The following is a 576,716-nucleotide window of genomic DNA, read 5'->3' on the forward strand; positions in this document are numbered from 1 at the left end:
TTTTACCTCTCTGTATGAACTTTAGAATTAACATGTTGATATTCACAAAATAACTTGTGGGATGTTGATTAGGATTGTGTTGAATTTATAGATCAAGTCATCTTGCCAATAGGGTACCCCAGTTCTTAGACGGATGTCCACATTTGTTTGAGAGGGTGGTCAATATAGCACATCCTGTGCTGGCAAGTAAGTGGGGTCATTTGAAATGAATGATTCCAGACTTCTGGGATTAATTTAGAGCCCTGTCAAGATTATCTCATGTGATTAACATTCTTTGACACAATTTAATGTATTTCCTGGGCAGTGGTGCAGAGAATGAGGCATTTCACAAGTTAAAGTCTACCAATTTTCTGTCCAGGCAGTGATGATACATAGAGTAAGAAGTTGCCACATCTCATCCCATGGACTCTATGTTAGACCCTCCCTGTTGCTTTCTCCATGTCTTTGTGTTCAAGCCTTATTCCTAGAATTAATGTCAGATGTTTGTGATGAATCATATCATTTCAAGGAAGGCTATTTCTTTTTTACTTCAGCAAGAAGTTGAGAGTAAAAGAGGAAATTTTCAGCAGTTTCCTGGGATAGTAATTGAAAAGATATTCCTGAAGGATTCTAATCTGTTGCTTCCCTGGGTCTGAGATCCTGCTTGTTGTTATGTGAATAGCCTGTGGCCTCAGGGGAACTGATATCACCTTGTCAAGTGGGACCATGAAAAGCTGAAGTTCAGGTTTGTCTTGGTCCAGAGGCAGTCTTGAATTGGAGATAGCTTAGGGGTGCTAAGATAGTTCCTTGCTTCCTTAAGTTTTTGTGGTTAAGGCTAGAAGAAGAAGAATTAGCTGAAAACAAGCTAGAAGGAAAGAAATAATTATATGAATGTTTTTAAAAGAGAAGGTGGTGGGGAAAGTAAGGTCCTCTGCATACTTTAATGGCCTCTAGGATTAGCCTAGGCCTGCATGCCACTGAAATCCTTAGGATGGTCTTGATTTCAACCTCCCGAACATCTTTCCACCTTCTCCCCACTCCTCCCAAGAATCCAGTCTTCTCTTTCTCCACCCTAAAATCTGTCCAGAATGGGTTCATGAACTCTAAGGTACAATGGCTGGGTAATATGCTATCTCACAATTTTACCCCTCTAAAGGATCTTTACATTTTTTTCCTGCTGCCTAAAGAATTCTCTGAAATATAATTTTAGATATAAGATAGTGAACAAGAGGGGAAATCTTGTGATTTAAGCCCTCTAGAGATTATGATACATACTAAAGTTTATGAAACCCTGAACTACATAATTAATTATACTCTGTTCCTCTGGCAAGTCTCTTAGATTGTTTAAGTATGCCCTTTTCATCTCAAACTTTCTTAAGGTTTTTAATGAGAATCAGAGACTGTGAAGATGTATTGTTCAGGAAACCAAAAATTGAGTTCTCCCTGGGGAATACTAGGGAAATAATTAGATCATCTAAGTTTTAATTATTTCCTGAGTAGCTTTTGCAAGTGCTGATATAAGGGAGACCATCTCTTCTAGAAATAAACTGGAAGGAAAGTTTTAGAAAAAATGATGAACATCCAATAAATAGATCCTATTTACCAAAATCATCATCACTGTCATCAATATCATCATCATCATCATCCTAATTAGATAGATGCTAAATACAGGTGGTCCCAATCTGGCCAATATTTTTCTATTAGTTTCTCCTTCTAATTACGGTAGAATCCTAATTATAGAGCATTCTACTCAACAATATCAGAATATATATTCTTTTCAATGTTATAAAGATCAACCATATTATAGACCATAAAACAATTCTCAATGCATACAAAAGGATTCAGATATATTTAAATTCAGATATATATTTAGATATATATTTAGATATTCATATATATATATTCAGATATATATTTAAAGTATATTTCTCAATCACAATGGAATTAAAGTAGAGTTAATCACAAAAAAATCCCTGGAAAATTCCCCAGATATTGGAGACAAATAACATACTACTTCTAAATAATACATGAGCGAAAAATAAAACAAACAAAAAAAAACAAAAAGGGAATTAGAAATATTTTTAATGGAATGAAATGAAAATACAGCATTTCTAAATTTTGGTTGATCAGAAGAAGAGAGAAAAGACATAAATCAATATCAGTAATGGGAAAGTGACATGACTGCAGATTCTACAGATATTCCAATGATAATAAGGTAATATTATGAATGACTTTATGTCAACACATTTCACCACTTAGATAAAAAGATCAAATTCTTTCAAAGACACACAAACCTCACTCATGAAGAAATAGACAATCTGAATATATCTGTATCAATCTATTAAAGGAATTTAAATATTTACTAAACAACCCTACCCTCAAAAGCCCCACACAAAACTCACAAGCCCCCTTCTAAACAACACAACATGAAATAAAACAAAACAAAAATCTTCCCACAGAGAAAAATCAAGCCCACATGGCTTCTTCACTAGCAAATTTTACCAAAAGTTTTAGGGAAAACTAATACCAATTTCACACAAACTTTTTAGAGTATAAAAAAGAGAAGATCGTACTTCCAAACTCATCCTGTGACACAGCATTATTCTGACACCAAAATTTGACAAAGACTTTACATATGTATTCACATATTATGTATGAAAACTACAGACTGTTTTTGTTCATGAATATAGGTGCAAATAGCCTCAATGAAATTTTAGCAAGTTAAATCCAACAATATATAAATAGGATAATAAATTATGACCAGGTGGATTAAGGAATGTAAGTTTTGTTTAACATTCAAACGCCAATGAAATTTACCTTAACAAACTAAAAACAAACAAAAAAAATCATGCAAGCGGTCTGACATGCAAGTGTTGGCGAAGATGTAGAAGAAGTGGAACATTTATATATTGTTGGTGTGAATTTAAAATTGTACATCCACTTTGGAAAAAAGTTTGGCAGTTTCTTAAACATTTAAACAAATACCTACTACATAGTCTAGCTATTCCACTTGTAGGTATTTGCCCAAGTGAAATAAAATTATGCATCCATATAAAGACATGTAAGCAAATGTTCACAGCAGGCTTCTTTGCTAAAGTTGGCAATAGCCCAAATGTCCAGCAACAAGTGAATGAATAAACAAACTATGGTATTGCCACACCATAGAATACTACAAAGTAATTAAAAGGAATGAACTATTAATGTATGTTCCAACCCTGGTGAATTAATCTCATTGCAGTTATGCTGAATGAAGCCAGCCTAAAATAGAATACATACTATATAGTTCCATTTATGTAAAACTCTAGAAAATGCAATCTAAGGTACTGACTAGAAAGCAGATCAATGGTTGGGAGGTTTGGCATAGGTGATGTGGATAGGAAGGTTTGTGGTATTGAAAAGAGGCACAAGAAGTCTTTCGGAGGTGATAGATACATTCATTGTCTTGATTGTGGTAAGGGTTTCCCAGGTAAAAACATATGTCAAATTCATCAAATTGTATAATTTAAATATGTGCAGTTTTTATGTATTAATTATATCTCAAAAAAGCTGTTAAAATGTAATAAAATATAGCACTGGCTGGTGTGGCTCAATAGATTGAGTGCCAGCCCTCGAACCAAAGGATCACCAGTTCAATTCCCAGTCAGGGCACATGCCTGGGGTACAAGCCAGGACTCAAGTGACAGGTGTGCAAGAGGCAACCATGCATTGATGTTTCTCTTCCTCTCTTTCTCCTTCCCTTCCCCTCTTTCTAAAAATAAAATCTTTTAAAAAATATAATAAAATATAGTAAGAAATACTTTGGTTTGAGGAAGAGTGTATTGATATAGTTTGATTTTTTTAGAGGTGTTCATTTATTTTGTAAAGTGAGAAAATGGTTCTTATAAATATGAAGGTAGGAGAGAACATTATGGACTTACTTTAAGTGAAAGAAATTTTAGGAGTGGTCTTTACATTTGACATATAATTTGACTTCTTTAAAGGGTATTTTAGACACTGACTTGTTATTTGAGGTCTTTATACACTTTCAAGATACTGGACTTAGGGTACTGCACCTAAGCTTTTTGGGAGCCTAACATGCAAAATTCTGTTGAAAATATGACTTTTGAAAATATAATTACCCCAAAAATAGTTTCATTCAATGCCTCAATTAGTTTTTGGTAGCAAATCAAGTGCTTGGAAGAGGCACTTTCAGAGAAGTTTGTTCAATCTCTTCTATACATTTACCAGCTTCTGAACTGATGTCTCTGCAAAGGAGCAGGCCTACCTTGTGGTATATTGTTGATTATCATTAAAATGGCCACATACTTCCAGTTGCAAGAATTACAACCACCACTACACCCAAAGTGCTAATTGCCAATAGTGATTGACTGCTTGTCATGGGCCACGCAGTATTCTAAGCATTTTACATGTATTAAGCCATTTAGTTCTCATAATAACCCTATGAAGTGGAAGCTACTATCCCAACTTGCAGAAGAAATTGAAGTACAAAGAGGTACAAATATCAAATTATGTGACTAGAAGTGGCTTACACAAATACATTTTTATTTATTTCCTATATAATTTTTCTCTAGCAAGCCCATAGATAGGCCATTCCAGGTTTGGTCCCAGAGTCAACCGTGTAAAGTGCCCTAGGGGAACTTTTTGGTGCTTTTCTACATCTTTCTTTCATGGACACAAGGTGACTGCCATACCTCTAAGCTTCCCTTCCTTGTTTAATAATATTCAAAGCAGGAAAGGGGAATGGAAAGGGGTTATCTTCATATGTTTTTTTTTTCCATTAGAGAAATAAATACTTGCTTGGAGTACATTAGCAAAATTCCCTTCAATTTAGAACTTTGGCTGGATACTCGATCACATGGCCCTCCCAAGCCATCTTCTACTATGGGAGGCAAGTTCTCTGAGAGAGAAAAAGAAGGATGAAAAGACTGGATGTTTGGTTGGCATCCAAAACAGGCTGGACCACTTTGTTATACTCTTCGGTCAACCCTAGAGTATATTCCTAGTGATGACTCTCCAACACTTCAAGAGCTTCAAATTTATAGGTGAAATTCATTTGTCTTCCTTAGTTACTTCCTGTTTGAGAAGAACTTTCTCTATCAGTTGAAGTTGAACTAAGAAGATAATAATAGCACGTTCTATTAATTTTGAGGGAAGAGATAAAGAACCAAAAGAGATAGATTCAGTCAGTCTTTCATTCATTAATTAAATCATCATTCAAAATATCAATGTCAATCATTCTCTATTAGTAAAGTTGTATGCTAGAAAATATGGTCAAGAACAATATCATTCTACAGAACTATAATGATGGAAATGTTTTGTTTCAACTGTTCAATATGGTGACCACTCACCACAAATGAATCACAGAGCACTTGAAATGTGGCTAGTATGATTAAGAAACTAAACTTTTAGTTTTAACTAATTTAAATTTAAATAGTTATATGTGGTAATGACTACTATATTGGAGGGTAAGTAAATAGTTTCTTTTCTTTTCCTTATTTCTATTTATTCTCTCATTAGAGACATTATTACACAAAGTAATTCTCAATCTTGATGTTGTAGGATCCTTAAAGTATTTCATCATCTCACAATTATTTTTTCCCTAACTTTAAACACAAATGTTTTTAAGCTGGAGCAGATACAGATGAGGAGAAAAAGGGTATCACAAAGTAAGAACACAGAACTTCACATACTAAATTTTTGTGCAGTTATTGTTACTTTAAATAATAAAATTATTCAACTATTGTATGCTGTCATTTTCTAAGAATAAGTTATTGTTCTCAGTTTAGACCCATTGACTACATCTTTCCCTTTTGTATCAGGGTGTATTTTTCTAATTAGAGTGGAATGTGTCCTTCCCTTTGGAATGCTGTTCTATACTTTAGTGCAGTCTAAATACAATATACACAGTATAAATACAATACACAGTATCTTAATACAATTCAGATGATGTGTCCACATATTCATCACTGTTTGACTACAGTGGTCATAACAAACAAAGGTATTCAAAACTGCCGGCAGATGCTGAAAGATCTAGTCAAAGTTATTCGACAGAAGTCTTATATAAAGATCCAATTACAGAGTTTGTCAAATGTTTATATGTTAACTTTGACTTTGATGGGCTCAGAAAAAGCTGAGGGAATGTGAATCTGTGCTTGTGAATGACTGCTTGGAAGCTTGACTTGAGGATTTTATTGAAAATGCTTATCTCTTCCTACTTGAGGCTTTTTGTTGCATTCACCAGTGTATCAGCACTAACGTGTTGGCAGATAAACTGAACATGACTCCAGATGAAACTGAAAGGTGGATTAGAAATGAGAGACTACGTGCCAAGATTGATTCTAAATTAGGTCATTGCAGTTATGGGTAACAATGAAGTTTCACTCTATCAGCCTTTCATTTGGCAGCCAGATGGTGGCCATGAGTGTTGAGAAGAAACTCAATTAAATAGTAGGTTAGAAGCTCCTAACTGGGCAACTCAAGATTCTGGCTGCTACCAAAGGATTGTAAAGAAAAGACAAACAAAAGCCTATAAAAGAAAAATGAAATAATAAAACCATTATATAAAGGGTGAGATACATTTTAGAAACAACATTGAGTATAAATTTTGGAGAATTTGAATAAATTGGCTGCATTTCATTAAAAAATAGAAACAATGCTATACAATCATTGTACCAAAATTCCACCAGTCTCTACTGTGGTGTAAAAAGAAAAAGCAGAGAGCAGGTTCACAGACTCCCACTGCACACACGTGATGCGTATTTGACACGGCTCCTGTGTGTGGAGTCTGTTTATTCCTCACCCTTTTCCAGAAAGGAAAAAATAAAAGCAACTTACAAAATCCATATAAATTAGGACTCCAAGTAAAGTAAGCAATAAATTAGGGTGGGGATGGAAAATAAAGCCAGGAATGATGCCAACACATGCACAGCACAAAGAACTATACACTTAGTTTGGGTGGGGGACACATTTGGCTCTGGTTTTCTAGCAGTCAGTACAGAATGAGAAAACTGGTGATGATGTCACAAAATAAATACAGTTGCTCAGAAAAAATTACAAACTTTTTTCACATAAAGAATAGTTAAAGTTTTTTTCCGGAGTTTTTATAAAGAGGATTCTATACGATTTAATAAGCAATGCCTAGCAACACTCTTCCCATGCTCAAATAGAGGCTCTTGGCTGATTGTTATAGTGGCCTTGAATGCAGGTGATGGCATTATATCAAGGATTATCTAATAAAATATTTTGGAATGAGCTAATCTTACTGTCAAGCTCTATGAAAGGTTGAGATTTTACTGTACGTGCAAGCCCATATGCATGGTACATGGATGCTGGCAGGAGACACAACACTCCCAGGACAAAGACAAAGGACTGTTTATTTACTCATAGCAATAGTGGTAGCCTCAGTATCAGTACTTGTGCCAGTTCTAGGAGCCCCCATTCCCTAAGGCAGCCCAAAGGAGGTACAGGTGACACTTATACATGCCACAGGTTGCATTAGGGGAAAGCAGCCCTGAGCTTAGGGACTTTGAGTCTTTGATAATAGGAGGTGAGCATGTATTCCCTTTGCTCCAGAGGGAAACTTTATTATTTGGCACACTAAACAAACTTTTATCTTCCAAGGCTGTTTTCTATATAAACATTCTTGAAAAGATAGTCTGGAGCACAGGGAACCAATGCTTCTTCTCATTAGATGTACAAAAATGTGAGGGACACTTGGAGAGTTGTCTCCCAACAACTGTATAATCCAGTCATACTCTAGCTTTCTCTGGCTGGATTCAGAGCTAACCCTTAGACCCTCTGGAGGAATCGATGACTTGTGCTTCACTGGATACTTACTCTCATACTCACTGCATTCTCATATGCACCGGGTACCACGATAGATAAAAACAGCCACGCATGGTTCCTGCCTTCACAGAATAAAGAATACAGACATATATTTTATGTGTTTTTTCCAGCAGTTCTTCCTAGATGTTCTCTCAACAAGATTTTTAAAATAGAATTTTTTAAATACTGCAGTTAAGTCTCTTTTTATTTTTCAATTTATTAAAACACAATATTTCAGAATAAGATTATTGTTCTTTAACCATGTCATACCACATTTAATTCTCAAAAAGACCCTTTGAAATAAATGACTTTTTCATCTCAGCATTTCAGATAGGAAAAGTAAAAGGCATTATATCTTCTTTAAAGTCACAATACCTATCACAGCAGTTTTAGGTTCACAGCAAAACCGAGCAGAAGATAGAGTTTTCTCATATAACTACTCCCTGACCCCACACACTTGCAGAGATGGACCATACACCCTCTGCCCTTCCCATTACCAACATCCCTACCAGAGTGGTACAACTGATGAGCCTAAATTGACACATTGTTATCATCCAGGGCCTATGTTTTTACATACAGTTCACTCTCAGTGCTGTGCATTCTATGAATGTGAATAAATGGTAAAACGGGGTTTTCAACAGATATTGGTTAACTCTATAATCTCACAAGCAATGGAGCTTTACATTTCTATATTTCCAGATAAATGCAGACACTAGTGGCATTTGAACCAGAGTTTAGTGCTGGCATTCGAGGCATCCTGCTGTGAAAACTGACAGGCCTTACAAACCTCTCCAGTGCACCCAAAGTCAGATGGAAATTCTTCCTTGAAGATGGCCTTCAGGCCTCTAATGATTATGCGACCACAGCTCTGACGTTTTCTTCCATGTGGCATAGCACTTAGAGTCCTTTTGGGGTATTTGTCCACCTCCTGTTTGGGCTGGGACTCTGACATGACAGGAAGCATTTTGTTCCCTGAGAAGGTGAAATGTCTCCTCTGACTCGGTCTGTTTCTTTCCAATGTGCCTCCTCCCTGGTCTAAGGAGAGCTCCAAGCTTTTCAATGTCTTCACTGTCCTAAGGTAATAAACCATCTTTTTCTGGCAAAATAACTGGAGATTAGCCTTTATTTAATTAGCTCCCAGACAGTTTCAAGCTGCAAATAATGATTGCTAATGTAGCCTGCAGGCCAAGCAGAGACTGATCCCTTAATTCCATTACCTAACCCTGGGACCAGCCCCTCACACTGTTTTGAAGAATCAGCCTTCTTTTCACTATTTCTGCTGGGTTATTTTCCCCCCCTCAGAAACCTGTCATTTCTCCTAACACAGTGGCCTCACTGGTTCAACTTAATGGCGATGGCATATAGGAGCAGATCCACAGTGCCAGCTGGATGAATGTCCGAACTCGGGTTTGAGAGAGCTGCCTAGTCAAGTAAAAAAATTAGAGATGAAAAAGACCCATTAAATAACCCAATCCCCTCAGCGGCCGGTGCCAGAGCATTCCTACGGTGAAAGCTTACACTGGGCCAGTTCTGAATGACATTAACAATGTGCCTTCTCACGCTTTACTTGGAAGATGGGGCTGTCTTTTCAATTTTTCTTTTTCTTTGGTAAGTCTTTCGACTGGAATTTCATTTGACCAGAGTTACTCCATTTCCCTCAGCTACAGCAACCCCAGGAATAGGCTGTTTCCAGAGTCGATATAAATGTAGAGACAACAGTTAAAGCGCTTTATTAGCCCAGCCATTCCAGCAATACCTGTGTCCCGGCTCATGTGACATCAGGGACAGCTAACACACATGAACATCGGCGGTGGAAGTGTCTGCATTAGAATCACAGTTCTGTTTAGTTGGGGGGTTTATTATTGTTGTTTTCAGTGACCGTTATTTGTTAAATGCTTCCTGTGGGCCAGGTACTATGGTCAGTACTATCCGAAAATTCTGCTAGCAAATGTATAAAATTGGTACTCTTATCTCTACTTTAGAACTTAAAGTTTAGTGATTAAGAGTGCAAGCTCTGGGTTAAATTGCCTGATTGATATGCTGGCTCTATTGCTTACTAGCACTGTGACCTGTGCCTGTCTTGTAACCTCTCCATACCCAATAATTTTTACCTGTAAAGTAGAGGTGATGACAATGAAAGATTTGTAGGTTAATAGCCTTGTAGGTTATTTTGAGGAATAAATGTGTTAATACATGTGAACTGGCCAGATCAGTGTCTGGCATGCAGCAAGCAGTTAACTGTAAGCAATGAACTATGGATGAAGAAATTTGTTCAAAGCCATATAGCATATACATTTAAATTCTGGTCAGTTCTATTCCAAAGCCCATCCAAATGATCGACCATTAGAGTACCCTGGCTTTGTCAGGACAGTTAACCTGTCTAAGCTTCAGTTTTTCTCACCAGTAAAGTGGGGATAACACCGTATCTCCTACACAGCCACTGCACAGCATAATGTAGGCAAAAATACTATTATAGAACATGGCCCAGAGCTGCAGACAATCCGTGACAGTGAATTTACTGTATCTCTACATCTATATGGATAGAATATCTGTATTATACATCTCTGTGTGTGTGTATGTATATATGTAAAATAAATAGCTATATAGCCAACTATTTACTCTTAAATGTTTCTCATAATGGTGGAACTTTAGAATGGTTCAAAGTATATTTTTTATGAGTTTACTCCCATTTAAAAGAAGAACTGGATTAGTGTACTAGATAATTAAAAACAGTTTTCTTCCTAATAAGGTTTTATTTTATATTTTCAACATTCCAATGGTTTTAAGTAGGTCTTTTCTGGATTTTTTTAGAATAGCTCAAACAATGTTTCAAAATTATCTAAATACTTTTTCTTTCACAAATATAGATGGACCATAAGTTTGATTTTTATATCACAGAGAAAGACACAGATAGTTATAATCTAGCAGGAAATATTATATGTTTTTGCTGTTGTGCTTTTTTTTTTTTTTTTTTTGGTATGTGTGTGAGAAAGGGTGTGATGTCATTCTGTCTCCACCCCCTGTGAGTAAGCCCACGGCAGAGCTCAGTGCAGCCGCCCGCCTGTCACTGGGAGACAGTCCACTTAAATGCAGCTCCAGAGCTGCGGACACCCACCAGCATCAGTCCCCGTGTGAGGTGGCAAATGCAACATGCTCTCCAGCTTGGGGTGTCTACTTCTCTGTGGAAGTATTGCACTAGCCCTGGGAAATGCACAGAAATTGCCAAAAGGCAAGTAGCTCTGATGTTTTGTGTTTTAAAAAATAATTTTTGAGATGCTTGTTTTTAATTGTTGATGTTAAATGTGGTCTGCTTTACCAGATGGGGGTAATAGAGTTATATGGTGGAGAGTCAAAGTTCAGATGTGTGAAGGAGTTACTTAAATTTTACTTTTCTTTTCCCCATTGCGATGTGCTTTTTATTTGGATGTCTTTATTGCAAAAATGAAAATCAACTTATTAGGTTGAGCAGATGTTTCACAGAAGCTTGAATGGTATAGTTTCAAACCACAGTATTTGTATATTGAATCAAATTGTATAGATGGGTATTGTAGCCTGTTAAAAAGAGTTGTTTGGTGTTTTTATCCCCCTTCCCAGAGACTAAACCAGTACTATCTCAAGGTTTTAAAGAAGCTAATTCTGAAACCTTGACTCTTTGGTGTAAAGCTTACACCTACTGTTAGCTCAGGCGATGAAGGATTCTAGGAATTGTGTGTAGGGTCATGTGCTACCTCACAGAGACGCTTTGCTCCAGCAGAGTTTGACGGGGGTTTGATCGGCTGGGCAGGACACTCCCCCCTTTCCTGCCTAAAGTGATCTCATTTTAGTGTTGGTATTTTGTTTACAAATGTCATCAGAATAAAATTAAAAATTTGAAATTTAGACCCTTAAAGCAATCTTTTAAGCTCATCAGCACCAAAACAAGAGCTTTTCTCTCTTCTGTCTTTGAATATAAAAGTTACATGTGCTTTTTTGCTCCTTTGTAAAGACACTTTTCTAAGCCAACTCCAGGTCTGAGAAGGCTTTTTATGGCTGCAAACTGCTGTAGTCAGCAGGATTATGAAAAACAGGCTGAAACTTCCCATACAGTGATCATGGAAAATATTGGAGGTAGTGCAGAGCAACAGGCTTGTCAGAACCCTGGTGTGTATACAGTCAGAGAGAAAGATTGTTAGTGTCGGAATATCCAAAGACCCTTCCTAGGTCCTCCCTGTGGATAGTTTACTCCAAGATCATCTCGTCCCAAGTGAAAATTGTCTCCTGAGTGTGTTGCAAGAAAGTCGAATCTAGAATTGTGATGGCTGAAGGGTTTGGCTAATTGATATTTTACATGATCATGTAAAAAGAAACAAAAAAAGGCAAAGTAAACCTTCTCAACTCTTATTGGATAATTACGCAAAGAAAAATAAAAACAAGTACACACTATTAGATTTTTATTTTCTATCAAGAAGTTTGTTCTTTAATCATAGTAGAAGTGTTTCAGTAAATCATTCTGAACCATAAGCATTCAGAATTAATTGTTCCTGGTGCTGAAATATTTAATAAGGACACACAATTTGAGAGGAACCTGGGAGTTTCCTCAGGCTCAATTTCTTACCTTGGTTTATTTTGCCTTGTACTCACCGTACAGGGATGACAGCTACAGTTTTCTTACTGCGGATTTCTGTAAATTCCAAGAGCTTTAATTATCATGTTCCAATCACTGGATACAAATCTCTTGACACAATTTTCCTTTCTTTGTTACGGTTTAAAAATAAAGTTGTCAAAACAGCCATGAAAGCTTTGGTTAGTCCGTTACACTTTAATCCGAAATGTTTTTATTCAGGCTTCTTTTGCAATTTCTGAAAATATCCATCATTTTGGTAATATAGAATAAATGGAAGTTTCCTTGTCTGTAATGCTGTATTTTTTCTTTACTATGAAAGCTACTGAGGAACTTTCTTTTAGCTAAAGTTGCCTTTCTCAAATTTATCTCAGGAGTAGGTATGCTGTCCTCACGGGGGATCGGCGCCAGCATCTGCTCTCCTCCAGTAACTTGGGAAGCGCTCATGCTTTGTCTGCTTCTGGAGAGTCCCAACAAACCTGGGAATTTTACAGGTTCTGAAAACTTTAGTTAAGAAACCTGTCCAATTTTTTAAACCTATTGTTTCCCAAACTCATTTGCCTAAGACTGCTTTTCTAGTGGAATAGCTATGATATCTTGCCAGGGGCATTCCTTCCACAGCACACCTTTGGAAAAATGCTGAAGCAAAGAAGAAGAAAAGAGGAGAACACTTTCTCTCCTTCCTTTCTACTTTAGAATCAGTGAAATACCATTTGTGATTTAACAAAAGGATAGAATTTTGTAGCTGGAAGGGACACTAATGATCATCTAGTGTGGTGGTTCCCAGACCTTTGGGTTTATGAACCAGTAAAAATACACATGTATTTTTAATATCAGGGCCCTCTTATGGAGGGGACACTTGAATTTTGCCATCCAAGGATGTCAAAGGGGAAAGTTCCCATTGTTCATAAAAACAAGCCACTTTAACAGATTTATAAAATAAATAAATTTATGAAAATATATACTGTTCTTATTTTTCTCATTTCACTGCAGACTTAATGAACTTCATCACAGGCTAACGTTTGTAGCTATTGACCTAGCGTAACCATGTATTTTACAAATAAAGGCACCCAATGGCAGGGATAGTTAGTAACTTTCCACACTGATGGCAGAACTGGATCCTGGGCTTCTGACTTAAAATTGTGTTCTATTTGAGATATAATTCATAGTATATAGATATTTAATCTACATTTGGTCATAAGAAAAATAAATACTTTTTAATAAGAAATCACTTGTTGTATGTCTTATGCCTGTTTGCATATCTAGCTACATACTTATAGAAAATAAATTAGAAGAGTCTTGCTGTTTTTTAAAAGCTTAAAGTCAGAGGCTATTATTAACAGACTTCTCTCCACTTTTCAATGACTATGTTCTCTGGTAAATCATTTACCTTTGCTAAATCTCAGTTTTCTCATCTGTAAAATGGGAATAATGTTAATAATCTCATAGTATTTTAGGATTAAATGAGATAAGAAATGCAAAGCTTTTAGTAAAGAGTCTGGTATATATGAAGTATTCATTCAATAAATATTTATTAGGTCACAAGAAAGTGGGTTAATATTGAAAAATATGCATACAAATAATATGTGCTCTTGTGTCCAAACTGTCAGATAATCTCTCAGCAGATAGAAAATGTGGTAACAAGTTCTTGGCAGAAAACTAGAGCAAGGGAATAAACATTGCTCTACAATGAGAGAAGGCCTGACCACTGTCAACACAGTGTTTGATTGTCTAGTTCAAACACTGCTCTTCTCTATGGAAATCTGCACCTTTGCCTTAAGATCACCTTTTCCCTGGGAACTGGTAGGGCCTCATGGAGACTCCTGGAGAGATCATATTGAAGTTGTTGTTCAGGAGAGAAGTAAACTATAACATACAGGCCTTCGAGAAGAATTACCAATTGTTTCACACCTTTGCAAGTCCCTGTGCTCCCACTACCTCTCAGAATCTATATTCTTGGCACCATAGAACTTTTTTTCCTCCTGGAGTACAGGCTAAAATAAAAATCACAGAGAACACTATATAGTGACAGGAGCCAAAGAAAACTTATGAGACATGAGGGGCTCGACACACCTCTTTGCAGAAAATCCTGTGTAATCAGCCAGAAGGCAAAGGCTACTATTTCTAGCTGACTCTCAGTTCTCCTGAGGCACATGGGAGGAGAGCCACAGAGGCACATTCAAGATACAAGTGTAATCAGATGGGCCGAGGACGTGAGGCTCTTGGGAGTGACTCTTGGCATGTGGCAGAAGACAGAGGCATCTGGCTCTTTGCCTCATGTTCTTACCTGACAAGGTAGAAAGAAGTCTCTGACTCTCCAAGGATAAAACACACAGAGGTAGATGATAATAACAATAACTCTCATAGCTATTAATAACTGTTATTATCATAGATCACATTCTTTGAGCTCATGTTGGTTGTGATAATTTAGGGCTAAATATTTTTAATGTGGAAAATCTAACTAAATTCTTAAAGCTTTCCTATGAAACAGCTATTTTGTTATTTTCATTTTATAGAGCACAAAATTGTGTGCCTCAGAGTGTTGAAGTGATTTGCCCAGAGTCATAAAGCCAGCAAGTGGGAAAAGACCATACCTTTAATTTCTGTGTAGTATTACTTCCCTGCTCTATGTAAATATGTGTTAATTCATTCAAGTAACAAATTATAGTCTGTGTACATGCAGAGCAACTGAGCCTGGGAACACACAGCTTGGCACCTGTCTGCAGGTAGCTGGTCAGTTAGTGGAAGACACAGGGATGTATGGGCATAATAAATGAGATTGCTATCTGATTTGGGAGAAGTATAAACAGCTTTGAGAACAAGCAGAAGAACCCAATCTTGACAGAAGGATCAAGAATTATAAGACAATATGGCACCCAAGTAAAGGCCTAGAAGATAAATCCAAGTTGGGGCAAAGGATGGTGGCTAAGAGGTGAGCAGCCTTCCCAACACAGAAAAGTGTAGGGCCAGACCCAGGCAGCCCCCAGGAGCCGGACCTCAGTAGGTGTTAAAGTACTCAGAGGGGAAGCCAGGACACAGGTGTCCACACGGGCTGCAACTTTGGCTTCCGTGTCTTGATCTACCTTGACTCCCCAAGACGATCGCAAAGAGGCGGAAGTCCATCTTTGGAGAGAAGGGTTCCTACTTTTTGCTTTGTAAACTTTTCCAGCCACTCAACTGGGGTATAGCTCTCACTCTCCACAGAGACCTCTCAACCTCATTTTGACAAACCAACAATGTGTTACTCAAGGGCCCAGTTCCTTTCTTTAAAGGGTGACTGATACTTGGGAGGGCAGAGAGGATTTTTTGCATCTTAAGGCAGGGAGATTGTGAGTGAGGAGGGATCATTTGATGAGGAGTACAAGCCTAGGAGGAAGGGTTCTGCTATTACTTAAGTAATATGTATTTATGTATTGGTGGGACAGCATTGAACAGTACACTGAAAAAAAATTGTTCTACTCCTAAAAAAAAAAAAAAAACAGGCAAAATAGCAAGTTTGAAACCAAAGAGAGTTACTTTAGTATCTTTTAGAGTTCTAAAGTTTCTTGGCAGTTTTACTGATGTATTTGTCTATTCAAGCACTATTTATTGAGCATGTACTAAGTAACACTGAAATTCACCCCGTGATAAAAAACCTTGTATTAGGAATGTAAAAATTGATCAAGTATAATTTGTTTTGGTACTAAAACAATCATGTTTAGAACCCCAGGTTTGAAAACAAGGCTTCCCTAGCCATGTAGCGCAGATGGTCAGAGCATTGTCCAATACACCAAGGTTGTGGGTTCAACGTCTGGTCAGAGCACCCAAAGACAAACAAGCAACCAAAGAATGCATAAATAAGTGGAACAACGAATTGATGTTTTTCTCTTTCTCTCTCTTTCCCCCCAGCCTCTGTGTCTCTAAAATCACTAAAAATAATTAAAAATAAGGTTTCCCTGTGTTAATCTTACATATACTAGTTTACTATATTAATGAAATGACAGTTAAAATGGTTTTGTAGGTTACTGTCAGTTGACAGAAGGTGTGTCTAAGGCAAAAACATAAGATGTGTGATGAAGGGAGGGCCATTCAGGGGATGTGACCAACCATTCTATCTGGGTCACCATCCTCAAAAATACTTCCCTTTTTCCTGTCCCCTGCTTGTGATTTCTAAAAGTAGGTATAAAAGAAGGAATGTGGAAAGCAAGTATATAAACTTAATAAAAGTGATCTAGAACAACTATAAAATTAAAAAATAGATGAGAATCTAGTGTGAGAGATTACTAAATAGTCGAGTACAAAATGTAAAAATAAGTAGTATCAACTAAAGAAGGAACATGCTAAAAATAGAAAAACAATGCTTGAAATATGTATATCCTATTAAAATAATGTTTAAAGAATATGTTAAGCCCTGACCAGTGTGGCTCAGTGGGTTGAGTGTTGTCCTGGAAAGTGAAAGGTCACTGGTTTGCTTCCCAGCCAGGGCACATGCCTGGGCTGTGTGGGCCATGTCCCTGGTTGTGGGCATGTGAGAAGCAACCAATCGATGTTTCTTTAGCACATTGATGTTTCTCTCCCTCTCTTTCTCCTTACCTTCCTCTCTCTCTAAAAATAAATAAATAAAATCTTTAAAAAAAGAATACAATAATTAGCCACAGTGTTATGTATCAGGCATGGTGTTTAATGCTAGGTGTTTATATAAATGATCTCATTTTATTCTTATGCCAATGAAATATATATTATTATGCCCATTTCAGAGGAAGAAGTAAGCCTAAGGAGTTATCTATTGCTGCATAAAAAATTGCCACAACTTTAGCAGCTTAAAACAGCCCATTTATTATTTCACAGTCTCTAAGAATGAAGAATCCAAGTCTGGCTTAGCTGGGCCCTCTCCTTCAAGGCTCTCACAAAGCTGTAGCAAAGGTGTTGGCCAGGACTGGGGTCTCATCTGAAGGCTTGATGGGGAAAGGACCTACTTCCAAGTCTTATGGTTGTTGGTAGCACTCAGTTCCTTGATGGTTGTTAGTTTGTGGGCCTCATTTCTGCACCAGCCATTGACCAGAGATCACCTAAATTCTTTGCCACATGTGTCTCTCTATTATGGTCACTTGCTTTATCAAAGTATACAAGCCCTGATGAGTCTACAGGCAAGATGAAAATTATAATTTTAAATAGTTTAATCATAAGGTGACGGGACAAGTCCTTTGCCAAATTCTATGAGGCAAAAAAGCAGAATTTATTTATAAAAAGTTGTGTATCTATTCTTACATGTTTAAACTTCAGTCACCTTCAAAATACTCTCCATTTGATGCATTACACCTATCAAGAGGTTTTTTCCACTGCTCAAAATACTTTTTGAACTCATCAATTTCATGCGTTTTAGTGTTTTTGCTGTTTTTTGTTTCACCTCTTTTACATCAGCAAAACATTTCCCTTAGAGGACTTTTTTCATCGGGGAAACAAACAAACAAAAAAGGCACTTGGAGCAAGATTGGGTGAATGGGGGGGGGCACATGACCCCCAGGGATCATGCTATTTTTAGTCAAAAACTGCCACACTCAGTGCAGTGTTAGCAGGTATACTCATAAATCACCCATCATGAAATGGGCAAATGCATTGTCTTCCAAAAAAATTCACTGAAGCTGAACACAGCCTCTCACAAACACAGCAGCTGGTACACTGTTACAGATGGGTTCCTGGAACACCCAGCAGGGGAAACCTGTACTACAAGGCACCCATGATCCAGAAAATAATCCCATTTTTTTTAGGTCCCCACTCATATTTGTTATAAGCAACTCACAGGTCCTATCATACAAGGACGTGAATGCAGGAGGAGGCGATTATTAGGGCTTATCTTAGTGTCCACCCACAATAAAAACAGTCAATAGCTGCTTGAAGTCACATGACTACAAAGTGAAATAGTAGAACTATGAATACAGAACATCTAATTCCAGAGAATATATTTGTTGGAACATTAATACCCCATTCACTTCCCAGAGAAATCAGCCTTTAGTGACAGATGCTCAGCAGGCAAACTGCCAATTTGTCTCCCACCATGGTTGGAGTATATTCTAGGAACTCCCTGAAAGTTGAGATAAATATCTTAAGAGTGCAAAGACTCAAGGTAAAAAGCACTCTCTGTGGACCTTATTTTCTGTATGCAAGTATCCAGTCAAAGAATTGAGAGCCCAGAAATAAACCCACATGTATGTAGGAAAATTTCAACAAAGGGGCCAGAAACAGTGCAATGGTACTGGGAAAACTGAAAGGCCACATGCAAAAGAATGAAATTAGACAACTTTTTGTCCCCATATACAAAAATTAACTCAAAATGAAAAAATCTAAATATAAGACTTGAAACAATAAATTACATAGAAGAAAACATATGTACTAAACTTATGCACCTTGGTCTTAGAGAAGATTTTATGAATTTGACCCTGAAGACAAGGGAAGTAAAAGCAGAAATTGATGAATGGGGCTATATCAAACTAAAATGTTTCTGCACAGGAAAAAAAAAACTGCCAACAAAACAAAAAGGCAACCACTCAAATGGGAGATGATATTTGCAAACAACAGCTCTGACAAGGATTTAATATTTAAAATATATCAAGAACTCATACAATTCAACACCAAATAAACAATCCACTTAAAAAATGGGCACAGGACATGAACAGACACTTCTCCCCAGAAGACATACAAATGGCTAATAGTTATATGAAAAGATGTTCAACTCCACTAGCTATTAGGGAAATGCAAATCAAAACTACAATGCAACACCACCTCCCACCTGTTAGAATGGCTAATATCAACAAGACAGGTAATAAAAAGTGGTGGAGAGGTTGTGGAGAAATAGGAACTCTCACTCACTGCTGGTGGGGACATAAACTGGTAAGTAACTGTAGAAAACAGGAGGCTCCTCAAAAAATTAAGAATAGAGTTACTATATAACCCAGCAACCTGTTTTCTGGGTATCTACCTGAAAATTTTGAAAACATTCATTTATTCTCAAAGATCTATGCATGCCTATGTTCACTGTAGCATTAATAACCAAACTGCCCTTTGATAGATTAGATAAAGATGTGACACATATATACAATGGAATACTTTTCAGCCATAAGAAAAGATAAAGTATGGCCATTTGTGATAACATAGATGTATCTTGAGAATATCATGCTAAGTGAAATAAGTCATGTAGAAAAAGTTAACCACATGATTTCACTTATATGGGACATAAACTGAAAACAACAAATGAACAAGACAAACAAAAACTTATAGACACAGACAGTAGTGTGGTGTTTACCAGAGGGAAAGGGGGTGGGGGTGCAGTAGGGGTAAAGGAGGTCAAATAGATGGTGACAGCAGAAGATTGGACTTTGAGTGGTGGGCACACAATGCAATATACAGATCACGTATCACAGAAATGTACACTGAAACCCATATAATCTTATTAACCAGTGTTACCCCAATAAATTTAATTAAAAAAGAATCCAGTCAATGCCTAGATTTCTGTGCTGATTTCTTCTGTGGTACCTCAAGTGTGGAGAGATATCCCATGTAGAGAGATATGCAAAATAAATTCCCTCCAAATAGAAACTCTGTCTTTTATTGTAAGAATCAGATACCACCATCTCTCAAATAAAAACAAAATGAAGACAAAGTGAAAATGTTATTTAACAAAAGTTACAAATATGAAGCAATTAATACCTGTAAAGTTGGTGGTATAGTCCCCATAAGAATGTGTTCTGAAACATGTGTGAGTGGCTTTTCCAGTAGGCAGAGGAGTTGCTATAAGGTCAAATTAAAGTTATGTTTGGAGGAGGAAAGTATACTTCCACCAGTGGGAGCAATGGAGACAACTGGATAAGTTAAAGGAGCTTCTTTCAGATCCTTTTTGGTGTTAATGAAACAATTCTTCCATAGACTCCAGTAATCAAAACACAAAATTTAGGTTATACACAGAATATATTCTTTTTATATATTTTTAAATGAGGATGTTTGTTTTCTTTTTTTTTTAAGATTTTATTTATTTATTTATTAGAGAGGGAAGGGAGGGAGATAGAGAGAGAGAGAGAGACATCAATGTGTGGTTGCTGGGGGTTATGGCCTGTAACCCAGGCATGAACCCTGGCTGGGACTCGAACCTACAACACTTTGGTTTGCAGCCCGTGCTCAATCCACTGAGCTATGCCAGCCAGGGCTAGAATATATTCTTAATGTGACATCCAGAAGCTTGTAGAATTAATACTAGAATACCTGGGGGGGGGGTTCCTGTAGCCCTTGGTCTCTTGTGTTGAGGTGTTCCCCGAAGTCTAGGAGGTGTGTAGTGAGAAGGGTCAGAAACTTCAAGTTCTCAGGCTACTTTGTGAAAGTTCTGCAGACAACTAGACTGAATTAGGACTTAATCCACTGCTCTGCTCTTAGCTTGGATTCCCCACCAAGCACCTTCCACAGTGAGATTTTTAGAGTATATGGTAGGTTTCTCTGACCTAACAAAACCCTGACTTGTATTCCCAGTGATTTTGATAGAAATGTGAGAGCCCTGAAGCTAGTGTGAGGCTTCTAGGTCGTCCTGGAATAGCTAGCACACACTATAAAGTCAACTACAATTCCTCCCTGTGAAAGTCTGAAAAGGAGGTAGAAGGTGTGTCACCTTTATAGAAGGTTCATTATCCAGTCGTGAGCTATATATTTAAATACATACATAAGAAAACCAGACTGAATCCAATCACTCCAAGCACCTTCTGATCAGATTAGAAATCAGTGTTAGAGAAAACTGAAGCCCCGTTCAAGCCTCACCTGCAATGCAGCAATTCAGTGTTTCCTTTAAAAACAAGTTTAGCCCTGAGTGCAAATACCATGACATCTATCCCAAGAGTTGTAACCCTCACTGCACATTAGAATAACTGAAACCTTCAAAAATATCAGTACTGTTCTGCTTCCCTACTCAGTTGTGATTTCCTTGGTCCGAGGAGGGAGAGTTTTAAAAAATCCTCAGGTGATTCCACTGTGGCCTGAGTTGGGACCACTGATCAACTGTTTTTGAAAATTTGCATGCATAAGTGATCGATAAATCTTTCTGGATGAGTGCAGGGTAAAATTTGGAAGTTGCAAGTAAATTATTTTGTTATTTAAGTTTTAATATTAATTTAAAAGTGATTTTTATTTTTTTACTGCTTTGTTCCAGGATTTTAAAGCATTATTTGAAAAACTTTTGAGATTTTCTTCTCAAGCTATATGAAACATAGAAATATTTATAATTGAGATTAACATTTGGTTTTGGTATTATAAGTGCTAATCTCGACTTTTATAAAATCTCAGAAGCCAGATCTGAGAAGCTATAGTAGATTGTGTTTTTCAGGACTGAACTTACATCTGTTCATTTTGTTGTTCAATTAAAATTTAAAAATATTATCATATTAGGATTATAAAGATAAGCGAGACATTGCCTATCTTCAAAGAGTTGAAACTAGCTGTATTTAAAACTACTTGGCCACACAAAAGTCATTTTCTTTTAGATGAAACTTGGTGTCTTAATTCTTCAATCAAAATTTGCAGGAGTTCAGTTATTCCATATATATATTGTATATATAAATGAAAAAAATGAACTCAAGCAATATGTTAAAAAAAGCAAAGCACCTCATGATCTCAGATAATGCAAAATACAGGAGCTAAGAAAATGTTTAGTGAATTTCCCTATTTGGAGGGTCAAGATTATTTAAAATGCCTTTGGAAATGGTTCCTTTAGCCGAGCATATTACTACAATATGTACATACATCCCAGCTCATCTTCTTTGTTTTATGTTAAGGAAAATTTGTGAGAACGTAACATGGTTTATAATCTGAAACTTATTCTGCTCTGTCTCCAATATAGTGAAAGGTCTTTCCTCTCTCAGTGGAAAAGAAACCCTGCTAGGACATAGCTTGGGGGTGCTTTGATTTCCACAAATTGCTGAAGTGGTATTCCCAATTTCCTTTCCCCTTAAAAGCCTCCTTTGATTTTTCCATTCCGTTAGCTAATACGAAAAATTTCTGGTTTTCCAAGGGCCCCGCTGAGAGTCCACTGTGCATGTGTATGTGGGTGTGCAAGACCTAACAACAGGCTTTCCTTCTCCGAGAGCAGCAGAATCTGTCGTTGAAGGAAAGGTTTGGGGCGGCTGCCAAGGTCACGCTGGCAGAGGACTCTGGAATTCAGTGCTGTTACAGACATTCTGGCAGGGATGCAGGACAGAGCTCCTTCTCCTTTCACTTTCCCAAGTGAAGTTAAAGCTATCCTAGGCAGTAAGTTTAGGACAAGGTATCAGATAATCTGAAGAATACCTCCTCCCTTCCTCTCCTGACTTATCCTCTTCAAATACCTGACTAATCCTGTTGTCACGGGATGATTCCCTTATAATTCACATTTTTACTACAATTAGAAGATGTTCTACCATTGAGGTTTACTCTAATCTGTTATTTCATTGTAAATTGGGAAGGTAAATATTGGAAAATAGCAATGGGGTAATGGGTAAAGCACAGGAATAAATGTAAGCCTAGGCACATGCCATGATGTCCCTCAGCCTCAGGTTTTCTTCCTTGGAAAAAACGGGGAATAATAAAAACAAAAGTTCTTTTTTTGCCTCCACTAATGAATATTAATATCAGGATGATTTCAGTGGACTTTTTGGTAGTAACTTTATTAACCTAAGTAAAAGTAAAAGGAGATGTGTGGAGGGATGAGAAACATTTTTCTTTAACTTTTTTTCAATTAATTGATATTCAATATTACATTAGTTTTAGGCACTCAGGATAATGCTTAAACATTTATATAACTTATGGAGTGATCCTGACACATTTTGAAAACCCTTTACCTGCTAATGCAGCTAGAGGATCTCCTAGACAGTCTAGTCTGCACACTTCCTGAAAAGACAGAGCTAGAAGAGCGTTGTTGCTGGATGTTCATGCCCACTGTGTCTGGGTCTGTGTAGTGTCAGCCTCGCAGTGACACAGAGACTGAGGAGAGGAGCCATGGAACTATGTGTTTCTTAAACACAGTCTTGCTATCAGCATTCTGCTCCTGTTGCCAGTCCTACTCTCCCCACAGGGTTTTGGAAGGTCCTGATCAGAGCATACTGACCTTTCATTGTGAAAGCTTTGGGAACACAGATTGTGGTCTTCGGTCATTTTTTTTCTGCACGTATCCTTGGGATGCATTTCTGTGTACTTGACTTCCACCCAGATGCTGCTGCAGTCTGTCTGGCTGATTCCCAGGCCCTGGGTTGGTCTGATCAGGTGACTGACTGATCAGTCATTTGAAGAGATTATTTTTCCTGCCCTCACTCTTTTTATTCCAAACCCTCCTTTTCTTCAGCCTCCTTCTCTCTTTCTATTTCCCTCCTTCTTCCCTCCTTTCCTCTTTCTCCCTTCTCTTCACACCATCAGAATCCTCTGAACTTTTCTCCTGGCTCCTGCCCCAGCCTCTGCTGCTGGCCACTTTGGCTCTCTTCCTTGCCTCACAGCTGACTCTTCATTTGTTTGGTTACAGCGGAAATCTTCCCTTTGGAAGACAATGCACACTTTATTTTTATTATTTTTTTCAAAGCAGGAGTGGGTGTTTCTATGTCATGCTAAATGTTCCACTTGATTGAAAATATAATTTTTTCACCCATTTATCTTGGCATCAGCACACTTGCAAAAAGCATAAGTTTACATTCATCTGATGAACTCTGTGCACATTGGATTAGCAAACCATAACTATATATTAACACTATAGTGCATTCTTAAATGATTTTAAATATGGCATATATACATATGTGTATATATACACACACGTATACACAAACACATACATACATACATACAGGGTTTGGCAGAAGTAAGGCCCACTTGAGCATGGTTGGTAGGGTAATAATTGGTAATATTACCCATGGTCAGTATGGATGTAATGATTTATAGTTTTAATTTGAACATTTTACCTAAAATGTCATATGGCATGCTTGAATGTGATATTGTTATGTTACAGAATTACATGCTTCTAGTTTTGTCATAAAAAGCATTATTTGTGCTGGACCCTGTATAATTAGGTTTCCAGATCCAGGTATATTATGTGTGCCATTCTGCATTGTGCTGGTTCTCCTTGTATACAAATAAAAAAACAAATAAATATAAAACAGATAAAAGTCCTATAAATGGATTAAATTTGGTGTGATGCACCATTGGTTTTTGATTGATCAATATGCTGGTATTACTGTGATTTAGGGTTTTGCTTTTATGTAGAATAATCTAGTTGCAAAACTCTTTATAAAGTCTTTCACTGGAGAAAGTAATTATTTTTATTATCCTGTTTGGAGAACAGTAATTAACATTTTAAATATTGATATTATAACTGAATCACAAGAATGATTAATAAAAAATATCCTTGAGGGAGTTCCAGCCAAGATAGAGGTGTAGGTAGAAACACTTCACTTCCTCGCACAACCTAAAGAAGGATACCAACCATTTTAAGCATAGTAAACAACCAGAACTTCCAGAAAATCAAACTGCATGGAACTCTGACAATAAAGGAGTTAAAGAAACATTCACCCAGACCAGTAGGAGGGGCAGAGATGGGCAGCCGGGCAGAGAGGACCCCCAGCAAGGCAGCAGATTGTGCAGGCGAGGTGGGGCTAGTCGACTGACCAGGAAACTAAAGACTCAAAATCTCTAGCTGTAAAATTCTGTGGGGTTTGCAAAGGCGGGGGAAACTCCCTGTCTCACAGGAGAGTTCATTGGAAAGTGGGGCTAGAGCAGGGCTAACAGTGACAATGTCCCCTCTCAGACCCCTCCTCCACAGACAGATCCACAATGCAGCAAAGAGGGTTGCCCCACCCTGGTGAATACCTAAAGCTCCGCCTTTTACAACATAACAGGTGCACCTAGACAAAGAAATATGGCCCAAATGAAAGAACAGATAAAAACTCCAGAAGAAGAGCTAAGCAGCAAGGAGATACACAACCTATCAGATGCAGAGTTCAAAACATTGGTAATCAAGATGCTCACAGAACTGATTGAGCTTGGTTGAAAAATGAAAGAACAAATGAAGGATACCCAAAGTGAAATAAAGCAAAATATTCAGGGAATCAGCAGTGACAGGAAGGAAACCAGGACTCAAATGAATGATTTGGAACAAAAGGAAGAAATAAACATCCAACCAGAAAAGAATGAAGATACAAGAATTCAAAAAAAGGAGGAGAGGCTTAGGAACCTCTGGGACAACTTTAAGTGCTCCAACATCCAAATCATGGGAGTGCTAGAAGGAGAAGAAGAAGAGCAAGAAGTTGAAAACTTATTTGAACAAATAATGAAGGAAAACTTCCCCAATCTGGTGAAGTAAATAGACTTCCAGGAAGACCAGGAGGCCCAGAGAGTCCCAAAGAAATTGGACCCAAGGACAACAAGGCACCTCATAATTCAGTTATCCAAGATTAAAGATAATGAGAGAATCTTAAAAGCAGCAAGAGGAAAGGAAAGAGTCACCTACAAAGAAGTTCCCATAAGACTATCGGCTGACTTCGCAAAAGAAACCTTACAGGCAAGAAGCGGCTGGAAAGAAGTACTTGAAGTCATGAAAGGCAAGGACCTACATCCAAGATTGCTCTACTCAGCAAAGCTGTCATTTAGAATGGAAGAGCAGATCAAGTACTTCCCGTATAAGGTCAAGTTAAAGGAGTTCAGTATCCAAGCCCTTATTATATGAAATATTAAATGGACTTATCTAAGAAATTGAAGAAGATCAAAAACTATGAACAGTAAAATGACAACATACAACAATCAACAACTGAACCTAAAAAACAAAAACTAAGCAAACAATTAGAACAGGAACAAAATCACAGAAATGGAAATCACGTGGAGGGTTATCAGTGGGGAATAGGGTGGAAAAGGTACAGGGGATTAGAAGCATAATTGGTAGGCATAAAATAGATGGGGGAGGTTAAGAAGAGTATAGGTAATAGAGAAGCCCAAGAACTTATATGTACAACCCATGGACATGGACTGAGGGGGGTGGGATGTTGGAGGGGAAGTGAAGGGTAGAGGGGAGATAAAGGGGAGAAAAAAATGGGATAACTGTAATAGCACAATCAATAAAATATACTTAAATAAAGAAATCAAAACTAAGATTGTGCTAGACTATGTGCTCCACAAATTCTAAGACCTGGTTGCTCATTTCAAGTGTTTTTCAAACAATTTTTTCCACAGAAGCATAACTAGATACAGATGCCAGATTTTCTTACCATGCTGGCTCCAGCTGGTGTTAAGACTAGCCTATGTCTTTTTAATTTGTTCTTGTACATCTAATTCTGCTGTTTCAATTACTTTTTACTTATGCACACTTATTCCTAAACTACTGTGAAACTTACCTGTATTTTATTCATTTTTCTAGAAATTGTTTTCATTCTTTCTGTTTAGTAATTTTAGTATCAGAGGTAGTGAATTTTCCACCAATAATAGCTTTGATTGTATCCCAAAAGACAACATTTAAAACTTCTGAATATAAAAGTAGCACATTATTTGTGTAAATAAAAAATAAATATTCAGTAATGTGTGACTTAAAAAAAGTATCCTTGAATCACTTAGTCATGGAGCCCTGGTCAGGTGGCTCAGTTGGTTGGAGCATCACCCTGTACACCAAAAGGTTGCAGGTTTGATTACAGGTCAGGGCACATACCTAGGTCTTGGGTTCGATCCCAGGCTGGGGTATGTATGGGAGGCAACCAATTCATGTTTCTCTCTCACATCAATGCTTCTCTCTCTCAAATCAATATAATATATCCCCAGGTGAGGATTAAAACAATAGTTATGAAGATGTGAAGTACAGCACAGAAAGTTTAGTTAGTAGTATTATAATAAGTATGTATGTTGTCAGATGGGTACTAGATTTATTGTGGTGATCCCTTTGTAAGGTATACGAATATCTGATCACTATGTTTTATACCTGAAACTATGTCAACTATAATTTAAAAGAAATTTTTAATAAAAAATATTTTTAAGAGTGACAATACTTCGGACTGTAGGTCAGTCAATTTTCAACATATCAGTACTTTTTCAAATATTTTCAGGAGTCTTTATTAGCTGTTCAAAAAGCACCATTTAGTCTTATAATCTCCTAAAATTGTCCACTGAATTGCATTATATAACATTTATTCTTAACCAGCCATTTAATACAAGCATCTGTTTTCACTTGTGTCAGAAAATTAAGACATGTATTTACTGTAGTGTTTTCAAAGACATTATAACCCATGGCTCACAGTCATCTGTAAGGTTTTTGTGGTGTCCCAGAGACATTCATTCAAACATTCCTTTTCATGGCCAGAAGTTCATAAGCCACAGGAGGACCACAGACATTAACACTAAATAAACTTCCTGTAAACTGTGTTATGAAATAATTTAAAAGGCATTACAAGATAAGCATTAAAAGAGTCAAGACCCTTTTAGGGATATCTCTTTCTAGGGATGTCCTTATTTTGCAATAATTTTCTGAGTGTAATGGTCCTCATGCTTGATAGAGCATCAGATTGACCTGGAGGGCTTGTTAAAACTCAGAATGCTGCTTGCATCCCCAGAGTTTCTGATTCTGCAGATCTAAGGTAGGGATGGCCAGAGAATTTGCATTTCTCACAAGTTTCCAGGTGCTGCTGGTCCAGGGACCGCATTTTGAAAACCACTAACCAGTGAATCTGTTAAGTATGCAGAGTCCTGCTACCCCCATCCTTCTCCCAGCCCTCACTTACTATCAAGTCTGATTTAGTATGTCTGGCCATCTGCATGTTAAACCACTATCACTGATGATTCTGATGGTATTAACTGTGTATGGAGAAGAAAATACATATCTTTTATATAATCAGTACCAAGCACTGGGGCACTAACTGGCAGGAAGTGGGTAAGAGAAACTGAGCTAACTTACTATAGTTCTATAAATTTGGATAACCTGTGCTTTTCATTGTTCAGTATATGATACATGTCTGTAGAAGAAGGCTCAGCTTGAGATGGTTAGAGCCCTAGGTCTTGGTCTGGTTAGAGCCCTAGAACTTCTGTCTGCCTTAATATTTAGAAACCATTTTTTCCCATAGCTAGCTGGAGTCCTGAGCAGCATTTGCTGTTAACATAGCCTTGTTTGGTGGTGAGTGATGTTTAAAATTGGGGCTGGAAAGTTTTGGTGACATTATGAAATATTAGTTAGAGTCATTCTGTTTATGTGTGTATGTATGTTAAAGTTAATACCTACTATAAGCCTGAAGCATCTGTTCAGTGTAACCCAAACTCAAGAAAGTTTACTATAAAGTGTGACCAGTTTAGTTTATCAGGTCAATCAGGAAAAATACAATGCTGAAACTAAAGATGAATTTGATACTTTCCATAGAAGTTCTGTTACTTTGACTTACATAGACTGGTAGCCAGCTCTCCAGCTAATAGTGGACATCAGCCTATTGTTGAACATTAGCTGTGACATTATATTAGGCAGGCAGCTGAAAACATTGTGTATGTAGCTTGCAGGTTGAAGTCCTTTTTATTAGCTCCAGAAGTACATAAACACTCTTAGAAGTTGTATGTAAAGTGGTACACTTGTGAGTATATACATTTTTTAGGTCTATTGGTGCTTCAATGTTGAGATTCTCAAAGAAGTCTAAGAGGTAATAAAAGTTAAGAACACCATGTCTAGAAAGATGCCTTTTACTGAGTTAGTATTAAAATGCATCACATGGAGTCATTGGAAGGATTGCTACTATATGCATGAAACATGCAGAAAGGGCTTTGAGATGGTCCATGAAAACCCTCAAACATCATAACTAAGATGTGAGCACAGTTTATTTTATGTAATTGATCTTGATGTTGTGTAAAACATTTAAATGACCCTCAATGACCCTCACCTTTAGGTATTCACACCCTTGCCATCCCCTCACAGAGTGAGTCACGCTGGCTTGTGTGTCCATTAAAATATAGAAGAGGTGAGGTGTGGATGTGTGATTTCTGAGGCTATGTTATAAAAGTCATAAAAGTTCACACTTTGCTCTTTCTCTTGGATAACCCAATGGAGGAAACCAGCTGCCATGTCATGAGAACACTCAAGCAGTCCTGTGGAGAGAGCCATGTGGAGAGCCACATGACTGAGACTCCCTGCCCATAGCCAGCAGAAACTCATTAGCCATGTGAGTGAGCCACCTTGGAAGTGCGTCCTCCAACCCCAGTCAAGCCTTCTGATAACTGCAACCCTGGCCAATATCTCAACTGTGGTTCATAAGGTGTTCTGAGTTATAACTGCCTAGCCACACTGTTTCCAAGTTCCTTCCTGATCAACAGCAACTGTGTGGATAATAAATGCCTATTGCTGTTTAAGTCACTAAGCTTTGAATTAATTTATTACATAACAATGGGTAATTAATACACAGTGTGTTTGCTGCCTTTTTATTGTAATTTAAAGGACTATTTAAATGGAGCACAAATAGAATGAAAACTACAGATCATCTTATTTATTGGCCTATGGCTTTAGACATGTAGTGTTGCCTATGGGTAAAAGATAAATGGAAATAAATTCTGAAGGAGATTTTTTGAATCATTTACTTTTTCCAGGATTACAAAAAAAATGGCATAAATGCTGATCAGAGTGATTGCAAAAATATGTAAACAAATATCTTTTTAAAGTAATCATGGAAAATGTTTCATAGTTTAGAACAGCTTACAGACCATGTTTTGTAAGGCCTTGATAAATATCCTTGTCCTTCATTCCAGAGGACATTTCAGGATCAGCCTTAGGCCAAGGGTGAATCTGTATTGGTCCTGATACCTTATAGGAGAGTCAACCTGTTTCCAAGAGAGATTAAAGAGAACCAGATCCAAGATCCACACTGTAGCTGACCTACATTGCTGAATTCCTCTGAGGAACTAATGGGCCTCCTGGCATCAATTTGGATCAGGCCAGACTCTTAGTTCTTTGGCCTTTGTTAGCTTTGACCTCATGCTGAAGTTTATGCCATGGCATTCTTCATATAATTATATCTCCAGGGTAGGCCTTTGTGAAATTTCTTATCTCTTATAGAAAAAAAATCATTTTATAAGCACCTCATGTTATAATAGGAGGAATGAACATATAAAGAAGAAATATGGTTTCTTTCCCAGTGGAGTTTATATCCTAGCAAAAGGAATGGATGAACTTAACAAGACACTATAATGCAATAATGGCTATGACTGAGGAATGAATAAGGCCGAACTGGATCATAGAGAAAAAGGGATTTATTTTGCTTGGATGAGTGGGAAGGCTTTGAATAGGGCCTTCTCTCCCATTCTGCAAAATTAAAAACAAATGTTTACTTAAAAATAAAAAATACTTCATGTGGGGAATTTCTTCTTCTTTTTAAAAAATCTTCATCAAAGGATATGCTTTCATTGATTTAAGAGAGAAAGAAACATTAATGTGAAAGAGAAACATGGATTGGGTGCCACATGTATGTGCCAGGTATCAAACCGGCAACCTAGGCATGTGCCCTGACTGGGGATTGAACCCACAACCTTTTGGTATATTGGACAATGCCACAACCAACTTACCCACCTGGCCAGGAAAAGGAGTTTCTTTTTAAAGATTTTACTTATTTATTTTTTAGAGAAGGAGAGGGATAGAGAAAGAGGAAGAGAAACCAATGTGTGGTTGCCTCTCACATGCCCCCTACTGGGTACCTGGCCCACAACCTAGGCATGTGCCCTAGACTGGGAATGGAACTGGCGACCCTTTGATTCAAAGGCTGGCACTCAACCACTGAGCCACACCAGCCAGGGCTAAAAGGAATTTATGTTTGCTATCTGCGGAGGATGAGCAAATTTTTCTAACTCCAAACAAGAATGCATGAGAAATATGAAGATGTTTTTGAAGACACAGAAAGCATGTTTGTAAACTAGGGCTCTTTCAGAACATTAAAGATGTTTTAAGTGTATTTTACCTGTAGTATCATTGATTAGTGGGTGCTTTTTAGCACCTTAAGCAACTCATTTGCTTCTTTTTAATATGCCATTGTTTATAAAATGATCACAAAGAAATATCAGGCAGTTAACATCAGTAACTAAGACCTTGTTAACAAAACGTAACATTGGGTAAGCATTTCCATCTAGTTGACCATTTCATTGATCAATATTTGGGTCAACTGGATGATCTAGGGCACAAGGAACAAGACTTCCTGCTTAGCCTCTCTTAGGCCAAATTCTAGTCTGTATCCAAATCTTTTTTTATTAATATGTATCATCACTCAGGGACTCACAGGACCACTTGCCTTTTGCTTTCATGCAGTTCAAGGCATCATGAACTTGACTTTCCTACAATGTCTTATCATAATTGCCAAGGAAGAGCTATTTTATCAGTAAAAACAGCTCATTTTCTACCACTCCTTTATTCACTCTGAATGAATACAGCTAATTAAGCAAGCAAAGCATTAATGCTTTTTCAAAAAAATTTATTGATTGATTTGTGTGAGAGAGAGAAGCATCGATTTGTCGTTCCAATTATTTATGCATTCACTGGTTGATTCTTGTACATGCCCTGACCAGAGATGAACCCACAATCTTGGTGTATCTGGATGCTCCTCCAACAAACTGAGCTACCTGGTCAGGGCTTTTGAAGCAGAATCTATTTGTAAAGGATGCTGTGGCCAAAAAATGTCAGGGAAGGCAAAAAATTGAGTCACATCTGAAATCATCATCGAAGCAGTCAGCATGGCACTAGAAAAGTCACAACTGTGACTGGAGATCAACTATTTTAGGTTCCTTTCCCATTCTGTCCTCACTGGCCCATCTCCTCCAAGGCAGCACAAGGACTCGTTCATGCATAAGTGACTTTGCTCCACAGACTTCTTCATTAGAAGTGTGTGTATTAGAGAAGAGAGTGAGTTGTTAGGTTCAATTTTGTCAGCTTGCTTACAAAAGTTTTGTTGTTTAATGCAGCATAACAAAATAAGGAAGAAGCTTTCAATAATTAAAGACTTTTATCTAAATTCAAATGTAAACATTTTTACTTTCTCAATATCCTATTTCTTTTTTTCTAAGGTAAATGCAATAAATTCTTTTAGAAATTCTCTATACTATTCTTTTTTTAAAAGATTTTATTTATTTATTTTTAGAGAGGGAAGGGGGGAGAGAGAGAGAGAGAGAGAGAGAGAGAGAGAGGGAGAGAAACATCAATGTGTGGTTGCTGGGGGTCATGGCCTGCAACCCAGGCATGTACCCTGACTGGGAATCGAACCTGCGACACTTTGGTTCACAGCCTGCGCTCAATCCACTGAGCTACGCCAGCCAGGGCTATACTATTCTTAATATAAATTATTTAATAATTGTCAGATCAACATATTAAAAGTGATTAACTTCTAATTAAACAGGAGAAATTATTTGCCTGGACTGTCTATAAACAACTTGATGTTGTGTTTTAGGGAGCAAGGATCTCGAACAGCTTCATGAGCAGGTTTGGCTTTCCATAGTGCCCCTCTCTTGGGAAATATTACTGCAGGTGTTTTTTTTTTAATTGGTTGAGTAGGATTCCATTATATTAGGTCTGTTCAGAGTATCCAGCCACATAGTATGAAAAATAGACATTTATTGAAGAAGACACAAGACACAAGAAACAATCTACATCAGACAATGACGCCTCAGTCCCCTTCAAGGTAGGCACCTTGGGACCTCACACAGTTTTCCCAGTCACCATCAGCCGCCCTGTCATATTTTCCTGAATCTCATCGATGGTCTGAAATCTCTTCCCTTTCAAAGGTGATTTTAATTTTGGGAAAAGCCAGGAGTTGCAGGGCACCAAATCTGAACTGTAAGAGGGGTGATTTGATGTTTTGCCAAAAAACTCTGCATGAGATATGATGCATGAATGAGCATTTTGTCACAATGAAGCTGCCAACCATCAATTGTGCATAGTTGTGGCCATTTTTATTGTATTGCATCTCTCAACTGATAAAGACCATTGAGGCAGTACTCCTTATTAATTGTTTAGACTGGAGGGCCATAGTTGTGATGGGCAACACCTTCCCATTCGAAAAACACAGTTGACATGGTCTTGATCTTGCTTAGACTTCGCTGCTTCTTCTTTGGACATGGAGAACCAGGTGACTTCCATTTGTTTCTAGATCATAGCTGTAGACCCACGATTCATCTCCAATTATGACCTTCTTGAGGAAATCTTATTTATTGATAGTGGTTTGAATCAAGTCATTAGTAACTGCAGCATGATGTTCCTTCTGCTCTAGTAGCAGAAGCCACAGGATGAATTTTGCCACAACACGTTTCATGCCAAGATCCTGTGACAAAATCTGGGACACAGTAGTCTTTAGAATCCCCAGATCAGCTTCAGATCAGCTATAGGATCTGCCTTCTGGGATCCTGTCAGTTGCTGATCTTTGTTGATTACAGCCCAAACACGTTGAACATTCTCAGATTTTCTGCTTTTAGCAGACCTTCTAGAACATGGATCACTTTGAAAAGATTCTTGACCATCTTTGAAGCATTTGTGCCACACTGTATTCTATTTGCACTGTACTCATTGCATTGTCCCTGAAGTCCTTCTGAATCATCCAAGTAGTTTCTGCAGAGGAATGTTCCAGCTTAACACAAAATTTGATGCAGGTTCCTTCCTCTATTTATTTGCTCCGTCATTTTGAATGTGATGGTCACATAGTACACATGCTCACTCAACAACATCTACAGCCGCCACTGACTAGTACAGGGAAGTCATCATTGTTTATATATGTGCCTTCCAGTCCACTCTCCTTGGATATCAGGTAACATTGATGTCACGGAAACCATTCTTGTTACAGCAACAATGGCTGGACTTTTTCCAGACAGACCTTTGTAAGTAGTTCATTAACAGTGAACTCACAGCCAACAGCACTGTAGTTCATGCCTGAACAGAGCTTATCTAATTCACATATTTTCTCCATAAGGCACAACACAGTCTTCTTTTGCTTATGACTGCTACACAGCACATTAGCACTATACTTGGGGGCCATTTTAGACAGTGAAATCATCAAGACAAAAACAAAAATGGGAAAAATAGCACTAAACAGACAAAGCACGGGGCACTGGTTTACAGCCTGAGAGCAGAAACAGAGAGGCAGAATGTTGCCATTTTCTACCAGAGCTGGGAATGTGCACATCAGGGAACTTAAATTTTTTGCTACTCTGTGCATGTCCATGAATGACTGAAAAAGTGTTGTGAGCATTGATTTGGGGGTTACACATAAATTTTAACAAGTAGACAAATTTGCAAATGTGGACTCTGTTAATAATGAGGATTGATTGTATTTGCTCGATCATGCATGTTGTTTATGTGAAAGTACATGGTGATATTGTTATTGTTTATGGATATTTTCTCCATCCAGGGGCTAAGACATGTAACATTCATTAGGAAAAAAGTCTCAGTACCTTACTCACTGGGCTTCAAACACCATAAACAGAAAAGGGAAACCTGAGAGCCTAATGAAACTGCTTATTTGCCTTTAAAAATATGCATTAACATATGAAGATAACAACGTGTTGAAGAGCTTTGACTCGAAAAAATAATAACTGTATTGTTTGATTTTTTTAAGGTGAGTAAGGGCTTGTGGGAACCTGATTGTCTTTGTGCATAGTTGCAGCTGCCTTGTGGGATCCTTTTAAAACTAAGCATTCATCCATCACTTCTCTTCCTGGCCCAGAGAGTAGTTTTCACATGTCAAAGGTGCTTTAAAAATATTTGCAATCACCAGTTTATTTGTAGATCTCTTTTAGTCAGACACATTTTTTCACATAAAATTTTATTTTGCTTACATTAATTTCTATGGTGTGAGTTTCATTTTCTGAAACATACAGAGGTTGTTTTAATGACAATACTAACTTTATTAAGCTAGGACAGACACTCTGGCTTAAATCAAGGACACTCTGAATACATTGATGCATTGTGCTAGTGAGGTGAAATTACCAGGTTGCAGAAATGTTTTCAAGGGAATCCAGTGCTTACAGGAAAGATGACATTCCATTTTCAGTTTCTACCCTTTTTTTTGAAAGGCACACCCATCTCAGCCCACATTTCTGTGATTCCTTTCCTGACAAAGTACAAGTTGGCTTGACTGGCAAGACCCCTCACACCTCCTTTCTGTTTTAATTTCCATTTAAAAAATCTACTTTTGATGACTCCCATTTTCAATCCACTCATTGCAAAAAACTATCGTTTTGTTGAAACAAAGAAAGATAAATACCTTAATGAGCAGACAAATGCATTTCAACTTGTATTGACATTTGTTAAACATCTACCGTATATCAAGCTTTGTACTTGCAGTTATTTTAATTTCTATCTATATCCACTGTAAGGCATTTGTGATAATTTGGGGGGAAAAATCCTGAATGTGTGGTAGATATACCTTTGGGGCCCACTCACATTATCAATGTTCTCCTCTCTGGAGCCCCATGTGTAAAGACGTACATTATCCCACACCAGACTTGCCTTCTCTTTTTAGTGCTTGAGCTCCAGACTATCCCATCACTGCTCTCTTTCAAAATTTCTCCAGTAAGTGCCCCATTCTGGCTAGCCTACAGTTTAAAAAGAAACTAATGTCCTTGTTCATAGTAAGGTGTTAATGGTTGGTAACAGCTATATGTCTTCTTTCTCTGAGAGATTTCTTTTATGGAAAATGCTTGTATGAATAGGGAATTAGGTCTATCTTCTCTAATGGGAAGACTTTAACCAAGTATGGTTTGTGGGGAAAATGTTATTAAGGCATAAGAGCCCTCTGTATGCCTCTCAAACCTTTCTAATAAGTGGCAACCTATTTTGTTTACATGTCCAGTGGGTCCTGGAAGAGGCACCAAGTAATGTCTTCACAACAGAAAGTCCTGACTGTAACGAAAATGGTTTCAGGAAACTTACAAGAGATGTTGGGAGAAGGATATATATTTAATCCAGAAAATGGTAGCAGCAGCCACAAAAATTTCTTGAAGCAGTTATAATTACCAAGAAAACGTAGCTTAAAGATTTTTTTTTCCTTAATGAACTCCTTGGAGTAACTCAGGTTTAATTGGGATTCAAAGAAAAAACTCTTGGCTTGAAGCATGTGCCAGGAGCACCTGTGATGGGCCACTTCCCAATCATTTCGTTCAGATACTGAGATGGAGCAACACTAATTAGACAGCCCTCCCTGTCCCCCTTTGTCCACTCCTATTCTTCTACCTCCCCCACTCTCTGAGAGGAAGGAGAATGGTACTGCAGGTATAGAGGAAAGCTTTCAGCACAAACTGAGGAGCTGCTCTGGTCAGGGTTTGGCTCCAGAAGGGGGTTGTCACAAGCCAGGAACTTATGGGCCCTCGGCCTTGGGGTGGGGGGGGAGAGAGAGGGGGAGAGAGAGAGAGAGAATGGGCCAAGTAGCACCTGGATGGCACAGATAGGAGAGGTCCAGTCATGTGAAAGTTTGAGCACTCTCTGTAGGGTGGTGAGAACAAGTGAATTTTTTTTAAAGATGGCTGATGTGGCATTTCTTTTTTTTTAAAGATTTTATTTATTTATTTATTTTTAGAGAGGGAAGGGAGGGAGGGAGAGACAGACAGACAGACAGACAGACATCCATGTGCTGTTGCTGGGGGCTCTGGCCTGCAACCCAGGAATGTACCCTGGCTGGGAATCGAACCTGGGACACTTTGATTCCCAGCCTGCGCTCAATCCACTGAGCTATGCCAGCCAGGGCTGAGAACAAGTAAATTTAATGAAAGTTGCTGTGCTCCAAGTTCTTAGGTTCTTTTGAATATTTGAGTTGGGCAAGAGTAGGACCTGAAGTCCACATCTGGGTCCCTGTGTCTCTAAATGTGACACTACCTGCAAGTGGACACCTGGGAGTTGGGCTTCATGTGCTTGGTCATATTTTTCAATGTGTTCACTTTGGAAGAGACTATAGCTACCTCTGCAGATGCTCAGCTGGACACCACTTGAAAGAAGTAAAACCAACACATAGTAAAGCAATTGATGTTTCTAATTTTGCCACTGAGCATTTCTATGGAATAAGAAGCCTGATTCCTGCTTCAAATTTATATGAATTCACTGACCAAATACTTGTTAATTGCCTTCTATAGCCCAGGCACTATAGGAGGATGGGTGTGGATAAGAGTGCCTTCCACCTTTTTTATGACATAGACCTGAACAGCTACAGAGGCAGTTGGCCATCCAGGCATGTGGCTGTGAGGAATTTGGGCTACAGCAAGACTTTAGAGGAATGGCCAGGATTCAGCTTGATGTGCTCTTGTGGGAATACCCCCATGGGAGTACTCTGTTGGAAAAAAATGCAGTAAACTCCTTATGTAATATGAAGTTTTAATTTGTGTTTTATTATTATTATTATTAATTTTATTCCTCACCTGAGGATATGTTTATTGATGAGAGAGAGAGAGAGAGAGAGAGACATGGATGTAACAGAGAAACATCAATTGGTTGTCTCCTGTCAGTGCCCCTACTGAGTATTGAACCTGCCACCTAGGATATGCCCTGACCAGGCATTGAAAACACAGTCTTTCAGTGTATGGGACAATGCTCCAACCAACTGAGCCATCTGGTCAGGGCATAATATGAAGTTTTTAAGTAAAGACAATTTAATAATGATTTCCTTGGAAGAATATTTATAGTTTTTAGTTTGAGGTTATCTTTATATGAGCAGGAAAAAGTACAGAATAAATTTTTCCTCAAATCTTTGAAAATTTTTTTTTATTCTGCTAAGATTATTGGGGATTTCCTCTGACTCTTGGCAGGTGGTTTACAGAAATGAGTTATTACCCTCAGATGCAGAGTCTTCCTACTCCACCCTGACTCTATTCTGGCAAAATCCATTGTTCTTTTCAAAAAAGTGTGTGTTTTTTTTTCTTCTTAATGACATAGGTCTACTTTTCTATCTGTTCTGAGATATGCCTTGAAATTTGGAGATCCTGGAGTTTCTTCACCCTCATTTTCAAATGCACATTTTTGGGACAAGATCCTGTTCTGATTACTGCACTTGTCATGTATGTTTGTGGTTGAGGGAGAATTTTTTCAACTTTATAATAAAATCCATGGTCAAGGACCTGCCACTGGCCATGTTTATTGGTGTGCCCATCTCTTTAGTAATTGGTTTTGCTCTCTCTCCATGGGGTGCATAGTATTAGACTGATTGGTGGACTGGAGAGCTTCAATTCTAGCAATGCGACTGGTTAGCTCCAAAGCTCTGTATCAGTCACGTCACCTCACTTGTCCTCGGTTATCTCTGCTTTAAAATGAAGAGTGTGTTTTCCAACCTCTAAACTCCTTCCTATCTGTAAAATCAGGATAGTTCGTGCTCTGAGAGCACATTGAGAACTGCCCCACACAGGCTGCATGTGCAGACTGTTTGTTTGGCTCTCCCTCAAGTCTGTGACCATCTTGCTTCATGGTTTGTATCACTAGACCATGTCTGTGCCTCCCCACCCTTCGTGTCAGACACTAGATCTGCGTAAAATGAGGCAACAGTGACCCTGCTGGTGAACTGAGAAGAAATAGACTACTCCTCCTGTGCGTTTGAAAAGCCTCATCAAATCCCAAAGGGAATTGTGCATGAACCTAATGTTTGAAGGAGAAAGTTGCATTCAAAGGATTCTGTATTATCCTTTTGAAACAGCAAATTTTATTTTAAGAATTCTGCAATGTACCACTTGGGATTTTTTAAAACAGGATTCTGAGCTTCAAAGCTGTATCATATACACTAATAGAATAACAGGCTGGAAGTGATTTCAGTCATATCCAGAATCTGGATCAGGTACAGCCAGACTGTAGACTAGGACTCCCCAGAGCTGCCCAAGGCTGCCCTTGCCTATGTCTTCCAGTACGACAGAGTCCTGTTTTGATGCCAGCTTCAACGATGTAATATTAACCCTTTCCTAATCTCATTTTTAGTAGATTTCAAAAAGCTATGTGGCTACTAACTTAAGTAGCTATAACTTTTTAATATGTAAGAATGTATATTTTTATGAAGAATAGCCTCTACTGAAAACCCTTAGCCAATTGCAGAATAAAATTTTACTTCTCATAAAATGTTCCTTGATACATTTTTGTTCCAGACTAACATAGTAAAATTTAACCATTGGGCTACTTGTAATTATTCTACCTTATTGAGCAATTTTTGCAATGATTGAAATCAGAAAATTGCATAGAGACATGAGTACATAATTTAGAATTAATTATTTTTACTGTATATACACAGGTTGAATTGTTCTTTGTCATACTGGCATACCAAAAGTTTGAGAGGCCCAGCATATCTGAAGTAGTGTTAATTTCAAATAATATTCAATTTAACAAAATTCTAACACATTAAAAACTGGATCTGTCCCTTGGAATTGATGGTAATCAAATAGAATTTACCTTTAATAGTCATGGAGTTCAGAGCCCAAACCCCAGAGAGTATACAGCTCAAGCCCTTCCTCTCACAGATGAGAAAATTGAGGTTTAGGAAGTTTAAGTCAATTAACTATGACAACACTGCTAGTCAAGTAGAGGACAAGGCGAGGTCTGCCAGAGTCACTTTTCCATTCCTGAGTAATCTTTGGTAGTGAGGGAAAAATAGCCTTACAAATTCTAGAGCTTTAAAACTCACTGCACATGCAACAACATTTGAGTTTCTCACTGCAAAACCTGTGCTCATTAAGGCAGGGTTGGGGGGCTGGGCACAGAGAATTAGCATACGGTCTTCTAGGGAGGTAATCATGAAAATAAAGCCACCAAGCCTGACGTTTAAAATAACAGCTTACGTCTTAAAAGAAGAACAACATTCTCAGAGCAGTCTTTTCTATGTGTGATGGATCAAGGGAGGTGTAACTAAGTCTTTATATTCACAAAATTCCTAATGCTTAATCTGTGCGGTAGTTTCATAGGTTTAACCAAGTCACAAACCATATTTAACATATCATCTTAACTTTTCACTTGCAATCCAACTTTGTAATAATGAAGAATCTGCTTATTTTTGTTGTTTAATTATTTTACTTTAGAACAGGGGTCAACAAACCTTTTCAGTAAGAGACCAGATAGTAAATACTTTGACTTTGTGAGCCATAGTTGTCATGTGCGACTGCTGTCTTTATGAAAACAGGTGGCAGGCTGAATTTGGCTCATGGGCCACAGTTTGTGCCTCAGAGCATGAAATTAAGCGATAGCATTTCCCCACTTGCTTCACTTCGTCAGAGAGAAGTTGGCAACAGCTACACTGATGGATGAAGGTCTTACCCAATTTTCTAAATGATAAAGTTGGAGAGACTGGGTTTATTGATAGCAGATCTCTTGCCTGCACTCATAGTTCACACGTGAAGTCATGGTTCTCTATTTGTGACACAACAGCTGTGCACAATGGAAATAATTAGTGTTGGGCATCCAACATGGCCACTTAAGGTTGAAGAACAGAAGTGTTCTCAGAAGTATGAAGTTGATCCTGCTTTCACATAGCTCCTTTAAGATTAATTTAGGAGGAAAATTTAGATAATCACAATTTAGATATCTGGCTCATGGACTTTTTTTTCAGCCCATTTTTGGCCGTGGACATGACAGATGCATGCATTCATGCATTTCAGACACCTCTATAATAATGGTACTATTTATCACTTTAAAAAATGATTTAGTATGTGAAATTGAGCACATCAAGGAGAGGGACTTGGTTTCATTCCCAGCTGTGGTATTTTGGCAAAGTGACTTCACCAATCTAGGCCTTCGTTGACCTTATTTGTTAGATCCCTGAGGCTCTTCCACTGCTAACAAACCATGATTCCATTCCCCAGAGCAAGAAGCTCAATTGCTGGATCATATGATATGAATATGATTAATTTTGTAGGAAAACACCAGACTGTCCTCCAAAATAACGTTTTGTATTCCCACCACAATGAGTGAAGGTTTCTGTTGCTCCACATCACTGTCAGTATTTGGTGTTGTCAGTGTTTTGGGCTTTAGTAGTCTCATTGTTTTTTTTTTCAATGTACATTCCCCTGATGCCATATTATGTGGAGCATCTTATGCTTATTTGCCATCTGCATATCTTCTCTTGTTAGGTGTCTGTTAAGATCTGTGGCTCAGCCCTGGGGGAGTGTCTCAATTGGTTGGAGTGTTGTACTGTACATCAAAGATTGCAAGTTTGATTCCCGGTGAGGACACACCTAAGTTAGGGGTTTGATCCCTGGTTGGGGCATGTGTGGGAGGCAACCAATCAATGTTTCTCTCTCACATGGATGTTTCCGTCTGTCTCTCTTTCTCTCCCTCTCTCTCTGAAATCAATAGACATATCCTCAGGTGAGGATCAAAAAAAAAAAAAAAAGATCCGTAGCTCATTTTTTAATTGGTTTGTTTACTTATTAAGTTTTAAGAGTTCTTTTTATATTTTGGATAATATTCCTTTATCTTTTCCTAATCTAAATGTAACTTGTTATTTCATTCTCTCGACATTGTCTTTCACAGAGCAAAAGATTTCCATTTTAATAAAGTCTAACTTATGAGTTCTTTCTCTGATGGATTGTGCCTTTGGTGTTGTACCTAAAAAGTCATCACCATACCCAAGGTCATCTGGGTTTTCTCCTATGCTATCTTCTAGGAGTTTTATAGTTTTACATTTTACATTAAAGTCTGTAATTTATTTCAAGTTAATTTTTTGAAGGTTGTAATATCTGTACGTAGATTTTTTTTTTGCATGTAGGTATCCAGTTGTTCCAGAACCATTTGTTGAAAAGATTAGCTTTGTTCCACCGTATTACTTTTGCTTCTTGGTCGTCAAAGATCAGCTGACTTTATGTATGTGGGTTTATTTCTGGGCTCTCTAATCTTTTTTTGTTTTACTTTTTTATATTTAAATTACAATTGATGTACAGTATTATATTAGTTTCAGGTATACAATTCTGTGATTAGACATTTATATAACCTACAAAACAATCACCCCCTAAATATAGTACCCATCTGACAGCATGGGGGGTGAATAATATTGTAATATTATTGACTTTATTTCCTTGCTGTACTTTACATCCCCATGACTGTTCTATACTACCAATTTGTGCTTCTTAATCCCTTTATCTTTTTTACCTATCTCCCCAAAACCCCTCTCATCTAACAACTATCAAATATTCTCTGTATCTATGAGTTTGTTTCTGTTCTGCTTCTTCATTTATTTTGTTTTTTTCAGATTCCACATATATGTGAAATCATCTAGCATTTCTCTGAATGACTTATTTCAGTAAGCATGATACCCTATGGGTCCATCCATGTAGTTGCAGATGGCAAGATTCCATTCTTTTTTATGGCTGAATCATATTCCATTGTATATGTACACCACTTTCTTCTTTATCTATTCATCTATCAATGTACACTTAGGTTGCCTCTATATCTTGGTTTTTGTAAATAATGCTGCAATTAATATAGGATGTGTATGTCTTTTCAATTTAGTGTTTTGGGTTTCTTCAGAAATGGAGTTGCTGGGTCCTTCTTTGTCTTATTATGGCCCTTGTTTTAAAATATATTTTGTCTTAAAATTTATTTTGTCTTGTGTAAGTATTGCTACCCAAGCTGTTTTCTTTTTTTCCATGTTCATAAAATATATTTTCCATTTCTGTATTTTAAGTCTGTGTATGTTTTTCAATCTGAAGTGAGTCTCTTGTAGACAGCATATTTAGGGATCTTGTTTTGTTATCCATTCAGTCACACTATGTCTTTTGAGTGGAGCTTTTAATTCATTTGCATTAAAGTATTGTTTGTAGGTATGTATTTATTGCCATTTTATTATTCATATTTTATCTTTTCTTCTTCTTCTTAAAGAATACCCTTTAACATTTCTTGTAATACTTGGTTTGGTGGTGATGAAATCCTTTCTTTCTTTCTTTTTTTTTTTTTTTTGGTCTGGGAAACTCTTTATCTATTCTTTGATTTTAAGTGTTAGCTTTACTGGGCAGGGTAGTCTTTGTTGTAGGTCCTTGCTTTTCATCATTTTGAATATTTTATGCCAGTCTCTTCTGGCCTGAAAAGTTCCTGTTGAGAAATTAGCTAACAGCATTACAGGAGCTACCTTGTAGGTAACTAACTGCTTTTCTTTTGTTGCTTTTAAGATTCTCTCTTAGTCTTTAACCTTTGACATTTTAATTATGATGTATCTTAGTGTGAGCCTCTTTAGGTTCATCTTATTTAGGATTCTCTGCACTTTCTGGACTTGTGTGTCTATTTTTTTCACCAGATTAGGGAAGTTTTCCATCATTATTTTTTCAAAACATTTTTAATTTCTTGCTCTATCTCTTCTTCTGGTACCCCCATGAGGTGAATATTAGTATGCTTGTAGTTATCCCAGAGGTTCCTTACACTATCCTCATTTATTTAGATTATTTTTTCTTTTTACTGTTCTGATTGAGTGTTTTCTGCTTCCTTCACTTCCAAATTGCTGATTTGATCCTCTTTTTCATCTACTTTACTGTTCATTCTCTGTATGCAATCTTCATTTTTGTTAGTGTATTCTTTATGACTGGTTCTTTTTTATATTCTCCGTGTCCTTTTTCTAATGCTATTGAAGTTCTAAGTTCCTCGAGCATTCTTATAACTGTTGTTTTGAACTTTGTATCTGGTAGTTTGCTTGCCTCCATTTCATTTAGTTCTTTTTCTGAAGATTTCTCCTATTCTTTCATTTGGGATATATTTTTTATCTCCTTATTGTAGTTGCTCCTCTGTGTTTTTTTTCTATATATTAGGTAGAGCTGCTATGTCTCCTAGTCTTGGTAGAGTGGCCTTTTGTTGTAGGTGTCCTATAGGCACTCCCATGTGGGCTGTGTGCATCCTCCTATTATAGATCAGCCTCGATTGCTGTTGGCATGTCAGTGGGAGGGATTGACCCCATGTAGGCTGATTTGCTGCAAGGACCAGCTGCAACTTCAGTGGAAGATCTGCTGTTTAGTGGCCGATCCCAAGAAGCACAATTCACTTCCATGGGGCTTTGGTGCCCACTGACTCTACCCCTTGAGTGTGTTATTCATGGAGGTGGTTGATTTTTAATCCAGCATGGTCTGAAGCTGCCTACCAATTGTACTGGCCATGGGGCCTCTGTGGAGTTGCAGGCCAAGGTCAGCCACTGCCTGAGCCCTGCTCTAGGCTACCAAGCATTAGTTTTATTCCACTATTGTCTGAGAGAAAACATTGTATGTTTCAACTCCTTTAAACTTGTGAAGGTGTGTTTTACTATCCAAAATGCAGTCTCTCTTGTTGAATGTTCAATGCAAGTTTGAGAACAATGTATATTTTTCTTGCTATTGGATGCTGTAGTCTATATATGACAATTATATCCAGGTGATTGATGGTGTTGTTAGTTAGGTTTACCTAACTGATTTTCTGTCTCTTGCACCTGTCCATTTCTGACAGAGGGGTGTTGAAGTCTCCAACTATGATAGTGAATTCACCTTGGTCTCCTTGCCATTCTATCAGTTGTTGCCTCATATAGTTTAAACCTCTGTAGTTAGCCACACATATGGCAAGGATCTTTACCTCTTCTTAAAGAATTAACATCTTTATTCATCACTGATAACCTTTCCTTGCCTTGATATCTGCTTTGACTGAAGTTAATATAGCTATGTTGTTTTCTATTGATTAGCCTTTGCATGATATTTCTCTATCCATATACTTTTAATCTATATGCATCTTTATATTTAAAGTGGGTTTCTTATATACAATATATAGTTAGTTCTTGCTTTTTTTGGTCCATTGTATTAATCTCTGTCTTTTAATTCATCTACTTAGACCATTGACATTCAAAGTGATTATTTAATATAGTTGGATTTTATCTACCATATTTGTTACATCATTCTACTTGTTTCCCATGCTCTGTTTCTATTTTTTCTTCTACTCTTTCTCTTTTGCCATTTTAATTGTGTAGTTTTCATGCTTCCATTTTTCCTCCTTTTCTAGCATATCATTATACCTTTATTTAAGTGGTTGCTGTGGAGTTTGCAATATACATTGAGAACTAATCCAAGTCTGCTTTCAAATAACACCATAGCACTTCATAGCTAGTGTAAGTACATTATAATAACCAAATAATCCTAATTCCTCTCTTCCAGTTCTTATATCATTCCTGTCATTCATTTCACTTACATATAAGCATACGAAAGCATATATATAATGTATATATGTCATAATATACATAGGAACACATAATCAACTACATTGTTGCTATTACTATTTTGAATAAACTTATCTGTTAAATCAGTTAAGAATAAGAAAAAGAACTTATTCTACCTTCACTATTTTGCCTGTAGTGCTCTTTTTTCTTTATGTAGATCCAAGATTCTGACCTATATTATTGTCTTTCACTCTAAAGTACTTCTCTTAACATTTTTTTCACACCAGGTTTACTGTCAAACAAATTCCCAAATTTTTGTTTTTCTGAGTAAGTTTTTATTTTTTGTTCACTTCTGAAGAACAATTTTATAGGCACAAAATTCCAGGCTAGTGAGGTGTGTTTCTTTTTCCCTCAAGACTTTAAATATTTTACTCACCTTCTTTCTTGCTTGCATGATTTCTGAGAAGTCATATGTAATTCATCCCTTTTTTCATCAATTTTCCCTCCGTGCATTTTTCCCTCTGGATTTTTTCAGGTTTTTTCTTTATTTTTGATTTTATTTAATTTGAAAATAATATGCCTGTGTAGAGGTTTTTGTTTTTATTTCATTTTACTTTATTTTTCATTTATCTTGCTTGGTGTTCTCTGAGCTTTCGGGATCTGTGGTTTGGTGTCTGACATTAATTTGGGAGAAATTTGCACTCATTATTGTTTCAAATATTCCTCCTGTTTCTTTCCATTGTGGTCTTCATTTCTGTGCATGTTATATCTTTTTGCAACTGTCCCACAGTCTTTGAATATTCTGTTCTTTTTCAGTCTTTTTCTCTTTGCTTTTCAGTTTCACAGTTTTCTACTGGTATATTCTCTAGCTCAGAGATTCTGCAGTCTTAGCCAGTCTACTAATAAACTTATTAAAATGTCAAAATTATTTTTCATTTCTGTTATCTGTTTTTTATCTGTTAATGCTTTTCATCTCTAGCTTTTCCTTTAAGTTTTTGGTTGGGACTTCTAGCTCTTTCTTTACATTGCCCATCTGTCTACTTTATTCATTAGAGTCTTTAGCATATTAATCATAGTTGTTTTAAATTTCTATTATAATAATTTTAGCACCCCTGCCATGTCTGGTTCTGATGATTTCTCTGCCTTTTCAAATTGTGGGTTTTTTTCCTTTAGTATTCCATGTAATTTTTTTCCTGAAAGCTGCACATGGTATACTAGGTAAAAGAAAATGCTGTAAATAGGCCTTTAGTAATGTGGAGATGTGTGAGGGGGACAAGAAGAATTCTACACACCTTTGATTAGGAAGATAGTCTTGTAGTGAGCCTGTGCTTCTGGACTGTGAACTTCTCTAGTATTTCTCAGGGTGTGTTTGTTTTTTCTCCAATTAGGTGGGGCAGAATGGGTAGAGGGGTTGGAGTTGAGTATTTTTCTTCCCCAGGTCAGCTACGTTCTGAAAATCCCTCAGCTGTTTGGGCTCTGGTTAACTAGTTTCACCAGAGAACAGTTACCAAGAGTGTACGATGGGATATTTCTAAATGGTTCCTTTTCTTCTGCCTGAAGCATGAGGGGATTTTTCGTCAATATTTTTTGTTAGAATCCAGTTGAACTCCTGGAGGTAAATCTCACATAATTGTGGGAGCTTTGCTGTGATGGGGTCCCCCTGGAGTTCTTAACTCTGAATTGTCCACACTGAGCCTCCAGTGGTTCATGCTTGTAAGACTGCTCTGGTGACTCCCTGTATTCACTTATCCTGTGTCCCACATTCTCTTACATACCCAAGAAGAGCTGTTCATTTTTCAGCCTGGTCAAATTTTCACTTGTTGTTAGGATGAGACCAGACTTCTAAGCTCCTTACAAAGGGAACAGGAAACTATTAAGTTATGGTTGATTTTAAAATAAGAGAGATTTTCATATTTTAGCTGTCAGAGATCAAGTTGAAAGAAATAGATTAAATAGTGTAATTTCCCTGACAAAAGTGAGAAGGATAAGCTGCAGAGTATAGGTTGAGGAATTATCTTTAGGTGAGAAGAAAGATAATGCTTGTTATGCAAAAGAAGAAAAAACAGGTGTTGATGTAGGCAGGTTTGTGGACTTAGAAATGGAAATTTGAAGTTGTTCTTGTCCAGTGGTTCCAGTTTTCTTGTGAAGAGATGATCTGCTGAGTGAAGCAACAGGGAGAGATTGGAGGAGAGGGCTGAAAGTTTGATATGATCATCAGGGAGAAGGGGAAAATAACCTGGCTGGAGGAATGAAACCCACCTGAGATCAGTGTTTGTGGATTTATAATGATGCCATTTACCCTGCTGTGTGATGTTTGCTCTTTGAAGTCAGGTGCTGGGAAAGCAGATTGTTGGGTTCAGCCAGGGTCAAGATATTGCCAGAAGGAAGTGATGAGGGGAAAAGTGGCTTAAGCATTTTGGGGTCTGGCAAGAATATAATTGCAATGATGAAAATTTAATGATGCACCATGGGAAAGTCTGCTAGTTTGAGAGAAAGTAAAGATGTCTGAGAAGGCAATTTTCAAATGATGTCCAAGAATGGCTATAGTGAAAGTAGTTTAATAAGCAAGGTGGAGAGGTTATGATTAGAGATTATGATTATGATTAGAGTCTGAGATTCTTGGATTAGTGATCTACAGATAGAACACATTTACTGATGCTGATTTATGTGAGAATGTCTTAGTTTGTAAACACTAAACATTCTGCCAAAAGAGAGTTTGGCCTTTGCATCATAATAGTGGCAATCATATCTGAATCTGGGTTCATGACTTGCCATACCACTAGTTGTTAATTAGGCTAAGTTATCTCCCTCTTGTGCTTTGTGTTAGCCCTAGCGTGCCTTCAACTAGGCTTGCTGTGGTTTGCGAGTATCCCTCTCATGCTGCCATTTCTCTTCTCTTCTCTATTCCTTAAATAGTGTTTAATGTTGCCAACCTCACCGAATCCTACAGTGCACCATCATTCCTAATATATTAGTGTGATTTATACCTAAGCATGGGAAAGATCATGACTTACTCACCTTCTCTTTGTTATTAACACCAGTAACTTCTAGTTCTAAGATTGACTCTATAATTCAAAACTGGAAATTCAAAAGTGATGGTGGGCAGCTGGGGTGAGGTATATTTATCTCATTGGGTAGAGCCTTTCAGTGCCTGGAAAAGGGACCCAGATGATTCCTTCTTTGCTTCCATATCACATTGAATAGTTGGTGCTAAGGCAATTTTTGCTGAGCCTTGCTGTTATGAAACCTGAATTTGAGTGGACTGATGAAAAGACACTGTGTTTGTTTTCTCCTGATGCTGTACTAAGTTACCACAAACCTAGCAATTTAAATCAACACAAACTGATTATCTTATAGCTCTGTAGGTGAGAAGTCTGGGTAGGCACAGCTGGTTTCTCTGCTTCAGGTCTTAGGAGACATAAAGGTGTTGTCTGGTGTGGGCTGTGGGTGAGGCCTGGGGGCTCTGGGGGAGAACACACTTTCAGGCTCACTCAGGGTTTTGGCAGAATTAAGTTCCGTGTAGTTTTAGGACTGAGGCACCTGTTTCCTTGTTGAATGTTGGCTAAGAGTTATTCTCAGCTTCTAGGGGTCCTCATATTCCTTGTGCTTTGGCCCCCTTCCTTCATCTTCAAAGTCAGCAACCATGAGTTGCATCCTTCATATGCTTTGAATCCCACTGACTTCTCCTTCTACCTCATATATCCTGATTTTAAGGAGTCAAGTGATTAGATTGGGATCACTTAGATAATCCATGAGAATCTCCTTATTTTACATCTGCAGAGTTCCTTTGCCATTTAATATATCTTAGTTCTTCAGTATGTGTCCTTTTGCCCTGGCTGTCTTTCAGTTTTTGTCTTTTGCTTTCAGCAGTTTGAAAATGATATGTCTACCTTTATTTTTATTTGTATTTATTCTATTTAATGGTTTTTCAGCTTCTTGGATTTTTAGGTTGCTGCCCATCATTAACTTAGAAAAATTTCAAATATTTCTTCTGTTCAGTTTTTTTCTCTTCTGCTGACTTTCTAATTTTATGTCTGTATGTTGAACTGGTTTACATTGTCCCTCTTAGATGCTGTAGTTTTTAAAAATGTCATTCCTTTTTGTCTATTCCATGTTTCCCATTTCTTACATTTCAATATGATTCATTCTTACACTTTTCTTTTCTCCTCTGAAATTATTATGTGATCATACATGCTGTCCACCTTTTCCACTAGAGCTGTTTGTAGCGTATTTCCCATAGTTACACGTTTTCTGTTGGATAGTTCTAACATCTGTGCCATATCACAGTCTGGCTCTGTATATTGCTTTGTTTTTTGACAGCATGTTTTTTTCTTCTTTGTACATCTCAGAAATATTTTTTCATTTTAAACCTAGCATCTTTGTAGGACAAAAGAGATGGGAAAATAGTTTTTATGCCCAAGAATTAGCATACATTTTCTTTTGTTAAGCCTTTAGGTTGAGGCAATTAAGTCATGAGTTGAACTGAATTTCTTGTTTTCCATAGTTACTCCAGGGCACTACAGGCTTCAGATTCCTGTAGCATTACCTTGTCAAGTCAGAGCTGATTTATTGGAGGCTATTCCTTGATGTCTTCCCTTTGAGCCTGTACCTCAGAGGCTTTGCTCCATGCTCTTGATAATCCCTTAGCATTAAACTGCTTTTACTTATTTTTCAGTGCTTATTAGCCTGTTGCTAGGGGGCTTGGGAGGGTGTCCTCTGTTGTTCTTATCCAGACTCAGTCTTAGGAAGGCACCTTTCCATGGGTGTTAGGAGTGGAGTGTTTTCAGTGATCCTGTCTCCCCAAAGGTCTGGGCCTAGAAGGTATTCCAGCCCTTTCTCCAGGGATAAAATGTGTTTTTCTGTTCCCTTCTTCCAACTCCAGGTGGCTCTTCACCTGTGCTCTAGGGTATCAAGTGTATCGTTCCCCATGGGGCAAGGTTTGTGTTCCACAGAAAAATAGCAGAGAAGGATCTGGGCAATGCTTTATGACTTACCACAGTGGGTGCTGTTTATCAGGCTTGAACCACAAAGGAGGCTTTCTCATGACTCTCATGCTGCTTTCAATATTTCCAGTAAGTGACAATGAGTTTCATGGAGAAAAACAAGCAAGGGGGTGCAAATTCTTCTTGTGTCTGAAGTTCCCAGGAATTCTGTATTATCATTGTATCCCACACTAGGCCTTAAGGAATTTATTAAAATTTTCAACCAAGTTCTTCTTATTAGCTCTGTGACATCCACTGGCATCTTTCCTTGAATAAGTTTGTCTTTTCTTAGATTTCAAGTTTCCCTGAAATCTCAGCTCTTTGATTTATGAAATCCTGAAAATTTAAAGGTTGTTTGGATGCTCTTTCTTGATTATTATAGAGTGGGAATGATGTTTTTTCCACCTTTCTACATCCTAAGTGGAAATCTGAAGTTTGATGTTTTACTGAAGTTTTGGAACAGTTTTATGCTATATACCTTTTTAAAAACTACAGGTATGCATCCTCTTTTGATTAGTTTTCCCAATATATACTCTATTGTACTCAATAGAGTATATTTTTCAGATGGCAAAATTGTCCTGTATAAAAACCCTGTTGTAGAGTGGATCCTCGAAGTACATTTGCTCTACTGGAGTGAGGCTGCCAAGAAAATGCTTCTTCCAACCGCTGCTTTGCCTCTCTCTCTTTTAATCATACAAACTCTCCTTGGTTCTGTTTGATTTCATAGTTAATTTATTGTTTGTAGCACCAGGCACATGTTTCTCAATTTGGACAATTTTTATGAGATATTTCACAAATATAATATGCAGATATGCTGAGTCCCAGTGCAATATTCTTGCACATGAGCTGAACTAGGAGCAGTGGAACCCAGATCACAGTTGGTTTGATTCCCCCTTGACAAGTAACTTCACATCTCTTGGTTTCTGTATTCTCATGTATCTGGTTTCCCTTATTTCTCACTAGCTGCTCTTCAGTGTCCTTTGCTGATTCATTCTTGTCTCACCAATCTCTAAAATTGGAGTGTCCCAAGACAGTCCTTGGATCTCTTGGCTTCTCTTCCCTCTCACTCCCTGGTGATCTCATCTAGTCTAATGACTTTAACTACCATCTAAACACTAACAGTTGAAATTTTCTATCGCTCAGTCTTGACCACACCCTTTGACTTCAGATCTCTTTATTCAAGTTCCTTCTCAGTATCTCTGCATGATCTTCTAATGTGTTTTAAGAGCAGAATCAGATACCAAGAAACAGCAGTAGTATCTGCCCCAGTAGCTGACATAGTGACTTATTATTTGTCTATCTCTTCTCACTAGAATGTAAACTCAAAGAAAGCATAGCTTTTGTTTGTTTTCTTCACAGTCACATTGTCAGCTTATAGAAGAGAACTTGGCATATTCTAAATGCTTAATTAATGTCTATTGAATGAATGAATGAATGAATGAATGAATAACTGAGCTTCTATAATAACTTGAAAAAATTCCACCATCCCTACAGGATTGTCAATAGGTGCAAAACATTCCTCCATATATAAAGTATTGTCAATACTATTACCTAATACTGTTGTTATGGTTGTTGTATAATTCTAATTAGAAGATATCTGTGAAATGGAAACATTTCTTAAATTATCAAAATAATGGAGGATTTGAGTAGATATTTGTTTAATTTAAAATTTTGTGAAGAACAGAAATACATAGATCAACTATCTAATATGTTTCCCAGTAAGTTGCTAACTGTAATGGAATAATATCCCAGTATTATTTACAGAGGGTAGGGGAAAGGTCATACAGTGAACATGTTGTAAAGGGAAACTAAATCATCACAGTCATTAATGACAAAATTTATCTTCATTTTTAAAAAAGTGTATTCGTCTTCAAGGAAGGGGAGCTGCTAGGGCTGGTCCTGGGCCCTGCCCCACTCAGAAGATGCTGTGGTGACACTCGTCTGACATGCAGTGAGTGTGGTGCTGAACTTGTGTCAGGAAGAAAGACCTGTTTCTTTCTTGGGCAGAAGGTGTTGTTTTCCTGGACAGATAGCAAGCACTTTGATCCAGAAACATGTAGTAGGGATTGTCAACATCCAAGCCACCATTTTTCTCTATCTGATGACACCTGTGTTGATCACTCTCTGTGGTTATAAAGAGATTTTGCCAAGTTTAAGAGGAAGACATGTCCTGGTTTCCTGCCTAGTCCCTTGCTAGCCAAGTTGTATGATTCTGTAAAAATAAAACCAAAGCTAAAGAACGAATGACAAACACATTTCACTTTTGTCCCAGGATTGGAAACATGCCATTTCTGAAAAAAATAAAAGCTGCCTGTAGGCATTTCCATGTATGCTTTTGTGTCTTGTGGATTTATATGCTAATTTTCTGGCACTCTAATTGGGGTGGAGAATTATGGATGAAAAGGGTTCACCATCTCTTGAGTACTAATGCAGGTCAAGTTGTGCTAAGGTTATCTAGTGCAGATTATCTACTAAAACTCTACATATAAAGGCCCATGGAACTGTTTGCACCCTGTTTTGTCTCATACCACATATTTTTGGAGGAGTGGCTAACACATATTGTAAAATACCTGTAATTGCTCATCATAGTCAGTTTATTACCATTTCATTTATTTCGTTGCATAATTCATATTTAAATTATAACAGTGAAGGACAGAGGAAAGGAATAAGAAATAAAGAGAGGCTCCCAGGGAATGAACATTCTAAAAATAAGTGTAATAAGGGAAGCTAAGGAGAGCATGTAAATGAAAAAAATTCTTTAATTGATTATAAGTGATTCCATGACTAATGGTTAGCCAGTGAAATTCTATTCAAATGGTAATTCCAAGATTTCATGATTCTCAGCACTCTTCAGCCTTTTTATAATTTTGCCAAAAAATCAGAGTTGTTGCTTTTTGGCCTGAAGTTAATGCTTCCTGTTTGTATTGCTGATTCCAAGTTTAGGTTTATTATGCCCCATTAGAAAATAACAGTAAGTCTTTCAAATACCACTGAATTATTACTAAAAAACAAACATCTTGTGTATATCCCTAAATGCCACATTTGAGAGGAAAATATTCTGATGAAAACCAGAAATGCCGTTCCTAGGATTGCTCTATCTAGGGCTTTGTTACACAAACTAGCGTTTAGGAGGGCTTAAGATTCTCAGTTCATCCTAAAAGCTAATCCTGCAGTCTGGCTTTGGTGTATTTGCCTAGTGTCATTAAGAGAGAGAGAGCTGACAAAACTACTTTCGAGTCCCTTGTAACTGTGAGATTCCAAGTAGCTATGAACATGATCCTTTCATTTCAACCAAAGTAGCCCATGTCTTTTTGTAACTAGGTGCAGGGTGTGTAGTCCAATAGAACTTTCTTCTGCTACCATTTTCCACCTGAAATGCTCTCAAAGTTCTGCTTTTTGACTTTTACTTTTAAAGCTCAGCTGAAGTTCCAGCTTCCTATGAATCTTTCCCTGAAGAGTTACTCTAATACCTCTAAATTCAATAAATGACAAACATTACTTTGTATAACAATAGTCTTTCCAAGTGTGTGGTAATTTTTTCAAAGGCAAAAATAGTATTACTTCCTCTGAGATGTGTTCCTAAGTTTCACCCTCCTTGCCTCAGAAAAGTCGTTTTCTTCCACTGCAAATGTACTGTCTGGATATAGCCCTTATCATGTATTTGAGTTAAAATTTAACCATCAGTATCCCTCATTCCAGAGGGACAAGGGTTGGAAGTATTTTACTCATTTTCACATATGTATTATTTCACCTGAACTGCAACATTATTTTGTAAATTGTTTATTTTCATTCCCTTTATGAGAATAGCCTTAATTGACCATTATGCAGTAAGCATTCAGGAGTCACCTACAGTTTTGGTAATAGAGGTGGAAGGGGGAAGAGGTAACATGACAAAGCAGGATTATATAATTATTAACCTGAAAATGTTAAAAATGGTGTTTGGAGAGGTGACGAGTTTGATTATTATGATAAAAAACGGGTACATACAAGAATCAACCAATTGAAATAATAGATTTCTGGTTAAGATGGCAGCATATGTAAATGCAGCTCACCTCCTTGTATAACCACAACAAAATTACAACTAATTTATAGAACAAGTATCACTGAGAACCATCAGAAATTTAGTTTAATGGAAGTCTGACAACTATGAAATTAAAGAAACCACACTCATCCAGACTGGTAAGAGGGGCAGAACATGGAATAGGTTGGTCACACATCTACGTGTGGTGGCTAAAAATTCAGGAGATGTATCTCAGGAGTGAGGAGTCTCAGCCCCACACTCACTCCCAGCCCAGGATTCCAGTGCTAGGAAGATAAGTCCCCATAACTTCTGGTTGCAAAAACCAAGAGGTATTGAATCAGTGGAAGAAATTTCTAGAGTTCCAAGCACTTCCTCTTGAAGAACCCAGACTTACTCAGACTTCTCCCTCTGAGCTCCAGCACCAGAGGAGCAGCTTGAAATGAACTAGTGACAAGGAGGGAGGAACTGAAATGTATGGCATCAAGGCGAGAGCTGGGGGACAGCTTTTTCCAAGAGAGAAAGGCAGGTAGAGACCATTGTCTTTTTTCTGAACACCTCCCACACAGAGCCACAGAGTGGCAGGCTGATGCCTTTTCTGAGACTCCATCAACCTAGCTAACACTATTTGGCCCACCCTGGAGATCCCCTGAGCCTCTATGCAACCCAACTTATAGCTGTTAACAGTGGCTTTTTCATATGAATGGCTGGTCTTGGCTCAAGCTTCACAACTTTGTAAATCCTTTCAAACAAGCAACAGCTGCCCACTGTGAGCCACCAGCCCTATACCACTTGTTAAGTGGCCCCAGACCCAGCACTAATGGCAGCCAGTCTAGGTTCACAACTTGGCTTCACCTAGAATTTCCAAGCTCAACACAAGTAGCACCCATCTCAGGTTGCTCTATAGCTCAGGCAGGGTTGCCCAGGACAAAATGCAGGTTGGGGCTGACCTTGGCCTGTACCACCTAGGAAACCACAGGGCCTGCACACCCAGTGGACAGCTACAGACCACTTCAGAGCACCACTGCCCTGCCCCTGCACAGCTGATTCTCCATAGAAGGCAGAGGTTGATGGTCTATGGTCATAGTCAATTCTTGTAGCCGACTGTCCTGCCAACAGCAAACAATGCTTAACTATGAGAAAAGAGTGTCCTCGGCACATATGAAGTGCACATCTCAAGGACCAAGCTTGGGTGATAGGAGAGGCTGTGCCACAGGACCCTATAGGACACCTACTACATTAGGCTATGGTATCAAGACAGGGATTCATAGCAGTTCTACTGAATACATAGAAATAAACACAGGGAGGCTGCCAAAATGAGGAGATAAGGAAACATAGCCCAAATGAAAGATCAGAACTCCAGAAAAAGAACTAAGCAAAATGGAGATAAGAAATCTATCAGATGCAGAGTTCAAAGCACTGGTTATAATGATGTTCAAGGAACTTAGTGAGGACCTCAGCAGAATGAAAAAGATCCAGACAGAAATGAACAATTTATAGGGAAACAACAGTAGAGTGAATAAGCTGAGAATCAAATCAACAATTTGGAACATAAGGAAGCAAAAAAACATTCAGTCAGAACAAGAAGAAGTGACCCATGGACAAAGACAATGGTGAGGGGAAGGATTAAATGTGGGAGGTGGGGGGCGGTTAGTGCAGGGGAGAGTAATGAAGGAAAACTGTGGACAACTATAATTGAACAACAATAAAAAATTTTTAAGAAAGAACAACAAGAAGAAAAAAGAATCCACAAAACTGAAATCATACCCATCAACAACTGAATCTAAAAAATGAACTAAGCAAAGAGGAAAAGAGACAGAATCATAGATACATAGAGTGTTTTAATGGTTGTTGGATGGGAGTGGGGTGTAGGGGAATCAGTGAAGAGGTGAGGGGATTAAGAAGTACAAATAGGTAGTTACAGTATAGCCATGGGGACATAAAGTACAGTATAGGATATGGAGTAACCAAAGAACTTGTATGTATGACCCATGAACATGAACAATGTGAGATGTTTGCCTGAGAAGGTAGGGGGTGCTGGTCAAAAGAGGGTAAAGGGGAAAATTTGGGACAACTGGTAATAGCATAATCAATAAAATATAATTTTAAAAATGAGTAAGATTGATGGTCTTTTCAGGCTAAGTTATGGGTATTATCAGGGCCACAAGACCCATGGCTCTATCCCCCAGAAGGAAATGAGGCCATCCTGCATGGGGTTTGGGAGAACTATATTTGAAGAATGAAGAAAAAGTCACAGATGATATCAAGAGGATGCAGGATGAGATTTCCAAAGTTAAATATGAAAAGCCAGAGAGAGAAGAAGAAAAGAGCAAATAAGTAGTTCAAGGGAACTAAGTGGGATTTTACAAAAGTAAAAGTGTGGTAAGCAGTAAGAAACATAGGAGCAGAGTGAGTATGATGGATCAGCCACAGAAGGTCAACAGAGCTCATAGCCCTGGGTGCCTAGGGAAAACAAGGACCTCACCCCCAGGATAACCTTTCCTGCCCTAACATATTTCAGGTCATGTGGCTCAGACCCACTTCTGACCTTTCCTATCATTGGTCTTGAAGTTTGGAAGCCTCCTGGTGACCTTTCTTCCCCTGGCATATTGCTAACTATGCAGGTTAGACCCTCTTAGAGGGGGAACAAAGAAGAGGGCCAGAGAATATCCCTTAACATTAGCCCCCAATACAATGAGGTTCTGACCCAATCAAATACACCTAGGCCTCAGTAGAAACCATGATCCTGAAAAGACATACTTGGAAAGCTAGTAAATTTTCTATTGGGACCCTCCCCCTGAGACCTCCAGATAAATACACTCAAGAGGGAGGACCCAGTGCAGCTCTCGGTAGGGAGCACTCTGATGCCTTTCCCTACCCACTTTCCCCCAGGCAAGTTTCTCTCTCTCTCTCTCTCTCTCTGTCGCTCTCTCTCCCCCTGACCCTTGTAACTTGTTTCCTGAGCCCATTTCTTCTATGACTCACTTCTTCTACCTCAGGGACTTTCTTTTTTTTTTTTATAATATACTTTTTAAAAAGATTTTATTTATTTTTCAAGAGGAAAGGGAGGGAGAAAGAGAGAGAGAGAGAGAGAAAAAAACATCAATGTGCGGTTGCTGGGGGCCATGGCCTGCAACCCAGGCATGTGCGATCCCAGACTTGGGAATCGAACCTGTGATGCTTTGGTTCACAGCCCGCGCTCAATCTATCAGGGACTTTCTAAATAAAATTTCTCTTATAGTTTGAGTCTTAGCTCTGAATTCAAGTACTAAGGCTGCTGAACCAAGCAAGATCTGTACTGACCCTACTGTTCTAATACTTGGTGTCATTCTCACTACCAACAAAAGGACACATAGTATGCAAAGTTATCTAGACTGCCAACAAGTCAAGGTTGAGATGATTTTGTCTTCAGAGCTCCAGTGTCTGATAGAACTCCTGTACATGGGCTGCTCTCTAAAATCATTTTTAAAGATAAATTGAACTGGAAGAGTGGAACTTCCTACCAAAACTTAAGGGATTTGCTTATAGACTAGAGATAATTATGCCTCTTCTCCTCAGAAACCAGAATACCAATAGGAAGAGCTAAGATTTTATTCAATAATACACAAAAGGGGTGAATTAGAAATATTAAGCAGTGATTTTATTGAAAAGGGCTAGGAAAGGATAAAAAATAGAAATTACTGGGAAACTGATTCATTTACAACCAATTTCACATAATTTAGATAATATCAAACCATAATCTATATGTAGTTTGTTTTTAAGGGAATATTCAGTTATAACACAATTATTGGGCTCTGAAATGAGCTTCACTGATGTGGGCAAGGTTAAGTAGAAATAAGAAAAAGAGAAAAAGTCACTTTTTCCTTAAATTTAGTATTTGGATTTTTCCATTTGATGCCAGTGTTATGATCAGGCATGAACGATGACTCCTCAGGGATGACTTGGGTGCCTAGACTTGGGCAGAAGAAGGGAAATAAGAAAGGAAGAGAAGCAAATTGGTTTTTGAGAAAGACTGTGATGGTTGGGTTTTGGTCTCATCAGTGGCAGTGTCAATGGTTCAAGAAGCCTGGAGGACTAAATCTGAATGAGTATTCAGAAATAGAGGTGCAGGTTTCAGAGTAAGTCAAGTTAGTTAGTGGTTAGTAGCTAAGTTATTATTGAAGACTTGAATGTAAAAAAATTCTCCAGAAGCAAAAGACTGAACCTTAATGAACTACCAAGTTATGAGGGCCAGAAGAGGAAGAAAAAGTAAGGGGGAAATATAGAGAAGTGTTCTTAAAACATGAGATCTAGGATACCACTGTGTCAGAGAGTAAAACCAAGCTGGGTATGGGCAGGTGGTACACTCAGGTCCATGTGTGAAAGCACATGCATTAAGGTGGTCAAAGGTGTTAAATGCTATAGTGACATCATGGAGATGGAAACCTAAACTAATGTCTAACATATAGAATTCTCCAATTTGTACTACAGTTGTCTCATATTTCTAGAATCACCAAAACCATTGCAATTGGTCTAATGCTAGTATGAGAAAACATTCATTTTTTTTTTCCTGATCTCCCATGAACAGTTGTTATGGTAGGTAAATTTAAGAATTAGTCATTGCTCATTGCACAGGACTGAGGTGCAGCTCTTCATCCTCACTGGATGGAATTTAGTATGCTGGACTTAGCATCATGGCTTTGGTCACAGGGTCTCAACTCCACAAAACTAGACGTCATGTTTCTGTGAATGATTATTGTGATGCCTTGAATAGGGTGCCTTGAATAGGGTGGACACCACAGAAATTAAGTATATTATTTACTATTTGATGTTTGGACTCTTCACTTAGATGAATGATTTCTGTATGGGAACAATATGAAATGGCATCAGATGTTTATGATCTGATCATTAATTTTCAGTAAGAGAGTGGATGAAAAGACTGTTTTGAACAGCAGGAGATATTAATATGATGTCTTGTAGAATGGGTTATCACAGACACCAACACCCAAACATTCACCTTTACTTTTCCTCAGTCTGAAATCCCTTCCTGCTGCTCTGACCAAGTCCTTTTTGACATTCAAGACCCAGCTCAGATGCCACTTCTATGACACTATTCTTGACCTATCCATTACTAATTAGTTATGTTCCTCTGAATTACTTTAGCTGCAGCTTACTCTTCTAAGAGTTTATTGAATGCATTGAGTAATAACTCTCACAAATCTGTATAATTTCCAATATAATAACATTTTCTTTCAGGAGATTCATTTGTTTATCTTAGCATTAATTCCTATCAGGCACAATATTCCCCATTAAGAAAAATGTTTTATGGCCCTGGCTAGTGTGGTTCAGTGGACTGAGTGCTGGCCTGTGAATCAAAGGGTTGCTGGCTCAATTTCCAGTCAGGACACATGCCTGGGTTGCAGGCCAGGTCCCCACGAGGGGGTGTGAGAGAGGCAACCACACATTAATGTTTCTCTCCTTCTTTCTCCCTTCCTTCCCCCTCTCCAAAAATAAATAAATAAAATCTTTAAAAAAGAAAAATGTTTTATGTATTTGTTCATTCATTTGTAAAGTGTTTATTGAATATTCCCTTTGTGCCAAGGTCTGTGTTCTTGTATAGCTTATGATAACTTAGGCACTACATCCATATTTATAGAATGAATATTTAGTTAAAATGAAAGGATTTTTAAAAACTCAAAGTATACCCAAATTGAAAAGAACCCATGAATAAGATCACATTAATAACAACTATTGCTGAGTTATACAACTTAGAAACTACTTTTCATAAACTCTTTCACTTAATCCTACCAGCAAGTCTGAGAAAATAGCCATGTATGATTAATTCTATTTTATAGGGAAGATTGTGACATTCAGATATTGAATTATTTATTATATAACTTGGAATTGAACACAGGGTTTCTGGTTCCAAGCCTGTGTCTTTCCACTGTGTGGTCCTCCCTTCCTAAAGCACCTCTTCTTAGAAGACCAAGCTAAGAATCTCAAGACATGGAAACATGAGCACCCCCATAGCCAAAATCTCACAATCTCACAAACAGTACAATGAGTTTCTACAATTGCCATATGGATTCAATATGACAGCTCTCAAATGTGATGAAAAATTAGGCTTAAACTAAAAGTGAGGATACAGAGGTATATTTATATTAAAGAAAGTGCAGGTTATGAGATAGTACTTAGAATATAACCCTATTTTTGTAAGCCGTCATATAGGTCATAATCAAAAAAGATCTGAAAGGATGTATAAAAGATCTTTACAGAAGATCTCTGCATATTAGATAACAGGTAATTTTAAAAACAAATTTTACCCTTGCAACTCTTAAATTTTGTTATTAAAATAAATGTGTATTATTTGTGTAATTATAAGTTAAAAAGTCAATGCATGGATTGTTACTGGGATGGGTAGAAAGGGAGATGATAATGTGCTAGTAAGAGGAAGGGGAAATGTGTGACCAGCCGGGCTAAATGGAGCACGAAAAGAGTAATCTGTGGGAGACAGAATTACAGTGAGATATAAACAGCATGATTCTCGGCTGTCCTTGTTAATAGAGTCAATTAGAGTCAATTGCTTTATTTTCTTTTAGCTTTTGGCTAAAGAATGGAATTAATAACAATTAATTTTTTTAAAAGAGGAGTAAGCCTTTATTTGCTTGTTTCACAAATAAAGCTGGCTGACTTACAATAACAAATGATTTTAATAGCACATGATGTTTGCAGGAGGACCTGTGTTGTTTGAATTTCATTGCAAAATATCTTTGGTTCTTGTTTATTTTCTTTTTAAAGCAGTTTTTTTCCCTACTCAAATCAAATCTTGGTTCTGAGCATTTCACTTGAGCTGCTTATTACCAAGGGCACATGAGGCAAGATTCCTACCATTTGGATATACTTCATAACTGTAGGAGATTTAAATTTTGTATTATTCATTTCTCAGATGTGTGTGTGGAGCTTAGCAGAAAAAATAATTTAGGTTTGCTTTTACACAATGATAGATATTTTAATGTGGTCTACAGGGTCCCCTTTAGTCTTCTGAGGCTTCATTGTGCACCTGGTGCCCCACTGTAGCCCTGCCACACCAACCTTTTTTAGGGTCTCTAAGCACAACAATTACTCCTTCCCTCAGCGCTGTTGCTCATGCTACTCCAGCCATCTGGGAATGCTGTTCCCGCCCTATATCTTCACCAGATATGTGCATTGACACTTTGGCTGACTAATTCTTACCCATCCTTAATATTTGTCACTTAATCAGGTCACAGCTGTTGTGGTGCTGTGGAAGATCTAGGCACCTCAGCAGTGGAACCTTGGATTTTTACTCTAGTATTCCCTCGTGTCTACTTCCTGCTGCCAACAAGCTGGCTTGTCCTATATACTTTATCTTTTTTCTCAGTTTTATAATAGTTTCTGTCACCTTACAGTTTACTATCTCAACTTTAACTTACTTTGGTCCCTTGTTACCTCTTCTGCCCTCTCTTCCTCAGCTTCTTTTACAACTTAAATCGATTTCCCTTCACACTGGGAAAAGGTGTGACCAGTGGAAATAGAGATACGCACATTTTCGGTGTCTGAGGCACAATTTCCCATGAATAGTACTTGGAATACTCAAAAGACAATCTTGTTCCTTCATTTTCTAGTATAAAACTTGGAATGGAGTGGAGGCAATTCATCACATTTCCTAAGTTCTAAATATAAGAAAAAGGAAAAAAAAACTTTGTCACATAAAAAAGTTATGAGGAATACATCCTCCTGCAATTTTAAGTCAAGAAGATATTTTGCCCCAAATAGTTTTTTAGTTAGATTTTGCTAACATTTTATAAATGTTCTAAAATTTCTTTTAAGGATCTAGTCTTAAGCTTGAATCACATCTACCATACAGATTGGGAAATTTTCTTAATGTCAGACCAGTAAGCAATGTGACAGTCACATTCTTCCCATATCCCTATGAAAATATTTGTTCTCTCTTTTCACATTTGAGGTACAATTTGGGATTTCTGTGAATAACAAATATTATCTGGAAATTATTAGGATAGTGTTTCTAGAAACAAATTTATTTCCTGATTTATTTTCCTGCATTTGTATAGAAAGATGAGGTGTTGGAGATATTCTTAAATGTGAGATTGAGGATGTATTGGGACTCTGATTCATTGTACAGAGGAGGAAAATGAGCCTTAGAGAGGACAGGCGACCTAGGCCAAATCCAGTGAAAGGCAAAGTTGATGCCAGAACCCCCTGTATTTCTTCCACAACATATTAAGATGTGATGCCCCACTACGGGATTGCTAGCAAGTGGCCCTTCCTAGAGCTTCCTGTCTCATGGTCCACTCTGCCTTAGTACCCAAGTCCACGTGATCACATTCTCAGGGTGGGTTAGTAATTTTCCTCCAGTGCTTCTTGATGCTGTGAAAGCTCAGATTAAGTGGCTGTGTACCATCAACACTGAATATTTATTAACTAAAATTACAAACAACTTGTGAACATTCCAAATGTCCAAACACCAATGGTGGATAAAACCATTGTTTCAGCTCCATGTCATGTTTTTATTTGTGAGACTTTGCAAAAGAAGTAAATAAATAAAAGCCAGATTTATTTAAGTTTTGTAACTGGTTGACAGTTTTTTACAAGATGGTAAAGTTTTATTTTTATCAAGAGTATGTCCAGCCCTGGCTGGCATAGCTCAGTGGGTTGAGCATGGGCTGCGAACCAAAGCATCGCAGGTTCAATTCCCAGTCAGAACACATACCTGGGTTGCAGGCCACGGCCCCCAGAAACCGCACATTGATGTTTCTCTCTCGCTCTCTTTCTCCTTCCTTCCCTCTCTAAAAATATAAATAAATAAAAAATCTAAAACAAAATTTTTTTAAAAAGAGGATTTCCGAATTTCTCCCTGGAGCAATGTTTTCACAATAGGAAGAGTTAATCTTGTATGTGTTGGATTTCTTCTAGTACTGGTGGAAATTGTGCATTTTCTGCTTTGTCCTATAAAGAAACACTTTGATTCAATTTGACTTTTACTTGGTCAGTGGAATTTACTGTGTACTCAGACTGAAGTTATTGAGAGAAGAAAAGAAAAAGGAGTATTGGTCCATTTGGGAAATTAACCAAATAGAGTGATATTAATCAGAATGACAGTTTTTTTGGTTTCTGTTACCTGATTGTTTTGAGATTGTCAGGATGAGTAATTTTTTTATGACACATGTTTAAACTTAGCCATTTTCTTTTTAGTGAAAATGACTCTTAGATAAGAAAGTCAGTCTCACACTTTGCCATCATATAGATTCACTTGTGCCTGGTGTTCCATTAGCCAGGGAGGGAGAGGGAAAGATATCAGATACTTTGAGTATCAGTGACTCATACTTCCAGTAAAGATAAAACCATTATATAGTTTTGTCTGTATTTACTATTAAACATTTATTTATCTTATAATTCAACATTTATTGTAAATAGAAGAGTTTATAGTTTTGTTTGCCTGGTAACTAGCACGATGTAAGTAAGTATCTGGAATATACATATAAATTCTCCCCTGTACTCAGAGAAAATTTTATTAAAATATAATCAGCATTTAAAAATTAGTAAATAATAATTATCCAAATACTATGCAGTAAAAATAACAACAAAAACTACTTATTCATACAATGAAATTGATACATCTCCAAAACATTATGTTGACTCCAAGAAGCCTTACATAAAAGAGCACATGTTGTATTATTCTATTTAATTAAAGTCTAGAATAGGTAAAATTAATTAGTAAGAACCAGAATAGTTGTTTCTGGGAGGATGGGGTGGGAATGGACTGAGAAGAGGCATGAGAAAACTTTCTAGATTGATGATATTTTCTAAATCTTTATGGAGTTTTGGGTTCATAGATATATGGCATTTGGAAAAAATAAGTAAATATAGTTAAGATTTATATATTTCATTATATGTAAATTTTATTTCAAAAGAAAAATATAAATATTTAACTCTAGTTAATGATATACATGCTGAATGTTTGGAAGTGAAGAACACTAGAATGCAACTTACTTTGAAATTTATTTAAAATACATTTGTTAATGGACAGATAGAGGTATAGAGAGATAGAAACGTGACAAAACAAGCATGGTAAGGTGTTAATTTTCGACTCCTGGTGGCAGCTCTATGGGCGTGCACTGCACCACTCTTTTTACTCTTCTGTATGTTTGAGTTTTTTTATAATAAAATGTTAACTCATCTTCCAAGTCTCTATAATTTTGGTTAAGTTTAAACATACAGGTGCTAGAGTCAGAGGAATTTTCCAAACATTTATGACATTTTACTTCATGTGTCTCCAGAAATTATAATTCTAGAAAACCCTGATTCACAGAGTTTGTTCAGAGACCAAAACAAATATAAAATTGTCATGATAGAAAATCTAACAGTATTGTAGCTGAGGTCTTTTCTTTCTCTATATTGTACTGCATATCTGTAAATCTCAGAGATTTACAGATACGCCCACTAATTTTATTTCTGATGCACTGAATTTGCACAGAATAATGTTACTCAAACTTGGGTATATATCAGAATTACCCAAACAGCTTGTTGAAATATAGATTGCTGCCCCATGATCTTTCTGATTCAAGAGGTTTGGAGTGGGGTCTTGAGAATTTGTAAGCATGGCAATTTTCCCGGTGATGTTTATGCTCTGTTTGGGGGACCAACAGGGGGGAATCCTGTTGTGGATGCTATCCCATCTCTCATAAGGAGCACCTGTTGCCACCACTCCTTCCCTTGAACAGCAAGAGAATGTAAGCAAATCAACCCCAGGATTTTTATGAAAATCAAGCAGAGAAAAAACAAAAAGAGGGGAAATGAGTTTTGTTAAATCCCTTAGCCTGTTCAGCTTTTTCTTTTTCTTTTACATCTATTAAAATAATAATAATTACTAGGAATATACCAGTTGCCTAAAACAGTACAAAAAGGGGGGATTATAAAACAGTCTTTGAGATCTACTCCCTACCTTCATTTGGTGTATTCTTGTGGAATAAAAACTATTTTTGCACCTGGCTGGCATAGCTCAGTGGATTGAGTGTGGGCTGCGAACCAGAGTGTCGCAGGTTTGATTCCCAGCCAGGGCACATGCCAGGGTTGCAGGCCACAGACCCCAGCAACCGCACATTCATGTTTCTCTCTGTCTCTCTTTCTCCCTCCCTTCCCTCTCTAAAAATAAATAAATAAACCTTTAAAAAAACACAAAAAACTATTTTTGTGAGTAGTTAACCAAAACTACAGGGACACTTTTTCATGTGTCTCCTCTCTTTCCACCCTTTCTACCAGATTCAGAGCCCATTATTGTAGCCACATTGTGCTAATTGCACTAAACTTGCTGCACTGAAATAGTTGACTTACTCATCTCCTAATTTACTACTAGAATGCAAAACCTTTGTGATCAGACAGGTCATATTTGAATTGCTATCACTAATAGTTAGTACCTAACAGTGAATAAATGGATAAAATGGAAAGCCAATGAATAAAAATAAAAGTTCTTCTAAGCAAATACAAATTTTATTTAGATTTTGTTGTTGTTTGGTTAATCATATAACTGCTCCTCTTTCCTTATGGTCATTGATTACATGTGGTTGCCCATCTCACCCCACCCCCTGGAAAAAGTCCAGCATGCTTCAGGCTTTAAAGAATAATATGGGAAAAATTAGAGCAGGGGAGTATATGCAAGTGACAGCTGTGTATGTCTGAGGATGCGATTTCTCTTTAAGAAAGAGAGCCTGTTGACACAGAAGGTAGACTATTGAAAGTAATTTTCCTGCTTGGCTGTGGTGCTGTCACAAAGTAGGTAATGAAGTTATTGCTCTTGCCAAGTAGTGCTGAAATGTCAACCTTGGCAGGTTCAGTCAGTCTCATACTGTCATCCAAAGTCACCAGACGGTGAAGTATTGGCCTGAGGAATCAGGGCACTGGGAATTCTGACCAATGCCCGGTGGAAACTGGTTGTTTTAGCTGAAATGAAACTCACTTATCCAAACAGTTGGACAAACATATAAAGTGCCCCATTAGGAAGAAAACATTTTTCCTCTTAGATTTTTGGCAAAATAGCATTGCTTTCTAAATTCAATAGCAAATATACTCTGGGCATTTGGTGACTCTAATGCCCTAAAGAGAATTTAGTTGATTCTTGCAGTGATGGCTCCACAGAAATTGTTCAGGTGTGGCTTTATGAGGGGAGCTCCCCAGGTGAGCTAGGATTTTTTATTACCTGAACTCTAAGCACATGTTGCATGTGGGAGCATGTTCTCTACCTGGCAGACTCACCACAGACAAGGGAGAGGGAGCATGCTGCTCTGTTGTACTGGAACAGAGATCATGGAACATGTAGTTTGAGCTTTTTGCTGACACTGGTCATATATGTATGAAGTCAAGTTCTGAGTTTATTTAAAGGCCCCCATGCTGGCTCTGGAAACGGTTCATGTGGTGTACGGGAATTCTACCACAATTTTTTTCTGTACTTTTTTAAAATGCCATTTTTTTAGATTTATAAAAATCTTGCTTTGTATATATCTAAATTAGTTTAATCAGGATTTTTTCTTATGTTTTCAGATTTTGCTTAAAAAACACAAGTAGGGATACCTTCTGTTCACCTCTAAATCTGTGTGCTCTTTTTTGTGGGTATATAGTTTTAATTTTCTTAAATTTCAGGGGCTGACATTAGTTAATATGGTTATATAGATTTCAAGTGTATAATTCTATAATATATCATCTGTTTATTGTATTGTGTGTGCTCTTAATTTACCATTTCCCAAATGCCTAGAATCTCTTTTCCTTTATTTTTGTATTTAGGTCCTTGATTTATCATATGAGTTGTATATATTAGGTGAAGTAATTTCATTTGTAAATTAGATAACACAATGCCCAAAGTTTTGTAGCAAATTCCTATGCTCCTTACACCAGACCTCCTACTGCTCATCCCCCATTACCAGTGACAGCAGAGTCAGAAGGCAGGACAGATAGAAATCCAAGCACTGAAGTAGAAAGGGCATAGTGGGTGGGGGGACCTTGAGGGCTGTGGAAGAGATTAGAGAATTTCAGGTTGGTTATCCCATCCAATCATCCATTTTTGTAAGTATTTTTGCATGGTCTTTGTGAATGTGGATACTGTCTAGAGCTATAAATAAAAGGTGGTTTGAATGGCATCATTTCGAGTTTTGCACTGTGTGACCTAACTGTTAGTGGCATACCTGTTCCTGGAAGATGTTGTAGCTGATCCATGCTTATTACATACTACTTCTTTGCAAGCTCTCTGAAATTCTCTTTTGGGTTGGTAAAAACTCATTCCCAGAGTTGGGAAGAGAGTACAAGACAAGCTATGAGATTTTGAGGAAGAATTACAGCCTGGAGATCCACAGAGCTAGGATGCCATGAGGTATATGTGATTGACAAGTTGGAATATAAGAATCTGAAATTTAAAAAAGATTTATCTAGTAATTATTCTGAATGTTTTTAATTACAATTCTGCATACACCCACCACCACCACCAAAGCAATTTAATTCCTTCTACCTGTCTTTTCCATAGAATGAGTTAAGACTTTCATCATCTCCATCATTACTTTGTACAGACTCTTTTCCCGATGAAGGGTTTATTCAAACATCTTGCCATTACAGCACTGGTGAAAGTAGTTTTTATTATACTTAACATCATTTAATTAATAGCAACATTTAATTTCCATTGTCTTTAAAATATTTAATTCAGTTGCCATCCTTTTTCTGCTATGGAAAATTTTCACTTATATTACTGGCTTTCAAGTTGCTGCTATTGGTACAAAAAGTCATGCTAGAGATTAGAGACTACACATTTCTGTTTAAGGATCAGGAACATGGAAGACACTTGTCTAATTGTCTTTGGCCACTCCTTTGATTCTGTGGCTGTCACAGGAAAATTACTGAAACTTTTTATGGATTCGTTTTTCCTTCTAACACTTTCCTTGGATGATAGTATCAGGACAGGGAGAGATTTGAGTATCAAGCCTATGTTATATGATCCCTCTTTGATTGTCTAAGAATTAAAGTCAATGTTAAATTATTGCCAAGTTCTATGTTAAAATTTTGGTTTGTATAACCTAGCATTACAGGTCAATTAAATGCAGTCTATACTATCAACTATGATTTTTGAAACCTTTGACAATGTTGTTGGACAGTAACTGTCCTACTTTTTAATACATGAACTTCAATTGTGCAATCTTGATAGCTCCTTAATAAGCTGCTGTGTCCATAATGCATTGGAATGTTTTCTGCTTGCAATCCACTGTGTAAGAACATAGAATACATTTGAAACTTAGAGTTGTCAGTTCCTGGAACATAACAGTGCTCGAATGGACTTGCTGATTTTATAGATGTACCATTTGTACCATTTGTTGAATGGTGAATGATAATGTTAGGCACTATTAAAACTACTTTTCATTAGTGCTGTAATGGCAAGGTGTTTGAATGACCTTCCATCAGAAGGAGAGTCTGTATAAGATGGTTACAGAGATGAGGAAGGTCATGGCCCACGTAGGTATACCAGACCAGAGAGCTAACCATGTTGAATTACATAAGTAACTTGTTCTATTTTATTGCTGAGTCATACCCCACTATATGGATGTTATAATTTTGTTTATTCATTCAACTGTTGATGGACATTTGAGTTGTTTTCAGTTTTGTGCTACTTTGAATATCTGCATACAAGTTTTGCATAGACTTAATGCTTTTATTTCTCCTGGGTAAATACCTAGGAATGAAATTGATGGGTTTATTTGGTAACCACCCAACATTTTCCACAGTGGTTATACCATTTAAAATTCATATTCAAAATATTCTAAATCCTGCCTAATACTTGACAGTCTTTTTAATTTTAGCTCTTCTTTTGTGTGTGGTGTATTATCATGGTTTTAACTTGTATTTCCTTGAAGACTAGTGGTGTTGACCACAAATTTGTAAACCATGACCTGGCAGCTACATTTAGCTGCCTATTTTTATAAATACAGTTTTATTGGAACACAGACACCTTCATGTGTTTATATAATGACTATAGATGCTTTTGTGCTGCAATGGCAGAGACACAGGGTTGGGGTAGGGAACATCTGGCCTGCAAAGCCTAAAATATCTACTATTTGACCCCTGGCAGAAAACTTCTGATGACCTTGATGTTGGAACATCTTTTCATCTGCTTATTGGCTACCATATATCTCCTTTGGTTAAAAAAAATCTATTCAAATCCTTTGACCTTTTTTCTTAAATATTTTGTTTTCTTACTGAGTGGAAAGAATTAATTGAAATATTATAGATCCAAGTTCTTTAGTTGATATATGTATTACAAATATTTTCTCCCAATCTATACATTGGCTCTTCTTTTTCTCATTAGCTTTTATAAAGTTCAAAACTCTAAAAATTTGATCAAATTTACTTTAAACATTTTCAAAATCTGTGCTTCATGTGTCATATCTGAATGGATGGGGATTAATTTAATTATTTTGATATCTTAGAAAATTTGATTTTCTATCATGATATAGGTAACTGAACAAGTATAGAGGTTGGCAGAGACATACTGTGGGTAAGAATCAGGGTTTTTTTTTAATCCTGAAACAACTGAGTTATTATTTTATTGACATCAGTATTATTAGCTATTATTTTACTTAATATCTTATGAAAATTAATGCTGATCTGGTTTATTCCCAAACTTTCTATATTGAATATTTCTAATTTCTTCCTTAGCATTTCACAACACCGAGGGCATATAAGCTGATTATTGCTGCTATACTCATAGATATTTTTTACTTTTACAAAAGAGAATTAGCATTTTGTAGTTTTTTCTTGAAGTGATTTTATGAACTTGACTAACTTCATATCAATAATTTAGAATACATTATGAAATATTTTGAAACATAAGAAAACTTTTAGAGATTAGACCTGAAAGAATTTCTCCTTCTGAGAGGTCTATAATGCTAATTCCTTTCTTACAGAAAGGGACCAAATGTCTGTGGTAGTTCAGCAGGCGTTTGTGCCGTGTGTCTCAACAGAGTGGTATTGAAACTGACCGCAGCCACTCAGGATTCTGGGGTCAACATTACATGTCTTCTCAACACCTGTGCCTACAGCAGCAGCAACCTGCGTCCTTGGGTTGATATGGAGAATTTTATAAACTCATAGGATCTACCTTTTATCTGACTTTCTAACCTCACTACCCTCTGCACTGTTTTTAATGCCACAAGGCATGCATTTATTTTTGAAAATTAAAAGGGGATTGATTTTGTTTTGAAAGATTGTTTTCTTTTTTAGATTTTTTTCTTACAGAATTTCTCAACAGACCTTTGAGATATTTAGACATACCCTAGGGTGTTGTGAAGAGAGGACTAGAAGTAATTGTCATAGATCCACTATTCCACTTTGCCAATATGCAATCCTTTTTTCTTAGCCATACTAATTACTTTCCTGAAATGTTTTCGTTTCACTCTTGGTTAGCATATGCTTTGTTTATTGTATAGGACAAAGAAATATTCTTGTTTTTCTAGGGGCTTTCTGGATGACATATATGCTATTTTGTTTATAAATGTTTTCCTAGTTAAGCTTCTGTCATGTATTATTTTCCTATAATCTGTAAGTCATTCACCAGAGGTCTTTCTACTGTTGAAAGATAATTGTCATTACATGATGTACTGCTTCAAAATATTAAACCAGAATTATTCAGAATGAAGATAAATTTATTAAAGATTACAAATTATTATAGGATGCAAATATTCCTTAAAATATTGGAGAAAGTATCCAAGAGTATAAAATGTAATGGTACTCTAAATACTCAAAGGAGAAAAATTGCCTGACCTTTTTGCTGAGCACTGAAAGGATTAATGGAGTAATAAGTGGGTGGGCAAAAGGGTGGAGAGAGGCAAACCTAGGATAGAGGTGACTACCCTGGGTGACAGTGTGAGCACAGCTGCAGGGCCAGGGCCTAGTATGCACTGCAGAATGGGAGAAAACTATACTGGTCCCGAAAAGTAAGATATGTTACAAAATTATAAGAGAAGAGGTAATGCATGGATAAATAATGAAGGACCTGAGTACCTAGTTCCAAATAAGGAACTGGGATGATAGTCTCAAAATATTAAGTTGATGATGCTGCTGTTTTGAGGTAAGATTTGTCTATGTGTATTTCTCCTTTTTAGAACTTTTCAAAGTTTAGCTCTAGAAAGCTGTATGAATTGGAATTTTGGATTAAGTAGGTAAGTTAACTGCCAATTATTTGAAAAGTCACATGATGTTGATATGTTATTAGGAAAAGGAATAAAGGCTGGAGTCATGAAAATTCCTGTGCAGGGGAAGTGAGAACACTTCCATATCTGTGGGGCAGTGATTCTGTTTTCAGCCCGCCTTTCTCTCACTTGGGGTAGCCATCTCTTCCACTTGCACAGGGTGATATATCATGCCAAAATTTACAAGCAAAGGTCTAATGTGATGATGCTGTTTCTCTCGGCTTTTAGTCAAATGAGAGTGCAGCCCACGTACACTAAGATTCCTTACTTTCTTCTTCCCAAAAAGGTGCTGGAAACAGGCTGGCTGTGTTTTGATTTATTGTGAGACCTGATGACTTTCTAAAGTAGCGGAATATGTGTTTGACTTATATTTGTTGTAACTGTTGAGCAGGATGAGTAACTCCAAGTTTAATTTAGGCTCACAAGAAAGAAGGGAAAAATTGGCCTGCACAAAATCTGTTATATCTGACGAATAAATAATTTCATCAAAATCTAATGAAGATTGGACAAAACATCAGAAATTAATATCAACTTAAGTGTTATGGTCTGGGGTGTTGGCCTCTCTGTACACTGTTGGGTAATAACAAAGTTCTTAATAAAAATGGGAGAAGAGGTCAAGTCTAGTGAGAACCTGAAATCTAGTTTTGATCCTGGATCTCAAGGTCAAAACTTGACTTGCACAGTGATAGAGGTGTGTCTGCCCTCAGTTTAGCTGTTTGTGCTACAAGAAGATTGGACTAGGTGAACTGGACTTGGTATGTTTTCCTCAGACTTTAGATAAGTCACCCAATATCTCTGGGTCTTGATTTTGCTAGAAATATAGGAACAGCTCTCTGAGAATCTGGAAATCCATAGAAATTACATCAGGTTCTTGGGAAAGTACAAAGTGCTCTGCACACATCTAGAAATAGTACTACTGGCTGCTGAGGTAAGAGTGGTTCCCAAACCTGGTATCTAAGATGGGGTTGTTTTATTTTTTCAAAGGCCTATTGGAACCCTCTTATGTAGCTGTGCTGATGTGGTCCAGGTTGATGTTGACTGGAATAGTGTAACTTTAGTATGATAACTTTGGGAGGCCCATGCTGTTCAGAGGTGCTGACTGGTATATATACAAGTTTTTTATTAGTGAAAAATGGAATATGAGTTATTAAATTAGTAAATGCAATCTTTTCAATAGGTAAAATATTTTAAATGTGAAATCCCTATAGATAAGAAAGAAAATAATTGAGGTTCACAATCTTTTATGAGCCCGGTACATTTTTGAATTCAGAAAATCTTTGGATTTTAGAAATGTACTAGGATGCCTCAACCACACATTAAGTAGTCTCTTCAGTGGGCCCTTGACAATAAATTTAACACATTGACATTTCTACAATTAAACTTATGAATAGTCACACTGATTATTCAATGAGATTATGAAACACTAAGAGGCCTTATGACCGTTCAGATTGAATTTTGTTACCACATTAGTTTGCTGTGAATTTAACTAAAACCTTTTGGATTTCTGAATTGTGGCTAAGGGGTTTTAAATAGGCCTAATCAAATAACCAATTACTGAGAAACTACTATGTGCCAGGTTTGAGATGGTACCATTAACACTAATCTTAGTAAACATCCTGGTAAAGTAGACATTATCCATAATGGATTACCCACTACCCATAATTTATGAATTAGGAAAGGGAAACCAAGGCTCAACCTGCTCGGTGAGTAGCCAGAGACCACACTAATATAAGTATGTGGCAGAGCTGGAATTTGAGCTCAGCTCCTTCTGCCCCCCAAATAAAGGATAATATTGTTTCCTCACAGCTTGGTCAAGATGTCTGGTTATTGTGATCATCTGTCTCTTTTGCCTGCATAGTAAAAAATAAATAAAAATAAAATAAAGTAAAATAAAATAAAGCCTTAAAAATTTAATTGTTTTTTTGTCCTCACTCTGTACAGTCTTTCTGAGAAAATTCATCCAGTGATCATTTAGACATGAAGGACACTCAGATGGATCTATACTGCATTCCTGGGCATCTCACTTAGATGTTTGACGTAGTGTTAGACATCTCCATGTAATTGTCTCACTGTCCCAGTGAGCTCCAACTAGAACTAATCCTTTTTCTCCTCAACACTTCTCTTTCGGAATTCCCTATTTTACCATCTCAGTTACCCTAAGCTAAAATCCTCCCACTTCCTTCCCTTTCCAACTTTATTAATCACTAGGTTCTTCAAGGTGCAGCTACAGAGCAGCAGAGAGGACACTGGGGGTTTTCAGAGCACAATAATTTCATTTACCAATTACAGATCTTTTCACCATTCTCAAACAATACATATAAAATGAAGGTTTTGACCAATTGGGGACAGCCAAAATAGCCTTAAACCCCATTGACCAGCTCAATGACAAATTACCAAATATTACGCCCTACAATTTTACTTTGTATGCTAGACTGCTTTATATGTTATAAAATCTGTGTGCTATGATCTCAAAATTACCTGCACTTTGGCTGTTCAGGAAGGGGTGTTATGATCTTGAGTAACTAAGTAGATAACATGTTTTGCAATAACAACTAACCTTTGCTCCAAAATCATCCTGGGATGCTAATGGGGTAAAGTAACAGCCACCTATTTTTTCATTCCCATCTTTAGGTAAAAGGCCAAACCTGAAAGTCCACATCAATACTACAAGTGACTCTATCCTCTTGAAGTTCCTGCGTCCAAATCCTGATGTAAAACTGGAAGGTTTTCTCCTGGGTTATGGCAGCAATTTATCACCAAACCAGTACTTTCCTCTTCCCGCAGAAGGGAAATACACCGAGGCTGTAGTCGGTAAGATGTTTGGCTCTCAGGCCTGGGAAGGAGACATGAAAGAAAATAGGTGTTACATGATGCATAATAAATCTTGAAAGCAAGCACCATTTCTTCCACCACCTCAGCTAAATCAAATGCCAGAATTACAAATCCTCTTCATAATTGTTATCCTTACATGACAAAAATATGTAGTGCATATTCTGCATGTACCTCAGCAATAATCAGCTTCATTGCCATTATATCTACAGTCCCTGAGCACATAACTTAAATTGCATGTGGGGAAAATAAGCTGAAAGGCCTGATTTAAATCTCTGTAATATAACTTATGTGGCTTATCCCTCCTCCCCAGTGTCTTCACTTTCTTCCAGTGGAAAATAGCAACTGTAGCTTTCCGGGTGTCTCTTCATGAGAAGCTACCTTTAAAAAGAAAAGAAAATGGACTACATTTTGAAAAATGTATACTATTTCAGACAAAAAAGATTAAAGATTTCATATGTATTATAAAGTTTAACATTTCTTTGAAAATGTTTTTAGTCACATTAAAATGTAATTTGGAGGATGTGGGCACCTTCATCTTGTTCAGAAAAATTACTTGGGAAAAAAGCCTTTTAAAGAATAACTTCTAGAAAAAGAGATCATTTTATGAATGCTTTCAAAGGCTTCTGAATAGTCCTAGATTTATATTTTGCTTCACTGCTTGCATTATTGATAAAGAGCCTTTCCATGAACTTCTGATATTTAATCCTATAACTTGAACTACTATAGACAGGATCTGACATTTATTCTTTTATGACTGAATGTTGGAGATGAATCTATTTTGTCGTTCAGCCTCTTGTCCTCATAGACAAGTCTCAATTGTACTTTAAAATCAGACAAAGCTGAGGGAGTGGAGGCATTGAGCAAAAAGGAAAAAGGGCTCATGGACATGGGCAACAGTGTGGTGATTGCAAGGGAGAGGAGTAGGAGAGGGTATATGGGAGATCAATGGTAATGGAAAAATACAATAAAAATGAACTATTAAAAAATAAAATAAAATTAGGCAAGAGAGTAACATTGTTAATTAAATGTCTACACTGGATTTCACATAAGATAATCACTTTAAATCAAACAAATTACAGCTACCAAAAAGTTGAGAATTAGGAACTTTGGACAAATGTAACACTAATCTTGAATGTGGAAACCATAGGGAATTTGAAAATTTGCAAATATTCCCCATCATATTTACTCTTTACTATAAAAAGTAACTGAATGCTTTAACTTGTTACAAACAGAAACAGATCTACTGCTCCTTTGTTTATTGGGCATTAGAAGTGACAGTTTGTGATAGTTGAGTAGTTCAATGATGTGGGATAATCAAATGGATTAGGCACCCTTTTATTTATTTACTATTGTTTTCATCCTTTAAAATATTTTTATTATGGAAAGTTCAAACATAAGGGGAAAGAATATTATAATGACCCTCATGTCCCATCATGCAACTGGAATATATATCATCTTTTTTGCTAATCTTGTCCATGTATTTTTCATATACATTATATTATTTGAGTATTTTAAAGCATAAATGGAAATCATATTTTTTAAATCTATGAATACTCCAGTAGGTATCTCTAATAGATAAGAAATATTTTTAATAATGCCATGCCTTTATCACATTATAATAATAATTCTATAATATTTTCTACCTAGTCCGTATTTAAATGTCTCTGGTCTTAAAAGTGACTTTTTTTTTTAAGATTTTATTTATTTATTTTTAGAGAGGAGAAGGGAGGGAGAAAGAGAGAGAGAAACATCAATGTGTGGTTGCCTCTCATGTGGCCTCCACTGGGGACCTGGCCCGCAACTCAGGCATGTGCCCTGACTGGGAATCGAACCTGCGATGCTTTGGTTCACAGCCTGTGCTCAATCCACTGAGCTACACCAGCCAGGGCTAAAAGTGACTTCTTAGAGTTGTTTGTTTTTTTGAGTCAAGATCCAAACCAGGTCTACACATTAAATCTGGTTGTTATGTCTCTTAAATCTCTTTTATTCTCTAAAAATCCTCTTTCCCTTCGCTATTTAAATGTCATTGATTTTCCAGATAAATTGGACAAGGAGAGCACCTTGTCTACTTCCTTGCTTCCATTCCATATTTTTTAACTTGTTCCTTTTTCCATGTATTTCCTGTGTAATGATATTTAGATCTGGAGGTTGTATTAGATTTGGGTTCAGCTTTTGGGGGGAAATAATACTTTATAGGTGGTACTATATATTTCCCAGCAGCCCACAGAAGAGGCACATGATGGTTGATGTCATACTTAGCGATGTTAAGACTGCCTGGTGTGTTAGGTGGTCTTAGCCTGATCCCTCGATTATAAAATTCACCATCAAATTTCATTATTGAAATTTATTCATTATTCAGCTTGAATTCAGCTTGAATAAATTGGTTGTTTACCTTATATCACTATTAAATTGTGAACTTCTTGAAGTCAAGGTTTATGTCTTACTCTCTGGTTATTTGTAGCAGAATGATTTATGAGTAGATAGGCAATAACTACCTATTTGTGGCACTGAATTGAAGACTCAAGTCAGTATAGAATATTTAGGTTGGAGGAGGCCATGAGAGATCGTGTAATCTAGGGCCTAGCTATCAGGCAAGTACATATCTTAGACATCCAAGGTAGATAAAACAGATAGATCATTATGTATCTTAAAGATCTCTAGGGACAAAGATTCCCAAACTTCTCCTGGAAAGCATTTTCAAATAGCCTTTTAAAAACTCTTACCTCACCATTTAGATCAATGTGTTCTTTTCATTAATCTCTTTTGTCTTCTAGTAGTATTCTAGTGGAAGAAAAAAAAACACTCCTCTTACATATTTCCTTCCCCACCTTTCTCCATGCCAAGGAATCTGTGTACTTCTACTCTCATTACTTCAAAATGGTCTTGCACTTCAGAGTTAAATATTATTCTTTGGTTGCTCAGATTGATTATTTATTGTCTTTCTTAATTACTATTTTTGTATTAATTGCTTCTCGTTGATTAGTAGAGGTGCCTATTAGTTTTCTACTGTTGCTCTAATAAGTTACCAAATTTGGTGGCTTAAAACATCACAAACTTATCTTACCCTTCTTTAGATCAGAAGTTCAGCATGGGACTCACTGGGCTAAAGTCAAGGATTGGGCAAGGCTGCCTACCTTCTGGAGGCCCTGAGAGAAGGGAGAACCTGTCTCTTTGCTTCTCTTTAGCATTCCTCTTCTATCTTCAAAGACAGCAACAGTGGGTCAAGCTGTTCTACCACATCACTCTGATCTTCTCTCCTGTTTCCCTCTTTCACTCTTTTTAATCCTCACTGGAGGACATGCTCATTGATTCTAAAGAGGAAGGGAGAGAGGGAGAGAAATGCAGATGTGAGAGAGAAACATCAATTGGTTGCCTCTTGTCTGAAACCAGACTGTGGATTGAACCTGCAACCAAGGTTTGTGCCCTGACCAGGAATTAAACTCGTGATTTTTTCATTTAAGGACAATGCTCCAACCAAGTGAGCCACACTGGCTAAGGCCCTCTTTTACTTTCTAAAGAGCCTTGTGATTATATTGAGCCCACCTGTATAATCCAGGATTCTCTCACTATTTTAAGGTCAGCTGATTAAAAACCTTAATTGCATCTGCAACCTTAATTCTCCTTTCATGTAATCCAACATATTTATAAATTCTGGGGATTAGGATGCAGATCATTATTCTGCCTGCCACAAGCTATATGTCTGAAATTAGTGTCTCTACTCTATTTCCTTTCTGCCAGAAGTTTACTGGTGATCACTCTCAAATCTATTCATCTGTAAAAGAGTAATAAAGTCTATTTTTCACAGATGTGCTGTGGGCATATTAGTGAATTTATGCTCATAAGTGATGAGTTGAATCCCTTGAGTGTAGTGCACTATACAAGAGCAAAGAATTTTTGTGGGGTTTTTAATGGAAGAAAAGCATCATTTACAGCCCCTCTTCTTACTTTCTTCTGTAATAGGATAGTAGTATTTGTTCGGTTTCACTGAACTATACTCACAGTAACTTACCATCATTTTCAAGGCAGATATAAAGTGCCACATCATCTGACACATTTCACCTGTTTGATGTGTTTAAAAGATGTCACTATTGAAATGAGAAGCTGTTGATCCTTCAGAAATATTCAAATTAACACTTAGCGATCAGTGAACTAATACTCCTTCTAAATAATCATTTATAAATATTTCTACATTTATTTGAATATCTCTTTGTCTCTATGTAGTATTAACAGAGGCATTTCCAAAAGTCGCATGCTGAACTTATAGGCAAAACTAAAAAGCATCAAGTATTTCCTTTTGCTGTTTTGAAAAACAAGATTCATATCAAATGTCTGTAAAAAATTTACTAATGGAAATTCTTTTACTAAAATTTTAGTAGATTAATTGGAGCAGTAGAAAAAGTAGTATTTTCTGAGGTGGCTATGAATAAACATCAATGGCTGTGAGGATCTTGCAACAATGCATTAAACATGATTCACATATAACAGGTCCGTTGGGTTCCTGTATCCTTTTTTACTCACATCATGAATGTTCTCATTTCTGGTTTGCATATTCACTTTTATATGCAGCTGTTGGTAATTTTGCAAATGTCCAATAAAGTAAAAATGAGAATTTTTGACACTGAATCTTTACAGAGTCACACTTTATGATATTCTCTTGACATCTGAAAACACTTTAATACATATTACCAGGGAAGGAAAGCATTACACTCCATCAATTATGTATTTCAAATGATGTTTACTGCTAGCAAAGCTTAAATTGAAAGGACTCATGGGCATGGATAACAGTGTGGTGGGGTGTGGTATAAAGAGACTAAAAGGTAATAAAAAATACAAAAAAGATTAAAGATAAACAAATAAATCATATACATTTATCACTACCATAAATTCTGACTAAGGAATTTGTCTTTGGACCAGGCGTTAGGACTCCAAAAAGGATTTAGGAGGGCAGATTTCTGAACTCGCATACTCGCGCAGGTGCTAACCTTTACGCTCGCTGCCCTAGGAAAGCAAGTTTCTTGCACTCAGCCCAGGCCTCTCAGCCGCTCTCCCTAGTTGCATGCTGAGAGCGATTCCTGCGCTAGTGAGGAGAATGCAATGCTAACAGCCCCTTGGACTGGCGGCACTGGAAAGAGCCTGGACCAGGAGGCTAACATCAGCCTTCTAGAAAAGATCCACCTCTACCCAGAAAGGCAGAATGTTGGGAAAGAATACGTGTGTACTTTTCAGTCAGACAGACATGGGTTTAAGTTCAACATGACTATCCATACTTACTGTGGAGTAGTTCTGGGTAAGTCATAACTTTTCTCAGTTTCATTTTTCATGCATATAAAATAGAGAATAGTCTTCCAGGAGTATTATGAAAAAAATATGGGTAAATTATATAGGGTAACTAAGATAAACCCTAGCACTGAGTAGGTATGTCTTATACATTTTGCCAGTTGCTATTATGCACTGGGGGATCTTGGATGATTTACTTAAACTCTCTGAACTTGGCTTTCTCAGTTGCTTATAATGAATGAGCTGGATCACCACTAAAGTTCTGGTCAGCTCTAAAATTTTCACGCCAAGATTAAAACCCTTGGTCTAAGTGGTAATCCCATGGTGTTGATTTCTGTTTTGTTTGTTGTTTGGAGGGTAGGACGTCAGTGAAATTAGAGAAGTAGGGTTTTTGTAGCAGAGTTGTCAGTTACTGAAAAGAAGTACCCACATTCGTCTTTGTATTGCCCTTAAATGTGTTCTTGGAAGGGATAACTCCAAAAACAGATTAAGAAACAAAAGAAGAAGCAAAGCCTTTGACACACCACCTGTGGTGGGCACACACCTCTCTCCTGTGGTCATGCTCATCCTTTAATTATTAAAGGGGATTCCTGCGTGGTGCCCTTGGGTAGAGTTGTCAGGTGCCTCTTAGAATTCCACAGCTGTGGCCTGCACAGGACAAAAAAGTGAATTTTCAAAAGATACAGCTTAAAAAAAGAGATAGAGCTGAAAGACCTTGTCTTCTCTAGATTTCACTTTTCCACTTTCTGTCTTACTCTAATGAAGTTTTTAATAAGAACATAGCAAAAACTTCAGCCTTCCTTCCAAAATAATAGATCAAAATAAGAGCATAACACCATTTTATTTACTTAACTATGGTAATTTTATCTCAGCAAGTTCATGCCAAAAGGTAATCATCAGTTTCTTATTCTGAAGCTTCTTACTATTTTTATTTCACAGAGGAAAATTAATTTTTAAATGATTTTGAATAAAGTTTATTTGTAAATGATTATTATCCAGGTATGAATAAATATAAATTCTATGTTTATAATTTAATGTAATTTATATTCATATGGATTACTAATACCTCTTACAAATCTTACCCTTAATTTTTACATTTGTATAGAAAGCAAGAGCAAATGTACAATTTTTCTTCTTTCGTTGTTGCAACTCAGAATTTCAATTGCCCTTCTCTGTCTCTTTGTCATAAAAATGTTTAGCCCTGCTCCAGTTATTTTAATGGAAGTGGGATGGAATATAAAATAATGGAGATTGCTACTATTTGTTAAACTGGATGGTAAATATCATCTTAATGACTAAAAAGAAGTTAATCTTTATTGCAGTAGGTGTCAGGAAGGAAGGAAGGTGGTGGTAGATTCATTAAAGAAAAATAGCTGGAAGAAGAGGTTGAAATAAAGAATTGAAGCCCTGGCTGTATCACTCAGTTGGTTAGAGCATCATCCTGATAAGCCAAGGTTGCAGGTTCAATCTCCAGTCAGGGCACATACAAGAAGCAATCAGTAAATACATCAATAAGTAACCCAACAAATCAATGTTTCTCTCTCCCTTCCTTTCTTTCTCCCTTCCTCCCTTCCTCTCTCTCTCTAAAAATCAATTAAAAAAGAATTGAAGGAACTATATTAAAATTTTTATTAAGCTGAAAGATAACTAGTAAAAAGGAGCAGGGAAGAGATACAGTTCCAGCCATTGGAACCAACTCAGTCCCTCCCTTCCCTGGCAGAAGCCTTAGAGAATTAGTAAGAGGCTGTAAGGGGACAGAGCAAGACGGCAGCCAGCAGTGAGTAAAAGGCAGATGAGAAGGCGGATGAGGGATGGGAGCTCTGCTGGGGTAGATCATGCTGGTAGTGCCCTTTACACACAGGGAAACTGAAGCTCCAGTGGTTTAAACTTCCTAAAGTTACTCAGCTAGTAAACAGCTGGGCCAGAGCTCGAACCCAGCAAGTCTGGCTCTAGAACCTAAGCTATGAATCACTGTACTCTACTCTACTGACTCTCAAAATTTAGGAAATTTTAACTGTTCTTCTACAATAGAAAGTATAAACATGCCACTAATTTGTTGCTTCTCTAACGTCCTTTAAACAGTAAACAGGAAAAAACAAGAGTCCATGTATTATGGAAGGAGCCACTGGCTCCCTAACTCATGAAGGTTTAAGTGAGTTAAAACACATACTTCTGTGCCCCCAAACTTGTTCTCTCCCACCCCCACCGCCATCTTTGTTATGAGCTACCTGTCTGTCAAACCCTCCCTCTATTTTTGCGGGGCCATTTCTTGGCAGGCAACATTATTACCCTCTCCAAGAACATCCTGGAGCCTGAGCATTTTCTTTTACCATTCTTCTTGATTGATTACTACTCATTTTTATTTGTGTGTGTCTTGCCTGCCCCCTCCCCCAAACAGAAAACTCCCAGGAGCTAGGGACCCTACAGCCCTTAGATTTCTTTTTTACCTCCAGCATTGTCATAGATTTAGAAGCACGATAAATAAAGGAGGGAGGCAAAGGAAAGACCCAGGAAGACTGAAACAACTGTGGGTCCCATTTAAAATGTATTTTTCTTTTTTTTTAAGTCTATTTTCAAAATGTCACTTAATTCTTAGTCCTTTCTCTGGAAATAGTTTTACCACTTGGGAAGTATTTGGCTTTAAATCTTCAAGATTAGTCCAAGTTTTTCATTAAAAAATAGGAATCTCAGAATCACTTGGCTTTTCTCCAAGGTGCAAAATTTAGCAGGACTTAAGTAAGCTTCAAAGGGAATTTTTAAAGAAATTGGCACAGTGGGTATCAATTTCTTAATAAATACTATGCCATCACTTAGACGATTCACTGTGACCTTATATCAGAAAGACCTTGTGTGAATGTTAGGTGACCATTTTACTATATTTTAATAAAGATAGAGTCTTTTCAAAGTTCTGTGTTTTCTATTGGATTCAACTACCATGTTTTTACAGTCTTCCTGACCTCACCAAACAAAAGATAAACTGTCTCCAAGTCTCTTTTCTTGGCAATATAATAAAATTAATTCACATTATTTCAGTATAAAGCATAACAGTTTTTTTTTTTTTAAGATTTTATTTATTTATTTATTTTTAGAGAGGGAAGGGAGAGAGAGAGAGACAGACAGACAGACATCAATGTGCGGTTGCTGGGGGTTAGGGCCTGCAACCCAGGAATGTACCCTGGCTGGGAATTGAACCTGGGACACTTTGGTTCCCAGCCCACACTCAATCAGAGCTACGACAGCCAGGTCTAAAGCATAACAGTTTTTTTAAGTGTATTGCGCTGAGACCAAAATCTAACTTTTTAAAATTTATTCTTAATTATATTTGAAATGCTCTCCTAAAATAGCTTTGGGTCTTTTGTCATGGCCTAAAAGTATGCTTTGTCTTAGATTCATTGCAAGAGGCTTACTACTGAGAAGGAGTCTTAAATAGAAAGGTAGCTGCCAATGGGAGGACAGATTAAAGAATTAGAGGTTTATCTGGAACAGATGTGCAAGATAACAATTTAGAGTTCATAATTTCATTTATTTTTTAGGTTTAAATGATTTAAAATATATGAAGCCCTTATTGTATCCCCAAAATTTGTCCTCTGCCCCTCCTTCTACCACCACTTCTATTTATTAACTTTTTAAGGGGTATTTCTTCCCAAAGCCAAGAAATACAGTCAAACCCTCATTTTCTAATTACCTACATATTTTCTTAAACATCTGACTTTCCCTGGATACATGATTTTTCTCTGGCACATACAGATCATACCTGAGGTACTGTGATGTGAAGGTCAGCATTTGTTTCTTTCTGTTTTGAATTGTTCTCTAATTGTTTTTGTTGCTTTTTTTTTTCTTTCTTTTTTTTTTTTTTTACTGGTGTCTGTCTCGCCAGCTGAATCGTAAGTTTCTTGGGACCTGAGCTGAGTCTCACCTTCACTAGTGTCCTCTGCAGCCAGGGGATCTGTGGATGTGGGAGCTGACTCCCCAGAGTCTGATGGGAGATTTGCTGGGTGAGCCTCCCAGTTAACAAATAAAAAGCATCTATTTGTCTGGAGTGAAAATCTACAGAAAAAAAATTATTCTCAGGCAGAGTTATGGTTTATACCTGTTGTTCTGGCATAATTATTAATAGTGTTCCTCTTTCTTTCAAAAGTATCCCAGTTTAGTGGAAAAATTATATGCTTAATCTACATATGGGATAAAGCCCTGAATTCTTAGCGTGGCCCCAGGTCTTTCTGCATTTGATTCCAAGCCAATAGCCCAAGCTTTTCTCCAGCTAAGGGGGTCACTCCTCAATGAGAAGGGAGAAACAATATTAGGAAGAGATAAGTCACCAGGCTGGCACCTAGTAGCTGCTAGGCAAATGCTGGAATACAAATTCTCACCAACCTGTTAGTGAGAGTTGATGTTGAGCGCCTACAATGTGCAAGGCCAGAGGTTTACAGAAATAGGTCACTAAATCCTCCCAGCAACCCCTTGAAGCTGGTATTATCAGTATCCTCTTCTTCCCAATGAAGACAGTAAATCCTCCCCAAAATAAGAAATCTGTGAGTGCCAAGCTGCCTTCAGGCAGGTGAGCCTATGACCACCATGCCCCTGTGCTTTCCCCTCACTATGCAAGTCCCTGTTACATTTGAACCCTATGCAATAATGCATCTCATGGGAATTATTCTGGTTCCCTCACCCCTATGTGGTAGCACTAACAAGAGCATTTTTTTTTTACTGGTGTCTGTCTCACCAGCTGAATCGTAAGGGAAAGCCTTTCTGACTTGAAGGTTCTGTCTTACCATCTGATGGCTCTTGTAACCTAGCACTATTATTTGAAAGAGAAGTATTCAAACACAGTCCTGGCATTTCAATAGTCTTTTCTGTAGAAAGAATATGAACGAATTGATGAACTCACTGGAAAATGTGTGTGTGTCCAGGCTGTGCTTTGAAAGCATGCACTTGCCAAACCTTAAACCAGTTCGCAGACAACACCTGACACTCAGTTTCCCTGTGGATTGCACATGTGACATACAGGCAAGAGAAAAACCTACAGACAATAAAGCTGACAATTTTAATGCCTAACAGGTCTGCAAACTAGGAAAAGATGTGTATTGTCTGTGGGGTAAGAGGAATAGGTTATTAAAGATTATTTGTTTGCAGTGTTAGGGGCAGAATTTGTCTGCAAATAAAGAGCTACCTGGCGCATCACAGGTTGTGGGTCTGCAGGGATTAGGGGGAGATGGGTAGGTCCAGGCTGGCTTCCCAGGTGTGTCACCAGTGCACTCAGAAGGGCCCTGCATTTCATGCTTTACTGTCTTGAAATTCTTAATAATTTCCCCTTCAGTTTGATCTTGTCAGTGAGGTTGGATGGGACAGTGGTGCATGTGCTGAGGGCTTGGCTCCTGGGCTCTTGTGTCGCAGATCCCACCCCTGCACCCACATTGGTTCTCAGCACCTGGTCTCCTGTCACCCTTGCTGCTGGGCCTCCCTTTCCCCACCCCCACTGAACAAGTGCTGTCACCCTCCACCTTCAGCAGGGACTAGGGTGTAGATGCAGGGGGAGGTCAGGTATGCTGCTCCCCCACACCCATGGTGATATCTGGCGGGACATGGTGGCAGCAGTTCCTGCATGGGCCTGCAGTTCCAGCATGGGCCTGCATGGTGACACAGTGCATACAGAGGAGGATATTGCCAATGAAAACCTCTCTCATACCCCGATTGAAGTACACAGTGTGTCCCAGGGCAGAGGCTGCCATCTCTTGGCATCTGTGGGTTGGGATGACAGGCCTGTGGGAAGGGGAAGTTGGCTTTTTCACTCATGGAGGCTGGGGTGGGGGGGTAGGTGCTTTGATCCTGAGGTTGCAGCTGGTGGGAGAGGGTCCCATACAGTGAGGCTAGCAGGATGAGTTGGGGCAGGGGGTGGTGAGGGTCTGTACTGTCCTGCAGAGCTCAACATTAAATAGCCAATAAACACCATGGTCTAGACAGAAACTGAAGAAAAGGAAATTTTTTCTATTTTAGCAGCTTTAATGTCACTTTCCCCCTGCTTATACAGATAGAGGTCCTATCCTTTGATTTGCACTGATGAGGCCTGCAAAGTATATTGTCAGCACTGGGTGGAGTGTTTTCAATGGCACTGCTTCCCCAACTCTCACTGAAATTAAAGCAAAACTCTGAGAAAAAAAAATGCCTTCCTCAGTGGAATGTGTCTTTGAAATGCCCCTCTGTGTGGAGAAGTGATGCATCTTTCCTTCCAGACCACTTTGGTAAGGTGTGGAGAGTGAAGGAGTGTTGCAGAGCCTGTGGGTGTACACATGCCTGGATTCAGGAATCTTTCCCCTGTCTTCCCACCTCGTGTCAGCACATCAAAGCAGAATTCTCATCTCGTTGCCCTCACTCTGCAGCCTGGAGATGAGGAGCTGCTGCTCACTACTGTCATCAGTCTTGAATGACTCGGAACAACCCCTCTTGCAGCATGCGTACAACACAAGCTGGAAGCTCCCTTCAGAACATGTCTGTGGCTGGACATTCTGGAATCCCACCAATGGGGATGTTCCTAGTCATTTTTGCATTAGTATTAAACAACAGTTGCTCTTTGGTACAGGATGCCTGTGCCTCTACAGTCCATTTAACCTCCACATTGTCGCAGCCTCCCTGGGGGCTGGTGTCTGCGGTCTGCCTTGCAGAAGCCAAGAAGCAGGACTCTCTGAAGCCTAGGGCACCGCAGCGTGTTCTGTCAGAATGGGCGCTGGTCCATTTTCCAACCTCATTTTATAACTTTTAATAGGAATAACTACTGAAAAATGTAGGATTTGCTTTAAATTATTTCTTCAGGTGAAAAAAGGATAAGGATTATTCTTATACACAAAACCACCTACCTTTTATACAAAAAAACTTTAAAGGAAAAAAAAAAAGACCATTTCTACAGGTAGGCTTATCAAAGACAAACTCAGTGATTAAAGTTTATTAGCTTTTCAAAAAAGATCATTTGCTTCCTTCTGCTGACTGCTACTTCCCAAATCCCTAACCATTTTTTCCTTTCTTCAAAGCCTCACCCTTTATTTTCCCTCTAGCCCCAGGCATAAAAAGGATAAGAGGAACAGATGCATTTATTCTTTCAGAAATTGTTTATTGTACAACTACTACGTGGCCAGGTTTAATGGACAGAGATAAGCAGAACATGAGCTGAATCTGGGCCAGTTCAGCGTGATTCTCAACCCACTGCAGTGCCCTACAGGGGCTTAGAAATACTCTCAAAGGTGGAGGCTTCATATTAGTTTGTGGTGTTTCATAATTCTTAGACTTTCATTTTTATGTACAACTAAGGACAATGTGCTAGTAATGAAGTGATTTATTAAAAAATCACTAAAGTTTTATATTCATAAACCTAGTAAACATAGTGACTTTAGTGCAATATCGATATTACTTGTGCTTACTGTGTTTTCTCTTTGTAGTTCTGCTGCCATGAAACTTTACAAAACTCTAACTTAGCACACGTCTAAGCAGACAGCGGAATTTTCCAGAGAAATACCCCATCAATATTTTTCTAGAAGGGACATCAAACTTCCTGAAAGGACATCAGTGATGTTTCCAAGTTGGTCAAGACTAATAATAGCTGCTGTTCTAGCTTTTGACTATGTAATTATGTTACAGAATGGACCTTGGTGGGGCTGAGATATTGTTACCAAAACGAGCCCCCTCCCAGAGTCCCTCTGTCCTAGGTTTATCTTTGCCCACTGCCGGGTGTTAGGAATTATGGCTGTCAATCCTAGAGTTTGGTGAAAAGGAAAGGAACTATTTATTCAAAAGTTATACAGATTTAGAGTAATGGCGAAATGTTGCTGTTAAAAATCCCAAAGTTCCTTTAAAACACCCACCAACACACACACAGTCCTGCCTCCCCGCTTTGCCCAGTCAAGCTGGTCAGGGTTACCATATCTTAGAAAAAAAAAAAAAAGGAGTCTGCAGCTCAGCTAGACTCCTGGTTCCTCCCAGTAAGCCATGCTTGGCTGGGCAGGCCTCCTGAGGTTCCCAGCACCCTCAGCTGTGTCGCCTCCACGATCTCCAGTTCTTAATCCAAAACCATGTGGCACCTTCTCACGGCCCACCAGTGAGAGTCCTTTACCCCTTTTCTTTATGCATGGTCTCACATTGTCCTCCCTTAAAGTCTCTGTCCCACATGGTGTCCCGCCTTTAGTTTAAATCCCAGCCTGGAACCTTCTCCATAACCCCACTTCAGACTCCTTTCACAAGCAGCCATACTGCCAGCACTCCCACAGTTTTCAGCCTTTCTGGGCTGACGCAGTAATTCCAGGTAGGTGTGGCCCAGAGCAGTGAAGTGAACCCTCTCTAAGCTCTCGCGGTAACCAGGGGGAGCTGCCTCCCAGTTACATCATGGGTCAAAGTTATGCATACCTTCTGGCTCCATTCAGGCTGGAGACTAGTCTGGTTCTATTGATATGCAAAAGAACCATTTTTGTATATCACGTGTGAGGCTGGCCTGCAAAATAACTCTCAATGGCCCTGCTCCATATGTGCCTTCCCCCAGCCAGACTTGTGGAGGTGGGGGTATCCCATATTCCTCGAAACCCCAAGTTCTGGACCCCATTACAAATCCCCTCTTTGCAAGGAGCTGGCTGCATGCACCCCATTACAATTACTTTAGGGGCATTTAATTATTGTATTTTGTGGTGAGGAATGCATCTCTTGTATCAATAGTATTTGAGCCTCTCATTTTCTAGTAACTGGGCTTCAGAATGCATGTGGACTGTGTTCTAATGGGAACCATCTGTACCCCATTGCTAAAACCGATCTGCTGTTGTGGTGTCCATTTGTCACTGTATTCATCACTGTAATGTGACAATGAGTGTGGATGAGGAGTGAGGTTGGTTATTCACCTGAAATTTAGAATTATTGATGCGGCTTTTCAAAAGATGAGTAGACAAGTAGTATTTTACTATCTTTTTACTCCCCCCCCGCCCCAAGACTGCACACCTCTTGCTCAGGGAGGCTTCCCTCTCTCCTTCTTGGCCCAGCAGGTGAGTGAACCCGTGTGTCTGCCGGGCAAAGGCGGCTGAGACAGAAGTGTAGAACCAGGAACCCGCTGGAGCCCTGTGGCTCACCCCCTCCATAGGCACACTTAGAGATTCTGTTTTCAAAACTGACAGTTGGATAAATGAAACTCTCTGCCTAAGCTTAAAACACAAAGAGGCTTTTTAAAGGGTATTTTCAAACACATATTACTCAGTGTTAGTGTTGACTAAATAAGGCACAGGAGCTGTCTGCCAAATATTAAAGCTGACGGGAATACTTAAATTGGGATTGTACCTGCTCAGGTCATATTACAGTGAAGTATGGCATGTGAACATTTGCAGATGCAAAAAAAATTGTGATGATATTTCTCTATGGAGATTTATATGACTGTAGAATTTTTTTGCAGGTTTTGTGGGTGGTTTTATTGTTAACTTATCAGGAGTCTTTTCAGATGCCACACCAACTTCTAATAAAAATAGTTACCTTATTTCATCAAATTTTAAAACAACTTTAACTGTAAATGACACCACAATTTTATCTAAAACTAAGAAAGGATAAAGTTGCTGATTAACAGCACTGCTTTTTTATCCCTTAGAGCTTTTGATTCACTGATATGTAAATTTTATAATATCTACTTTTTGTTAAAAGGTATTTTATTTTTTAATCTCTTTATGCTAAAATAACTTTAGAGAAGAAAAGTTCCAAGTGTAGACAGAGAGTCCCTGTATACTTTACATCCAATTCCTTCTATTCTCAACATACTGTGCATTTGTTACAACTAATGGTCCAGTATTGATAGCATTATTAACTAAAGGGCGTACCTCATTTGATTTCCTTCATTTCACCTGAGCTCCTTTTTGTGACCTAGGGTCCCTTCAGGGACACCACATTGCACTGTCATGCCCCTTAGGCTCTTGTAGACTGTCAGTTTCTTTTTTTTTTTTTTTTTTAAAGATTTTATTCATTTATTTTTAGAGAGGGAAGGAAGGGATATATATATATAGAGAGAGAGAGACAGACAGACAGACAGACAGACAGAGACAGAGATATCAATGTGCAGTTGCTGGGGGTCATGGCCTGCAACCCAGGCATGTGCCCTGACTGGGAATCAAACCTACGACACTTTGGTTCGCAGCCCGTGCTCAATCCACTGAGCTACGACAGCCAGGGTAAACTGTCAGTTTCTTGACTTTCCTTGTTTTGATGACCTTAAGAGTGTGGAGGAGTCCTGGTTAGGTGTTTTGTAGAATGTCCTTCAATTTAGTTTTGTCTGATATTTTTCACATAGTTAGCCTGAGATTTGGGGCTTTGTGGAGGAAGATATTTATTACTTTTTAAAAGAGGAACATAAGCAAAAGAAGAGTTAATTACTGTTAAGTATTCTTCACCTTGACAGTTTAACTCTTCCGCTTTACCTTCCAGCTCTGAGTTCTCAGCAGCTTTGTCTGTCCACACGGCGCTGGTGCCACAGCATCTTGGAAACACTGCTGCACTGAGTTTTCTTCCAAACCACTGGTCCTCTTTTGCCCACCATTTTGACGCTGTCTCTTTCTGGGCCTTACTGGAAGGTGTCAGGCAATGATGGCAAGATCTAGTCTGTAACCAGACATTTGCAAGCCAGCTGTCTTTAGCAAATGGAGAAGGTGACTCTCCACACCTTGTGATTTTGGGGAGAGAGGAAGGAATTGGGAAGGACACTAGGACAAAAGAGTCTCCCTTCTGTGTATTTAGTAGAGGACCGATGTTATCCTCATGTAATTAAAACAGAACAAGTCTTGAGTAGGGATACTGTATTAACATGGATTCGTTCACACAAAGTTGCAAATGGTTGCTTTTGTGATCCTCTCCGAGAACAAGCAAAAATCAAGTGCATTCAGTCAAGTGAGGAGGTACCTCAAAGAGGCAAATGGTCATGGGAACTTAAATCTGGGGCCTCGTGAACAAGTTTGTTCTAACTCACAATTCTGGTAAAACTGGCCTTATGCATAAATGTTCCAGTAATGCTCCCAACCCACTGCTTCCTTTTAGTTATTCCCACATCTCTGATGTGAAGGAATACATCGTGTAGTTGGTTACAGAGCTCTTTGTTTACCAATTCTTGTCCCAGCTACTCAATAGAAAACTGGAGTAGTTTACAAAAATAGAATCACAATGTAACATTTTTTAAAATATGTTAATAAAAGGGAAAGAAAAATTAGGGTTGAATGTTCTGATAAAGCCAAGGAGTGTTACTCAACAGAAATGTATGTGTAGGATCCCGCACATTTAACAAAGGTGGTTCAGACATTTTAAGATATATTTTATCAGGAAGTATTTCATTAAACTCTTAGGAAGAATTGGTAATGCATTTTTGTCGAATGTTCTTTCAGCATCTGTGGAAATCGGTGAATTTTTTTTCTCTTTATGGTACATTTCTGGAATAAACTAGATTTGGCCATGATGTATTATTATACTATGTATTGTCAGATTGTTTGTCAATATATTTTCTAAGATATTTTGTGTTGACTTTTACAAGTATTATTGTCTAAGAAAAAATTACTCAGTGGTGCTTGTAAAAATGGCCAAGAAGACTATTCAAGGGGGAACTACCTTGGTAGCACAGGGACCACGATGGTGGGGTCTTGCAGTGGAGGAGAGAGATTGAGCTCAACCCCAAATACAACAAGGAAAAGTAGAAATTTATAGCTAAAGAACAGGGTGGGGGTGGTCAGTGTATGAAAAATTACTAAGAGGAAACATTGAGTGCAAGGGGAATTCTGGTTAAAATGGCCTAACAGGATTCTTGCTTTAGGCAGGCAGGGGTGATCAGCTACCTCCTGGGGGATGGTGAAGGATAAGGAACCTGATGAAATGGTGATGAGTCATGGAGGATGGCAAATTCTGGCTAAACCATCCAAGCAGGATTCTCCATAAAACCAAAGTAGAGATGAACAGAGAAACCCAACAGTCAGGGCCTAGTTGAAAAAGAACTTGGAAGAGACTAGGAGTCAAGGAGAGAATCTTTATTATTGTGGTCTCTAATTTACTTCTCTATGAAATTTTTTGTATTTTAAAATCTGTGATACTTGCTTTAAAAAAAAAACAAAAGGTTTGGAACTTTTTCCTTTTAATATATCCTCAGGACCTCTTAAGGTACAAACTTTTGCTTTCAAGAAATCATTATCATCACCCTAGCTAAAATTACATCAGCATTTTTGTGTGTTAGGCAGTCCTGTAGGTTACTCATTACTGAGAACCCCGTGTGTCTGGGTACCATGATTTTTTCCATTTTGCAGATGAGAAAGCTGAGGTGCATAGATGTTAAGTACTACAGCTTGTATTAGCAACTAGCAGGCTTTTCCAGGTTCCAGAGTCTGTGCTTTTATGCCCAGAAATTAAGTTTGTCATGAAACAAAATTGTGAAAAAAGATGGCAGGGGTGAATTGTTTTTTCATGTCCCATTCCTGATTTCCTTTAGGATCATCCTGGCTTATTTTATGTGGTTGTTTGTTTTGGGTTTTGGGGTTTTTTTTTGAAACTTATATAACAGAAATAAACCTCACTGTGACATCACTCTGAAACAGCCTGGCTTGCAACGCAGATGTCTTCAAATAAAATGAGAGAGTTGGGACTTGTCAAATTGAGCAATTATGGGGAGATTATTTATATTATCAAAAATCTAGTACCTTATAAAGGATTTCAATAGTAGATTTTCTTAAACAGTAACTTGTCTCTATGTTCCACCATAGGGCATTTAAAATATTAAGCAAATTAGATTTAAGTAATCTGCAACATTGAATAGGCTTAACTATTAGGAATGGAAAGTTTGTTAAGGTAACTGCATTCCACCCAAATTTTCTTAAACTGACATTTTAGTTAACACATTCTTTAGATAAAAAGATTGTGTATTTTGGGACTTGTTGCCAGCATTTCTGATCAGGCTACCGCCATATATATTTCCAGGTTGCTACAAATCCACAAAAAATTTCGTAGTGCAGAACAGAAATAGAAATCTTCTTTTTTTAGTTGTTTTATTTGTCCATGCCTGTGTTACCAATCAAGTGCAAAACTGCTGAAATGCATGAATGTTGAGAATTTTAATGAGCAGAGAGGGCCAGCATGTGCTCCCCGGTCCCAACATCTGTTCCAATTTGTAATTGGCTGTAACAGCCTTTGCTTTATGCAAAATGACTGTGATCATAACAAAAATTACTTTTAAATTGCTTGTATAACCATATGTCTGTGATTTTTCTAATATTTAAAGTCTTTTCTTAAAAACCACTCAGGCAGAGTTGAATTAATGTGTATCAAGGAAGGAAATAAAAAGCTAGCTCTAAGAGCCTTTGTCACCATGAAAACAGTTTAAAGAAAATAGGTGAGAGAAGGAGGGAAAGGGGGAAAAATTGGGACAACTGTAAGAGAATAAACAATAAAAGAAAGCCATATAAGACAAGTTAAAAAAGAAAAATAAAGATTTAGCTTTATCCAGAGTTTTAGTAAAAGAGCCTTTTGAGGACTATGTTCAAAGACAGCAACATAATTTTCAGGGTTGAGTGCAAAACAAAAATGAAGGGTTCCTGGTTCAAAATGCAGGAAAAAATTGTCATTGAAGGTACCAAACTATAAAGTTTTTTCCTTTCTTCCAGAGTCTCTCTCAACTGGTCAGGCTATTATTTTATTTGCTACTTAATGTCAGTTAGGTAGACAAAAATTAAAATTTTTATTACCAGTATGCATTTTACCACTTATATTGTACAATGCTAATTTTATGTGCAAATGTAGGAGCCTTTAACTCCTAAGCAGGATCACTGAAGTTACACAGTTGTTTTATTGTTCATGCATGCATATGTATTTTGTTTTTATCAGAACAGTGGGAATGTGTAAAACTAACTCAATTTTTTACTTCATTCCTTGATACATGCACATCCTACCAATACTCTGCCTTCAACTTGCTTATGAATGAGGAAGAACTGAAAAGGAAAGAACCTAGGGTTGCTCTAACTCTCCTTCCTACATCATTTTCAGCATAAGTAGTTGGGGAATACAAGGACTAACATGAATTAAGAAAGAATAGGATAGGACTCCTTGGTTATTTGTGTTTCTTAAAATGCCATTGCCTCTTTCTGCATTGAACCAAGTTCTGGTTTGAATCAGTGGCCCCCACCAGGCCCCCTTACTCAGCCGTAGGTATACTATGCTTACCTTGTTCTAGTTTTCAGCCCTGCTGAGCAACCAGGCAATCATGGCTCCTTTGGAATGCTAGCCTAAGGGGGCACCTCCAGTGCACTCTGTGAGAGGGAAAAACAGTAGATGTGTGTGTTGTTCCTGTCTTCTCTGCACACATGCACACTCCATTGTCCCATCCAACTTCCCTTGCAAAACACAAAGCCAAAAGCAAAAGTATTAAGAGTTTCACAATGGTGACAAGAGGTTATTAAATGAAGCTTGGGACTCTGCAACTGTGCATGCTGCATGCCCATGAAGCTGGCTCTGCCTCAGGGTCTTATCTACGGATGGGGTGATGATTAATTAGGTAGGTCAGGTAAGACTGCCGGGAGGAGTAATTAAGTTATGAATGGCAAGTGCTTAACAAGTATCCTGCACATGCAAAGTACTCAATACATAGTAGTTTCTTAATACTTATATCACTTCATATCCCAAATAAAATCAGGAAATGGTTATTGTATTCCTACTAGGAAACTTGATTTAGGTTAAGCATTTCTTAGATAAGCTTCAAGTTTCAAACACATGAGAGTCTGAAACACAATGAGTGCTCCCTTATCTGTGTTGTGCTCAGGAGTCAACTATAGGATGCTTGGGCAAGGCTCTGATGTCTGTTCGGGAAGCTCCCTTGTTTACCTCATGCCCTGGTCATTACCCCAGCAGACTCTAGCAAACAGGGCTGTGGGAAGTGTCCAGGAAAAAAGGCTGGAGTCATTCAATGTGGCTGAATTGCCGGGTTGCCTTTGATTGAGAATGGTCAGCTCCGAAAAGCCTTGGGCAGTCGCTCCAAACTCACAGAGGGGAGATGTTTGAACCCAGAATGACAACAATACGAAGCAGTGAGATTGGCCTGAGCAAGTAGAGGTGCACTTTTGTTGACTGCAGCATCCAGATGAAACTTGGAGTAGAATGGGTATAGGATCCAGTCACTGAAGAAATATTGTAGATAATGCTCATCAATTAGTGCAGTGGAGCTGCTTATAAAATACTATTTAGTATGCCCAAAGTGTATTTGTCTTATTAGATATATTTAAATCAAGCATTCTTCTTGGAAACATCAACTTAAAAAAAGATTATTTGGCCCCGGCTGGTGTAGCTGGGTGGATTGAGTGCAGGCCCGTGAACCAAAGGGTTGCTGGTTTGATTCCCAGTCAGGGCACATGGCTGGGTTGTGGGCCAGGTCCCCATTTGGGGGCACATACATTGATATTTCTCTCCCTCTCTTTCTCCTTCCCTTCCCTTCTCTCTAAAAATAAATAAATAAAATCTTTTAAAAAATTATTTAATAAGTTATTAGCTCATGATTGAGTTAGCACATATTGCTTCTTTAGACATCATTTTATTTAAAACATAAATATTTTAAAAAGACATTCACTAACAATTTATTTTCTATTAACATAGTTTAGGTGAAAATCATAGCAACCTAAAATTGAGAATTTGTTTTAAAATCATTCATAAAAATAGCTGGTTTGATATGATAACTGGCTGAGAAATTATGCAACAGGATAAAAAATAGGTCATTATAAACACTTGTATTTCCACAAAAGTGAGCAATTTCAGCTCATACAACAGGTGACATGACCCATGTGTCTCAAGCAAGTAGGATTTTCCTTGTCCGATTTTAGCATCTGTCTGACCCTCTGTGGGGAAGAGGTAACAGAGCAGATGCAATCTGAATTTTAAAAAATCTCTTGGCAGAGAAAAGAATTGATGAAGATTTGACATGAAAACCATGTCTATTAAGATTCTTTTAAGACCTATCCCCTACCCCTATCCATTTGGTTTCGAAAACCTGGATTTAATTTTCATTTTAAAAACTGAACTAAACTGAACTATTCAGAAAGTATTAAGTTTCCAAATTCCTGGGTCCACTCGTCCACTGCGGTTACAGTGACTAAAGCCGGGGAACACTGAGTCAGGGCTGCCTCTGCTGTTGCAAATGAGGTTCTTCCTCAAAGAATTTTATTCATAAATAAAGTCATTATTATTTCCAGATGCGGAGCCGAAATATCTGATCGTGGTGCGGCCTGCCCCTGTGCCAAGTCAAAAGAAGTCATGCTCAGGTATTTCTCATTCATTTTGTTTTTTATTTATGGCTTTTCATCTCTTTCTGACCCATGGAGACCCAGTGCCTTGGGGAAGCTTTAAGAATCTAGATTCAAAGATGAAACAGACACAGCAGGCTCTGGGCTGTTAACAGATTAGTAAGTAGCACAGCCCAGTGGTAGGGACTTCTCAGGACCCTGTCCCAGTGCCACCACATACAAGCTGCAGGGCTGTGGGCACATTATTGAACCTCTCTGTGACTCTTTTCTGCTGCATAATCAGGGTCACTCAGAGAATTAGATGAGTTCGTGGATATGCCACACCTAGATGGGCCTGGCCCATAGCAAGTGCTCACTGAGGGTTGCTCCTGCTCGTCTGTCTGTATCTTGAAATGTGAATTTAGGATTTATTTACTGTTGATTTCTCCCTTCTAAACATCTTCTATTTAGTCAAATATGGAAGGACTCCTTTCATAAAACAGCAACACAACACCTACTTTCCCAGGGTTAGGAAACCTTGAAGCAGAAACATGGATACATATGAAAGAACGATTAGAGACATTTTCACATGACTCAAAGGAAGATTAAAATCCTCCTTGAAATTGCCTTGGTTTCACTACTGAAGATTTTTCTCAGATCAAATAAGCTGGCCACTGCTGCAAAGAAGGGCCAGTAGAGCTGAGAATATGATTTTACTATCTGATATCACACCTTCCTAACTGTAGATAGAGTTGGTCTTGTTTTCTAATGTGAACTGTTGTTCTCAAAATAATTATTTGACAGTCATACTTATTTTTATAGTGCACTACATGTCACACACAAAAGAAGGATCTTTAGTTTTGTTTTGTTACATCTTTATTAAGGTATGAAATGGGTGGGGAGAGCATCCAGATATTCATCCCCAGCAAAGGGGCCTGTGGCAGCTGTGTGTTTGTCTCCTCGATGTACCTGCCAAGCCTGGTTACCAGAAATCAGTTGCCACAGTCCTCTCCTCCCTCCTTCTGTTGTTTTCCACTTCTTTTAAGAGAAGCAATAAATGGTCATGCATTTTGAAAATAAGATTATGTTTTTTCTTGACCTTTTATATTATCCCAAAGCGCAAGGAAAATTTCAGTCACTCCTTATAACTTGTTAATGATAGTTGTCCAGGCAGCTTTCCATATACCTCAAAATAAATGTACTCACAGTATTTCAAGACTCTATTTCAAAATACTTAAAAAATAAAATCAAGAAGCATGAGTCTGGTTCCATGGGATTCTGGCTTCATACTCATTGAACTTTTTCTTAATGCAAATATGATCATAGTAAAATATACAAAAATACATAAGGAAGACCAAAGTCAAGAGAGTGATTCCACATTAGTAGCCCCTTATCACTTCATTTCTTTTCATTTGGGGGCTTCTATGACATTGGCCTTAGAAGTTATTTTTCACTTTGTGTGACCAGTTCAGGAAATTATTTCATCTTGCTCAGGATATAATACCCCACCTTTCCTTTCAGGCAACAGATATAATTTTTGTTTTTGTAATCTACACTTGAAAATGATAAAATGACTAGTGGATTTGCTTCCATTTGTTTTATATGTGTATCTACCACGTAAATTTTAATTATTTAACCATTTTATATTAACATAGAAACTTAGTGAAATAATCATTTGATGGTCATGTAAGCCTTAGGCTCCCTTAGTAAAAGAAAAATGTATCTTTGGTCTCTAAGTGGCACCTACCATATTTTTTGGACTATAAGACATACTTTTCCCCCCAAATTTTGGAGGAAAATGCAGTGGTGACCCTGCTCCTGCCTCCTGTGACCCCACTCTACCACTGCCCCCCCACAGCGAGCCAGGTAAGCTACATTTGAACTATAAGACGCACCCCTTTTTCTCCCAAATTTGGGGGGAGTGCATTTTATTGTCTGAAAAATACATAATTCATACATTGTGAGTTAAAACAATAATGTAGTAAAAAGAAAATTAGATAAAAATGCAGCAGAGCTAGATTTAATTCTTGACCTTGTTTTTGGTGTGATCTTGGCCACCCTTGAAATTTCTCTGGGTCTATCAATATTCACCTGTAAAATAAGATGACGTTAGTGGAAATCAACTGGAGGGGTGGCAGGGAAAGGCATAGATACCTCAGGACTTCTTCAAACTACCTGTGTTCCCTACCCTCATGACAGATTCTAATCTTCTCCCCTTGAGGGCCAGACTTGGACCCTTTGAATAACAATCATGCTAGATACTATGATGGATGGATCTGGAAAAATGTACAGAGAAGTAAAATGCAATTGCAACCAAGTAAACAATAAGTATCACTGGAAATTATTTTAAATATATTTTTAAAATTCAGCTATGTTACAAGTGAGGCAATTTGTCATCAGTAGACAAATATCATTTGTCATGTATTTTCTGGGCTCAGAAAGCTTTTCACTGGACTAACAATTTGCAGACATCAAATCTAGTAGAAGTAACAGTATGACACAATTTTCAAGGTTTTTGTTTAGATAATTTCCACTAAGCTCATGCAATGGGTTGCTTCTTACCCCTTAGTTTATACTGCATTAGATTAAGATAACACAAGTCTATCATATAGCAAATACAACAAATATAGTTTCATGAAAGGAAAGGGAACTCCAATGGGAATACAAATTCTATATGTATTCTTTTAGCTCTGTGTAGTTTTATTAGGTCTGCTATTGGACTTTTATTTTATTCACTTTGATTTTTTTGTGAACTAGTGTTGAGTTCCATGGCTGGGGATCTTCCCTACTCTTTTTTACTGTTTCCATTCTTGTAGCTTCAGATATTTTTGAAAATGCAAATATCTGTCCCTTATATACTTAAAAAGAATCTACAGTACTTTACCAGCATCACTCTAGGCCCTGCCCAAATCTACTTAGTCTCATTAGAGTGACTGCTTCCTGCATGATTTCTACTCTTCCAGCATCATTAAAAATGTATGCACATTTTCTACTAGATACTCACTGTAAAAATATTCTTATTCCAATAGTATTATGGGCACTTTGCACTTCTAAAAAGGTTTTAAAAACAATATAACATACAACCTAAATGATAAGCTTTCTTTTCTCTTCTTAGATGTTATTTCATACTAAGTCAAAATCCTAGGGAAAAAATTTGTATGTTTTTTCTGTAAAAGACATGAAGTGAGTGTGTGTATATACATTCACACATATATGTATATGGGAATACTGTATGTATATGTATATGGAAATGTGTGTGTTTATTTACTTCACTGGTAATAGCCAAGACCTCCGTATTCATCTCTGACTCACAAGAAAATAAAAATTAGATATAATTGGATATAGTTTATAAGCATATATTACCATATATGAATATATACATATATACACATATATACCTATATACACACATACAGACCACAAAGAAATATTTCATTTGATTCATGCTTAAATTCATTGTCAGAGAATTAATAATAATTGTGCATTATATGAAAAGAAAAAGAACTTGCTACTTTCAAATTCTTCATTATCTTACTACTTAGGTCATCTTTATGCATTTTACCCCAATCATGAAGGTACACCAAATATTACCATAATTAACCTGTATGTTACTTCCATAGGTAAAAGACGCTCTCGCAAACCTCTCCAGCTGGTGGTTGGCACTCTGACACCAAGCTCTGTCTTCCTGTCCTGGGGTTTCCTCATTAACCCACACCATGACTGGACATTGCCGAGTAACTGTCCCAATGACAGGTAATTCATCATAACGGAAGACTTTATTGTTCACTTGAAAACTAGTGCTTTCTTTTTCACAGTACTTGTACCTGTTTCAGAAGAACGTATTAATACCAGGAGCATTGGCATTTACAGGTCACCTCTTAGCTCTCCAGCCTAGTCTGGGTATAAGGGAATGAAATGACCTGATTACTCTTAAGGGAGTTATCACCCACCAAATGGAAACACATGCAAGTATTTTTTGTTTAATAAAGAATAAACTACCAGGGAGAATAAACCAGACAGCAAATAGGGAGGTTCAGTGAGAATATATTAAACGTTCAGAGGATGAGACTGAGGGTAACTAAGGGAAGACTGTTAAAAGTTGGAAAGGCTTGGAAATGGGAGGGAGGTGGGGAAAGATGGGTGGGTGAGCTGGGATGGGAGTAAAGGACAGAAAACTGTACTTGAACAATGATTAAAATAAAATTTTAAAAAAGTTGGAAAGGCTGATCTTGGACTGGAAAAGAATGGATCATTGATCTGGCAATTAAAGCAGGACTAGAAGCAGTAGTTCTCAAAGTGTGGTTCCTAAGCCAAGCAGCACTAGCATCAACATCACCTGGGAACTTGTCAGAAATGGAAATTCTGGGGGTCTCCCTTTAGGGTTGCTAAATTGGAAACTCCAAGTGCAGGGCTCAGTCGTCTGTATTTCAGCAGCCCTCCTGGTGATTCAGATGAGCACTAAGTTTGAGAATCACTGGCTTAGAAAACCTGGAGGCACACACACAGGGAGACATGGAAGCAGAGGAAAAGCACAGAGTGGGAAATGAGGCTATCATTTCTTTGACAAAACAGAGTAAGAAAAATCTAAGTATATTTTTCAGTTTCTGCCACTCAGCCACCCAACACATGTGTTTGGACCTGTCCATGTGCTGGGCACCAGGTTAAATGCCGAACCATAATGCTAAAAAGGTTAGTCAGCCAAAGTATTTAGGTTTTTTTATTTTAAATTGTTTTTAAATTTAAAAAATACTCAGTGATTTTCAAATTTTAGAGGTTGTTTCATTCCCTTTTTTAAATAAAAAATTGTTATTTAGTATAATGAACCTAGTGAGATGCATTGATCTTAGATGTACAGTTACAAAAATTGCATGTATTTATGTACTCTACATCCCATCAAGAAATAGTACATTTTTACTATCAAAAGATTTTATTTAAATGTAAAATGCATTCTATGCTTGAGGTTTCTTCTGCAAGAATGAAAGATGACTTTTTAAAAGGAAGATATTATAATAATTGTTAAATAACAAATGTGTGCGTACTAGAGGAATACAGTTATTGGATAACAAATCAGGAGCCTATGTGAAAATCAAACCCAGTTAAAACAATCAACCCCTTCTTTCCTTTCTCTCTTCCCCCCCATAAGGGATCATTGAAGCTTTTAAAAAAATTTTCTGAATGTTTTCTTTCTTTTTTATTGTTGTTCAAGTACAGTTGTCACCATTTCCCACTACTCCCCCAACCCCAGCCATCCCCACCTCCCACCCCAGATCCTACTCCCCTTTGGCTTTGTCTATGTGTCCTTTATACATGTTCCTTGACAACCCTTCCCCCTCATTCCCCCAATATCCCTTCCCACTTGCCCTCTGGTTACTGTCAGTTTGTTCTTAATTTCAATGCCTCTGGTTATATTTTGCTTGCTTGTTTGTTTTATTGATTAGGTTCTACTTATAGGTGAGATTGTATGATATTTGTTTTTCACCGCCTGGCTTATTTTACTCAGCATAATGCTCTCCAGTTCCATCCATGCTGTCGTGAAGGGTAGGAGCTCCTTCTTTCTTTCTGCTGCATAGAATTCCATTGTATAAATATGCTGCAGTTTTTTGATCCACTCATTTACTGATGGGCACTTAGGTTGCTTCCAGCACTTGGTTATTGTAAATAATGCTGCTATGAACATTGGGGTGCATAGGTTCTTTTGAATTGGTGTTTAAGAATTCTTAGGGTATAATCACAGAGGTGGAATTGCTGGATCAAAAGGCAGTTCCATTTTTAGTTTTCTGAGGAAATTCCATACTGCTTTCCACAATAACTACACCAGTTTGCATTCCCACTAATGGTGTACTAGTGGGAATGTTCCCTTTTCTCCACAGCCTTGCCAGCACTTGTTGTTTATTGATCTGTTAATGATGGCCATTCTGACTGCTGTGAAGTGATATCTCATTGTGAAATGGTACATTTCCATCATCCCAGAAAGTACCTTCCTCAAGAAGCAATCACTGATTTGATTTTTATCACCATAGCTTACTTTTGCCTACTCTAGAATTCTACAAAAAATGGAACAATACAGTGTGTTCTCTTTTTGTGTCTATTTGCTTTCATTCAGCATATTTTTGACATTCATTTATGACATTACATGTATCAATAGTCTATTCTTTTTCTATTCCTGAGTAATATTCCATTATCAGAATATTCCAGAATTCATTTATCCATTCTCTTGCAGATGGACACCTGAATTATGTTGTGTTTTTGTTATTATATTCATAATATAATTTTATAAACATTTTTGTATAACACTTTTGTAGATATAGCTTTTAATTTCTCTTACACACCCAGAAGTAGAACTCCTGGTTCTCAGGAAAAATGTATATTTAACATCTCTTGTTTTGTTTTGTTTTTGCCTAACTTAACTTTCCCATTTATATTCCCAAAAGCAAGATATAAAGAGTTCAGGTTGTCCACATTCTCACCAGCACTTCATGTTATTAGTACTTTTCACCTTAATTACTCTAGTGTAGTTATGTCTCATTACCAGTTTGATATGCATTTCTTGTGTACTAAGGTATTGAGCACTTTTTCATGTACTTTTTGGCCAAAATATGTATTCTTGTAGTGTTTATTTTTATCTAAATTGGACTAAAAAGAAAGACCTTTAAAAATGTTTGTAAGTCCTCAAAATTACCTTTCATATGACCTTGTTTAGGAAATGTAGACTAAGAAAAAAATTAAATTTCCCTTCATATATCCATTCCACAGTTCTGAAGGAAGAAATTCTTGGGAAAAAGGCATGTAGAAGATATTGCCAAAACCAAATGTTTGAGAAATAATCTTGAGATGTCTTCAAAGAATCTGAAATATTTCTTATTTCACCCACTACTAAACTCATACTTATTTTGTTTGGAAAATGGACTCTTGAAAGAACATGCTTTCTTGTGATAATTCCAGTTTCTAGTGGATTGATTGGTCCAGGGCACTAATGCCAAGAAATAAACATTTATGTATTGCTTTTTTTAAAAAAATAATTTTTAGTCTCTTATTTAAAAAGAAAGGCTACAAGGGAAGAGGGGGGGAGGGAGGAAGAGGGAGGGAGAAAGAGAGTGAAGGAAGGAAGGAAGGAAATTTGTAGCAAAGGTACAATTGTAGCAAAATATAGTTGATTTTAATGGTTATTCAACTCACTTGATAAATCCTTGTGGTTCAGTAACCTGAAAATTCATACGGCATAATTTGGATATGATTACCTTCCCATCTTCAGGCCTTTCCTTCAATCTCACCTAGTCCTACTGATCCTTCCGTGAAAGAATTTATCTAATGACTGATTCTAATTGATAGATGTTGTCATGATTTGATAGCACAAGCAGGTAATGACTGTGGCAAAGATAGAGGAGCAGATAGCCCAATGGAGCTAGGATTTTTTAAAAATATATATTTTATTGATTATGCCATTACAATTGTCCCATTCTGCCCCCTTCACTCCCCTCCACCCTGCACACCCTCCCACCCACATTCCCCACCTTTAGTTCATGTCCATGTGTCATACATGTTAAGTTCTTTAGAGCTAGGATTTTAAACAGGGCAGTTTGCTTCCAGGCCCATGCATGCACCTCACCTCCACCCCTGACACACGCCCTGGCTCTGCCTTTCTCATCAAATGCAGGGAGTCAGGCCTGTCCAATTACAATATTTAAAATAAATAATTCCATTTAGAATAAAGTTTCTTAAAAACTAAATCATAGCAGATCAAGATGTTTGCAAGCTTTCATACTTGAGTGAATGAGAGAATCAACGCATCCTTTGTGGAAATAAAGAACTGTTAGGACATAACTAAAAAGGAAGAATTAAACTGTAATGACTGAAAAGAGGCACTTGGAGTATTTGTGAATTTCATTTATCTGTACCTCCATTCTCCCCAGTTAATAAAGAGGTAATATTTTAAAGTCTTTGTGTGTTTGAGAAAAAAATAGTAGTCCCTATTTGAAAGCTCTGGAAATACAGTACACGATATAAGCAGCCAAATAAATCTACCAGAACAACTCTAAATTAGTGTAATTAGAAGCAGACTTGGAGAAATTCACTCTCATATGATCATGCAGATGTTTTTAGAATTTAGACTAATCTAGTAGGTTAGAATAAGCAATAATAGTTATAGGGAATGATTGCTTCTCAAAAATTGGAAGATTAATACAGCTGAAGTTTTGCTTCAGGAGTATCTTCTTAAAAAACCATTGAAATCTGAATGCCCTTGGCTTGATACAGAAGTGCCAACTAGTATGATTTTAAACCATTTAACTCTAATGTTCGGGCCTTTGTGTAGAGTCTCTGATTTAAAAAAAATCATATTCATTTGTTGGATAGCCTCATTTATTCTATGCAAATGCAGATAATTATTGGGAAATTTTTTGCTTTTTTACTTTGACTTTGGATTTCCTATACCAAAGCTCTGTGTAGTAGGTTTCTGATGAGAAAACCAGTGGGTTTTTTTTTCTGTTTGTTTGTTTTAAACTTGGAATTATTGATGAAATGTTTATTCATCCTTTGTGGTGCATGTTTCTGTTCCTATTTGCATAGGGTCCATGTGGCTCTCCCTGTTTATATATCCTTTTCTGAGATCATATTGAAAAATAGATGTGCTTAATTTACAGTTTCTATTCTTAATGGACTTTGAATGGAAGAACATTTTACTTGTCCTTGATATATCTAAGGTCAAAAGAAAGCTTTCCAAATTGGCCCAGATGAAAAGTAAAACATGTTTTTAACCAAAATTTATTTCACCATTAATGGCTTATTTTTTCCTTCCCATGTTTCCAACTTGTTAAGTTGTTTAAGATTGCTTTAGTTATCACTTTGCCAACTTATGAAAGTTTTATGATTCATTTAGATATCATTTGCACATTTTATAACACTTTCATATTGCATTTATTTCCTCTTAATGTAGAGTGGGGGCCTCCTTTTTAACTGGTCCAGAGAAGGCTGTTGACTTTCCTTTTTTCCTCCCAAGTTTTTAAGAAGCAGGTATTTCCAATGTTTGTGAATTCTCATCTGAATGAGCCCAATACCTTGTTACCCATGTGTCTTGCAACATAAATTTTAAGTTCTGTGAGGACAGAAAGCATATGTATCTTAACCACCATTATCTCACCAGCATCTGGTACATAGTAGGCCATCAGTAAATATATGCTGATTAATAAACAATGAAATATCAGCATTTTTACTTCTGTCTTACCATCACTTGAAACTTAACATGACAGCATTGAACTCATACTTTCATTCATGACCTATCACCTCACTTGTCTTATTGCTTTCTGAAATACCATAATTCTTCCACTCACCCTAATTAGAAAGTTTTATTTTTCATCTCCTATAACTATTGAGCCTCCAAGTTATATTGGTGTTGTCTTTGAGAAGTACACATATAAGTATCTTTACCTTTGACTTCGCCAAGGATTCCAATCCAGGCACACCTCACCTTACCCCACATCATGGATATAGAATCCTGCCTATGTTTCCTGGCTCTTTTCTGATACTAATTCCCCCTGCCTGCAATACTGACAAAATTTAAACTATTCGCCATCAACTTACTCTTTCTTCAGCCTAGATTTATCTTTACCTCTCCTTCTTCCCACGGGACACATCTCCAACTCCAGACAGTGTTCATCATCGTGCCCCTTCCACATTCTGTAAGCCTTTCTCCTTCACATTGGCCCCTTCGCTACCACCGGTGACCTGCCCTTTGCTTGCAAACATGCTCCAGAGTTCCCTACCTGAAAACAAAATCTTCTTTTGATCCTGCTGCATCTTCCAAGCTACTTTTTAATCTCTTGTTTTAATTCCAAAACTATTTATTGCTAATTTCTGTACAGGTCTTGATTCCATTTCACTGGCTTTCATCCCTCTCTGCTACTCACTGAAACTTCTCTTTGTGATCATGCATGATCAATTAATTGCTAAATCCAGTAGAATTTTCTCAGTTCTAATCCTTTTTAACCTCTCTATGGAATTGTTGGCCATTTATCAATTCTTGAACTCTTTCTTTCTTTTACATTTTATTTAGATTTTTCTCTTACCTTCCTCTCCTCTGTTGCTTACTTGTTCTGCCTCCCAAACATGGAATAGAGTTCTCATTCTCTCCTTGGATCTCTCATCCATGCATCCTCCTTACCTCATCTATGTCCTGTCTTTAACTGTCACCTCCACGTAGAACAGTACTTCTCAAACTTTAATGTGCCTGTAAATCATTTGGGAGACCTTGTTAAAATGCAGATGCTGATTCCATAGTCCTGAGGAAGAGCCCGGGAGCCTGCATTTCTAAAAGTTCCCAGGAATTGTCGATGTGACTCTTCTACACAGATCAGTGGTAATGGCAAACATGTAGATGGTTTCCAACACTAAACCTCAGACCTTGACTCATTTCCAAAATTCTGAGACTATATTTTTGGATTTCCATTGGATAATTTTATTAGGTTAACTGGGTAAAGGTGGTCAGCATCTCAAACTCAAACTAAATTTATATTTTGTACTCTAATGAAAGAACACCTTTCACTATCACTTTAACTTCCCTCTTAAGTATGAAAATTCAGTTTTGATTTTGATTTACACTTTCCTTGGCACCTATATTCCATAAGCAGTCTAATGTCATCAATTCTTTCATAGAAATATAATTTTGATGTTTGTTTTCCCCCCTTTATTCTGATTCTTCTACAAGTCATTGCTTTTTTATCTTATATCTGGGCTACAGCTGATAAATCTAGCTTCCTTCACTGATGCTCAACTTCATTCCCCTGTTGAAGATCTCTACCAGCTCCCCACTGCCTAGTGAAAGAAAGCATAGAGTCTCTCTAAGGATCTGTCCCAAGAAATATTTGAGTCAAGCTCCTGACATGAGGTTTGAATCTGGCTTAGTCTGCTTTCCTTAGACCTGGTTAGGATGTTGTGCTTTAAGTCACTCCACTAGGATGGGACTTAAAATACAGCCTGTCCAGTTTACAAGTTCAGGCTACAAGGTGCCATATGCAGCCACCCTCAGTACTGTCTGCTTTTCACCCCACCCTCTTTAATTATATTCATGCAAACATTTGCCTTCTTCACTATACTGTGAGCTCATTTTTGAAATTATGTATGCTGTCCCTTTCATCTTCCATCTCACAAAGAACCTAACATCATGGTTTATAATAGTAGGTCAACAAAGGTATAAACTAATAAGCAAATGAAATGTTAGGAACAAGAATGGCATGAATGTCAAGAGTATACATTCTGGTTGGATTAACTAACCTAAGTTAAATTCTGCTCTATTATTAGCGTTGGACAGGTTATTCAAATGCTTTAAGCCTTGGTCTTCTCATCTGTAAAATGGAGGTAATAAGAGTAATATCTCATAGAGTTGTCAGATTTAATGAGCTGACACCATAAAATGTGACTATGTTAACATAGTGCCTGGCATATAGTGAGCACTCAATAAGTACTTACTGTGTTTTCTACTAGTCTTGATGTTTTTTATAGTATTTGCCTTATGTTGTAATTATTCACAACATATATGTTATGTTATAATTACCACTTCAAACTATTCCATTTCAGATATCACTAAAATTACTAGAAACTTTTTTATTCTATTGTGCTTAAGCAAGCCAGCAGTAGGTAATAACGAAGAGAAATTTGGGAAATGGTTGACCAGTTTGAAAATCACTGCAAGAGTTCAAAGATAATTGGGACCTAAACTAGGCCCTTAAAGCTACTTAGGAATAGAGAAGAGACTGGAAAATTGATTAAACATGAGGGGAGAGGGAACCTAAAATCAAGAGAAACAAGAACAGGTTTGAGAAAGAAGATGAGTACATTTTAAGGTAGTTATGAAATTCATGGAGGATTAAGTCATTAATTTGATCCTAAGGTTTTACTATATAAGCAAGTCAGACACCACTTTGCAAAAAGGATTAGACATTATGAGTGGTAAGAAAGTGTGAGAAAATAGGTTACTTTCAAGAAATTTTGTGCTAAAAGATAACAACAGGGATAAAAAGTGAGCATCAGTTTTATTATTGTTTTGATAGAATGGAAAATATTTAAACATCATTTAGACTCAAAGAAAGGTCCCTGAAGAAATCAAGAGAATGTTTGGAAAGCAGATGGAATAAAATTACCAGGCTGTGTATTTTTCAGAAGGGAAAACCCTGGAATCAGAGAAGGGCAAGGACAGAGTGAAGGGAGAGAGACACTTTGAGAGAAAGGGAGTGAGGACAGAATGTGTATCAGTAATCACAGTCTCATTAAGGCAGGAAACAACATTGATAAAGGGGGGTGACAGGAAGTGTACTTTGATGTGAAGAGAGCAAAATGTGTGGAGTAGATGTTTTAGGAAATATAATAGTAGTTAATTACATAGAAATGAAAACATTGCTGAAAAAGTATGGAAAGCCCATAGAGGGCTAACCATGGTGCACCAAACCCAGCTCGCTTGTGAAAGAATTAACTTTGACATTCTTCAATTTCCCCATTTAGTATAATTCACTGCAAGTTACATCACAAATTTTGTTTATGGATTTTCTACCTCTGTTTCTACTCTGTGTTTTTGCCTTTGTATTTTATTAGAATAAAGTGTCTGCTGTGTAGCTAGAATACATATTTAGAAACAGAAATAATGTCAAAGATCATCTAGTGCATTCCCCTTTCATTCTTTTTTTAATATATTATATTGATGATGCTATTACAGCTGTCCCTTTTTTCCCCCCTTTATTCCACTCTGCCCTGAATATCCCCTCCCACCGGCATTCCCCCCACCTGCCCCACCCTTAGTTCATGTCTATGGGTTGTACATCTAAGTTCTTTGTCTTCTTCATTTCCTATACTATTCTTAACATCCCCCTATTTTATACCTACCACTTATGCTTCTTATTCCTTGTACCTTTTCACTCATTCTTTCCCCTCTCCCCACTGATAACCCTCCATGTAATCTCCATTTCTGTGATTCTGTTCCTGTTCTAGTTGTTTGCTTAGTCTGTTTTTGTTTGTTTGTTTTAGGTTCAGTTGTTGATAGTTGTGAGTTTACTGTCATTTTACTATTCATATTTTTGATCATCTTCTTTTCCTTACATAAGTCCCTTTGACATTTCATATAATAAGAGCTTGGTGATGATGAACTCCTTTAACTTGACCTTATCTGGGAAGCACTTTATCTGTCCTTCCATTCTAAACGATAGCTTTGCTGGATAGAGTAATCTTAGATAGAGGTCCTTGCCTTTCATGACTTCAAATACTTCTTTCTAGCCTCTTCTTGACTGTAAGCCTTCTTTTGAGGAATCAGCTGATAATCTTATAGGAACTCCTTTGTAGGTAACTGTGTCCTTTTCTCTTGCTGCTTTTAAGATTCTCTCATCTTGGGTAATGTAATGATGGTGTGCCTTAGTGTGTGCTTCCTTGGGTCCAACTTCTTTGGGACTCTGAGCTTCCTGGACTTCTTGGAAGTCTATTTCCTTTGCCAGATTGGGGAAGTTCTCCTTCATTATGTTTTCAAACAAGTTTTCAATTTCTTGCTCTTCTTCTTCTTCTCTTGGCACCTCTATGATTCTGATGTTGGAGTATTTAAAGTTGTCCCAGAGGTTCCTAAGCCTCTCCTTACTTTTCTTCATTCTTGTTTCTTTATTCTGTTGTTGAATGTTTATTTCTTTCTTCTGGTCCAAACTGGTGACTTGAATCCCGGTTTCCTTCCCCTCACTGTTGGTTCCTAGTATATTTTCCTTTATTTCACTCAGCATAGCCTTTACTTTTTCCTCTATTTTGAGACCATACTCAACCATTTCTGTGAGCATTCTGATTACCAGTGTTTTGAACTCTGCATCTGATAGGTTAGCTATCTCTTCATCACTTCTATTTTTGAAGTTTTGATCCGTTCTCTTGTTTGGGCCATATTTTTTTTTTTTCTCTTGCCATGCCTGTTACATTGTAAGGGGTGGAGCTTAGGTATTTGCCAGGTGGGGCAACCCATGTGCCTGTATATGGGGGATGGGTCCAAGAAGAAACAATGATGCTTGCTTGGCTTTTGGCCAGCTTTCAGTCACTTCCTCCACTACCCACAAGCAAATTGGGCCCTTCTGGTGCTGATTCCTAGGTGGGTGGGCTTGTGTACATTCTAGAACCCTGTGGGTCTCTCCAACTAACTCTCCTGTAAGACTGGGAGTTTCTCCTGCCACCGTCACCCCCACAGGTTTTTTACAGCCACACGTTTTAAGGCTTTATTTTCCCATGCTTGAACCCTGGGTTGCACAGTCTGTCTTGCTCCCCAGTTGTTCCAGTTTATCCTCAAGCAAATGTGGAACTGCCGGTCCTCCAGTAGCTGCTTTGCCTTGAGTCCTCTCTGCCCTAGCTGCCTGTCTCCACCCCTCCTACCTGTCTGGGTGAATGTTTCTTCTTTAACTCCTTGGTTGTTTGACTTCAATACGGTTCCATTTTCTGGCAGTTCTGGTTATTTTTTGTTTTTAAATTTGTTATTTTCCTTCTTTTGGTTGTGCAAGGAGGCAAAGTGTATCTACCTATGCCTCCATCTTATCCAGAAGTCCATTCCCCTTTCTTTTTCAGTGAAGAAAAAAATATCTATGTGTAAATGAGCAAAGAGGCTCTCCCAAGGTAATGCTATGAATTTTCAGCTGACAAATATCCAAACCACTATCTGCCCTCTCTACTACATTTTGAGGAGCTATGTATGAATTTCTTTAAGCTCTAATAACAACTGTTGTCAGTATTGAGACAATCTAGGAGCTCAAAACACAGACTAATGCCAGATGAACCAAACACTGTCTTCAACAGTTTTTGACTAATTAGGAAATGAGATGTGTTCTTAAAAACCAAATGGCTACAAGCAGACCCTCCAGAGGTCTTCTCTGATGATAGCACTGGGGTCCCTGAATCATGCAAGCAATTCAGGATTTCAGAAATGTATCCAAACTAGAGATTTATAATGGTAGCCATCCATCTGGTCTGATTTTAACTTCTCTGTATTTCTTCAAAGTCCTGTCATAAGCCAGGGAGAGAGAAAAAATCAACGAAAATCCCAAGCATCAAACTTGTCAAAAAATGTGTTTTACAAGTCACTGTTGATGTTTTGACTTGAGAACACAGAATATTAGTATTCTATCATGTTTCCTTTTAGTGGCAGTTGGTATTTTGGCTGGAACAACCACCTTCTTTCATTCTGTTTTGCATTGCTTTGAAATGGGGGACTGGAGTCTGGAGAGCAGCTTTTACTAGAAAGAAGCAAGTTAATGAATAGTTTCAAGCAATTCAGTAGTGTGTGACCAATAAAAATGTAGGTTGAATGTACAAACACATCTCTTGTTCTCTGTACTTATTGTACTGTAAACCCTCTGCTGAACGCATGGGTGGGCAACCTGTGTAGGTGCACGGAGTGCCCCCCTTGTACGTCCCCATGCTCTTTTTAAGGCTCCACTGTCACTGTCTTGACATTCTCAATTTTTTTTTAATTAGAGGCTGCATGTTTTCATTTTGTAATGCGCACCACCAATTATATAGCCAGTCCTGGCCCTCATTTCCAGAGAATCTGGGTTATTGTTTTTGCATCACCAAGAATTTGTGCCTGGCACAAATAAACATGCACAATAAACATGTTGATGTGAGGAATGTGCACACCTATAGACGATTTTTATTATTTTATTTGAACCTAAACTGATGCTCATTATGGGAAGCAAGATCTCAATTGCTCCCAAGAATGACACTTTTGCAGTTTCTCTTATGCGTTTGGAATTGCAGGGACAAACATAAGAAAGATTACATAGAGGTTGGAGAAATCAAGGTGGGGATTGGATTACGGAATAGTGGACAATATTATGTGCTCTCCTGAGTGTTGTTATGGCTTATTTCAAAGGTGTTTTAACCCAAATGACAGAACAAATGGACAGGGCTTGCTTAAAGCAAAAATAAAGCTTTTACTAGAAAGTAATATGCTTGGTGTATGACTGCCCACTATGATCTGCCTGGTTAGGAATTTATGATCTGTCACCCTGTCAGGTTACTTTTCATAGAACTCCTTTTTCATCCACAAATGTTTTAAGCATGAATAAATGAGTGGTATTTTTTAAAAGCTTTGCATAAATGCAATTGACCTGAATTTTAGTCCATTTAATCTTTCTGGGTTTAGGAGTCGAGGAGAGGCACTAAATTTTTGAGGGAAAATTTGACGTGTAAGGAAGAATCTACAATAATATGACAAACATCTATGTTTCCATTACCATACATGACAGCTGTTATTTTGTTCCATTTTCTTAAAATGCTTACTTAAAAATAAAAAGTTTAATTATCTGCTCCTTTTACCATTAATCCCATTTCTCTCCCTACCTGCTCATTGGAAGCCAATGCACTATTGTAATCTTTTGTCTCCTTACAATGCCAGGAATAATATATGGCAACGTATTTTGGTTTTGTGCATTTTGATATTTACATAAATGACACGGCACTGTATCATTTTATAATTTGCTATTTTCATTCAATATTTTGTTTGAACAATGTAAAATCTCTCCGTGTTGACACACTTAGCTCTCGTTCATTCATTCCCATTACTGCACACAGCTGTGATGACGCCTCCTTTGCTGGTCTACTGCCCCACCTAGGGAGGCTGTTGGGAGCAGAGCCAGTGGAGTCTTTCTTTGTGTTCTGGTTCTGTCGTTGTCACAGGGAAAAGTCATTAGCTGGGTGACATGGGCAAGCTAAGCAATCTTTTCAAAGTTCCATTTCACATTTGAAAAATGGAAGTAATAACCCCTACCACTTAAGATGTTTTTGTGAAAATTAAATGAGAAAACATATGCACAACCTAGTATGTGATAAAGGTACAAAAAATAGTGGTGGGGATTATTATTCTCTATATATGTGTGAAATATTTTGAAGCTATCAGCAAATATATAACAGTGATTTTGAATTTACATTGTTTGAGTTTTCTCATTGTACCCTTACCTTGGCTGTTGGTCTTGATTCTTTTTTTATAATGGTAAGAAAATTTCACCCTTGAAATGTAGTCCTGGTTGCATCTTAGAGTTTCAGTTTTCTCTCTTAAAAATTGAATGATATTACTTCTCATGCAATTTTCTTGTCATGAAAGTCTGGAAGGCATACAATTATGAAACTCTAACATTAAGTACTCATAAAATTATGCCTATGTTCTTCTGTATGCATAACTGGGAGAAAAATGAACACCCACCATTTTCCAACTTTAATTTTGCAAAGTAGCAATAGTAGAACTGAGAAATCTGAATTCTGTCAGACCATAACTGTGCTGCTGCATAATCCCCTAATTTGCAATTAGAAATTAAAAATTAAACATATATAAGGTATTTTTTAATGTTCCCTACAAAAATTTTAAAATTAAACAGAAGCTAATATAGAATCCAGTCTTTGGAGTAGATGAGACTCTGTGATATATTAAGAAACTTAAAAATACATTCTGAATCTTTCTGTGATTTTAAAGCATCCTACTTTGGGTTTTCAACAGGTTTTATACAATTCGCTATAGAGAAAAGGATAAGGAAAAGAAATGGATTTTTCAACTCTGTCCAGCCACTGAAACAATTGTAGAAAATCTGAAGCCTGACACAGTTTATGAATTCGGAGTGAAAGACAATGTAGAGGGTGGAATTTGGAGTAAAATTTTCAATCACAAGACTATTATTGGAAGTAAGTACCTGGAGCTGTCTTAAACTTTCTGGAATGTTTTTCTTTGGCCCCTAATGATCAAATTTTAAATTGTGTATTAACTGTGTAATGTGAGACAAGGTAATTTCCAAATTCCAGTACTTGACAAAAGTAAATAGAATTTGTTGAGTATTGATATTTCAGACTCTTTATTATGAGTGTTTTTTTAAATGATACTAATACTTGATGCCCCCATGATAACAGTTGGTTGATCACTGTAGTATTTTAAATCAGTCCCTGACCTATGAATACCAACTTAGTCAAAAACCAAATAATGTGTGCACATGTTCAGATGGAAAACTGGACCAGTTCCCACTGAGGCGTTAGGGGGTCCTGGGCTTTCTTCCTCTTATCCCTTCATTCAAAATCTTTACTGGAATCAGTGTTTAAAATAATAGTAAATAACATAATATGCTTAAGTTAGAGACAACAGGACTTCTAGTTGTTTTCATAATGATTACATAAGAATTGATTTAGAAGCAAAAAATGAAAATAATATCATTTTTCTCTTGTTTTTGTCAGGTATAAACAAAGTAAATGGAAAAATTCAAAGTACCTATGATCAAGTAAACACAGTGGTATGTACCAGGTTATTTTCAAGAATGTTTTTTTAATAATTATATTTGCATTGTATTTTTACTTAAGGAAAAGTCCTATTATTTGGAACTGAGACTGGATCAGCTGATTAGCTATAAATGGGGTGTTGGGTGTTAGGTAAAGAACTTACCATTTAGGAATTAGTTTTCGTTCTCAGAAACAGAGGTAGAAGTATAAGACAAAAGCATCTCTAATTTGTTTAAAGTTCTAAAACTCTGATATTTAATATAGTTACTCTAGAACTTCAGTATTCCAGATATTTTGAAATAATGCTTATTATCTTCTGTCCTGTGGATTGTTTCTTTACTATAACATGTTTCAAGAGCAAATTGGCACATGCTGCACTTACATTGCTACTCTTCAAATCTTTTCTCTATTTTTCTATCGCTTCCTACTTAAAAGAACCAACCCTCTTCAAAATGATAAGGCCTTGGTTTGTCTTATTCAGGTGCACAGCCCCTGCTTAGTGCCGTAAATGTTGATACATTTTACATGCCAGGCATTTTCCCCTATCTAGTCACCTTTTTCTCTCACTTCAGAAACTCAGTCCCTTGTTCTTCCCTTTCCCTTCTCCTTTCAAAATCTGTGCTCAGGGAGCATCCCAGCAGCTATGTGCTACCAGTTGTAAATGTAAGCCAGTATTATAACCATCACACAGTTGTTTGCATTTTAAGTCACATGCCCAATTACAAAGCAAAGGGTGTCATGTCACTGAGTAGGTAGAGGAGGCACTTTGATGAGAAGAGTGGAATTTGGTCCTAGCTTTAATACTAGGAATTGAACTTTTCAGCCACGGAAATATCCTGTAGTCAAGTGAACCTGCGAAGACTATCCATGGTTGCAAAGCTGTTCTGTTCAACGTGTGAATGATGTATACGGATAGATATCTTTTTATGTCTAATTAAATAGTCCACAGACTACTCCGCTGACCATGCAGCATTGTGGGAAGAAAGGTAGTACATACCCCACAGGAATAATAATAATAATAAATAAGCTGAACTCTTTTTAGTGACAGAAAATGGGTTTCAATAAAATAGAGCTGACTGAGAAATAATCTTGCTAAGGTGAATGTTTCTGTGGTTTGAATCAGCAGAAAAGTATGCATACTAGAAAAACTATCAAATTATGATTATCAGATTACTATGATTGCCCAGGAAAGTGTTTATGTCAAATAATAATATTAAAAAAGGAAATTGCAGGTACATTCCCAAGACATGACATATTTTTTATTTTCCCTTTTTTAGTTCCCCCCCTCCCCAGCCCTCCCTTGCTTCCTTCCTTGTCTTCCTTCTTTCTCTCTTTTTGTTGTTCTTTTTGTGTCTTCCTCTTCCTTTCCTTCTTTATTTCTTTTTTCTTGAGTTTTAATTTTTTCTTAATTATCTAATATTTAAAGATTTAGAATGTATAAAATGAAAAAGAAATGTTAACAAAATTGCCTATAACCCTGCTAAATGACTAGTACAAAACCTTTTATGGCTTACTATTAAAACTTTGAAATATTTTTATTTTTATGCATATTTTCATTATAAAATTAAAATCATGATTATATATATAATTTTATTTCACTTAGTCAAAATATGACATAGAATATTTTTTAAAGATTTTATTTATTGACTTTTTAGAGAGAAGGGAAGAAAGGGAGAAAGAGTGGGAGAGAAACATCAGTGTGTGAGAGATATATCAACTGGTTGCCTCTTGAATGCCCCCACCTGGAGACCTGGTCCACAACCTAGGCAACCCAGGTGCCCTGACTGGGAATCGAACCAGTGACTTTTTGGTTCACAGACCAGTGTTCCATCCACTGAGCCACACTAGCCAGGGTATGACATAGCATATTAATTGGTGGTACACCAATTAATTGATCTAGATTATTTAGAAAGCATGATCTAAACATGCTTTTACATACTCAGTTTCTACTTTGTAGACATGTAAGTTATTTCTAATAGTTTTTTAATTGTAAGTGATCTGAGGATGAACATTTATAAGTCTTTGCTCACATTTCTGATCATTTCCTTACAATAGATTCTTAGAATAGGACTTAACAGTTTAGATATTGAACATTTTTTAAACTTCCTAACATGTGTGGTCAAATTTCTTTCCAGAAAAGTTATATCAATTTACCATATTGCCAGCAATGTATCAGAGTTATTTTGCTATAGGACCCTGGTTAGTAACATTATATATTTATATCACCAAATCGTGGATAATGTAACAGTGTGAAATGTTTTTAATTGTGGTTCCCTGCTTGCTGATAAAGCAGTACTTTCTTCACTTGTTTATCAGCCATTTGCAGTTTTCATTTAATGACCTTTGTCTCAGCTCTTGTTTGTTGGGCATCTCCTGGTGTTTTTATTGAACAGTTTAAAGGCGTAGATTAAAGATCAGTGACCCTTTGTAATATCATCTAGAAACATTCTCACACTTGTTATCAACTTTGCTATGAGAATTTTTTAAATAGTCATCTTGAAATTCACTTAATCAAATTGTCTTTTTCATTGTCATATCTTTGATTGCATTGTATTTTAGAAAACCCTCCCCTATTCAGACAGCAGATAAATATCCCCCCCTTTTAGTTATATAAGTGGTTTGATTTTATAATAATGAAACTCTAAACAATGTGGATTTGATTTTGCTCTGTTTTATATTTATATAGTAAGGTTCTATATTGATTAGGTTATAGATTTTTCCTAAATAATGGACCAGTTGGCCTTGTTCCAAGTATTGATTTGTGCTACTCCTTAAGGTCCCTTTGGCATGGTCTCTCTTAAACCCAATCACAGGGATTCTCTTCCAGAGCAATCCTCAGTCTTGTTGTGAATGGTTTCCTAGGAAGCATTTATCTCCCAGCCTCTTTGTTATCATGCTTTGTCTTACATGTGACTCACTGATATCAGTTGATCATATCCCAATAATTTGTATATTTTGGCAGGATATTTCATTTAGGTTGGAATACCCAGCAAGATTGGGAAAGATAGTTGACATTTTACTCCCAAAGAACTTAATTTCTTTTTCACATCACAATAGCCATGTCGAGAAGAACCAGGAAGAAACTTCCTGCATCTATTGACACAGAGCCAGATATTTTATCACTCCAAGCTGTGAGGTGGAGTACCCCCCAGCCAGCTCCCATGAGATGTGGTCTGAAACTCTTGGTTATTTCCAAATGAAAACTCAAACTAATTACAAAGTTATTTTAAGGCTTCTCAGTGAGGCTTTCTTCATTGTTACCTCCTGAAGGGCAGAAAAATATTTCACGAATTGCTCTTGGGTAGCTGGGGAAAATCAAAAAGAAACCACTTGAGACAGCCTTGATCATCTTAGTGGCCACTTAGAACTGATTCTAAAAATTCATTTGATACTTTAGAGGAATATTTTAACCCAAATTAAGTCCATGTCAATCCAAATACTAACCCATGTCTTCTCTGAGGCTGATCTTAGAAGGCAGTGTTTCAAGAGACTTTACTTTTAGGGTTTTAAGCAAAAGACACATTAAAAATGTTTTTATTCATATATACATGATTGTATCTAAAACTTATATGCAGCAAAAACTACTTAAAACCTTCTAAAAGGAGATATTTGACATGGGAAAAACTATTTGAACTTTAGGCTATCCATTTTTAAAAGATCAATAATACTTAGGTTAGTAAATTGAATGGTGATAGATATTTTCAGCGCCAAAGCATATACTTTTATTACAATGTTCCATTGCTTCTCCAAAGCAGTGAATGATCCTGCTATTAATATCTATGGCTCGGAGAAGTGAGTTCATGTAATTTTTAAAAATTCTCATTCAAAGACATGTTCATTGATTTTGAAAGAGGGGAAGGGAGAAAGAGAGAGAAACATGGATCGGTTGCCTCCCGTACACACCCTGACTGGGGATCCAACCCTAAACCTAGGTATGTGTCCTGACCGTGAATTGAACTAGCAACCTTTTGGTTGCAGGAGTGTCCAAACTTTTGGTGTCTCTGGGCCACACTGGAAAAAGAAGAGTTGTCTTGGTCCACACATTAAATACATAAGCACTAACAAAAACAAAAACAAAATCTCATAATGTTCTAAGTAAATTTATGATTTTGTGTTGGGCCACATTCATAGCCATCCCAGACCACATGTGGCCTGCCCCAGGTCGGACACTCCTGGTACAGGATGATGGTCCAACCAACTAGGCCACACCAGCCTGGATGATTTAATGTGATTTTAATCTTGTACAATAAACGAGTTAAGTACAAAAATTGAATGTTGACTGCAGCCCCCATGTTAAGCATGTGGCTACTTTAATTGTAGTTGATGTAGCTGAGCACAGGCTCTGCCGGCACACCCCAGGATGCACTCCAGAGACAGAGCAGAAGTCACTTCTGTTTGGTTAGTGACTTTGCTCTACCAGTTGTAAAATACTTACAACATTATTATACCTCCGGAAAAATCAGAGAAAGGGTATATGCATTAAACAACCACGATTCTTTCAGTATAAATTGTATCACTCGAGATTCATGTAGTTGAAGGAAAAACACATTTTTTATGATAACTGCTGTTTTCTCTATGTTGAAAATCTAGAACATTTCTTTTGAGGTTAAATGTTTAATATTAGGTTTCATTATATTAAAAAATTAAAATGATGGCTGAAAATACCTAATTTTAATACATTATCTATATAGTTTTTTAAATTAGTTACCTAACTAGTTTACTGAAAAATAAATTTTTAATTTTAATTTTTTATTGTATTTTTCCATTACCATTTAGCCCCCATATACTCCCTTCCTCCTGCAATCACCACACTGTTGTCCATGTCCATGAGTCCTTTTTCCTTTCTGGTCAGTCCCTCCATCTGAACAGTCAATTTGGGAAGTGTGTAGCATTTATTAACCAAGATTTTTAAAATAGAAGTTTAATTAATTAACCCAAATCTCCTTAGGATCACTGTTCCCCTAAAATATGATATCTATTTTCACCCTTAATTTTTTTCCATCAGAGATCCACCCATGTTTTTGTAAAGCCATATCTGCATTGGCAAAAAGAAACAACATTGCCCATCCTTAGAGTGTGACCGTTATTAAACAAATGAAGTGAACGAGGAGAAATACCTCATGGTCTCCACCCACACCCTGGTCATGTATGGTAAATACATTAGCTGTCCTTCCATTATTAGCAATTGTTGCCCTAAGCAGAAACTTGAAAAATTTCCGTTTATGCCAACAATATTGCCAAAGGTGCGTGTCTGATTCCTCCGTAGCTTATCAGAAATATGAAGACTTTCGTAAGTAGAATGTTAGATTCACTTCTAACCAGATGTTAGATTGAATCAGTAGGTTTCATAACCTTCATTAGAACATTCCCCAAATGAATTAAAACCAGAATGCAACATGCCCAAGTCTTCTCATGTGGTTTGGCTCTTGAGCCATTGAAATTTGATTGTGAGCAGCCCTTAGCCACTTTCTGAATGGACAGCTCCTCCTCATCTCAGGGCCTGAACACAAAGTTAAATTTACAGTGAATATTTTGATATCATAATAATACCAAATGGACAAATCTGTAAAGAACAACCTGCAAAGTATACCATCCTTGTATCATCACTACTTTTACTAAAGCTAATTTTTAAAATAGTACCAAGAGGAGGTTAGTACAATGCAGGAAGCCCCTCATCCTGTGTGGTGACTACTTGCTGTGATGATTCCTGGATAAGCAGAGCCTTTGCCAAAACAGGACTACAAAAATGCTGAATTGGTCATGGGGCATTGCCTTTTACCACTTCAGGTCAATCTCTTCACTGAGTCTCACCAACAGGATACTTAGCTACAATGCCCAGAAAAATGGTAAAAGTGAATTTCCTTACCGAGTCCCCCTGCTCAAGATATAGTACGACCTGGGTCCTTAAGGGACAATATCTTGAAACTCAGAAAAAAAAAAAAAACAACAATGCATCTTTTATAGAGCAGGAGGGAAATATGCTTACTTCCTGGTATATGGTAAGCTTTTAAAAAATAGTTGCTGAGTGGAGGGATGAAGGAAGAAAGTGATATGGAGGTTTGGAGCAGGAATGGGGGGTCATCAAGCTGCAGAGAAAAGAGTCAACAAGGAAATGAATGGCCTGAGAAAGAAAACTGGTACCAGGGCAGTGTGTGCAAAGAGCAGTGTTCTGCTGAGGCCACACCAGCCGAACTGTGCAGCAGCATGTGGGACTTTCACCGCCTTGTTCCCCACCCCCACGCTCCACAGCAGCAACACTGAGATTCCTACACACATTGATAAATGTTCATAACAGTAAGTCTGGAATGGCAGGTTACTGGTACCTTTAAAAACAAACAAACAAACAAACAAGCAAAAACACACTGGTTCTGGCTGGTGTGGCTCAGTGGATTGAGTGCTGGCCTGTGAACCAAGGAGTCTCTGGTTCAATTCCCAGTCAGGTCACACACCTGGGTTGCAGGCCAGGTTCCCAGTAGGGGGCGTGTGGGAGGCAACCACATATTGATGTTCTCCCTTTCTCCCTCCCTTCCCTTCTCTCTAAAAATAAATAAAGTCTGTTTTATGAATTTAAAATAAACTAAAATTAAAAAATAAAAATAAATACTGTACATGAAACAATTTAATTGAAATTGGGTTGTAATTGGTTAAACACTGTTAACTTGGAAATTATCACAATATTTCATTTTCCAATGAGTCTAGGTAACAGATATTTCCCTACACTTTTATAGAAAACACAGGGAAAGGATTCACAGTGTGGATTTCTTCTTGGGAATTTTAAAGCCTTCGATGCAGACATTTTGGGCAGAGGGACCTTCTTGATGCCCTTTAGAAACCTGCTTACAGAGATGCAGCCACTTGCTCATTGGTCCAGTTCTGGTGCATCTGTGGATTGCAGATTAGGCAAGAGGGTAATTAGAGGTCTAAAAAGAATTCGGTTCTGCAGCTAAATGGTTTCCTTATTTTTGGCAGCACATATTGTACATATAGTCTTGCCATCATCTTAGAACATGGCTCTGTACTCAAGAACACGAAGAGAAACTTTGTTCCATTAATGTGAAGGGTGAAATATTTTCCATTTGTCCTTGTAAAAAAATTGTTTGTTTAAAGCAAATCATTATAGCAAAAGAAATTAAGATTGGCATAATGCAATTCAAAGACTCAACACAACAGCATGTAGGCATTTCTGCTATAATGTGTCTCTGAAAAACTTCACATTCAGCAAAACAGGCACTGAATTCAGTAGAAGAAAGCATTCAAAAATCTTTGGAACTGGAGTCACAGCCCTAACAAAATGATTATTAGCACCTGCGAAGATGGTGTGGTTCCTGTGGCAAGTGGCTCCCACCTGACAGGTTGCCACAGCAGGCACCCTAATTTCTGAGAAATGACGGAGGCTGTGGACTGTCAGCCCTTTCGCCGGAGCAGCACTGGTGGAAGTAAGGTGGACAGGTGGGGCTGCGCCAGGGTCTAACTGTCCCTGTCTGGGGCAGCATCCTGGGTGCAAGTGCTCATATTTGATTCTCTTATAAAACAAGATGACAGAAATCCTGCTGCCAGAGCAACATTGAAGCTGGGGACTTGTTTTCTTTGCTGCTGAAAATTATAGTTCTATTCCTACTTTTCCCTTCCTCTCACCTAGGAAAAATCATGGACAAATAATAGTTATCTATTTATATCATTCTCTCTTACCAGTAGTGTATGAACTGTGCAGTACAAAAGCTTATGTAGTAGCTGAACAGACTGTTGATTAAAATAACTTTTTCTAATTATAAATGAAGTTCACCCACATAAAGAATTGGAAAACAGAGAAGGGTATAAAAATAAAATTAATATCAGCTTCTAAAAGTAACTACTATTAAAAAAGACTATGATCTATTTCCCTCCAAACTTTTATTTATACATATTTGTTATAAAATTAGGTTATATTGTATATATGAATTTGCATTCTTTGTATTATGCATATTTTTCTACTTAAATAGGTATAAAAAATTTGAACCATGAGTTATTTAATAAAACCTCTGCTTTTGGATAACAAGGTTGTTTTACATTTGGGAATAAATGACCTTATACATAAAAGATTATTTCTATCTTTGATTAATCCCTTAGGCTAGGTTGTTATGCATCTTAATCCATTAGGGCTACTATAACAAAAATACCACAGACTGGATGGCTTAAACACTAAACGTTTATTTCTAACAGTTCTGGAGCTTTGGAAATCCAGGATCAAGGCACCAGCATAACTGGTATTTGGTGAGAGCTCACTTCCTGACTCCCAGCCAGCCGTCTTCTCGCTGTGTCTTCACAGGGTGGAAGGGTGGAGGGAGCTCTCTGGGGTCTTTTTTATAAGGGCACTAATTCCATTTCTGAGGGCTCCACCCTCATGACCTAATCACTCCTCAAATGCTCCACCTCCTAATGCCATCACATTGGGGATTGAGTTTTAACACATGAATTGGTGGGGGACACGGCATTCAGTCTATAGCACTGGGTCAGTAAGTATAGATACTCCTTTTAAAAAATAATTTGGTAATTATTTATTTACTTTAAATATAATAATCTTAATACAAAAAGAAAAATAGTCATCAGTAAGATTGGTATTGTAGCCCTTCTATCATAGGAATGTCATTTATTAATATGGTAACATGTTAGTCTCTTGCTTACAATTATGTTATAAGTATCTTGTTCAGCACATCCTGAATTATCAGCATATCTGGTAGATCTTGAGTATCTGTATTATGTATGCACTTCAAATCAAACATCAAGAAATCAATGTCATGTTTACCTCTTTAACTCAACCTAATTTTTCCCTACATAGTTTGCTGCCTTTCTTTTACCTTATTTCCATGTCTCTCCCATGGCTGTCTTATTCTTGGCTCACAGTTCTGTCTGGTGATGCTATACCTGCCCCTAGTTCAAGTAGTTCTATGATTTTATAACTTCCTGAGAGATGTCTGAGGTAATTTGGGAGAAGGGGAAATATACAGTGTTCTGAGAACTGCCTTTCTAACTCTGAGGTCCTTTGTGCATAAATACGTACAGGTCTGATTCCCAGCTCTGCCTTCTCTGCAAGGAAATACAGGAGCTCAGGAGCTCATGGTGATTGAGTTGCGTGTAGCTGCAGCAGCAGCAGCAGTGATTGGGTACACTCAAAAAAGTGATGTTGTTCAGTTTAGAAAGATAATACATAGCATAACATCTATTTGAAAGGGAATGTAAAGAGAATTTGGGTCACATCTGAAATGAAGTGAAAATAGACTAGTATTCAGTACTGAAGATTTTGTTTCTTTCCATTGCAATTTCTAACTAGTGGGAGTTTTGAAGAAACTGCTTCTGTTAAATCTTCGGACATTTACAGGAAAAGCAAAGTGAGTCCAATAAAAGAGGCAGACACATATGTACTAAGATCTTTCCAGCAACCTCTAAACCTGTGTCACAGGAGACTTCACAGAAGACAAGAAAGGGCTACTTTAGTTTTTTTATTCATTATTTTTAAAAAGTTAGCACTGAAAAGCTGATTCTCTTCCTCCCTTTTCAGCCAGCATATGTCCCAAGGAAGCTGATCCCAATAACAATCATCAAGCAAGGTAACCTTAATGAGTCGGTTCTGGATATGTGTTTAGAACTATATATATACACACATGTACAGGGTCACGCAGAAGTAACACCTACTTGAGCATAGTTGGTAGGATAATAATATGGGTGTGATAATTTATAGTTTTATTTTGAACATTTCACCTAAAATGTCATATGGTGTGCTTGAGTGTGATATTGTTAAGTTACAGAATTACATGCTTATGGTTTGGTAATAAAAAAGGGTGTTACCTGTGCCAGACCCTATATATATATTTTTCCTCACCTGAGGATATGTTTATTAATGAGAGAGAGAGAGAAACATCAATGTTTCCCTAATTATTGAGCTGTTGCCTCCCATACATGCCTTGATTGGGGGATAGAACTCACAACGTAGGCATGTGCCCTGACCAGGAATTGAACCTGCAACGTTTTGGTGGACAGGACAGTGCTCCAACCAACCAAGCCACCTGGCCAGGGCTAGAATTATTTTTAGTACACTTTTTGACTGAAATAATTAAATATTGTCCATATCTTCTCAACTTTTCTGATTATTGTTTTTCAGAAAAAAATGTTTGAAGAAATTGGCATAGTCTAGTAAATTAGAAGTTAATAGGTAATTTTAGCTCTTGTACTAGTAAACTAAGTCATGGCAAGTCACATTGGCTATACAACTAGGGACAAAGCAATCATAAGTATTCAGTTTTAAAAAGTCAGTTAAATATATGTGGCTTAGTTTAGTGGTAAGAAAATCATTAGTAGGATATTTGGGTTAAGGAAATAAAAACTTGATGTAGTGGCCACTTTAGGGAAAGTTAAGACACCCTGGCTTTAAGAATTATGATGTCTTATTTCATTTCATCATCTGGTTGTTTTATTTTGACTTTCAGTTTTTCAAATTATTGAACTGACTTTGTTATGTCCAGAAAGTTTCTTAGTAGAAAAGATTGGGCACTTAAAATTGTTCTTCATTTTAAGAAAATAATGTCCCATGTACTCTGAAAGCAGGGTCAGTTGGTATTGGAATTATCCAAGGATTCTTTGCTTTGAGATTATACATTTTCTCATTTTGTGCTAGTTCTTTACTTGAGTAGGCTGCAGGGAGTAGGTATCAGAAAAGAAATTTTCAACTCATTAAAATAGAACACTCTGTGTTAGAGTAATGGCCTTTCATTATTCATTACTTGGTGCTAAGATGTGCCTCCTAGTTCTTTAGTTTGCTGTGTAGTCAACCCAATGAGTTCTTTTCTATTAATTGAAAAGTTAGACCAGGGCTTCCTCAGTGCAGGTGACTTCACACTGTTAGCTTTTTACTGTTTTCTGACTATTCCCCAGCCCCCCAACTGCCATTATCTTTTTGTATTTCAACAGTGATTCAGAATGTCACTCACAGGGCTTCCACAAAATCCCCAGATAAGTCTCCCATTGGAGGAACAATACTGGGTGAGTTGTCTTAAACTCTATACTTAAGATTAAGAAAATGAGGCTATTTTTTTAAATAATAGGGCCTCTATGGAATTATGCACTGTAAGTAGGTCTATTGAATTGTTGGTTCATTTCATTTCAACATTTAGGATCCTGGCTGTGTTTACTTTGGGCCAGGAGCCAAGAGCTGCCACCTCTATCACAGTGTGTTAGAAAAACAACTCTGGCTCGTGCCTTGTGGGAATGAGAGCACCTCAGGATTGTTGCAATTATGAGGGAATTTTGGTCATATTGAACTTCTCTTTTAAAAATTATTATTAATAATGGCATCCTTTGTTCACCACACATCCTAAGCATCCATTTTATAATTTTTTGCATGCATGGGTTAAAAGCCAGAGGATACTGGTAGTTCAGTTCTGAATAGCTATACTTCATAGTTACTAGTATCTGGCACTCTGACCTTTATTTTATGTCATGATGCATTCTCTTCCTCTCATCTTTACTCTCTTTTCTCGCAGTCCACCTTGTTATTCCTGGCCTTAATGACACAACTGTAAAACTTCCTACATCCATAATGTTTGAGATTTCAGATGCAATCAAGACACAATTAGGTAAGGAGCAAAGTTCTACGATTGAACTTTTTGGTGACTGTTTCTGGTGCTGATATTCTTAGAATATCCTAGGAATCTAGAAAATGAGCTGTTTGGGATCTCAAAGTAAAAGTAAGGGACAGGCACATGCATTGTTGATGGGAATGTAAAGTGGTAAAGCTGCAATGGAAACAGCATGATCACTCCTCAAAAAATTAAAAATAGAATTACCATAGGGTCCAACAATTCCACTTCTGGGTATGTAACCAAAAGAATTGGAAAAAAGCTCTCAGAGTTACTTGTACACCCATGTTTGTATTACCATTGTTCACAGTAGCTAAAACGTGGAAGCAACTCAAGGGTCTGACGGACGAATGGATAAGCAACATGTGGTTTATACACACAATGGAATATTATTCAGCTTTTAAAAGGGAGGAAATCCTGACATATGCTACAATGTTGATGAACCTTGAGGATATCATACTAAGCAAAATAAGCCAACTACAAAAAGACCAATACTGTCTGCATGATGGTTGCAAAGGACTGGAGGGAGGAGAGGAGTGGGGAGTTAGTGTTAATGGCACTGATTTTCAGTTTTATTAGATGGTAAGAGTTCTGGAGATGGATAGTGGTGATGTTCATACAACATTATGAATATATTTGATACTACAGAGCTTTACATTTTAAAATGGTTAGGACCATAAACTTTATGTTATGTATATTTTACCATAATTAAAAATTGGAAAAAAAATTAGGGAAGATTTTTTTCCCAAAGAAGTTGGAAAATTTCTTTTCCAGAGAAGTTCAAGTATTAAAGTTATTAAATCACATTCTATAGGAAAATAGTTATTTTCTATAAAAAATAAATGAATTTACACTTACAAGAGAAGGATGAACATTGATCAAATTAGTGAAAATACACACAATTATATAGATTTTCAAATAGGGTAATTGTTATAAGTTACACTTAGTACAATTAAGGGACCATGAGATACTTTCACTAAGGACTGATATAAAGGTCAGGACTGTTAGCATTATCATTGACTTGAGATTGCTACAGCTTCCTACTTCTAGAAAGAACCCAATATGATTTCAGTGTTTAACAAACACAAAATTCAATAATCTGAAGGGAAAAAAACAGCCATACCTTTTGAAAGGAGCCCAGGGAATAATTGCAGTGGTCACTGGGCTAAGTTAGTTACTAAACTTGAGTGGCAAATTAATTCTCTCTGTAGCAGAGGACTTCAAACTCCATCAAGCATCAGACACCCTGGAGGGTTTGTGAACACACAGGCTGCTGGGCCCACCCCAGGCTTCCTGATTCAGTAGGCCTGGGGTGGGGACTGAGGATTTGCTTTTCTTTTCTTTTTTTTAAGATTTTATTTATTTATTTTTAGAGAGGGAAGGGGGGGAGATAGAGAGAGAGAGAGACATCAATGTGCAGTTGCTGGGGGTTCTGGCCTGCAACCCAGGAATGTACCCTGGCTGGGAATCGAACCTGGGACACTTTGGTTCCCAGCCCACGCTCAATCCACTGAGCTACGCCAGCCAGGGCAAGGATTTGCTTTTCATACTAGTCGGTGATATGGATACCGCTAGTCTGGTTTGAGAACCACCCCTCTAAAGTTTCTGGAGACTGTCTTGGGCTATTGATAAATATGGAAGGAGATGGTGTGATGTGATAGAAATTGAGCAAGACTTAAAAATGCAGAATATTTTCCCTAAAGTCAATGCTAACTAAGAACTATAGCATTTACCTAATTGAATTGGTAGCATTCAGTCAACAGATACTTCCTAAGCACTCCTCTGTGCCAGAGAGCAAGTTGCTGGGGACTATTGTGGTGAGTTACACAGACACAGGACCTGCCCATACTGGGACCTCAGATTTACTTTCCCTTGTTGGACACCTGACCTCTTTGCTTCTTTGATTCATCTTGTTTTAAAAGATGAGAACTCTTAAATTTTCTTAACTGTTAATTTTGAGAACCTCCTGCAAGGAGGAAGAAAGCCTTAAATAGGCAGAAGGACACTAAATAAGTGGACTATTAGACTTACAATTTTAGAAAAATCTTTAAAGCTTATGCATCACCATTTTCTTCTTTTTTTTTTTTTAAAGATTTTATTTATTTATCTCCAGGGAGGGGAGGGACACACACACACACACACACACATCAATGTGCGGTTGCTGGGGGTTATGGCCTGCAACCCAGGCACGTACCCTGGCTGGGAATCTAACCTGGGACACTTTGGTTCCCAGCCCGCACTCAATCCACTGAGCTATGCCAGCCAGGGCTACCATTTTCTTGAGTTGTGAAAATAGTTGCCAATAAATCTTTGTGATTTTGTGCAATCCTTACATTTTCATTGTAAAATATTCATAGCTGTTAGTCCTAGGGTGAGTTACCTCCAAGAACGTAGATAAGTGACTCAAGGCTTCTGATCCTTAATGTGTACATCAGGCTTGATCAACAAGCTGTGAACTATAAAACCCTGCGACTCCACTCTATACCATCCATGTACTGTGCTAAAAGCCAGGAAGCCTCCAAATGAAATGTCTTCATGAACTTGTATTTGGCACCAGAGCTCAGGACTTTTGTACTCACCAGGTCTCTGTCTGGAGCCTGCATATTGCCTTGTCCTGCACCTAGGAAGCACTTATTCAGGAAGAGGGGGAAAAACAGCAAATCTCTGATTGGTTTGATCCCTAGTCTGCCTGTCAAAACTACAAAACCCGGGATTTGCAAAGGAGACTGAAAATAGCGGGTTTTTTTCCCAGACCAATGCTGTCAGTTTTGAATTAGAAGATGTTTTATTCCTTAGTCCTTAGTTTTGAGTGATATTCCCAATTCCCCCCTGCTTTTTTATAGATTAAACAGTGGAATTTTATATTTAATTTTATTTTTCTGATATAGTTCACTAAATCTTTAGGATTGGGATGTTAATAGAAAAAATGCAATGCAAATACTTAAATATCTTTTTTAACTTGTATTTCTGGGAAAACACCTGTTAAATTTAACACCGATGAGTTTCTGACACATTGAAGATATTGATAGCCAGTATGTTTGAAAATGTCCCATGAGGCCATCAAATGTACCATCTTAACAGGCTGTGTTTAAAAATCATATTTTAAATTTACTGTATTTTTAATGTGATCATAATTCTTTATACTAACAAGGGAGAAATAAACTTTTCTAGATTTATTTATCACCACAGTTTAGAAAAGCCCCATTTTTAATAGGCTAAATCCTAAAAATAATATCCTCATTCCAGTGGGGCCCATCATGGGACATCAAGGAATTATTAGCCTTTGTTCTAAGAACACATGGTGTGAATAATGAGAGAAATAAACAAGAAAGCCAGTATTACACCCACATCTCCCAGGGACATACAAAGTGTTTGCCAAAGCCAAGACTTAGCTTGCCAAAAAGTAAAGGAAACAACAGTGTTGAAAAAAGGTACAGAAGAATCAGACAGGAAGAGGAATTTCCTGGGTCGTAGGTCATGCTGATTGCACTTTGCTCCACTGTTGCCGAGGCTGCGCTTATACAGAGCTAGCGCAGGTTAAGGCGTGGGGTTGATGGAAGCATAAAGAGCCCTCATGTAAACATTTCTCCATCTACCAGTTTCTCTGATATGGAGTACAATACTTGAAAATACAATATGACTTTGTAAGAAATTAGTGATGTGTAAAGAATACAAATTCTCTCTTGGGAAGGCAGTTTACCTCTTTCTCCTTTTTCAGCTTAATTTTAAATTAAGGTGATTACCAGCTAAGGGCATGTTTAGACTCTAAGAAGCTAAAGCCAAGTGATTTAGAGCATTGCATAGAAGTCTAGGATCTGAGTTAAAAATAAATTATTAAGTAAGTAAGTAAATAGTCCTGGTCAGCCAGGCAACCACCAAGAACATAGGATATTATTACTCAGGAAGGGGAGGATTAGCAAATGTGTCCTAAAGGATTAGAGGACACTAAAAAAGAAGAGACCATTAAAGAAACCTTATAACCTTACATTTGGGAAAAAATAAACAAACAAAAAACATCCGCTTTCCTATGGTACATGCTGAAAACAACAGAACTGAGCTTGCTCATAAAAATGTGTAACATAAATGTTTTTTTCCTTTTTTAACAATCACAGTGGTTCTAGTAAAAACTATAACTACAAAAAAGCAGGAAAAAAGATTGATCAAATTTAGAAGTTTTAAAAATAGAATTTTTAATGAAATTATATTGGATCTGTGTTAAAAATAAATTACAAAAATTAGTTAGTTATTCCAGAAATAGAGCCCCTTATCTCCATGCCCTGCTAAGTTAACTTGAAAAAAGGTATTAAACATTTCTGTTGTGCAGACATGCTGTACAACTTCAGGTGCACATGCACCCAAAACACACTTGGCTGTTAGATATGGCAAGTATGTGGCACATGGGGCACCTATTTGCAGCATTTTAAATCACTCCTGAAAATAATTAGCTCTAGGTAGAAATCTATTGAACACTTTTCTAATGCACAGTAAATATTGATTGGCTTCTATTAACATTGTGAAAGGGATGGCCTTGTCCGTCACAGGTAAATAAATGTTTTATGCCCTTTTCAACTGAAAAAGAAAAAATGGTCTTTACAACAGAGATATGAACCACAAAAGATTTCAATATCTGCATCTTCAAAGGGCTTTAAGGGCACAAGTTAGATCAACAGCTCTCAAAGGCAGCAACTTTGTCTCCCAGGGGGTACTTGGCAATGGAGTGTCCAAATGGAGACACTTTCGGTTGCCACAACTATGGACATGCTCCTGGAATCCAGTGGGTAAAGGCCAGAGGTGCTACTAACCATCCTGCAACCAAGGAAAGTCCCGGCAACAAAAAATTATGCAGCCCAAAATGTCAATAGTGCCAAAGTTGAGAAACCCAAGAAGTTTCTGCACAGCCTTAGGTCTCTAAAAAATTCCTCTGATTATAATCAGTTCAAGGTGACATGATCAGGGTATCACAAAGATGAATTCATCCTTTCGTGCCACTAGACCATTTCAAAGTATTACAAGTAGGTCATTGATTTTGGGTGTAAAATAGCTGAATCAAGTTAATCCTTGTATTTTTTAAATGGGGAATATCTTAATCACTGGGAATCTCTGGTGTAGAAATGTACTCCCTTTGAAAAAGAATACCTACATTTTAAAAGGAATTTCCTGAGAGTTGTCTGAAGTGGGGAAAAATGGGGAAAATTTGATTTTATTCTTTACACTGAATCCACACAGTAACCAAAACAAAGGTCTTTGTTAACATGTGGCTCAAATAAATTACTGTTTGCCACAAATATTGTTAAATAATTCAGTTTCCCATGTGTGTTATTTGTGCTTTTCTAAAACTTCAGTATCATAACCTATTACATGTTTCACTATGCATAGTAATGGAAATTCTCTATTCATTGATTTTATTTAAATTAGGAGTACTTGAATATAAAATTCCAGTGAGTATTTGCAATACAACACAGGCCTTCCAGAAACTACTATGAATCAGAATGACTTGAGAGTTATCCAAGTATTGGGTTGTGATTTTTTTTCTTCATTCCAATGTCAACTTAGATGTTAGAGAATTACTGAGTGTTAACAGGAAGGAACTCTGAAGACTATCATCTATTCATGCTAATCCCTTGTAGAAATGCACAATAAATTTTTGACTGCCTAGTGGGAAGGGATAAGAGCAGAATAGATTTCTGGAAATAGTCTGCTATTTGACTATGTTTTGAATGAATTGTATTTGGACACTGTGTTATAGGAAATGAGGCAAATTGCTTGTTCTCTGACTTTTTTTTTTAGCTAAGAATGAAACCTTGGCATTACCAGCTGAATCTAAAACACCAAAGGTAGAAAAAATCCCAGCACAACCCATAACAGGTAATGAGATCTTTGTGTCATTAACTTTGAGAGAATAAGTAATATTTTTTTCAAATGACAAATGATGGATAAGCCTGTACATTTTTTTCAGTGAAGAACCAGTAGGAAATTGATTTTGCTCATAAACCCAAAACAATAGGCTATTCTAAGTTCTTAATATAATGTTTGGAAAAAACAACAGGTGCAGAATAAACTGTCAAATCATGTAACTGCTATGTAATATGGAAACTGTATTGTTCACTCTGAGTGAAAGTTGTTACCTCAATATTCTGATTTTTTTTCATTTATTTTTGGAAAGAGGGGAAGGGAGGGAGAAAGAGAAGGAGAAAAACATGAATGTGCCAGAGAAACATCAATCGATTGCCTCTCATATGCCCCCAGCTGGGGACCTGGCCTGCAACCCAGGCATGTGCCCTGCCTGGGAATCGAACTGGTGGCCTTTTGGTTTGCAGGCCAGTGCTCAATCCACTGAGCCATGCCAGCCAGAGCTGAAATATTTTTACACTAAAAAGTAATACCTGGTTATGGTACTTTCCTTTTATATAGAGACATGAGACCATTTTTTATTTCTTCACTTTCTCAAGTGGTCAGTTGAGTGGAATGCCAATCCCTTCACAAATCCATAATTTAAGATATATATTATTTAGCAACAATATCTTCAGAAGATTAACAATCCTAATACAGACAATATATAATAGTTTATTACAAATACTTTAAAAAATAAATGTGGGATGCATTTTCCCCAGTTCATCAGCCATTACTAACAAACATTCAGCATTTCTTCCATGAAAGAAGCACCCAAGCCCAGCCCACTGGGAACTCATTATTCTCTGAACTACAGGGTCTTTGCCAGAGTGACACCACCTTGTCTAGGACTCGGCAAAGCAAACATCTGGCAAAAATTTCCCCAAATCCACATTTATCAAAGTAACTGCAATCTAAAGTGATTTTTTAATCCCTAAAATTGCTATTAATTGAAATATTAGTGATACTTACTTTGTATTAAACTCTGGAAGTCATAACTATTCCAGAGAAAATAAAGATTGGTGGAAAATAAAATAACTTGATTTCCAGAAACCAGTGCAGGTAGGGATATTTCTGACTAAGCAAGAAGTATGTGGTTCTGCCTAAAGGAGGGAGATGGACCTTCCATCCTTCACCTTCATGGGAGTTGGGGCAGAGGTAAAAGCTATTCAAGATGCTGAAATAATGTATTTGAATAAAATTCCTAGGTAGTTTTGTAATTTCAGTATAATTGTTCAACACCAGTAAAAACATGGGCAGGACCCAGTGGATGAGTCCAACTTCTTTTCTGCCCCAAAGATTCTACCCGATTATACTCCTTCTCTTGGCACAGTGTCTCATGGGAGAGTCTACAGATTTTTTAGTTCTCTGCCAAATTGACCTCAGAATTTTCCACTTCAGAAACACTTAGTCAAACACCATAACTTGTTATTCAGTGTTACTGTGTTATCACAAGTCCTTAAAAAATAGTTTTTAAGAAATGAAATACAGGATCACTGAGATCTGGAACAAATGGTGAGCTAGACAACTCCAGAATTTCTTGAGGGGTAAGGACTTGTGATAACACAGTAACACTGAATAACAAGTTATGGTGTTTGACTAAGTGTTTATGAAGTAAAGGACAGAAAACTGTACTTGAAAAACTATTAAAATAAAATTTTAAAAAAGACACAATATAACATGAAAAAAATTATTTAGCTGAGGTTGTCTTTGCCTTTGATATAGCACTTGGAACAACCTTGTGGCTGAGCTTTTAAATTCTTATTTCAATGCAGTTGCAACCTTTGCATATTGACTGCAGTTTGAAAGAGAGAAATAATGTAATAGCTCTAAATAAATCTGGATCATTATTTTATTTCCTCATCAGTTCATTTATTTAATAAACATTTAGCATGTACTGGCTTGCTATATCTCAGACATCATGCTAAGCCCTAAAGATAGAGAAAGAAAAGGCAGATAAATAAAAAATTATGAGTAATCTGCTAAGTGCTTTCACACAGATCAATTCAGTGTGCTTTTTGTAACACATGGGAAATGGACCAGACCCAGAAAGGAGAGCCTGGGATCAATGTCAGATCAGGAACCTGGAGCAAGCCAGGGAGTCCTTAACAGACAGAACTTGAGAAGTAATGCACTAGGTGTCAGTTATTAATTCTCAAGGGCAATAAGTGTCTTATGGTCTTTGGTTGTTTCGTAATTTTATCTTAATTTGTAAAGTTGTCTTTTTTTTACCTTCCAGTGTCTCCTGAATCAATTCCAAGAACCACTAAACCCACTGTACCTAGTGCCTTAGACATTTCAGAAACAACACTGGGTAATTCTAAGAAGTTTTTTTCTAAAACAAACAAAACCCTCCCAACACTCACAAAAAAGTAATCCAGTACCTTACCTTTCTCCTCTTCTCTCCCCTCCTTACCAGGAGTAGTTAATCTTTCTATTTCTTGGACCAGTTTCATTAAAGAGTTAACAACATGCCTTGATCCTGGTGAATGACATTTAGGCAGCTCTGGTGGCTAGATGCTAAGTGCACACCCTTTCACCAGTCTCTTGGGTTGTACAGAAAAGCAGAATGCCAACCTTTTAACCCAGAAAGCCTGGAGAGGTGGCGGAAACCTGGAAGTCTTGACTATGTCTGTGCTTTCTGCTTTGATTGGCCTTTCCAAGTCTTGTGTGTACTAAATATGAGGAGAACCCCCAAAAGTGTCATGCTTTCTAATAAGAATTTTACGTCATGTATGTTAGTTGCTTCTTGGCCTAAGAGATTCTTACTTGCTTCGTTCTCTTCTGAAGAAAAGGAGCAGCATGTATTTTGTTCTGTACTTGTGATGTTGACCGTCCGTGCCACACCAAGGCCCTTTGAAAGTGTACCTTCAAATTTGAACAGCTATGTAAAATTTTTCCAGGCAAAGCCAGCTATTTCCATGAAAGGCATCAGCTGCCCAGTGCACGCTCTGTTTCGAGCATGTATCACATGATTGTAGTTAAGCCACTATGTCCAATCCCGATTCGTACAGTTGCTAACTGAACTCTTCTTTATTGTAGTTCTCAGCGAAAAGACCCCGGAAAGATTCCAAAGTATTCTAATACCTAGGTTTGAATTACCACTGAGCACTCTAGGTAAAAATTATTAAACACTACTACTTATTATTACTTTGGAAATTCTATGCACATTTGAAAGAAGTCCTTAGGCTGATTTATTCAAATTTATCTTCTCACAAGAAAGAAGAGACACTTGGCTTTAAACCATAAGCTCCCCAACACCAAGTTTTTAAATGTTGTAAAAATCTTTGTTCTGCAATTTAGGTCTTAAAGAGTTTCTCTCTATAACAAATCCTTCCATTGTTTTTCTTTTTGGTGGTCATATTTTGATGTTATATTTGATTCTTTTAATTCAAAATTATCATGTCACTATATAAATTGTTTTCTATATTTTCTCTAAATATCTTTTATTCAATTCTTTTCACAGAGAAAATATATTTATAATTTGTGAAGACTCTTTCTTAGAATTCTTCAAATTTCTTTCTGAGCACAATATCAATAAAGTTGTTGCTTGGGATAAGCTTAAATATAAAGCCATGTAGTCACCAAAACTCTATTTTTAATAGCTAGTAGATGGACATTTTTTTTCAGTTCAGATGTGTTTGGTGCTTAATATGAATCTAAATGAAGTATATCTAAGAGCACACATGCACATAGCTGAAGAAATTAAAAAACTAATAAAAATGAAAAGTAGTACTCAAAATTTTCAATTATAGTGGTTTGATTATTTTTTTTAAAAGCTTTATTATATCATCCAGTATTGAAACACGGGATTAAGAAATATAAACAGTCTCTTACTTTACATGAGTAATTTGCCTCTTTGTGATTGTTTTAGCAAAATCTTTTCTCTGTTACTTGTACCTCAAGTCATAACATTTCTTATGTGTTTCTTTACAGCTCCGAAAAGACTTCCAGAATTTCCTCAGGCAAAAACACCCTTCCTTTTTGAGAAACCTGGGGGAAGCTGGGGTAATAACAGCACCTGAAATCTGGTGTTAAGATGTGGGTGGTGACTACTTAATTCTGGAGAACACATTTACTGGGTCCCATCTCTGCAAATTTCAAAGAACTGATAAATTCCATTAACTTGGCTGAACAAGTGGTTGATTTGGTTTAAAAAACAAACAAACCCTATTTGATTGGATTTTTTATAAATTCAGTAACAATCATTAGTCTGTTAATTCTACATAGCACATTAAGTTAGCTTTTTGTCCTCAAAAATGTTGAGAATATGAAACCAAGCTTTGGTCTCTCTCTAGTCACTGATCATTCTCGGGATGAGTATATATTGATTTCTTCTTGATAGATAATGGCTTTTGATTGGATCAGTATGTGCTTTTTATTGCAGGATTCTGGTAGTCAGCCACAACAGCAACCTATTTCTGTTTCTTTGTCCTCCCCACAAAATCTTCAGCAAATTCCCTTTCTTTTCGCTGTAGCTTCAAGTGAAAAGCCATGGACTGTACCTATAACTAAAACATCTGAAGATTCCAAAGTTCTACCGCCTCAAACTGGTAATTACATTCTTTTTTTAAAAAATAGATTGGAACAACAGTGTTAAATAACTTTTTGTTTTTATTTTTATAGGTCCCTTAGTTGATTATGAATATACTTTGTAGTAAATGGTAAAGCTATAAATCATTCCTGATACTTAAATGAGTCTTATTTTTTTCCCTCAGTACAAAAGTAAAACATTTTTGCATTTGTTTTAAAGATCTGTTTTTTAACACCTGGATATCTAATTAGAACTTTGGCTAGGAGAAAAACTACGCATTCGCTCAATGATTTTCTAGAGAGCTGAGAGCAGTAACAAAAATAAGCATCCTCACGGGTCTGATTTAACAGATAAATTTGTTTCCCTTGCAGATAGATAATTTGCTTCTTTTTCAGCAATGAATTGTTTTAGTGGCAATTATTGCTATTTATTGAGCACCTTTTATGTGCCAAATGTGGTACCAGATACCTGGAAGTGAGCTGTATGACCTGGGGCCCAGGGAACAATGATAGGACATTGCATCAAGATCCAACTTTTCAAAAGGCTTCCAAGCCCCTATGTATTGTATCCTCAAGTCGACTGAACCTGCCGATGGCAATCAGCAAATCTACCTGAGTGGGGCAGGGTAGGTGACTCCCACTGCCCCTCAGACCATACCTTATGTTCGTCAACAATGAATATTTAGGAGCCTACCATGTGCAAGATAGTATTGTTAAATCCTAAAATCTATCAGTGAATATATTGTGATGTAGAGGGAAGATCACAAGTCTTGGCATTAATACTGGACTTTATTTCCAATTCCGGCTTTCCAACTAGTCATATTTTTTAGCTATCTTCTCTACTTTTCTGGGTCTTAGTTTGCTCTTTTTGTAAATTGTGACAAGTGGCTTTTTTACCCTGAGAATTCTTGTGTTCCACCACTAAAACTGATAAAGGGAGGTAGCTCTCCTTTTTTAAAATAGATTTTTCTCAATTAAAAATTTTCCTACATATCTTTTCTTTGATATCTAGCAGTCAACTAAAGACAATTGACATTCATCATATGAGGATTATAAGAAAACCTCAGAAACCACTTAGTGTGATTACTTCCATGATTTTTGTTTTACTTGTTTGTATTTAAATGTTTTGTGTACCTTTTAGTTGTCATTTTTTTGAGCACATATAGTATATAATGTAGTTAGCAGTTCAGCTAATAAAGTTATATAACTGATATTTTGTGAATTCTTCCGTAAGAAGCCCAACTGAGGGCCAGTTTGGGAAAGGATGAGAATGACCCTTCAGACACATAGATCTTAGTCAAATTATCTTTTCTCTAATATGTGTAATGGTATCAGATACCAGCAAAAGATACAAGGATGTATCAACTAAAGTAAGCATGTCTATTATGCTAATCTCTCCTAGTTTTTCTCAAGTGGGAGAACTCTTGCAATTTATCTGTACTTGTCAGCCAGTCCAGAGAAGCCTCAGACTGGGTCTTTCTAGACCACAGTTCCCCTAGTCACTGACCCAGAAATTTTAGTGAGGTTATTTAACGTGAGTATGGAAATACATTTAGCAGTCCAATTCACCGGAGTCCAAGATCCAGGTCCTGAGCAGGGTTCATACTGAGCCTCTCGCTCCATCAGCATCACGCAGACACAGCCGCAGTGTGACTGCAGCTAGTCTGAGGGCAGTGTGATGGTTTATCTGCTGCACTGCAACAGGTCCGGCCTGCCTCCCACGTCCATGAGCATCACTTCTCCCAAAACAAACCTGTGGGGCTACTGGACCAGATGACCTTTTAGGTCCCTTTTATCTCTTTGCTTTTGGGTTGTAACATAGGAGACACAGGGTCCCCAAGGTTTCCCTTGAGCAGGCTCTAGCTTTTGGTGCCTATGATTATTCAAGGGCAAACTAACCAAAGCCTCAAGGAAACCATATGGAGTTTCAATGCCTAGGGTGTGAATTCTATACGAAGCCTGAATTGAAGTAAACATCGGGAGTGACAAGAATATGTTGGGAAGTGAAGGTGGTAGAGTTACAAAGAGACAAAGATAGATGAGATTAGAAATCCCATTACAGGCAGAGTTCTTTTTACCTTTAATTTCATAAAAGGAATTTAAAAGATTGTTCTTTTTTTGGAATATAAGTAGTGGATAATGTAGCAGGAAGCAGTTTTATTATTCATCTGCCAGAGAACTTCCAACTGTCGACTGCCAGCCTTGTGGACAAGTGTGGGGTTGTCGTGGGCTGTAACAGCCCAGCAGGTGATGACTGCAGGCATGAGCATAGCCTGGGAGCTTCCCAGCCCACCCTTGCTGCCTTTCACTTGCTACCTCCCCTACTTGGTATGCCCCTTGGCCAGCAGCACTGGCGTCACTGGGGAGTTAGTTAAAAAGGCAGAACCTGGGACTGTGCTCTCCAGATCTGTTGAGTCAGGATCTGCTTTTCAACAAGATCTCCGGATGATTTGTATGAACGTTAAAGTTTGAGAAGCACTACCTTATCATTGTAGTCTGTAATATTTCACATGGTGCATATAGAATCATCAAATGCGGTTAATTGCAGGACAAGAGGACTCAAATCAATATAAGATTGGTTTCTCCAAGTGGTGTTTGTTATCTCTTGTTTTTGCTAATGCCCGTAATGCTTATACATCTGACTCTTGTATATAAGAATTCTGTGGCACCTTCCTAACATGCTAAATTTCAAATTAAAATTTATCATGTATATTATTTATTATATATATATTATTTGTGATTTAAAGAGTTGATATAGTCTTGCCATTCTTTCATTGATTTTAGCCTTTCTTATTTCTTGTGATCAATTTTGTGTGAATTTATACATGTACTAAGTATTTCCTATTTAGGTCAGTGTATATGATTATTTATTTTATTTTCCAATTACATACATGGTTTTCGAATGTGATTGTTTTGAAAATGAAGAAGAGAAAGAGGCAGAGATAGTATTTGAATCCTGGCCCATAAAACCATTGATCCATGTTTAGTTGTTATATCCTTTGAAGAAATGGTATAATTTAGCTGGTATGAATGGCATTATTATAGCAAAATTAGCATATTTTGTTTTCTCTGTTGGGATACAGTGCATCTATATTTACTATATCAATTCCTTCCAATCAAAGACCAGCAGGAACACACCTGTATTTGAACAAAGTTAGGTTTATTTACTCACTGTAACAATAGAAAACACATATCGTGAGAAACTGTGGGAACTTTCAGTAAGACGGTGTTGGAAAGGACTTACTGTGGGACTTGGCCTTATGTTATAGGTGATTCTGGGGAGGGTGCAAGGAAGTAAAACTTTGCTCTCGATGGGATATTGTCCGAGAGTGGAATAATTTTGTGATTGAATAGCTTTATCATTCTTAACGAGAAGACAAGAAGAACAGAGTGAAGCTCAAGTTGTGATTGGAAAAGAAGCAGCAGTTAGTTACATTAGCCATGCAGTGGGGACAGTAGTTTTTGTGTTCACTTGTTTGTGTGTACACGATTACAGAGTGCTCTTGTTTTTGTCTCGATCCATCTTAGTCACCAAGTGGTCTTGCTGAAATTAGTGTTCTTTCAAATTGTTGATGTTCTGCAGGAAAACACCAAGTTGAGCTGTGGGGGCCAAACCAGCAGTGGATGCCAGGGTCTGCTTTTCTCTTTATCAACCATTAAACGTGATTTATCAATACCATTTGTAAAACCCATTTTACTTTGGCATTTACTACATTTGGTTTCCACATTTACTTCAGATTCTGTATCAGATCGTCAGAGCACATGCTCTCCAAAGGATTTCTGTATTACTTTTGGATGTAAAAACATATGTGGAAATTCTAATTTGTGTGCTGAACGTTGAAATCCCTGGGTCATTTCAATAGTTTAGGACAAGACTAGGACAGGGTATTTGGAATTTGGAATATTCCAGGAAATCTTAGTAGTATACTCATTAACTATATTCTTCCCCACTTTCAGCCTATTTTTCCTAATCTTTCACTAGTGCTGCATTTTGCGATCTCATTATTTGAATTGTATTTTGTATTAAACTTTCTCTAAATTACATTTAAGTAGGATTGATTGATTATGATTCTCTCAGCAAATCCAGTTCTCCTTAAGGTACAGAAAGGAAATTACAAAGATCTGCTCTATAATTACATGCCAGAGTGCCAACTTATTTATAAAGTCTATATTTTTAAAAAGTTGGCCACATTTCGGGAATTCTTTAGTGCTTGTAACAATCATTCAGAACAGTCACTCTCTCCAATGTTAAGTAGAACTGGTCTTATATTCTATTGGAAGGTGGCCAGCTGACTATGATTTCCGTGTTGTCACAGAGTGAGTTCCAGAAAAGCTCTCCAGCCCCACCCCCACCCTGAAGAACTGTGCACTGCATAAATATGCATGTATTTGTTGATCACTCTTCACTGGAATAGTATAATTTTGCATATACATAGCAGTTTTCTATTAATAGGTTCAGAGTTGCATTTATACCATCATATACCATTGATCCTTCTGAAGTCTCCAGAGGCAAAGAGAGTTATCATTCTATTTTATCTTAAGAAGATATGAGACACTTGCCTTTGAATAGGCAGAGAAGCAAAAACTAGATGATCATTCATTTCTTTTTGAATCTCTCCTACAAACTGCTCCATGTTACAAGTGAAATAATGTCATATAGCTTCCTTTGAAATTTTCACAGAATAGTGCAACAGAGTAAATCAAATGCTTTAATTAGAGCCAGGTGTCTTCTAGATTTTTAAGAAAGAGCAAGTGGACCATAAGAAAGGGTGGCCAGTCTCTGAAGTTTATTCTCATTGTGAATGTGGTCACTGATCTGTGAGCTATAGGATGAGACAGAGCTGACTTAACAACAAGCTCAACCATTTACTATTTATGTGGCTGTAGACAAGTGACTTAACCTCTTAGGTCCCCAGTTTTCCCATCTATAAAATGGAAATAATATATATTTTTATTGGGTTGTTATGTTTTAGAAACAATGTGTAAGTTACTTAATCTAATTCACAGTACATAAGGGGTGCCCTCTCTTAATACAGTGGGCTCTGGCATTGAATGCATCTTCTTCCCACCATCCTAAACTTCCTGAAATAGTATAGATGCTTAACAATAATAATAATAATAATAAATTATTTAATTAATAAAAAGGAAGAGAGAAGAAAAAGACTCTTAAGCTTGTATACATATGAGCATACCAAATGATTTTTGGATCTGAATTTCACTTGTATAAAAATTTTTAAGGGAATGTGCTGCATTATTTGAAGAAGCTTTGCACCCCCGTGGGAATGGCAATATCCTATTAACCCCACTCTGCCATGCTGTTCAGTTCAAGTGGCAGCCTATAGCATTCTGTAAACTGGGCTCAGGCCCTGCCTCGGCTCAGGCAGTCAAATGATGCCATGACCAACTTTGTATTTTCTGTGGACATCAGAGTTGGGAGATGCAGCTTCAATGCTTTGTGTTTCTCATTCCCCAGATGGGGTTTACACATGATTCTTATGCTCTTGTATGCTTTTAGGTGGCAGATGGAAATCAACTTTCTTTTTTTTTTTATTTTAATCATTGTTCAAGTACAGTTTTCTCCCCCCTACTCCCATTCCAGCCCACCCACCCAACCCTCCCCCCTTCCCCCCATTAGGAAATCAACTTTCTGTTTCTGACTTGATAATGTCATCAGTTAAGCCTCCTTAATTCACTTGATCATCCTCTTAAAAAAGCATCATTTAGTACCAGGAGGAATTTAAAGCCCAAATAAAATAGAGGAAATCATTTATTTCTTTATATAATCCAGGATGACTAAATGTGTTTAGTTTCACCTTTGGAAAATTCTCCTGCCTGTTCTTTCTACAGGGTGTCCAGACAAACTGTTTTTTTCCCACCCATTGTTCTATGACTTACTATTACTAAGACAACTAGTCCTTCTGGCAAACTTATTTCCCCGTAGACAATCAATGGTTATCTTTAGACTTCCCTTGACAGTCAGAACTGAGGATGGTAGCCCTCAGTCTTTTCATTAGATTCCATTAAAAGGAGCCACCTTTAAGAACCTTTATTACTAATTATTTTCAGTGTTTAACTCTTTCAGTACTTTGTAGAACTTAGGTAAATTGCTGTACATACTCTTATGAATTATTTAAAGACTTGGAAGCTGAACTGATCAGTGTGCCTAAAGAGTCCTACACTGGCCGGAAAGTCCTAGCCCAGGAGGTTTGCTCAGGGAGGGTGAGAAGAGGTTGAACTCCACATTTGACCTTATTGCCCGCCCATGAGGTGTTGATTAGCATGGGTCTGGCCCACCCAACTGGATTAAGCCCCAGAGAAGAGAAAAAGTAGGAATGGGTGGTGCTCTGAGAGCAGGAAAATAGAATTTGAGTTTAGCAGATGGTTTACAGATTTACTGTAGCCTCTTAGAGATATATAACCTCAGCCTTTGATTTCACTTAATGAGCATTTTTTTTGGCAGAAAATATTACCACAAACTTCAGGGTTAACCTGAAAGGTATTTTATTTTCCCATGAACTGAAGAAAGCATTATGTATTTATGTAAATGGCACTGAGAACTCTGTGTGTGGTGTTTATAAATGCTTTTCTTATCAGCTATTTATTGATGGTAACATTGTATTTTCCCATTGCCTCTTCATGTATGTTTTTAAGTTCTATTTTCATGACAGGTGATGGATACATAAGCATATGGCATGTAATGGTGGAGTACAGACAGATTTTTACCCACATGTATGTGTATCATAGAATAATTAAAGGCCTGTTCATTTATTCTCATTTATCTTTACTAAGAGCATAAACTACACACTGTCAAACTTAATGTTATTCGTTCATTGTAGTGGGCATCTTGTAGATTGATTCTATTTAGTCTCTGCTGTGCACCAGGCTTTGGGGTGAATAAACAGAGTACATAATGAGCATGGCGTCACAATTTCTGTCCTAATGAGGGTCTTTCCTCTAAGAATATATGTTTAAACATGGCAGTCTTTCACATAGTTGTTAATATTCATGGCATTCGAATACAACAAATTGATAAATTCTTGATCATTGGAAATACTTGTCTGTGTGCCATCATAGGTTTCCAGAGCAAGATCAAAGCATTTTTATTATGGAATTTGCATCTAATCAGTTTTTTTAAAGTAAAAATAAAATGTACAAACAACAAAACACAATTTAGCAATGTGGTTTTAGGAAGTTATGAACAAATGAGAAAATAGTAGTATGGCCCATTTCATATATTTTTATCTGAAAAATATAAAAGTAAAATTTAGTTATGCCTGTGTCATTACTGTGCTTTAAAAAAAACTAGAACTATTAATGAAACTATTGCTTTTTATCACCTTGCAATGGAGCTACCTGTTTAACTCACATTAGCTTTCTCCTCTAAGTTTTGGTCTCACTGATGTTCTGTGAGTGAAAGGTGAGGGACAGCGCTCCATGTCAAATAGCTGGAGCATTTCATCCACTAAGTACACATGGTGACAAGATATTTGCCTCTAAACAATAATGCATGATAGCACATAAAGTGTCTGAAAAACAGAAGGGTTCATCCTGAATTCTTAGCTATTTGTCAACTTTATAGCCTTCTAAAAGCCAGAGGTGCCTAACCATTTTGTACATTTTACTCTGGTAGGAATACATACACAAGAGTTTTGTAAAGAAGTCAATAGCTGTTGATTTTTAGAGAGCTTCATTTCAACACTGTCCTCTCCTCTGACATCTCTTACTTCAGAGTCAAAAAAAACCTTGTTTAACCCCTGAACGAAATGAGGCGGCAGTGCTGATCAAGGCTGCCTAAACCCTGTAAAACTCCCACCAAGTGGCGTTTGTGTACTTTTAGCACTCTTGTTCTTCATTGCTCAACTGTATGAACTCCAGAAATAGAAATATCAAGGACCAAGCCTGCTGGCAAATGTGTTATTTTAATCTTAAGTATGTTTGAGAAAATGTTTGGAAGCAGTAATCCAGACATGAGCTGCAATTGCTTGAGAATGGTGGAACAAGGGTTTCTTTCCTTACTAGAGTACCTTCTGAGAGTAACCTAAGGAGGATGGCAGCCAGGCTTGGAGAGTCTAGACTAGAGCAGCAAATTGCAGATATGGAAAAGAAATAGAAGAAGAGTGAATAAATATCAACTTTTGGAACAAAAAATGCAGAAATAAGAAAGGTGGTCCAGTGTAACTATAGATAAGAAGGAAAATGTGGGATTTAGGATAAACTAAAGACAGTTGTGGCCATTTTCAAAAATAATAATATAAATAAGTCAAGCTATTAATTCATAATTTCTTTCCTAGTATGAGAGAGTAAAATAAAAGTCAGTTAGTTTTCTTAATTTATCTAGTAGTAGACAAAGCTGACTTTGATGGTTCTATGAAATTGGCTTAAAACAATATTAAGATCAGCAATTGCCAGCATTTCTGCCCTTTAAAAGGTTAATCTTTCTCCTCTGACCCTTTAAAATTGTAGCTAGGCTAAAGAAATCTTTACATTACACTGCAATGGATTTACTCTCAGGATGCTTGCACATTTTAACTCAGTTTTCTGTTTTTTGAAGATTTTGCAAAGCAGTAAGCTCACCTTTACAAGCTGAAATGTATTTTCTGCCTTTGAAGTGTGTAATACAATATACACTGTCCTATTTGCCTCTCAGAGTGTGTCACAGGCTGGTAGTTCTTACAGCTTCACCTAGCAGTGCTTCAAATCATTACTCTGCCATTGAATCACAAGTAGCCCCAATGAGTAAATTTTTCCAGGGGCTCCCTCTACCTTTCTAGTTTATTTTGCACAGCCATTTTGAATGGGCAAGGAAAGTAACATCTACCTCACAACATTCCAGCTTCTGTACACCTGTCAAAATATTGATAGCCTTTGGTACAATAGAGAGAACATTTCTATATTGATGCTGTTTTTGCTTGCAGATTCAATATTTATGTGAACATGAAAATTATCCTTATTTTAAAACCAAAACCTTTTTTTAAAGGTCACCCTGCTTTCTTTATTTCATGTAGAATATGAACGTTATCTTTAAGTGCACCTAGATTGTGGAGAAACATAGAAAGAAGGCTGCCATCAGGTAAAGTGGCAGAAGGAATAATGCGAGAGGAAGAGAACTGGTCTTAGCTTTGCCATTCCTGGACCTGAGAATGCAATGGAAATATGCTGAGCTGGACAAACCCAGTGTGTGACCACTGGCAAATGTCTTCACCATTGTGAATCTCAAAAGCATTGTCTAGGAAATGGAGATAATGCCCCTTGATCTGTAAAGTGGGGATAGCGTCTATCTCACCCATTTCTCAGGAATGTTAAGAGGGTTAAATAAGCTGATATATGAGACAGTGCTCTACAAACTGAAGTGATGTCCAAATGTTAGGATAGCGTGATGGTAACTCTCACTAAGTAGAAAGACTAAGCAGTAGACTTCGTGCAGCCTCATTGTAATTGCTGTTTCCTTCTTTGGAAATCTCTCCCATTTGACTTCATTTATGTTTATATTCTTGGAAGCTCTTTGCTTTAGAGCTGGCACCACTTTATTGTAAATATATAGCACTGTGCTCACATCCTCCTGGAGGCCAGCATCAGGGCTTGCTATATAAAGATGTTTAGTTCAGGGCAAGAGGAACTAGAGGCAAATCTTAGTGATTGCTTACACTTTAGTGACAAGCCTAGCATTAAAAATATGTCATATAATTTTTTTCAGTCAAAATTAACATCTCTTTTACCTTTTCTTTTAAAGCGGCTTATGATGTTTACTCAAGCCCTACAACATCAGATGAGCCTGAAATATCAGAGTCCCACACAGGTATACCCAACCTCTGAATTCTTGCCTTAGATTCCAGGTGTTCTGACAATCATGTACCTGGTTCTCTCTTTCATTTCTACTGAATGAAAAAGTGTGCTTTCCAGAGCCTTGCAGGAAAAAAAAGCAATCGTGTCATGAAAGTGAATTTTACCCTCTCCTCCCATTGAGTGACCATGTGTTCACATCCTTTAGTAAATGCACTCTGCTCAAGTGGGAGATGCAGACAGGTGGTTGCCCTTGAGGCAAAGTAAGGAGATGGCCTATTGCTCTATTGCTCAGAATCATTCTAAAAAGGTTTTGGAGTCCTGCAGAGTTTTCTCTGGAGCAGTGGTTCTCCTGTTGGGGGTGATTTTGCTCTCTCCCACCCCCAGGGGCATTTGGAAATGTCTAGAGACTTTTTTTTGTCCTAGCTGGAGGAGGTGCTATTGACACATCTAGGGAGTGGCCAGGGATGCTGTTGAACCCCCATAATACAAAAGATAGGCCCCTACAACAAAGAATGATCCAGCCCTAAATGTCAATAGTGCTGAGGTGAGAAATCCAGCTGCAGCATGATCCTGTCATTCATTAGTGTGTAGGAGATCAGTTGGTCTAATCTTTGGCATTCACTTACTGGCGCAACTACAGTGAGTTCAACCCAGTCCAATATTTCCTTTCAACAAGTGTTTATTAAGCACCTACTAAACTTGGCACTGCAGAGATTCAGAGTGAGTGAGACTGGTCTTTGCAGACATGCATGTATGCCTGATATTTTTTTAGATGTGTAGCCTTATCTCAGCATTATTTGTCCCATAATAAATAAAAGCAAATAAGTGTAAACTGCAGAAAATTTTTTTTTAAAAAACAGAATTCTAAAGGTGGGTTCAATCAGTAGTTAAGAAATAGAAGAAGCCCCCCCCAAAAAAAACCCAGTTGAAAATAAGTTGAATATATGAGACACAGTTTATCATGCTTTCTGATGTTTAAAGTATATATGATGAAGAGGGCAAAGGGTGGGGGAATGGGAGACATCTGTAATAGTGTTAACAATCTTTAAAAGTTTTAGAAAAGAAAGTAGATATATTTTTTAAAGTGAGCTCATCTTCAATTCTAATGAATCACTCATTTAAAAATGTTGGTCAGAAATCCCTCAAGTGTTCTTGACATTTTTTCCCTATATGAGGCATAATTTATTACTCATGAATTTGTATTTTATTCCTGGGGCCTTATGCTGCTTTTGTAAATGTTGACATTTATTCCAACAGCAACAAGTGATCCATTTCTGGATTCTGTCCCACCTAAAACTTCTAGAACTCTTGAACAGCCAAGGGCAACACTGGGTAATGTTTTTAACAGAAAAATTGTTCTTTGTTTTCCATCAAAAGAAAATCCATGTGAATGCCTTTCTTCCAAATGACCATTTCTTTCCATCAATCTAATTATTTATTTCTTTCCTATTTCTGAATATACATATTTTTTCCTATAATGCAGACATCTGTGTTCCATTTTGGACTCTTCTTTTCTTTGTACTGTAATAGAAGATATCTTTCCCTCTTTAAAGGAATGAAAAGCTTTGAAAACTGCATGGACATTTTCATCATCCATATCATCCCATCTTGTGCCTGTGGCCTGTATCACTGTCTCCCATGCATTGAATCTGCCTGGAGTCAGCTACTGAACAATTATCACTCTGACCTTTTCCCCACTTCACATTATTATTTCATCCATCATCTTTCAAGACTACATGCATTTTTATCCTTAGTCATGTACTTGTAGCATGTGCTTTGTAACACCATCTAAAAGCATGTTAAAACTCTTAAAAAATACCTCATTTTAACTGAAATTACTTGGTGGGATGGGGTGTTTGTGTTTTCAGCTCCAAGTGAAATACCATTTGGTCCTCAAAAAGTGGAAAGCATTCCCCATCCTGAAATGCAACCTACAACACCTGGTAACTAACGACATTTGTATAGTTGTTTGCTTTGAAAGAACAGATAAAGTGACAGAAAGGAACCAATTATATTGTCCTTTTAGGAATATTTTTAGTAGTAAACATTTCTCTTCATTTCCTCCCATAAATTGTGAAGAATTTTTTTGTTGCTATTCTTCTTTGAAATTTGCCAATGAGAAAATAGCAGCAGAATTATAGATAATTATTTTAAAATATATTCACTTTTAATTAGCACATTTAGATACCACCAGGTCAGAATATTTTTCTCAAAGTAGGTTTCAGTATAAAGAGTCCCAAGTAGGCTCCGCAGTCCTGGACGTGAGGAAGAAAAAATGGGCCAAAGAAAGGTACACAACCTACATTTTAAGGTAGAAAATTATTGGAATCATGAGGTTCATTAACTCCTGGTGAGGTTAGTAGAGCACTACAGAATTAAAGTTCTGAACTTTCTATTCTGTTTGGTAAATCATCTTTTGAGTCCTTAATGGTACTATGTGTTCTTAAATTCTTCAGAGGTGCTCACCAGCAGTACATTTACTTGAACAATGTACCTTCAGTTCTCATATAGAAATTTAATTCCTTTGGCCCAATCAACACATTAATTGAGCACCTACTGTGAGTAAAGCGAGGTGCTGGGCATTCTAGGAATACAAAGAAACAGAAAGCAGTTCTTGAACTCAAGAAGTTTACAAGTTTACATTCACAACCTGACTGAGCCCTGAGAAGCATCATTTATGAAATCTACTTCAAATCTTCTTTCAGCTCCCCTGCAAACTACATCCATCCCTTCTACACCTAAACAACGCCTCAGGCCCAAACCACCAAGAATCAAACCTGGTAAATAAATGGTTCTTTAACTTTTCAGGATATTTAATTCCAAATAGATAATATCCATCTCTGTGCCATAAACATAAGTGCTATGATTCTATAGGTTAAAGTTTCTTTAGAAAATTTGAAGTTAACTAAAGATGAGTAATTAATAAACCAAACTAACAAGAATCAATCATTTCTAATAAGATTTTATTAAAAACCATATGATGTTCTTGAAAATGAACTTTGGTTTAAACCTGGAAACAAGTCTTGCTGCCACAACATGACAAAGTGAGATGTATAGTACAATTCTATTTCTTGGTATGCCGTCCCTATTTAAGTATTTATTAGGCTGACAGTTCTTATTTGTTTGGTGCCTACTATGTTTTCAGTTTCCCCTGGGACAATGACTGAGATGGAAAGGCTAGGATTCCAGCTTCCCAATTTCTTATAAACTTTAAAAGATAATATATAACAAATAGTGAGAGAGCAACCAAAGATTATGTAATCCACTTGTGAGACCATGATACATGTGTAGAAGGTCAGGAAGAGTAAGAGTTGAGGCAGTAAGCTTAAAATATGTGCAGGATTTGGGCAGAGGAAAAAGAAAATGGGAGCAATATATTTTAAGGCACAGAGTTTGGGTGGTAGAGGTAGCTTATCAGTCTAGAGGGGATTTTCTTCATTGTCAAATAATACACTCAGAATCACATTCAGCAAGTTGGGGTTTTCTTAGTCCATTGTGATATAAATACAGGTTTTTATATAGTCTATACCATTATGACTGAGTTTGAAAATTCTTTTCCAGAACTTTACTCACTGCATACTTTATAAACACTGACTAGTACAGATGGCAGAATATTTGAAAGGCCATTCAGTTATTCTTTGGAGGATATCTTTTTATTGTCTCTAGGATATGTTAATATCTCTTTTCCTTTCACCAGAAAGAACCAAAAGGCCTGGAACAAACACATCTAAAATTTCTAAAAGCCCTGAACCAACATGGACAACACTGGGTAAATGATATGTCCTTAGTAGATGCGTTACTTCATTTCACCATGGGAAATCCGGGATCCCCACTTTCCTGTAATGTCTCAATCAGTATTCTAAAATGCTCATTTCAGCAATACTGAGTATTTCATGTAGTACATGGACTCGGGCTTTCATGGTTTTGGATATCTGGCTCCACAGTTAGTGGACCTGAACTCAGCATTATTCATCATTCTATGCCTTGGAAAGCTATTAAACCATTGTTTCTTTGTCATCTTCTACCAAATCATTATATTTGAGGTTGAGTCTTATACATAGTTCTCTCTCCTTTTTGTTTCTTTGCATAAGGCCCTCAAGTTCAACTTCAGGCTACAATTGGAAAAATGACTATTATGGTATTAGTAGAATTTCTTTATGCTGCAGATTATAGCATTGTAGTTATCAGAAAATACTAATTTGAAACATGTCTTTTCTTTCTGGTGCTTGAAGAAAGATGTAGCTGAGGAATATGAAATAATGGTGCATGATTACACTGGGTTTTTTTAAAGCATGGATTAAATTCACGGTCTTTGTGTACTTATTATGGTTATTTAACAGCAATGCTATTTCTGTTAGGTCAAATATACTCTAGAAATGTTTCACTGTATTTCCATTAAATGCTGTTCTGTGAAATATTCTTTTAATGGACTATTTCCAAACTCTCCCAAGATGAAGGGTTCATTCCACTTAAAGTATAGATTTTTCTTTTGTGGTTTTAGACACTGAAAGCCTAAATATTGATTTGTTGATTGCTTTTGTTTCTGTATTTTTCTAGCTCCCAGTAAAACACAATTTATTTCTTTGAAACCTAAAACCCCTCTCAGCCCAGAAGTGACACATATCAAACCTGGTAATTACCCCGAAATTCCGTTTAATATTCCAAGACCTGAGTTGAAAGTCATTTTATGCCACTCTTTAGAGCAAGGACTTCTGATTTGTATTTTGGTGTTTGATACATTTTGCCATGAAAAATGCAAAAATGCTATGAAATCTCATTGTAACCAGCCCCTCTGATAGTACCACAGCATCACTCTGAGCTGTGGGGAGGATCCTTATGCTCATGGCCACCAGAGAACAAATACAGAAACAGAATGATGTACCCAGGGCTGACTCCCTTGTCTAGGACTATGAAATAGTTCCCAGTGCCAGAGTTGACTGGAACTCTTGGGATACTGAACAATGGCCTTTCAGCTAGAGAGGGAAGAAGGGTTCCCATGCCCTAAGAACTTTGCCTTGTTTGGAGCATCTCAGTTTCAGGCTGTGAGACTAAAGATTCAAGACTACGTATTAAAAGTACAAAAGCTTAAAATTATAGCATAAATATTTAGCAAGCATTTTGTCATGTCTTTAACTCATCTGAGGAAGGCATTGAAAAGGGATAAACTGCCACATGTATGCTTGCAATATATTTGAAATTTTTGATGCCATATAGGACAGCTTGAACTTACGGTACATCCTTTTTTATTATATAGAAATAGTTCAAATAAACCAATATATGCATTCTTGGAATAATATTACAACCATGTACTGCCATAGTTTAGTAAATGTAAAAATTTTTCAGGTTTTCTCAACAATAATGCCCTCTTTCAGTACTTTTCTTTTTCATCTTACTATGTAATAAAATTCTAGCCAGAAAATTGAAACAAAATAAAACAAAATTCGTGCCAGGGGAAGTCTCAGCAATTTAGGGAAAAATTGAGATGAAAATGATTGAGAACAGAAATAATTAAGTAGGAGTATAGATTTATTCTTTAATCTCAGTGTTATTTGGCAAAGTATAAAATTTCTTATGACAAAAGAAAATTAAGATTACAGAGGGTTGTATCTCCCTGAGGCTCCATAACTTCTTTCTGTACTGGGGCCAATTTCTGAACACCAACTTCTGTGTACTTCTCAGGAGATATTAATGGTGTTTTGCTGAAGAAAAGAAGGCTCTTTTGCAGGGAGGAGTTAGTCTATATATATAATCTAAAACAGAGACAATTCCCTACATAAGGATTGTAGGACATACTAAGGGACCAAATTTTTGGTTTTTTCCATCCAGAATCTATACAACAGTTTACATATTGACTTATTCAATAGTACATATATGGGATCTTTGTCACTACTCATCATTTTCATCTAAATTTTAAACCCTTAGCTCTTGGAAGAATGTATTTTTCGCTATAATGTTCAATGAATTTTTCATTAATCCATGTTTTCAAAGGACAGTTACCAAAGCAAGATAGTTTCTGCTTCAGTGGACATGATTTTTTTTTTTTTTTTTGCAATGAAATGGATAAGGAATAAACTGTAGCTGCTCAGGGAAAAAAATTCTAATGACTCCTTTTCAAGAGGCAGTGAAAGGCAAGAGGAGTGTGAGCAGGGGTGGTGTCTTCCAGTCAGAGAAATACAATGATGTATTCTTACTCTGAGAGGCCATTTAGAGAAAGAGGCATAGCTTATAAAACTCAACAGCCCTAGAAGCAAAAAACAGTGACAGTGAGCTATATGAGAGACGGGTTTAATGCACATTTACTTTTAAATCATGCTTGGGGACTTTGGAATAAGGTAGTAACTATTATATTTATGTTATATTTTGAATAGAGGGCTATTACCAAGCAGATTGAGAAATACTACTGTGTATTTGGTTCACCAAATTTAAATATTTCTCCAATCTAGTTATTTCTGTTATTACATAATAAAATTTGGAAACATCAAAAAATGTCTCTAGATGTTAATTTCTAAAAAGTTTTCTGAGGAGTTCATTAATACAAATAAGAGTTGGAAGGTGTGTTTTTATTATTCTAAGGTACTTGAGCAGAGACTTCTTAATTTGACATTTTCCTTTTAAAGTGTAGAATATTATTGGGAAGCTTAATGCATTTATATTCCTTTGATTTCTACCTTTTAACCACTTAAGAATATCCACACTTCTTTCTCTAACAGCAAGTATAGCCACTTCAGAATCCGCAGCTAAATTTATGCCAACTCAAGTTGACATCAAGGCAACACAGAGTAATGACTGAATCTCTTCAAACCATTTATTTTTATTTTAGGGCAGGCCACCATTATAGCTCTGCTGAAGATTTCTGTTTCTAGCCAAGGTTCAGAAGAGCAAACAAACCACCAAAAGCTTTTTGATTTGAGTAATTCATTGCCTTTCCCAGGCCTCTCCTCACACTCCCTTTTTTTTTTTTTCCACTTCACTTTCCACACAGGCTGCTTTTCCTCTGGTTTTCCTCTGTGGTTAAACTAACAAGTAAAAACCGCCAATGGTTTTGGCTTGTTTTATAAGCAGAATCCAGTGCTTTCTTGAAAATCCCAGCCATCTACTTGCTATGACTGTATTTGTCTGCCTCATCCAATAAGAATTACTTCTTTCATAGTTCATCTTTAAGAGTGTAATGACTTTTAGCTCTTCAACTTTTTTAAAGATTTTATTCTTATTTATTTTTAGGGAGGGGAGGGAGAGAGATAGATACAGAGAGAGAGAGAGAGAGAGAGAGAGAGAGAGAGAGAGAAACATCAATGTGCGGTTGCTGGGGGTTCTGGCCTGCAACCCAGGCATGTACCCTGGCTGGGAATCGAACCTGGGACACTTTGGTTCCCAACCTGCGCTCAATCCACTGAGCTATACCAGCCAGGGCTATCTCTTCAACTTTTAATAAACTAAAAAGAAAAAGGGAGAGCCTTCCAATTAATTTTATGTGTGGTAGATGGAATTGTGTGTTGTTCTCACTAGTCATGAATCCACGATGAGCAAGTTGTGTTTTTCTTTGTTTTGTGCTGAGGTGAGTGGTGTAGTTATTGGCATGTCACTCAGCCTTTTTATGGAATATTTTTATACCTTTATCTATAAGACCTTAAAATTGTCAATAGAGGGAGTCTTCAGAACACAGATTCACTTTAGTAAACACTGACTTTAATATTTTCATATGCAGGTGAATTGGAAGCTTAACTGATGGGGTCCATATCTATGTGGTCTTGGTCTGTCAGGAATTTTTTTTAAAATGCAGATTTTTCTTTATAAAATTAAAAAGTCAATATCCTTTAATTTTTGTAAAGGCTACCAATGCTCAGTAGCAAATTTTACTTACTTTTTCATACTTATAGAGGGCATCATTGTAGAAATTAAAACATGAACTGCAACCTCAAAGTTTCAAAAGAATTTTTGTTGTTTATTACTCTCAGATGTGGTGCATCACTCCTAACATTTGAATGAAATTGGAGATTTTGTTATCTGTTAGAATATTTAAATAATATTGTTATTCAATTTATTTAGCATTTCATGAAATCTGAGACTGCTTCTTGGCTCCTGTTGATCTACTAATGAAAGTGGACTAAATTTTATATGTAAACCAATTTGTTCACCAGCAATAAATGCTAGTAAATTTGGAGAACAGCATGTGAACCCTCCTGGCATTTTGTAGACTATAAGTTCAACTTTTTTTCATAAAATAATATCAAATCCAGCCAGGCCAAAACTTATTCACAACTAACAGAACTCAGGCACAGCAACAGGTCTGATGGGTCTGCTGCCTGTTCCCACTGCCTTGAACACACCTGACTGTCTTGCATGAAGCAAAATGCAGGTGGACAGGAGCTCCAGGCAACCTTGGAGAGGCTGCCTCAACCTCCCTCTAATGAAGTGTTTCCTCAAGCACTAGGAGCAGTATTCAGAATATTAGGTAGTGTAGAAAATAGGTCAAAATCTACCAAAAAATTAGAAATCTCAATTCTTACTTTTATTGTGGTCTGTGGAGAAGATGTGGGTGTTGAGCGTTCTGTTGTTGAGCCAGTAGAACCTGGTGGGTCATCAATGAGAGAACACTTTTTAGGCTAACGGATGTTTAGTTTCTGCCCTAGATGGTGCTCTTCCTCATTGCCTCTGATAATGCTTGCTCTTGTTGCAGCCCCGGAACCTCAGACTCCAACACCATCACAGTCAACAATAGGTAACGAAGTTTTCTCACTTTAGTTAGTGAAAAAGAATTATCTCTCTCTCTTTACACTCTCAACGTCGTCCTTAGCTTTGGCTTTTTAAAAATTTATTTCTTCATTGTCCTTCAGATCTTTCTGTCAGCCATTTTTGCCAGAAGTTCAACTCTCTGCCTGTGCTCTTTGACACAGAGGTTCTGAGACAGCATGCAAGCCACAGTGACTTTGATTTGACACACTCTTTATTGTCCCTCTTCACATTGGAGGACTGTGTCCTGAACTGCTTTTAGTCTGGTAATTCCACTGCAGGACTGTGGCTTCTTTAGGACGTATTTGTGCTTTCACTTTTGAAGGTGTTTTTCTTAGTTTCAAAATTCCAACATTTGCAGATTTTCTTGAAAAACCTTACGGTCTTTTTGAATCTAAATATTCTGCTGTGTCACTAAGAAGTTCATTAACAGAGAGAAAAATAAAAAATAACCCCAATCTTTATAGTTTCTTTTTCTTCAAGAGAGCAAATAGTGTGTTCTGCTCGTACCATCTTAGCCAATTACCCCTATTTTCCTTCATAACATGAACTGTTGGTTACTTTATTGCATTCACATATTCCAAATAAGAATCATACCATTTTCTTTCCGTTTCTCTTTCCAAACTTAACTGACTGGCTATATTTTTGTTCATTTTGTTTAAAAACACAGGCATTGACTTAAATAAAGGAGTTTCTTATGTGGATAAAACTTTCATCATTTACATTTGCTCAATTTAGTAATTAAAAATTAAGTATTTTCATATTTAAGTAGATTTTATCATTTTTCCTTTGATTTTGATTCCTTCTTAATGATGTTTCATGCAGTCTCAGAACCTGGAACACGGGGAACCAAACCTGCAACAACAGCATTAGGTAATGCAGTTGCTGAGCGGGCGATGGGCGTTACACTTTGTTCTGACTGCCGGTGTCTTTATTAACAGGCTCACATTAATGGATTAATTCATTAATATTCATCTGGGCCTGTGTTCTTTGTTCCTATTCATGAAAATGTTTTAAATCTGTAGTTTTATAAACTATATCTCATTTTAAAAATTTGCCATCCCTGAAATCTTTTCTGAATTCAGACCCTTTTAACACATCTCACTGATTTGTAGATTTTTTTTAATACTAAGTGCAAAACTTTTCCTTTTGAATTTTAGGCCAAATCAATTTTAATTTTTGTCTGTAGTGGCTTTTTAGAAGTAACTTTTCTCATGTTCCTATTGAACAAGAACTTTCAAAAATTTTTGTGAGACTGTTTTTTCCAAGCTATCCAAAGTTCTGGATTTTCCATCTCAAAGTGGAAGAATAGGGGAACTCTTGAACAGTGATTATTTATAAACCTTTGACCAAAAAAAAAAATTATTGAAGACCTCACTTAACTCAGTAAAAAATGATAGAAAGTTGCAAAACAGAAGGGTACATATCCACAATAAATTGAAGAACTTAAGTGTGCTTCTAAGCTGTATGCACTTTTGTTCATTTTATGTTCAGTAGCTGATTTTTTTTTCTTCAGCTCCACGAAAGACTAAACGACCAGGTCGTCGACCCCGCCCTAAAACGACTCCTAGTCCAGATGTGCCCAAGTCCAAACCTGGTAAATGGAATGTTCAGGGTTTCAGTTAACACAGAAAGTAGACTACACTAGCTTCTGATATAGTAGCTACCTACTACCTAAATAGCTAGACTTTAGGGACCATTATAGTTGATTTTTATATTTAAGCAACTATACTTTCTATATGTATATTATATGAATATATTTATATTTTTATTTATAGATACACATAGAAATAAGCTGACTCACTAAGTATATTATTAAAGTAGAGCACCAAAACTCTTATGCAGGATGCATATTCATGGCAGATGAGCTGTGGAAAACCAATAGGGAACAGGGGAAGGAATGGGGGGGAAAAATCAAAAGGAAAATCACATTTTAAAAAGTACACAGTTTAAGTAAAGATTGAGGAATATTGTTTCCTTCCTCAAGATACCACTTCTTCTTATAATTAGTATTTTTGGTTTTTTGTTCCATAGCTCTGGAACCTGCTACAGTACAACCGGAACTCTTGGTGCCCACGATTGGTAATTCCACCCTCCTGCACTGCTTTCCCAGTGTCACTTTTGCTTTTCCCACTCTCCACCTAGGCATGACTGCATCTCTACCTCACTGCCACGATTTCACTCCATGTGTCTCCTCATTTCCTATCTGGGTCTGAAGACCTGAAGATAGGAAACTTCTAGGAGAATCCTGTGTGCTTCTTGAAGGAAGGTCTGTGGTCTTGGACACAACTTCCTGGTTTTCCACAAACTCTGTCTTTTCATCACATGTGTCCTTGTGTTGACAAAACCATCTACTCTTTTGCAGACATGGCCTCCTCTGCTCATCCTGGACTTGACAAGTGGCAAAATGTTATTCCTGTGCCATGATTATCATTTCAGTGATTTACTCATTCAACTTGTATGACTTTCTTCCTTTTAAAAAGCTGCATGAAATAATGGCTTCTTCAGCATTTTTGTCTCTTTGAAAAAATGTTTTCAAGTATGTTTTGATAACTAGAAGCACAAATACTGTTCTTGTTCTAGGATCCAGTATAAAATAGTATGGTCTTTGTAACTTGAGAACATTAAAAGTCCCAAGCTGGTTTTATTGTTTTTAGTACAAAATTCTGTTTAATGATAATTAGGTCATTATAAGTTCTCAGCATTTACAATAAATCTGTCACTGCTTTACTTTAGAAAATTCCAGAAATCAGTAACCATATAATGTTGTTTATAATTTCAAGTGTTAAAGATTATTTCCCAGGTCTACTAAGCTAGTTTCAAATTTCTACCATGTTTTTACACTGAACAAATCAATTAAGAAATAGAACTATTATACTTATTGCATTTGAAATTACTTATGGAGAAAAAAGTCTTATAGTTCTTATTACTTTTGCTCCAAGACACATTTTTAGCATTTCCCAAATTGTTTTTCCTTTTGGAAAAATGTATAGAAATGGACACATTTACCACCCTTCCCACAACTCAGAAGTTAAACTTTTTTGTGTATTCACTGAATTTATATAGTATCTTTCCTCAAGCATGTAGGTCCCTAACTCTGACAGTCACAGCCGTGACCATTATGCTAATTTTTAATACCTCTTTATTTAGCATCAAAGCCATCCAAAATACCTAAAACCACACATGGACCAGATGTACCTCAAATCCAGCCTGGTAACTACTTCTTTCAGTGCCTTGATCTATAACTAGGAAAACATTGTACAAGTAACATTAATCTTGATGTTCACAGCTCTGCTATGGGACTAATTATAGTACTTTTTCTCCTTCAGATTCAAAACCACCAAAGCAATTACTTCCTAAACCCCAAACCACAGCAAAACCAGATGTGCCTTCAATTAAAGCTGGTAAACATAATTTCCAATGCTTTAGTTTAAGACTCTCTTTCTTTGGGAATGTTGCTGAAAATGTTTATAATTTATCATATCATACAAAACGTAGAAACCCAAGCACCATAATTTTGTTCGTGGCCATCCCAAATGGTCACGCCGATGTTTTATGTGGTAAATGAACAAATCAATGCATGGGAAATTAGTAAATTTTACAACTGATACTGACAGACTCCGTTTTCTTAAAGAATGTTTTAGGCTTTGTTTTCTGAATTTGGGTGTGTCATGAATAGAAGCCTGATTTTTCTGTACCTGGAATATTTCTGAACATGAGTGGAACAGCCACCAAGAGGGAGCATTCGAGAAAATGACACTGTGTTCTTCCTCTGCAGACACATAATTGGAGGTTGGCCTCCTCTGAAATTCCTTACTGACATTTGAAACAGTAACGATTTACTAAGCAATTTCCTACCAAATGAGGAGATATTTATATAATAGTGCTGAAAAGTCAACTGTTTTGCAACTGAAATTTTCTCCCAAGATTCTGATTAGTATAAAATTCTAACTTACTAAGAAAACATCTTGTATAATAAATAAGCCTATCAAGAAGGCAGTTTATATCAGTTGAGAATCAACCAGGTTCTGTATCCTGTGAATTAAGCATCAGTGAGCACCCAAAAGTTTAGGCTTCCTTTTATTATTTATATCTCTGTTTATTTTTTATGATGCAGCCTTTAAGCCTGTTATAGTTGAGACTGACTCTCCCGCCATAAGCATAGGTAATGATGGATGTCTTCTTTCTTGGTCAGTGTTTCTTCAAGCTTGCCCCTCTCACCTCTGTCATTACTTGTATTTTCTTGTGTAAACAATTATTCAGCACTCTTTCCATTCATCTCCAACATTGTTAGGGACCTTTTTAAGATGGTTAGGCAGTCTCACATCTGCTGCTCAGCTATAAGCTTTCTTTGGTCACCTTCACAGACAGTCCTTGCTCCCAGCACTTGATGCTGTCGAGTTACAGGTGCTCTCTCCAGCCATCTTCAAACCAGGAAATTACTGAGATCTCTGTTTTTATGTACACAATTTATGGATCTGGGAGAGCAGGAATAAAAAGCTGGTTAGGGTTTGATGCAGTACAGAATTATCTCTTTCTCGAAAAATCTCTTGCTTCCTTGATTCCATGCTATTCAAAGGCAACTGGAATGAATGTCAACTTTCTGTTGACAAATTCATCTTATGATGCTGAATTCCAAACAAAATAGGGATTCATTCCCCTTTTTGTGTTTGAAGGCAGTCAATTTTTTAAATATTTTCATCCTGTTGTTCTCACTTTCTCCCTCTTTTCTGTCTGCCATATCTCCATTAGCTCTGATGATGCTCTCAGAAGTGGCTTAAGCCAACTCTGTGCTGTGTGTCTTGGATAGTCAGTAAAAAGCAATCTTTATGTAATTGCTCACAGGGGTTTTGGCAATAAAAATGTTTTAATGTTACATTTAATTTCCTGAATTTAAAGAAACATTTAAAATGAGTTAGATTTTAATTTCATATCTATGCATCATTTTTTATTGTTGTTCAAGTACAGTTGTCTCCATGTCTCCCCCACACTCTTCCCTGCCGTATCCCCCCCACCTCCCACCCTTGATCCTATCCCCCTTTGGCTTTGTCCATGGGTCCTTTATACATGTCCCTTGACAACCCTTCCCCTTCTTTTTCCTGTTATCTCCCTCCCCACTCGCCTCTGGTCACTGTCTGTTCTTTATTTCAATGTCTCTGGTTATATTTTGTTTGCTTGCTTGTTTTACATAATTTAATCATTGCAGAATACTATAGAATTATAGGAATCCTCTTTATCCAGACAAAAAAGTTAAATTATTGCTTTTCAGGCCTTTTTCTTAACCATCTCTGTTTCTTGCTTGAATAATTATCTAATTATCCATTTGAAATAAGTGTATAAATAAGAAATAGTAAGAAAGAGTATCACATTTATCCTGGAGAAAGGCAAAAGTTTATCTTTCATATAAATGTCACAGATCTCCAATAAGGAAACTGATTAAGATTTGTAAAAACTCTCCTGACCACCAACATTCCTTAAAACAAATATTAATAATGATAGTAAAAGGCTGTCAGATACTAACAGAGACTTTCATTAATTTTCAGAGTAATTTAAAATACATGTTATAAAACTAATTGATATTTTGGTGCCAAGTTTCCAATATAGTTGGATTCAGATCATTAAACATGGGGAGGGAAAAGCTTTTCATTGGCCTCATATGGACGCAAAGAGCACGGCTGTTTTGTGAGACAGATGGGTGTCAGAGTACAGCCATGTATAGAGAACAAGTACTATTTTTCCAGAGTTCAGAGCTGCTTTTTAAACATTATAAGGTTCAGAAGATTTATTTTCAAGGTAATTTTTTTTCCTATGTTTCTTAAATCTCCATTGCTTATTGTATTGCTTTTGGTCAGTTCCTGCCACAGACATTGAACCTGTAACTCTGAGAACTGAGGCTCCCTGGACAACAATAGGTAATGACCTTCTATGTGTTTAAGCAAGTGCGTTTTCTGCTCATTGCCCAGTCATTGCCATTACTATCTTGGTCAAGGACTTTTCTCTTTCCTAAGATTTTCCCATCATCCTCTCTTGTCATTCAACCAGATTCTTTGCTTTGAATAGATTGAAGATGTCTAAAACAAGCTACTTAGCTAACATATAAGCCCGTATGCAGCCAGTGCAGAGCACCTATCTCCCATACTACCCAGCTTTCTCACTACTTTACAGAGCCTGTGATTCTGCTCAGTGTTCTGTGGTAAAGCTGAATTTAAAATGTGATTAGGAGTGTTTGCCCCATAAACATCATCTATAATTCTGTGTCCATCAACAGAAAATTGTTTTAAGATATATAGTGTGTTTTTGTTGTCTATCAGGGATATTAAGAACTGAAATGTGCTTTTTCTGATAACATTGAATGGGATGTATGCCTGCTGAAGTATTATCTCAGTACAGTCTCCCCGTAGCTGGTGAGCCTGGGTCCCTCTCTGACATCACATGTACATGTTGTGCTTCTGACTTCTTTTGGGTCAGGGTCGCCTCTGAAAATCTGATGCCGGCAATAATAGTAATGCTTTCAGATTATGTTATATATAACATTATGTTATTCAAATAATGTTATAGACTCTTTATCAGAAGAACTGTTAGGAAACCCCCCAAAAATCTCTTTGGCCTATGGATGACAAAGAAAACTTTGAAATAAAGAGATAAATTTCTGAAGACTCAAACTCTAGCAAAATTTTAGAAAACTTAGAGCCATCTATAAATCCTTTTTTAGTTTCTGGATATGTATGATATTAACCAGTTTCCTTTCTTCAGCTCCAAAAACATCACGACGACCAAGAACACGTCGTCCACGTCCCCCAGTTCCAAAACCCTCCAAACGTAAAACCACGCCAAGCCCAGAGGCACCGCAGACGGTAGTAGGTAAATATATGGTTCCTCTGCCTGTGGGACTGTGTCAGGTGTGGTACTGTGGTGGCAGTTTAACTTGGCACCTAATTAAACCCTGTTCCCCTTAAGAGTGAAGGCCCTAGTCAATACCTGTGACTTTCTCACACTGCTTGATATCTTCTTGGTACTTATGTATTTTCTTTGCTTCTTTGACTATCAAATTACATTTTTCTCTCTGATTCATGCAAAATTCACTTTCAAGAGAATTTGATGACTTCTGTCATGTGTTTAACATTTCTTTTAAAATTTACTTTTGATCATTTCTTACTACAGACATTGAACCTGTTACTCCTGGGACATCTTTAGGTAATGATTCTTTATGTCCTTCAGCAAGAGCTGTTTCATATTCATTCTCAAACCTATCTGTGGTACTATATAGATGATGAGGTCATAATTTATTATCCTATTTACAGTATTCATCTTAAAATATAAAAGGCTTTCTTTCTAACAGAAATGGCTATGGACTTGATTCAGGACAGCTATCTATTCCATATCCCAGTTGGAAATTGCATCGCATTGAGATGAGTCTGTTTAAACAGTACTGTATGTAAGAACTGAGGTCCAAATGTGATTATCTATATATCCCTTACTTAGACCACTAGTACAGTCTCAATGATAATACCATGAAGTTTCTTAAATAGCTCACTTTCTATATTCCAAGTTCTCCATAACGTTTTTTTACTTTGTTGCTGTTTCAGCTAACTTTGTATACTGTATCCTAGCAAATTACCAAGTGGAAAATTTGCCCAAACCTAGTCATTTTAAATTATAAGTGAATACTAACTATACAGTGTTGTGAACTTTTCTCACACCATCAAAGTTTAGCAGTGACTCATAATCAGGGTTGGACTAAGGACATTTCCAAGAAAATGAGAGTTTTGCATCTTTATTTCTTAACCATAACTGTAATGTAATTCTTAATCTCAGGAAAACTCTTAATTATAAATGAAAGCCTATTAATATACTAAAGGAGAAAATTTCAAACCAAAGTGTCAAACTTTTCTCCACTTAAAGAAACTCTGAGAAGTGTTAGAAAGCTTCCAGCCATGTTCCATCATCCAATTCACAGGTCATGGAGGCATCAGCACTATATTAATACAGAATTTTCTTCCTCCAGCTCCAACAACAACAAAGAGACCCCGTCGTCCACGTCTCAAACCTAAAACCACACCCCGTCCAGAAGTACCTCAGGCTACACTGGGTAAATAGGTGGTTTCTGCTTTGAGAAATCCAAGTATTCTACCTAAGTTGGGACCCTAAATTCTAGGCACATAATTTGTACATTCCCTATATGTCCATTAAGAGTAAAAGTTACTAGTTAGGAGAACATGAGATATCTGAGTGCCCCATGCTTCTCTGTTGGAAATCTTCCCCAAAATGTTCCTTTTACTTATTTTTCTTATAATTTGATTCCATTCATGTCTCAAAGATAAAGCTTGCTCAGTAAAGCATTAAGCCTACACAATCAAGTTGAGTACTTTTATTAATTCCTTCTAAATTCCCATTACCATATTAGCAGCTGTAAGATACACCAGAAGCAGGAAGTATGTATTATTTCTCAGTTTGTACTATAATTGTAAACAAAAGCTGCTCCTACATTAAACAAGTAGAAAATAACATAAGGCAGCATACCTATATGAATGTAAAACAAGTTCTCAAATGGTACCATTGCTGTATGCTAGGAGTATAGTAAATATTTACCAAGAACAGGGAAAAAAATTGAGGATAATTAGAAAGAAATCAGTACAGAATTTGGACTAGTGGAGGACAGAGCAGGGAGTGCGTCGAAGCTGTCATCGCAGACAGAGGAGGATTGATGCTGCCATCCTATTAAATGGACTCATGGGATGAATTAAAGGGGTGGGGGCGAGTCTGGGGTGTCTACTCAAGAGTTTAAATTTGATCCAGTGGACTTAGTGTCTTTTCCTGCACCATATCATGCTTTTTCTATTTTTAGAACTGAAGATGCCTAGTATAATGTGATACCACAGGAACAACTGAGAGGTTGTTGCTCACATTGTTATTGGGTTGGCCAAAAAGTTTGTTAAGTTTTTTCTGTACAGTGGCTCTAGTAATGCCTAGTTGTCTTTAACTTCAGATGCAACAATTTTGCAATTGTGTCACAATTTGTATTGTGACAGCTGTCATCTTAGTGTGCATTAAAAAAGAAAACATCAAAATTGGTGAATTTTTGTACAGCCATTTTAATATTGAAGATGGAAGAAGATATGCAATATTTTCAGTGTTATAATGCTTTATAATTTCTAGAAAGGTAAAAATGCAACTGAAACACACACACACACACACACACACACATGCACAAAAGATTTATGCAGTGTATGGACAAGGTGCCGGTGCTGATCAAATGTGTGAAAAGCGGTTTGTGAAGTTTCTTGGTACTATTGATATTTTTGGCAAATAATCCTTTGCTGTGGGGCTGTTTTATGCATTGGAAGATGTTTAGCAGCACCCCTGGCCTCTACCCACTGGAAGCCAATACCAGGAGAGAGCCAGCCTACTCAAAATATCTGAATCAATAAACTTATTGGTGAAAATGAAAAGTGTGTCTTTTATTTTACAGAAAAAATCATATGAGCTGTTTGGCCAAACCAATATATTAAATGCCACTGTTTTCACTAAGGATTAGTCTCTTAGTGAGTATAGTCTCAGCTTCCTTTTGGCTGTCTGTTGTAAGTGTGGTTGACAGACCCCAGGGTGACCCCCTACTCGCCACCCCATTTCACCTCCCACCCCCTTAGTTCCTGCCTCTTGGTGTTAAAACTTCTGTGCAATCCATCTTTTCCCTCCCCCTCCCTTTCTCCCTTAGAAGCCTTGTTTTTAGTGGCAAGATGAGTTTTCTGACATTTCATGCATTCACAGAAATCTCTTTGGTTTCTTTTTATTATTTTTGGTCAGCTCCTGCCACAATCTTTGAACCAGTTGTCCTTACAACCGAGGCTCCAGGGATGACACTAGGTAATGACACATTACGTTCATCAGCATCTTCTTTTCCTGCTCATTTCACACCCATTTCATCACTCTCCTAACTACAGCTCCTCCCACTTCACATGACTTCTGTGTCATCCTCTATTGTCCACTACTTCTTAATATAGTGAAGAGTATTAAAACAACTCATTTGCTTTAAGAAAGACAAGTACAACAAGTATAATCCTATTCACAGCTTCCGGAACTAAGACACTCTATTAACCAGAGATTTTCATCCTTTAACTCCCCAAGTACCTGAATGAACTCACCATCCACGTCCCAAACCTAACACCACACCAAATCCTGAAGCACCTCAGACTGAACTAGGTAAATGTGTACGTCTTGGAAAAGTAATCCTGGCAACCCATCCCAGTGGGGGCCAGACAAAGTGAAGGGACAAGTCAGCATCAGCAGCTGCTGACACTCCACAGTGGGCTTGAGAACACAGTTAGAGAGGCATTAGGTTGTAGCCAAATTTCTTGTACTTGGTGAGCTGGAATCTTCCCTCTGTCTATTTCATTGACTTCTTATTTGATTCTCAACATCATTTATTCTGCTGCTTTGGGGTTAAATGTTCTGAAAGTGTCAATTAAATCCATCTGATCTAGTGTGTCATTTAAGGCCACTGTCTTTTTGTTGATTTTCTACATGGAACATCTATCCATTGATGTCAATGTGGTGTTAAATATAGTCCTATTATGACTATATTACTGTCAATCTCTCCCTTTGTACTTACGCTTTAAATATTGAATATTTATTGTGGACTGAAACAAATACAGAATGATGTGTGTTTGAGTAAATAGGAAATTATTTCTTGGTAACTATAAAAGCTGTGTAAACAAAGTAAGGACCTAGGGCCAGAGTTGGCCAAAATTTTCTATAAAGGACTAGATAGTAAATATTTGGGGGCTTTGGGAGTCATTTAGTCTCTGTTGTAGGTTTTTGTTTTATCCTTTTTTTAAGCAACCACTTAAAGTAGGAAATAAAAAGCATTCTTTGCTCTCATGGGCTGTTTGAAAACAAGCTTTGGGAAAGATTTGGTGCATGGGCCATAGTTTATGGGGGGAAGGGAGTGAAGAAGCACCCAAAGGAAGGACATGTGTAGAAGCCAATGAGAGAAGGCAGAGGCTTCTCTGACCAATAGAGGCTGTCAGGCTTCTAAGTGTTGATCAGAGCATTTTATTTGAGGTTGCTGCAGTTTAATGGGGCAGTGCAACAAGTCAAAAAGGGATTTTGAATATTAGACTTAGGAGTTTGGATTTCATGTTAGAATCACCACTATCCATACATGGTCAGGCTTTCCCTAAGCGCTGGGCAGAGGGATAGATACCCTGCTGTCCCACAGATACCCCAGACTGACTGTCCTCTTAAGTACCCCTGTGTTCTCTTTCCAAAGATGAGTTTTCAACAAGATGGGTGTGGTTGACTTTGCTGCATTACCTACACTAGGATCATCGAAGTGAGTGAGAAACTTTGGGGCATTTCTGAGGAATAGCTGTCTGAGTACAAAGATAGTCTCCAAGGGAGAAATTGGTACCTGAGTGAAGAGACACCATATTTTCAGCTTAGGCGGTTAATAGTGTTTGCTTTGTACCCCTGACACATTATTACTTTGGTATAATTCTTTTTGAAGTGAATGTTCTGAAACAATATAAATGTTTACCATTTCAATGATTTTTATTAATGTTTTTGGTCAGCTCCTGCTACAGTCCTTGAACCTGTTACACCTATAAAAGAGGCTCCAGTGACAGCATTTGGTAATACTACTTTCTGACCTTCAGCAAGTGCTTTTTCGTTCATTGTCAAATCCATTCCACTCTGTCGCCATTTAATTCCATTCTTCATTTTATGAGTTGAACATGCATGAAACAAGTTACTTCTTGTTCTTAAGAGAGTCATACCTAAATCTCATTTGGGATAGCTTCTTACCTTGTAACTTACTTTAAATTTTTTTCATGCCACCTTATGTTGTTTTTTAACTTTTTAAAATTTTTGTTCAAGTACAGTTGTCTCCATCCCTCCATTACTCCCCCCAACCCCAGCCACTATGTTTTTAGATTAACCAGAGTGCTCTGTTAAGGTAAATTACATATAACTATAGGAGTGTCTGGTCTTGATCTATGTTAACCATTCTGTAATTGGAGCGTTTCATTATATGTTCTTTGTACATCTACTTTTTTATCTGCCTGGTTTTTTGGTTGTTTTGGTGACATTTGGGTAATATGTTTTTAGTGATTTGTCTAACAGATAGTGTGATCAAGGCTGGTAAGTTTAAATAGAAAGCCCCATCCTTAGGGTTAAACTGACTCTCCACCTTACTCTTCACCTTAGTTGAGAAATGATTCCTAACTTTTTTAATGCAGTCAGGTAACTCTAGGATAGTGTAAAAAATACAGATCTGACTCTCTGAATTAATAATTTTATTTTTATGTCAATCCCCCCCTCATATCTTCAATAACAAATAAGATACAATAGCATAGTGGGGACAGATTTTTCATACTAGAAAGATCCATTTCCTAAAACTCAATAAAATCTCTCAAAGCTTTGGGAAACTTAAAGATTTTTAAACCCTATAAATTCACAGAAACATACAGTTTAAAGTAACCAAAAGTTATCTTTTTCCACCTCCAAAAACATCCAGAGGGACATGTCATTAACACACAAACTTAAAACCACTCCATGTCCAGATACACCTGAAACTGCACCAGCTAAAGGCAGAGTCCATGGTTAGAAGAGCCTAGGAGCCAGTCACTGATTGAGGATGTAAACCCACATAACTCCCAGTGAGGGAGTCATGAAGAATCCTTCCCCCCTCAGGGTTGGCAGGGAGTTTATATTTGGAGGAGACATAATCAGCCCTCTAGCTCTGAGTACCAGGAGATGTGTTTTACTTCTCAGTCTGTAGGCTAATTGAACACAAAGTCTGTTCCTGTGTGAAAAGTATAGAGAATGAGAATAAGGCAGGGTGTTTTTGCAAATTCAAGATTTTTCTTGAGTGCATAAACATTAAGTGTTAGATGCATCATTTGAGGTCTTAAAAAAGTAAAAAATCTATTTGGGCTTCAGTAAGGTAGGGACAGAGTTTGGGCCTTGATGTGATAACACAATGTACACAAACGGAGAGGTGAGAGTGAACAAAGGTGAAAAAGCAGGAAAGGTGTAGAGACAACCAGAGGGGGAAGAGAACCTGCTTCTTCTGTCAGTTAAAGTATTTTATTTGATGATTCTGCATTGGATGACACCATGGGAAGTTGAAGGAGGCTGATATTCCCATGGGCATGAGAAATCTCCTTTTCCCATACTGAATCAAGTTTTCCTGTACTGAGAGTGGATGGGCACTAAACAGTGACCAAAAGTAATGACAGTCTCGTGAGATGAAGAAGTCCAAAACTAGTTTAGCCAAATCTAGACAAACCAATTGATTTCCTTTTGTGTTAGTTTGCTAGAGCAGTCAGGGCAAAATATTACAGACTGGGTGGCTTACACAACAAAAATCTATTTCTTACAACTCTGAGGGCTAGAAGTCTAAGATCAAGGTGTCAACAGGTTTAATTTCTACCAAGGCCTCTCTCCTTGGCTTGGAGATGGCTGCCATCTTGCTATGTCCTCACATGGTCTGTGCTCTGTGCACAAAGTTCCCTCATCTCTCTCTCACTTCTTATAAGGACATCAGTCCTATTGGTTAGGGCCATACCTTTGACACCTCATTTAGCCTTAACTGTCTTATCAAAGGCCCCATCTCCAAATACAGTCACATTGGGAGTTAAGGTTTCATGTGAGTTTAGGGAGACACAATTAAGTCCATAACCCCTCCTTCATCCAGATTTTTTTAAAAAAAATTACTCTAGAAGTGGTAGTACACTGGCAAGATTCATTTTTAAAAACTCTTTTATTCCTTCAGTTCCTGTTACAGATCTTGAACCTGTTACTTTTACAACTGAGACCTCTGGGACAACATTAGGTAATGACCCCCTCTCTTCCTTTCAGCAAGGTTTTTGCTTCTCATTATATAGTCCATTCAGTCTCCATTCCCATAACACGGCTTTTTCTTCTTTATGCGACAGCCACCATCATCCTCCATTGCCATTCAATCACTTCCTTCATCTCAAGAGCACAGAAGCCTCTTAAAAACAAGTTTCTTATTGTTTTTAGGAGAGCAAGCATGAGCTTAGTCAACAACATGTACCTGTCTTGTACTGCATTTGAAATTGTCATGCCATCTTGTGCTTTCTTGAATAGTGTTTTGTGTTAAAGCTGAGTTTAAAACAAATTGGGATCTGTTTCTTATCTAAGCTGATTTTCAGTAACAGCCACTCTTATGTTCCTTTGCACATCTAAGTTTCTAGAGTTTTTTTTTATAAACTATTTACATGTTATATTGTTTTGTAGTACTTTAAGTAATGTTTTATTATTAATTTAACAAATAAAGAATTACCCAAATCTGAAAATTTAAATTACAGACCTCTTCCTTAGTATGATCATAACTTCCTCTTCCCTTGCACCATAGTCAAGCTCTCCTTCTCCATCATTCAGTCCCCACTGAGAAAATGTTCTGAGGATCAGATTATAAATGCTAATCCTCATGACTTGAATGAGTGATTTCACTGTACTTATGAGTTTTCCCCAAAATATCCTCAATGATAAAAGAAAACACATTGGCATGAAATGAGTAAACTTTTAAAACCACAGACAATTTCCTGGAACTTTAGGAAAACTAACAGTTTTGGAAAAACCTCCCCTTAGTGTCAAGAGCCATAAGACCCAGAGTAACACAAGACTTTTCTTTCTTCAGCTACCAAGCCACCAAAAAGGCCCCATCGTCCACGCCCCAGACCTAAAACCACACCGAGCCCTCAAGTACCTCAGACCAAACCCGGTAACTGTGTGATTCCTTGGGTAAAGAATGAGCGTTAGTAGCCTAATGAGGACCCAAAGCGGTGCCAAGCTTTTATGTTCTCTAAGCATGAGGTCACGAGGCTTAGTCAGTAAGGTCCCCTCTTTCCAGGTGTCAAGGAGGATATGACTTTGTGAGATACAGTGGGTGCCAGAATATCTTGTTATTTCTATGTGAGAATCTTCTTTGATATGCATGCAGCCTATTTCTTGCTATCAAATTTCATTCAAATCTTAAAACCCTTTTAGTATAGCCAATATTCAGTGCAAGTAAATAAATATTCCTGGGTCAGTATTGGCAGCCATGGGTGATATGTCAGTTGTAGGAAAACTATTTTATTTCTAAAACAGTAAAGTTGAGTATATGTTTGCATGATAATACAAATTTTAAATATTGATCTTGCAAAGGAAAAGATCAAGGTATATATTGGACTTGGACCTTGGACCTGGACCCACTACAGGATATGAATGAATGGAGGGAAAAGTGAACCAACAGAAGGACTGGACATATGGATGGGGTCGGGGCTGGGTATAGGCAGTCCAGTCTAGAACAGACTGTCCTGCTTCTAGATTATCAAAACACAGCTGTGGATGCTGCCCCGTTTGGAAGGGTCCATCTGCAGAGCTAAAAGAGGATTTTGAGGACCTGACTCGAGCTTAGATTTGATTCAGAGACATCAACTCTCTCTTCACCTTTTCTGGGCTTAGACCAGATATATGCTCTGCAGATAAAATGATTATCTTTATTCTGCTCTCTTATGTGCCATGGTTTATTTCTTGGCAAGATCAACATAGTCCACTTCAGTGATTACTTTTTGTATCCATTTCAAATTTATAAAGTCTATTTATCCATGTTGACTTAAACATAGTAAGTATCCATGTTCAGCTGCCATAGAGGTACAGATTGATCAGATTTTTTAAATAGGCAGTTTCTTTTCTATGTGTAGATTAGAAAATAAACTTAGAGTTTTTCATACCAGTTAGAATCCATAAGTTAAAACCTAGGAGAACTTAATGCTGACTTTTAAGATACTAAAATAGTTTAAAAGCTAATCCTAAAACTGAGTGTAATTTGGCTAAATCTTCAAAGAACAAACACCTACTCTTTTTCTCAGTTGTTTTTGTTTCTTTGTTTCTGTAGAAGGATTGTATACAAGTAAGATTGTTTGGATGTGAATGTTCTAATCCTTCATGTATTTTAAAATCTCTCTGGGTTACTGTATTTTTTGGTCAGTTCCTGCTACTGTCCTTGAACCTGTCACTCTTAGACCGCAGGCACCAGGAACAACATTAGGTAATGGTACCCCATGTTTTCAACAAGTCTTATTCTGATTATTGTAAAATCCAGACTTTCATCTCACTTCATAACAGTGTCAATTGTGTCATCCTTTGTGGTCATCCCTTTACACTATTCTTAAAATTACAGAAACTGGTAAAACAAATTACCTGTTGTTTTTAATAGAACCAGTCATACATGAACCACATTAGTGGTTTATTTATTAGAGGTTCATTACATTTATTTGCCATGCAGCCTACTTGAAGTTCTGTCACAACATTCTGTGTTTTGTTTAAGCAGCATTTGTAACAAAACTGGTTTTAAAACATATCATGGATCTCTACCTCTTACCTTGTAAGATAAAGCCATTAACAGCCATCAGAGAGCCAAGAGGATTCATTACTACCTATCTACATTCCTACTTTTTTTCTATTTGTATACTATTTAGTTGTTCTTATTTTAATAGTTGTGTAGAAAATACACCCAAAATTGAAAGATTAAGCAGTAAATCCCAGATTTAGTATAACTTTCATTATCCATTAAAATTTAGCAACAGTTCTTAAGCTTTTTGTTGCCTAATCCAGATACCCTGTGAGACTGATTATAATTAATACTTTGTATTTATTTAATTAAAAAGTATTTTTGTTTTTAAAGAATCTTCTATGATAAAAGAAGATATAAAAGGAGTATATGTGAGAAAAATTGCAAATGAAAAAAGCAAATATTTTGGGTGGAAAATCTGTAGAGTCATGTTCTGGCCTCCAATAGTTTCCAGAAGCACAGACAATGTAATTATGTAGTAACCCAAGGTTTTCTTCCTTCAGCTTCCAAACCGTCACAACGCACAGGTCGCCCATGTCCCAGACCAAAAACCACACCACCTCCTGAAATACCTGAGTCCAAACCAGGTAAACCTATGTCCCTGGTTTAGAGTCCCAGCAGCCTAACCCAGCAGGGTCTCAAGAATAACATTTGGAGTGGAGAAAGATAGATTAAGAAAGACTGGAGCCTTGAAATCACCATTGTACATGGATGAGTAGAAAGATGGTGAGGAATAAAAGCAGAGAAACTAGGTAAAAGTAGAGACTAACCTGAAGAAAAAGCCTAACCACAGTACTAGTATAGAGGACGCCTGATTTCAAGGTGAAAGTCAAAGCTTTTCTGGGTCTAGATTGGTCCATGAATTTTCATGGTGGTGATCCTTAGGCAACTGATAGAGGAGTTGAAATTTGATCCAGTGTACAGCAAGCTCTTCTTTGCACATGAAGACATGATCTTTCGTAGCTTAGAATAGATGAATACCCTATTCAGTTCGGCGTGCTGAGGCCTCAGAGTCTTTCCAAAGATAAGTTCTCAGCAAACCCACACATCCCACTTTAGAATTAGTTAATTGAAGAAGAGAAATAGGGCAATAAGTTCCAGACTTAGGTATGACTACATTTTATAAAATAAACTGTATTCTTGTCTAGTTTAATCATTTTTAAAAGTTGCTATATAGTTCCAAAAGCTGTCATGCTACTAAGAATCATTTTGGAGTAAATGTTTGTGTTTTCTTTCATTTAAAACTGTTTGGTTTACTGTTAATACTTTTGGTCAGTTTCTACTGCAGACTTTGAACCCGTTACATTCAGGACTGAGCCTTGGGTAACAACACAAGGTAATAGCATGTCATGATCCTCGGTGCTTCCTTTCTCATCATCAGACCCATTCCATCCACATCGTAGCTGCAGGCTCCTTTGCTTCTTAAGGTCACATCATATCCTTTGTTGTCACTCCATTATATTCTTCATCATAAAAGTACTGACGATCTAATTCTTAAAACAAGTTATCCTTTATCTGTTATGCCTTTAACCATCTGAAATTTTATCATTTTGTGTGCTTTTTAACAAATGTTTTGTTAAATCTGGGTTTAAAAAGTAATTCTCTTGATTCTAACTACTATTATTGTGTCCAGGAGTTTCTTTATGTTTCTAAAAGTCTACTTTCTTTTAACTATGTGATAGTTGTTCTTTGATTGACATTTGAGTTAATCACATGGGCTTATTTAGTTAACTCTCAAAATATGTATGTGGGTGTCACCACCCCCCGCATTTTACCAGTGATTCTTCTGCTTCTTATTCAGCACAAGAGACCTAGAAATAATTTTTCACTTCTTGAACTAGTAACTTAATTTTACATATGATTCATTTCCAATGAATTTTCTATTGTAAAAAAAGATATATATTAGGGGGTGAAAGTTTCAGATTAAAAAGTTTAAAAGACATATTTCCTAAACTGTAAGGAAATCTAAGAAGTTTTAGGAAATCTGGAGCCATGGATCATGCTCTGCGTAGCTTCTGAACCGCAGACTCTGTAGTAACTGAAGGTTTTCTTTCTTCAGCTCCTAAACCATCAAAACGGACCCGTCGTCCACGTCCCAAACCTAAAACCACAACAACTACTGAGGCACCTCAAACCAAACTGGGTAAATGTGGGTTTCTGGTTAAGGGGATGAGTCCTAGCAGCTTTGGGGAGCCCGGGATTGGAGTCCCTGGTGGGAGTGAGAGCCCCTGTGAGCCCTCTGTGGGTAAAGGCACCACTTACTGCTGCTGCTCCCACTGTTGGGCTAGCAAAGAAATTCATGGTTGGGGCAAACCTGTGTGGCACCTGAATTCCTTGTACTTTCTGCATAAAGATCTTCTCTTTTAATAGGCATTTTATTTACTTTTTTTTATTTCAGTATGTTCTTTTATTAAGGACAAAATATCTTAAATAGAACAAAGCATTTTTAATTCTAGAAACAAACACTGAGTGCCGTCCATCCCCCTACAGCCACTGTGAGGGCGGTGCAGAAGCAGGCAGCTTGTTTTCACTTCCAGTCTACAGTATAGTCAAAGTCGAAACCTGCCCTGACATGAAACTTTCAAAGATTGAACCAAGATGGCGGAAATCTGGCTTGATGTTTGCAGGGGCCATAACCATCTATGAGCTTAGAGAGAGACAAGTTTGTGAAGGACAGGAATAAGGAGTTGGAAAGAAGTTGGGTCTTAAAATCTTGAAAATGAAGAGTCAGAAAGAAAGGGCTATAGAGGCCAACCAGAGGGCACAGACTTCTGGAAAAGGATGTCCTGCTTCTAAGCGGTTATAACAGTGCTATGTTTGGAAGAATCCCTAAGAACAGTTCAAGAGAAATCCTTGAATGTATGACTAGATGTTTGGATCTGACCCTAGAAGCATCAGTGGTCTCTCCCACCTTTATAGGATGCCACATTTTTGTGATCAGAGAGGTGCTCTACCAGGCAGCACACGCTGAGTGAATGTTCCTTATTCTGATTCACTGAGTGCCTTGCCTTAACTGAGGTTTCAGACTCCTTCCAAATAGGAGTTCTCAAGATGAACATGGTTCACTTTGCTGTGCCTTCTTTCACACACAAATATCATCTCTTATGTCTATAATTATTTAGACATGCTGTTTTCTAAAAGCTTCCACAGATAAACCAACAATTGCCAGACCAGTTACCTAAGTACAAGTTTAGTAAAACATTTAAACAAGTTTCCAATGACCGTCTCTAACAATAGTTGGAATTAGGTACTTAGCAGTATTGTGTTGACTTTATCAAGGTACTTATCAGATTTATCTAGGCTATTACTGACTGTTTTATAAAAGAACATTTACCTGGCTTTTAAATAATCTTTAAAATAACAAGTGTTTAATTTCAGAAAAAAATTTAAAAACTACTGTACATCTAGTGAAGCAATATTATGCTTGTAAAATTTAATTTGCTGACTTTCACAAGTGTTTATTTCATTGCTTTTCATTAGTTCCTATTACAGATCTTGAGCCTGGTACTCCTAGAACTGAAGTTCCAGAAATCATAGGTAATGAGAATATGTGTCCTCAAATAGTGTGTTTCCTACCCACTGTCATACTATTGTAGCTACAGGTTCTCCTGCATCTTAAACCATCTCAGCATCCTCTGTTGTTAATCCAGTACAGTCTTTATCTTGAAATTATGCCAAGCTCTATGTCAAGTTATCTGTTGAATTTAAGAGATGTGCATAAACTAATTTCAGGATATCAACCTGTCATGTAACTTTTCAACAATGTGTCATGTGATCATATGCATTTGTTTAAACAGCACTGATTAGTTTAAGCTTCATTTCAAGCATGAATTTCCATCCATCCTTTACTTACAATGCTTATGTCTCATCAATTGTAGAAATACCATATTTCTTTGCTCATATTACTTTTTATTTTATTGTATGAGGATCTGTGGTTATACTGATGGATGTATTATTTCAATAAATAATGTTTTTAGTTAATTGTCAAAATTTTAAATGTGCTAAGACTTGAAAGTTTTAATGAAAGGTATATATGATAGAGTAGGCTGGCTCTTTTCCTTTTCTAACAGGGTTTTTAAATGTTTCTTAACTTTTATTGAATCAAGGACCACTTTCAAATTTTGGTGAGCTTTGATTCTTATGTTTTCAAACATATAAACTCATCATTATACTGTGATTTTTAAATACAAGGCAAAAATAACAGACATTTATTTCAACTTGAACAGAGGGCAAGAAGAGTGATGAATGCTTTCTTTCATAGAGTTAGAAAAGTATATATGATACAAATGTGTAAAAACCTTGTCCAGCAGTGTTTTCCATAATAACAAGAGGCATATGGGAGAACTTATTGTTAACAACAGTTTTAGCTGAGTGCAATACTATATCCATCTTATGAGATTAATGAGTACTTGGCCATTTGGTCAATCTGCAAAGAAAAAGTGTCTCTTTTCTCTCAGTTCTGAAGCTTGAAAATTGACTTCTAAAATTAGTCATCAAGTGAATTTTTAAAATTTCTTTGGCTTATTTTATTCTTTTTGGCCAGTTCTACCTACAGTCCTTGAACCTGTCGCTCTTAGAACCAAGGCTCCAGAAACAACATTAGGTAATGATAATCTGTGTTTCTCATCAATTTTGTATGCCCATTGTCACCCATTCCATCATCATCATAGTCTCATTGCCATCAGCTTCAAAGGACTGTCTTGTCATCATCTGCTGTCTTTCAACTTCATTTTTCTCCTTAAGAGTATTGCAGACTCTTAACAGAAGTTACCTATTTTTAAAAGCTATGCATGGGCCTTGATCAGAATGTCTGTGTTATCTGAGTTTTTGTCATGCATTTTTGTCTAAATAGTGCTCACGCTTAAAGCTGAGTTTCAAATTCAGTGGGCAATGTCTCTATCTTTTCTAGACCACCTAACCACAAATATAGCAATTGATCTAGTGCCATGGATTCCTTGGCCTATTTAAATTTCTTGATGTGAATCTAAGACCACACAACCTAGTCTGTCTATAGCCCTTACCTTTCTTTGAAGTTAGGGATATATAAGGATCTTCACTCTTTGTCTTAACCTTATGTGTTTTATCTCTCAAGAGCCTTCAGTGATAAAAAATTAACAAAATAGGAGAAAATATTGCAATCTTAAAAATTATATACCTAAAATGTCAAGAAAATATAGCATATTTTAGACAATCAAGAGATTATTTCCAAAACCACCATCACTAAAGTAATCCAACATTTCTTCCTTCAGCTCCTAAAACATCACCATGGTCCCATGGGCCCCATCCCAAACAGATATTCCAAAACATGCTTTCATATTAGAGTCAGAAAATCAAACACCTCAGAAAACCTCATGTTGACCATAATAAAATGCTTATCAGAGTTTAAAAGTTGTGACTACCTTCTGCAATAAATTATTCCTAGTTACAGTTTACCAAATCTTCAAAAAGGAACCATTCACTTCCTGTCATTTCAAAAGTTTTTTTTATATTTTATTTATTTATTTTGAGAGAGAGAGGAAGGGAGGGAGAAAGAGACGGAGAGAAACATCAATCAGTTGCCCCACACATGCCCCCAACCAGGGACCTGGCCTCCAACTCAGGCAAATGCCCTGACTAGGAATCGAACCAGTGACCTTTCTGTTTGCAGTACAATGCCCAGCTGACTGAGCCAAGCAGTCAGGGGTCAATTCAGAAATTCAAAAATATTGTTTGTCATTTGAAACTAATGTTTTGAAAGAAAAAATTAAGACTCTGTGTGTTTAAACTTTCTCATTTTCATGTTGTTGCTTTTGGTTAGTTCCTTCTACAGGCTTTGAACTTGTTATTCATAGTTCTGAGGCCCCAGAAACATTAGGTAATGATTTTTATGATCTCATTAAGTACTTTCTTGCTTATTAAAATTCACTCCATCACTGCCATGGTGAGAGTTGCTCTTGCTTTCTTCCACTGCTGTTGTCATTCCATTTCACAGTTCAGCATATAAATAGTCAGGATTTTAATTCATGTGTTACCTATTGTTTGTAACAAATATCCTTAGGTCCAGTTGAGGAAATGTATCTGGGCATGAAACCTCTTTAACATTTTATTATATGATTCAGTGAAGAGTCTGAAGTTCAAATTGCTCTCCTGTTTGGTATTTAGATTTATAGAACACTGTCAATCAAGTATCATGAACTTTCTCTGCATAACTTTACTTTCTATGAGATCTGTGTCATATTCTCATTACTCTCTTCCTGTTTTAAGGAATAAGCATTCCTCATTGTAATAAATTATCAAAAAAAGTTGCTTCCTTATTCTCCACAATGGTTTAGCAATTGTTCTTTGTCTTTACTAAGTAGAAATCTGAGTATCTAATTATGCATGTTAATAGTTATTTCTTTAATAAATCAATAAATTTTATGTATTATTTGGGTCTCTAAAGGACCCTCAGTGAAGATAAGGAACAAATTTTATTAGTATAGTAAAATTTTTCAAACTTAGGAAATAAACTCAAGAAAATCTACTATGGTTTAGAAAACATAGGTCAGTATACAGCGTTGTTGGTGGTTTCTAGACCTACAAACACTATAGTAACCCAAGATTTTTTTCTTTAATTTCAAAGCAATGGGAAAAAAATCCCACCCTTCTCCCAAACTCAAAGCTTCCTGAAGCTTCTCTGTTGAAACCAAGAAAATCTATGGTTTCTAGTTTAAAAAGTCCTTCCAGGCCATTGCAGTTGGGTCCCAGGAGAGACAATGATGCAGCTTGCTAACTTGAACTTCTCACACCTGTGCCCTCTAAGAGAAGGGCAGAAATAGTGAATAGCATGTCTCCCACTACAGGGCTGACCAGACAGCTCATGGTTGGGGAGTGCTCTGTGTAGCTGAATTCTTCATGTGCCCTACATAAGGGTTGTCTCTGACAAAAGATGTATCTTACTCAATTCTCTTACTATCATATTTTACTCATTTCTTTGTCAAAGTGCTGCTTATTTAGTTCATGCAAACAAACACTTCCTTGCCCCCTGGGTTCCCAGCACTATATTAGCCATTGAGTGCGGTGGGTGGGATGCTAAAGGGAGATGGAGTTCTGGCATAAGGCTGTGCTGTACCTTTTGCACAGATGCCAATGCAGTCGTGGAAAACCCTGTTCAGTTTTTCTTACATGTCAGGCAATCTGCTTATACAGAAGCAGCTTATGTAATTGGTAAAATAGAGAGAACATATTTAAAGGAGTCAAGGGTCTGTGTGGGCTATCGGAAAATAGTTGGACTTCAATAACTTTAGGGTTTGAATTAGTAGATGGAAGGGTAGGAACAGCAAAAATATAGCAAAATCCTGACTACTATTGAGGGTACACAAGAGAGCAAACAGGAACGTAGAGCACCACACTCCTAGATGATATTGAGCATTTTGTTAACGATACTGTCAGGAAATCAGCTATAGGAAGCTCTTTAAAGCCCTTGTGAGAATTCAGATTCAGATGCAATATCAATGAGAACCTAATTTTTTCAAATAGACTCTCACTTTTTCTAGGAGGATGCTTAAGGTCAGTGGCCAGCAAAATTTTTTACGGGGAAAATTAGATAGTGATTCTTTTAGTCTTTGCAGGCCAGGCAGTCTCTGTCGCAATGACTCACTTCAGCCTGAAGTCAACAAAAGCCAATATGTAAATGATCTGTAAATATGGCTTGAATTACCTTAGTTTGTGGGTATATTTTTTGTTCCAATAACATTTTATTTTAATTTCATACTATTGTTACATTATGAAATATTACTCTTCTTTTAAGTATTTTCCCATAATTTAACAATGTAGAAAAAACATTCTTAGCTCACTGGCTAAGCAGAGGGAGGGCCATAGTTTGCCAATTTCTGCTTTAAATAATGGTACTCTGCATGGAACTCTCCATCTTCCTGCTGTTTCGAGGGTCTGTGTATTTCAACTCATTGCTACATTTGTCTAAACCTATGAAATAAGTCATACATAACTGACAACTTAGACCCTCTTCCTTCAGCTCTCACTGAACTGCAAACTCTTGAGACCAGTGACACCACCAAGCCTAGAAATGGCACAACGTCAACCTGGTAAATAGATTGCTTAATCTGTCGGGTACACTGTGAATTTCAGGGGACAAACTCCAAGTGCTGTATTTCCAAATATACACAAAAGAATACACATTGAACAACTCTTTTTACGTATGGTACAATGCTCTTTCCATGATTGCATATTGATGTCAAATTAGTAATGTGCCATGTTTATATTAATTGCTACTCAACAGTGTAGAAAAACATCATTCTACTGTTTGCTCTGTTTCATTTTAGATAATATGTATGTGGTTAAATATTCAGCAAAACCACTCAGAAGAATGATTTTATTCTTTATCCTTGCTTTTCACTAACAGTTATGAATTTGTGGCACTGTTCAGTCGTCAGCTCAGTTTGTGCTCTGCCACACGAAAAGAACGCTAGTTCAATTGTGACCATCAAGGATGGAGGAGGTTCTCCCTTTAGTAAAGAAAAAACTTTACCTTATACAATATGAGCCTGAGCATGTTGGCCTTTCAAGTTCAAAACAAAATCTTTTCATTATTCTTAGCAATGCTGTTGCTACACCCTAACATTTATTTTGAAACACTGAATCTTAATTTTTTGTAGCGTAAGATTGTAATCTTTTTCATCTCTTTTGTGCATCTTTTAGTTAGCTAATGGCATTTGGAACTCATGTTGACAGTACAAGGTATGGTTGTTATTGGCAACCTACAATACTTAGAAAATTGTGAGTTCATTTCAGTTATTAGAGCTTCTTTTAGTGTTAATAACATATTATCATATTGGCCAGCATAGAGCAGGTATAGGTACAAAGTACTTTTCTAAACACTTGGTTTGTCTTCATTCATTCAATGCTCACAGTAACCCATCCTTGATCGATTGTATCATGTGTTTAGGGTTTGTTTGCCTGTTTGTTTGTTTGTTTTTTTCATACTAGTTTCTGAAGTCCAGGAATCTGTTACATTTAACACTAGGCTATCAGAGGAAGCTGTGGGTAAAAATGTTTCTTAATGGGAAGTCAGTATATGTGCTTTTTCCCACCTCATAGTGGAAATCCTCTTTGAATGCCCTCATGCCATGACATTTCATAGCTTCTTACACCTTGTCTGTGCTCATCCAGTGACTCTTGAGAGCCAAATATTATATTCAGCACATGTGCTAGTGTCTGCTGTATTGCCATGCAAGTTTCATACTTTCCTTATTCAGTGTCTTCTCAGTCTGAATGAAATATTAATATTTTTATGTTCTGATCACTCTTTCAATGGAATATGCACATGTTATTCTTCATGTCAATATCCTTTGTAGTACTCATCCCCATGCTCTCCAAAGATTCACACTATGTCTTTTTCTCACTAGAGTGCTTTTTAAAAATGGAAGGAAGTGAAAGATCTGCTTTGCTCCGGGCAGAAATTGCTTAGACCCTCAGTTCTCGTGTGCATGTGCGTGTGTGTGTGTGTGTGTGTGTGTGTGTGAGATCTCACACAGCACACTGCCTTTATTTCCTGCGTTCATGTCTGCCATCTTAAATTGTAGTCATCTTCATCAGCCACCTAAATGTTATTCTCATGAATGCATCTACTTAAGGTAACTAACCTTTGTTTTCAAGTAAACAGTGTTCCCTTACAGAGCGCTGCGGACTGCCCACCACTAACCAGGCGTTCCCTGTTTCCTCCCTAGCCTCGGCGGAAACAGATTATGTGTATCCCACTGCCAAAGCACCACTCAGGCCAGAGGAGCCAAACACCGAAGGTGGTAAAGGTTTTCATGCTTTGATTCGTGTAATTCAGCAACCTCTTAATTAGTGTATATTATGTCCATGGAACATGAAAGTTCAAGCTTTGGTACTTGTTCTGCAAGTAAATAGATTTGAAGAGCTGATAGCTTCCCAAATTCTTGGATTCTCAAAATGATCACTGACTCTCTGAATACAGAAATAAATTTCAGTTTCTCTATGGTATCTAAATATTAAGTCATAATATTTGACAACCAGTTAGTGAAAGTTAAAACATAAATATTACTTGGAGTGTTAGTTGTATAGGGTAGAATTTCCACTCTTGGTTCTCTTTTTTTCTTCTCTAAATTCATTGTTTTGCAAAGTCTTAGGAGAATAAGGTGTGTTGATATTGAAGAAAAGTACTTGACTATAGCTTAACATCTTACAATGTGTTAAATTTTTTTCCTTTGTTTTGATACAGTTGTGGAATCTATTACAAATGTGTCTGAACCACCTGAGACCACATTAGGTAATGACACACCCCAACAGCTTTTGTCCTCATTGCCACCATCATCTGAGAACCTTGGGTTCTCTCTCATTGTGAAGTCATGCTGCAACCTCATTCTTTGTCACAGCAGTTCATTTTCTTCCTAGGTTCTCCCATGCATAACCATTCTCCAATAAGTCTCTTCTTCCGTTCAGTTTTGTATCTAGTCCTGGACTCTTTCTCTACCTAAGTCAGTGAAACTGTCCAATGCAAAGCATCTTTTTCCCTAACACTTTGTACTCTGCCAGCTTGATGTTGTACTTTCTACCCTGGCAACATACTTCCCATTAACACTCGTGCCATCACATTCATTTACATGTTTGATGTTTTTTCCATTATTTAAATGGAATTCAATGCTTCTTGAATCAGTTTATGCTTTAACACTTTTTTATTTGTTTTTTCCTTTATGGTTCCTACTGAATATATCTTTCTAGCATTGTTGAGGAAGTACTAGTGTGGAGTGAAGGTTTAAAAAGTAAGGACATTGCTTACTTGGAAAATATTTTTGTAACCTGGCATCTCTAAGCATTTTTAAAAATATATGCATTATGAAGAAGGAGGAATGCTATTTTGCTGCAGACTTGCAGTTTCCTTTCTTTTAAAAAAAATATACTTGTTACCATCATTTCTATTATCTGCACTCAAAGCGTGGGAAACACCACGGTTACCTTGGTTATTCTCCTTCAGTTACCATAGAAGCATCAATTCTACCTTCCCAAACTATGATCCTACCCAGCCCAAATGAGCCTCACACTGCACCGGGTAAATACATTATTTTGTACTTCATGTAGAAGGTGAGTGTTTGCAAAATGTAAGCATGGACAGACAGCATGGGCACTACTCGACGTCAGAAGCTCCGCCTTAATCACTCAGCGTAACAGTCTCTGCCGCCCCACTTCCTCCACGCGCCGTTGCAGGCCGTCAGGTGGCAGTGTCACGAACGGTCTGCAGGGTATGACTGCAAACACCTCTCAGCTGCCGTGCAGGTGTTTAACATAGGAAATGGTAATGTTTCTGGGGAAGAACATTTATATTCCATTGCAATGGCATTTTAAATACTTTATCATCTTGACTAGTTTTACAAGTTCTATCTTCATGTAAAACGTGTTTTAAGGTACCTAATTTGTGTTTGAGGTTAACAGAAACAGGTGTCACTTACCTTACTGTGCAAGTCCTATAAAAAGGCATAACTGACCACAGTTACTGTGTCATTATTCAGGTCCTTTACTTCTTTCCACTCTGTCCTGTGGTGGTTTGGCCATTTCACTGCATATAAAATAATAGAAACTGAACTCAAACCAGTTACTTGGGCAAGTCATAAAAGGTTAACTTGATGGTGGAGTTAGAAATGAAGGAAAACACATCATTAACATGGATAACTAAGGATGCTTCCTTTTATGAAGAAAAATCCTCTAGATATCTATAGGCTCTCTTGAAATAGGAGTTTACTATAAATAAGTCCAAACTTGTGTTTCAATTGCCATTGAACTTTTTAATATGACTCTATTTCCACAGGGAATAGAGATAATAATTTTACTCCTTGTCCTTGGAAATATCCTATTAAATATTGCCTATTAAACTCTATGGTTTAATTATTGCCAAATTTCTGCATTGACCGTATTAACTGAATCTGTGTCACTTACCACTAACTCCAAAGTTCATTGTTTTTAGTAGCTATAATAATCAATATTATCAAAATGTTTAATTGTGAATGCTATTAGCGATTCTTATCTCTTTCTGAATAATTTCCTTGAACTTGCCTATGATATGCCTTGACCTGAAAACCATCTCTCCTACACCCTGGGGGAAGCAACTAGCCTGTCAGTAGGAACCTCCTCAGCAAGTAGTAAGTTGGGAGTCAGGGAATCATGAGACTGAAAGAAACTCTGGAATCAGAGAATTTTAGAATTGGAGGGCTCTTGAAAACTTCTGTAACTTTTGATGGAAACCCTGAAGCTGTCACCCAGTGATGAGCAAAGGGAGCTCTCAATCTCCAGGTTCCAGGTTCCTAAACCAGTGTAACCTCCAAAATACCTTGGTGTTCATCTCTTTCACAGGTGAGAAGATTCCACTGAAACCACTGCATGCCTTGCATATTTTGATTTAGCATCAAAAGGAAGTCTCTGCAGACTCTTTAGAAACAACTTCTAGTGTCTAATAGCACTTATTTGCAGCAATCTTTTCTTAAGGTGCCTGAAACTCCATGACCTTGGAAAACATTTTGTTTCTTCTTACTTCTTTCATCCCAAATATACTTTAATCCAATCATGTGAGGTGTTTCCACAAACTGCAACTTTTCATTTGAAAACTCCTTTTCTCCAGCAGGATATACTTTTAATTTTCTTGGTGAAGAACTAATTGGTTTTTATATTGAATGTCCTAGCACTTCTTTGGGAATTGCCTAGCAAAGGAATAACTTTCTTCAGTAATATACCCTTTTAATGTCTGTTCAAGTTCTCTTCTTCAGTATGATCAATAAAAATTATTCTGTTTAATAATATTAATTTTTCCATCAGTACTTGCTATTGAAATACATTCATTTTCTAGGTATATTTGGAATATAACATGCTAACTTTTTATAGAAGCCATTGTACCTGTTTGCAATCAAATTTTATACTGGAATAATCTGATAAAATGGTTTGAACTTGTATTAAATACTAAGGATGAATACTTGTTATTATAACATTTATTTTAACCTGTTTAAAAGGTGTTTGAAGTAGATGTTTCTGGAATTTCAACAGTTTCCTTTGCCAGCTGAATATCTTGGATATTGTTTAATGTGCCTTCTTGTTTGTTTTCTATTATAACAAGAAATTATTTTTCCATACTTTGTAGCTGTTTGGAAGCTTTACTTGCATTAATTGCTGTGTATTTAAGTCATCAGTCACTCGACAAACATCTCTGAGAACCTAGAGGCTATTAAGTACTATGACTCTGAAGAGCTCTAGAGATCCAAACCTTGTATCCTTTTTTTTAGCTCCCAAGCAAATACCGCTCATTCCTCCCAAGCCAAAAACATCTCCACATCCGAGAGTCCCACAGACACAGCAAGGTAAATACGTGTTTTATATTCTGGCTTGACAAGTTTGATGTTATTGAAGTTCTTCTGTTGAATTATAGCAAGTTGGGTTTTAACCCTTGTGAAACAACTCTTCTTTTGCAGCCTAATAAACATTTACATTTACTTTTAAACTGCAAAGTATATTATTAGAATAGCTTATTCCTGAAAGCTTCCCTATTGTTACATTATTTTGAACAAGAGGATGGAGAAGAATGGAATTTCTTTGCCTCTCCCAGCTTGAGAATCCCTAGTTCTTGCATGATCCAATCACCTAATTTTTTTATACCCTTCAGTAGATTTTATTTAACACAAATGTCATAAAGATTCTATATGTATATCTTATCCCTTTAAGCAAACAAAAAAAATAACAGGCAAAATTTCTCTCAGAATCAGACATTAAAGATCATGCCCAAATATATAGGTTTTTCTTTCAAAAGGGATACTGAGATATGTTTTATAAATTTGTAGAGGGAATCCAGAACCACTACCTGCTAACATTTTCCTTTCCCCAGACCATTAGTGATAGCAAAGGTTCCTTTCCTAATAAATGGTAGGTGTACCTCATATGCTTTTTGGATATACATATCTTATGTATATAAGATATACATATATCTTATATACATATCTATATTAGATATTTTAATATCTAATATCTATAGATAGTTTATATCTATATCTTATGTATATAAGATATAGATATAAGAGATATATATCATATATATAAGATATATTAGATATCTATCTAATATTATACATACATATATATCCTCTCCTGTATATAATATGTATGTATGTATATACCCTGTCCTATAATATAACAATTGTATATTGTTTTGCTGTAAAGGACCCAAACCAGATTCATTATAAACTTATTTTTATTCTGTTGAAGGAGCTCTCATTTGAACAATTAACTCCAATCCTGACTTCTTAACCAAATTCTTGTCTGATTTCTCCAGCTGCCTTAGCCAATCTCCATTCTGGACTATCATAAACTTGACATGCCTCAAAGAAAGCCTATTGTTTTTTCCCCTTTCAATTTACATCTGTGGCAGGTTCTCAGCATTTTACATATGGTTTTTACCTCTCTTCCTCATCCAGCCTCTACAGTTCATTTGTTACTAAGTATGGGACATCCCAGCACTGGTGGTTACTCCCAGCATCTACCCAGTCACACTTAGTCTATAGTCATCAATTAGCTGATCTCCTGTCTCTCTTCTCTCCCTGTTTCAAAGTGTATCACCCTTGATGCTTAAGTGATTGTTTAACTAATTCATTCAATCAGTCATTCAACAAATATTTATTGCATTCTGACTAGGTGCCAGGCAATACACTGGACTTTAGGAATGTGAAACAAAACTGAATCCTTTGTGGTCAAGGAAGTGACAGTCTAGACCAATCACCTAAATTTAAATTTATCATTTAAATATCATTTTCATTATCATTTCATTTTCATTATCATTTCATATCATTATCATTTTTTTGTTTGCTTAAAGGGAAATTCCTTAAAGACAGTTATATGTTCCATATCTAATGATTTTAAATGTGCTTTAATATATTTTAAAATGTGTATTATTTAATTACTAAAACCTTGTTATGAAATAATATGGGTATGATATGTAAGTAGATAGGGGTACTCCCCTGATAGAGGCCTTTAAAATAATAACAATAAATACATGTGAAACAATACATAAACAATACTGGGAAAAATAATATAATGATTAATGAATAAAATAGGAATAATAAAACCAAAGCAATTATATTAAATTTGTGGATAGAAAACTAAACTCTAACTTTAAAAATTAAATCAACAGATCAAAATCACATGAAGATGGTCTCAACTTTTTATTTGGATGTAAAGCATAGGACAAAAGTAGCAGAAAAGGAGAAATGGAAATAAATAAAGCATAAAGCTTAATGAATGTTGGAAAAATAAGAGTAGAGATGAAAAATAAGTGCTTGGAGTTAAGACATTGGAAATATAAATTCCTGGTTAGTAAAATTTTAAAAAGTAAAAGAGATATAAAATAACAAGGAAGACATTCATAATTTTCTTTTTGAATTGTACTCTCTCCATATAAAAATACAGAATAAATCAGCAGCTTACTCTAAATTTCCATTATTATGCTATATTTAAAGTTTCAAATTTGTTTGATTTAGACCTTTAGCCAACCTTTCTCCACAAGATATGCAACTTCAGAATGGACAGGTTAGTGTGTTCAATGTGTTCCACTCCAAATCTGAAACCCTTGGCTGGCTGCCAAAGGAGCAAGAGAGCCTCCTGGTTCTGCTCAACTCAGGCAACTAACTCCCAGCCCATCGGCATCTCCTGTGGAAAATAGCTGCAACCCCGAATACTTCTGGCTTTGTCAGTGCTACTTAATGCAAGGCAACAATTTGGAAAATTGATCATGAAGAACAAAATATACTCTAATTATCCCTCTTAAAAGTGTCCTTAGGATCTCTCTTACTCAAGAGAGTACAATCTTACCTAATAGATCCCACTAATATCCTGGGTTTTTATAGTCTTTCAAGAATGCTTGTGTATGTAGAGATATATATTACTAAATATTTCAAAGGCAGATATTCAAATCCTAGTACTTCCCCTCTAACCCTTGGCTAGCTCTTTAGGAACTTGAAAAGGCTTTTGGGGTGGGAGGATATTCTGTTCACATGAGTGATACCAGATACAAATCATATTATTGGACTAGACGGCTCTCACATGCAAACAGCATCTGTGCCTCAAACTGTAGCACAGGGCGTTCACCTGTCACTTTTTCCAGGGTGAGATTCTATGACCGGGCATGCCACCTTTCTTCTTAAACTATGTGTATGAGTTAGATGGCAAAATTTACCTCTAGATTTGCCACGAAGGCAATGTGGGATAAAAAATGTGGAACAAATCATCAAGAATAGTTTGTCATTAAATAAAGTTGTGATTTTTAGATTTCTGTGGTCACAGGTAACACTTAAGAATCCCAATATTAATTTTATACCTAGAAATCTTATCATCATTCATCTATAGGTTCTCCTAGTTTTTGTAGGAACAAAGTGAAAATTACAATCTTCTCAGATCCCTCAATGTCAACTTTGTCACGATTTTCTAGAAGTGAAAAAAATTTTATAGTTTTCACACCATTTTGACATTTCACATTTAATTGTGACAACTACCCTTTGAGATAAGACAGGTTTAATTATTTCCTCCTAAAACGTGAAAAACAAGTTAAAATGTGACCTGCTTGGTGATAGAGCACCCACATGTTTGGACCTAGTGATAACATCAGGACCTCAGCTTCAGCTCAAGTCTTGTCTCTGGTTCTTAGTAATTGTGTGACCTCAGTTGGACAATCACCAGCCCAGACCTTTAAAGTGAAGCTGATGATTCCTTCCTCTCAGCATTTGATGAGATGAAAGCATTTTTGAAGTTGTTAAACGAGATCTAAATAAAGTAGATCTTTTTTTTCCCCGGTATGTATTCCATTAGCACCTGTTACTCTAAAGGAACAGTTGCAGAAATACATTTTAGTTTGCAAACATGTTCATTTAAAGGTTTATCTGGGGCCTGAGAACTGCAGGGAGAGTAGAATGCCAGCCCACCCACTGCATTCCATTCCATGCTCACCTCCCTTCCTGCTGCCGCCTGATCTGACTCGAAGCTTCTCACATCCATGCTTCATGGGCTTCTACTCTGACTCACTGAACTCATCGTCAAAGAGAGACTTGGGGGGTGTGGGGAGTGATTTAAGGAGAAGTCAAGCAAATGTCCAGACAAGAAAAGCATTTTTGTGTTAATTTAATTAGTAATCTCTTCTGAAACGAAGATTCTCCATCCTACCCTTATGCTTAGTCAAATACCATGTTTCTCAGATTTCATTTTTCTAAAAGCATCTGGAAATCTAACTGATCTATTTTTAGAGCTTAAAGTTTATTTCTCTATGTACCTTCCAGTTTACACCTTTTATATTATCAGTCATTAAGCTTACACTTTGTCACATCTTTTGCCTGTATGCAGACACCAAGTGACTCATGACCTGAGTTCTCTTTTTCAGCGACTAAGGTGCTCCAGCGTGTTACTTCAAAGCCAAAAATGTCACCAAAGCCAGAAGTGTCATATACTCCACCTGGTAAATGTTTTGTTTCATTTTTTAGTCAAATGTATTCTCCTGTCACACTCTGCTGCAATGAAACAGGAGAGCTGATGGATGTGAGGTCCATGTTTCACTGACATTCAGATACCGTGTTGTATCATACAGGGCATGATCATATCAAAGGTGTCATAGAGTTATCTCAGTGCTCGCAGGATGAGCAACTGATACAACAGAAAGGCAGAGACTTATGCCAAGAACAGAATGTTTCTTTTAGAACTAAAATTCCCCTATCTTCTGACTTATAAAAAGTGACCTACCAGTGCTAACTCTGCTGTGCTCCAATGTTTCACCAAAATAAGATAAAGAATTCAGGATTTTTCCACAAAAATTATAAAATGGTGTTTTTACAAACAGAGGAAATAATGTTTAACTATTTTCTTAGGCTTAGAAATTTTACATTATCCAACACTGAGGGTTTGTTTCTTTTTTCCTGTCAAACTTTATTTTACCAGTTCATGGAACAACAGCTTGGGTTAAGAAGTAAGAAATTTACTTCACAAAAAAAATGATTTCTTTAGCTACAAATATAGATGATAGATAGATAGATATAGACATATACCTATACCTAGATACCTATATCTATCTATCTGTCTTTAGATAGATAGATAGATAGATAGATAGATAGATAATCTTGTTTATCGTCTGAGAAGGCCTTTTGTCCACTTATGGGGCAGAATAATCCCATGTATGTGGGAGTGGTGGTGGGGGCTGCAAGGACCAGATCTTTTCTGGGTCTTGCCGCCAATGCTGTGGGTCTTCAAGTGACCTTAAGACACCATTAGCTAAACAGTTCTATAAGCAAAACCAAGCACGTTTTTAACTAGAGTTTCTGAAAAATACTATCAGGTTTTTTTTCCTCTTTCTTTTTAAAGGTCCAATTATTATAAATTCCTAGTACTCCTAGAAGCATATAAAAAATTCCCAGAACCAAAAGTATTTCTAACCGGTAGCTTAAAATGATGACATTTTCTAAAATCCTAACCCAAGGGTAAGATTTTATAGATTTTAGAGAGAGAGGAAAAGAGAGAGAAATATCCATCTGAGAGAGAAACATTGATCAGTTGCCTCCTGTATGTGCCCCAACCAAGGATCAACCTGCAACGTACTGTATTTTTCCATGTATAATGCATATTTTTTTACCCAGTTTTTTAAGGGTAAAAAAGATGCATATTGTACTTAAGTAGTACTAAGTCCGTGTCTATCTAGATGTTTTTAATTCTTTTATTTATGCTACTGGGTTAAAAGTGTAACTCTAGAAAGCAGTATCAATATCCATATGCAAAGTAATACTCTGGAATATAATAACTGGTTTTATTTCTAAATATAAATAAAAATTGAATTAAAAATTAAAATGAAAGATTTTTTTCCTGAAAGTTTAGACCTAAAATATGGGTGTACATTGTACACGACAAAATACAGTATGTATGGGCCCCAACTGGGGATCAAACCCACAACCTTTTTGGGGTGCAGAACAATACTCCAACCAGCTGAGCCACCTGGCCAGGGCGAAACAATGGCACTTTGAAAGCAAGTCTGAATTCACTTGCTGTAGCGTTGGGAAGGAGCGGGGAGGAGGTGTTGTACTGCTGTGGAGTGGTCAGGTTGTGGCAGGTGGTGGTAGGCTAGGGACAGACAACTCCACTCTGAAGCCTAGAATTTAAATTTGAATCACTAAACCAACAGCCAATATTATAAATGCCAATAAGAAAAATGCTGATCTTCCTACTTACACAAGATCAACTTCCTATTTTCAATTGTGAAAAATTGTTACAGAGATTGAATTACAGATAACAGCAGTAGATTTGAGTGATTTTATTTACCTTTTTTTCATCAGAGAAAGAAATACTATTGGTCTTGATGTTACTTAATCTTATTAAACTACCATATCTAATGGTGAAACATTTCTATTCTTTTTAAATGTCTCATATTTGCCATAATTCCATCAACACCTTAGCTTTCACAGAAATTCTAACCTGTAGTCTAGGCTGGTATGGCTCAGTGAACTGAGCATGGGCCTGCAAACCAAAGGGTCACCAGTTCAATTCCCAGTCAGGGCACATGCCTGGGTTGCCTGACAAGTCTCCAGTAGAGGGTGTGCAAGAGACAACCACACATTGATGTTTCTCTCCTTCTCTTTCTTTAAAAAAAAAAAAAGAATTCTAACCTGTGGGTGTGAGCAGTGGAACAACAGCACACACACTTGTCCTGAAGCCTCCATTGGGCTTATTCTATTGACTCCCCATTTCCAAATGCTCGGTGGAATTCTGTCTCTAAATCTGGTATTAGTTCCACTATGATCTGTATTCATCAGTGTTTCCCTGTTGCTCCAGGGGTGTGATGCCTATAAGAATAATCATAAGGCAAGTGTCGCTGTATGTCAGACAAGTGTTTAAACAACCTGTTGTGTTCAAACAGTGGTTTGTGTCCAGGCTCAGGTTTGCTTCCTAATGAATCCAAGACCTTGCTTACTGGCTTCTGTAGGTTATTTCCCCCAAAACACAGGTAAATCACATATATGTAAATAGGCCAGTTCTAGTCAGGTTTTGTTGCCAAATGAGTTTCAAAAAAAACTTTCAGTTTCCAAACGTTGTGGACTTTAGAGCTATGGATAAGGAACCATGGATCCACAGTTGCAGAAGGTCAGTGAAGTGGGAGCCCAATCACAGTGGATAAAGAAGATATAATTGAGAGACAGACAGATTTGTGATTAAAGAAACCACGACAAGAGAGGGATGGTATGGGAAAGAAGCCACATCAAGGGAATGATACTTTTTTTTTTTAAAAGATATCAGGGCATTTGAGCTGTTTTATAGGTGGAGGGGAAGAAACTTGTGGATAAATGGAAATATGGACTAGTGGAGAAAATCATAAGATAACAGAAATAATAGAAAGTACAAGGTCCCAGAAGAGATGAGAGAGAGGGTGGTCCGAGAGCCCAGGTTAAGCTCAGAAAGTGGCCTCCGAAAGGGCGGGAGACCAGCTTCCTCTCTGACTGGACCTAAGGGTACAGGGTTAGAATCAAGGAATAGGGTACTGGAGGTGAAAAGTGTGTATAGTCTACACATATTACTTTGCCAAAGAATCTGTCTCTTTGTAGACTTTTGCAGGGGTAAACCTTATTGCAGACTTCATCTTTTACCATCTTTGTCGGGGGATAACACGTTGATTCTCTCATCAAGCAAAATATTCACACTCATTCATTTTCAGTTGTCCACATTAGACATTTTCACTCATAATTGTCTTGTGTTGAGCTTTTCTTCGGAGTAATGCCCTTTATTCAAAAAGATAGTTAATTTCATTGATTGGTTTGTTAATATACATGGTAAGCTGGTTAATATAATTGAGTCTAAAATATAATAATGGTAAATACTTACAAGGAAACCAAAAGGGCCTTCGCACTAAAACTGTCATTTATATTGTTTCCTCCAGCACGGAAGATACAGGTTTTAGGAATCATGCTCTCATTTAATACACACAGGCATGCCACATACAGAGAAAAAGAAAAAACCTCACATTTCTTGGAACTGCAGTTGACCAAGCAAGAGAATGATTCATTACCCTTTCCTGTGAATATGTCCTTTTTTTCTTTCCACTGATTTTAGCTGCTTTAGAAAGCCTGCTATTGCAGTTTATTAAATCATCACTTTGTGGTTAAAAAGTGCCAGTTGCAGCAGCAGGAATCCACATTACCCCAGTCTGAATTCCTCAGTCCGCTAACACAGGCAGCGAGTAATGTATTTACAGGATGGTGGGTTTATCGGTTGCACATTTCTTCTCTTTCTCCTTTCCTTGCTCCTGCCTCCTCTATGTGTAGTCTAGCACTGTAACCAGTTAGGTTGTTTATGAACTACTGGTGCTTCATGTGGCCGTGACCTTCCCAGAGCCAAATCAAAGTGCACTGTCCACCCTCCTGATAAACAATTAGTTTGATTTAAAACTGGAAATTCCTCATATTTTACTATTTGAATTCCCCCAAATACTACACACCAAAGATGAAATATTCACTGTTGTGATGGGTTTTCTCTAATGTTGTCGACCACTGATCTTTTTGAAGTTACCTTTTTCCTTTAAAAGAAAAGTCCAAATTTTTAAGTTCCCCTGGAACCTTTTACCTCGTAGAAGTTCTAATTGAGTCACATTTCTTTTCAATGTACCAAATTCCATGACTGCAATTTCACTGGTACTTAGTGGCCTACACTAAGAACAGATGTGATATGTACCTTTAATATGATCCCCAAAAGCAATAAAATGAGAATGTCTGTTTTATATAACCTATATTTATACTAATGGTAAAGTGGTGGTTGGCCACCTGATGCAAAAGTTTGTTTTTTTTTTATCTTTCTCTGAGGCATAGTTCTATCCTGAATTCTAATTATTTTTCCCAAGCTTCATGTAAAATGCAAGAAATTCACACTGCCTACCAAAGGGATTTATGAAATGTTCAGAGTGGTAGGAACACCTTTCTGTGAGAAAGTAGGGCTGAGAAGGACCTCCCTGTGGGGAAACTGAGTCAAAGAAGCACATTGTCTTGTTCTTGGAAGAAGACTTTGCCACAGAAACCTGGTACTAACCATAGGCAAATCACCTTGATATTTGCCCCAAGGTATCAAATTCTCAGCTTGCTGTTTTATTTTGCCAAAGTAGAACTGGACACAGGCATTAAAAATATACTGGACTTCAGGGACTGAAAATGAATAGGCTTATTGTTCAGCTGACATTTTGTTCTTTGTTTTCATATTCTCACATGTCAGGAGGCCCTGACACCTAAATATGAGAAGCCACATCACTAAGAATGACAAAAATGGCAACATTTGTCTAGGATTTACTCTGTAACAAACACTCCAACTTTTCCTGTGGTATCTTCTACTAAGCAGCTGATTTCTTTTGCTCTGTTTTCTCCCCATATTAACTGTTAGTGTCTTTTAGAATAAAACTCTGTCCTTGTCTTTCTTGGTACTTTCATCAATTTGTAGGCCCATTTGCATGCTTTATCTAAGATAACGTATGTTCTATTGCTATCAGTGGAATTTTAGCACGAGTATCAAATAGCACCTAACCACTTCAGACAAAATCTGACTTTCTATTTTAAAGTCAACTTGAGGGAGACCTACCTTCTGTTTAATTACATTAGTAATTTCCTCCTCCCCACCACCCCACAATGAGGGAGCCTTCACAATGAACTGTGACCAATGCTGTTTTACTCCCACTAGAATCTTCCCTAGACACAAACATTTTTCCCTTTTGAAAAGAACAGTGTCTTCTCGGCTTTGCTCTTTAGCCACTCACTGTGAAAGTACCTTTGCTTCATTCTTGCTTTCCAGGATTGTGTATCTGTGGACTGCTTCACTCAGGTGTGACTTTGAGAGTACATACATAACGTTTCCTCACCTTTCCTTCCAGTTCCAGAGGTGCTCCTTCCCCGTAAACCAGACCACCAAGTCTCTCAGAGCGAACCTGGTAAATCAACTACTTTATTTTCCCAATTAGGAAGTGTATTTTTCAAAAAATATTCTTGAAGTGAATAATTTTTTTAATGATTGTGATGTAGAAGTTTGAAGAAAATTATGGATATAAAGTGTACATTTCTTTTGGGGAAGTTTCAATCATATAATCTGTTTTAATTTTTCCCCTGGTTAACAGTAGGAATAATGGATGATTACTTTACTTTTTCCTGAAGTGTTTTCATTGAATGGGAGATCATGCTAAAATTATAAGAGATCATTGTTAACTAAGCCAACCACTTTTACCTTCTTTCAAAATGTAAATATTGTTGTGTTCCAACTGTAGGTATAATTTTAAGTAAAACATGGAAGAGCCTACTCAAAAATTTCATTAAAGTGACAGTGAATGCAAACTTTAATATTTTAACTAAACTAAGTTTCCTGAGTGGCATCTAATATATAGAGTTTTCTGATATTTATTATGATTCTTAGAAAATGCTTAAAGGTTCAAATGAATGCATGTAGAAACACAAACTATTTTTACTTCACCAGGTAGTAATTCTCACGAATATGTTTCTTTGGTTTGCTTTTGGCCTAGTTCTGCAGCCTGTTACCTTTAGAATTGATCTACCAGAGGCAACAATAGGTAATGGTTTTTCCATGTTGACCAGCTCTACTTGTTTCCTTTGCCACCATCAGGATTACAGGCCTTTCTCAAACAATCATATCGAATGTCATCTCTTCTAAAACCATTCCATCACTTCATTCTCATTTTTACTCTTTCCCAAGTAGGAGGGTAATGGTGTCACTGTTGTAAAAGCTTTTCTCTGAAGATCAGCTTAAGACACTCATCACCAAGCCCATCCTCACCTACCTCATTTATCTGTGTTCAAGATGATTCCACCTTCCTCATATCCATCCAGTCAACATTTTCTGCTGGTCTAATTGTTCTCAGCTGTACTGTTATCATATACTAGCAAGCTGTAAAAGGTACTGTCAAGTCATTATCATTCATATTGGTCAAAATACTGAAATTTGACAATGGTTTATTTTAAAAAATAAACTTGAGTCGACAGCCATACCACCCTGAATACACTTGATCTCATCTAGAAAATAAACTTGAGCAGACTTCAGGTGATCATAGCAAACACAACGATGATATTTGCATTCATTTTGTAATCCTATGTGCTGTCTTGGGTGGGAGACCTACAGCTGACAGACTCAGGACTGTGTCTGGCCCACACACCATCTTGCCAGGTATGGTCATGGAGCGTGTTGAGCATTGAATGCCATCTATTATCTATCCTAGTGGAAAAAACAGTTGAGAACCATTATTCCAATATTCCTGTCATTTTCCTGAAGGTTCTGTGCACACTTCATGTTCTTCTCCATGACTCAGTGTTTTCTAGTTTCTCTTTCCAATGAAAGAATCTCATATAATATTCTGGTCTGGTGCTTGGCTTTTGAATCGAGAGACTGAAAACTTTGGTGCTTATCTTTGCAGCTCCTTTAGAGACCCGAGGCAGCCCTTTCATTCCTATGATTTCACCAAGTCCTAGTCAAGAGGAGCTACAAAGCACTCTGGGTAAATTTTGTTTTGATATTTCAGTCCAATGGGAATCTGTCTTTTATGGATTGCCCTTAAAGAAGCCACGTGTACATTGTGTCCATGGGTTGTTTCCAAGCAATTGAGGGTCTCTTTTTGCCATTATACAAAATCTGCATTTCACTTTATTTTTTTACAGTAATTGTGTATTTGTCCTAATATTTATGGTGATTTTTAAGGTAAAATGAGAATATTACAAAGCATCTTGACAAAATTTTAAGTATCCCAAAAAGCAGAATGTTCTCAATATGTGTTAGTGCTCTGTTTTTTTTTTTTTTTTTAATTGCTTTTTCTGTATTTGAAACTGCATTGGGAAGAAAAATTGAATCTAGTATTTTTTTAGTACTTTATGGGTAGTAAGCATAATGCTCAGCAATGGGAGTTTCCAGGTAAAACTCTTTTAAAATGGGCCCTTACACTTGAGAGCTCACCATGTATCGAAGGCAGAACTTAGTGACTGTGGTGCTTCCTGAGTACCACCCAACGTGCTACATGCAATTCTTAATTTCAGCCACATAACAACTTTGTGAGGTAGGTTCTATTACTTGCTCCATTTTACAGATTAAAGAATTGAGTCATGGAGAGATTTGAAATGTGGGCCAAGTCCACAGCTAATGTCAGCATGAGATTGGAAACCACACACTCAGTTACCAGACCTTCTGGGATTCACCCCAATGTTCTACTTTATAATGAGTGTGACAGAGGAATGAGCAACATGCTGAACAAGCACAATACCTGTAGCCATCAGGGAGGGCTTCACAGAGGAGGTGACATTTACACTGGGTCTTTGAGGTGGAGTGACAGTTAAAGTTAAAGATGCAAATGTCCTTTCAGGTTAATGGCAGGTGGGAATGAGGCACAGGGCAGAGGCTGGTGGCCAAACAAATCTGATGAGCAGGCAGGTCACCTGCAGAAATGAGGATGGATTAGCCAGGACAGTTGTTAGGGAGGCCCTGGGAGAGTTTCAAGGAGTTTGTTGGGCAGGAAATCCCAGTTTGCCTGACTCTTGGCTGAGAATGAACCAGAAAAACGTCCCCAGCTTGTGAGTTTTGGCTGCTCGGCCCTGTCTGTGCCACATCACACATGGCCATATTTAAATCAGTGGCCTTATTTCTCTCCCTTAATCCCTCTTCAAAAGAACCCACTCTTTGTATATGCTGAAGTGACGTTACTGATCACATTTTAAAATAAAATTCTTTTTGGAGAATAAATTGAAAACTGAGCGAATATACACTGATTATCAAGTAGTTGTTTGTTTTAGTCTAGGCCCACAAGGTCAACATCCCCTGTGATGGTGGAGTCAAAAGTGCTTTCAAGAACCACTGCCAGATATGCTAATTATTTAACTTCTACTCCCTACTTTTTAAAAATACATCTTGGTTTATTGACACAAGAACCATCACCTGCTATTTATCTCAAGTATCTCTCTTGTAAGCCAAATCCAGATTTTAAAGTAGAGCAGGAGAAAAAGATGACAATATATTATTTGTACCAAGTATTGCCTTGGCTCCAGTATATGTCAAAGAGAACAGCATAATTTTCTGTCTCTGTGTGATGTTGTAATGAATCCAAGATACTATTAAGCATGGACCTGTTGCCATGCTTAGTTTTTATTTTGTCACAAGAAATGTACCTGTAGGTCAGTAAACATAAACTTTGTTTTTGCGTGACGAAAATAAAAGAAGATTTATTCTTACGTGGTGTAGATACCATCTATATCTGACCTGTTTCTTTTCCTGCTCACCTAAACAACTTGTCGAATTTATGTGGTATACATGATACATGAAGGCAGCTAAGAGGCATATCCAAGCATACCTACCTCCCATATCATGAAACACTGATCCTGAGCTCAAAGCTTTGGACATCCTTAAAATAATCATTAAAATAACTAGTGCAGGAAGAGGGAAAATATAATAAGTGAGAGTTATTAAAATGTACCATTATCTTTGAATTATTATGAGTACTGAGCATACTTATAAATTCAAATTACCCTTTTATTATTGCTTGGGGCAGTAAAGAATTTTTTTTGATATGTTCATAATGATAATTCTTTAAAGCAAGCTTACTGTGCTTTAATCCCCGGCAGAAATAGACCAATCCACCCAAGAACACTTCACAGCTAAGATTCCACAAACAACTGAATTGGCAAAGACAACTCAGGGTAAATACTGTTTTTCTACCTCTGGACAGTAACTCTTCTTTCTTCATTTTTAATTAGGAAATAATACAGAATGTAATTTCTCATCACAGTGAATTACTTGATGTTTTTCATTTCATAGGTGTAGCCACATATGAATATCCATATGACTATCAGTTGAATGTAGGGAAATAAGTTTTGTAGTCAGAGCTTTGCCTTTGAATGTATGGTTGACCTTGTGATGCTGATAACTAACAATGAAAACTCTCTTTTGCTATTTCTTAACTGACCTTCATTCACCTCATTTTCTACATCTGGTAAATAGGAATCTTTATTACCCTCCTCCACCTCCCTTTTATTTCCTTTTTCTTCCTGTGTCTCTCAACTTGAAGGACATACTGCTGTTGTGGCCTCAGGAAGTAAACTCACCTGCACAAACTCTGTCTCACCTGCTTGCTCTCAGAAGAATTTTTTACCCTGTCTGGGTTATAACCATTGTGGATTTCCAGTGTCTTCGTGTTTTCTTTCTTTTTTTTCTAACTGACCCCTTTTGCCCAGCTCTGCCTCTTTCACAGGGAAGGAAGCCCATAAGACCAAAGCAAACATTTTTTGAAGAGTTGGGAGACAGATGTATTCACTGTCAGTTATAATTTGAGAGTGGAGAGAATTTAGTGGAAGAAATTTGAAATTATAAGAGGAAGTGATACTAAAAGAAAACTAATTTTATGGTGTATATTTTATAGTAAATAGTGCAGTACTTATTACATAAATGTGACTGAGCACTATGACATAGGACAGTTCTTGTAAATTTTGTCACTTTTACTTGTTTGGTTTAATTTTTATTATGTTTTAAATGTTTATTTTATTATTTACTTTATTACCTTTCCAGTTATTAGCTCATCTCTATCCATAGCAGAAATCCACGTGGCCGGGGGCATTTGGAGACTATTTTGATTATTTTACTCCTTGCAGCCCTCTGATACTTTCCCCACTCAAGCAAAGTTGAACACTCCTTCCCTCTCCCTCTCCCTCTCCCTATACTGGGCAGATCATACATCATTCAAAGTGTTTCTCCCATAATCCCTGTTTGTTTAGTTTTGATGTTATCATCATACAACATTTTTAACGTTCATTTTACATAGACTTTTTAAACAGTTATGAAGTCATCTTTTAAAATTAGTTTTATATTATTGGTCATCAAAAACTACATGGAGATGATGTTTACATAATTACATTGTCACAAAGCTCCTTTGTCATCATTTTGTTTGTTCATTGGTTTGTTTTAGTTTATGATTAAAACTCTAGAGTAACTTCCTTAAGACTATGTGTTATCTGGTGATGAGCTATATGAGTAATTCATGGCCTAAATTTAAATTATATTTCAGCTCTTTTATAAAAGTTCCTTTTAGATTTAAGTAGTGATTGTGAAAAAAATTTTGAAAATTCTGATCCTGTGGCTTTGAAATAATGAATATAGTGCTGATTATTTTTGTGTTCAGTTCTGTCTCTTTTCTGAATAAAGTTTTAAAATTTATATTTTTTTCTAAAATGGGACTAGTAATAACATGATGGTTGTAGTTCTTTAAGTGAAAGCAATCTAATAGGGAAGAAATTAACATGAAAAGCTAAAATATGTTAATTTGACAGAGAATCCTATTACTGTCAAAGAAAATTAAAGAAAAGCATTGGCTGGTCATCATCACACATGGTAGGGTCTTGAGAATTTATATTTTATAACATCAGTATCTCTGTTCACTCTAGTTATTACACTTTGAAAGGCCCACACTGAATCTTCAGAGAATTGCAGTATGTGTCTGCTGTTTTTGGCTAGAAGTATGGCAAAAATCTGCTCATCAGTCTTAACATTGGAAGCTTATAAATGAGCTACATTATAATCTGTTTTGCAGGTGTATTTTTTTAATGTTAGGTAAGGCATTGATGATTTATGGTTACATAAATACCCACTCAAGGTGAGAGCAAAACCAATGTAAAGATGTAATTTGTTTACAAGTTTGCAAGAAAATATGTCTATGTCTCCATCCCTAGCTAATGTGTTACCAAGAAAGTTGGAGTTAGGAGGCAGCATGCTGTGTCGAGGGAGCTGAGGAGGGAAGGGAAGAATGGACAAATGCCAGGATGAATGCGTGCTTTAAAACCTTAGGAAGCAAGAATATTTTAGCTGAGTTTCTCATGAATTTGCCTGTTTACAGGAGTCACTCATTTTTAATTTGTTCAAAAAGGCTTCAGTAGGAGTCCTCACTGTGCCAGGTCCTGAATTACAGGAGCAGGAAGTGACAAGGTGATGCGTGGGTCCCAGAGCTGCTGGGAGTTCTCACTCCCTGCTCTCCCTCTCTTGATGGGGCAGGACACCGGAGGTTATTTTCTCTCATCGTGAGGCTGTAAACAATAGTACTGACTATTCATTTCAGGGTCCATGGGTTAATACATTTTGATAGAGATCATGTTTTTACTCTTTTCTTCTTACCTACCTCAAAATATTTTCCTTTTTTCCTTTAAAATTACTTGCCTTTTTTGGCAAAATAACATTACACAGTGACTACCTAACTGAATGATGTGGATAGATGGATAAATGAATGGATGGGCATGTAGATGGACACACGGATGATGAATGAATGGATGGATGGATGGTTGGCTGCCTTAAATGTTTACCATATTAAGCAACCATCTGGTAAAATAAATGCCCTTGAAAAACATGGACTAAATGACGACACCCTTAACACACATTAGAAATGACCTACCTCATTCTGACAATGTGTATCTTTAGTATCCACTCATGAATAGTTTCACTTGTTTTATTTTCCTTTAGCATCAATGTTGTGATGCATAATTGGAGGTTGCAGAACGTTCTTTGTGCTTTCATGCTAAGTATTCAAGTTGTCAGTCCCTAGGATTCTAAACCTCCCTGCAATGGGCTTTGGAGTGTGGGATATTAAACACAAAGTGTTTCCTGTGTTTCAGCACCACACAGATTGCACACTGCTCCTGTGAGGCCCAGAGTACCAGACAGACCACACTCCAGACCTGGTGAGTGGTTTTTCTGATAACCTAAACAACCAGCACATCTGAGAAGATATAAAATGTATTGAAACAGTCAGATGCACCAAAGGAGAGCTATATACTTGAATTGAAATAAAAGATATACAGAAATTCTGATCCTTGCAGGGAAGTAGGGAGGTAAGGCTGAATCCACAGAGCTGAAAAGATTTGACTGAAGTTTTTAAGGAGGATGAGATTCAGAGACCACTATGGACCTTCACCAATATAAATTTTAAATAGTATTTGTGTATAAATCACATATGCACACTCCTGCAGTCTTCCATGGCACTTATACAAAACATTAGCATTCTCTGTGACATATTAATTGCTTTCAAATGTTATTTATCTTTTAAAAAAAAGGTAGTCTGTTCAGCATAAAAAGCTCATATCTGAGAGAATATTTTTACTTGATTTCTTATAATGATTAAAAAGTAAACCCATCCCTGGCTGGTGTGGCTCAGTGGATTAAGCACTGGCCTGTGAACCAAAAGGTCACCGGTTCAACTCCCAGTCAGGACATGTGCCTGGGTTGCAGGCTGGGTCCCTAGTAGGGGGCACACAAGAGATAACCACACTTTAATATTCTTTCCCTCTCTTTCTCCTTCCCTTCCCCTCTGTCTAAAAATAAAATAAATACAGAGGGGAGGTGGGAGAGGGTACTGGGGGAAAGGGGGAAAGATTATCAGAAACATGTATAAAGGACATATGGACAAAGCCAAAGGTGGGTAGGATCAAGGGTGAATTGTGGGGATGGCTGGGGTGGGGGTAGTGGTGGGGGGATAATGAAGACAACTGTATTTGAACAACAATAAAAAATGTGAAAAAAAAGAAGCAGACTCATTTTACAGGTTATAAATAGCAAAAATAAAATGATAATTACACACTGGAAAATACTTTAAATTTACTAAGTTTTCCAAAGGTTCTAGTATTTCCCTTACTGGAGCTTGTTAGGGAAGAGTTAGCTAAAGGGGTTGATTTGGTCCATGTAAATCACTTCTATGCTAAAGCATAAGTTGGACCAAAGACTGGATTTTTCTGCCCACTGTGTTTATAAAAGTCTTCTTGAAGTTCTAAATGATGAATCTGGCTTATAAATTAATGTTCTTGGTTGATATCTCTCCAGGTACATGGAAGAAAAAACAAATAACTATTTCTATCCTTTGATTTATGGAAAGCCTGTAAGTTTTGGAATATCCTCCAAATCCTAAAGATAGTTAGGCACAGAAGTCTTTTATAAACAAATATATCTCCATGTGACTTTTGTATCATGATAGCTGTTGAAAGCTGGTTATATTAAATGCTTCTACAAAATAATAAATAGTAGCAATAATGGCTAACATTGACTGAGTGCTTGCCATGTGTCCTGTTAGGCAGAGTTAAGGGAGACGTGAGAAAAGCTAGAAAGCAGACTCAAAGTCAAGCAATCAGGCTCCAGTCTTGGCTCTCTTAACCACAAGTACAGTTAGTGATTACCTTAAAGAGTCTTATAAGATAGGTGACCTCTTAAAGTTGTAGTAATGCTATGGCTGTCAACAGAGCAGAAGGGAGACTCCAATGATTTTATTACAGTTCTGGGTTCAGTGATAGCTTCTGCCAGAATTATCAAGGACCATCTGTACCTAGAAATTCATTCAAAAGGACCATCAATTTATGAGTTACGAATTCAGGCCTTGACAAATAAATACACTTCAAGTTTTGGTTTTTGATTACCATAGGTAGTCCTGATTGTTCTTCATTTCCATTTTGGAATGGATCTAGTACTTATAATTGAAGCAAGATATTTCCCATTTAAAAATATAAATTCCTTTGCCAGTTATTTTTTTCCAAGTCAAGTGATCAGATCAGAGTACAGACTCATGTCTCTATTTCCAAGTTCAGGCCTATGATTTTTATACCAGAATTGTGGTTTTTATATTTTGAATACTTTTTAGTAAGACATTATTTTATTGCCTGGTTAAATGATTTACAGTTCTCTGGGAAGTTTTGTTTTCCATGGCTGCAAATTTTCACAAGAAAATGTCTGAACTATTTTCTTCTCACTCTATTATAGTTCTGAATAAGACAACTACAAGACCTGGTAGACCCAGACCCAGTGGGATGCCCAAAGGGAATGGAATGGGAACAGGTAATGATCACAAATTTATTTCCTTTTGATGTTACCAACACTATGATTTTTTCATTCAATTTTTATAATTTTGTTGAATTCTCACTTCAGCTTTTTTTTTTACCAGTATTGGAAGGTTCTTAACATAACAAATTGAAAATTGTGATGCATTCCAAATATCAAAGCTTCAAATGTCTCTGTAAATAAATCTTAAAGAAGGATTTATCATTTTTCTAAATCCAGTCCACTAAATAAGCTACCACACATAATCTTGATTCTTTAAAAGATCCTGATTATATATATAAATTATTGAATTAAAATATCAAAGTAGCTGTCTTCCTTAATTTCAAAACACTTTCCATACAAAGCCTTAGTCTTTGAGACTGAAACCATTTGGCTTTCAAGGTTATGATGCCACAAATATGATTATAACTTTTAAAAAGACCTAAATCAGTTAGAAATCTGGAATATAATGTTTAAATAAGAATAAGAATTGGCAGTTGATCACCCTCATTATAGTCATACTAATATTTCCATATCATTCAGCTTAGTGAAGCGCCACTGCCCTAACCCAGTCTCCTCTCTGGGAGTGGGAGTCACACAGATAACCAGGACAACCGTCCAATAGAAGGTCTAACACCCAGCTCACTAAGTGGGTAAATGATAGTTTCAGGGACTTAATATAGGATTGCATTATTCCCTTTTAATATTTTTTAAATAGTATAAAATTTGTGTTTGTATAAAAAAGCATAAAAATTAGAATATTATGATATTCTAATCATAGTGATATGATTAGAATGATACTTAATGATATATATTTAATCAATCCATGATGGTTTTCAAATGAGAAAAAGATGTGAATCATACCTGAAACTATTTCAGTGTGAAATCATTCAGTTTTGTTTTAGAATGCATTTTTTGTACTAGATTGTTATAATGTCTGAAGTTCTAGGAATTTGCTTCCCTTCAAACCAAGGAATGAGACACCTTCTATAAATTCCTGAGTCATAAAAAGTAAGAAAGGATTCTGGTATCTATTTGTGCTCAATTGCTCCTTTAATTTTTCCCAACTGTGGGATTAGGCAATGCATAGTTTCTCAAATTGACATAAACAATCTGGTTCTAAACAGAGCCAATATTCTTAATATTAAAGTAATTCCCTCAAGTTTATCTAAGTAAAAATAGAAGAAAGTATTTATGTCAACAAAGCAAACGAAAGAACAGGTAGCTATGATCAAACTTGAAAGCCTTCAGAAGCCTTCAATACGATCAAGCATTGATTCTCACTAGGAAAATACTAATTGTTCTTCAGAGGGAAATAGAGAGTCATTATATTTTAGTTTATCAGCAATATAAACATTTTTTCAGTGCCACTTGTAACACAAACTGATATATATTTACCCTCTTTTGTAGATGAAGTCAACTATGTAAAAATAACTCATCTAATTAGCCTTGGATGACCCTTAGTCAGGGTTTCTTCGATTTAATTAGTTGGTTGCTGGTAGAAAGGGTCTGGTGGGCACAGGTAAACAAAGCTGAGCTCACTCTTGCCCTATCTTTCCTCCATCTCCATCCCCAACAAACTGTGTTGCACCTATTCTATGTTCTAAAGTCTATTAGGATTTCCCTTCAGGGAAACACTTGCTCCCCACCTATGGGGAGTGAGGTTAACACATAGTATTCAACTGTCAGCTCCTTGGTCAGCCTCTCAGGATCTGGGTGGTACATTTCCTTGTCAACCACAATAATACATAACCAAGTGATGCTTACCACAAGAATACAAGGTTGGTTCAACAGTCAAACAAATTAGTGTAATTTACCAAATTAACAGAGCAAAGGAGAAAAATCATATGATCATCTCAATAAATACAAAAAACAACTATTAGACAAAATTCAAAATTTATTCATGATGAACTCTCAGAAAACTAGAACTAGAAAAAATTTTCTTCACAGATAAAGGGCATCTGTGGAAAACTTACAGTTAACATCATACTTAACAGTGAAAGTCGAAATATTTTTCTCCTAATATCAAGAATGCAAGCAAGGATTCCTATTTATGCCACATCTATCAAAAGTAGTAATGGAATGTGTAGCCAGTGCAACAGGGCAAGAAAAGAAGTAAGTTGTATAAAAATTGGAAATCACAGTTGACATTATTTAGCATCTTTGAAAGGAAAATTTAGTAGCTCTCAGACTATTTGCTGAGGGAATAATGTTTTGAAAAATTGATAAGAAAAAGAAAGTTTAAATATATATTTTCTCCAGGTTATAGATTTATATGAGTTTACCTTTCTTTGATTCTGCATAGTTTTGATCTGATTTGTTTACAGAAATGCAAGTATTCACATTTAGTTTATTTTCTTCTGTGGCCCACTCTCTCATTGATACTCACCTCTATCCTCCATTAAGTCTTAATGAGACAGCATTTCTGTGTCACCTAATTCCTTATCCAGTTTTTGACATGTTGCCCAGAATATTTATCTTTACTATCCATCTCACTTGCATTTTCTACAGTTTTCTGTGATGAAGTTTTCAGCCCAGATACTTTATTAAAAAAATTAGTTGATAAAGAATCATTGAGGATTTATAGGACTTGTTCTTCATGATCTTAAGTCTCTTAAGGTTGTGCTCTTGGAAGACTAAAGAAGAAAGATTCTAAAGCTTCAAAACTATCCACCTTTGATTACTTGGACCTCTGTCAAAATTTTGCAGTGATTCCATAAACCACAGAAATCTTTAAACCATCTTGAGCTGAGTGTCTTATTTCATAACATCATTACAGATATTTATCCTGCTTTATGTGGATTTCATACCTATATGCATAAATATTCTCCATTTTAAAGCTAGAAAGTACCAAGAGGTTGGGACTTCAGGTAGGCCATTGTTCCAGCATCTCTTTTTTCATGGTTTCTAGAGCTGTGTTCTAGAAACTTAGAACACAGCTTAACTGATGTGCTCTACATATTACAAGCAAGTTGAAGTCTGATTTCAGAGATGCAGCAAGCATGCACTAGATCGGAGGATCACATAACCTCAGCCCACAGGCCAAATCCAGCTCACTCTTTACTTTTGTAAATAAAGAACCCTTGATAGCTTGATTTCACAATGTGGCAGAGTTGAATAGTTGTGACACCGACCTATGGCCCACAAAACTGAAAATAGTTACTGTCTGACTCTTGACAAAAAGTTTGCTGACCCTATGCTAGACAGTCTCTCAACTTTCTCCCTGCAGAAGACAGCTGTTGAGTTGTGCAGCTATTATTTCATTTAACCAACATTTATTGAATGCCCAGTATATGCCAGGTAAAGTAATTTGAAAACCATGTTGGCATATACGGTTTGGCATATATGTTCAATATCTGGACCCCAGACTCCCTTTTCTATGTTCTAATAAGCTGTACCTCATTGCCCCCACATAGAGTGTGCTTGACATCCAGAACCCAGACTCCTGGGTTAGAAATGTGTTTGAGCTGTGGCTAAACTTCCAGTCTGCTGGCTCATCACCCCTGACTTTTTAGCTGGGTGCTAAGATTTGGGGACAAGTTTGAGGAGAGCAATTATCCATATATACTACCACATTTTGGTTATAGGAAATAAAGTCTGTGATATATTTGGAAACTGATGTCTAGTTTACTAGGTTTCTTGCAAAGTTTTTGTTACCATGGTTAAAAATACCTGAATCGTTATTCATTTTTTACAATAAATTCCTAAGAGGTGAACTATGTAAATCTAGAAATTTTTGGAGAACTCTCATTAGGCCAAAGAGCTCATGGTGAAGCTCGAGTGTTGGTGCTTCCAAATCCAACTCTGCACTTTAGAAAATATGTGGATTAATCCTGCCTGAGAGAAGAAGAATTTAGGTCACAGCCTGGGCCAGAATGGCTGATTGTGTGCCAATTCCAGAGGATGCTTTCTCTATAGTCTATCTCTTACTGGCTTCCTCCGTTCCCTCCCATTTCCTTTCAGCTACCTTAGGCCTTCACTTGCTCTCATCTGATTCAGGGAAACAGAAGTTCACTGGTCTCCAGCTCTGTGCTCACATTGCTGCCTAGCTGGCATGCAAACCACAGCTAGGTGGAGGCCAGGCCAGAACTGGACTTCACTTTCCTGTCCCCAGTTCAACATGCTGTCCCTGAGTCCTGGGGCTGCCTTTTGCAGGGTTTTACCAACATTCTCACCTACCACCAGCTTGTATCTGTTTTACAGGCTAGAAAAAACTCAGTTTGTCAGCTGACACTTTATTAATTTAGGTATTTACTTTTAAGGATCATAACAGTATGATGTTTCTGTCTCTACATATACAGAAAGTAAGAGAAAATGCCTGGCTTCTGCTGATTTCTCCCTTAATTAGAAGCCAGAGGAGTTCATGTTGATGATCTTATTCATAAAGTAATGGCTGCAGAATTTTTGGTTCCTTCCTAGATCTGCATTTTACCAGCCCATGGCTTGGTGAATCTGGTGTGTGCCTGGGGTGGGTGGGCCGCTGTCAGCCTTGTGGTGTGGCTGGATGATGCATGCCTACCAGTCATTGCACTGAGCCCTTACACAGTGGTGGCATTTTAAACCAACCAAAAGACAGAGTATAGGACTCTAGGGCTAACATTACTTAGAGTCATTTTAAGGAATAAAAGAAGGAAGAAAATGACAAGAGAGACAATACTCTGTACTAGCCCACTTAGGGCTTAAGAGATAGGCTTAAGAGCCAGACACATGTGGGTCTGAATCCCACCACCTCTAGCTGTGAGGCCGTGCTTCATCTGCTCTTGCCTTGGATTTCTTCATCGGTGGTACCTGGGTGGTGTCGCCCACACAGAAGGTTTAGAAGGATCAAATCAGGTAAAGAACATGAACGGTGCCTGAACAGTATCGAATCAAAATACTTCAAATTTTTTAAGGGTAGAAAAATTTAGGGAAAGGCTGTGAAGAAGTATACTGCAGACGCACTCAGCCTACTAGCCTTCCACGTTATAGAATACATTTTTTTTTTACCTTTGAACAATAGTGGCAAATCAAATCTCACCAAGCCAGGTTATCCCAGTGACACAGATGGAAGTATTTTCCATTTCCCTACGCTGTGCCCAGAGTAACCACCCACATGAGTCATTTCCCTGGCCCCCTTACCACTGGCAGCAGGGCAGAGGAAGGAAACTAATGATCTGTTTGTTTTCACCATGCCTGTGGGGTTAGCCACAAAATAGTCATTGACCCCAGAAACATTTCTTTTCCTACCACAAAAAGGCACCAATTAATTCATGGCTCCATATAAACATCCACCATGATTTTATATATTTCTTTTATTAAGACATCAGAGAGTATAGGTAGTAACATTAGGGTTTTTAAATTAATGGTATCATTGTAATTATAATGTTAATAATTATAACATTAATACTAATTATAAGGTTAATTTATATTATAATACTTATAGTTAATATAATTTCATAAATGAGTGGGAATGGCATCCAGTTTTTGGCAAGCAAAGCTCTTGTGGCATATTTAATTTAATGAGATATGTTTTTGGTTGTGTTTGTCATCGTTGATGTACTAACTAGTATATCAATTAAATGTTCTTATTTTTTAATGGATGAATTATTATAGAGTCCTAAAAGTATGGTTTCTTCTTTTAGGATGAACCATTATATCTAATGTGATATTTACATTTTAGATTTAAAAATACCTGTTTCTGTTCTTTCTTCTTCTTTAAAGTATATTTTATTGATTATGTTATTACAGTTTTCCCAATTTTTCCTCCTTTATTCCCCCTCCACCCTGTACCCCCCAACCCTCCAGCATTCCCCCTCCCTTAGTTCACATCCATGGGTTGTGCATAGAAGTTCTTTGAGTCCTCTGTTTCCTATGCCATTTTTTACCTCTCTCCATCTATTTAATGCCTATGAATTGTGCTGCTTCTTCCCTGTACCTTTTCCCCACTATTCCTCCCTTCCCCCTCCCCACTGAAAACCCTCCACATGATGTCCATTTCTCTGATTCTGTTCCTGTTCTAGTTGTTTGCTTAGTTTTTGTTTTTGTTGTTTTTCTTTCTTTTATTATTTTTAGGTTCATTTGTTGATAGTTGTGAGTTTGTTGTCATTTTACTGTTCATATTTTTGATCTTCCTTTTCTTAGATAAGTCCCTTTAACATTTCATGTAAGAATGTCTTGGTGATGATGAACTCCTTTAACTTGACCTTATCTAGGAAGCACTTTATCTGCCCTTCCACTCTAAGTGACAGCTTTGCTGGATAGAATATTCTTGGATGTAGGTCCTTGCCTTCATGACTTCAAATGCTTCTTTCCAGCCCGTTCTTGCCTGTAAGTTTTCTTTTGAGAAATCAGTTGATAGCTTTATGGGCACTCCTTTGTAAGCAACTCTTTCCTTTTCTCTTGCTGCTTTTAAGATTCTCTCTTTGTCTTTAATCTTGGGTAACTTAATGTTGATGTGCCTTGGTGTGTTCCTCTTTGGGTCCAACTTCTTTGGGCTTTTCTGGGCTTCCTGGACTTCCTGAAAGTATATTTCCTTTGCCAGACTGGGGAAGTTTTCCTTCGTTATTTGTTCAAATACGTTTTCAATTTCTTGCTGTTCTTCTTCTTCTGGCACCCCTATAATTCAGATATTGGAACATTTCAGGCTGTCCCAGAGGTTTAAAAGCCTCTCTTCACTTTTTTGAATTCCTGTTTCTTTATTCTGTTTCTGTTGGATGTTTATTTCTTCCTTTTGTTCCAAATCATCGATATGAGTCCTGGTTTCCTTCCTGTCACTGTTAGTTCCTTGTTCATCATTTTGGGTATCTTTCATTTGTTCTTTCATTTTTCAACCAAATTCAATCAGTTCTATGAGCATTTTGATTACCAGGGCTTTAAATTCTCCACCAAACAGGTTAGCTATCTCCTCTTGCTTTAGCTCTCTTTCTGAGGTTTTGCTCCGTTCTTTCATTTGGACCCTATTTCTTTGTTCAGGGCACCTGTTAAGTTGTAAGGGGGCAGAGCCTTAGGTATTCACCCGGGCAAGGCAACCCTCTTTGCTGCGCTTGGTGCTGCCTGTGGGGGAAGGGCCACAGAGGGAACAATGCAGCTCCGCTGCTCATCTCTAGCCTACTTTTCAATGAACTCTCATGTGAGATGGGGAGTTTCTCCCACAAAGGCAACCACTGTAGTCCACTGTCAGCTCTGAGTCTCAGTTTCCCTTTAAGCCAGCCCCACCCCCATGGTCTGCAGCCTCATGAGTTCCTCTCTGTCCACCACCTACTGATCTGGTTGTTCTGGTTGATTTTTTCCTTAATTCTTTGGTTGTCAGAGTTCCATGCAGTTTGATTTTCTGGCACTTCTGGTTGTTTATGATTTTTAGATTGGTTGTTAATCTCCTTTTCGTTGTGCGAGGACGCAAAGAGTTTCTACCTACACCTCCATCTTGGCCAGAACTCCTCTATTCTTTCTTAATGAAGACTGTCAGCCACATCAGGGAAGACTATTTTACATGTAAAAGAATAAGAATAAGAATAGGAATAATAATAAGATGAAACCTAAATTGGTGTTCTCAACCATTAGGGTAGCCGCCCAAACTCCAGGCCATGGGTATTTAGATGAATGGTTGAGTAATAACCACCAGATTATGTTGGAAAAATTTAGGAGACAAAATATCACACAAAGTAATTTTCAGATTAGTTTCTTTCAAATTGCTATTTGGAGTTCTAGGCCTGCCCAGGATTAATCTACAAGTCTCAAAGGTACAGATCCAGTTTGTGGCCTAACCAATGTGAGAGCCAAGTCCTCTCCACAATATTTTAAAAGTCAATTCATTAAGTATAAACCCAAATACATTGGAATTTTAGGGGTTTTTTATGGGAGTAAAGGGATTGGAGGGAAATTTTCAAAACCACAAAATGCACCCATGAATATTGGAAAAGAATGGCCCATCACTGTGGGTGAACCTCCTGCTGAGGCAGTACTGCCCAGGAGGGCAGTGCAGGCAGCATGGAAAGTTAAGACAAAAACCACAATCCACAATCAAATGTTAACTCTTCAGGGAAAATATCACAACCAATGAAGGTAGCCCTTTGATATTTTTCTATTAACAGTTGAGAGAAGCTAATTAATTTGTCTGGGCACAAAATCACCAGTGTCCCTGCTCTATAAAGAATGCACATTATAAAAGAACAAGCTGGACTTCCGGCAAGATGGAGGAATAGGTGGATGCACCGTACCTCCTCGCACAACCAAGATTAGAAAACCAATAATTTACAACAATAATTTACTATCAGAATAACACCCAGATCCAGCAGAGGATTTATCTGAATGGAAGTCGGGCAGCCAAGAAGTTGAAGTAGACGCGTTCATCCGGACTGGTAGGAAAAGACGAGCTGGGCAGGCGCGGGGCTGGCTCCGGTCGGCGGCGCGCGGAGGTCGGGGGAAGGTTTGGCACGAAATCGGCGCAAAAGCCACCCGGCATGCAAGAAGGCAGCGGTGATCCCTGAGTACGCAAGCTGCGGCTGGCAGACCCAGAGGGGTAGCGATTGTGGACCAGGGCAGAGCTCACAGCCCAGAAGCCCAGACAAGGGTCTGAGCCCAGAGGAACGGAACTACCGCCATTGTTTTCTCCCGCCCCGCCCCCACATATAACGTCACAATCTAGTGACTGGGGTGCCCAGCCCCGGTGAGCACCTAAGGCTCCGCCCCCCACCGTAACTAGAGCAACCAGACCGGGGAAAAAAAAAAAAGGAGAGACAAGGGGGAAAAAAAACCATGTTTTCAACAGAGCAGATCAGTCCCCCAGGACATCCTTTTGAGCGACCAAGAATTAGCCAGTCTATCAGATGCGCAGTTCAAAACACTGGTGATCAGAAAGCTCACGGAACTGGTGGATTTTGGTCGAAATTTAGATGAAAGAATGCAGATTACCATAAAACAGATGCAGGAAGACACACGGAGGAGAGCCAATAGTGAAAGGAAGGAATATGAGTCTCAAAACAATACAGTGGACCAGAAGGAAGATAGAATCAACCAAGCAGGAAAGCATGATGAAATAAGAATTCAAAAAATTGAGGAAAAGATTAAGAGCATCCAAGACACCTTTAAACGTTCCAATATCCGAATTATAGGGGTACCAGAATTGGAAGGGGAAAAGCAACAGATTGAGCACGTATTTGAACAAATAATAAAGGAGAACTTCCCCAAGCTGGCAAAGGGAACAGCCTTCCAAGAAATCCAAGAAGCTCAGAGAGCCCCAAAGAAGTTGGACCCAAGAAGAAACACACCAAGGCACATCATAATTACATTAGCCAAGGTAAAAACGAAGGAGAGAATCCTAGAAGCAGCAAGAGGTAAGGGGACAGTAATCTACAAAGGAGTTCCCATCAGACTGTCAGCTGATTTCTCCAAAGAGACCTTACAGGCAAGAAGGGGCTGGAAAGAAATATTCCAAGTCATGAAAGACAAGGACCTACATCCCAGATTGCTCTATCCAGCAAAGCTCTCATTTAGAATGGAAGGGCAGATAAAGTGCTTCTCAGATAAGGTCAAGTTAAAGGAGTTCATCATCACCAAGCCCTTATTTTATGAAATGCTAAAGGGACTTATCTAAGAAAAGAAGAGAAAGAAAAGACATGTATAGTAAAAGGACAGCAAACTCACAAATATTAACAACCACACCTAAAGCAAAACCAAAAGAAACTAAGTAAACAATTAGAACAGGAACAGAACCACAGAAATGGAGGGCACATGGAGGGTTAGCAGCAGGAGGGTGGGGGGAGGAGAGAGGGGGAAAAGGTATAGAGAATAAGTAGCATAGAATGTAGGTTGAAAATAGATAGGGGGAGGGCAAGAATAGTACGGGAAATGTAGAAACTAAAGAACTCATAAGTATGACACATGGACATGAACTAAAGGGGGAAATGTGGGTGGGAGGGGGGTACAGGGTGGAGGGGAGAGAAGGGGGGAAATGGGACAAATGTAATAGCATAATCAATAAAATATATTAAAAAAAAAAGAATGCACATTATCACTGATGACTCCACCAAGTTTCCATGAATAAGAACATTTAGTACATTTTTGCTATATATTTATGCCCTTTACTTATCTCTGCTCATAGGGGTCAAGGAAATGCCATTGAGTGCTGATAGAAATATGTCCATGAACTTTACCCACTTCACAAAGAAACCAGGTAAGGGGAAGGATGCTGACTCCTTTACTCAGCTCTGGGCTGGAACATGGGCAATAACGGCAATACCATTGGTTGCATCAACAACAGCATCTGCATGACCCTGAAGCATCAGAGCCATGCTATCAGGACATGGGGATTGCTAGGAAAGCATTCCCAAATCTTATATTAGAGGGAAGGAAAAGTGCTCGGTGCATATTAAACATTAATAAGAACCTCTAATGGGGTACCAATTGAATAATTCCTTTGTTTAATGTTCCAGTGAGCCACAATACACAAATGCCAGTGAGTCAGTGTGTTCTAACCTTCATCATGTTCAAGTTTTACTCTTGTGTGATTTATTACAATATTCTTTTGCCTGAAATGACTTATGTTTCTAGTTGACAAATATGCTATATATTTTAGGCCAAAATTATGTAGTAACTGGTTACTTGGAATACCTTTGCATTGCATAAGAACTCCGTGCTTTTTGAAAAGATACTGTGAAACCTACTGTGGTGTATTGATGTCTGGACTACAGATCTTTGTTCTGTGAGCACCATGGACCCCCTCACACATACTCTTCCTCCTCTCCTAAGAAGTACTTAAAGCCACAGGGCATTTTCCGATATTGTCAATTATACATGATGATTTTAAGTCAACATCATTATGCCTAGAAAGAAATGAATTTTTAAGTATATTTTATTGATTAGGCTATTACAGTTGTCCTATTATTTTCCCCTTTGCCTCCCTTTGCCTGGTTACCCCCCTTCCCTCCAGCAATCCCCCCTTTAGTTCATGTCCATGGGTCATGCATATAAGTCTTTGGCTTTTCCATTTCTTATACTGTTCTTAACATGCCCCTGTTTATTTTGTACCTACCATTTATGCTTCTTAATCTCTGTACCTTTTTCCCCATCTTCCCCCTGCCCCCTCCCTGCTGATAACCCTCCATGTAATCTCCATTTCTATGATTCTGTTTCTGTTCTAGTTGCTTGCTTAGTTTGTTTTTGTCTTTGTTGTTTTTAGGTTCAGGTGTTGATAGTTGTGACTTTGTTGTCATGTGTCTGTTCAGAGTTTTGATCTTTTTCTTAAGTAAGTCCCTTTAACATTTCATATAATAAGGGCTTGGTGATGATGAACTGCTTTAGCTTTACCTTGCCTGGAAAGCATTTTATGTGCTCTTGAATTCTAAGCTTTCTGGATAAAGTAATCTTGGTTGTAGGTCCTTACTTTTCATCACTTTGAATACTTCTTGCCAGTCCCTTCTTGCCTGCAAAGTTTCTTATGGGAGCTCCTTTGTAGGTAACTCTCTTCTTTTCTCCTGCTGCTTTTAAGATTCCCTCTTTGTCTTTAGTCTTTGGCATTTTAATTATGATGTGTCTCGGTGTGGCTCTCTATGGGTCCAAATTGTTTGGGACTCTTTGTGCTTCCTGGACTTGTATGTCTATTTCCCTTACCAAGTAGGGAAGTTTTCTTTCATTATTCTTTCAAATAAGAAAGAAATAAGCTGTTAATTTCTGGCTTTTCCTCTTCTCCTTCTGGCATTCCTATGATTTGGATGTTGGCATGTTTGGAGATGTCCCAGAGTCTTCTTATTCCCTCCTCAGTTTTTTTTTTTTTAATTTTTGTTTCTTCATTCTATATTGGTTGACTGTTTATTTCTTCTTTATGTTCCAAATCATTGATTGGAACCCCAGCTTCCTTCCCTTCACTGTTGGTTCCCTGTGGATTTTTCTTTATTCCATTTAGTGTGTTATTCCCTTATGTGTTTCCCATACTTAATGAGATCTCTGAGCATCCTTATCACCAGTGTTTTGAACTCTGCATCTGATAGGTTGGTTATCTCCATTTCATTTCATTCTTTTTCTGGAGTTTTGATCTCTTTCTTTCAGTTGGGTCATATTTCTTTGTCTCTTTAATTTGGGAGCCTCCTTGTGTTTGTTTCTGTGTATTAGGTAGAGCTGCTTTGACTGCCTGCTCGGTGTACCTGTTACATTGTAAGGGGCAGAGACTTAGGTATTTGCCTGGGTGAAACAACCTGCTTTCCCATTTTGTGGCACTGTATGTGGTAGAGGGATTGGAGGGGGAACAATGCTGCTTGCTCACCTCTTGCCCCATTATCAGTCACTTCCCTCACTTCCCATATGCAACTGGCGCCCTTCTAGCTGCTGCCCTGGTGCTGAATCCCAGAGGAGGTGGGTTTCCATACATTCTAGGACCATGCAGGTCCTTTAAATTGACTCTCCTGACAGACAGGCAGTTTCTTCTACCACCCCAACCCCCACTGGCTTTGCAGCCAGAAGTTATAAAGCTTTATTTTCCTTGTGCTGGAACTCTGGCTGCGCAGTCTGGCCTGGAGCTGGGATCACTTGCTCCCCAGGTCCCCCCCCCCCAGCCCCCGGTTTTTATCCACCGCACATGAATGTGGGACTGCCTGTTCCACTGGCCCCCGCTGCTGCCACCTTGCCACTGCCACACCACTTTCTCTCCACCCTGGCTCCTTGTTTCTGCCCCTCCTACCCATCTGGATGAATATTTCTTCTTTAAATCCTTGGTTGTTGGGTTTCCATACAGTTTCATTTTCTGGCAAGTCTAGTTGTTTTTAGTTTTGAAGTTAGTTGTGATCCTCCTTAGAAGTTGTGTGAGGAGGCAAAGAATGTCTACCCATGCCTCCATCTTGGCCAGAAGTTGAAGATGAATTTTTAAGCTGTGACACAGACTTAAAAGAAAATTTGGGTTAAGGTAAACTGCTTCAGGCATCTCTAGCCAGCCTTTGTGCAAAGTAGACACTTTGTGCAATTTTTAAATGTTACCTCTTCCCTCCTTCCTTTAGGTAAGCTATTTACAAAAATGTACCCTTCTCTGGGCTGGCAACTTTGCACCAGGGCTCATGAGTGGTAGCAGAGTGAGTGTTAAACTTTGGTTTCCACTTACACACCACTGGCCAGGTGCCATTGTACAGTGCACAGCCATTCACAATGACCCTGCTCTCTGTGAGCACCAGCTTATAGCTTCCACCATCAGAGCTCCTTTGCTGTAAATTCTGAAAGTGTTTGTTTAATTATAATTACACAATAGATTTGGGAATGGGGCAGATCACCTACTAAAGGAGAAATTATGCACTAACAATTTCAAACTAAATGGTGTAAGAATTGTATTCTCAAAATCAAATGCCCTTGGAGGCAATGAAGCTCAGAAATGCTGCTGTTGAGACAGTCATGTGGCAGGGGTGTCAGACTCTTTTTCACCAGGGGCCACATCAGCCTTGCGGTTGCCTTCAAAGGGCCGAATGTAATGTTAGGACTGTATAAATGTAACTACTCCTTAACTAGGGGCAAGGAGCTCAGCGCTGCCGATGGGTAGAAACAAGGTGGAGGGCCAGATAAAACAAGGTGGAGGGCCAGATTCGGCCCGTAGGCCTTGTGTTTGCCACCTGTGCTATATGGGAAACTAAAGACATTGCACCCTCTACACCTGTACAAATATACCTATACATTTTTATCCGTAACTAGAGGGTTTTTTTCTTATACTAATGTGCTTCATTATCCCTTGGTACTTTATAATCATTACTTTAAAGGAATATCAGAAATAAGCACTTTTCTGTAGAATCTATTCTCTTTCATTCAATTACTACTTATCAAACATTATATTTTTTAAACCTGTCATTTTCACAGTGTGAATCCTTATGACAGCTTTATCTGTATTATAATCTTCCAGCCACTATTCCAGGGACCCGCCGCCCACCCTGGCCACTTAGGCCTACACCCCCACGGAGAAAACCTTTACCACCAAACAACGTCACCGGGAAGCCAGGAAGCGCAGGTATGTCAGTTACACACATTTCCTTCTCCCTCCGTGACTTCCGCTGTCCTATCCAACCACAAGCCGTTCTTGGTATACTAACCCAGGCAGTGGATGCGCCCATGGTGTGTGTGATACATGCCTGTGTTGGCTCTGAAGACTGGACATTGTAAATAGCTTCAGGGTCTCATATCCTGATTCTGGGTGGGTTGAAAGAAACCCATCCTTGAGCATCCGAGCCAGTGTGTCTGCTTAGAATGAAGACAGAAGCCAACTCAGCCCCTCCCAGAAGTGGATTATTTGGGGCAAGATGTTGTATTGGGTTGGCCAAAAAGTCTATTTAGTTTTTTCTGTAAAATAAAAGACACATTATTCATTTCCACTGACAACTTTATTGCTTTGAGTATTTTGAGTATTTTGGCTATCTCCCACTATTGGCTTCTAGTGGGTAGAGGCCAGGGGTGCTGCTAAACATCTTCCAATGCATAAGACAGCCCCAGAGCAAAGAATTATTTGCCCAAAATGTCAATGGTACAAAGAAACTTCGCAAACCACTTTTGACACATTTGATCAGTCACAGCACCTTCTCCATAAACTGCACAAATCCTTTTTTTGTGTTTCAGTTGTGTTTTTACCTTTCTTGAAATAACAAATCACAATACACTGAAAATGTTGTGTATCTTCTTCCATCTTCAATATTAAAATGGCTGCACAAACATTCACCAATTTTGATAAATTGTTTTAAATGCAGGCTGATAATGACAGCTGTCACAATACAATTTAACAAAATTGTTTCAAATGAAGTTAAAGGCAACTAAGCACTACGAGAACCATCTTAAGGAAAAAACTAAATGAACTTTTTGGCCAACCCAATACACTGCCATCCCACCAGGTGTAATAGACAGCGTGATGCCCTGTCATCAGTGTATTTTCCAACGTGAAAGCTTCTACATCTCGTCAGAGTTCTCCTGTCCACCAGCCTTTCTGCTGGCCCCAGCATTGTGGGAGTAGGGGAAAGACCAGGGACTAAAATATTAGTAGCGCTATGCCATGAACAAGACGGGAACATACTTTAGAAGTCAAGCTGCCTCTCGCTCTGTGCCTTGGTGTGTATTGCCTCCTTCCTTAGAACGACCCCTCCCAGTCACCTGAGATAATCATATTTTACTCTTTGCTTGAAGAAGCCTTTTCTAACTCCCCAAAGTAGCCTTGCATTTCTTCTCTGTTCAACTTGTCCTTGATACATACCTCTGTTAGAACAAAGAGCAAGTTTTTCTATACCTGTGTGTGTACTTTTCTTCCCCTACTAGACTAGGAGTTTTGTGGGGACAGAGTCCCTGGTGCCTTTTTTCTAAATTCCCAGAGCCAAATCCAGTGCTTGGCACCTAGAGAATATTTTATAAGTTATCACTGGCTGAATAAATGAAAGAAAGTAAGAATCAGTGAAAAGTGAGCTGGTTCAGAGCAAAGCTTTACCGCGTTTCTCTTAAGGGCCCTTCGCTGCACTTTCCAACAAACTGCAGCATGTCCCCCATCACCTCTCCCTCTTTCCCCCATTTCTACTTCCCAAGTATTCTATGGGAGGAATCAGGAAGAAAGTGTTAAATAGGTAGCCATGAGTGATGGAAGTGTTAATGGTTTACGTGAAAGGGAATGGATGTCACTCTTTTCACAGGGTAAGAGGGTGTAGCGATGGAGAAGCTTTTCTGATGTGTCACGTGCACAGAGAGCTCCAGGTCACTTTTCCCATCGGCTGAAGGAGGACTCAGTTTCTTGTGTGTGTTTCCAGTGCCTGCCCAAGTCAAGGCCCAGGGACAGGACTCTAGTGAGGACATCTGGTTCTCCTCACTGATTGTGACCTGGGTCAAACTGGGAGTGCCCCCCATAGAAAACTTGGGAGGCCATGGCCTCGACCCCTGCCACATAAGACCCTTGTTCTCCCTCATCAGTAAGTGTGGCTTTGGTACAACCTGCCCCTCCTGAGGAAGAACCACAATCACATTCCACTTCTGAGGTTAACTCTGGTTCCCCACCCTACCCACTTCTTGCTAGCCACCTCTCACTCAAAGGAAGTGGCTACATGAAGGAGCCAGACACAAGAAGGGCAGCTGTACAACTCTGGCCTGACTACAGAAAGTGCATCCTGAATTCAGGAGTCAACAAAATGTTCCAGGGGCCCCCTGAGCACGCGTCCTCTCTCAAGTGTGCCTGTGAGCACTCTGAGGCTGCCGTTTGGCGACCTGCCCTCGCCTGCACAAGCCTCCTCTCTTCTCCCTCTGCCGCCAGCCTTGCATCCTAACCATTCATTCTCTTCTCAACTGATCCTGTTGCTTCCCTGTTGAAAACCTTTCAATGTCTCCTTGCTGCCTAAAATAATGTTCAAATCCATGGTGTGCACAGTTCTCCCCGAGTTGCCCTTCCCTGCCCCTCCACTCTCAGCTCGCACGGTACCCAGCAGCACTATTGGCTCTCACCCTTCAAGTTAAAAACACCACGTGGTTACATGCTTCCCTGACTTGGTTCTTCTTGCAACCTCTAATTAGGATTCAGCTCTCATACCCAGCTACCGATCACTTCTCTTTACTGCCACATCCTCTTTGAAGGTATTTATTTGCCCCTTCCCCCCACACAAAACCCTTCATGCTTCCCCATAGACATTACTATTCCCTCCCGTTGCCCTCTCTGCAACCTTTGCCAGTTCTTTCATAATATCTATAATGATTCAGTATAACTGGCTCGCACAGCTGTCTCTATCAAGGATACCAGGTCTTTTCTCCCCAAGCCTGGCATATAGCACCAAGCTACATGGTAAGTGCTTAATAAATATTTATTGAACAAATGAATGGGGAACTTGGCAGTGCTCCTGTAAAGCTTGACTGCTTTGTCTCTGCATTTCAGGAATCATTTCATCAGGCTTCAGAACATCCCCGCCCTCGAAGACAGCTCTCAGGCCTACCGGGGCCCCCTCAGACAGGACAGAGATAGATAAAAAGCAACCAACAGCTCCGGCCTCAGGAGAAGATCTTGGTTAGTGTGTCAGTCACTTGCCACTGGACCCTTAGCTACAAAGTACTAAAAGATTTCAAATTAGGGGGAAAAGAGTCTCAACTCTGGGTCATTTGTTTTACTCAATTTTATGATTAATATGAGTCATTTTAATTTTTAAATGATGCTTATTTTTAATGTTCCATATAGAACATGTTCCTTCCCTTCACAGGCAGAGAGGAATGTGCCTACGCTTTTTAGGAAAGTCTTCCTGAAAAGATCTAGATTTCCAATGCTTCTTACTAAATCACACGTCATTACTAATTACACATACCTTATTTTATTAATAACTATTACCTACTTAGTTGTAATCTTTAAGGCATTACTTGTTACACTGCAGAACACCTATAGCAGGACACAAATTTGCAGGTAATATGAATAGTAATAAAAATGGAAATCAAAGGTTGAGCAATTGTCTAGGAGACATATTAAATACTTAAAGTCTTTACTACTTTTTATTGTATCATGAAGCTTTACCTTTTGCCAAAACTGTTTATTATATTCCATTCTCAGGTGATCTAAGTGACTTTAGCTCAAGTCCAACAAGAGAAACTGATCATCTTGGGAAGCCCAGATTTAAAGGTGTGTATTGCTGGCCCCAAACCTCAATTTTGACAAGGTTATCTTTGGTGGATGTGTCAGTCAGCTGTAGCTGTTCCAATAAACAACCACAGAATCTTAGTGGCCTGGTATAACAAGGATTTACTTCTTGCATGTGTACAAGTCACCTTCATGATATTGACAAACAGGCATCAGCTGATCTAGGACATTCTTGACTGGGTGGTTCCAATGGGCCTCTTGAGGGTTGGGGACGGGTCTGCTCCTCATCTGTTCATTCTGGTGCCTGAGATGAAGGACCAACAGTGGCCCAGGGGAAGCCCTTCTCATGAAGCCATTCTCAAAGTCAAGAGAGGGGGAATCCAAATACATAACTACATTTTAAGCTCCTCCTAGTGTTACACCTGCCAGTATTCGCTGGCCAAAGAAAGTCATATAACAAAGCTCAGATCAGGAATTGGGGAAGTTTATTCTTTCATGGATATAGAGAATATTTTTGAATAGTAATCTAATCTAACACAGTAGAAGAGATATAATATGATATAGAGACCAGTATTTCCTTTTGCAATATTTTGTTCTGAAGTATGAAACTTGATAAATTGTAACCTATATATACACCTATGAAGCTATCATCATGATCAAGGTAATGAATACAGTCCCCACCTCCAAAAGGTTATAATCCCCCCTCACTCTTCCTACCCCAACTTCTAGTCCCTAGGTAACCACAGATTTGCTATACTGTAAGTGAGTATGAACTTTTGGTCTGGTTTTTTTACTGAGTGTAATTATTTGGAGAGTCATCCATGTTGCTGCATATAATATTAATAGTCCATTCCTTTTTATTACTGACTAGTATTCTATCGTATTGATATATAATTATTCATTTATTAAACATGTTTGTGCCATTTGGGTTGTCTCTAATTTTTTATTGAATAGATTTCCATTAAAACTACTATAATGATCCATGCACAAGTCTTTGTGTAGACATGTATTTTCATTCCCTTTGAACAAATGCCTGTGAGGGGAATGCCTAGATTACATGTAACTTTATAGTTTACATTTTAAGAAAGTTCCAATTCCTCCAGGTCTTTGCTAGCATGGTATGGTCAGGCTTTTTCATTTCAGCCATTTTAATAAGTGTCAGTGGTATCTGATTGTGATTTTACTTTGCATACTCCTAATGATTAGGAATGCTGAACATCTTTTTACATCCTTACCTGCCATCTGCATCCCTTTTCTGGTGTGTTTGTTCAAAATTTTTGGCCATTTTTTCTTATGGAGTTGCTTATTTCATTATTGTTGAGTTTTGAGATTTTTTAAATTTTGTGGGTAGATCTTTCTTAGATACATGGCTTTACAATATTTTTTTTCCATTGTGTGCCTTCTCTTTTTAATTTTAATAAAGTTTGGCTTATCCATTTGGTTTTTTATAGATTGTATTTTTTGTGTTGTTCTTGAGAAATCATGGACTTAGCAGAGGTCACAAAGACCTTCTCTGTTTATTTCCATAAGTTTCTGAATTTTACATTTAGGTCTATGATCCATATTGAATCAAATTTTATATGTAACACAAGGAATGGATGCAAGCTCATTTTCTTGCAGCACCATTTGTTAATAAAAAAAAAACATTCTTTCTCCACCAAATTTATTGTACCTTTGTCAAAATCAGATGTATATATACGTATGCATATTTCATGGTTCTCTACTCTGTCCCATTAATCTACTCACCCTCACATCAATATCACAGTGTCTGGATCACTAGTGGTTTGTGATAAGTGCTATAACCAGGTAGTATTAGTTCTCTAATGTTGCTCTTATTTTTCAAAGTTGTGTTGGTGATTCTGGGTCCTCTAGATTTCTACCTGAATTTCGGAAACAGCTTGTCAATGTCTAAAAACATAGCCTGCTTAGATTTTTATTAGAATTGGGAGAAATCAACAGCTGTGTTAGTCTTCCTGTCTATGAACATGGTATACTTTACCATTTATTTAGGTCTTCAGTTTCTCTCTCACCAGTGTTTTACAGTGTTTTGCAGTTTTCTGTGCATAGAAAATCATAAAAAGTATTTATATTTAATTTCCAATATATATAAAAGCAGTAGATTTTTGTACAGTGAACTTGTATCCTGCAGCCTGGCAAAAACTCACTTAGTAGAGTCTTTCTAAATCTCTTGGTCTCTTATATACAAAATCATAACATCTAAGAGTAAAGTTTAAAGTTTTACTTTTTCCTTTCCAACTTGGGTGGCTGCTTTCTTGCCTTACTGTATTGACTAGAGCCTCAGTAAAACATTGCATGGATATAGTGAGAATGGACATCCTTTTCTTGTTCCTGATCTCATGGGAAAAGCATTTGGTCTTTCACCATTAGATGTTATGTTACCTGTAGGTTTTTCATAGATGCCCTTCAGTGGGCTGAGAACATTCCTTTCTCTTCCTGCTTTGGTGAGAAATTTGATTTGCATCTTTTTTATATCTTTCACATCTTAACTTTTGACCACGTGGATTATAGTGATAATAACTGCTTTACTGTTTCTGTCTAATGATTCTAACACCTATGCAAGTTCTAGGTTGGTTTCAAATGATTTGTTTTTCTTCCTATTATGGGTAATAGTTTCCTGTTAATTTTATCTTGTTGGGTTCTGGATATGTTTTTTATTCCTAAAATATTTTTGAATTTTGTTCTGCATGCAGTTAAATTACTTGAAACCACTGGATTGTTTTGAGTTTAGCTTTTAACGTTTGCTGGGTGGGGCCAGAGCTGTGCTCAGCATTGGCCCGTGATTGCCCACTGCCAAGGCAAGCCCCTTTCGAGTGCTCATTCCAACACCCATGAACTGTGAGGTTTGAACCACGCTCAGGGGGAACAAATCACTTTTGGATATTAGTATACACTAAACTATTTAGAAAAATAAATCAGGAGACAATTGTACTTGAACAACAATAAAAAAAAGAAAAAGAAATCAACACCATTCATGTCATGTATCCTAGGAACAAGATTTTCACAAGCCTGAACCGTCCACATCACTGCTTTCATCTATGTGCTTATAATGTGAGACCAAATGTCCTCAAACAATTATGAGTTCACCTCCCCCATTTTTCTCAAAAAAAGTGCCAATGGTCAGTGTCCCTCTCTCCTAGGTCCTCATGTGCGATACATCCCAAAGCCTGACAACAGGCCCTGCTCCATCACCGACTCCATCAAACGGTTCCCCAAAGAGGAGGCCACGGAGGGGAATGCCACCAGCCCACCTCAGAACCCTCCTTCCAACCTCACGGTGGTCACCGTGGAAGGGTGCCCCTCCTTTGTCATCTTGGACTGGGACAAGCCACCCAATGACACTGTCACTGGTAAGATCCTGGCCGAAAGACTATTAGACTACAATGGGAAGCTTTGAAAACTCGCTACACTGGGACTGTGGAACACCGAGTCACATAATACCCTGGGAGGCGCATCTCAGGAGTAGCGAGTCCTGGCAGAGTTCCACTGTCCTGGTGGCATATTATTGTCAAAAGTGTCGTATGATGGGAAAAGGTTGTCTGTGTCCTGGTTACAAGCTCCCTGTTAACTTAGCAGATCTCTCCAAGCTGCATCCCTTCATCTCTGCTTAGAATTCTTCTTTCATAATGTAAAGATACATCTAGTTGTTTCATTACCAAGAAACTTACAGGTAACATAGGAAAAGTTTCCACTGCTGATGATATTTAACTCAGTTTTCCTTTCACCAATCCAATTTCTAGATTGACCTAGAACTTTCAAACAGGCTAAATATTACTTCAGTTATCTTAGGGTACATGTTTTTAAAATTCTAGTCCTCGTCAATTTTCTGCTCATCTCCAGAAATTTTGATTCTGCTATCTATCCATTTCCTCTAAAATTACTGTGAAAATTGGAAATCCTGAGTGACTTTTGAACTTGTTAAATGGAAATTAATTCTCCATAATGAATAGGATAATCAAACTAGTGAGGAGGGGGAAAGACTAGTGATCTAAATCAGCTGGAGAACGTAGCCTGAGTATGCAGGGTTCCTGCTGCCCTTGCCCCTGCCATGTGCCCGGGCGGGGGAGGGGGGCCAGCAGGTGACAGAGCCCACCAAGAAGCTGCCAGGAAGAGCCGAGAGCAGCACACTGAGGGGTGGGGAGTGCGATACTCAGATCTGCCAAAGAAGTTTTCCATGAATAAAGGAGAAAACAGCCATTATTTCTCCTCAGACAAAACCGTCTGGGAAACTTCCAATGTAAGCAGCTTACCTTTACTTAGTTGGCATTTTTAAAAGCTATATTTTGTGAATTTTCTCTCTCATGCGAAGCTCACCTTTGTTTTGAGAAGGAACCAGCCACTGCGCATGGTTCCTGGGGACTTGCTTAGTCCTGCCTCTTTACTTGGGACCGTACTGGTAGGAGCTAAGTCAATATTTTAAAACATCTAATATCTGAAACTCTAAATCAATATCTAAAAATTAATCTCTAAGTATTGATTATCTACACGTATTTAAAAATTCAAAACTTTCCATCCATAGACTTTGTTAATCAGGAGTTCCTGTGATAGTCTGAGGCTTAGTTCTCACAAAACAAAATGGTATGTAAGATGTCATTTGCCTTAAAGATGAAGGACATCATGTGAGAATTGGTTACTCTAATAGGTCTAATACTCTAATACAGCAATTGCCAACTGGTATGCAACAGGAATTTTTAAGACATGCAATATCTCACTATTTAGTCAGGGGCACTGACCTCTTTTCCCTTAGAGTGTCAGATTCAGAAACAACAACAGCCAACGCAGCAACAGCCGTCCGGCGTGAAAGCCCCATCTCGAACCATAAATATATAGGTCATAAAATGGTTACATCTTATTGTCACATTGCATAATAAGGGTAGATAATTACAGTTTTTTTGTAAATCAATCAAAATTATACCTTTTTTGTCCAATTGGCAGAAAGTGTATTTTTTGGTGTGCTGCAGAAAATTAGTTTCTATGTGCCATAAGATGAAAAAGGTTGAAAATTGCTGATTTAATACATCTAATACATATTTACTTGTCAATTACATCTGATTTGATTTTTTTTAAAGATTTTATTTATTTATTTTTAGAGAGGGAAGGGAGGAAGAAACAGAGAGAGAGAAACATCAATGTGCAGTTGCTGGGGGCCGTGGCCTGCAACCCAGGCATGTGCCCTGACTGGGAATCAAACCTGTAACACTTTGGTTTGCAGCCCATGCTCAATCCACTGAGCTATGCCAGCCAGGGCTGATTCGATTTTTTATAGCAGAAGGATTTTCCTTTCTGGTTCATTATGTAACATTTTTAAAAAATATTATATAAACACATAATCTCAAAGTATTTCAATTACTTTTGGAATGTTATTATCAAATGTTTGATGGGCTGCTTGAGACCTTTCACAAGATAATGGATTTACAGTAACAATTTCCATGGATAAGGACCATATCTCTTCAGCTGTAAGATGATATCTTCCACATAGGAATAATTCCATATTTAACCATTACTCATCTAGTTTGTATTTAAATGTTAGATGATAAACCTTAATGGTCTGTTCTATTTTTCCATTTCTATTTATTTTTAAATGGTTTGTTAAATTTCAAATGTAATCTTTTACAAACCAACAACTCAGATAAAATGGAAATTAATTCTCATATCACTGAAAATGATATGAAAGGGAAGGATTGAGAAAGATAATAAAAAGAGAGGGAAGCATATTCTTTATTCCCCATTTTGGCTTCTGTCAACAATCTTTCCTTTAATGGACAGGCACGTACTTATCTCTAGTGAATACATTCAAATTTAGTTGCTTCTACATGTCCCTTCCACACGGATGTAGAAATAGGCGACCTAAGAAATTGGCCCTAGCCTGCTTGGGTCCTCAAGCAACTTAAAGTTAATTTGGTTATAAGCTGTTGCTTTGTGAGATGCCAACAGTGTGCTGATACAGTTTTAAATCCTAGACAGGCTGTGTTCTAAATATAGAACTTAGGTATATAATTAGCCTCTTTGAACTTTAGTTTCCTTATTTGTAATGATACCCATTGTTAGCAATTTATCCTGAGGATAAAATTAAAGAGAATGAATGTGTAGCCTAAGTTAGCAGCTGTTAAATTAACGTTTGTCAGTAGTCGAAGTAGTAGGGAAGGTAAAAATAGCATTACTATTTTTAAGTTCTGTTGACCAGAGTGATGTTCCCTAGCTTTATAATAAATAGTTTTTTCTGTTAAGTGAATTATCTCATAACAGGACAATAAAACCCTCGAAGGGAATAAAAAGACTAATTATTCAGTGTTAGTTCTTTATAGATTTCCTTATACGTCTACTGTTAGTGAAATTATAAATAAGACCCCATATTTGAAAAGAAAAAATATGGGCATAAACTTAAGAAATATAGACATAAACCTTCTGAAATAGAATGCATTTACAAATATTCATTCCAAAGTTAATATTCCATTTTTATAATGTTGCTGGATTTACTATAAAGCTGTTATGGCTTTAAGGCTTGGCCTATCTCTTTCCGTCAAGCCATACAGTTTCCATTTTTTAAAAAATCAATTTCCATTTTAATTACTACTGTCTGTTTCTAGTAACTATCCCTCCACAGCTGAGGAAAAGATATAAAATGGACACATTTGAATTCAGGGACCTCCCCCTCTTTCCCTCCCATTAGAGTAAAAAAACAACTGAACTGGAAATGAAAAGAATTAGGAAACAGCCCCTGGATGGTGTAGCTCAGTGGATTGAGCACGGGCTGCGAACCAAAGTGTCGCAGGTTTGATTCCCAGTCAGGGTACATGCCTGGGTTGCAGGCCATGAGCCCCCAGCAACCACACATTAATGTTTCTCTCTCTCTTTCTCCCTCCCTTCCCTCTCTAAAAATAAATAAAATAAAATCTTTAAAAAAAAAGAGTTAGGAAACAGAACAAAACCCCACACAGCTGAGAACAATAGGGGTCTGAGGAAGGAGAACTAAATGCCAGCCACGGGCTCCTCACGTTCCCTGACGCCCACCACTTGCGTATTTCCTTATATTGACGGAGCTGGTCTTGAGTGGGGTTTTGTTGCCTGGTTGTTGTTTGATTTTTAAAATCCTTTGTATGATCTTGGCACATGTGTTAATAAACTAAACCCCAACAAAGGGCAGAGAAAACAAGTGAACCAATTTGTAAATTATATTTCATATTCTGAAAGTCTTTCTCTTTGGATTAGTCTTGCAAGTTCATGGAAACATGCCTTTAAGTGAAATGTATGCAGATCTGTGTTCAGACTTTAAAGACATAGTTTCTTTTTACAAATACAATGATAATTATTAAGGGGGCAACATTTGAGTAGTACATACAAAACTTGTGTAACTTATGTGAGAAGTAGGTGCAAAAATCCCATAATTCTATACATCAAAATAGTGACCCATAGGACAGTACAGTTCACTGTTGGGTTACCTGGCATTTGCTGCTGTGGTTTTAGACCTAGAGAAGTTTTCTGCAGCAGCACCGGGCAGTCAGTGGCCTTTCCCCAGCCCACCCCCGCTGTGTTGTACAAGCCCCTAGGGCAGGAAACCACTCACAAGATGCTTTCCAGCCATGACTGACTTTCCTAACAAAATCATAGGGACCAGCCTCCAAAGATCCACGACTCTACCATCGGAGAGTCGTGGATCTTCACAATTACCAGGCTTTCCCTGCTCTGCTGAAGGAAAAGCAGAAGTGGCCAATGGGCAACTGCCAGGTGCTTTGGGACCTCTGTCATCTGCTGACCTTCCCGATCTGGAAATGGTTAATGTATAAGTTGTATACACAATGTATATGTAATGGACAATGTATAAGATCAACATGTAACATATAAGATCAGAACTGCAATCTGAGTTGCTTATTTTCATGAGTGTGACTTTATTATGCTGTTAGCTTCAAGAAAAATTAAATCAGCCAGAACATGAAGACAAGTATCTGTTGGCCTTTTCACTTTTCAGAATACGAAGTTATATCCAGAGAGAATGGGTCATTCAGTGGGAAGAACAAGTCCATTCAAGTTACCAACCAAACCTTCTCCACAGTAGAAAATCTAAAACCAGACACAAGGTAAGCCGCCACCACTATTGGAAGAGTGAAAAGACATCAGCCCTCTGTGTCTTCAGGGAGGGTCTAGTTTGTGCCCCCTTTGGCTTCCCTCACACGGCACCAGATTCCTCTGGAGCCATGTTTGGCAACTGTGCGAGTTATTGGTGAGGATACCAGAGCTAACAAGATGGTCTGGTAAGCTAATGGGATAGCTTTGAAAAATAGAAGGGCATTAGTGCCAACTGATGATATTAAATACCAAAGTCTAAAGAAGGAAAAGTTTGTGGACCAGAGACACCTGGTTATGCATGATGTAAACTAGATTTGAAGTGCAGAAGAATTTAGCTGGCATGCTGGAAGGGAGAGGGCAAGGAAATAAAAGCCATGTGATAAACACAGGTGAGTGTCTGTAACAGTTAATGCTTAAAATAGCTGGAGACTAGTCCCAGATCAATCCTTTGCTTTTGGGTCTTTTTATCATAGTCAAATGAGAACAGATTTCTGAAGGAATATAAATAATATTAGCATTGTTCTATAATCAACTCTTCTTGGTATCCCTCATTACACATTGATACCAAGTTGTTTATATTGCCGTATAGTTTTGTGATAACTTTATAAATCTAAAATAGCCAATATTTTGTCAGTTCATTTTATTATTACATGACATATAAGGGCATTAGAAATTTCTAGAAATGTAGTAAGGTTTTTGCTTTGTTTTGTTTAACCTAAATTTAGCCATGTAAAACAAAACAAAAATCAAGCAGATTCTTAAATGGATACAACCAAACATTTCCTTAAGAAAGCCAATATGCAAAATGTCGTCCTGGACTGAATTTCACTCTCTGTGGGACATTAGTTGCTTTCCTCAAACTCCAAAACACTATTTAATAAACTCCCTATGTTTTCAGTTTTTAAAAAATGGCATCTTAAGTTATAGTGTACCAATGAACATAGAAGAACTTTCAGAGGGACACAGCTGGAAATGTGCTTGATACAGTTCCTCAGTGTTGAACAAGATCAGCAGAGGTGAGGACTGGAAACCTAGCATCAGAGACTTATTTTGTAAATTTTACATCCTGTATCTTGCAAGGTCACCAATTAATTGAACTGAATTGAAATGAGTATTGTTTGTGACACCTGGAGGAGCCCATTCTGGCTGTGATAGCAGGGAGACTCTCCTAACCTGCTCAGGGGAAAAGGAAGCATCTAATTCATTATAGATGGTTTGCTGTACATAAAACAGTAGTCATATACTGCAGAAATAATAGCTTTCCACAAGCACGTCTTTCTTTCGAGTTTTCTATTTTGAGCTGTAATATGGAAAATTTTGCAACTGCAGATTTTCTTAAAAGATTTAAGTTATCCAAAATAAGCATATTTTTCAGTAATGATAATGGGTTGGCCAAAAAGTTCATGTGGTTTTTCTGTAAAATAAAAACACAGTTTTCATTTCCTCTAATAACTTTATTGATTTGGATATTTTGAGTATGTTGGCTATCTCCCACTATTGGCTTCTAGTGGGCAGAGGCCAGGGGTGCTGCTAAACGTCTTCCAATGCATAAGACAGCCCCACAGCAAAGAAGTATTTGCCCAAGATGTCAATAGTACCATGAAACTTCGCAAACCACTTTTGACATGTTCGATCAGTCACAGCACCGTCTCCATACACTATACAATTTTTTGTGTGTTTCAGTTGCATTTTTAACCTTTCTTGAAATAGTGAAGCATGATATGCTGAAAATGTTACATATCTTCTCTCTTCAAGATTAAAATGGCTGCACAACAACTCACCAAGTTTGATGAGCTGTCTTTAAAATGCATGCTGATATGACAGCTGTCATAATACAATGTAACAAAATTGTTTCAAATGAAGTTAAAGGCAACTAAGTGTTACTAGAGCCACTGCACAGAAAATAACTAAAAGGCCTTTTTGGCCAACCCAGTATATTTTAAAGAAAAAGTAAAAGAGAAAATTCACTTAATTTGGACTTTTTAATAGGTGAATTTGGGCTTACAGGACGTGGATAGGTTTTTTTTTTTTCAGTTTCTTGCTTTTTATTCCATGTAATAAAAATGGGCTGTGTGGTTCACAGGAAGGAAATTGAAAGGCATCCAATTTCTAAATGTTCACTTATGTTCCTTTTCTGAATCAGGCTGTCCTCAGATTTCAGAGTGCACCTATTATCTATAATCAGAAGTTATTCCAGTGACATTTTAAACCTGATTTGTTTGTAAAAGGTTTGCGTTTCCATTCAGCTAACATTTATTAAGAACCAACATTATGTTCAGTGGTGCGCTTGCTGTTGTGGCAACAAAACATGAGTAAACGTGGCTTCTGCTCTCGTGGAGCTGGAGGCGAGGGCGGTAGGCAGTTAGTTAACAAGAGATTACTGCACACAGAGTGGTGAGAGCTCTGGTGGAAGTATGCCCAAGGTGCTAGGGGAGCCCAGAGTGGGTGGTGCTTCACAAAGGCTGGAGGAGTAGGAAACAGCCAGCTAGGTGACTGTCTTGGGGGAAAGAAGTATCAGAGAGAATAGCATATGTCAGTGCAGAGGCCCAGAGTGGCATGGTTGTGTGCAGTGGACGCAACCCTATTTTTACCAGTGTGAGGGGTGAAAAGTGGACCGAAGCAGTGGAAGCAGGGAGGTGGAGGCTAGGCTGTGGGGAGCCTTCTATGCCAGGTTCAGGTCAGGAAAATGGGTCAGGAGATGGGGAGACTTTGAAGGATAGTAACTGCAGAGGGACTTGTTCTTTCATTTTAGTTCATTCTCACTTTCATTTAGTTGGAAAAGATCATTTTTGTTATGCTCTACTTAAAAATGAGTGACATTTGGTGGAATAAATTTACCAACAGAGAACATTTTCTTAATGCCATGTAAGAATGCCATTTTGGCATTTGACCTAATGGGTCAAGTAGGTGCCTAAAAGAAAAGTACCTTTCAGCTGAGTTGCATTTCATTCTGAAACCACAGGACCAGTCAGGGATTCACATTTCTGGTTGTAACTGTGGTAGGACTCATGCTAACTGTTGCTGGACTTTGCCTCAGACTGAAACACAACCAGGCCCCCTCATGCTGCCCTCATGGTGTGTATCTCACCTATGTCTCTCGTTCATCGGCGGGCCTTCGAAGGATGACTCCACAGCCTGTTCTTGTCTCGGGACAAGCAAAGCCCCGAAGAGGCCCTTTCTGAATTTGTTTTTGGGAAAGAGCAATATTAAATTTAGTTTGGGAATCAGAACCCTTGCCAAGTCTTACTACCAGGCATAAACTTAAAGCCATTCAGTGTGTCTGTGTGTGACTTACTTAATGTTTTTAGAGTTTGGTATGACTGAATGAAATTCGTTAGGATATAAAGACTGTTAATGTTCATGTATATGATTTGACCAGGATTATAGTTAAAAGTTGTATATCAGTAATTTCAAGTAAAGAACATTTTCCCACTGGGGACAAATATAATGCATGTGGATGGAAGGGCTCTAGTGAAAACTTTTTGCCTGCAGTACATGAAACCTTGTGGTGTTCAATAGATCCCAGCACTCAACGAGCCTGTGAGTGTATCCATTCTCTCTCAACACAGGAATGTCAGAGATTAATTTGTGTAATTTAGTGGGCAAAATGTTTTTTTTTAAGATTTTATTTATTTATTATTAGAGAGGGGAAGGGAGGGAAACATCAATGTGTGGTTGTGTGTCCCCCACTGGGGACCTGGCCCAGCAACCCAGGCATGTGCCCTAGACTGGGAATCAAACCAGTAACACTTTGATTTACAGGCCAGCACTCAATCCAGTGAGCCAGACCAGCCAGGGCAAAATGTTTTGAGCTGAAATATTAAAAATTATTTGTTGAAACACCATTAGTCAAAATAACTTTGTGAGTTAAGGGAGAATAAAGTGAAATCAAATTATTTAACTTAAGGTTTCTGAAGCCTAAAAGTACCTAAAGAAACAAAACTGACAACCATGAATCAACTGGAGAGTATAATAAAATAGCATAAAAGAACCTGCCAGTCGTGGCTGGTGTGGCTCAGTGGACTGAGCGTGGGCTGTGAACCAAAGGATTGCCAGTTTCAATTCCCAGTCAGGGCACATACCTGGGTTGCGGGCCAGGTCCCCAGTGCAGGGTTCACAAGAGGCAACCACACATTGATGTTTCTCTCCTTCTCTTTCTCCCTCCCTTCCCCTCTCTAAAAATAAATAAAAGCTAAAAAAAAAAAAGAACATGCCCATGTAGGACTTATACCCAGTTCTGCAGTTCATCAGGAGAGAAAGCTTCACGGAGTATCTGAAACTATAACTTGACGGTAAAGGATAGGAAGGAATGGGAAAGGCTGGCAAGAAAGAACAACAATAGTATTCTTTCAAATCAAATCCATGTGCATGACTTAGTGAAATACAAGAGTCCTCAAAGCCACTACTGACAGCAAGGCTACAGCCAGAATAAAAAAATTATGAGTTCCCAAGTTTAGGTCCATTGGCTTTTTTGATGCAAACTTGTTTCACACTGTATCACATTAAGTCAAGATTTCATTCCATTGTATTTTTTTCTGCCCAACTATGGCAGAATTGCAAGATTGCTAATAAGACACTATAAGATAAAGAAGAGACACATGCAGGATGCAGCCATCAGGTGGTTTTTAATGGCTTATAAAGAATGTCTTTGGCCACATTTCAATGCGTGGAGGAAATTTTATAATAAAAATGTATGGTAAAAATGAATTTCCCCAATAGGCAAACTTTGAATTATAGCTGTTAAAATCCCCTCTGCCTTGGTTCTGGAATTCCCTATTTGAAAAGCTAGAAGATAATAACTTCTGAAAGAATTACTATAGCTGCATTCCAGTTCTAGAAGCATATGTAAACAATTTATTTAACAGCATTTTCCATCATTTTTCCTGACTAAAAAAAAAAAAACATGACGAGTAAAACAGGAGATAATCACTGGCTAATCATCACACACAGCCGAGGGTGGAGTAGAGAGCTTGGTGTTAGAACTTTTAACCCAAGAGAATCAAGGCAGAGAAAACAGACCTGCAGAGCCCAAAAATAGCCCACAGTGTGGGACCAGCCAGCAGCTGTCTCGCTGCTGGGAGGTTTGGCTCCACACCTGGCGTGGGATGTTTCTGTCTATAGAGACCAGAGCCGCACAGCTCTTCTGGGGCACCCGGGTGCAGCCCCAGCCTTGTCAATGGCCCATCCAGCCCACACCCCAATAGTTATTTTCCACCTATTCTTTTCCCCGTGAAACAATGCATGGCTCTTGTTGAACTAAAACAAAAATATTAAGAAAAGCCTCTACTATGTAGAACCAACCACTTTGTTTGCAAAGACCACTACGATTATTTTTAATTCTGCAAATAGAAGAACTGATAAAGTATGTGACTTAAACAATAAGTCTTGCATCACTGCTTAAAAGAATAGGACGTGTGGACTAATTGGTCTCGAGGTCTCTCCCCACTCCAAATGACATAGAATCTTATGATATCTGAGGCCATGCACAGAATCAGTGTGAAAACTGGAACTGAAAATAAAACCAAAACCTAGGTCAGTCTTACAGCAAGTAGAATTGTCCCGATCAACCATTTTTCTTTAAATCTGTGTCTGTAGTAGGCAATTCATTTTCAGAGAAATTGTTTTCAACACACATTTTGATCATCTGTTGATGGGCCAGGGTCTTCCTAATGAACTGGTGGGGCGATAGGCGTGTGTATACACACCGTGTCTGTACACGAACTGAAAAATCCCTTTAATCCCACCCTTCTCTCCCAATGAGCCCATGTCTCTCCTCACTGACTAAGACTGAAGAAACTCACTGTGTGTGCCAGACCCACATGTGGCCCAGCAATTTCCTATGGAAAATGTACTCTGGTAATTAAGATAAATCATGTTCACTTAATCTGCTCGAGCACTTCTGTCCTCTGTGGCTTGGGAGGGTTCTGGAGAACAGTTCTTCCTCTAAGACTAAAAACCTACCAAAGTTTCCTGTAGCTGACGGCAAACATGGCTTAGAACTATTGTTAATGTTGTTTGATTTAGTAAAATTTTGGCACTAAAAGTAAACAGGAACAGAGGCAGCAAATTATAAACTGTAAATCTGGCTGAACGAAGCAGGCATGTGGAAGAGCCATTATGTCCTTCTTCATGGGGTTTTTGTGAAATTCTGCTCTCTGCTGATTCCGTATGAACTTTCAACATCTCATCTCATAATGGGCTCTTGTATAAAGGAGTAAAATAAGCTGCCAGAGCCTTAGCCAATTTTATTTAGTCTTATTGTAGTTGTGGGCAGCAAGACAAGTGTTTCTTCATTAAAGAAGGAAGAAATATAGGGGATTGCTCAATTTTGCAACTTTCCTTCAGGCAAAAGTGTAGCTAAGAGCACAGAACTCCACTAGTCCATAGAAACCAATTCTTCTTTTCACATTACTACATTCTTTTTACTAGTTTTCACTTACAATTGTTTAGTATCTAGCGGAAGGGATGCCAGAAACTGGTAGCAACACTATAGGTTTAGAGCACAGCCCTAAACCTTAAAAGCACGTCCCCCAGAGAAATGGGAGACACAGGAAACATCCCTAAGAGCATACCAGTTGATGATAACTGATGCTGCTCCTCGCCCCTCTGTCCCTGATTAAGACGCATTTTGCCCTCTAAATCCCCACAGCTCTGTCCTTTTGCTCCTGATCTGTATCCCCAGGGCAGGACAATATCTGCATGTAGTAAGAATTCAGAAATTATTTTATAATCCTGCAGGGTCCTTGCAGGACTGATTGATTGGATTTCTCTTTTCATTTGAGTGCCCCTTGCTTAGTTTCTTATTCCACTTGTTTACTTCTCTCTCCCTGACTGATGCCCCACCTGAATGAGGCTCAAATATTTCAAGACTATACTAGGGGTACAATTAGCTAACCAAACAAGTAAAACAAACAAAGCTACAGAGTAGCCTTTCTATATAAAAAGCAGGTTGCTTGAGGCTTTTGTTACAGTGAAAACCAGCTTTTTATATCAATGGAAGTATATCAAAAGTGCATCAAATAATGAAAACTATATAGTTCAGCTCAATACTGTGGGCACAAAGCGAGGGAAATGGTTCAGGAGGAATAAAGGAAGGGGAGGCAGGAGATGACGGAGGAGTCTGCCCTGGCGAGACCTGAGGTGTGTTCTCAGGTCAGATCCTTTGGTTGGAGCTTCCTGTCTCTGGCAAGTTTACCCCTGAACCACAAATCCCACTACCTGAAACCCTACTTTTTTTACTTTTCTATAAATTGGTAATATTTCATGTTTATGCTGATTTTCACAGTTGCTCTCAAACTTTACCCTCTTCTTTATTATCCCACTCCTCTGGGATAATAATTGGAGTTTAATACTTGAGAATATTTATAATCTTTGTGCCAGACGTGTTGCTTTTACAGGTATTATCTCATTTAATCGTCACCAAAAAAATCAGGTACTTTTATACACTTATGAGGTTATAATTATAATTATAGTAACATTATTATCCTCATTTTCATATATGAGGAAATTGAGGTTCATGGAGGTTAAATAATTTACCTTAAAGTAACACAGGCAGCTGTGAACACAAGCTTTCTGGCTCCAGAAATGGCGACCTTAACCCTAACACTGTGCCACCTCCTGACAGGGAGACTCAGGAAGATTTTCTTTGTTTGGATCCACACCATGGGGCCCGGGGGGGGGGGGGGGGGGGCAGTGGGCGGGGACCAGACATGGTGTTTGCTCACTCGGTTTGTCCTCTAGGAGTCCCAAAGCTTTGACTACAATTGTCATCTGGGCTGCACCCCCATTAGATATTCATTTTTACAAAATTTAATTTTCATTTTTATCAGAAATATCCGTGCATGGTTTTAAGACTCAGTGCTCCAGAGCATCTCATTTCTATTCCTAAATTTTGTTTCCCAGAAGCAAATATTTTCAGTTATTTTATGGTTTTCAGTTTTATTAAGGTAGACTTGACAAATACATTTATCAGATAAAGTGTACAACATGACGATTTGACATATGCATGCATTGTGAAAGGATTCCGCCCCCACCAAGTTAATTTACACGCCCATCACCAAGTATGTGCAACTGTGCGTGTGAGAGGTAGGGAGGGTGTTACAACACTAAAATTCTACTCTCAGCACATTTCAGTCATACAATACAGTGTTTCCAACTACAGTTACCATGCTGTATACATCACGTCCTTAAGCCTTATTCCCTTTGTAACGGAAAGTTTGTACCCTTTTATAAGCTCTATTTCCCCTACTCCCCAGCCTCTTCCCACCACTTTTCTACTCTATTTCTATGAGTTTGACTTTTTTTTTAGATTCCACATACTAGTGATACTATGCAGTATTTGTCTTCCTCTGTTTGACTTATTTCACTTAGCATAATACTCTCTAGGTTCAAGCCACGTTATTGCAAATGTAGGATTTCCTTAATTTTTAAGGCTAAATAAATACTTCAGTATATACATACACCGCATTTTCTTCATTCATTCATCCATCAATGGATACTTGTTTCCATATTGGGGCCAGTCTGAATAATGCTGCTAAGAACACGGAGTACAAATATCTCTTTGAGGCAATTATTTTATTTCCTTTGGATATATACCCAGAAGTGGGATTGCTGGATCCATACTGTCTTCCAGGTTGGACCAGTTTCATCCCAGGAATAATGTACAAGGGTTCACCTTACTCCACGGCCTCACCAGCATTTCTCATCTCTTGTCTTTTTGTTAGTAGACAACCTAACAGGTGTGAGGTAATATCTCATTGTCATGTTGATTTGTAGTTCCTTGAGTAATGTCAAGTACCATTTCATGTACCTGTTGGGCCACCTGTGTGTCTTCTTTAGAAAAATGTCTATTCAGGTGATTTGTCCATTTTTTAATTTGGTTATTTGCTTTTTTCTACTAAGTTTTATGAGTTTCTGACATATTTTAGATATTAACCCATTATTATACATGTGGTTTGCAAATAGTTTTTCTTATTCTGTGGGTTGTCTTTTCATTTTGTTGATGGTTTCCTTTGCTGTGCAGACATTTTGGTTTGATGTAGTCCATTTGTTTATTTTTGCTTTTGATGTCTTTGTTTTTGGTGTCAAATCCATAAAGTCATCTTCAAGACCAATGTCAAGGAGCCTGTGTTCTCTTCTAGGAGTTTTATGGTTTCAGGGCTTATGGTCACATCTTTAATCCATTTTGAGTTAATTTTTTATTGTAATGTAAGATAGTGGTCCAATTTCATTCTTTTGCATGTGTCTGTCCAGTTTTCTCCACACCATTTATTGAAGAGACTGTCCTTTCTCCTTTGTGTATTCTTGAATATACATGTGATTTATTTCTGGAGTTTTTATTCTGTTCTCTTGATCTATGTGTCTGTTTGTATGCTAATATTGTACTGTTTTGTTACTACAGTTTTCTAATATAGTTTGACATCAGGGAGCATGATACTTCCAGCTTCATTCTTTCTTTTTTTGTTGTTTTTGGTTTTTTAATTATTTAACAGTATCTTTTTTATTGTTATTCAACTACAGTTGTCCCCATTTTCCCCTCACCACTCTCCCTTTCCCCACCCATCCCCACTTCTCACCCACATACCCTTTGGCTTTGTCCACGTGCTCTTCATACTTGTTCTTTTATGACTCTTCCTCTTTTATCCCCCATTATCTCTCTCCCCCACCCGCTCTAGTTACTAGCAGTCTGTTCTTTATTTCAATATGTCTGGTTATATTTTGCTTGCTTCTTTGTTCTGTTGATTACGATCCACTTACAGGTGACGTCACATGTTTGTCTTTCACCACCTGGCTTATTTCACTTAGCATAATGTCCCCCAGTTCCATCCATGCTGTCGTAGGAGCTTCTTTCCTTCTGCTGTGTAGTATTCCATTGTGTAAGTGTACATAGTTCTTTTATCCACTCATTTACTGACAAGCACTTAGGCTACTTCCAGCACTTGGCTACTGTGAACTGTCCTGATATGAACATTGGGGTGCATAAGTTCTTTTGAGTATATATTTCAGGATTCTTGGGTGTAACCCCACCAGTGGAATTGCTGGGTCAAAAGGCAGTTCCATTTTTAGTTTTCTGAGGAAATTCTATACTGTTTTCCAAACTGGCTGTACCAGTCTGCATCTCCATTAACAGTGTAGTAGGGTTCCCTCTTCTATACAACCTCGTCAGCACTTGTTGTTTGCTGATTTAGTTATGATGGCCATTCTGAAGTGGTATCTCTTGTGATTTTAATTTGCATCTCTCTAATGGCTAGAAATGCTGAGCAACCTTTCATAGGTCCCCAAGCCCTGTGTATGACCTCCTTGGAGAAGTGTCTGTTCAGGTCCTTTGCCCATTTTTTAATTGGGTTGTTTGTCTTCCTGGAGTGGAGTCATGTGAGTTCTTTATACATTTTGGAGATCAAACCCTTGTCTGAAGAATCATTGGCAAGTATATTTTCCCATACAGTTGGTTCCCTGTTCATTTTGCTGATGTTTTTCCTTAGCCGTGCAGACGCTTTTTATTTTGATGTAGTACCATTTGTTTATTCTTTCTTTTATGTTCCTTGCTCTAGGGGATGTATCAGTGAAAATACTACTATGTGGAATATTTGAGATTTTCCTGCCTGTTTTCTCCTGTAGAACTTTTATAGTATTGGGATTTATATTTAAATCTTTTATCTGTCTTGAGCTTATTTTTGTGTATGGTGTAAGTTGGTGGTTGAGTTTCATTTTTTTTTGCATGTAGCTGTCCAGATCTCCCAACATCATTTGTTGAAGAGGCTATTTTTACTCCATTTTATGCTTCTACCCGCTATGTCAAATATTAATTGACCATAGATGGGGTTTATTTCTGGGCTCTCTATTCTGTTCCATTGGTCTATGTGTCTGTTCATATCCCATACCAGACTGTTTTGATTACAGTGGACTTATAATATAGTTTGATATCAAGTATTGTGATTCCTATTTTCTTCTTTCTCAAAATTGCTGCGGCCATTCAGGGTCATTTATAATTTTTGAAATGATTGTTCTATATGTGTGTAATATGACATTGGTATTTTAATAAGGATTGCATTGAAACTATAAATTGCTTTGGGTAGTATGGACATTTTAATAATGTTAATTCTTCCAGTCCATGAACACAGTATATGCTTCCATTTATTTGTGTCTTCCTTAATTTCTTTCTTCAGTGTTGTATAGTTTTCTGAGTACAGGTCTTTTACCTCCTTGGTAAGGTTTATTCCTAGGTACTTTCTTTTTCTTTTTCTTTTTTTTTTAAGATTTTATTTATTTATTTTTAGAGAGGGAAGGGAGGGAGAAAGAGAAAGAGAGAGAGAAACATTAATGTGTGGTTGCTGAGGGTCATGGCCTGCAACCCAGGCATATACCCTGACTGGGGATCGAACCTGCAACACTTTGGTTCGCAGCCCGTGCTCCATCCACTGAGCTACGCCAGCCAGGTGGTACTTTATTTTTCTTGTTGCTATATCAAATGGGATTTTTTCCCTGATTTCTGCTTCTGATATTTCATTGTTGGTATACAAAAATGCCTTTGATTTCTGAATATTGACTTCATATCCCACTGCTTTGCCAAATTCACTTATTAGGTCAAGAAGTTTTTGGTGGAGTCTATAGTGTTTTTTATGTACACTATCATATCATCTGCTAACAGTGAGTTTTACTTCCTCCTTTCCAATTTGGATGCCTTTTACTTCTTTTTCTTGTTGGACAGCTGTGGCTAGGATTTCCAGTACTATGTTGAATAGAAGTAGTGAAGGCTGGCATCCTTACCTTGTTCCTGATCTTAGTGGGAAAGCTCTAAGTTTTTGCTCACTGAGTATGATGTTGGCTCTAGGTCTCTCGTATATGGCCTTTATTATGTTGAGGAATGCTCCCTCTACTCCCACTTTGCTGAGTGTTTTTATCACAAATGGGTGCTGTACCTTATGCTTTTTCCACATCTATTGATATGATCATGTGATTTTTGTCTTTGCTTTTGTTTGTGATGTATTACATTTATTAATTTGCAATATTGTACCATCCTTGCATCATGGGATGAATCCCACTTGATCATGGTGTATGATCTTTTTAATGTATTGCTGGATGCAGTTTGCTAATATTTTGTTGAGGATTTTAGCATCTATATTCATCACCAAATGGCCTGGAATTTTCGCTCTTCATTGTGTCTTTATTTGGTTTTGGGATTAGGATGATGTTGGCCTCATAAAAAGTCTTGGGAGTCTTCTTTTTTCTTGGATTTTTTGGAATAGTCTGAGAAGGATAGGAGTTTAGATCTTCCTTAAATGTTTTGTAAAATTCTCCTCTGAAACCATCCAGTCCAGGGCTTTCATGTACCAGCAGTTTTTTGATTACTGCTTGGCTTTTGCCAGCTGTTATTGGTCTGTTCAGGCTTCTGCTTCATCTTCATTCAGTTTTGGAAGATTATAATCTAGAAATTTGTCCACTTCACCTAGGTTCTCAAAGTTCTTGGCATATAGTTGTTTGTAGTAATTTCTTACAATCCTTTGTATTTCTTTGGTATCACTCATAATCTCTTCTATTTCTGATTTTATTTATTTGGTTCCTCTCTCTTCTTTTTTTGATGAGTCTGCTTAAAGGCTTGTTGATTTTGTTTATCTTTTCAAAGAACCAGCTCCTGGATTTATTGATCTGTTGACTTTTTCTTTTAGTCTCTATATCTTTTAATTCTGCTCTGATCTTGGTTATTTCCTTCCTTCTACTTTCTCTGGGCTGTTTTTATTGTTCTTTTTCAAGTTCTTGTAGGTGTAGGATTAGGTTGTTTATTTGAAATGTTTCTGTTTTTTTTAGGTAGGCCTGTGTCACTGTGAACTTCCCTCTCAGCACTGTCTTCACTGTGTCCCATAAGTTTTGGGTCATTGTAAGTTCATTTTCATTTGTTTCCAGAAACTGATTTCTTCCTTGATGTCATTCTTGACCCATTCATTGTTTAATAGCATGCTATTCAATCTCCATGAGTTTGAGTGTTTTTTATTTTTTTCCTTGAGGTTTGTTTCTGGTTCCAGTCCCTTGTGGTCAGAGAAAATGCTTGATATGTTTTCAATTTTCTTGAATTTGTTGAGACTTGTTTTGTGTCCTGACATGTGGTCTATCTTTGAAAATGTTCCATGTGCATTTGAAAAGAATATGTATTTTGCTTCTTTGGAATGAAAGGCTCTATACATATCAGTTAAGTTCATTTGATTTAGGACATTGTTCAATGTCGTAATATCTTTGTTGATATTTTGTTTGGAAGATCTATTCATTTTTGACAGTGGGGTGTTGAAATCCCCTACTACAATTGTGTTGCTGTCAATATCTTTCTTGAAGTCCTCCAAAATTTTCTTTATGTATTTGGGTGCTCCTGTGATGGATGCATATATATTTACAATGTTTATGTCTTCCTGATGGACTCTTCCCTTGAGTTCTATGAAGTGACCCTCTGGGTCTCTTTTTATGCCCCCTTTTTTGAAGTCTATTTTGTCTGGTATGAGTATTACTACTTCAGCTTTTTTTTCCCCTGTCCATTAGGTTGGAAAATTTGTTTCCAGCCCTTCACTTTCAGTCTGTGTAGGTCTTTTGTCCTGAGGTGGGTCTCTTGTAGGCAGCATATGTGTGGGTCATGCTTTCTTACCCATTCAGCTATTCTATGTCTTTTGATTGCAGCACTTAATCCATTTACATTTAAGGTTATTATTGATAGGTACTTAGTCATTGCCATTTTTTCATACCTGTGTTCCTCTCTCTCACTCTTTTCCTTCCTTTCCTTAAAGAAGTCCCTTTAGCATCTCTTGCAGAGCTCTTTTGGTGAAGGTGTATTCTTTTAGACTTCTTTTTTCTGGGAAGCTCCTTATTTGGCCTTCCATCTTAATTGAGAGCCTTGCTGGGTAAAGTAGACTTGGTTGCAGGCCTCTGGTTCTCATTACTTGGAATATTTCTTGCCATTCTCTTCTGGCTTGGAGCATTTCCACTGAGAAGGAGCCTTGAGTTTATTGAGTCTTGTTTTGTACCCTACCATATGATCTATCTTTGAAAATATTCCATGTGCATTTGCAAAGAATATGCATTTTGCTTCTTTGGGATAAAACATTGTATATATAAAAATCCATTTGATCCAGGGCATTGTTCAATGCTGCAGTATCTTTGTTGATATTTTGCTGGGAAGATCTATCCATTGTTGTCACTGGATAGATCTTCCCCTAGGAAAATCCCCTAGTATAAGTGTGTTGCTGTCTATATCTTTCTGGAAGTCCTCCAAGATTTTCTGTATATATTTGGGTGCTCCTATGTTGGGTGCATATATGTTTATAATGTTTATGTCTTCTTGATAGATTCTTCCCTTAAGTATTATGAACTGTCCTTCAGTGTCTCTTTTTATGGCCTTTGTTTTAAGTCTATTTTGTCTGATGTAAGTATTGATACCCTCGTGCTTTCTTTTCCTATCCATTTGCTTGTGATATTTTTTTCCCAACCCTTCACTTTCAGTCTGCTCATTCTTCTTTCTCAAGATCACTTTGCATAATGAGACCTTTAGTGTTTTCATACAAATTTTAGAACTACATTCTATATTTTTAAAAATGCTATTCAAATTTTTGATAGACATTGCATTGAATCTATAGATTGCTTTGGGTAGTAGAGATATCTTAATATTAGTCCTTCTAATCCATGAACATGGGATATATTTCCATTTATTTATCTCTTCATTTTATTTCATCAATGTCTTATAATATTCACTGTACAGATCTTTCATCTCCTTGGATAAATTGATTCCTATTTTATTTTTTGTGCTATTGTAAGTGGGATTATTTCCTTAATGTCTCTTTCTGATAGCTAATGGTTAGTATATAAAAACACAACTGACTTTTGTATATTGATTTTGTAGCATGCAGTTTTAATTAACTTATTAGTTCTAACAGGTTTTTGGCGACATCTTTAGGGCTTCTTATACATAGTATCATGTTTTACTTCTTCCTAATTTAGATGTATTTTATTTCTTTTTCTTGTCTAACTGCTCTGGCTAGGACTTCTGTTCTACGTAGAATAAAAGTGGTGAGAGTGAACATGCTTATTACTGACCTAGAGGAAAATAATTCAGAACTTCATTGTTGAGTATGATGTTAGCTGTGGTCCGGTCATATATGGCCTTTATTAGGTTGAGGTATGTTGCCCTATACCAATTTTGTTTATAGTTTTCCTCATGAAAGTATGTTGAATTTTGTCAAATGCTTTTCTGCATCAATTGAGATTATAATATTTTTTTAGCCCTATGATTATAACAACTATTATAATCATAGTTGTTTAGCCCAAACAACTCATTTTGTTGTTATATCACACTAATTAATTTGTAGATGTTGAACCATCTTTGCAAATGAATCCCACTTGATCATGCCGTATGATTCTCTTAATGTATTGTTAACCTGATTTGCTAATATTTTATTTGCATTTGTGTTCATCAAGGATATTGGCCTGTAATTTTCTTTCTTGAGTGTCATTCTCTGGCTTTAGTATCAGGGTACTTGTAGCCTTGTAAAATGAGTTTGAGAGTATCCCGTCTTCTTTAACTTATTGGAAGAATTTGAGGAGGATTAACATTAATTCTTCTTTACACATTTGATAGAATTCATAAGTAAAATCATCTGGTCCTGGGCTTTTCTTTGTTGGGAGATTTCTTTTTCTCCATTGTTTTCTTTATTCCTATTTCTTTATTTTTTAAGGTATTTTATTGTTTATGCTACTACTGGTGTCCCAATTTTCCCCCTTTGTCTACCTTCACCCAGCCTGCCCCCCATTTCCATAGCCAAGCCTCACACTATTGTCCATGCCCATGGGTCCTTCATATACATTCTTCGACTAATCCCTTCACCTTCTTTCAATTAGTCCGCACTTTCTTCCTTCCCTCTTGTAGCTGTCTATTCCATGATTCTATGCCTCTGGTTCTATTTTGCTCATTAATTATTTTGTTCATTAGGTTCCACTTATAAGTGAGATCATATGGTATTTGTCTTTCTCTGACTCACTTATTTCACTAAATATAGTAGTCTCCAGTTACATCCATTTTGCTGTTGCAAAATGTAAGAATTTCTTTTTTACTGCTGCATAGTATTCCATTGTGTAAAACAGGGTTTTTTTTATGCACTCATCTACTGATGAGCACTTAGGCTATTTCCAAATTTTGGGTATTGTAAATAGCGCTGCTATGAACACTAGACCACCATCTGATACCATATACCAAAATAAACTCAAAATGAATAAAAGACTTAAATGTCACAATACCATAAAAATCCTTGAGGAAAGAATAGGCAGTAAAATTTCAGAAACTCATGTAGCAATATGTTTGTTGATATATCTCATAGGGCAAGGGAAATAAAGGAAAAAATAAACAAACATCAAATTAAAAAACTTCTGCAAAGCTAAAGAAACCAACATCAAAGTGAAAACTTTGTTGGAACTGAATGTATGGGAACATAATTGCTAATGATACATTAGACAAGGGTTTAAACTCTAAAATATATAAAGAACTTACATGATTCAACAATAAGAAGACAAGCAATCCAATTAAAAAATAGGCAAGAAACCTGAATAGACATTTCCCCAAAGAGAACATACAGAGGGCCCATAAACATATACAAAAATGCCCAAGATCTCTAGCCACCTGAGAAATGCAAATTAAAACCACAATGAGGCATCACCTCACACCTGCCGAAATGGCTAGCATCAATAAATCAACAAACAAGTGCTGGCAAGGATGTGAAGAAAAGGGAACCCTAGTACACTGTTGGTGGGAATGCAAACAGTGCCACCTCCATGGAAAACAATATGGAATTTTCTCAAAAAATAAAAATGTAACTGCCTTTTCACCCAGCAATTCCACTGCTGGGAATATACCCTAAGAATCCTCAACCAACTCAAAAGAATTTATGCACCTCTACATTGGGAATGTTTTATTATTGATTCAATCTCCTTAATAGTAATTCATGTATTCAGATAATCTATTTATGATTCAGACTTGTGAGTTGTTTGTAGAAATTTTTTTTCTACCTTATTCAATTTGTTGGTGTATAATTGTTTATAGTAATTGTTTATGATCTTCTGTATTTCTGTGGTAACAGTTGTAATGTCTCCTCTTCATTTCTGACTTTACTTGAGTCTTTTCTTTTTTCTTACTCCAGCTAAAGGCTTTTCCATTTTGTTTATCTTTTTTAAAAAAGTTTAGTTTCACTGACTTTCTTCTATTGTTTTTCTGGTCTCCATTTCATTTATTTCTGCTCTGATCTTTGTTATTTCCTTTCTTCTACTAACTTTTGGCTTAGTTTGTTCTTTCTCTAGTTCCTTGAGCTGTAAAATTAGGATATTTGACATCTTTTTTCATAGCATAGGCATTTATCTCTATAAGCTTTCTCTTCGAATTGTTTTTTGCTGCATCCCATAAATTTTGTAATGTTGTATTTCCATTTTCATTTGTCTGAAGACATTTTTTGGTTACTGTTAATTTCTTTGTCCCATTGACTGTTCTGTAGCACGTTGTTTGATCTTCACACATCTGTGAATTTTCCAGTTTTCTTATTGTAATTGATATAATTTCCTACTATAAGAGAAAAGATATTTAATATGATTTAAATTTTCATAAATTTGTTAAGACTTGTTTGTATCCAAAAGAATCTTCCATGTGTGCTTAAGAACAATGTATATTCTTTTGCTCTCAGATGCAACATCTTTACATTTGTTAGGTCCACCTGGTATAGCACATAGTTTAATGTTTCCTTATCAATTTACTGTCTGATCTATCCATTGTTAAAAGTGAGGTATTGAACTCCCTTGCCCTTATTGTATTTTTGTTCTCCCTTCAGATCTATTAACATTTGCATTATATATTAAGGTGCTCCTATGCTGGGTGCATATTTACAAATGTCATATCCTTGTAGTAAAGTGACACATTTGTCATTATACAATGATCTTTTTCTTCTGTTACAGTCTTTGGCTTAAAATCCACTTTGTCTAATATAAATATAGGTACACCTACTTTTGGGGGGACTTCCATTTCCGTAGCATAACTTTTTCCATTCCTTCACTTTAAGTTCCTGTGTCCTTAAAGCTGAAGTGACTCTCATAGGCAGCATATACTTTGGTCTTGTTTTTCTTGCCCATTAAATTACTCTATGTATTCTGATTGGAAAATTTAATCGATACATATTTAAAGTAATTATTGATAGATATGGGTTTATTCTTGTTATTTTGTTCATTTTGGGTTTTGGGGGTTTTTTTGGTAATTCTTTTGTTCCTTTCTCTCTTCCTGTGATTTTCTGCAGTCATATGCTTTGATTCCTTTATCTTTTGTGTATCTACCATAGTTTATTACTTTGTGTTATCACGAGGCTTACATAAAATATCTATTTATAACAATGTTTCAAGCTGATAACTTCACTTGCATACAAAAGCTCTACATTTTTGCACTCTCCACTTTGTTCTTGATGGCACAATTTAAATCTTTTTACATTATATATCCATTAACAAGTTACTGTAATACAGTTATTTTAGTGCTTCTTCAGCCTTTGTATTAGTTATAAGTGATTTACCCACCATTATAACAGTATATTAAATTTTACTATATATTTACTTTAATCCAATGAGTTTTATGTTTTCATGTTTTCTGTCATTAACTGAGAACTCTATCATTTCTTGTAAGGCTGGTGTAGTGGTGATGAACTGTTTCACCTTTGTTTAAGAAATTCTTTCCTTTAATTCTGAAGGACAAATTTGCTGGGTAGTTTTGTTTTGATTTTGGCACTTTGAACATGTCATGCCACTCCCTTCTGTCCCGAAATAATCTGCTGAAAGTTCTGCTAATAGTCTTAAGAGAGTTCCCTTGTACATACAAGTTGTTTTTCTCTTGCTGCTTTTAAGATTTACTCCTTGTCTTTTGCTTTTAACATTTTAATTATAATGTCTCAGTGTGAATCTCTTTGAGTCATCTGTATTTGGATTGTCTGTATCTGTATACATACTTCCTGAATCTCGATGCTTGTGTCCTTCCCTAGGTTAGGGAACTTTTCAGCCAGTATTTTTTTGAATGAGCTTTTTGCCCCTTTCTCTCTCCTCCTTCTGGAACCCCTATAATGCATATCACAGTTTGCTTTATGGTATCCCATATGCCCTGTAAACTATCTTCACTCTTTTTCATTTTTTTCTTCTTGCTCCTTTGATTGGATAAATTCCAGTGCTCTGTAAGGTTTGCTGATCCTTTCTCCCACTTTATTTAGTCTGCTGTTAAACTACATTAATGAAAAATTTTTTAAGTTAGTGTGTTTTTCAGCTGTGTTTTGTTTTGTACTTTTTAACATTTTCTCTGTTGAAATTCTCACATTGTTCATGCATTGTTCTCCAGGCCTTGGTGTGAACATCTTTATGATTGATATTTTGAACATAACAACTATCTATTACATAAATCACTTATATTCATTCCATTAAGATCTGTTTCTGGAGATTTTTCTTGGTCTTTTGTTTAGACTATATTCCTGTTTCTTCATTTTCTTTGATTCTTTTTTTTGGTTTCTAAACATGAAACCACCATCTTTCCTCTTCTTGATAGAATATTCTCATCATGAAAATAAACCACTTTGATCAACCCAACCCAAACTTCTAGTTGTCCCTCAAGCCTCTGAGATTATCCAAACCACCCTCCTTGTTCTTAATGGCTTCCAGTATTTAAGGGTGTGCCAAAACCTGCCAGTGTCCCAAGGCGAGAATGGCAGACAGCACCTAAATGCAGGCTGGTTATAAACTGGACCCTCAGTAAGCAGCTGGGCAATTATGTAGTTAAACCTTTTCCAGGGAGACACTGGGAGATAGGCATTTTTTGCCTGCTCCCTCTGTGCTGGGCCCAGGATACAGCTGTGGGGAGAGGGTACTTCTGCACCTGTTAAAAACTACTTCATTTGATGATACTATGGGGCTCAGGAATGCAGGCACCATTGCCACTCAAAGCCAGGTTATCTGGGGCCCCATCCCTTATGAAGCAGCCACACAAGCTGGGGTGCCAGCCATTTGTAAAACTCCTTCCAAGAAGACACCAGTGACTTGCTTTTGTTGTTGGAGTGGACCAAAGAGAGGGCAGGAAAGGTGTCTGCTGTTTCCCAGTCCCTGGGGAGGATCACAGCCAGTCACTATATAGGAACCCTCATCCTCAGGGAGTAGCTTGTAAAGTATGGGGAGTTTTTGCCTGCTCCCTGTGCTCTAAGCCCCAGAAGGCCAGGCAGTGAAGGGAGGGGGTTGAGTGTTCATACACTTGCGAATAACTTTGTTTTGCTACATTCTTAAAGGTCTCGTGGACACAATCACCATAGACATTCATAGCTAGGTGTTTAGGGAGTTTTAGAAGTTGGGAAAGTATCACAAATGTGGGCCAAGTCCTGATGCTAGATTTGGGGTCCAAACCCTTTCCTCAAGGAAAAGCTGGTAGTTGGGGGTCTGCTCCTGATTGTATGGCACGGTGCTGGGGGTTATGTCGAGTGTGTCTCAGTCTTTTCTAGCGTCTCATTGTGGGTGTTCTCTCATTTGCCCACGTGGAGGAGCTGCTCCGTGAGCTTCTGAACCACTTTCACTAGGAATGACTCTGTGTACAGCAATACATTCGATGTGTCTGTAGGAGGGGCGCTCAAGAGCCTTTTGTGTCATCATCTAGTCAACTGCAATTTCAAACTATTTCAGCTATTTCTTTTGTCAATTAAATCCCTATTTCTAGATCGACCATTTCTCAGAATGGTCAAATACTCATCTATCTGTTTTATGGCAATACCTTCTGGAATTCCTTACCTTCATCTTTTGCCAATGTTGAATAACCTAACTCATACATCCTGTTTCCCTTCTTTGTTTACTCCCTCACTTTTTGGTGTTTCTTGAGAAAAACCTATGGAAGATATTTTTTGAGTCTTTACATGGAGTTCAGGATAAAATGAAGATGACTTTTGGAGACATTGTCCCATTGTTCTCTAACTCCAATGCTGCTAGGAAATCAAATGTTATTTTGATTCTGGGTCCTTTGAATGGGACCTATTTTCTTCTCAAACTTTTAAGATCTTTATCCTTCTATTCTGAAATTTTGCAATGTGTGTGTTTTGGATAATTTTTTTCCTTTTTTATTTCTCTGGGCATATATGAGGTCTTTTTAATCTGGAAACCCATTTCTTTCAATTCTGAGGATTTACATGATTTCTAGGATAATTTTCTACCCTCCTTTTTTCCTTCCTATCTCTTCTAGAACCTACTACTTAGGTATCATATCCCCTGAAAGAATCCATTTTGTTTTCTCATCTTTCATCTCTTTGACTTTTGTTCTTGTATTTGTACAAGTTCCTTAACTAGCTTCAAAAATTTATTTTATACTTACTTTCCTGTCCTTTATAAAGTTTTTAAATAGCATCCCGTGTTTATTTCCTGTGCATAATCAATACTGACCTATAGTGTCATAAATCTTGTGACAGAGTATTCTTTGGGAAAAACTTTGCCACTTCAAATATTTTCTCTTTACATAATCAGCCAAATTTATGTGCCTTTTAGTTCCCACGCTGTTAATTAAATTTAGTTTTAAATGATTTCTTCAAAACTTGTCAAGTATCACAACATGTTGGCAGAAAACAAAGTTCCTTAGGAATATTTGTGGCAAATAGAGCTGAAGGGTAAATAACTGCAAAATAAAGGCATGATTCCAGCAACCAGACTTGGCCAAAGTGCAAGCCTTTTGGCAATGGCCTGGAATGTGGAATGCATTGCCCACTTGAATCAAAGTCCAGACGCCTGTGATTTCTTTTTTCCATTATCAGTTCATCATACTGGTTTGTTTTTGTTTTAAGGTCATCAGGCTTCTCAGCAAGAATTTCATCTCTAGAAAATGCTCCATGCCAAAACACCCTGTGTGTGTGCAATTTACTTAGAGTGACATGGTAGCTTTGTATTGACATTCTTGCAAATGATATCATTATTGCAAATGATAACAGCACCTTGTATCTGTTGGTTAGTTTACAGAATGCTTTGATGTGCAGTCTCTCACTAAAAATCCGTAAGCTTCAATCCTCATTTCACAGTTTATAAAAGCAGACAGTACAACGGTTAAGAGCTTCATCGTTCTTAACTGAAAAAATTCAATGAAGCTGGTCTCTGGGGTTTGTGTATTACTTTGTATATGTAGAATGATTACCATGTCTAATACACAGTAGGCATCCCTAACGTGTTTGCCAGTGTCATAATGTGGGAGTCTGTGTTCTAGATTCCAACAGTGTGCTAATACAATGCCTCAGTGTCAAAAATCTGAGTCCCTGACCCTCCGAGTTCTGTTAATGCACACCTGGTATCCTCTGTACCAAACTGACAGCGGTCATCCTTCTGCTTTTCACTTTTTTTACAAAGTACCTTTCTCTTATGCGTTCTACATTCTTCTTCAATCACCAACGTCTCAAAAATTGGAATTATCTCCCCAAAAGCCTTGTACAAACCTGAGGCTCACATACGATCAGCTGACTCAAGTTGACTTTACATCCAAAATACTCACCTGCTAATAGTACTACTGACAGGAACACAGTTTTAGGCAAAAGAAAAATAACTTTTCTCTTAAAAGGACTTGCTCTGCTTAAGTACTCTATGAATGAAATTCATCAAATACTGCACAGCAATGTAATGAATAATTCTGAAAGATAAAAGCAAACAACTCCAAGAGATCTGAATTTGTTTTGTTTTGTTTTTTAATGCTAAGAGCTTGGCCTATATCAATCCTGGTTTGTAAAAGGGAAGAAAAGTCTGTCTTTATGTCCATGCTCTTCAGGAGGTGACCCTACCACCCCCCTACTCTGGAGATGCTTTGGCTTCTGGTGATTCACAGAAGCCCCGAGTTCCAGGAGATACAACCAGGAAATCCTTGCAAAGAAATATTTTCAAGTACATCTGTTCCCATAGCTTTAGTCTAACAGTTTTCAAATGTCAGTAGAGGCAGGATTCGCCTCAGGAACTTGTTATAAATTCCTACCTGGACCCCCTCAAACAATTCATTCAGTAGGTAGGAGGGAGCAAGAAATCTGCATTTAAAACAAACTTTCCGGACCACTGCTCTGGTTTGCGACTCTGACATAGGTAGTGCAAACCCCACAAAGAGGAACAGTGCCTAAGTCTAAGGCTCTGAGGGCTGGGATAAAAAGAAATAAAGCAGAATCTTTCTACTTCTTCCCACCAGATGTAGCCAAAATATCAAGAAAACTCAGGCTCCTCATTACCAGAATTAGCCCAGATCCACCCTTCCTCTTTCCTGTATTACCAACTTGCTCAGTTATTTCTATTAATTTGGATTTTTTTTAAAAACAACTATATTAACTTAACCCTGTTCTTGTACAAAACATAATTCAAGCTGTTTAGAAAATAAAAATCAATAGTCTTTTCATTCCTTGTGCTTCTAGAATATACATTCATTCACTGTCATATGATTTCAGAACAGACTCAGGAAGGACATTAGTATAATAAGGGAATGTTGTTTCCAACTCCTGAAGAATATATTACAATTTTATTTTAATTTCCTACCTACACAGCTATGAATTCCAGGTGAAACCTAAAAACCCACTTGGAGAAGGGCCAGCCAGCAACACAGTGGCATTCAGTACTGAATCAGGTAATCAATCACATCAACAGTAGTTCCCCACGAGGACGTAAAGGGCCACACTACTTTGCACTAAGGAACTTGTCTGAAACCCCGCCAAACACTGTCTACATGTGGTCCTTGAATTCAAGACACTATCTATGGGGAAAAGCCAACTGATGAAGGTACCCACAAGGAAGGACCACTTTGGTTTTTCCTCATTTATTTTGATGTCAGAAAAAAACAGGTGTATCTGTTTAAAAGAAGTATTTAATCAATCTATACTAAAAAAATCTAGTGAATGAATGCTCCTCTGTATGCCAGCATCAAAATTTAAGACATGCTGAACCATACTACATGTGGAAAGGGAATTCATTTGATAGGTTTTTTTTTTCATGATAAGTGGCTGTGAACTCTCATTTGACCTTCTAAGCTCCAGTCCCCTAACAAGACACATCTGTGCTCACAGCATCATTTGTATAATTTTTACAACTGCAGTTCACAGCATGTTGGTGATTTTATTGTCAGTAGCTTTTTGTATGAAACTAAAAGAGGAAGTTTTTAAAATGGAAGCAAAAGCCAGAACAGCTGTCAAGATGTCCAACTACTCAAATCACAAGGAAAAGATACAGCTGAGTATCTGGCAGATTGTCCAATTGAGAACAATTTCCAAAACAAAACACACTTTCAAATTCCCTTTCTGAAAAGGTGTACCACTTTGCTAGTAAAATTTCTTAACAACCCACCCTCTTCACTGTGACACTGGAACATTGAGACCTACTTATCTAATAACATCTGACTCTGTTTGCTATTTCTTCTCAGCGGATCCAAGAGTGAGTGAGCCGGTTTCTGGTAAGTACCTGTGTCAACGTGAACACAACTACATGCTACACAGTTTGTAGCATGTAGCACAGTTTTCTAAACTGATTCAACTACACAGACATGGCAAAATTTTAGTCATAATTTCACTTTAGTCCATTTAATATTACTAGACTATCAATCAGGTGTGAATGCTTATCCAAAACATTGTTTCATTGACAGCCTATGATGTTTTGGGAACGATCTGGATATTTTGAAACTTGCTTTCATTCATGCATCAAATTTTAGTAACTGTCAAAATATGATACCCTCATTTCTACTTTTAATAATAAGCCACATTAAAGTTAGCTGTTTAAATTGTATATACTGCAAAACAAAACCTAAATTTCCTCAGGATGCTGTCTACACATAGCACTGCAAAGACTATTCAATACTAAAAGTACTCCTCTAAGATTTATATCACTATTAAGAGGAACATAATTGGGGGGATTATGCATTTTTAAACTCCTATATTTTGGGCTCCAATATTTAGCATTGGTATCAGAAGATGGCAGTGAACCCTGCAAACTGTTTTTTTTTTTTGTTTTTGTTGTTGTTTAAGCTTTTAGGACAACTCTTCAATACTCAAAGACAGATACTAAACTCAAGCCATATATTTTTCTTACGCAGGAGGAAGAGATGCCATCTGGACAGAAAGGCCCTTTAATTCAGACTCTTACTCAGAATGTAAGGGCAAACAGTATGTCAAAAGGACGTGGTATAAAAAGTTTGTAGGGGTGCAGTTGTGCAACTCTCTCAGATACAAGATTTATCTGAGCGACTCCCTCACAGGTAAGCAAGATTACCAGCTGTTTTGAGTACTGTCCTTCAGGGACTGAAAGCTTTGCAGCATTCCGTAACTTGGCCTTTTCTTTGGACAGAAACTAAGGTATGATGTAAATACAGATTTTCATTTGGGGCAAGATGTTATTGAAATACTTAGCCTAGAAAACAAGGATTTGAGACATGTTATTAGAAGGGAAATAATGAAAATGCAATTTGAACAGGGCCATCATGGCAAACGTGACTGTGGAGACACTAGCCACATTTAAGCCCAATTTCGTTACAGCCAACCGAGGATAAAACCCCTACTGATAATAAAATGGCTGTATCGAACAGTAATCATGGAAGGACTATGACATGGAAGGAATTAAAATTTTAAGTCTGCTGGAGACAAGGTCAAGATTACAACCCCTGGCTTGAAGAGTTATAACCCCTTGCTCCAGACTCAGTGGGTTATTATTTTCTCTTCTATACTCATACGATAATAATATTAAATAAGTCTGGTCCCAACATAAAAAGGTAGACATCTGCTCAACCATTCAACAAACGGTATCTGCTTTATTCAGACACTGCTCGAGATGCTGGGGGCAAAGCAGCGAGCTAGACACAAACAAGCCTTCTTATAGCTTTCAATCTAGGTGGAAGAGACAGACAACAAATATATAAATAAGAATTTCACGTAGTGCTTTGTAAAAAAGGGGGGGTGGGAGAAAACAGCTGAATGGAAGCTCCTTTAGTTAGAATGGCTAGGAAAAGGTGCAACTTGTGCTAAGAAAACTATGAGAAAGCACCAACCAAGCAAGATCTAGAGATAAAGCTAGAGGCAGAGGGAAGAGAAATGCAAAGGCCTGTGCATTAGGCATGCAAAAGAACATGCCTAACCAGTTCTACTGGTGTGGCTGAGGCTTAGTAAGAGGAAAACACGGAAAACACGGACAGGCAGTTGTGAAATCATGTGGAGCTTTGAAGCCAGGTAAGACTTTGGGCCTTACTGAGTTCAACAGGAGATTGCTGGAAAGATCTGTGGAGGCAGGTAACATTATCTGAGTAACATTTTTTAAAAAGATTTTATTTATTTTTAGAAGGAGGGGAACAGAGTGAGAAGGAGAGGGAGGGAAACGTCAATCGTTGCCTCTCGCACATCCCAACCAGGGATCCAGCCTGCAACCCAGGCATGTGCCCTGACTGAGAATCCCACTGATGACCTTTCGGTTTTCAGGATGATGCCCAACACACTAAGCCACACCAGTCAGGGCCAGAGCAGCATCTTTAGAAGATGCAGGAAATGGGAGGAGGGTAAAAGAATAGAGGCAAAACTGAAAACAGGGATATCAGCCGGGAGACTATTTCACAGTGAAGCCAAGAGGCTTGAAGTAGGGTGAAAGTGGGGGATGAGTCCCAAAACAGGAAAGATTATCTGAAATTATCTGATTATTTCAAAATTGCCCTATGTCAAAGAAAGTAACATTTTTTGACCCTTTTAAATTTTGGTTCTTTAGGAAAATTTTATAACATAGGTGATCAGAGAGGTCATGGAGAAGACCACTGCCAGTTTGTGGACTCATTTTTAGACGGCCGTACAGGACAGCAACTATCTTCTGACCAGTTACCCAGGAAAGAAGGTATGTTTTCTAAGCTTCCTCCTAAGCAAAAGAGTTTTACAAATTAACCCAAAAAGAATTCAAGCTCAGAAAAGCAATCACTTTAAAAATAATTCTATGGTACCACTGTTATAATTATCTGACTAGAAAGAAAGACTTTCATCAGCCCTTGGTATGAAGACTTTAATGAAAGTTTTTAAATCTTTCCTCCCAGACCTTAAGGCTCTGGTCCTTAGGGTAAATGAAAGTTACACACAGACATATATGAATGTGTTCTAGTTCAATTTTAAAAACTGTTTTCTTAAATCACTCATACGGCATTTTTTTATTCCCTTAAAAAATTTTATAGATTACCACAAATGGAAAAATGGTATTATTTGCCTTAATTATATAAATTCAATTAAAATAGAACAATTCTGTTAAGAAATGAATAACCACTGTAATGCTGAAGACACATTAGCACTAAGCAGCTTAATGAAGATTAAAAAGATGAAAATTAATTTAATTCTTGTCCAGGCAGGGCAGGAGAGGGTAACTTAAATGTTCATATTACTTGGGAGTCACCAAGAGGTTCATTAAATATTTTAAATTATTTGATTAGCCTTTTCAGAAACACATTCTGTTCACTGGCACTTAAAAATACCCACCACAGTAAAAGATGCCTTAGTTAGACTGATGAACCCATAAACAGGAAGTTGAAACTGCTGTCTCATAGGAACTGGATATAAAACATACTCTAAATCGTGTGTATGTCTGTAATATTTTACAATCACAGAGAAATTTTTAATTATTTAGTATAGGCTCCTTGAAGACTTCACCTAAGTTTAATTCTTAGAAATTTAGCAAGTTTAGAATTATCCTTTTGTTTCTTAACACTGTAGTAAATACAGCAGCTTTACTCAGGTCAGTTCTTCCCAGACCACCAGGAGTCAGCAGTATCAGTGCAGAAAGTACACTTACACACGAGATGGGAGAATACTGAATGGGGCCAATGACACTCAAAACACAAGAAAACACAAAGCCCTGACCTCTGCCCCTTTCCAGCTTTGTTTCCCAAACACCACCAACCGTCCCATCTTAACTTGCTGAGGAGTTTCAGGTGCCCCTGATGTCTAGCCTCCCATTACTACCATCAGTGAAGACACCAGGGCCTCTGCTGCTACACGTTTCCTAAAATACTTCGCTTCACCTACTGTAACCTTCAGCCATTTGGTCCATGAGGAATGAGGACCAAAATATAACAGCAGTTGTAATAATTAATTTTCCTTCTTAGGCTATTTCAGAGCAGTTCGCCAGGAACCTGTCCAATTTGGAGAAATCGGCGGTCACACCCAAATCAATTACGTCCAGTGGTATGAATGTGGGACCACAATTCCTGGGAAATGGTAGATGCTGCGATCATGGTCACAAGTGCCTTCTGTGTCATCATGGCAAACTACGATCGCAAACACTACAGTATTTGTCACATTCATTTAAAGCTGTTCTGTTTACTATGTATAAAAGTTTAAAATCTAATTGATAGCAATATTAGATGTTTATTAGGAAGATTGCTGAGAATATTTATCAAGTTTTACAAAGTCATTTTTAGAAAGCAAGATATTAACATTTTTTGGGGAAGCTGGCTCCCTATTCATGATATTTTAAGAGATCATTTGTATATTATTTATCACACTGTTGTAATGTTTTGAAATACTTTTATAACAAAATTAACATCAAAAACTAATATACATTTTTTAAAGATATTTACTTTTACTAATGTGTATTCTTCCTATTGGTGAACTAATTCCATAAATCTCTACTTGGTTTAACTTATTAGATCAAATTATCTTCAGTATATATCTAAGGGAAAAAAGGACCCAATATTCACACGTTTTTTTAAACTTCAATTTTTTAGCAACATTTGAATAACCTTTCTGAAGCATTTAAATAAACATCGATGTGAATATACAATTCCTTAAATATTTGCAAATTATTAAAAAGGATGTAGTTGAATTAGTAAATTTCATTTCAGCTAAAAATAGGAAGGAATCAATTTTTCCTAATCTACTCATAATTATTACAGTGTCTGACTATACTCTGTCAAACTAAGCCTTCAAGCAACTGTCTTCATATTGTTTTTAATATAATTCTAAACAAGCTGTAAGCTGAAACTGAATGTGTCAAAAAGAACACATAATGAGACTGCTACCATTTTATGGGCTATTTACTACATTTTGGACACATAAGACTTCTAGGAATGACTGTATCAAAGGATGTTTTCATATTCCAATTCCACCTGTACAGAAAATCATTCACCTTTATTCAGAAAGGTATTTCTTCATCTGGGGAGGGAGGTGGGGATGCTGCATTGCTGCCATCGTTCTGAGAGGACCCTGCACTTACTCCTTTCAAAATGCTTCAATTTTACCAATGCTACATTTTGTTAAGTTTCAAACAAGTAGAAACCTGCAATAAAGAAATGTAGTTGTTTTTTAAGGCTGAGTTCTTTATTTCTGAATGGTTCACCCCTATAAGGAAAAAATCAGTTATTCAGGATCTACCAAAACCAACTTGTATCTTCCAAAACTGTACCGGTTGTGTGTGTATACTGGTTGTGTGTATACACACACACACACACACATACACATATATATACACTGTATATATATAATATTTATCTTCCTGTGACATCTATTTTAAAGTTCATTGTTTTAAGCCGATGACTGTTAAATACATTTCTTTCAAATCAGGACAAAAATCAAACAGTACTGTGTTTCTCTGAACCATGTGCACTTCATTTTGACATCAATAGGATTTGTTTCTTTTTTTCTCACGTACATATGTTAGTGACTAAGTTAAATTACAAGACCACTAAATGGATTCAATCATCTTTATTAAGCTATCAGTTTCATTTTATACATAATATCTAGTTGTCTTCTCAAAGAGATCTACTTTTAGTATATCATGTTAATAGTAAAAAGCCAACTTCAACCTAGCATTTTAATAACCTCTGGACAAGGCAAGCTAGAAAATCAATCACTTAACACACACATTGAGTAGTGTTCCAAAATTACTAGGAAGCTGCTACACTTTTAAGCAGGGAAGGAAAAAACTTTCATTTTGGTCTTTTTTTGTGTTCTAGCAAATTATACTTTCAATTAACAGCAACAATGATATCATAAAAAATGCTCTGCTTTTTAAATTTCTGAACTTCAATACAAATTAAAATAAAATAGTATTGGAGTCTTTTGGGAGGCAAATAGCTAGCAGCTACATTCATCAGTGTAGCTGAGCCTCTTTATCGATAACCAGGTCCAGGTTGGGTATAGCTCTGACTAAAGGGAGGACGATTACGTGCATAAGGGTTAGGCCCACTTGGAGGAGGGGTCATGGTACTCCCAGGAGGTTGAGTAAAACCTGGTCTTGGCTGATAGGACCCAGGTTGGCTTGGAGCCATTCCAGGTTGTGAAGCAGAAGCCACAGTATAATTAGTAGGCTGAGAAGTTTGGGTAGCATAAGTATGTGGAGGGTAACTGCTCGCCTGGTACTGCTGTGGCGGTTGAGCAGGCAGTTGTTGAGGCTGACCAGAGAAGGAAGAAGCTGGTGCCTGGGAAGTCGGTTGCTGGCCATATCCCTGGAACTGCTGAGGTTGTTGCGATCCAGTCTGCTGAGTATAGCCTGCTGAAAAGGCAAAATAAATAATGTATATATCTTATTTTTCTGTTAGTAAAAATTTTCCAGAGAATTAGTCTTTACTGTTATGGACCAAAAATGATGAGAAATTTAACAAACTTAATCCTAAGCATTTACATAACAAGTGAAATAGTAAATTCTATCATATATTTCCAGACCAAGTGATATCAAAAAGTAAAATTTTTTAAACCTGCTCATCTTCAATGGAAACCACTATATATACATTTGTTCATTACAACTGCCTCTAGACTATATAATCCCTGAGAGCAAATTCCTGTTCCAGCACAATTTCTATAGAGGAGATACTCAAATGATAAAGGCCAGAAGTAATGCAAAAACTAGTCATTAACCTGGTTTTGAAGGAAGACCTATTTAACGACAATACCAAATAAAAACACACTGTAGAGAATGAATATTTTAAAGTGAAAAATGGTGCTACAAACACATCTAATTGTGCTATTGAGATGCTTTAGTCACTCCATAAAAACTAAGCCATTTAAGAATAAACATTAAGCATCCATCTTTGCAACCCTTAAAATCTTTCACTTTTTTTTTTTTGATTTGGTATCTGTTTTGCCTTTACAACTCAATGTTATGAGTTAGCAGTAACAACATAACACACAAAAATCATACCATATTGCCCCACAAAATCAATATCTATATTCATTATTTATTAAGGATGTAATTTTTTAAAAGAAAAAGTCTGCTTCACTAAAAACTTTTGTATCTCTACCATGAAACACACCTGCAGCTACTTGCAATGAAACCTCTCCATTGACTGGGATCCTGTCAGCATTAAACACCAGATACATAAGAAAATTATTAAAATATGTACAACCCTGCATTGAAAAAAAAAAGGATTGAACGAATTTGAGTATATTCTGAACTCACCTTGAACCTGGGTTCAAAATTTACTATGAAAGAAATCTTTTTGACACAGTCCATGAATAAAACTGGAAAAGGTCAGAGGGAAACTGGCAAGCCAACACTGTCACAATGGTCCAAGGTTACCACCACCACTTAAGGGTCTCCAAGCAGAGAACTGAGTTGACTATTCCCATATCTCCCAATCAAATTCAAGTTAATAGGACTAGCGGGATCAGAAATACAAAGACAATTTCAAGAAAAACTAAATTTTACTCAGAGTTGAGAGCCTGACTAAAGTCATTCAGAGCAAGCTTAATTTTCAGTAACTAAATCAAATGTCTAATGCATTTTACTTATGATAGTATCTAAATACTGAACTAAAGTCAATTCATGATCAAATCTTGAATGTCATGCAATTTTTCCTATCTTCTACATAAAATGTTTAATTTTTTTTAATATCAGATTTTGGAGAAAGAGAAAGACTCAGCTTTTATAGTGGAAATGTCTATTCAACTTAAGACAGTGAGAAGAAAAAAAAATGACTGCCTTTTATCCTGGCAACTGAAATCTAAACTGGCTTTTTAACTGAGTCTGAAAACAACCAGATCCTTAATTATTTCTTGAGAGGAACTAACTTCTAAGGGCCTAAGATGACATTTCATTAGCAATCTAATTTGAGTCTCTCACCACAGCGTGATGTTTCTACATTTTATGTCTAATCTCCCTCAAACCAATACCCCTTCTTTAAAAAATGAGTAACTTGGGTGAAGAACACCAGAAATTGCAAGAAATGGAAATTCTGTGGGTTTTTTGAATAAATAAATACTACAGGACAAGGGGTCACATGGTCCACAATGGCTACAACATTTACTCTCTAGCCTTTTTTGGTAGGAAACTCTGCCAACCCCTGGTCTAACTTTGAGAATGCAGAATGATATAGGGAAGTAATTAACTGGAAAGTCAAGTGCCCTGGGCGATCTAGCAACCCAACTGAAAGGCTGCAGGTCCTTCAATACATCACAACCTCTTTCAACCCCAGTGGCTTCATTTATAAAATGAGTGGATGGGAAAAAATCAGTGGTCCCCAACTTTGGCTGAGCTCTAGAATGATCTGCAATGCTTTCAAAATATCAAAGCCTGAGTCCCACCCAGATTAAAGGAAACAAAATCTCTGGGAGTAGGGCCCAGGCACCTGTAACTTTCAAAAAAAGCTGTCCGGTGCTTCTGAGGCACAGTGAAGGCTGAAATCCCTTGGATTGTATGATTACGAGGTCCCTTCAGCTCTGAGATCTATTATTTCTACAAATTACACAATTTGCAACACTCTGATTTTAAGGACTATATCCTAAAAATAACCTTCCCTCTAATATCATAATCCAAGTTTAAATTCATTCCACCTTTTTATATACTTAAAAATTAGTAGCTACAGGTTCAATCACTCTATAGCAAATACAATCCAAATAAAAATTGCTGTGTGGGTTAAAAGATGTGAAACTGCAATTAATGACATAATTTTATGGTCTAGTCAGAGACAGACAACCTTTTTTTCTGTAAAGGGATGGATGGTAAATATTCTAGATTTTGTGGGCCACACAGTCTCTGTTGAAACTACTCAACTCCACTGTACATTTATATTCCATTGTACATTGTACATTTGTAGGCCATCGTAGTGCCAAAAGCACCAACAGAGGTACAAAAATGAATGGGTACAGATGTGTTCCAATAAAACTTTATTCACAATAATAGGCAATAAGCCAGATTTGACCTGCAGGTTACAGCTGGCTGACTCCTGCTCTACTTTATACTAGAAAATTCCATAAAACAGAATTTAGGCAAGATTCAGATAAACTAATTATAGTTGAAATTTGATACATAAATCTTTCACTGTAAAACAAGAGCTGAACACAAACTCTAGCAAATGTAAAAATTACCTGAAGTACTATAATCACTATGTTTAACGCTAAAATAGATTTATCATATTTAAGTATGGATAATCTTCAATGATCAGATGATAAAATATCCAAGATGCCTATATTAAACTATATTTAATGTTCTTAATTGCCTGAATTAGGTTTTACATAATTCTTTTCTTTTTACGGGGCGGGGGGGCTGTTTTTGGTATTCCTACATACTTTTGAGAGATTTAAAAACCTATGTAGATTAATTTGGTTCTTATTTGCAGAGGTGGGTAACAAGTAGGTTTAATAGTTATGAGTACAAAAACACAGAGTTCATAAAGCTACTATAATAATGATAACCTGTATGTCTTTTCCCATACAAACAACTATAAACCTACTTTTGCCCATGCTTTTGCCTGTATTAAGATTACCTTTCCACGTATGAGGCAACTATTAATACTTTTAAAAGCACTAAGAGGGTCCTGGGATTGAGTTACATATAACAGAGGAAAAAAATCTTGGATTTTTGCAATTCTAAGTCCCCTAAGAGGCAAGCTGATCACATCAGTAGGAGACAGCTTTGTGTTAAACATTTTTTATAGTACAAGTTATTACAGAATCAAATTGCAAATTTTACTTGCCCACTGGAAAACTGAAATGTTGATTTACTATAAAATATTTTTAAGAATAAATAAAACTGATGTTATTTCCCAAATCAATAAATACTTACTACCTGCTATGACAATGTATTACGAATCAGAGAATTAAGAGGACAGGACCGAAGGTTAAAATGAGTATAGCAATAGCTCCAAACCACGCGCTAGCTCCCTGCGGACACCTGGCTCACCTGCATACTGAACACCGTACTGCTGTGGCGGCTGAGGTGGTGCCTGCGGCTGCTGAGCACCATACCCGGCCTGTTGAGGGTACTGTTGGTACACCGAACCTAAAAAGGATAAGAGGCAGGCTTAATGAAATACTTTTACAGCACAATTAATTCTCTGCCATCCAAACTCATGATACATACTGCATAACAGAGACACAAGAATGTTTATTTCCCTTTTTAATGTCAATGAAGTAGAGAAGAATGAAGAATTTAACAAGTGTTTTCAAACCCAATTGCCAAAAGACATGTACTGCTAATGTTCAGTAAAACTCAAATGAATCAAAAATCAATTAATAAAAATAATAGCTCCCAAGACTTTCTCCCAAAACACTGTGTTTGTCATCTAAACATTTGAACCTTTTTTTTTTTTTGTCACCATATGAATGGACTCTAGTAGCAACAAATTACATAATATCTTTCATTCCAGACATCAAACACACTTTTGACATTTGGCAAAAACTTGCTTTTCCATCATCTGAAGATCCTAGCAACCATGTGGAATCTGATAAAACCTAAATGGTTCCTCATTGAACTTTTTTAATAATCAATGGACCTGTTTAACAATGGAGGTGTGTGTTTAGAAAAGAGAATACTGTTTAGGGTCACTAGACCACAGTTCCTATAGAGAAAACCTTCATATACTATTATTACCTGTGATTTCCAAACAACTAAGGATTTCTCGCTTCATGTCTTTACCATCTTTAATACTTTACAGTTGTTCTAATGGTGGGTTTAACTAGATCTAATGCTTAGAGTAGCAATAAAACTTGCATTTTAATATCTAGCTAGTATTTAAATTTTTTAAATTATACATTGACTAATTCTTTCAAAAATATTCAAACTACCTGCCATTAATCAAAAGACTATGGATAAATAGCATACTTTCAACAAAAGAGACAACTGCTGAAAAAAAGTCAATGCATTATCTAGTGCCCCTCAAACCGAAGCGCAGTACTACACTCTGCTAACATTCACAGGCTGGTTTCAAGATGTGAGCCCACTCTGCTGAACTGGCTGCTCAACCCCACACACCACAGCACTAGATGGGACATGCTTGTATTTATGGCCAGTTTATTTCCTAGGAAGCAGTTGCATGCTTTTTATGACAAATAGAATTTGCTCAGCCATTTAAAAGCTATTAATCCTCTTCCCAAATATAACAAAAAACTGGAAAAACTTTCTTAAATGCTTTCTTAATGGTTTAAGACTTGGAGATAGCACAAAAGGTACTACACAAGTTAACCACCTTAGAAGACACCACATTAATCCTGGATTGAATTTCTTAACTAAATTTTAGAACAGAAGTGAGAAGAATCTGGAACAGAAATACAATCAAGGGGGAAGAACATGTATAGGCTGATAATGGGTTCTAATTCTTAGAAATTAGAACAATTAACTCCACAATCCAAAAATAAGCAGAGTAACAGGCAATACATGAACAGAAAACTAACCTCATCAGTAATTCCTATTTCAAATATAGAAAGATTAAGCAGCTTACCCAAGGTCAATACATCACAGCTAAATAAACTATCATTGGAACCCAGGTATAGAGCTTTAGTTTAAAAAGTTTTGTACACATTGTGGCATTTAATATAAATATTAACTTACATATCATCAAAAAAGCTGAAATCAAGGCTCTATGTTGTAGACTGTTACCATCAATAATTCTAAGGAATTCCCACTCAAAACAGCATAATTGTTTTCCTCAATAAAAACTGAAAGGTTGAGCGCGGGCTGTGAACCAAAGTGTCGCAGGTTCGATTCCCAGTCAGGGTACATGCCTGGGTTGCAGGCCATGACCCCCCAGCAACCGCACATTGATGTTTCTCTCGCTCTCTGTCTCCCTCCCTTCCCTCTCTAAAAATAAATAAATAAAATCTTTTTAAAAAAGGAAGAATTTTAAAAAAAAACTGAAAGGGTCCTGACTGATGTGGCTCAACTGGTTGAGCATCATCCTACAAACTGAAAGGTCACGGGTTAGATTCCCAGTCGGGGTGCATGCCTGGGTTGCAGGTTCTGTCCCTGTCCGGGTGTGTATGAGAGGCAACCAATGGATGGCTCTCTCTCATATCAATGTTCCTCTCCCTCTCTTTCTCCCTCCCTTCCCCTTTCTATAAAAATAAAATATTTTTCAAAAAAAAATTTTAACTGAAAGGGTGCAACTATTCTTAAAACAAACACACACTATTTTCTTCCTAATCTACTGTAGAACCATTATGAAATGCCAACCCTGGGGTTAAAAGTTTCAGGTTTATTCCTGTATCTGCAAATATTCCTTTTAATTATTTTAAACACACTTCATTCAAATCCAAAATGGGATTCTCATGACAGTATTCTGAAATGTAACTAAGAAGTCTGTGTTTAGTTGTAAAAAGGAGGAATGATTTCACATACTTCTAAGGAGAGAGCTATAGGATATATTAAGTAAAAAAGCAAGGTGAAGACATAGTTTACAAGCTATGTTTTGAGCAAAAAAAATATATATAAGCTATGTTTTATATATTATATTTTTAGAAAGAATTAATGGTAGAATAAAGTAAAAATAATAAAAACTATGTTATCTAAGGGAAGAAAGAGAATAGCATAAAGCAAAAAGTGTGAAGAGGCTTCTAGGGCTGTACTTGGTTACACACAATGGGGGCCAGCCTCCACAATGACTCCCAATGACTTCAGCACATGTAACAGCATATGGCAATGGGTTGATATCCTTTACATTCTTATTAGAGATATTAAGTCCACAATACACAAATGAGCAAAGAAGAAGCAAAAAACACTTAAGTATTCATTGCCTTATACAGTCTCCTCTCATACTCAATAGGGCTGACCTGTGCACCAACAGAATATTACAGAAATGACAATGACATTTTTGAGGACAGGACATAAAAGACAGCCAGCCATCTTCTACCTTACTCTCTTGACCATTCACTCAGGTGGAAGCTGCCACATCCTGAGGTTACCTAAGCAGTTTATGAGAGAGGCCCATGCAGTGAGGAACTGAAGCCTCCCAACAAAAACCATGGGAAGGAGTCATCTTGGGAGTGAATTCTCCAGCTTCGGTTAAGCTTCAGGTGACTGCAACCTCATGAGAGACCATTCAGCTAAGCTACTCCCAGATCCCTGACTCTGAAACTACATGAGATAATAAATGTTTTTACCATCTATGTTTTGAAGTAAATTATTACATAGCAATATACAACTAAGATACATAGTTTTGACTTTGAAAACATGTGGGGTGACAGCTAATGAAAAAAGATAAGACATAAGCAAATGAAAAATCTAAACCTTGTTATACTCCTAATTTGAACAATTATAAGGTAATTATGAGAAAATTAAAAAAAAATTTCAGAGACTACAGCTGACCCCTGAAAAAGGCAAGGGCTAGTGGTATGGCTCCCTCATTGCAGAAGTGAAAAATCAGCCCATAACTTTTGACTGCCCCAAAACTTCAGAGGTCCCCTGCTTATCTCTGGGGGATTAGTTCCATGACACCCTAAAGAACAAAGTTTGCAGGTGTTCAAGTCCCTTATATAAAATGGTACAGAACGATGCATACAGTCCGTCCTTGGCATCCGAGGATTCCTAACTGCAGATGAAAAATACTGTTTTCATTTTGCAGTTGGTTGAATCCGCACATACGAAACCAGGGGATACAGAGAGCCAACTGTAGATTTTTTAAAAATCCACATATAATGTAGTGGACCCACATTATTCAAGGGTCAACTATAGTTATGTGTTGACATTAAGGATCATTTAACTTTCTTAGTTGTAATAGTAACATGGTGGTTACGTTACAAAAAACACATGAGTATTCATTCCCATGTAGTCCCTCTCGCTCTGAATCAGTGATCTCACACTGTCATTCTGACATGCATACTGAAATATCTGAGTGAAATAACATTGTGTACGATTTAAATACTCCAGCAAATTTTTAAAAAGTGTATGTGAGGGGCAACAGATGTACTCTATCTCTACTTCTGTGTATAATTCAAAATTTACAAAATAAAGCTATTTAGAAGTCTACACATTTTATCAATATGATTTTACAGATTTTAATTATATCCTTCCCACTTTTTCTGACTGTCAAATAGCAATACCTCCTGGTCTCTGATGATTTTTAGTGCTTGTATCCTCACCGCTTACATATACATGTTTTTAGACAACTACTCAACTGTACATAGTTTTCCAGGAACAGGGGCACCTGATCTATCTGAAAAAAGATAATATTGTCCATTTTGTTTCTTTTCATGCTGTTCAACACTTTGTTGATCTTTTTAACTGAACAACATATTAAGACTAAAATCCTTGGGGAAGAAAACTACAATTCCAACATCCCTTTTATGGAATTTAAGTAACAACTCAGAATTACTATTTCATATTCTATTCTAAGAGACTGTTATGTTTATCAGCTGTTAGTAATGAATTTTTATGTTGATTATTCTGCACAAATTATAACCAGCAGTAAATCTAACAAACTGGTGATGTCAGGGACTCATTCATTACACATCATATATCAAAAAGTAGCCTATAATCACTCATTAAAGTAGCCTGTAATTCATCTTGGGAATCTATAAATAACTGATATTAATGTAGAGTTGGGCATGCTATCCAACACAATAGGCACTGGCCACATATGACTACTATCCACCTGAAATATGGCTACCCTTAACTGTGATGTGCTTTTTGTGTTAAGTGTTTCAAATCACATGCCAGATTTCTAGTAGGTAGTATGAATAAAAAAGAATGGAAATGTTAACTTTTAAGTAACGATTCCATATTGATACACTGGATATATTGGATTTAATACAATGATTACAATTAATTTTACTTTTTAAAAAACTTTTTTAATGCAACTTAAACAGAAAATTTTAAATTTTATGTGACTCCCACTGTATTTCTTCTGGATAGCACTGATCTAGACATTCATCTCCTGAATGCTCATCTACTAACTATCACATATTAATAACATACCATTTTTTATATTGCACATTTTAATGTAAGCTTAAAAAAGTAACAGCTTTAGCAAGACATAAATGCCACCCTAAAAGAATTCAATGCCTATCAAACAGTGTTAATCTGATGCCTTTGGAAAAGGAAATTGGTTGGACCCATGTTGTTCAAGGGTCAACTACAGTTGTGTATTGACATTAAGAATCATTTCACTTAGTTGTAATATTAACATGGGTTGGAAATGCTAAGAGGTCAGCAGTGAGAGAATATCTGAATTTTTACTATATCTCCTTTTATATTTTAAAAATTTTACCTCTCTGAAAATAAAGTTTCAGTGAAAGCAAACTTGATACAATAATTTGAGATACTATCAGTATAACCTTAAATCCCATTCCTGTGTAAGTGAATAGCAAACATTATTTGATACAATTATCCTTCCAACTGCCATTCTACAATAGTACACAGCTTAAAATAGGGTTTAAAAGAACAAAACAACAAAACAGATGTTAGTTCACACAGTACAACCATTAAATCCCATCATATCCAAAATCTGCTTTTGCTTCCCTTTTTCAGCCCACCTCTGCTTCAGTCTAGTTTGTTACAGTTGTGGCAGCTGCATCTTGGCACAAAGAGAACACTGTGAGTAAAGCTGGCTGAGAAGAGGCTTAAGCAATAAGAAATTCTTCTCAGACCATTCATTCATCAGCAAAATACCATCTATTAGTCCCTACAAATAGCATCCATCCAGTGGGAAAACTCTAAAAGTATCATCACAGTATGATTAGGAGTCTCTTACAAAAGTGCTTGGTTCATTTTAGGCTAGGACTTTTTTTTTAAACTCAGTCACTTGCTTCTGTTGTTGAAAATAACATTGTAAAACCACACGGCCCCTTTATACAAATAGTTAGAGCACCACCTAGTGTTTGTTTTCAAGTGGAATGTGTAGTTTTAAATGTACTTTCATGTATGGGCAATTCACAGAAACGACATTTTAGTATCTGGGAGGAACCCCAGATATTAGTAACTACAGTAGTTCCTGCCCACTGGTCTACAGGAAATACATTCCAAGATGCCCAATGAATACCTAAAACCACAGACAGTAGATTTATAGATATATACCATTTTACAGATACATATATATCATATATATATCTTATGTTTCTATACATGCCTATGACATAGTTTACAAATTAGGCACAAGAGATTAACAACAATAATGATAAAATAGAACAATTATAACAATATACTACTATAACAATATAATAGAAGACACAGGAATGACTTTGGGGCCATACGGGTTACTTGAACACAAGTACTGTGATGTCACAACGGCAGGAATAACCAAGATGGCTACTAAGTGATTAACATGCAGGGCACACATGTAGTGTGGGCACGATGGACAAAAGGAGGACTCGTATCCTAGACAGGACTCGAGATTTCATCATGCTACTCAGAACAGTGAGCAACTAAAAAATATGAATTGTTTATTTCTGGAATTTTCTATTTAATTTTTCAGCACACCACAGGGTGACCGCAGGGAACTCAAACTGTGGAAAGCATAAGCGTGGAAAACGGGGAACTACTATACTTAGCCATGTTCTACAGAGCTCCAACAGTTTCCATGAGGTGCCTCAGTGCCTAGTGTTCTGAGCTTATGACCCCTAGATTCTCTTCATATATGATGGGAATTTTTAACATGTGTGCCACAAAAAACTTTAAAACACTCAATACCTGACTATTTATTTAGTCAGGGGCACTGACCTCTTTTCCCTTAGATTCTCAAATAAAAAAATGACAACAGCCAACACAGCAATTGCCTGGCAGTGTGAATGCCCCATCTTGAACCATAAATATATAGGTCATATAACAGAGTCACATAAGATTACATCTGATTGGTTAATTCTTGGTACCAGAAATCCTTATATAAAAAAGTATATTTTGTGGTGTGCCAAAGAATTTTAGTAATTAGCTTATGTATGCATTGAGATGAAAAAGGTTGAAAATTGCTGACATACAGCACTAACCCCTTTTTTATCATAATATTGTACAGTAATACTGAGCTTACAAGTTATATTTTATTCAGGACTAGACATTCTTTTAAAACCACTGGTTTACTCCAATTTTCAGAATTTACAGTGAGAAAATACCAAAACCCATTGAGATTAAATTGTTCATCCAAGAATACATCATTTAACGAAAAATAGTTTGATTTTAAAGTACACTGCTTTTTTCCTCAACAGATATTGTTGCTGTGGCCGGGCTGCTCAGTTTGTTGGAGCGTTGTCCCATACACCACAAGGATTTGGGTTAAATTATGGGTCAAGGCACATACCCAGGTTGCTGATTCAATCCCTGGTTGGGGCACGTACAGCAGGCAACAAGTCAATGTTTCTCTCTCACATCAATGTTTCTCTCCCCCCCCCCCCACCCCCCGGACCCCCACAACCTGCCCTTCAGTCTCTCTTAAAAAAAAATTCAATAAATAAAAATTTTTTTAAAAGACATTGTTAACTGCACAAATACCTTTATAAAGGGTTCTTTATCTTTCAAAAAACTATACTAAAATTATGCTTTACCTTTATTTTAAAAATATTTTTAAATTACAAAAATAATACACAGTTGCATAAGAGGGAAGGAGAGGAAAGAAAATATCACATAAAGTATCACCTCAATGGGTCACCTCTGACCCCACAGTCACCACTGATATGACTGATATGAATCCTTCCTGATCTTTCACCTTGTATTTTTATGCATACAAGCACTTCAGGTTTTCTTTCTTTTCAATAATCAGAAGCATACCTGACATATTGTTCTATTTAGTTTTTTAACCCTAAAACTTACCATATCAGTAAATCTAAATCTCTCCCAACTCTGTCCATAGCATGAACACATAAATGGTAAATGCATTTACCATTACCAACAATGCTACAATAAACTTTTCTGCACATGTACCTTTCTGCACATGTGCTCTAAGTTCTATTTTACCTTCACTCTGACCTGCTTGTGTCTGAGCTCCCGTATATGGTAGCTGTTGTGGCTGAACTCCTGGGGGGTGAGCTGCGGAGGAGGAGGAAGCAATGCTGTCAGGTGTTCCCGAACGGTCTTCTGCAGGAGCACTGGGTGGCCCTGGAGGGTCATAAAGTGAGTTCAGTTTCTAATACAAGACCATTCCTCAGCAGGCTCAATTCCTAAGTTTGGTTAAAAGAGACTAAAAGTAAAACTACTATAGAATAAGCATTAAAACATGCAGCATTTTACACTGAATCTATATTTTATTTTCTTCTTTGCTCTAGTCTCTTAAGAATCCAAAGTTACAACTGGAAATCCTTCTCTATAAAATATAGAATAGTAACCCCCTCCTTCAAAATCCAAAACTCATCTCTGCAATACCAATAGCCTCTGCCTTATGCAATCTATTTTGTCAATCAACCGTAAGTATCATTTCATTCTTTAACGGGTCTGCACTGTCCATAAATGAAGTTCAACCCTCTGGCGTGGTATTCAAGGATACACACTATCTCTTGCAACTCCTCTTCTCACATGCCCCCTTCAATTAATCGAATCCCTATTCCCAAAATACATCTAGTATTTTTTCTGCCTCCACTGCATTTATCACTGTTCCCTCCACTGTCTCATTTTCACATATCTAATTACAACACTCTTTAAAACTCAGCTATAATTCCACAGTTCTAGTAAGCCTTCTTCACCTAGTTCGCTTTTTTTCACATGTGAACTTCTATAGAGTTTACTTTTATTATGTCCCTTACCAACTTCTACCTTGCATTTCTGAGCAGGTCCCATCTTCCTCCTTAGACTACAAGTTCTTTGGACATGTTCCTTTGTGATTCTTTCCATCTGCCTCACAAGGCCTAGCTCTCTTACCCATGGAGCCACTCAAATTCTTCCAAAACCATAACCAAAGCAGGAAATGGAGAAAATTCACTAAAGTTCCAATACTGTGACAGTTAAAAAAAGGCATCAGGACGACAACTCTCAAAATGTTTATTCCTTTAAGTTCTTTTTGTTTGGACAATATAGAAGAGTAGTTAAAAGCACAGGTTTTGGAGCCCGACTGCCTGGGATTGAATCCCAGTACTGCCACTTAGTAGCTGTGTAACTCTGGGCATGTTACTTAATCTCTTTCTGTGCCACAGTTTTCTCATCTGTACAAAAAAAAATAATTCCTACTTCATAAGGTTCCTGTAAGAATAAGTTAGCTAGTGGTTATGAAAGTGATTATTTAGCAAGAAGTTATGAAAGTGATTACCACTTATAAACCTCCACATAAACAAGAGCAGACTAATTTCCTTGAGGGCAAACATCTATCCCTTGCACTGGTATATCCTAGAACTTGGCACTGATTTAGGCACACAGTTGGCAGCTGACAGTCCAGGTTTGATGAGAACCTAAACTAGGGTAACAGCAGTGGTGATGCAAGAGAAACTGAAGAGCAACTGCTCCTGTGTACCACCATTTAATGGACATTTACATACATGTACATAAACTCATATATACATCCCTCCTACAAAAACACTGCTATGATCCTTAAAATATATATTATTTCAATTCCTCTTTTCTCCCTATAGTAATCTATTAGTTAATGTAGCTCATCCTATCTTTGTAATGCTTCATCTCTCCTTCCCATGTCCACATTCGCTATCATAGCCACGTTTTTCACACCATCACAACTGAACAACTTACAAAGTACCCTGGCATTTTCCAATGTGTACAGTTTTTTTCTACACAACACACAAAGTTGCCAGAAAAATGGTCTTCAAATAGTGTGAACTGTGTTACTCACAATATTATAGTCTGGTATATACTATGTTCTAATAAAAATTTTTAAGGCTAACCTCATGTATAACTATTTACTCTTCTATCTGGCATTTCTCAAAGTCCTCAATATTAAAAAGCTGTAATAGTAACACATTTCTCAGTTGATTTAAAAATGTGTTTTTCAGGTGTGCCACTTGTCTGATGTCTTCTTTTGCCAAGAACATACATCATATACAAATAATGTGTCTCTTCAGAATTTCACACAATTCTCTTTAGTGAATAGTCCCATAAAAGTATCAAAGAAAAGGAAAATTAACAGAATGAATCCTGTATTTCTAGTTACTGATAAAGGCAAAGTAAACTGGTCAGGTAAACACTCTCATAGGTAACAACTAAAAACCTAAACAAAATAGAAAACAACAAGTATTTAAAAATCACTGGAAGTCAACCAAATGTCAGCAGAAATCAAAAAAGGGTTTACCACCAATGGAATCACAATGGGTAAGAATTCTAAGTCCTGACCTCTGTAGCTCCAACAACAGAAAGCCACAGTGTTAACTTCATGTCTGGCCAAGCATCTAGAAATTTGAAGGGAAAATCCTTGAAGTAAGAGACCCACTAAAGGAATGAGACCTAAATGTGAGCATCAGCTTATTCCCAAATCCCCAGTCGACCAGAGTTAGGAGGGGGGAGAGAGACACCCAAGACAGCTCAGAAAAAAACAGCAGCACCTAGAGCTGAAAGAGCTGAGCAGAGTTGTCTGCTACTATACTCCATGGGAAGACAGAATGAGTAGCTTCAGGCCATACAAGTTAACTCCCTGCTAGAGTAACAGTAACAAAAACATCCTCAAAAGAACAAAAAAATCCCAAGTCACTACAACATATTAATAACGATGATGTCCAGTTCTTAATGAAAAACTATCAGGCATGCCAAAAATTTTTTTAAATGTGCTCACACTCAGGGGAAAAAAAAGGCAGGCAAAAAAAATGGGACTCCAAATTAGCCCAGATGTTAGATATAGCAGACACACAATTCAGAGAAGCTATTATAATTTTTAAAGAGTTAAACAAAAAACATTCAATTTTCTATGAAGGAATTAAAAGGAAATAGTCTTAATGAATGTAAAGGTAAGGAATCCCAACAGAAAAGAAAAAAGAATATACATATATATTGGGGGCGGGGGGGACACACAAACACACCACATGGAAATTTGAGAGCTAAAAGCACAACAAAAATTCCCTAGAAAGGTTCAACAGCAGATTGGAAATGGTGAAAAAAAAAAAAGGTGAACTTAAAGAGAGTTCAAAAGAAATCATCCAATCTGAAGGAGAGGGAAAAAGAGGGGGGAAAATGAACCTCAGAAACCTATGGGACAGTATTAAGCTCTCACATTTATGTGGAACGCCAAAAGAGAAAAAAGCAAAATAAAAATGTTGAAGAAATGATAACAAAAAATAAAAAGAAATCACAGTACAGGTGTTGTTGTAAGATTTAAAATATTCATATATACTAAGACTTCTAGTCAAGATGGAGGCATAGGTAAAGACGCTTCACCTCCTTGTACAACTACATAAAAAAATTACAATTAAACTACAAAACAAATATTACCCAGAAGCATCAGAAAATTAAGCTGTATGAAAGTACGACAACCAAGGATTTAAGAAGCCACATTCATCCAGGTGGGTAGGAAGGGCAGAGACATGGGGAGAGGTGGAGAGGTGCAGAGGCAGCAGAATGGGTGGTCCCCCATTCACATGTGGTAGATTAAAATCAAGAGGGATACCTCAGGAGCAAGGGATCCCAGCCCCAAACCAGACTACCCAGCAGCATAGGGTTCTAGAGCCAGGAAGATAAATCCCATAACTTCTGGCTATAAAAACTGGGCAGGGGATGGGGAGGTAGATGTTGGGGAGGTGAAAGAAACTGCCGAATTACCAAGATACTTTTCTTAAAGGTATCAGACTTAGGATTTACACAGATGCACCCCTTGTGGAATTCAGCACCAGGGCAACAGCTGTAATGGGACAAGTGGCATATGGGGAGAAAGTGAAGTGACTGGAAACAGGGCCAGTGCTGAGAGACAGCTTCCTCCCAGGCAAACCTTCAGAAGCCAGGCAGCAGTTAGTTACCTACAGGGGAGTTCCCATAAGACTGTCAGCTGATTTCTCAAAAGAAATCTTGCAGGCTAGAAGAGGCTGGAAAGAAATATTCAAAATGATGAAAAGCTTACAACCTAGATTACTCTATCCAGCAATGCTATTATTTAAAATAGAAGGGAAGATAAAGTGCTTCCCAAAGTAATGCTAAAGAAGTTCATCATCACCAAGACCTTATTATATGAAATGTCAAAGGGACTTAAGAAAAAGATCAGCCCTGGCTGGCATGGCTCAGTGGATTGAGCACCGGACAGCGAAGCAAGGGTCACCAGTTTGATTCCCAAGTCAAGGTACATGCCCGGGTTGTGGTGCACGTCCCCAGTTGGGGGCATGCAAGAGGCAACCACACATTGATGTTTCTCTCCCTCTCTTCCTCTCTCTCTAAAAATAAATAAATAAAACCTTTTAAAAAAGAAAGACAAGATCAAAACTGTGAACATTAAAATGGCAATAAATTCACAAATACCAACAACTGAATCTAAAAAAACAAACCAAGCAAACAACCAGAACGGGAACAGAATCACAGAAATGAAGATCACTTGGAGGGTTATCAGTGGGGAAAGGAGAGGGAGGGGGGAAAGGTACAGGGAATAAGTAGCATAAATGGTTGGTAGAAAATAGACAGGAGGAGGTTAAGAATAGTATAGGAAATGTAAAGCCAAAGAACTTATATGCACAACTCACATATAAGAACTAAAGGGGGTGGGGGGTTACGGGAGGGAATGGGGGTACCGGGTGGAGGAAGGCAAAGGGGGAAAAATTGGGACAAGTGTAATAGCATAATCAATAAAGTATATTTTTTAAAAAACTCATATAATAGCACTTTCTACACTAAAGCAATTTAACCAGAAATCTACATTTAAATTTTTCTAACTTCAGATCAGAAGAGAAACTAAGACATCAAATATAATTTAAATCCTCAAATTTAAATCCTCAAACATTATTTGTTTCAGATTTAAATTATAAATTTATAAATTATTAAATAATATTATCAAATAATTCAGATTTTATTAAAATAAGATTTCTGATTTCTATTTTCAATAAAATTTACCTAAACCAAATAGCGGTTATTCTATGAAGAGGAGTATTCTACTAGTCGGGAGAGGGCGTAAGAAGGCTTTCCGGAGTGCTGGAAATCATCTACATCTTGACCTAGATGGTGTTTTATGTATGTGCATACATATGTAAAATGTATTCAATTTTAAGATTTGTGTACCTCACTATACCCAAATTATCCTTCTTTTAGAGAAGGAAAGGGAGGGAAGGAAAGAGAAACCAAGTGAAGGATGGGAGGAAGAAACTAACTTACCTAAAACCTGATCATCTGTTAAGCCAAACGCTGACATGACATTTTTATTGATTTCATCTTGGTTTTTTAAAGGATCAAAAGCTGACATACTTGCTGCCATAACCTGAGTAGACTGTTTTCCAGAAGAATCAGAAGCAGCAGGCTTTTCTTCCCTACCATCCACAGTTTCTGTAAAAGGAAAAAACAAAACTTGTTTCCATTTTGCCTATACTCACTAAGGGCTAACAAATAGAAGATGAGAGAAATACAGGGTAGGTCAAAAGTAGGTTTACAGTTCTGAGTATGTGAAACATAGAGGAGTTTATTCCTGTATTATTATTTATTATTATATTACTTTCCATACGAACAACTGTAAACCTGTTTTTACCCCACACTCTAAATATGTGCATATAGTCTAAAATGTTAGTATTTCTGAATGCAGTATTATAGATAATTCTACTTCTTTATACTTGTTTATAATTTTTATTTTTTAATTAGAAAAAAGTCAAAAATACAAGATAATAACAGCTTTTTCAAAAAACTAAATCAACCTTCTTCCATAAGAATTATTAGATGAGAAAAAAATACAAGTTCCTCAAGTTCCTTAACAAACAGAAACATTTTACTTTTCTTTTTGGTGCCCCAAGACCTATATCCTAATATCAGAGACAGGCTGAACAATTCCTTTATTCTGTAAAAGGAGAAGATATTAACTAAAGTTGCAGTTATCAACTTTTATGTTTTATTTCTACTTGTTTATTAGCCCGCTACTAAATTACATGGACATCTCAAGCCAACCAATACATTAAACACATACTTTTAACTTGCTATGTCTTTGTTCAAAATACTTATTACTTACTTAAATCCTTACAGATGAAATTATATGTGTCTAGGATTTGCTCAAAATAACGTGGGGGGGGGGCGGTGTGTGGGAGTGTAGATGACACAGTGCTATGACTTGATAAACTGTTAATGTTGGATGTGGGTTCGTGGGATTCATTACAGTATTGTATCTACTTTTGTACAGGTTTAAATATTTTTTTAATAAATTAGTTTTAAAATAGAAAAATAAAATTCTAAACATTTTGAGCCAGGTTAATTTAAAACCATGCTTTTCTTCCATGGATACTAAGATACTCAAAAGGCATTTATATGACTACTTTGTAAAAGAAAAGGGTTTTAAGAATAACCTACATTTTACAAACAGAAACATGAGACCAAGAAAAAAAGACATCAAAAACAAAACAAAATATATAGGTAAAAAGAATAATGCTAAACCATTTACTCAATTAACAGATAATTATTAATTTTTTTCTGTTACCAAGCAAGTAAATGAACATCAGTTATTAGTCTAGGTCTTTAATCAAGGAAAAATTTATCTTGTGATAAAACATTAAGTACTAAGGGGGAATACAAGCAAACATGGGCTTGCAGCTCTCATTTATTCCTACCATCCACTGGTCACACGAATATTACCTAAATTTCTAGAAATACTCCTTTAAAGTAAGGTAGATAGGTACCTATCTTCCTCACCAATTTTCCTTTTTTGTAAGTCCAACGCTACACCCCAAGAGCATATCACATCAATCTTATGAATTATTCCCCCCACGTTACTCTGTTCCACTACCTATGCACCCTTCCACTAACTGCAAACTAAATCCATCAGAAAACACTGCATGTCCACCCACCTATACTAGTTGTTCCAAGAGCTGCTAGAGCTACTACAACAGGTCAATCCAGTATTTAAGGCAGCCTACACATTATCTTCCTCATAGAGGAAACAAGTGTACAAAAGAAGCACTACAGAGGTAGAGCACTGAAAAATAGAGATAGCTGCACTTTTTTGATTTAGAGCAAGCCACATGGTTCTAAAGAGTATGATAGATGACTGACGGTGTTGTGATCCAGACTTTCAATTTCTGATGAAGCTTCTTTGGCTTATTTTATGCTATTTTTCTTGAGATTATTAAATCAGCACATGTTTTAAGAGCTTACAAGCTTAGGAACTTCATGCAAGGCAGGTGGTCAAGAGGTAAGTGATCTTATTAAACACAGGGGAGGGAGCAAAAAATAAATTACAATCATCTCTAAAAATAAAGCACTTCGGTAAGAAGTAAACATGAAAACATGGAAATAAAGAACTGATAAAGTAGTCAATCTAGTAGCAAGAAATAAATGAGAACAAAAAGGATACCACATCAAAACCAAAAAAGCTTATAATTCTATTTCTTGGAGCAGGTCATTTCTGTACAGTTCTGACTATACTTGTTGAATTTTTATCTAAGTTTCAAATTATTCTATAGATATTTATACCCCATGTAATTATATGCAAATGTTGTTGTGTCAGCATCTACGAATTCTTCTGGGAAAATGGTCAAAAGTTTTCTTCAGATCCTTGACCTAATTTGGGGCTTTCTGTTTGGAGAGACAAGGTTTAAAAAAGGCAATTTGCTTTGACCTAAAAATATAAAAAGTTTTATCATAAAGAGGCCAGGAGAATCTCATTATAGTAGTTCAGCAAATCTCCAATGTGTTCTGAAATAGAGAGGTGGAACTAGGAATTACTAATCAATCACCAAATATTTACTGTGCACTACCAGTAACACAGTTCCACATGGCTGGAGAAAGAGAAGAAAAGGGAAACTATGAAAAATGCATCTTTATTTAAAATACAACTAAATTAAGGAAAGGAAACTAACTCCAAAATTTAAATGGGGTCAAATAATAACTATCTCAGAGCCTACATGTTGCAAGGGATTACACAATGCCACTTCTCCACAAAATCATTTTCTATATGCAGTCATCCAGACTCAGTAACAGTTTTAAGCATGTAAAACTTATAAGCAAACACAAAAATTATTCTATAAAGTTTATTTTTAAGTACAACATCCAAAAATATTAAAAGTTGAAAAAAGCAGATGTTTTTAAAATATACTTTTAATTCATAATACATACTTAAATTTCACTTTACTTTTAAAATATATTTGGTCTCAAAATTATGCCAGTTCCAAATTTACTGATAAATTCATCTTAATATAAATAGTACAAGCTATCTGTAAAATGGAAAAAAATTTTCTTTGCATATTATAATTAAAAATTTTAAGATAATCTTTATACCATTTGAATGCACTAATTTAGAATTATTTTTTTCTTGAAACTACTTCATATACCAATTGAAATAAAATGATTTCAATTCCTAAGGTTCATTAATTAACTTTGTCACAAACATAAGAACTAAGGCTAGTTGTAAAACAATCACCCAGAGAAAATTTTAAAAATGGGATTTCTGGGCCCTGCGCTCCAGGAGATTTATAATAAGATCTAGGAACTGGTATAACAATCTCCAGGGAACCCTGATGAACCTCAGGTTTGGGAATACACATATGAATGCCAGTACAAAGAGACAAGAATACGAAGGTGTGACAATGAGAGTGCCAACCCATTCCTACTGAAGAGTTAAAAAAAATCTGCAAAAAAATGTAAAAATAAATCAGAAAAACATGGATTCAGCCTACCATTTTCAGGAATATTGGTGGAAGGTCCCGGTTCGCCAGGTGGTTCCAAGCTATCCAATAAGCGATTCACTTTATTTCGAAGTTCTATGAGTTCTCGACGGAGATATTTCACCTGACTTGATTCAAGGGGTCTTGGCTGGCCATTAACTGAATAAAAGAATTAATTTGCTTAAAATTAGGAAATGTTTTTTGAATAAGTGTATCAACAGAATAATATGTAATAAGAAAAGATAAATATATCTTTAAAAAGTGTAACAAAATCAAACAAGGTACCTATAGATGTCATTTGAATAGTAACTCTTTTTAAGGAAAGAATTATTTATTGTAAATAATATACTTTTTGGAAAAAAAACAATATTCATCAGTCTTTGCTGATGCCAGATCTATGGCTTAGACCATAGTGTTTAAAAAGGTTTATTAGAATTCAACTACAGTAAAATAAATTAAAATCTATAGAAAACTTTGCCCTGGCTGTTGTAGCTCAGTGGTTTGAGCTTGGGCTGCAAACCAAAGTGTTGCAGGTTCGATTCCCAGTCAGGGTACATGCCTGGGTTGCAGGCCATAACCCCCAGCAACCACACATTGATGTTTCTCTCTCTCTCTCTCTCTCTCTCTCTCTCTCTCTCTCTCTCTCTATCTATCTATCTATCTCCCTCCCTTTCCTCTCTAAAAATAAATATATAAAATGTTTAAAAAAAAATCTATAGAAAACTTTAATATAACAGAAATTACATATCTTCAAAAGCTCATTTAACTTCACCTTATCCATTATATTCTTGAAATAATACAATAAACACCTTATTCTACACATAAATTTTCACATAACTAATAGGTCTGTTATCCCTCTTGTCCACTTTTGACCTAAAAAAAAATAGCTACCTAATATAACTGACCTAAAAAGTAACCTATTAAAACAAAAATGTGCAGGATTCATGAATCCATACCACCACTGACTGTAAATGTAGTGACAGTGGACCCTTGAACAACATAAGTCTAAACCATACAGGTCTACTTATACAATGATTTTTTCCAATAAATACAGTATACATATTTCTCTTATGATTTCCTTAACATTTTTTCTAGACTACATTATAAAAATACAATATATAATAAATATAACATACAAAATGTGTTAATCAACTATTTGTGTTAATTGTGAGGCTTCTAGTCAATAGTAGGCTATTAATAAAGGTTCTGGGAGTCAAAAGTTATATACAGATTTTTGACTGAGTGAGGATTTAATGCCCCTAACTGTGGTATTGTTCAATCAACTGTACTTCCAAAAGCAGTATGTAAGCAACAAAAAGTCAAGATTATTCAATAATCATTGTTTTTTTTTTAAGGAAGGCGTTACTTCATTTACTTACTTGTTTTCTCTATATAACTTTCAGCTGACTTAAAAAAAAAATCCTTCATCCAGCCACAAACACTGTCACCACTGAGGTGAGGTAAAAAAAGTGACACAAGGCTCTGAATGCAAACCTCAAGATAGGAGTTGAAAAATTAAACTAAAATGCCTTTATGCATTGCCAGTACACATATATACAAATTGCTAAGCTATCATATTAGAAAAGGAAATTTATTTGAAAATACTGGTTTAGGGTTAAATATATTTCAAACATCAAACCACTAATATAAGCTTTTAGAACACAACCCACCAGTATTTGACACACACCCTATATAGTTATAAGGAAATTCAATATCATCTCCTACCTATATCCATTCATTATTGGCTTTTACTGGGTATTACTGGTTTTTCTCTAATATCTGAAAAAAAGAAAAGCAGCCAGGTACTGGCTGGTACTGTAAAACAAGCCGTGGTGTTTGTTTGCTGTGGTTGCTAGAGACTGGCCTGGCACCCACAGGTAGGCTGTGGTATTCTCTTGCTGAACATGAACAATTTCAAGGAACACCAACCAGAACAGATCACTCTGTTACTGTGATTAAGACAAAAGCAAAGTCACTCCACGATCATGTGAGAACTCAGACAAAAACAAGAACACTGACCAAACCACAAAAATGACCAAACATCCCTGGCTAATATGAGTGACTGCTGCTATTTTAACAATATTAACTTTAGCCTCAATTCATTCCTCCCACCTTCTGGTTAAGGTTTAGTAAGATGCCCAATCATAGGATCACAGCTGCCACTTCCTTACAGCATCCAATCTATAGCAAGGCCCCACTTCGCTGAACCTTCTCCAAAATCACCTAATACAAGCCCAAGACCTATGTACAACCCTTTCCACACACTTTTACTGAGACAGTCTGTTGTTTCCCATGGTGTTCATTTTCACTCACTGCAAAGTATTTGTAGTTATACTCCTTTTCATTTCTAATGTTGCTTATTTGTGCTTTTCCTTACTAATCTTAATAGAAGTTTGCTAATTCAATTCCCTGGCTTCTGGTTCATCTTTATTATTTTTTCCTTCAAAGTTATTTGGGCTTACTTTGTCCTTTTTTATAACACTATACATATAAAATTAATGCAAAATATACCCAAATTTGTTCAACTGCACCTATAGTACTAGTAGTCTCTGGCTAAAGCACCAATGTGTGTGATCTCTTACCAGAACTTTTAAGAACCCTGCGTATACAAGGTCTGTCCAGAAGGTATCCAGCCATTTAATATGTAAGAGACATTTATTGAAGAAGATGCAAGATACAAGAAACATTGTACATAGGACAATGATGCCTCAGTCCCCTTCAAAGTAGGCACCTTGGCCCTTACAGTGTTCCCAATTGTCATCAGCTGCCCCATCATAGTTTCCTGAATCTCATCGATGGTCTGAAATTTCTTCCCTTTCAAATGTGATTTTTTCTTTGGTTGACTCTCTTATGCTCATTTTTATTTTTTCTTTTTATATGCTTGAAATAATTTATTGTCCCGAGTCCTTTTTCCTTTTTGTTCAATCTTCCCATCCCCTAACCTCCATCCCACCCACCACTAAGTTTTTGGAAAAGCCAGAAGTCACAGGGCATCAATTCTGGGTTGTAGGGGGCTGAACCACCTGGGTGATTTGATGTTTCACCAAAACACTCTGCACGAGATGTGATGCATGAGTGAGTGCATTGTCGTGATGAAGCTGCTAATCACCAGTTGCCCATAGCTGTGGCCTTCTGAATCATCTGAATAGTTTCCACAGAGAAATGTTCAAGCTTAACACAAAATCTGATGCAAATTCGTTGCATTACTTGCTCAGTCATTTTGAATGTGACAACTACACAGTACTCATGCTCACTCAACAGGGTCTACCATTCCCACTGACTAGGACAGTGAAGTCATCATTGTTCAAGCAAGAGCATTCCAGTCCACTCTCCTTGGCTGCCAGGTTATACCAGTGCCACCCAAACTGTTTATATTAACAATGGCTGGACTTTTTCTGGACAAACCTTATATATCTCTAATAAGGCCTATGACCTAAAGTCATCTACTTAGTGGTTTTTGGAATACCGTGTATTATATACCACCCAATTAAAAGCTTAAATTCCCTATTCCATAACTATGTATATTTTTATTAGTATATAATTTTATGACTTTAATAAATTATTTCAAGCATATAAAAAGATAAACACTTTAAATACACATTCATTAAATCTTCATTCTCCCATCTTTGCTCCTAATCAATAAGAAAGCAATACAGCAGTAATTAGATCTCCCTACCTCTCCCCAAAACTCATCCTCCCCTGCTTCATGGTTTAAATTAAAATTTTATATTTTTTCTATAACAATGATTAGATTTATCTTTGTTATAATTATAATTAGTATTTTAGTTATACTTTCTAATCTTTTCATATTAGGGTATATAGCAATTGTTCTTTGTGACAGTTGCCCAACATAAGGTTAAAAAGTTCCCTTCTATTTCCAGTTTGCTGTGACTTTTTAACATGATTGAGGAAGGAATGCTTTCTCTTTTAGAGAAGATGATTCAGTTATTCCCCTTCTTTTTCCTTAACTAATCTTAATAGAGCTTTGCTAATTGTATCTTTTCAAAATTGTTGATACTATCAATACCCTGACTTCTAGTTCATTTCTGCTCTTTACTTAATTTTCCTCAAGTTATTTGGGTTTACTTTGTTCTTTTGTATTTAAGGCTATAAAGATCCCTTCAGGTTAGCTTTTGCACCCTCTACAGACTTGTTATGTAGAAGTCATCATGTATTTCTAATTCCCATTACTATTTCTTTTGTGACTTACTTTAAAAGCATATTTTTATCTTCAAAAGTATTGAAACTGGGTTATCTTTTTTGTCCAGTGGCTTCTGACGAGGCCAGAGAATATGATCTCTAGGACATCTCTGGCATGTAATATCTGTTGAAAAACCCAGTATACGGTCAACTTTAATAAATACCCATATATACTAAAAAAATCTATATCTCTTCCTGACTGATAGATACATAAGATCAACCTTGTATCTGTTTTGTTCAAATTTTCCCTATCCTTACTAATTCTGAGCTTACCTGATCTACCAGTTTCTGAGAGAAGAGTATTAAAAGTTCTCCCATGATTGTGAATTTGTTTTCCCTTTTCTGCCAATTTTTCCTTAAGATAAAACTAAGACTATGATGCATAAGTGTTCAGAATTGTTATATGTTCCTAGTGAATTCTTTTTATCATTGTTGTGATTAATACTAATAAAGTTTTCACTTAGAGTCTATTCTACTAATATTACCAGCTATCTTTGTTTGTCTAGTCTATGTGTTTCTAGTTCTTTAATTCAAACTGTGAATAATAATCTTTCAGTATGCCTCCTATAATCAGCATTTTTAATTCCAGTAAGAGTGTCTACCTTTTACCTCGTACATTTAATCTGTTTATGCATATTGTGGTTAGTGTTTTGTTCTATTTATCAAGCTTTCTCTCTGTCTCTTTTCCTGCTTCCTCGCCATCTAGTGAACCAAGTACCCTTTGCCTCTTCTCCCCCTACTGGCTAGCTATAGTCTTAACAATAATTACTGGTACATTTCAGACGTGCATACTTCAATTTAGAAAATCTACAATTATTATCCTTTTCCCAAACAATACAACTCTTTAAAATATTTTAATTCCTTTCAAACCCTCCTGCCTTATATATAATTATTGCAAGGTATTTTTGTTCCATCTTGTTTTTATTCATAATTGTGATTTTTATAATCAGTGATCATTTAAATTCACAAATGTTAACCAGTTTACCTGCTCACAATTTCTTGCATCTTTCTCCATTCTTTTAGATTCAGTTCCCTTTTTCTGAAACCACAGCTAAAAATTCTTTTAACAAGGGTCCATGAGTAGTAAGTTTTCAGTCTTTGTTCTTATTTTCTTATTCCTGAAGTTTAACAAACTATAGAATGCTACTTTTCTATTTGTTTTTCTGAACAGTTTGAAAATGTTATTCTACTTTCTTTTAGTATCTATTATTACTATGAAGAAGTCTAACAGTATAATTGTGTTGTTGGTGAGCAGTCTTAATTCTCTCAAGCTTTTTTTTTTAATTTAAATTATTTTATTGTTGTTCAATTACAGGTGTCTGTATTTCTCCCCAACCCTTCCCCCAACCCTCCCAAATCCACTGCCCTCCCTTGCTTCCACCCTCCACCTTGGTTTTGTACATGTGTCCTTCTCAGGCTACTTTTAAGACTATCACGTTGCCTTATATATTTCCTGGCTTCATGACAAATGTCCATTGGAGATTTATTTTTACTTATCCTGCTCAGAACTCATCATGCCTCCTAAATCAGATGGTTTATACATTTTATATAATTCTAAAAAAGTCCTTAGCTACTACTTCCTCCTATATTTCCATTCCTCCAGTATCTCCTTCTTTAAAATCTTAATGGAAATAGGCAGGACTTTCTTATTTTCTCATATCCTATTCTCCATCTCTGTGTTTTTGTGCTTTGTTCTATAATTTCTTTGGATTACCTTTCACTTCACTGATTCCCTCTTCAGCTGAAATTAATCTGCTACTCAACCTGCCCACTTTGTATTTAATTTCAATGATTATTTTTTCACCGACAAAACTTAAATTCTATTTAAAATTTATTCTTTTTTCAGTGCCTTTTTCTTATATTTATTTTTTTCTTTCATGTCTTAATAACTTTAACACATTTTATAGATATCACTTCTATTAGTTAAAGTTCTTAGAAGTCTAATCTTATTAGTTGTATCCATTGTTTCTTCCTCACATGGACTGTTTCATGTATCTTACTGGTTCCGAAGTGTTAAATTCACCAACAAGATTTTGTCTGTGAAAAGCCTATGTGACCTGGATTAAGAACATACCATTCCACAGATTTTTGCAGTTGTTTCTTGCTATTGTTTTTTCGGTAATATCTGGAATTGAGAGTTCCCAAACTGGAGAAGGTATTTTAAATTTAAACCTAACACACCTGAGGACATGGTTATGAATCCTTAAGGATGCCTGCACAAACCCCTGACAGCCCAGGACATGAGTTCTTATATCATTTCCTTGACTTTTCATGTTATCAATAAAGAGGTATTTTTTGCCCTGGCTAGCATAGCTCAGTGGATTGAGTGCAGGCTGCAAACCAAAGCATTGCAGGTTCGACTCCCAGTCAGGGCACATGCCTGGGTTGCAGGCCACGTCCCCAGTGGGGGCCACATGAGAGGCAACCACACATTGATGTTTCTCTCTCTTTCTTTCTCCCTCCCTTCCCCTCTCTAGAAATAAACAAATAAAAATCTGAAAAAAAGAGGTATTTCTCTTCTATAATATTCTTTTTTGAGAGTATAGCCCACTGAGGGTCTAAGACCCAATGCCTATACACATAGACACCAAATGCCAAGCCCTCAGATTACGCAGACTAACAACTTCATTATCATCACCAAAAGCACCCCACATCTCAGCTTTTGGTACTTCAGGCCCTGTTTTTTTTAAATTCCATCTATTTTGGTTCCCTGGACATTTCCTTTACTCTCCTAAGCTCAGGTACATACTTCAAAATATATATTTGTAATATTTACCTAGCACATCCTCAATGTTTCTGGAAGGAGGACTTTCAGTTTATCTAATATGCCTGGTATCTGGCCAAAAGTGGTAATTTAGATTCAATGTTATTTAAAAAACACCTTTTATTTAAAAATGTTCTAAGCAGTTTTTGTTATTAGCATTTTAAAGTCTGATTCACATTCACCCATCCTAGATGGAGATGAAAGAGATACAAATTAATTCAACTAATCATATTTCATGGAACTGTAAGGTTCAGTGCCACGTCATTTCTTTTAAATCTGAAACAAAACAAAACATTTAGGAAGAAATGTCCACATTTTACTGTTCACATAATCATGCTAGCACTTTAACTCTATAATAATTTCTATCTTGTCCCTTAAGAGTTCTGCCTTGCAAATATTGTAAATCTATAAGGAAACAAAATCTAAATTAGAGTATCAGAAGTAGTCCTATACTTGTTTTTTTATCAGAACTACCTCTAATTTTTAAGTACTCCTTAAAAAATAATGTCTAAGGTATTAGGCCTATATATTAAGCCCTGAAAATAAGTAAAAACATACAGATCACAGAAAATAATTATATAATCTTCAAGAACAAAATTTAAAGGTAGTGTTAACACTAGAATTATTTGTGGCAAAGTGGCAAAGATTACATTTTTTTTAAGGTATAGAAACTTTATTGGAAGAGATTATTCCAAGAATAAAGGACTACTGCAATGAGATGTGTGAGGTGAGGGGGTGATTACTGACATAATGGAACTCTCTGACCACTCTTATCTGCAACTGTTTTCAAGATCAGTTGGACATTTCTTTTACAGGGAACAGGAAACAAAGGCTAGAAAGAACTGGCAATGGGAACGTGGGATGAATGGATGAAGGTGGCAGTGATCACCCTGCAGATCAAAGAGTGTTTTCTACCGAAGCCAGCCTATTTTCAGGAGAGCTAAATAAGAAGGGGCTATATGCTAGCCCACAGTGAGGGTGGGTCAAAATTTAGGGGCCTGGAGGAAGGAGAGAAGACTAACCAAAGTTTGGTCAAGTCAAGATAGCCAGTATTTTGTCCATATTGGTCAAAGAGTACACTCAGTTCAGCTAATCAATTATCATGTGAAAATAACGGGAATTTGAAGGGTGTGTGTCTGACCCTGTCATAAACAAAGGGGCATCCGTGAGTCATATCTAAATCACATGGGGAAGGTGGTTCCTTGCTCTAAACCATTTCAGGAACACAAACGAGTGGGGGGGTTTCTTTAATCACTGGTTTCCAGAATCTCAGCATTCAGGTTCAAGTTCAACATTTTCAGAAGTCACAGGGTTCAAGTTCAACATTGTCAGCATGCAGAGAAAACTCTCCACCAATTCAATGAAAAGCTGAAGAGATATAGCAGTAAGGAGACGCTGGGTTCTCAGGTGAGTCCAGACCTAGCTCCCTGCTTTTTCCCCCAGAGGGTGAGGAGGCATTTAGCAGCAAAGCCTGTCGCAGGAAACAGGCAGCCTCCATGAAGTAACACTGAGGCCAGATGCAGCCAGCATCCCACAGATTACTCTTTAGGGTAACTAAGTAGATGAGGAATTTTAAACATGACTATTTTCTATTAATTATATATACAATTATAATTACACATGACCATAATTATATATAATTACATATAAAATTAAGCCTTAATAATTCAAAAATTTTGATATAGCTGAAAATACATCATTTAATTCTGAATCGTTTCTGAATTTCTGAATTTAAAAGGAAAAAAAGCCAGAAAATCTTTAAATGAAAATACAATGAATAAAATAGTAAATATATTAGCAAGCTTACCACTTACCAAATAATGTCAGTTTCAGTATTCTACTACACTGAATGGCAAAGGAAAGATCAGAGCTATCAAAAATTGTTATAAGATCTCCATCTGTACAAAAAAAAAGAGGTTTCAGATTTGCATCAGCAGTAAACTAGGATATACATTAAATTAAATCCAAAACTCAGATTGCAGAGCATAATTAGAATCTCCCATAAAAACCTTATACACACATTAAGGGATCTAGGAAAGATTTCCTAGATTTCTAGGAAATCTAGAAAAGATATTTTTTTTCAAAAAAAATTAGGTCAACTTGGATTATTATTTTAATGACAAGGTATGTATCATTAAGCAGAGTCAAAATATAGCTAACATTAATGCATTAAGTCATCTTTTACTAGTCACCAGGATATGCATGGTAACAATATCAAAATTACTGGTTTAGACTACATCTTTCCATTCCAGAAAATATAAATATATTTACCAAAAGCTAAAATAATAAAGATCCTCAAGATTCAAATTTTAATTCTAAGTACACTAAAATGCCACTGACACAAATGGCAGGGAAGCCATATATTGAATGTAAAGATAACAAAGTGTTACAAAGAAGATGTTTGCAGAATTGCCCTAATGAATGGGTAGACACTAGAGTCTTTCAGGTCACTGACAATTTAAAAATGAAAATTATCAACTCACCCCCCCCCCCAAAAAATTCATATACACCAGATTCTGAAATCCCCTAGATCCCAAGGATAAAGAATATGATAATTAGCATATCAACTGCTTATTTCAAAACTTTCAAAAGCATAGGGGGTAAATAAATGTTCTCTAGAGACAGCAGGGACAGAAAAGCAGCCACAGGCAGGAGTAGGTCAGGGGCTTCTGCAGAGAACCTTCATAGACACAGTTGGGTTGGGTGGGAAGTTCTGTCCTCAGGAGGCTGGGAGACTGCTCTGCTACACCAACTTTAACACTGACTGGGCAGATTTGGCAATAAAAGCCATAACAAAGAATTTTATAATTGTTTTCAGCTCTTTATAACCTGATCCACTTCTTGGAACAAACACATCTAATGTTCAAGTTCAAGGATTCTACTCAAAAACACATTTTTAAGAAAATACAGTGTATATGTAAAAGAAGGAAACTTTCACTGACTGCCCTTTTTCTGTTCTGAATTCCACAACAGAAACAGAGTATATCTGATGATTAGAAGTTTACCTAAGCCAGAACACAAGTTATAAACACAAATCTGTACAATTCAAAACACTTAAAAATAACATGTAAAACAAATTTACATGGTAACTAGATGTAGAGGACAAAATTTTAATAATCAGGATACCCTAAGTTAGGGGCCCCCAAACTACAACCAATGGACAAATCTTTATGTTTACAGAATGCAAACTAAAAATGGCTCTACGTGCTTTAAAGTGTTTTTTTTTTAAATGATGAGACAGAGGGCTTATGCGACTGATTCACAATGCTAAAATATGTATCTGATTCTTTAAAGAAAAAGCTTGCTGACCCTGACCTAAATAAAAATAAGGGAGTTAAGAGAAAGCCAGATAAACAGGTTAAGATGTGTCAAGTATGAGGTAAAAGCAAAGCATCTCAAGTAAAATGAAAATTGTAAAATTCAAGTTGTAAAGTAAAAAAAAATTTAATTTGTAAAGTCAAGAAAACATTTAATAATATGTAATTTAAATTGATAAATTAAAGCCCATATTTGGAAGTCAAAGGTGTGAAAGTCAGTATATTGTAAGTAGATGAGATTACTAGGGAAAAAAACAGAAAGAAAAGTTGTTTTCCTTTATTGTTCCTGATCATGGGTGACCCACAAAAATTAGTTTTGAGTAACATTAGAGCATGTATTATAAAAAAAAAAAAAGGAGAATTACACCTGTAGCTTAGCTGTTCATCAGTGATTTGCACTTACCTTCCACAGTATATTCCTCAACCCACTGACACCCTGGTCTGGGTGATGTGATGTCAGCAGAAATTATATAAATATACCACCTCAAGACCCACAGAGTACAACTACCCATGTGTTCCTCTACAGTCTACCTTTATCCATCTGCCTTCCAGATAACACTGCTCAAGGTGAGTTTGTAAGCCTGTGCTGAAGATAGAATTGATGTCAACCTGGGTATCTGAATGATTTCTTCAGTGTTAACCACTGAGATTTTAAATTTTCTATTGTAATAGTTGTCATTACTGTTACAATAAACTGACAAAGAGAAGAAGCTATTAGTGAAAAAGAAGAAAATGGGGACAGCACAGTGTCAGAGATGTTAAGAAATAAGAGTATATTTAGCACAGGATGGTATGGATAGCAATGCTGAGTAATGAGATCAAAGTGAAACGGACTAAAAATAAATTCAGCAGTAAAAAAGATACTGGTAACCACCTAAAGTACAATTTCAGTAGTTGTTAACAAAAAGAACAGGTTTAAAGAAAAGGAAATGAAGGTAGTCTACTACTACAATTCCCCTGTGTTTGGTGAAACATTTGTTATGTTAAAATCCATCTCCTTAAAGATAGTTTCATGGTCAAATGGGTCTGGAAATACTGCATGCTATAAATTGACAATATACATCAGCATAAATTCCTGCATAAAAAACCACATCTGTCCTGGCTCGTGTGGCTCAGTGGATTGACCAACTCCCTGTGAAACCAAAGGGTCGCTGGTTTGATTCCCAGTCAGGGCACATGCCTGGGTTGCAGGCCAGGTCCCCAGTAGGGGGCAAGCAAGAGGCAACTACACATTGATGTTTCTCTCAATGGTCAGTGTTAAACATCAATGATGTTAGAAGTTTACCTAAGCCAGAACTCTTTCTCCCTCCCTTGCCCTCTCTAATAATAAATAAAAAAAAAAATTTAAAAGAAAGGAACACATCTGTCTTTGTTTAAATAAGCTTTTCCATATTTGATCAACCATGCAATCCTTTTTTATCCAATACCTACTGACATCCCTTTCACTTCAGGAAATACAAGAGAAAGTTTAGTTTTGAAAGCAAAAAGAAAGCCAGAATTCCCTAGACAGAAGAGAAAAAAATGCTTGTAAAATATATGTGACAAATGGGATATATCCCTTAAATCCGTTTCTAATAATATATCCCTTAGCTATTTTTAACTTACAAAATAATGACTACACAAACATTCCATGAGATATTGTAAAAGAAGTCGGCACTCAAATTAGCATGAAAGGGAACTGATTTTTTATTCTGAGACAGTTCCATGAAATATAGGCAAAAGAATACATATTATACTTATGTTTTGAAAAACTAACTTTAGAAACACTCTTACCTTCATCTTTATACTTTATTGTAACTTCATCATTACTCAGAAGTTTTCCTCTGAAAACTCGTTGCATCATTAGCACTAATTCATCATATGTAATATCTTCATTATGAATGGGAATTCGTCGAATATCCTCCCCAAGTTGAGCTTTGATGATTAGCTTCCCACTTAGGTCCAACTGTCCATTCATGGTGGACTCCAGGATGTCAGATATATACAACTCTAGAGAAAGCCTGAGAAAATGGTTTTGATGATTAAACAGCTATAAAACATATCTTAAAAGATAAAAAGCAAAGCTATTATTAGAATCTAAGAAATTCAGACCATCGAGAGACATTCACTCTTCCTATGTGACCATATTCATGTTAAAATGGCCTGAAGGTAACTTTTGTTATTCACATAAGAAAATGAGTTTCGTTGTTTTACGTCTATTACTATTTCACCCACCTCTTAACTGCTTATCTGACATTACCGTTTAGATTTCTACTTTAACAAGTCTAAAACTTCTCCATTTCATTCAGTGACCATCCTTCCTTCCAGTTGTTCAAGATATACATGTATTCTCTCTTTTCCTCACTACTTATATCTACCAAATTGCTAACAAATCTAAAACCTAGTTGCCACTACCTTATCTCTAGAATGCAATCACTTTACTGTCTTCACTTCTAATTAGCATGATTCAAGCCTCCATCATCTTTTGCCTGGATTATTGCGAAAGACTCTGAACTGATCTGCCTGCTTTTTACCTTTGACCACTTTTATCTATTCCCAACACACCAGGCCTGTCTCCTCTTTTCAAGACCAAGATGTTCTTGAATACATTACTATAACCACTGAACATTTTCCCTAGCATCAATTCCTTTTTCCTCCTTCTCCAAACAAATGATCTCTCAGAATGCTTAAAGTATCTAATCTCCTACTGGCTACGTTCTGGTTTCAACCTCATGCTTTACTACTGGCAGCTTTCTTTTTTCTCCTCTTAAATTTGTTATTTCATTAACATTGTACTTGGTTTCCATAGTTATTTACAATTATTATGTGTATATGTGTGTGTATGTGTCTGAAGAAAGCACCCCTCCTGCCCCCAACACATCTCAACCCTTAAAATACTTGAAATATTCATGAATCCTAATTCATTTCGTGAATTTTACATAAATGCCCCATGCCCTTGCAACTATTCCTTAAATGAATGTCTCACCATCCTTGAACAGATACTTTATTAATAAATCTTTAATGCCCCAAGTTAAAATGGGACATTAAATACTGAATCGGACACTCTAAGGTCAATTCATAACAATGTATTGTGTTATACAATCTGGATGCTGTGTTTATCTTAATGTAAAATAAGAATCCAGTTAGTTTTTTATTTGCAAACTCTCACAATAGACTTCTCATGAAGACTATGATTAACTGAAACCTCTATACAACCTCTTCACTTGTTAGCCAAACCTGACCTCTTCATTTAGGAAATATTTACTGGAATACATATTATGTGCCAAGCTCTGAAGTATGATTACTTCAACAATACAGTGAAGATTACACTTTGTTTGCTCTATGGCCTAACACACAGGTGGCAAACAAACACAAGGCCCGGGCCGAATCCGGCTCTCCACCTTGTTTTATCCGGCCCGGCACCTTGTGTCTACCCCGCAGCAGCTCCAAGCTCTTGCTTAACTGTTAAGGAGTAGTTACATTTATACAGTCCTAAATTACATTCAGCCCTTTGAAAGCAACCTCGAGGCTGATGTGGCCCCCAGTGAAAATGAGTTTGACACCCCTGGCCTAACAGTAATAAAGAACTTCAATAAAACAATATTGCTTTCTACTACCTACAGGTTGTGTAAATCAACAGTAATGTAGCTAAGGACTAGGGCTTAGTACTATCTATTCTCCACAGCACCTAGAATAGAACCTGACATAGTAGATACACACTTTTTGCTGGTTCCCTGAACAAAAAAGACTAATGAGAAATAATATTAAGTTCTGGTAAAGGAACTGGGAGAAGAAAGCTGTATCATCAGGTCAACTCCTAAGTTAGATCTTCACAATGTACCTTCTTTATATAGCTAAAAGTGAAAACAGACACACTCCTAGTTAAAAGAATTTCCAACATCAGATATTATTGATAGTATGTATGCCCTTTTGATTGTGGGGGATTCTTGCTCACCAATGGATCTCAAAACATTGCTCTCCTTCACTTCGTATCGGCTACGTTTGCCTACAAATTCACCTATTCCTTGGTGTTTCCCATGGACTGTAAACTCTCCAGGGCCAGGAACTAAGGTTTCTTTCCAAAGTTTGTCCCCAGTTTGTGCAGTCATCTCTTTAAAGCATGCACAAATATCACAAAACTAAGCACACCATAGAAGTTCCCCTTCGAGGGGAAATCCCATCCCCATCTTTTTTTTTTTTTAATGTAACAGTATAATTTAGTGCCAGCTCTTTTTCTCTAACTTCAGTCACAAGATAGAGACTGGTATGAACTACTACTACCCAGGACTGTTGGTGAGATCCTTACAGCATTTTTTTGTCCTTGCTCCACTCCCTCTTAAGTCCAGAAATGACACAGCCACCAACTTATGCAACCTCCCAACAGGAACACTGCTCTCAACACTAGAGAATAAAGTGGAATGCCCAAGGACACATAAGAAGACTGCCTCTCGAACCAGGATCTAGGTTCGGTGGCCAAGCCTCCAACTCCACTAACCCTATGGGTGGGACCCTGCTCAAATTCAGAGGGGCGTGATTAGGCCCGTCCACACGGTAGCAATTTCCTTTAAGAAATTCTAAGTAAAATCAACCCGTGATTATTCCGAAGAATCCACAGAGCCTCCAATTCTGTCTGACCAGAGAAAGATGGTCAAGATTCCCACTACAAGCCATGTGACCTTACGCAAGTATTTCAAGAAGCCTCCTTTTCATCATATGCAAAAATAGGAATATCTAAATTTGGACCATGCATCTAAAATACTTTGTACAGTGCGTATCAAAGTAAACTCTTAAAAGTTAGCTATCATGCTCACTACGAAACCGGGCCGGGTCTTCAAACGGCACTTCGGCACTTCATTACGTGGGGACATAGACAAAAAAAATTGCTTCTTCTTACAAGACCCCAATCAACTTATTCCCACAGGCACCATTTTCCACCCTTTTCATCCTTCCAAGCCCCTGTGGAGGTTCGGCGCCCGACCACCACAGGCCTTCCAAATCACCTCTCCGGTGCGTCGGGCAGTCCGACTCCTAGAGCCAAGCGGAAAAATCACGACAGCACTGACTGGCCCAAACATCCCCCGCAGCCCCGTGAGACCCGCCTCCCAGCCACTATGGACCCCTCCTCCCACCACGGCGGCCCCCTCCCCCACGCCAGGCCCCACCCAGCCTCTCTCCTCTCCCCCAGCGGCCCCTACCCAAGGCCCCTCTGGCCCCACCCGCCGGGCGCCCGCGGGTTCGAACGGGGCCCTCTCCGCGCTTCCTCGTCTCCTGCTCGCTCAGTCCTACAAAGCGGCTGCGCCCCCGTCTCCACCAGCCATACCCGCTTGCCGAGGCCGCGTTGCCGCCTCTCCGCAGGTCTCCGCTGACCTCACCCGTGCAAGGCCGCCGGACTCTGGGGCTTCTGCGGCTGCTTCGGTCACGGCCGACTCCACCGCTCTCCTCAGCTGCCGCAACTCGCTTTCAGGATCGCGCAGGCCCCGGCCAATCGCACGGACGCACCAAGCCTAGCGAGCTCTGAGGCCCTGTACGTGGCAGGTGAGGGAGGAAGAGGGGCGGGAGCAAGGGAAAAAATGTCCTTTCGCTCCGCCTCACTGCCAGCAGGCCACCCCAGAACGCATGCGCAGCGGCCGCGGCCCTTGGGGCTGCAGAGGTTCGGGCCTGCGTGGGGCGGAGTCTCTGCTTTCTCACTGGATCATCGAGTATAGGAAGTTCGAGCTGAATGGACGCTCCCGAGCGCCGGACCTGACCAGGCACTTCCGGTTTCCCTGACAGCTTGTACTGTACCTCTGGTCTATCACCCGTAGGTGGGGTGTAGAGAGTGGTGTTCTGGAATATTTTTGAGAGCCAGTTTGAAAATCGGCATTTGTCCAAGATTGCGTTTTGTTGTTTTGTGACCATTGACGTTACCTTCGTCATATTTCGCAAAGCCTAACATTTTCCCGCCTCTCTTGTACTAACTCATTCATTCATTTTTGGGCGCCTACGCTTTGCCAAGTACTGTGGTGGGAATGCAGATGAATCAGTTTGTGAGCAAGGAGTTTCCAGTAGCGTTTATGCGACAGGACAAACCTGTGGGTGTGTAAGTGATAAAGGCTGGAAAATTAAGGCTGATTCACGATTCCGGAAGCCTATTTGGAAAAGGCATTTGTGCACTACAAACTCTTTCTGTCTCTCTTACCTAAAACATTTGTTTTGAATACATGTACTTGTGTAAGAAGTCCTGGCCCAGACTGAACCCTACATTGGGGTGGGGGGGTCGTGAAATTTGGGGATAAGCGAGTGATATTTTCAAAGTTACAGGCAAGTTTTGCCTTTTGAGACAGAGACTAAGCAATGAGCAGTTCGAATTCATCTATTCCCCGATTTATTCACCAGATAAAAGGACCTTGAGTAAAACAAATTCAAGGTGAGAAGTCATTTTTTAGTACTGTAGATAATGTGATTTTTTACAGTCATTAGGTTTTGAGACAATACGAGTATATTTGAAAGTGAAATATGTGAGCTTAGAAGACTTCTTGCCTCTAAATTGTAGTTTGCAACTGTGTGTATTGTTTTTTGAGCAATTAATTGCTTGCAGGAGTTGGGGAGCCGAGTTTTATAGAAGGAATGAAAACAGTTCTTCACCATCTCTGAAAATAGTTCTTTGCTTGTTATGTGGAACTAAGTAATCCAGATTTGGGCAAGTGGACTGCTGTCCAATAATAATATTATGTCTTTGAGATTGTTTGAAATTGTATAAAAAACATACAAATATGGGTAAAAGTAAAATATTCCCACCAGGAAGCCAATACTACCACTTTCAATCTTCCTATAAAGAGGTCAGATCCTAGGGCAGGAGATTAAAGGGATGAACCTTCGCCTGGAATAAGGGGAAAGAATTTCTTCTTTCTAGGTTCCCAGGAATGGGCGCTCACTCAAGAGCACTGCCATTGAAAGGAAATAAACTGATCCCTGCTACACTGGGGCCAGCTGGAAGCTAGGGAGATAGGCACTCGTAAGGTGGGCTTGTGGTGGGGCTGGGATTTGTGGACTCTGAAAGCAGCTGGAAGTTCTTTATAATTCCCTCATGCTTCATCCCCAAACAATTACTGAAGCCTTATTTAATGTTAAAACCTGTTCCTGGCCAGCACTATTCAAGTTGAGAGATGGGATAGTGATGATTCCTCAGGTCAAAGCAGAAGCAGGAGCTGCCTGAGGTAAGAAGTGAGAGAGTAAAGCATTGATTGGAAGCCAGACTAGAAGCTCAGGTGACATGACACCGGAACATTATGTAACATCATGCAGCATTAAAGCATTTCTCCAGGATTCCCCAGAAATAAACATTTTAAATTTTTTTAATAAAAAGAACTATAAAAGATTTTGCCTCCTGCTGTCCAGCTGGACACAGGCTTAAAATATTGTCTTTGGACATGAAATTGAGGACATTTAGCTTTATTTATATGTCATATAAGAGTATGTATAGATAAGCACAAAAAATTATCATCTGAGTTTGTCAAGTTGCCACCTTTATATTATAAACACCTTAATAACAAAGCCATGTTCTACCCATTTTCATTTCAGCTTAATACTAAATTCTCCGCAAAACTTTGGTGACCTTTCCTGTTCTTGATCTTATATAACCATTGCATTGTTTAAATTAATTTAAGAGCACAATGAACAGCTAGAATTCACCACACAAGCATCAGAACATTACCAATTGTCCCCCTATGTACTCGTCCCCAACATGGTCCCCGTGCCTCTCTCCTGAATTTTGTGGTTATCTTTCCTTTGGTTTTGTTGGTGTTTTCAATCATCTATATTGTTTAATCACATATGTAGTTATTGGAATATATTCAGTTTTACTTGTTTAATATATAAACATTATATAGAGTATGTATCTATGATTTAATGGGACATAATATTTGCACTCAATACATTCCTGCTGTTACATGCAGCTGGAGTCCATTTATTTTCATTGCTGAACCATATTTCTCTAAGGAGGTATACCACACATTTGTATTTCTAATTTCTGCTATGTGCCTCTTGTATACATCTCTTGTATGAGAGTATCTTGGTGATATGCACATACATGGACTGATGGATGGCAGGTTATGCAAATATTTAGTTGTATAAGATAATGGCAACTGTTGGCATCATTAAGACTATTTGGGGAAAGTGTAAATGGTATATTTTTGTGGTCTTATTGAAGACCGTAAAGACTATGTTGTAGCCTTTACTTTTTGTACAAAACATTTTACAATTAGATACTTAGTTCCTTGTGAAATCTCACATTATTGTTCTGTATCCTTACTTATAATTCTGTCTTTGAATATCTTGTTTACCACCACAACCACCCTGCCGCCATCCAGTTTGAGGCCAGTGATTGTATTCTGTCTATCCCTCCAGCATCTGGAATTGACTGCCCTGTGTGTGAATGGTAGGCATTTAACGACTCAAGTTGTTGAGTCAATAAAGTAGTTATTACTGTTTCTGTAATGTGCCCACAGTTGCTGATGCTACAGGTCTCTGTGCTTAAGCTCCCGAAACACGGAGGTGATAACTGGCCACAGAGTAATAACCTGAGTTGAGCCAGTTACCATGACTACCAAAAACACAATTTCTCCACAGCGTGTGGAAACACTGATTTTACCTGGTGCCTTTTGTTAGTGAAACTAACAAGGCTGTTATCATGTAAGTATCACTTACTAAGCACTTATGGTCACATTTATTGGGATAGTCATCAATCAACTCATTAAGAAGATTGTTCTAGGAATTCCATATGTAATCACACCTTTAAAGTACTGTTAGAAAATATTTTACCTTTTGTGTGTGTGGAACTTAGAAAGGTACTGAACCAGAGACAATTGAACTTCATGCTCACCTAGCCCTCTCTGTTATGTGCCGGTAAATTTGGTTTGAAATGAATACCAAGAATAGCCCTGAATCAGAAATGTCCAAGTTTGAAATATGCAAAGAAAGGAGACTCAGTGTAAGGAAACACCTTTGACCCCACTTGTAGCAAGGGGAGGAATGAGGCTGGATGTTCAAAGGTTACTTTCCATGTTTCACAGAGTTATACTGTGGGTTTGAGAGAGGCAGTCAGCTCACGTATTTACCATCTGCTCTGTCTCCCTGAAAGTCTGTTTAGAACTCTTCAAACAGAAAAGGAGGAATCCTAAGAATGAGGAAAGGAGGTTTGCAGAGTATACAGGAAATGGAACAAAGACTATGAGCCTCATAAGCAAGCTGGATGAAACTTATGTTTCATCGTCCCCTTTAGCATTTAGTATAAGTCATTCTGAAAATTTCAGTCATCTGAGCTACCCTCAGGGGAACCAAAGAAAGGATGTACGTTTCTCCTGGGGTGAGAATTTCAAAGAAGTTAGGTCCCTCTTCAGAAAGATCTCTGTTGTGGCTGTAGAGACAGTCAGCTAAATGAGCAAACTCCGAACAGAAAGGGAAACTTATGAGAACCAAATAGAGATCAGTTGGTCAGATCAGCCTCCCCACCATTGGCCAAACATAAAGATCTGTTCTAAGCCCTGGCTGGCGTAGCTCAGTGGATTGAGCATGGGCTGCAAACCAAAGTGTCACAGGTTCAATTCCCAGTCGGGGTACATGCCTGCGTTGCAGGCCATGACCCCCAGCAACCACACATTGATGTTTCTCTCTCTCTCCCCACCCCTCTCTCTCTCCCCCCTCCTTCCCTCTCTAAAAATAAATAAATAAAGTATTTTTTAAAAAAAGATCTGTTCTTATAAACAAAAGAAGCTGCCACCCCATGCAGAGTTAATAAAGGAAAAAATTATGATATTCTTACCATGCACCTTTGAGTGAGTCATTCTTAGCACCACCTAAACAAAGCACTTCAGTCTGCCCTGTCAGTTGCACATCCATTGAGACCCTAAAATGTTTTTGCCTTACCAGGGGGTTCTATGTCCAACCTCTCTTTGGAGAAATTGCTCCTTGAAGACAGTTCTTCCTCTATTGTATAACCCTAGAAGCTTGCCCCTCCTAGTTATTTAATACATGTTTATTGAATGAAAGAATGAAAACTCATAGGGCCATCCAGAAACAGTGAGCAGCCATCACTGGTGAGTTCCTAGTTCCCAGTGTTACCAGGCAGGATCTGGGCAGGAGCTGTTCTGCCTTGGGCCAGCCAATGGTGTGCAGGTTCTGGTCTTTGCCCAGGGAAGATTTCACAACAGGTGTCCAGGTGATTTTGAGAGTCTGCTTATTAAAGCTGGGGACAATGAAACAAAGGAAGGGCTTAAGGTAGAAGGAGCGGCAGGAGAGAGCCTAGGCAGGGCTGCTTTGTCTCACTGAGAACTAAAAGTCACTGTGACAGGAGTGAGTCAGGCAGCACTGTGGTAGCTCACTGGAAAGTCAGAGAAAAGGGGGCCCTGGAGATAGGTTTGGAGAGTAACCAGGATGAGCTGCCACTGCCCATTGTTCTCCTGGCTCCCACCGTGCTGTCCCCCAGATCCGCTGGCTGAGACTTGGGTTCATTACCCCCCATTGACTGCTGAGTGTTCCTCCTAGATTGTTAGAGCGTGAGTAGGATATTAAAGCATGTTGATGTTCTACCTTGAGTGAACCTACATTCTATAAAAGCTGAGTGAATAGTATAGTTAGCTGGTGTGACTATTGTCTATTCCTAGGTGCCAGGTTGCTCTGTAGGCAGTTCGCCAAGCAGTCGCCAGCTGACCTATGGGAAAGACTATATAACATGACCCCTTCCCAAGGGGGTGCTTGTAACTGCAAGTCTCATGGGATCCCTTAGAGTTCAGGAGAAAGCAGAGATACAGGTGTGGGCATGCTCTAGTGAGAGCACGAAGAAAGCACGGCATGTGTCCTTTGTCTTGAGGCTTTTTATCTTTCTTTGGCCTGTGGAAATCCTAGGGGCTGTCTCAGGGAAGGGTCTTAACAGAGTATCCTTTAGGTTTCAAAGCATGTCCTTTGATATGTTGATTTATCAAAACATGCATATAGGGTCATTGGTTTTTTTAATTTTTTATTTGTATTAAATATTTTATTGCTCTATTACATGTGTCCCAGTTTTTCGCTGCTTTCCCCTCCTCCGCCCAGCCTGCCCCCTGCTCGCACAGTCAATCCCCACACTGTTGTCCATGTCCATGGGTAATTCATACATGTTCTTTGGCTAGGTTAGTTTTATTTCTATAGAACATCATTGCAGAGGGACCAAGACTGGGGCCAGTCTTCCCTGAGACAGACTGGATTGTGTAAACCATTTGCTCCTAAGTGTCCTTGGTTAGGGAAGATAAAACCTTGTGATTCACTAGCTGACTGAATTGCTCAAATTGTTTGGCCTATTTAATTGTTTTGTCTCAGTTCCCCTTATGTCACTTGTCAAAGAATTTCCCTAGCTTCTTACTATCCTGCTTCACCAACAGTATAGGATTTTATCTCTGGGTAATTTGAAATTGTTTGCCTTTTCTCATTTATGTTTCCCAGAACCAGTGCTGTGTCCTCTGTGCACTCATGAAAGACTAAGCCACAAGATGTACAAGGACACCTCACAACTTTTCATTTGATTAAGAGTAACTTAATCAACATACTCTTGGTTGCCAGAAGGGAGGGGGATTCTGGGGCTGGGTGAAAAAGATCAAAGGATTAAGAAGTACTAATTGGTAGTTACAAAATAGTTATGGGGATGTAAAGAATAGCATAGGGAATGTAGTTGATAACATTGTAACAACTTAGTATGGTGCCAAGTGAGTATTTCAGGTATCAGGGGGATCACTTTTTAAATTATGTAATTGTCTAAGCAATATGCTGTACACCTGAAACTAATACAAAATAATATAGAATGTCAACCATAATTGAAAAATAAAATTAAAAAATATACTAGCTATGAATAAATGAGTAAATATTAAAAAAAAAAAGAGTAGCTTTTTTCTGCTCTTTTAGGAAACCTAAATGTCAGATTCTAGAAATCATACATGTCAAATCAGCCTTTGGTACTTGGAGGCTTTCACATCTCTAATCTAACATTTATGCTGATGATCCTGCTTTTGTCCTGCCGTGGAGATGCATAATTAAACAAGGCATAGTCAGGAAGCCATTTCATTGAAGAAAAACTCACTCATAAGAAGAGATGTAAAGTAAAACCACAGCATGTCATTTTCACATACTAGTTTGATAAAAATCAAAAAGTTTCATAATACTTTATGGAAAAGGCTATGGCAAAATTGACATACTTTTTTGTGGTGGGCATAAATTGATAGATACTAAAGGGTGTATGGTAATACTTATCAATATCTAAAATGTCCAACCCTATATGATTCAGCAACTCTAATTCCTGTGGTAACACTTGAACTTGAGAACACAGATGCTCATTAATGTATTATTTTCAAGTAAAAGACTATAGCGTAATTAAAAACATATGCTCATACACACGTAATTAGATCTCAAAAACATTTTATTGAGTGAAAAAAGCAAGTTTCAGAAAGTTTTGTTACTGTGCAGAAAAGAGTTAACATAGCAGCCTAAAACTGCAATACTTAGAAAGACCAGTTTAGAAGGCTGGCCCACAACTCATGTCCAGGAAATAGGATTTTGGAAGCATTCCCAATATTCTTTGATAACACTGTTGCATTGTGCCTAAACTTTTTGTATAAATAATGTGTTTGATGCTGCACACCTGGTTGCCTTCTGAAATTTTGGTACATGCCAGGCAGAGGGTGTCTTTATGAGCAACCCCAAATGAAACACCTGGGCACTGAGTTTCTTATGAGCATCCCCGGCAAACAGCATTTCAGGCACGCAGTCACAGTTCATTGCTGGAGGAGCAAAACACATCCTGTGTGACTGTACTGGGACTTTCAGAAACTTGGGGCCTGGTTTTCTCCAGCCTTTTATCCATGCCTATGACCTTTTCCTTTGCTAATTTTGTTTTATGTTGTTTTGCAGCACAGAGAATACAAGTGTGCTGAATCCTCTAAGGTCTCTTACTGAATTATTGAACCTTAAAGTGGTCTTGGGGTCAACTGAATTAGTTCTGTATATCATTTATTTAGGAAAGAAAAGAGAAGAAAAAGGCACACATGAGTAAATTTCTATGGGCATATAATTCTGTGTATACCTATTTCCTGAAATATGGAAAGATACACACCAAACTTATTATGGTGGTTAACTGTGGGGAGAGAATTGGAAGGAAGGGGAGAGGAAGGGCCTGGGTTTGGTAGAAAATAGTCAAAGGGAACTTTGGCTCTATCTGGAGTGTTCTTTTTAATTTATTTTTTTTTCTTTTTAAGAAAAATATACACATGTAATACTTAGGTGGGAAAAGGGTTTTAAGAACATTTTAAAATAATTTAAGCCTGCAGTTAGAGTCACAGGAGTTTAGAGCTGGTAAGGAATTTAGAGTTCATCTAGTCTCACCCATGCCCTTACAAAGGTAGAGCCTCAGGCTTATGCCCAGAGATGCCAGTGTCTTGCCTCAAGTCACATAACTTGTAGTTAGGTCCACAATTCCCCATCCCGAATGCTTCCTAACCTGCAATGGCTTGGCAAGTACTGTGACTGGAAAAAATACATTTTTTTTTGGTCAGTGCAAAGGTTCAGAAGGCCTCAACTGTTATATCACAGTTTCATAGCAGCTTTTATCAAAGTTCAGCAAGTTATCAATGTGATACTTCCACGTGTAACAAAGCTCTACCGAAAGAAGATAAAAATTGGACTATAGTTCCCTGGGAAATATAGTTCAAAAGAGATAGGAGTATTAGATCATACCACTCTGCTTTTACTTTTCCCTCTTCTTTGTCTAAAACAAAAGATCTATTAAGTGGGATTGTTTTTAGAAACATGATCAGTATCTTGAAAAAGGGATGTATAACCTACATTTTGAAATTATTCACAAGTCAGGACTTTAAAAACTAACTCCAAAGTTTGTATGTTGCTGTTGGTAGTATAAAATGGTACAACCACATTGAAAAACTGTTCAGCAGTTACTTACCAAGTTAAATATGTATATTTACCCTATGATGCAACAATTATACTAGGTATTTCAAAAGAAAACACACGTCCACACAAAGACATAGTATAATAATGTTTATATCAGTTTTATTCATAGTTTTCAAAGCTGGGAAATGGCTGAATGCCCATAAATGGGTGAGTGCATAAGTGAAATGTGGTCTACCCAAACAACTGAATTCTTTTTGAGAAGATGATGACACATGTATAAACTTGTGGCCCCCCTTTTTCTTGAAATTTAATGTATTAGGTTCAGGTGTACAACATAGTGATGAAACATCTAAAAACTTAGAATTCTACCTCTCTGTGGGCTTGGTGGAATTCTTTAGCTCATTTGGGCAAGAAATCTGTTGAATAATAGAAAACTACCAGATCCATTATCCCTAATGATAATAAACAACAGGTTTTACCTGATTTTTAACTTTAAGCAAAATATATTGAGGGTGACATTCTGGAAAGACTGGCTACTAAAGGAAGGAAATAGAAAAAGCAAAACTCACACAAGCTGAATAGAAAGGACCACAGAAGGCAACAGTTTTACTGTGTTTACTGTGAAGGCACTTGTGTTTGGTCACTCTCAGAGAGTGTCGTTTCCTCTGTAACCACAGACGGATCCAGCAGCCTGAAGTGTTCATTTAGGGTGGGCCATGACTTGAGCATGTTATACATCCTCACACGCAGCCTCAGTGAGGGTGCTGATGACATCATCTTCACTCTCCCAGCAGATGACGACAGCGACCTCAACACTTTGGAAGCTTCATTCTGGAAGATGGGTGTTCTGACAGTGTAGAAGATAAAAATTTGCAATCCCTGGCAGATAGAAAAAGAAGCTTAATGTTAGATAAATGTTGAGAACAGAATCAGGGAATAGATTTTTAAAAATATTTTATTTATTTTCAGAGAGAGAAGAAGGGAGGGAGAAAGAGAAGGGGAGAAACATCAATGTGTGGTTGCCTCTTGCATGCCCCCTACTGGGGACCTGGCCTGCAACCCAGGCAGGTGCCTTGACAGGGAATCAAACCAGCAACCTTTTGGTTCGCAGGCTGGTGCTCAGTCCACTGAGCCACACCAGTCAGGGCTCAGGGAAAAGATTTTATTTCACCCTGCCACTCACCCTTTTCTCATCACTCACAACTCCCCAAACTTAACAAATTAAGTAGCATCTATAGTTGAGTAGACAGTATTGTGCCTATGTCTATTTCTTGATTTAGGCAATATACTGGGGTTATACAAGGTATTATCATTGGGGAAAGCTGGACAAAGAGTACATGGGAGCCCTGTACTATTTTTACAACTGCCTTATATCTTTTTAAATTTAGCAGAAGGCACACATCCATTGTTTAAGGGAGTTAGTCAGAAAAGGCAGTGGCAAGGGTACCTGGGATGGAGGGTGAGGAGCTTACAAACATTAAACACGATGTTAGCAATTCATACAGGCAAGCCACTCTCTACACTGCACTCTACAGACTCCTCATCATTTTCAGTCAAGTCAAATTTATCTAGTGCCCTCCCAATGATTTCTATTTTGAATCAGACTTCCTCCTCAGTACTATTTGAGCAAAGCCAGAAACAACCAACATATCAACTACACACAGTCATTACTATTCTTATCAACTTAATGAGACAATCACCAAACAATGCAGTTTATGCCACAAAATAGTAGAGAAGTATAGGCCATCCTGATATCAAACAAGATGTTAAATGCTGCAAAAAACATATACAAGCATGTTACTTGCACTAGAGTAACTAACAATTGAGTTGAGGAGGTAAGACTTCTAAGTGTAAAAAGTTACTTTTTGAGTACAAGAAGAAATGGAACAAATGAACTTATAAAACGACAATACTTCTATTTTACTTGAGTTATGTTAATAAAGCTAGAATTAAAGTAATCACTTCAAGGATTAAAGCTTATAAATAAATAATCTATGTGGATTGCACCAATGTCAATTTCCCTGGTTTAGCCATGTGTTGTAGTTGTATAGGGTGTCATCAGTAGAAGAGCTAGCTGGAGGGCATAGGAACTCTGTACTGTTTTATAAATTCTTATGAGTCCAAAGTTATTACAAAAAAAATTAAGGAATGGTGTGACAATGGGGAGAAACACTCCCCTAAAAGATAAATTTTAAATTGTACTAATAAAACCAGGAGGTAGGAAGCAGCTAAACTGTGTTAATATTATTACCCCCAAAAGGGAGAAATCAATACATACAGTTTTACTCTGGAAATTGAAAACTGTTATCTTATAAATTGTAGTAATGTTTAATGAACAAAGATAATAATTGACAAAATAAAGGTGTCCTAGTTATTAGAAAAGGTTAAGTAAAAGAGAACATCATTTATATAGCACAATATATAAACTAAGGAAAAATCATGGTTAAATGTGAGAAAAGAAAATAAGATGACAAAATAAGGTTATATTAGTTTTGATAGCTAAATAACTAAAAAGGTTATCTTTTTCAACAAAATGAAAAACAATGAGAAAATAATTTTTTAAATCTAAACATATAAGGTCTAAAACAAGATGTCAAGAGCAGTGACACAGCAAACATAAAGGTAAAGGAACTAGTAAACTAGATTAAATAAGATTAAATAAACACAAATTAGTAGTTGCTGCATTAACATATGGAAAATCAGATTTGAAGACAAAATGGGACTGAAAGTGACCTGTTATATTAATAAAAGGTAAAATGCACCAGAAATATACAACATCCATAAATTTCTAGGATCATGATAATATAGCATTAAATTATGGAAAGATAGTTAAATGTTGTAAGAAAAATTGGTAGCAACATAGCATAAAAAGAAATCTTACACACTTTTCTCAGTCTTTGACAAACAAATTAAAGGCAAATAAGATTTTATAAAAATAATTTGAAAACTAAATCTATTACCTTTAAAAAGTACATATGTGACATAAATATATTGTCAGAAGGTAATCTTAATAAACATCCAATTGGAAATTTTTTTAAATAATACAAAATGTGAAGCCCTGGCTGGCGTAGCTCAGTGGATTGAGCGCAGGCTGTGAACCAAAGTGTCGCAGGTTCGATTCCTAGTCAGGGAACATGCCTGGGCTGCAGGCCATGAACCCCAGCAACATCACCTTGATGTTTCTCTCTTTCACTCTTTCTCCCTCCCTTCCCTCTCTAAAAATAAATAAATAAAATCTTAAAAAAAATAATACAAAATGTGGAATTTAGGAACTTTTTTTTTTTGCTTTTAAGGTTGGAAGTCTGAAGTATAAAGAGTGAACTCCTTTCCTTGCCTCATACAAGTAATTCAGAGATTACACACAGATGATCCTGGTGTAGTGTGGGTACTTTCAAAGAAGGGTAATTTTATTATATTGAAATATAGTTCACTCAGCCAGCTCATGAAAGGAAAGTTAAGACTCCATATCCAGATGGAAAAGTCCTTGTGATATTTTTCATCAGAGCAAAAGGCAATGTTCACCACAGGAGGAGGCACAGAACAAAAAGCATGGAGAGAAATTCTGATTTCAAGGTAAGTCTTTCAGAAATAAATCCGTGTTTTATCTTAAAGTTTTGTTACTCCCCTACATAATACACAAGTACAAAAGTATAAAAACAAAAATCCTCTGAGGTCAAACAGAATTATTTTTATCTTTAATCTACCATTTTAGTCATCTATATCACTATTTTTGCCATAATGAAAATCAGAAGATGACCATAATACCTTGTCTAAATGTTTAGTTTCTTATAGTAGATGTTCTCAATATGTTAATAGGATGGTTTCCAAAGGAAAAAATACATAAATCTTCATTTCAAATTTTTAAACAAAGTATGAATAAAATGTTCTTTAAAAGATTTATGATTAAACATATCCTTGAGATAAGACTCAAGGAATAAAAGCATCTTCAGTCCTATGTATAATTGTGTCACACAAAAATACTTCATAAGGTTCTGCTCCTATCAAACCAGCCCTCTTGTAGAATTTTATATATAGGAAAACCAAAAGATTCCACCAAAAACTAGTCAGAACTAAAAAAATGAAGTCAGTAAAGTTGCAGGATACAAAATCAACACATGGAAGCCAGTTGCATTTCTGTACACTAATAACAAACTATCGAGAAGACAAAGGAAACAATTTTATTTACAATAGCACCAAAAACAATGACATAATCAGTAGTACATTTAATTGAAGAAAGTGAAAGACCTCTACACCTAAAAAAATGAAGCATTGAAGAAGACCTGAGGAATAGCCAAAGGAAATGAAATCCGTATCTTGAAGAGATATCTGCACACCCATGGTTACTGAAGCATTGTTCACCACAGCCAATATATGAAAACAACCTAAAAGTCTTTTGATTGGTGAATGATTAAGAAAATGTGCCCTGGCTGGGTGGTTCAGTTGGATGGAGCATTGACTCGTACACCAAAGGGTTGCAGGTTCCATCGCTGGTCATTGCACATACCTAGGTTGGGGGTTCAATCCCTGGTCAGGGTGAGTATGAGAGGCAACAAATCAATGCTTCTCTCACATCAGTATGTGTGTGTGGGTGTGTCCCCCTCTTGATCTAAAATCAATAGACCTATCCTCAGGTAAGGATTAAAAAAAAAGAGAAAGTGTGATATATATATATTTTTATAAATAAGTTTATAAATTTATATTATATATGTTTATTATACCTATATAAATAATAGAGTACTATTCAGCCATAAAATAGAAAGAAATTCTACCATTTGCAACAACATGAATGAACCTGGAGGGCATTATGACAAGTGAAATAAGTCAGCCAGAGAACGACAAATAATGTATGGTATCACTTACATGTGAATCTTTTTTTAAAAAAAAGCCAACTTCATAAAAAAAGAATAGAATGCTAGTTGCCAGGAGCTGGAGGGAGGGGGGAGGGGGAAATGGGGTAATATAGGTCAAAGAGTACAAATTTTCAGTTATAAAAAGAGTAAGTTCTGAGGGTCTGATATAAAGCACGGTGACTGTAATTAATCATATGATATTGTACATTTGAAAGCTGCTGAGTAGTTAAGCATTCTCACCACAGACTCAAAAAAGTTAACTATGCAAGGAGCATGCACGAAGGACCCCTGGATGAAGACAAATGCTGGGCGGGAGGATTGAATGTGGGAAGTGGGGTAGGGTAGGGTGGAGGAGAGTAATCGGAGCAAAATGCAGAGGCCTGTAATTGAACAATGAAAATTAAAAAATAAGGTTAACTGTGTGATGTGGATTGTTAATTATGTTAATAATCTTGGTGATTATTCTACAGTGTATATCAAATCATGACATTGTACACTTAATATATGATTATATTTGTCAAGTATTTCCAATGATTCCTCAATAAATTTTTTAAAGAAAATATCATAATCTTATAAAATTTTTAAAAGAGAAAGAGAAAATTCAGCCCACCCCACATGAATCCAGTTTCCAGCAATAACTGTAACATTGTCCGTACAACCACAGTGAGGAGCTGCTGTGAACATGCTCTGTGGGAGAAAAGGAAAAGAAGTGTTTCCCAAACTATTTGCCTGACAAAGTCTCTTCTGCACAGAGAAGAGGGACTAATATGGTGCAGCCTTACTGCAATGTATTCTATGGCACTTCAGCACAGGAAAGAACATATTAGGTAAGTCATAAAGAGCTTTCCTTTGACTTCCCTCAAAGTATTAAAATAGAATCTCCTGAAAGTACAAAGCAATGACCTTCAGGAAGTTTTAAAAGGAGAAAACTTTGATCCAGGGTCTGCTACTTTCAGACTAATCCACACCGTACCTGCGTAGTGTTCAAAAGGCAGAATATGTAGCTGAAGATGATCCTGATGTCTTCATTGTCAGTGAGCATCAAGAATGCCAGAATCCAGGTGACTCCAAAAACGACTGCAACAGATAATGTACTAAGAATCTTTTTTAGCGATGAAAACTTTTTTGTGCTAGGTAAGAGAAAGAAAAAAATGATGTTCATTCAGTTTTTTCCTTATTAATGCCATTGTTACCCTACTATTGAGACTATATATTCAGCTGCCCATATATACTGTTCATTTAACAATATTATGCCTCTGGTGGAAAAATGATGTTAGACCTATGTCCTGCTGGACACAATCTGATTTAGTAAACTTTATTAAGAAATACAGTGATACCTGTATCAGGCATGAGCAGTTCCTTCAATACTTACAGGCAAATTTCACAAAGAATCAATTATTTCTTTGGAAGAGATTTTTATTTTAGTGATTATTACTACTGGATTAGCTAGTGAGAAATCATTTGGGGAGCACCTGGAACCTTCCCATGATGTAGGCTGATATGGGAATGAAAGGTTATTAAAGTACAGAGTTATCTTCTTCCCTTGATAATGAGACAATTATAAATATCTCACTTTGACTAGTAAGACATCAGCAACTGTTCTACAAGCAGAGGTTTGAAAGCGTTTTTTGATTAGAGTGTGCCTTCTCTTACTGCTCTTTGGAACCCCGAGACCACTGCATTAAGAAGCCTGGACTAGTTTAATGCAGGATGAGAGAGCACATGGAACAGAGATGAGTTTTCCCACTGATCAGCCACCACTTAAGACCAACCAGCCACTAGCTACAGGCATGAAAGTGACTCATCCTAGATCATCCATCCACATTTGAGCCAGCCAAAACCAGGGTAACTACCCAACCAACACTCAAACTTAGGACAAACAATAAATACTTGTCATTCTAAGCCATGGGATGGTTTGTTATCCGTGAAAGCTAACTGATACGTGAAAGATAACTTGTGAAACAATTAAATTGTAACCTGCTTTTTATAGTAACTAAACTAATTTAAGAGCCATGTGTTCTCAGCCAAAATTTACAAAGACAAATCTGGTTGATGCCTGAGGCCAAAATGATAGTTTTGTATAAGAAAAATATAACCTAATTTGCAATTAGTCTGAGAAGACTTCACTGAGATCTTTCTGCATTTCTAATACAACATAGGTTTCAATGATTATCACTGATAATATTTCTCTATATTTCCCCTCTAATGGACTATCATTCATATAGGAAAGATGATATTACTCTTGATCAGTAAATCGCATATTTAAGATTATATTCCCACTGATGATAGTAGTTTTAACTCATCTACCCATACCAAGTGAATTCATTTGGTAACCCGCAAAGTTCACAGATGTGCTTATAGTAAGTTACTTGAGCTAAGTAGAGTCTTACAAAATTAAAACCGAATTCATAGCCTCATTAGCACTGTGTTTTATCCAGTTTGTACTGTGGGAGGTTGGGGGGAGGGTATACATATTTAATAGTTTCTGTTTTTTCTCTCTCCAAGTGAAACCATACTATATACATATACATATACATATACATATACATATACATATACATATACATATACATATATATTGCAATGCTTATTGAGGTCAGAAAGGATATATGAAGGAGAGAAGCAGTCCACATGAAAACTGATAAACTGGAGAGTATGTGCCTCATCTGCAGGGAATGTGGGCTTAGTGTTTGTCTTTTTTTTTTTTTCAAGAAAAAAATATATTTTAAGTGAAATTCCCTATTATTATATGTTCACAAGTAATTAAAAAATATAAGGCCATTATGTGATTCAAGCAACACATGTAAAACACAGCCTATAGCTATTAGTTTATAAAATGTAAATACAGCTTCTATTCACAACCCTATTTCTTTCTTTTTATAAACAATGATATTTTATTTCAGAATAATGCAAAGTTTTAAGGCAAATACCAAAGATGCAAAGGAGCTCTAAAAAGATAGCTTAATAACATCATTATTGAAACAACAAAATAAAATTAACCAATTTATTGGCTCTTAAATTCATCAACCCTTGCAGTCTAGATTTTACATGTTCTAATAGCTTTCATTATATATCTACTTAAAATACCTATAGCATGTAGGTAAAATATGCTATATAATGCAGCAAAGATTGTTTCAATAAAATTCCAATAATAATATAACATAAATGTAACTAGATATTATAAGACTAACAAAAGCACCTCAGTATTCTTGGTGTTAAAAAATCAAGTAATTGCTTACTATCATATTTACAAAATTTCCTTCAGTAATCATCTCTGTGAGGAAAAGCAAAGATAACACGCAATCCTAGATTTCATAGAGTAATTAATTTGTGTGTTATTAACTTGTATAATCAACTCAAGGAGCAAAATTTGACATGCATGAAACAATAAATGAAAAATGAACTACTGAATGATGGAGTTTCATGAGATAAAGACCTCAGTGAAGGCCACCCAAGTGGAAGAGGAAGAGGAGGAGGGAATGGGCTGGGACTGAACAAAAGGTCTGGGAATAGACTGGGAAGTCCATCCAGGGAGGAGAAAGATAAATGGGTAAAATTGGAAAATGTCCATTTATATTTCCTGTTTTAAAACAAACACAAAATAAATACCAAGAGTAAAGAACAGGATAACATAAAGAGCTTAAGATAAATACCTCTGAAATGCTTATTCTTAAGGATGCATAATCCTTTTATTGGGGGATTTGCTTTAATTTTATATAAGCAGAGGTTTTCTGATTTGAAGAAATATTGTATTATTTTTTCAAAATTCAGGCTCTGAAGTTGGGTAATGTTTGTGTCTTGGTTCCACCACTTACTGACTGTGTGAGTTACTTAATATCACCACTTTCAAGTTTATTTACTTATAAAACAGAGAGAAAAAGAAAGAGTGCCTGCTTTTCCAGGTTAAGGTAAATCAGATAATTCATGTAAAATATTAAGCACAATGCTTAGCACAAAATACAATCTTAATAAACAATAGCCATAGAATGGCTTTCCAAACACAGGCACAACCCTATCATTTCTTTATTCAAGTCTGATTTATTGAGTATTTGGGAGAAATTTGGGATGAGTTTTTTAGCTGGGCTCATACAGCACAGCTGTGTTCTGTGCGACGCAGCAGACCCACACACGTTGCTAATGATGGAAAATGGGAAGATCCACTTTCTGAGACAAAATTTAAGAGAGAAGTCTGTTCTGCAAACCAGATGCCCCTCCATTGTCCCAGAGTCTGGAACTCCTCTGGGAGGTGTGGATGTATTACGGCACTTATCGTGTGCTCAGCAAGTCGTGTCTGGAGCTTCCCATTCACTGGGAATCTTACCTTGTCAGATTCTGGTTATTCTTCCACAGCACTTTGACTGTAATGACAATAAATATAACAATATTGGTGATAAGGATAATGGTCACAGGTAGAATGAGTGACCACAACAATGGACTTCTTATAAAATCATTGCCGTCCAAAACTGCCAGCCAGCAGCTGTAGAGAGAAAAGGAATTATTTCAGAAGACCAAGAAAGGTATACACGTTTCTCCTTATTGTTATCATTGTTGACATTCATTCCCCTGAAAGAGAATATCCCTTTGCAACCTATATATTTGAGACGACGTGCAAGAATTCAACCTACTAGAAAATGGAAACATATTGGTTCTGCCATATTCCTCTGTGAAACAGTATTTTGGCTAGTGGAGAGAAAATGGGATTTTGAGGCAGGCAGTCCCAAATTTAAATGTCACTTTCTTGCCGCTTACTAGGTGTCTCTTTTGTTTTATTTTTGAATATGTAGCACATCTAGATGGCTCAAAATTTAAATGGTGCAAACATTCATAGAGAGACAAGCCACCTCCGACAATTATCCATAGTCACCTAGTGTCTGTCTCCAGTGGGAATCAATGTTTCTTGTGCATTCTCCCAGATTTAAGCTGTGGATACACCAGCAAATGTGTGTTTTTCCCCTGATGTTCAAACAAATGATAGCATATGATACTTCTATGACTTACTTAGCAACATACCTCCGAGATCATTCCTTGCCAGAATATAAAATGATTGCCTTCATTACTTTTCAAAGCTACATATTATTCCATTATTTTGTTATACCATAGATTATTTAAAACCTCGTCTTAATTGGCATTTTGAAAGGTTTAATGTTTTAAAGTGTTTGAGTAGTTATTTAACCTCATTGCCTCAATTTTTGTTTTGTTGTTGCTATTTTTGGTGGTGGTCTGGTGGTGTATCCTTCTCATTGGTGAAGTGGGATAATCATCTCCTGTCATTATGGTAAGAATTCATTCATTCATTTAATAAATATTACAGAGTATGCTATGTGCCAGACACCATTCCAGATACCAAAATATTAGCAGTGAACAAAAAACAAAATCCCTTCTTTAGTGAATTTATTCTATCACAGAGAAACAGGTAAAACTAACAAATAAATGAAGTACATACAATTCAGATTGTGCCAAGTGCTGTAGAGAAAAATAAAGCAGGTAATACGGGTACATATTACTGTGCGGGGGTGAGGAGGAGAGTCTATTTTAGTACAGTGGTCAGGAAAAGCCTTATGGGGGAAAAATGATAGTTAAGAAAAGGTTTGAAGTAGATGAGGGTGAAGGGGACTCCAGGCATGGGAAACAGCAAGTGTAAAGAACCTGAGTTGAGAGCTTATGGAACAGCAAAGAGGCCAGAGTGGCTAGAACAAAGGAGGTAGATGGAATTAGTGAAAAGATGTAAATTATGTTGGCTTTATAGATGACTGTATGCACTCTCAGCAAGAAAGAGAAACCTGATATAATGTGTTGAGTTTTAAAAGAATTACTCTAGCTGCATGCAAAGATAAGAAAAAATGCATGCAACAGTAGGAAATCCACTAGGAGTTAACTGCAATAATATAGTGGTTTGGACCAGGGGAAGAGATGTTAAGAAATAGTCTGGTTCCAACTAATTCAAAAGAACATAAGCACCCCTATGTTCATTGCAGTGTTATTTACAATTGCCAAGATCTGAAAGCATCCCAAGTGTCCATCAGTATATGAGTCTATAAAAAAGCTGTGGTACATTTACACAATAGATAATATTTGTCCATAAAAAAGAAGGAAATCTTACCCTTTGCGATAGCATGGATGAACCTGGAGAGCATTATGCTAAATGAAATAAGCCAATGAGAGAAAGACAAGTACCATATGATTTCACTAATATGTGGAATCTAATGAACGAAATAAACTAACAAACGAAATAGAAATAGACTCATAGATAGAGAACACACTGACAGCTGTCAGAAGTGAGGGGGTGTGTGGGACTGGGAGAAAAAGGTAAAAGGATTAAGCGAAACAAAACAAAATACATAGACACAGACAACAACATGGTGATACCCAAACGGAAGAGGGCAGAGGGAGGTAGAAGAGGGTAAAGGAGGACAAATGGTAATAGAAAGACACTTGACTTGGGATATTAAACATATGATGCAATGAACTGATGTATTACAGAATTGTATACCTGAAACCTATATAATTTTATTAACCAATAAATTCAATTTATAAAAAGGAAAAAATATAGTCTAGTTCCAGATAAACCAGGTCTGTCGGGAAAAAGTCCAACCATTGTTAATATAACAAAAATGGTTTACATGACATCAGTGTAACCTAGCAGCCAAGGAGAGTGGACTGAAATGCATGTGCGTGAACAATGATGACTACACTGTGCTAGTCAGTGGGGGCAGTAGATGCCATTGACTGATCATGTGTATTGTGTGGCCATTGCATTCAAAATGACTAAGCAAGTAGAACAATAAATCTGTGTCAAATTTTATATTAAGCTTGCACATTCCTCCATGAAAACTATTTGGATGATCCAGAGGGCCACAGCTATGAGCAACTGGTGATAGGAAGCTTCATCATGACAACGTGCCCACTCGTGCAGAATTCTTTGGCAAAACATCAAATCACCCAAGTGACTCAACCCCCTACAGCCCAGATTTGGCACCCTACAACTTCTAGCTTTTCCCAAAACTAAAATCACCTTTGAAAGGGAAGAGATTTAAAACCATCAATAAGATTCAGGAAAATACAACAGGGTAGCTGATGGCAATTGGGAGAACTGTGTGAGGTCCCGAGGTGCCTGCTTTGAAAGGAACAGATGTCATTGTCCTATGTACAATGTTTCTTATATCTTGTAATCTTCAATAAATGTCTCTATTTTTCATAGTACATGGCTGGATACTTTCTAAGCAGACCTCATATTTATAAGTAAAGCAAGATGATTTATTTTATTGGTAGGTTGGATGTGAGATATAGGAGAATTAAGGATGACTCCAAACTCTTTGGCCTCAGTGCCTGGAAGAATGGAATTACCATTAACTAAGATGCAGAAGATAATGGGAAGGGCAGGTTTGGGAGGGACAACCAGGAGAAGTCTTATCAGACAGCCAACTGGAGGTGTCAAGTAGGCACTTGGGTATTGATGTGAGAAGGCCTGGAATATATTTGGCATTCAATTAATGTATGTTTTCCTTCCCCTATAAGTAAACATTGTTATACAAAAGTTAAAGGATTTCTAAACTGTTTTTGCTTTGGATGGTTGTTTTAATTTAAATTATGACAAATCATATTTCTAATCTGAATGATCTTCAAGAAAACTGTAATGATGTTCAAGTCTCTGCAGTGAATTAAAAAGTGAAAAGGAGTGTCTCCAGCCCATTGATACATAGAGTAGGCCCATCCTTAAATAAAACAGTGAGAGTGAATGAGTTTATCTTCAGGACTTCTGTTTTCCCTTTCCTTTCATCTGTAACTGGAGAACAACTCGCCTGTCCTCCATCTCACATTTCCCTACACAGAAGAAATGAGGGCACTTGGCTAAGAATTTAATGAAATCTTGAGGAAAAGTACTTTCAAATCTCAAGAAACTTCTTTGGTAACTAAGAAAGTGGCCACCAAAAGTCTTAAATGAAAAAGATGAATACATTTCTTTGCCAGGCAGCCTAAAGAAACACAGTTTAAAAAGAGAGGAAAATATCAAGAAAGAAAATGAATAATCCAGCTCTACTGGATAAAGGAGACTTGCAAATTATGAAACAAACAGACAAGTATTTGTCCATATCTGTATGCCTTGAGTTGTTTAAACTTTAGATGATAAAATTTCTGAGAATTACTATTTGCACAATAGACGTGTGTGTGTGTGTGTGTGTGTGTGTGTGTACAAATGTCTGTCAGATTCCTCAATTACCTAACACTGGTCGGGTAACCTAGAAGGGGAATAGCCTTGGATACCCATCGTCATTAGGAAGTGTGCCCTAGGAGGGCACTCCTCCTAAACCCCTCTGTCCTTTGTAGTAGTTGGAGAGAAATCACACTGAATTTGTTCTCACAACAGCCTCTCCCTTTGTTACCCTTAATTTAATAACTTGGACTATGATAAATAGACTGCTGAGGAGAAAGAATGATCCTACTGTGAGACTAACCCTTGTAGGCAAGATTTCTAGAGTTGAGATTGGAGAGTCACACGGTCAAGGTTGAACTGACAAAAAGCTATGGACCTGAGGTCTGGAGAGCATCATAAGTGGACCTCAGATGAAGAGTTTAACTCCTTGGTGATTTTGCCATGAAGCACACCGTGAAGAGAACTTTAGCACACACAGCATGTAGTCAAATAATCTTTACCTCCAATGTATTATGATTTCTCATGATTACCCCAACCCTTCAGAAAAGTCTGGAAACAGTTTATATGATCGTGGTGCAGAGAACTGGGGCACAGAGCTGGAAGGAGGAACATGGCCTGTGCTACACCTACCCCATTATTAGGTCCTTCTGGCAAAGAGAGCACTTCATCAGGGGAACTGGGTCAGGGGTTTCAGGTATCACTGGTGGAGCGGGGAGCAGTGCAGGAGGGCATGAGATGTTGAAGCTCAACTACTGGGAGGATAACTGAGGAAAACCAAAAAGTCCCTCCTCTAAATAAATCTTGAAGGAATGTGACCTTTGATGCCTATGGGGGACAAGGGTTCAACAGGAGGCAGATGTTACATATCCTTTCCTCTCTTCCCAGCCTCTGTTACCAGTCACCTAGTGTCTTCCCTAACATCTAATATTGTACTCAGGAAAGAATCTGCTCTTAATTATTCACAGCTAAGTATGAATAAATTTAAGAGAGTAGGTGTCTTTCTCCTAAAGGCTTTTATGGGAGCAAGTCTAGCCCTGTGCCTGGTTTTAGGTAGAAAATTAAAAATGTGATTTGAACTGAATTACCTCTCCATGAGATACATGCATCTTGTCACGATCTCTAATTGTAAAATTCAAAATTTAAAATTCACTAAGAAATACTTAACCCTGATGAAACAGAGAAAATGGTGCCTGAAGTATTTGGCTTCTGAAATCAAATCAGACACATAGTCTCCTATTCTACAGCTGGGTGTGGTTAGCCCTGGAAGTAGGTAAGCACCCTGACACCACAGCTTTCCCTTGGGGGTACTTGCACATTTCCAAGAGTTTTCTTTTCACTTGAGTTGGTCTGAGTCTTAAGGTGGAATCTGGGGACTACAATGGTTGGATTATAAAATGAGAAGGGAGGATCAATTAAATAGCAGTCATCATTCAATAGCAGAAATACGTGTAAAAAGTTTAGCTCAGCTCTCTTCTCTTCCTCCCCACATAAAAAGCAAACACCATACAGTCAGGTGCTTCCATTATTAACAGTTAGTTAGTCATTCAGGCTGGAGTCACAGGGAGAATGTGTTATGTGTAGTAAATCATCATGGAACCTTCATTATAATCACATAAACAGAGAATTGGCTCATAAGCATGGATAGTGCTCTTCAAGATATGGAACATTTTCACATTTGTTTGACCCCTCACAGTAACCCCTGAGCAGGTATTACTATCATTGTTATTCTAATTACTAGATGAGAAAACTAAGAAAAGCCATTACTAAAGATTACACCAACTTCGCCCTATAATTTTTCAGGCTTAATAAAAATTCAATTTAACAAAAGAAAGTTCAAATTTATAAATTTAGAAGATATACTTGCTTTACCAAAGGATTTATCATAGGAAATTTTCATGTCACCATATTTAAAATGTAAGTGTTCTTTGAAAATCTGAAACACCCACTTGGAATATGACAATTACAAAGTGAGATGCCTATGTACAGTGACACTTAGACTCAACATCACTGAATACTTAAAGTCATATAAAAAATGGACATTAAAAAATGTAAGCTTACTTTTTTTAATTGTAAAGGGAAATTTTTTTTTAATTGTTGTTCCAGTACAATTGTCTCCATTTTCACCCCACCTCGCCCCACCCCCCACCCATCCCTGCTAAACTCACATTGCTTCTTGCCGGTATTTTAATTCCCACTCTGAGGCCGAATTCTGAGAAAAAATGATTCCCACTGTCACCGCCACCACAATAGCCGGGACTCCTAGATGATAAAGAGAGGCATTCAATTAATAATTTACCCAAGACAAGGATTAATTATAAAAGACCATGAATGAATTATACAACTGACCCTTTTCAGAATGTATCATTCTTTCCACTATGGACAATATACTAAATGATCCTTGAGATTTAGGTTAACAGTTTTCAAATTATTTTTCTTAAAGAGTTGCTCTAGTTGTCTTTATTATAGCATTTCTTTTCAAGTTGGGTATTGATGTGGCTAGAAGTGGCAAAGGTGGGGTACAAAATCAATACTGAGAAATCGATAGCATTTTTATATACCCATAATGAACTATATCAGAAAGAGAAACTAAGAAAACAATCCCATTTACTGTTGTAACAAAAAAAATAAGGTACCTAGGAATAAATTTAACCATGGAGGTAAAAGTTATGTACTTGGAAAAGTATAAGACAATCAAGAAGATACAAATAAGTGGAAGCATATACTGTGTTCATGGATTGGAGGAATTAATGTCATCAAAATGTCCATACAACCCTAAGCAATTTATAGATTCAGTGCAATTCCTATTAAAATACCAATGGCATATTTCATGGATCTAGAACAAATATTCCAAAAATTTATATGGAACCAAAAAGACCCTGAATAGCCTCAGCAATCTTGAGAAAGAAGAACAAAGTTGGAGGAATCACAGTACCTTATATCAAACTATATTACAAGGTCCCTGTAATCAAAATAGTCTGATACTGGCATAAGAACAGACATATAGATCAATGGACAGAATAGAGCCCAGAAATAAATCCACACCTTTATGATCAATTAATATTTGACAAAGGAAGCAAGAGCATACAATGCTCTTCAATAAATGGTGTTGAGAAAATTGGACAAATATATGCAGAAAAATGAAACTGGACTACCAACTTACACCATATGCCAGAATAAACTCAAAATGGATAAAAGACTTAAGTATAAGTCATGATAACATAACAATCCTAGAGGAAAACATAGTAAAATTTCAGATATCTCATGTAGCAATATTTTTGCTGATATATCTTTTAGGGCAAGGGAATCAAAGGAAAAAACTAACAAATGAGACTATTGCAAATTAAAAAGCTTCTGCACAGCTAAAGAAACCATCAAAATGTAAAAGGGAACCCACTATATGGGAGAACATAAATGCCAATAATACATCAGACAAGGGTTTGATCTCCAAAATATATAAAGAACTTATATGACTCAACACCAGGAAGACAAACAATCCAATTTGAAAATGGGCAAAAACCCTGAATAGACACTTCTCCAAGGAGGACATACAGAGGGTCCATGGACATATTAAAAAATGCTCAACGTCACTAGCCATCAGAGAGATGCAAATTAAAACCACAATGAGATATTACCTCACATGTGACAAAAATGGATATCACTAATAAATCAGAAAAAAACAAGTGTTGGCAGGGAAGTGGAAAATAGGGAACACTAGTGCACTGTTGGGAATGCAGTCTGGTGCAGCCACTGTGGAAAACAGTATGGAGTTTTCTCAAAAAATTAAAAGTGGAAATGCCTTTTGACCCAGTGATTCCACTTGTAGGAATGTATCCTAAGAATACTGAAATACCAATCCTAAAGAATATATGCACTTCTGTGTTCATAGCAGTGTTGTTTATAATAGCCAAGATTTGGAAACAGACCCATCAGTAGATGGGTGGATAAAAAAGCTGTGGTACATTTACATAATGGATTACCACTAGGCTGTAAAAAAGAAGGAATTCCTACCCTCTGTGACAGCATGGATGGAACTGGAGAGCATTATGCTAAGTGAAATAAGCCAGTTAGAAAAAAATACCATATAATCTCACTTATAAGTAGAATGTAATAAACAAAATAGACTAATAAGCAAAACAGAATCAGAGGCATAAAAAGTGGAACAGACAGACAGCTGTAAGAAGTGATGGGGGAGAACAGGGAATGGTGGAAAGAAGGTGAAGGGAGTAGCCAGAGAATATGTATGAACGTCCATGAACACAGACAACGGTGTGGACTGCCTGTGGGAGTGCAGGGGGTGGGCTGGGTGGAGGGGGGACAAAGTGGGGAAAGCTGGGACAACTGCAGTAGCATGAACAATAAAATATTTTTCAAAAAAAAATTTTAAATAAAATTCTGTGGCACCCCCCCAAACAATAAATAAATAAAGTAGCTAGAAAGTTTTTTGTGGTCTAAATCTCAAATCAAACTAATAGAGATGTCAAAGGACATTAACATCTTGATGTCAGCTTATAATGTATCTTGTAGAGCTGCCTTGACCCTTCTGCCTCCGCAGGAGTGTGAGCTCCGGGGTGGAAGGCACTTTTACTGGTTTCTGGCTTTTGCATGCCCCCTACCTCAAGGCCTTGTACTATTAGGCCTTCAGTAGGCATTTGTTTAAATTAAATGATTTCAACAAAATTAAAGTCCTGAGTAAGGAGAGAAGCAAACACTTACCCCATCCAATTAAGGAGATGAAAAGAATGAAACGCTGAGGAAGAGGCTTCATGGTCCTGATCAGAAGGTAATAGAGCTGCGCGGCGCTGAGTCCACTCCAGGTAAACGTCACCAGCAGAAAGTAGTGCAGCAAGGCAGCCACCGCCGTGCATTTGGGGTTCACGGGGTCCACAGTTTCTGTTTTGGGCTTTTCATTACTATTAGAATCAGTATCTTGGGTGTCATTTGCACTTAACTTCTTGTTGGAGTTTTCAATTCCAAACACAAAGAGGAGGTTGAAAATCAACATTGATGTGCACAGACTGACCAACACCCAGGTTACTGAGGTTTTTCTGACTCTCCTGAATAGAAATAAGTAAACATAATTAAATAAATGAACAAACAAAACAACTGCAATGCATACACTCAAGTGAAATTGTGAGGGAACAAAGCATATTATTATCCCATGTAAATTCAGCTCATAGCCTATGGGCCACCTGTTAAATCTACCTTCCCAGCAACACCAGAAAATTATGCTCCTCTCTTATGTCATTTCCACAATGAAGTGATTTAGAAAATAAGTTGATACATCCTTCCTTGAAACTGTGTTCTAATCCAAGGTGATAGCTACTCTCCAGAGATGGCTCCCAATAAATTCTACTTCCCAATATTTACACCCTGGGCATTAACATCCTGGGCATATTCACCTCCCAGGGCTGCCTGTGACTCCTTTTAACTAACAGAAGGCCGGGCAGATGGGGCTGCCTTATCCATTAGATACCATAGTACTTAGGGCCCACAACACTTTTCTGGCCCACAGCAATGTCCTAACTCCTTTTCAACCAAAAGAAAACAAAAAATAAACTTTTCAGTCAAAGAAAATATTTAGCATATAATATTAATATATTTGTCTTTATACCAATACTGTCATAAAATATAATTTTTGTCCTTTTTATGGAGGAGAGCCCCACAAAGGCAAATGTGCCTAGGACATGTGAAAGTCATCACAAGTTTTCCCTTTAGTGCTTCTGGGAGTTCTGAGCCACCACATAAAAAGTCCAGCTACCCTCAAAATAACCTTATGGAAACGCCCCGAGACTGTGTGGAGCAACCCTATTGTTGCAGCCTCCCCGCAAACCTCCGGATGGCTCCGACCCCAGCCACCCTGTGCCTGCAGTCTCATGGGAAAGGTGACGGGAGACCTTTGGAGGAGCCGTCCAGCTGGGCCCAGTCAAGCCACAGAATCATGGAGATTATAAATTGTTGTTTCAAGACACCAAGTTTTCGGGCAGTTTTTAATACTGCACTAGACTATAACTTCTCTAGATTTGCAAGCACATACAAAGGCTATCTACAGAAAGGCTCTAAAAGGATTTTTCAAATTTTCAAAATAGAAAATGATTGCATATTAGTAGATGAACCCATGTGCAAATGTAGAGACAGTCTCTTGAGTTTTTTTAAAGTGTTTTAAAATTCATGCATACATTTTTAAAGAATAAGACCTGATATAATTTTAACTAACTTTATAATTTCAAGTATTTTTAAATTATTACCTTTAAACTAACAAGATGGTATAAGGTTTGGCTTACATTGCTTTATGAGGCTCCCATAGACATTTTAAAGTAAGTAAAAATATTTAAAATTTGTTAACAGCCTATTGCCACTAGTGGTATTCTTCATAATTTGAATAGACTGACTATTACTACCCCTGTAAATGACTTGTACACAACAAAGTTTCACAGGCATCTTTTCTGTAAGACCTATCAAGCCCTGTGCCCATGGAGTATCTCCCAAGGGCTGGAGCTGCAAGGACCAGACTTTGGGAAGCACCGGCTGACGGCCAGCAGTCAAGATGGTCTGAACGGGCCTTTTAATCTCAAACACGCCCAAGCATCGGCCCTTCATTGGAAGGTACAGTTCTGGATGTAGAACCAAGTGCTCCTTAAAATGTTTTTTTTCCCTTCTCATATTTACCTAAGATTTTGCTTGAAAAGCCCTTTCTCATTTTGTCTGCAGGCTGGTGTGTTCAACAAGGGTCTTCAGAAGACAGTGGGATGAGAGATGAGTTGGTGGGGGGGAGCTCTGCAGTGGCCCATATGTGTATTTTGAGATTGGCACAGAATTCAAGGTTGCCCTGAGTAAAACTGATTCAGATGTGAGATGTGACATTCTTTTTACTGTGCATGTCATGTTTTCCTTAATGTTTAAGGGCAGGTATATCCTTACCTCCCCTCTACTGACATTACAGTTCTCTGTAGACTATGGTATACAGTCCTACATCAATGAAAGTTGTAAGTTATGAAATCTTCACTCACTGCCATCAAAATCCTTCTAGGTTTTTCAGACTACAAGGCCTTCTGGAATAACTATTTCTCTAAGTTTATACTGTGCTTAAAGCTCTAACATCTTCAACTACTCTCTATTTTTAATGTCCCAGAATTTGATGAGTCTGTTTGCTGATTATACATCCTTTATGCTTTTATAGCATTCCTTCATGACTTTTCTCAGTCTTTGGATTTCCATGATGAATAAAAAGCTTATACTTAAACAGAACTCTGTCATTCTCTTGACATTTTAGTTGAGAATGGCAAAAAATACTCAGAAGGATCCTTTTATGTAAAAGAAAGTTACTTTCTAATTTTTCTCCAATTTCAAACATAAATTATAATCCACAGGAAAAAGGCTGATTTCATTTTGGTTCTTCTGTATATTATTATACACACAAATATATAATACATATCATATGTAATAAATATATATGTATTATTTTTATATGGAAACCTACCTGTGAGCAAAGAAAACTATTTGATTCAGGATTTTAAAATCAACACAATTTTGTTTTCATTTTTGTTATTCTTTCCTGATTAGATTTTAGTGAGAACTGTAACAGCACTTGTGCTCAGAAATGCATTGACAGAGGATGCAAAAAAAAAAATCTGATGACAATTCAAAGCAGTGAGATTTTAGGCAAAGAAACTAGTTATGCTGTTACCACAATTTTTCCCATGGGATCATATTATTGCTCCAGTGGGGTGATGGTAGAAAAACAAATGAAAAGACCATTATAAGAGCCATCCCAATTTGTGTATCAGACTTGTAATTACATGCCATGTAATTTCTTCAAGGCACTTACCACAATTGGTAATTATATATAAAATTTCTATATATATTTGTGCAACATTTGTCTTCCCCCTGAGAATGTAAATACTATGAGAGATGGGAGCTTGCCTGTATTGTTCGTATGTGTGCTTGACCCAGAGGAAGCACTCCATATAAAAATTTTAAATGAATAGCAAGACACTTGAGTGTGAAAGATAAAGAAGAGGAATCAGATAGAATTCTGGTTCTTTGGAAAAACGGCTGGTTCCAAGTGTGGGGCAGAGAGAGTGCTGTGCCTGAAAACAGGAACTACTTGGAGACCGGGAGGGACGTGATAAAGCAGCATGAAGGGACTCCCTCTGGTCACATCAGAGACTGTACTTTTTACACGGGGATATAGTGACTAAATGTAGCATGACAGGTTAGAAAATTGTTATTTCCCACCACCAGCATAGTAATATATTTCAGTAAGGATACCAAAACCGCTCAGTGAATGTTGGGGAACAGGATAGTCACAGCCTCAGAGTATCACCCCACAAACTACCGATTATTTACAAAGGGACAAAATGCACCTTCACAATGTAGAAATCTTACAGGCACAACTTGAAACAAGGAATCAAACTTTACCAATAATGGGACAAACTGACACCTGGTACTTCTGTGTGTCACACTGAGAGGCTCAAATATTCTCATGAAATATTTTTAACCTGTGTCTAATCATGAGAAAAATTCCAGACAAACCCTAAACTGTAGAATATCCCAGTTGCTACAAAATAACTAATCTGAATACCTCAAAAGTTTTAATGTCATGAAAGATAAAAACAAACAAAAATAGCAAAGGTATTATTCTAGGCTAAAGAAGACTAAACAGACATGGCAACTAAATAAATTGAGGAGAAAAATAGCTATAACAGACATTACTGGGACAATTGGAAGAAATTTGAATATGGATTATATATCAACACAATAACAGCATATTAATGTTAAATTTCTTGGGTTAAATTTCCTGAGTGAGAATAACAGTACTGTACCATGTAGGAGAATGGCCTTATTCACAGGACGTACATGCTCCAAGAATTTAGGGATGATAGTCATGATTCCTACAAGTTACTTTCAGAATTGCAGGGAGAAATCAAAAAAGAGAGCAAAATATTATTAACTGGAGAATATAGGTGAAGGATATATGGGTGTTCAGTGTTCTCTTTCAACTTTTCCATAGGTTTTTTTTAAAGAAAATTTCAGGAAAAGTTTTAAACAGCACTACCTTTAAAATAAAAAACACTGTAAACATACATATCTGAGAAATAAGTTGTGAAGGAATTTAGTAGAGAGAAATACTTCTGAAGGAAGGATGAATTCATTTTGAGATATCTCGAGTGGGAGACGAGAAGCCGCTAGGACCACCTGACAGGCCCATTCCGTCCACATACATTCCTCTACTGTGAGCCGGGGACAGTGGTCAGCCCAGGGGATACAGTGGCCAAAACAAAACAAAACAAACAAACAAACAGTGACAACAAAATCAGAGGTCACTGTCCTCATCAATGTTCATGCTGATGGGGAAAACAATCCACAAATAAACTAAAAATAATCAGGCTTACAATTCCAGATTATTAAAAATGTAGCATGTGACAGAAAATAACCAGTGCCATACAAAACTGAACCTAGAGTGAGGGGGCCAAGGTGGACAGAAATGTGTATTTATAGGTCATCTGTAATAGATATTTCAAAGCATGAAATTCAAAATCTTTTTAAAAGTTTCACCATTTGAAAACTTAATATATTTTAAATTACTTTTATTTTTGAAAACTTGGCTGTGTGGCAATATTTCTTTCTTTTACAAATGCAAATTGGTAATTATGTGTCTATTCAACATAAAGGAACTGTGGCATTGATGAGCTACCAGACCATGTTAATTTTACATGGTAAACTGGTAATTACATGGTATGTAATTTTCTTTCAAGGCATTTACCAGTTTGTAAGCATATACTTACTTGTGTGTATTTCTTAGCCTCTCCAGGCCTGTCTTCTTTAAAAATGAACATGTTGAACTAAATCTGATTTCCCTTGTAGCTTCAAGAAACTATATTCTGATGAGAATATGCTCAGAGGAAATAAAAAGGATAGCAATTTCTTTCATGAGGAGCACGAGCTTCCCTTCTTACCTGGTGACAATCTGAAATATAATCGTGAGAGCCAGACCAGAAATGGACAGCGCACATCCAACGATGGACAATACATCTAGTGATTCAGGATATTTATAGTTCTTTTTGAAACTCTGGAAAATAAGTCAGGACTAATTCATTTAAATAACCGTTTCTGAAATGTCTGTGAAAGTACACATCTTGCAAAGTTACATTAGTTAAAATCACCAGAGAGAAAGTACATTAATCCTTTATTGCTAAGCAGTTTACATGAAATATTAGGGCTTGAGAACAGTTATTTAACTGATTCAGTTAGGGAAAACAAATATATGATTCCTCAGTGTCTAAAAATCAAAGTTGTTTGGATTAGATATAAGGCTAGAGTCACTTCATTTATCCAGTACATTATTTTTATGTATAACTATAACCAAAAGGGAAATCAGCATATTTAGGCTGATGCTCTAAAAATAAAGTTGCAGAAATATCTCTAAGGATATGGAAATATGTTCACATGATCCTGTCATTTTTTTAAATAATTTCTTTTTTTAAGATTTTATTTATTTTTTTTTTTTAGAGAGAGAAGGGAGGGAGAAAGAGAGAAAGAAAGAGAGAGACAGAGAGAGAAACATCAATGTGCGGTTGCTAGGGGTCATGGCCTGCAACCCAGGCATGTACCCTGACTGGGAATCGAACCTGCAACACTTTGGTTCGCAGCCTGTGCTCAATCCACTGAGCTATGCCAGCCAGGGCAATCCTGTCATTTTTTAAAGATCTAATTTTTGTGTAATATATATCTGTCTATCCCAATATTTTAGTATGTATCCACAAAAAAGTATATTTTATGTAAGTATGTATTCTTAGAAATCTAGAGAGGTAATAATAGTGGTCACTGGGTACATAGAATATATATAATTATTCTTGCTTGCCTGTACTTTCTAATTTGTGTAGTTGTTAAAATCTTTAAAGTTATATTTACTTATTTATAAAATGTAAAAACAATATAGAAATATAATTTCAAAAGCATGTTTCTCTTTATTGTCCGCCACCCACCTCATACCCTACACCTCTTGAAATCCAGTCTCTTCTCCAGAGGTGACCTTCCTTATGTACTAACAAGTATTGCCTATGTCTCTTGCACAAACACATATGGGGTTGTTAACATAATAGAATTTTTCTCAAATTGCTATTTAAGATCTCATAAAAATTTTCCATATCAGTGTATCTCTTTTCAGTAGATAAATTTTCATACTTTATGCAATGAGTATGTATTTCTTTCGTAGAAGTAAATATAAAATAAACATCCTTTAAAGTAATAATAAAACAAAAATTTCATGATGACAAATAATCATAGAATACATATACCTTCAAATCACAGAAATCATCTGTTTATTCAGAGCCTACCCAACCTTAACTTACATACAATTCTAAGCAGCCTTTTTAAAAGTTTTGCAATTCAAAACTAATTGTAAATGTGAGTAGGTAGTCACTGAGGCAGATTCAGATATTAGTGAAAAGAAATAACTGAAAGCCTGAACTCAAAAAAGGAAAAAAATAACTATGACACTGTATTCTGAATCATTTTCTATGAACAGCAGTCTGAGCTTCACACAGCCCTTCAATGATACTAATGACCTGAAGCTATCAAAAAGTTAAAATTTTATCGTTTTTATGTTGTGATTAAGAAAGCAGATCTCTGTGTAATACAAGTTAAAAAATACACAGAGCTAGGGGGCAGCTTTCTCTCAGAAAGAAGTGCTGGCAGAGGCCATTGTTCCTTTTCTGAGCTGTGCCCCCACAGAGCCAGCAGGTAGGTGCCTTACCTGAGACTCCATCAACCTGGTTTATGCTGTTTGCCCCACCCTGGTGATTCCCTGAGGCCCTGTTCCACCTGACTTCGGGCCCACCCAAGCTGTTTCCATATCAATGGCTCATGCTTCACATTTTCCTAAATTCTCTCAAACCAGCAGCCTCAGTAAGATGTGTACCTCTCTCTAAGTTGCGCCAGGCCCAGCACTAGCAGCAGCTGGCTTTGGTTCACAGGTTGACCCCACCTGGGCACCTCCAAGCCCAGCACAAGTAGCAACCATCTGAAGATTGCTTTGTAGCTTATGCCAGTGGCCCCTGACAGAACACAGGCAGTTGCTGACCTGGGACATGTCAACAGCAATCAAGGGTCAACTACACCAGGAGGGTTGTACACAATCCACACAGTGGATGCACCTTCAGTACTCAGCTTGGGTGATAGGAGAGGCTATGCCACTAGATCCTATAGGACACCTACTACATTAGGCCACACTACCAAGCCTGGGAAATATAACAGCTCTACTTAATACATAGAAATAAACACAGGAAGACTGTCAAAATGAAGAAACAAAGAAACATGGCCCAATTGAAAGAATAGAACAAAATTCCAGAAAAAGAACCAAACAAAATGGAGACAAGCAATTTACTAGATACAGAGTTCAAAGCACTGGTTATAAGGATGCTCAATGAACTTAGTGAGGAGTTCAACAGCATAAAAAAAAAATCCAGTCAGAAATAAAGGACACACTAATTGAGATAAAGAACAATTTACAGGTAATCGATAGTAGAGTGGATGAAGCTGAAAATCAAATCAGCAATTTGAAATATGAGGAAGCACAAAACACCCAATCAGAACAGCGAGAAGAAAAAAGAATCCAAAAAAAATGAGGATAGTGTAAGGAGCCTCTGGGACAACTTCATGCATATCAACATTTGCATCATGAGGGTACCAGAAGGAAAAGAGAGAGAGCAAGAAATTGGAAACCTATTTGAAAAAATAATGACAGAAAACTTCCCTAATTTGGTGAAGGAAATAGAAATACAAGTCCAGGAAGTGCAGAGTCCCAAACAAGATGAAACCAAGGAAGCCACTCCAAGATACATCATAATTAAAATGCCAAAGGATAAAGACAGAGAGAAAATCTTAAAAGCAGCAAGAGAAAAGCAGTTAGTTGCCTACAAGGGAGCTTCCATAAGACTGTCAGCTGATTTCTCAACAGAAACTTTGCAGGCTAGAGGGATTGGCAAGAAATATTCAAAGTGATGAAAAGCAAGCACCTACAACCAAAATTACTCTACCCCGCAAAGCTATCATTGAGAATCAAAGGACAGGTAAAGAACTTCCCAGACAAGAAGAAGCTAAAGGAGTTTTTCACCACCAAACCATTATTATATAAAATGTTGAAGGGACTTCTTTAAGAAAAAAAATAAAAATATTTTTAAAAGAACAATAAAATGTCAATAAATACATATAGATCAACAACTGAATCTGAAGAACAAAGTAAATGAACAAGCAGAACCAAAACAGAATCATAGATATAGAGAATGTTTTGATGGTTGCCAGATGGGAGAGGGGTCCAGGAGATGGGCAAAAATGGTGAGAGGTTTAAGAAGTACAAATTGGTTGTCACAGAACAGTCATGGGTATGTAAAGTACAGCATAGGGAATAAAGTAGCCAAAGAACACATATGCATGATCCGTGACATGGACAATGGCATGGGAATTGCCTGAGGGAACAGGGGAGAGAGTGCAAAACAAAAGGGAAAAAACTGGGAGAACTATAATAGCTTACATAACAAAACATAACTTAAATTTTTAAAAAGAAAATGAACAATTAAAATCAAGTAAGATTTTATAATTAAAGTAAGAAAACTATAGTGATTTCAAAAAAGATTTTTAAAGATTTCTCTAATTTGATATTCTATGTTGTTCCAGTATGGTCTGATCCCCTGGCTTCCCAAGTATGGCTACATCATGGCTACTGGGGAATGAAAATATCCACTTCTGTTTCAGAAATTCATGACATTAAGAATCCCTTAAGATGGGTAGGACATTCATTTCATTGTGTATGAATACATTTCATCAAGTTTATAAACTGACATTTTTGGTTACACCAAAATAATAGGCTTTTGGAAATGGAACAAACAGAAACACCTCTTCTTAAAAGCATCAGCCCAGAAACTTTCAGAGCTGCAATACAGCTGGCTGCACACCACAGCTAGGTGTTTTCAGTGCTTGTGAAAGGAAGCTTGGCAGTTAAAAGACTTTAGAAATACATACAGAAGTATGGGACAAATTGAATGCATTCAAGAGGATTTTCCTCTTGTATCTTCTAGCAAAAACTTAGTAACTTAGATGATTACGTGGAAAAAGCTATGGGTAACTGATTTAAAAAGCCCCTCACCACAGCCAAGTATGTATTGAAACTGTTCCCAACACAGCTCTAGTCATACCCATGGCTATAGCAACTTCATGCTTCAGAATATACACATTAGTTCAATGGAATCTGTCAGCAACTCTTTGGCACACTGGATCCCTTCTCATTAATAAAATACACAGTGCTGAACGCATCTATCCTGAGACCTAATTGCAAAAAAAAAAAAAAAAACCCTATTCTACTTGCCTCTACCAGCACTTTCCTTTTTAGTCTCATCATTCCATTGCCTTTTTTCTATTTAATCTGACTGGGGTAAGCTAAAACCCAGCGTTATCTCCAATTAGCACATACCAGAACTGTGTAAGGAAAATTCTTGTCTGAAAAGAGGTTACTGTGTACAACCTTACCATTAGAACAGCAAAGTTAGTGGTGTGGTTGCAGCAGCAGTGCACGAAGTCACCAGCTCTCCCGTCTTTGTGACAGCCATTTGTGTCCCAATCCTTCTTTGAAAAATTCCAAAAGACACAGGCATAGGAGTGGAGTTTGAATTCTTTTGGGTTATGCTGTGAATGGATAAGACAATTGTATCTGATTTTTTAATGCTTAAAAATCAAAAAGGATAAGATAATCAGTTGGGAAATCAGATATGTACTAAATATACCATCTTCAGTATAAATTAGGGAAGGGAAAAGGATATAAAGTTCAAATTAGCCAAGTATGCATTTAGCTAGTCTGACAAAAAATATGGGTGGGTGGAAGGTTTAAATAAATACTTTCAAAGAATCTTTCAAAAATTTTTCTGTAGATTTCTTTTCCCCAAACTATTCCTGCTTTTGTAATCAAGAGGTGGCTGAATTTTTAACAACTGCTAATGGGAAAACTCACCTGTGGTCGGAAGGCCATTTTGACAGAAGTGTTCTGATCATCCCCCTTCCCATCAGTTTTGCCTGAGATAACTTTTTGAGTAAAATTTAATTTAGTTTTAAAAGTTTTTGATTGGAAGAGCTTGTCATTTTGATATACTATAAAGCTACATGAGTTGGTATTACCTGTGAGGGGGAAAAAGACACAAAAATCAGTAAGTGAACCATAGGGCAAACGAGAAACACAGTCCCAGGTCATTGTTGAACCACACAGCTGCTTAATACTTGAGTAAAGTACAGTGAAAATGGTTTGCCGGCTGAACCTTTACTTAATTGCAGTATGTAATTAACATGCATAATCTGTGGTTGGCCATTGTACCCACAGTAAATGTTTTCCTGAGGTTCAGATTCCTGACTTTCTAAATAGGAACAATAATTCCCACCTAAGCCACCTGAAGGACATATTACAAAGATTTCATTTATAAAGTATGCATCTAGCTTTCTACACAGGAAGACAGAGTGAACATCACTGCAGGTAGGTGAAGCCTATTTGCTTCCCCCACTGATAAGACATGGAAGAAGAAAGAGCAAAGGACAAATATCAGGACAGCTGTGTCTGGAGAAGTGTTCTGTGAGGCTTGTCTCTGGTTCAGAGGAACTGAGCAGGGACCAGTCTATTAAGTCACAGGGCCAGGAGTTCAAGTTGTTCATACCAGCGACACTTTGAATGGAGCCAGCTTCTTTCCATCATCTCTTGAACTATTCATTTCTGCTATTTTGTGACAATTACAGGCTTTCCCAGGGCTGGAAGACTATTGTGACACATTCCTTCAGGACCCTGGAAAAAGTGGTCAGCTGTACCTCAGGGATCCCAGCAGGACATGGCCACAGCCAAGGGCTTTGCTGCAAGGCTGGCCTCCTCACACTTCATACAGCTGTTGGCCATGTTGAAAACAACAGAAGCACCAACAACAGGTACACATTTGAAATGAATTAATTTCCTAAACTGTGCTACTTTTTACAAGTGATACACGGAAAACTAAGAATGGCAGCGAGACTAGCCTACTCAGTCATGTGATCTGATAAACTGGCAGGCAAAGCTGGACAGCCAGCGCATGTCCTCCACAGCCAGCCTCGCTGCTCCAGCCCCAACACGGAAATGAAAACATTGGTTTCTAGGACTTCTCACGGCACACTGGAATTGCTCCTTCTGGACACTCCAGAAGAAAGCTAGTCCTGAAAATGCAGTTGGGCTTCTGTTTATGTTCTATTTTTATAAAAGAATGACATGCTTGATGCGAATATCAAATCCATAGAAGTATATTGATTAAAAAATGGAAGTCTGGGGACTTCTGGCCAACATGGAGGCATAGGTAGACACACTGTGCCTCCTTGCACAACCAGAATAAGGACAACAACAATTTAGAAATGAAATAACAACCAGAACTCACAGAAAATTGAACAGTATGGAAGTCAGACAACCAAGGAGCTCAAATAGACACATTCTTCCAGACTGGTAGGTGGGGCGAAGTTGGGCAGCCGGCCAGAGAGGGGTCATGGCACAAAAAGCGGTGGCACCAGGTGCATAAGGCATTCTGGGTGCACAAGACCACAGCGGGTGGATCCTGGGCGCACTGGCGATGGCTGGCAGACCCTGGGCATGGGTGGCAACCAGCAGACCCAGCAAGGTGGTGATTGTGAAGCAAGGCACTCAGAGCACTGATTGAGAAAACCTGTGGAGGTTGAGGCTCAGGGAAATACCCCTAGCCTCACAGGAGAGTGCGTTGGAAAGATCCACAGGGTTCTAGAATGTGCACAAGCTCACCCACTCAGGAACCAGCACTAGAAAGGCCCAGTTTGCTTGGGGAAAGCAGTGGAAGGGACTGAAATCCAACAGAGAGCAGAGCAAGCACCATTGTTCCCTCTCAGACCACACCCCTACATACAGCATCACAATCCAGCAACTGGGTTGCCCCACCCTGGTGAACACCTAAGGCTCCCCCCTCATATGTAAGAGGCACAACAAGACAAAAAAAAAAAATGGCCCAAACAGAAGAACAGATCAAAGCTACACAGCAAATACAACTAAGCAACAAAGAGGTAGCTAAACTATCAGATGCACAGTTCAAAGCACTGGTGATCAGGATGCTCACAGAATTGGTTGAATTTGGTCGCAAATTAGATGAAAAAATGAAGGCTATGCTAAGTGAAATAAAGGAAAATGCAAAGGGGACCAACAGTGATGGGAAGAAAACTGGGACTCAAATCAATGGAGTGGACCAGAAGGAAGGAAGAAACAACCAAACAGAAAAGAATGAAGAAATAAGAATTCAAAAAATGAGGAGAGGCTTAGGAACCTCCAGGACATCTTTAAATATTCCAACATCTGAATTGTAGGAGTACCAGAAGGAGAAGAGGAAGACCAACAAGTGGAAAAGTTATTTGAACAAATAATAAAGGAGAACTTCCCCAATCTGGCAAAGGAAAGAGACTTCCAAAAAGTCCAGGAAGCTCAGAAAGTCCCAAAGAAGTTGGACCCAAGAAGGAACATACCATGGCACATCATAATTACATTAGCCAAGTTAAAAATAAAGGAGAGAATCCTAGAAGCAGCAAGAGATAAGGAGACAGTAACCTACAAAGGAGTTCTCATCAGACTGTCAGCTGATTCCTCAAAAGAGACCTTGCAAGCAAGAAGGGCTGGAAAGAAGTATTCCAAGTCATGAAAGGCAAGGACCCACATCCAAGATTGCTCTATCCAGCAAAGCTTTCATTTAGAATGGAAGGGCAGATAAAGTGCTTCTCAGATAAGGTCAAGTTCAAGGAGTTCATCATCACCAAGCCCTTATTTTATGAAATGTTAAAGGGACTTATCTAAGAAAAAGAAGATAAAAACATGTATAGTAAAATGACAGCAAACTCACAGTTATTAACAACCACACCTAAAACAAAAGCAAACTAAGCAAACAACTAGAACAGGAACAGAACCACAGAAATGGAGATCACATGGAGGCTTGATAACAGGGGAGTGGGAGGAGGAGAGAGGGGGAAAAGGTACAGAGAACAAGTAACATACAGGGTAGGTAGGAAATAGACAAAGGGAGAGCAAGAATAGTATGGGAAATGTAGAAGCTGAAGAACTTATGACACATGGACATGAACTAAAGGGGGGGAATGTGGGTGGGAGAGGATGTGCAGGGTGGAGGGGAGTGAAGGGGGGGAAATGGGACAACTGCAATAGCATAATCAATAAAATATATTTTTTTAAAAAGAAAAAAACAATGGAAGTCCCTGCTTACCTTTTTTCTCATTTCTATAGCATTTTGGTCATTTCTTAGAAAATCACCATTTCATCTAAATATTCAGATTTATTAAAAGACATTGTATTTACCACTATCTTACAATTTTAAGCAGTCTCCATCTTTCTAGATATTTCTCCTTCATGTTTCTTTATTTATACTCTGCTTTTTCTTGATCAAATTTTTCAGAAGCTTGTGCATTTCATTTGTCTTTTAATAGAATCAATTTTTCACTTTGTTGACCAAGTCTAGCATTTAATTTTTATTTTATTAATTTCTACCCTTGTATTTATCAATCCCTTCTTTCTAGCTTACTTTACAGGCCTCATAAGTGGAATACTTGGTTTATTTTTTAACAATTTCTTTTATTTTTTAATAAATTTACCAAGAGTATACATTTTCTTTTAAATGCCTCTTTGTCCACATTCCACAGGTTTACATTTGTGGTGTTCCCATTGCCATTAGTTTTTAAGTAATTTATAATTTGCACTTTAATTTCCTTTCTAACAATGGTGCTTTAAAATTTCTAATTGAATAAAATTTTGGCTATTACACTAGTAAACATGGACAGGGCTTGTGATTGAGTATTTTTTAAATGTTTGGTTTTTTTTAAGAACCTACATTAGGTAGGTATTTATTACAAAACAGATTTGTGTCCATGGCCTGAGAATTTACATTCTGCTATCCTCCAAAAGATTTTTGAAAAGAAATCACCTCTATGACCTAGAATAGTAGAGATTACCATAATCTGTCAGAGCTCAAACATACTCAAATGCAAATTATTCAGTGTAAAACTAAGTAAACATTTTTGTACTTGATGGGTTTTAAGTTATCAATTCCATGAATTTGAGTGTACTTTTTAATATAAAAATTTCAGACCTACTTTCCAAGGGTTCGAGCCAGATCTGAAGTTCGGTCATTGAGTTGGTACTAATGCCGTTCACATTTGTTTCGACATGTGTGGAGCCAGAAACAAGAGAACTGCTAGATCCTACAAGATGGAAAAAGTACACATTAGAAGTCTATATTTTCATGAATAGAACATTATTTATGGTCAGCAGTAGAATGCTCTCTGCTATTATAAGCACGTGAAACAAATGGCTTACCTTTCTGCACAGTAAAGCGAACACCTGTAGACCCTGTACTGTTTCCTGAAGACAAAACAACACCCTGCACCGCTACATTAGGGCTCACCACTGAATCATTACCCAGAGACAAGGAATAAGCTTCCATTTCCTGAACAAGCCTGCATAGAATAAAACAACAACATGATATTTTAGAGATTCGTCATAAAATCAGATGTGTGTGTTCCTTCTCACATCCCAGTAGAAAGGCATGACTACAGAATTCATCTCAACACATTAACACAATCACCTAAAAGCCATTGATCTTCTTTATCAAAAACTTCCTTTGTTATATATACATTTTTAAAAGCGGTGGACTGTCTCCTACTGATGGGTACCTTCTGTACCTTCTGTTTCTGATGCCAGAAAGCTGGAACTCGAGAATGACAGATTTCCCAATAGAAATAATTGTTACTATGCTGCTCTTCACAGAGAAGGATAGTGTTGACACCCAACATTGGCCAGGCAGGAGATTCTTGTCTCTCCAGTGGAGATAATCAGTTTCCACTTTTCAACTCCCTCCTCTCACCTAAACCCTTTGGGATCTAAAGTATCTCTTGTAAGTTCATTCCCAAACTGACAGTTCATATGGAACTAGGGAAGAACAGAGCTCTGAACTCATTACCTCAGCAATCAACCAAATAGCGCAGGTTTTCACAATGTTCCTTTTTTATTTTGGATAAGTTCTAAGAGAGGTTCGATGGGAGGTGGGAGGGAGTGGAGGGAACCTGTGTTTGGTGTTCTCCAAAGAGAAGCCCTAGGACCTTTCTTTTTATTTTTCCTATGAGAAATATTTGCACCATTTCTGTACTTCACCAAGCAAAAATCTCTATATCTAAGATAACTAGTTCAATTTAGTTTTCCCAGAAATAAAAGGATTTCATTAAGATGTAATTGTTCAAAATTCTAAATCTTTACATCTACCACTAAAATATCTTTTCCCTCCCCCAAGAGAAATCAAAAAAGAGAATTTTTAAAATAAAAATTGCTTTATAAAGAGGATGTGATGATCATTCATATGGAAACATTCAAGTTGGCTTTTCCGTGTCAAAGGTTTTCCTTTCATAATGCTATTTTCTGTAATTTTCAACAATTCACACCACTTTCCATTTAATAAATTAAAAATCTTACTCCAGAGTTACTTTCAACCTAACAAGACTCCAATCTTCTAAAAACATAATTCATGCATTCACTTAACAATATCTCTTGAGTACCTGCTAAGAGGTTAGTATCCCCAAAACACTAGGGGTACTAAGAGGAGCTCCCTTAGTCATTTGAATGACAAAGGGAAAGATGTACTAAATATATAATACATTTGTAAGTACATAAATGTACTAAATGCTTGTCATGTTCACAACCACTTTCAAAGTGTAGCTCTAGCCACAGCCACTTCTAAGCCATTTTTTCTCATATGATCCTTTCCTCCTCTGGCCATAACCAATTAAATTACAGATGGGTGCCTGCCTCTGAATACCCAGTCTGGAGGCTGTCCAGCAGCTTGATACAATGGACTAGCAAAAGCAATCAGATTCTTTCACTGAGGAATTTTCCATTTAGTGTAGCAGTTATATCAGGAAGCCATGGTTTAAAGGGGACCAGAGAGATCATTATATCATTTGTCAGGACAAATACAAATTAAAAATAAGAGTATGCCCTGGCTAGGTGTTCAGTTGGTTGGAGCATTACCCCCTACACCAAAAGGTTGCAGGTGTGATTCCTGATCAGGGCACATACCTGAGTTGCCAGTTGGATCCCCAGTTGAGGTTCCTACAGGAGGCAACCACTGATGTTTATCCCTCACATCTTCCTTCCTTCCTTCCTTCCTTCCTTCCTTCCTTCCTTCCTTCCTTCCTTCCTTCCTTCCTTCCTTCCTTCCTTCCTCTCTCTTTCTTTTTCTCTTTCTCTCTCTCTCTCTCTCTCTCTCTCACTCATCAATAAAAAACATATCCTCAGTTAAGAGTTTAAAAAAATAAGAGGCTTAATTTTTTGTCTGTATAAAATGGTAAGATTCCTTTATCTTTTGCAATCTCTTAGAGGTTTTCCTGTGATGCATGTCACACCCTGGTTTGATGCTTACTCAATAATAAAATGGATTTCTTTCTCTACTACCTTTGTAGAGAGTATTTCTGAGCTGAGAAAAGATTTTCTTTTATGTCCATTCCCCAACATCATGAACAAGGTTGAATTATTAGAGAATAGAAACTGGAAGTAAAGATGTTTATTTACTCATGTTAATTATAAAGACACAGCTAACCTTTTCAAAAAAGACTTATACATATGTCAGGTATGATACTAGTGATTTACACATATTACCTCACTTGAGCCTCACAAGACCCCTACTGAAGTGAGATATAAAGTTAGTCCCATATCACACTGAAGAATCTGAGGCTCTTGAAAGAGATATGAAGTAATTTGGCCAAAATCAATAAATAACAATTCTAAGATACGAACCCAAGACTGTCTGACTCCAAAGCCTATGGCAACAACCATTATATCACCCTAGAGGGAAGACCCACAAAATCCTCTACTGAGACCTCCAAAGCTGCCTTGGATGCCTTGCTGTTCCCCCACTCCAGGGCTATATTTTAATCCTGTCCTTAGGTTCCCATGAGATTCCTCATGTCTCTTTATAATGAACCTCTGTTTAGTTCATTTAAATGAGTATCTTGTAGCCAAAGAAGGCAAGCTGGAACAGAAGTGTGAAATGTAAATGTTTAAGGTGTCAGTATTAGGAAACAGTTTTGCATTCTCAAAGCTAAGTAAACAAGGACAATTATGAGCCTGAATGTGTCAGCAAGGTTTTAAGGTTATGGATGAGTCTTCATAGAAAATGTTCAAACTGGAAAAATGAGATCTTCGATTCACTAAGTGTAGTGGGAAGCCCTTACCAGCAGAGACTCTGCCAGTGGCTGCAGAGTTCCACACACTTGAACATTCTGCTTCCTACCAAGTTAGAAAAAGAGAGTGGACAAATGGATGCTAGAGAAGTTTACTATGACAACCTGAGATGGCTAAAGCTGGAATGAAGTCTTTCTTCCTTGTCACTCTCCTCTTTTATTCTTACCACTCCACTTCTCTCACTAAGTGTAGAAGGGGAGTTCAGTGACTTAAACAGACAAAGAAAAAAACTATGAATGAAAGAAGGAAGAAGACAATGTGAGATGGAAGGCTAAGGCCTGGTGCCTGTGAGGAGACTCAAGGGATGGAGTTTGGAAAGGAAGAGTTGCTCCAGGCAGCAATTAGCTTCCTGGGGCAACTCATCAAGAATACTCTTCAGAGAGCTAAGGGATTGGTGGCCTGACCTTGGGACTGGAGGCTGAGGTGAAATAAAGGGCCTGAACCCACAGGAATTAGGCAAAACATCACATGGAGAAGGTATACCGGATAGACCAGGATTAGAAAAATAAGTAAACTAGAAATTCAGAGTGGAAGGAGGGATTGAGTGTGGTTATACCATTTCATATTTCATTGTGTTCTATATTTAAAAATTTTATTTATCCCCTAACCATCTCCTTTAAAGCCACTTGGATATTACACATAAGTCACACAAAATTTTTTTTCTGTGTCATAAGCCAGTACAACTCACACAGCTTCCTCATCTGCACAATGATCTGCAACTTTCTCAGCAAGTCCTACTTTTCTTTGCTCAGCTTTCTCACCAAAAACATCTACTTCACTCCTTCCCCTCTAGCAGGACTGCAAACACAGAGCCTTCAGCTCTGAAGAGATCCCACTCTAGCTCTCAGTCTCCACATTCACTGAACATAGACTCTGGACCCCACTGGCCACTTCCTTCTCTGACTTCAAGGAAAATGGCAGCATCCACACTCCCCATGAGAAGGGACCAGACTCCTATTGAAATCTGAAGTCATAAAACATACCAGTTAAATTGTTCACACAACATCAACCATCCTCTCTCAGGATCACAATCATTTGAATGTTCTGTTTCATGCTTTTGTGCTTTTTCTAATTTAAAGGCTTGACACTAACTAGATACTGGTTATAATCATTAGAAAACTAAGAATTACTTATAGGAATTTCTCCTAAGGAAATAATGGGTTATGCAAAGAAAAATTATGTACAAGAATGTTGACCACTCACAATAGTAAAAGACTTAAAGCAATCTAAATGTCCAATGGCAGCGAATTGCTTAAATAAAAGTTCATTCACATTATGTAGTCATCTAAAATTTGTGATGTAGAAGTATAGGTATTTGTATAAAAAATGGTTATAAGGTACTATTCAGTGACAAAAGAAAGTTATAAATCAATAGATTATATAAGACAATTCAAACACACACACACACACACAGAAAAAATCCACAAGAATACATACCAACAAGTTAACAAAAGTACAGTGATTTTTAATATTTTCTTATATTTTTTTTATTTTTCTATAATGGGCATGCATATTTACTTATATTTTAAAAGAGTTAAAAAAAACTGTATACAAGATTTTTAAAAACATGGGGAACCCTAGAGGGAGACCTCTACAAATAAAGCTCATGAGTTTTAGTATAAATATACAACCAGAAGAAATCCAGAACATAAGAGTCAAGAAGAGAGAAAACACGTAGAGTTGGATCCTTTTTTTTTGGGGGGGGGGGTTCATTGTAGCCATGGGAGAGCTTAATCAAAATACAACAGGATTTTAGGGATAACCAAGCTGTGGGTGGGAGGCTACCAATGTGTCTGGGAAAGTTATGCTGTTATTTGCAGCTCTGTAAGTTGAGCAAAGAGTTTGAAGAGCTCCTACAGCACATCCAAGCTGCCTCTTTGACATACCAAACTAAGTCTATGACAACAAGTGTGAATCTAAATCATCCCAAGTACTCTCCATCCATGGCCACACCTGGAACCAGGAGTTAATATACACCACTCCATCTAGTCATTGAAGATCAGGTAGAAAGCCAAGGTTTTAGTCTGCATTCCAGGGACATTGGCCAGTTAGTGCATCCATGAGAAAAATAAAGACAACTCTATTAATGCTTTAACCTGGGAAAGTAAACAGCACTTTGTCAGGTTTTCTTTCCAAACTGGAATTGTGCTTACGTTGCAAAGGTGTTGTCATCCTCAGAAGCAGCTTCTTGAAAAACATCTTCACTAGCAGCTAGAAGTTGACTTACTGTTGATACAGCAGTTACTTTTGCCTGCCAAGAAGATACCAGTCATCATAGAGGACATATATCATGCACTATCGTGGCCATCATTACCATGAATTATTATGGTATCAAATGGAACTAAAGGTTTAGTTTTCAATCTACATAAGATGGCAGAGAATAAAGATAAGGCACAGTAAAAATATAAATTGAGGCAGTCAGGAGGCTTAAGTCTCTGAATTTGAACTTATAGCAAGGTCTTCCACAGACCTTCCGCACCATGCCCAAGAACATAAAACCAGATGCTTGGATATAAAAGCAGAAACAAAATACAAAGAAAGCAGGACTCTGAATGTCAGAACATTACATCTCACAATAGTTAATATAACTTATTAGTTACACTTAGTGTAACTATTAGACTTAGCAAAATTATTTCTAGTTTTCTTAAAATTAAAAAATCAGGAGGCCCTAGCCCAGCGGCTCAGTTGGATGGAACATGGTACACCAAAAGGCTGCAGGTTCAATGCACAGTCAGGGCACATGCTCGGGTTGCAAATTCTATCCAGGTCGGGGCATGCACAGGAGGCAACCAATCTCACTCTCTCTCTCTCTCTCTCTCTCTCTCTCTCTCTCTCTCTCTCTCCCCCCCATCCCTCTCCCTCCCTCTCCCTCCCTCTCTCCTTCTCTTACTCTCTCTAAAATAAATAAAAATATATATCTTCTGGTGAGAATTTAAGAACAAAAGTCAGGATTACATTGGAAAGGATCTCTTGACATTCACTGATTGTTTGACTGCCCTCTTTTGAGTTATTAATACCATGTTGTCTTTACTGGCTAATCCTTCCATAAATTCTACATTTGGTGGTCATTGTTTTTCTCTTTCAATTCCATTTTTATTAACTTATGATTTCGATCCTACTGAATTTCCAAAGGTGCTAAGTTAACATAAAATAATTGTTTTGAAATAAAACATTTACAGGGAATAGAAGAAAGGAGTACATATTTTTCAGGCCATGCTGGTATTCAACTGGTAAACACTGTTTGACCAGTACTCAAGCTGTGCCAATTGGTAAATGTTCACTACAGTTCTTGTTTTCAAGTAACAGAGTTTAGCAGTTTATAATATCAGAAATGTAAACTAGCTTTAAGTTTCTTAGAAAGACAAAACTAAAATGCAAATATGCTGAGCAGAAAGAAATCACAGTTTAAAACATCATGTTCCAAAGTGAGTTCCTTAGAACACCAGTTACTTGGAATTGAACAGGGATGCTGAGGTCAAATGTAGTTGATAAACATATTAATAAGATGAAATAGATTTATTTGTTACAAGCTTTCCAAATTTAATGTAGTGATGATCACTGTGACTATCCTGAAAAATAATATTTGGACAAGGAGCCTTTTTCAGTTCTTTGAGAGTCTCACAGAAACAGCTCTCTACAAAATGGTCTGAAGCAACATAAACCATGCCCAAGTCCATATCCTGGAATAAGGAATAAAGCTTGAGATGACTTTCTTTCCTTCTTCCCCTCCCTGTTTAAAAAAGATTGTGAGTTTTACCTCAGGTGAAGCCTCTCTGGATGTGTTGAAGATCTGTCCAACCACTTTTGTAGCAGAAGTGATGTTCTCAGGAGTTAACATATCTACATTAGCTGTTAAAATATGGACTTCCTTAGAAATTGTTGAAATATTTGTTGTGGCATTGTTTACCTGTAAAGAAAAACCAGTTTTATACACTACATCTATAAACACTCTCCAAGCAGCTACCGATGAGTAAGCTGAAATTCAGTTGAGCTTCAATCTCCTGAACATCACATCCACTCAGTTTTTGAAGTCTGTTTCTTTCCGACTATAAATTAGACAACAATTGTAAACTTACATCACAATTCTGTGCTGTTGCATATAATAATTTTTAAAATAGATTGTGTTATACAGGTTTCTTAATTTCATTTTCCAAGTTATTTATTTTTATTGTATTTTATAAGATTATTGGTCTGTGAAGGGTAAATGTATTAATAAGATGAAATAGATTTATTTGTTACAGGCTTTCCAAATTTCACATGATGATGATCACCGTGACTATCCTGAAAAATAATATTTGGACAAGGAGCCTTTTTCAGTTCTTTGAGAGTCTCACAGGAACGGCGCTCTGCAAAATGGTCTGAAGCAACATAAACCATGCCCAAGTCCATATCCTGGAATAAGGAATAAAGCTTGGGATGACTTTCTTTCTTTCTTCCCCTCCCTGTTTAAAAAAGGTTGTGAGTTTTACCTCAGCTGAAGCCTTTTGTGAGTTTTTCAGCTGAAAAGCCTCAAAACTAGCTTTTTAGCATGGATAGTTTGGGCAGCACCGACCTAGACAACCTCTTCATGTACCAGCTGGCCCCTGGGTTCTCTTGTGCATATACAACATGTTACTCCATGTTGTCATTAGTGGAGCTGGGGGGTCAATTGTGCACGCGTGTGTATGTGTGTGTGTGTCACACTTAGTTTTTCACTAGATGGCAGCATCATTTCAAAAATCAAACCAAGGTCACAGGCTGTTCAAGCTTGGGAAAGAGTTGGAAGCAATATCCAATCGGTAGACAGAAACAATGCTCCCATTCAATATCCAGATTTCTGCTGCATGCTAGGCACTTTGCTAAATGTTTTGCAAGTGTTATCACATTTAATACACAAAACAGAATTGTGAGTTGATTGCTCTCATCCCTCATTAAAGCCTTGGAGTGGGTAAGGAGTGCACTCAGAGTTCACGCACTTTGGAAATGGCAGAGCTAATAGTCAAACACTGGCCTGCCAGATTCTAGACCATGAAGTCTTTCCCACAACCTGTGTGAAGGGCACAGCCTACGTCACTGGCAGCCACCTCCACACTCAACCACCATCCCCACTCCCACTCCCACCCCTGCTCATCTATAATTAGGGAGCCAGTGTGGTACAGTGTGGACTTTACTTTTTACATTGTTTTTTGTTGTATTTTTCATTACCATTTATCCCCCCCTACACCCTCTTCCACCTCCACCCACTGGAACAGTGTGGACTTTAAAGTCAAGAGCAGCCCCATCATTTTTGTTTGTGATTCACCAGGCAAAGCACCACACCTTTCAGAGCCACAGTTTCCTCTTCTACAAAAAGAGTACATTAACACTTACCTGTAGAGGTGTTACAGGAATTAAATATGGTAAAATACTATATGTAAAATGTTCAGCACAGCCTTTAGCACATAGTCAGTGCTCAATAATTAATAAGTGTTATTAGCTATAATTACCTATAATATGGGAATAACATCAAACTCACAGAGGTTCTATAAAAACTAAATGAGATATGTAACATGCCTAGCACCTGGAAGAACCACGTGAGGACATGTTTCCTCTTCTGCCCCTTGTTTGGCCCCAGGTGTTAGCAATCCCAGGTATATGCATTTGGGTATATCCTTAGTGAAAGTAATTTTATCTGCATGACAAAAATACTTACTCAGATGTACTTCTTATTTCACCTGCTCATGAATACAGCCCTGAGATGACCATCATGTTCTGGAATTTCCTGTCTGAAAACGTCTTTGGTCATAGTTTTTTCTCTTTGTTCTGATCAAGTACATCATTAAAATACCTTCCTTTTGGTCTGAAATGTCAGGGATCTGTTTTTGGTAAAAACTTCACTGGTTTGAAAAGTGACGTTATTTAGAATGTGCTCTAGATTATCATTTGCTGAAATTTGCCAACCCAACACGTTCCACTATCCATTTTCACAAACAGATGCCAACTTTAAAATAAAAACAGTTTTAATTACTAGTTTTTGTTATTTCTAATTTGAGAGTTTTAAAAAGCATTAACTTGACCATCAGGCTTTTTCCAGCTGCCCATCACATGGGCCATAGAGCATACCTGCTTTTCCAGAATTTCCAGATTTAAGTCGCAATTTCCTATTTCTGGTGTATCTAATTTTATTTCTCCCTCTTCAGTAAGCCTGCACATCCGGGTTGCTCTTGAATGGCCCGCTTTAATTAAAAAAAAAAAAAAGACAGTGAATGTTTGCAAAGATGGCCACAGCACCTGCCTGCTCCTGTACACATGCCCCTTCAAGTGTGATTTTGCTACTTCTCCCATCCACTGGTGGAGTCAGTTCCTCCATTTCCTGAATCTAGGCTGACCCTAGAACTTTCTTTAACAAGTCGAATGTGGAAAAAATGACATTGTATGAGTTGTAGAACTTAGGCCTTGAGAAGCCTTGAAGTTTTGACCTTCGCTCTGTAGGAATACTATCCTGAGGCTGTCATATACGGAAGTGGGTCTAATACACTGGGGGATGAGAGGCCATACAGAGGAGAACTGAGCCCCCCACTGCGCCCCTCCTCCCTGCCCACCACCCAGCTAACAGCCAGCACAGATGGCCCATGTGAATGAGGTCATCTTAGACCTTCCTGCTGCCATGTCCAGTTGCCACAGCCAAACCACAAAACTGAAAAATCTGAGAATCTAAGTCATTATTGTTTTAAGCTGTTAAGTTTGGGGTGGTTTGATACACAGCAGTGGAAAAGTGAATTGGAGAGTTACTACAAGAATATTTTAGGCAGTTACTACTTGTCTTGATTTTTAAATCTGGGATTCAAAAGACCTGTTGACTATTATTTCCTTCCTTTGAAGTCTGCAAGGGAGATTTGCCTTCCAACAATAAGGGACAGGGTTTTAAATTGAAAGTGATGAGGAAACACAAGGCTGAGAGAACAGAAACATCCCCACTAGATACTGAATAATAAGTTGATCTTTCCCCCTTTTCCCCAATCTGAATAGAGTTCTGTTGTATTACAGCAACTATTAGATACTTGGTTGGTTCTCAATAACTACTTGCTGAATCATTGGATTTATTTCCTAGGATTATAATCTGAGCATCCTTAACTTAGTGTCCTTCTATGGCTAACACTTAAGAGGCTGTTAATAGATAAAATCACCTCGAGTGTCATTAAAGGGATAGCTGATCAGAATATCAAACTTTCCTTAGGACCAGCTTTGGGAAGCTGCTTCTTGGGAAACTACTAGAAACACTGAAATTAGAGATTTATTCTACAATGATTAAAGTAGGAGGTTAAGGTCACTCTTAACTCATATGAGGGCTCCACCTTTCCACTGTGATATATTAAAAATTTCAAACATAGAATATTATTTTTTATCCGGCCAAGAGGAAGGCATAGATAAATATACTTTGCCTCCTTGCACAACCAAAAAAAAAGACAACAACAAATTTAAAAACAAAAAACAGCCAAAACTGACAGAAAATCAAACTGTATGGAAGCTCAACAACCAAGGAATTAGAGAAGAAATATTCATCCAGACTGGTAGGAGGGGCAGAGATAAGCAACTGAGGTGGGCAGGACCCAAGGCAAGGCAGCAGCTGGATGACTGGGTGGGCAAGGTGGCTTGAGGTCCCACATTTGTATGTGGATAAACTGGGAGGAACAACTGGGGAGCAAGACAGACTGAGAAACCCAGGGTTCCTGCCCAGGGAAAGAAAGCCTCAAAACCTCTGTCTATAAAAACCTATGGGGGGTGCAGTGGCAGAAGAAACTCCCAGACTCACAAGAGAGTTCACTGGAGAAACCCACTAGGCCCTAGAACATACACAAGAAACCCGCCCACCCAGGAATCAGCACCAGAAGGGCCCAATTTGCTTGTGGGTAACAGGGGAAGTGATTGAAAGCCAGATAAGAGCTGTGCAAGCGGCACTGGTCCCTCTCTGACCCTTCCCCCACATACAGTCCCACAATGTAGCAACCTGGGTTGCCCCACCCTGACAAACACCTAAGACTCTGCCCCTTATAACATAACAGGTGCACCAAGACAAAAAATATGGCCTCAATGAAATAACAGATCAAAACTCCAGGAAAACAACTAAGTGACAAAGAGATAGCCAACCTATTAGATGCAAAGTTCAAAACATTGGTAATCAGATACTTACAGAAATGGTTGAGTATGATCACAAAATACAGGAAGGAGTAAAGGTTGTATAAAATGAAATAAAGAAAAATATACAGGGAACCAGCAGTGAAGGGAAGGAAACTGGGACTCAGATCAACAATTTGTACCAGAAGGGAGAAATATTCAACCAGAACAGAATGAAGAAACAAGAATTAAAAAAAAAAAAAAAAAAAACAAGGAAAAGCTTAGGAACCTCTGGGACAACTTTAAACATTCCAACATCCAAATCATAGGGGTGTCAGAAGGGGAAGAGGAAGAGCAAGAAATTGAAAACATAATGAAGGAGAACTTCCCCAATCTGGCAAAGGAAATAGACTTCCAGAAAGTCCAGAAAGCTCAGAGAGTCCCAAAGAAGTTGACCCAGGGAGGCACACATCAAGGCACATCATAATTACATTACCCAAGATTAAAGAGAAGGAGAGAATTCTAGAAGCAGCAAGAGATAAGGAGACAGTTACCTACAAAGGAATTCCCATAAGACTATCAGCTGATTTCTCAAAAGAAACCTTGCAGGCAAGAAGGGCTGGGAAGAAGTATTCCAAGTCATGAAAGGCAAGGACATACATCCAACACTACTCTATCCAGCAAAGCTATCATTTAGAATGGAAGGGCAGATAAAGTGTTTCCAAGATAAAGTCAAGTTAAAGGAGTTGATCATAATCCAGCCCTTATTACATGAAATGTTGAAGGGGCTTATCTAAGAAAAAAAGATAAAAAATGTGAACAGTAAAATGACAACAAACACAACTATCAACAACTGAACATAAAAAAAAGCAAACAGCTAGAACAGGAACAGAACCACAGAAATGAAGATCACATGGAGAATTATCAAAGGGGAAGGGGAGGGGAGAGGATGGGGAAAAAGGGAATAAGAAGCATAAATGGTAGGCAGAAAATAGACAGGGGGAGGTTAAAAATAGTATGGGAAATGGAAAAGCCAAAAAACTTATATGTATGACACATGAACATGAACTAAAGGGAGTGTGAAATGCTGATGGGAGCGGGGAGTGCAGGGCAGAGGGGAATAAAGCGGAGAAAAACTGGGACAATTGTAATAGCATAATAAATAAAATATACTTTAAAAGAAGAATTTTATTTTGTAAATAGCTGTATTTCCAATGCATCTTTTTCTCCATTATCTATCCACTCAAAATCATTAAGAAGTGTTTTGCTCATTTGCTATACAAAACTGAATGATTAGAAGTAATTCTTAATATGAAACTAAAAGTAAATTTGCCAATAGCTGGAATTCATAGTTTTTTTTAAAAGATTTTATTTATTTATTTTTAGAGAGTGGGAGGGAGGGAGAAAGAGAAGCAGAGACACATCAATGTGTGATTGTCTCTCATGCATCCCCTACTGGGACCTGGCCTGAAACCCAGGCATGTGCCCTGACTAGGAATCGAATCAGCAACCCTTTGGTTTGCAGGCAGGTGCTCAATCTACTGAGCCACACCAGCCAGGGCTAGAATTTACAGTTTTAAAATTATAGGCCCTGCCCTAGCTGGTGTGACTCAGCTGATTGAGTGCTGGCCTGTGAACCAAACTAGCCAGTTGGATTCCAGTCAGGGCACATGCCTGGGTTGCAGGCCAGGTCTCCAGGAGGTGGTATGTGACAGGCAACCAATCAATGTTTCTCTCACACATCAATGTTTTTCTCCCTCTCTTTCTCCCTCATGCGCCCTCTCTAAAAATAAAGAAAGCTTTTGAAAAATAAAATTATAGGCTAAATTTGAAATTCAAAGTTGTGTATAATAACATTTCACAATATATGCTCAGGAAAGAAAATAAATAACCAATTGAAAGATACTGATTTTCCTATCCCCAAAACATAATATATATCAATGAAGTGTTTTATCCTTTGATGGGCATATTACTAAAATTTTTACTCTTCCTGATTAATAGCACAGATATCTGTTTTATAAATTATTAGGAAATGCTTAGGCATAAAAACATATAAAATTAGGATAATAAGTATCCATGGACATATCATATAGCACAGGTGGCAAACACAAGGCCCACAGGCCAAATCTGGCCCTCCACTTTGTTTTATGCAGCCCAGCACCTTGTTTCTACCCAGCAGCAGCACCAAGCTCCTTGCCCCTAGTTAAGAAGTAGTTACATTTATACAGTCCTAAAACTACATTCCACCCTTTGAAGGCAACCGCAAGGCTAATGTGGCCCCCCATGAAAATGAGTTTGACTCCCCTGTATATAAGAAGTATTAATATAATTGATGTCCCCTTTTGCTTCTGAGCTTTCAACCAAGAGGCTGAAAATACAGTTCCCATGGGAAGAATAGTATCATGAATGCTTGAGTAACAATAATATACAGGGTGGGGCAAAAGTAGGTTTACAGTTGTTTATACAGAAAATAATACAATAATTAATAAATAATAATACAAGAATAAACCCTGTGTTTCATGTACTCACAACTGTAAGTGTACTTTTGCCTCACCCAGTATGTGGGCAGAGGCAATTTGAATTCTGCAAATAGGATGTCAATCTACATAATTTCTTAGAATTAATAAGGTAAAAAAACACATAGGAAAGGGCAGTACATGAAATTTACTTAGTGCCGCAGAGAGCCCTTAGCATACATGAAAATAAGTATGTAAATAAAATGTGAAATTTTGCCCATGGTCATTACTGACAGAAGTTCTATCAAACATTTTCACAAATGACCTAGAATCGGCTGTGTTATTGAGGTGTCCAGTTCTGAAAAAAAAAATGGATGATAACCTGCAGGAAGATGTGAGAGGTGGGAGGACTGGTGAGATGCGAGTCGATGCAAACAAAGGACAGGTGAAACATAAAGGGAAGATCACTGGCTTACTGGGCTCTAAGCTGTTGGGAAAAAAATCTATGAATTTCTGTGGGCTACTCTCAAAAGATATTACCCCACGTGCCATTGAAATCAAGTAAGTCTTCAAAATCCTGGATATCACTAGGGAGCATATTAGAAATATTATTTATTCCTTTATTTTTGGAATACTTCAATGCAAACAAGGTTATCATGCCTCAAGAAATGTATGACAAAGCCAGAGAATGTTCCAAGATGGATAAATAACTAAAATGACCAAGGAGATGAAGGACTCCCAGCTATGGACAGACTTAACTGTACATTTCTACCTAGAAAGATGAAGTCTGAAAATAGATATGGTGTAAATCAATAGTGTAGCTAATTTTTTAAATTAAGAGAAACTATATAACTTAAAAAGTAGACATTAACCTGATCAAACTCTAGAAGGTAGATTAGAGGGAAAAAAATAGCCAGTTGAAGGAGTAGCAAAAGGAATTTACAACTGATCCATATTAAGGTTTTCAGGAAATTTAGAATTATGTGAGGTAACACCCTAAATTTTGAACATTGGCACCATAAAAGGGAGCCAAACTCTTCTACAAATCCTTTATTGATGCCTCTTCCAGGGACCTAATACTAGTTGATGTGACCCAGTATAGTGATTTACCCACTTAAACAGGGGTGAGGTTTAGAAAAGCACATACCATTTAGAGTGTCCTTTTCACATGTTTCGAAGGAAGAGCCATAACTTCCCACTGGAATTCGGCCAAAAGTAAAACTGTCATAAGTACTGTTTTCACAAAAATTAGCTACAATAAAAAGAAAAAAATTCATTTTAAATTATACTTTTCTTTTTTAAATTTCAAACCAGATAAAAGTCAAAGTTCAAAACCTATCCAGTATAATTGGAAGGGTAATAGAAAGCTTGTAGGACTCATTGACCCCCCAGGAACTTCATACTTTCTTATGTAGTTAAGTTACTACCATTGGAATAACTAATATGTTAGATAACAGGTTCCAGTTTAAATGTGCATGATATAGCCCTGACCAGTGTGACTCAGCTGATTGGGTGTCCTTCTGCAAAGCACAAAATCACAGGTTCGATTCCAGCCAAGGCACATGCCTGGGTTGCAGGTTTGGTCCCCAATCAAAGCATGAACAAGGGGCTACTGATCAATGTTTCTTTCTCACATCAATGTTTCTCTCCCTCACTTTCTCCTTCCCTGCCCCTCTCTCTAAAAATAAATAAATAAAATATTTTTAAATGTGTACAGCATTTGGTAGAGGTGGGAGGTGGTCACTAACACATCATCAAGAATAGTGTGACAAATAAGTTGAAATCTTGAAAACCTAGAGCCTGTGGTAACAAAGAGCATCATGAGGAGGTAGGTCAAAGCAAAAAGGCCAAGGTCTTGGGCATGTGGAATATGCTAGCTGGTAGGAATGTAGGGGATGGTAGCAGTGTGCTTCTGGAACTCTGGATCCTAAATAGGCAGCATGAAGTGTGTACAGCATTGAGAAGCACTCTGTGGATCAACAAGTGACTTTGAACTTTGATTCTGAGATACCATTAATCAATGCAAATCATTAAATTAATAACTTCTCTTCAAGAGAAAGAAAAGACAAAAACTTCATCTAAGCACATACTTAAATAGAATAACGCATCTTGATTTCAGAAAAGTTAAATGTGTTAGAACTGTGATAGATAATAAATGTGTTAGAATTGGAATGGTGTGATACAGCTTATCACAAGTTGAAAGGACCTAAGAAAACCATATCACCAATTACTCTGTGTTAGACACTGCACATAGAAGGGAAAGCAACAGCAAGTTTACAGAGAAACTTGATAGCTGGAAAAGAGACAATGTGTATTAAACATGCAGGTAAATAGCACCAAAACTCAGCTATTGAGCTAATAAATACAAAAGCCATCATTATTATACCCATTGTTACTATAATTATTAATAGAAACTTCTAGAAGATTTTTTGCTGTCCTTGTTAACAGAGGGGTCACCTAAACCTCATGCCCTAGTATTATCCCAAGAAACTTACCAATTGTACACCTCAATCCTTTCCATTCTTCTGGACAAATGCATCTGCCATTTGCCCAGGTTCCACCATTCCTGCAGAACCCTGTAGGGGTGCTTGCTGGGGGTGCATATGTTCCTAAAAAAAATCAATAAATAATAGAATGATGTATGAACTGGCTGATTAGTTTCTTCTTTTGGGTCTGTGGCCTTTAATTTTCATATGTAAAATCATTACTTTGCATAGCATTGCTCAAGATATATTCTTTGTAATGTCATCACAGGGTAAAGAATGCTAGCTAGATGTTATAGAGAATAATAAACCATATTTGAAAGACACAGCACCTTGACCAAGAAGATTAGAATTTACTTAGGGAAACAGGAGATTATGTAGATGATAGATAGACAGACGAATTAACTCAACACCCAAATTTGTAAGTGCTATCGAAATATAGAAGAGAGGTGTTGAGGACAGGAGTAACCTATGCAGGAAAGACTTTCCAGAAGAGGTGGTATTTGAATCAAATTTTAAGACTAAATCTAGAAAAGATAAATACAAATAAATAGCCCAAGAAGGCAGGATACAAAGTACAAAATACAAAAATATGGAAAGTTATGATATGTCCAAAGAACAGAGAAAAGTTTAATATATCAGGAGCACAAGTTCTATGTGGAGCAATAGCAGGACATAGATTGGATTATGAGTGATTTTATAGACCAAGCCAAAAGGATTTAAACCTGCAGAAGCTTAGCGAGGCCTTGCAACAAATGAACAACATGATAAAGAATGTTTTTTAGGAAGATACTTCAAGCAATATGGGAAGTGACTGAGGCATGTAGGACTAGCTAAGTGAGAACCAAATATAAAGCAGTAGCTCTAAGAAGGTTAGATGTCAACAGATTCAGGAAGCATGCCTGGATAGGATTATTATGATTTAGTGACCAGTTATTTTAGGTTGGGAACACTAGGGTCTTTAAATCTGGCAACAAGGTGGATGATGAGCAAATTAATTTAAGCTTATGAATACAAGAAGAAGGAGTTCCACTTCCAATAACGATGGAGTAGATTATACCATACTAACCCACCTACAGATAATGATTTCAAACTATGGACAAAAGTAAACAAATGAATTACTAGAAAACATTGGACAGCAATGTAAAGCAGGCAAACACTGAAAGGTATTCCAAGTATATATAGTCTTGGTTTTTAAACCTTTAAAAAAGGTTTAACATATATGCAGTCTAACATATACGCAATTGGAGTTGTGAGAGGAGAAGAGATGGAATTGGGCTGATAAAAGATCTGAAGAAATAATAGTCAATGATTTTCCTAAGAAGCTCAGTAAAGCACAAACAAAATAAACACAAGAAAAACCACACTTAGGCACATCATAGTGAAGTTGCTGAAACTCAGAGATAAGGAGAAGATCTTGAAAGAAACCAACTACTGACCCAGACAATTTTACTAGTGAATTAGGGAAGAAATAATGCCAATCTTATATGTACTCTTTCAGAAAATAGAGACAAAGATAAACTTTCCAAATATTTCATAATACTAGGATAACTTTGATACCTAAATATGACAAAGACACAAGAATAAAATCACACATGAATTAACCTCATTTATATAGTTGCAAAAAACCTATATAAAAATAGCAGCAAATCAAATCTAGCAATATGTAAAATCTATAATGCAAGGGACTTCCAGCCAAGATGGTGGCATAGACACATGGCTTACCTCTTCACACAACAACATCAAAATTACAACTAAAATGTAGAACAACTATCATTCACACCCATCAGAATTGAGTTGAATGGAAGTCTGATAACTCGCAATTAAAGAAACCAAATTCATCCAGACTGGTGGAGGAGAGGGGTGCAGACTCAGAATCGGCTGGTCCTTCATGCATGTGTGGTAAATTAAAATTCAGGAGAAATATCTTGGGAGCAAGAGGTCCCTACCCCACAAGAGCCCCCCCAGTCTAGGGTTCCAGAGGCAGGAACATAAGTCCCCACAACTTCTGGCTGCAAAAACCAGTGGGTATTGAGTGGGTGGAAGAAACTTCTAGAGCTCCAAGCCATTCCTCTTAAAGAACCCACACACAGACTCACCTACTCAGACTCATTCCCTCTGAGCTCCAGCACAGGGGCAGCCTCTTAAAAGTGAAGTGTTGGGCATCAAGGCAAGCAGAAGCCATTGTCCCTTTTCTAAATCCTCCCACACAGAACCCACAAGCTGGTGCCATATCTGAGACTCCTTTAACCTGGTGGACACTATTTGACCTGCCCCAGAGGTCCCCAGAGACTCTGCCCCTCCCAACTTACTGGCCCACCCAAGCTGCCTTTCCATATGAATGGCTGGTCTTGGCTCATGCTTCAGAACCTCCAAATCCTCTCAGACAAGCAACAGCTGGCCTCAGTGAACCCCAGACCAGCACTAGCAGCAGCCAGCCTAGATTCACAATGTGGGTTCACCTGAGAATCTCCATGCCCACAACAAGTAGCAGCCATCTTGATTGCTTTATAGCTCAGTCAGGGTGGCCCCAGGCAAAACATAGGTGGGGGGCTGACCTTGACCTGCACCACCTGAGAAATCCCAGGGTCAAGAGACCCAGTCAATAGCTACAGACCACACTGAACCATCACCACCCTGCTCCTATACAGCTGTCCTCCATGGAGGGTGGAGGTTGGTGGTAAGTGGTCATAGCTTTTTCTTGCAGCTAACTGGCCTGGATAAATCCCTGCCATTGATCTGCCAACACCAACCAAGGCTCAACTACAAGAGGAGGATGTACTCAGCCCACATGAAGGGTACACCTTGGGTATCCAGTTTGGGTTACAGAGGAGGCTATGCCACTGGACCCTATAGGACACCAACTACATTAGGCCACACAACCAACACATGGAGTCAAAGCAGCTCTACTTAATACACAGAAACAAACATCGGGAGGCTCCCAAAAAGAGGAGACAAAGACACCTGGCCCAAATGAAAGAACAGATCAAAAGTCCAGAAAAAGAGCTAAACAAAATGGATATAAGCAATCTGTCACATGCAGAGGTCAAATCACTGGTTATAGGGATGCTCAAGGAACTTAACAAGGACCTCAACAGTATAAAAAAGATCCAGTCAGAAACAAAGGATACATGAATTGAAATAAAGAACAATTTACAGGGAAACAACAGTAGAGAGGATGAAGCAAAGAATCAAATCAATGATTTGGAACATAAGGAAACAAAAATCAACCAACCAGAAGAACAAAATGAAAAAAGAATGCAAAAAATTGAGGATAGTATAAGCGGCCTCTGGGACAACTTCAAGAGGTCCAACATTCACATTATGGGGGCTTCAGAAGGAGAAAAGAAAGAGCAAGAAATTGGAAATCTATTTGAAAAAAATAATGAAAGAAAACTTCCCTAATTTGGTGAAGGAAATAGACATGCAAATCCAGGAAGCACAGAGAATCCCAAACAAGATGGATGCAAAGAGGCCCACTCCATGACACATGATAATTAAAATGCCAAAAGTTAAAGAGATAATCTTAAAAGCAGCCAGAGAAAAGAAGTTAGTTACCTACAGGGCAGTTCCCATAAGACTGTCAGCCGATTTCTCAAAAGAAACTTTGCAGGCTAGAAGGGGTTAGCGAGGAATATTCAAAGTCATGAAAAGCAGGGACCTACAGCCAAGACTGATATCTACTCAGCAAAGCTATCATTTAGAATCAAAGGAGAGATAAAGAGCTTCCCAGAGAAGAAAAAACTAAATAAGTTCATCATCACCAAACCATTATTATATGAAATGTTAAAGGAACTTATTTAAGAAACAGAAGATCAAAACTATGAACAATAAAATGGCAAAAAATACCTATCTGTCAACAATTGAAATAGTTCCCAGATGGGAGGGTGATGTGGGGGAATGGGTGAAGAGGTGAGGGAATTAAGAAGTACAAATAGAGGCTTGGCTGTGTGGATAATGCTTGATAATTCCCTTTGCTCCTTTCCTTCATTAATATCTAGCTACCTATGCTAACAAAACCAAGTAGAATTCAACTAGAAATCAATCACAGAAAAATATCTGGAAAATTCCTCAAATATGCGGAGATTAAACAACATACTTCTAAATGGTATGTAGGTTAAAGAAGTCTCAAGAAAATTTAAAATATTTTGAACTAAATAAAAAAGAGAGTGATATTCAGCAAAAGCAGTGCTTATAGGTAAATTTAAAGCATTGAATATGTGTATTAGAAAAGAAGAAAGGTATCAGATTAATTATCTAAGTTTTTACCTCAGGAAACTAGAGAGAAGATCAAATTTAATCTAAAGGAAAAAAAAGTAATAAAATTTTATGGGAGAAATCAATGACGTTGAAAACAGGAAATTAACAGAGAAAATCAATGAAACCAAACATTAGTTATGTGAAAAGTTCATTAAAACTAACAAGCCTCTAGCCATTCTAACAATGAAAAAAAAAGAGGGAAGGCACTAAATACTAAAATCAGATATGAAAAAAAGATTATCACTACTGATCCCATAATATTAAAATCATAATAAATAATAATAATTCTATGTCCACATATTTGATAACTTAGATAAAATGGAACAATTTCTCTAAGTATATAGTCTACCAAACTCACATAAAAAGAAATAAGTAATCTAAATAGGCTTATATTGATAAAGAGACTGAATTAATAATTAATAACCTTCCAAAACAGAAAGCACCAGACCCATATTCATGATTTAAAAAAAAAAACACTTTTAGCAAAGTAGGAATACAGGGTAACTTCATTGACTTGATATAGAACTACAAAAAAACTACAGCTAACCTCATACTTAATTATGAGATATTAAATGCTTTTTCCTAAGATTGAGATCATGGCAAGGATGTCCCTTGTCACTACTCCTATTGGACATTATACTGAAAGTGACAGCTAATTCAATAAAACAAGAAAAGGAAATAAATTGTATACAGATTGGGAGAAAAATTAAAACAGTCTTTGTTCAGAGATGACATAATTGTCTGTGTAAAAAATCCCAAAGATGTGCAAGAAATAAAAATAAAACAAAAAAAACCTGGAAATAATAAATGATCATAGCAAGATTTATAGATAGAAGGTTTATGTGAAAAAGTAAATTGTTTCTCCCTAGGAGTTTCTGCACTGTGCAGATAGGGCAAATTTAGATTCTATAGCCTGGGGTTTTAATTACTTGTAGTGACTTCCCCTCCTCCCCACTGTTCATGACCCTGAACAGATGACAGAATTATTTAATACTTCTCTGGACTAGTGAGAAGATCTTTTTAAATCTCCTTCTCATGGTTAAGACAGACCTTTAAGTCTTGAGTTGTTATGCCTCTGGCTCCAAGCCAATAGCCCCACTTCACACCAGGGAAAAGTCTTGCCTCCTGTCCCCATGTATGCATGGGAGCCACAAACCTCAGTCACTGGATCTTATGCCAGTAACTGCTTGCTATCATGGCATTAACATTTCTCTTAGTTTCGGCAAGCTGGGATTTTCCTTCAAGAGAGAAAGCCTGCTTATATATTTAAATTATTGTCATATTTATTCTCCGCTTCCATATGTTTGCTAGTAGGAAGGAGACCTATTTATATTTACTCAGTCTGCCTTTTTTGCTGTAAGTCAAGAGTCATTCTTAGACTTGAATATTTTGACCCCCTTTAGACTACAGACCATGGATTACATTTCTAGGTCCTCACACAATGCCAGATGCATGGAAGGTACTAACCAATGTGTGCTGACTGGCTTCTTTGCCACTTGCATTTTGATCGAGGGCATCAAGCCCAAGCTGAGCTGTGCACTCTATCGTAATCACATTTTTAACACCTTGTGCTCCCTAGTTCAAGACTCTACCCTCTGAAATACCTAAATTACCCACGAAATATAACAAAAGTAGTATTGGTATTTCTAAGCCTCTGTGTTTTAAGTAAAAAAAAAATCAGACTCGGAAAGATTCAATGTCTTTATATCATATAACTAATTTTTAGAATTATGGACTCATAGAAATGACATTAGCTATTCATTAGCCCAACTTCCTTATTTTATATGCAATATACACAGAATACATTTTGCATAAAGAGTAACTTGATCCAGATCAATAATTAGTTGATAGTTGAGTAGGGACCAGAATTCAGATCTCTTGGTTACTGATCAAGTGCTCTGCTCCTTCCCCACAGTGCTTGCCTTTCCTTTCTTTTTTTTTTTAAGATTATATTTATATCATTTTAAAGAGGGGGGAGGGAGGGAAAAAGAGAAGGAGAGAAACATTGATGTGTGAGAGAAACATCTATTGGTTGCCTCTCAAAGTGCCCCAGCAGGCCCACACCCAGAACTGTAACCCAGGCATGTGCCCTGACCAGGAATTGAACCCATGACCCTTCACTCTATGGAACAATGCTCAGTAAACTGAGTCACACTAATCAGGGCAGTGCTTGCCTTCACCAAAATGCAAGCAAGTGAGCATCAACTTCTTTTTGCTTGAAAATCTATATACTGGAACATATTTAATAGTAGTGTCTTTCTTTTATAAAATTGGTATGATGTCAATAACACTTCCCTACAGTCTTTCAAATTGTAATAATTAAGATTTCCAGAAATATTAGCCCCAATTTCAAACCTTTACTACACATTATGGAAAACTAAATGCAGAACACATGTGACACATACATCATACTGCTTGAAAAAATAACATAAAATACTAAAAATTTCAAATGAAAAACATGAATTTCTCCTCCTAAATTCAAATGAGATGAAATTAGACTCCATTTTGAAAAGTCTAGTTTGATGAAGTGGAGGAATAAAAGTATGTTTCCTTAGTCAAAGAAATTCCATCAGGAAACTCTAGTGTCTGGTTAAGAGTTTTTAGAGGTTTAAAATTCAGACATCTCTTATTTTTTCCAGGCCAAAAATTTGAAATATTTAGGTGAGAATAAAGTTTACTCTTAAACGTGAGAAAAATGTTTAGGAAAGTTAATCCACTGTGGAAAAGTTTTAAACAAATAATTACATAAAATGCAGTCATTGTTTAAGATAAAGATTGTTCAATGTTAACTACTTACATATTTCAGTAAACCGGTTAATGTTTTAATAAACTTCCTCAATGGTGTAGTATAATATAAATGTTAAAAAGACAAATGCAAGAAGATATGGCAGTTCTTAAAACTGTTTCTGTTTCTGTTTTGAGCTAGTCAATTGAACTTAATGATTAAACTTATTGTAGACTTTTCATCTGATAAATTGTTTCAATCCAAAGGTCTAATCTAGGTCAATGACATCTATTCAAGGTATAATTCAGGGAATGGAGAAGACTATGCACTAAATTATTTAAAAATTCATAGATTAAAAATAGGAGGCAGTGTTTATTGAGAGATTGCAGGATACTAGACATCATCTTAAACCTGTAAATGTATTAACTCATTTTATCCTCACAATATCCCTATGAGTAGGTTTTATTATTTCTTCTATCAGGGGAAACTGAAACAAAAAATGCTGAGGAACTTACTCAAATTTACTCAGCCAGTCAGTGTTGGCATTAGAATTTAAACACAGGCAGTCTGGCTCCAGAGCTTTTGTGTTTTCTCCTACTCTTGTACTTTTGCTCCTAAACTCTAATGTATACACTCTTCACCACCACATTCTATAGTAGATCTTCTTCCATAACACGTCTTATCAGAGACCCATGGGTGCTGGTTGCTTTGAGAATTTCAAATGAATATATCTAACACCTGGAAATTAAGGAAAACCCCACTAAACTAAAGTTCTAGAGTCTTAAATTAAGAAAGTGACTTAGGGAGTGAGTGAAATCTTGTATCCTGGCAGTTGTCATCAGTTTTGGCTCAAATAAACTAATACAAATTCTCCCCCTGCCAAAAAAGTGACTTTTAAAATGGAATCAGCAATGTAAACATCATTAATTCTGATGTTAAAATAATTCATGCCCCTCAGCCAATTACATAACAAAATTTATTCCTCAAAAATTTTTCTTCCCTTTTATAGGAATTATTTTCTTGATTTGGAGAATGGTAATATGAAGAAGCGAGACAGGAGACCAGAAACAGAGCAGAAGGGAGGTTTCTAGCAGCAGGATTAGACTAACAGCACAGCTGCCTAAAACTCAGCTTCCTCTACTCAGAAAACACTTCTCTGGGCCTTTTTTCCTTGAACCCCAAAGTGCACCCTGTCCTCCAGGAACAGGCATATGAGCTTGGTTTATCATCCAGTTCGTCTCTTGAGGAAGTGCTGTAATTCAGTAAAATGAAAGCCAACTATCTGTGGACAGATTATTTTCTGAGACCCAATAAACTCTCCTAGACCTTTCTCCCACAACACCCATTTCCTATTGTGCAAGGGTTTCAATGCTATGAAGTCTAACCTTGGGGCTTGGAAATATTTCAATCGACTAAAGTCTGCTGTTAGCCTGAGGCCCAAGCAAGTCCTGTGACAGGGAATGGAGGTTAGAGCATCTGGAGAGGAGTGGGAAAAGCAGTCATGAGGGCAGAGAGCAGAAGTCCTAAGATCCAGAAGAGTCCTAATCATCCTTGCTAATATGATACAAGGTTAAGATACGCTCCCATTGGTAAGAGGTAAAGAAAAGATCTCCTACTGTTATGGTTCTGGATATCTACGATTACTTCAGGCCTAGATCAAGTTGGAAAATGTCAATGGAAAGACAGACAATAAAGCCTAATGATGTTTTAATTTTACTTTTATCTCATGCTTTTGTGTTACAAGGTTCATGTTACTGGAAGCATGACTCCAGCAGAGATGGAGCACCTTATATCTGTCCATTCTGAAGATACATATGATAATAATATCCTAAGTAGGATATTATTCTAGGAAGAAACCCAAAGTGAAGATGTTGGAGGGCTGTCAAAACTTAGATTTGCTCCAACACAAAAGCATCCTGAAAGATTATTGAGCATAAGGTTAAACAAAAGAGGTCACACACAGTTGGAGAGATCTTAATGAAGCCAAAGTCGAAGAAATGGTCAATATGTTTGCATGGCTTGGACCAGAGGAAGAAAACTAAAACAGCGTCTGTGTTAAGGATATACGCAAATCCAGAATTACAGTGTTTTAATATTTTGAGGCAAATCACAAAAAATTGGTAACTGTTATTTCACTTTTGAATACAGCTATTTGACAACTTTTATTTCAGTTTCTTTTCTTTTATCACATAATTCTTTTACTTACTCATTAACTCTGTACTGGCAACTATATTTGAAGTACTATTTTAGTACAGGGAATACAGATTAATAAGTCAGGTCCCTGACTTATTCTAAGAGCTTTCATTCTAGAAACGGAGAGACAGAAAATAGCAAACAAACAATTAGGAAATTACGAGGTGACAAAAAATATGAAAAATACATGTGAAAGAGAATGAATGGGGTGATAACTTTAGACTGGGTGGATAGGAGTGGTCTCTTTGAGGAGGTAACATTTAACCTAAAACCTAAACCGTCAAAGCAGGAGATAGGCATGTGAAACTCTGAGGGAAGGGTTTCAGGCAACCTGATATCATCAGACAAGAACTCCAAATCTTGAGCTCCACTTGAAAATTGCAAAAGTCACCAAGAGTTATGAAAAAATTTCTACCAAACAAAACTTCAAATGCATAGGACATCCTGTTCCTGGGAGCATAAATGGAGTAAGTACTACATTTGGCAATATTTTTGTGGATTAATACACATTTGTACCTGTGTTTACATTTATATTATTTATATTCATATAAATATGTATTAAAACATGTATTATTTCAAAAATATTATGATGTTTTGGTAAGAAAATAGATAATTAATATTACAACATTTTCATCAGCAGCATATAAAAGTGCCAAAGACTAAACTAGCAATCCTAAAAGAAATTTCATCTATACTCATCTATACACATAAAACACTGTCAACTGCATCAGGACCAGAGCCTTGAACCAAGATTTTTCTAAGCAGTCTTATTAAGTAATAGGAACAGAATAAAAACCTTTGTATATTATACAGAAGATCACCGGCTTTCTAGAGGACATGTCTTGAAGCACTTCTTTGATATTTAAACCAATGATTTACTTAAAAAATAAAAAGGTAAACTCACACAGAATAATTAGACAGAAAGGAGCACATTTGTGATTTATCTGATGGTCAGCAGATATTGGGGCTGTGTGCATGTGAGAAATCTTTCTATTAAAGGCAATCACCAGGATGAACAGGAAATGAACTATGTTGCAGGCAATGCAATCTGAATGTAACCCCTTTTGCTGTGCTAGACTAGAAGACCAAAGGCAGATAGTCATATAACATCGCAAAGATGGGAGGAAGGGCTTTTGCACAACATAGCAGAGGTGGCAAAGTTACAGCAGTTACTCCACAGTCAAAAATCTACAAATACCAGTCAATGACTCAGAAACCTTAAAATTGAAGCAATAATACTAATCTGCTCTCTAGAGACAGCATTAAAAAAGCAGATCTCATTGACTTGAAGGCAATGTGATATCCCAAAGTGCCTAACTTTGCCTAGCAAAACAAGAAAATGCTCTGATTCTACTGATGACCACATATCTTTGTAAATTAGGTTTTCAGCCACAGTTGCCTCAAAAGACAAATTAATTGATTGGGTTACCATTATCTTGCTTTTAATTAGGCAGAATAGTGTAGGAATAAAGAGCACGGACACTGGAGTCAGAATGACTAGATTCCAATCCACACCCAGCACTTTCCAACTAGGTAAGCTTTAAAACATGCTATGAGTCTCTGTTTCCCCATCTGTAACACAGATATAATGATATGTGCCTCAAAAATGGTTGTCAGGCCCCGGGTGGCTCAGTTGATGGGGCATCATCCTGCAAATCATAAGGTCCTGGGTTTGATTCCCAGGCATATGCCTGGGCTGTAAGTTCTGTCCCCAGTTGGGGTGCATATGGAAGGCAGCCAACCTATGTTTCTGTCCCTCTCTTTTTCTCTTCCTTCCCCTCTCTCTTAAAAAAAAAAGTGGTTGTCAGGATTAAATGAAATAAGGTTTGTGAAACTTTTAGCATAGTACCTAGAACATAGTAAGGATTTTTTAAATTGTCAGTTTTATAATATGAAATAATGAAATACCCATCATTCCTTAAAAATAAATTTAAACAATTAATCTCTATATCCAAATAAACAAAGGGACCAAAAGGAGACCACTCAATAGTTACATAAGATGGCATGAGATGAGATGGAGTAGAATGAGTGGAAAGGAGTGGAGTGAAATGAACCCAAATTTTACCAAAACAAAACCTGAATAAAATGCACAAGGCAAAATACAACAGCAAGCAGTATCAGTCTTTCGATCTTTCTCTTTAAGTGATAGTAGTAACCTCCTCCTATTTAACCCGGTTTACCCCCAAAACTGAGGTGTGTCCTTTATAAAAAGAGCCAATTGAAATTCTGCTTAGAGCAAGGAAATGCTTTTCTTTTCTGAGGAACTGGCGTGCTTCTGCGTGGGACATTTGTCACTTGCTCTGCTTGGTGAGAAGGGTGTGATAATGGTTTGGGGCCTTATCCCTCAGGAAGCTCAGGGATGTGTTTTGTATTTATTTTTAGCAACTCCCCCTAGCCTTTGACTTTCATATACTCTCTGTTCCCCACCCTGTCTTCATTCTTAAGGTATGTGTGTACTTTGGTCCTCGTTTTCAATAGTTCTGTTGTACCTGGATCCTTTATAAGTCACCACAAATTTCCCTTTAAAAGTAGATGTCATATATTGCTTGTTTTTTTTTGTTTCGTTGATTAGGTTCCTGTTAAAGGTGAGATCACATGGTATTTGTCTTTCACTGCCTGGCTTATTTCACTTAGCATAATGCTCTCCAGTTCCATCCATGCTGTTGCAAAGGGTAGGAGCTCCTTTTTTCTTTCTGCTGCATAGAATTCAAATTCAGACAGGCTGACAGTGTCCAGAGGGGAGAGGGGAGGGAATTTCAGGGGAATTTCAGGGGGAAGGGTTTACAGGAACAAGTATAAAGGACACATGGACAAAAACTAGGGGTGGGTGGAAACGGGAGGGAGGTGGTGAGGGCTGGGTGGGTGGGTTGGGATGGGAGTAAAAGATTGAAAATTGTACTGCAACAACAATTAAAATAATTTTTTTAATCTCTTTAAAAATAAAATAAAAAAGATTTAGAAAACAAAAAAAGTAGATGTCATATAAAGGAAGGAAGAAAAAGAGGAGGGAGGGTAGGAGGAAAGTTTTGTGTTTTTTTAAGTTTACTCTTAAGTGAGGTCTTATAAATTTAGGAGCCCTAATCAGACAAACTCTAGAGCTCACACTTTTTTTTTAACTTCATCTAAACGACTTTATAAGCCTTAAACAGACACATAAAAATACATTTTCTTGGGGTTTAAATTTTACTGTTTTTGTCTAATAATTTTCTCATGCCAGTTCTCTACAGCCTGATTAATACCGTCTTCTTGAAACATTGTTCTCTCGTGCAGGGCGCGGGGGCAGCGGGACGGACACCAGCGCTGCTCTCAGCGCCCCCTCCGCCCGCCGCCGCCGGCACCTGCGACCCCTGGTCCCCGCAGCCGAGCCTCACAGCGCTGCACTCGCTCCTCCGGGTTCCCCACCTTCCGTCCTCCGCAGGTGCCTTCCCTGACGCCAGACCGCCTTTTCTTCTGTCCTCCCCTGACCGTCATTATTTACCCTTACTGACTCTGTTTCCTTAGAAACTTACTGTCTTTCACAAAACGGGAGTGCTGAGCACAGCCAGCTTTGAACCCGGTGCAGAGATCCTGCCATACGGAGCCGTAGGGGGTCGTGCGAGGTGTCTGTTGCGAGTTTCAGGGGCTCTCCTTCAAGTCGCCGTTTCCCACAACACTGCCTTCCCCCCTCCCACCTCCCAGGCTGTGCTCTAGCACAGAGCAGGTGACTAAAAAATATCTGTTGAAAAACCAGGAAAAGTGTTTTCTAATGTACCCTAACTTTTTAGTAGTTTTCTATACTTGAAAAGGGAGAACTTTGTGTGTGTACCACATTATTTTATTTACAATCCTACAGAAAATATTCTTAAACATCCTTTTTGAAATGAAATTTCACTCTAGATAGGTTTGATGATTTGTGTATGTGTCTGTCCATAACTATTTTCCTTTCTTAGATTTAGCTAAACAAATCCAAACGTGTTATTAATGATCTTAATGATTGCTCTCTATTTAGTCTGGGGTTAAAAGAACCTAAGGAGGCAGACTCAACCATGTCGCCCATGACCTTGCCCACTCACACACATGCCGTCATGTGTGTACAGCAGTACACTAGCCAGCAATCGACCCTTGTCCTGTACCTTGGTGGGCAGCCTCAGCCCGGAGCCAGCACTTTTCAGTACTGTGGCAAGTGTCAGAGACAGAGGCTCAGTGCCTTCTCTCACTCTAAGTTAAACATATTAGGACAACATTACCTCTCTGGATCCGGACCACAGCCCTCCAGATGCCCAGTCCCAAAACGATGGTGGTCAGCAGCCCACACACAACAGCCACCAGTGTCCTGAGGTCACACGCTCGCCAGGAAGCCATAGGAACCCAAACCAAAGATCCACTCCTGGGTGAAACCAGCTGGCTTCTCTTCTTCTCACTCCAGGAAATTTAATCAGAAACTACTCCAAAAATAAAAATAACTTTTTCTTTCAGGCATCTATCAGGCAGATGTCCTCATTCTCAAAAAAAATTTTAGTGTAATCAGGCAGGATGCAGTTCCAATCACCTAATGAAAGGTGCAAACGCAGCTGGCAGTTTCCTCGCCTTCACTGAAGGAAACATGAAAAAAGTGATTGGAGTGCAGGAAAAGGAAGATAATCAGGGCAATAAAGAAGAAAGGGTGGAGATAGGTACAGGGTCAAAGGGTAAGTGTCCTTACAAGCAAGGAAGTGGGGAAGAGAACAACACAAAAGGAGCCAGAGAGGACCTCAGGAGGCAGTGGGCCTGTCCGGGACCCACAGCTCAGCTCCCTGCTCTTTTGTTAGCAGGCTCTAGCAGAACCCAGACTCCTTTGTGGGGAAATGAAGTAGGTTGTCAACAAGAGGTTGCAGAGGGATGCCCACACCCGAGTCCAGTACTTGCACTTCATAAGGAGCCCACACTTGGATAGCTGCAGGTGGGTGTCATGGGCACAGTACGGAACGCACTGAAGCAAGTTACAAACTGTCTGTTATGAGCTGAATCCTGTCCCCCTAGGGATTCATAGTCTAAAGGCCTGACCCCCAGTGCCTCACGCTGTGATCTTATTTGGAAATAGGGTTGTTACAGAGGTAATCAGTTCAAAATGAGGTCATTACGGTGGGCCCTAATCCTCCAATATGACTGGTGTCCTCATAAGAAGAGGAAATTTGGACACAGGAATTTTATATTCCTTTTGTGATTTGAAGTTTTCACCTTACACATTTATTATGTTTTCAATTATAATAACCACATCTATTATTTCTTCAATAACAAAAGGAAGCATTTTCAATAACTAATATACGCAAGAGAAAATACCAAGCACTGTGCTCTGCACTTTACATATCTTTATCTGACTTCCCCATTTTCTGTGCAATAACCCCATATAACAGATATTTTCACCCTTTGCATGAATGGAGAAAAGGGACTTGGGTAGGTATTACTCTAAATGGAGCTCTATAGTTAAGGTAATCTGGGTGACCCTAGGTTACACAGAGGCAACAGTTTCCTTTCACTGCCTTTAATTAAAGGCTTTTTTCAGAGTCTTTAATATGTTCATGAACATTGTGATTTGTAAAGTTCTTAGCATTATTTAACCACAGAATCCCCTTCTTGAAAATACATTCTCACAGCTAGCATTCCTGGACCATGCTGTGGAGACCCCATCCTGCACGACCTGCAGAGTGGTCTTGGCTCAGTGGTAGGACTGCAGGAACTGCTTGCTCATGGGGCCCATGTTTGTCAAATGGCACTGGTGTTTTTCTCTTGTGGGGTTCCAAATACTTTGAAGAGGCCATAGTCTAGTGACAGAAGAGTTACTTTGGGTAGTGGCCAGACATTCTCTTCCACACTTGCTGGAAGCACTAGAATCCTGGGATGCTACAACCACCATAGCTTCTTAGTGCTTCTGTATCTTCATCTGTATGTCAACTTTCCATCTAGGAACTTTAGAAATTCATGGAATGGAAGAAATCCCTAGGCACAGAAATTTAGATGTTGACATATAAAGGTGTGAATTTCTATTGGCTATAGATAGTATATAAAGTCATTAATTTTTATACACACAATTGTACAATTTTTCTTTGTATGTCAAGATGACAACAAAGAAAAAGTGTGAATAGTTCACTTATTCACTCACTGTGACCGTGTTAGGTGCTGAGGATAAAATAGTGAATGAGGGAGCAAGGTCCCCACTCTCACACAGCTTAGACTCAGGGAGACCTGGATTTGTACTGGCCTTGTCTCTAGTTTGCCCTTCACCATGGACAAGCTATATCAGCATCTGAACTTCTGTTTCTTCATATTTTAAACAACCTATCTGAGGCCTTTGTTCCTGATCATTTCAGTCCTAATGTTATTAGTCGAGAAAGAACAAGGTAGGTGTCTGTGGGGATAGAGAGATGGACTAGCCCAGAGCAGATGTTAGAGCCCAAGGGGGTAAGGAGGGAATTTACAAGGGGAGGGCAAAGGGAAGAGGAGAGCCCAAGAAGTGTCAATAAGACACCCATCATGTGATGGGGACAAGCAGCCTGGCATGGAGCATCAGAACCAAGGGGCAAGAAAGGTGTCCAGGTAATAGACAGCCTGATGTGGGAAATCAAAGCTGGAGCAGGGAGAGGAGGACATTCCTTCAGAGAGACCCAGAGGGGTCAGGAGGACAGACAGGTGCACCAGTGGGCTGGAGGGCTGTGTTGGGAACTGCTCTGCCTTGTTTCAGGAGCTGTAACCACCCCCATGGCTAAGGCTGAGTGAGTGACCTTTGGACCATAAGCCACTAAGGAGACAAAACTTATCTCCCTGGCAGGAGAGCCACTTCTGCTCTTTTTTCTTCACCCTGCCTGGCCCCCAATGCTTGATCAGTTAGCCAATGATGGGTAAGATTCCTTAAGGGAGAGGTGATCTAAGACAGGCATGATCATGGGGAGCCCCCAAGAAAGGACTTGGGCTATAGCAAAAGGGGGTGATGGACCCTCACCCCTCACATTTGACATTGCCTGAGTCCTCATTCTGTCCACCAGAAGTCTCCTAATCTCTTGGCTGCCTTACTTCCCCTGCCTGACTTAAGCCTGAAACAATGACAAAGGGTGGTGCAACCCTGTGCTGGAAAGGGTGGTGATCAGGCCTAAGAAAGAATATATAAAATCCTGTGAAATCCACTTTGCTAAGAATGCCCTCAATCAAATGGTAAGGGTCTGAGCAGGAAATGAGTTTGTTTCTCAAAGTTTTGTAGCCCTTTAGCTAACAGACCCCGACTCAGAATAAGTCCTTGTAGTTCTTTGTATGTTATCTATTATTTGATCCTTACTGCCTAACAATGATTAATGAGCTTTTACCTGTATTCCTGTGCAAAATGAACCCAATAAAAGTCCATTAAGGAACAGGTCCCTGGCCCTTCTCCTTTGAGAGATCAGCCACCTTTCCTCCCCAAGCAGATCATGTCTTGGCAGACTTATTCTCATCTGTGGCAGCTGGAGGTGGCGGGAGGGGGGGGGGGGCGCTGCGGGGGGACCCTTCCAACATGGGTGGGAAGTCAAAGCCACAGTTACTGAGGAGGTTATCCACATGCGGTGGCAAACTAAAATAAGGAGTCAGACCACAAGCAGAGAGAGAAGGGTGTCAACACGTGGATGGGGGTCAGGGGCGAAGATCAGAGACTGGTTACATACTAGATGATCAATTAAACAGGTAAACATACAAGGATAGTTGGAGCCATTTTTTTACTCTAGCATAAGGGGGTTACAAATATAGAAGAGAACTTGGATTCCATAAGAATTTGAAAACAATCATGATGTGGACCCTGGCTCATGGGGTCCATGACATTGTGGATGAGACAAGAGAAATTCACATGGACTACTGAGTCCTGTGGAGGAAAAGGGAACAGCACAGCTTCTCTCTCAAGAGAAGGAAAGCCTCGGAGCACCTCAGCCTCTCAAGGGGAGAGTGCCTCAACCCTTGCCTTGACAAGCTTTTATTGCTTTTCTGGACACATTACATGATGGTCCTCATTTATTATGCACAGGTTCGCTTTAGATGGTTACCTTTTACTGAGAACAAAAGAGAGGATGTCGCTAATCACATCACAGAAGAAGGATATTTGCAAATACAAAGGGAAAAGTGGTTGAACCAGTTACACTCCATACTGGGGAGTTTTAGCACAGACTATAGGAAGTTACAGTAAGTACTTGCTGCCTCAATTCAGGGTGTGGGAATTTTAGCAAAAGCAAGTCTCATAGCAGTCTAGGTACAATGCAGGCCTGATTCCCCATGGGAAAACCTATCTGTGGGTGTGGGTCCTGTGCATCTCTGAGTGGGAGCTGGGCCCACACCATGTGGAATGGTCTCCTATATAATCAGAAATATTAAGAAAAGCCATGCAATGAACTCTGAAGCAGGCATATCCTCCAGGAAAGATGGCCATTAGATGAATGCATGAATCAGTCAGATACTTCTTATTCAGAAGAGGAAGACTTAGGGCTACAATAAAGACCAGTGTTTCAAAGGAAGGGGTGTGATATTACTTTTTATTTCTAATACTTAAACTAAATAATTTCCATGTGCCTTAAAAAAGACTCTGTAGCATTGGGTTGGAATTGGATGTATGATAAACACAAACTCATGGTTATCTATAGATCCATATATATATATATATGGTCAATAAATATATTTAGATACAGGTTGGGGCAAAAGTAGGTTTATATTTGTTTGTATAGAAAATAATGCAATAATTAAAAATAATAAAACAAGAGTAAACTCTGTTTCATGTACTCACACAACTGTAAACCTACTTTTGCCACCCTGTATATAAACAATATAGAAGTAAACATAAATGCAAAAGTGTGTTAATACACAAAATTTATATATTTTCACATTTATAACATATATCCCAAACTTAAACACATACATTCTCTAGCTCTGGTCACTGATATGCTCAGGAAGCAGTGACAATCCATTAGCAATGAGCACACCTGAAGCCCAGATCTTGATTCCTAAAAATTATTTTCCACAAAAAGGAATGTGGCCTCTGAGGCAGGGAAAATCCAAGATGACCTCTCAATATCTTATGCCAGAAAGCAAAACATATTCAAGGAATAATGGGTACACATCAAGTGGACACAGAATCCAGCATGCAGTGACAATCTGAGCATCAAAATAAACAATTCTTATAACATATTATAAACCATTAAATAAAATAAGAAATCTACTGAATCTGAAATTCCGGGGCTATGGCCCAGCAATTTGGCTTTTAACTAGTGCTCCAACCTGACGCCCACTGAAGTTCCATCTCTGCTGTTTAGGGTAATTCTCCCAAAGGGAGGAAATCAAATTTGCAATAAACTAGCATATATAGGAAGAGATGAAATGGCTTTTTGTGTAATAGGACATTCCTTTGTTAGTGCTTATGGGAAATCTCAGGGCTTCAAAGATTGCCAGACATTCAGATAAGTATGGTAAAGGTCATAACAAGCCTATATTTTTGTCATCTGTGAAATGACTATTCTTTGATTTATCTTGTTTGTTTACTTAACCAGATTTTTCATGGATTTATACTTAGAAGTGTCAAGAAGTTCTGAAATCTCTTTTGCAGGTACACACTGTTTTATTGCACTTCGCTTTGTGGAGCTGCATAGATGTGGCATTTTTTTTAATACACAAAGGCAAGACTTTCTACCAGCAAAAAGATTACAGCTTGCTTTTTTGAAATACCAGCTTTAACACAGTTGTCTGGAATGGAACACACAATATCTTTGAGCTATGCCTATATTTCCCTTTTCTCTGGGCTGTGACCCCACGGAGAGTTAAGCACACAAACACCTGCTTACCTTACCTCCCATGACATTGATGACAAAGGCTGGTCTCACCTTTCCCACATCTTATACCTTAGCAATGAGCCGGTGGGTTTCTCCATCAGAAAGCCACCAGGTAATATTTGCTACTCCTTCATTACTGAAAACTTGTAAATTCACCTGTTTGTATATCTCTACAGCCCTGCCACTCTCTTTTTCTACCTGGTGGTCAATGAAGTGCAGGGAGAAAGGTCTCAGAAAAGCTTTTATTAGCCAGGTGACTGAACCTTCTTTGTGCCTTCCTGCTTTTCTCTGCGCTACATTCTTTGTTCTTCCTGGCTCCCCAGAGCCAGGTGCTCCAGATAGCCTCTCCAGGGGAGAGCCTCTCCTGGAGGGAAAATTAGCATCTGTCTGCAAAGAGACTCACTTAACACTAGAAGTTTGTTGCCCATGAAAGATGCTAACGTCTGATTAATGTGACCCTGAATTAACCTCTCTGTGTCCCAGAAGATGAAAAGGAACCCTCAAATTCTCCTTTTAGTTTTAGATTTACCTCTGCATCTTGCTCCAGAGAACATCAATTTCTCTCTTCATCTCTTCTGAATCGTTCCTTACATTTTTTTTTCCATTTTTCCTTTTTATTTCTTCCCTTTAATGTCCCCCAAATTTGAGCTGGTGGGCATAATATGGTCAAGGCTGAAAGAGGAAAGAAATTATTGATATAGTTAGATTAAGAAATATAGGATAGTAAATAATTTGATTTTATTATTTTCCTTCTAGAAAGCTTGATTTGGGTGAAAGGCAAATCCAGAATTTATAGTAACTAGACAAGAGCTTCAGCCAAGAAGCACTAGTCCCATGTAAATACTAGTCCTTCTGAAAATAGTAGTATGAAATCATAAGCTTATCTGAGGCAAGATCTGATATTTTCAATGTCTTGCACAAACTCACATTATTATTTATACCATAACAAGATAATATTCTGGATCTTAAATCTCTCTATTTAGAAAAATTATTTTACAGAAATCATTGGTGCAAATAAGAATTATCTATTGTAACACAACAGATTCCTTCAAAATTTGGTGGCTTCAAACTCAACACCATTTATTTGCCCCAAATCAGGTAATTTGGACAAGATTCAGAAGGGATGACTTTGTACCACATTATCATTTAACCAAGTCATCTGAAGTTCCACAGGAGCATCAAGGATCCGAGATGGCAGTTCTCACATGTCTGGGGTCTCAGGTGAGATGACTAAAAAGGCCAGCTTGGCTGGACCTCTGCCTACCTCATATTTTTTTACTCCTCTGGGGCTGCCTCCTCCTTGAAGCCTGTCCAACAGAATAGTCTTGCCTACTTCCCATGGAGGCTGGGGTTCCAAGACAGCAACAGTATAAGCTGTAAGGTCTAGGAGCGTAACCTGCTCAGTGCCACTTTTACTACATTCTACTGGTAGAGAAAATCACAAGGCCAGTCTAGATTCATTGTTGGGGGGGGGGGGGCGGGCTATAAAAATGGATGAATTTAAGGAGGTAGAATTCATTGGGGGTTATGATGTTTCATTTCATATGTCATCTTGGCTTGGTCATGGTACCTAGTTATTGGTCAAACATTATTCTAGATGTTTCTGTGAAGGTATTTTTTTAGATGAAGCGAATATTTAAATCTGTAGACTTTGAGTGAAGCAGATTACCCTCATCCAAGCAGTTGAAGACCCTAATAGAAAGTGAAGAAGGTGCAATTCTGCGGGCAAACTGCCTTGGACTCGGACTGTAGCAACAACTCTTTGCCCACCTTCTTAAGAGCCTAAGAGCTTACCCTGAAGATTTTGGACTTGCCAACTTCCACAATCACATAAGCCAATTTTTAAAAATAACTCTCTGCCTATCTATCTCACTGGTTCTGTTTCTGGAGAACCCTGACTAATTCAGTGACAGTTTTGCAACATGTACCATACACTTTTCAGATAAGGCTTATAATCCCCAGAAAGCTTAACAATAGTGTATGACACTCAAGGATTTTGTGATCCAGTTAGAGAGAAGCCATATAAAATGTAGAGCGCACCAAAGATAGCAATACAGAAGTCACTACTTGGTAAATGATTTACTCTACAAGTGTCTACCTGAGGAAGATTAGAATGAGCAGTTAAGGAAACTTGCCACTCGGGGTGGGGCCATAAAACAGCATAAATGCATGGCCCCGCCAAGTTGTCATCAGGGTGCTCAGTGATGACACTACATTTGATAGTTGGTAATAAAATTTGGGAGATATAATTTATATCTTCATGCCTGGCAATTGTCAGAGTACCTTCACCATACCATTTTCAGCCCAAATACATGCTTTATTTTGAAGTCTAAAAAAATTAAGCTTCAAGCTAATGTTAAAGTCATGGATGCATTAGTTTTCTCTGATGGCTATAATAAAGTACCATAAACTGAATGGCTTAAACAACAGATTTACTGTCTCACAAGTCTGGAGACTAGAAGTCCAAGATCAAGTAATCAGTAAGGCTGTGCCCGCTCTGATGGTGCTAGGGGAGAATCTGCCTCAGCCCTCTCGCTTAGCTTCTGGCAGTTTGCATTTCTTAATGCAATGCCTTTGGCATTTCTTAACTTGTAGACACAGCACCCTGTCTGGTGCCTTGGTGTTTACATAGCATTGTGTGCGTGTGTGCGTGTGTGTGTGTGTGTCCAAATTTTCCCTTTTTATAAGGACACCAGGTATATTTCACTGGGCTCACCCTACTCCAGTATGACCTCATCCTAACTAATTATATCCACAACAATGCTATTTTCTCTTTTTTAAAATAAAAAAATCCTTTTTATTGAATTTACTTGGGTGACACTGATTAACAAAATTATAAGGTGTCAGGTGCACAGTTCCACAACACATCATCTGCCCACTGTATAGTGTGTTCACGACCCCAAGTCAAGTTTCCATCCATCACCAGTTATCCCACCATACTCTCCCCCACCCCAGGAATCACCACACTGAACAACCCTATTTTCTTTCCTTATCCTTACCTGAGGACATGCTGATTGAATTTAGAGAGAGGGGAAGGGAGGTAGAGAGAGGGAGAGAAACACTGATATGAGGGAGAAACATCGATTGGTTGCTTCTTGCGTGCACCCTAACCAGGGATGGAACCTCAACCCAGGCATGAGCCCTGATCAGGAATCAAACCCACTACCTATTGGTTTACAGGACCACACTCCAATCAGCTGAGCCACACTGTCCAGGGCCGATCAACTCTACTTTCAAATAAGATCACATTCTGAACTATCGGCGGTTAGGACTTCAATATATGAATGTATGGGATGGGTCACAATTCAGACTGTCATAACTATGGATTATAGTGCTAATAAATTAGTATCTAAGACTTTTTAAAATAACCCAAACTCTACCTCTAACATTGTTTGTTGTGTGACTTGTTCCCTGGGTTAAAGAAGTTTGGGATATGAACCTGGTCCTTTGGCTTATCAGTTGTGTTTCCATGCTTTGCCACTAGAGGGCAGCATCATTTTGCTGTAGTTTTTTCTACTGTTAAGCTTAATACACGGTATCTTCAGTACTGAGCCATTCATCCGTAAGTAGGCACATCAGATGTGAAATAAATTTGGCCACATTTCTTGGAGGTTAGGGAATAGGACAGGTATCATATTCTGGGAAAAATTATGTGACTCGATCGTCTCTGTCCTGGTATTCCTTCTCTTGTATTTCTGCTATGGACTGAATGTTTGTGTCCCCTCAGATTTCTTATGTTGAATCTCTAATCCCCAATGTAATGGGATTTGAAGGTGAGGCTTTTGAGAAGCAATTAGATTATCAGTGTGGAACCCTCATAAGGGAATTATGACCTTACGATGAGGAAAGTAGAGAGGGAGAGAATCTGTCTCCACCATATGAAGATATAAGACGGCAGCCGCCCACAAACCAGGAAGCAGGCCTTTACCAGACACCAGATCTCCCGGTGCCTTGACCTTGGACTTCCCAGAGTCCATACCTGTGAGAAATAAATGCTTGCTGTTTAACCTATCTAGTCTGTGATGTTCTACTACAGCAGTTCAAACTCACCAAGACAGTTTCACACAGGAATTAAATCACCAGAGATACCCACACAGAAGTCAAAGTCTCCCCCTCTGCATGGAACACTTGTGTGGGGATCAGGGGTGGGGGACAGAAGGTCCTTAGAATAAGGCAGATGAATTTAAGAAGGAACTGAAATATCCACTATGCAGTAGCATAACCTCTGAAGTGGGAAGAGCCCTCGTGTCTGCTATTAGCAGACTTACATCCCAGCATGGGCTTGGCCTCTAACTGACTGCATGGCCTTGGACAAGCCACTAGCTCTCTAGTCTCAGCATCCTCACTACAATCTTTTTCTCTGACTTTATCTCTTCTTTCTGCTCCTATAGCTCACTTTCCAGTGCTACAGTTTGAGAAGGATTCCTTGGGCGCTTCAATAGAAATAAAAGAAGTATGGTTGTCTTTAGGGAATTATATTGAGAAGGTAGAATTTATATGTAGCTAATTAGAGGGCTGAACAGTCTGTGATCCACTGTTACCCTGGGATCTGTGCTACCGGATTTTATAGACAGAAGAGAGTGGTATAGAGCAGTAGAAAAGAAATCTTGAACTGAGCCTTCCAGAACCGCTGTAAGGAGGAGGGAATTGAGAATAGTTTATCCAATATTGATGTGGAAATTAAAATGAACATGTTTGGGGAACAAAGAACAAGTCAGCCTGAATGGTACCAGGTTGTGTTGAAGGATATGAGAACATAACAACATATTGAAGTACACTCAGACATGGCCAAATCTTGGTACGTTTGGGCCTGATAAACTCTGCTGGGTTTGTCAGGCCCAAATACACTGGACAACTCCCTGACAGCTCCCTGAGACCCTGCCCCACCACAAAGGTCTGCAAGTACCTAGTGGGTAGCAGCCTAGACTTGGTATACCCTGGGACATTTCCTGAGTAGCCTCAGACCCAGCACAGGCACTTGAGTTTGAACCTGTATCAATCTGGTGAATACCATTCACTCCTACCTGGTAAATCACTAAGGACCTACCTCATGAAACTTGAATACTGCCAGAGACTCTTTCAGTGGCTGAGCCTATCAAGTAGCCAGCAGGCATTGGCAGGTGGAGGTAGATCTTGGGGTGCCTTGGGAATTTTGCTGACATGGTCCCAGTGCTGGTGACAGCTGGCCTAGGTGCACAGCTTGATCCTTCCTGCACATACAAAGGCCAAGCACAGGCAGCCACAAACCGTGGATCGCTTTGTAGCTCCATACAAGTTGCCCAGGGAAAGTCACAGGCAACATTCAACATCAGTCTATACCAGAGTCCCCAGGACAGACACATGCAGTGGCCAGCTTCAGACATCAGAGAAGGATCTATTAGCTTCACAAGAGGCAGATTCAAAGGGAGATCTTGGCTGGCCCCAGACCCTGCTGAGGCAAATTACACTTCATGTAGTCAGACCTGCATAGCAGCTCATATACTGTGGTCAGGGTCAATCCTCACCGTCAGCCAGCCTGAGGGTCAAGCCCACGCTTGAGTGAGCCAATAGCAATCAAGACTCAGTTACAACAGGAGGGCCCACTAACCCAAACTCCTCTCCTCAAACTCTTCCAAAAAATTTAAGAGGAAGACTGCCAAGTTCATTTTATGAAGCCCACATTATTCTAATTACAAAACCAGATAAAAGGACTATAAGAAAAGAAAATTATAGACCAATATCCCTGATGAACATAGATGATAAAATCCTCCATAATATATTAGAAAACCAGATCCAGCAAAACATCAAAAAGATCATACACCCTGATCAAGTGGACTTTATTCTAAGGATGCAAAGTTGGGACAATATCCACAAATCAATAAACGTGATACAACACAAACAAAATGAAGGATAAAAATACATGATGATGTCAATAGATGCAGAAAAAGCATTTGATAAAACCCAGCACCCACTTATGATAAAAACTCAGCAAAGTGGGAATAGAGGGAGCATTCCTCAACATAATAAATACCATATATGAGAAACCTACAACCAACTCAATGGGCAAAAACTACAAGTGTTTCCTTTAAGACTGAGAAGAAGACAGGGATGTCTGCTTTCACCACTCTTATTCAACATAGTACTGGAAGTCCTAGCCACAGCTACCAGACAAGAAGAAGAAATAAAAGGCATTCAAATTGGAAAGAAGTAGAACTGTCATTATTTGCAGATGACATGATACTGTATACAGAGAACCCTGAATATTCCACCAAAAAACTGCTAGAATTGATAAATAAATTCACTAAAGTAGCAGGATACAAAATAAATATCCAGAAATCAGTTGCATTTTTATAGACCAATAACAAACTATCAGAAAGGGAAAGTAAGAAAATAATCCCATTTATAATTGCATCAAAAATAAAAGCAGCCCTAGCCACTGTGGCTCAGTTGGTTGGGAATCATACTGCAGACTGAAAGTTCTGGATTTGATTCCCAGTCAGGGCACATGCCTGAGTTTTGGGTTTGCTCTATGGTTGGAGTGCATGCAGAAGGCAACTGATCAATGTTTCTCTCCTTCTCTTTCTTCCTTCCATTCCTCTCTCTCCAGATAGGAAGTACATGGAAGAAAAAGTGCAGGGCTACATCAAGCCCAGTAGTCTTTGCTTGTAGAAGGAAAAGTATTTAAATATTGTAAGAGCTAAAGAATAATGAAATCACATCAAATGACATGACAGCCTGGGTGGGGGTCGCAGATTCTCATGAGTAGGAAGAAAAGACAGATTGTTTTAAGTATGACTGCAGTTCAGGGAGGTGCCTGCAGCAGGCTGGGAGATGACCCGTGTGGAGGGCTTGGTGTACTGACTATAAGTAACAGATTTGGTATGCACCATTAGGGACACTGTCAAGAATGCTGTCACCTTCAAAATCAGCATGAAAATCTCAACCAGTGGACTATGTTCCCCAACATTGCCTGCCATAAACTAATCATTTCGCTTGTTTTAAAATGCAGATTTAAAATAAGTGTATGGAAATGTATAAGAGAATCAAAACCACAATGCTGATATTTTGTGTTAAAGAACATGTTTAGCCCTGGCTGGCATAGCTCAATGGATTGAGCGCGGACTGCGAACCAGGCATCGCAGGTTCAATTCCCAGTCAGGGCACATGCCTAGGTTGCAGGCCATGGCCCCCAGCAACCACACATTAATCTCTCTCTCTCCCCCCTTTTCCTCTCTAAAAATAAATAAATAAATAATCAAAAAAAAGAACATGTTTAGCACTTTAAAGATTTATAACTTTTTTAATGATTTTCTCTGTGCAGGTTAGAAGTTCCATTTATAAATATGCAATTGAGTAACAGATTTAGGCTAGTGATATTAAATTGAGTTTTCACTAAGTTTATACACAATATTAAAATATTCAAGAAAACTTAAGTGTCACATTTATAAGTTTAATTTATAAGAATTGTGAGATTAACTTAATTTGGGGAGATCTGTTAGTTAATTGAAGTATTAAGAATATAAAAAATATTTAATTTATAAATATATGTTACGATGTTTAAAGAGAAATCTAAGTTTAAAATTGTGCCCAAACATTACAGTTTTCTTAATCCAAGTTTTAAAATTTGCTTGAATTATGTGACTTGAGGAGACTTTCAGTCAAGATGGAGGCATAGGTAAAACCCCTCCTCACACAGCCACATCGAAATTACAACTAAACTGGAAAACAACCATTACTCAGAACTGTCAGAAATTGAGTGGAATGGAAGTCTGACAACTATGGAATTAAAGAAACCACATCCATCCAGACTGGTAGGAGGGGCACAGATGGGGAATGGGCTTCCCACACCAACATGTGGTGGATAAAAATTCAAGAGGGATATCACAGGATTGAGGGGCCCCAGCCCCACACCAGGCCCCTGAGCCCAGGGTTCCAGTAACAGGAAGATAAGTCACCATAACTTCTGGCTGTAAAAACCAGCAGGGATTGAGTCAGCAGAAGAAACTGCTGGGTTCCCAAGCAGTTTCTATTAAAGGACCTGCACATGGACTTACTCAGACTCATACCCTCTGAGCTTCAGCACTAAAGTAGCAGTTTGCAAGGCACCAGTGGCATACAGAGAAGAAATGAGTGTTTAGCATCAGGGCAAGAGCTCGGGGGCAGCTTTCTCCCAGAAAGAATGACTGGCAGAGGCCACTGTTCCTTTTCTGAACCCTCCACCCATAGAGCCACAGAGCCAGTAGGCAGGTGTCACATCTGAGACTCAATTACACTGTTTGCCCCACCTGGTGATTCCCTGAGGTTCTACCACAACCAACTTATGGTCCCACTTAGACTGTTAACAGTGACTATTCCTTCTAAGTGGCTTGTCTTTGCTCATGCTTCAAGTCTTCCTAAATACTGTCAAACAAGGATCAGCCAGTCTCAGTGAGCCCCCAGTCCCTGTACCTCTTATTGAGTAACCCAACGCCCAGCACTAGCAGCAGCCAGCCAAGGTTCACAGCTTAGCTTCACCTGGGAATCCTCAAGACCAGCACAAATAGCAGCCATTTGCAGATTGCTTTGTAGTTCATGTTGGGTAGCCTAGGGCAGAACATAGGTGGTGGCTGACCTTGGCCTGCACCACCTGGGAAACCCCAGAGCCTGAGTATCTGGTGGACAACTACAGACCTCAGTGAAGCACCACCACCCTGCCCCTACACAGCTGATCCTGGAGGATGGAGGTTGGTAGTCAGCAGTCACCACCAGTCCTTGAAGGCGACTGATTTCAGTAAGCCCCTCCATTGACCTGCCAACAGTGATCAAGACTCAACTACAAGAGGGATCTGTACTCAGCCCACATGGAGGGTGCACTTCAAGTACCCATCTTGGGTGATGGGGGAGGCTGTGCCACTGGACCATACAGGACACCTACTACATTAGGCCACATGACCAAGATGGGGAGTCATAGCAGTTCTACATAATACACAGAAAAAACAGAGGGAGGCTGCCAAAATGAAGAGACAAAGAAACATAGCCCAAATGAAAGAAAAGATCAAAAGTCCAGAAAAAGAGCTAAACAAAATGGAGAAAAGCAATCTATCAGATGCAAAACACTGGTTATAAGAATGCTCAAGGAACTTAATGAGGACCTCAGCAGCATAAAAAAGATCCAGTCAGAAACAAAGGATACATGAATTGAAATAAAGAACAATTTACAGGGAACAACAGTAGAGAGGATGAAGCCAAGAACCAAATCAATGATTTGGAACATAAAGAAGAAAAAAATAACCAATCAGAACAAGATGAAAAAAGAGCCCCCCAAAACAGGATAGTGTAAGGAGCTTCTGGGACAACTTCAAGAGGACCAACATTTTCATCATAGGGATGCCAGAAGGAGAAGAGAAAGAGCAAGAATTTGGAAAGCTATTTGAAAAGATAATGAAGGAAAACTTCCTTAATTTTGAGATGGAAACAGACATGCAAGTCCAGGAAGCACTGAGAGTTCCAAACAAGATGGACACAGCAAAACCCACAACAAGACACATCACAATTAAAATGCCAAAGGTTTAATGTAAAGACAGAATCTTAAAACCAGCAAGAGAAAAGCAGTTAGTTATCTAAGGGGAATTCTCTAAGACTGTCAGCTGATTTCTCAAAAGAAATTTTGCAGTTGGGAAAGGACTAGCAAGAAGTATTCAGTGACAAAAAACAGGGACCTACACCTAAGATTGTTCTGTCCAGCAAAGCTGTCATTTAGAATTGAAGGGCAAATAAAATGCTTCCCAGACAAGAAAAACTAAAGGAGTTCATCATCACCAAACCATTATAATATGAAACATTAAAGAGACTTATTTAAGAAAACTATGAATAATAAAATGACAATAAATACATATCTATCAACAACTGAAGTTAAAAAAACAAAGTAAACAAGAAGAACAGAAGAATCATGGATACAGAGAGCATTTTGATGGTTGCAGATGGGAAGATGGTGTGGGGGGATGGGTGAAGAGGTGAGCAGATTAAGAAGACAAATTGGTAAAGTACAGTGTAGGAAATGGAGAAGCCAACGAACTTATACACAGAACCCATGGACATGAACAAATGTGTGGGAACTGCCTGAGGACTGGGTAGTGCTGGATGGAGGGGGGACTGAGGGGGTAAAACACTGGGACAACTGTAATAGCATAATCAGGAAAATATAATTAAAAATGATAGTATTTCACCCTACTCATAAAAATATAATAAACTATATTATCATAAACATAAAAAAGAATGTACTTAAATTAAAATAGAATGCTAATATTCATAAATTGAACTTAGAACTATAAGAATTAAGTTTTCTCAATTTTGCTAGTTTAGTCCAGAAACCCAGTCATTCTATTCACTGCATGTTTCTCCAAGCTTAAAGCAAAAAATCTTCCTTTATTGCCATTTATTTAGGCAAAATTCTTTCCTATTATTTCATGCTTTATCTCATGCTTTTTATCTTTATTCTCTCAATTTTCTCCATCTGGTATTCACATTAGTCAGAATACAGAATTTCTAGATCTATTCTCCATATATAAGAACTTTTATACTTCTTATCTATTGATTTCTTATACTTTGGAATACCTCACTTTTCAGCTTTTATTTTCATTGTTCTTATTGTCCCCAGTGACTCATGCACTACTGATTTATCCACAACCAAGATACAATCAACACAGCCTTGAGTGGTGAGCCCTATAGTAACAAAGGGTGATAAGGAGTACATCAAGATGGTCATGACCCAACCTCCCATTTCAACAATGAGCTGGAAGTTAATGCAATCAGAGGCTGCTGTTTCCCAAGCAAAGGAGATTGAAGGCTACAGAAATCACCAAGGAGTTGGTATCACATCAATAGCCAATGTTGATTTTGCACAGAGTTATTTAAAGAGTTTCTTTACTTTGAAACACAATAAAATACAATGAAATGAAGCATAGGATACCCACAAATGTGGGGTTGGGAAAAGCTCAGGAATGGGACCCCACATTTTTGGAAGAGTTGTGATAAAACACAAATAAAAGAGAAGGCAACATCCCCCAACCTCTTCCTTTGTGAAGGCTTCCATAAAATTACAACGATGGTGTTCAAATTTATTTCTGATTTCAGGTACTAGAGGCAGAAAGCCCCAGACTATGGACTTAGACCTGAACCAAATGTTCCTCCCCTGAGAACTCACTGGGTTGCCTCTCACTCGTGTTCTCTCTGTGCAGAGAGTAGAGGAACAGACATTTCTGCTCTCTCATAAAGACTGGGAATATTTGCATTTATAGTTTTCAAAATCCAGCCTTAACCTGGTTCATAATTATTCCTAGAGTTTCTTCTCAGGCCTGGATACCAGAACTGCCATTTTCATGTAATTGCAGCTGATGGCTTCTTCTCTCTCTCTCTCTCTCTCTCTCTCTCTCTCTCTCTCATTTTTAAATTCTCTCATTTTTAAATTATAGTTGACATACACTATTATACATTTCAGGTGTACAACCCCATGATTAGACATTTATATAACTTATGAAGTGGTCACCCCAATAAATCTAGTACCCATCTGACACCATATAGAGTTATTAAACTAGTATTTACTATATCCCTGTGCTGTACTTTACATCCCCATGACTAATCTGTAACTACCGATTTGTACTGCTAAATCCCTGCACCTTTTTGATGGCTCACTCTTTTGAAACACAAAGTTGCCAAAGTCATAGAAACTTGCTGGACTAGAAAAGAGCCATGAGATACAGGACACACATGGGCAGAAACAAGGCCATGATCACCTAAGGCCCATGGCATGTGGACATTTCCCACGCCAGAAATGCAGTTACATCAACCATTTTCAGATCTTACATTTGAAAAAACGACTGTGTCTGCAAACTGGTTGATAGAAAAGCTAATGTGTATAGAAGGAATACCAAGTGTCTGAAATTATTTGTTCATTCGATAACCTTTATGTCTTTAGTTCTTTCATTAACACACCCAGTGAGCTGTAGTAGATGATCACCCTCTGTATTGTATTGTTTAGACCAGGGCGTCAAACTCATTTTCACTGGGGGCCACATCAGCCTCGCGGCTGCCTTCAAAGGGCCAAAATAATTTTAGGACTGTATAAATGTAACTACTCCTTAACTGTTAAGGAGTTGACATTACATTGAGTCCTTTGAAGGCAAGTATGAGGCTGATGTGGCCCCCAGTGAAAATGAGTTTGATACCCTTGGTTTAGACCTTCCTAAATGCTTTCCTGGAAAACTAAAACAGCACATCTTTCTAGTCATCACTTTTATAAACTAAGAATTTAAGCAGAAATATTTGCTAGTTGTATAGGAAAAAGGAAAATTAAAAAATGACTAAGTCCAATTAATCTAAAAAAAAAAAAAAAGAATGAGCCCAGTTCTTTGGCGGAAACCATCCACTCACCTCCCTCATCAGTGTCACTGGGATCTCACCAGACCGGGGCAGCCTTCTGGATTTGTCAGCGTGCTGGAAGGCCAGGGAGCCTGACATAGTTCATTGCCCACATTTCACCTCCAGCTGCCCACAAGACAGCTCCTTTTCCTCCATCTTTGAGTCACCCCTGGAGGATCCCCAAAGCCCCCTTACCTTTTCTGTTCCAGCAGAGACTGGCCTTTTCAACGAAAATTGTACAAAGTTAGCTAACTCCATGCTTCAGTTTTGTCTCAGTGACTCTAGATTTAAAATCTGTGACATTCAGAAAGGGCCCCATGATTCCCCCAATTCCATTCCTTTCCTTCAGAGAGAAGGGCATGGTGACTGCTCAAGCCCTTGAGGCTGATTAATGTGAGAGCCAGAGTTAGAAACAAGATTTCCTGACCCCACCAGGGTCTATTTAGACTATGCAAGGGTTCTGACTTTTACCCACAGTTTTCATTAAAAGCCATTCCTTGTTTTAACCCTTCAACTATTTCGGCAGAGAGGACAGTATAGCGGCCACACTACGCTACTGATGGCCTTTTACTCTCTACATAACTCTCCTTTCCCAGTCTCTTATGGCTTCACAGCCTTATGTTCTAGAGATCATCCCTTTTATCTTCTCTCAAAGAGTGCACAACTCAGGATGGCTCTGTCTGTCTTTCCCCAGAGGAGGACTCAGGTGCTACAGAGAGAGAAGTCTCACAAGAAAAGTGTCACACAGCTTTTTCTTCATGAGGTGAAGGTGGGGTACAGCTGAGAAACAAAAACAAAGACCCGAGGTATCTGAGCCAAGGTTCATGTACTCATTTATTTCTCATCACAGCAACAAGATAAACAAGTGTAGTTCTATGTTTAATGAGTTACAAATGGTAGTAAGCCCAGAAACCTTGAGCATATCTACAAGGCAAATAAAATGAATGGGTTTCATAGCATAAGCTACAAACTTTAGATGATGTGGGAACAGTCACTCCAGGCCCTGACTACCAAGACTGAGCACAAAATGAACTTATCATCTAAAGTGTTTTCAAACCTAAAATAAAACATTTAAATTCAAATACTTTAACAAAATTCTAAATACAACCAATACACCAAGAATCATCCTTAGCCAAACAAAAGATCAAGAAACAAAACTGTGGATAAAAACAATGCAAAACAGATAAAGTTCATCCAGAAAGACTAGATGCCCATCAAAAATCACATCTCTTCTTCTGATTCTTGTTCTCGTTCAACATTTTTCAGGAGTCCAACTTCTGAGGGGCAGAAACTGTTAAGTCGTGATTTAACCAACCTGAGGAGAATGAGAGGCATCTCATGTTACAGTGTTTAAGATGAAAAACCCAGAGCAATGCATATGTATAATACCACAAACCCCAAGTTATTTGTGCAAATGGGAGAGGCAACCCAAAAGAGAAGCCCACTTTTGTTTGGCCTTGGTCATCCCTGAAATTTTCTTGTGGATTAAAGCAGGGTATAATAAGTAAACAGATGCAATATAGCTTCTGAATGCATAAAATGATTATTTAATTAGGTATCTTCTGATGCCTGATTATTCATAAACTTTTATCATTTCTAAAACAAAGAAGAGACTCTCTGGGCTATAGGAGGTCTGGAAGGAACCAAGCTAAGCCAAGCTTTTCCAAGCCCGCACCTGGCTGCATGTTGCAAGTGGGAGCCAGTCTTCATGAAAGAAGTGCGTAAGGGCACCTCCCTCTCCACGTCAACTCTGGGCTGTGTGGCAGCCCCTACTAGTACCTTCTAAGAGGTGCTTCTGTGCAGGCCACAGGCAGCTCTGCTGCCTGGGAGGGTCCACAGTGAACAAAGAAGCTAGAAGTGCACTCCACCCTTGTGACTATTCTCATAGATTAAGATAATCTGTAGAATTGGGGGAAGCAGCAATTATAATTTGTGACATTGGGAGATGCTAAGCTGCTTAGCAGCAGAAACTCAGCAGGCCCTCCCCTTTCCTGATGTAATGAGAACTATAAAAAGTTTTTTCTGTGTATGGTTATTTGTAAACACGTTGTACTGTGACTATATCGATAAAACATATTTAATTCCAGAAATACATAGGAATAGGCAAACAAACTTGGTAAACCAAATTATCAAAAACTATTCTTGTTTCGTGAAAAACTTCACCAGCCTATCTGCATCTGTACCCTTATTTTCTGCCTTCCTTCTTCTTCCAGTGAAGGTCTGGCCTGCTCCCACCAACACGCATTGTCCTTCCTTGTGCTCTGAAGCCCACTAGAATATAAGCTTCATAAGAGCAGAGACCTCATCTTATTTACTGTCATAACCCCAACCAAAGTCTAAAACAATTTCTGGCCCATAATACTGACTCAATACATACTTGATAAATCAATGGCCTTTGGAGAAATCTGCTAGGAATTCATATTACTCACCTCTTCATAGATCATTCATAATTATTCAGTCACTTCCAACTCAGCACTAACTCCCCCAGTACATAACAACAGCTGAGCAGTACTCAGTAATATGTTGACTCATTAGGAGCCAAGTAAAACTCAAAATCATTTGTCTTGATTATTAATTCACAATTGATGTTGCTTTCAACGCCCTCAACTCTTCAAGGCATTGTTCTCATGAAAGATGAATAGTCTGAATTTAAAGTCTGGGGCAGCATTTGTGTCATTTTTTTTAAACCCACGCAGTTATTTCCATATTGAAGTTGTATTCATTGAAGCATACAACTTCAATGAATGCTAAATGAAGTGGATTAACGAGGTAATTCATTCATTAGGTTCTTTCCTGGTAACTTTTGTGGAAGATGAAACAAAGACATGGCCTCTTGTTACAAGTAATTGTTAACAGAGACCCTAGTGATTTCTCCCATCTCCACTTCCTCCCCTATGGACTGTATCTGTGGTGGCTACAAGCCACCAAGATGAGGAAGGTTCAGATACTTCAAACAGGCTTTGTCTGCACCCTGTGGCTCTAGGCATAGGCCACTGGGAACAGACTGAGGGATGGAGTAAGAACAGAACATACAAATAATTTGTAGGTCCTGGAATGAGGCAAATTCAGGGAAATAAGGTCAAGGTGTGTCTGGGCTTTTGTCCCCATATGTTCTGCTCAATTGATAAGAGAAAGAGCAGAGCTGAGACTCTGAGTGTACTTCAAACTTGATCTGGAAACCAAACTTCTAGAAGGGAAACTATCATATGCCTGGGCTTTTGTCATCTCTGTTTTGTTCTTCAAAATGGCTCACATATATCATTGCTTGGAAAACCAGCCTAGAGATGGGCAATATTTCTCAACTCACATAGAGGGCTTTTGAAATACTTCTGTGCAACAGATGTATTTAAATATGAAATACAGTCAAATATGTAATTCTATCTCCAAACAGACAGGTTTCTCCTATGAGCTGTCATAATGGAGGCTGTAGGCATGGGACTGGATGAGGCAATCTTTGAACTATCATGCCAGAAAACTGGGGATTACAGCTTCATTTTTCAGATACTTTCAGGGTAGTGGCTCCCTAACTCCATTTTGCTCCCTTGGTGATCTTTGTGCCATGTCAAACAGACTCTGACACAATGTCCTGAAAACCCATCACCTGTCACTGAGTCATAAAGCACTCAACAGTCAAGCCCCGACAAAGATTTTCAAAGCTCCTTAGGATTACAGGATAGAATTGGCCAGTTATGTGACCTTATTGCAAGTCAGTACTGAATCTTCACGATATTTTTTAAGCTACAGCTTAAGTTCATATCAAAATACATCAGAACATGAGCTCCCAGTCTTTTATTTTTAAGAGTAATATGAGAACAAAGCTTAAAAGTATGTAAAACATGATTTGTGAACAAATGAAGCCTAGGTTCAAGTATCTCTGAAAGAGATTTATTAAAATAGACTAAGTGCTCATCGTGTGGCTACTATATGTTTGACAGCGTGTCAAGAGCTGTGAGAAATAGGAAAAGGGTCTTTTCCCCACGGCAACACAACCTAGCTCACTGATAAGACTAGACGGCGCTAAGTTTAAATATCGTGTGATAGATCACAATTGTTAAAATGTGTGGTGGAGAGTGAAAGGCTATAAAAACTCATGAAGAGAGATAAGCAAGGGCTAGAATAATCACAGAAGTTTTTGTAGATGAGATAAGCATTTAATTTGGATATGCCCAGTAGAGGGAATGATATAGACAAAAGGTTAAAGGGAGGGCACTCAGAGGTTGAAAAAATAAACATGGTGTTTGTTTTCTAGAGAACTGTAAGTGGGTGTGAGAGTCCTTAGGTGTCTGAAGGTTTTTGAAACAGGAAAAGACAGTAGTCTTCTTTTGACTCTGGAAATGAGCCGACATGCGGTAGAGAGGCTCCCTGAATGACAGCATTGATCTTGGAGGTTGCCCAGCCCCTAAGGAGATGAGGCCCAGATGTCAGCCTAGAACAACAGAGGAAGAAGCCAAGTTTCACTCAGCCAGCCTTAACAACCAGATCATGCACATACTTTGCGGGGTAGGGGTGGGGACAGAACAAGACTAATAAGAATTAATCAATGAAAAGACAAAATTTCCCAGCACCCAAAGAGCACTTAGACCTCTAGAAAGAGGCAACTACAGGTCAGAGTGGGCTGACTCGAAGCCTAGCAGAGACAGGTGGGAGCCATTTTCTTAATGGTTTCCTTGCCCAGAGAATCAACACCAGAGCTGTTTCAGAAGCTCAAAGCACAGAGTGGGAGAGGTGACAAGGGGCACAAGTCTAGAGAGAAAAGTAGGAAACTGGCTTTGGCCATGGCTGAGACCCCACTGGGCCAGAAGCACCTCCTGCCTTTTAGGAATCTAGAGAACCTGCCAGATGGGTACTGTACAATATGGTGGTCACTATGAATGTGGATGTTTAAATCAATTAAAATTAATGTGGCACTAGGAACATGGCGACATGCTCAATAACCACACGTAGCTCATGACTACCATAATAAAGATGGCAGATAAAGAACATTTTGATCAGTGCAGAGGCCTGAAGGATCAGGTATGGGAGGCTGTGTGCCTAGGAGTTAGGACAGGCCAGGCCAATCAACTGTGGTTTGGCACTAGCTACCTGAGAGAGAGGACTTATGTTCCCTGCTTTCTGGTACTCCTCATCCATCAAATTGCAGCTTAATTCTCAAATTGTGAGGGGGCATCCTCTGAGCTCCAAAAGTGCTTTATTCTTCTAGTATTTCCACTTACTGCATTGTACTTAAATTATCTGCCTCTCCTCATAAGGTCTATATTTATGCACTTTTGATACAGAAGAAAAAGGAGAAGAATAAGAATAACAAAAGAAAAAAAAGAACAACAATGAAAATAACTTTCATTGAGCTCTTATTATAGCCTGATCAGTTTAAATACATGATCTTATTTAGGTACTATTATTGTCCTCAATTCATAACAACAAAAAACCCCCACAAAAACAAAAAAAGAAAAACTGAGACTTAACATGGTTAAATAATCTGCCTGAAGCCATACAGCTGATAACAGCCAAGCTAGGAATACATGTTCTTATCGGTCAGCTCTGTTGCTCCTCACCCATCATGAAACACTGTATCAGGGTCCCTGTAAAAACATGTGTTGTCCAACAAAATCTGACTTTTAGAATATCAGAGTAAGTGTCAAATTAGTCAGGTACTCAAATTCAATGAGAGACAAACACGTTGGTCATAAAAGTGACACCAAGTCTGAGAAGTGCTATAAGTGATGCCACATGGGCAGGGGGCTCGCTTGCTGCAGGTGCAGGGAGGACCATTTACAAGAGGGACCAGAGTGTGCAAAGGCATGGAGGCACAGAAGAGGCACTGAAGGGTGATTCACAGGTCAGAGCCACTAGAGTGGCTCTGCTGAGCCACTCTAATGTTAAGCCAGCCTTTAATTTTTCTACTGGAAATTTCTGTGTTTGCAGATAATTTTCTGCTATCACCCTGTCTCATGTAATGCTAAAAATTAAATTCCTCTTTGAATTTTAAGTACAATACTATCAAGTCTTATTGGTCATATTCCAAACAACAGAACTTCCATAAACGAAAATCATAACTTACCATATGACAAAAGCATAAATTATTCCAATGATGATAAAGCTGAAAGCATAATGCCAACAAAGGCATATGGTGAGAAACATAATGTTTTCATGATCTGTCAGATCCCATGCAGGACCTCCACTGGGGGGATAAAGGACAAAACCAATCTGCAATTTAAAACAAAAAGCACACATGAAAATAATCAGCTACTTTTCAAAACACCTGATTCCAAGATTAATGGGAGCTAAGACAACTCCATTATCTGAAATATTACAGATTAGACATCAGGCTTTATTGCTTGTTTTAGTAATATAGACAGTACCTAGTAGCTTGTGTTTTTGCCAAAAGAAATTAAGGACATTTTAAGATTAATTTCAAAATATGAATAGTAATCATCTCTGGGGATTGGTAGACTTTTGGAGAATGTGCTTTGGGTTGCAAGTTGTATAGTTTCACCTGGTTACTTCAAAATTAGAGTGCAAAAATGTTTTAAAATAAGTAAATGCCCACAGCTAACACTATAATCCATGATGAAAGACTGAAAGATTTTCCCCTAAGATCAAGACAAGGTGTCTGATTTCACCATTTCTATTCAACATTATACTAGAAATTCTAGTCAGAGAAACTAGGCATGAAAAATAAATAACACCTGGGTGGCAAAGGTAGAAGTAAAATTACCTATATTCACAGATGACAGGTATATAACCCCCCCTAAAGAATCTACACAGAAAACATTAGAGCTAACAGTCAGCATATTTGCAGGATACAAAAATCAACATGTGAAAGTCAGTTGTATTTTCATACACATGCAATGAGCAAACCAAAAATTAAGAAAACAATTCCACTTGCAATTGCATCGGAAAGAATAAAATATTTGGAAATAAATTTAATAAAGGAGGTTCAAGGCTTGTACACTGAAAACTACAAAATATTGTTGAAAGAAATCAATGATGATCTAAATAAATAAATGTACATCTCATATTCATGGACTGAATGATTTAACATTGTTAAGATGGCAATAACACCCAAAGCAAACTAAAAATTCAGTGCAATCCCTACCAAAATCCCAATGGCCTTTTTTTGCAGTAATGGAAAGCTGATCCTAAAACTCACATGGAATTGCAAGGGACCAAGAATAGCCAAAACAGCCTTGAAGAAAACAGTTGTAAGACTTATATTTTCTAATTTCAAAACTGATTACTTCTAAGCTCTCATTTTTTCCGCATTGTTTCATGTGCCTGTTTTTCTGCCAATAGCATGCTGTTTTGATAATCACTGCTCTGTAGTATAATTTGAAGTCAAGTAATATGACACCTCCAGCTTCATTCTTTTTTCTTAGGGTTGCTTTGGCTAATCAGGGACTTTTCTAGTTCCCTACAAATCTGATGGGTTTTTTTGTTCTATTTCTTTATAAAATAACATCAGATTTTGATGGATATTACATTAAATACCCATCTGTATATTGCTTTGGTTAATATGGCCATTTTAACAATGTTGATTCTTCCAATTCATAAACACTGAATATCTTTCCATTTCATTGTGTCTTTTTCCATCTCTTTTAATAATGCTTTGCAATTTTTAGTATACAGGCCCTTCACATCCTTTGTTAAGTTATTCCTAGGCATTTTATTCTTTTGGTTGCAAATGCAAAAGGAATTAGTTTTTTTACTTCTTTTTCTGAAATGTTATTGATAGTACATAGGAAAGCCATGAACTTTTGTACATTGATTTTCTATCCTGCAAGTATACGGGATTTGTTTCTTGTTTCTAATAAGTGTTTGGTGGAGTCTTTAAGGTTTTCTATATACAGAATCATGTGATCTGCAAAAAGTGACACTTTCACTTATTCTTTCATTTGGATGACTGTTCTTTCTCTCGCCTGACTGCTCGCTAGGACTTCCAGAGCTATATTGAATAAGAGTAGTGAGAGGGGGCATCCTTGTCTTGTTCCTGATCCCAGAGGGAAAGCACTCTGTGTTTCACCACTGAGGATGATATTGACTGCGTTTGTCCTGTATGGCCTTTATTATGTTGAGGTACTTTCCTTCTATACCTATTTTATCGAGTGTTTTAATCATAAATCGATGTTGTAGCAAATGCTTGTTCTGCATCTATTGATAAGACTGTGTGATTTTTACCCTTTGTTGTGTTTATGTGGTGAATCACAATGATCAATTTGCATGTGTTGAACCATCCTTGAGCCCCTGCAATGAACCCCACTTGAATGTGATGTGTTATTTTCTTAATGTACTGTTGTATTTGATTTGTTGCATTTTGTTCAGGATTTTTGCATCTGTAGTCATCAGAAATGCTGGTCTGCAGTTTTCTTTTGTGTGTGTGTTATCAGTGCCAGGTTTTGGTATCAGGGTTCCATTAGCCTTACAGAGTGTGTTAGGAAGTACTGCCCCTTCTTCAATTGTTTGGAAGAGTTTGAGAAGGATAGGTGTTAAATATTTGAATACTTGGTAGAATTCACCAGATATTTGATCCTGGACTTTTACTTTGGGGAAGGTTTTGTTTTGTTTGTGTTGCTTTGTTTTTTTGAAAGAGTTAGGTGATAGTTTTAATGGCTTTACTGAAATATAAATGACAAACAATAAATTACATGTAGTGAAAGTATACAGTTTGATGGGTTTTGTTTCAATTTCCTCACTGTTGATCAGCCTATTTAGATTTTCCAATTCTTCATGATTCAGTCTAGGAAGGTTATATGTTTCTAGGAACTTACCCATTTCTTTTAGGTTAGTGAATTTGGTGGCACATAGTCTTTCATAGTATTCTAGCATGATCCTTTGTATTTTTGTGATGTCTGTGGTAACTTCTCTTTCATTTCTGATTTTGTTTATGAGTCATGGTTCTAAGAGTGTGTGCATTTTCTCTAGTGTCTTTATATTTTTTATGCATTTGTTTAAGCATATATGGAGAAGTAGCAAGAAAAAAATATAGTGAAAAGCAAATCACTGTAACATTAACTTGAGACAGTTTTATCCATAAACATTCATACATCACACATTACAACAAAACACGGAAGCATATTAAATTCTCCACAGGCTCCAGACTTTTCTTTCACTTTCAGTGGAATCTAATGGTCTCATCCTTTCCTATGCTAACCTTTCCTTTCCTGCCAGTGTGTGTTTGCAGTGATGTTAAATGATCATTTTTTCCTTAAGCCTTCATACATTATTGAGTCTGGCCACCAGGTAAAAAAACAAACAAACAAACAAAAAAACTAGTCTGGACATATTGATAAGTAGAAAAGTTTTTAAATAATCACAGATTCATGCCCAAAGACTTCAACCTCATAGTTCTTCCTCAGGAAAGTTTTAGGGGAAATAAGAAAACATTATTTCTCTGCCAAAAGGGGCAACATTAACCCAGTCAACTCTCAGTTGTGACAGCCCACACCTTCCTCCCTCAAATCTTTAATTAATTATTAATGGAACACTAATTAGTTTAATTCTTCACTTTATAATTTTTTCAACTTTTAGTTTCCCTTTTGTTTTTACTTTCTAGCTTCATTTTTGAATATTTATTTCTTTAACAAACTTAATGTAGTCAATGTATGAGAATCCCAAACCCTCCAAAACAGAATATATTTTCTTCTCACATACGTGGAACATTTGCTGCCACTGACATCGGGCAATGGACCAGAGGAAGTCTCAACACATTTCAACAAGAATATATTCTCTGGTTCAAAGCAATTAAGTTGGAAATGAATAGGAAGAAGAAAAAGAATATTTCTGGAAACTTAAGAGTGCACTCATTAATAATTCACATATTAGAGAGGAGTAGATTGAATGCAGGCTGTAAAACAAAGGGTTGCCAGTCCAATTCCCAATCGGGGCACAACCCTACTGGGTTGTGGGCCAGGTCCCCAGTAGGGGACGCATGATAGGCAACTACACATTGATGTGTTTCTCTCCCTTTCTTTCTCCTTCCCTTCCCCTCTCCCTAAAAATAAATAAACAAAATCTTTTAAAACAATTAAATAAAGAAGAAAGCACATGGCCCTGGCTGGCATAGCTCAGTGGATTGAGCTCGGGCTGCGAACCAAAGCATCTCAGGTTCGATTCCCAGTCAGGGCACATGCCTGGGTTGCAGGCCACGGCCCCCAGCAACCGCACATTGATGTTCCTCTCTCTCTTTCTCCCTCCCTTCCCTCTCTAAAAATAAATAAATAGAAAAAAATTTTTTTAAATACTTATAAAAAAAGAAGAAAGCCCATGGGCAATGCAAAATTTAAAATTGCCCAAGGATGAACTATCATATATCAAATATTATGGGATGAAACTATAGTAGTACATTGAGGAAAATCTATAGCCTTAAGTATATCTAAGAACAAGAAAGATTGAAAATAAATGAGCATTCAATTCAAAAACACTAAAAAAAGAGGAGAATATAGTCTAATAACAAAGCAAAAACTGAAAATAAGGAGAAATTCACAAACCCACAACTATAATATAAAACTAAAACAGACCTCTATCGAAAAGTGAGATATGAATGGGATGAAGGGATTGAGAACTACAGACTGGCCTTTACAGAATAGTCATGGGGATGTAGAGTATAGAATAGGGAATATAGTCAATAATATTGTAATAACTATGTATGGTGCTAGGTGGGTACTGAAAACACCAGAGAGATCACTTTGTTAAGCATATGATTGTCTAACCACTATGCTGTACACCTGAAACTAATACAAATTAATGTAGAACATCAACTAAAGTAATTGAAAAAATTTTAAAGGAATTAGAATATGTAAACAATACAGTTAAAGTGTTTCAAAGGCCTGGCATTATCCCTCACCTTAAGAGAAACCTTTTGTTTTTTTCTTTTAGTTCCTTCCACTGGAACCAAATAACCAACCACTAGTGTCTGCTATAAATCTGGAGCCTGCAGGCTTGCAGCCCCGTGCTCCTCCTGCTGCGAGTCTATTCTGTGTCTGGCCCACAAGGGGGCGTGCTCTGCTTTCGTTCATACTGTTTAATGAAGCTAGGTATTTTTTTACTTTCTTATTATTTATTTATTTCCTTTAATTTCTTTTTTATTTTATAAGTATTTTTGATATTTTACCTGTCATTGTTATGTGTTTGAAACAGAAGCAATACACTGAAGTATAAACTCACTGTCATCTTGACCTTACCTCTTTTACAATCTAGCTTTATTTTTGTCTGTGGATAGGTGATAACACATGCACATGGTGATGCTCCAACCAGGAGACATAGAATGCATAATAATGTTTTATATTCCATTGCATTTAGGATCCCAGCAGATGATAAAAATCTAAAAATTCAACTTCTGTGTAAACTGGTTAAATTCACTAATTATCAATTTTGTCTCATTATAGGACATGTTTTATTTGTTTTTTATTATTTTTTCTTCAAAATAGCCTTTAAATTTAGCCCCTGTTCACTAGTCTCTGCTCCGACAGCCTTTCTACTCCCGCGCATGCTTAAATATTCCTAGCCCATTTTGGTGTTTCTCTCCCTGGTGCCTACCAGTGCCTTCGTCTCGTTCCTCGTGTGAATTCAAGACCCTGAAATAACCACAAGATCTCAAATCCCTGCTCCATGGGGACTAAAAATCACTTCTAAGAAGCCTTTACTGATTACATTACATAGACTTTTCACCCCAGACAGTCTTTCCATCTGTAGATAGATATTGGATTATGATTTCCAGTCCTCTATAAAATGTGTGTTCACTGAATACAGTTTTCCAACAACACAGCGAGGTCAGGGATTTGACAGAGTAAAATGTAAAGAACCTGGGACTTGTGGTCAGGCACCCACATTCAGATTCCAGTTCCAATACTGTGTGACCCCGGACAAGTACTGGGTCTCTTTGATAATACCTAACTTACAAGGCATTGTGAGGACATAATGAAACAATGTGTGTGTGACTGTCCTGAACAGCGGCTGGCGTATACTTGTTTCTCAATAAATGTTTCCTCCATTCCCTTCCTTTCATATATTTCCTGAGCTTATTACCCATTAGTCTGAAAGTTGCTTTAGCATCAGGAACTGCTTCCCTCTCAAAGCACCAGCTCAGAGTTCCCAAGTAGTGGATATTCCGGTGTGTGATGAAGATGCACACACCCCACTCCCTTCCCCACTGCTCTCTCATTGCTCTGACTGGGGCTGCTGTCAAAGGCCCATGTTCTCACTGCAGCAGCTCATCAAAAGGAAGTCTCTGGGTTCTGGAGCAAAGTGCCCCACCAAACAGAGAGAGAAAGCTATAGGTGAAGACACTAGGTACATTGACTGGAGGCCCCAACTCACCTGCCAGAACCAGCTCCCCTGAAGCAGGATAAAGCTTATACGCAGAAGCTCCAAAATCACATTATGGCGAATGAGGAACTCCAAGAAAGCCAAAAGGCCTGTCACAATGATGACCAAGACCAGTAGCTGGTGCACAAAGATGTCCAGTATTTCCCGACCATGAGTGTGGTTGTAGAAAATAAAAGCTGACGGAGAAAAACAGTTTGTCTTCTTTAATGAAATCTCTTTCCCTCTCCCCCCTCTCTCCCCTTCCCATCTTCCACAGAACTTTACACATACACACATCTGTCCAAAATATCTGGTGCCCACTGCTTCCCAGCTTCTCACAATAATGGTATTTTAGGAGTCATTGCTACCTCTTTAGGAAATCTAACACTCCTTTTCCCTTCCCCAACCTTTATTCTTTCTTCTAACACATCCTGACACATTCGGCTAACTGAATCTCCAAGCATCTTCTGTGCAGGGGGATGAATAGTAACTGTGGTGGGTGTGGGCAGCAGGAGTCAGGGCGAGTACACAGAGGAAGGAGGACAAAACCTCAGCTTAAGGAATTTGGTCCATTGGAGGAAGCACATACATACATAAATCATAAGGTGCTGTGGAAGCTCCCAAGAAGTAGAAGCTAACTACATTTTTCTAATCCCATGGAAAAAGTACAGCTTTATCCTCTTCTTTATTTAGGTGAAAAAGAAAACATATTTATTTAAAATATTATAACACCCTGTGATTCAGGTTCTTGCTTGCTGGTGCCCACCTTTTATCTAGTCCTTGTTCTCAAAGAGAGGTTGGCAAAAGTTCTCAGCTCTGTATGTGGGAGGAAGTTGGACAGTGAGGAAACAACTGCCTCCTGGTAATTTGGGGCTTCTTTAGTTCCACAATCGATCCATTTCTTACAAATAACAGTAAATGAAAACAAATCATGCAACACTTGTTTTCAGTGTTTCCCCATATAGTAAGAGGGAGACCAACTGAACAAAAAATATTGTTCTTCATTAATCCCTCAAAAACAGGACCTCATACTTTCATGTGACTGAACACTTTGGATTCTACTTACCGTGTAATGGTGGAGTGTTACTATATCGATATTTAAAAGGCTACTTAGCAGGTGGGAGAAGCTACTCTGCTCTGTCTTCTCATTTCAGGATATTCATGTATCACTATTCTGAGCTCAGTTTCACTTTTTCTTTTCTTTTTCTTTCTCTTTTTTTTGAGATGTCAGCTTTTCTTATTTCTTTTATGGTTGTTCAAGTACAGTTGTCTCCATTTTCCCCTACCACTTTTAAAAGCAGAAATGATGATAATCTCTAGGATAACCCAGAGATAAAGAACCATGGCAGCTGGTTCTTTAAGACAATTGGGAAATATGAGCAAAGCACTTTGAATGATTGTGTTTGTTCTATTTTACTAAATGAGCTAGCAGGGAGGAAAAATCTTTGGCACCTGCCTAGGATATCACATAGTTCAACATGACCCAAATTGATAACCCTATGGACCAAGGCTATGCCAGGACACTAAAAAAATAGTATAAAGGGTTAGACAAATAAGCAATAATAGGGAAGGGTTCAGGAAAATACTCACTCATACTTACCTTCCACTAATAAGGCATTTGACAACGTTAACTTGCTTAAAGAGGCCGGAATTGAACTGATGGTAGAACATAAGATGTCTGCCACTCCCACCAGCCCGAAGAAGAAGTACATGGTGGTATGATGCCAGCCCAGCAGTTGGACCCACTGGCCTTTTTTATAGTCATACAAAGACAGGTAGGGCCCTCCAGTAATAAACTGTTCCCCCAGCATACCTGTAGAAGAACATGTTAAAGTCTTAGCAACTCTCTTCATAACTTCAGCAACAAAGCAGGAAGGTGCTGGAGGATTAGCTCACTGCTTAGCCCAGTCTAGGGTCCTTTCATGACACTAGTTTCTCATTCAGGGCTGTTCCCTAACAGATGAGCACTCGTGGTTTGAGCTTGTTTTAGAGGTTCAAATATTACTTTGGATAATCACTTTTAATCAAAGATAATCGATTTAGTCAAAAAGCTATTTCAGATCTTTAAAGCTGAAGACATTAGTTCCATGACCAGTTTCACTCATGATCTTAATTCCTATTTTAACCTAATGACTAAATAAATCCTGAGTGATTTAGGATCCTGGATGTGTAAGATCAGTCCCACAGAAGATGATTACTTCCATCTTACACACTGTATCTCTGGGTAGCTGCCACAAAATAGGGGGCTGTGCTTGGTTCAGTATAAAAATGCCAGAGTTCAGCTTTTCTGCAATTAAAGATAACTGAGAAGGCACAGCCAGGTACAGCCTATGGTCTAGTTAGCTACACAGACCATTAGGCTTTCTTAAAATGCTGTTTTATTTGTTAGTCATAAAAAGCTGCCATGGAAATTTCTCCCTTGGGAAGTTTTTGCTTTGGAATTTGATGCCCAGAGCAAAGACCTATTACCATGAATTAGGCATGAAGAAATCCAAAGGGACATTAGGAAGTTTTGCCCTTCATAAAGTAGAGACTGAAGTGGAATTCTAAAAACACAGAACACTTTCACAGACTCTTACAGTCCATGGAAAGGCCTTGGGAGTCACCTGACCTAACTTTCCTCTCCAGTTCAGAAATGACACAACAGCGGACAAGTGCATAAAGCAAGTCCTCTTCAGCCTAACCAGTCTACCACCAATGGTTATTACTGAAGCCTTCCCATAATCACTTGATTATTTGGGTGTTATTTTGAAAAATGGTTTCTGATAGGGTTTAGTGTTTCAGGAATCAGAATAACTGGCATAAAATTATTTCAGAGGCTCCAGCCAATTGTATAAAGGAAATCAACCTTGAGTAGATAGACAAGTTAATTACTGTGACTAACTCATTAAGGAGCAAACCTTTGTATAAATGTGAAGTATCACTTTCTAATAACTATATAAGATAGCAATTCCAATGATAATACATGTTCAGAGATATTTTCAAATAAAAATTCCATTTTAGCAATTTCTTGATTTGATATTAAATCTTCTCTTTGCATGGGATAATATCCTAAAGGAGAAAACAGAATACAGAAATAGTCCACTCACCAGTTAAAGCCATGCAGACTAGTATGATTCCCTCCACAATATCTACTCGATGGAATAATGCTTTGGAACCAAGATAGGAAGTCCGCTTGTGCCTTTTGCAGGCATACTTCAGAACAGCCTTTAGAGTCCACCAAATGCCTGTGACGTAAAAGAAGGTTCCAGGGAGGGCGTGACCTTTGAAACTCCCCATGTCTACAAGATAAGAACATACAGAAGATGGAGAGATTTTATTTCCAGAACTTAGCCAAAATGTCATTTATTCTTTGTCTTCTCATGACCATGGATACACCACTGACTCAAATGATAAAATGGTATTACTGTCAACAGTAGTAGATCCACTACAATATCAAAACTAGTACAAAAAAAATTCACAGTCTTTGAACACCTACCTTGTTCAAGGCACTGTGCCAAGTGTCTTACACGAGATCTTTCACCTGATTTTTATAACATACCCATGAATGAGAGACCAATTCCCATTTTCAACTGGGATATAGGCTGAGAGAAGTTAAATGACTTACCCGAATCTCACGACTATTAAGTAAAAATTTCATTGTTTTTAACAGGAAGCCCAAAAGGATTTCTCATGCATATTTGAAGAAAAATAATCTTAAAGTTTTACTTTTATGTTTAAAACTTGAAATGATATAAAATTGCCTATACATTTTTTTAAGTAGGTAACTCAAAGTATCAAGAATTAAAATGTTTGCAGAAGACTATTAGTGCCCATCAACTGTCCATGTGCTCCTCCACACACTGTTCCCAGCCTCTCCTCCCGTTCGATCAGAACCATGTTCCTAGCTCTGGCCAATGGACTGTGGCATTTCCCACCTTCAGGCTGAGTCAATTAGCAGCCTACATGACTCCTTTCACTCTCTTCCCCTGTCTTGCCCATCTTGACATGGCATGTCTGCGACACAGAGGATGACCAACCAACCTGTTTCAGATTTTGCAAGAAACAACCTTTGACTGTGCCAAGTCATTGAAACTTTGATGTTTAACAACTTAACCCCACGGGTGACCCAGATGGCTACGATGCCAAATCAACTGAAAATTCTATTTACACAATTGCTGTGTGTTGGAGCAACAACAAACAGAAATGTCTTCCTTTCTTGGTCAGTGCTACAGAAAACAGTCTTGAATTATGTAAGTTTTGAATTAATGTGAGCAGCCCTTTGTTCAAATATATGGTGCCGTCAAATATATGTTTCAATGAAACATTGAAGAAAAAGTTCAGAATCATCTTTCTAGATCCTACTATGAAAGGAGACTTCAGTGTTCCCCTGGCCCAGCAGCATTTTTTATCTCCATGGGTGGGTACTGGGCCTCTTGATTCAGGGCAGACCCCTTTGGGTTACTTCCACATCCTTTTCATGCAACCGTGAACTTTCAAGGGGGAACTGTGAGACTAACTCATGTGACAAAATACATCAAGACCCTGAATGGACATTTCAGCACAGCCCTGGCTCATGTGAACCATCCAAGAAGCTCTGACTCCATATAATCACATAGTGCTAAGTGCAGGTTCTTGTTCTAACTCTGACTCTAATTAGTAGTATGATTTGGGGCACGTCTTTAACCTGTTTGAGCCTCAGCTCTTAATAAAAGAAAGAGGTGGCCTAGATAATACCTGAAGTTCCTTCCTGCTCTAGCATCCTGTGATTCATTATCCTAACCACCATCTTTATCATTGTATTACTGAGTTCTCCTATTTGTCTTGGTTTAGGCAACCCTATGGAATTGAATAATATTATTGTGTGGTATTGAAAAATACATTCACACTGTATATTATGTGAACTTCTCTGGGAAAAAAAATATGTTTTAAGGAGCCTTACAGGTATTATATTCCTTGGTACAAGGAACTCATTTCCAGGAATTTATCCTAAAAATATAATTGGAAATACAGGCACCAAATTAAACACAATATATATGTCTAAAATTAGGAGAATGATTAAATAAATTTCATGGCCTCTAAAAAGTTTTCAAGTAACTTACATAACAGGGGATATACATAGTGAAAAGAATAGGGTTTTTAAAAACTGAGAAGGGGCTCTGGGTTTAGACTAACTAGATATGAATCCCAACTTTATCATTTACTAGCTACATGACTGAGGGCAATTTATTTAACCTTTCAGTGCCTCACTTCTCCCTTCTATAGAATTGGACAAATAACAGTACATACCTAGTAAACTAAGGTGAGTTACTCCAAAGCAACTAACCCATAGTAGTAAGTACTAAATAAGCTTATGTTATTCTCAATCCACTCAAACTACTAAAGTAAAACAAAAGCAAACCCAGATGAAAAATTTTAGGTATTTAGGTTAAAAAGTTAGGTATTAACTGCAGAAAAGCAAGAAGCAACTATATAATTTTCTTGGCCATTATTCATGTCCAGTCGAGAACATTTCTTCTGCTGTTGTCTTAGAGGGTTACTGGAATTTCCTATGGTTATTTAATTTCTTGACTGCAGTTGGAAAGTAGGCTTCTTGAAAGCAGGGACAACAAACCTTTCTTTCTACTCCCCATTGGACTGGGATAGTGCCTTACACACTATGAAGTTCTAAATTAACAAGAGTACAACTAAGCCCTTCTTATAATACATGATCATTTATTTTGAAAATATCTCCATTCTGATGTCTCAAAGCGCACTCATAGGTAACATACGCCAAAACTGGACCAATCATAGTATCCACTCACTGCCACCAGAAAATGTCTCTCCCCAGTTAATGATTTTGGTTAACACCACCCTTCACCCACTTGCTCAAATTCAAAATATGAAAATTATCCTAGAGTTCACCCATATCCCTGAAAACCAATTAGTTATTGAGACCTATTGTTTCTACTGCCTTACCCTCCCCTACCTCAAATTTGGCAACTTCCCCTAACCCCTTCATTCTACCTGCTTGGTGAATCCTCCCTGATGGCCACACAGGACAGAGGCCCTCTTATTCCTTATCAAGGCACCCAGCTCTCACTTTAATGAGTTCTTTGTGTGATCATTAGTGAAGGTCTGTCCTCTCCACTAGCCTCTGTGTTCGTTACTGTACTGTGCAGTGAGCACCTGGGGCCTCTCAGAGGGTAGGTGCCTCCATTTTTTGAGGCTCCTGTATATTGAAAAAGGAAGAAAATGCCAAAACAGGGTTATGAAAACTGTGGTTGTTTTTAAATGTTTAGATTTACCTAATACTTTCAACACACACATAAAGTATATACCTAATATGGAAGATAACATGAAAGATTAAATAACATTAAACCCTTCCTCAATGTGCAGCTGCAGGCCAGGTATCTTCCTAACCCACCTCCAGAGCCAATGAACAGGTTCCCGCTGCCCCAAGAGCTGAGCAAACCTGTCTCCGCACAGCCATTGGGACAGGACACGGAGGCACTGGGGGGTGGTTGAAGGCTTTTAAAGAGGGATGGGAAGTGATTGCAATGGGAGGGGAAAAATGGGTCCCTGTTTCTACTTCAGCTATAAAACTTATGTATCTTTACCCTTTTAATCTAAAATAATCTGATAGTTCCTGTCATTTTCTGTTTAAATGACCCAAACAAAACGAAGTCAGAGCAGGCCTGCTGTATTTGCCTGACCCAACAAACCCAGTCGCTCTGGCACTGCAAGTAACAGTCATTTTACTTCGTTTCCAATGTGGTGAGAAGGAGTTGCCTAGATCCTCAAATATCACTTCAGTGTCATCTCCTAAAACACCATTTCCATAAGTCTCTTTTTTTATCCTCTGTTTTACTATTCCCCTCAGCTACAACTTATTACTTGTACAAGCCAAGTGTTCCAGAGTTTCATTGGATCTTAATCCAAAGAACAGACACATTCCCCTTGGAAGAAGAAAGGGCTTTCCTCAAACACAAAGGAGGGCACACCTGCCCGACAACCAGCAGAAACTCCAGGGAAAATCTCCAGGAAAGGAAACAGAAAGGTCCTTTCTCAACATCCTCCCTGCCTGATCTCAGCCCTTACAATCTCACAAAGGGAAAGTGGTTCACTCAGGCCTAAAAGGGTGCAAGATTCAATCACTGGCTTCTAGCTGCAGTTCCACCTCAAAATTCATACCCCTCCCCCATCCAACACCCCCTCCTCCTAATAACACCAGGCATCATCCTCTAGGCTAAAGATGAGAGAGAACTCCTGATACCCACACTGGCCCTTTTTTTCCTGACTGCACCTTCAACACACACACACACACACACACACACACACACAATAGCCAAAAGGGAAATATTTTAAAACTGAAGCACTTAAGAGATAATATTGGGTAAATCCCAAGACCTAAATCAGGTGTTAGGTGTTAATTCTCAACCACTAGTCCGTGGTTACAGTCACATAAACCACAGACTAGGCACGCACACAAAGGGAAGTAGCCCAGAGAAAAACACTCTAGTTTTCCTGGTGGAATCTCAACTACATATAAATATAAAATGAATATTATGGGAGAAAACTTAAACTTCACTTTGAGCCATCACTAAAATAAAGTATTCCTAAATCTTAATTAATGGCTCATAGTTCAAGACACATCTGTAACTGCAATACCCTAAGCCAGTTTGAACTATTTATTGAGCTTCACTTCACTGTTTGCCTTAATACTCGAAGCAAAGCATAGACAAGCACAAATAGGTTTCATATTTGTTGATTCTCCGTCATTTCAGACCAGCACTTTCCCAAATTTCAACTGTTTTGAAAGAGTTTTCTTAGTTAAACTATTCTTACCTTCACACTTTCCTTAATGTCAAGTTCAATTCAATTCTTCTTCCAGGAATTTACAATGGCTCTGGTCTCAAGAAGGAAAAGCAGATAGTGATTGGCCTAACACTAAAGCTCTTCCTCCAGAAGACTAAACCAATGTGCTCATCACTCCCAGAATGAAGTTGAGCGGATAAGCCTCTCAATGTCACATGTCTGCATAAATGTGAACCTAGAGACCACACCCTTTTGAGCTCCCTGTCCCATCTCCCTATCTAAACTTGTGTCATAGAGTATTTCCCAATGAGACTCACCTTGTCACCCCACCCACATGACCACTAGCATCAGGCACGTACCACCTGCTATGAGAACCAGCTAGTGGGGTATGTGTGATCTTTGCTATCTCTCTTCCAGGTCATCGAGATGAACATAAGACAAAGGGAATGGTTATGGCAGCAGTAACATAATAGAGCCTGTTTGACAAGTCCTATAGAGATAATCCATTTCCTAACATATAGTACCTCAAGCAAGAGATTGCCACAGGTGCCAGGGTTGGAGTCATGGTCAAAACCAAAGTTATAGGATAATAAAAGATGATGGAACAAACCAAAAATAAAATGAGAAGAAAGCCCACCCTATGAAGCCAAAAAAAGAAACAAGATGATGGAACAAAATTGCTATAGGTCAATAAGGAAGTTCACATGTTCTCAAGGAATATGCAACGTCGTAGACAGATGGGTGCACAAATTATTCTAAACCAGTGTGAGGCTTGCACAAAGTAAAATGAGAACAAGAAAGCAGGAAAAATCTGACTCTAATTTGGAGAGCCAGCAGCTGTTATCCTGTCTGTATACAAGCCTTACATTTTGTCTCAATGTTAAACCATTGATGAGCAAGGGCCATGTCTTCTATAATGCTCTGAACCTAGTTAGCACTCAGTAAGTAGCCAGTGGTCCTGGCCGGTGTTGCTCAGTTTGTTGGAGCATCGACCTTTGGACGGAAAAGTCGCAGGTTCAATTCCCATTCAGGGCACATAACCAGGTTCAATCCCTGGTTGGGGCATGTACAATAAGGCAACCAACCAATGTTTCTGTCTATCTTTCTTTCTCTCTGCCTCTTTCTCTCTAAAAGCAATAAAATAAAAATGTCCTCAGGTGAGGATAAAATAATAAATAAATAAATAGCCAGTGTGTGATGAGCTCCTGCATGAACTTGATATCCTTGAAACACTGACTTGGGTGGTAACCAGTGTCAGAAACAGTTGTAGTAGTTAATCAAATGCAGAGTCCTGGCCCTGCTTTAGGTCTACTGAATCAATCAGCAGGGTGAGGGGCAGGAGCCTAAATTTCAACAGGTACCCACCGGTTAACGTTCACACATTCTTGAGCTTTGAGAACCAAAGGCTTAGAGTATGTGAAAACAAGCAGAGTGGCACTGTGACAGTAAGATTTCAATGTGCCCTCCCCATCACCATACCCCAGAGGCCATTTGTCGACTGCCAGTGTCATAAACCCTGATGTATTTGCTCACAGTGGACAGAGGTGGGTGGCTCCACAGCTGCCCCTGAGGCCAGAATAATAATCTGTCTGTCACAAGACAATAACCCTCTAGAGCACTGCCATTCTAGTTATTTTATCTTGTTATTAAGATAGCATTTTATTTTATTTTGATCTCTTCTATACCCCTGCCTTATTCCTATATCCATCTCCATCTTTAAATTATAAAACTATCCATGTCATATGGGCAATTTTGAACCAGACATCCAGAATGACAGACTGTGAACTTGAAAATATAATAGATAGTGATGCAAGTCATATTAATGTCTTAAGAAAAAGAACAACAAGTAGAAAGTAAGAACAAATGTTATGTTGCATCACCTGCCTGTAATCAACTCTTCAAAGTAAACAGAAGCCTGGACTCTGTTTGTAGTGTTGCACCTGAGATGAGAAAGGGGCTAGTATCCACTGACCGCCAGTACATGCTAATAACTTTTCAGTTATCCTGTCTTTGGGACAAGTCAAGGAAGTATTACTTCTGCCATAAGTATGTGGAAACTGAGACTCCAAGAGATCTACTAACCTATGGTAAGTCACAGAGTTAGTGAAGGCCAGCACTAAAATTCCAAATTCCTTGTATGTATCTGATTCCACACCTCATCCTACTCCCCTAGAGATAAGGGCAAGAATTAGAAAAGGTCTGTAAATAGCCCATCAAACAATCTTCATCAATCACCTTTGAGCAGGCTAAACACTGTAGGGTAAGGGCTTCCCCTTCTAGGACTTTCTACCATTGAGTTGTAAGCACATGAAAAGGAGACAAAGCTGTGCATGTGGCCTGAGTGGTTTATTACCACTCCTGTAGTCAAAGTCGGAGTGCGCAGGGCCACCAACAAAACAGAGAGTGGGGCTGAGCAGTCTGCAAGGACTTCATTTGACAAGGGTCTACATGCCAGAGGTGAGAACTTAAGAAGTCATTCTGCAGTTCCAGGCTTCGTGCTGCTTCACAAGTTCAAGTCAATGAATGATGATTGAGTACCTCATACATATCTAAGGATTTGCTTCAAGTTATTGAGACCTCCATGGTGAGCAAGTATATCTACTTTCTGTTGTTGCTGTAACTCAGCTGGAAAATGTTCTCCAATTTTAAGGGGCCATGTGATTAGATTGGGCCTGCCCGCATGATCACATCTCATTAACTTACTGTGTTTTTAGGACTATAAGACGCACCAGACCATAAGACGCACCTAGGTTTTAGAGGAGATAAATAGGAAAAAAAATTTAAAGCAAAAAATGAGGTAAAATATTTAATAATCTATGACCCCACTCCACTGCCGCTCCCCCTTCCCACAGCGAGCCAGGTAAGCTACATTAGGACTATAAGACGTACCCCCATTTTCCTCCCAAATTTGGGGTGAGTGCATCTTATAGTCCAAAAACATGGTAATCACTTCTGCAAAATCCCTTTTGCCATGTGAGGTGACACATCACAAGTTCTAAAAATTAGAACTGCTTGATGAGCTGCTTCCTCAAAGACATGACTCCCACACTCAGTATCCCGCCCCCCAGTCTCCACCCAGAGGAGAAGGCTGCGTCACTGTGGCTCAGGGCACAGGCTCAGGCAGCCAGTGGCCCACACTAGCTTACTGAGGAATGTACAGCCACAGTGCAGTGACCACACCTGAATCAACAGTGTTGACACGTTCATTTACCTCACACCTTCTAACAGGGAAGTGTTGCTGGCGGGAGCTCTTTTGACAATGACATCTGAACAAATCCTTGTCCTATCTACAGAAAAGTTCTCCAGCCCAGTTCTCATGGCCTTGGCTGACTCTCTTCTCTTTATCCACTTTCCTGCATCCTGCTCTTCCCTTCCTTTTCTCCCTTGTGCCTGCCACAACCAGCTCTTAGAAGGCAGCAGAGTTGTATCAGCATCCTAAGCAAATTGTTTCCAAGAGCACAAAGACCATCTTGGGAAATAAAGACACTTTTGGATCAAATTCCAAATTTTGGCTCATCTTAGATATCTGTCTGTGGAGGGGTAGTAGACAGAAGATAATAAATAGAAGCCCAGAGAGCCAAGAATAAGGAAAAGGGAAATGATTTGCCCACTAGGGCTAATGAAGCTCTGGTTTATGAAGCTCATAGGCTTATAAACCACACAAGCATCCAATTCTCCCTACCCTTCAGCTTCATCTTGCCCACTGGTGGATGCCTTTTCCCCAGCAGGCTACTCTGAGAAATTCATTCTAATCTGATTTTCCTCTAAAAACCTGTTCTGGTTCTCCACTTCCTCCCCCCCCCCCCCCCCCCCCCCCCCCCCCGTCCTGCCACTAACACACACATAAATTTGATTTGATCAGGTGTGAGTCCTGGGTTAGGGCCTCTGTGTTTTTTCCACGTATCCATCTAACACATTTGATTTGATCAGGTGTGAGTCCTGGGTTAGGGCCTCCATGTTTTTTCCACTGTATCCCTCTAACACACACCTGGCCTCCGCAACCACCTAAAACAACTAACCATTGAACCCTCACCCTATGTCAGAAGGGACACTGTGAGACATTAGAGAAACGAGGTCATTTTTAACCTAAGGACGTCTGGGGTTCCCTGGGAAAGACTTTTAGCAAATTTCTGGCTTGTTGAGAGGAAATTCAGTTTTTCTATGACTGTGTGCCTCTGAGGTTACTCAGAGATATGTATAGGAATGATGAGTTTTCCTTGCTCCCTGCTCTATCACTCATTTCCTCATCCCTCTAACTATCCATCCATGTTTGCAACACACATTTATTAATATTTATTAAACAACTGTGATGTGTTGCATACATTTCTATCCATCAGGGACACGAGGTCAAATCAGAGTCCTCATACTAACCAGATCCCCAGGTGTTTCAAACACACATTGAAGTCTGAGAAACACCAGCCCAGAGCGGCCCTTCTCAACAGCACTATTGACGTTTCAGGCCCCAGAATTCTTTGTTGTGTGGGGCTCTCCTGTGGTAAGATGTTTAGCAATGTCTCTGGCCTCTACACACTAGATGCTCACAGTACCTTCCTCCAGTTGTGATAGTCAAAAATATCGACAGACATTGATACAAGTCCTGAGGGGCAAAGTCACATTTCCTTCCCCAGTTAAGAAGTACTGGTTTAGGGAAATGCAAATCAAAACCACAATGAGATACCACTTCACACCTGTCAGAATGGCCATCATCCACAAGACAAAAAATAATGAGTGTTGGAGAGATTATGAAGAAAAAGAAACCCTCATGTCTCTGCTAGTGGGAATGAGAACTGGTACAGTCACTATGGAAAACAGTGACATTCCTCCAAAAATAGAGCTACCATATGACCCAGCAATCCCTCTTCTGGGTATCTACCCCAAAATTTTGAAAACACTTATTTGTAAAAATATATGTACTCCTATGCTCATTGCAGTATTATTCATGAGGGCCAAGACATGGAAACAACCAAAGTGTTCTTCAATAATGATTGGATAAAGATGTGATACATAAATACAATCGAATTCTTCTCAGCCATAAGAAAACATGTAACACTGCCATTTATGACAACATGAATGGATCTTGAGGCTATCATGCTAAGAAAAATAAGTCAGACCAAAATAGTCAAGAACCATATGATGTTATGCATAGGTGGAACATAAAACTGAAAGCAACAAATAAACAAAGAAGAAAAACAAACAGAAACTCATAGGCACAACAGCATGGTGGTTACCAGAAGGAAAGGGGGTGAGGGAGGTAAAAGAGGGTAAAGGGGATCAAACATATGGTGACAGAAGGAGACTTGACTTTGGGTGGTGAACACACAATGCAATGTACAAATGATGTATTATAGAACTGTACACTTGAAACATATAAAATTTTTCTTTTAATTACTTTTTATTAAAATATAATATGCATATAGAAAATGTTAACAAATTGTATATTACCAGAAAACCAAAATTTCTCCTTGAGATCTCTGCCAGTTACCAATACTTCTCACCAAATTAAGCACTATCCTGATTTTTATTTTTGTTAGTTTTACCCAGTTTTGACTTTAATATAATATAAATATAAATCCTATAAATATTTTGTAGGATTTTTTATATATGCTTTACATATTCCATATAAATGTTTGTGAGAATACATCTTGTTGCATGTAATTTATTCATTTTTATTCCTATATAACATTCAATTCTATGAAACCTATATAATTTTATTAACCAATGTCACCCCAATAAATTTAATAAATTTTTAAAAGATTTTATTTATTTATTTTTTAGAGAGGGAAGGGGGAGAGAGAGAGAGAGAAAGAGAGAGAAACATCAATGTGCAGTTGCTGGGGGCCATGGCCTGCAACCCAGGCATGTGCCCTGACTTGGAATTGAACCTGCAATGCCTGGTTCGCAGCCCGTGCTCAACCCACTGAGCTACGCCAGCCAGGGCTTAATAAATTTTTTTAGAGTGCTGCTTTAAAAGGCTCTTGGTCAAATTCCCTTAACACAAGAACTTTTTCCTTTTCTACTGGGAAAAAAGGGACATGCAACTAATTTAGCTGTTAACAATTGCACCAAAGTCCAACCAGGATTGTGTCCCCCTTCCTCAGAAAGATCATGTACACATTATTGCAACCAATAAACAAACACAACATTATTTGGAAAAATAATGTCTGCATAATTCCCATGACGTCTAACATAAAAATCTTTCAAGTTTGCTGGTTAATATTACCGCTAAGGACAAAGCGGGGGCGGGCATAAATATGACATACATGACATCGAGGACTGATCCTTGGGCACCACCACTGCCAGTTATATTCGTTTCAGGTGTAATCACATGAGGTCTATCTGGAACATCTCCCCACTTTGAAAAAGATGACCAATGTGGGAAAAGTGCTCTGTGTCCACCATCAAACAGTGAAAGTGGTGACAAGAGAGGGAAAGTCATGTTCCAATCTAGCTTATGAAAAAATAAATCATGTAAGCAGAGGCTGAACCACTATGCTGATGTCTGAACACTGTGCAATTTTGAGTACAGAAGGAGTCATCAGCGGAATAACTCTTTGGTCTCTCAGTCACTTGGGGTTGGGAAATTTATGTCTCACTGTGTATTTTAACTGTTACATTTTTAAAACCCAATCTAAGAAGTAATAATTCCTGATTTTGGAAAGTACCTATGATAAGTAAAGAAAGAAACAAGATAATTTCAGATTTCGATGAAAGAACCCAAGACAACGTGAGAAGTCTCGGGCTCAGCTTGGGAGAGAGGGGGCCATGGTTCCACTTTGGAAGTGCTGGGCTGGGCTGAGCTGAGCCAAAGGCCCAAGGCCCCGAAGGGACTGCCTCTGTGAAGTGGCTGATGCCATCGGCCCAGTCCTGCCCTCAAATGCTATTGGTTCCATTTCACAGAAGAGGCTGCTGAGCTTGAGACATTCCACGTCTTGCCTGAATGTCCACAGTCTGTAGGAGGCAGAAGGCAGGAAAGGAGCCCAAACATCTGGGGTACTGGTGGACAGGGTTCTTCTACAACACCAACCACCCCTGCTTTAGTGTCCTGTGGCTGCTCTAAAAAATTACAACACAAATGTCCTAACTTACAGTTCTGAAGGTCAGAAGTCTGAAATGGGTCTCACTGGAGTAAAATCCAGGTGTTAGCAGGGCCTTGCTCCCTCTAGAGGTTCTAAGGGAGAATCCATTTCCTTGCCTTGTCTAACTTCTAGAGATTTCTTGCATTCTTTGGCTCATGGCTCTTTCCTCCACCTTCAAGTCCAACATCACAGTATCTTCAGATCTCTCTCGGATGCTGACCCCCATTCTTCTGCTATCACATGTTCTCCTTCTGACCAATCCTCCTGCCTCCCTCTTATGAGGACCAGGACCCTTGTAGTCATTACACTGGGCCAACTCAGGTAATCCAGAGTAATCTTCCCATCCCAAAATCCTTAACTTAATCAAATCTTCAAAATCCCTTTTACCATGTGAAGGAAACCAGAATATCTCATACCAAAATATGCCTCTTTGGTATGAAAATTATTTTGATCTGAAGTCAACTGAGAAGCAGCAAATGCAGGAAAAGCTGTCTCTACCCTCACCTTTCTACCAGGTGATATACAGGCAGGATATAAACTCTCCTGTCACTGGAAATAGATTCTTAGCCCAGAGATGGTACCAGAAGAATCTGCAAACAAATTTTACTTCATTAGTTCCCCCCACGTGTTTACCTTCTCACAGTTTGCCTCCTAAAACTGTTTTCTGTTTCCTCCCATTTCTTGACAAATCTATTGTCCTTTGTTGCAGAGACTATTTAAGCTGGAATTCTAAGCCACCACCTTAAGTTAATTTTCACTGAGGTTTTTTCTCCCTGTTATGTGTACTGCATGCATTAATAAACTGTTTTTATCACTGTGGAGTTTCCTCAAAAAATTAAAAATGGAACTGCCTCATGACCCAGTGATTCCACTTCTGGAAATATATCTGAAGAAACCCCCAATGCTAATTTGAAAGGATACATGCACCCCCATGTTCATTGCAGTGTTATTTACAATAACCATGATTTGGAAGCAGCCCCAGTGTCCATCAGTAGACTAGTAGATAAAAAAGCTGTAGTGCATGCCATATTTCACAGATATAGAACAAACACTTCAAAAATTTATATGGAACCATAAATGACCCCGAACAGCTGCTGCAATTTTGAGAAAGAAAAGCAAAGTAGGAGGCATCACAATACCTCATATCAAACTGTATTACAAGACCACTGTAATCAAAACAGCCTGGTACTGGCATAAAAACAGACACATAGACCAGTGGAATGGAACAGAGAGCCCAGAAATAAACCCAAGTGTCTACAGTCAATTAATTTTTGACAAAGGGGGAAGAAACATAAAATGGAGTAAAAATAGCATGTTCAACAAATGGTGTTGGGAGAGCTGGACAGCTACGTGCAAAAAAATGAAACTCAAGCACCAACTTACACCACACACAAAAATAAATTCAAGGTGGATAAAAGACTTAAATATAAGTTGTGACTCCGTTAAAGTCCTAGAGGAGAACACAGGCAGGAAAATCTCAGATATTTCACGCAGCAATATTTTCACTGATATGTCTCCTAGAGCAAGGGACATAAAGGAAAGAATAAACAAAGGGGATTTAATCAAAATAAAAAGAAAACAGCATTAAAATGAAAAGAGAACCAACTGTATGGGAAAACATATTTGTCAATGATACCTCAGACAAGGGTTTAATCTCCAAAATATATAAAGAACTTACATGACTCCACTCCAGGAAGACAAGCAACCCAATTAAAAAAATGGGCAAAGGACTTAACAGACACTTTTCCAAGGAGGACATACAGAGGGTGCAGAAACATATGAAAAGATGCTCAGTATCGCTAGCCATCAGAGAGATGCAAATTAAAACCACAATGAGATACCACTTCACACCAGTCAGAATGGCCATAATAAACAAAGCAACAAACAACAAGTGTTGGAGAGGTTGTGGAGAAAAGGGAACCCTAGTACACTGTTGGTGGGATTGCAGACTGGTGCAACCACTATGGAAAACAATATGGAATTTCCTCAAAAGAGAAAACTCAAAATGGATCTGCCTGCTGACCCAGAAATTCCACTGCTAGGATTATATCCTAAGAACCCTGAAACACCAATCCAAAAGAACCTATGCATCCCAGTGTTCACAGCAACACAATTTACAATAGCTAAGTGTTGGAAGCAACCTAGGTGCCCAACAAATGAATGGATCAAGAAACTATGGTACATTTACACAATGAAATTTTATGCAGCAGAAAGAAAAAAGGAGCTCCTACCCTTTGCAACAGCATGGATAGAACTGGAAAGCATTATGCTAAGTGAAATAAGCCAGGTGGTGAAAGACAAATACTATATGATCTCACCTTTAACTGGAACCTAATCAACAAAACAAACAAATAAGCAAAATACAACCAAAGACACTGAAATAGAGAACAGGCTGTCAGTGATCAGAGGGGAGAGGGGCAGGAATTTCAGAAGAAAAGGGTGAAGGGTTTGCAGGAACAAGTATAAAAGACACATGAACAATAATGGGGGGTAGAAATGGGAGGGAGGTGGAGAGGGCTGGGGGATGAGCCTGGGTAGGGGGAAAAGGCAGAAAACTGTACTTGAACAACAATTTTAAAAAAGCTGTGGTACATAAAAAAAGAATAAAATCTCACCATTTACAACAGCAGACCTAGAGGGTATTATGCTAAGTGAAATAAGTCAGACAGAGAAAGCTGAATACCATGTGATAGCACTTATATGTGGAATCTAAAGAACAAAATAAACAAAACAAACTTATAAATACAGAGAACAGACTGATGAATACCAGGGAGAGGGGTGCTGGGGGCAGGGTGAAAAAAAGGCAATGGGATTAAGAAGTACTAACTGGCAGTTACAAAATAGTCCCAGGGATGTAAGGTAAAGCATAGGGAGTATAGTCAACAGTATTGTAATAACTATGGGTGGTTCCAGGTGGCCACCTGAATTCTCTGAGGGAACACTTTAAACTATATAAATTTTATCTGCTGTGCTGTACACCTGAAGCTAATACAAAATAGTAGTAAGTACAAACTGTTTTTTTTAAAAAATACTGTATTTTGCTGTGTATAATGTGCAATTTTTTGCCCAAATATTTGAGGGAAAAATAAGGATGCACATTATACATGGGTAGTACTAATTCTGTATCTATATAAATGTTTTTAATTCTTTTATTTATGTGTATGCATTAAAAGTGTAACTCTAGAAAGCAATAATGATATCCATATGCAAAATAATATCCTGGAATACAATAACTGGTTTTGTTTCTAAATATAAATAAATAAATAATTGAATTAAAAATTAAAACAAAAGATTTTTTTTTCTGAAAGTTCGGGTCAAAAACGTGGGTGCACATTATACATGGGAGCACAGTATACACAACAAAATACAATAATAAAAAAATTTTAAAAATCTGCCATGAAGCCCTGGCTGGTGTAGCTCAGTGGATTGAGCACAGGCCTGTGAATCAGAGGGTTATGGGTTTGATTCCCAGTCAGGGCGCATGCCTAGGTTATGGGCCAGGTCGCCAGCAGTGGGGCATGTGAGAGGCAATCACGTATATTGATGTTTCTATCCCTCTCTTTCTCCTTCCCTTCCCCTCTCTCTAAAAATAAATAAAATCTTTTAAAAAAAATCTGCCACAAATATGAGAGTGAACCGCCCCCAAAAATGGAATTACTTTCCAGAAGGCAGGCCCTTTGTAGTACAGGCTTCCCCCACTAGGGGAGTGTTCTAGAAACACGGATGTATGGGGGCACCAGTTGGCATTTTTGTGAGAGGCCGTGTTCGGCTTCAGTGAATTTTTTTGGAAGATTCAACATGTTTGCCCATTTTGTGGTGGGTGGTTTACAAGACATCGGCTCACACCATGCTGAGTGTTCAGCATTTTTTGACTGAAAACGGCATGGCCCCTATGCCTCACCTCTTTATTTGCCCAATCTTGCCCCAAGCAACTTTTTTTTTGTTTACCCAGGTGAAAAACATCCTCAAAGGGAAACATTTTGCCGATGTGGAAGAGGTGAAGCAAAAAATGGTAGAAATACCAAAAGGCATCAAAATCCACAAGTTCAAAAAGTGTTCTGAGCCGTGGAAAAAACGTCTTGATAGGTATAGTGCATCAAATGGAGAGTCCTTTTAAAGAGACTGAAGATGACTATGAAAGAATAAATATACAATTTTTGATAAATTAATTCCAGGTTTTTTGGATCCCTCCTAATATATGGAGAGAGACTCTTCATGTGTGCTGACATACAAATTTTATTTTTTTTTATTGAACTGGAATTATACTTTTTATTTCACCATCAATTGTGTATCATTACATATTTGTGTTAACTGCTCAATTACAAAAGTAATACATGCAAATAGATTAAGAATATGTAAGAGAACACAGAAAAGTAAAAGACTTCTCCATAAATAAGGAATAAATAAATAAATAAAAACTGTTTTTTTCTTGTTAATTTGTCTGCTTATTAAAGAGTCCCTGCTAAAACCCAAGATGGGTACAGTTATGCCTCCCAAGTCTCTGCAGACGCAGATGGGGCCAGTTGGGATGCTCAACCAGCTCCAGAGCCAGCACGTGGGATCCTGGGAAAACTGACAAAAAGCCAGTGAGAGGTAAGAATTCTTGCCAGAGTCAGCAGTCCCAGACCTCTGTTTGCAGTGCCCAGCCAAGAAAGGGAGGTAAAATTTTTCCTTAACCCTTCTTTCCCAAATTCCTTTCCAAATGTCACCCCTCTCAAAAAAAATTGTAAAACTTAGTTCTTCAAATGGTGACTCTGTGGATTTGGTTGTGGGCTACATGTAACCTTTCAGGAATAGTCATTGTTTTCTTTGTCACTATCTTTTGTACATTTGTCATAAGGAGGCCATATAGGGCCATTGTCATCTCTCCTTTCTTAGTTTTATTTGTGATGGGAAAATTCCCAGTAACCCATCAGGTAATACAGATTAGCCGGTCTGTGATTTAAGGCATCTCTGTGAGAGACCAGAGTTTCTTCACCTCCTGTAACAATGAAGGTCTTTATTTTCTTAAAGTGTCTTTGGGAGAAACTTTGGATCGTGAGGGGAATGCATCTTTTGTATCCTTTCTGGGGACCCCTCTTGGATCCACAGTTAAGCCATAAAGGCTTATTGACTTTAAGCCATAAAAGAGCAATGGTTTAGAGTCCTATTAAAATGGGTATACCTTTAAAGATTTGGACTTGTGTATCTAAAAAGATTTTTTGCAGAGAGTTCTTATTCTATACAAGTATCCCACTGGTACCTAGAGCAAGGTCCCAAGAACATACATTAAGGCTATTTGATTGTTTCTTATCCTGTAACAAGACCCCGTCAGCTCCAGGCTTAGAGAAAAGAAATACATTGAACTGTCCTAGGCTTAAGAAAAGACTACCTTAAATAGTAATTGTTTTAAATTTTTAACAATAAACAAACATGTCCTTGAATTCCTTTTTTAAAAGAACAGCTTAAACATTTTTCTCTTCCCAGAGATGGCATCAGAGGAGGCTACATGCTAACCTTACCCCATTAGTTACCTCCCATATATTTTACCTTCCCCCAGTTTGCAGTCCTTGGAACCCTAAAAGTGACTTTCTACAAAGTGTTCTTCATTGAGGATGCTATGTAAGCTGGAATTCAAAGCCTCTGCTTTGAGTTACTTTTTGTCGAGTTTTTCAACATGATATGTGCCGTATTAAAAAAACTGCCTTGTTAATATGTCTTTTTGTTAAAGAGGCCCAGCTGTAACATGGCTAAAGATCAAGTTTTGCCTTCCCTACACATGCTCTTGGTTTCTGGAGACTAGGGCATGGACATCTTTGGGGGCCCATTATTCAGCTTACCACACCTCCTTAGGAATGCCATTCAGAGGAGGACCTCTGACAATCATAAAATTAAACATAAAAATGTTTTAAATCACCAACAGGCAGAGGAAAAGTAGAGAACAAGAGCAGTTAGTGCCCTCTACAGGCTCAGGTTCCCAATCATAGAGGGAGACTCACAAGCATAGTGTTATCTACTTCTCCATCCTGGCTGCGCCATAGAATCCCTTGAAGAGCTCACACACACACACACACACACACACACACACACACACACAGCCAGAACCCCATCCCTAGAGATTCTGCTTCAGTTAGTCTGGGTAAGCCCAAACATCAACATCTTAAAATTCCCCCTCAGGGAATAAGAACCCACATTCTGGGATCAGACCATTTGCATGCAAAGTTCAGCCAAATGCTGTGTGCTTGACCTGAGGGACATTATTTAACTTTGCTTCCGTTTCTTCTTCTTCTATAAAATGAGAATGATGATATTACTAGAACTACCTTATAAAGCTGAAGATAAGCTGACATAATATAAGTAAAGTTCTTGCCACATAGAAGACGCTGCATAAATGTTATAGGCTGTTTTTGCTTTAAATGCCTCCAAGCTCTCCAGAGGAATGTCTGATTCCAACTCAGACAGGAACCCAAAATGATGTCTGTGTGTCTAGGGTGTGAAGAATGGGATTGAGAAGCAATGACGCACAAAGTCCCTTTCCCTGCCTGGTTGTGATGGGCTATGGAAGTGTTCACCCCAGGGAAGGGCAGTGTTAGGGGCAGGGAGGCAGGTCTCCTCGTGCTGGAGTACGTAAAAGTTACACAAGTGCATAAGAAAACATGGAAAGGCTGAAGCTGGGAGCGGAAAAGGTGTGGCCGGCTATTAAATGGGAGGAATGCTAAGAGCCATCCAATATGCCAACACATTTTACATGGACTAATTAATTTAATCCTCATAATTATTATCTTCGCTTTAAAGATAATGGTAAAGAGGTGCATTTTATAAGTATTATAACACAATTCACAAGAGTGTCATGAGAGAACCAAGATTCAACCCCAAGTCTATGTCCAAAAGGGAAAAAGGACAAAAAAGACATCTGTTGAGCACCCACCACTCCAGCAGTGTACAGAGTCCTCTCGACTTCGTGAAGCACTGTCTCTGTCCCCATTTTACACTGACAGGACAGAGACATGAAAGGCTAACTTGCCCACGTCAAATAGCTTATAAATGCAAAAGTGGGATCCTGACTCTAGCCTGCCTACCCCTGAACCCCCACCCTCTTTCCCATCACTTCCACCCTTCTCTGTGCCTCAAAAGCTAACTCGAACAATCATAACAAGACTCTTGAACATTTATTGAATGCTGACTCTGTGTCAAACACTGTACTAGGAGCTTTATATGTATTATCTAAAAAACGTCAAGCAAGATGACTGACATAAAGACAACATAGTCACTCAGCTGGGAGGATTAGAAATGCAGCTTCTCAAGCCTGATCCCTACCTACTGAGTTAGAATCTGCATTTTAGCAATCTCCAGGTAACTAACTCATTAGTGCATTAAAGTTGGAGAAGGCTACTTTGGATAGCAGCTTTCATTTTGCTTTTTATCTTTTCAAAGAGTTGTTGTGGCAATGTGTAGGTATGGCCTAGGATTCTCCATTCACCCAGACTTACAAGGCACCAGTGAAAGATACACAGGAGGCAGCTGTGTCTTAGGGTGATGTCAGGGAGGGAGCAGGCTCGAAAGAGCCCTTCCCAACACAGCTCTTTACCTCTGAGTGTTCCTGCTCTCCATGGGCACACCACTAGACTGCAGATACCCTCTGCAGGAGGTCACTCCCTAGCGGGACACAGCACACTGAATATGCGGTTAGCTAATAGCCCTGCGAGAGCCAGGAGGGGATAAAGCACTGTTTCTCAAACTGGAATGACATGCAGACTTTTTAAAAAGAAAAATAAAAGTTCTTTCAGAGCCAGTATGTTGACTTGTTTTTGTTATAAATTTTCTTAAATAGTAAAAATATATGGACAACTATAAAAACAAAAGCAATTTATAAATTAAATATAAGCAAAACCACAAAACTAACAGAAATCAAACTACTACAAATAAAATACAACAATGATCTTTCACCTTTCACAGCAGGACTTAGGCACTGGCAGCTACTGATATCTTCTCTTTGGTCCAGAATCTGTACATAATGTGTTCCCCAGATCAACTCAATTCTCTACTCATACTGAAAGCACTGGAAAGCTGTCTGGTGTATCAAGTCTATTTCTTATTCATCAACCTTTGATAATTAGAGCAGGCCCTTTGCCCCTGCCAGGTCCTACATACAAATGTGAGTGCGAACACTGACATCATCAGGTTGAACTCTGACATAAGAGGTTCATCCAGGTGATCCAGCATACGCTATTTCTCAGTCATTGTTGAGATGAAATGCAGTTAGATGAAAAAGCTTGCAGACCTCCCTCCCTGCCCCCACGAACGTGTCAGCAGACACCCAGGAGTTCATCAACTTGACCTTGGGAAACACTGGGATAAAGAATTAGGAAGAACTGTACCCATATAGTTAACGAGAGGAAATTTCTCTTTTTATAAACCTCTGTTAATAACTGAAGATGAAATTCTGTAATTTAGAACTTTACAAACCCTAATAAATGAGTAAATGCAGGCATTGATAAACAAAGACTGCTGACATCCAAGAAAGACAAGCCAACAAGACTGCAAAATAATAATTTGGGCATCCTCCTCTCTATATTACCAACTACAGGGAATACAGGGGCAGAGAAGCATGGTAAATGACATGGGGATGCAACCAGTAAAACCCAGCGATGCAAAATTTAACAAGACAAACTAGTCTTTCCACAGAAAAAAAGTTAAGCAAAACAAACAGAGATGAAAGGAGAACTTATACATCAACAGAGACTCCGCTGAATCACATCTATAATTGCAATGTGTGGGCTTTATTTGGATCTTAATTCAAACAAACACACTTCAGGGTTTTTAATTTCATGACAGTGATAATAGTATATTGTTTTCAGGGTTTTTTTTTATCTTTTTTAGAGCTACATACTGAAATATTATAAACAAAATAATATGATGGCAGATTAGTTTCAAAATTGTTAACAATTTTATATGTCAGATTGGCTAAGCCCATAGCACCCAGTGCTTGGATGCTGCTGTGAAGATATTTTTATATTTGCTCAACACTTACATCAGTAGACAGTAAGCAAAGCAGATATTCCTCTCGGTGACAGGAAAGCAGAGAGAAGCTAATCAGCTGAAGGCTTCAAGAGTAGACCCAAGGAAGAAGTAATTCTGCCTCCAGACTGTCTCCCCAACAGAAACTGCAACATCGGCCCTTCCCTGGGCCTTCAGCCTGCTGGCCTGCCCCACAGAGTTCGACCTTGCTAGCCCCCATCATTTCAAGAGTCAATTCCTTAAAATAAATAAATGAACAAATAAATCTTTCCATCTATTCACACACACATACACACACCCGTTTTGTTCTGTTTCTCTGGAGAATCAAGACTAATATGAAAATTACATGGGAAAGAGGAAAAGTAGATGGGGAAATAAAACAAAATTGGCCATGAGTTAGTAAGTGTTGAAACTATGTAATGGCTGCATTATACTAATCTCTCTATTTTTGTGTCTTCTTGGGATTTTCTAGCTAAAAAGTTGGAAAGGGCAAACAAGAAATGGAAAAGACTCATTTTCTTCTGTCACAGGGTTTGATGATAGAACAGCACATCAGGAATCAAGTCTGTCCTGAGAAAGCTGGGACCCCACGACTCACAAAGAAAACGTTAAAGCTGGAAAGACTGGGCCTTGGAGGTGACTCTTCCCTTGATCTTGAACTTCCATTCTATTTAGACTGCACCTTCCATGGCCCCAGAGCACCTGCACATCTCTTTACCACAGCCCTTCTCTCCCCATTTTACACTTGATCTCTTCTCACTGTCCAGGAGCTCCTTACTAATCAAAGCACCAAGCTCACTCTCAAAAATAATTCAAGAATGAATCAAAGCAGTGCTACTCTTATGCCAACTCATGAGCTACCACCTTATAGCCCTTATTTTCTTCTGTTAATTGTTACAGCCTACCACTAACTGCACTGTTTTAAAATCTTTCTATATCCTCTGATTTCAAATATTCACGCCCTACCGACCAAGAATTTGAGGTCTTGCTTGCGGGCACAGAGGGAAGACACTGGCATTCACCGTCAGAGAACTTTGTAAAACGAACCTTCAAAATCCCATTTCTGGGTAGGAAACAAAATCCTATCCAACAAGAAGCCCAATTTCCAGTGCTTCCTTTCCAACTGCCTAGCCAGCAAAACCCTCTGACCCCTAGAACATGTTATGAAATGTCATTCTTTTACACAGGTCGGCCTTGAGGTGACAAAATTTCAATGTGAATGGCCATTTAAATGATCTGTTTCTTTGGCTTTGTCATAGTATTCTGCATGGTTTGGGAATACATTTGTTCATTTTATAATTGGCATGAAAAAAATCCTAAAATATCCAATCTTATAAATTTGAAAAATGAAAATAAAAAAGATCCAACATCAGCTTTTCCTTTGAATCTAACTTATGGAGAGGGAAACTATGAGAGGGAATGAGACAAAAAGTATCTGAACTCCAACCTCCTTTAAATTCAAGTTCAGACAAGACAAAGTGGGGAGGTTTACAGCTCATTGTGCTTCATTGAAGAGGCTCTGACTTCTGCACAGGAAAGTGAGGGGTCTGAGTGAGTGCAAGTCTCCTTCCTACTGTCCCCTGTCCCCTGCTTTAACCCTAAAGTCATTACTTCATCCCAAAGAACGCTTCACCTTTGCTTCTGTCCCACCTCACAGAAGGCCAGGTATACACATTCATGACCAAACCACAAAGCAAATGAAAGTGAGCAGAGGGGAAGAAGAAGGATGAGTAGCTGCTGCCTGCCTGCTGGAGTCTGTAGGGCTGTGTGTCCATGAAGAACCGCATGACTCTGAGAAAACTATACACAAAGTCCTGGCTGGTGTAGCTCAGTGGATTGAGCACGGCCTGTGAACCAAATGGTCACTGGGTCGATTCCCAGTCAGGGCACATGCCTGGGTTGTGGGATGTTTCAGGCCAGGTCCCCAGTAGGGCGCACACAAGAGGCAACCACACATTAATGTTTCTCTCCCTCTCTTTCTTCTTCCCTTCCCCCCGGTCTAAAAATAAATAAATAAAATCTTTAAAACAATACACGAGCCTTCCTTTGAAAAAAATCTGAAAGGTCTCCAGAAAATGTGTTAGTAACCAGTGTTGACAGCTGTGCAAGAATGTCACCCGTGTTTTCAGCTCCTACCTTTCACTACTTGGTAGTAAGTACTCTGAACATCTGAAAGCAAATTTGCATCTAACAACAATGAAAGTACAGAATACCAGTGAAATTTGAATGTCAGGTAAATAAACGATCTCTAGCATAAATATGTGCTATGTATTGCATGCGTTATTTGAAATTCAAATTTTACTGGGCACCCTGCGTTTCATATGACAACCCATCAAGGCATTTCCCTGGGGCAAAAAACATTGCAAGAGCTCAGTGGAGATTTCTTAATAATACCTTGAACCTAATGATAAAATTAACACTAAAGTGCCAAATGAAAATGAGAAAAAAACAAGAATATGTATGTCTCTGGGGGTGGGGGGTCACTTTGAAAGTATATGATTGCCTAACCTCTATGCTATACATCTGAAACTGAAACAAAATGATGTGTATGTAAATCGTAACTAAAAAATAATTTTTTTAAAAGAACATTTCTGTTTCCCCAAGAATGAAATTCATTAATCAGGCATTGGCATGTTTCTTTGAGTCAGAGTCCTCAGGTTGTATTGGTTGCGGTTTCTGAATATTTCCAAATCTCTACTTAAACATTCTGTGCTTTTCTGAATTACACCCTGGCTATTTTTCTTAGTCAGGAATTCTCCTTTCCTCATTTATACAAAGAGAAATTCAGTCTAAAATGTTGGTGGCCTCATCAGGTAAGCTGAAGATACCTGGGTCAGGGCTCCATTGTAAGAGGCCACCTGGACTGGTATGGGCATGTCTTTCTCTCTTAATCAACAGGTACTAAAAGGATAGCCACAGTCAAATTGTGGGATGCCGTGGGGTGGGGAGGGAATCTAGAAATTCTCTGATGTTAAAATGGGATCATTCTATTATTTGATAAGGTTGTAATCATTAGTCAAGGACAATTTCCAATGCTTCTTCTGGTTTTTCATTATTCCCAGCATTGTGGTATCAGAGCCATTGAATCATTTTTCTTGACTGGTTCTTCTGAAAATTGGCTCTGGACAAGTAATGTGAGAGAGGAAAGTCTTGGGGCCCAAAGTAAGAAGGACTGTCATAACAGTGATCAGGTGTGATGGGCACTATATGGTTTCTTTAGACAGATTTAACAAATGCAGATTGAGAACCTATTATATGACATCTTCTAAATTCCTGTTAGTATTTTGTTCCTTTTCCTATAGTCAAATGCTACAGTTATTTATTTATTTATTTATTCACTTAATATTTAAAAATTTTTATTTATTAATTTCAGAAAGAAAAACATCAATTCATGTTTCCACTTATTTATGCATTGATTGTATGTGCTTTGATTCTTGTACGTGCCCTGACCAGGAACGAAACCCTCAATCTTGGTGTATCAGGAAGACACTCGAACCAACTGAGCTACCAGGCCAGGGCTATTAATTTGCTTTCTAGATGTCAGTTTTCAGTGAAGCCCTCCTTATTATATTGCCATACTTAAAACTCAAGCCATTCCTCCACCCTGAGCATGCCTCACAGCACTTTCCACCCTCTGCCATACTATATATTTTGCTGCTTCATGTATTGTCTGTGCTCTACCCCACCACTAGGATATCAGTTCCACATGAGCAAAAACTTGTGTTTTTTTAATTTTCTTATTCCCATCCCTTCACCTCCTCCCCTTTGGCAATAATCAGCTTGTTCTCTAGCTCTCTGGGTCTGTTTGTTTTGTTTATTCATTTTATTCTGTTTTATTTTTCCTTAGTTTTCACATATGAGATTATATGGTATTCGTCTTTCTCTGTCTGACTTATTTTACTTAGCATAATACCGTCTAGGCCCATATCATATCTTCTTTATCCATTCATCTATTGATGCACACCTTGGTTGTTTCCATATTTTGGTTATTACTAGTAATACTGCATTGAACATAGGGGTGCATATATCTTTTCAAATTAGTGTTTTTGTCTTCATTGGTTGAATACCCAGAAGTGGAACTGCTGGATAGTTCTATTTTTAATTTTTTGAGGAATCTCCTTACTGTTTCCTATAGTGGCTGCACTAATTTACAATCTCACTGAAAGTGTACAAAGGTTCCCTTTTCTCCTCATCCTCTTCAGCACTTATTATTTGTTGATTTATTGATGATGGCCATTCTGACAAATGTGAAGTAATACCTCGTATGGTTTTCATTTGAATTTCCCTGGTGACTAGCGACGTTGAACATTCTTTTATATGTCTTTTGGCTGCCTGTGTCCTCTTGAGAGAACTGTCTATTCAGGTCCTCTGACCATTTTTAAGTTGGATTGTTTGATATCTTTGGTGTAAAGTTGTGTGAGTTATTTATATATTGTGGATAGTAACCCCTTATTGGATGTTTCATTTGTGAGTATCCTCTGCCATTCAGCAGGTTTTCTTCATTTTGTTGATGATTTCCTTCACTGTGCAAAAATTTTTTAGTTTGATGTAGTCCCACCTGTTGGTTTTGCTTGCCTTGTTTGAAGAAATGTAGCCAAAAAGATATTGCTAAAAACAATGTCAAAAAGTTTACTACCTATGTTTTCCTCTGGAAATTCTATAGTTTGAGATTTAGCTTTTAAATCTTTAAAACTACAGTAATTTAGATGTTTTGGGGGGTACCAAATTTTTCAGACTGTAAGATGCACCGGACCATAAGGTTTTAGAGGAGGAACATAGGAAAAAAAAATTTGAAGCAAAAAATGTGGCAAAATATTTAATAACATAAATCACATAGGCAGCCACCACCTCCCCACCAGCAAGCCAGGTAAGCTACATTTGGACTAGAAGATGCAACCCCTTTTCCTCCCAAATTGGGGCTGGGGGGAGTACATCTTATAGTCTGAAAAATACAGTAATTTATGGATATTTTGATCTCCATAAATGAGTTGTTGAAAACTTACTTTTTTATTCACTTTCATTTGTTCTCACTTTACAAATACAGGATGGGGCAACTGTAGGTTTACAGTTATGAGTACTTGAAACACAGAGTTTATTCTTGCATTATTATTTATTAATTATTGTATTATTTTCCATATGAACCTACTTTTGCCCCACCCTGTATTTATGCTGCTCTAACTCTGGACTAGGTATTATATTCCTCTCGTGTTGACAACCTGCTGCACATTATATCTTCATATAAGAAACGAAAAAGAAGACAAAGTCTCTTTTTCAGTGACTTCTGATACAGATAATACCCCCCAAAACATATATATGTATATATAATAATTTTTCATTATGTTTATATATTTTAAATACCTATTTTAAATACTAACTTTAACAGATGATATAGAATTTCTATGTCTTAATCTAAAAAAATTGAAAAACATTATTCTACCCACATTAACTCACTCTCTGCCTTTGACTAAAAATATAAAAGTCAACCTTGAACCAAAGCCTTTTCCATCCAAATCTTCCTAGTTTGGAAAGGACCCTGTGTAATTACTTAGGGGACTCTGAAGCACAGTGTGTTTATTGTAATTTAATTTGTTTGAGTTGTGACCAGTCTGTTGCAATCCAAAACTAAGAAACTATTTTTTTCCAAAAAACAAAACTTACAATAAACAAAAACAAAAACAAAAATCTAGAACTATTTGGGAAGATAATTTCTTCTTTTTTGTTCTACTTAAAATAACAGTGTTCTTTGTGGCTAATTTGCCTTAAGTTTATCTGTAGTAGTATCTTTAAAAACACTCCCTATGAGAAGACCTCAAGTTGCCTCCTCATTTAGCAGTGGGCCTTACACCAAGTCTCAGAAAAAAAAAGGCGAAGAAAGACTGGGTAATAATAATGCCTTAAAGTTGTGTGAGACTTTTAACCCTCCAAAATCCATGATCTAGTTAAGTCTATGCAGAGCCTGAAGAAGCATGACCAGGAACACAGGAAGAAGTGAGGCTCTTACTCACCGAAAGGTTCACAGCTGAGGCGCGACTGGACCTCAGTCTCCTCTATTCCCAGCTTCCAGCCTTCTTCACTGTTCCTCACTGATGGAAGTAAGAAAAAAGACATCTAAGAGTGGCCCCAGGGAAGTGATAAACCAGCAATAACTGAAATTTGGTGGGAAAAACAAAACAACTAGAGACTGCTGTGCAAAAAATAATAACAATAACTAGCCTCACAAAGGCTGTCAGGAGTGTTTCACCTAACTCCTCTGGATCTACTTGGACACTCTAACGGAGCTCAGATGTCCTACACTGGATTGTCTCGAGGTCCTGTCCAGCTCCTTAACACCACCATTCAGTGTCCCCAACCAGAGTTTCAAAAGTACACAGAAGTTGAACCCCAGCCCATCACCAGCTATAAGGAGGCTGCTAACTGTCATTGGGGGTGAGAAATGAAAACAGGGCCAGTGGTTTCTGGAGGCACCTCTATTAATCCACACAAGTGTGACTTACCGTTTATTTAAATGATGCCCATGAATTAAAAACTTACTTTGGACTAAGCACCTACAGATACTCTACCTACAGTGTCTCATCTTATCTGCCCATCCCTAAGGGGTACAAATTACTACCAGCCTTCTGGTATTAACAGAGGAGGAAACCGAAGGCTTAGAAAAGAACTTTTGAAAAGGTCCTCACACCTAGTGAATTGGCAGAGCTGGGATTTGAACTTGGTCTGGCTAACTCTGGAACCCATGCTCCTACTAATATGCTCTTGCCCTTCCTTGGGGGATGGTGCAATTCGGGTGTTTGAAGAACAATGAGGACTCAAGCATGCATGGCCCAGAGGACAATGCAGGGCAGGAGTGGAAATACAGGAAGGAGGCTAGAGATAAGGCTTCAAAGACTACTCAACACCAGCTGGAGAGGTTGCTAGTGCTTCTGCAGTCCTAGCTACTCCAGGAACCGTGTCACCGTCGTGAAAAGGGAGAGAGATGCAGCAGCTCCTGGCAAACTGCTCCCCTGCCAGTATCAGGAAGCTCGTAAAAGCTTTAAAGCAAAGAATTTATGTGGGCTCAATGGTATCTCAAAAAGATTAATTTGACAGCCATGCACAGAAGATATTAAAGGGAGCAAGATGCTGGAGGCAAGGAAACTGGTTAGGAGGCGATTGCCAAAACAGAGTAGTGGGAACAGGGCAAAGGGACAAATGTGAGCATTACCCACATGCAGGAAGAACTGACAGGCCCTAGGGCCCTACGTTATCGTTGAGGCTGTGGTCCATGACGGTCTGAGGGGAAGAGAAGAGGAGGAAAGATGCTCTCAGAGCCAGTAGTCACCCCAGCCCTGCACACTCTGGGGCCTGCCTCTTCTGTCTCCACACCAGACCACAAGCTCCAAGGAGTCTGGGAACCTTTGCATGTCTGGCAGTCCCACAGCTGCTCTACAGTGCCCTGGAGTTTGGGAGACTCAACAAACACTGACTGGCAGTCTGTTTCCACTGCCTGGAATGCTCCATTCCTGCTTTTACCTGGAAACTCTCCATAGGAAGGTCTCCCTGCAGTCCCAGCACAACATCCAAGAGGCCTCTGTAACCATCTGTCTAAGCTGGGTCCCCAAGCTTTCCTCCTCATAGAAACGTTTCTTTGTAGTATATATTACAGTGTGGACTTTATATTTGTGTTTTTAAATTTTTTATTTCTTTTTGCTGTTTTGTTGTCAGTTATGGTATTCTAACTTCCCCCACTAAGCTCCTCACAGTCAGTTTTTCCTTTCACCACAGAGTCCCCAAAAGCTAGCACAGTGATGTTCCATAGAAATAAAGTATAGGCCAAATTTTTAACAATAAGGAGAAACGGGTGAAATTAATTTTAATACCATATTTTATTTAACCAAATATAGATGAAATGTTATTTAAATATGTGCTCTATGAAAGCATTATTCATTAAACAGCTTACATTCCTTTTTCCTTGTTGGAAGTCTTACACCACTGTGTTTGACACTTCTAGCATATCTCAGTTAGGACCAGCCACATGTCGAGTATTCCATAGCCACATGTGGGGAGTGGCTGCTGTAATGGACAACATAGATCCTTGGAGGATGCTAGACATGTATTACTTACTTAATCAGAGGTTTACTCATGAAAAAGAGAGGATGAGAAGAGAAAAAAGGATAAAAGCAAGAGAAAAGACAAGAGAAAAGACAAAATAAAAGAAAGGCTAACATTTGTCAGGTATTTACTACATTAGGTTCTTTCATATATTAATAAATTATGTAATTTAATTCTCACATCAAAAGCCAGATGGCATTAACATAACCATCTTTTTGTATGAGGACACTGGTTTGGAGGTGTCGTATCACTTGCCAAAGATCACACTGTCTTTTGAGTGAAAGGAGCAGGGTTCAACGCCCTGGCTGGCGTAGCTCAGTGGATTGAGCGCAGACTGGGAACCAAAGTGTCCCAGGTTCGATTCCCAGCCAGGGTACATGCCTGGGTTGCAGGCCATAACCCCCAGCAACCACACATTGATGTTTCTCTCTTTCTCTGTCTATCTCCCTCCCTTCCCCTCTAAAAATAAACAAATAAAATCTTAAAAAAAAAAAAAGAACCAATTTACAAGATTTCTTAAAAAAAAAAAAAAAAAAAAAAAAAGAAAGGAGCAGCGTTCAGAATGCAACCTCCCGGACCCCATTGTTCTGCTTGTACCCACAGAAGCCAAGACAAGTCTTCTCAAGCCACAGTGCTATCTAAGTCTCTCTCTCCTCCATGGGAAACATCCCAGGGCTCCTATAAGATACTGTTTGGAATCTCACAGACACACTCATTGTAAAAGTATAATCTGACCATTGCAGTCTAACATGGGGGTCTGCCATTCCTCTTCTAGACATGTTTTAGAGGGGTCATTATCTCAATTGCTACTGTCCATCAGAACTCTGCTACAACAGAAGAAAAACATTGTGGCATCAGAAGTTCCTTAAATATGCCAAGCTCTCTAATATGCCCCCTTAGTTCTGTATCGTTTTCTGACTGCTGAACCCTTCTCTCCTTCACCTGATTAATACACATGACTCAGTTCAAGAGAAAAGAAGGAAGAGCCCTGGCTGGTGTAGCTCAGTGGATTGAGCGCGGGCTGCGAACCAAAGTGTCGCAGGTTTGATTCCCAGTCACAGTACATGCCTGGGTTGCAGGCCATGACCCCCAGCAACCGCACATTGATGTTTCTCTCTCTCTCTATCTCCCTCCCTTCCCTCTCTAAAAATAAATAAATAAAATCTTAAAAAAAAAAGAAAAGGAGGAAGAGATGGAAAAAACTCAATTCAGCAATCATCTCATTTCAGCCAAGGAATCTCCCTGACCTACTCTCTAAGTGTGAGGGTCCCCTTTTCTGTGTTTCCCAAGGCACTGCCTCTTGTGGAATTTTTCATGCATACCATCATTATACACCTAGTCCTCACTCGACTATACGCTTCTGGAAGGCAAGAACTATCTATGCCTTTTATCTCTATATCCCCCTTCCCCAGCATTTAATGAATGGGTTGTTAAATAAGTAGATAAATAAATTGAAGGATTGATAGCATGCTCACAGCCTTATTCCAGCATAAGAAGCAATACCTGGTACCACACAGTCCAAAGAGTTAAAAGAGAGCTAGAGTATTCTTGTAATCTCTGCATCCCCCTTAGACCTGCTGTCAAAGCGTGGGTCACAAATACACAAGCAGACAGCATCAGCAGAGCACCCTGAGGTGCCTCCAACCATTTCCTAAAAAGCTATGTTCTAAGCTGTGCAGGAAATGCAGTGAAGTTGGGACTTGTCCCCACCATGTTAGCTGTGAAATATTTAGGAATGTGGTGGGTAGGAAGAAGAATGCTAAGCATCAGAATGTGGCCACAAAGCCAAGGAGCCCAGACACACAGACCAGGGAGAACAGAGGACATGCAGTGCCAGTGTCCAGCTGCCCCGCAGGAGGGTGGCAAGTAGTGGTGCTGCACTGAGCAAAGGGCAGGACCACAGGCACTTAGTTCTCCCTAACTCACAGCACCCTGGGCAAGTCCATTCACCCTCTGGGGGTACCTTGAGAAATGTTTATAGATGGGACTTTTGGCTGTACCCTGAAAATGTGATTTGTATTAGGTCTTGGGACAGAGCTTCTGAGTTCTGCTGTGCCCCTGGTGGGTAGATGTGTGCCAGAAGGAAATAAAAATCTTTCAGTCCCAGGAGCAGCCAGGTGAGTGTAAAAGGCAGGGGGGCAGGGGGCAAAGGCCTGTGGAAGCCAGGCACCCCAGGCCTATTACCTAGGAATGAGCCCTTGCCTCTACATAGTGTCATAATCTGCATAGATAGTGACATGAAAAATGCTGCAAAGTATTGAGCTAGACTATATGAGGTGAATGAAGAACACCTTTTAAAAAATATTCTTTTTCATGGAGCCAGATGAGTAAAGAGTAGGAGATATGATGGTAACTAGGATCAGGCCCAACAACCTCAGGATTGTGAGCTCTCAAACATAAGTACAGACCAAGGCCAGCCTATTTGTGTGTATTTCTGTGAATCCACATAGAAGACAGAAGACTTTAATCTTGCACCATTTAAAATAAATAAATAAAAATAACCCACAAGAATAAGTCCAGTGTCCTCAACAAAGGCACAGTCCTGAAAAAAAAATCAAGACAAATGATTATTAATCCTCCAAATAGCCTGTATTTCCTGGTCATGAGAGGCAGGCCAGGGGCCCGAGTCAGCCCAGCAATCCCTGCCTGACACCTCCCAGCTCCCTTCCTGGCAGGGCGTGGCCGAGGGAGGAATTAGTCCTTAGAAATTAGACATTCTTATGGAATTTCTCATGCATACCATCATCATAGCCTCACAGACAAGATGGAAAGGGAAGGGGAAAGGACTGTGATTGTCAGTGAAGCTGGGCCCATTACCCCTTGCCCAACATTTATTCTCCTGCCACTATGTGCCATTGGCTTTTTAAGCATAGACCTGAACCCAGGGTTGGAGGGAGCTGAGCAGGCACATAACCAGGGAACCACATTGCTACCTGTGAAAGAGCTAGAGGTATTAGGAAAGCCTGTCTTCTATTAAACTTCTACTCAGTTGGAAACAACAAACAAAAGCCAACACCTCTCCCCACATTACTAAGATATTCAGAAATATACTTCACACTCAGGGCTAATGGGCCCAGAGCTATACTGGAGCCAGGGTACAGGAGGAAGACAGGAGCTAATGTGGCAAGGAGGTTCTGGTCACTCCAAACAGGTGCAAGACCAGTCCCACCAGTCAGAGTGGCTCTGGCTGGCATGACTCTCCTGTGATCTGAGTGGGCAGAAGAGCAGATCCACCTGGCACCAGACAGTGCCAAGGGTGTGTGTGTACGTGCTGAAGCTAGCGTGGCACTACAAGAGCTCTAGCCAAGGGGAAACTAAGCTCTGAGATGTAAATAAGGCCTGCCAGGGCACGGCAGGCACCAAAAAAAGGGAAACTATAGTGAATCCCTAGCACACACAGCCTCGGCCAGAGAGGCAGCCGTCACCTGACTTTGTCTGTGCACACTGCCCGTGAGCAGCTGCACACGTGCCAGAGGAATTTAAGTCCTCCTGAATCCCAAATTAGAAGTCATCCAAAGCCTTCACAGAGGTTCACTCTCAACTTTGCTCCCAGCTTCTAAAAGGGTTCTTCAACATTTGGAGATGACTGGAATGCAAACATCTTCCTTCCCTAAAGGAAAGGAAATGCTCACCACTCGTCTACCATGGGCCAAGGAAGAATCAGGGAGTCTCCTTGATGTGATCTCACCCTGATACTATAAAGTTTGCACCCAGGTCCCACCCTGACAGTGACACCATGGTATCATGATGACCTCAACTTTTTGGTTTCCCTTTATCCTTCTGCCTCCTAGGCCAAGAAGGAAAGTGAGCTGTGTTTCTTGGTGATGATTACTCTGTTTCCATTTTCTTATGGACAGGAAATGCTGAAAGCAGAGGCGGCTGTTGTCCAAAGGTATAAAGTCAGGCTGACAGCCTGTGTGTGCTTGCTTCTCCATGTGATGCAGAGAGAAGACTGGCCCCAGACGCTCAGGATAGCTCACATCAAGCAGCACAGACTACAGGTCCCTGTGGAGAGCATGTCTTGGGAGCAGGAGGTTAGGTGAAAAAGCATTGCAAGTAAAGGCAGAAAAAGAGCAGAAGAGAAAAATAGGAACCAAAAATCAAGGCAATGAATAAAAAAACAGTAATATGGTAAATATTAATCCAACTACATCAATAATCATTTTGAATGTCAATGGTCTAAATACATCAATTAAAAAACAAGTTTGTAAGAGTGAATTTTAAAAAGACATCCAGCTTTGGCCAGGCTGTTCAGTTGATTGGAGCGTCATCCCATACACCAAAAGGTTGCAGGTTCAATGCCTGGTCAGGGCACATACCCAGGTTGCAGTTTCGATCTCTAGTCAGAACTCATATGGGAGGCAATGAATTGATGTTTCTGTCTCACATCAATGTCTGTCTGTCTGTCTGTGTCTCTCTCTCTTTTCCTCCCTCTAAAATCAATAAATAGGCCTGACTAGTGTGGCTCAGTGGGTTGGACATCCCACAAACCGAAAGGTCACCAGTTCAATTCCTGGTCAGGCCACATGCCTGAGTAGCAGGCCAGGTCCCTAGTGGGGGGCATGCGAGAGGCAACCAATCCATGCTTCTCTCACATGTTGATGTTTCTATCCCTCTCTTTCTCCTTCCCTTCCTCTCTCTCTAAAAAAATAAATAAATAAATTCTTTTAAAAAATAAAATAAAATAAATAAACATATCCTCAGGTGAGGGTAATAAAATAAATAAATAAATAATTCAACTATGTGTTGTCTACAAGAAACTCACTTTAAATAGAAAGATATATATAGATTAAAAGTAAAAGATTGGAGAGAAATATATTATGCTAACCCTAATCAAAAAAGTGGCAGTACCTATATTCATTTCAGACACAGTAGACCTCAGAACAAGGAAAGTTATTGGGAATAAGGAAAGACATTGCAAAATAATAAAGGGGTAAATTATCCAAAAACATATAAAAAATCTTTAATATACATGCTCCTACCAACACAGCCATGAGGCAATATGAGGCAAAAACTGTGCGAAGAGAAACAGATGAATTTACTATTCTAGTTGGACAGTAACATCCTCTATCAGAAATGCACAGATCCAGCAGGCAGAATATCAGCAAGGTCATAGATAAACGCAGTGTCAATCAACTAGATGTAACTGACACAACAGACTACCTCATTAAACAGCAGAATGCCCATTGCACTCATGCTCACATGAAACATTCATCAACATTCAGGACTGTAAAACACACCTAAACAAATTTAAAAGGATAGAATTGAAAATATATGCTCTCAGACCATATATGTAATTAAACTAGAAATCAATAACAGAAAGATAGCTAGAAGACTGCAAAAATTCATGGAGATCAAATAACATGATTCTAAATAACAAAAGAGGCAAAGAAAAAATTTTGAGAGAAATTATGAAATATTTTGGTTTAAGTGAAAATAAAAATACAATTTATCAGAACTTGTGGATTTCAGCAAAAGCAGTATTTGGTAGGAAATTTATGGCATTGAATACATATGTATTAAGAAGAAAGCTCTAAAATGAAACATCTAAGCTTCCAATTAGAAAAAAAAGAGCAAATTAAATCCAAAGTAAGCAGAAAAAAAGAAATAATAAGGCTTAGGAGAGAAATTAATGAAACTGAAAACAGGAAATTAATAGAAAAAAATCAACAAAACTGAAATGTTGGATCTTTGGAAATAAAAAGATCAATAAAATTGATAAACCTCTAGCCAGGCACACTAAGGAAAAAAAGAGAAAAGGCACAAATTACTAACACCAGAAATGAAAGAGGGAACATCACTAGACATTCTGTGAATATTAATGGGATAATAAAGGAATACTATGAACACCTCCATATCCACAAATTTGATAACCTAGATGAAATGGACCAAGTCCTTGACAGACACAGTCTTTAAAACTCACACACAATTTGAATAGGCCTAAATGTGTTAAAGGAATTAATTACTAAGTAAGTAATAACCTTCCAAAACAGAACAGGTGGGTTCGCTGATGAGTTCTACCAAATACTAAATACAGATATTTTATCAATTCTATATAACCTCTTCCAGAAGATAGAAGCAAAGGGAATACTTCCTAATTTGTTCTAGAAAGCTAGCAATACCCTAAAACCAAAATCAGACAAAGACATTTCAGGAAAACAACACTACAGACCAATACATCTCATGAACACAGATACAAAACTTCTCAGCAAATTATTAGCAAATAAACTACAATAAGGTATAAGAATAATTATACACCTCAACAAAGCAAGATTTTTCCCAAGTGTACAAAGCTGGTTCAGTATTTGAAAATCAATTAATGTAATCCATCACAGCATAGACTAAAGGAGAAAACTCACAAAATCATACCAATAAAAGCAGTAAAAGCACTTGATGAAATCCATTACACATTCATGGTTGGCAAAACAAAACACTCAGCAAACTAAGATAGAGGGGAACTTCCTCAACTTGACAAAGAATACCAACGAGAAATCTAAAGTTAACATCATACTTGATGGTGAGAAGTTAGAAGATTTTCTGCTAAGATCAGGAAAAAGCAGAGATATTCCCCCTCGCCATTCCTTTTCAACACTGGGCTTGAAATCTTAACAATACAAGAAAGTGAGACAAGAAAGGGAAATAAAAGGTAAACATTGGGAAAATTATCTTTGTTCACAAATGACATAATCATCTATTAGAAAATCCAAAAAAATCAACAAAAAAACTTCTGGAACATTATAATAACCAATTATAGCAAGATTTCATTATACATGGTTAATATGCAAAAAAAAACACCATTTTCCCATATGCCAGCAATGAACAAGTGCAATTTGGAATTTAAAATACGACACCATTTACGTAAGTACCAAAAATTAATGAAGTACTTACTTAGATAAAATCTAATTAATTATGTACAAGATCTATATGAGGAAAACTACAAACCACGATGAAAGAAGTCAAAGAACTAAATAAATGGAGAGATATAACATGATTGTGGGTAAAAAGACTCAATATTGTCAAAATATCTTTTCCTCCCAACTTGATCCATGGATTTAATGCAATCCCAATCAAAATCCAAGTAATTTTTGTAGATATCAGCAAATTAATTCTAAAGCATATTGCCCTGGCTGGGTGGCTAAGTTGGTTGGAGGGTTGTCCCACACCCCAAAAGGTTGTGGGTTTGATCCCCCCTGGGAACATATCTAGGTTGTAGGTTCAGTCTCTGGTTGGGGTGTACACAGAAGGCAACCAAATGATGTTTCTTTCTCTCACATTGAAGTTTCTCTCTCTCCCCCTCCCACTCTCTCTCTCATTATAAATATATCCTCAAATGAGGATTAATATAATATAATATAATAAATATAATATAATATATAAATACTATATATTTAATATAGTATATATTATACCATATATATACCATATATATACACTAATATATATATGTGCCATATATATATGCCATATATATAGTATACCATAGTATACCATATATATAGTATATACCATATAGTATACCATATATATAGTATATATCATATATATATACTAATATATAATACCATATATATAAAGGAGAAGATCCAGAATAGCCAACACAATGTTGAAGAAAAAAATCAGAGGACTGGCACTACCCAACTTCAAGAGTTACTCTAAAGCTACAGTAATCAGGACAGTGTGGTGTTGGTGAAAGGACAGTTGTTGAACAGCGGAACAGAACAGAGGGTCCAGAAACACACCCATATAAATATATTCAACTGATCTTTAACAAAGGAGCAAAGGCAACACAATGCAGAAAAGACAGTCTTTTTGACAACTGGACATCTACATGTAAAAAATAAATAAATCTAAACACAAATTTGCCCTGGCTGGAGTGGCTCAGTGGATTGAGCACAGGCCTGTAAACCAAAGGGTCCGTGGTTCAGTTCCCAGTCAGGGCCCATTCCTGGGTTGCTGCCAGATCCCCGGTTGGGGGCATGTGAGAAGCAACCAATGGATGTTTCTCTCCCTCTTTTTTTCCCCTCCCTTCCTCTGTCTCTAAAAATAAATAAAATCTGTATTAAAAAAATAAACAGACTTTACACCCTTTGCAGAAGTTAACTGAACATGTGTCATAGACCTAAATATATAATGCAAAACTACAAAACACCTTGAAGACAACACAGAAAAAAATCTAGGTGACCACTGCTATGGCAATGACTTATTGGATACAACACCAAAGGCATAATCCATGGAAGAAATAATTGATAACTTGGACTTATTACAACTGAAAACTTTGCTCCAAAAAGACAATGTCAAGAGAAATAGAAGATGATGGAGAAAATATTTGCAAGAGATAGATCTGATAAAGAATAGTTATCTAAAATACACAAAGAACTCCTAAAACTTAACAATAAGAAAACACAAAGAAATTGAAGTCACAAATGCATGGAAAGATAATTCATGCTTATGAATTGAAAGAATTAATATTGTCAATATTTGCATGCCACCCAAAGCAATCTACAGGCTCAATGCTATCTTTATTGAGCTTCCAGTGGCATTTTTCACAGAAATAGAACAAAACCCTAAATTTGTATGAGACCACAAAAGACCATGAATACCAAAGAAGTCTTAAGAAAGAAGAGCAAAACTGGAGGCACCACACTCTCCAATTTCAAACTGTATTTCAAGCCTGTAAGGATCAAAATAGTAGTGTGTTGGCATAAAAATCGTCATATAGATCAATGAAGCAAAACAGAGAGCCCAGAAATAAACCCAGGCCTATGTGGTCAATTAATACACGGTCTGGCAGAAGTAACACTTGCTTGAATGTGGTTGGTAGGGTACATGAATGTCTTGCACGAGGTGGGCAGCAATTTTAACATTTCACCTAAAATGTCATATGGTGTGCTCAAGTGTGATATTGTTAGGTTACAGAATTACTGTTTATGACTTTGTAATAAAAAGGGGACATTATTTGTGCTGGGCCCTGTATATGGCCAAGGAATGGGGTTAAAGACAGTCTGTTTAATAAACGGTTATTGTAAAATTGGACAGATGCATGCAAGAAAATGTAACTGAACCAGCACCTTACACCACACACAAAAATAACCCCAAATGAATTAAAGATGTGAACATAAAACCTGAGACTATGTAACTCCTACAAGAAAGGATAGACAGTAAGCTCCTTAATATCTTGGCAATGATTATTTTTTATTGACACCAAATGCGCAGGCAACAAAATAAAAAACAAGTGGGGCTACATCAAACTACAAAGCCTCTGCACAGCCCAGAAAACCATCAACTAGCATCTTAACACTGCCCAAAAGGAAAACCCAAAAATCATATTCTGTGCTCCCAAACAAGTCTTGTTTTCATGAGCCCAAAATGGTGAGGCCCCAGTGAATCAACAGGAAGGCGGTGAGCAGGCAGCAGTCACTTCTTGGCAATAACAGAGGCACTGTCTGGAATCTGTGTCCAGTACACGCTGCAGGGGAGCTCTGTCAGCACCTCAGTAGAAGCCAGCCATGTCCAAGCCAGCGGGGACATCGTCTGGCTCTAACCCAGGAAAATGCCTCCCTGAAATACCTGGCAAATTCCACAGTCGCGTAAGATGTAGGTCATCCTCTGCTGGACTGCAAGGATCCTCATAGCCCTAAAGGATGACAGCTACAGCTTTCTGAGGTGCCAATTTTTTTCTCATTTCACCATCATGTTGTTCATTCTGCTGCTCTCTTCTGAAATCCCTCTAGTTTACCCCAATTTCAAGAGCTCTATTTGGCCTCCTCTGTAACAAGACATGTGCTCAAACACAGTTACTCCTGGGGCTTCACCAGTAGGAGACAAGAACAAACTTCAACTTTCCCCCAAAGATTATGCCCCGAGTGCATCCTCCTGGAATGGAAGGGCCTGTGTCTCCCATGTTAAGGCAATGTACACAGCTGTGCTGGGGAGTACCCCTTCTGGGATCAGGCAGGAGGCCACATTTCCATCACCAGATGGGAAGGGAAGTTATAAGGGGCTCTGTACCCAAACAGAGGCTGGAGATGAACCTATCTGGGGGACCACCCCATCCTGTTTGCATGCCAGCTCATTTTGAAAGAATTTAAAGTTGCTTAAAACATTAATAGAGTTGGCAACATGACAGAGATAAATGACAAAAATGGGAAGTTGAGGGGCTAGGATCTTCCGGATTAGGAGTGGGGAAAGATGACAGCAGTTTCATGGTCTCTAACTTCCCCTTTCCCACCTCATTCTTTCCTTTCTTTACTAGTTCTCCGTGAGTCAGTTCTCTTGCCAAAGTAACCAAAGGCCCCCACATTGCTAAATTCAATGGCCAGTTCCATCCTCTCTTACTGGGGCCACTAGCAGAATTTCACAGAGCTGACCACTGCCTCCTCCCTGGAAAATATTCCATCTTTGCATTTCCTTTTCTCCAGTCCCTCCTTCTTTCTGATTACTTCAACCTCTCAGTTTCTTAAAATTGGAATGTCCTAGAGCTCAGTTTTTGGAACTCTTCTTGTCTATCTACCCTTAGCACTGAGGGATCTTATCTTCTTTCATGGCATTACATGTTATTATACCACATGCCCACTACTCCCAAAATTTAATCTATAGCCCAGACTTTTTCCTTGAACTCGAGACTCCTATATCTGACTGCCTACTTAGCATCTCCACTTGGATGTCTAATGCACATCACAAAATCAAAACTCCAAAATAGAACTCCTGGTATCCTACACCAGATCTGCTCTACCTGCAGTTTTCCCCATATGAGGACAACATCCTCCCTGGTATTCACATAAAAAATCTGAGAGTCATCCTTTACTCCTCTTTCTGACTCACTTCCCACGTCCAATCCATCAGAAAATCCTATTGGCTCTACCTCCAAAATATACCCAGGGTCTGACTCCTTCTCACTGACCTATCTCCCTCAGCCCCACCACTTTAGTACAAGCCAAGATATTACAGTGGCCTCCTAACTGGACTCCCTGCTTCTGCCTTTGCCCCTTTCAGACTATTCTCAATACAGGAGTTAGTGTTATCCCACTGAGATGTAAGTCAGACCCAAGTCCTCAGAAGGGAGCTACCTGATGTGGCCCCCGGCACATGTCCAGCATTTCTTCCTCATCCTCTCCACTCAAACACTCACTACCAGCCACCCCAACCTCCCTGCTTTTCCTTGAACATACCAGGCTCCCATCCACCTTCGGGCCTTTGTACTTGCTTCAAATTCACTTCCCTTTACCTCCTCTAAGCCTTTGGTTACATATTTTTTCAATGAGGCCTTCCCTAATCACCCTATTTAAAACCACAAACTGCCTCAACACCCTTTACCCCTTTCCTGCTTTATTTTCCCCACAACACATCCCCTTCTAATACACTGCATAACTTACTGACTTATTTTGTTTATTGTATCTCCCCACATTAGAATGAATGTTCCATGAGTGCACTTTTTTCCCCTATTTTTCTTTACTGCTTAATCTCTGGTTTTTAAAACTGTGCCTAGAATATAGTAAATATTTCCATACATAAGTGTTGGGTGGAGGGATGGATGAATGGATAGATGGATGGAGAGAGTGAACAGTAAAACATATGCTTCAACTGCCAGATTCCTGAAGGTCCCAGAGGAGGAAAATGTCACAAATCCAGTGAAGTAGAATTCATCATTCAAGACACATAACTTCCCACATTTTCTCTGCCCATTTAACTGCAATGCTAGTTCCTAAAATGAAATGCACACAGAATCAATAGAATTAGGCAAGTCTTAGCTGTGCCTCAATCAAATAAGCAGGCTGGGGAAACACTCACGATTATAGGAGTCGAGAACAGCAGGACATGACTCCCATGGTAGGGAAGGGGGCTAGAGGAAGAGTCGACCAACTAATGGTAACCAACTTTTCCCAAGTCTCTCATCTGATAGACACTGGACTAGGCTCTTTGCTAACTTCCCCTCACTAAATCCTTCCCACCCTGGGAAGCAGATATTATTACCCCCATTTCACAAACTTAAAAAAAAATGTTAAATAAAACTGAAGTTCAGAGAGATTAAGTTGCTTGCACAAGCACAAATACACAAAGTCAGGATTCAAACTAGATCTATATGACTAAAAAAAATTCTTGCTCTTTCTATCTCAAATGATGAACTAACCTTTGAATGTTTCAGGCCAATTCCCCCTGCCTACTCATTCATCATTCTTGGTCTCAGTAGATCCAGAACCTAGAACTGGGGCAGAAAGGACAAGAAGAAAAAAAAAAAGAAACTAAAACTGAGCTTTTGTTTCTTAGTTAATAATAAAAAGTATCCAACAGTATAAAAAGAAAGGCTGAAACCCAACACCTTCCAGTTGGTTTTACTTATGTACACACGCTCATGTGCTCACCAAAAACAAACAGTAGGAAAACCAATATTAAACTTACCGCAATTTTACCTTCACATAAATCTCTCAAAGGTCATGAGTATCAAAGACATGCTGCTCAGTGGCTGACAATCCTGGCAGATGTGGCTTAATGCTCAAGAAAGACAAGCATATTGCACCAGCATCAGCCTTGCAACAGCCCCAGAGAAATTTCTTTTCTTCCTCCCACTCACATGTTTCTTCCTGCCAGTGGCCTCCAACTCCACCCAATTTACAGAAACCTGGCCCATTAACACCCTGCAATTAATGTCATAAGACACACAAGTCTGACTGTCAACCTTCGGATGCTCAGAAGATACTGTCCTTTGCAATCAAGGAGGGACTACTGAGTCACAGTCAGCAGGTTTTTTAAATATCTACAAAGTAGTCACACTCATTTACTCCCTCTTTCACCAGATCGACTTCCTGATTAGTAATTTGTAGAAATTCTTCTACCAATTAACTTAGGTGTCTAGTGTGTAAGGGCAGTAAAATCAGAAGGCTCCCACAGGGAACGGACCCGCCAATGACTTTGCTTCTGTTGCGGCAGTCAACCTACCAACCAACTAGATTACACCCACTTCCTTCCACCCAAGGAAAGTGGATAAATACTCCAATATGCACCCCTTAGCTAAGCTGCATCTATCAAGACTAAGAAAACTCAGAGGGAAATATTCTCAATCTTCTAAATCATTATTGCTGCTTTCAGCATTTGGACCCACAAACCAATAAGAATATTTCATAGTTCTTGCTTAAAAAATAAGACCTACTGGAGTGTGTGGGGTGTGCACCTATGAATTGGAATCTAGGTGCCATAAAACAAAGTAAACCAAAAAGGCTTAAAAAATGTTTATTTCAAAGGAAAGAGGTAGCACATGGTGGCAAGACCTGAATTACCATTTTAATTATAGGCTCTAAATCAGTGTGAAAATTGTTCTAGGAGAAGACAAGAGACCTCTGACAACCTCCTATTAAAAGAGTTGGGCCCTGGCTGGTGGAGCTCAGTGGATTGAGTGCAGGGCTGTAAACCAAAGTGTTGCTAGTTTGATTCCCAGCCAAGGCACATGCCCGGGTTGCAGGCCAGGTCCCCAGTAGGGGGCATGCTAGAGGCAACCAAATATTGATGTTTCTCTTCCTCTCTTTCTCCTTCCCTTTTCCTCTCTCTAAAAATAAATAAATAAAATCTTAAAAGAAAAACAAAACCCCTTTTTAAAAAATCAAATAAAACATAAAAGAGTTGAGCCCTAGCTGTTGTGACTCACTTGTTTGGGCATCATCCTAGGAACCAAAAGGTCACTGGTTCTATTCCTGGTCAAAAGACATGCCTGGGACTTCCAGTCAAGATGGCAGCATAGACAGACATGGTTCACCTGTTTGCACAACCACATCAAAATTACAACTAAAATATAGAACTATTAATTAGAACTGTCAGAAATTAAGTTGAATGGAAGTCTGACTACTATGGAATTATAGAAACCAGACCTATTCAGACAGGTAGCAGGAGCACAGACACAGAACAGGCTGGTCCCTCACACACGTGTGGTGGAAAAAAATTCAGGAAGGGTATCTCAGGAGCAAGGAGTCCAAGCTCTACTTCAGGCCCCCTAGCCCAGGGGTCCAGTGCCAAGAAGTCTACAACTTCTGGCTTTCAAAAGCCAGCAGGGTATGAGTCAGCAGAAGAAACTGCTGGAACCCCAATCAGTTCCTCTTAAAGAACCCACACACAGACTCACCTACTCAGACACACTCCCTCTGAGCTCCAGCACTGGGGTAACAGCTTGAAAGGCACCAGTCACATATAAGGAGAAACTAAAGTATCTAGCATCAAGGTGAGCAGAGGTCTTTGTCCCTTTTCTAAATCATCCCACCACAGAACTGGCAAGCTGGTGTCATATCTGAGACTCCATCAACCTGGCTAACATTCTTTGACCCACCTAGGAGATCCCCAGAGACTCTGCCCCATCCAAGATGCTCTTCCATATGAATGGCTGGTCTTGGCTTATACAGTAAAATTTCTTAAATCCTCTCAAACAGGCAACAGCTGGCCTCAATGAGCCCCTTCCCTAGCAATAGCATCAGCCAGCCTAGATTCACAGCTTGGTTTTGCCTTGGAATCTTCAAGCTCAGCACAAGTAGCAGCCATCTCATATTGCTCTATAGCTCAGGCAGGGTGGCCGCAGGAAAAACAGATGGGAGTGACCTTGGCCTATACCACCTGGGAAACCCTAGGGCCAACACACCCAGTGAAGAGCTACAGACCATGTTGGAGAACCACCACCCTGCACCTGCACAGCTGATGCTTCATGTACAGAGGAGGTGGGTTTAAGTAGTCACAGGCAGTCCTTACAGTTGACTGGCCTGGGTAAATCCCTCCCATTGATCTGCCAACAGCAACAACATTCAACTACAAGAGGATGATGTACTCAGCCCACATGAAGCGTGCACCTCAAGTACCCATCTTGAGTGATGGAGGAGGCTGTGCCACTGGACCATACAGGATACCTACTACATTAGGCCACACTACCAAGACACAGAGTCAAAGCAGCTCTACCCTATATATAGAAACAAACACAGGGAGGCTGCCAAAATGAGGATACAAAGAAACACAGCACAAATGAATGAATAGATCAAAAGTCCAGAAAAAGAGCTAAGCAAAATGGAGATAAGCAATCTGTCAGATGCAGAGGTCAAATCACTGGTTATAATGATTCTCAAGGAAGTTAGTGAGGACTTCAACAGCATAAAAAAGATCCAGTCAGAATTGAAGGGTTCACAAATTGAAATAAAGAACAATTTATAGGGAAACAACAGAAGAGAGGATGAAACCAATAATCAAATCAACGATTTGGCTCATAAGGAAACAAAGAACAACCAATCAGAACAACAAGAAAAAAAAATAAAATAAATCAGGATGGAATAAGCAGCCTCTGGGACTTCAAGAGGTCCAACATTCACATTATGGGGGTTCCAGAAGGAGAAGAGAAAGAGCAAGAAATTGGAACTCTATCTGAAAAAATAATGAAAGAAAACTTTCCTAATTTGGTGAAGGAAACAGGCATGCAAGTCCAGAAAGCACAGAGTCCCAAACAAGATGGATACAAAGAGGCCCACTCCAAGACACATCATGATTAAAATGCCAAAAGTTAAAGATAAAGAGATAATCTTAAAAACCGCAAGAGAAAAGAAGTTAGTTACCTACAGGGGAGTTCCCATAAGATTGTCAGCTAATTTCTCTAAAGAAATTGTGCAATAACTTCTGGCCAAGAATGAGGCTCGGGAAGATACACCTGTCTCCCCACACAACCAAAAGAAGGAGAACAACAAATTTAAAAACAAAAATAGCCATAACTGCCAGAAAATCAAACTACATGGAAGTCTGACAACCAAGGAGTTAAAGATGAAGCAATCACTTGGACTGGTAGGAGGGGCAGAGATGGTCACAGGGCAGAGAGGACTGGTGGCAAGGTGTAGCTGCAGGACTGGGTGTGCAAGGTGTTCTATGGCAGACCAGGTGGTCCCACATTTGCATGCAGATAAACCAGGAGGAACAACTGGGAAGTGAGACAGACTGAGCAACCCAGAGTTCCAGCGAGGGGAGATAAAGCCTCAAAACTTCTGACTATAAAAACCTGTGGGGATAGCAGTGGTGGGAGAAACTCCCAGCCCCACAGGAGAGTTAGTTGGAGAGACCCACAGGGTCCTAGAATGTACAAACCTACCCACCTGAGAATCAGCACCAGCAGGGCCCAAATTGCTTATGGGTAGCTGAGGAAGTGACTGAAAGACAGCCAAGAGGTAAGCAAGTGGCATTATTTCCTCTCAGACCCCACCGCACGTACCGCACCCAACAAAGCAAAGTGGGTGCCCCACCCTGGTGAATACCTAAGGCTCCACCACTTACTACATAACAAGTGCACCAAGACAAAAAAATATGGCCCTAATGAAAGAACAGATTAAATCTTCAAAAATAGAACCAAGCAATGAAGAGATATCCAACATATCAGATGAAGAGTTCAAAACACTGGTAATTGGGATGCACATAGAAATTGTTGGGTATGGTCCCAAAATAGAGAAAGGCTATCAAAGTGAAATAAAGGAAAATGTACAGGGAACCAACAGTGACAGGAAGAAAACCTGGACTCAGATCAACAGTTTGGACCAGCAGCAAGAAGTAAACATTCAGTCAGAAGAGAATGAAGAAACAAGAGTTCAAAAAAATGAAGGGAGGCTTAGGAACCTATGGGACAACTTTAAGCACTCCAACATTCAAATAATAGGGGTGCCAGAAGGAGAAGAGGAAGAACAAGAAATTGAAAACTTATTTGAAAACATAATGAAGGAGAACTTCCCCAATCTGGAAAGGGAAATAAACTTCCAGGAAGTGCAGAAAGCTCAAAGAGTCTAAAGAAGTTGGACCCAAAGAAGCACACACCAAGGCACATCATAATTACATTACCCAAGATAAAAGAGGAGAGAATCTTAAAAGCAGCAAGAGAAAAGGAGACAGTTACCTACAAAGGAGTTCCCGTAAGACTGTCAGCTGATTTCTCAAAAGAAACCACGCAGGCAAAAAGGAGCTGGAAAAAGTATTTGAAGACATGAAAGGCAAGGACCTACATCCAAGATTACTCTATCCAGCAAAGCTATCATTTAGAATGGAAGGGTAGATAAAGTACTCCCCAGATAAGGTCAAGTTATAGGAGTTAATCATTACCAAGCCCTTATTATATGAAACATTAAAGGGACTCATCTAAGAAAAAGAAGATGATCAAAAACATGAACAGGAAAATGACAACAAACTCACAACTATCAACAACTGAAGCTAAAAAAAAGTACAAAAACAAATACAAACAAAACAAACAACTAGAACAGGAACAGAATCACAGAACTAGAGATCACCTGGAGGGTTATCAGAGGGGATGGGGAGAGGGAAGAATGGGAGAAAAGGTACAAGGAATAAGAAGCACACATGGTAGGTAGAAAATAGACAGGGGGAAGTTAAGAATAGTATGGGACATGGAGATGCCAAAGAACTTATGTGTATGACACTTGGACATGAACTAAGGGGGGAAATGCTGATGGGAGGGTGGGTGGAGGGTGAAGGGGAATAAAGGGGATAAAAAATGGGACAACTGTAATAGCATAATCAATAAAATACATTTTTTTAAAAAAAGAAACTTTGCATGCTAGAAGGGACTGGCAAGAAATATCCAAAGTCATGAAAAGTAGGGACCTACAGCCAAGACTGATATCTACTCAGCAAAACTATTATTTAGAATCAAAGGAGAGATAAAGAGCTTCCCAGACAAGAAAAAACTGAGGGAGTTCATCATCACCAAACCATTATTATATGAAATATTAAAAGAACTCATTTAAGAAAAAGATCAAAACTATGAACAATAAAATAGCAAAAAATACAAATCTATAATCAATTGAATCTGAAATAACAAACTAAGCAAACAAGAATAATAGAGAAAGAATCAGGGATACAGAGATCATTTTGATGGTCGCCTGATGGGACAGGTGGTGTGGGGGAATGGGTGATGAGGTGAGGGGATTAAGAAGTACAAATAGGTAGTTACAGAGTGGCCATGGGGATGTAAAGTACAGTACAGGAAGTGGAATAGCCAAAGAATTTATACGAATGACCCCTGGACAGGAACAATGGTGTGGGGATTGCCTAAAAGGGTGAAGAATACTGGGTGGAGGAGGGCAAAGGGGGAAAAATCAGGACAACTGTAATAGTCTGATCAATGAAATACAATATTTTTTAAAAAAGACATGCCTGGGTTGCAGGTTCAGTCCCAGGGGACACATGCAGAAGGTAGCCAGTCAATGTTTCTCTCTCACATCCATGTTTCTCACCCTCTCTTTCTCCCTCCCCTCCCCCCTCTAAAAAAAATAAAAAATAAAACATTTTAAAGAGTTGAAACATTTTTAAAAAAGAGTTGAAACATCAAATCAATGAAGACAAAAGAATGGGCAGCAGTTTCATTAGATGCTCACCTGGATACATAAACTTAGAGGAAAGTGGTGAAAAAGAACCTTGATATTATTTTCTCACTCTTGTTAAAACTTGAATGACCTAGAAAGAGTAGAGGCAGAACTAGCTAGCTACATGATTGTAGAGCCCAGAACAAAATAAAAATGTGGTTTTTATACCTTGTTTACAAATTATTGAGAAGTTCAAATCAGTGACATCAGAGCATTAAACTGAGCATGAGGCCCTTCTAAATACAGGCTCTGTACAACTGTGCAGGTTGCACAGCCATGAGCTGGCCCTGCAGACAGGGAATTTGTCCCCTGGGTATTTGAAAGAGAACTGGAGGGAAACTATGGCGAAATTACATTCTCTTATCCATCCTGGGTAGAGTGCCCTGAAAAGCTCGATGACCCTATCTATGCAGGGTCACTGCATGCTGGTATCACTTGTAGAGGAAATAAGTAATTTCTCTCATCGGATATAATCCTGAACTGGACTTCCACAAACATGCCTGTTCCCCTAGAAGATCCAAAAGTGCTCTGCTCCTATAATTGAAGATTGGGCAAAAAATAATTTAACAAACTGAATTAATCTGGAAAGATCAATCTTGCAGGAGTAGAATGCTTGGTGGTAAAAATTTTTCTGTGTTTTTTGGGTAGAGAAGAAATTTCTCTACCCTATTACATTGGAAGAGACTTCTTTGGTCATCATCTTAGTAATAGTTGGATTATTTAAGAATTAGTTACAAAAAATATAAGACCCACCCCCTATGGCCAAGGGGAGTAAGATACTCTTCAACTAAATTTCCAACAAAAATTTTTGAGAAGAATGGCTCAGTCACTTTTTTTCCCTTTCTTCTTCTTCTTTTTTAAATTGATTTTAGAGAGAAAGAGAAAAGCAGAGAGAGAAAGAAACATTGATTTGTTTTTCCACTTATTTATGTATTTACTGGTTGCTTCTTTTATCTGCCCTGACCAGAGATCAAACCTGCAACCTTGGTGGTATGGGGACAATGCTCCAACCCACTGAGCAACCTGGCCAGGGCCTCCCTTTCTTCTTCTTAATTGGCCTTTTCCCTTTTTCCTGTTCAGAGCCTCAGGGAATGTATTCACTGAGGGCCTCAGCAGGTTCTACCCTTTCCACCCACTGCTACGCCCAATCAAAATCCACTTATCTTATGAACCAAACAGTAGAGGACAGTTGTCCTCTAACAAATTAATTTTAGGAATGTGGTTAATGATAACCAGTGGAGAATCTCATTTAAATCACGAAATCTTTCCTCAAACAGTGCCACATAAACAACTGCTTTCTCCAATCACTAGTAAAATGGTCTTTTCCATAAGAATAAAATGTCCTGACCCTGACCAGCAAGGCTCAGTGGATTGGGCATCATACCTCAAACCAACAGGTCACTGGTTCAAATCTCAGTCAGGGCACGTGTCTGGGCTACAGGTGAGGTCCCCAGTTGGAAGCGAGAGAGAGACAACCTGTGGGTGTTTCTCTCACACATTGATGTTTCTCTCCTCACCTTTCTCCCTCCCTCCCCATCTCTCTAAAAATAAATAAATAAATAAAATCTTTTTTAAAAATTAATGAAATGCTCAGCCAATGCAAGCTAACTTGCTTACCATTCCTCCAACTGAACTTACATCACAGGAAAAAAAAAACGTATTCACCTTTACTGCTTTTTTTATTCAGTGTGGACTCAGAAGTGCCCTTAATGAATTATTTCTCAAAATCATACCCACAGGAAAAAAAAAAAACAAAACAAAAAGATGAACTTTGGTTTGGGGATAGTAGAGGAGAGGATATTTCTAAAAATCATTTGTTAACTGTTAAAAAAACAAGACAACATTCCCAAAATGGAGTTACTCATACTAAGCCCCATGCTACCACATCAGGCCTTAATTGCAGTTTTGTCTCTTTTGGAAATAGAATTTTAAACCAGTCAATCAGGAATTGCCCGATCAGTACTAGCTAGGTTAATCTGCCTGATAGACCCCTTCCATCCCATAAAGGAACGTATTTTGTAATAACCAACTCCCTTTTTTGTCTGGTATAATCATTTCCTTTTCCTATCCCCTTCTGCCTAGGAAGGCCTTTCATTTTGTAAAGCTCTTCAGCCCTGCCTGGTGTGGCTCTGTGGATTGAATTCTGGCCTGCAAACCCAAAGGTTGCCAGTTTGATTCTCACTTGGGGCACATGCCTGCATTGCAGGCCAGGTCCCCAGTAGGGGGCATGTGAGAGGCAACCACACATTAATGTTTCTCTCCCTCTCTTCTTCCTCCCATCCCCTATCTCTAAAAATAAATGAATAAAATCTTTTTTTTTTTTTCAAAAATTAAAAAAGCTCCTCAGAGCTCCTTTCTATCTGCTAGATTGGATGCTGTCAAACTCAGATCAATTTTTGCTCAGATAAACTCTTTCAAATTTTAATATGCCTCATTTATCTTTTAACATAACTGAAACATGGAAAAATGAAGTGATGATACACCAAACAATGAGGGGGAAATGGTACACTTTGAGCCTACAATTTCTCCTGAAAATTTACTTTTCAGCCCTTACCAAGTGTATAATTAACAATATTCCATCCCCAAATCTGACAATATGCTTCATGATTCAGTGCCATCTGTGACTGATAATGCGCCAAAAGAAAAATTCAGAGGCTTAAACAGGGCTCAGAGAGAGGCAACACCGTCCTCCATAAAATGCAGGGCTGTGCTGTCCAAGGGCAGGATCGGGTGGTTTTCAGTGACAGCCCCAACCTTTGTTTTCACAAGAACTAACTTCATGCCAGTGTGAGGATACCCCAGAATCAAAATATCCCCTCCATTGACTCTTCCCATTCCTAACTTTTCAAAAACTTCTTCTTTCAAGACATTAGTGGGGAAATTGGATTCTTTCAATTTCAAAAAAAATTTGCTACAGTAGTATATAAATTCTATTTCCAATCCCAAAACAAAAAGACCCACAGAAAAGGGGTGGGGAGGGGGGTATCTTATGGGAGCCTCTTCTGAATCCTGTGCAGTTTCTATGGAGATGAGGCCCTGAGGAAAGCCGCTGACAGAGGGCAGTCTTGGGCTTGGGGAGAAAGTGGAGTGACAGTAAAGGACAGGGACAAAAGTGGGGGAATGGAAATGAGGCTGAAATTGAGACAAAGCAAAAGGCTCCTGCCCCCTCCAGCAGTTTCACGTGGTCAGGCTGATTCTCTGGTGGAGAAAATCAACTCCCATCTGAGAGCCAATCAGAATGCAACCACTTATCAAGGGCACAGAAAGTTTCATCCACTCACCCCACCCTCTCACCAACATAAATCATAAATAATTTTAAATAATGCCAAAGGCAAAAACAGCCACATTTATCACAATTAACTAAACAAGGATTAGATGATATCAAGTGTTCTGTGCATTTCTCTCCGGAAACCATAATCTTTGTCTTGATTGCATCTTCCAAGTCGGCTGATGGCCCCTGATAAGCTGAGTACAGAAGGCAGTCCTGAGCTCATCAGACAGAGCCAGAAAACTCTCCCCGTGCTCACTGATCTCTCTCACACTGTCAATGGAAAACACCAGGGAGGAAAGGAACTTCCTCCAATCAATGCTAATCTGAAGGAAATTAAAGTGATACACTTAACTCTGTCTACAATTTAGTCTTGCTGTTATTGTTGTCACTGTTATTATTGAGGACGGCAAGTGAATCCTTTCAGCCATGAGAAACACTATGAGGATACTGACAAGTATTTAACTCTAAATTCCAGGCATAGTATGTTCATCATTGGGAATAAAAGTAAAGTCTTCTGAGTGACCAGATTAAAACCTGTCCCGTCCTCCTAGGGGCAATAGACAGGCCAGGCTTAAAACTTGGAGCTCAGTTATGGATGCCCAGTGCTTTAAGCCTGTGCATGACCCCAGAGTACCCCTCTCTAACCAACTTTGAACCTCTGGTTAAGAAATCATGCTCAGATTTCTCAGCCTTGGTCACAGTCCTAACAGAACTTTGCTGACCCAACCCCTTGTATATATCCTGTTGGGCTTTAAAAGCTTCTGGTTCTGGACCTTGGCTTAGCCTGCCACCTTAGACCTGTCAGCAGATCTTGGCCTCCTCGGTTTGGCCCTTACTGCACACTAAGGCTGTTGATTCATCTATTGGCTTCGGAAACTCAACCCCATTTTCCCCCCACCCTCCCGCTCCGTTACCTCCTACTCCTTGCCCCAAACCTTAGTATACATGATGCCCTTGGGCAATATTACTCTCACCTGAGTTTCCCTACCATAATCCAATGAGGAGGTTAGAATCCTCAAACCTAGGAAAAAGCATTTTTAAAAATGAATGATATACTGTGGCTGGTATGGCCCAGTGGATTGAGTGCCAGCTTGTGAACTGAAAGGTCACTGGTTCGAATCCCAGTTAGAGCACACTCCTGGGTCACAGGCCAGTTCCCCAGTTGGGGACATGCCAGAGGCAACCAATCAATGTCTCTCTCTCTCTTTCTGCCTCCCTTCCCCTCTCTTTAAAAAAAATAAATAAAAATAAAACAATAATAGACATTGAAGAAGAACTATTATCTCAGAAGCCAGGGTAAGTACCAGCACAGACCATGGTCTGCCCAACTCGAGCATATCATACACTGTGGGTCACACTGAAGGCCTCAGCTGGCTTTTTAATGGTGCAAAGTGGGCATGAACGTGCAGCCCCAGGACAGTCAGGGACAATGCACTTCCCTTTTAAACACAGCCATCATTCTATTCCAAAGCAGCAGATATTGTGAATTTTACCTTATTGGGCACTCGGTATATTTTTATTGCTGTAAATATTCTTGAGCTCTGTTCTAGGATAAGTAAGTAACTCAGAAGCAGTTTAATCCTTTAGGGTTTTTTTTTTTTTAATGATTTATTAGGCATGTCTGGAGCAGTGCTCAGTACAGAGCTAAGTATTCTCCATGACTGAGGCAAGACCAGACCGGCCTCATTATTCTATGGAATACCCCATGAACTGTGAGTTTTCCACCTGGTTGGACAGAACAGGCAACACTCCTGGCCCTCTGCGAGTGCATTGTTCTCCACTCCCTCCCTGGCGCCTCCTTCCTTGAGCCTCCCCATCTCCCTTCTATCCCACCCCACAGCCTCCCCTCCTCCTCACCCCCCAACTCCCCAGGAGTCTCCTCACCTGTCTGTGCTGACCAGTACTTTGCTGAATACTTGAGGGGACTTTCTGCAGATCTGTGCGCCCCTCTCTCCCCGTGCAGCTTTCTCATTTCCGGTACTCTGTTCTTTGAACTCTAGTCAGCCTGGTTTTCCTGGGCTCTTGGAACCATCTCCTCGACTCAGGCAGTCTGAGTTCCACCTGGGTTGCCCTCCCCAGGTCTCGACCTGAAAACACTCCCCACTTGGTAAACTGGAGTAGTCCTAGAGCTCACCTCTTTACTTCCAGTTTTTTAGAGAATATTGCTCTTTATTGACTAGAGCCCAGTGCTTCAGAAATCATTGCTTCATATGTTCTATGTGATATGCTTCGCTATTTCAAGCAGAAGGACAAATGCAGCCCTGTTACTCCATCTTGGGCACAAACAGAGCTTTTAAAAAATTCAGTCAACTTTACACCCAATACCAATATTATTACCACACAGAAAAGATACCACTTTAACCTGCATTTTTCAAAGTAAGTGTCTTGAACCTCCTACATCAGAATCACATACATGCTTAACAAAAATGCACATTCCTACATCACATCCCCAGATATACTGAATATAAATTCTGTGCCACTAAAATTTGAGAATGTCACTATTACCATAACAATTCATTAACAAAAGACAATAAAATCCTATTCTCCGAGATGGGAAACCAATAGACTAAGGAATGGATTAAAAAGTCAAGGAGAACATAGAAAGGTCAACTGAAACGATGTTGACCCCAGTCATGACCCTTTGACATCTTTTGCCGCTGTAAAAGCATGCATCTTAGAAACCATGACTCCCTGGGGCTAAATGAAACATTTAGGATCTAGCTACACCCTTCTCATTCACTGCAAAGGTAGTGCGCCAGTTGAAGACTGGAAAGCATGGGTAAAGAATCTTGGCTGCCTCCACACAAGGAGCCCTATGGGTGGCAAGCACCAAGGGCCGCAGCCAAGGCAGCCTGGAAACTGTTGTGCTGGATGTGTTTCCCCCTTACACATTAAATATAGTCATGCTCCCCACCAATAAATCCTCTTCAATAGTAACAACAATCACACTATCCAACCTTTTATTCCGCAGTCTCCAGAGAAATTGGAACGACCTCTCAACCCCCTTGACTCACAACAGTCTCATTTTCTGGGGGACGAGACAGAGAGCTTATGGAGCAACTAGAAGGTGTGAACAGAATACAAATGCCTTTATGCTGAGCCCATCAGAGAAGCAGTGGGTTACAGTACATGAGAAGAAATGCTCACGAATCTTCTCTGGAACTTGGCATTGGCCATCTCACTCATCCTGAAACTAGTAGGAAATTTCTTGTTACTAGAGAACGTTGATGAAAGCACTTGTCCATGCTTGAGTAGCAGATAACAAATAAAACAAAAAAGTTATCTCACATCCCAAATCATTATGTGTTCTCTACTTAAACCTACTTTTCTATCCAAAGTCTGACTATATTTCACTAGTATTTGGGGAAGAGTGGGCAAGGTGGAGATGTGGCGGCTGGTGAGTCAACATAGGCAGAGCCAAAGTACGTACCTAGAACCTTCTGGGCCATGGCAAATATCTACATTGATATTTTAAATGCAGTGGGGGTGTAAGGAGAGGTTGGAAATTTATGTATATATTTTTAAATATTTTATTTATTTACTTTTTAGAGAGGGGAAGGGAGGAAGAAAGTGAGGTTAAGAAACATCAATGTGTGGTTGCCTCTCCCATGCTCCACACTGGGGACCTGGCCCCGCAACCCAGGCACGTGCCCTGACTAGGAATCAAACCAGTGACCCTTTGATTCTCAAGTGGGCACTCAATCCACTGAGCCACACCAGCCAGGGCCTTATGCATATTTTTCACAAATTATCCTGGTTGCTTTGTGGCAACAATGAAAGCAAGGAGAGCTCTGGGACAGTGCTAGTGAAACCATGGTCTTGGGGTGAGTGCTGGCCAGCAAAAGGTTTACATTCTGCAAACAACATAAGTGTAGAAATTGACAATAAATGTTTAGAAACTTTAAAACCTATGAAAGTAATTTGATACTGTTGCAATATCCAACCAGGAGTTTGTATGTATTTACAAACACAGTAGGTCTCCTTGGACTGAAGGAAAAAAAGAAAACCAAAACCTAACTGGTCCTATATTACCACAGATTGTTTGAGACACCATGGCAATAATGCAGGCCAGGGGTGACAGGGAAGATGAGGCACAGAGGGGATGAAGCGTTTCACAGAGGATGGAGAGAGGAATCTGGATAAGGAGATTGGTGTGCACAGTGATACTTCTACCTCTGCTGACCTGCACTAGGCTCAATTACTTACCAACGCTCTGAAAAGTGGCAACCAACAACAACTGCTTCACTCCTAAGGGGAATAATACAAGTGGCATAACTGTTAAGAGCTCAGACAGTAGAATGAAACTATTGTGTGTCTGAATCCTGATTTCACCAAACATTGTGTGTGACCTTGGACAAGTTACTTAACCTCTCTAGCCCTCAGTTACCTCATCTGTATAATGGGGATAATGATGGCCTCTACCCATAAAGTGTCTATGAAGGTAAATTGAGAAGAACCCTGAAAATAGGTCGACACCAGTAGTTGTTCCTGCACCTTTCTGTGAAGAATGAGCTTTAAAGCATGATCGTGGTTCCATAATCCCTCACCTCCATGGAGCACACGACAGTTCACGAAGCCCCATCACATACTTTACTTCAATAATCCTCTCTTACAAGTAGGAACAGATGGGTCCAATTTTCTGATGAGGAAAATGTGTATACGGAAGTTCCCAAACTTGTCCCAGGAGTATGAGATTTTGATTCATCCGTCTGCTGCCCCCATCACAAACTAACTGCTCAAGAAGTCATAAAAGCAGTAAGAAAAAAGCCAAGATCACCCTGCCCTTCCACAGCCTGTCCTTGTACCCTTAGTGCACACAGACTGAGGGCTGAGCAGGGAAATAAGTCATGCCACAGACTGGGAAACTGGGCATCAGTTCTCCTCAGTATCTGCTTAAAGGCCCAGTGCCTCCAGGACTGTGACCCAGTGCCTCCCATTCTTCCTCAACACCACCTCTTCTTCCCCTTGGTACCCTAGCCCCCCTGGCATTTATGTTCAAGGGTCAGCTATGCCCTGATTTTTGGTGTAAGCATTTTTTTTATGATTTTTCTTCTTCTCTAATGTGTGTAGTATTACTAAATTTTCATTATTTATTAAAAACACTGGGCCCCTAAACTGTCCTAAATGTGCTTCTTAATACCATATATCTCTGTATTTTGCCATTTCCTCTCTTTCTTTAAAAGTTTTCAATAACCACCAGTCTGAATTATGCCTGGCATGCAGGGAGAAGGAAAGCAACAATAAAATAATTAGAGAAAAACTCCCTGAACTAAAAAAAATGTTGAGTCTTTAAATTGAAAGACACATTAAAAGACAATAAAATGTTTTTTAAGAAATAAGAATCCATACCTATACACATCAAAGTGAAATTCAAAATCTTATTTTTCTTATATTTAAAATGTAGGAGTAACAATTTAATAATGTAAGGCTATTTGGATCTAAGGGATGTCTTATATTTTTATTTCTTAACAGTTTATTTTATTCTAAATTAAAATTATTTCATTATTGATGATATGGAATACTTCCCCAAATTTTCTTTTACTATTGTAGTTCACAAGAGATAATATTAATCATAATAACAGCCAACATTTATAAAATACTACATGTTATTAAAGCCCCACAACCATCCCCTTTATAGAAATGACTGAGAAGTAATTTTCTGTGAAGCAGGTCATTAGTAAATGCCTGCAGGTGTGTCTGAGAGGACAGGAGAGAGGCGGCCTGTGGGCTCAGGCTCTGAACCCAGAAAAACCCGCACCAGAGGCCATACTCTTGTCAATATCTCATGCTACTTTTATGTAGTGTATTTACATCATCCTAACACCCCTCTGATCCTGTAGTTGTCTCATTTTAAAGATTAATCACAGGCTATTTTCTAAGCCCTTGCACCACAGTTTCATAGATTTATAAGGTTAAAAGGAACATATAGAAACATTCATTCCACTTTCTACAAGTAAGACATATGTTTATTTTTTTCATTTTAAATCATTATTTTTTAACTACAGATGACATAAATTATTATATTAGTTTCAGATAGTACACTCCAGTGATTAGACATTCTGGAACTTACTAACAATCACCCTGATAAATCTCACACTCATCTGATACCATACACAGTTATTTAAATATTATTGACTCTATTTCCTATGCTGTACTTTACATCCCCATGACTTATTACTCCTTAATCCCTTCATCTTTTCACCTATCTCCCCAACCTCCTTCTATCTGGCAACTGTCAAAATGTTTTCTGTGTCTATGAGTCTGTTTCTGTTCTGTTTGTTCACTTATTTTGATTTTTAGGTTCATTTGTTGATAGATAGGTACTTATTGACATTTTATTGTTCATATTTTTTAATCTTCACCAAAGGATATGGTTTTTTTCTTTTAGAAAGAGTGGAAGGGGAGAGAAAGACATCAATGTGAAAGAGAAACATCAATCAGTTTCCTAACCCACAACTTAGTTATGTGTCCAGACTGGGAATTGAATCCACAACCTTTTGGCGAATAAGACAAATGTTCCAACCAACTGAGTCAGCCAGCCAGGGCATTGTTCATATTTTTTATCTTCCTCCTCTTCCTCCTTTTCCTCCTCCTCCTTCTTCTTCAAGAGCTTCTAACATTTCATATAATACTGGTTGGGTGGTGATAAATTCCTTTAGCTTTTTCTTGTCGGGGAGGCTCTTTATATGTCCTTCAATTCTAAATGGTAGATTTACTGGGTAGAGTAATCTAGGTTGTAGGGTCCTTGCCTTTCATCACGTTGAATATTTCTTGCTAACTCCTTCTTACCTGCAAAGTCTCTGTTGAGAAGTTGGTTGACAGTCTTATGGGAGCTCCCTTGTAGTTAACTAACTGCTTTTCTCTTGCTACTTTTAAAATTTCTCCTTGTCTTTAATCTTTCAAATTTTCATTATGTGTCTGTGTGTGGAGCTCTGTGGGTTTACCTTGTTTGGGACTCTCTGCACTTCTTGGACTTGTATGTCTATTTCCTTCACCAAGTTAGGGAAGTTTTCTGTCATTATTTTTTCAAATAAACTTCCAATTTCTTGCTGTCTCTCTTGCCCTTCTGATGCCCCCATGATGTAAATGCTGGACCTCTTGAATTTGTCCTAGAGGCTGCTTACACTATCCTTACTTCTTGGGATTCTTTTTTCTTCTTGCTGTTCTGACTTGGTGTTTTTTGCTTCCTTATATTCCAAATTATTGATTTGATTCTCAGCTTCATCTACTCTATTTTTTATTCCTTATATTCTTTTGAAATAAAGTTATTCTTTATTTCAGTTAGTGTATCCTTCATTTCTGACTGGTCCCTTTTTATGCTGTTGAAGTTCTCACTAAGTTCATTGAGTATGTTTATAACCAGTGTTTTGATCTCTGCACCTAGTAAATTGCTAGTCTCCATTTTGTTTAGTTCTTTTCTACAGTTTGGTTCTGTTCTTTCATTTGGGCCATGTTTTTTTGGCTCCTCATTTTAGCAGCCTCCCCATGTTTGTTTCTCTGTATTAGGCAGAGCTTCTATGTCTTCCAAGCTTCCCAGAGTGGTCTAACATAGTAGGAGTTCTGTAGGGTTCCATGGGTTCCCCAGTCACCCAAGCTGGGAAACCAAGGTGCACAATTCCTCGACACACACTTTGGGCTGTGTACACCTTTCTCTTGTAGTTAAGCTTTGATAACTGTTGGTACCTCAATGGGAGGGATTTGCCTCCAGGCTGATCAGCTACAGGGACTGGCTGCAACTACCAACCAGACCACTGACCACTAACTTCAACCACCATGGAGAATCAGCTACACAGAGACCCACCTCACAGAGCAGGACTTACTTCAACAGTCCACCCCTTGAGTGTGTCTCTTGTGGAGGTGGTTGGGTGGTGATGCTTCAACATGGTCTGAAGTTGTCCACTAGATGCACTGGCTCTGGGGCCTCCTGGAAGGTGAAGGCCAAGATCAGCCACCACCTGTGTTCTACCCAGAGTCACCCAGCATGAGCTACATAGTAATCTGCAGTTGCTTGGGGGTTTGTTTTTTTTTTTTTTTTTTTGCTAGGCTTGGAGGTGCCCAGGTGAGGCCAAGCTGTTAACCAAGGCCAGCTGTTGCTAGTGCTGTGCCTGGGGCCACCTTAGCAAAAGGTACAGGAAATGCTGAGGCCAGATGCTGCTTGTTTGAGAAATTTTAGGAAAATCTGAAGCATGAGCCAAGACAGGCCAGTAGAATAGAAAAGCCACTGGAAACAGCTTGCATGGGCCTGAAGGTTGGGTGGTGCAGAGCCTCAGGAAATCACCAGGGCAGGGCAAACAGTGTGAGTCAGGTGGATGGAATCTCAGATATGACACCCACCTGCAAGCTTTGTGTAGGGAGGACCCATCAAAGGAACAATGGCCCCTGCCAGCACTTCTGTCTGGGAGAAAGCTGTCCCTCTTGCTCTTGCCCTGATGCCAGACAATTCAGTTCCTCCCTGTATGTTTCTGTTGCTTTTCAAGGTGCAGGAGGTCAGAGGGAGTGAGTCAGAATAAGCCTGTTCATGGGCCTTTTAGATAAACTGCCTGGGACTCAAGCAGCCCTTCCTTCCCTTCGGCCTCAATCCCTGCTGGTTTTCACAGCCAAAAGTTATGGGGCCTTCTCTTCCTAGCACTGGAACACTGGGTTGGGGGCCTGGTGTGGGGCTGGGCTCCCTTGCTCCTCAGGGGGAACCTCTGCAACTAAGATACCCCTTCCAATTATTATTCACCACATGTGAATGTGAGACCAGCCCCATTCTGAAACTCTACCCTTCCTACCAGTCTCCACGTGGCTTCTCTTTAATTTCCTAGTGGTAGGACTTCCATTCAGCTCGATTTCAGGTAGTTCTGAATGGTGTTTGTTCTGTAGCTTATTTGTAATTTTGATGTGGTTGTGGGAGAAAGCGAGTACTGCATTTACCTACACAACCATGTTGCCTGGAACTGAAGGATGTCTTTTAAATTTGGGGGGAGTATTTAATAATTCCAATATTTTGATATTTTAATCTAGTCTAACTTTAGAAGAATATTTTAGGAACAAATATACTATTGTTTTAAAAACTATTTACTACCTGAAATTTAGAAATATTTTTTCTTTTATTAAATTTATGATAAATTAAATATACTTTTTACTGAAAATGTAACTAGTGGTAGAGTTTGAGCTAGAGAAAGAGATATGTACCACCCCTCTAAACAAGGAACTAGGTCTACTTAGCCCCCCACCCTCCGAGTTGTTGACTCGGATCGTAAAATGGACTAATTATATTTTCAGGTCATTAAAGGGGACTGCAGTTACCTCCTAAACTCCTAAGTTACTTGCAGGAAATAACCACAGCACTGAGGGAACTTTGGCTCTAAAAAACAGTGCAGTTGTAATGTGGTGAGAAAGAGTTCACCTTTCAGTTTAGTTAAATAAATGTTTTCATGGGAATTAGGCCTCGAGATGAAAGGGGAACCTCTGTAAACATCCTCGGGAAGACAAGGTTACCATACAATTTATTTGTTGCTGTTTTTTTTTAATTGGGATATAACTGACATATGACATCATATTAGTTTCAGGAGCACAATATAATGATTCAGTATACCTATACATTGCAAAATGATCACTACAGTGAGTCTAGTTAATTAACATCCATCACCACCTGTGGTTTGCTTACTTGTTTGTTTAATTATGACCTATGAAGAGCCTTCCTCCAGCTGTGATTGTCTGGTCCAGCTCTGAACATTGGAAATAAAGGATACCAGCATAAGTATAAGGGTCCTTACCTTTGGCTGGGAAATTCCTCCCATTAAACTAGTGGTTCTCCACCTGGGCCAAGCGTCAGATCAAACGGAAGGCTTTTCACAGATTCCTGGCCCCATTCCACACCTACTGTAAAAGAATCTCCAGGGGTGGGAAAAGAGCGGGCATATATTTTTAATAGCTCCCAGGTGATTCAGTTGCACAGCTGTAGTTATGTACCATGATACTAAACTGTAGAATTCTCAAAGGAAGTATGCTACCTTTCAGAGGCAGCAGGAACATTTAATGAAAGGAACACTAAAAACAGATAAATTTTCAAATTACTCACTTATGAGATAGATAGCAAAATTTACCTCTCTGAACACCAATTTCCTTAGGAAGTTAATACTACTTTTCTAAAAATCAATTTTCTCATCTATTAAAGGGAATTTTAAAAATGATATATATATATTTTAGAAGCTATAGAATTTCACACACCATGGAGAAAGGTAAGGACATCTTACTCACTTCCTTGCCATGGGATGTGCTGGTCACTTTTTATAAGGGGAAAAAAACAAACCCACACAAATGACCTGAATAGACACTTCTCCAAAGAGGACATACAGATGGCCCATAGACATATGAAAAAATGGTCAATGTCATTGATCATCAGAGAGATGCAAATTAACACAACAATGAGATATCACCTCACACCTGCCAGAATGGCTGTCATCAATAAATCAACAAACAAGTGCTGGTGAGGATGTGGAGAAAAGGGGACCCTGATGCACTACTGTGGGGAATGTGGACTGGTATGGCCACTGTGGAAAACAGTATGGAGTTTCCTCAAAAAATTAAAAATGAAACTGCCTTCTGACCCAGCAATCACTTCTGGGAATATATCTGAAGAAACCTGAAACTCTAATTTTAAAGTATATATACACCCCTATGTTCATAGCAACATTATTTACCATAGCCAAGATCTGGAAACAGCCCAAGTGCCCATCAGTAAATGAGTGTACAAAAAAAAAAATGTGGTAGCTCTGACTGGTGTGGCTCAGTGGGTTGGCATCATCCTGCAAACCAAAAGGCCACGGGTTCAATTCCAGGTCAGGGCATATGCCTGTGTTGTAGGCCAGGTCTTCAACTGGGGATGTAAAAGAGACAACTGATTGATGTTTTTTCTCATATATTGATGTTCCTCTCTATCTCCCTCCTTTCCCATCTTTCTAAAAATAAATAAATAAAATCTTTTTTTTTTTAAAGCTGTGATACATTTACACAATGGAATACTACTTGGCCATTAAAAGGGGATAGATAGAGGCATAAGTAAATGCACTTCACCTCCTTGTACAACTACAGCAAAAATTACAACTAGACTACAAAACAAATATCACCCATATTCATCAGATAATTGAGCTGTATGGAAGTCCAACAACCAAGGATTTAAAGAAGCTATATCTATCCAAATGGGTCAGAGGGCAGAGATGCAGAGAGGTGCAGAAGGGCACCAAGAGCTGGACTGGGACGAGGAGGCAGAGAAGCACAGTGGTGCAGAGAGGTGGTAAAACAGGCCATCCCACATTCACGTGTGGTGGATAAAAATCAGAAGGGATCCCAGCCCCAGATCAGACCACCCAGCCCAGGGTTCTAGTGCTCAGAAGATAAGTCCCCACAAATTTTGGCTGTAAAAATTAGTAGGGGTTGGGAAGGCAGAAGACACTGCAGGATTCTCAGGAGACTCCTCTTAAAGGGCCTACAAAGCTCTCAGGACTTACACAGACGCACCCCTCTGGGGCTCAGCACCACAGCAAGAGCTGGAGGGGCACAAGTCACAGATGGGGAGAAAGTGAAGTGACTGGCAACAGGGTGAGTGCCAAGAGACAGCTTCCTCTTGGGCAAGTCTCCGGAGGACAGACAGCAGCATTGTCCTCACTCCCAGCCGTCTCCCACACAGAGCCACGAAGTGGTAAAATGGGTTGCCCCACCCTTGCAATCACCTAAGTCTCCACCCAACACAATTTACAGGTTCACTTTTCTACAATAGGCCACAATACTAATACAGGGAGTCAAAGCAACTCTACCTAATACACAGAAACAAACACAAAAAGGCTGTCAAATTGAGGACATAAAGAAATATGGCCCAAATGGAAGAACAGAACAAACCTGCAGAAAAGAACTAAACCTGTGTACCAAAGTGTCCTCAGTATGATTTCTAGTCAGGGCACATGCCTGGGTTGTGGGCCAGGTCCCCATTTGGGGGTGCACAAGAGGCAACTGCACATTGATGTTTCTCTCCCTCTTTTTCACCCTCCCTTCCTCTCTCTCCAAAAATAAATAAATAAAATCTTTTTTTAAAAGGAAGAAGTTGGATCCAAAGAGGACTATACCAAGACACAGCATAATTAAAATGCCAAAGGTTAAAGATAAAGAGAGAAACTTAAAAGCAGCAAGAGAAAAGCAGTTAGTTACCTACAGGGGGTTTCCCATAAGACTGTCAGCTGAATTCTCAAAAGAAACTTTGCAGGCTAGAAAGAACTAGCAAGAAATATTCAAAGTGATGAAAAGCAAGGACCTACAATCTAGATTATTCTATCCAGAAAAGTTATCATTTAGAATTGAAGGGAATAAAGTGCTTCCCAGACAAGGTAAAGCTAAAGGAGTTCATCATCATCAAGCAATTATTATATGAAGTGTTAAAGAGAAATATATAAGCAAAAGATCAATGTTGTGAACATTAAAATGGCAATAGATGCACAACATTAAAAACAGAATCTTGAAAACAAACTAAGCAAACAAGCAGAACAGGAACAGAATCATAGATATGGAGATCATTTGAAGGGTTATCAGCTGGGAGGGGGAAGGGAGAGAATAAGGGTAAAGGTGCAGGGATTTAGAAGCATAATTGGTAGGTAGAAAATAGACAGGGGATCAGTTAAGAACAGTACACGAAATGGAGTAGCCGAAGAACTTATACACATGAACATTGGATGTGTACTAAGGGGGGATTGCTGGAGGGAATGGAGGTACTGGGCAGAGAAGGGCAAAGACAGAAAAACTGGGTCAACTGTAATAGCATAATCAGTAAAATGTATAAAAAAAGAAGAAGTGAGAGCTATTTGGACAAGGGGCAGTAGTAGAAAAATAATTCACAGTTTACATTTTATTTACATTTTGAAATTATGTGGTAATATATTATTTTTAAAATTTTAATAAATCTATTTAAAATTAAATCATAGCCCTGGCTGGTGTAGCTCAGTGGACTGAGCATTGGCCTGCAAACCAAAGGGTCGCCAGTTCAATTCCCAGTCAGGGCACATGCCTGGGTTGTGGGCCAGGTCCCCAGTAGGGAGCATGTGGGGGGCAAGCACACATTGATGTTTTTCTCCCTCTCTTTCTCTTTCCCTTCCCCTCTCTCTAAAAATAAATAAATAAAATCTTTTTTTAAAAAATAATAAAACTGGACCCTTATCTCCATTACATACAAAAATTAACTCAAAATAGATAAAAAATCTGAACATCAGAACTGACACCATAAAACTTTTAGAAGAAAATCCTCATGATACTTGATTTGGCAAAGATTTCTTGGATGTGTAACACCAAAAACACAGGCTACAAAAGCAGAAGCAAATCATACTACATTAAAATAAACAATTTGGGGGCATGAAGGAATACAAACAACAGACAGAAAAGGCAACCCAAGTAATGAAAGAAAATATCTGCAAATCATATACCTAGTAAGTAGTTAAACTGAAAACATATAAATAACTTCTACAACTCAAAACAAAAACAAACAACCTGACTGAAGAATGAGCAAAGAATTTGAACAGATATTTCTCCAAAGAAGATATGCAAATGGCTAATAAGCACTCAAAAAGATGCTCAACAGTCACTGACCATCAGGAAATGCAAATCAAAACCACAATGAGGTATCATTTCACACCCATAAGGATAGCTATTATTTAAAAAAGAAAAACAGAATAAGTATTGGTGAGGATATGGAGAAATTGGAACCCTTGTATACTGCTGAAGGGAATGTAAACTGGTGTGGCTGCTGTGGCAGGCAGTTCCTCAAAAAATGGAAACTAGAATTACTTTGTGATCCTGAACTCCACTTCTGGGTACATACCCAAAAGAACCGAAAGCAGGAATACCAATAGATATTTGTACATCAGTGTTCATAGCAGCATTATTCACAATCACCAAAAAGATAGTAGATTAGTCAGGGTTCTCCAGAGAACCACAAGAGATACATATAGATGGTGGGAGGGAGGGAGGAAAGGATAGAGAGAGAAGAGGAGAAGGGAAGGGGAGGGAGGGGGAGAGATACCGAGTTTACAAATTGGCTCACGTGACTGTAGAGGCTGGTAAGTCCAAAATCTTCAGGGTGAGCTCCTGGTGAAAACCCAGGAAGAGCTGATGCTACAGTTCAGGTCTGCTGACAGAATTCCCCCTTCTTCAAGGGAGATCAGTCTTTTTCTTTTGTGGCCTTCAAATAATTGCATGAGGCCCACCCACATTATGGAGAATAACTTGCTTTACTCAAAGTCTAGTAATGTAAATGTTAATCTCATCTAAAAAATACTGTCAGAAATATTTAGAATAATATTTGACCAAATATCCGGGTGCTGTGGGTTAGCCAAACCGACAAAACAAATTAATCATCAGAGATGAAAACAACCCAAATGTCCATCAGCTGATGAATGGATAAACAAAATGTGGTATACATTCATATATTCAAATAATATATTAATATTATCCGGCCTTAAAAATTACAGTCAAGCACCACATAATGATATTTCCATCAACAAGGAATGACATACATGACAGTGGTCTCATAAGGTTAAAATTGATTCTAAGCGAAAAGTTATTGGTATGTTGAAAGAAAAGGCTGCATCCAACTAAGCTATTGAGCTTACTGCTAGCACTGGGTGTTTAATGAATGAGGAGGCTCAGCGTGTTGTCTGTTAATCCCGTGCCCAACCCATGGCTGGGGCCCAGGGTTGGGAGGGAGCAGGAGGAGAGGGCTAAGGAGGAGGGGTGCCTGGCACAAACACGCACAGCTGCACACTGTGCATGCAAACTCACTTCCTTTCCTCAGTTTCTCTTTATTTCTCTTTCCTCCCAGGCTTGTTCTCTCTCCCTCCTTCTCTCGCCCACTCTCCTACCCCTTTCCCCTTTATTATTTCCTGTCTCAAGCTTTACCTTTCTGGTTCTCTTCTCATCTCTGCTGTTCCTTTCTCTCCCCTTCTCTTCTTTCCCTCTCTCACATCCTCCCTCAGAAGGAGCCTCCCTCCAGAGTCTTCCTCCTGCCCCCCGCACCCCATAGGCATGCTCACAACACACACACTTTATCTTTCGCATCACATTTTTACTATACCTTGTCTATGTTCAAATACACAAATACTTATCATTGTGTTTCAGTTGCCCACAGTATTCAGCACAGTAACATGCTGTAGAGATTTGTAGCCTAGAAGCAATAAATAGGCTACACCACATAGGCTAGGTGTGGAGTAGGCTATCTTCCAGGTTTGTGTAAGTGCACTGTGATGTCTGAACAAGGACGAAATTGCCTAAGGACACATTTCTCAGAATGTATCCCCATCATTAAGTAATGTATGACTAATGAAATTCTGGCACATGATATAATACAGATGAACCTTGAAAACCTTAAGCTAAGTGAAATAAGTCAGTTATAGAAGGGCAAATAATATATAAACTCCAGTCATATGAGATACCTAGAGGAGTGAAATTCAAAGAAACAGAAAGTAGAATGGTGGTTATCAGAGGCTGACAGCAGGGTAATGGAGAGTTATTATTTATGGGCATGGAGTTTCAATTGATGAAAAAATTCTGAAGGTGGATAGTGATGAGGGTCGCACAGTAGTGTGAATGTACTTAATACCACTGAACTATACAATTAGAAATGGCTACAATGGCATATTTTATGTCATACTTTACCACAATACAAAAATGAATTGCTTACAAGTATAGGCTTTACTAAAATTCAGACACTGTGCTAAATGACTTAAATTGATTTTTTCATTTAATGCCTATTATTTTTAAAAAAGAATAAGTGTTGGTGAGGATGTGGAGAAATTGGAACCCTTGGGCATTGCTGAAGGGAATGTAAACTGATGCAGGGTTTTTGCAGACAAAAAATAGCCTCCTAGAAAAAGTGACTTGCTCAAGATACAGTAGTAGGAAGCAGATTTGGAATTGAAACTCTCACTGTCTGACTCCCATGTCTACATGGTTAGTCAGTGTGTTATACTAAAAAGAATAACTACATTAAGATAATGAGATAAAAGCAAACTAAAATATTCTTCAAATGATATTTTAAGTTGAATCAATACATTAAAAATGTATATAGTGAATTCCCACAGTGATGTGCAGTCCAGGCTGGATTTTTATTATTTTGACTGACAATAGGACACTTCAAATTGCTCAACATTGACCTTCACCATGAAGTTCTCATCTCAAAACCACAGCATCTCCCAAAATCAGACTAGAAGCCAGAATACGTGAGAAATAATGGCAGAATATATACCTGCAATTGCCCGATTTTCTTATAAGCCTTGGAACATTTTATACTCCCAATTTTTAAATAAAAACACTGTGGTCTCATTTATATTTTTAAATCATATTTATGTTTAGCTCTAGACCTGTGGGTGGACTCTTTGAGAAAGATGGGAAGGACACCTATCAAGCTGTTAACAAAAGTTACCTCTGGAGAGAGTAGTAGAATGGGAAGAAAACAGGTAAATACAAGGGAAACCATTACTTTGACTTTTACACAGTCTGTTTCAGTTTTTCAAAGAAGACAACCAACCAACTGACATTTATTCAATGTGTACTTTTAAGTCCAGGACTATGGCGGTTCTGTTGAAACAAGATGAAGACAGAGTGCTTGCCTGCAATGAGCTCCATGTAATAAACAGATAAAATGTCTGGTGTCTCCATGTGCAGCACATCCAGGGAACTTTTACCAACTTGATTCTCCAAATGTTCCCTGCCCCTTCAACGATCCTTCTTCCATGGACTCCTTGACTGCCACCACCACAAGTAAGTGCAACCCTATCGTATTGAATGTAAGGCAGTATAGACTAGCGGGTAAGGCTTGGGCTCTTGTGTTACACTGTCTGAGTCTGCATCTGCTATTTGTTCACTATGTGACTTTGGGCAAGTTTCTTAATGTGCCTGTGCCTCTGTCTTAGCTAACCCTCAGAGGGCTGTTGGGAACTTTATATAAGGTAAGACATGTAAAGCATTTATCTTTTTATTGTTTTAAGATTTTGTTTATTTATTTTTTGGGGGGAGGAGGGAGAAAGAGAGGGAGAGAAACATTGACATGAGAAACATCAATGGGTTGTCTCCTATGCACCCCACCGGGGATCATATCCGCAGCCCAGGTGTGTGCATGACTGGGAATTGAACTAGCAACCTTCCGCTTTGTGGAACGATGCCCAAACCAACTGAGCAACACAGGTCAGGACCATGTAAAGCATTTAGAACAATGTCTGCTTATGTATTAAGTGGTCAGAAAATGTTAGCCACAGATGCATCTAATAGCCATCTACTAGCAACAGACTGTCTAGGGATGGTGGGGGAGAAGAATAAAAGATCATCTAAGAAAGAAGGGACTTTAGAGATCATTTTTCAGATGATGGCACAGAGAGAGCCATATGGCTCCGTGTCATGCCTGAGGTTACACAAGGGGGTCAGCAGCAGTACCCAGGTGCTGTCTGAAGTAGCTCAATGTCCAAAGGAAGAGAAAACAAAAGATCTTCAAACTCACTCTCCACTTAGGTGCATATTATAAGTCTTATGTACTCCAATAATTGTAAATTATAAAGTGACAACAGGTGAATAGACAATTCTCTCAGTGGGATAAGAAAGAGCTATTCTGCATACAAGGCAGGGTGGGCAGTGGAGACGTGCAACAACCACCCATGTCAAAGACTGTAGGGTGTGGCCTGTTTTCTGAAAAGTAGCCTTGGTAATAGCCCAGATGCCAGACACTTCCGCAGAGCTCCAAGACAACCACCACAGAATGAGTCCAAAAGTAGGGTCCACACTCACTGGTCCATCCTGCCCATGGAGGCTGCAGGCCGTGAGGGCAAGTCACAGAAGCAAGAGAGAAGATAGGGAAGGTATGCTAGGCACAAGGTAGAGACCAGACTCCAGAGATAGATGATTCCAGAAACACTTCCACTATGTAACTGCTGCCAGCTTAGCTTGCCATCCCCCACCAATCTACCTCTCAAGTCTCTCCTTCCCTATCAGGCTCTCTACACCATCCTTTCACTACTGCCACCTTTCCAACCTTGCTGCTCACTAACTCCTCACAGATTGTCCTGTATTACAATTCAGTGTCCACATAGATTCACACTTTCCAGCCTCTTCCTCCTAAAATGCCTGCCACCTATTCTTGTTCTATGATCCCTTTCCTCTCCATTAAAACTACTGGGCAACACTTCCGGCAAGACGGAGGCATAGGTGGACGCACCGTACCTCGATGCACAACCAAGATTAGAACAACAACAATTTAGAGCCAGAATAACACCCAGAACTGACAGAGAATTTATCTGAATGGAAGTCAGACAGCCAAGAAGTTGAAGTAGACCCATTCATCCAGACTGGTAGGAAGGGCAGAGCCAGGCGGGCGCGGGTCGGCAGCGGCGCCTGGTGATTGGGGAGAACTCGGGGAGAATTTGGCACGAAACCGGCGTGTAAACCATCTGGGGTGCGCAAGATCACAGCAGTGGGCCCTGAGTACGCAAGCAGCGGCTGGCGGACCCAGTGATGCAGCGATTGTGGACCGGGGCAGAACGCGCTACCCAGGATCCCAGAGAAGGAACTGTGATCCCAGGAGAACGGAACTACTGCCATTGTTCCCTCCTGCCCCCACACCCGTCCCCACATACAACGTCACAATCTAGCGACTGGGGTGCCCAGCCCAGGTAAACACCTAAGGCTCCGCCCCTTACCGTAACGAGAGCGACCAGATGGGGGGTGGGGGGAAGGAGAGGCAGAGAGAGACGTGTCTCCAACAGAAGAACATATCAGTCCCCCAGGACTCATCCTTTTGAGCAACCAAGAAACAGCCAATCTATCAGATGCACAGTTCAAAACACTGGTTATCAGGAAGCTCACAGAATTGGTTGATTTTGGGTGCAAATTAGAGGAAAAAATGCAGGTTACCATAAAAGAGATGAAGGAAGATGCAGAGAGCCAATAGTGATGGGAAGGAAACTGGGTCTCAAAACAATAGAGTGGACCAGAAGGAAGTAAAAAACAACCAAGCAGGAAAACATGATGAAATAAGAATTCAAAAAAAATGAGAAGCTTAGGAGCCTCCAGGACATCTTTAAACGTTCCAACATCCGAATGATAGGGGTACCAGAAGGAGAAGAGGAAGAGCAACAAGTGGAAAAGTTATCTGAACAAATAATAAAGGAGAACTCCCCCAATCTTGCAAAGGAAATAGACTTCAAAGAAATCCAGGAAGCACAGAGAGCCCCAAAGAAGTTGGACCCAAGAAGAAACACACCAAGGCACATCATAATTACATTAGCCAAGATAAAAATGAAGGGAAGAATCCTAGAAGCAGCAAGAGATGAGGGGACAGTAACCTACAAAGGAGTTCCCATCAGACTGTCAGCTGGTTTCTCAAAAGAGACCTTACAGGCAAGAAGGGGCTGGAAAGAAATATTCCAAGTCATGAAAGACAAGGGCCTAAATCCCAGATTGCTCTATCCAGCAAAGCTCTCATTTAGAATGGAAGGGCAGATAAAGTGCTTTTCAGATAAGGTCAAGTTAAAGGAGTTCATCATTACCAAGCCCTTATTTTATGAAATGTTAAAGGGACTCATCTAAGAAAAGAAGATAAAGAAAAAACATGTATAGTAAAAGGACAGCAAACTCACAATTATGAACAACCACACCTAAAGCAAAACCAAAAGAAACTAAGCAAACAACTAGAACAGGAACAGAACCACAGAAATGGAGATCACATGGAGGGTTAGCAACAGGGGAGTGGGAGGAGGAGAGAGGGGGAAAAGGTACAGAGAATCAGTAGCATAGGACGTAGGTTGAAAATAGATAGGGGGAGGGTAAGAATAGTATGGGTAATGTAGAAGCTAAAGAACTCATAAGTATGACACATGGACATGAACTAAAGGGGGTGATATGGGTGGGAGAGGGTGTACAGGGTGGAGGGGAGTGAAGGGGGGAAAATGGGATGACTGTAATAGCATAATCAATAAAATATATTAAAAAAAAAACTATTGGGCAAAATTTTTCCCCAGAAATGCTAACCTTCCCACAAAGCCATCCTACAATAAGAAGTCATCTTTCCATCCTCTGCACTCCCAGAACCTTCTCGATCTTTCTAAGGCACTTGATAGATTTTGCCTCACTCCCTTCTCTAGACTCTCTCCTTTACAACCTTTTAAAGAGCATCATTAACAACTAGTCAGCACTACTAGTTGCTAGTGCAGAGGTCAGAATGGTGGCTGGGAAAACTGATGTGCAACAAGGGGAGTGAGATGGAAGGCAATGAAGAGTGAGTACAAGAGCAAAGACTTATTCCGTGCCAGAATTCTTCCAAGTGTTTAAAGTATGTTAACTCAATTAGTCCTCAAGACAACCCCATGAGGTAGGTGCTATTATCTTCACATTACGAGGCTGAGGTGAAACTGAGGCAAAGATGGACTGAGTAAATTGCCCAATGTCACACAGCTGAGTTGTGAATTGAACAGGGTCAGCTGGCTCCTTATATTGTTTCTCTACAATACTGTTCCTTCTAACCCTACACCCCTGAAAAATGCTTCAACTGTTCCACCCATTGTATGGATTGCCTTTCTGAATCGAAAAGACATCCTGCTACTTGCAATTATGGCACCAAATTCCCACCTACTGCTTTCTAAGCCAGAAATTAAAGATCAGTTCTGACCAGATATGCCATGATAGTAAAAAAATATATGATAAATTCTCAAATCCAAAACATTGCTTAAACAGAGATAATTATAGATGTTTCAAATGAAATAGGCCTCATACCATTCAGTTAGCTCAATATTTGCCACCATTTCCATCCTAAAATATATACCAGAACCATCTGCAAGCATACACATCTGAGGATCCCTCTAAATATTATTTTGATAGAATTATGGGATTAATACACAATTATAGTTATAACATTATTGATATATACAAATTGTCTGCCACAGGTTTAAGATTTTTTTTTAACAATCAGAAAGATATCTGGGCCTCCCACTATAGATAGGAGAATATAGAAAAGACACATTTACATTACAATTGCTTTCAAGTGTAAGTGAAACTGCAATTACCTATATGAAGTTATAAATAATTTAATATTAAACATCCTATTAACAGAAGCAAAAGTTTTATTAACTCTGAATAAGCCCAATAATTTTCTTAATCTCCTGTCAAAACAGTCAGAGAGAGGAGGATGTATAAAGATTTCAGCTTTACAAATGTATAGTCTGTTTTCACAGAAAGAAAATAGAAAAAATTAATTTATCAGTAAGTTCAACTTTGAATTTAGGACTTCACAACAGGATATCAGTTAAATTTCTACTCATAGGAAATTTTAAAATAGCATACAGATGAACAAAAAGTTAAATTCAAATTTAGCAAAGCAGAAGAAAAGGAAGCCAAGGCTGTGCAGTTTATGGCAGCAAGCGATATATTTTTCTTTCCTTGATGAAGAGAAGACTAATGAGAACAGCAGAAAGGCTCAGAACAGAGATCACAGCGCGAGAAATACGATATTCAACACGTATCCAAAACTTACCCAACTCGATCTGTTTACTCAACACTTTATTTTTCCCACTTTGCCCGTTTAAATCAGACTGCGGCTGAGTTTTTGTTGTTGCTGTTTCTGTTCTTTTGATCCCAAAGCCCCATGAAAATTAAACTGTGTGTTGGATGGGATCTGGCACCGGCTTGCATTAGAGGGGGAAAAAAGTTTTAAACTTGGATCTTTGGTTGCTTCTTTGGGAAAAAATGAATAAATAAATAATAAGTGGTTAGAAGGAGAAGACGTGGGGTACGTGCTCAGCTGACGTCGGGCCCAAGACTGGGCTGCACAGTGCTCAGCGCAGCTGTCCAGATGTGCCTCATCTGGTTCCCCCGCGGGGCTCGAATCTCAGCCGCCGCGGTTATCCCAAGCTCCAGCTCATTGGTAGCCGTGGCTCCTAGCTTGCTGCCTATTGGCCCGTCGGCCCGCCACTCCGGCAGGCCTGGGGCCCGCCCCCGCCCTCCAGGCCCGGTCCCTTCATCCTCTTAAGGAACCTGGAAGTGCAGCGCGCTGATGTGGCACCCGGAGGCGGCCAGCGAACCTGAAAGGGGCCTGGGACCGAGAGGGGGCTCCTCGGCATCCAGGCCCCTGCTAATGCTCCTCCGTTCAGACAGTTACGCGGATTTAAACAGGATGATTGCAATCTATTCTGAGGATGAAATTAAGTCGCGCCCCTCGCTCCCAGTGGAAGGCACTCGGTCTCCGGGATGCCCACATCCCCTAAAGGGCATGCAGGCCAGGCCTCAGGACTTCATTTTCTCCACTTTCCCCAGGGGGCAAATTATAAAATTCAAGAGCCTGTTCCTTGAGGACAGTGCTTTTTTTGTGGGCTAAAAAGCCTTAATGAATCCTTCGCTGAAGTCGTTATTAACCAGAAGGTGGCTGTTACCTGCGGAGAGAAGCCTAGGGTTGGTAACAGGGGTGCTTTGGTTAGTTTTTTGTTTTTGTTGTTGGATGGCGAAAAAAAAGAAATGTTGCTTGTTTCTGTGAGAAATTAGACGGGAGGAGGAGTGAGATTTGCTAAGCAATTTGCCATTGTAACTTAAAGATGTTGACAGAAATGCTACCTCAGTGAAATATTAAGAGAGCAAGAGCCACACTCATTTGGCCACAGACATTGAAAAGTGCCAGGTTCAGTACTAAACAGCTTGACCCACGTTATCGTATTTAATTCTTACAACCAACGTGTGAAGTAGATATTACTATTATCTTCATTTTCAGATGATGCTACCAAGACACTGAGAAGACTCAGCATATCACTGGGGTCTCCAGTATGTGTTTGCAGCAGTGCACCATGTGGACATAAACCTATATGCCATTTGCCAGGAGTGGATGGGTCACTAGTGTGAGTGCCTCTCACCGCATAGATGATGTCTTCTTGGTTGGTATATTTGTTATCTATTGCTATCTATGTAATAGAGTACCACAAATTTAGTAGCTTGAAATACCACACATTTATTATTGCACAGTTTCTGACAGTCCAAGCATGGCTTAAGTGAATCCTCAGCTCAGGGTCTCACAAGGCTGCAGTCAAGGTGTTGTCCTGGATGTATTCTGTGAACGGAAAGGGGCTACATTCGAAACCCAACAAGCTCAGGGGTGGCCTGCATGAGAGCTTTACAAACTTAGAAACCAAAAGTAACCACATAGGAAGGTCTGAAATAAAAAACTTATTAACTAAAAGCAGGTTGTGGTGGTCAGTCATTGTCCTCGGCTAGAATCTTCCCTGACAAAAGTCAATCTTCAACTTAAGTGAGCCTGCCTATTGTCTTTGTGCATCTATGATAACATACCTTAGGAATGTCAAGGTAACTTCCCTTTTCCCAAACCCTTTAGGCACAACCACCAGAGCAGAGATTACAAATCCCCTCATCGTTATTGTTACTGTGTTAATTGTTGACTGTTAACTATCCTGTGCCCGCCTGTGTAAAAGAAATATGTGTCTATCACTTTACTTTTCATCCAGTCCCAGGTCACCCACTTTCCTTTTTCCCACCTTCCCAGTCTATCACCAGTAGATTTCATGTAACCCCCTTATGCCTTCTCTTTGATTGTAATGTATGAAATAAGGTGCAAAACTGCCATTTTCTGGATCATTTTCTCAATTCATTGAGGGTTTGCTTCCCAGCAATTGTCATCAGTTTGGCTCAAATTAACTCATAAAAATTCTTGCATATTTGGATTTCTTATGCTGATAATTCTCACCTGGAGGCTTGATTGGGGAAGAATCTACTTCTAAGCTCCCTCAGTTTGTGGGCAGGATTAATTTCTTTGCAGCTGGAGGGCCAAGTCCCCTGTTTTTTCTGGGATGTTGGCTAGCTGCCCTGACCCCCTAGACTTTACTCTTAGCTCCTGCATGTCCTAACAGCCAGGAAGTGGAGGTCATGGGGGGCTACTGTGGGGTATATCTGCCACAGAGGGCTAGTCAGACACTTTAATCTCTATCATCCCGATTGCAATGTTATCACATCTCCACAAGCGCTCCAAAAATTCAAGGCCCTGCTTACTAAGTAAACTGACAGTCAAGGAAACCCACAAGGAAGGGTTGGCCCTTGAAATCAATCAAAAGCTTGCTTTTCCAAAACATTTGTAATCTGATGAGAGTGCACATTTTACCATAATGGGCTGATAGTCAAGGTATATGATCAAACTTCCAAGCTCATTACCATTGACAGGCATCTGATATTTGACCATTGGAACAGCTTCCTCAAAAATCTACTAAAGAAGTAAGCTGAGTGGGGTGAAGCCTCTGTGGATCTCCAAGTTGGGTCACACAGTGTTAGCCAGGTTGATGGAGTCTCAGATGTGGCACCAGCCTACCTGCTCTGTGCAGGGAGGTCTCAACAAAGGAACAACAGCCTCTGCTCACCTTGAGCCTGACATTTCAGTCTCTTCCTGAATACCACTGGTGTCCTTTGAGCTGCCACCGAGGTGCAGGAGCTGAGAGGGAGTGTCTGAGTAGGAAATCTGGGTGATCACAGGGCCGGAGAGAAGAGGCTGTTGTCTGCCCTCACTGCTGAACACCACAGAGTTTGATCCTTCCAATCAGGAAGGTCAGAAGGCTCTGATGTCATCGGTTATTCCAACCTGGCAACTAGTTTGAAAGACTCAAACATGCGTGTAACTGACATACATGTAAGTGACATGCATACATGCATGTAACTATCATGTGTGCACTTCTCCTGGAGACCAGGGGTAAACAGTATCTCCTGCTACTGACCCAACGACCTCAGACCAGCCTCCAGAACTGTCCTCACGTGTCAGCATTGCCCTTTACCTCTTCCCCAGCAGCCACTCGATTCTGTCCATTCTGAACTTGAACTATGTCAGGATGTCTTCTTTGCCATTCCTATTTCAGAGTGGAGGCTGGTGGGAGAGGGAGGTAACAAGGACATTTAGGGAAAGCAGACATGCTAAGACCTTGCAGGAGGGAGATAAAGGTGTGAAAAAGTTCCTGGGTACATGGACTTGTCAGATTAACAAGTTACTTTAAAACACTGAATGGTGCCCTGACCCCAGCATGGCTCAGTTGGTTGAGCCATGACCCTCAAATCAAAAGTTTGCCGGTTCGATTCCCTGTCAGCACAATGCCTGGGTTGCAGGCCGGTCCCCACATAGGGACCTGTGCAACTGATCATTGTTTCTCTCATACATCAATCAATATTTCTCTCCCTCTTTCCCTCCCTTCTCTCTTCCCCTCTCTTAAAAAAAAATCTACTAAAGAAAGATTTCTGGAGATTTTTGCTTGCAAGAACATAGAGTTGACATAATATTCCCTACTTCTTCTGTTAGTACAACCAAAAATCCTGGCTTTATATATATAAATAAACATAAGAAGAGGAAGATGACACACCAGCTAGGAATCTAGCGGCCTGACGAATGACACAATGGTCATTAGGGTGGTTGGTGACATGGGCTATGAAAGAATTCACAAAGAGAAGAATGGAGAATAAAGTTTTTATTCACTCTCCAAGAAAGGAGAGGGACATGGGGAGAGAGATATCAGCATTGAGGGGTGGGGGCTTTGAGCTTTCATTGGATTATAATTTGGTTCAAAAAGGGTGGGGGTGCTGTGGTATGGCCCCTGGGCTCTTGGGGTGTTGTAACACAGGCTGCGGCTTGTTCAATGTTATCTTCCACCTGTGGCTGTGGGGAGCCATTAGTTCTGCCCTTGCCTTGCAGTAATTTCCAGTCCTGGTGACATAAGCTCAGAAGAGTAAAATGACAGCCATGCTTAACAAGGTCATAGGCCAGCTAAGCAAATGGTGCCACCACAGCAAATGGTGCTGGCTTTGTCCTTTCGATGGTGTGTTTTCTGGATTTTCTTTTGGTCTCACTGATAAGGAGCCCAATGAAAGCTGGTTCTGCCTAGCCAAAGGCCCAGGAAAGGGAAGCCTAAAACAACAACAAAAAGTTTAGCTAGGAAAGGCCCAACAGCACAAAAAAATAAAATAAAATAAAATAAAATAAAATAAAATAAAATAAAATAAAATAAACCCATGCTCCATCCACACCCACACCAGCAAAAGCCAAGTGGAGAGCCTAGACTTCCACCCTCACAAGACCATAACAAGTGAAAACAAAGAGCTACGTTTTGCAAACTCGATATAATTGGCAAGTCACTAGCGCAACTGACAAAGAAATAGACAAGACACAAATTACCAATGTCAGGAATGAAACAGACCCTTGCAGATGTCTAAAAGAAAAGAAAACAACACACATAATATGATTTAAGGGATGAGGGGGTTGGCTGGGCTGGGCTGGGAGTAAAAGGCAGAAAACTGTACTTGAACAACAATTAAAATAAAATAAAAAGTATATATGATTTAAGTGAAATGGACAAATTTCTTGAAAAAGACAGGTTACCACAAGTCATATGAAATCAATAATTTGAATATCCATGTAAATATTAAGGAAATTTAATTCATACTTTAAATACTCCCATATTTTACATACAAAATCTCTAGGCCGAAATGGGTCTTACTGGAGAACTCTACCAAATGTTTAAAGAAGAATTAACACTAATTCTATGTAATCTCTTCCAGAAAATAAAAGAAAGAATACTTACAATTCACTTTGTGAAGACATTGTAACTCTGATATACAATCAAACAAACACAGCACACACACGCACACACACACAAGAAAACTATGCACCAATATCCTTCCTAATATGGCACTAAAATCCTTAACAAAATATTAGCAAATAGAATTCTGCAATACAAAAAATTATACATCATGACCAAATGGGTTTTTTCTAGGGTTGTAAGGCTTGTTCAATATTCAAAAATCAATCAATATATGATATTAACAGCCTACAGAAGAATAACCACACAAACATATCAATCGATGTAGAACAAGCATTTGACAAAATTCAGCACCATAAAAATGCTCAGAAAAATAGGAATAGAGAGAAATTTTCCTAATTTGGTAAAGAACACCTAAAAAAGCCCTACAATTAACATTCCATCTAGTGAGAGACTAGATGCTTTCCATACATACCCTGTGATTCTACTTATATAACTTCCCTGCATTGATGAAATTATAGAAATGGGGCAGATTCCTAGTTCCTGGGGGTTAAGGAGGTGGAGGGGTGGGAGGAAAATAAGTGCGGCTGTGAAAGGGCAACATGAGGGACCCCTGTGGTGATGGAAACACTCCGCACCCTGACCGTATCTGTGGGATATTGCTGGGACCGTGTGCTATAGTTCCGCAAACTGTTACCATCAGAGAAGGTTAGCGAAAGGGCGTGTAATGCATCTCTGTGTTATTTCTTACAACTGTATGTGCACCTACCATTATCTCAAAATTAAAAGTTTAATTTCAAAAAAGATGTCTGACTCTCCCTCATCTCCTTCTGGTCCATGGAACTTAGTAGAGCAGCTTGGTCACTGAAAGCAGCTCTCTCCAGAAAGGAATAATCACCTCTCAGATAGTTTCTAGTCATGTTCAGGGGTAATTACCTCTCAGATGCTATCTAGTAACATCTGGATGAAAGGGGTGGAGGTTTGTACAGGAGTATTTTGAAAATTTGGAATTCTTCCCTTATCATTCTCGGGCGTGATGTTCCATTCTTTTCCCTAATGGCAACTCACAAGGCCAGCTGGGTTGGTGCACTCTCCTCGGGGCAGCTCAGCCCAAAGGAGACTTAAGGATTCAAAATTAATTCTAGCTCAGCCACCTGCATTCTCTTGTTGGATTGGCACTGTCCTAGATCATAAAGTTAGCGAATATTTGGTTGCATATACTACTCACTGAGTCCCCTACAGGTCCAAGTAGGAGGCGTAAGGGATCTCTGTAAGTTCTACAACAACGTGCTTGTCCTTCTTGCACCTCACCCTCTGGACCAAAGTGGGTGTGAATAGAAGATGACTGGGAAAGAGATGCGGTTATAGCTACTGGAACGAACACACTCATTTGGTAGAGGTGAGGGGAGATCAATAACCCTGGCATCTGAGGAAGGACACTGGAAACCCTGGGACATATGAAGGAGTGGGAAGAATATTAATCATATTTTATCTTTCACAACTGCTCCTGGAGCCTTTGTTCCAAGGAAAATGCCTTGATGCAACTCTCCCAAACTGCCATAAGCATCTTAGATGACACTGTGGGTCTGTCATCCCCTGCCAGACAACTCACACCACAATTTGATAGCCATTCCCCTTAACCTTACTAAAAAGTCCATTGGAAACAGCAAAAGATGGCTCCAGCTCCTGTGGCTTGCCCACAGAACACCTGTCAACACCTCTGAATGTTTTATTCACTCCCATTCTCAGTCATCCCACAGGGTAAAAAAAAAAAAAAGATATCACTCAGCTAGAAGTATAGACAAACAAAAGAGGTTGGACTAACTACCTTCAGGTATTCCCAAAACAAGGATTAACCTCAATTATTCTAACTTAACTTGGAGCCCTAAGGCTTATCAACTAGCCAGGAGACCACACTGGAGGCACTGTCATCAATCTGTGCCCTCCCCAGGTACAAAATAGACAGGGAGGTTAAGAATAGTATAGGAAATGGAGAACCCAAAAAACATATATGTACGACCCATGGACATGAACTAAGTGGTGGTGGGGAGGGCAACTCTGGAGGGAGTAGGGGTGCAGGGTAAAGGGGATAAAGGGGAGAAAAAATGGGACAACTGTAATAGCACAATTAACAAAGTATACTTAAAAAAAATCTGTGCCCTCCCAATCCCCACTCATGCAGACTTTCCTGAGCAGCCCCAGCAATTGTCAATATCCTGGTCTTTCCAGGACACCATGTCTGTCCCCAGGAGGTTCATTCTTAAAATGAGAGCCAGGCACTAACTTGTCTCCCTCCCCAAAACATACTGAGTTAGATGTTAGGAATGGTCATAAGAGACACACAAGTGTTTAAACAAACACTACCAGCAGATCATGTAAGGTCTCTTGTAGAGCTCTCAGATCACAGTGATCTCTCAAAAACTACCCTTGGTTACCTGGAAAAGCTTTCCAGAGGCACGGGTGGCTCATCACTTATGCACACCCAGCCGATAGTTTTTCCTGCAACCAGAGTCATCAACCTAGAAAAGATGGTGCAAATTTACTTCATGCTTTAGCTGAAGTGATTAATTGGTTTTCAAAAGCATTCCAGTCAGTCTCAACTCACTGTCCAACTCAAGAAAGTTTACAGAGCAAACAGCCTTGGAAAACAGACATAATGTCTCCTTCCAGAACAGAGGGCATCTTTGTTTAATAACAAGAACAATGTCTCCTTCCAGGACAGCATTAGAAAAAGTTTGCTTGTAACCTATTATATATAATATTGGGATGTTCTAGGCTCAGAAACTATATGTTCAAGCATCAACTGTCTCTCATTCTGTACAGTTTGGGGTTCTGAGAAACAACTCAAATGGTAATATTCTGGCTATCATTACTGTGAGTAATACACTGTCCTTTGTCTCTCACCCAGGAGCTTCATGTTCTTTGTCATCATCCATGACACTGTGGCAGACTAACTTGTTAGTTGATGTGTATGGTAAAATCTCAGAATCTTCACAGTTCTTGGTAGGAGTACCATGGTCTCCTAGCCATTGCCAGAGATTCCTGCCAGGCAGAGCTCTATGATTGCTACTCTGGCCTTATTTCTGCTTTACAGTCATTAAATCCACACTCGATTCTGAGAGTAGGTGTTCCACCTGAACTCTCACATTCTGAAATCCTATCATCACTTTCAGGGAGCCCAGCATTGTGGCAGCATGTCCTGCCATCACCCCAGCCTACGGTGGACAACCACTACTGCTCAAAGACGTGAGGTGCCCCACCCCCTAACTAGTGAATTCCTGATGCGTTAATAAATGAAGTGTCCCCAGGTCCCTGTTGGGTGACATGATCAAAGGACGTGCTCTCTTGTGTCTCACAACAAATCCACTCTAATTCCCAACATCCCAAGCCCTCTGATCCTTTCCTCAAAACTCTACCAAAGTAGTTCTGGCATTTCCAACTCTTTTATTATAAATTTTGCCTAAGTTTCAAGTAGCCAAAGTGTCCTTACCAGGTCATTAAATTCTAAATCATGAGAGTGCTACCATGTCAATAAACGCTTCCCTATCTGGTCTTCCATTCCAACCCATGTACTCTAATATTCACAAATGTTCTTCTGGTTTCTGCTAGTTCATATTAGCTGGGTCCTATAGTTCTTTGAGGAAGCAAGTTTTTTGATCTGGGTGGTGAAACTGGATTTCTCCCCCTGTGCAATTGGTCTAGAGGCAGTGGGGTAGAGTGGGGCAAACCTTAAGGTGGGTGAACATTGCCCTGTGAAGAAGCTACCTCAAGGAGTCTGTCATGGTTACAGGCAAAGTGAGACTGCTCTCCTCTAACAACGAAAAGCAACTGCTTCTGCCAATCTGAAGGTTTTAGGGAAATCTGGGAGGTCAAGATTCTCTCACAAATCAGATTGCAATTACAGTGCTTCATTTTGTGGAAGTACTGTCATCCTACTGAAGGAAAATTTTGTGTTGATCATTTTTGGTTTTGCCTTCATGAGGGTAAAATCATGATGGACTGACATGGACAATTCTGAAAAAAAAAAAAAAGATTCTCTGGCATATCTGCTTGAATATCTCCATCACACATCTCAGAGTCCCACTTCCTTTGTCAGGGCTCTGGCAGAGGAGACATACCAAGGTTACTTGTTCAGTGTCCTTGGCAGCTCCACTACATTTTCTATTAAATCACTGGCTTCATCACCAGAACCCTGATGATCCCTGCAACTGATAAGTCTCTTTAAACACTGCCTTTGAAGCTTTCTGGCTTTCACAGCCTGGGTCTGGTTTATAGTTGGCTGAACTGAATCTGTCATTCTCTTCTTTAAGGCATTCTAGGCAATTAACAAAAGCCTGCCAATTCATATAATCTATTCTCTTAATACTGTTTCTGGCCCTGTTGCATAATTCAGTGTTTACTCTTCTATTTGTCTCTCATCCCAATGCATGAAAGATGAGAATCTGAGTTAATTGTGATGATAGAGTATGCCAGAAGTTATCCCTGCCCCTCGTCCACAGCAAGGGGATCCTTGGTGTCATTGCACCAGTAAGTGGTCTGATTCAAGAGCCCTATCTGAATTATCAGTTTCCCATACTACTTTCAGTAACATGCCTTAGTTTGGGTTCGATCTTCTCCCCTGGCCCCATGCAAGAAGGAAGGAAGGAAGGAAGGAAGGAAGGAAGGAAGGAAGGAAGGAAGGAAGGAAGGAAGGAAGAGAGAGAGAGAGAGAGAGAGAGAGAGAGGGAGGGAGAGGGAGAGAGGGAGGGAGGGAGAGAGAGAGGGAGAGAGAAAGAAAGAAAGAAAGAAAGGAAGGAAGGACGGCAGTACTTAAGGAAGGAAAGGAAGGAAGAAAGAATGAATTAACAAGAAAGAAAGAAAGAAAGAAAGAAAGAAAGAAAGGGAGAAAGAAGAAAAGAAGGAAAGAATCAGAGCCTGGGTAAGAATTCATACGCAGATATTTCACTTGCTAGTTGATTCCAAAAAGCAGAAGTGAGGGAGCCAAGAGAGCAGCAAGGAAGGAGGAAGAGCCACTAGTCGAATGTGTTAACTAGGTCACCACTGTGGGCCATAGGACCAGCATAGACAGGGACCACTTGAGAATCCTACAGAATGCTTCCCATAATTGTCCTCCTGAAGGATAGGGAGCTGGAGCATTTATTCACCAGCTCCTGTTCTCTACTGGACAGGAAGGAAAAAAGGAAAGAAGGAAGAAAGGAAAGAAGCAAGGAAGGGAGGAAGGAAATATGATGGCTTATATAATTTCTTAAAGGATTTAACACTTCTTCCAATAAATGAATATGAAAAAAAATCCTTAGTAAAGAAAGACTTGGACAAGCATTGCCAAAATATTAGTCACACTTATTTCTAGGTAACTGGGTTTGAGGTAGTTTTTTTATCTACTTCTTGTTTGCCTTCCAATTTTTCAAAAATCAACATGTATTATATTACACTTAAAAATAATGGTATTTTTAAATAAAATAATGGAATAAATCAATGGAATAGAGTAGAAAGTCAAGAAATAGATTCACATGTACATATAATGAGAATAGTTGGTCCACATCAATGTAACCTGTCAAGGGAATGGACCGGAATGAGCATTCCTGAACAATGACAACTTCACTGTACTAGTCAGTGGTGGTGGTAGACACTGTTGAGTGAGCATGTGTACTGTGTGGTCATCACATTCAAAATGACCGAGTGAGTAGAGCAATGAATCTGCATCAAATTTTGTGTTAAGCTTGAACATTCCTGTGTGGAAACTATTTGAATAATTCAGAAGTCTTTCAAGGGATGATGGAATGAGGGCAGCACAAATAAAAGTGTGGCACAGCTGCTTCAAAGATGGTCGAGGATCTGTTGAAAATGATCCATGTTCTGGAAGGCCTGCAACAAGCAGGACACCTGAGAGTATTGAACATGTGTGGGCTGCAATCTACAAAGATAGGCAACTGACAGTGTGAGAACTAGAAGCTGATCTGGGGATTCCAAAAACTGCTGTGTTGGAGATTTTGATGCAGGATCTTGGTGTGAAACTGATAGGTAAGATAGATAGCAAATGAAGGCAGGGAGGAAGAGGAATACATGTCCCACCCTCTGACTCAGCAGTCCCTGAAATTCTGTGTATCTTTTCCACTATCCGGGAAAGAAAGCCTTTGAAACTGTACTTTCATCCCAAGGCCTGAAAGGGCTGAAAGGGCCCATAGTGCCTAAAGGAAGAAGCCCATTAATACCTTTGGGTATTCACACCCCAGTCTTGGAAAGCTAGCACCACCTTTAACTGTCAATCAATATGTAACTTCTTCCCCCTCCCCCATCCCATCATCAATATAAACCCTTAGAACAAAGAACTCAGGGGCTTGGAGCTTTTTGCTCTCTGGCTGCCCCACCAGGCTGCCCAGCTGGCCACAGGCCACATGGCTTTTGGCCACCCTTGCCTTCACACACCTTGCTTCACCCTGAACCTATGCCTTTCAGACCCTCTACCCCCACCCTAACTCTTCCACGAGAACAGGTCACCAATAAACCTGCTTGCACACTAATAAACTTGCTGATCTCTAATTCTTTATTGCATTAGCAAGAAGATCTGAGTTCCTGAGAGTTCCTCCTGTAACAAAACATGTCGTGGCAAAATTTGTACTGCAGCTTCTGCCACCAGAGCAGAAGGAGCATGGTGCTGCAGTTGCTAATGACTTGATTCAAACCACTACCAGTGAATCAGATTTCCTCAAGAAGGTCACAACTGGAGATGAATCATGGGTCTTCAGCTACGATCCAGAAATGAAGGCCCAGTTGTCCAAATGGAAGTGGCCTGGTTCTTTTTGCCTAAAGAAAACACGGCAAAGTCGTAGCAAGATCAAGACCATGTTAACTGTGTTTTTTGATTGGGAAGGTGTTGTTCATCACAAGTACGCCCCTCCAGGCCAACCAATTAGTAAGGAGTGCTACTGCAATGTTTTTGAGGCTGAGAGATGCAACACAATGAAAACAGCCACAGCAATGGGTAACTGGTGATTGGCAGCTTCACCATCACAATGCACCCACTCATGCATCGCATTGTGCAGAGGTTTTTTTGTGAAAGCATCAAATTACCCAGGTGACTCAGACCCCCACTGCGCAGATTTGACATCCTGCAATTTCTGGCTTTTCCCAAACCTAAAATCACCTTTGAAAGGGAAGAGAGTTCAGACTATCTATAAGATTCAGGAAAATACAATGGGGCAGCCAATGGAGACTGGGAGAACTGTGTGAAGTCCCAAGGTGTCTACTCTGAAGGGGACTGAGGTGTCATTGTCCTATGTACAATGTTTCTTGTACCTTGTGTCTTCTTCAATAGTGTCTCCATTTTTCATATTACATGGCTGGATACATTCTGACAAAGGTGCAAAGAAAATTCATTGGAGAAAAGATAGAGTTTTCAGCAAATCATTGGAACAATTGAGTATTCATGTCACAAAAATTTTTTTAAAACCCACCTCTGTCCATACTTAGCAATATATACAAAATTAACTCAAAATTTATCTTAGATCTACAGGTAAAATCTAAAACTATACAACTTCTAAAATTCATATGAGAAAATCTTTTGTGACCTTGGTTTAGGTAAAGATTTCTTAAATACACCATAAGCACAATCTATAAAAAATTGATAAGTTGGATTTAAAATTAAGAACTTCTGCTTTTTTAAAATTAAAATCCTCACCCAAGGTAATGTTTATTGATTTGAGAGAGGGGGGAAGGGGGAGAGGAAAGAGAGGGAGAAATATCCATGTGAAAAAGAAACATCAATCAGTTGCTTTCTGTTCACACCCCAACTGGAGACTGAACCTGCAAACTTTTGATGTACAAGACAATGCTCCAACTAACTGAGCTACCCAGCCAGGGCAAGAACTTCTGCTTTTTAAAAAACACTATTAAAAGATTAAAAAGACAAGCTGAATACTGGGAAAGAATATTTGCAAATCACATATCTGATAAGAACTTATATCCAGAATATATAAGAAATCAAAAAAATTTAAAAACTACTCAGCTTTCTTGAATGGGCAAAATACTTGAGGCCCTGAATGGGTAGGTGGTTAGAGCATTGTTCCAATACACCCAGGCTGCAGGTTCAATCTCTGGTCAGTGCACACACAAGAAACAACCAAAGAATGAATGCATAAATAAGTGAAACAAATCTCCCTCTCTCTCTCCCTCAAGCTCTCTCTCCGTCTCTCTGAAAAGAAGTTGATAAAGTAAAAAATACATATTTGAACAGAATTAATAAAAATATATGTACTGATGTCAAATAAGGACCTGAAAATATACTCAATATTATTAGACATTCGGAAAATAGAAAATTGAAACTGCAGTTAAATACTACTACATACCTATTAAAAAGATTGCCAAACCAAGTGTTGTAAGGATGTGGAACAACTAGGATTCTCACATACTGCTGGTGGGATATAAAACAAGCACTTCAGAAAACAATTTGACACTTTCTTGAAAAGTTCAATATACACTTACCCTCTATGGCCCAGCCAGTCTATCTCTAAATAAATGAAAGCATAAAGACTAACAGTGTGTATCAGCAGCTTAATTTGTAATAGCCAAGACCTGAAAACAACCGGAGTGTCCATCAGTAGATGAGTGCATTAACAGATCGTGGTGCCTCCATATAATACTACTCAGCCATAATCAACATGAACGAACCTCAGAATAATTAAGCAGAGTGAAAAGTCAGACAAAAAATTCATTCTGTGTGATTCCATATCTACAAATTTCTAGAAAATGCAAATTAATCTATAGTGGCAGAAAGTAGATCAGTGATTGTCTGGGGCAGGGTAGGAGAGTTATGGAAAGAAGAAGGAGGAAGGGCTTCCTAAAGAGCGTGAGTGTATACATGTGTCAAAATTTATTGAATTGGTAAGTTTTATGGTATGTATATTTAACTACAAATAAAAAGAAAAATTATCAAGTTGCTTTAATTATGAGCAATTTGTTATATGTCAAATTACCTTGATAAAGCTGTTTTAAAATGGTGTTTTTAAATAAAATAAGGACATAAAACATCATTATGCAAATATATTTTATCCCACAAATATTATTTTTAAGAGTAGACTTTTACAAGGAAATTTATTAGGTTAAATAGTAATAATAGTTTTCATGTTCTCTAGACACAAACTACTTTCAAGAAAGATTGAATGAAGATTTGCTTTTTTAAATTCAAAGACATATTTATTTTATTTTATTTTTTATCTCATTCTCTATGTTATTACAGTTGTCCCAGTTTTCCCCTTTTGCCCCCCTCCACCTGGCCCACCCCTCAGGCAATCACCACCCCATTGTCCATGGCCATGGGTCATATATATTCTTTGTCCAATCCCTTCACCTTCTTTCAACCAGTCCCCACCTGCCCCTCCCCTCCCACAGCTATCAGTCTGTTCCTTGTTTCTGTCCCATCTCACTCTCCCCAAATTCTGAGAATTTAAAAATATATATATTTGTAAATTTGAGAGTTAAATAGCCTTGTATTTTCATTTACATTTTTGTTACTATGGATGCCATATTTTAAACAAAATCTTGACAAACTAGAGAGGTGCAATGAAGGCATCCAGGGTGCTGGGCTATGGAACTCTGGTGCTGTAAGAATGGTGGCAGACAGCACAGAAGGGTCACCTGAGAAAACCTCTGGGACCAGAGAGCCAGAGAAAGGCCTGAGTGCTCTCTCCTCTAGGAACTGCAGTGACACCACTCAGGAGGGGGACCTCTGCTGCTGGTGCTCCAGGGGAAGAAAAAGATGAAGTTCCATGTGGAAGGAGCTCTTACAAAAGAAAGATTGCAGCTCAGGAAGAAAAAGGACCTTTTCTGTGGCGAGGGGGAAAAGGGCAGGACCACCCCAGCGTCAACTGTGACAGTTTCCACACATGCAGCAGGCGGCCTTCCAGCTGTGGCAATCAACAAGAGGGGCCTGGAAGGGCCCACAGCCTCACTGCAGTGGGAATTCCTACCCAAGTAGGAATTTGGGTCAGATGGCCTCAGATCAGATGCTCTTTTTTCCCCCAGTTTTATTGAGATATAATTGCCATGCATCATTGCATGGGTTTCAGATGTACAACATAAAAGTTTCACTTGCACATATTGTGAAGTGATTACCACAACAAGTTTAGTTTAACATCCATTATCTCATATAGATACAATAAAAAGAAATGAAGAGAGAGAGAGGTTTTTCTCTGTGTAAAGAGAACTCAGGATTAACAGTTTTGGTACACATAAGTGGTAACTCTAGCCATCATGTGCACATTACGTCCCTAGCACTTATTTATCAGATGATTTTTAAAAGTCCTGTGATGTCTCCCATTCCCTGTCCTTAATATGTTTTGTTTGGTTTGGTTTTCCTATTTGCCCCTGTACTTCCTGGAAGTGGTGACTTGTTATTATCTTTCTATGTTTGCAAAGTGATGGGTGAGAAATAAAGCCACTTGTTTAGTTTATAGGAACATAGTGAGCAGCCTTTAAACAAAGGTGGTAGATGTGTTCCAGAGATGAGAAAAGACACTCCTGGGAAAGTACTTGGTTGGCTCCTTTATCATGTTAAAATGGTTCATGACCAGTACAACGTTATTATTACCCCTTAATTAATGTCTAACCAGGGCCCATCCCAAATGGAAAATCTAAACAAATAGACACAATAGTCGTTATAAAGTTGTCATTAGTTTGTACTTATCCCTCCACCAAAACACTTGAAGGCAATTTACACAACAGCAATGAAAACATGAGCTGTGAAGAATGATGGGCGTGCACCAAACACTGAGGAGGGAGAAAGAAGAGAGGAGATAAGAAGTGTTGAAACGTCTTCATTAAAGTTTGAATACAAGCTTGATGGGTGTCTGATGTCCTGCTAAAAGGTTTTGATTTAATTCTATAATTAATAAGGAGCTTGCCAAGGTCTTCAAGCTAGAGAGTAGCATAAGGTTTTGTTGTTTTTTAAGTATATTTTATTGATTATGCTATTATAGTGTCCCAATGTTTTCCTCCCCTCCTTAGTTCATGTTTGTGGGTCATACATATAAGTTCTTTGGCTTCTCTGTTTCCCATGCTATTCTTAACCTCCCCCTGTCTATTTGATACCTACCATTTATGCTTCTTATTCCCTGTACCTTCCCCCCATTCTTTCCCTCCCCATCCCCACTGCAAACCCTCCATGTGATCTCCATTTCTCTGGTTCTGTTTCTGTTCCAGTTGTTTGCTTAGTTTTTGTTTTCGTTTCTTAGTTTAAGTTGTTGATAGTTATGAGTTTGTTGTCATTTTACTGTTCATAGTTTTTCATCTTCTTCTATGTTTTAGATAAGTCCCTTTAACATTTCATATAATAAGGGCATGGTGATGATGAACTCCTTTAACTTGACCTTATCTGGGAAGCACTTTATCTGCCCTTCCATTCTAAATGATAGCTCTGGATCGAGTAATCTTGGATGTAGGTCCTTGTCTTTCATGACTTGGAATACTTCTTTCCAGCCTCTTTGCCTGCAAGGTTTCTTTTGAGAAATCAGCTGATAGTCTTATGGGCACTATTTTGTAAGTAAATATATTTTCTTCTTGCTGCTTTTAAGATTCTCTCTTTATCTTCAATTGTGGATACCTTAATTATGATGTGCCTTAGTGTGTTCCTCCTTGGGTCCATTTTCTTTGGGACTTTCTAGGCTTCCTGGACTTCCTGGAAGTCTAAATCCTTTACCGGATTGGGGGAGTTTTCCTTCATTATTTTTTTCAAATAAGTTTTCCATGTCTTGCTCTTTCTCTTCTCCTTCTGGCACCCCTATGATTCTTGGATGTTGGAGTGCTTAAAGTTGTCCCATCAGTTCCTAAGCCTCTCCTCATTTTTTTAAATTCTTGTTTCTTCATTCTGTTGCAAATGGATGTGTATTTCTTCCTTCTGGTTCAAATTGTTGATTTGAGTCCCAGTTTTCTTCCCTTCACTGTTGGTTCTCTGTATGGTTTGCTTTATTTCACTTTGTGTAGCCTTCATTTCTTCCTTCATTTTGCAACTGAGCTCAATCAGTTCCGTGAGCATCCTGATTTCCAGTGTTTTGAATTCTGCCTCAGATAAGTTGTCTATCTCCTCGTTGCTTAGCTCTTTTTCTGAAATTTTGATCTGAGCTTTCATTTGGGCCATGTTTCTTTGTCTCAGGCACCTGTTATGTTGTAAGGGTGGGGAGCCTTAGGTATTCACCAGGGTGGGACAACCCTCTTTGCTGCCCTCTTTGTGGCCTCTCAGCCACAGCTCTGTCTGTGGGGCAGGAGTCAGAGAGGGAACAATGTGGATTGTTTTCTCTGCTCTTGCCCCACCTTCCAACGAACTGTCCTGTGAGACTAAGAGTTTCTCCTGCCATCACAACCCCTGCAGTAGTTTACAGCTAGCTTAGCTTTGAGTCTTTAGTTTCCCATTTAGCCAGCCCCGCCTTGCCCACATGGTCTGCTACCTTGCCTCACATCCTTTCCACTAGGCTGCCCATCTCCCATCTCCACCTCTCCTACCGGTCTGGGTGAATGTTTTTTTAACTCCTTGGTTGTCAGAGTTCCATGCAGTTTGATTTTCTGGCACCTCTGGTTTTTTATCGTTTTTAAATTGGTTGTTATCTTTGGTTGTGGGAGCAAACAAAGTGTTTCTACCTACACCTCCATCTTGGCTGGAACCTCCATCAGGTATTATTATGAGCCCAAAACTAAAGCTTAGGAGCCTACGTTATCATCACCTACCTAGTGATGAGAATGCAGATATGATTCTCAGGGTTGTTTTTTTTTTTCTTTAACAAGTTATACCCTAGCCAGCGATGTGTAAATTTTTATTTACTATTGGTTTTCCTTCCTGGAATGAGAGTTCCTAAACAACAGGGTTTTTATCTGCATTGCTCACTCATTGCTCACTGTTGTACCCTCAGCCCAGAGCAGGCAGTCAAAACATCCTTATTGAATGAACATGTGGATCCTGGCAAATAGTTATCAAGGATGCAACTCAGGGATCATGAGCCAAGGCAAGGTCTGACAAGGTCAGACCTTGACAACACTCTGAGGTATAAGCCACTCAAGAACTGCTGGGCACACATACAGGTGTGAGCTGGGACAAAAAGAGTGGGAAGATAGAAGGGTTTCTTGGTTCACTATTGTTTTTTGTTTGTTTGCTTATGAATCAGATATCCAACATAATGATTCAGTATTTATATATATTGTGAAATAATCACCACAATAATTCTTCCATCACTGTATATAGTTAAAATGTTTTCCTGTGATATGAAAGTTTTAAGATCTATTCTCTTAACAACTTTCAAATATGCAGTATAGCATTATTCATTATAGTCATCATGCTGTACATTACATCCCCATGTTTTATTTATTTTACAAATGGAAGTTTGTACCTTTTGATGGCCTTCACCCATTCCACCCCCTCCCTATCTGCTGCCCCTCTGACTTGGCAACTACCATTCTATTTTCTTTATCTATGAGCTTTTTTTTTTTTTTTAAAAAAAAAGATGATTCCATGTATAAATGAGGTCATACAGTAGTTGTCTTTTTCTATCCAACTCATTTCACTTAGCATAATGGCCTCAAGTTTCCTCCAAGCTATTGCAAATAACAAAATTTCATTCATTTTTATGGTTGAATAATATTCCTTTGTGTATATATACTACATCTTTTTATCCATTCATCCATTGATAGACACTTTGGCTATTGTAGATAAGGCTGCAGTGAATATGGGCATGCACATATGTTTTCAAGTTAGTGTTTTATTTCCTTTAGATAAATACCCAGAAATATTGCTGGATCCTATGGTAGTTTTATTTTTAACCTTTTGAGGACCCTCCCTACAGTATTCATAGTGGCTACTCCAATTTACATGCCCCCCAACTGTGCCCAGGGGCTCCCAGTCATTATTGTTTTTTCCTCACATCTCTATATGTGCAGATGGGTAAGCTCAGTGAATTAATATGACTACTGGCTCCAAATTACAGCGGGAATTAGCCAAAACAGAATTGTGTAATCCAAGGTTAGAATACGATGTTAAAAAATTCCAAAGACAGAGAAAATCAGGATTATAATTCCTCCCTTCACCAGTTTAAAATTTCCCATTGTGCAAGTGTAAATCATCTATATAGTATTTTAAGCACTCTTTCTCTTTCTGTGTTCCGTGGAAGTAACCAATTAGTCATCTTCTTGCGTGTATACTTTTAAAGAAAATTTTTTAAAGATTTTATTTGTTTAGTTTTAGAGGGGAAGGGAGGGAGATAGACAGAGAGAGAGAGAAACATCAATGTTCGGTTGCTGGGGGTTATGGCCTGCAACCCAGGAATGTACCCTGGCTGGGAATAGAACCTGGGAAACTTAAAGAAATTTTTTAAATAAATCATAAAAATTACCTGACATTTAATCCATTTAAACTAACCTCTGAGAGTTTTCATAAGAAATGCTGCAGTTGTCTCCTTTCCATTTGAAAGTTATGGTAATGATTTCGTCCTTGGCCAAACACTGAGGCTTCTCTGTGTCCAGCATTTCCAGTCCAAGCGGCAGCTCAAGTCTGCCCCCTAGAGTAGAGAAACCAGAGTGCCTTAACTGTTACCATGAACTGTATTAAGTTCATAATTCTGACATCGAGCTTTCCCAGAGAAAAGTGTGCCACTTTCTATTTTATATGCTTCTACATTATTTGTAAGTATGTGAGATGTTGATTTTATAAGTTAAAAATTTCCACTTTAAGGGGAAAATATTAACTACAAATATAATTTTCATTCCAAACTAGATTTATTGAGTCACTTCTATGCGATGGGCACCTACTAAATTCTGGGAATGCAAAGATGATTAGTATGTGGTTCCTGTCACTAAGAGCTTCTAGTCTAGATGGGAAGACAGACATGTACAGAAATCATTACATTACATGATAAAACCTATATGAGTTATGCTATAACACAGAAGAGAACATGAAAGGGCAGAGGCATTTTTATTTGGAGAGAGAAGGAAAGAAGCAAGGACAAAAGAAAGGAAGGACAGAGTGAGGTATAACAAGCTTTAAAATGCTGTAACTAGTATTAGGCTCATTAACCCCAAATGATATCAGGAAATAATTAAATTCTGATACTTTTTTAAGCTCGGGAAAACTTAAAAAGTAAAATTCAAGTAACACAAAAGGAGGCCTGAGAGTTAGGATATACAGGTTAGTGCTGTTCAATAGAAATGTAACATGAGCTCACTTCCAGCCAAGACGGAGGCGTAGGTAGACACACTATGCCTCCTCGCACAACCATAATAAGGACAACAGCAATTTAAAAACAAAAAAACAACCAGATCCAACAGAAAATTGAACTGTATGGAAGTTCGACAACCAAGGAGTTAAAGTAGACGCATTCATCCAGACTGGTAGGAGGGATGGAATCGGGCAGAGAGGGGTCATGTCAAGTGGTGGCTGGTGGACTCTGGGCAAAACAAGGCGGTGGCTGGCAGACCCAGCGAGGCAGTGGACTGTGGAGGTGCAGGGCACACAAGGCAGCTGGCAAATTGGGTGGTCCCACATTCGTGCACAGATAAACCAGGCAAAACTGGGGAGCAAGACAGACTACACAAGCCAGGGCCCCAACTCTGGGAAATAAAGCCTCAAAACACTGATTGGAAACACCTGTGGAGGTTGAGGTGCAGGGAGAAACTCCCAGCCTCACAGGAGAGTTCATTGGAGGGACCCACAGGGTTCTAGAATGTACACAAGCTCACCCACATGGGAATCAGCCCCAGAAGGGCCCAATTTGCTTGGGGGAAGAGGGGAAGTGACTGAAAGTTGACAGAGAGCAGAGGAAGCACCATTGTTCCTACTTGGACCCCTTCCTCACATACAGCACCACAATCCAGCAACTGGGTTGCCCCGCCCTGGTGAACACCTAAGGCTCCGCCCCTCACCACATAACAGATGCATCAACACACACATACAAAAATGGCCCAAACAAAAAAACAGATCAAAGCTCCAGAACAAATACGACTAAGTGACAAAGAGATAGTCAACCTATCAGATGCACAGTTCAAAGCACTGGTGACCAGGATGCTCACAGAAGTGGTTGAATTTGATCACAAATTAGATGAAAAAATGAAGACTACACTAAGTGAAATAAAGGAAAATGCACAGGGAACCAGTAGTGATGGGAAGGAAACTGAGACTCAAATCAATGGAGTACACCAAAAGGATGAAAGAAACAACCAAACAGAAAAGACTGAAAAAAATAAGAATTCAAAAATATGAGGAGAGGCTTAGGAACCTCCAAGACATCTTTAAACATTCCAACATCCTAATTATAGGGTACCAGAAGGAGAAGAGGAAGAGCAACAAGTGGAAAACTTATTTGAACCAATAATAAAGGAGAACTTCCCCAATCTGGCAAAGGAAATAGACTTCTGGGAAGTCCAGGAAGCCCAGAGAGTCCCAGAGAAGTTGGACTCAAGGAGGAACACACTAAGGCACATCATAATTACATTACCCAAGATTAAAGATGAGAGAATCTTAGAAGCAACAAGAGATAATGAGGCAGTTACCTACAAAGGAGTTCCCATCAGACTATCAGCTGATTTCTCAAAAGAGACTTTGCAGGCAAGAACGGGCTGCAAAGTTCTGAAAGGCAAGGACCTCCATCCAAGATTGCTCTATCCAGCAAAGCTTTCATTTATAATGGAAGGGCAGATAAAGTGCTTCTCAGATAAGGTCAAGTTAAAGGAGTTCCTCATCACCAAGCTTTTATTATATGAAATGTTAAAGGGATTTATCTAAGAAACAGAAGATAAAAACGTGTACAGTAAAGTGACAGCAAACTCACAATTATTAACAACCACACCTAAAACAAAAACAAACTACACAAACTAGAACAGGAACAGAACCACAGAAATGGAGATCACATGGAGTATTAGTAACAGGGGAGGGGGAGAGAGGAGGAAAAGATACACAGAATAAGTAGCATAGAAGGTAGGTAAAAAAATAGGGGAGGGTAAGAATAGTATGGAAAGTGTAGAAGCTAAAGAACTTCTATCTATGACCCATGGACATGAACTAAAGGGGGGGAATGTGGGTGGGAGGGGGTGTGCCGGGTGGAGGGGAGTGAAGGGGGAAATGGGACAATTATAGTAGCATAATGAATAAAATAGATATTTTTAAAAAACAAAATGTAACATGAGACATAGATGTAACATTTTCTAGTAGCCACATTAAAATGGGGTGGGAGACAAGAGAAATTAATTTTAATACTTTATTTCATTAAATATATCCAAAATATTATCATTTTGTTGGAATCAAGGTAAGATAGAAAGGGCTTAAAATGAGGTAATAGCAATGAAAATGGAGAGAATCTGGTAGATCTAAGTGATATTTAAAAGCAAAATAGGCAGAAGTTGATTATTTGGACGGAGGATAATAACAGTACAAGATGGCTTCAAACTTGACCAGGTTCTTGCTTAACAACTGGCCCATCTTACTATCATTCACTGAGGCAGAGAACACAGGAAGCGGGCAAATGGGGGGCAGACAGAGCAAGAAGTAATAGTTTACTTTTAAAAAAGAGTTTGAGATGCCTATGAAACCTGCAACTAGTTCAATGTCCAAGGGCCAGCTGTGTATGTGAGACTGTGGTGCTCGGGACAGAGGTCTGCACCACAGGGATAGATTTGGGGTTGATCAATACACACACACAGCTGACAAGGTGCAGCCGTGTGAGACTGGCCAGAGAGAATAAGGAGAGTAAGGAAGTGACTGTCAGAGTCCAGGGGGAAACCATTATCTAAGACATAAGGACTGCTCAGCAAAGATCAGCCAGCAGTGATTAGAGAGTACAAGAAGACCCAGAAGAATATAGGTCACAACAGTTAAAGGAGGGAAGGTTGGTCAGCAATGTCAGATGCTGCCAGAAAATCCAACAAAGGAAGTAAAGCGGAGTTTTCCTAGAACTCACTGGACAGTAAGGAGGTGACAGGTGGCTTTGATGAGAACAGTTTGTGTAGAGCGTAAGGATAGGAGTCACACTGCTGCCGACTGAAAGTCGAGGGGGACATGCACACAACCCTTCCAGAAGTTTTCTGTGAAAGAAAAGATAGTTAAAGTGGTAACCAGTGGATATCAAGGATGGTACCTATTAATAAAGGAAGGTTTTTAAGACAGAAGAGACTGAGCATGTTTAACAGCTATTGGAAAGGAGTCATTAAATTTTGTACTAGGTTATTTTATTGATTTGATAAGATGTTAATGATATATGAACTGAAAGTTCATGTCTGTAAAATAGTTTATGTACGTGTGTGTATACAGGGATAATATTCTGGAAGGACATATACCAACGTATTAACCATATTTATCCCTGGGTAGGTATAATAAAAGGATTTTTATTTTTATTATTTTTCTTTAAATGTATTGTTTATTAGGAGAAATATTGCTTTGTGATATAAAAAAGGTAATAAGCTGGAGACTTCATTTTCAGAGAGTCCCCCCTCCTATATGTACAATGGTCCTGAAAATATGGTAGAAATAGGCTTCCTCCCAATTTGATAAAATATATTATAAAATCCCTAATCATGATTTCTCCAGGTCCTGCCATTCTTGAGTCTAGGAAGGGGAAAAACCTTCTTGGGTGTCCTGGCTGGGGTGGGAGGTGGCTACTGTCTCAGCCAGCCAGCCACTGGTTGAGGGAACTCCATCCAGTTATCCCCCTTCCCATAGACGGGCCACCTCTCCCCAGCCCTATCTATCAGGGCCAGAGCTGAGGAGAAGACTGTCCCCAAACCTGAAACTTGGTTAACAAGACTGAAAAGTGCCTGGAGGAGCCCTGGCTGGTGTGGTTCAGTGGTTTGAGTGCCGACCTGTGAACCAAAGAGTGGCTGGTTCAACTCCCAGTCAGGGCACATGCCTGGGTTGTGGGCCAGGTCCCCAGTGGGGAGCATGTAAGAGGCAACCACACATTGATGTTTCCCTCCCTCTCTTTCTCTCTCCCTTCCCCTCTCTAAAAACAAATAAATAAAATCTCTAAAAATAAAGTACCTGGAGAAGACCTGGGGAAACAGCTACAGCATAATGCAGTCCTTGAGGGCAGGCCAGTGATGTGATCACCGGCTGGCAGTGACTTCAGAATGCTGTGGATGGCTCGTCAACAGGCGAGAAAAACATACACAGAGACAATGAAGTCCTGTGGAGAAGTAGGAACAGAATGGCCACTCTCTCTGGTGGGGAGAGCACACTGTTCCCCCTTTGGAGAGGCTTTTTATTGGTTTCATTTGAATAAGAATTCAGGTAAAAGCTCATTACTCATTGCTAGGAAGTAAGGATCAAACAATAGATAGCAAGGAAGTCTGAGGGCCTATTTTGAGTGAGGATCAAAGAGCTATAAAACTTTAAAGAACAAACTTACTTCTTCCTTGGACCCTTACCATTCAATTGACAGCATTCTAAACAAAGCAGGTTTCACAGGATTTTACATGTTCTTTCTTAGGCCTGATCACCCAGGGAACCAGCCCTTTTCAGCACAGAGCTGCACCACCCTGTCAATGTTTCAGGCTTAGGTGGAGCAAGAGAAGTAAGGCAGCCAAGAGGTTAGGAGATTTTCTCCCAGATGATGAGGACTCAGGCTATATCACAGCTGAGGAACAAGGGTCCATCACCCCTTTTACTGTAGCCTCCAAAGTCCTTTCTTGGTGGCCTCCCACATGATCATGCCTGTCTTAGATCGTTCCTCCCTTGGGGAATCTTACCTGTCATTGGCTAGCTGACCAGGCATTGGGGTTCAGTTATGAATGAAGCAGCAGAAGCAGCGCTCCTGCCAGGGAGATAAGCTTTTGTCTCCTTGCTGGCTTACGGTCCAAGGCCACTTCCTCAGCCTTAGCCTTGGTGGGGGTTACAGCTTCTGATACCAGGCAGGGCAGTTCCCAACAGGCCAGGCCCATCCTCCCCCTCAGTGGTGGCAAACAACAGGCCAGTGTCACCATCTAAAAGCTTTCCTTTATATGGGTCAAAAAGTATAAAACTGTATAAAGGCCACAAAATGGATGAAGGTATGAAAATTGAAAGAATTCAGGTCAAAGATCATCATTATTTTCCTTGTCCTTTACTGTTTTCCTCTTCTTTCCTTCTCCTTTTCCTTCTTTCTACTGCCTATGTCAAAGTTACTTTGTGTCTTACCTAATTAATTCATTATAGTATTAGTTATAAGTAGTAGTTTGGGGAAATATTCTTCTTTACTATGTGGAAACTAGCTGCCCTTGAGCATTTGAAGCTCTAAGACAGAGACAAAGAATAAATCAGGAGAGTATTAGAGAATGCTAGAGTCTTTTCCTGGGGGGGGGGGGCAGGGGGACAAAAGTGGTAGAATATGGCCTCAATGGGCTAATTACCTGACTGTGTAATTATTTCATGAAGTGTACATATGTCAAATCATTGTGTTGTCCAATTTAAATATACACAATTTTATTTGTCAATTATACTTTAATAAAAATGAAACAATAAGAAAAACAAATGCTCACTTCAGCAGCACATACACTAAAACTGGAATCACAGAGAAGATTTGCATGGCCACTGCACAAGAATGACACAGACTCATGAAGCATTCCCTATTTTAAAAATAATGCACGAGATAGAATATACAATGCAGTGACTATCTGGTATATTTGAACATTGCTAAGAGAGTAGATTATATAAGTTCTCATCACAAGAAAAAAAATAGTAACTGTGGTGATGGGTGTTAACTAGCCTTATTGCGGTGGTCATTTCACAATATACACAAATATCAAATCATTATGTGACACACCTGAAACTAATATAATGTTATATGTCAATTATATTTCAATAAAGTTAATAAATAAATGCAAAAGAATAGGGACTCATAAAGTTATAACCAAGAGCATGAAGCAGACCTCAGAGAATTCGTCTCCACCCATGCAATCGAAATGGTAACCTGCTCCCAATCTTGCTTTCCCCACACTGCTCCTTCCCACATGTCACCCACACACTCAGTCAGGACCCGCTGCTGAGGGAAAACGAGGCCCCGCCCAGGTTAGGAGCAGGCCGGAATGGACGGGGCTCTGGCCCTAATGCTGCCCACAGCTGTGAGGCTCTGAACTTTTCCAAACATCTGTTTCCTCAGCCAGCAAGGGAAGAGAATAGGCCCCGCCTTCGAGTGGTGAGGACTGTTTTAGGTAATGCATTAAAGACCTCGGTTTAATACTTGGCATGTTAATGACCATTGTCATTAGGCATACTTACATAGTTACTTCTAATGAGGATGTATGCTTAGAGTCACACTAATGACGTTAAGATTTTTGCGATTCTGATGTGGAAGAGGGGTTGGTAAAGATGTGTGGGTGGCTCTTTAAATATCTTTCTTTACATTTTCAAGTACTTTAATGTATTAAAATATGTTTTATTCTTCTTATTCCCATAAAAGGGCAACAGAGCAGATCAAATTCTCTACTAAGATGCCAGAAGCAGTTGGACTGGGATGCGAGTCTTCTCAGGGAGCAGCCGCACCACCTCCATCACCGAGCACCTGAAGACAGTCTTCCACAGCTGCCACCCCGAACCCTGGTAAGCTGCGCTCAGAACACACAGTGGCACTGTGTGGGAACGAAGCGCTATTTGGGTCTTTTTTCAAAGAGAGGAGCTGCGTATGCTTCTCCGTGTTCTTCCTTCCTAGAGCTCCTTCTTTCCTCCGCTTTCTTGCTGGATCTTATCTCCAACCGCAGGCATTCTCTTTCATTTTTTTCCTTTCTGTTTTCAGGTCCCTGGAAGAGAAGGATCAGAAAAGCATAAAAATATGCCAACAGCTGACAACCTTTTGCATTTCACTTAACTACCACAAATGAAGAAAGGCCTGATCACTGAGCAGACTTCCACATCTTAGTTTCTTATAATAAATTAGCATAAGCCTAAGGATGGCACTAAGGGTTTTAGTCATAAATAAAAAATAAATGAAAAGGGGGGTGGGAGGTGTCTATGGAGGAAACTCAACCTGCACGTGACCGACTACCTCTGACACATGGGGGATGTGATTTCACAACACGATAAAATTACAGTCTCCTGGTGCTTTTTTTTTTTTTTAAGGAATGTGCTAAGTGAATCATGCATGCAATGATTCTAACCTTGCTGTGTCCACTCCCTTAAATTATACTAACAGTAGGGTTTGCATTGGTTTTAATGTGAGGACTCTGTGATGACTGAAGAGTCAAAACAACATCCAAACCCACTAACAGTCCCCAACAGGTTGCCCAGGGGTCTGTATGCATTAGAATGAGGAGCTACCAGACTAACTACAGAGACCCAACCTCCTACATTTTACACCTACGTGGAGGGAGACAGACAATTAATCAAAAGCCTAACAGGGAACAAGAGAATAAGAAGCAAATAGCGGTAAGTGCGATGATGAGAGGAAACAGGACAGTAGTCTGGGGGCCGCGGAGGTGAAGGGGCTGCTTCTTTAGGTTCCAGGCCAGGCAGTGCCTTTCAAAGGAGTTATCAGCAACAAAAAGTGGCACTGATAAATGTGGCGATGCCATCTATTTACACTCCTCTTTTTTCAGAGTGAAGAAAGAAAATCATTGTTCTCCTCCTCCATTCGATGTGGAAATGCTGGGGAACCCGGGAAAGCCTATCAAGTGAACTTACACAGGGCTGAGTGGCGGTCAGATGAGCAGGGCATGACTCAGCGCTGCAGGGGTGTCACTTCCTCCGCAGGGTTAAACTGCTTTCACACAGCACCTAGATTGTTTCTCTGCACCCTGTAATGGTCCATTAGTCAAACTCAGAAAGCAAGGCAAATGCCAAAGCTGAGATTCAAATGAAGAGGAACTTAAAATTTGTGCTACCTCTATAAATGTGCCTCCAGATTATTTTCATTAGATCCAGCAATTGTATTAGGTCCATCAGCCTGTTCAAAATTTATATGTAGCAGTCATGAATGTCTCCAATACTTAAAATTAGTATAAAAATATAGTGATGATTATTTCCAACTTGGCTTTTTCCATATTGGGGGTAAAGACTGAGAAATGCTCATAAATAATGACCTGAAATACTTTTCTTATCTTAGCCACTTAGAAATAAAATGTGAAAATGATCAGCATAAGCCAATTGAGGTTTTCAACATCAAAATGAAAGAATTCAGTGTTATTGCCCGTGATTGACTACAAAAGCAGTTGATCTGGTTCTTTTGGATGCTAAAAGATATACAATTTAAATCTACATGTTTGTTTGCACTTGGCCCCCCAAACAAAAGATAATATCATTTTTAAATTCAGCAAATCACACTCTTTAATGTAGTTAGCTTTAGAAAATTGTGTTGCTTGTGAAATTAAAAAATATTTTAAAGTATTTGTATATCTGTTCTGAATTTTAATTTTCATTGAAATTAACTTTATTTAAAACTGATATAAAATAACATATTTAAAATTATTTACTATGAATATTGTTATCATATGAAAACTTTTAATAATTTTGTAAATTTCTAGCAGGTTTCTATCTATTATAGTATATACCTATGGAAAAAATCCTGAAGTAAAAAAAAAATGCTGAAAATGATGCCTTGGTTATCTTGGCATTCAAAAAGGACTTGGGCCCTGGCTGGTATGGCTTCATGGATTGAGTGCCAGCCTATAAACTGAAGGGTCATGAGTTCAATTCCCAGCCTAGGCATATGCCTGGGTTGAGAGCCAGGTCCCCAGTTTCAGGTGTGTGAGAGGCAGCCACAAATTGATGTTTCTCTCCCTCTCTTTTTCCCAATCTTCCCATCTCTCTAAAAGTAAATAAAATCTTTTTTTTTAAGGAATAACTTGGGAAACGAATGGAACAGCATGTTATATTTAGGAATAATGTGATAAACATCTTTCAATAAAAACTGATTTCACATTTACATACTTTTAAGGCTTATAATATTAGCAAATGATTTCACATAAGTAGTTATATGAGATTATGTGTCATTATGTAAAAAAGTGTTGAGGCCATTAGAATCAACAAAGAAGTGTTTTGATTAAATTGTTTTTTAAGTATATGTATGTGTATACCCTACCTTATCTCAGAAAAAAAATTTAAGATTCTATTTATTCTGAGAGACAGGAAAAAAGAAGGAGAGAAATACGTCTCACATGCAGGCCAGCAGCACTCAGCCCACTGAGCCACACTGGCCAGGGCTGTTCCAGGAAGAGTTTAAGGGGGGTAGATTTCCTGAATGAATATAATTAGTCATTTTAAAATGTAGGGTTTCTTTTGTTTATTTGTTTTTAATCCTCACCTGAGGACATTTTCTTTTCATTGCTTTGAGAGAGAGAGAAGAGAAGAGAGAAACATTGACGTGAGAGAGAAACATTGGTCGCTTGCTTCCTGTCTGTGCCTCTACGGGGGACTGAACCTGTGATCTTTGAGTTCACGGGAGGACACTCCACACCAGCCAGGGCAACATGTAGTTTTAAAACAGGAATTCTTTCATTTCTGTTTTATCCTTGCCAAAGTTTCATAATCTGAATCTAATTTTGAGGAAATATTGGGTAACCCCAAATTGAACGTTATTCTAAAAAATAACCACCTTGTACTCTCCAGATGACAGTGTTGGAAAAGACAGGTGAAGACTGAGGAACTGCTTCAGAATAAAATAGATGGAAGAAAAAATAAATAAAATAAAATAGATGGAAGAGAATGAGTTGTTTGCAACACATGATCTAGAATCTCTCATAAAGAATATTATCGGGATAACAGGCAAAACATGAATAAGATCAATAGATTAGATACAAAAGGATTACACTGGTGGTAATTTCCTGAGTTTCATTACCGTACTGTGTTCAGCTAAGAGAATGTTCCTGTGCCCTTGTTCAGGGATGGGAAGGAGAGGGTATAGGTAAACATGACTTATGGTTACATTTTATTTTTGGAGGGAATCTAGATGAAGGGTGTATTCTTTGTACAATTCTTGTAACATTGCTCTAAATCTGAAACCATATTTTTAAAAAAGCAACAGTATAAAGAAAGGACAAAACAGGAACTCTTGAAGTGAGAGCGGTTTACTATTCTTCCTTCCGTATTCCTCTTACAATCTGGTGAAAAAAGCAGCTTACTAAAGGGAGAGCACCGACACACAGGGTCACTGAAAAAAAGTGAGGCAAAGACACACAGTAACAGTCCCACCAGCCATGTCTGCTGGGCAGAAAGCGCTGGGCTCAGATGGACAAGGAGTGGGAAGCACCTGAGTGTCTTCCCCTGTGCACAGAGCATAGCTCAAGACCCAGGTGGTAATGCACCTGGGTTCACTCATTTGTTCTACTATACAGCAGAACATATTGTTGCTGTTTTGTGAAATAAAACAAACACCAAGGACCACAAAAAAAGAAGTATTTGCTTAAGGCCACTCAGTGAGTGTTTTGCCCCAAATTAATTGCACCTCCAAATTAACTGATCTAGTTTATTACTTTATCTATCAAGTTTGGCATCATCAGTGGAGCTTCTAATACTGTTTCCATGCTGGTCTCCCTTGTGGTCTACTGATCCTCCCGCAAGGCCAGTGTGAACCCCTGGACCACACCTGCTTACCAGGTAGTGTCTAGAGAGCTCCCTCGACCTGCCTTTTTAACGTCCAGGGGAACATGACACCATCACAGACTACTTGCTGCCGGATTAAATACTGCACCAGACCAGCAGGAGCAGTTTTTCTCATCTCCAGATAGTGAAAGGAGAGTGAGTCACAATGATTTAGTTAGTCTAAAGGTGAAGGAAGTAATCTCAAAGAACTAGAGCACCTCCATAACAAAAACATTCCACTAATGGTCCTCCAGGAATCCTTCCCACACCAGGCACCTTCAGTAAAAATAATAATAATAAATTTTTATGTACATCTGGGCTATGTAAAACTGAGTGTCAGTTTTTCAAAGATCTCAACACCAAGCTATGAAAGAAGAAGTGGGATTTGTTCTCCTCTGGTTTGGGCAGGAGGAGCCCTTTGGGTTTCCTGTTCTGAAGTGGCTTAAATATTCAGTGACTCTGTTACATACCAAAGAGACAGAGCATTTGGTTCTGAAGCACAGTTGCTGTTCGAAGGACTCTGAAAATGCCTGCATTTTGGAATGGGATCTCCCTTTTGATTCCAATGGTGCTCTGAGTGACCCATCCCCTGAGCTTTTCCTGTAATCCCTCATGTGGGTATGATGGCGAAACCCCTGGTCCTCGTGAGAATGCCTTCTGGGATGGCTGTCAGATGACGAGGCTCTGGGAAGCACAGGAAACTGGAAATGTAGAATAAAAATGTTTACAGTATAAAGAGGCTGTATGATATTAGCACAGAGACAGAATATCCATAAATTATTAACTAAACAAATACCACACTAAACTGAAATTTTATCTTTTTCATCAGCAGGAACTTTCCGCTGCAATGAAGCAGTAGAATCAATGGATTAAAACATTAAGTAGAACATCCCAAGGTTACTTAGGTTGCTCCACCCACCATTAGGGCAATATAATAAATCGTCCCAAGCCTTGAACTGCAATTGTAAAAGCACAAAGTTATCAAATAAGTTTAATGAAGCCACAAATGTTTAACAAATAATTTTTAAAAAAGAGCCCTGGCAGGGTAGTCAGTTGGTTAGAGTATCATCCCCAACACACCACAGGTGCAGGTTTGATCTGTGGTCAGGGCACATACAAGAATCCACCAATGAGTGGGTCCCACTCAAAAGTGAGTGGGACAACAGATGGATGTCTCTTTCCCTCTCTTCCTCACCTCACTGCTCTAAAAATAAATAAATAAATGAAATGAAATTTCTCTATTAAATACATAATATAAAAATTAATATGTGATTTCTATACAAAGAAGGAATTTCTGAGCAGAAGAGCAATGGAAGAAGTCATAAGGAAAAAAATAATTTAACTATGTAAAAATAAAGCTAATATGCATCTAAAACAACTTAAAGTAATAGACACAAACCAAAAGCATGTGCTACATGTTATACTAATGTTTAATAACACCCTGACAATATGTAGTGTATCTCACATACACAGAGAAAGACAGAGGTCATGAAATGCAATGACATCAGTGTTAAAATGACCAGTGTTACATTGATCAGTGTTACAGTGTTACATCAGTGTTAAAATGATGTCAGTGTTGCATTGGAAAATGATCAAAGGAGAAACGGTTCAGAGAAATCAAACTTCTTGAAAGAACTGTGACTCTTGCTTTCTCAGTCTCTCTCACTCCCCAACCCAAGCCAGCCTAGCTTTTCTACCCACAACTAACTTTGGTCATGATATCGGCTACAATGTTGCCAGGTTCTGTGCACATTTTGGTCTTAATTAAGTAGCATTCTACCCAGTTGCCCAGAGGGCCCTTCTGGAAACACTCTTTCCCTTACCCTCTACCACTGTACCCTCTTGGTTTCCCTCTGATTTTTCTTTTTTTAAAAAGATTCTATTTATTTATTTTTAGAGAGGTGAAGGGAGGGAGAAAGAGAGGGGGAGGAACACTGATGTGTGAGAGAAACATTGATGAGCTGTTTCTTGCACTCCCCCAGCTGGGGACCTGGCCTGGAACCCAGAAATGTGCCCTGCTGGGAATTGAATCAGCAACTTTTCTGTTCGTAGGTCGGTGCTCAATCCACGAGCCACACCAGCCAGGGCCCTCTGATCTTTCTGACTGTGACCTTGTCCACTACCTCTACTTCACCAATAGCTAAACTTCCTTCAGTCACCACCGAAACTGTACATCCCCAGAAAACCTGTCCCACCACCCTGATTGGTTCAGGTCTCTGTTGGAAGTTTTCCTAGGACCTCACATGTCTCCTTCACAATACTTATCACAACTGTAATCAGTAATTTGGGTAATTTTGCTACATGTCTCTCTTCTCCATTAGCTCATATTATCCATGACTCAAGGGCTATGTCTTGGTCTCTGGGGGAATCCCAGTGCTCTGCAGCACCTTGCCTTGTTCACAGCATGAGCTTACTAAATCTATAAAGAACTAAAAAAAATACCAAATGGTAAAAATTGTTTATGCTTTTTAGTAAAGTTATATAAAATGAAATAATGAATAATTTTGCCTTTCAGGTTAGCAAAAAAAAAAAAAGTTCATTAATGATACGAACAGCGGCAAGAGTAGAGGGAGACAGGTCTGCCATTCCTGGTGGAAAGGACTAGAAATGCACACACCTTCCTAGAAAGCTGTTCGCAAAACCTGTCAGGAGGCTCCAAATATTTCCCTTCCTGGGTCCGTTTGTTGAGTGATGCTCTGGGCTGAACTGTGCCCCACCTCTCCAATTCATGTATTGAAGCCCTGTGTGAGTAACTCAGAATGTGACTGCCTTTGGAGACAGAACCTTTAAAGATTAAGGTAAAATGAGGCCATTAGTGTGGGCCCTAATCAAGTCTGACTGGTGTCCTAATAGAAAAGGAAATTTGGACCCACAGAGCAATACCAGGGATGTGTTAACACAGAGGGAAAAGAACGTGAGGACCCACCAGGAAGGAGACCATCTACAAGCCAAGGAGAGCCCTCGGCAGAAGCCAAGTCTACCTACTCCTTGATCTTGGACTTCCAACCTCCAGATCTGTGAGAAAATAAATTTCTATTGTTTAAGCTCCCTAGTCTACAGTATTTTGTTACGGCAGCCCAAACAAACTAATACACGTCTAGAAACTTACTGTCAAACAATAACTGGAAATATGGTTGAAGATTTGTCAAGCTGCTAAGATACATGTGGTATTGCAAATCTGTATTTATAAGCCCATTTATGGTACTTGGTGCTGTGAACAAGTTGGGGAGCAAAACAGGCAGAGTGGGCCCATCTGGGAGCTTCTGTGTGCACAGGAGATAGACACAAAACACGCAGGGCATGCGCTTACTTCTGTGGCCAACATTACACAGGTTCCAGGTGCGATGAGAGGGTGTAACGGTAAAACTGTGTCTGTTTAGGTGAGCGTTGGGACAGCTTGGAGGGGTAGTGGGAGACTCCTTCATAGGTGTGATGACTGAGCGACAATCTGAAGGATGAGCAGGGTTAATGAGAGAATAGGGACCTCTTCCGGCCCGAGGATGAACACCGTGTGTTCAAGGCCCTATCACAGGACAGGCCTGTGGTTCCAAGGAGGAGAGGCCTTGGGGTGGGGGGTCAGAGAGCCCGGGGGCCCGAGAGCAGAGAGAGGGCTGGAATGGGGAGGTGCTGAGGGGCCGAAGGGGGGTGCTATCACAAGGTGGGTAGTCTTGAAATACACCAAACTGTGACCAATACTTTTCTCTGTGATGTGAGATTGTTTGTTTTCTTCTCCTTTTTGGTATTTTTCAAGTTTTGTACAGTGATTATGTATTAATTATCAGGAAAAATGATAAGTTTAAAAATTTGAGACTGAGACACAGAAGGGCAAATACTGCATGATTCCACTTACATGAGGGATCTAAAAATAGTCAAACTTACAGAAACAAAAATAAAAAAAAATAGAATGGTGGTTGCCAGGGGCTAAGAGGAGAGGAAGTGGAAAGTTGCTAATCAGTGGATATAAAATTCAGTTATGCAAGGTGAGCAGGTTTCAGAGACCTGCTGTACAGCATCGTGCTTATTGATAACAATACTGTATTATATACTTAAAAATCTGCTAAGAGGCTGGATCCCAGGTTAACTGTTCTTGCAACAACAGAATTTTTTAACAAATTTTTAAAATTTGAGACTGGGAGTAAAATACGGATTTCCTGTACCACTGAGAGGCCTGAAAAGAATTGAAATGTTTCAATCACAATATAAATATGTTTATTATCTCCTTAGAGCAGGTGGGATTTCTAGTTTGTTGGTTTTGGTGGGGGACTTTGTGAGAAACAAGTTTAAAAGAGCACTCTCATTGATTATAGGGTGAAGCTCCCACTTTTAAAAATGTTACTTATGCAAGCTCTACTTTGGGAATTTTATGTGCCTTTCCAATATAATTTCCCCACAAAGACATGAATTGACGCCCTACATAACTTATTTTTACCAAGTATGTGCTTGGCTCCTCCAGTCATGGACTGAGCTTCTAGGTCTACTTCCCACACTGTCGAGTAGGCTTTGTCACTTGGGGTGGGATCCCCCACACTCTGATCTCACCGGCTGAGCTCCCGGGGGGGCCCAGCTACAGGGCCTGCGGCAGGCACTGACTTTTGCAGCAATAACTACTCTGGGCCCCTGACTTGCATTGCAGCGAGTCCACTAAACAGCTTAGCTGTTTCCACTGTGGTCCCAGAAATCCTGTGCACTCTCTGACCCCAAGTTCTTATTTTAAAGATATTGGTTTTGTAATATCTTCACTTTAGAGCTTAACTGCTCATGTTCTTTATCCTGGCTTTCATCGCTATCATGCTTCTACTGTGCCCCTCCTGCCCTCTGAGTAAACACAGCACCTGAGACACCCACGACAACAGGATGAGAAACAACCAGGTGCTGGGATAGTAAGACCCATGTTGAGTCTTACTGTACAGTGTGTACCAGGCACTCTGGGGACAATGACCTTGAACTCTAGTATCAGAGGAAATCCTACAAGGAGGTTGTTCTTTCCCTTTTACAGATGAGAAAACTGAATCTTAGCTCGCCTAATATTTGTGTGACTAGTGATATTACTGGAGAAATAAAGTGCCCTGCCTAAGCATGAAACATCTCTTTCTTGGATGAATAATTCTAAACTTTTTTCTTGAACTGCAGCAAAAATGTCATACTAGTTCTACACGAAAGTGCCTGTGAACATGACTTTCAATAACGTACCAGATGTAGCAGAATACCACTACAAAAATAATGATAATAATTTGTAGGTCTTTAAAAATTGTATTAAATAAGAATTTTATGTGAGGCATAATATATAACATTGTCTAATGATATCATCAGAGCCAAAAGGGCTGGATGTAAATTAGTCAACATGTGGAAACAGCATTAGGAAAAAATATACAAACTGGTAGGTAGCTCTTTTAGAAATAATAAAGATAAGGTCAGTACCATCCACTGAACATCCTTTAGGGAAACTGAAGGATAATTTAAACTATTAACCTTTCAACTGGGGAAATAAGTGGGCCCTGCTGTGTCATATGGCCCCACTGAGTCCATGGGAAGCCGCCATGAGGACCCAGTCCTAAGCCACAGCAAGGTGAACGAAGGAGAGCTGTAAGAAAAACTTTTGGACCTTGTGAGGCCCCAATCTTCTCCTTGGGATGATTCAAGGACTTGTCTCACTCATTCAGAAACTGAAGTAGCCAAACTCAGCTCATCCAAACCACACGCCACTGAGATCATCACCCCAAATGCCTTTAAATCCGATTCGGTATAGCAACATTTTTTCCTACTAGGTCCCCACTGTCCAGTGATCATAATTCTTGGTGTGAACATGTCTTAGTCAACTCAGGCTGCTGTAACAAAATACCATGGACTGGACTGGGTGGCTTACACAATAGAAATTTATTTCTCACAATTCTGGAGGACTGGGAAGTTCAAGATCAAGGTGATGGTCAATTCAGCTCCTGGTGAAAGCCCTCTTCCTGGCTTGAATATGGCTACATTCTTTCTATGTGCTCATTTGGTCTTTCCTTGGTGCATATATATAAAGGGAGAGACAGAACAAGCTTACTGATATCCTTCTTCTAAGGGCACAATCCCCTCTGACAGGGCCCTGTCCTCCTGTCCTCATAGAAACCTAATTACCTCTTGGGTTTGTGAGAAATCCCCTCAGGGGCCATGCCCCGCCTCAGCCCTATGGGGAGCAACCACAGGGAACCACCCCTGTAGTCAGATACTATGGTTGAGAGTGTGTACCACCTTCAGGTCAGTCAGAAATAAAAATAAAGATTAAAATTATTTTGTGCTTTAAATTGAGGATATGAAGATAAACTATACCATGGGGAACAGATGATTTTTAAGAATGAAAAAAGCAAATAAAAAATCCTTGGGTGCAGGTAGGTAGAGGCTTACTTTGTATCCTCCACCTTGGCACACAGAAGGAGAACTGAGAAAGTCCATTCAGAGCTAACAGAGCCCTAGGCCAGTGAACTCACTGCCTCCTTGAAGAGTCTTTCATTTAGCTTATTCTCCCTCCCTCTAGGCCCAAACTATACAGAACAATGTTAAGAAAACCGTAAGCTGAAAGAGAAGATGACTAGAAAGCTGAATAGACAAAGGATTAAAACTCCACTTTCAGTGAGTGGGGTAAATAAGTGATATGGAAACTGCTTCACTTCGAGTTTGTATCCATGTGATGATGGAGGAGAGAGCAGCTGAGTTCAGTAATGAGAGCAGTCACATCACTTCCTTTTTCACCAAGGACAATCAAGACAATTAAGTTGAGTTTTTAATCACTTTAAATCAGCAATCACAGGTTATAATGAGTCTGGCTGAAAGTAGTCTTCTCGGAGAAGAACTAGACTTGACCCTTTGTCATACCTTGTTCTTTCTGCCAAATTTGTATTTTCTGCTAGAAGGGAAGTTCCACAAGTATGGAGACCTCCTATGTCTTCTTTTACTCTATAATCCTATTGTGCCTTGCACAATGCATGGCACATGGTAGGTGTTCAATAAACACGTGCAGTAAATTAATGCTCCATTGCTATGTTTTTGCAAAAGTCATGAGGCTGAAAGCCCTGTTAGATTCAAATAGGAAAGAAGCAGGAAACTCTCCTCTCAGACGCATGGACTGTAACACTCATGTGGTTGTTAATAGGCAATGAGACGGCAGAGCCTTAGACTGCAGCAGTGGGGAGAGAAGGAGACAGGCGGGCAAAGGGTAAGCTTTTCTTAAGTTATTTTTATTGACCTCAAAGCAAAACACAAAAATTAAATCCTGATTGTTCTCATATCACTAATATAAGGACAATCTGAACACATCTTAGAGTTAGGAAAATTTAAGTATCCAAGTACAGATTCACTTCACAAATATATGTTACTATGTGAAGAAAGATAAAGAGTCAGACTCCCTGTCTCCCGGGACCCTGGCCACACTGCCCTGGGTCCACTCTCTCTGTTCTATTCAGTCAGGTCGTCGCTTTGCTCCATGCCTCATCTCCTTAAACGAAAACATGCTTTCTGCATGTTGGTCTGATGACTGTGGAATTCATTACTGACTCAGATAATCTGAACAGGTTCATTCAGGCAAATGCCCCGAACCAGTACGAGCTGAAAAAAATATATATGGACACCATGTCAAAATGGCGCAAGATGATAGATAACAAATTCCACTATTCCCTTATAAATTTAAGGCAAAAAAAAAATGCAAAAAAAATGCAGCCTAAAATTTCATTCTCTAAATAAAATAGATTATCTCATTTTTTAAAGTCTAACAGGCAGTAAAATTTATTTAAGAAATTATAGTTTATGTCACATATCTTCCTTTGTTTTAGTATTTTCTGTGGCTCCAAAAAGCCATTGGGATAAATAGTAAGTCACATTTTTTTTTCCTCTTTGTTCCTCCCTGGAAACTGGAAATTAATCACACCCCTGGCTCACACATTATGAATACCTCACTTGATGTGGAACATAGAGATTAAAATGAGAGTGTGATAAGCAGGTGTTTGCTTTATAACAGGATCACAGAAAGTTGAGCCAAAAGGGCTCTCAGAGATCATCCAGTCCAACCTCTTTTCCACTTAAGGAGCCTGAAGCTCAAAGAGGTGTTAAAACATGCCCTTTGTCCTTGAGCATACATTTGATAAGAGATCTATTTTCAAATATATGTGTGTCAAAGAAGTCTTATTCCTGCTCTAGCTGGTGTGTTTCAGTGGATTGAGCACCAGCCTGCAAACAAAAGGGCTGCCAGTTCAATTCCAGTCAGGGCACTTGCCTGGGTTGCAGGCAGGTCCCCAGTACCAGGTGCCTCAAGAGGCAACCACACATTGATATTTCTCTCCCTCTCTTTCTCCCTCCATTCCCCTCTAAAAATAAATAAATAAAATCTTTAAAAAGAAAAAAAAAAGAAGTCTCATTCCTCTACCTTGCTGATCACTGGGAATCAAAGAGGCTGCCTTCCACATTTTAACATACTTCACAGGCATTATGCATCTGAGAACTCTGGAGCTAAAAGTAAAATAAAATAAAATAAAATAAAATAAAATAAAGCAAAGCAAAGCAAAACAAAACAAAACAAAATAAAATAAATAAAAAACATTACCCCAAAACTCACTTGGTTCTGGGGCTGGGGAAGGATTCTCTGGTAACTGGTTCTAAGTGACTTACAAACAAGAAAAGCTATAGTAACACCGTGGAACACCACACACGATGAAGCAGAGGACATTTGTGTCCATTGCGGAGTCTTCTACCACCACAGCTGAGCTGAGCAGAGAGAACCCTGCCAGTACCTGCTGGTGAGCACACACCTCGTCAGGCCCACCCATCTCCCTCTCAGGAGCTTTCCTGCTCACATCTTACTCCCTAGACACTGGGTGTTCTTCTGAGACATGGGAAAGTAGTGTTGAGGATGGGAGAATTTGGGCTTCCCCTCCCATGAGGAAACCAAATGGGAACCAGAAGAAAAAGTGTTATCAGATTTATCAAAGGGGGTGATTTATTGCCTGGAATCCCCAGTTTTTTATAAGTCACCAAATAATGAAGCTATTTTCATTATTTCAGAAAGGCTATTGAAGCCCTGGCCAGGTAGCTCAGGTGGTTAAGCATCCTCTAAATATGTCAATGTTGAGAGTTTGATCCTAGGTCAGGCCACACACAAGAATCAAGCAGTAAATAAGTGGAACAAAAATCTCTCTCTCTCTCCCCCCCCATTCCTGTCTCTCTAAAATCAATAAAAAAAAAGACTGTTGGAAATCATACATTGATCCACATCCACACCAATGCTACATAGACTAACTATAACATCAACTTTCTTCCTTTGACTTCAATTATGTTGTCACTCAGTAGGATTATCTCAGGTTTATCAGGAGCTCTGAATAGAAGTTACAGATACCTTAGGTTGCTAAAAATGAAGACATCATTACCTAATAGGAGAAAACTAGGTCCCTCAGAGGACCAGACAAAATGATAAATGGTATTTTTGTAGATATATAAAAAAAAATTTGGAAGTACTGATTTTCAACCAAAGAAGACTTTATACCAAAGGACTCTTCAAATGATCTGAAACCCCCCTCCCCTAGGTCAGCTCTCCCCTGTGCCATGATAACAACTCACTGGGCAGGGCAGGGAAGCTTTCCTGTAACTGGTATCTTGTGATCCGTGGTGGTCCCGGAGTCCTCTCTCTTCCTCCTTCATCCAGCTGTGACCCCAGAAGCTGCTCATCCATTTGGCAAAAGTCACATCATCATCATCATCATCATCTTTATGCTCCATGTAAAGGTGATTAAAAATATCCAGGGCCTGCCCCTAAATCTGGCAGAGGAAAATGTCATCAAACTCAGCTAGCTTGATGAAACCTAGGATCTCCAAAATCTGAAACTAACTGGTATTTTCAAATGGTCTCTGATAATGGGATCCTTAACGGAGAAAGATTTACTAAACAACCCCTTCACCAGAAGGCGGCCACTGGCAATGTCTATTTATAAATTGTGCAGCCCACATGCCCCTCCCCTTCCCCTGTCTTTTTAAATTGAGAGGCTTTTTAATCCTTCCATTGCAGGGGCTTGTGCCTCACAGCCTAAGGGTGGGGAGCACAGTCCACTGCCTGATTTTCCCAGGGCTTTGCTGTCGGTGGCATGTGATAGCATCTCCAGCTGTCAATGATGACAGTGCATGACCCTCATAATATGCCTGTCAGCTCCAGGGCAGCTCGAAAATGGGGCACTGACAAGGGACGGACTGACCGCAGCCTACAAGATGGCCAGCTATTGGCATGTCATATTCAGAGGTGGATACTCTCCTAACAATGAACTTGATATTGATATAAATCCAGCTTCTGGGGCAAAAGGGACAGGTCTTTAATTGGCATTATTTATACATATACACATGTAAATAAGTTACATGTAAAATGTACAAATCTTAAGTGCATGATCTGGTGAATTTTCACATACGTTTAACCCTGTGTAACCACCACCATGCAGCTGAAGACAGAACATTTCCAGCACCGCAGCAGGCTCCCTCTCTCTTCTTTCCAATCCATCCTCCCTCCCCCAAAATTACCACTTCTGACCTCTGTTGTCATAGATGAATTTTGCCTGCTTTTGAACTTTCTTTCAGTGGAATTATACAGCATGCATTATTTTGTGTCATTCAACACTATGTTGGTGAGATATCACTACTGTTGGTGAACAGTAGTTCATGCTGCATAGTATTGTATTGTATGAATATGCCCCATTTTTTTCAATCTACTGCTGATGGTCATTTGTGGATGTCATTCGGACTCTTTCCAGTGGGGATATTAATATAAATGAAGCTTCTATGAACATCATGGCCCCTGGCCTTTAGAGGCCATTTTTTTTTTCAAGGTAAGAATAATATTACATATATTGAGCCTCTGCTTTGTTCCAGGTACAGAATCAAATATTTTACATATGCTGTTTTCATTATAACTACCCTATGCCTGGGAGATTTGTATTACATTCTGTGGTGGAAGAAACTGAGGTCATTTTTTGCCCAAGGGGAAATAACTGCTAAGCAGCACAGCCAAGTTTGAAGCATGCAGTAAACCAACAAAATCTAGGCTCTTTTCACCACTCTTCCAGTATTCCAAACAGACCTTTGAAAAATCTTGAATTTTTAAAGAGGTATTCTTGGCCATTTCCATGTCAAATTTTTCCTTGAGCTGTAAAAAGACAATTGTGACCAATGTTCCTAGAGCATGTTACCACAAGTTGTAAGTTGCTAAAGGAAAGTAACCAAAGCATAAAGTGGTTTGCGACATTTTTATTTCTTGTTTTAAATAGAGTGATGCGTGCTGGTTATTTTGTAATGTGAATGAAAAAGGGGTCACATACTAAACCTGACAAGCTCAGGGGAGGCCTGCATGGTGGGCCCTGCAAACTCAGAGACCTAAAGTAACCACAAGGGATGGCTTGAACATAAAACTTCCTAATTAAAAGTGAGTGCTGGTAGTAGTCATGTAACAGGCCCTAGCTTCCTCAACAAAGGCCAGCCTTTACCTTGTGAGCCTATTTATTGTCTTTTGCCTCTTAGATAACGTACCCTTGGAATGTCAGAGCAATCCCCATTTTCTGGACCCCTCAAAGTATACACATTGCACCAGCACACGAGACCACAGAACCCCTCTTTGTTATCTTATTCCCCTCATACCTTCTCTATGTGCTGTAAATGTTCATTAACTGTCCCATACTCACCAGTGTGAAAGAGGTTTTCTCTCTGTTTTACCCTTTATCCAACCATAGAGGTTTTCCTGCTTTGCTTTCTCCTGTCTCCTTAACCTACCATCAGTGAATCTCATGTAACCCTCCTTCTCTCTTCCTCTGATTGCAATGTATACAATATATTGTAAAAAAAGCTGTAACACTGTCATTCCCCACAGCTTTTCTCAACCCACTGAGATCTTGCTTCCCAGCAATTGTTGTTGGTTTGGCTCAAATAAACTCATAAAAATTATCTGCAGGTTTGGATGTTTCTTACATCCACAGTAATGTTTTTATGAGGGAGCAGAGGAAGTCTGCTTCTCAATGATCAAGGTGAGAACAGGAAAGTTGTAACTGTATGCCGGCACTGTCGTTGTCTCTGTTGTCAGAGAAAGGAATAAGATAACTTCTCTTGCAGAGGCAGGGCCAGGTCTGTCCACAAAAGTTGACTATGAATAAATGTCTTTTTTTCTGGTCCTCCTAAGACAAGGGTGACTTTCCTTCCAATTTCTGAAATAGAAATAAATAAATCTATGGTTGGGGGTGGGAAAACCTAACCAGATAATATCTAATTATTACTTTAAACTATTTTGAGGAAAAGGAATAGGACTTTATTTTAAAACCTTGCCCTGGCTGGTGTAGCTCAGTAGATTGAGCGCAGACTGCGAACCAAAGCATCGCAGGTTCAATTCCCAGTCAGGGCACATGCCTAGGTTGCAGGCTATAACCCCCAGCAACCGCACATTGATGTTTCTCTCTCTCTCTCTCTCCCTCCCTTCCCTCTCTAAAAATAAATAAATAAAATATTTTTAAAAACCCCACCTTTGAATGACATCTGCCTCAGAGTTGTGAACTCTTCCTTTCCTTAGTGCCTTATAGACAGATAGAAATTATTAAGATATTGGAAATAGCTTTATTATGAGGAATTGGCTCATGCAATTATAGAGACTGAGGAGCCCCACAAGCTGCCATTTGCAAGCTGGAAACTCAGGAAAACCAATGATGTAATTCAGTCCAAATCCAAAAGCCTGAGATCCAGGGAAGCCAGTGGTCTACCTCCCACCCAGTCCAAGGGTAGAAGACAATGAAATGAGATATCTCAGCTCAAGCAGTGAGGCAGGAAAAAAAAAATGGGCAAATTCCTCCTTCTGCCTTTTGTTGCATTTAGGCCCTCAGTGGATTGAATAATGATGCCCATGCACACCGGGGAGAGCGATCTAATTTACTAAGTCTACGTGTTCAAATGCTGATCTCATCTAGAAACACCCTTACAGACTCACTCAGAAATAATGGTCAATGTGGGCACCCCTAGGCAGTCACAATGTGTAAAATGAACTATCCCAGGCCCTAATCCTGTTCACCAGGGCTCCCACCCTTATGATCCATTTACCTCCCAAAGACCCCACCTCCAAATGCCACCCCACTGTGGATTACGCTTCAACCAGTGAACTTTGGAAGATCACAGACATTCAGGGCAGCCTACATGACCAGCACCTAGTAACAACCCTGGGCACTAAGTCTCTAATAAACATGGAGAAAATATTTCGCATGCGTTCCCACCACTCATTGCCAGAGGAATTAAGCACATTCTATGTGACTTTTGAAAGCTTTTTTCTGGTTTCCTCTGGACTCACCCAATATGCCCTTCTCCTTTTGTGATTTTGCTTTGTAACCCTTTGGTGCAATAAATCTTATCCATAAGTACAACTATATGCTGAGTGCTGTGAGTTCTAGCAAATTCCCAAACTAGGGGTGACAGTTGGTGTCAGAAGTAGGACTTCCTAAAACTACCCTGACTCACTGAAATGTGGCTTAAGCAGTGTTTGGTGAAAGGAAGGATGAAGAGGGCACAGGATGAACCTTTGATGTCCAGCGGAGACATAGCCATCTGTGGTATGAAGTAGCTGCTGAAATGATGTCCATTGTGAGGTAAAATTACCAACATAATTTAAAAAGGATAGATCCAGCCCTAGCAGAGTTGGTTCATCAGATCCGTTGGCTGCTTTAGCCATGGTAGCTAAAGTTAAGGAATTAAAAAGTGCAATCTGGTTGATGTTTGTGGATTTCATTCTCTCCTCTAGGTGGGAAAGAAAGGTCCCAAAATTTCCCCCAAAATGTTATGGTTGACCCAAAATGGTAAATCTTTGTATCAATCTCTCCTCCAAGTGGGAGGGAGGAACATTAAGTCAGTTCTAAGGCTGGAGCAAACTGAAGATAAATCAGAAAAGAAGGATAGGGTGGGGAATAACACTCTATCCACTGGTGCAACAGTTCCCTGTATAACCCGCTGGGATCTCGGGCAACCCTGGAAGTGCTGAATTTGCTGCACGGGGTTTGAGTAAACTTGCAATGAAGAAAAAGAGAGAAAGAGAGAGAGAGAGACTTTTAAAATGGCTTTTTATTTTATGGCTATTGCTTCTGGATGTATGACAAAAACTGATGTAAAATATTACATGCTTATATTATCATCAGTGCTAGGGATTTTCCCAGTCAGGGGAAGCTGCCCTGTAAAAGGTGTTAGTACAACCTGACTTCCTGCTTTTTACTGCTAGTGATGGATTAAAATTTAAACTCTTTGAATATCTGAGTGCTGAAATCTTCACAACTAATTATATTTGCTATGATTTTCACCTGCTGGAGGCTATGGGAAAAGGTAGACAACATAAACGGAAAACACACTTTTTGAGTTTTAAAATGCAGTTTTTAGTTTGCTAATTAAGTTCTTGTAAAATCAGTTGTCTGACCCATAGAAACTGATTTCCCAGCCTACGATGAATATTTTAGAGTGCGTCAGTTTGGACTCTAAGATTGGTGAGACAAAATGGGCTTAGAAGGACTGGAGCCCCACTGCCTGACCCTGTAGTCTCTCAGCTTCTCTGCTGCTAAAAAGGAAGTCACTGGCCTTTTGGAATCCTGAATTCAGAGATCCTCAGTGCTTGGACCTGAGGGTGGGCTGAAACCTGATAACATCTGTGAAGGCCTATTCTAATCTCTGAACACAGACGTAGTGCCAATGAACAGAACCGAGATTCTGGGACCAGTGCAGATTTAAGACACCCCTCTATGGGCCACACACAATGCACATGTCCCTCACGTGGGACACTGGCAGATGCCCATGGGGAAACACTTGTTCTCAGAGGGCACCATCTGAAACCAAGCTGCTGCTGGTGGCCCTGCATTTCTAATGAGGGAACTAATTGCATCCGAGACGACTGGTTACAAGAAACCTGGATTATTGAAAGCTAAGAGTTGGGAAAGAGCACATCATGGGCAGTGGGACCTCTCCACCCGCTCCTGGCAGATGGGACTCTCAGTCCTTCTAAGGGATGTCTCACTGCTGTTGACTGTGTCCGGCTTTCCAGATTACTTGAAACTTGCAAGGATGGATGGCTTGCCTGACTGTACTTCACTCACCTTTCTGTGTAGTCAGAGAGTGTGACTGTTAAATATATCTGTCCCCAAAGAGAGACTGTTATTTTCTAGGCTGCTTACTAAACAAATCATTGGGACAAAAGGGGTGGGGGTTATATAGCACATTCTGAAAGCTTCTGATAATTCAAGATTTTGTCCTAACCCACTTCTAAACATGAAGTCCCTCTGGGACTCCAAAGAACTTCCTGGTAAACACTCTGGTTTTCTTGTTGTTGCTTATTTTTTATTTATTGATTTTAGAAAAAGTGAGAGAGAAAGGGGGAGAGGGAGAGACAGAGAGAAACATCAATTCTGTTGTTCCACTTATTTATGCATTTGTTGGTTGATTCTTGGATGTGCCCCGAACAACCAGGGACTGAACCCAATAAACAATGGAAAATCTTCAGATTATTAAAAGTGCTGAGTATAAAAAGCCCAGCCTGAAAAGGATACACTCTGTATGATTTTCTTTATATAATATTGTTTAACTAACACAATCTTAGAGATGAAGGACAGCAGTTGCCAAAGATTAGGGATGGGGGCGGGGTTGTGGCTATAAAAGTTTAGCATGAGGGAGCTTTGTGGTGATCAGACAGATCTGCATTTTGATTGCCGTGACAGTTACACACAAAGCTATACTCGTACGTGTGTTAAAACTGCACAAAACTGTAAGACACAAAGGAATGAATGTATAGAGTGAGATCTGATTAAGTGCTGTGGATTATATATGCCAGTTTCCTGGTTCTGATATTGTTCTAGTTATGCAAGTTGTTAACACTGGGAGAGGTGGGGCAAAGGGTACATGTTCCATGTGCAGTTACTTGTAACTTCCTGTAAATCCATAATCATTTCATAATACAAGAGAAAAAAATGACCCAGAAAAAGAAACTGCTCTAAATAGGTAGCTACAGGATCAATATTGAGCTACAGGTATTCTGGGAAGACAATAATGAAGACAGCATTGGTTTTTAATCTCTGACTCCCCACATAAAAACCAAAGAGCCAGTGTAGAGGAAAACACCCACGGACAACTCTGCAACAAGTATAGGTGACCTGGTGTCCCCACCCCCAAGTGGAGTGTGAGCAGTCAAACCACCAACAGCTAAGACCTAATATAATTGCCGGTGTAGGAGGAAAAAGAAGGGAGTAACCATCTGCCAGGCCTGAGAACAGGAGAACCACAAAATAGCCAATAGTTTGGAAAGTTCTAGGGGCCAATTTTAAAGTATTAATCTTGTATCCGTCAACATTGCTGAATTACTTTATTGCTTCCAGTAGATTATACAGTTTCTTGGATTTTAGTGTTAATCTTATCCAGCAATATTGCTGAATTATTTTATTGCTGCTAATAGATCCCAGTTTCTTGGATTTCTAAGGAGACAACCATATTGTCTACAAAAAATTAAAAGTTACTCCTTTCTTTCCAATATCATTTTCATTTCCTTATTTTGTCTTATTTTTGCCAACACCTTCAGTACTATGTAAAAGAACCTCTGACTGGTTCTTTACCTCAGAAAGAAAACTACTAACAGTTCACTGTTAAGTATGATATTTACTTAGATTTTCAGGTGGTCTTTATTGGGTTTTGTAATAAAAACGTTTTTCTAATTGTGTCACATGAAACTATGGCAAAATGTTAACACTGGTTAAATCTTGGTAGATGAATGTGGTAAAAATAATCGCAACCTTTTTGCTACTTCCCCCAATGAGAGTTGGAGTCTAATTCACCTCCCCATCAATCTGTGCTAGCTTTAGTAACAAGCTTGACCCTCAGAATGTGGTGGGAGTGATGTTTTAGAAGGCTTTGCAGCTTCTGCCTCAGGCTTTTGGGACACTCTCTAGGAAACCTGAGTTGCCAGCTGCCACATAAGTCTGGGTACCCTTACTGCCATGCTGGAAAGGCAACAAGAAGATGCTTCACTGGAGAGTCCCAAATGAATCCAGTCTTCAAGGCGTTGCCACTAAGGTGTCAGACACACAGTGAAGCCGTCTTGAACCTTCCAGACTAGCCTTTCCACCAGGAGAGTAAACTTTGTTAATTTAACACCAGCAAAAAGTCAACCGAGCCTTGCCCAAATTCCTGAGCAACACTGTGAGATGTAACAAAATAGTTGTTTTAAGCCACTAGGTTGTTTGAAGCTGCTACCACTTCGGACAGTTTGTTAAGCAGTAATAGATAACTATAACATAGGTGCAGAAGCTATTTTTCAGGGTTTTACATTTTTTTCATAATTTGATAAAATTGAGTCTCCTACTCATTTTTGGAGTTGAGGTTATTTTCCACTGTTCAGGAAAACTAAAAAGATAAAGACAGGAAAGGGTGGCCTAGAAGTTCTCAGGTTCAGGCTGCCCCACTACACCCACCCTAAGATCAGGTTTGCATAACCAGGGCTACTGGTCTAACGGGAGTGGATTAGAAAATGGTGCCCCTAAACAGGCGGCCACTCCACTGCAGGCCCATCACTTGGTGATGGCCAGCATCTCCATCTCCATGCAAATCAGGGAAGGGAGGACCTTCCCCAGGGCAGACATAGCCTGACACCAGACTGTAATGAACAAAATGCAAGCTGGACTTCAGCATCCTTGTTCAGGGGACAATTAGTATAACCTGTGTGTGACAGCTTTATAATTTAAAGTGCAAGGCAACATTTCTACATTTGCAAATGACACGATTTCTTGTGGGTGGCAATGAACTAAATTGATGAGGATGACAAAATCTTATAAGTCTCTGTGAGTGGGCAGAAAGGTAGCAAATGAGCACATTAAAGCATAATGTGAGCTATTAGTCATAGCTAAGGAGAGGAAACTGGGGTTACTGCAGATTGTTCGCTGAAGATAAATGCAGAGGCTCCTTCTGACGGTAAAAAGAGCAGCCACTTAATTGAATCACAAAGTGACATTCCTCCTGAGAAGCAAGGCATTACTACCCACTCAACTGATGCCTTGATGGAAACTGAATAAGGCAGAAACCATCAGAAGAAAGACTAGAGAATAATTAACAGCATGAGGGCTCAGAGGGAACAGGGACTTCTATAGATCATGAGTGGGACACTGGACAAACCAAGCAGATCCCAACGGGAGCAGCTGCTCTGGTAGAGCTGGGAGCAGTGGCTGCACACAGCATGATTAGGACTGGGAGCTAGGATCTGTGACAATGGTGGTAATGGCAGTAGCAGCAGCAGTCAGTTGATTTCCCAGCTGGTACTGATGGTTGGACAGCGTGGTGGTACCAGAACTTTAATGTTGGCAACAATGTAATGGAGATAAAGCAGCAGTCAGGAACTTGTTCAACAAATACTTCATCAAGTCTTTGTTTCATGGTGAGCAGAGAAGTTAACAAACACCCATTAAATGCCCGGCTTCATAATAAAGATAGCAGTACAAAGATGATTAAAACATGTTCCCCAACCTTCAGTAGCACACATGAGAACAAACAATTGTGGCAATGGGGTCATTGTGAGGAAGAAATATGAATTGTATGGTCCACGGCAAAAAGAAAAAACACATTCCTTTGCTCTGACATACAGCATTAGAGGCGGCACTGTATAAGATATAAATCAGACATAGATCCTGGTCTGGGATGCTTATAGTGCAGTAGATGAAGTAGGACAAGTATAATTCTATAAAACAATGTAGACAGGTATGCTCTAAGAAAATTTCAGAAAAAATATTTTGAGTTTAGAGAAAGGCCCACATATAGTATACACTCGATAGTTTTAAGTGAATGACATTCTACCTATTCTGCCTTGAATGCTGTATTTTTCTTCCTTGATACCTTTCCATATCACTCACTTAAAACAATATTTATGCTGCTATAACCTGAATGCTTGTGTCCTCCAAAATCCCTATGTTGAAACCCTAACCCCAATGTGGTGGTATTTGGAGACATGTCCTTTGGGAGGCAATCAGGATTAGATGGATTTATGGGGGTGGGCCTGGTCTGGTGGGAAAAGTGTGCTCAAAGGAACGGGCACTAAAGAGCTTGCTCTCTCCCCTGGTGAGCACACACACAAAAAAAGAGGTCATGTGAGAACACAATGAGAAAGTGGCCATCTGCAAGCCAGGAACAAAGCCCTTACCAGAAACAGAACTGGCCCGAACCTTACCTTGGACTTGCTTCCAGAACTGTGAAATGAACTTTTGTTGTTTAAACTACCCAGTCTATGGTATGTGGTTATAGCAGCTCTAGCAAACTAATACAGATTGTGGTACCCCTGCCAAAATCTGGCCCACGCTCCCCACCTCAAATTCATGTCCTTCTCTCATGCAAAATACATTCATTCCATCCCAATAGCCCCAAAAGCCTTAACTCATTGCAGCATCCACTCTAAATCTGAAGTCCCAAGTTTCATTTAAAGATTTTTTAAAATTTATTTTTAGAGAAAGGGGAAGGGAGGGAAACACCAATGTATGAGAGACACACGGGTCAGGTGCCTCTTGCACACTTCCAACCAGGGATCCAGCCCACAACCCAGACATACGCCCCAACTAGGAATTGAACTGGCAACCTCTCAGTTCACAGGCCAGCACTGAATCCACTGAGCCACACCAGTCAGGGCTCATTTAAATATCACCTAAAATAAGTGTGGGTAAGGCTTGAGATATGATTCACCCTGAGGCAAAATTCTTCTCCAGCTGTGAACCTATAAAACAAGTTATGTGCTTCCAAAATACAATGGTATGACAGGTATCTTGTAGACATTAATATTCCAAAAGGGAGAAATAGGAAAGAAGGAAAGGTGATGGGTCCAACACAAGTCTAAAATTTAGCAAGGTAATTCCATTGGGCCCACTGGAGTGGTAGTGTCACCTCCAAAGCCCTAGGGTGGGGTAGGGGATAGCCCTGCCCATGCAGCTCTCTGCAGGGGTGGCCCTGGCCCTGAAGCACTGGATGAAAGCATCTGGCACCCAGCCCCACACTTTAAAATAGAAGTGGAACCAGCTCTGCCCCTAGTTTTGTGATGGGAGTGGCAGCCTGAATCTGAGTAGGCTTTGGGTCATTTTTCCCATTTCTTAAATAATAAAGAATGTTCATTGCCAAATAGCTCTATATTCTACCCTGTAAAATATCGTAAGTCTGACAGCCTTCCTTCATTTGGTCCCATTTTAGCCCTCCTTAGTCCCACCTGGCAGTGTTTCTGCTGGTCTAATCCCATCTCTATCCCTTGCTTCTGCTGACGTGAATGGTTAAGTCCATGAACTGCACTCACGATCTATGAAATGGTTGTTAAGTCACACTCTTAGAGTTCTCTTCAGAACAAGCTTTCTCATTTATTTGCAGTACAGATAGGCTTGGAATTTTCCAAATTTCCATGTTCTGGTTCCTGTTTACTTAACAGTTCCTTCTTCAATTCACCTCTCTCCTCTTGCATTGTACTATAGGCAATAAGGACAACCCAAGCAATACTTTCAGTACTTTGCTTAGAAGTCTCCTTTGCTAAATATCCAATTTCATCACTTGCAAGTTTTATCCTCTACAAAACAATAGAACACAATTCAGCCAAGTTATTTGCTGCATTATAACAAGTATCACTTTCCTCCAGTTTTCAGTAACCTGTTCCTTATTTCTGTCTGACACTCCACTGGAATGGTGTTTTAACATTCATATTTCTACCAACATTTGTTAGTGATGTATATATTTCTGTAAGAATGTGGACGTTTTAATGCCCTGGCTGGCATAGCTCAGTGGATTGAGCGTGGGCTGTGAACCAAAGTGTCGCAGGTTCGATTCCCAGCCAGGGTACATGCTTGGGTTGCAGGCTATAACCCCCAGCAACCACACATTGATGTTTCTCTCTCTCTCTATCTCCCTCCCTTCCCTCTCTAAAAATAAATAAATAAAATCTTAAAAAAAAAAAAGAATGTGGACATTTTATCTCCAGTTCTTTGCTTTCTGAGCTCTCACCCAAATCACTCTTAATGTTCTTATACCTACCAACAGTTCCCTCATAGCAATTGTGGCTTTTTCTAGCATACACTTAAAAACTCTTCCAGCCTCTACCCACATCTCCATTTTTTAGGTATTTGTGACAGTAGCACTCTTAGTGACAAAATCTGTATTACTCAGTGATCTCTGAAGAAAATGAACTGATAGGAGTTATATAAAAAAATAATAATGAATAGACTCATGAAATTATAGAGACTGAGAGGCCCCAAGATCTGCAGTCGGCAAGCTGAAGACTCAAGAGATGATGATGTAAGTTCCGGTCAGAAGGCTGGCGATCCCAAGACCCAAGAAGAGCCAATGCTTCAGTTCCACTCCAAAGGAAGATCAATATCCCAGCTCAAGGCAGTCAAGCAGTTGAAGTTCCTTCTTACTCAAGGGAGGGTCAGCCTTTTTGTTCTATTAGCCCTTCTTTATTCATCCAAAAACATCCTCAAAGATCCTTCCAGAATAATGTGTGACCAAATATCTGGACACTTCATGGCATAGTCAAGTTGACACATAAAATTAACCATTACACTGACTATATTTGATTTCTGGGAGGACAAGAGGAACAAAGTTTCTCTCCTTATGGAGCTTATAGCCTATTCACAGGTCACATAAGAGATTTCAAACACTGCTCAATTCTTACAATGTGGACCAAGGAAACAAAATGTATGAGAGGAGGTGAGGGTGTGCAGAGACATTTAACCTTACAGGAATTTGGGAGTCTTTGAGCTCAAGAATAAAATTGGAGTTATGCTTTGGAAAGACTAATCTAGTATCAAGGTGCAGAATGATACACAAAAAAAGAGGCACTAGAGGCTGGGAAGCTAATACAGCATTCAGGAAAGATGAGGAGATGGGGCAAAAAGAAAAAAGGAAGAAACTATTATTTATTGAGTACCTGTTATATGGCAGACATACTTTTAAGTGATTACATATATTTGAACTGAGAAGTGGCAGAGGGTATGAAAAGGAAGAAAAATGTTTAAAAGATACAGCAAAGAATCATCAAGCTTTCACAGGTGATTTTGTGTTTGCATGTGTTTTTACTGGTACATCCACTTGTGCTTGGATAGGTAGAGCTGGAAAAGAGAAAGGTCCCCAAAAGTTGGAGGTTTCATTATGGGTACCCAGTAAGGTAATAGTAATATTATGAAGAAAAAATGTGTTACACAAAGGGAAAGAATGAGAAGGAAAGATGATGAGTTAGATATTTTAAAATGAGGCATCCAGGAATTCTGTTCAAGATGGTGGCATAGAGTAAATGTAATACATCACATAAACAAAAGCGAAGACAAAAATCACATGATCATATCAATAGATGCAGAAAAAACATTTGACAAGGTACAGCATCCATTTATGATAAGAACACCCAGCAAAGTGAAAATAGAGGGAGCATTCCTCAACATAATAAAGGCCATATATGAGAGACCTACAGCCAACATCATACTTAATGGGCAAAAACTAAAATCTCTTCCACTAAGATCAGGAACAAGACAAGGTTTTTCACTTTCACCACTTCTATTCAATATAGTATTGACAGTTTTAGCCACAGTGATCTGACAAGAAAAAGAAATAAAAGGCATCCAAATCGGAAAGGAGGAAACAAAACTGTCACTGTTTGCAGATGACATGATAGTGTACACAGAAAATCCTATAGACTCGGGCAAAAAACTGCTTGACCTAATAAACGAATTTGGCAAAACAGCAGGATACAAAGTCAATATCCAGAAATCAAAGGCATTTTTGTACACCAACAATGAAACAGCAGAAGCAGAAATCAAGAAAAAAAAATCCCATTCAATATGGCAAAAAGAAAAATAAAATACCTAGGAATAAACCTAACCAAAGAGGTAAAAGACCTGTATTCAGAAAACTACATAACACTGAAGAAAGAAATCAAGGAAGACACAAACAAATGGAAATATATACCATGTTCATGGATGGGAAGAATTGACATCATCAAAATGTCCACACTACCCAAAGCAATTTACAGATTCAATGCAATCCCTATTAAAGTACCAATGGCATATTTCACAGACACAGAACAAACACTTCAAAAATTCATATGGAACCACAAGCGACCCTGAATAGCTGCTGCAATTTTGAGAAAGAAGAGTAAAGTAGGAAGGATCACAATACCTGATACTAAACTGTATTACAAGGCAACTATAAGCAAAACAGCCTGGTACCGGCATAAAAACAGGCACACAGACCAATGGAACAGAACAGAGAGCCCAGAAATAAACCCAAGTCTCTAAGGTCAATTAATATTTGATAAAGCAGTCAGCAACATAAAATGGAGTAAAAACAGCCTCTTCAACAAATGGTGTTGGGAGAACTGGACAGCTACGTGCAAAAAAATGAAACTCAAGCACCAACTTACACCATACACAAAAATAAATTCAAGGTGGATAAAAGATTTAAATATAAACCGTGACACCATTAAAGTCCTAGAGGAGAACATAGGCAGTAAAATCTCAGATATTTCATGCAGCAAAATTTTTACTGATATGTCCCCTAGAGCAAGGGACATGAAGGAAAGAATAAACAAAGGGGATTTCATCAAGATAAAAAGCTTCTGCACGGCTAAAGAAAATAAAAAGAGAACCAACCGTATAGGAAAACATATTTGCCAATGATACCTCAGACAAGGGTTTAATCTCCAAATATATAAAGAACTCACATGACTCCACTCCAGGAAGACAAGCAATCCAATTAAAAAATGGGTAAAGGACTTGAACAGACACTTCTCCAAGGAGGACACACAGAGGATCCAGAGACACATGAAAAGATGCTCACTATCACTAGCTATCAGAGAGATGCAATTTAAAACCACAATGAGATGCCACTTCACACCAGTCAGAATGAACATCACAAACAAAGCAACAAACAACAAGTGTTGGAGAGGTTGTGGAGAAAAGGGAACTCTAATGCACTGTTGGTAGGATTGCAGACTGGTACAACCACTATGGAAAACAGTATGGAATTCTCTCAGAAAACTCAAAATGGATCTGCCTTTTGACACAGCAATTCCACTGCTAGGATTATATCCTAAGAACCCTGAAACACCAATCCAAAAGAACCTATGCACCCCAATGCTCATAGCAGCACAATTTACAATAGCCAAATGTTGGAAGAAACCTAGGTGCCCATCAGTAAATGAATGGATCAAAAAAAAACTGGTACATTTACACAATGGAATTCTATGCAGCAGAAAGAAAGGAGCTCCCACCCTTTGCGACAGCATGGATGGAATGGAAAGCATTATGCTAAGTGAAATAAGCCAGGTGGTGAAAGACAAATACCATATGATCTCACCTTTAACAGGAACCTAAACAACAAAACAAAGAAACAAGCAAAATATAACCTAAGACACTGAAATAGAGAAGAGTCTGACAGTGACCAGAGGGGAGAAACTGGGGGTGGAGGGGTGGAAATGGGAGGGAGGTGGGGGAGGGATGGGGGTGGGCTGGGATGGGAGTAAAGGACAGAAAACTGTACTTGAACAACGATTAAAATAAAATAAAAAAAAAAAAGAACAACAAAAAAAATGGTGGCATGGGTAAACATGGTTGGTCGTCACCTCCTCCCACAACCACATCAAAATTACAACTAAACTACAGAACACCCATCATTCAAACCACCTGAAATCTAGCTGAATGGAATTCTTACAACTAAGGATATAAAGAAGTCACACTGAGACTAGTAGGAAGGGCAGAAATGAGGAACAGGCTGTGGTGTATAAAAACTGGGAGGGATATCTTGAGTGCAGAAGTCACCCATGAGAAGGGAGGGGTCCAATCCCCACACCAAACCCCTCAGCCCAGGGTTCGAGGGCCAGGAAGAGAAGTCCCCACAACTTAAGGATGTAAAAACCAGTGGAGATTGTGGCTGAGTAAGACAGAGCACTTCTGGAGACCCAGGCAGTTCCTCTTAGAAGGGCCTGTACATGGACTTAATCAGACTCACTCACTCTCAGCTCCAGGGCTGAGGCAGCAGCTCAAAAGACAACAGGGACATACAGGGAGGAACTGAATTGTCCTGGCATCAGGGCAAGAGCTGGGGAGACAGTTTTGTCCAAGACACAAGTGCTGGCAGAAGCACTTGTCGCCATCCCCAGAGTCGGCAGGCAAGCACCATATAAGTCTCCATCGACCTGGCTCATACTGTTTGCCCCACCCTGATGATCCCATGAGACCCCACCCCACCCAAGCTATTTCCAGTGGCTTTTACATATGACTGGTCTGCCTTGGCTCATGCTTCAGATTTTCCTAAAATCTCTCAAATGAGCAGCATCTGGCTTTGGCATACCCTGTACCTCTCACTAAGTGGCCCCAGGCCTGGCACCACCAGCAGCCAGTCTTGGTTTGCAGCTTGGCCTCTCCTGGGCACCTCCAGGCCCAGCACAAGTTCTTCAGATTGCTTTATAGCTCATGCTGTGTGGCCCCAGTCAGAACACAAGCAGCTGCTGACCTTGGACTGCACCGCCCAGAAGGCCCCAGACCCAATATACCTGGTAGACAGCTTCAGATAACATTAAGCACCACCCAGCACCTCCAGAAGTGACATACTTAAGGGACAGACTAGTGGGCACCACAGCCCCACTGAAGTAGGTCCTGCTTCACGGGGTGGGCCTCTGTGCAGCTGATCTTCCATGGAGGTAGCAGCCAGTCTTTACAATTGATCAACCTAGGGGTAAATCCCTCCTGTTAACACGCAAACAGCAATCAAGGTCAACTACAACGGGAGGGTGCACAGAGTCCACATGGTGGGGGCATGGATGAGTGTACCTAGAGTGCCGCTCAGGTGAAGAGGGAGGCTATGCCACTGGACTATATATCACACCTACTACTCTACCAAGCCTGGTATATGCAGGAACTCTACCCTATAGACAGAAACAAGCATAGGGAGACTGCCAAAATAAGGAGATAAAGAAACATGTCCCAAATAAGAGAACAAAACTCCAAGCAAGAAAAAAACTGAACAAAATTGAGACTAGCAATCTATTAGATGCAGAGTTCAAAACACTGGTTATAAGGATACTTAATGAACTTAGGGGAAGGATAAATGAACTTAGAGAAGACTTCAACAGCATAAAAAAGGACATGGAAATCATACAAAAAAACTAGTCGGAAATGAAGAATACACTAACTGAAATGAAGAATAATTTACAGGGAATCAATAATAGAATAGATGAAGCTGAAAATCAAAAGAGCAACTTGTAAAATAAGAAAACAAACAAACAAACAAACAAACAAAAAAACAAATCAGAACAGCAAAAAGAAAAAAGTTTCCAAAAAAACCCACAAAACCATGAGGAAAGTGTAAGGAGCCTCTGGGACAACTGCGAGTGTAGCAATATTCAAGTCATGGTGGTGTTTGAAGGAGAGATAGCAAGAAATCAAAAACCTATTGAAAAAATGACAGAAATCTAACTTGGTGAAGGAAATAGACATACAAGTCCAGGAAACACAGATAGTCCCAAACAAGATGAACCCAAAGAGGCCCACACCAAGACATATTATAATTAAAATGCAAAAGATTAAAGATAAAGAGAGAATTTTAAAAGCAGCAAGAGAAAAGCGGTTAGTTACCTATAAGGGAGTTCCCCTAAAACTGTCAGGTAATTTCTCAACACAACCCTTTACAGGCCAGAAGTGACTGGCAAAAAATATTCAAAGTGATGAAAAGCAAGGACCTACAACCAAGATTATTGTACTAGCAAAGCTATCATTTAGAATCTAAAGATACATAAAGAGCTTCCCAGACAAGAATTTTATCACCACCAAACCAGTATTACATGCAAATGTTAAAGGGTCTTCTTTAAGAAGGAAAAAAGATATAAAAAATCAAGAAAATGGCAATAAGTACATATCAAAACAATTGAATCTGAAAAACAAACAAATAAACAGAATAAAAACAGACTCATAAATACAGAGAATATTTTGATGGTTGCCAGATGGGAAGTGTCTGGAGGAATGGATGAAAAAGTTGAAGGGATTAAGCAGTACAAATGGGTAGTTACACAATAGTCATGGGGATGTAAAGTATAGCACAGGGAATATAGTCAGTAACATTCTAATAACTATGTATGGTGTCAGATGTATATGAGATTTATCATGATGATCACAGTAAGTTCCATGTCTAATCACTGGGGTGTGCATCTGAAACTAATGTAATATTGTATGTCAGCCATAATTTGAAAAATTAAAAATAAAAAAAAATGAAATGAGTCATCCAGGCAAAGCTGCTCAGTAAGTAGCAGGATATTATAGGGCTAGAGGTGAAAAAATATTATCTTCGGAGAAATGGTACCTAGAGCAATGAGATGTACTCCGGTCACCCACAGAAAGATTGCACACAAAGAAGAGGACAAATTCTTGAGGATTCCTATACTTGTGGAAGATGCAGAGCTTTGCTGTACAATATGATAGCCATTAGCCATGTGAGGCTATTTAAACCCATTAGAGTTAAAATAAAAAATTTAGTCACATTAGCTATCAATTGCCACATGTGGCTAGTGGCTATCATAATGAACATTATAGATACAGAATGTTTCCAACACCACATAAAGTTCTATTGGGCAGCATTTGTTTCGAGACTGGTCAGAGTAGAACAAACAGGGAAATTTAGTCTCCTAAAAGCCAGGGAAAACAGTGTTTGAAGAAGTGACCAATGGTATCAAGTGCTTCAATAAAAGCATATGAAGGCCAAAAACAAACAAACAATAAATTTAGTGACTTCAAAGTAGTTTCAGACTAGTAATAAAGTTAGAAACTAGATTAAAAGAGGTTTTGGATGATGGGTGACAAGTAGAGACAAGTAGAGAATTTCCTTCAAGTAATTTTTTTAAAAGATTTTATTTATTTATTTTTAGAGAGGGGAGGGAAAGGAGAAAGAGAGGGAAAGAAACATCAATATGTGGTTGCTTCTCACATGCCCCCGACTGGGGACCTGGCCTGCAACCCAGGCATGTGCCCTGAATGAGAATCAAACTGGTGACCCTTTGGTTCACAGGCTGGCATTCAATCCACTGAGCCACACCAGCCAGGGCTCCTTCCAGTAATTTTTCAGTGAAGAAAAACAGAGAGAATGGAAACCTCAAGAAGAGTTCAAAGAGAATTGAGCTGTGTACGTATGTACTTAATATAAGCACGTTTGTGGACCCACTGGAAGATATACACACCAAATAACCAGTTATCCATCAACCTTACCAATCAGAAAACCTTTCATGTAGCAATGGCAATTTAGGGAATAAAATCATATAATTTTAAAGATATGAGGAGCCTTAGAAATCATCTAATCACATAGCTCAGTAGTATTGAAATCTAGAATAAGAACTCAGGTCGGTATGTGGCAACTAGACATTCTACCTCATTCAACTGCCTTCTAAGAGACCAGAGAAGAAGTGAAGAAAGCTTCTTCTATTGAGTTCCACTAATCTAGCAAAAAAACCCATATATACATATACATATGTTCACATATACAAAGCCTCACTTTTTTAAAGAACAGTTTTCCTTAAAATTTAGATAAACAAAGAATTAGGCATTGTGTCTACTATTTTATAACAAATTACACTAAAAGGCCTTAAATATTACGGAACTAATCTTTAATATAATCTGAGAAGTGTGTTTTTGCTATTTCACACCCCAGAAACTTATGCATCAGGCCATAAAGATCACAAAAGTAGTAACATTCTTCCTCAATTTGTACTATAATCAATTGGAAATGATGGAGAAAATGGGAGAAGATATGAACAGGTTCAGGAATTGAAATGAGAAGTTAACAAAGTATAAAATGAACAAGAACGAATTATTTTACTGATGCTGATCTTAAAAACAAAGCCCAGCCCTGGCTGGTGTGTTTCAGTGGATTGAGCACCAGCCTGCAAACTAAAGGTTCACTGGTTTGATTCCCAGTCAGGGCACATGCCTGGGTTGCAGGCCAGGCTCCCAGTAGGGCAACCACACATTGATGTTTCTTTCCCTCTCTCTCTCCCTTCCCTCTTCTCTAAAAATAACTAATCAAAAAAGACACTTAAAAAAGACAAAGCCCAAAAGCCAGCCCTTTAGATAAATCTTAAACAAATGATTCAAGAACCTCTGATTACCTTTGGAGAGAACTGGGTGGCTGGAGACAGAGGTTGGAGAAAGACTTCACAGTCAACCCTTTGAAACTCTTTTTTAAAAAGATTATATTTTTAGAGAGAGGAGAAGGGATGGAGAAAAACATCTATGTAAGAGAGAAACATTGATTAGTTGCCTCTTGTACAATACATGCCTGGACCAGGACCAACCCACAACCCAGGCATGTGCCCAGACAGGAATTGATCTGGTGACCCCTCGCTTTGCAGAAGACATCCAACCAAATGGGCCACACAGGTCAGGGCAACCCTTTGTAACTTCTGAGTTGTAGCCATAACAATCTATTATTATCCCAATAAATATGTCAGTTTTTTTGAAAAACTTTAATATTTTAGTTTTCACCAATAGTTCAATTAATAGCATTCTAAAATCCCCTATAAGGCTGCAGAAAAATGGAAATTTCAGAAAAATGGTATCTGTTCTGAAAAGCTAGGGAGAAATTATGTAAAAGGACAGAAGACTTGCTTTGTGAGGTTGGGAATCAGGGAGAGAAGCCCTTTGCCTGCAACAATTACTATTTTACCAATTCAATTCTATTTTTATCATCTTTGGCTCACTGCTAAGTCTGTTGCTAAGAAATCCTGTTGCCTGAAAGAAATCTACTAACAGGAACCTATATGAATCAAGAGAAAAGCAATGATCCTGAAACTTTCAAATTAGGTCTTAGAAAGCCTGTTTTGGTGCCACCTATATTATCTTTTAGTCTTCACGTAGTGCTACTGTGATGTTGTATATCTTATTTTGTACCCAAGTGAATTTTGGGTACAAAAAATTTACTTGTAAATTTACTTGTAAATTTTTAATATAAATGTCTGGAGACTGGTAATCCGAAATGCGGAACCAGTTTTGAATTCTGACAATTAATACTTGTCTTTTCTTCTTAAAAATACTATAAATTCCAAACAGTTACTGGCAAAGACAATTTTTGCATTTTAAGAGATCTAGTACAGGGCACAGGCAGAGGAATTGACAAAGTTGTAGATATGTGAAAGCTCTGTACTTTCTATTTGGGAATGTGGTATGAGGTAATGAAGAGGACTCACATCTAGTGCAAAACAAGGACTCTGGGTAGATCGGAGCACTGGGGTTGGGGAGCGGAGACATTCCACGGACCGTATTGTGGGCTTGGGTGCCGGGGGGCGGGGGGACCAATACAAGATACAAATACGTAAAGAAAAGGTGGTAACTCTGGGTCTTCGCGTTGATACCCACGGAGTTCGAGAACCGGGTAACAACGCACAGACGTCATCGCTTTCGTAATGGGTGTAGACGGGGTGCCGAAGAGACTCCCTTCAAGACACTTCGACTGAACTAACCTAGATTTGCAGGTTTCATCCCAGTCGGATTTCTGCCTTCTGCTGTTTCCCCAGTGTCTCACATTCGTCCAGACTAAAATCTGGCTATGGTGGATAAGATTGATGCTACTGCAGGTTATCTTTAGCTTTGATCGCTTTTCTTTCACATCTTGAAAACTCCTTCCAATCCTTTAGTTTCCAAAACACTCAGGCAAAACAACCAAGCAAACAGCCGGATGCCCTAAGGAGCGCCAACGTGGCGGTAACTACAAAACCAGACGTCCAAATTCTACCAATAAACTGAGAAACTCGGCCTACGCCCCGCCCACCACCTGCCAGCCAATAACCTTTACAACTCCTCTGCCACTCTCCCACATTCTCAGGGCCTCTGCGAAGCCTTCTGCTTTGACCGCCTGCGCACCGTAAAACCTTCTTTATGTGCGCGACTCCCCAGCTTCGCTAGACATCGGTTACCAGCGGAGGACCAAGACACCAGAAGAAAGTCTCACAAACTGCAGCGGGGTGAAGAAAAGAGAATGAGCAGCTCCGGACGCCCACCTGACGCCTACAGCAAGTTATTCCCCTTAACCCGGAAGTGATTTCCCTCCTCTCTTCCTCCTCCTCCTTCTCTCCCCCTCCCTCTACGGTTAAGGAGGAGTGAGGAGAAGGGCCGGCTCGGTCTGGCCCGGCATGCCCTGGGCTTCCGGTGACCTCTGGCCCTTTTCTGTTGTACGCTCTTGCTTCCTAGCGTGCTCACTCGCTCAGTACCTTGCTTCCCTCCCTCTGGTTTACCTTCGCACGCCGACTGGTGACTGTGGCGCCCGCGACCTGCAGAGAGGCGTTGGCGGAGGACACTCGTCATGGCCGCCTCTAAACCTGTAGAGGCGGCGGTAGTCGCCGCAGCTGCGCCCGGCTCCGGCAGTGGGGTGGGCGGCGGCAGTGCGACTGCGGGCCCGGGCACAGGGGGCCTGCCGCGATGGCAGCTGGCGCTGGCAGTCGGGGCGCCTCTGTTGCTGGGTGCGGGTGCCATGTACTTGTGGAGCCGGCAGCGACGGCGCCGAGAGGCCGGGGGTCGAGGCGACGCCGGCGGCCTGAAACGCAACAGTGAGCGGAAGACCCCAGAGGGCAGGGCCAGTCCGGCCCCGGGAAGCGGACACCCCGAAGGCACCGGTGCTCACCTGGAAATGGTGAGAAGCAGCCCTGGCCATGCAAGTGCAGCGGGTGCATCCTTTCCTTGAAGGGCTATGCCGGTCAGGGGGCTTTCCATCACACGGCAGCACGTGGGCTTTGGGAGAGTCATTTCTGGCTATAGGGAGTGGAGTAGCCCGAGGGCACAGGTTAGCGACCTTCTTTGACAGTTTTCTTTTGGTTTCAGAAAAATATTTTTCTCGGTGACACAGCATTTATGCCTAGCGTTGTGGGCACGGGTAACGTCTGCAAATGTGATGATTGTATTTGATTAAGTAGTGAAGGAAACAAAATTCCATTAACGATTGGTACATTGTGATAGGAATTGCTTTGGTGATATCCAAGGCCTAAAGCTTAATCGTAATAACCTTTCAATAACGAGCCACTCCCCTTTTTTGAAGTGTTTCAAGGTGGGGGATAAGCAAAAACGGTGACTGTTGGTTGGCAGAGTAAAATGGTGTTCATTGGCACTTCTTTTTTCATCCGTGAGGGAGTTTTTAAACATTTTGGGTAGAGACATTTTAAATTCGTTTATTGTACTTTGAAATTTACATGACCAAGCCTGACATGCCAGAAACATTCTCTGATGTTAGGTGAAGCATTGGAGTATCAGGTGAACTACTTTGTGTGGAATAACTAATTTTTTTTTGGCATCCAACAGCTGCGCCGTGTTGGGGGGGGGGGGGGCGGCGGCGGGGGATTGGCCTGGCTGCATTTATCACTAGGATTGAGTGGGGTGGAGGGTTTTATCTGAGTCTGGGGTTGTACAGTGGTAGTTCCCCGAGTAAATCAGAGGTCAGAGAAACGTTTTGTCAAATAACTCCTGTATATATACATTTACAAGTCATTTCCATGTTGAACACTTGTTTAGTTGCTAAATAGTCAAATTGGCTTTAAGGGAAGTTTTGATGTGGAAATGAATTACCATAGTTTAGTACTTACTATATGGCCATCACACTAGGCTAGGAGAGAGCCATATAGTTTTTCCAATAGGAGAGTAAAACATTGCCTCTTTAAAAAAATATGTGTGCGTGTATAAACACACACACGAAAGATGCACTGCAGTATGGTGGAAGAACACATGGGCTGTGAGAACTAGGACATGGGCACTTTATGTTGGGCTGTCTGGCATAATTACCTTGGGAAAATCATTTTAACTCTCTGACCTTAGTGTCATCCTGCAGAATAAGAGGATTAAAAATTTTTAAAGAAAGGATTAAAAATCAGATCTCTTACATTTCTTCCATCCCTAAATGGTGATTCTGAGTGCTGCTAATGAGAGGTAATCAGGGGATTCTTTGAATTAGTCATCACTTGTCTCATGTAATTTTCATGTGCCTGAAATTCTCTGGTCATTTCCTAGTTCATTTTAAATTTAATTTTAATCACAGAACAGAAGTGGATGAATGAAAGATACATAAAAGTTCTCAGTGCTATAATAATCACCAGAAATAAAGGTACTTTCTATACATGAAACTAGATTTTGACATTTTGTTGCAGTTTCAAATAAAACCCATGTCACGTGTTTGGTATTTGATAGCAAACTCAGTATCAATTTTTCAGCATTGTCTGGGTCAACACTGATGATTTTTAAATTTCATGGTGTATTGTAGTTTTATCAGAACAATTTTTTTTGTTTGCCTGACTGCCATTAGAAATTAGATCTTAAGATTAACTTGTGTGACTCAAAATGCTTTAAAATAACTTATATTATTTTTGATCCAAAATAAAACTGGAACATACTGTTGTATACCTTGTAGAATTTGTGAGCGTATACCTATAATCCTGCTTTGAGTTATTAGTTGATTCTTTAGTAAAACAACAATAAGAATTATGTTTCAATTTTAATGGAAATTTGTATTTTCACTTTGTGACCAATAAATACTGGAGGACTTGTCTCTGTTATAGTCTAGTTCTTAGAGTTATTATTAGACTAAATATAACTGGTCCTAATTGTAATTTGTTTGTTACATGTGGTTGGAGAAATTGCTCTATATTTGAGTAGCACCTTTAAATTGGCAACCTCAGTGAGTTTTGTTAAGTTTGTATATTTTTTCTGTAAAGTAAAAGACACATTTTTCATTTTCACCAATAACTTTATTGATTTGGGTATTTTGAGTATGACAGCTACTTCCTGCTGTTGGCTTCTCATGGGTAGAGGCCAGGGGTGCTGCTAAACATCTTCCAATGCATAAGACAGCCCCACAGCAAAGAATTACTTGGCCAAAATGTCAATAGTACAAAGAAACTCCAAAACCACTTTTGATATTTTAGTTCAGTGACAACACCTCCTCTATACACTGCACAAATCTTTGTTCTGTGTTTCAGTTGCATTTTTACCTTTCTTGAAATAATGAAGCATAATATGCCAAAAATGTTGCATATTTTCTTCCATCTTCAGTATTAAAATTGCTGCACAAAAATTCACAGTTTTGATTTTTTTTTAAATACACACTGATATGACAGCTGTCACAATACAATCTAACAAAATTGTTTCGAATGAAGTTAAAGATAACTAAGCACTACTAGAACCATCATGGCGGAGGGGGGGCATAAACTTTTTGGCCACCTCAGTAATTAAGGAAACATTTGTTTCAACTAACAGAAAAACTGGCAGAATCCTGATGCCTAACTGTTTTTTCTCCACCTGATCAATAGCAATTTTTAAGAGAATGAAGGAATGGACAAATATTGTCAGTTCAGGCTGTGTATCCAGAATAATATGGAAAATCAGTGTTTTCTTTATCTTAGGTTTGCCTTTATGTAAAATGAACTAATAATTACTGGCTTTTCTCTGTTGAGTTTCACATTTTCATGAACAGTATAGACTAGATCCAATTATCTTTTCTCTGGGATAGCAAAAACTTGTAATGAAAAAGTAGAAATTTAAATTTGGTTTCATTAATGGAAATTTTAGGATTTCACTAATGGCATCTAATCACAGTTGACAGTATCCAAGCTTGTGGTACAGTAATCTGCCCTCATCCACAAAGCATACATTCCTGGGTCTCCAGTGGATGTGAGAACTGCAGATAGTACCTAATCCTGTGTTTACTGACATTCCTCCACTTAATGATGGATTTGCATCTTGGTATACCCATCATAAGTTGAAAATATTGTAAGCCAAAGATGTGTTGAGTGGTATGCTGTAGAGTGTTAGTTTACCTTTGTGATTGTGTGGCTTACTGGGACTGTGCCTCACTGCTACTTACTACTCAGCATCACAAGAGAGTATCATACCACATGTGGCTAGCCCAGGAAAAGATCAAAATTTAAAATTTGGAGTACAGTTTCTACTGAATGTGTATTGTTTTCACACTTCTGTAAAGTTGTAAAATTGTAAGTCAAACCATTGTTAAGTCAGGAACCATCCATACTATGTTTTTTTCTTTTACATACATACATACTGTAAAGTTTAATGTGTAAATTAGGCACAGTAAAAGATTAACAATAATAACTAATAATAAAATAGAACAGTTATCACAACATACCATAATAAAATGTATGTGAATGTGGTGAGAACCTCTTTCAAATGTTGCATTGTATTCACCCTTGTTACCATGGGAGATGATCAAGTGCCTGCATGGTGAGAGGAAGTGAGGTGAATGACAAGGGTATTTTGATGAGCATTAGGCTGCTACTGGCCTGCAGAACAAGGATTATTTGCTTTGGGTGATCCTGGCTCATCGAGCCATGACCATGTCAGTGGTTGGATGTCAGGAGCAGATGATGTCCATGACTGGGAAAATTTTCCGATGTGGGTAACTGAAACCTTGGAAAGGGAAACCATGAATAAGGAGGGACTGCTGTATGTTAAGTATTAACTCATCCATATTGGGCCATTATAAAACCTACCATGATAAGCCATTCATTCAGTAATTTAAAAAAATACTTGAAGAATTACAGATTCCCAGAGTTAGAAAGTTATTTGAAGATCATCTTATCCATATGGCTTCTCAGTCTCTGGATCTGAATTATTATGAGAGACCACCACACCCACATATACACCAAGCCTGGTATCCTGGATACACAAATGTCTTATACTTATTTCAAACAACCTGTGATTTCTTTAATCTTATTATAAAAATAGTTATTTTAGTGTTCAGGTTTTTTTTAACATTACACAGGAGTGGGTTATCTCACATGAAATGGTTGGCAACCATTAATCTAAGTCAGCCCTCTAGAATGGGAAGGGAGAAATGTGTCTAAACATTTTTATAATGGGATCAAAGACTGAGTAATCTGCAGTTATCAGTCATCTAAATAATTCCCCCAAATCAATCTGTTTCTAGTTTGTTTGTTTGTTTTTAAAATCGGGGTCACCAATGACATGCCTATATAATTAAGTTCAGTGAACACCTTTCAGTCTTTATCTTACATGATTCTTGGCAGTATTTCACATTTGCTTTTCTTAATTTCATAACTTTTCCTGTGGCTTCTGAAACACTACATTCTCCTTCCCGATTTCCCTCCCTCCCTCCCTTCCTTCCTTAAAACTTCCTGATACCTTCTCTGCTCATTCTACTCAATCTTCTGAGTTTTTTTCTTGACCTCTTCGTTTTGATGACCTTCATGGTTTTATCATAGGCATTCTTATGCTCTGTATCTTTATTGAGTGCTTGCTTGCCCTCTAGCATTTATATACTGATGGCTCCCTAATTTATCTGTAACCCAGATCTCTTGAGGGTTACATTTAAAGGGAATATTCACTTCATTATTTCACACCCAGGCTCCTGTTTTTCCTGAGAATACCCCTTATCGATTAATGTGCACGAACTCATTTCCCAAGCCAGAAACTTGGGCATCATTCCTAACTTTTTACTCATTTCATGTCCTCTCTGCATCCAATGTAGAAAAACTCTGTGTCTTGAATATCTGACTACCACTCCATTTCTACTGCTATTATTTCTCAACTGAATACCTGATACTCATTATTGCCTTCCTCCAATCCACTTTGTCGCTACCACGGTAAATCTTGGCATTCCTGTGCTTGAAACATTTATGTGGTATTCTGTTCATTGAACACAAGATAAAATTGAAAGTCATGATTGAAGACCATCATCTGTATCCTGTTTACTCTTCAACTTCATCTCTTGGCACTTCCTCTTGTTTCTCACCTTGGATCTTCTGTGAACACTGCTTTCAAGCTACAACATGTAGATAGTTTCACTTTTTCTGAAACCTCCCCCACCTTTCTTTTTCCTGCCTAAGCACAGTGCTATGTTATTATATGACACTGAACTTTTTCCTTCCATTGCACTTATTACATAATACTAAGGTTGCTTATTCATCTTTCCTGTTTATATTCTTGAATCTGTGAAGGCTGGGATGGCTTTTTTTTCCCCGTTAATTTTAGATGGAAGGAAGGAGAAAGGGAGAGAAACATCCATGTGTATTTGCCTCTCACTGCCCCCTACTGGGGACCTTGCCCTCAACCCAGGCATGTGCCCTGCCTGGGAATTGAACTGGGACCCTTTGGTTCGAAGGCCCTCGCTCAATCCATTGAACCACACCAGCCAGGGCTGGGATGGCTCTTTCTCACCATTGTGTTCTCAACCTAATGCAATGCCTAATACAATAGAGGTGTTGAATGAATCTTTAACACCTGGAAATAGAGTGTAGCAAAAGTAGGTTTACAGTTATTAGTATGAAAAATATAATAATCAATAATAATACAAGAATAAACTTTTGCATACAACTGTAAACCTTTTGCCCCACCCTGTATATATATTTTCTGTAAGTTGAATATTTTTCAGAATTTCTAGCTTTATTTTACCAATTGATCGTGGAAATTGATATTAACAATTTTAAACCTCATTTTAGCCATTCTTTTTTAAATCACTTAATTTTGTATGAACTGCAATGCATTGTGCATTCTTATAAGTAGGTTCATTTTCGGTAAAGATGCACTTTACCATCAGGATATGATATGGGAAATTACTTTATCTTAGATGTTTTTTTATCCTAGGTCTGATTCATATAAAAGTAAAAACTGGTCTAATGTATTGAGAGATTGTTTCTCGTTCAGTATTTCAGAAATGAATGCTTTGTAAAGCTGGAATTTAAATTTAATACATATACTTTTGGAATTTGATAAAAAGGAAATAAAATCATTTAAGAGAAGCATTATCGAACCACCCCGTATATTATTAACTGGTTACTCACTTTTCTCATACATTGGTTAATGTACCTAATTCTAGCTCATTTTCTTTCATAGTGACAGTATTTTATCTGAGTAATTTATAAATACTTGCTAAGATTATTTACAGTGATTGCTTACTGCCAAATGTGTATCAGTGAAAACTTGCTGTAATGCTGTTTTATTATTTCAGAGTTTGTTTTAGGGGTCCCTTTCTGGTCTTCTGAATTTTCTTCTGTGCATGCCAGATAATCCTTTGAGGGTTGTTTTTCCTTCTTGGAATATTTTCCTGACAGTCCTTTGTGAGTCATTTTCTTCCAGAGCAGATTCTTAATAAGTAACTTTACACTGACTGTCAAATTGTGATTGTTTTCTTATTTTGTATTCCACTAAATTTACCAGGATTGTACCTTAATATCTGTAGTTTCAATCTTTAAATGTTATTTTTATTCCAGAGTAGATTTGCCTCTGGGTTCCTAGGTTTGTTTCTTATTTGACAAGTTTCAGCACAGTGTTGAAGAGAGAAGGTACATATTTATTTACTGTTTCTCATTGGTAGCATCGTTACCATTTAGATTTATTACCTGAGTTATTTGTTTTTAAGTCTTGTGTTTTACCAAAATAGTTTTTGGGTATATTTCTGTGTATATGCAGTTGCTACCTACTCTTTGGACTAATTTTCTAGTTGTTACTATACAATTTACTAATCACCTAGTTATGTTTTCTTTATGCGAATTAGGGTTTCAGTGTTTTGATTAGTAATAGTTCTTTTAAAAGGCTGCCAGTTTATACTTGTTTCCTGCACTGGTCTCTTGTGTTCCTTCAGGATGAAGATTCTCCTGTTTGTTGTGGTACAGTGGAGTCACATCAGATGTGCTTTTAACTCAGATGAATTCAATTATACTTCCTTGGCAGAAAGAAAGAAAAAGATCTAATTGTGCTTATGGTTCTGCTTTTTCAGTTATTTACCTTTCGCCTTAGAGTCAGTACTGGGAATAAGATGTGATCCCTGAATCTGTTCTCCTTGTTTCAGTTCCAGAGTGTGAATCCAGGTGTGATTCTCATGACAAAGATTCATACTCATAAAACATAGATGACAGCCCATGCAGCATAGAAATTAAATTTAGGCAGTCTGGAATCAGATGGCTTGAGTTTGAATCCTGCCTTGGGCAAATATCTTACTCTCTGGCTTCAGTTTCTTCTGTGGTGCTTTTCTAAAGAATTTTCAAACAAAAAACCCAGACACAGAAACAGATAACTGCAGATAACTGCAGATAACTGCAACTGCATGATGATTACTAGAGGAAAAGGGGAGTGGGGGCAGGTGAAGAGGGTAAAGGGGATAAGTGGTGATGGAAGGAGAAGACTTGACTCTTGTGGTGAACACACAGTAAAGATGTGTTACAGAATTGTACACCTGCAACCTATACAGTTTTATTTTAAAAAGGTCACCCCAATAAATTCAGTAAAAAGAATTGTGAAAAAAATTTTCAGAAGTAATTTTAACAATTAATGATTTGTGCTTCATGCTTTAACTTCAGGATTCTCTATAAGATTTGACTCTATGTGTTGAATTCATTAAGCAGAAGCATGGGGTCATATAGTTTACTCTGGTGGACATTCATTATCAAGATATGAAACTTACTGAAATCTTGGGTGGAAAAAGCTAAGTTTCCTAGTAGCTTAAGTAATACTTTATTTGACATACTAAGCAAAAGTGGGTATTTTTTTTGTGATTCACCTGTATTACCAGTATTCACTAAGTTATTTTTAATATATTTTATTGATCATGCTGTTACAGTTATCACATTTTTTTCTCCCCTTTATTCCCCTCCACCCTGTACTCCCCCTCTCACCAGTGTTCCCCCACCTTAGTTCATGTCCATGGGCCATACATATAAGTTCTTTGGCTTCTCCATTTCCCATACTATTCTTAATTTCCCCCTGTCTATTTTGTACCTACCATTTATGCTTCTTATTCCCTGTACCTTTTCCCCCTCTCTTACCCTCCCACTCCCCTGCTGATAACCCTCCATGCGATCTCCATTTCTGTGATTCTGTTCCTGTTCTAGTTGTTTGCTTAGCTCGTTTTTGTTTTTTTTTTAGGTTCAGTTGTTGATAGTTGTGAGTTTGTTGTCATTTTACTGTTCATAGTCTTGAACATCTTCTTTTTCTTAGATAAGTCCCTATTACATTTCATATAATAAGGGCTTGGTGATGATGAACTCCTTTAACTTGACCTTATCTGAGAAGCAGTTTGTCTCCCATTCTAAATGATAACTTTTTTTGCTGGATAAAGTACTAAGTTTAAATTTATGACCATATATTGCTTATGGAAATTGAATACATAGTGCCTAATCCTTCCAATTTTTTTCTTTTAGAAAAATATTAGAATTTTTGGACCCACCAAAGTTACATGTAGGAGGCCAGAGTGGCAGGAGTAAAGTAATGGGAGTTTGAAGTTCAAGCATATAAACAGCAGTAGTGGGGGGTAACTTGAGGATTTTGAGCAGGAAATGACAATTCAGCTTGCTTGTTAAAAAGATCTTTCAGATCAGTTAGAAACTAATTTTTGGTAAGAAATGTAGGGGAGATGTATTTTCACAGAAATTTAGTGTAAAATGTTAATAGAATGTTTAAATCTTATACAGACTACCCAAACCAGAAATGATTCCTAGTGACAAATTACTTTGTAGTCCTTAAAATCTTGGTAGCTTTAAACATTTTTTTTTCGTCTAGTGCATTTTTTTATAATTTCTGCTTTGAATTGATCTCAAAGCTTGTGAAAAGTAGGGTCTAGTTTTTGACATAACTGGTGATGATTGATAATCTGGCATTGTGCTAATCAGCTTTTTGTCCTAAATTCCATCAGTGGGCCAAAATAATGAGCTTTTCTGTACTGTCCCTCTTGAAATGGCATTTTATTAATGAAGGGAGGCAGTTGTGCAGAAAGTAATGGGGGGAGGGGTACAGTGAGCAGAAGGTGATAGGGTTATTGACCAAGACCCAGAGCCACGCAAAAATAATTTGGTTGTCTTCTGGATGGGCAGCAGAGGAGTGATAGAAGAAAATTTGCAGTTTGGTCTGTTGCCCATGTAACTAGATCCTTTTACACTCAATGTCATTTAGAGCATTGTGTCCACCCCCCCAATCCCCTCCCAAACACACACAGTATAATAGGGAAAGGAAATTAGCACGTTCTGATTTGGACTTTAGGAGTTAAAGAATAAAACTCCTAACTTCCTTTTAAAATTTGTAATAATTTTAAAAAGGAAGCTGTTCTAAAACTTGACTAAATGGAGGTGAATAGCTAATTGAGAGATTCAGTTAAGCTTGGTTTTAGGTTGATTTAGATAAAATAAGTATCTAAATAAAAACAAGTATCAATAAAAATAGATACTTTGCTCAATAAAAATAAGTATCCATATTTCTTAGCGAAGTCTTGTGTACCTATCTGTCCAGATTCTTCTCTCTCTCAATTTGCCTGCCCTTGCTACCTCTCCTTGTGTTCAGTGTGATATCATTTAGTCTTTAACTTCTAGTAGACTGAAAAGGCTTTATTACTTGTTTGTGCTAATGAAACATGGTCTTTGCCCAGAGAATGTTATGTTTAATGTGTACATCTTTAATAAAAATACTAAATAAGTCTTCAGTGTGTTTGTAGTCAAACATACCTCTCACGTGCATTTAATATGCCACATTATTTTCTATGTAAACAGATCATAGTGTTTTACCATGTGTATTAGCAATGTTCTCAGTGACTTAGAAACATTGTAAACTTTTTGTAAGAAATTGAAACTTTTTCTTGTCTTTATATTTGATGTCAAAAGTAATTGAGTTTCATTATTTTTAGGTTTTATTAAGCATACAGGGTTCCTGATTGGTGTGTTCTTGGCAGATTATACCTTTTATCAATAAAACTGCTGTTCTGTGCTCCAAGGCTTCTCAACAGTATTTTATTTGATACTTCCTTCTTTTTGTTAGTAGTTGCGTTCTGTAACTGCTTTACATTTTTTTTTTGACTTGCTGTTTTTCTTTAGGTCATGCCCTTATAGGCAGCACGTAGTTATTTTTTGAATTTTAAATAGTTTGAGAATTTTTTTATAATGGAGATTTAACCTATTTATATGTATTACTATTATTATTGACATATTTAATGTTCCTGCTGTAAGTGCCCTGCTTTTTGTTTCTTCCTTTACCCTACTCCCTCCTGCTTTTAGTTGTATTGATCATCTGCCCCACCTAGGGGTTTATTTTTAATGCTAAGGAAGTTGTAGTCTTCTGTTTCTGTTCTTGTATTCAATCATAAATATTAATTTGGCTAGGTATATGATTTTACGTTCAATATAATCTTCAGGACTTTGAAATTTTTACTTCATTGTTTGTTTTTCATATCCGATGTCGGTAACAGTCTGACACCAGTTTGGTTTCGATGTTTCCTTAGATACTCTTCTGTACGTTTCCTTCTAAACTTCAGATAGGTAAATGTGAAACTTCTGGATTTATACTCCATGTCATTTAACTTTTCCTGGAAACACACTTCCTATCCTCTGTTTTTATTGCATTATGGCAGATTTTCTTGGCTCTTCAGTTATTCCCATTCTAACATACAGTCCATCCATTGAGTTAATTGTTGTAATACTTTTTAATTTTCAAGATGTCTATTGGTGCTCTTTAGAAGCAGCCCATTTGCCCTGGCTGGTGTAGCTTAGTGGATTGAGTACCGACCTGTCAACCAAACGGTCTCCAGTTTGATTCCCAGCCAGGGTACATGCCTGGGTTGTGGGCCAGGTCTCTGGCTGGGGGCATGTGAGAGGCAACCACACGTTGATGTTTCTCTCCCTCTCTTTCTCCCTCCTTTCCCCTCTCTGTAAAAATAAATAAAATATTTTTTAATTTTAAAAATAAGAGCAGCCCTTTTTTAAAATCACCTCATATTCTTCCGATGTTAAATTTTCTGTTTGCTTATTCTTTCATAAATACTAGTTTTCTTTTTGAGTTTGGTACCTCTCTTTTATGGTATTAATTTTCCTTTATCTTATCAATTCTCAACAGTGTGGTCTCTTGGAAGACGAGCACTTATTTGTTCCTGAATGTAGGATTCTCACTCTTTCTGGCTGACACAGCCCTACTGCCATCTGGCTTCTGCTTTTTTCAGTGGACTGGAAGGAGTGTTGAGATTGCTTCAAATGCAGTTTCTGGCAATCACCCTCACAGTCACCCTCCCTCCTCCAGTCCATAGCTACATCAGAGATCCCCAGTTGTCTTCTATCATGGATGTCTTGTGCTGAGGATTTGAACTGTCAAAGTTTATGGAAGATGATTAATGCTGTTGACAATTAGAAGACTTTTATTCATCTATTAATTTATTTGTGTTTTATTTGGTTTCTTTCATCCTCCCACATCCTAGTTTTAAAATATGCATGCTCCTTGTTGACACCAACTAGCTGTTTAATATTCTGATTGTAGACAGTGTCCTACAAATTCTTTGCACGCTATACTTTCCAAAATAAATATACCTGTAGTCAGACTAAAGGAGAAGGGAAACAAAAGGTAAATGGAGAACAATGCAGTGAAGAAAAAGCAAGAGTAAGGGAGAAAAGAACAGAATAAAAGGGTCATTATCTTTTTGTGATTGACATGCCCTGGGCCCTAAGTGTCTTCACTTCACAGCCCCTGTGAGGTATTTGAGGGAGCAGCTACTTCTGTTTTTGCTTTGTCAGAGCTTGCCTGTTGGAGATATATGTATTCTTCATAATCACATTTGTTAAAGTAGGATGATGTTGACAAACAGTAGAGTTTTGGGTAGAAACGTGCCACAAAGCTCTTGGGCCCAGTAGCAGGACCATGGACAATTTGATTTGTCTACAAAGATATTTCCCATGTGCTGATTGACCTGTTCACAACTTTCCTTAATGGGTATTAACTACCAGCTCTTGTGTTGTACATAAGTAGTGTATAAGTTGGGTTTTCCAGGAATCAGACTCTGAAACAAAAATAGTGCAAGAAATTTACTGATGAGCAAACAGTAAATTTAGGATACATGTAATGAAGATGGCAAAGTGTTTGTAATGTCTATCCTGCACTGTTGACAGTCTAATAGAAAAATAGCATGTATGAACAAGTGGTTTTCAGAATAAGAAAGCCAATGGCCAATAAACATGAAAAAATTTCAAATTAACTAATAGTGAAGAGAATGCTAATTAAAATAATATTGGAATATTATATTGTGCCTCAATTTTTCACCCTTGGCATGGTTGACAGTAGAATCTGATCATTCTTTGTTGTGGGGGCAGTCCTGTGCATCATAGAGTGTTAGAGGCATCATGGTGTCTTACCCAGCAGATACCAGTAGCCCTGCACCCCCACCTCAGATGTGACAATCAGAATGTCTTGAGACATTTGTCAGATATGCTCTAGAAGGGAAAATAACCCCTGATCAAAAAGGTAACAATAAAAGGTAGCAATCACACCTGTTGCTGGAAGGAAAGGGGTATGTTAAAGCACTATAGCCTTTTGGGAGGGAAAGTCTGAGTGTTTTTTAAATTAAAAATATCCAAATGTTTTGCTTTAGCAGTCTTATTGCTGAGACTGTATCCCATGAAGAATTTATATGAAGCAGCTTACACTGTAAAGAACCATTCTACCCTTCTATTTTTCTTCTGTCACTGTCATTTAATCACTGTGATCTATATCTATTCCTAAGTATTCATAAGTACTTAATAATTATTTCCTCTCTTTTCAGAACTCTCTTGATAGAGCCCAAGCAGCCAAGAACAAAGGCAACAAATATTTTAAAGCAGGGAAATACGAACAAGCCATTCAGTGCTATACAGAGGCTATCAGTTTGTGTCCTACGGAGAAGAATGTTGACCTTTCCACATTTTATCAAAACAGAGCTGCTGCCTTTGAACAGTTGGTAGGTATCCTAAGTTGGTTTTTTTTCTGTTCTTTTTGTTTCTCTTTATTTGTGTAATGTCTCAGGTAATGCCACTCAAATAAATCTAATACATTTTTTCCGAAGTCTTGAAATTAGATTTTTGTTTTATTTTTATATCTTTTAATTACATAACTTTTTTATAACAAACTTTAGTTTTGCTTGTTACAAATGCATTTCAAAGTTATATATACAAGATTTTGTAAAATTAGGTAATACAGAAAGCTAAAGTTTCTGGTGACCCTATTCTCCCTAACATTATGAAGCTATTTCTTAAATTTTTTGTCTCCATATATGTAATTGTTGCAAAGGTAGAGGGTAGAGAAACAGCAAAGATGAGTTCCTATTATACATATTGTTTGCAGCGTATCTTTTCAGTTGCCGCTATATCTTGTACAGCTTTCACAGCACATGTAGATCTGTTTCATTCTTTTTAAAGGCTGCATGTGGTAGCTGTTGCATGGTTGTATAGTGGGAAACATCTCCCTGTTGTTGAACACTTGGGTTGCTTCCTCTTGTCCTTATTACATTCAGTGTTGCAGCAAATATTTTTGTAAGTATTTCTTGCATACTTTTGGGAGGATAAAATTCTAGAGATTGAAATATAAAGAGCATCAATACCAATTTTCAACAATAACGTGAGCAATGAGCATGCCTGATATTCAGTATTCTTGCCGACTGTGATTATCAGCCTTAATATTTTCCACTCTGGTAGGAGAAAAATACTGTCTCGTTGTTTTTATCTCCAATTTTGAGATATTGCTGAAGTTGGCTATCCTTTTCTATGTTTATTGGTTCTCTGCATTTATTTATTCAAACAAATGTTATTGACCGTGTCATATGTGGAAGGTTACTGTGGTAGGAGCTGGATGTATAGAAGCAAACAATTAGACATAGAACTTAAGGATAGGTAAACAATGAACTACTCAATGACGTTTTGATAAATGCTTTGAAGGACACATGATTCTGTAATAGAGGAATGACTGGAGATGAGGTTGGTGCATAAAATTGTGGGGAAGAGAGTGTTACAAATAGAAGAAATGCGTAAATGCTCTGAGGCAGGAAAGAGTTTGGTGTGATTAATGAAGTATAAAGGATCCTGGAGTATAAAGGGATGAAATTGAGAGAAATAGCAGAGGCTGGATCAAGCAAAGCCTTGCAGTGAAGAGTTTGGATATGATCCTGAGTACAATGGGAACTATTTAAGGGTTTTAAGTAAGGTAGAAACATCATCTATTTCTTTAGTTGTTCTGTCAAGATTGTATTGGAGAGAGGTGAGAGTGGAGGCAGGGAAACTATGTAAGGATGGTGTGGTAACTTAGGTGAAGACGTGAAAGAAAGCTAACATCCAACAGCACTGGATGTGAAGGGTGAAAGGAAGCAGGAATTTTAATGATACTGGGGTGGGGAAAGAATGGGACAGCTAAGTAGACAGTTGACTTGAGAAATGTCTCTATTTTAGGAGAGTGGTTTGGGCCAAAGTGATAAATTTGGGAATCATCTAATTTTAGATGTTATGTAATGCCAGGACAATAGATGTGATCACTTAGGGAGAGAGATGAGGCCTTGAGGATTCCACTTGTAGACATCAGGTGGAGAGGGAAAATTCAGTGAAGGAAATTGTGAAGGTGTAGCCAGTGAGGTCGGTAGAAATCAAATAGAGTGGCAACTCTTTCGAGTTTTGGCAATAAAGAGGAGCTGAGGAATGAGGTAATAACTGCAGGGATTTATAGAATCAACAGTGAGTTTTTAAAAGATGGAAAATACTAGAACAAGGATTTTTATGCTCAAGAGAATGATTCAATATTGAAGCAGAGTGATGGAGAGGCAGAAGGGCTAACAATGAAGTCCTCGAAGAACGAAGAGTGTGGATCCATAAGCAGAGGGTTGGGATCTCATGAAGAGGGGCACTTCATCAGTTCTGACAGGAAGGAAGAAGGAGATGATACGCGCACATAGATGCAGGCATGCTTGTAGATTTGGTCGTAGAAAGATGGCCCAAGCATCTCCTTTCCCTATTTTAAAAAATCAGGTTGTGGGTATTTATATGAGCTCTTTAATGTGTTGTGGATATTAATTCTTTTCTATATATAATAGTATGTCTAAAAATATTTTTTTTGTATTGTGGGACTGTTAACACTCAGCCTGTTAATTCTGGAAAACTGATTTCTGTTGAATAGTGCTTCCTTTAGTGTGACTTTTTAAAAATACTTTCAATTGCAGCAAAAATGGAAAGAGGTGGCACAAGATTGTACAAAGGCCGTTGAACTTAATCCCAAATATGTGAAAGCTCTCTTTAGACGTGCAAAAGCCCACGAGAAGCTAGACAATAAGAAGGAATGTTTAGAAGGTGAGGATATTTTTTTATTTCCTTATGAAAATTACTAATGGCTGTGTAGTCACTGGTAAATTTATATGAAACTCTGCCTGAGAATAGAGAAATCAGTTTTATTAAAAGTTCAACTCTTGCCCTGGCTGGTGTGGCTCAGTGGATTGAGCGCCAGCCTGAGAACCAAAGGGTCAGCAGTTAGATTCCCAGTCAGGGCACATGCCTGGGTTGCAGGCCAGGTCCCCAGTGGGGGGCTGGGAGAGGCATGTGAGAGGCAACCACACCTTGATGTTTCTCTCCCTCTCTTTCTCTTTCCCTTCCTCCTCTCTAAAAATAAACAAAATCTTTTCAAAAAACATTTAAAAAACCAGTTCAACTCTTCCCCAGTTGAGACTTAGTTTTCTGGTTTAAATCAATATGGCTGATATTAGAGTATTATCTCTGTTCCCAACTATGGAATTAAATTAATATTAAGAGTTACCCTGGCCTGTGTGACTCAGTTGGAGCATTGTCCTGTAACCAAAGGTTGTGGGTTCGATTCCCACTCAGGGCACATGCCTGGCTTATGGGTTTCATAACAGGTCCTGCAGCGTACAGTCCCTGGTCCCATGTTGTACTGTCGGACGGGAGGCAACCAGTCAGTGTTTCGCACATCGGTATTTCTTCCTTCCCTTCTCTCTGAAAGCAGTTAAAAAATGAGGATAAAAAATAAATGAATATTAAGATTTAGAGTTTACCCACTGTACATTTTAAATTTGGCAGCTAATGAGCATCAGTGTAATTCCATGAATAAGAAGTCAAAAAAGAAGTTTTAGTAAGTAATAAGTGTTTCCAAAATTCTACATGTTTTCAGTTAATATCCTGTGTAAATGTGAAATAAGGGTATAGACCACTGGGGTTTTTTTAAATACTGTACATTCTTCTGGGTGACATGGAGCTAAACGAAAGTGTAATTTGTATAGTCTAAAAGTGTTTTTCACTACACATTTAAATCTTATGTAATTAAAACCATGAAAAATCAGAAAATTTAGACAATTTTTAATATTATTTAAAAGAAAATAATAATTTTTTAATAAATAATAACTTTTATTTATAAAAGTTCGGGGTGCTGAGTACCTTAGAGAACATTTTGGGAAAATTTGAGGTTTTATGGTGTCACAAATTATGGTAGTGGGTGGAGGGAGTATTGCTTTGGAAAAGAGAATTCTGAGTTTTGAGTGAGAAACCAAAGTTACTAACATAATTTGTAGAGAGGAAGTTACATAGATTTACATAGTTACATAGTTAATAGGAGAAGGGGGGATGGGAAAAAGGCCTTGCTACTGGCACTAGCCAGGCTGTCAGGGGAGCATAGCAGCAGAAAAGACTTGTTTGGAGGAGCAAGGATTTGGAATTGTGAGAAACTGAGTTTAGAAAAAGTGAACAGCCATTGTTTTAGTACTTTTAATGAAGGGTTGAGATGTTAAGGAACCACTGATCTTTTAAATTTTAAACCACTGTATCTTGAGGTATGGCATAACCAGATAAAAATGGTGTTTTGAAGCAGATTTAATTGAGAGCCCTGGCAAGATAACTCTGGAAACAAGGAATAACCCTGAGGCCTATAAAAAAGACCAGATGTGAGAAAGCCTCCTTATGTTGATTTAGCCTTTAGTTACTGGCCCAAAGAGAATGTTCCTAGGTTCCTTGTTTTATTTGCTATGTAAAATATTAGTGCTGTGAGAAACATCACAAGTCATGTATTACATTCCCTTTTACTTCACAGGTGAGGAAAGTGAATTCGATGGAAGTAGAGTGACTTTCTGAGCTTTGAGTTTGGTCATAGAGTATTGGGTTGGCCAAAAAGTTCCTTATATTCTTTCTGTATGATGGCTCTAGTAGTGCTTAGTTGTCTTTAACTTCAAAGTTGGTGAATTTTTGTGTAGCTATTTTAATATTGAAGGTGGAAGAAGATATGCAATATTTTTAGCATATTATGCTTTATTATTTCAAGAAAGGTAAAAACACAACTGAAACGCAAAAAAAGATTTGTGCAGTATATGGAGAAGGTGCTGTGACTGATTGAACGTGTCAAAGGTGGTTTCAAAGTTTCTTGGTACTATTGACATTTCACCAAATAATTCTTTGCTGTGGGCTGTCTTATGCATTGGAAGATGTTTAGCAGCACCACTGGCCTCTACCCACAAGAAGCCAATAATGGGAGATAACCAACATACTCAAAATATTCAAATTAGTTATTGGTAAAAATGGAAATGTAACTTTCATTTTATGGAAAAAATGTAGTGGACTTTTTGGCCAACCCAATATATAAAACTAAAGTGTTAAGAATCGATTTATTGGAAATTAAATTGATAGCCATATAAGGCTATGAATTTAGTTTGGCTTTCAATGGTAACACTGTGCCCTTTTGATGCTGCCAATCAGCTACTTAACTCTTGTTTTTCCATTATTTCTAGATGTCACTGCTGTGTGTATATTAGAAGGGTTCCAAAATCAACAAAGCATGCTGTTAGCTGATAAAGTTCTTAAACTTCTTGGAAAAGAGAAAGCCAAAGAAAAATACAAGGTAAATTAATCTGAGTTGGTTCATAGAGGAGTACACATTGTGAGTGGACATTTTTAAATTGCTTTGCTTCAATTTGGGCACAACTGTGATGATAACAGCTGCAGTTAGATCCGAATTATATTTATTTTTCCTTTAAACTTGGGCTTTTGTGCCTCCTTTTTTTAATAAGAAGGAAGGCCATGTTCAGTATTTTACCTGGAGAATGCTGAAAGAATACATCTGTGTTAGGAGTTGCCAAACAATGGTCTACAGGCCAGAGCCAGTCTGCCACCTGTTTTTACAAATAATGTTTTATTGGAACTCAGCCACCCACACATTATTTTTGGCTGCTTTTAAGCTACAACAGCAGAGCCGAGTGGTTGTGACTGAGGCTGTCACAAGTATATTTACTCTCTGGCCTTTTATAGAAAGTATTTGAGAGTCCCTGTTCTATATCATTAAAATTTTAAAAGTTGCACTGTATGAATGGGTATTAGTTTTAAGCAGTCCATGGTTTAATTCAGGAAATATTTTATTTTTTCACAAAGCTCCATGGTGGGCATTTTAGAAGGGTGGGTACAAAGACATGGTACTCGCCCTCACAGAATCACAGGTAAGTAAGGTAGACTGTAATGAGCGTAAAAGCTGCGGCATGGTGAAGTGTCATGGAAAGACATGAATGGCATGCTGTGGGGGTACCACAGTCATCACTAAATATCACTGGAGGTTTTCTGCTAAGTTTCAGGCTTTAACAATTGTTCCTTTTTTTTTTAAATAATAAGCTTGCTTTTAAATTAATTTTAACCAGCTTTTCTGTTTTTAACTTGACATTTTCAAATATTAACTGAGTTAAACAGTTAAAATAGTTTTCTTCACTGCAGGAATTTCATGTTCTAGGATGCATTGTGAATCTGTAGGAGGAAAACAGTTACAGTGGTTCTCAGTCTCTAAACTAGGGATCCTTTTCTTCTCCTTGAGCATTTCATAGAACTGTTGTTCCTCAAAACACTGTAAAATACCTTGTTAGCATCTCACAAATTGAACCCTGATGCAACCCAACTGGAATTTAGTAATTTGCTTATATAATGTTATTATTGAATAATTGTACTGGTTGAATTGCAGGTTGGTAAGAAAATATAAGTTAACCTTCATTTACATAGTTCCAAATCAGTTTCTACATGTATTTTCTAATCTGTTTGTATGTCACTTTGTAAACCACAAAATACTTTTTATATTATCATTTTGATTTTTACAACAACCCTGTAAGATAAATACGGCATATTTTCATGGGCATTTTAGAGATGAGAAAACTGAAAATCACATGTGCAAGGTCACATAGCTAGTAAGTGGCAGAGCTAGAATTTATATCTTGTTCCTTTGGTACTTATGTCCATTACTTGTAACATTATTTTCATTTTAAATTTGTAACTCTGGCAAAGGCAGGGAGGTGGTAATAGCTTCATTTCTAAGCTGAAGTAGAAAACTAAAAGACTGTTTACTCAGCCTCCAGTAAGCAGTATTTAAATTTTTTCTTTTTTATCAAAAATGTTTTATTTAAGCTTTTCCCCTAACACGCTAAATGATTACCACTATATATTCCTACTCGAAATCTTCAGTGACACACTGAAGTTAGGCATGTTTGTCTCTTGGTGAATTATCATTTGACTTAAAATACTTACTTGTGTGACCGTAAATTAAGACACGCTGGATCTCCCACGGAGAGTGCACAGGTGTAGGTTTTCTTTTGATTTCCTGTTCAGTTTCCTTCTTTCACAATTTCGTCTATCCAAGATTATTAGATCATTTACTTACATAGCCAGATTCCTTTTTTCCCCTCCTTCAAAAACAGATATTACATCTACCAAGCTAAGAGAAATGCTACCTGATACTCATGTTAAAATACCATATTCTCATTAAAAATTTTTGGTTGGATTTTGTAAATAAAGGATCTAATATATCTTATGAGAGTCTTTTGGCTGTTATTCTCTCTTCTCTCTTACTTTAAAACTTTAGCATCAAAATTGTACTCTAAGGAGAAACAAAATACTCCTATAATTATGAGTGTGGTTGCTATGTCAAAAAGGAGTAATTGAAACAGGAAATGTGATTTCGTTCAACTTCCAGTGGCACTCACTGTAATGCAGATCTTCAGGTACAGTACAGCTGTAGGACAGATGGAAGCCCCTGCGGTGTGGACCTGACATTCCTGACATTTCAGCACCTCTGTGAGACACGGCCTTGAGTGGTAAACTGAGTATCAGTCCTAGGACAGGGACCAGGAGAAGGAGATAATTTTGAGTCAACAGTTGTTTGCCTTCTGTGTTCCATATTTCACCTTCTTTTCCTTTTCCTTTTAATAAGTGGTTCTAAGAGTTCTTGATATTTTACATCTTTGGAGATGGGAAAGTCTCTCACTTAAAACCTCTTCCAGCCACTGGGACTGACAGTTTTACCTTTCTGCTGTCCTGTGGTATGAAGCCTAATATTCCTCAGTTATTTAAGAAAGTGATTCCAGTTTTTACAAGTAATTGTCAGTGCTCTACAAATGTATCTGCTTTTTTGGTTAAGTTTTCTCATTTTGATGTATTTAAACCTGATTAAATTTCAGAACCGTGAACCTCTGATGCCATCTCCACAATTTATCAAATCTTACTTCAGTTCTTTCACTGATGATATAATTTCTCAGCCCATGCTGAAAGGAGAGAAGTCTGATGAAGATAAAGACAAGGAAGGAGAGGCTTTAGAAGTGAAAGAAAAGTAAGTCAAGTATAGTATCTACTTACTCTCATGGGGGGGACAGGATTTTTGATTGTTTGTTTTTGCTGTCATAGTGCACAAATGGGGCTCTGAATCATCTAAAGGATCTAACTATATAGATTTAAATACAATAAGAATTATATATAATGATAGCATTATTATAATAAAAATACTTCTCAGATATGTCTGTTACACCCTGAGAGTTGCTTATCTGGTGGCTTAAGGTTTTACTGCCAGGAGTTTGCCCTGCTTTTAGGGTTCAGCATGATATTCCCAAGAGGATTTCCAGTTAGTCAAGTGATTCGCTATATTCGAAGAGGCAACAACTTCAGAATTATTATGTAGTTGAATATCCAAATGTTTTAGTACAGGGAAGTTTATAATTTATAAACTGTGAGATGTTTAGGAGTACCCCAAAGTGACTTTCTTCAAGACTTTTTTCTGTTTTCCTAAGAAAATGCTATTCTTTGGGCTTCTTGTGTTTGCAGAGAGCAGTAATAGGGTGCCATGTTTACAACTGGAGATCAGTGATATAACTGGTCTGCAAGCTATCTGACCTGCTTAACTTATTCATATTTATAGATACTTGTGTTTGCTGTTAAGGCTAGATGTCTTATGTAAGAGAAGCTACAATATTATTATCAAAATGACATTTTAAAGTGAATTTGGAAGAAAAGGGAATGTTGTTTCTGTAGCAAAGCATAGTTATACATCTATGGCATATTAGGAGGTTTAAGGAAACAGATTTTTTTTCTAATTTTATTTTTAATATTTTTAGTGTTTCTTAACCAATTTTTTAATTTTCATTTTTCTTAAATTGAATTTATTGGGGTGGCTTCAGTTAATAAAGTTATACAGTTTTCAGGTGAACAATTCTATAATACATCATTTGTATACTATAGTGTGTGTTCACCACCCCAAGTCAAGTCTACTTCCATCACCACTTACCCACCTTTACCTTCTTTTACCTCCCCCCACCCCCCTTTCCCTCTGGTCATCACTGTGCTGTCATCTGTGTCTAAGTGTTTTTGTTGTTTGCTTACTCCCTTCACCTTTTTCGCCCAGAAAACTCGCCTCCACTCTAACAGCTGTCAGTCTGTTCCCTTTTGAGTCTTTGAGTTTGTTTGTATTTTATTAGTTTCTTTTGTTCATTAGATTCCACATGTAAGTGAAATCATATGGTACTTGTCTTTCTCTGACTGGCCTATTTCACTTAGCATAATGCTCTCCAGGAAACAGATTGTGTTTAATTTGTGTCTCCTAATTTTTCCAACATGGTTGGCCACATTTTAAGGGGGAGGATACTATGCATAATTGTACCAGGGTGTTAAAATTTTAGTTAGTTGATACTAAGTCTTTTCAGAAAATTGTAATTGGGGAAGTCCTTGTCCCAGAAAAACTACAATGAAGTTAATACAATTATTCTAAAAGCTATATTGAGAGGTGGCAGGACATAGCTACCTCTCACCAGAACACTAACTGGTATCGGACCTAAGTTTTAGAATTCCATTTTAGTCTGAGCCTTAGCTTCATCGTTTTTCAACAGGGGCTGATAATACTTACCTTTGAGTATTAGACTTTAAACCTTGCAGTTTAAAGTGTTAGTTGCAAGCATCTAACACTTAGGTTCTCAGTAAGTAGGAACCATTATTATTTCCATTATGATTTAATAATTACATTTTCTTAGCCTGGTGACCTGAGGAACAAAACTAGAGTATAGGGAGCATTAAGGGTATAATTGTAGGAAAGATTAGCTCAGAGTTGATAAGATTTTTGACCAACAACTTTAAGTCATTTGCCAGTTTTCTCTATATTCAGAGTATGTAACAAATGAAATGAGAAAATGAACTTTAATCTATAGTACCTTGTATCCACAAGACCCCATTAAAGTTCATCTAGTATAAATTTCTCTTCAGTTGAAAGAAATCTCTTCTGCAAGTGTCCTCAATTACAATCATCATCCTGGAAGAATAGTGATGCTGTGGTCACTGCATTTTAAGAAGTAGGGAAGGATGTTTTTGTAAAGTCCTTTTTTATGGAAGAATCTGCCTTTAAATTCACTTCTTTAATATTTCTACGTATTCCTTCCAGGTCTGTTCTTACAGGTGAAACAGCACAGCTTCTGGATGTGAGCCCTTCAGATACTTCTCTGCCTCTGGTTTTGCTGATCTTTATAACATACAGCTTGGGTCACACTTCTTCTCTTGGCCATTGTGGCCTGAACTGACTTGATTACTTCCTATTTCTCTATCCTTTCTGTTAGTCATGAAATAACTGTTAATGCCATCAACCTGCCACAGATGTGAAGGTGAATAAGGCTTGCCTTGTTGCAACTCAGAACTCAGCCTGTCGTTAGCTTCTTTTTACATATTTAAATGCCAAGGCCTGTGCAGTAACCCTAGGATTCTGCCACTGACTCTGCTGTTTCCTTTTAAAAACTGCAAGGCATCAGGAAAATCCCAGTCTGCATCAAAACCTCTGTTACCGCCCTGCCCTCCTGCAGTGCCACACTGGCTGACTCTTTAGTTAAGGGGAAATGTACTTTTGCTTAACCCAGGTATAGTAAATGTGGCAGGTTTCAGCATTTGATTCCCTCTTAGTAAATAATTTCCTACATTTGGTTTTATTTTCAGTTCTGGATATTTAAAGGCCAAACAGTACATGGAAGAAGAAAACTATGATAAGATCATAAGCGAATGCTCAAAAGAAATAGATGCTCAAGGCAAATACATGGCAGAGGCATTATTACTACGAGCAACATTCTACCTACTTATTGGCAATGCCAACGCCGCTAAACCAGATTTAGATAAGGTCATCAGTCTGAAAGAAGCTAACGTGAAGGTACGTTAAAAAATGTGTTTGTGTGTGAAAAAATTAATAAATAAAAATGAGGCTTTTAGACAATGTTTTGCCAATTTTTTTTTTTTTTTTTTGCATTTCAATTGCCATTCTCCAAAAGGCTGTTTTTTTTTGGAAGGAACTGCACGTGTAATGATGATTGAGTTGGTGTACTGCAACTGCCATAGGAGGATCAGTGATGTGTATATTCTTAGCTAGGAGAGGGAAGCTGCAGCTTCCTGTGTAGCACTGCTTACGGTGACAAGTCCGGCCACCGGGGTATTTGGGTAGGGGTAATGTTACAGATAATCCTTTCACATGCAATATGTAGAACAAGGTTATAAAATTCATTTAATAAAAATAAGCACATTTAATAATACATTCTGAAAGATTGTAGGATGGTACCAATAATTTTTTATGTTTAACATGAAGAAAAAAAACAAGTTCTAAAAATAGAACATAGATACTAGAACATACCCAGTTTTTACAGATGTATCATTGGAACAATTTTTCATCTTCCAGGTCTTCTTATGTATATGCTATTTCATCATTAAGATTGGGAGGTCTGTTGAATTATGTAAGGTTTGTACTCAGAGTAATGTGACAGAACTTAGCCAGCAAATAACTCCATTTCTTACTAGTTTGTTAACTCTGGCCTGTTTCCTTATTGAATTAACTAATAAATTCTGGCTTCTTTCACCTACAAATGAATCACTGATGTTTTTTGTGGAATATAAAAATTGGTATCCAGGCCTCAGTATTTGTTAACAAGTATCTAAAATCCTTGTAGAAAAAAGTAATTACAACTAGGTGTTTGGTAGAGTTCTTTTTAAAATGAGATTTGAAAATCAAAGATATCCTAGTAATATTGAATTCTATTTCCTGCTGGTGTTCCTGGTGATTATAAATATGTTCTGTCAGGTGTTTTTGTTATAATTGTGGAGGATTCTTGTTTGTTTCATTCCAGAAGACATTTATATGTCATTTTGTCTTGAAAAGAGGTTTTGGAGGAGAAGGCTATATCTTCTTGCTTTATAATCATGACTTTTTTGATTCAATGGAAAGTAGTAATGATGTCTGTCATGTGCCATGTACAAAAGTTAACTCAGATGGATCAAAGACCCAAATGTAAGAGCCAAAACTATAAAACTCCAAAAAGAAAATATAGAAGGAAATCTTCATTACCTTGGATTAGGTAGTGTTAGGTATGACACCAAAAGCTCAGGCAACAACAAAGGAAAGATTTCATCAAAATCGAAAACTTTTTTGATGGAAAGGTTGCCACCAGGAAATAGAAAACACATTGCACAGAATGGGAGAAAATATAAGTCATATTTCGGAATAGGGGCTTATATCCAGAATATATAAAGAACTCTTCTTAAGAAATGACTCAATTTAAAATCAGGTTAAGGGTCTGAATATACATTTTCTCTAATATATAAAAATAGCCAATAAGGACGTGAAAAGGTGCTCGGCATCGTTAACTGTTAGGGAAATTCAAATCAAAATCACAATGAGATATCTCTTTACACCCACTAGAGTGGCTGTAGTCAGAAAGATGGACAATTAATAGTGTTGGCCAAGGTGTAGAGAAGTTGGACCTTTCATACATTACCAGTGAGAATATAAAATGGTAAAAATTCTTTTGGAAATTAGTTTGGGAGTTCATCGAAAAGTTAAGCAGAGTTACCTAATGACTGGCAGTTCCTCTCCTAGACAAGTACTCAGCCATGAAAAATAATGAAATACTGGTACATACTATAACACAAATGAACCTTGAAAATGTTATACTATGTGAAAGAAGCTAGACACAAAAGACTATTCCATTTCTGTGAAATATCAAGAATATACAAATTTGTAGAAGTAGAAAGTAGATTGACAGATAGAGGGGAAAATGAGGAGTGGCTGCTAATGTGTATTAAGGTTTCTCTTGGGGGTGATGAAGATGTTCTGGAGCTATATAGTGGGTAATAATTGTACAACCCTGTGAATATACTAAAAATGACCAAATGAGTGACCTTTATGGTTTGTAAATTATATCTCAGTACAGCTGTTATTTACAAGAAACTAAATTGGAATAAAAAGCAATAATGATGAACCTTTTCTCCTTTTGGACATGTAGCTTCGAGCAAACGCACTTATCAAGAGAGGCAGCATGTACATGCAGCAGCAGCAGCCTTTGTTGTCTACGCAGGATTTCAACATGGCTGCCGACATCGATCCTCAGAATGCAGATGTGTACCATCACCGAGGGCAGGTAACTCTGTGTTCTTGCCAAGAGTTCTGGCCTGTGGACTGAGGAATTTGATACCATATTTGGGAAGGTCTTAAAGTTATATCACTTCTGAGATAGCTCTGAACAAACTATCACAGTGGTTTATGGTTTGTTTTGGCATTTATTTAGTCTTCTCTTGAACATCTGTTCTTATAATTTCAGTATTTACTTAATAAAAAGGAGAAAAGGAAAGCTACAGATGTTGGCTTGACAGTTCAAGTTTCTTTTTCAGGTGCTTCCGTTCACAGGTTTTCAATGAGTAGAACATTGAAACGTTTAATGAGAATTTTTAGCTAATGCTAGAATCAACACGATGATTTTTATGGGTTTCTTGCTATAAAGAGGCCTGGACTATCCAAACAGTACACAAAAAATCTTTTCCGCATGGAGTTTTACAATCTGCGTATTTGTTTGTTAGTAAAAAATACATAGTGAAGAAAACAATGTGTAACTGTAGCTTCGTCTGGGGAAAACATGGCTTTGTAATCTGCTTTTTTAACATGACTTGTTGGAATGCATGGGCTATCCACATAAGAACAGAAAAGGGGACATCCTTCCGAATGAAGAATTGTACCTAGTATTTCTGTCTGAAGGGTTTGAAGAAGTGTTGAAATTCTTAAAATTCTTGACATTTTGATCCTTACTGTTAATACCTTGAGATTTATTTGAAAGGTAATTATCTGATGTCTGATTTGCTTTGAAATTTGAAAGTACAGAAATGTCTGTAATTTTCTAGAAGAAAGGGTTTCTTGCATAAGAGTGATCAAAATTGCAGTGCAAAAAATGGGTTTATAGTACTCTTTAAAAAATTAGACAGTAGTTTTGTTTTAGAAGCTTTCCTTTAAAATTATAAATTTTCTAGTTCACTGTTTCTAGAAAGTAATTTATATTGAATAATTACTACATGATTAGTATTATGCTGAGCTGTGATAAGAGACAGTACATAACTTAATTGGTGCACCTTTATTTTGAGTTGTGTTTGTTTTTTTCTTAGCTGAAAATACTGCTTGATCAAGTTGAAGAAGCAGTGGCAGATTTTGATGAATGTATTAGACTAAGACCTGAGTCTGCTCTAGCACAAGCTCAGAAATGTTTTGCATTGGTAGGTTCCATTTTTTTTTTGTATATTTCTAAACATCATTGTTATTTCCCCATTGTTAACAAAAATGAGTTCTCACTGTCTACAAAATCATCTTTTTCTTTTTCCCCCAAAGGATGTCTATAGGGGAAAACATGTTAGTTTAGAGAAATAGAAGTGTATACACACACTGCCCCTGTATTTCTTGGGACGTATTATTTGAGTTCATCTTAATAGCTGTTTAGCCCCAGTTTTTATGCTCTCCTGCACAGCACTGTTCTCCCTGCTCATCTACCATAACTATTACAGAGAACAAAAGAATTCTGAGGAAATAACTGCGATCATGACACCATGTGACTGCTCTCTCACCTTTGTAAAGCTATTAATATTCAGAAATGCAGTGCTGAAAATAAGTCCAGTTATTGTGAAATGAAGGACTCCCAGTAGCTCTATAGCTTGAGTCCTAAAAGAATTTTTCTTTTAGAGGAAGAAATTAGGTCCCAAACACATTTATAATTATGTGCCGCTTAACAGTGAGGATATGTTCTGAGAAAAGTATCATTAAGCAATTATGTCTTGATGCAAACATCATAGAGCACACTTAACACAAACCTAGCTGGCATAGTCTTCTGCAGTAGGCTCTGAGGTGTAGCCTGTTCCTCCCAGGCTACAAACCTGTACTGCAGGTTACTGTACAAAACAGGGTATCATTGAATCAAGTACGAGAAAACGATGAAGTTAAGAGACATGGTAAAATGTGAGGTGTATGAGGCTGCTGCCTGCATAACACAGCATGCTGTTCCTCAGCAAACTTTTTTATACGTAGGACGAACACACCCTGATATAATGATCAAATGTTTAGTATAGTATAGTAAATACATAAATCAGTAATGCCATTTACATCAGTATCAAGTACTGATGTACCTTTGATAGTTGCATGTGCTATACTTTTATACAATTGGCAGTAGGTTTGTTTGCACAGCATCACCACAAATATGTGAGTGAAGCATCATCACGATGTTAGGACAGCTAAGTTGCTGGGCAGTAGAAATTTTTCAGCTCCATTATAAACTTAAGGGACCACTGTCATAAATGTGGTCCATCCTATGTATTGTAGATGAAAAGTGATATTAGATAAAGGAATGTTGTTATACTTTTAGTAGTGATAATAGATTAGATGTAAAGCTCCCCCATTTGTATGCAAAGTTAAGTTCTGACAAGTTGGGATGCCCTGTTCTAGAGTATCGCTCATCCTGGAATTTGTATAGTAGGAGCCAAGTACTAGCTGTGCATGGCCTGTGCATCCCCTGCTGCTGAGCCGTTTCCCTGGAGCCCTTTTAGATCTAAAATGCAGCAAATTAGGTTAGCAGATCACCTGCCTTTCTGGAAGTATTTATGTCATTTTGTGTGACTTTTGTAATATGTTTTAATGTTCCATGAGTTTTGAGTTCTTGATTTGACAGCCCTGTTGTGATTTTTAAAAACAGTATCGCCAGGCATATACAGGAAACAATTCTTCACAAATCCAGGCGGCTATGAAAGGTTTTGAAGAGGTCATAAAGAAATTTCCCAAGTGTGCTGAAGGCTATGCACTATATGCCCAGGTAAATGTGATATTTCATACTTTTTTTAGTTGCCAGTCCTTGTTAAACGATCAGTACTTATAGGCTGAATTCCAGTAGGGAAATCAGAAAACAGTGCTTCCCTGGATGTGACTTCTGTGGAAGCAGAAGGCTTTCTTCCCCCTCTGATTCTCTGGGCCCCCAGGATGGTCCTGAATTACCTCAGGAGGGGCTCCTGTGTTACACAATTTAAAAACCATGAGGCTAAACTCATAACATAGGGAAGCTTAAGCAGAACATTTCCCTCATGTTTTCATTTGGATTGGATTTGCAAAATCTAATTAGGAAATTTTACTGCCCTATTTTGTCAGGCATGATGTGTTCCCATGTATAATGCACACCCATGTTTTCTGCACATTATACATGGGATTATTATGCCCATGGTGTTTAATCATTATACTCATGTATAATGCACATCCTTATTTTTCCCTCAGAAATTTGGGCAAAGGTGTGCATTATACACAGCAAAAGACAGTATATTCAGTTGGTAGGGAAAATGTTTCTGGAGAGGGTTTCATTTCAATTTGACCATTGTCTTTTTAAATGGTTAGATAGGCTGTAAGAGTTCACTTCTAACTCCTCTCTGGTTTGTCTAAAGTTCTTGAATTAGGATTGAAGTTTTGGGAAGTATGATTTAAACTTGAATTATTTTCACTTTTAAAAAAAAATTTTAGAGAGAGGGGAAGGGAGGGAGAGAGGGAGAGAAACATCGTGTGGTTGCCTCTCACACACCCCCTACTGGGGGCCTGGCACACAACCCAGGCCTGTGCCTTGACTGGGAATTGGAATGACAATGCTTTGGTTCCTAGGCCAGCACTCAGTGCACTGAGCCACACTAGTCGGGGGCTATTTTCACTTTTTAATTGTAGTCTGAAATCTTTGCAACTTACTCATTTTAAATCAGCCATTTAAATATAAATGATTGGCTTCTATGGACACAGTTAAGACCTTTTACTCCAACTAAATGATTTCTGAATGACTGTTTTCTTTTAGTCTTTAAGTTAAAAGTTGTTACTGGTATCTACATAAACCATCCATCTCAATCCTCTGTATAATTTCTTTTCTTTTTTTAATTCTAAAGAAATGTTTATGTACCCACCCCTACACAGAGTTTCACAGGGTAAAACTTTGTCTAGGGTTTATTATGAGGGTCTTTAATAGTTCTACATATCACTGTATTATCAGAGATTGAAATTCTGTAATAATTCTCTGGGGTGCGAAGTAAACCCAGAAATTCTTTAACTTTAGTTAGAAGTAATCTTATCTATTCAGTCTTTGTTCTTATGTTTCCTAGGCAGGATATTGAGAATTAAATAAACAAAAACAAAATGAAACACTGGTTGCTGACTACCTGCTCTATTTAATGAGTTGAGAAAGCATATGTTATATAAAATTTTATAGAATGGATAGAAATTAAAATAGTACAAATGCACATTACAACTGTATGCCCTTTGTATTGAGTAGGTATACTTGACTTTATGCCTTATATTAGGAGCAAACCAGAAGGTAACAACACCACCTGCATCACTGAAATGAAATTCAAAAAGGCTTTTTTGGTGCACATTTCTATGAGCAGCTAACAGAGCAAAGCCACTGAATAGCTTTTTAAGCAAAGCAGTGTTAGACCCTGACTGGTGTGGCTCAGTGGATTCAGTGCCAGTCTGCAAACAAAAGGGTCGCCTGTTCGATTCCCAGCCAGGGCACATGCCTGGGTTGTGGGCCAGGTCCCCAGTATGGGGCATGTGAGAGGCAACCACACATTGATGTTTTTCTCCCTCTCATTCTCTTCCCTTCCTGTCTCTATAAAAGTAAATAAATAAATAAAGTTAAAAAGTAAATAAACCACAGGAACAACTCTCACAGAGCTTTCCTGATGGCACATTTCCCTGTCACTGTGCTCCCCACAGTTGGGTTTGGGCTTACTTGAGCTATCTTTATTAGCCACTAGCATTGTGGTAGTCGGCTTGCACGAAAATGTCTGTCCTTTGGTTTCTCTCCTTATTTTTGCTTCATTGTATGTATAACTATAATTATTTTTGCTTCACTGTATGTATAACTATATAACTTTATATATGCATATATACATACATATAGTTATATATAGATACACAGTATAACTAAAAAAAAAAGACTCAAAGTTTGGGCTTAGATGCTGGCCAGCTGCCAGAGTTACAGTTTTTGTGTGACCTGGTGTCTACATAACACAGCCCTTTCATTTCTGCCATGGGATTTGCCTTAAAACAGTTGATTCTAGCTGCTTTTTCCCTTTGGTTTTTAAGAAATGACTGATAACACTTAACAACATGCCTGAACTTATCCTTCCAAATGACTGTTATGTTTAAATTCCTTTAGGTATATTTTGATGAATTGCGAATAAGTGGCATAAATGCACCTGTGAAAAGCTGATACTAAAACTGGCACCAAGAGTGGGATTTTATGTTTCTATAGTTTCACCACATTGTTTGCTATTGCATTTAACCACTTGTCAAAAATAGAGGACAGTTAAGATTTCATATTTATAACAATGTCATGTAAAATCTCCAATAATTAAGTTGTAACATTTTAAATAAGTTTGTATCCCCCAAACATCATAATTTGGTAAGAGATGAATAAATGAAGTAAATTTTAATAATTAAAAAATAATATACTTTTAACTGTTCAGTTGACAATTAATATGACTGAAATATCTCCTCACCTAGGCATTAACAGATCAACAGCAGTTTGGTAAAGCTGATGAAATGTATGATAAGTGCATTGATTTAGAACCAGATAATGCCACGACATATGTTCATAAAGGGTATGTATTTTTGTGGTTCTGTTTGTTCCAGTAAGAAACCAAATTTCTTGCATAGTTACCAAATGGATTTCTTTTGGTCATTGACTAAGTAGACTGTGGTGTAGCATATCAGTGAGTTAGTTGACAACTTTATCAATGCTGTGGATGCTTCACTATTAATTTTTCAAACTTTACATTTTATTCATATCTAGCAATTAATAAATATGCTATTTTCACTTTAGCTTAAGAATTTCAGTTCTGAATATCCTGTCAAATGTTACTTGTGTCAAAATAGGAAACATGTAAAATAAGCTTTTCCTTTTTTGTGTGTACTTGAGTTATCATAAAAAAGAAACTTCATTTAAATCTTAAATTTATACAAAGTAAAAAATAAAGTTTACAAGGTAAGTTAGTAATAGAGCCCAGACTGTTGGACACTTCTCTATTTTTTGAGATGTAATTGACATACTATTAGTTTCAGTTGTACAATGTAATGATCCTGTATTTATATTTACATGTAAAATGAGCCCTGCCGGATAGCCTAGTTGATTGGAGCATTGTCCCCGTAAGTCAAGGTTGTGGATTCAGTCTCCGGTCAGGGCACATATAAGAATCATGGATATGTGGAAGAAATTGATGTCTCTGTTTGTCTATCTCTCTCTTTACCCCCCTACCCCTCTCTCTTTCTCTTTGTCAAAAAACATCATATTGTGAAATGATCACAATTAGTCAAACATGTTATATTATACATAGTTACAGAATTTTTTCTTTTTATTAAATATATTTTATTGATTACACTATTACAGTTGTCCCATTTCCCCCCTTCATTCCCCTCCACCCTGCACACCCTCTCCCACCCACATTCCCCCCCTTTAGTTCATGTCCATGTGTTGTAAGTTCTTCAGCTTCTACATTTCCCATACTATTCTTGCTCTCCCCTTGTCTATTTTCTACCTACCATCTATGCTACTTATTCTCCGTACCTTTTCTCCCTCTCTCCTCCTCCCACTCCCCTGTTGCTAACCCTCCATGTGATCTCCATTTCTGTGGTTCTGTTCCTGTTGTAGTTGCTTGCTTAGTTTGCTTTTGTTTTAGGTGTGGTTGTTAATGGTTGTGTGTTTACTGTCATTTTACTATGCATGTTTTTTATCTTCTTTTTCTTAGATAAGTCCCTTTAACATTTCATATAATAAGGGCTTAGTGACGATGAACTCCTTTAACTTGACCTTATCTATCTGGGAAGCACTTTCTCTGCCCTTCCATTCTAAATGAAAGCTTTGCTGGATAGAGCAACCTTGGATGTAGGTCCTTGGCCTTTCATGACTTAGAATACTTCCTTCCAGCCCCTTCTTGCCTGCAAGGTCTCTTTTGAGAAATCAGCTGACAGTCTGATGGGAACTCCTTTGTAGGTGACTGTCCCCTTATCTCTTGTTGCTTCTAGAATTCTCTCCTTCATTTTTACCTTGGTTAATGTAATGATGATGTGCCTTGGTGTGTTCCTCCTTGGGTCCAACCTCTTTGGGACTCTCTGGGCTTCCTGGACTTCCTGGAAGTCTATTTCCTTTGCCAGATTGAGGAAGTTCTCCTTTGTTATTTGTTCAGATAAGTTTTCCACTTGTTGCTCTTCCTCTTCTCCTTCTGGCACCTCTATAATTTGGCTGCTGGATCGTTTAAAGATGTCCTGGAGGTTCCTAAGCCTCTCCTCATTTTTTAAAATTCTTATTTCTTCATTCTTTTCTGTGTGGTTGTTTCTTTCTTCTGGTCCACTCCATTGATCTGAAACCCAGTTTTCTTTCCATCACTATTGGTTCCCTGTACATTTTTCTTCATTTCACTTATTGTAGCCTTCATTTTTTCATCTAATTTGCGACCAAATTCAACCAATTCTGTGAGCATCCTGATCACCAGTGCTTTGAACTGTGCATCTGATAGGTTGACTATCTCTTAGCCGCTTAAAAGTATTGGCTCTGGAGCTTTGACTTGTTCTTCTGTTTGAGCCATTTTTGTGTGTGTTGATGCGCCTGTTATGTACTGAAGGGCGGAGCCTTAGGTGTTCACCAGGGCAGGGCAACCCAGTTGCTGGGTTGTGACTCTGTATGTGGGGGCAGAGTCAGAGAGGGAATAATGGTGCTTGCTGTACTCTCTGTTGGATTTCAGTCCCCTCTGCCACTTCCCCCAAGCAAATTAGGCCCTTCTGGTGCTGGTTCCTGGGTGGGTGGGCTTGTGTATGTTCTAGGACCCTGTGGGTCTCTCCATGAACTCTCCTGTGAGGCTAGGAGTCTCTCCCGACACCGCAATCTCTGCAAATGTTTTCAGTCAGTGCTTTTAGGCTTTATTTCCCTGTCGCTTGGGCCCTGGGTTGCGAGGTCTGTGTCGCTACCCGTTTTTGCCTGGTGTATCTGTGCGCGAATGTGTGACTGTGGACAGTCAGCTGCCTCACTGGGTCTGCTTGTTGCCTCCCTGCGCCCATGCCCAGGGTCTGCTAGCCACTGCTTTTTCCTGCCACGACCCCTTTCCGCAGGCCACCTACTCTGCCCCTCTTACTGGTCTGGGTGAATGGTTGTCAGGACTTCTATACAGTTCAATTTTGTCTGTTCTGGTTGTTTTTTTGTTTCTAAATTTTTGTTGTCCTTAATTTTGGTTGTGCGAGGAGATACAGTGTGTCTACCTACACATCCATCTTGGCTGGAAGTCCAGAATTTTTTTCTTATGATGAGAACTTTAAGATCTACTGTCTTAGCAATTTTCAGGTATACACAGTACAGTATTACTAACTATAGTTGCCATGCTGTACATTACACTGCCATGGTTTAATTAGCTTATAACTGGAAGTTTGTACCATTTCACCCACCCCTCACCTCTGCCTCTGGCAACCATCAGTCAGTTCTCTGTATCTGTGAGTTGGTTGGTTGTTTAGATTCTTCATATAAGGAAGATCATACAGTATTTGACTTTCTGTGTCTGACTGACTTCATTTAGCATAATACCTTCAAGGTCCATCCTTGTTGTTGCAAGTAGCAGGGTTTCCTTTTTTAAGACTTAATAATGTTCCTCTTCATGTGTGTGGGTAAGATGCCATGTGTTCGTTATCCACACACCCATCAATGGGCACAGGTTGTTTCATTGACACCTTTTTCATAAGGAATTTAGAATTCAAAATGAGTATAATTGTGAAATAAAAACAATTTGATAATGATTATATACTGTTTTAGGGTTTTTTCCTTACAAAATAAATTTCATTGAGGGCAGAAATTGAGTCATGCCCTTGCATTCCTATAGATACTGGCCCATGGTCACACCTGACTGCCTTTTTACATTTGCAGTTTACTTCAACTTCAGTGGAAGCAAGACCTGGATAGAGGTTTGGAGCTTATCAGCAAAGCTATTGAAATTGACAGTAAATGTGATTTTGCCTATGAAACTATGGGAACTATTGAAGTGCAAAGGTAACTTCTAGCGTTTGTCCTTAGGAAATTTAAGGCAGCTTCATAGATATATTATCTTTTCATGCATCTCATTACAGATATGTTATTGTCAATATCCATTAAGTTTTTAAGTCTTAATATGTTAAGCCTTTTGAGACAAGCTTCCCTTAAAACTATACAACTTTTATTTGTCTTGTTGCATTATTTTTCCAATTAAAAACTCATACTTACAAAAATATGCTTTAAGTCAAGCTCTTGGAGACAAAAGCCTACAGTGTGCTTAATTAGTCAGTGCAGTGTAGCATAAGGATTGGTAGCCAGGTTGCAAAAAGATCTACATCCTGCTACAAAGAAGCAACCAGCCAAGTGACTGGGCAAGTTTAAACATCATCTCTGAGCCTCTGAGTTTTCTTTAAAATCAGGGAGTTGGTAAGATTTTTGCAATTCTCACTTCCCATAACTTCTTGTGTTGTGTAAATGTTTATCCAGAGTTGCACTTGAGAGCCACCATTAACAGGTGACAACTGTTATGCCATAGAGTGCAGTGTAGCATATAGACCGAGTTAACATTGGAATTGCCGCCCACTTGGGTATCTGCTCTGTGGCCAGGTACTGTGCTTTAGGTGTTTTCCAAACATCATTTCCACTGATCTTTATAGCAGTCGTTACAATACTACGAAGTGGAGATTACACAATCCTCCATGTCATTGAAAAGTATAGATACTGATGTCCAGATTGACTGACACGAGCCCATATTTCACTGATACCAAAAACTGATCTTGCCACTGTTGCTTGTCAGGAACCACTAGGAGTTGTCTCAGTTGCCTGTCATTCAGCCTTTTCCGGCATCCTCTGCTCCAGAGCAGGCAAAATATATATATAGGTTGATGAAAAATTGTGTGGTTCTTTTGAACCATTTCAGTACTTGCAGTTGCATGTAAATATTAAATTATTTACGTTTGCCTATTTGTTAATAGGAATATTTTTATATTAAAATAGGGATGGGGTAGTGGTTCTTACTCTTTTTTCAGCAAGCCTGTAGATTTTTCTTAGAATAATGTACATAAAAAATAGTTTTGTGTTTAAGTTGTTCATAGAGCCTGGGCAAAGGATCCCTGACTTACGAGGTTTGATGAATTTTATTCTTTTGTTAATTGTACTTTAAGAAATTCATTCTAAATCCTGTCTTACAAATAAATGTGAATGGATGAATAAAATTGCTGATTATCCTAGGATTTAGCAAATCTGATATGATGTCTAATATCTGAACTCCTGAAAAGCTTATTTTAAATAAGTCTATCATGTAGCCATCAATTGTAGTAGGAGGTTTAGTTACCCCAAAGGTACATTGTACTTTTTAAGAGTCTAACTGGCACACGTATGGTGGGGACTTAATAAGTATTGCAAGATTGCATGCATGTATGTATAGGTACAGAGCTAATACTAATTACTTAAAGCAGCTCTTGGTTCTTGGTATTTATATAAAGCGAAACCACACTTGGACTGTAAAAGGTAAATTATATTTTTTGACCAAGCATATTCACCCATTTACTCAAAAATCAGATACTAATTAATAGGCATTGTATGAGGTTCTAGAAATCGAGAGCTTCCCTTCAGGATCCAGTAAGATTGTATATAAACAAATACCTGACTGTCACAGGGTGACAACAGGACTCAGGGACACTGCATTGGGAGCAGGAAATAGTTCTCATGGAGATACTGGGTTTGAATTGTGCGTTAGGAAGGTATTTGACTAGAATGGAGCAAAGTGGCAGTGATAGATCACCTGAGCAGTACACACGGGCATGGGTGTATACATACAGCACAACAGGGTGAGGCTGCTGCTGCTTTCTAAAGGAGTGTCACAAGACAGGAGAAGCACATAGAGCTTAGAAACCAGACAGGAAGACTGTAAATAAGTCATTTGATTTCTTTCCTCTCACCGTTCTTTTCTGTAAAATAAGACTATGAGGTATAATAATCACATCATATGTGTAATTGTAGCTAAGATTCATTGAGCGTTTTCTGTGTGCATTGTTTTGTATAAAGAAGCATTTTATTAGAATTACAGTTGAAACTTCCTGGTCAAATTACATGTAAACGCTTACTAACTTCATTGCATTCTGTGAAGTGCTTGTTGAATGAAACACTTAAAATTTTTGTTCTTTTAGAGGAAACATGGAGAAAGCCATTGACATGTTCAACAAAGCTATTAACCTGGCCAAGTCAGAAATGGAAATGGCTCATCTGTACTCACTCTGCGATGCTGCTCATGCCCAGACAGAAGTTGCAAAGAAATATGGATTAAAACCACCAACATTATAAAATAGGGGGAAGGAACATGACCCTCTTTTTAGAAGAAATTTACCCCTTCTTCAACTGAACCCTAAAGACACTGTCAAGAACTGTGTTGAATGGTGGAACTTAGTGTTTCCTGTTGTGCTGCTGTCGTTCGTTCCATCTGTCCCGTGTGGGTGTTGTGGGAGTGGCTGTTGAAGGAAGTGTGCGGTGTTGCAGCTTTTATTCCCTGTGCAACGGAAGCTTAGAGCCTGTTAAAGGGTTATTAAAACAGTTGCAAAGAGTACAAATGATAATTGGCCATGCAAATAAAAACTTTGATTTGTTCATTTGGCTTTTTTTTTTTTTTTTTTTTTTTGAGGCGGGTGGGGGGGATGATTGCATTCTGGATGATTTTGTCTTTGTGTTTGTGTAGTATAAATATATTGTAGCATGTTGGTTTTTAAATTAACATAGTTTAAGTGCTATAAAATAGGTTTCTTTTAGATTCAATTAATCCCTTTTAGGTTTTGTTTGTTTTTTTAAGGAAACACATGGGGATTTTGTTTTTAAGGCAGCAAAATTGAGGGCCCTTTAAACTATTGTCAGCATGCACAATGCCTTTAATTCTGCAGAAAGTTAGACTCAGTGGCTGCTCTTAAGCCTGAGCCCCTTCATCTCTAAAGGATAATGTACATCATTCATAAAGTGCACAACAGCTGGTTTGTATAGCATTCATAAATTATGCAGAAGCAAGTATTCTGAGGATACACATGCTGGGAGACTCCAGGTAACAGGTAAGGTGAAATGGAAGTGTTTTTAATTACCCATGGCTATTTTCTGTAATAAGTACTATTAAATAGTATACTTTTTAAAGAAAATGCAAGTTGGTTGTATGTATAAGATATGGAGTGTGATATGCGGGAGTATTTAATTAGCTTAAAATTTCTAATGAAGAAAATGTGGCTAAAGGTTCAAAAAGGATAGAATTCTTGGGGCCAGAAGCATAGTATTTTCTGACATTTAGTGCTTCAACTGTGGCTAAATTGTGCTCAAGGACTTTTGAGCCAGTATTTTCCAAGATACTGAGCACACGCAGAACGCCTTTCAGCTTGGAGGAAACTTGGTCTCTAAGGCTGACTGGTGACGTCCCAGTCTTCGCTAGGGATTCTGATGGCAAATTCTTGTTTTATTTTCTCTCTCTACCGTATCTTCTTACTTAGAAATAACTTTTCCAGTTGCCACTTTTATAGACCATCCTTTTACTTATATGCTGCATTTTCTGGTCATTGTGTTCTCAAGGGGGCTACTATTTTGAGCAGGGAAGGTTTATTTAAGCCTGAGAGTCATAAAACATCAAGCCCTTAGTTTCGCTTTTCTGGAAATGAAATCTCATTGGAGTTTACAGTGCTGGGAGTAAAGGAGCCTTTTACCCCTCTTTTAAAGGGTGCTTTATCCTAGTGAAACCAAAAAGATTGTCTATAAATGCTGTCTTTTTAAAAACTTAGAAATTACTCCCTTCCAAAGTCAGCCTGGGAAATATTGAGGTGGCCTCTAATTGGTGGAGGCAGTTAATATAATTTAAGATGATGTGAATAATGGAAAGTATGAGAACTCTGCATCTTAGTTCTTCTTCTGATAACTCCCAAATACAGAAATGTTCTACATCTCTGAACAACCTGATTTTTTAAAAAAGTTTTTATTTGCATGGCTGTGTTTACACGAACACTAATATTTTCTTCTACTCTTTTCCCTTCCTACCCCTTGGGGTTCGGAAGAAAAACACAGAGGAAACTGAAGCATGTGCCATTCAATACTGTCATTCCAAATCCTCACAGACTACTGCCTGTTCTGAAAAATATTTTAACCTGCACTGAAAGCTGCATCTGTCTGTATCTTTACTTTTGTAAATGACCTCACATGTAAATTCACCAAATAAATGTTACATTCAAGCTTTTCTATCTATTCTTGAAATCTATTTACAAGCCATAACACACTGGTAGAATGTATGATCCTCCCCCAAATAGCTACACCTGGAACCTGTGATTGTTACTTTATATGACAAAAATAAGCTTTGCTAATGTGGCTGGGAAAATTATCTTTAATTATGGAGAATTTCCAGTTAGGGTGCCAAAGATTATATACCATGTGGTGTGGAAACACAGATGAGAATAAATTCTTCTAGACTGGAGGGATAACTAGGATTTAGATAAGGATCTTTTTACATGGGAAATAACCAAAACTTTTTAAAAATCTAAGTGAAGTTCATTATGAGTCTGAGCTGAAAATAAGCCATCCTAGGGTGTCCAGCAAAATGTTTTTTGTTTTTAACTGCTGAGACACCAATAGTGGAGCTACATGTTTGAGAATTATCAGCATATATTTAAGACCACGCATGTTGATGGGATTACTTCGGGACAGAATTAAAACTGGAAACTAAAAATAAAACTTGGAACCGTCAACATTTAAGGGACAAAGGTAGCAATGAGAAGGCAGCCAGAGCACCAAGGTCACAATGGCGTTAGGTTTCAGAGGCAGCACAGGCCTGCAAATGGACCTCTTTAGTCACCTTTGCCAGGGAAGTGTCAGTGGGATGGGGAAGGCAGAATGGGGCTGCAGGCATCTGAAAGTAACTGAAAGAAGAGAACACGTGAGCAGAAATGAGTCCTTTAAGAAACTGGGAGGAAAAGTTTTTTACAGGCATGGTTTTTGTTTTGAGGGATAAACTTTGAGAATGAATCTATAGACACAATAGTAATAAGAATAGCTGAGCACAAAGGAATACAGTTGTAGGCTTTAAAATATTTCGGGAAAAGGTAGAATCACAACACTGCCCACATGTTCCTCCATTCTTCCACACTCTTGTTCATTCAGTGAATTAAGAACTGGATATGAAGTAATCGTTGAATAAGTATCCTTATATACTGTATTAGTTTTAGTTATCTGACTGGAGATCTGAGGCTTAATTTCTTAATTCCTGTTCTTAACAAGACCATTTTATCCTAAAGTGTATTCTCTTCCAACAACTAGCTTTAACTATCCTCCAACCTTCACCCAAGAAGAAACAGCTGAATGATGGTAATTTGGTGGAATATGAAAACTGCCACACACAGGTAAGCCTGCAGCACTAGCAATGTGTTTGGTCAGTGCAGACATCACAGGAGACAGACCCATCTTCTCTTTTCCTTCCCCTGGATTCATCAAACCCACTTACCACTAAAACCTAACCAGCAGTGCTAAAGAGTCAGCGTAAAAAGACAAAACCAGAGCCAGTGGAGCACTAGTTTTATTTTCAATTCTTGTCTAAGCCCTTTTTCACTTGATGTGCGTTGTACAGACCTAACTTTTGGTGGCAGCAAGGAGTCCCCTAAAAATGCACTTGATGTCACAATCAACTACTTAGTCATTTTAAACCCTGTAATGTTACTAATTTCTTCATCTGCAACCAGCACAACACCCACTATGTTAGTAGCTCAACTTCAAATAGCTCGGCCCAAGTCAAGCAGCACATCCTGGACATTTCAACATATATTATCACCCCTGGGAGGGAGCCACTCCAATGAGCTAAATCTTACCTTACTTTCAGGTGATAGATTCCAACTTCAGAGTGTTCAAAAAAAACCATGGCCTACCTCATTAAAAAGTCAGTATAGGGCAGTAAATTAAAGTACTTTTAAACACTGTAGACTGCAATGTTCTCCCACTTAAAGGGGAACAAATTCAGGGTTCATTTTGACCAGCTATCACATTCTTACAGGTGAAATTGTACCCCATTATACAGACATTAATTACACAGAGGAACAAAGGGCAGGAGTTGCTCTGGGAATGCAAGCCAGAGTGTAACTGGGCAGTGGACTGGTGTGCTGCAAGGAAAGGACATGATGAATCTAGAATTCTGTAATCCGCAAAAATATCTTCTAAAACATGAAAGCAAAATGAAAACTTTCACACATATTTTAAAAGCTGAAAATGAATCACCAAGCATACCTACATTATCAGACATGCTGAAGTCCTTCAAACACAAGGAAAATTGAGCTACATGAAATGAGTACTAGAGATGGTAAATATGTCGATAAGGCTTTCACACACTTTTTTTTAAAGATTTTATTTACTTATTTTTAGAGAGGGAAGGGAGAGAGAGAGAACCATCAATGTGCAGTTGCTGAGGGTTATGGCCTGCAACCCAGGCATGTACCCTGGCTGGGAATCGAACCTGGGACACTTTGGTTCCCAGCCCACGCTAATCCACTGAGCTACGCCAGCCAGGGCACTTTCACACACTTTTAAAATCTAAAAGACTGCTGGCTGTTTAAAAGACAAACTATGTATTATGGGGTCCATCCATATGTTGAAGCGTGACAATACAAAGGGGGGATGACATGTGCTCCTGTTAGATTCTCGTGTGTCAACTGGGAGGTGTGTACTGGAGGGAAGACTGGTATGTTAGGCTGTATACTAGAAACCCTAAACAATTAACACAACAAAGAATTACAGTTTATAATCCAGTAAAGGAGATAAAGTGAATCACAATGATACTCAGTTACTTCACAAGAAAGAAGGAAATAGGAAACAAATGGGATAAATACAAAAAGAAAAGATACATATTTAAATCCACCCATACCAATAAGCACATCAGACATAAAATTGGTCTAAATATCCCAAGTAAAAGGCAGAGATTGCCAAATTGGATAAAAATGCATGACCCAGCTGCATGCTGCATAAAGGAAACCCACTTTTAATACGGAGACAAATAGGTTAAAATTAAAAGGATGGAAGATCAGCATCGTCTTCCCCCTTAAGTGAGAGGATTTCATCATTCCTCCCCCTTAAATTTACAAGTTGAACAACTATAATTCAACAAAGGATGCCCTATTCCACAAAGACTTGAAGATCTTACACAATGAGACACTTAAGGTGGCTGTATCAAAACAGGTAGGGGAGGCAGGACAGGGGAAAGACAGACGTTATGCTGCTGACGTGGCCCCAGTGGGCATGGGAGTGATGGAGGAGCTGGGCTGTAGCCCTCACGCTAGGCCTGAAGTCTAAGGGGGCACAAGCACTTTCCCTCCAAGAAAAGGCATTTCTCTTCCTGCTCCTCATCAGGACAGAGCCAAGTGAAGGTGGCCGGGAGCTTAAAACAGGTGCCGACAGCCTTTATTAAGGGGTGGGCAGTGAGAGGAGCCACAAGGTTGTGAACTTGTCTCTTGTGCCCACACTCTCTGGCAGGGCCTGGTAAAGAAAGCTGAGACATGCCCAACAACATTGTGAAAAAAAAAGTATGCTATCAACCTGCTGAATCAAGAGCAAAACACTATAAACATGAGAAGAGTACTACTTCAAATGTGCAAGCAGAAAACCCATCAAATACTATGAACAAGCAAGATAACTTGAGAGCACAGAAAGAAAATGAAATCTCCACCACTTCCGGCCAAGATGGAGGCATAGGTAGACACACTGTGCCTCCTCGCAAAACCAAAAGAATGACAGTAATTTAAAAATAAAAAAACCCACCAGAACTGACAGAAAACTGACTGTAGGGAAGTCGACAACCAAGGGATTAAAGAAGACACATTCATCCAGACTGGTAGGAGGGTCAGAGACAGGCACTCGGAGAGGACTCAACGGCAAGGCGGCAGCAGGCAGACACGGCGCCGGATTGTGGAATGGAGTGTGCAAGGATGCAGCTGGCCAGCAAGACTGCAGCAGTGTTGGCCAGTGGAGCTGGCGGTTCCACATTCACAAGCAGATAAACTGGGAAGAACAACTGAGGAGCCAGACAGACCCAACAACCCAGAGTTCCAGCTCAGGGAAATAAAGCCTCAAATCCACCAATTGAAAACATCAGTGGGGTTGAGGTGGCAGCAGGAGAAACTCCCAGACTCACAGGAGAGTTTGCTGGAGAGACCCACAGGGTCCTAGGATGTACATAAGCCCACCCACATGGGAATCAGTACCAGAAGGGCCTAATTTGCTTGGGGGAAGTGGGGCAAGTGACTGAAAGCTGGCAGAGAGTGGAGCAAGTACCATTGTTCTTTTTCAGACCCCTCCCCCACATTCAGCATCACAACCCAGCAACTAAGTTTACCCACCCTGGTGAACACCTAAGGCTCCACCCCTCATGTATAACATGCATCAAGACAAAAAAAAAAAGGCCCAAATGAAAGAACAGATCAAAGCTCCAGAACAAACACAACTAAGCGACGAAGAGATAGCCAACCTATCAGGTGCACAGTTAAAAGCACTGGTAATCAGGATGCTCACAGAATTGGCTGATTTTGGTTGCTAATTAGATGAAAAAATGAAGACTAAAATAAGTGAAATGAAGAAAAATGCACAGGGAACCAATAGTGGTGGAAGAAAAACTGGGTCTTACATCAATGGAGTGGATCAGAAGGAAGAAAGAAACATACAATCAGAAAAGAATGAAGAAACAAGAATTCAAAAAAATGAAGAGAGGCTTAGGAATCTCCAGGACATCTTTAAATGTTCCAACATCCAAATTATAGGGGTACCAGAAGGGGAAGAGGAAGAGCAACAAGAGGAAAAGTTATCTGAACAAATAATAACAAAGAACTTCCCCAATCTGGCAAAGGAAATAGACTTCCAGGAAGTCCAGGAAGCTCAGAGAGTCCCAAAGAAGTTGGACCCAAGGAGAAACACACCAAGGCACATCATAATTACATTAGCCAAGATAAAAATGAAGGAGAGAATTCTAGAAGCAGCAAGAGATAAGGAGACAGTCACCTACAAAGGAGTTCCCATCAGACTGTCAGCTGATTTCTCAAAAGAGACCTTACAGGCAAGAAGGGGCTGGAAAGAAGTATTCCAAGT

At 38.3% G+C, this 576,716-nt stretch overlaps 6 protein-coding genes, 2 long non-coding RNA genes and 2 other non-coding genes across 25 annotated transcripts; 5 read left to right on the forward strand and 5 right to left on the reverse strand.

Annotated features, from left to right (window-relative positions):
• The first annotated feature begins 10,840 nt into the window (after positions 1-10,840).
• Positions 10,841-257,936, forward strand: LOC114490991 (ABI family member 3 binding protein). 2 transcript variants are annotated; one of them, XM_036017995.1, is made up of 64 exons: positions 10,841-11,032; positions 74,313-74,492; positions 95,993-96,061; positions 99,643-99,775; positions 113,508-113,689; positions 114,230-114,285; positions 123,807-123,855; positions 125,213-125,284; positions 125,785-125,877; positions 131,668-131,745; positions 134,009-134,083; positions 134,812-134,886; positions 135,706-135,777; positions 136,248-136,322; positions 146,033-146,098; positions 147,343-147,417; positions 147,954-148,028; positions 148,791-148,865; positions 149,783-149,854; positions 150,643-150,717; positions 154,763-154,804; positions 155,641-155,688; positions 156,332-156,412; positions 156,850-156,897; positions 157,966-158,028; positions 158,145-158,219; positions 158,933-158,980; positions 160,668-160,727; positions 161,569-161,676; positions 161,977-162,009; positions 162,821-162,904; positions 164,620-164,679; positions 166,386-166,445; positions 168,590-168,649; positions 169,481-169,564; positions 170,816-170,875; positions 171,682-171,765; positions 172,455-172,514; positions 173,238-173,321; positions 174,659-174,715; positions 175,722-175,781; positions 176,976-177,032; positions 180,883-180,954; positions 181,401-181,448; positions 182,154-182,228; positions 184,444-184,518; positions 188,574-188,648; positions 194,073-194,129; positions 194,712-194,759; positions 195,618-195,698; positions 197,806-197,880; positions 200,836-200,901; positions 202,964-203,038; positions 213,099-213,170; positions 216,867-216,971; positions 219,849-219,977; positions 220,509-220,577; positions 223,694-223,903; positions 228,520-228,628; positions 252,176-252,255; positions 253,045-253,074; positions 253,711-253,872; positions 255,363-255,485; positions 256,738-257,936. In XM_036017995.1, the coding sequence occupies exons 1-64, from the start codon at positions 10,954-10,956 to the stop codon at positions 256,851-256,853; spliced, it is 5,094 nt and encodes a 1,697-aa protein (XP_035873888.1). In that variant the 5' UTR covers positions 10,841-10,953; the 3' UTR covers positions 256,854-257,936. The 2 variants fall into 2 exon arrangements, with proteins under 2 accessions (XP_035873888.1, XP_035873889.1); XM_036017996.1 differs by lacking the exons at positions 134,812-134,886; positions 135,706-135,777; positions 154,763-154,804; ... (23 more) ...; positions 182,154-182,228; positions 194,712-194,759 and having other exon boundaries at positions 10,842-11,032.
• On the reverse strand, positions 16,588-24,270 carry LOC118498875. The gene is made up of 3 exons (XR_004901365.1): positions 24,216-24,270; positions 21,749-21,754; positions 16,588-16,598 (listed from the first exon to the last, which is right to left on the reverse strand). It is a non-coding gene; the product is annotated as an uncharacterized LOC118498875 (long non-coding RNA).
• A 383-nt stretch (positions 257,937-258,319) lies between the features above and the next one.
• On the reverse strand, positions 258,320-295,333 carry TFG (trafficking from ER to golgi regulator). 7 transcript variants are annotated; one of them, XM_028504378.2, is made up of 8 exons: positions 295,041-295,333; positions 291,515-291,741; positions 288,239-288,322; positions 279,473-279,619; positions 275,979-276,146; positions 270,720-270,860; positions 262,749-262,847; positions 258,320-259,124 (listed from the first exon to the last, which is right to left on the reverse strand). In XM_028504378.2, exons 2-8 carry the CDS (start codon positions 291,696-291,698, stop codon positions 258,742-258,744), a joined length of 1,206 nt encoding a protein of 401 aa, XP_028360179.1. In that variant the 5' UTR covers positions 291,699-291,741; positions 295,041-295,333; the 3' UTR covers positions 258,320-258,741. The 7 variants fall into 7 exon arrangements, with proteins under 7 accessions (XP_028360179.1, XP_028360182.1, XP_028360184.1 ...); XM_028504381.2 differs by having other exon boundaries at positions 270,732-270,860; positions 295,041-295,329; XM_028504383.2 differs by having other exon boundaries at positions 276,069-276,146; positions 295,041-295,237.
• On the forward strand, positions 281,781-284,012 carry LOC118498876. Its single transcript, XR_004901366.1, has 2 exons — positions 281,781-281,823; positions 283,406-284,012. It is a non-coding gene; the product is annotated as an uncharacterized LOC118498876 (long non-coding RNA).
• A 6,802-nt stretch (positions 295,334-302,135) lies between the features above and the next one.
• On the reverse strand, positions 302,136-365,886 carry ADGRG7 (adhesion G protein-coupled receptor G7). Its single transcript, XM_036017999.1, has 16 exons — positions 365,344-365,886; positions 351,952-352,065; positions 350,604-350,708; positions 345,009-345,121; positions 342,685-342,834; positions 341,081-341,178; positions 336,012-336,151; positions 335,789-335,896; positions 331,629-331,792; positions 331,151-331,306; positions 326,584-326,696; positions 321,341-321,681; positions 318,793-318,886; positions 312,797-312,952; positions 309,449-309,605; positions 302,136-304,504 (listed from the first exon to the last, which is right to left on the reverse strand). The coding sequence occupies exons 1-16, from the start codon at positions 365,456-365,458 to the stop codon at positions 304,241-304,243; spliced, it is 2,388 nt and encodes a 795-aa protein (XP_035873892.1). The 5' UTR covers positions 365,459-365,886; the 3' UTR covers positions 302,136-304,240.
• An 18,210-nt stretch (positions 365,887-384,096) lies between these two features.
• On the reverse strand, positions 384,097-471,036 carry TMEM45A (transmembrane protein 45A). 7 transcript variants are annotated; one of them, XM_028504921.2, is made up of 8 exons: positions 439,914-440,061; positions 437,085-437,283; positions 425,435-425,512; positions 398,670-398,861; positions 397,181-397,393; positions 395,593-395,777; positions 389,339-389,484; positions 384,097-384,595 (listed from the first exon to the last, which is right to left on the reverse strand). In XM_028504921.2, exons 4-8 carry the CDS (start codon positions 398,857-398,859, stop codon positions 384,502-384,504), a joined length of 828 nt encoding a protein of 275 aa, XP_028360722.1. In that variant the 5' UTR covers positions 398,860-398,861; positions 425,435-425,512; positions 437,085-437,283; positions 439,914-440,061; the 3' UTR covers positions 384,097-384,501. The 7 variants fall into 7 exon arrangements, with proteins under 7 accessions (XP_028360722.1, XP_035873898.1, XP_035873897.1 ...); XM_036018000.1 differs by lacking the exon at positions 384,097-384,595 and adding an exon at positions 387,447-387,706 and having other exon boundaries at positions 439,914-440,067; XM_036018001.1 differs by lacking the exons at positions 384,097-384,595; positions 437,085-437,283; positions 439,914-440,061 and adding exons at positions 387,447-387,706; positions 470,692-471,036.
• Positions 471,037-479,607: 8,571 nt separating this feature from the next.
• Positions 479,608-479,737, forward strand: LOC114491225. Its single transcript, XR_003684030.1, has one exon. It is a non-coding gene; the product is annotated as a small nucleolar RNA SNORA69 (small nucleolar RNA).
• A 15,877-nt stretch (positions 479,738-495,614) lies between these two features.
• On the reverse strand, positions 495,615-532,301 carry LNP1 (leukemia NUP98 fusion partner 1). 3 transcript variants are annotated; one of them, XM_036018007.1, is made up of 6 exons: positions 531,448-532,301; positions 512,912-513,427; positions 512,314-512,379; positions 510,813-511,010; positions 501,701-501,931; positions 495,615-497,455 (listed from the first exon to the last, which is right to left on the reverse strand). In XM_036018007.1, the coding sequence occupies exons 4-6, from the start codon at positions 510,969-510,971 to the stop codon at positions 497,306-497,308; spliced, it is 540 nt and encodes a 179-aa protein (XP_035873900.1). In that variant the 5' UTR covers positions 510,972-511,010; positions 512,314-512,379; positions 512,912-513,427; positions 531,448-532,301; the 3' UTR covers positions 495,615-497,305. The 3 variants fall into 3 exon arrangements, with proteins under 3 accessions (XP_035873900.1, XP_035873901.1, XP_028361033.1); XM_036018008.1 differs by lacking the exon at positions 512,314-512,379; XM_028505232.2 differs by lacking the exons at positions 512,314-512,379; positions 512,912-513,427; positions 531,448-532,301 and adding an exon at positions 512,226-512,297.
• Positions 496,191-496,293, forward strand: LOC114491188. Its single transcript, XR_003683999.1, has one exon. It is a non-coding gene; the product is annotated as a U6 spliceosomal RNA (small nuclear RNA).
• Positions 532,302-532,416: 115 nt separating the features above from the next.
• TOMM70 (translocase of outer mitochondrial membrane 70) lies at positions 532,417-571,840 on the forward strand. The gene is made up of 12 exons (XM_028504457.2): positions 532,417-532,886; positions 545,772-545,945; positions 548,187-548,313; positions 550,749-550,858; positions 553,446-553,594; positions 556,228-556,435; positions 558,555-558,689; positions 559,702-559,809; positions 561,273-561,389; positions 564,107-564,204; positions 567,507-567,629; positions 569,780-571,840. The coding sequence occupies exons 1-12, from the start codon at positions 532,560-532,562 to the stop codon at positions 569,931-569,933; spliced, it is 1,830 nt and encodes a 609-aa protein (XP_028360258.1). The 5' UTR covers positions 532,417-532,559; the 3' UTR covers positions 569,934-571,840.
• Positions 571,841-576,716: the final 4,876 nt, after the last annotated feature.

The sequence above is a fragment of the Phyllostomus discolor genome, chromosome 2, assembly GCF_004126475.2.
Source record: "Phyllostomus discolor isolate MPI-MPIP mPhyDis1 chromosome 2, mPhyDis1.pri.v3, whole genome shotgun sequence".
Classification (NCBI taxonomy): domain Eukaryota; kingdom Metazoa; phylum Chordata; class Mammalia; order Chiroptera; family Phyllostomidae; genus Phyllostomus; species Phyllostomus discolor.

Coding starts and splice junctions, on each gene's coding strand:
- LOC114490991 (XM_036017995.1), top strand. CDS start 10,954: ATGCTCTCCAGCTTGGGGTGTCTACTTCTCTGTGGAAGTATTGCACTA. Junction 195,699..197,805: donor GGAGCTACAAAGCACTCTGG/GTAAATTTTGTT, acceptor AATCCCCGGCAG/AAATAGACCAATCCACCCAA. Junction 253,873..255,362: donor TCTGAGCGACTCCCTCACAG/GTAAGCAAGATT, acceptor TTGGTTCTTTAG/GAAAATTTTATAACATAGGT.
- TFG (XM_028504378.2), bottom strand. CDS start 291,698: ATGAATGGACAGTTGGACCTAAGTGGGAAGCTAATCATCAAAGCTCAA. Junction 279,620..288,238: donor ACTGAAACTGACATTATTTG/GTAAGTGGTAAG, acceptor TCTTTTATTCAG/TTAATGGCCAGCCAAGACCC. Junction 276,147..279,472: donor CACCAATATTCCTGAAAATG/GTAGGCTGAATC, acceptor TTCCTTTTACAG/AAACTGTGGATGGTAGGGAA.
- ADGRG7 (XM_036017999.1), bottom strand. CDS start 365,458: ATGGCTTCCTGGCGAGCGTGTGACCTCAGGACACTGGTGGCTGTTGTG. Junction 345,122..350,603: donor TGAAAAGGACACTCTAAATG/GTATGTGCTTTT, acceptor TTTTAATTAAAG/CGGGCCATTCAAGAGCAACC. Junction 331,307..331,628: donor AAATGGCCTTCCGACCACAG/GTGAGTTTTCCC, acceptor ATCCATTCACAG/CATAACCCAAAAGAATTCAA.
- TMEM45A (XM_036018005.1), bottom strand. CDS start 398,859: ATGGGGAGTTTCAAAGGTCACGCCCTCCCTGGAACCTTCTTTTACGTC. Junction 397,394..398,669: donor AGTCTGCATGGCTTTAACTG/GTGAGTGGACTA, acceptor GTTCTTCTACAG/GTATGCTGGGGGAACAGTTT. Junction 389,485..395,592: donor AGGGGAGCTGGTTCTGGCAG/GTGAGTTGGGGC, acceptor TTTAAATTGCAG/ATTGGTTTTGTCCTTTATCC.
- LNP1 (XM_036018008.1), bottom strand. CDS start 510,971: ATGGAGCATAAAGATGATGATGATGATGATGATGTGACTTTTGCCAAA. Junction 501,932..510,812: donor AAGCTTCCCTGCCCTGCCCA/GTGAGTTGTTAT, acceptor CTACATTTCCAG/TTTCCTGTGCTTCCCAGAGC. Junction 497,456..501,700: donor CCAAATGCTCTGTCTCTTTG/GTATGTAACAGA, acceptor CTTCTCTTCCAG/GGACCTGAAAACAGAAAGGA.
- TOMM70 (XM_028504457.2), top strand. CDS start 532,560: ATGGCCGCCTCTAAACCTGTAGAGGCGGCGGTAGTCGCCGCAGCTGCG. Junction 553,595..556,227: donor GCTTTAGAAGTGAAAGAAAA/GTAAGTCAAGTA, acceptor TTTTATTTTCAG/TTCTGGATATTTAAAGGCCA. Junction 556,436..558,554: donor TGAAAGAAGCTAACGTGAAG/GTACGTTAAAAA, acceptor TTGGACATGTAG/CTTCGAGCAAACGCACTTAT.